The sequence below is a fragment of the Oncorhynchus mykiss genome, chromosome 18 (assembly GCF_013265735.2).
Source record: "Oncorhynchus mykiss isolate Arlee chromosome 18, USDA_OmykA_1.1, whole genome shotgun sequence".
NCBI lineage: Eukaryota > Metazoa > Chordata > Actinopteri > Salmoniformes > Salmonidae > Oncorhynchus > Oncorhynchus mykiss.
In genome coordinates, this window is record NC_048582.1 from 32,986,993 (window position 1) to 33,563,708 (window position 576,716).

The window sequence follows — 576,716 nt, forward strand, 5'->3', positions numbered from 1 at the left end:
TTTTAGTGATAGTGGTAGACACCATATTGTCAACTACTAACTCTACCCCATCTCCTGTAATAAAACCCCTCCCCTCCCATACCAATACACCTGCCTCTTTTAGTGCTAGTGGTAGACACCATATTGTCAACTACTAACCCTACCCCATCTCCTGTAATAAAACCCCTCCCCTCCCATACCAATACACCTGCCTCTTTTAGTGCTAGTGGTAGACACCATATTGTCAACTACTAACTCTACCCCATCTCCTGTAATAAAAACCCCTCCCATACCAATTACAGCTGCCTCTTTTAGTGATAGTGGTAGACACCATATTGTCAACTACTAACTCTACCCCATCTCCTGTAATAAAACCCCTCCCCTCCCATACCAATACACCTGCCTCTTTTAGTGCTCGTGGTAGACAACATATTGTCAACTACTAACTCTACCCCATCTCCTGTAATAATACCTCTCCCATACCAATACACCTGCCTCTTTTAGTGCTAGTGGTAGACACCATATTGTCAACTACTAACTCTACCCCATCTCCTGTAATAAAACCCCTCCCCTCCCATACCAATACACCTGCTTCTTTTAGTGCTAGTGGTAGACACCATGTTGTCAAATACTAACTCTACCCCATCTCATGTAATAAAACCCCACCCCTCCCTTCCCATACCAATACACCTGCCTCTTTTAGTGCTAGTGGTATACACCAGATTGTCAACTACTAACTCTACCCCATCTCCTGTAATAAAACCCCACCCCTCCCCTCCCATACCAATACACCTGCCTCTTTTAGTGCTAGTGGTAGACACCAAATTGTCAACTATTAACTCTACTCCATCTCCTGTAATAAAACCCCTCCCATACCAATACACCTGCCTCTTTTAGTGCTAGTGGTAGACACCATATTGTCAACTACTAACCCTACCCCATCTCCTGTAATAAAACCCCTCCCCTCCCATGCCAATACACCTGCCTCTTTTAGTGCTAGTGGTAGACACCATATTGTCAACTACTAACTCTACCCCATCTCCTGTAATAAAAACCCCTCCCATGCCAATACAGCTGCCTCTTTTAGTGATAGTGGTAGACACCATATTGTCAACTACTAACTCTACCCCATCTCCTGTAATAAAACCCCTCCCCTCCCATACCAATACACCTGCCTCTTTTAGTGCTAGTGGTAGACACCATATTGTCAACTACTAACCCTACCCCATCTCCTGTAATAAAACCCCTCCCCTCCCATACCAATACACCTGCCTCTTTTAGTGCTAGTGGTAGACACCATATTGTCAACTACTAACTCTACCCCATCTCCTGTAATAAAAACCCCTCCCATACCAATACAGCTGCCTCTTTTAGTGATAGTGGTAGACACCATATTGTCAACTACTAACTCTACCCCATCTCCTGTAATAAAACCCCTCCCCTCCCATACCAATACACCTGCCTCTTTTAGTGCTAGTGGTAGACAACATATTGTCAACTACTAACTCTACCCCATCTCCTGTAATAAAAACTCTCCCATACCAATACACCTGCCTCTTTTAGTGCTAGTGGTAGACACCATATTGTCAACTACTACCTCTACCCCATCTCCTGTAATAAAACCCCTCCCCTCCCATACCAATACACCTGCCTCTTTTAGTGGTAGACACCATATTGTCAACTACTAACTCTACCTCATCTCCTGTAATAAAAAACCCCTCCCCTCCCATACCAATACACCTGCCTCTTTTAGTGGTAGACACCATATTGTCAACTACTAACTCTACCTCATCTCCTGTAATAAAAAACCCTCCCCTCCCATACCAATACACCTAACTCTTTTAGTGCTAGTGGAAGACACCATATTGTCAACTACTAACTCTACCCCTTCTCCTGTAATAAAACCCCTCCCCTCCCATACCAATACACCTAAATCTTTTAGGGCCAGTGGTAGACGCCATATTGTCAACTACTAACTCTACCCCATCTCCTGTAATAAAAACCCTCCCCTCCCATACACCTGCCTCTTTTAGTGCTAGTGGTAGACACCATATTGTCAACTATTAACCCTACCCCATCTCCTGAAATAAAACCCCTCCCCTCCCATACCAATACAGCTGCCTCTTTTAGTGCTAGTGGTAGACACCATATTGTCAACTACTAACTCTACCCCATCTCCTGTAATAAAACCCCACTCCTCCCATACCAATACAATTGCCTCTTTTAGTGCTAGTGGTAGACACCATATTGTCAACTACTAACTCTACCCCATCTCCTGTAATAAAACCCCTCCCCTCCCATACCAATACACCTGCCTCTTTTAGTGGTAGACACCATATTGTCAACTACTAACTCTACCTCATCTCCTGTAATAAAAAACCCTCCCCTCCCATACCAATACACCTAACTCTTTTAGTGCTAGTGGGAGACACCATATTGTCAACTACTAACTCTACCCCTTCTCCTGTAATAAAACCCCACCCTCCCCTCCCATACCAATACTACTGCCTATTTTAGTGCTAGGGGTAGACAACATATTGTCAACTACTAACTCTACCCCATCTTCTGTAATAAAACCCCTCCCCTCCCATACCAATACACCTAACTCTTTTAGGGCCAGTGGTAGACGCCATATTGTCAACTACTAACTCTACCCCATCTCCTGTAATAAAAACCCCTCCCATACCATACCAATACACCTGCCTCTTTTAGTGCTAGTGGTAGACACCATATTGTCAACTACTAACTCTACCCCATCTCCTGTAATAAAACCCCACCCCTCCCATACCAATACAATTGCCTCTTTTAGTGCTAGTGGTAGAAACCATATTGTCAACTACTAACTCTACCCCATCTCCTGTAATAAAACCCCTCCCATACCAATACACCAGCCTCTTTTAGTGCTAGTGGTAGACACCATATTGTCAAATACTAACTCTACCCCATCTCCTGTAATAAAACCCCACCCCTCCCATACCAATACAATTGCCTCTTTTAGTGCTAGTGGTAGAAACCATATTGTCAACTACTAACTCTACCCCATCTCCCGTAATAAAACCCCTCCCATACCAATACACCAGCCTCTTTTAGTGCTAGTGGTAGACACCATATTGTCAACTACTAACTCTACCTCATATCCTTTAATAAAAAACCCTCCCCTCCCATACCAATACACCTAACTATTTTAGTGCTAGTGGGAGACACCATATTGTCAACTACTAACTCTACCCCATCTCCTGTAATAAAACCCCACCCCTCACCTCCCATACCAATACTACTGCCTATTTTAGTGCTAGGGGTAGACAACATATTGTCAACTACTAACTCTACCCCATCTCCTGTAATAAAACCCCTCCCCTCCCATACCAATACACCAGCCTGTTTTAGTGCTAGTGGTAGACACCATATTGTCAAATACTAACTCTACCCCATCTCCTGTAATAAAACCCCTCCCCTCCCATACCAAAACACGTGCCTATTTAAGTGCTCGTGGTAGACCCCATGTTGTCAACTCCTAACTCTACCCTATCTCCTGTAATAAAACCCCTCCCCTCCCATACCAATACACCTGCCTCTTTTAGTGCTAGTGGTAGACACCATATTGTCAACTACTAACCCTACCCCATCTCCTGTAATAAAACCCCTCCCCTCCCATGCCAATAAAACCTGCCTCTTTTAGTGCTAGTGGTAGACACCATATTGTCAACTACTAACTCTACCCCATCTCCTGTAATAAAAACCCCTCCCATGCCAATACAGCTGCCTCTTTTAGTGATAGTGGTAGACACCATATTGTCAACTACTAACTCTACCCCATCTCCTGTAATAAAACCCCTCCCCTCCCATACCAATACACCTGCCTCTTTTAGTGCTAGTGGTAGACACCATATTGTCAACTACTAACCCTACCCCATCTCCTGTAATAAAACCCCTCCCCTCCCATACCAATACACCTGCCTCTTTTAGTGCTAGTGGTAGACACCATATTGTCAACTACTAACTCTACCCCATCTCCTGTAATAAAAACCCCTCCCATACCAATTACAGCTGCCTCTTTTAGTGATAGTGGTAGACACCATATTGTCAACTACTAACTCTACCCCATCTCCTGTAATAAAACCCCTCCCCTCCCATACCAATACACCTGCCTCTTTTAGTGCTCGTGGTAGACAACATATTGTCAACTACTAACTCTACCCCATCTCCTGTAATAATACCTCTCCCATACCAATACACCTGCCTCTTTTAGTGCTAGTGGTAGACACCATATTGTCAACTACTAACTCTACCCCATCTCCTGTAATAAAACCCCTCCCCTCCCATACCAATACACCTGCTTCTTTTAGTGCTAGTGGTAGACACCATGTTGTCAAATACTAACTCTACCCCATCTCATGTAATAAAACCCCACCCCTCCCTTCCCATACCAATACACCTGCCTCTTTTAGTGCTAGTGGTATACACCAGATTGTCAACTACTAACTCTACCCCATCTCCTGTAATAAAACCCCACCCCTCCCCTCCCATACCAATACACCTGCCTCTTTTAGTGCTAGTGGTAGACACCAAATTGTCAACTATTAACTCTACTCCATCTCCTGTAATAAAACCCCTCCCATACCAATACACCTGCCTCTTTTAGTGCTAGTGGTAGACACCATATTGTCAACTACTAACCCTACCCCATCTCCTGTAATAAAACCCCTCCCCTCCCATGCCAATACACCTGCCTCTTTTAGTGCTAGTGGTAGACACCATATTGTCAACTACTAACTCTACCCCATCTCCTGTAATAAAAACCCCTCCCATACCAATACAGCTGCCTCTTTTAGTGATAGTGGTAGACACCATATTGTCAACTACTAACTCTACCCCATCTCCTGTAATAAAACCCCTCCCCTCCCATACCAATACACCTGCCTCTTTTAGTGCTAGTGGTAGACACCATATTGTCAACTACTAACCCTACCCCATCTCCTGTAATAAAACCCCTCCCCTCCCATACCAATACACCTGCCTCTTTTAGTGCTAGTGGTAGACACCATATTGTCAACTACTAACTCTACCCCATCTCCTGTAATAAAAACCCCTCCCATACCAATTACAGCTGCCTCTTTTAGTGATAGTGGTAGACACCATATTGTCAACTACTAACTCTACCCCATCTCCTGTAATAAAACCCCTCCCCTCCCATACCAATACACCTGCCTCTTTTAGTGCTAGTGGTAGACAACATATTGTCAACTACTAACTCTACCCCATCTCCTGTAATAATACCTCTCCCATACCAATACACCTGCCTCTTTTAGTGCTAGTGGTAGACACCATATTGTCAACTACTAACTCTACCCCATCTCCTGTAATAAAACCCCTCCCCTCCCATACCAATACACCTGCTTCTTTTAGTGCTAGTGGTAGACACCATGTTGTCAAATACTAACTCTACCCCATCTCATGTAATAAAACCCCACCCCTCCCTTCCCATACCAATACACCTGCCTCTTTTAGTGCTAGTGGTATACACCATATTGTCAACTACTAACTCTACCCCATCTCCTGTAATAAAACCCCACCCCTCCCCTCCCATACCAATACACCTGCCTCTTTTAGTGCTAGTGGTAGACACCAAATTGTCAACTATTAACTCTACTCCATCTCCTGTAATAAAACCCCTCCCATACCAATACACCTGCCTCTTTTAGTGCTAGTGGTAGACACCATATTGTCAATTACTTACTCTACCCCATCTCCTGTAATAAAACCCCTCCCCTCCCATACCAATACACATGCCTCTTTTAGTGCTAGTGGTAGACACCATATTGTCAACTACTAACTCTACCCCATCTCCTGTAATAAAACCCCTCCCCTCCCATACCAATACACCTGCTTCTTTTAGTGCTAGTGGTAGACACCATGTTGTCAAATACTAACTCTACCCCATCTCATGTAATAAAACCCCACCCCTCCCTTCCCATACCAATACACCTGCCTCTTTTAGTGCTAGTGGTATACACCATATTGTCAACTACTAACTCTACCCCATCTCCTGTAATAAAACCCCACCCCTCCCCTCCCATACCAATACACCTGCCTCTTTTAGTGCTAGTGGTAGACACCAAATTGTCAACTATTAACTCTACTCCATCTCCTGTAATAAAACCCCTCCCATACCAATACACCTGCCTCTTTTAGTGCTAGTGGTAGACACCATATTGTCAATTACTTACTCTACCCCATCTCCTGTAATAAAACCCCTCCCCTCCCATACCAATACACATGCCTCTTTTAGTGCTAGTGGTAGACACCATATTGTCAACTACTAACTCTACCCAATCTCCTGTAATAAAACCCCACCCCTCCCATACCAATACACCTGCCTCTTTTAGAGCTAGTGGTAGACACCATATTGTCAACTACTAACTCTACCCCATCTCCTGTAATAAAACCCCTCCCATACCAATACACCTGCTTCTTAGCCCCAATACTAGTATTCCATATAGAATTGTGTGCAATGCGGTGTGGTCCGATTGAAGTATTAAATACATTGCCTACATCTAAATCACTTCCTTCTAATTTTTAATTGTATTTTTTATTTAACCTTTATTTAACCAGGCAACTCAGATAAGAACTAATTCTTACTTACAATGATGGCCTACACCGGCCAAACCCGGACGACGCTGGGCCAATTGTGCGCCGCCCTATGGGACTCCCAATCACTGCCGGTTGTGATACAGTCTGGATTCAAACTAGGTTGTCTGTAGTGACACCTCTAGCACTGAGATGCAGTGTCTTAGACCGCTGCACCACTCGGGAGCCCCAAGTCTGCCACCTACCATGTCAGGTGACCTCCAGCCAACACATCTTCCCATAATTACAGGCCTCAGAAATGGAGTTAACACTTACAGTATCAATGATTTTCCCCATAGAAAAGAGCACCTGCCTGACTGGGCGTGAAGTGGTCATAATCAAAGGCAGAGAAGCCGGCTTCAGGGAAAGGAATCAATGCCGGCCAATCAGGCTCTTCACTCTCATTAAGGCCAATTGATGTCTGTCCTAGTCACCTCCTAGGGACATACACTGCCAAAGACACGAGCATTGTAGGCAAGTTTCCTTTTTCATCAAGCAGTTTTGAGCCAAGATGTCTAATAGCTCAAGGCCTCTCAAGACAAAGGATGTCTTGATAGAGAAGAATTGGCTGATATGTGTTAGATAATAGAGAAAGAGAATGGGAGTGTGGCGCCCTCCTTTGGGCCTGCATTCACAGATGTTCCAATCCGCTTTGTTTATGTGTAAACTCAAAATATAAGGTGAGATACTTATAGTTTACAGTCCATTTTACTCTATATATTAGTTTGCATTTGTTAGATACTGGCTGTGTTTACACAATTCTGATCTTTTGCCCAATTATTGGCAAAAGGTCTGATCTGATTGGTCGAAAGACCAACACTGGCAAAAATATCAAAATTGCCCTGCGGTGTAGTCTACTCTTGTCTGGTGCACAGGAGGGATGTTCCTTCCAGCCAAACACCACAAGGGTGCAGCAGACAAACACAGATGTTATCTCGCTGAGGAGGATGCATCAGGGGAGGGACTGGAATCAACTGAAAGGAAATCGCCACTGAGCGAGAATGACGTGACTTACCATTCATCTCCTGAATAATTAAAGGTACGTGTCACTATGAAACTGTTAGATGACCTTGTTTTGGGGGGATTGCCTTCATGTGATAAGCCTACCATGGTTTGGTAGTCGTTTGTGAGGGAAAAAGAAAGTCAAAAACTACTCCTGACTTCTAGGAATACGTACCAGCTATGTGTATATGATCATGATGAACACAGCTGTTCTCTTGAGTCCTTATGTGTGCAGAACAGTGCCTTCTGCTGTACAAAGTAGTAACTACTGCACTTTAAAACTGGGATACTTCTCAGCCCAAATAGTGAGCCAGCGTCAATAGCCTTCCAGAACCTATTCTACAAGCTTGGCATTCTGTCTGTGCCTGCCTATGGTCTTCTGTTCAATGGAGAATGGGGCAAGCTAGGGGAATAGGGGATTCTTGTTTTGCTGTTTTTGTGTTGCGGCTAGTTGAGCACAATTGATTTACACACAGCTTAATGGAATAAGGGAAGCTGTACAATTGGGTTGGATCAGACGGGAATCTAATGACCCTAGTCTTCCAGGTGCACATCAGTGGAAATTCAATCAAGAATCTGTGATTACTCAGCACACAACTGACTTGCACCCGGTGCTCCCAAATAAGCTGATTTTCCAGTAAGAGAGCAAATTACGAGGGAATCTAATGCCACAACCAAAACTAACAGACCACCACAAGAGACACAGGATGATATGGGGTTTGGCTCTCATTGTGTTAGCAGCTATTTTCTTGTGTTTAGGAGTAGGTGCAGTGTAGCCAACCAAGCTTGCATATACAGTACACAGCGCTATGCTAATTTTAATTCAATGGATTGAATTAGTGCAGAATTTAGTTGTGTCATATTAACCTCTATTGGTGAGGCAGTATCGCGTAAATAACCTTGTCTAGACACGCTGCTAGCTTAAACAATTAGACAATAGGGCTCGAGTCTGACTGCGCATTGTTCTGCCCACAGAATGAGCCTTGTCAAAGGACTGCGGTGGGGTCTAATTGATAAACAGGGTGAGAACGAACGCTGCCACCGAGACCGAAGGACAAGACAGGAGGACAAATAAATAACACGCTGTCACGCCAACGTCGAACAATGAAAATACGAGGCCCCCTTCAACAGCGCCAAATAACTCACGCTGCCCGTGGCTTTAAATCAGACAGCTCTCTCAGTTTCAATATTCCCGTGATGAATTGCTATCATTGTATCGCAGGAATTGGGAGCAGGGCCAGCCACATTGAAGTTCACAATGACATTAGTGGAACAATTGAATCTCGTGGGAGCCATGCTGCACACAAGGCTTTTCTAGTCCCGAGGTTGTACTGTGCGCCAAGGGCCTTTTGCTGCTCTCAATACACAGATGGCAATAGGTGATTATTGAGGATGTGAACACTCAACACACTATCACATTTCATTGTGAAATAGACACAAATGAATGATTAAATACGAGCCAATGTTGCTTGTTGCGTTTACGTTAGCGTCCCCTTGTGGTGTTTCCCTTAGCAAAGGCTAGTTGCCCTCCGCTGGTGCAGAGAAATGGGGAAAGAATTACTGTCGTTCGCCGTTGCTCAGGGGTTGATGGCAAGCGTCTGAATCTGCACAAGAAGGAACTCAAACTGTCAGTTCTTTGTTTTGCCAATACAGTCTGAATGTATGGACTGCTAAACAACTCCACCATCTTCCTCCTAGAGAGTGTACACATCACTGGACTCATTGATCCCTTTGGACGTCTGAATTAAGGTCTTAAAGTAAACCGTAGTACTATTATGCTCGCAAGTCCACAATACTTATTTGCCATTGACCTCAAATCTTTAAGGCTATTGCCCTTATTAACCTTGTTAAGAGAACAGTTATCTGCTCCATTATGCTCAGATGTTCTGGTCTCCGTGGTGTAGTTTGGGCTTCCTCATCACTCCCTGTCCCAGAGCAGAGGAGACCTGACTGCCAACATTAACTGGCATTGAGGGCAGGCAGGCAAGCAGGCAGGCAGAGAGCTTGGGTTCTCTGGCCAACTAGTCACCCAATGGACATCCAATAGCTATTCTCACACTTTGACTGACTCCACTTCAATGTCATCTTGGTAAGCAACTCCAGTGTATATCTGGCCTTGTGTTTGAGGTTAATGTCCTGCTGAAAGGTGAATTTGTCTTCCAGTGTCAACTGGAAGCAGACGACCAGGTTTTCCTCTATGAGTTTGCCTTTGCTTAGATCCATTCCATTTATTTTCATCCTAAAAAGCTCCTTAGTCCTTGCCGATGACTAACATATCCATAACATGATGCCACCACCACAATGCTTGAAAATACAAAGAGTGGTGCTCAGTGATGTGTTGTGTTCGATATGCCCCAAACATAATACTTTGGATTCAGAACATGAAGTTAATTTCTTTGCCACATATTTTCCTGTTTTACTTTAGTGCCTTATTGCAAACAGGATGCATGTTTGGGATATGTGTTATTCTGTACAGGCTTTCTTCTTTTCCCTCTGTCATTTAGGTTAGTATTGTGGAGTAACTACAATGTTGTTGGTCCATCCTCAGTTTTCTCCTATCACAGCCATTATAAAGTCACCGTTGGCCTCATGGTGAAATCCCTGAGTGGTTTCCTTCCTCTCCGGCAACTGAGTTAGGAAGGACGTCTGTATCGTTGTAGCGACTGTGTGTATTTATACACCATCCAAAGTGTCATTAATAACTTCACCTTGATCAAATGGACGGACATTCAATGTCTGCTTTTCTTACCGACAGGTGCCCTTCTTTGCGAGGCATTGGAAAACCTCCCTGGTCTTTGTGGTTGAATCTGTGTTTGAAATGCATTGCTCGACTGAGGAACCTTATGTGTGGGGTACAGAGATGAGGTAGTCATTCAAAAATGATGTTAAACACTATTATTGAACACAGAGTGAGTCCGTGCAACTTATTATGTGACTTGTTAAGCATTTTTTCCCTCCTGAACTTATTTATGCCTGCCATAACAAGGGGTTGAATACTTAATGACTCAACATTTCTAAAAACATAATTCCACTTGGACATTATGGGGTATTGTGTGTGGGCCAGTGACACAAAATCGCAATTTAATACATTTTGAATTCAGGCTATACCACAACTAAATGTGGAAAAATTCAAGGGGTGTGAATACTTTCTGAAGGCACTGTACGCACCAGGATCCTCTAGTTGGCAGCAGGAACAAACACAGCGATTTTTTTAATAACAACCCTCAGATCCTCTTATCCACTCTCTTCCTAGCAGCATGTAAACCATCCTCATCCCACGCGAGCCTCCGCAATAAAGAGGGAAAAGGAGGAGAAAGGGAGGAGAAGAGGGGTAGGACAGCATTTATGCTCAAACAAGCAGTTTACCCAGAGATATACAGCTTAGAGATTTATGAATTTATCCTCAGTCATTTTGAAACATTAGAACTTCAGATATAGACATGGCTACACAGACCTCAGTGATATACTGTAGCTAGGCCATCTGAGTAACAGTCTATAGGTGCAGGAACACAGATCTGAGAACGGACAGAGGACCACACTGGCTGGAGGGGCCGAAGTGTGGCCCCTTAAGATTTGCAGGAATGTTTTTTGAGTGTTGTTATTGTTTTTTGAGAGAGCTCCCTGAAGACTTCACACCACTGCTTCCCACTGTTTGAGGGAAGGACGTGCCGAAGAATTAGAACTTTGCAGATATTGTATTATTATGTGGCTCAGATGCGTTAAGATACTTTAACACGTTAAATAAGGTAGTCTGCGTTCACACAACCCCCCTCCCCCCAAAAAATGTATAAAGGTTTATTACAGGATGAAAATAGTGCATAGTGAATGCTCTGAAAGACAAAACAAAACAACTCAGGAGCTATGCTGCATTGTTGAGGGTCACTTTTTCTTCCACTGTAGCTACAGTACCTGCACTCTTCACCTCCTATTTCTCAGCTCCAATTCAGGGCTCACAGCGTCTGTTTTCCAGCTTGTCTTCTGCCAGTTCTAACCTTGTGCCCTCATTAAGACGTGTGTTGTGGGAACGTAGTGAAAGAGTGCTGCGTATACGGTAAATGTCATGCCCTCGCCAGTAACAGTAACAATGGACGGTGGATGGGGACTGGCCATGGGGTGAAATGCCATGCAAAAAAATACTGTGGAACCGCTCCGGCAGTCCCTTTTAAAGATCTGCAGTGGCTGAGTGAGACCCCTGGCCCTTTGAATTAAGAGTCCCCAGGGGGGAACTGACTCTGTGGGCTAGAGGGCAGAGGAGAATGACTGTTGTTTATTCTGGGTCAACGGTGGCCACTTCCTGGGAAGACTGAGACGTATGCAAACACTTATAGTCTGGACCATCTTGATATTGTGCCTCCTTGAATTCAGTCCAGCAGCATTTCCCCTTCTTTTTTTTCTTCCTCCCGGTGTCACGGTACATTACACATGTTATGGCTACGGTAGGCTAACCCGTGGTTGAACTGCAAAGGAACCCGGCAGACATAGGTGACTGGGGCCTGGATCTGCCTGCCGGGGTGGGGCAGGAGGGGGGCCTGGGATTTAAATGTTCCCACATGTGGAGGTAGTGCCAGGGAAGCAGAGGTTCTGCGCGGCTACGGGCGACGACACAACGCTGCAAAACAACCGTCAGAGGAGATTAGCCTGGGGATGCTGCAACACGTCGCAGGACCCTCTCACAAACTGACATGGGATCTGTATAGTACACTAGGCGCACAGACTCTCAGTCCTGTTTTTAGTGCTTTCCACATTGTGAGGCTGAGGCTCACATCCAGGGTTGACAAAGGGGCCCAGACCCACTGTACCACAGGGATAAGTGGGTTGTGCTATGTTGTATTGGTAAGGGCCTAACACATTGTGCCTTACGACAATCTAAACATTACACAATGATCTCACAGGTGGTGAAGGGAGAGCCATCTGAACCCAGCCATGTTGCATTCTCTCTGCTGCCCGCTCCAGGGATGGAGCCAGAGCCAGGCACATCTGTTCAACACTATTTGAAACATCTATGGGTTGCTATGACTGATGAGCTGTGTTTTTCATTACACTACAGTGAATGAAATATGTGTCCTTACATTTCATGAATAAAGTCTATGTCAGTTTGAGCTAATTCTGCCTTGCAAGAAACATTCTGTTGCGGCTCAAAGTAAAGCGCTAATGATGGGCTCTTAAGCCTGGCCTTAACTCCGTCACAGCAAGGAGAAGCACCAGCCAAGATCAACAGTGCGCTATGGTAACGGCTTGCCCACTCTCCATCAGTGTTGGCTCTCGTATTTCACTTCCCTGGACTACTTTCGGCTGGCTGCCTGGCCTGGCGTTTTAACACTTATAGCTTTTCCCTCTGTCTGACTGTGTCTCCAGACACCATAGGCCTGCGAATTGGGGCCCGGTTGCCATGGCGCCCCTCTCGACAACAAGAGTACACAGTGGTAAACATTAACACGTACAGCAGGCGAGGGCCAACACGGAGGAGGCGAAGAGAGCTGCGGCTAATGACGTCGCCAGAACATTCCGCACATCCACTCAATCCAGCCACGTAGGAATGACTGGGAGAGGAGGTTGAATATGGCTGGTGGTGATACTGCTGCTGCAACTGCATTGGTCAACACACCTGGGGGTTTAAAACTCATCAGGAGAGGGGATGGGTTGGAGTTGTTCCTATTTCAAATCAAACTCTTTTATTTTTGGGATATGTGTGTCCTTAGGCAGTGGTACTTTAGCCTAGAGTAAGATATTTTGCGATTTGGGGGCGAGGACCCAAGTTATTTGTCTTTTTTTGACAGCTGTTGTATATACTGGAATCTGATTCTCATATGAAACTGTAGTCTACCATCTCCCTAAAGTAAGTACAGGAACCCCATTAGCATGCATGTACAGCAGCATCAACCTGTCAAAGCTCTTAAAGCCAAGTTTTAATTAAGGTCTGATTCTAATCTGACATTCTTTGAAATTAGTAAAATATTTGTGCATTCTTAGCTCTATAGCTTAGTCTTTAGAGGTTTAGCTCGCCTTCCTCCCACCACAGCGTGCCGTTGGACCAGTACAATACCATAATGTGTAAAGTGCAGGCCCTGTAATGGTGGGGCTTATTTTGGGTTGACCACACATTCACTTTCCATTGGAGAGCTGCTGCATTCTTCCTGTGAATACAATGAAACAATCCACGAGCACACAGCAACTATTATCATTGTTCTAGGAGCTTGCCCAGTGGTCGAATCACATGGCTCGAGACGGGTCAGTTGGAAAATCTCAGCGTGATAAGCCCAGATGGGCCGACGCTTACTCGCACTCGAATCCATCTTATCAGATATAACACGTTCGCCCCATTCACCTCAAACAATACCTCTGCGCCGAGGTCAGCCTGGAGGAGAGGAAATTCATCTGATCCACCAGATGCACTAAAAACAAAGGGCCTGGGCTGCAACTGGGGCTGGTGGAGCGCCAGAGAGCGAGCCGTAATGGCAGTGGGTTTTAACGAGACTGGACCATAAGGTTATGCCAGAGCTCCTGGAAATAGATGCAGTGTGGTCCATTTCCTGTGCAGATGTTCAGGACATGGCCTCTCTCGGGCGGGGCAAATAAAAATTGACTGCTGTGATAAAAAAATGGCTTTTTAGTGGAACACACAATGGCCTAGACAGAATAAATATGCTGAATAGATATATTAACTGTGATCTGTGCTAAAAGCCCCTCTAAAACTTGAATATTGTTTTTTTTTTAAGTACATTTTAGGAGGGCAACTTAAAGTCGTTTGACTTATGAAAGATGGATGGAGTACAAAGAAAGCTTTAAGCCTATAAGGGGTGAAATTGTTTCAAAGGAAAGTAGGCCTGAAGTAAATTAATAGAGTTACGATTTAGTGCAAAAACTGGATATAATTATCATCTTGGATTAACAATAACATATAGATAAATCCACACTATTTTTGTTACTGGATGACAGAAATAAATACCCTTTAGAGAGACCAGAGCTACTCTGTTATTTATTTTAGTCGTATTATTACCTATCCTGCCTTCATGTACAGTGTGCTTCAAAAATATTGGGACAGTGACACGTTCTTTGTAATATTGGCCCTGTACTCTAGCACTTTGGATTTGACTATGAGGTTAAAGTGCAGACTGTCAGCTTTAATTTGAAGTTATTTTCATCCATATTGAGTGAACCGTTTAGAAATTACAGCACTTGTTGCCCCGCCCGAGAGAGGCCATACAGTCAAAGTTAAAGATGCACAAATATCCTACTCCCCACAAAATGTAAACCTCCCCTGTTAATGTATGGTGAGAGGTTAGCATGTCTTGGAGGGATGCTAACCTCCTCTGTTAATGTATGGTGAGAGGTTAGCATGTCTTGGGGGTAATGCTAACCTCCCCTGTTAATGTATGGTGAGAGGTTAGCATGTCTTGGAGGGATGCTAACCTCCCCTGTTAATGTATGGTGAGAGGATAGCATGTCTTGGAGGGATGCTAACCTCCCCTGTTAATGTATGGTGAGAGGTTAGCATGTCTTGGAGGGATGCTAACCTCCCCTGTTAATGTATGGTGAGAGATTAGCATGTCTTGGAGGGATGCTAACCTCCTCTGTTAATGTATGGTGAGAGGTTAGCATGTCTTGGGGGTATGCTAACCTCCCCTGTTAATGTATGGTGAGAGGTTAGCATGTCTTGGAGGGATGCTAACCTACCCTGTTAATGTATGGTGAGAGGATAGCATGTCTTGGAGGGATGCTAACCTCCCCTGTTAATGTATGGTGAGAGGTTAGCATGTCTTGGAGGGATGCTAACCTCCCCTGTTAATGTATGGTGAGAGGTTAGCATGTCTTGGAGGGATGCTAACCTCCCCTGTTAATGTATGGTGAGAGGTTAGCATGTCTTGGAGGGATGCTAACCTCCTCTGTTAATGTATGGTGAGAGGTTAGCATGTCTTGGGGGTATGCTAACCTCCCCTGTTAATGTATGGTGAGAGGTTAGCATGTCTTGGAGGGATGCTAACCTACCCTGTTAATGTATGGTGAGAGGATAGCATGTCTTGGAGGGATGCTAACCTCCCCTGTTAATGTATGGTGAGAGGTTAGCATGTCTTGGAGGGATGCTAACCTCCCCTGTTAATGTATGGTGAGAGGTTAGCATGTCTTGGAGGGATGCTAACCTCCCCTGTTAATGTATGGTGAGAAGTTAGCATGTCTTGGAGGGATGCTAACCTCCCCTGTTAATGTATGGTGAGAGGTTAGCATGTCTTGGAGGGATGCTAACCTCCCCTGTTAATGTATGGTGAGAGGTTAGCATGTCTTGGAGGGATGATATTTGTTCATCTGTAATTTTCTCACTCATCATTATTCACGATTAATTCAGGACTATCTGTAATCATTGTAGCATCCACATTACAGTATAACTATTTAGAAACATATTCTATTCTTATTTACAATACAAGTGACCCCAAAATGACACAATACATTATTTACCATTCATTTCTATTGGGGACAAAATACTAGTATATACATATTGATCTGGTACTCCCTGTATATAGCTGCACATTGATCTGGTACTGGTACTCCCTGTATATAGCTCCACGTTGATCTGGTACTCCCTGTATATAGCTCCACATTGATCTGGTACTCCCTGTATATAGCTCCATATTGATCTGGTACTCCCTGTATATAGCTCCACATTGATCTGGTACTGGTACTCCCTCTATATAGCTCCACGTTGATCTGGTACTCCCTGTATATAGCTCCATATTGATCTGGTACTCCCTGTATATAGCTCCACATTGATCTGGTACTGGTACTCCCTGTATATAGCTCCACGTTGATCTGGTACTCCCTGTATATAGCTACACATTGATCTGGTACTGGTACTCCCTGTGTATAGCATCACATTTATCTGGTTACTCCCTGTATATAGCGCCACATTGATCTCGTAATCACTGTATATAGCTCCACATTGATCTAGTACTGGTACTCCCTGTATATAGCTCCACATTGATCTGGTATTGGTACTCCCTGTATATAGCCTCACATTGATCTGGTACTAGTACTTCCTGTTTTAGCTCCATTCTAGTGTATTTTATTCTTCTTGTTTTACTATTTTTCTTTGTATTATTATTTGTTAACTCTACATCGTTGGGAAGGGCTATACCCGTTGTATTTGGCATGTGACAAATACAATATTTTATTTGAGGCCTACATCAGGCCGAAGCCTGTTTTTATTCCAACTAAAGGGACAAGGCAACACATCACAAACAATATTACTATTGTTCCCCCGGCAGCTGCTAACATCTGAGGCCCATTTGTTAGCATGTGATGAACAGTGTTTCTCCCTCCCATCACTAATTCCTTATACCTCATCTCTTTTCCTTCATCCATATAAGGGTGGGTGTAATCACATTCAGAAGGACTTGGATACATTGACAGGAAATTGAATTTAAAATGCTGAGTATTGGTAGTTATCTGACAGGTAAGATGTGTGTTTCTCTGTTTCATTTAATCCTGGCTATGTCTGTTTGACTATCTGTTTCATTTTACTGTAAATCCTACTCTTATTCTAATATCAACATTTTGAAATACTAGTACTATGTGATTGCAAGCTATTTTTTCTTCATGTTGTTTTTATGAGCTCTGACTACGGTGGGAAAACACACAGCAAACTGTTAATTTGTCAAAGCATTCAACCAAATGATTATAACTCACTTGAGACAAACCATAATTCAGATTTTGAACTTGAGATATAACTCAAAGAACTGGTGCTGCACCTCACAGTCTCCATGGCAATCGAGCTGAGCTGGACCGTGCTGTCTAAGTCAGATTTCCTAATACATCTAAATCATCTCCCTGTCCAGAGAAATAGGGTGGGAATAGGTGGGAGTGTTCTGAGTGAGAAAATACCTCACAGCGAGAAAGCTTGGCAGGCCATCTTTGGATAATGCCGTAGAAATCTCTAAAGAGCACTGACTCCTAAGGCATATTGAATTCAGCCTTCATTAGAATTGATGAGTAACATAAAATGTATGCCCTTGTGTCCAAATGAAAACATTATTTAAGGAAGTTGTGTGGTTAGTGCTTTAGCGCATTAAACGCTGTTTTCCGCCAAAATACTTTTCAGGTTTCAATTATTACATTTACATTTTAGTCATTTAGCAGACACTCTTATCCAGAGTGACTTACAATTAGTGCATTGATCTTAAGATAGCTAGGTGGGACAACCACATATCACAGTCATAGTAAGTAGGGGTGTAAGGGCAAAGAGACGAGAGGTGGCAGAACAGAGTGCTCGGGTTGGGGTGTAAGGTATGAGCCTAAAGATAGGGAGGGGCAGTTCCTCTTGCAGCTCCATCGCCAAGTACCATGGTCTAGTCACATGTGGAGAGAGAAGGGAGAAAGAGATCAGGGCGTAGGGTAATTTTGTGTGAGTGGAACCAGTGGGCTCAGTGGGGCTGAGTGAATGAGGAGTGGATATCGTCAACCTTCTTTTCAAAGCGAGGGAGGAGAAGGTGGAAACAATTTCCTAGGGTTACAGGCAGGATATTGACATTTTCGTGTGATAAAGTATATTTAGCAGCGATACAGAGGAAGAGAAGGTAGAGAGGAGGAAGTGGAAGGATGATAGGTCCTCTAGAAGTTGCGTTTTCCTCCATTTTCACTGAACACATTCACCTTTAAATGTTTGCTAGAGGTAATCAGTCTGGTAATTTAAGAGGCAAATGTCTCTTGCGTGCGGTGAAATGAAAGGTGCCGGTTTTCCCTTCCTAATCAAAGCAATGCACAGACTTAGAGCTGCACCCGTTTCCATAAGGTGAAGGAATGTGCATATTATGTGAATGCATGTTCACAGTCACGGTCAATTTGCTAAGCAGCGAGGGGAAATGGCTGCTCCACTTGAGGAAAACCCAAGGAATGAGGCGTTAAATGATTTCCATTTGGTCTATTGACGTCACCGATATTAGCCATTTTAACAGCATCCGCTCTTTCCACTGAGTCAAGAGAACATGTCTGCTCTGCTGGCTGACCGTATGGGTAGTTATACTGATATTGATCAAGACTTGTACACACCCAATAACATGTGGTCCATTCTGCCGCAAACACATAGTAATGCAAAAAGCACGTAAGCACGCGTTCCACAAACTCTGCAGATACGTGCACACATACACACGCATGCACGAACGCACACAGACTCACACAAATGGACCACAGAAACACAAACGCACCCTGTATTCCTGCTCAAACAGATATGGTATTCTTACTTTCTGCTCACACGAACATGCACTCTATTCCTACTCTATAGATACTGTACATAGATTCCTGCCCTCTCTCTCTCTCTCTCTCACACACACACACACACACACACACAGTGTATAGTTTCTCTCTCTATTGTTTACCATGTGGCCGTCCCTCAGCTCCTTGGTCTTATCAGCGGTGGGTTGCCATGGTATTTCCTGCCCGAACTAAGAGCAGAAGGTGGTACAAGATGAGTGCTGCTTCCTGCCTTGTATGGAACACCCCAAAACACCACCAAACAGGCTCTCTCTCACACCCTGGTGCATCCACACATCTACACTGACCACGCTCCGATAGAGACAGAGGACACATTTAGACGTCGCACACTAGTGTTTTTCAGCTGTAGAGAGCCAATGGTGGCTTCATGTGGGAAGGGATAAGGGAAAGGAGATAAATACTTTTCCCTTTTGTAATTTAACCATTTGTACATCGTTACAACACTGTATATATACATAACATGACATTTGCAATGTCTTTATTATTTTGGAACGTCTGTGAGTGTAATGTTTACTGTTCATTTTTATTGTTTATTTCACTTTTGTATATTATCTACTACACTTGCTTTGACAATGTGAACATGTGTTTCCCATGCCAATAAAGCCCATTGAATTGAATTGAATTGAATTGAAAGGGGAGGTGGGAGATAGAGAGAGAAAATAAAGGGAACAATGGACAATGCTGAGGAAGAGCAACCGTATCATTTTGTGCTGCTCTTTCATCAGATAGAATATCATTGACTTTGAGGGTGAGGGTGGCAGAGAGTGGTGGTAACACTTTCTCTCAAAATGTGGCTTCACTTCAAGACAAGGAATCTTCAAAGGGCTACACCACAAATACATCAATCAACCAAATGTATTTATAATGCCCTTTTTACATCAGCGGATGCCACGAAGTGGTTACACAGAAACACTGGCTCAAACCCCCGAACAGAAAGCAATGTAGAAGTATGCTGGCTACGAAAAACGCCCTAGAAAGGCAGGAACCAAGGAAGAAACCTAGAGAGGAACCAGGCTCTGAGGGGTGGCCAGTCCTCTTCTGGCTGTGCCGGGTGGAGATTATAAGAGTACATGGCCATTAAGGCCAGATTGTTCTTCAAGATGTTCAAACGTTCATAGATGACCAGCAGGGTCACATAATAATTACAGAGGTTGTAGTGGGTGCAAGAGGTCAGCACCCCGGGAGTTAATGTCAGTTGGTTTTCCATTGAGGAGCATTTAGAGGTGGAGACAGCAGGTGCGGTAGAGAGAGCGAGAAAGAGGAAGAGACCGAGAGGGATAATGTATATTTTGCACTTTGACAAACCTCCTCCCAAGTCACAACATTGCAGTGAGCAGACTCAATCTAGTGTGTGAGAAGCACATTTCTGCGTTCCTTTCAAAAACCACATGTACAGGACCGTTTTTAACTTTTAATTACGTCATTTGTGTCCCAACCTTACAAAAAGACTCCTTTGATTTTCAAAGCAAAAGTCTCCTTAGACTTCTTCAGAGGTCTACAGCGATGAGTAGCATTTAATATACAGTCAGGTTCGAAATGATCGACACCCTTGATAAAGATGAGCAAAAATGACTGAAGTGTTACAGGTTGCACAATAGACACTTAAAGGTCATTTCCGATTGAGCCGACATGTGCAGGGTTTCTGTATATTTCAATCACACCTTAACACTGAACTTCCGCGATACGGATTGAATCGAGCCGAAAGTCTCTAAATCTACAATAAAACACCACCTCCATGCCAACAGGCTCTTTGGAAGGGTCGCCAGAATAAAAGGTTTTATTGAGAGCAAACATCAAACGGAAACAACCTGGAGTTTGTTAAACGGCATTGGCACTTGGATTGGAACTGGGTGCTACAGTGAGATGAGAAAAAATGCAGATTTTGGCCCCGAAAAGCAGTGGTAGGTTTGGCGTTGAAAGAAAAAAGCATACGCAGATAAGAACTTCATACCTACTGTGAAATATGGTGGTGGATATTTGATCTTATAGGGCTATTCTGCTTCCACTGGTCCTGGGGCCCTTGTTAAGGTCAAAGGTATCGTGAACTCTACCCAGTACCAGGACATTTTAGCCAAAAACCTGGTTGCCTCTGCCAGGAGGCTGAAACTTGGCCACAAGTGGATCTTCCAGCAAGACAGTAAACCCAAGCACAAAACAAAGTCCACAAAGAAATGGTTAATTGACCACAAAATCAACACTTTGGAATGGCCATTTCAGTCTCCGGACTTAAACCCCATTGAAAACATGTGGTCTAAATTGAAGAGAGCAGTCCATAAGTGCTGACCGAATGATATCAAGGATATGGAAAGATTCTGTACAGAGGAAAGGGAATGAAAGGGGGATGCCTAGTCAGCTGAATGCATTCAACTGAAATGCGTCTTCCACATTTAACCCAATCCCTCTGAATGGTCCCTCTCAATGTGTTCTCCAATCTCATACAATATTATAGAGAAAAAGCTCAGTGCCGAGGGTGTAAAAAGTGTTGAAAACCAGGCTGTCAATAAATATGACCCTTGTTTTTTTTATATTTTATATAATTTTAGAAATGTGTTGTTTTGGTTGATTCCATTGAATCATTAACAAAGGAACATATATTCCTCAAGGTGGAAAATTACAATATAGCTCAGTACTGGTATTAATTATTCCATACAGTCTTTTTTGATTATCTTTATCAAGTGTGTCAATCATTTTGGACCTGACTGTATGCCCCATTTTTATTGTGGCGAGGAGCCTTATTTGGTCTGAATCTGGTTTCATCTGTGAGGTCTTTCTCATGGGAATTGTATCCAGGAATTTGGTTGAGGGAAGGGGACCATGGAAGCTTTCAGATGCTTTCAGATGCTTTCAGATGCTTTCAGATGCTTTCAGGTGCAACTGATGTTGAATGTTATTAGAAGTGCCTTCTTCGGAAGACCAAGATCACAGGACTGGCCTGCATATATTTGGAACATGGCCTCTTGGATGCCATTACAGATGTACTTTCAGAGCAACCGGCCATATACCCACCATATCATCCCATCTTGATCTAACAATGCATCCTCTGTGGAAATCAATAGGCATTAAGGACCCAATTCCAACTTGGGAAATTGTGCCTTTCTTACACACACCTTTCATAAGCACTTCTCAGTAGTTGGTATTCAGACTTGTGTTATGAAGGGGCATAACCGGCTTTGCAGGCGTGGGTCCCTTGCACGCTCTGAATAAATGTAATACAACCGCTGAAAACCCTCCCACTTGCTAGCCAACAGTTGTCATTCAAATAGGGTTTCAGTACATTTATCTTAAGCCATCCATTTAAATATGGTGTACCTTTAATTACAATTGGGAGAATAGGGAGAATAGTGTACAATAGTAGGCTATACCCTTGTCTTTTAACTGCACTAACCATGGAACTACTGTATGTGATGACACAGCCAAGTGTTGCACCATGCGTTGGTTTCAAACTGTTATGGCTTGGTCGGCACTCTGCTCCATAACGATTTAATTAGCCTACATGTCTTTTTTATATTATCAACTGTTACTAATGATTATAGGGCTCCCTAGTGGTGCAGTGGTCTAAGGCACTGCATCTCAGTGCTAGAGGCATCACTACAGACCCTGGCTCGATTCCAGACTGTATCACAACCGGCCGTGCTTGGTAGTCCCATAGAGCGGAGCACAATTTGCCCAACGTGGTTAGGGGTTGGCCGGGGTAGGCCGTCATTGTAAATAAGAATTTGTTCTTAACTGACTTGCCTAGTTAAATAAAGGTTACATAAATACAAATAAAAATTGCCAGCAACAATTACGCTTAACTCGGGTCAGAATCAGGGCCTACGTTTTTGTTCTATGGATCGGAGGAAGTGGTCCTTTTGGTGCTATAAAACCAAGATTCCTGATTACTTCTTAGTTGCAACAGTCATCTAACTATAAGTATGAACGCTCTTTGTTACAGTGTGGTTCCCTGTGCTGCTTGACATCCTTTCTTTAATCTAAATGCAATGGAAGAAATTCTTCTTCTTATCAAACGACTATCAAATGATGAAAACCAGCTTGATTAAAGACCTGATCATTCTATTAGATTTTCCCAGGTCATATCCCACATGAAAAAATAATACAGTTTACTATAGAATACTACATTACTCATTATAGAATTCTTAAGTAGTATACTGTAGAATACTATACTACACACTGTAGTATCCCTCGACCATGTGTAGTACTTACTACAGAACGTTGTAGTATACTGTAGAATACTATACTACACACTGTAGTATCCCTCGACCATGTGTAGTACTTACTACAGAACGTTGTAGTATACTGTAGAATACTATACTACACACTGTAGTATCCCTCGATCATGTGTAGTACTTACTACAGAACGTTGTAGTATACTGTAGAATACTATACTACACACTGTAGTATCCCTCGATCATGTGTAGTACTTACTACAGAACGTTGTAGTATACTGTAGAATACTTAGGTCTATACTGTAGAATTTGTTCCACCCTCTAACTGAGAAACCTTCATGCCAATTATTGACCATATTGTGTTCCGTATATATATAAAAGCCTCAACTTGTATTTCAAAGATAATAAAACAAAAACACTATAGTAAATGCTACAGTAATGTCCACAAAAGCACTACAGTAAATATTACAGTATACTAGTCTGCAAAAACACCACATTAATTATTATATTATATACAGTACTGCAGTTTTCTTTTACTACAGTATTTATGCTGTAGTCAACTGTAAATACTACATTATACTCAAGTAAATAGTACAGTATTCACTGTAGTGTTTTTGCAGACTTTAGTCCGCAAAAACACAACAGTGAATACTACAGTAAAGTCAGAAAAAACACTACATTGAATGCAATAGTATTTATTCCATAGTATACTGTAGTATTTGTTGATGTAGGTCATGCTATGCACATTCCCTGTGTAAGAAGTATTCTCTTTCCCTTACTCACACCAGTGATGCATAATATTGAATTGTTTTCATCCAGAGAAAAGAAGGGGGCTCTCTCAACCGTTCTGGCTGTAACAGTCCCCTTTAATCTGGGTTTGGAGAGTGGCATGACCACCCTCTATTTGCCTCTCCCCACAGACATCACATAATGACAGGCTGGGAACAAATACCAAGACCGGGTCCAACCAAACTCTCCATGTACACAAAGATAATCCTCTTGAAGCAATTAGACCCTACCAGATTTCTTCTTTAATCCAGATTTCTTGTAAACCACCCCACTGATTCTTGTCTTGCCTGGGGATATAACGAGAGGTGGTTATGGGCCTTTGTGGTTCTCTAGGATGTTGGAAGATGAATGATAAAATCCAAGTTATTTATATAGCCCTTCTTACATCAGCTGATATCTCAAAGTGCTGTACAGAAACACAGCCTAAAACCCCAAACAGCAGGCAATGCAGGTGTAGAAGCACAGTGGCTCGGGAAATACTCCCTAGAAAGGCCAGAACATAGGAAGAAACCTAGAGAGGAACCAGGCTATGTGGGGTGGCCAGTCCTCTTCTGGCTGTGCCAGGTGGTGATTATAACAGAACATGGCCAAGATGTTCAAATGTTCATAAATGACCAGCAGGGTCAAATAATAATAATCCCAGTGATGATGATGTGATCACAATGATGATATGGGTTCTTACAAAATTATTAAATTATTGTTAATTTCGGCACTATAAAACAAATATTCACATAAAATGCTTTCCTGGAAATCAGAAAATACAAGGTTCGCATTCTTTCATGTTTGTGTTCTGTCGTTTTTGTTCTATTATTGCACTTCTTATCAATGGGAACATGACATTGCGATTTAGCCAGAGTTTTGAACAGTTTTCTAACACAGACCTGTGTAGACCTGTGTACATTTTACAACATTCTTGACTGCATTCATGGTGTTTGGATCACTAACCATAAAAACGGAGGGAGAAACAACATATTTCCAGCAACAGTATGTTGCCAAACTCAAACCCCTATCAGCGGCAGGCCCTGAGTTGTTTGTTTTGTCTCCACTAAATACATTTCCCATCAAAAGCTAGACCTTTCTTGGACACCGCTCAATTTTCCCCTGGAGAACAATGGCCTAAAAATATGTTGTGATGTGGTGGCAGCGTTTTGGAGTGGCTCTGATAAACGGGCCCTACTGTGTGACTAATGTTAAGACGAAGCATTTCAGGAAGGTAACAGAAGATAGTGGGTGTGTTGTCAGCGTGACCTCTCTGAGACTTTACTTCCTCCATCCTTCCCATGCACGGCAAATCCATGGGGCAATTCGTGGCAAGGCGTTGCATAAACAACACTTCTCAGTTATGTATGATGTAGGTAGGATATTGTTCGTTGTGTGTGTGATGTGTTGATAAGTAAACTGAGCTTGGTATGGTCAAGTCTTGCTGCTGTTGCTACTTGATATCCAATGGGGGCAGTAAAGAGAGAATGGCTGGTTTCTGTCTAAAGCACACTTGCATTATGGTTTACTAATTAAAGATAGGCTGGTGTGGTCAACATCTTTAACCAGACCTAATCATAGACTACCATTGTTCATACATAACTACTTCACCACGGAACAAACTTTAACATACTGCACAGCAATAGGGGACTGGATCATATCTCATTTCAGTCTCCTGTTTGACTGGTTGAACTCTGCAGAGTTCTGTCCCTGCAAGTAGTGCTCATTGGCATGACACATAAGGTAGATTGAGGGTAGTGTGTTGGTGAGTCACTTTCCCTTGAGTTGCTGCAGGAGTGTTATCACCAAGGAGTTCATATTAGGGTGTGGATGCAGTCCCTAAAGCAGGTTTTAGACCTAAGAGGTTATGGGAGTGTCATTACCTTGTTACAACCTCTTTGCCAATCAGAATAATAACACAAAAGAGAGAGTTCGGGACATTTTTCAAACAATGTAATGTACTTTTCTCCAGATGTGTCATGCTTTTCAAATAAAAATGCTTCAATCCTGATCGTCTCATAACTTATAAATGCATGCGTCCATACTGTTGATTAATCTTGATGGTAAGAGGAGCAGCCCTACATGTTACGCTAACTCATTGGGAACTCTCCAACAACTACATAAAACCATACCAGTAAGTCAGCTCCCCTACCTCAAGAACTGACACTTCATTATCTAGCTTTGTTTATAGTTCTCTACTGGGATCAGGGTGGCTGACCAGTGATTTCTCTAAATGTTCCTGTAATCTATATAGCGTAATTCCAGTGAATGCCATACAGGGGAGGGAACATAAGTGTGTGTGTGTGTGTGTGTGTGTGTGTGTGTGTGTGTGTGTGTGTGTGTGTGTGTGTGTGTGTGTGTGTGTGTGTGTGTGTGTGTGTGTTAGAGATCTTCACCGGCCCACCCGACCCAGGTGGGTCATCAGGTTACAACTACAGCTGATGGACCCGACCACGGCTTTGCATAGCATATTCATTTTACGCTAATAAGGTGAATTTATTGACTTATAGAAGGCCTAGCCAACATTTTAAAGACCAATTCATAAAAACACTCTAAAAGTCTAAGCCTTTTGGGGGAGGGGATTCTCATGGTCTGACAAACATCACGGTAGCTCGGCCACCTTCCACTGCAGATGTGGAAGGCCGTATCTTTGGCTTAAACTGGCGGATTTTGATGGCGACATTTGTATTATTTTACTTAAGGAATTTATTAACTAGAAGAGCATCTTGGCTGATAAACATACTTTTTTTGTAACTAATGTTCAATTGGGTCTAGGTCTGGTTGTCGTCGGGTACATTTGGGTTTGGGTCCAACTTTTTGCGTGAACGCATGTGCTTGCATGCGTGTGGGAGAGAGTTAGTATCTTCAGTAACTAAGACAGAGAGGTGTTAAAGAGGCTGACATTTTAGAATGTCTATAAATGTGCTTGTTGTGGTTGTTTGTCATCAGTGTTTTAGTAAGGAAGGCATACAGAGATATGTCATCGGTTTCTTGGTTTGCAGACTTGGCCTGAGAGGTTTACATGAATGTCAAGCACCTGCTATTGAACAAAATTCCACTCAGGATGTTTGCCTACTTCTTGTTGATTTGACAAAACATTGCAAATGTAAGCTGTGACTGAAACTGAAGCCTGCCTTTCTCTTTAAAGCTCATGTGAGGGCATAATATTAATACAGATGTGTATGATTTCTTTAGGAACATGGTTGTATTTTTTTAATTTATTGAGGTGAAGTAGATAAAGTTATTAAAAGAAAGATAGAACAGGTTTGTGTTTACACGTCGTGTTGAGTGAGGAGGCTGGGTTGATCGTTTTGTTGTCCTACGTGCATAGGTCAGTTAGAACTGTGTTTATGACTTACTTCACAGCCTCTGTGGCCTCCACCTTGTGGCTTGGCCATCTTCCTGTGCTGAAAATTTGACACACCCGAGGGGCGGAGCTAGCATGTTGGAGTGAACGGCTGTGTGTGAGAGGCTCCTGCAACTTTTTTTGCGAAATATTGGCACTAATTACAACAAACGTTTCTTTCTAATACAAGATTGTAACTTTTTATATGAAAATGCTGCGTAATAAGCGACCAAAGGACAATAAATCCACAGCGGAGGCCTACTCCCCACTAAACAACGAGACAGACATGGCGGGAGGCACATGCAACAACGTGACACTTACAGAACTTACCCAGGCTTTGGGGGAGCTACGTGTTGCTATAGCTGACAATCTTAAGGCCACTATTGCTGAACTGGACACCAAAATCGAGAGCATCATTCGAACGGTCGCTTCACATGGCCAGAATATTGTGGACCTTGAGAAGGCTTCTGAATTCAACGCTGGTAGGATCGACGAGTTAGAGAAGCTATGCACGTCATTGAAGGATAGTGTGCAGAGGCTTTCTGTGAAAGTGGTGAACCTGGAGGGCCGATCCAGACGTAATAACCTTCGCGTTGTTGGTCTTGCAGAGGGGGTGGAGGCGGGCTCTCGCCCCACCGACTTCTTCGCCAAGCTATTGAAGGATGCTATGGGATCGGATGTTTTGGCTTCGGATCCCCAGCTGGACCGTGCACATCGCTCCCTTGTCCCAGTGCCTGGACCGGGCCAACATCCTCGCCCAGTAATCATCTGTTGTCACAGTTTCAAGACCAAGGATCTTATCCTGCGTGAAGCTCGAATGAGAGGCAACCTGTCACATAAAGGGCACCCATTCCGTGTCTATGAGGATTATGCGCCCGATGTGGCAAAGCATCGCGCCGACTACAAAGATGTCATGACCAAACTCTACAAACTCCATCTTCGCCCAACCTTGCTTTCCCTACAAGACTAAGAGTTACCCCGCCTTCCAGTGAGAAGATTTGGCTCCCCTCGGTTTTGGACGCAGAGAGGTTTATCCGGGAATATACGCCAATCCCCCGTACAGGTTAGAGTGCCTTGTCATTGTGTGTTAGGGTCTGCTCATGGACTCGAATCCATACTACACCATAATGGGTGAAACCGTATTAAATGGGCTCAACAAGGGCTACCGAACATGTAAGACGCTGATGGATGGTGGTCAGAGCTCTCACTTAACGTTAAATTCACTTTCATCCCGGCTGTGCTCAGAGCGATGCATAGTTTTACTTCCAGGTTTGATCACTGACACCTTCGGATGGATATACTTATATTCCCCCAGTTTTGTTTTGTTATTTATTTTACAATCCTTACATTATTCTTATTACCATACCATTTATTTATTGCTTGTAGGGGACTGGGGGTGATGGTTGGGAAGGGGCAGACGCAGACACCTGGTTAGCAAGTTGATGTTTTGTGCCGTTCTGCCTTTGTCTAGCAGTGGGCCGCTCTCCGGACTAGATTCCCACCAGCCCTCTGTAGTGCTTGTGTCTGTGTAGGTGTGCGTACATATAATTACTATTTGTACTTTATTACTATTTTCTCTTAGCATTTTAGTATTATGTATGTGTATATTTTAAATCAGTGTAGATTGTTATTCTGGGGTATGAATGTTTGTATGTGTGTATGTGTATATGTGCATATGGATGTATATACATATTTTTTAAATATGTATTTTTATATGTGCATTTTTTTGTGTGGGTGTGGGTGTGTATGTATGTATGAGTGTGGGTGTGTAGATGTGTGTATGTGTGTGTGTGTATGTGTATATATGTATGTATGTATGTATGTATGTGTATGTGTATATGTGTATATATGTGTGTGTATGTATGTATGTATATATATTAATTAATCTTAAAAATGAAAAATGTTTCTGTGTGTGTATGTGTATATATATATATATATATATATATTTTTTTTATATATATATATATTTTTTTTTATTGGGGGGGGTATATCTAATTTTGCAAAATCCTTGTTCTCCTGACCCACAGTATGTAAAGGTACGGCTGTCTATGTCAGTTGTGGATGGTTCATGTTTTGACCGGCATTGCTTAGCAATATAATCTTGTGAGGTTATATCTTGCTTATCTCTGGGATTGACCCAGGATGACGCTTAAGCGCGCAATATGTTTAAGTTGCAACTTATTCTGTTTAGGTTTATTAGATGCTAACTGAACACTTTATTTGCGGGAGCCTTCTCAGTTCATATGTTAGTAGAAGTTCTAGGACAGTGAGAGGTGAACGTATAGTTGGGATTTTATTTTTGTTTTACCTCTTGTTCGAGGTCGCGCCATGCTGCTTTGGCATCGGCCAGACAATGTGTTTATTATTTTTATTGTTCCTTTTTTTTCTCTCCTGTTTGTGCATACCTGTTAAATGTGGGTTGGTGGGGGGGGGGGGTGTAAGTGTTGGGGAATAGGGTGGGAAGTAAAGGTGCTTGCAGGGGGTAGGGGTGGGTTGGATACTGCTCGGGTGTAGGTGCTACATATGCTGATCGTGATGGCTTGGTGCGCATTCTTACCTTTTTATCAAGTTACATGTTATGCAGGCCACCATAGGAACTACAAACAAGAGGAGGGCGGGGCTTACATTCACTTCCTGGAATGTCAAGGGTTTAAATGAACCAATTAAGAGAGGCAAGGTCCTAGCCCACTTGAAAGCACTCTCGTCTGATATTATATTTTTTGCAAGAAACCCATCTGAAAAATAACTCTCATAGCAGACTTAATTGTAGGTGGTTGGGGCAAGTGTATCACTAACTTCTCTGCCAAAATGAGAGGCACAGCGATTCTGGTACGGAAAGGAATTCCCTTTCTACATAAAACCACTATTGCAGATAAAGAGGGTCGGTATGTGATCGTAATAGGAGAAATCCACTCTACTTCAGTAACTCTACTAAATATCTATGGGCCAAACATTGATAACCCCTCTTTTTTCAAAAGAGTCCTTGCCCTGATTCCAGATATCTCCCATACTAACCTGGTCATTGGAGGGGACCTTAACCGTGTGCTAGACCAATATTTAGATAGATCCTCTACCCGGCGAACCCCTACCTCCTATTCAGGCGAATTCTTGAATACCTACATAAAAAATGCTAACTTATTTGATATATGGAGGATCGCTAACCCTACGGGTAGGGCATACTCCTTTTACTCTCATGTTCACAATGTTTACACTCGAATTTACTACTTTTTGGTTGATGCAAAACTACTCCCCTATACCTGTAATGTGAGGTATCATGATATTATAATCTCGGACCACAGTCCACTCACCTTCTCCCTGAGATTGGGTGACATTGTACCAAACGAGAGGGTCTGGAGGTTGAATCCTCAGCTCATCACAGAACCAACATTCTGTGAATATCTTAAAGACCAAAGTACATTTTTCTTTGATACCAACGACAACACAGAGACTTCCCCAGCATTATTGTGGGAAACACTGAAGGCTTATCTGAGAGGCTGTATCATCTCCTTTCAGGTTGCCAGGAGTAGACAAAACAGAGGAAAACTGGAAGAACTGGAGGGACAAATTCACTTACTGGATAGGGAGAATGCTAGCCATCCATCTATGGAGAAACAAAAAAAATTACCTCGTTAAAATATGAATGTAATCAGATTCTCTCAGCTAAAATTGCTAAATCTTTTCTCTATGCCAAGTAAAAATATTTTGAGTTTGGTGACAAACCACACAAATTACTCGCCAGACAACTTCGAAAAAAAGTGAGTGACCGAATGATTCACAAAGTTAAATCTGCATCTGGGGAATTACTCTCTTGTTGTTCCTGTATGCTCTTTTATGTTTAGATAAGAATTGTATACCTGTCTTGTATACCTATACACCATTCTTGTGTGTGTTCAATAAAAAATATTTGAAACAAAATTTGACACACACACACACACACACACACACACACACACACACACATACAGTACACATGCATGCACTATATTCTTTTAGGGATACTATGGTGCAGGTGCCTTTATGTGTTGTGATATGTGTTGTTGTTTTTTATGCGTTGGTCATTGTTGCTGTGATAAACAATTTTCCAAATTGGGATTAACTCTATTCTACTCTACTCTACTCACATGCACGCACGTGCACGCATGTGCACACACACAGACACGTGCACCCACCCACACACACACTCACCACAAAACGTAAAGGTTCGTACATTATAAACAAATGATCTTTCATACAGAAATTCTCACCAACGAGATAAATACAGAAAAATAACCATTGTGAATGTGTTATGTGAGTGTTATTGCACTGCAATGAAAGGCAGCCATACCTTGTTGTGTAGAGAGGGAGAGGCGTCATCTGTATAGAGTTACGAGGCTCAGGTCTCAAGGTCAGGGTTGTCGGGGGGACATAAACTGTTGGGGGTCTAGGGGTCCTCCCTCAGACACCCGACCCCTCAGATTTCTTGGGCATCTAAAGCTCATTTCATGCATTTCTAAACAACGTTGGGGTCCTTTTGGGGTTACTTGTATTGTAAAGAATAGAATATGTTTCGAAACACTTCTACATGAATGTGGATGCTACCATGTTTATGGATAATCCTGAATGAATCGTGAATGAAGATGAGTGAGAAAGTTATTATGAGGGCACAGGGCGAGACCCAGATGCAGACACGGAAGGCAGATGATTTGAGTCTCTGATATTTATTATAATCCAACGGGCAGGCAAGAGATCATAAACATAGTCAGGGTCCAGGAGGTACAGAATGGCAGGCAGGCTCAAGGTCAGGGCAGGCAGAATGGTCAGGCAGGCGGGTTCAGAGTCAAGGCAGGCAAGGGTCAAAACCAGGAGGACTAGCAAAAGAGATAAGAAAAAGCACGAGCACTGAAAAACACGCTGGTTGACTTGACAAGACAAGATGAACTAGCAACAGACCAACAGGGAACACCCAAATAAATACCCAGGGACAAATTGGGAAAACGGGTGACACCTGGAGGTGGGGGGAGACAATCACAGAGACAGGTGAAACAGATCAGAGCGTGACAGTAAGCAAGTCCCGTTGTGGACAACCATACCCTCTGTCCGATCCGATAGCAGGGAGCCAGAGTCTGTTGGCGGTCCGATTGTCGACGATACCTGGAGGTGGTCTTGAGAAGACCCGCCCAAGCTCTTTTCCAGGTACACCGACAGCGGCGGATGGACATCTGGGCTGAGGGTATGTTGACCTCAACTTCTGGCTCTGGGAAGAGCGGAGGCTGATACCCCATGGAGCATTCGAAGGGGGAGAGTCCAGTAGCCGAGCAGGGAAGAGTGTTCCTAGCATATTCCACCCAGATCAGTTGCTGGCTCCAGGTGGTGGAGTTACTGGCAACCAGACACCGAAGTGTCGTCTCCATGTCTTGATTGGCTCGCTCCGACTGGCCGTTGGATTGGGGATGAAACCCGGAGGACAGACTGGCCGACGACCCGATAAGGATGCAGAACGCCTTCCTGAATTGGGACCAGAACAGAGGACCCCGATCCGAGACCATGTCGACCGGGAGTCCATGGATTCGGAATACGTGCTGCACCATGAGCTGGGCCGTCTCCTTGGCTGAAGGTAACTTGGGATGAAATGGGTGGCTTTGGAAAACCTATCCACCACCATCAGAATCGTGGTGTTACCATCTGACGGGGGAAGCCCAGTGACGAAATACAGAGAAATATGGGACCAGGGGCGATGAGGATCAGGAAGTGGCAGTAGGAGGCCAGACGGAGTCTTGCTTTGTCGCGCATACCATGCATGCGGCGACCAAGGCTGAGACATCAGGAACCATAGCAGGCCATTGGAAGTATTGACGTAGGAAAGCCAGGGTCCTGTGAGTACCAGGATGACCGATAAGCCTGGAGGAGTGAGCCCATTCCAGGACCTTAAACCGGACCACATCAGGCACAGACAGTTAGCCGGGCCCAAGGTCCGACTGGGAAGGCTGAGCCTTGCGGACCAGAGCCTCAATTCCCCAAACAACAGAAGCCATCAAACAAGAGGCAGTGAGGATGGCCTCAGATTCAGAGGGAGTGGCAGAGGCTGTGCGGAGATATTCCAGATTCTTGTGGTCGGTCCAGACCAAAAACGAATGTTCAGCTCCCTCAGGCCAGTGTCTCCACTCCTCCAGTGCCATCTTGACTGCCAGGAGTTCTTGGTTAGCCACATCGTAGTTTCTTTCTGCAGAGTTGAGTCGATGGAACAGGAAGGCACTGGGATGAAACTTTTAGTCCTGGGCAGATCGCTGAGACAGGTTGGCCCCCACTCCAACTTCAGAAGCTTCAACCTCAACCACAAATTGACGGGACGGGTCCGGATGGATGAGGATGGGTGCTGTTGTGAACCGATGCTTCAGGTCCACAAAGGCTTTGTTGACAGCAGGAGACCATGTAAACTGTACTTTGAGAGAGGTGCAGAGTGCAGAGAGGAGGGCTGCCAGGGTGCTGTAACCCCAAATGAAACAGAAGTAGAAGTTAGCAAAACCTAGGAAACGTTGCAACTGCACCCTGGACGTGGGTTGAGGCCAATCCACCACTGCTTTCACCTTTCCAGGATCCATCTGGACATTTCCCTCAGCAACGACATATCCCAGAAAGGAGATAGAGCTAGAGCAGTGGAACTCACACGTCTCGTCTTTTACAAACAATTGGTTCTCCAGGAGGCGCTGAAGGACCTGTCTGACTTGCAGAACATGTTCTTGGGCAGACCGGGAAAAATACAGGATGTCATCATGGTATCCGAGCACAAACTGGTTTAACATATCCCGGAGCACATCGTTTACCAGAGCCTGGAAGACAGCGTCCAAATGGCATGACCTGGTACTCATAATATCCACTGGCTGTGTTGAATGCTGTCTTCCACTCATCTCCTTCGCGTATCCGAGCCAGGTGGTAGGCATTCCAAAGGTCCATCTTGGAAAAAATGGTGGCCCCCTGGAGAGGTTCAAAAGCCGAGGAGAGGAGTGGTGTGGTAGGGGGTAACGATTCTTAATCGTAATATCATTAAGACCACGGTAGTCAATCCACAGACGCAAGGACTTGTCCTTCTTCTCCACAAAGAAAAACCCTGTGCCGGCAGGAGAAGCAGATGGACGGACAGACCCAGTAGCTAGAGACTCCACTATGCACTCCTCCATGGCCTTGGTCTCCGGCACCTGGGAGGAGATCAATGGCACAATCATAAGGATGATGCCGGGGAAGAGAAGTAGCCTGTGCTTTGCTGAAAACCTCCAGGAGGTTGTGGTACTCTGTGGGGAAGGTAGGGAAATCTGAGATTTGACTTAAGCCCAAAGAAGGCTGTCTCGCTTTGAGGCAATGGGAATGGCAAAACGGACTCCAACCCAGGATTGAATTTGTGGTCCAATCAATGACGGGGTTGTGTTTTTTAAATCAGGAAAATCCCAAAACAACTGGAACATGCGTAGACTTAATGAGAAGCAGCTGTATTACCTCACTGTGATTTCCTGAAACCCATAGATTAATAGGAACAGTGCTGTGGGTGACTCTACCAATGGAGCGTCCGTCCAGTGCTCTAGTGTCCATGGGAACAGAGAGAAATTGAGTGGGAATACCTCATTCAGAAACTAGAGTAGAAACATTAAAACTCTCATCTGCCCCAGAGTCAATTAGCACCCGTAGAGTTTTAGACTGGTCTCCCCACAGCAGTATAACAAAGCAGGGAGTATGGTTAATGGGATTAAGAAGATTCCCAGTCTGGCTCACCAGAGTACTTGTGCCCAGTTACCTGGTCAGGTGGCAATATAATGTCCTGCAGCCCCACAGTACAGACAGCTGTTGGAACTCATTCTATGTGAACGTCCCTTAGGCGATAATCTAGCCCTGCCCAGTTGCATAGGTTCCGGAGTATCTGACTCACCCGTCGCTGATGATTCTCGAGGGAGCTCGGGTGGCTCCAGATTCCTTAGAAGGTGAGCGAGCCACTGCGGATGAACGAGTGTGACCCAGGCCAGACCTCCTCGCACTCCTGCGTTTGGATAGAAGACATTCTGAAGTTTCTAAAACTGTTTGAATAATGTCTGTGAGTTTAACAGAACTTATTTGGCAGGCGAAAACCCGAGGACAAACCATCCAGGAATATTTTTTTTTCCAGGTGACAGTGTTTTCAATGGGTTTTCTATGTGGATCAAGATTTCTAAGGCACTTGGTTGCAGTTCATATTGCTTCCACTAGATGTCAACAGTCTTTAGAAATTGGTTTGTTTTTCCTTTGAGTAATGAAGTAGTAGCCATTTCCTATCTGGGTGGATAGCCAAGTGTACTGTTGTGGTTGGGGCGCGCGACCTGAAGCTCGCTCCACTTTAATTTTATCGGCTATTGAACGCAGTTTATCCTATCTTAAATTTGATTGATTATTCATGTTAAATACCTAAAGTTGGATTAGGAAAGTTGTTTGAAATGTTTGGACAAAGTTTACAGGTAACTTATTAGATAATGTGTAGTCATGTCGGGCAAGTTGGAACCTGTGTTTTTCTGAATCAAATGAACCAAATAAATGGACATTTTGGAGATATAACGTTGGAATTGATCGAACAAAAGGACCATTTGTGATGTTTATGGGACATATTGGAGTGCCAACAGAAGAAGCTCTTCAAAGGTAAGGCATTAATTATATTGTTATTTCTGAGTTTTGTGTCGCGCCTGGCGGGTTGAAGTATGATTGTCATGTGTTTGTTTGATGGGGTGCTGTCCTCAGATAATAGCATGGTTTGCTTTCGCCGTAATGCCCCTTTGAAATCTGACAGGGTGGCTCGATTAACAAGAAGTCAAGCTTTAATTTGGTGTATTGCACCTGTGATTGTATGAAAGTTAAATATTTCTAAGAATTTTATTTGAATTTGGCGCTCTGCCATTTCACCGGATGTTGTCAAAACGATCCCGTTAACGGGATTTGATCCCTATTAAACCCCTGGTCGTGGTTCCGTCAGTGAACCAAGCCCTTCCAGAAGGTCCTCAAGTAGCTCCTCATGCCTCCCAATGGTGGCTCCCTGCAGGGAGACAGCGTGGCGGAGCTGGTCCAGGTATGCTACCTCTGTCATGGCCAGTTCGTACTGTAAGGGCACAAGGCGAGACCCAGATGCAGATGTAACAGTATAATTTTAGACCGTCCCCTCGCCCATACCCGGGCGCGAACTAGGGACCTTCTGCACACATCAACAGTCACCCTCGAAGCATCGTTACCCATCGCTCCACAAAAGCCGCGGCCCTTGCAGAGCAAGGGGAACTACTACTTCAAGGTCTCAGAGCAAGTGACGTCACTGATTGAAACGCTATTTAGCGCCCACGCTAACTAAGCTAGCCGTTTCACATCCGTTACACAGACACAGGGGACAAATGGTTAGAGTCCAAGATGTTTATTAACAATCCAAAAGGGGTAGGCAAGAGAAAGGTTGTGGAGAGGCAAAAGGTCAAAACCAGTTCAGAGTTCCAGAGGTACAGAATGGAAGGCAGGCAGGCAGGCTCGAGGTCAAGGTAGGCAGAATGGTCAGGCAGGCGGGAATGAAAAACAGGCAAAGGTTTAAAACGGGAGGACTGGTAAAAGAGAATAGAAAAGCAGGAGCATGGGAAAAACACGCTGGTTGACTTGAACATACAAGACGAACTGGCACAGAGAGACCGGAATCACAGGGATAAATAAACCAGGGAAAATAAGCGACACCTGGAGGTGGTGGAGACAATCACAAGGACAGGTGAAACAGATCAGGGAGTGACACTTTTGGAGTATAGAGCCAAAAGAAGAAAAAATGCTTCACTGTCGAAATAATTACAGAGGACACTGTAATTCACTTGTACTACACCGGCTCTGACGCTCGTCGGATGTGGCAGGGCTTGCAAACCATTACAGACTATAAAGGGAAGCGCAGCCGAGAACTGCCCAGTGACACGAGCCTACCAGACGAGCTAAACTACCTCTCAGCGAGCAGAGAGGCAAATAACACTGAAACATGCATGAGAGCACCAGCTGTTCCAGACGACTGTGTGATCACTCTCTCCACAGCCGATGTGAACTTTAAACAGGTCAACTTTCACAAGGAGGTGTATTGTGATTACCAGGACGTGTACTGTGAGCAAGAGCTGATTAACTGTCTTCACTAACATTTTCAACCTCTCCCTGTCCAAGTCTGTAATACCAACATGTTTTTTTAAGCAGACCACCCATGCCCAAGAACATTAAGGTGACCTGCCTGAAAGACTACCGACCCGTGCTTTGAAAGGCTGGTCATGGCTCACATCAACACCATTATCCCAAAAACCCTAGACCCACTCCAATTTGCATACAGCCCTACCAGATCCACAGATGATGCTATCTCTATTGCACTCCACATAGCCCTTTCCTACCTGGACAAAAGTAACACCTATGTGAGAATGCTATTCATTGACTGCAGCTCAGCGTTCAACACCACAGTGCTCTAAAAGATCATCAATAAGGACCCTGGGACGAAACACCTCCCTCTGCAACTGGATCCTGGACATCCTGACGGGCCGCCTCCAGGTGGTAATGGTAGGTAACAACACATCCGCCACGCTGATCCTCAACACAGGGGCCCCTCAGGGGTACATGCTCAGTCCCCTCCTGTACTCCCTGTTCACTCATGACTGCACGGCCAGGTACGACTCCAACACCATCATTAAGTTTGCCGATGACACAACAGTGGTAGGCATGATTACCGATAACAACGAGACAGCCTATAGGAAGGAGGTAAGAGACCTGGCCAACAACCTCTCCCTCAACGTGATCAAGACAAAGACAAGACAAAGGAGATGATTGTGGACTACTGAAAAAGGAGGACCGAGCATGCCCCCATTCTCATTGACGGGCTGTAGTGGAGCAGGTTGAGAGCTTCAAGTTCCTTCCTTGTGTCCACATCAACAAACTAACATGGTCCAAGCATTCCAAGACAGTCATGAAGAGGGCACGACAAAACCTATTCCCCCTCAGGAGACTGAAAAGATTTGGCATTGGTCCTCAGATCCTCAAATGTTCTACAGCTGCACCATCGAGAGCATTGGTTGCATCACTGCCTGGTATGGCAACTGCTCGGCCTCCGACCGCAAGGCACTGCAGAGGGTAGTGCGTACGGCCCAGTACATCACTGGGGCCAAGTTTCCTTTCATCCAGGACCTCTACACTAGGCGGTGTCAGAGGAAGGCCCTAAAAATTGTAAAAGACTCCAGCCACCCTAGTCATAGACTGTTTTCTATGCTACCCCACAGCAAGCGGTACCAGAGTGCCAAGTCTAAGTCCAAGAGGCTTCTAAACAGCTTCTACCCCAGGCCATAAGACTCCTGAGAATCTAATCAAATGGCTACCCATACTATTTGCTCATTTGCATTGCCCACCCTAACCCCCTTTTATGCCGCTGCTACTCTCTGTTATTATCTATGCATAGTCACCTTAATAACTCTGTCCACATGTAAATGTCACAGTGACTTGCGAAAGTATTCACCCCCTTGGCATTTTTCATATTTTGTTGCCTTACAACCTGGAATTAAAATAGATTTTGGGGGGGGGTTGTATAATTTGATTTACACAACATGCCAATCACTTTTTATCCAGTTTTTTTGTAAAACAAACAAGAAATAAGACAAAAAAATAGAAAACTTGAGTGTGCATAACTATTCACCCCTATTCACATCCATCATTCCTTCAATTCTTACCAGTTTCCCAGTCCCTGCCGGTGAAGAACATCCCCACAGCATGATGCTGCCACCACCATGCTTCACTGTGGGGATGGTGTTCTCGGGATGAGGTTCTCGGGGTGATGAGAGGTGTTGTGTTTGCGCCAGACATAGCGTTTTACTTGATGGTCAAAAAGCTCAATTTCAGTCTCATTTGACCAGAGTGAGTACCTTCTTCCGTATGTTTGGGGAGTCTCCCACATGCCTTTTGGCGAACACCAAACGTGTTTGCTTATTTTTTTCTTTAAGCAATGGCTTTTTTCTGGCCACTCTTCCCTAAAGCCCAGCTCTGTGAAGTGTATGGCTTAAATTGGTCCAATGGACAGATCTCCACTGTGGAGCTTTACAGCTCCTTCAGGGTTATCTTTGGTCTCTTTGTTGCCTCTGATGTATGCCCTCCTTGCCTGGTCTGTGAGATTTGGTGGGCGGCCCTCTCGTTGCAGGTTTGTTGTGGTGCCATATTCTTTCAATTTTTTTACAATGGGTTTAATGGTGCTCCGTGGTATGTTCAACGTTTCGGATATTTTTTTATAACCCAACCCTGATCTGTTTGGAGAGCTCATTGGTCTTCATTGTGGCACTTGCTTGGTGGTGCCCTTTGCTTAGTGGTGTTGCAGACTCTGCTGCCTTTCAGAACAGGTGTATGTATACATACTGAGATCACATAGACACGTAGATTGCACACTGGTGGACTTTATGTAACTAATTATGTGACTTCTGAAGGTAATTGGTTGCACCAGATCTAATTTAGGGCTTCGTAGGAAAGTGAATACATATGCACGCACCACTCTTACATTTTTATTTTTTATTTTTATTTTTTGAAACAAGTTATTTTTTTCATTTCACTTCACCAATTTGGACTATTTTGTATGTGTCTATTAAATGTAATCCAAATAAAAACCCATTTAAATTACAGGTTGTAATGCAACAAAATAGGAAAAATGCCAAGGGGGATGAATACTTTTGCAAGGCACTATACCTCAATTACCTCGAACTAATCGGTGCCACCGCACATTGACTCTGTACCTATCTGATTCACCTGTGTTTGTAATTGTCTTCACCCACCTCCAGGTGTCACCTGTTTTCCTCATTAGTCCCTGGGTACTTATTCCTGTGTTGCCAGTTCGTCTTGTCAAGTCAACCAGCGTGTTATTTCCTTGCTCCTGTTTTGTCCTTTTCTCTGTTTTTGCTTCTCCTCCCGGTTTTGACCCTTGCTTGCCTTGACTCTGAACCAGCCTGCCTGACCATAGTGCCTGCCCTGACCTCGAGCCTGCCTGCCACCCTGTACCTCCTGGACTCTGACCTTGGTATGATCTTTTGCCTGCCCATGACCATGCTCTTGCCTGCCCCTTGGAATATAATAAATATCAAAGACTCAAACCATCTGCCTCCTGTGTCTACATCTGGGTCTCGCCCTGTGCCCTTATTGTACCGGTACCTCCTGTAAATAGTCTCGCTATTGTTATTTTACCTCTGCTCTTTAATTACTTGTTCCTTTTATTTCTTATTCTTGTTTTTTTAGCTGCATTGCTGGTTAGGGGCTTGTATATAAGCATTTCACTGTAAGGCCTGTTGTATTCTGCGCATGTGACTAATAATATTTGATTTGAATTCATATAATAAACCTAATCTTGCACACAACATAGCTGGATCGCCCCGTCCTGCCCCTAGGGGTCCGTGACGGTGCCACGTTGAAAGTCATTGAGCTCTTCAGTAAGGCCATTCTACTGCCAATGTTTGGAGATTACATGGCTGTGTGCTCCGATTTTATACACCTGTCAGCAATGGGTGTGGCTTAATTAGCCGAATCCACCCATTTGAAGGGTGTCTACATACTTTTGTATATATAGTGTAGCTAGAGGCTAGAGCTGAACCAGCTGTGGTAGCTAGCTATCTAGCTAGTTCATTCACTTCAGACATAATTTCAGTCAAGAGGGGATGAAACATAAGCTAACACTATTTTTTTTTGTTGGCGAAAAGTTTTTGTATTTTAAAGGAACTCACTCCAGCTTTATACTTAATTTTTAAAGTTGTAATACTGGAATGCACAAGGTGCAATTTCGAAATTTGGTAATGCATAATCAGTTCCTCTTGTCATTGCATACATTAGAGAGCTATTTCTAACTTGTCAGAAATGTCCAGATGAACTACCCCATGTCAGCTAGTTTTATTACTTACGTTTTTATCACAGGTAGTATTGTTTCATTTTTTCGTCACTCACATGAATACACATTAGACATGGCAAAATGATTATAATTGCAAGAAAATGAGCTTTAAACTGTACAATTTTCTTTGCATTCAATGACAAAATGTGTAGAATTGCAGGAAATAAGCTTTAAAATGGCTAAATTCTCTCCACCAAGAAGAGGGGTGTCAATGGTTTGTGTCATGAACAGTGCTATTGCCCATAGAAATAGACGTGGCACGCGTGTACAGGGGGGCGCGGGATTTTGGAAGTGGGGCCCGGAGTGCATCACAGTGCACTAATAAAACTGGGGGGAAGACAAAAATGCAATTTCAGAATGTGGTGGGGTTATGTCCCCCCCGTCCCCAGTGAAAGTTGCGCCCCAGGTTCTGAAGCCTGACATCATGGTTTGAGTATGCCAAGCAAAAACATATGCTGGCAGCCCAGCAATAGACCAGTTATTTATGTTACAGTAGACTTAACCCGTGAGTACCACCCATCAAACCAAAACCTAGGAACATCAAGGAGCGCTCACCACCTTTACTAACCCCCCTCTGATGAATGATAGCATTCCTCAGGAAGAGACATATGCAATGTATCAAATCAAATTTTATTTGTCACATGCACCGAATACAACAGGTGTAGACCCTGGTGTGAAATGCTTACTTACAAGCCCTTAATCAAAAATGCAGTTCAAGAAATAGAGTTAAGAAAATATTTACTAAATAAACTAAAGTTAAAAGTAAAAAAGGAACACAAACTGACATAACAATAACAATGGGGGTACCGAGTCAATGTGTGGCGGTACAGGTTAGTCTAGGTAATTTGTACTTGTAGGTAGGGGTAAAGTGACTTGGCGCTCCGGTATGTGGTAGCAGAGTGAACAGTCTATGACTTGGGTGACGAGTCTTTTACAAATAGTTTCAGAGGTCCGTGTAAAAAAGTGCTAATGAAGCAAGTAAAGAAGTTATGTCATTTGTTCTCATGTTTGTGGACATCAGACACAGCTGTATTTTGTCTGATCAGTAATGTGTGTGCTATGGTACTGGCACAGTGAAGTGTGTAAAAATTTAAAGAATGATTCAAAATGTTGCATAATTGTAAGTACAGAAGTGTTAAATTAATATGTTTTGTTTGGATGTATACTTCTCCTCACTTCTTTCGAAATCCTTGTCATCTATTTTGGAGCGTGTCATTTCAAGTTTTGCCTTCTGAAAAACTCTGTGCTCATAATAACATGTTTCAAGACCAGTGAGCTACAAGCCCAGCAGTTCAGAAGTAGCCTAAAGAAGAAGAAAAAAGAGTCCTGCCCTTTCTGAAGATTTCCTGTTTCATGAAAGTGCATACATACTGTCTGACTCATATGCGGCAAATTCTGACTGCACTATTTACTTTAACACCGGGTTCCTTGAGACGCATGAGAGCAACAGGCAGACGGAAAAAATAAATCCGAAGAACGTCTCGAATTAAAGTCTGGATATTTACTATAATCAAGCTGCTAGTAAATGAAAAGAAGAGTCGTTTGTAATCCGTCTTTAAATGGAGCTACTTCGGTTTTCTGCTTTCTGGTGTGGAACGATACTCTTTGGTAGTGTTCTGCTAGAACAGATGGGTGAGTTAAAACGTTGTTTCAAGTAGCCTATGAATGTTGGTGGTTGGCTATAGTGTTATCGTTGGCTTGAAGTCATTATTGAAACATGTACGAGGGTTATTGACCGCTAGTAACATTGACACGTGTTTCTGTTTCCCCAAAGTATAACTTCTAATTGCCATTCAGTTTTTTTGTAGCAGGTGGTCAAACATAATCCAGCTCTACATTTTGGTGGAAGGCAAAATGTTCACCTCATTTGAGCTAAAACTCGCAAATATATTGATTGGCTTGTAATGCGAATTTGAATGCATAATAGTTAATGTATGCAAATTACGCAGTCAGTGTTGTTCAATATCAGAAACTCAGGAACTGTGGTACATTTATACCCAAATCCAAATGTTTTAATAAAGTGGGGATGGAATGATTGTATGAGCATAATGACTAACTACTTAGTGTTTTCCAAGAGGAAAACATATCAGAAAATAATGTGCCATGATGTTTCTGCAAAGGGGAAGTAGGCCTATGTATTAAAGTGCTTGACACAGTGGGAGGAGGTTTAGCTACACCACCTGTTGCAGTAGAAAACATGCATGGTGGTCCTTCCAATGGGACTTTTCATTCTTATGTACATTGTTGATACTGGAAGTGGGTATTATATTTGGTCTATCATTTGCAAGGTAGACACATCATAAATTGTCATCTATTTGCCCCTGTCTCCAACTCCAGCCCAGTCCCAATGGCACCAAGCAGCGTTGGTTTCTTATAATCCTCTCTCCCCCACATCTGCAATTATATTTTGCCATGGGTGACAATTAACAGCATTCATCCCCACCATAGCCTGTCTCCTTGGGCTTAAATGGCATACATTTTGAGAGGAGTTTTTCTAATGATATAATGACTTTTCACTCCACAACCTCTCTCTCTACCACCAGCTCTCAGCCCAAGATAATTCTTATCCATTCTGTTATAACTCTATAAAAGACTACAATCTTCACCTCAGGCCAAATTCTAAATTGTACACCTCTGCAGTACTTAATCTTAATGTCTTTATTGGTTTGTTTCAAATGGATCAACTCAGACATGTACAGTACACCCTAAAAACAGGAATCACAGAATTTAGCCTAATATCCGTCTGCAATATCCTGACACCATGGATACTTCACTGTCTATACTGCTGTGTGAATGCTGCCACCTGCAGTGCACGTGGCTTCACTAGATCTGTTCCAGTTACTCTGGTTTTCAGACTTGCAGGTTGTATTTCTGTTGCTTCAAGCCCCAGCTCTACTCTAACCTGCAGATTGTGAACAGGCAGCCACAGTAGGCTTTATGTCCTGGAGCAGAAGTACAACATTCTCTCCTAAATCAGTAACCTTGATATTCTCTAACAAGGAGTATACTGCTGCACTGTGAGTAAGTTGGAGGGAAGAGAGCCTAATTTGCTCTCTCTCCTGTGCCGACGTTAGAGAGAGGGGTGATTGTTTTGACATGGCTGGTCACATGACCTGACAAAGTGGCTTCATCAGGTTCGCCCCCTCGCCAGCCGGTCCAATACCCTGGAGACCCAGGCTGCATCTAAAATGGCGCCCTATTCTCTATATAGTAAACTACTATTTATGAAATAGGGTTCCATTTGGGACACACCCCCCCCATTTCGCTTGGCTGAACTCGGCTCTCTGCGACGGGAATTCTTCAAGAGGAAATCCTTGAGCTGCACATGCAGACAGGCCCAGTTAACGGCCAATAACCCACTTTCACTATCGGTTGTGTCACGAGGACACTGCTGATGCAAGTAACATGTTGAACTTTCTCTTCCTATGTGTGCAGTCTGTCACACTTAGATTTAGTGTGGTTGTGTGGCAGTGACGTCAATTCAGTCTGTGAGATCTCTCCCTCCTTCATCTCTTTTTGCTTCATTTCACCTCATCTCTGTGTTAGCTATTAAGAGCGTCTGATTTCGGTCAGGTTCTGTTTTTATTCATGCTAAAGACACGCCGGTAAAGGTCTGGAAGGAGAACAAATGAGAAAGAAGGAAGTGATGTGGTGGTACTCTCTCTCTCTCTCTCTCTCACAAATACACACTCCAACATTATGTCCCAGTCTTTGATATTCACAAAGTGTATTGGTAAGACACAAATTTGCAAATTGACTGACAGATCTACTGATGTTCAATGTTCCCTTTGTTTGTTTTTATTGTCTTGTCTGGCGGTTGTCTTAGTAGAGATGACTATCATACACAAAGGGACACATCCCACCACGGACTCCCCGTGTGAAGTTAAGTCTGAACACGACCATGGTAGACGGATGGCACCGCGGAATGTGCTGATTGTTCACAGCAGAATTTAGGCCCTGGGAAAATAGATTACATATGGTTGGAAAATGAATGTACATGTTAAATTGAAATGAATGGATTGGAGAATGAATGTTTTTTAAAATAATGTACCACTTATTTAAACAACTGTCTCTTGGAATAACTACACTTAGCTACATAGTACCGAAAGGAACATTCGTTTTGTCTATTTCACATATTATTTTCAAAGTGAAATTGCCAAGTCTCTCAGTAATGATACATTCCTTCACGTAGTCTGGACTGAGATATGAGGTTAAGGTTTCACTGTACTCGCGGATGTTCAACAGACCATACTTTTCCAGTGTAGGAAATGTCCATATTAATATATCAGATGGGAAAGTTCACCTTTCTGGTGTTTGTAGCCTTTTTGTTTGTCTGTGTAATTGGAGGGAAATGTCAGTTTCCCAAGTCGAGCAAAGTTATCATCTTCGTTAGGTTAATACAGTTCAGGCCCATATAACAACAATCAAAGGTCGGGGTTCAATCCAAAACTGTGCTATATAGTGCGCTTGACATTTAAAGGTAATTGAGTCAACATCTGCAACATTTACCACGATCAAATTAAATCCCGGTCAAAGTCTTGTGTTTTAGACCCTCAGAGATTGAACTGTGCTCATTTGTAATAGTGAAATGTTTTCTTATTTTGAACCCTTATTTTACCAGGTAAGCTGACTGAAAACACATTCTCATTTACAGCAATGACCTGGGGAATAGTTACAGGGGAGAGGAGGGGGAATGAATGAGCCAATTGGAAGCTGGGGATGATTAGATGGCCATGATGGTATGAGGGCCAGATTGGTCATTTTCCCAGGACTCCGGGGTTAACACTCCTATTCTTACGATAATTGCCATGGGCTCTTTAGTGACCACAGAGAGTCAGGGCACCCGTTTAATGTTCCATCCAAAAGACAGCACCCTACACAGGACAATGTCCCCAATCACTGCCCTGGGGAATTGGGATATTTTTTTAGACCCGAGGAAAGAGTATATCCTACTGGCCCTTCAACACCACTTCCAGCAGCATCTGGTCTCCCATTCAGGGAACAACCAGGACCAACCCTGCTTAGCATCAGAGGCAATCCAGCAGTGCGATGTTGGGTGGTATGCTGCTGGCATGAAGCAAAGTGCTGCAGTAAAGATTGAACGTATTGGATGAGATGACACATGAGTGACCTAAATGAACCAACTAGTGACTGCCTCAAATAACCATATCCCTTTTTGTAAACTATCAATCTAACATGTCTTTCCCCCCTATCTCTTTGTGTCTCCACCCCAGGGCTCTCGTCGATGAACATGCTGAAGCTGAAGCGTCTGTGTAAGTTCTGTGACGTGGAGTCTACCAGCTGCACGGGCACAGGGAGCTGTATGGCCGACTGTAGCATCACATCCATCTGCCCCCATCCAGAGGATGTGTGTGTCAGCATCTGGTGAGTGACTACAGCACCCCTCATCATCTCTCGTTGAGAGCTGGAATGACCTTTAAACTTGACCTTAGGAGAGCAGTAGTAGTGGGTTCAGTGACACAATACGACCATGTTAGTGAGTGACAGAGCGGAAATTCATAATCTTGCTCGGTGATTTGTCATTTAAAAACTACATTTGCTGTCAACAAGGTTTAACTAAGTAGCCAAACCCAAAAGTGCCCCACCCACTAACCCAAATATAGTTGCGAAATGTGAATGTTAAAAAAGTAGAGAACTAGATTTGGCCTCCTGTTTCTCGTTGAAAAAATGTTGGTAGCTAGAACCCCAAGCAATTCGCTACACCAGCAATAGCATCTGCTAAATATGCGTATGTGACCAACACCTCTTAAAATGGGTTTCACTACATAATCTACACACCACCCAGCAAGAGACCTGAGTAGCCCATTTGTAGGTTCATTTGTGCACCTTCAGGATTACCTCTGTATCAAATCATTACCATAATGCTTAGACTGCAATTTGTTAATTCGTCAAGTTATTTTCCCTTTTATTACTGTCAATAACGTAATTCATAACTTAATTGTAGTGGAACTAATGGCTCCTGTTGTCTTGTTTCCAGGAGGAAGAAAGACGACAACGTCACCATAGACACGATATGCCACAACCCAGCCCATAAGTTGCATGGTCTGGTGCTGGAGGACTATAACAACAGCAAGTGTGAGATGAGGGAGAGGAATGGCATGGGCTCCCAGTTCTTCATCTGCTCTTGCTCCGAGGACGAGTGCAACAACCACGTGTTCTTCACTCCCTGTAAGTCCCTATGTAGTGCTATGTCACCTCATATGTAGTGCTATGTCACCTGTTATGTCATGCTGAAGATAGCCTTTTGTGGGCATTATGATTGGTCATACGAGTGCATTGACCATGACTTCTTCACCTTCTGTGAGTCCATATGTGGTGCTATGTCACCTGTTATGTCATGGCTAAGATTGTGTAATGTAGGCTAGGCATTACAATTGATGATATAGTTTACAAACACCTTTGACGTAACTCAAAAGTAATGAACGTTTATGCAATTCCTTATTAGGTTGTCATGTAAGGTGTCACGTATTAAATGTTAACATGTGTGTACTGTTGTACACCCTCCAAATACAAGATTGCAAACAGATTTTGCATCGTGGAGGCATTTTGGCCGTAGTCTCTCGTTCTAATCTTGGCCATGGAATCAAATGTATTTTGACTACAGCATCCAAGCAGTAACAACACAGAGGTACATTTGGCTTTCCAGAGCCCAAAATTGAAAGCATCTGCACATGGCCATCAACGACGTCATGGAAAAACATTTCCCCTCACCGTGGAGGATGGATAGCTCTGCTGCACACTGTCTAACTTCATGCTCACCACATAACATATGACAACTGCCCACTTGAAGCATTATGTACGTAGTGTAACACACGGAAATAACAGGTGAAAAACAGCGCGTGCGCCGTGTTAATATGATCCAATGTTCCCGAACCTGGCCCCAAGCAGGAGTAGTGACCAGGAAACGTTCCTCTGTGGGCCCGTATTCACTGAGAGATGGCACAGGGACAGGTTTGACGTGACAGATCGCTTCTCTCTCTCACTCTGCGAAAAACCAAAACAAACTCCACTTGAGGCCACGTTGAACATTTCAGACATGTGGTTTCCTGGCTGAAAAAAAGGAGCAAGCGAATGAGGGCTTGACGGGCACTTGCTGTACTGTATGCACACACACGTTCATAAACACACACGCACACACAAATGCATGCACGTACGCAGGAACACACACAATCCTTAGCTGCCAAACATGTTCCTAATACAGTATCTCTGTCAGTAATTATAGAACACCAGCAGTCACATCAGCACTGATACAACAGTAGTCTGCCTGTTCAGACAACGTGTTAATGACTCATTGTTGTGTTTTATTATGTTTTTACGAGACTTCAGCCAGCCCCAGAAATAGGATTGTAAACATAGCATATGCATAAACTTTCACCAGATTACTCTGTCTAGCAGACACAGACATCACTCCTTAAGAGCATAAGAATCAGACATAGACTAGGTCTATAAAGGGAACACAATATGTGGTTGACTGGGGCATGGTTCAGCCTATTTGTGTGTTTAACAGACCAACAAGCTAACTTCGGCTTTGTAGCTTACAGATGCTTATTGACATTCCTCATGGAAGTGTTAGGGTCCTCTGCTTTGCTGGGAAGGAGCAGGCTAGGTTGAGCCTGGCAAGATGCTCTGAGACAATAAAGCTACTTGGCTACTTCCTATTGATTTCCTAGCGCTGAAGGGAATTGGAGTGTGATGTATAGTGTGTATGACGTTCAAGCACAACTGAAATGTCAAATGTCCAAGTGTAGGCTACTGCACTCATCATGTATTGAGGGCTCCCGAGTGGCGCAGTGGGCTAAGGCACTGCATCCCAGTGCAAGAGGCGTGACTGCAGTCCCTGGTTTGAATCCAGGCTGTATCACATCCGACTGTGATTGGCAAAAAATTGACCCAGCGTCGTCCGGGTTTGGCCGGGGTAGGCCGTCATTGTAAATAATAATTTGTTCTTAACTGACTTGCCTAGTTAAATAAAACATTGTATCCCACATAGTCCTTTGTGGTCATTGTTTTCTATGCAGTGGGCACTTAAGGTCAATAAACAGACAGACTTCTTTGACCCTTGTGGCCGGTCCAGCTACTCATAGAGTGAAAAGGCTATTGCCAAAATATGCTAAACTTTTAGAGTATAGTATGAGCACTGAGGAGTTCTAATATTGTAGCGGTGTATAAGTATTGTAGAATATACCTAACTGGGGGGCAGGCCTACTCTATGTTACAGAATAGGTATATTCTACAGTATTTTTTACTGAGTATGCAATGTATTGTATAACTAATCTATAACATCTGCCTTGTCTCTCTCTTTCTCTCTTGTCTTTCCTCTCCACCTCAGACTCTCTTGACCCCCAGGTGGTGTCGGTGATCCTGGTCAGCCTGGTTCCTCTGCTGGTTCTGGCCATGCTGGTCATCACATCCTTCTATTGGTACCGCATCTACCACCAGCGCCACGCCGGTGCCAAGCGCAAGAAGACGCCTCTCGACTTCAGCGACGCCCGCGCCATCATGATGGATGACGACGGCTCGGACAGCAGCTCCACGCACGCCAACAACCTCAACCACAACACGGAGCTCCTCCCCATTGAGCTGGACGCCCAGGTGGGCAAGGGCCGCTTCGCCGAGGTCTACAAGGCCAAGCTGAAGCAGGGCGCCACGGGAGCCGGTGAGCCCTTCGAGACCGTCGCCGTCAAGATTTTCGCAGATGAAGAGTATGCCTCGTGGAAGAACGAGAAGGACATCTTCTCGGACGCTGACCTGCGCCACGAGAACGTCCTGCACTTCCTGACAGCGGAGGAACGTAAGGTGGAGAAACAGTATTGGCTGATCACGGCCTACCACCCCCGGGGCAACCTCCAGGAGTACCTGACGCGCCACGTCATCAGCTGGGACGACCTGTGGGCGCTGGGCAGGTCGCTGGCGAGGGGCGTGGCCCACCTGCACAGTGACCACACGTTGTGCGGACGCTACAAGGTGCCAATCGTCCACCGGGACATCAAGAGCTCCAACATCCTGGTGAAAGGGGACCTCACCTGCGTCCTGTGTGACTTCGGCCTGGGTCTGCGTCTGGACAACTCGCTGTCCGTGGACGAGCTGGCCAACAGTGGACAGGTATATATTCTTCTCTCCTGTCTCCTTTCTACTTAGGCTGCATCCAAAATGGTACCATATTCTCTATGATTAGGGCACTATATAGGAAAAAGGAGCTCTTTTATTTGACCAAGGCTTATAGGGCTCTGGTGAAAAGTAGTGCACTATTTTGGGAATAAGGTGCCATTTCAGACACATTAGTGTCTGGCTCATTTTCTCTTACTGGTTCCTCTTCTGGACAATTTCTGTTTTATTACAGTGATTAGACAAACAGCCCACGCTGTCAGTTAAAACTGCAGTTGAATTGTACTGTTACATGGTACTGGAAGCAATCATGCATATTCTACTATCAACAGCATTAGAATGGAGTAGAACAGAACAGAATACAACAGAATAGTCTCCCTCTACAGGTGGGCACTGCCAGGTACATGGCCCCTGAGGTGCTGGAGTCCAGGATCAACCTGGAGAACATCGAGTCATTCAAGCAGACAGACGTCTACTCCATGGCCCTGGTACTGTGGGAGATCACCTCCAGGTGCAATGCCATTGGAGGTAAAGTAACACCACATGATGTCTGACCAATCACGTGACCGAGTTGCATTAGACAATAACTAATTGACAGGCAATATTTCGATTTGAAGTAGTGACCTTGTGTAAGTGATGAGGTGTAATTTTCTGTAAAGTTCCATTAAGTTTGTTTTACTCCAATGCTTGTAAACAAAGTCAATGTAAACAAACTCTATATAGCCTAAAAAAAAATGGTTACAACCATAATTTTGATATCATGGATGGTCAATCCTTGCATCCATAGCTCTTTCAATGAATTTGGGAGTGGTTAGATTTCTCCAGTCCCATCCCTCAAGTTTTTACCTTAAGAGGGGCGGGTAGTACTGCTTTCAGGTGTTTATAGTGTAATGGCCACCGATTATGCACATTGGTCACCTTTTCCAATGATGCCCTTCACTCAAAGGAAGTAAAGGGAGTGGGTGTGTCCTGTTTTTCCACCCTTCTCCCGAAGTGTGCACTTTCACACAGCCACTGTCTCACATCACCATTACTTACTGTGGGTGTGGGAAACATTTCAGAGAAACCAAAATGTGTCAAAAAACAATTCATTCTCTGTTAGTTATCAAAGATAAGAGCCTTCTATTCACTAATGTACCATTCTTCCTGTTTGTCATCTCTCTGAACAACAAGGCCAGGATATGGGCAAATAATACAAATGGGTGATTATCCAATGGGCATCTTATGGCAAGCCACAGGGACATATTTGATATAACATAGAGGAATTTGTTGTTCACTTCCCTCTGTCTCTGTGGTCCATTTTGTCTTGTGGGTGATCCTGTTCGTCCATTGTGTCAGAATGTTGATTGAATGTTAGTGTTGGTGCTCGCCTGCTTCCAGCGCAGCCATTTCCTGTTTTCCCTTTGGTACCTAGGGGCCCCTTTAGCGCTGTCACAGAGGAAAACATGGCCAAATGATCAGCCTGTTATACCCTCTCAGGTTTTCCTTCCAATGGCATGGGGTGAAAGAATACTGTATGTGTGCCTATTGGGTACACCTCTGAAATGAAAATAGTCAATTTCCTCTCTCTTTCTTTCTCTTGCTTTCTTTCTCTCTCTGTCTCCCTGTCTTCCTCCCTCTTCTGTCTGTCTGTCTGTCTGTCTCGTCTGTCTCGTCTGTCTCGTCTGTCTCGTCTGTCTCGTCTGTCTCGTCTGTCTCGTCTGTCTCGTCTGTCTCGTCTGTCTCGTCTGTCCCGTCTGCCCCGTCTGTCCTGTCTGTGTATATGTATATATCTCCCCATGTCATGACATTACGTACATCCACCATCCATGACTATTCCAGCTGGCACTGTAGACAGACAGTGGTCAGAGGACAGGATAGCATAGATTTACGGGAGAGGGGAAGCCCGGCCCCTTCCTACCCCTGGATGGGAATAGAACCGGTGGGGAGAGAAGCAATTGGGATAATCCATGTGTTGGAATGTAGCTCGTCTCCCACCTTGATACAGCAAGAAGCTGCCTTATTTTGTGTAATAACGTTACTGTGCTGCACTGACAGTTTGTTTGGATATTCCCTTGGGGGTAAAATGTTTGCAGAGTTAGAATGACTAACTCAACAAATGCTACTATCTATGTCTGCGAAACTGGCACTCACACAGCTACATACAGTACATGTATTTTTACCACTTGTCATCCTTTCAATAAAAACTTCCCATGCTATCATCCCAGCTCGGTGAGTCAATATTGACGGCATAAATCTCTATTCACCTGAGAACACACACACACACACACACACACGCACAGCAGATGGCATAAAACTCCTCTCAACTTAGAAAACACAAACACTTCCCTCTTCCCCAAACACAGTCAGACTGACACATCTCAGTGCATCATTATAATGAGTGGGTAGGTGAAGCCGCCATGGCTTGTCTGTCTCAGCCGCCACCTGCCTCAGTGCCTCAGCAGACAGATGTCAGAAGCTCCCGTTGTCTCGCTGCCTTGCCTGGCAGACCGCCACATAACACAGGCAGTCAGTCAGTCAGCCACTTTGTCACAGTTTCGGGGCCTTTCGTATGATCTGGGATCTGTCACGCGGTACGAAGGCGCCTGTCTGTCAACAGGGCCAGTCGCAACCTCAGAGAAAGCAGCAGCAGCCATCACTATGCATTCTTTATCCTCAAAGTAAAAGTAAGGACAAGTAAAAAATAATCAAATATGGGAGAAAGTAATAAATACATCGTCCCGGGCCGTCTCTTTTCCCGAAATGTCTTTCCCATATAATTTGCACGGCTGGAATTAGGAACGGGAAAGAGAGGAGGGCGTTCACTGGTTTAGGGAGGAATGGGAGAACAGTGGTGTTGACCATCCCACTGTAGGAGAAATTCCTTCACTCCCCTGAGGGAGAAGACAGGGTTAGAGTAGAGTGGAGGAGGGCAGCTGCTATCCAGATGTCATGGCCTCACCTCAAGCCTGAATGGGCCCCGTGCTGTCTGTCTTGTCTGTCTGTTTGCCTGTCTGTCTGGCTAGCTGTCTGGCATTCTGTCTGGCATTCTGTCTGGCAAGCTGTCTGGCAAGCTCTCTGTCTGTCTTTTCTGTCTGTCTGTACCCTTACAGAAAATGGTTTCACATGTGTAAAATCACATGATTTCACATGAAATTTCACTTGAAATCATGTGAAAACATGTGTTTTGTAACACTTCACATGTGATCACAAGTTTTCACGTGTAGTTTCATGTTATCACATGTTGATTTACATGTTACAACATTAATTTGTTGGGCTCCCGAGAGGCGGTCTAAGGCATTGCATCTCAGTGCCACTATAGTACCTGGTTTGAATCCAGGCTATATCACATCCGGCCGTGATTGGGAGTCCCATAGGGCGGTGCACAATTGTCCCAGCGTCGTCTGGGTTTAGCCGGTGTAGGCCATCATTGTAAATAAGAATTTGTTCTTAACTGACTTGCCTAGTTAAATAAAGGTGACATTTTCTTTTCACGTGATCACATGGAAACATGTGTTTTTGGAACACTTTACATGAAATTCATGTGTTTTTTTCATACGGGTATGACTTCCTGGCTGTCTGTGTCTGGCTTCCTGGCTGGTTTGCTGCCTATCTGGCTGACTGCCTGCCTGTCACCCAGGGCTTTAACAACCTGTGAGGAAGATAAAACAAGGTCAGAGCCACAAACTCTCAGCTTAATCAAAACCATCAGAGGAGAGAAGTAGAATAGTTTATCGTTCTCCAAGAGGCAGGGAAAGAGTGTCAGGTGTGATTGTCAAGCTGTGACTTGTCGAGATTACAGCATCTCAAACAGATTCATGTTACTTTTTTGGCTCGGATCAGAAGCAAACTTTTGTTAGCTCTATGAGAATCTGTTTTCTTGAATTATTTAAGTTGACTGAAATCCTAGTATCTACTATACTGCCGATAGTGTACTAGAAAATTAGCATTACAAAGTACTGTATGATGAATACAGGTAATACCACATTCCTATGTGCATGAGGGGTACTGTATGTCTGTGGGTTTACATTGGTCAAATTGTATTGTTAGGTGTTACTGTACTGTTGGAGCTAGGAACATAAGCATTTATTTATCTTATCGTATTGTTAGGTGTTACTGTACTGTTGGAGCTAGGAACATAAGCATTTATTTCGCTATACCCGTGATAACATCTGCAAAATATGTGTACACGACTAATAAAGCTGATTTGACTTCAGATATACTCAGGTGGTGGCATGCTTTCTCAACCACAGGGTACAGTTTGAACAGGAATCTCTAGAATGAGTCATTGTAACAAACACAAGACTGGGGTAGCACAGTAACTTAAACAGGTCAGGCTTTGAACCAGGAAACCAGACTGAGACCTAATGGTTAATAGCACGAGGGAGAGAGAGAGGCTGGCAATGTAGTCTACACCTATGGAAACCCATGTCTGAGCTGCCAAAAATGTACTGTATCAACATTACAAACCAGAAAGAGGAAGTCGATGGTGAACTACAGAGTGGGAATGTTGAGACATTTTCTTGATTCACTTGCTCAAAACAAATCAAACTGAAGTTGTCAAATGCCCCCGAATACAACCTTACAGTGAAATGCTTACTTACAAGCCCTTAACCAACATTGCACTTTCAAGAAATATACACGTTTAGAAAAGATTGACTAAATAAACTAAACAAAAACAAAGTAACACAATAACATTAAAATAACAAGGCTGTATACAGGGGGTACCGGTACCGAATCAATGTGCGGGGTACAGATGAACTGTTCACCATTCTTATGGCTTGGGGGTAAAATAGGTTAAGGAGCATTTTGGACCTAGGCTCCGGTACCGCTTGCCGGGAGTAGAGAGAACATTCTATGACTCGGGTAGCTGGAGTCTGACAATTTTTAGGGCCTTCCCCTGACACCGCCTGGTATAGAGGCCCAGGATGACAGGAAGCTGGCCCTAGTGATGTACTGGGCCGTAAGCACTACCCTCTGTAGCACCTTGCAGTCAAATGCTGAGTAGTTGCCATATCAGGCGGTGATGCTCTCGATGGTGTAGCAGAATAACTTTGAGGATCTGAGGACCCATGCCAAATCTTTTCTCCTGATGGGGAATAGGCGTTGTTGTGCGCTCTTCATGACTGTCTTGATGTGTTTCGATCTTGATAGTTTGTTGTTGATGTGGACACCAAGAAACTTGAAGCTCTCGACCCACTCCACAACAGCCCTGTCGATGTGAGTAGGGGTGTGCTTGGCCCTCCTTTCCTGTAGCCCACGATCAGCTCCTTTATCTTGATCACGTTGAGGGAGAGGTTGTTGTTCTGCCACCACACTGCCAGGTCTCTGACCTCCTCCCTATAGGCTGTCTCATTGTTGTCGGTGACCAGGCCCTGTTGTGTCGTCGGCTAACTTAATGATGGTGTTGGAGTCGTGCTTGGCCACACAGTCGTGGGTGAACAGGGAGTACTGGAGGGGAATCAGCACACACCCCTGAGGGTCCCTGTGTTGAGGATCAGCGTGGCAGATGTGTTGTTGACTACCCTTACCACCTGGGGGCGGCCCGTCAGGAGGTCCAGGATCAAGTTGCAGAGGTAGGTGTTTAGTCCCAGGGTCCTTAGCTTAGTGATGAGCTTTGAGGGCACTATAGTGTTAAACGCTGAGCTGTAGTCAATGAACAGCATTCTCACTTAGGTGTTAATTTTGTCCAGGTGGGAAAGGGCAGTGTAGAGTGCAATAGAGATTGCATCATCTGGGGATCTGTTGGGGCGGTATGCGAATTGGAGTGGGTCTAGGGTTTCTGGCATTGATGGTGTTGATGTGAACCATGACCAGCCTTTCAAAGCACTTCACGGCTACAGACGTGAGTGCTACAGGTCGGTAGTCATTTAGGTTACTTTAGCATTCTTGGGCACAGGGACTATGGTGGTCTGCTTGAAACATGTAGGTGTTACAGTCTCGATCAGGAACAGGTTGAAAATATCAGTGAAGATACTTGCTAGTTGGTTAACACATGCTCTGAGTACACATCCTGGTAATCCGGCCTTTTGAAGGTTGACCTGTTTAAAGGTCTTACTCACATCGGCTACGGAGAGTGTGATCACACAGTCATCCGGAACAGCTGGTGCTCTCATGCATGCTTCAGTGTTACTTGCCTTGAAGCACACATATAAGTCATTTAGCTTGTCTGGTAGGCTTGAATCACTGGGCAGCTCGCGGCTGGTGTTTCCTTTGTAATCCATAATAGTTTGCAAGCCTCCCACATCTGTAGTAGGATACAATCTTAGTCTTGTATTGACACTTTGCCTGTTTGATGGTTCGTTGGAGGGCATAGCGGAATGTCTTATAAGCTTCCGGATTAGTGTCCGCCTCATTGAAAGCGGCAACTCTACCTTTTATCTCAGTGCAGATGTTGCCTGTAATCCTTGGCTTCTGGTTGGAACATGTATGTACGGTCAATATGGGGACAACACCATCGATGCACTTATTGATGAAGCCAGTGACTGATGTGGTATACTCCTCAATGATATTGGATGAAAATCATGAAACATATTCCAGTCTGTGTTAGCAAAACAGTCCTGTAGCTTAGCATCTGCGTCATCTGACCACTCTGATGTATGATGTATCTCGTTGTGTCAATTTGTCAGTTATCATAAAAGGTGATTTCTTCATTAACAGTTCTAATACAGATATGTGAGTCAATAGGAAAGTGATATGTACTTTAAAAATACTTTATAACATTATTAACTGACCTCAACTGAACAGGTCATCCTCATTTACAGTTGAAGTCGGAAGTTTGCATACACTTAGGTTGGAGTCGTTAAAACTCGTTTTTCAATCCCTGCACAAATTTCTTGTTAACAAAATATAATTTTGGCAAGCCGGTTAGGACATCTACTTTGCATGACACAAGTAATTTTTCCAACAATTGTTTACAGACAGATTATTTCACTTATAATTCACTGTATCACAATTCCAGTGGGTCAGAATTTTACACACACTAAGTTGACTGTGCCTTTAAGCAGCTTGGGAAATTCCAGAAAATTATGTCATGGCTTTAGAAGCTTCTGATGGGCTAATTGATCATTTGAGTCAATTGGAGGAGTACCTGTGGATGTATTTCAAGGCCTACCTTCAAACGCAGTGCCTCTTTGCTTGACATCATGGGAAAATCAAAATAAATCAGCCAAGACCTCAGAAAAACAATTGTAGACGTTCACAAGTCTGGTTCATCCTTGGGAGCAATTTCCAAATGCCTGAAGGTACCACGTTCATCTGTACAAACAATAGTACACAAGTATAAACACCATGGGACCACGCAGCCGTCATACCGCTCAGGAAGGAGACGCGTTCTGCCTCCTAGAGATGAACATACTTTGGTGCGAAAAGTGCAAATCAATCCCAGAACAACAGCAAAGGACCTTGTGAAGATGCTGGAGGAAACAGGTACAAAAGTATCTATATCCACAGCAAAACGAGTCCTATATCGACATAACCTGAAAGGCAGCTCAGCAAGGAAGAAGCCACTGCTCCAAAACCGCCACAAAAAAGGGGGTGGCTTGCAAGACGAAGAACACCATCCCAACCGTGAATCACGGGGTTGGCGGCTTCATGTTGTCGGGGATGCTTTGCTGCAGGAGGGACTGGTGCACTTCACAAAATAGATGGCATCATGAGGGAAGAAACTTATGTGGATATATTGAAGCAACATCTCAAGACATCAGTCAGGAAGTTAAAGCTTGGTCGCACATGGGTCTTCCAAATGGACAATGACCCCAAGCATACTGCCAAAGTTGTGGCAAAATGGCTTAAGGACAACAAAGTCAGGGTATTGGAGTGGCCATCACAATGCCCTGACCTCAATCCCATAGACAATTTGTGGGCAGAACTGAAAAAGCGTGTGCGAGCAAGGAGGCCTACAAACCTGACTCAGTTACACCAGCTCTGTGCGGAGGAATGGGCTTATTGAGGGAATTTTGACCCAAGTTAAACAATTTAAAGGCAATGCTACCAAATACTAATTGAGTGTACAGTGGGGCAAAAAAATATTTAGTCAGCCACTAATTGTGCAAGTTCTCCCACTTAAAAATATGAGAGGCCTGTAATTTTCATCATAGGTACAATTCAACTATGACAGACAAAATGAGAAAAGAAAATCCAGAAAATCACATTGTAGGATTTTTAATGAATTTATTTGCAAATTATGGTGGAAAATAAGTATTTGGTCACCTACAAACAAGCAAGATTTCTGGCTCTCACAGACCTGTAACTTCTTCTTTAAGAGGCTCCTCTGTCCTCCACTCGTTACCTGTATTAATGGCACCTGTTTGAACTTGTTATCAGTATAAAAGACACCTGTCCACAACCTCAAACACACTCCAAACTCCACTATGGCCAAGACCAAAGAGCTGTCTAAGGACACCAGAAACAAAATTGTAGACCTGCACCAGGCTGGGAAGACTGAATCTGCAATAGGTAAGCAGCTTGGTTTGAAGAAATCAACTGTGGGAGCAATTATTAGGAAATGGAAGACATACAAGACCACTGATAATCTCCCTCGATCTGGGGCTCCACGCAAGATCTCACCCCGTGGGGTCAAAATGATCACAAGAACAGTGAGCAAAAATCCCAGAACCACACAGGGGGACCTAGTGAATGACCTGCAGAGAGCTGGGACCAAAAAACAAAGCCTACCATCAGTAACACACTACGCCGCCAGGGACTCAAATCCTGCAGTGCCAGACGTGTCCCCCTGCTTAAGGCAGTACATGTCCAGGCTCGTCTGAAGTTTGCTAGAGAGCATTTGGATGATCCAGAAGAAGAATGGCATATGGTCAGATGAAACCTAAATATAACTTTTTGGTAAAAACTCAACTCGTCGTGTTTGGAGGACAAAGAATGTTGAGTTGCATCCAAAGAACATCATACCTACTGTGAAGCATGGGGGTGGAAACATCATGCTTTGTGGCTGTTTTTCTGCAAAGGGGCCAGGACGAATGGGGCCATGTATCGTGAGATTTTGAGTGAAAACCTCCTTCCATCAGCAAGGGCATTGAAGATGAAACGTGGCTGGGTCTTTCAGCATGACAATGATCCCAAACACACCGCCCGGGCAACGAAGGAGTGGCTTCATAAGAAGCATTTCAAGGTCCTGGAGTGGCCTAGCCAGTCTCCAGATCTCAACCCCATAGAAAATCTTTGGAGGGAGTTGAAAGTCCGTGTTGCCCAGCAACAGCCCCAAAACATCACTGCTCTAGAGGAGATCTGCATGGAGAAATGGGCCAAAATACCAGCAACAGTGTGTGAAAACCTTGTGAAGACTTACAGAAAACGTTTGACCTCTGTCATTGCCAACAAAGGGTATATAACAAAGTATTGAGATAAACTTTTGTTATTGACCAAATACTTATTTTCCACCATAATTTGCAAATAAATTCATAAAAAAATCCTACAATGTGATTTTTTTGTCATTTTATCTGTCATAGTTGAAGTGTACCTATGGTGAAAATGACAGGCCTCTCATCTTTTTAAGTTGGAGAACTTGCACAATTGGTGGCTGACTAAATACTTTTTTGCCCCACTCACTGTATGTAAACTTCTGACCCACTGGGAATGTGATGAATTAAATAAAAGCTGAAATAAATCATTCTCTCTACTATTATTCTGGCATTTCACATTCTTCAAATAAAGTGATGATCCTAACTGACCTAAGACAGGGAATTTTTACTACGATTAAATATCTGGAATTGTGGATTGCTGAGTTTAAAAGTATTTAGCTGAGGTGTATGTAAACTTCCGACTTCTTCAACTGTAACTCACTTGTTTTGCATGAGCAGTTCTCAGAAATATACCCAGTCAGTGTTAAAACTTTTTTTTCTCAAACCACTATCTACATTCTTTTGTTTTGTTGTCGTCTCATCCATTGCAGAGTTTAATGTTAGGTTGGTTGACTTGAAAAAAGTTTCTCTCTTAAACCAATATTGACCATTCCTTCCTTTTTAGAAAACACTGCTTGTGTGGAGACCACAAAATGACCTTAAGTGTGGACTTAGCATGGGAGCCTATAAAAAAAAATACTAAATTGTTTATCGTCTCATTCGAAAACAATAGCTCCCAAAATAGCTCCCAAAATATGCCTAATGTTCATATGGCATATGTTTTCGAAATAAGACAAACTTTTTATTTTTATAGGCTCCCATTACACAACCCTGAAACTGTTTACATTTTAGCAGATGCTCTTATCCTGAGCGACTTACAGTAGTGATTGCATACATTTTCCCCCGTGGGAATCAAACCCACTACCGTGGCATTGCAAGCACCATGCTCTACCAACTGAGCTACACGGGACAAAAAAAGAAAGAACCTCTATTCCGTTACTCGCTTGAATAATGACAGATGGGTGGGCGGGTGGGTGTACTTTTGCTAAAACACTGAAACGAGGGAAATCTTCTTGTCAAAAACAGGAAGCTCTTGCCTGTAGAGTCAGCTGTTGGCTCAAGCCGTGACCTAGCATCCGATTCCTGTCTGTGTTCATCTGGACTTCCTGTGAGGCCTCTCTTCTGGGCAGGGACTGTGCGTTTCTCATCTGTCAGCCAGAATTCAGTTGAACAGTATTACAGTACCGTACAGGGAAATAACTGATCAGCTTTAAAGTTCCAATGCAGCCATTTTTTATCTCAATATCAAATCATTTCTGGGTAATAATTTAAATTTTACCTTTATTTAACTAGGGAAGTCAGTTAAGAACAAACTCTTATTTTCAATGACAGATTAGGAACAGTGGGTTAACTGACTTGTTCGGGGGCAGAACGACAGATTTTTAACTTATCAGCTCAGGGATTTGATCTTCCAACCTTTCGGTTACTAGTCCAACACTCTAACCACTAGGCTACCTGCCGCCCCATTAAATACCTTACTTCAATTAAAATGGTCAAAAATAAACAAAAATTTGAAGAAAAAAAAAAAAAAAAAAAAGCAATTTCTCAAGCAAGAATTTAGCTAGGACCGTCTGGGAGTCATCTGACTGAGGTGGGGAAAACTGATCATTAGCTGTTATTGGCAGAGAGATTTGGAACTCTTTCTTATTGGTCTATTAACTAATTTACCACCTGGTGATGTCCTCAGGCAGGCCAAAACTCCATCCCATCACAACAGGCTGAAGTTTCAAGCAGCTCTTACACAAATTCACCTTGGTTATACATAAAATATACATATAACACAGGAAAATCACATTTCTGACTGCTGGGCCTTTTGACTCCGCTTACGTAACAGGTCAACTCATCATTGTTTTGATTGATTGTGTTGTGAGATGGTAAAGGTTTTCATTATGATCCATATACTATTTCCATGTCTTCATTCTATTCACGATGGCAGTACTAAACGAATGCAAAAGTGAAGCAGTCGTCTCAGTACAGTACAGCTATTCATTGTGGATGTATTTCTGAATGCCACAGTGCCATTGCCCCCAAATAACCCTGTTGTTTTCAGTTGGCCCTATCTCATGTCTGTTTAATGTTATTTTCCAATAATGTTTTTGCAATATGGAGCTATTGAGGATAATTTACTTACTGGCATACCATTTATTTTGCGTCGGAAATCTGGAAAATGACTTTTAGTTTCATTTAGCGCTTGGTTCTTACACAGAATTTGTCAGACTACTTTAGGTACCAAATTTGGCCTTCCTGAAACAAATGTTTTTATACGAGAACTCCACTCTTCAAAGTGAACTTGAGTTTGATTTGTTGCTCTACCCAAACGGACAGATCAGATCAATGTAAAGATAAATAGTTCTCTGCAAACCGTTGACTAAAGTTTCCAGACTGCATCATCCCAAGCCAACTCTTTGAAATTCTGCCTTGAGTAAACTTTGTTTGTGCATGGGGTTTGACGAGCATCTTGGATGCCGCGTTATAAGATAGCTGACACTGAGCCAACGCTGAGTTGGTGAGTTGTTTCAAGCACATTCTCACTGAGATCTAATGCAATAATATTGACCGTTTCTCTCAGACAACGTTTCCCTGGCCCCTGATCCTATAAACCTAAAACATATGTATATTTTGACCTCTGTATCTCTCTGTTCATGTTTGAGAATATGATATGATACTTAATTGTCCACTTTCATGGAAAATCATTTAGTGAGGCCAGGGCTACATTTGAATATTCACAAACCAGTACCATGTTCTGTGGCTCTGTGTGTGTGTTTATGAACCTACTGTATAAACCTATAACGTATCTTTTGACTTCTGTATCTCTTTGGCTCCTGTTTTAAATGTTCGGCTCTGTGTGTGTTTGTGTACAGAGGTAAAGGACTACGAGCCCCCATTCGGTAAGGTGAGGGAGCACCCGTGTGTGGAGAGTATGAAGGACAGCGTACTCAGAGACAGGGGACGACCAGAGATCCCCAGCAGTTGGATCAACCACCCAGTAAGTAACAAGGCCTGCTTTCATTATGCATAATGCACACATTCTCAGATGGATTATTGCATAATTTCCTTAGGCATTTTATTTATCTTTTACAAAAGCAATTTTTTATTAGGGCCAACCTCTCTCTCTTCCGACTCGAGTATCTGTGTACCACTACTGACTGTAAGTCTCTGTGCTCCGCTGCTTCTCCCTCAGGGCATCCAGGTGGTGTGTGGCACGATAGACGAGTGCTGGGACCACGACCCCGAGGCCAGGCTGACTGCACAGTGTGTGGCCGAACGCTTCAATGACATGGAGCACCCAGACAAGCTGTCTGGACGCAGCAACTCAGAGGAGAAGATCCCCCAGGACATCTCTGTGACGGAGTTTGAAGAGATTGAGAAGAAGGAAGTATGCCTCAGAAACTACAATGCCCCTGTCGAGGAGGCTGAGAACTACAATCAACCAAGCAGCTGAGAGAGATTTAAGTGGAGAGTCTCTTTGTATATGCTCCGTTTATTTGTCCTGCTTGTGACTCCAAGGAACAAACAGATTGGCTGTTGTGTGTCATGGATGTAAAAGGGAACAAAACTGAACAATCCAATCAGCAAGGAATTTATCTTTTTTTATTTTTTATATTTACAGCATTTTCTCCAAAGACGGATTAAAGCCATGACTGGACTGGTGAAAATATAAAGCCCTCTTAACTAAATACTGTTCGCACTTTATCAATAGCTATGCATACCAAATGATGTACAGTACCAGTCAAAAGTTGACACACCTACTCATTCCAGGATTTTCCTTTATTTGTACTATTTTCTACATTGTAGAATAATAGTGAAGACATCAAAACTATGAATTAACACATATGGAATCATGTAGTTACCACAAAAATGTTAAACAAATCAAAATATATTTGAGATTCTTCAAAGTAGCCACCCTTTGCCTTGATGACAGCTTTGCAAACTCTTGGCATTCTCTCAACCAGCTTCATGGAGGTAGTCACCTGGAATGCATTTCAATTAACAGGTGTGCCTTGTTAAGATGGAATGCAATTCCACAAACTAACAAGGTAGGGGTGGTATACAGAAGAGAGCCCTATTTGGTAAAAGACCAAGTCCATATTATGGCAAGAACAGCTCAAATAAGTAAGACAAATGACAGTCCATCATTACTTTAAGACATGAAGGTCTTTCAAGAACTTTTAAAGTTTATTCAAGTGCAGTTGCAAAAAACATCAAGCGCTATGATGAAACTGGCTCTCATGAGGACCGCCACAGGAAAGGAAGACCCAGAGTTACCTCTGCTACAGAGAATAAGTTACCAGCCTTAGAAATTGCAACCCAAATAAATACTTCAGAGTTCAAGTAACAGACACATCTCAACATCAACTGTTCAGAGGAGACCGTGTGAATCAGGCTGTCATGGTCAAATTGCTACAAAGACACCACTACTAAAGGACACCAATAAGAAGAAGAGACTTGCTTTGAGATTTTTGGTTCCAACCACCGTGTCTTTGTGAGACGCAGAGTAGGTGAACGGATGATCTCCGCATGTCTGTTTCCCACCGTGAAGCATGGAGGAGGTGTGGGGGTGCTTTGCTGGTAACACTGTCAGTGATTTATTTAGAATTCAAGACACACTTAACCAGCATGGCTACCACAGCATTCTGCAGCTATACGCCATCCCATTTAGTTTGCGATCAGTGGGACTATCATTAGTTTTTCAACAGGACAATGATCCAACACACCTCCAGGCTGTGTGAGGGCTATTTTACCAAGAAGGAGAGGGATGGAGTGCTGCATCAGATGACCTGGCTACTTTGAAGAATCTAAAATGCATTTTGTTTAACACTTTTTTGGTTACTACATAATTCCATATGTGTTATTTCATAGTTTTGACGTCTTCAATATTATTCTACAATGTAGAAAATAGTAAAAAATTAAGAAAAACCCTTGAATGAGTAGGTGTGTCCAAACTTTTCACTGGTACTGTATATTCAGTTACTGTATATTCTTGATGACAATACAGTGCAATTATAGGAAAGAGGGGTACTGTACCATTTGTATCTGGAAAAAGAAGAGAGCAGTCAATACTGATACACTAATACAATTTTTACCCGTTTTGGACTGACAATTTTTACCCGTTTTCAACTGGCACTTTTTGACATTTTTAAAGGCATCATTGAATGATTAAAGGGACTGGAGGATGGAGCTATATCAAAAACCAAGGTGAAAGTTTCATTCCTGGAAGCACGGTATGAGAAAAGGGCCAAGATATGAAATTGAAGATGATTCCCAACAAATAAACCCAGGGGAATGCTGATATTTAATGACAAGGAAGGGAACTTGATCCCTTCTCAATTAAAGATCTCTATAAAAAACCCTCTATGTATAATGTTAAAAGCCTTAATTAAAGACGTTCAGTATTCTACTCTATTTTTCTTGCTGTCTATTATTCACCTTGACCTGACCTTAGGTCTCCGGTTGGATTGAATAAATTTAGGAAGCTCATGTCCATTCTCTTTTGGCTAAATGGCTACAGTGTCTTCAGCTTGCTCTCTACCCACAGTGTTGAAGGCTCACAGTGTGTGGACTACTGCCGGACAGGATATTCAGTCAAACCGCATTACAGTAATATGTTAGTTCATTCACTGCCACTCTGAAGTGGAGTTCTATTTCCTATCGTCAGAGTTTCCAATGCTGTCACTGGTCTACCAGACTAACACAAGGCTCACTTAGTTTGGCTCAACCTTTAGGTCATATCAGGACATGTTTTGTAGGTTGTATGTTGGTACTTGAATATTGCCAAACCACATTTTAACAGTAGTAAACATGAACACAGGTGACCTCCAATTCATGATTTATCCCCCATTTAACTCACATTACCTTACACTTAATATAAAACAAATGTCTGCACCTCTGTAGAACCAAACTGTGGCAGTGTGACAGTTCTTTATCCTCATCCATAACTCCTTGGTGAGTGTTTGTGAGGTGTTAGGTTAGATGGAGGTGGGAGGTTCAGCAGGTTTAGAGCACTGAAACCTGCCTAGCGTTGACAGACCTTTGATCCCATTCCCAGCCGATAGTCTCCGTCAGACAGTGCAGGTCTGTCTCTGCATGGGCCTCTGCAGCAGCTGCCCAGGTCTAACCTAACCTACATCTGCTGTTTCCCGTGTTCCATAGCAACACGGTGGAAAACACACTCCCCTGCCAAGACGCGAACCGCCAACAAGGAGCTCGCTGCCCGGACTCCACTACAAATCATCTCTCATTGGGGAATGCACGTGAATTCTGTGCTACAGAACCAATGAAGAGACGGAGGGTGGGGTTTGTTCGCAGCCGTCGCCTTGCTAAATTCAAGGTTAGAAGCCTCTGCTCTCAAGCTATCAATAAGAAATTGGCAGGTGAGAACTCGTGGCTTTGAAGTGCAGTCGTATTACATTTAAGATATACAAATAAAGGCTTAATTTTCCCTCCAAAATACATTTGCATACAGGCTAAAATAGAGTAAAATGCCTACTGAAGAATGCATTGAACTGTGAAATGAACCCACTGGGCACACACTGGTTGAATCAATGTTTAAAATAAAATGTTATTTGTAGCATACACATATTTAGCCGATGGTATTGCGGATGTAGCGAAATGCTTGTATTTCTAGCTCCAACAGTGCAGTAATATCTAATAAAACACAACAATACACACCAAACTAAAAAGTAAAGAATGGAATAAAGAAATATAAGGACGAGCAATGTCGGACTCTGGAGTATAAATATATACAGTATATAACCAACATGGAATAGAGGTTGAATTGATGTCTGTGTTCAGTGGAAATGCAGTTGGCAACGTCATGCAAGTGATTAAGCAGCTACAGAGAAAGAGGGTCTCAGAGGAGCATTTCTATCCCTGGACCCTCTGTTTATTGGCTGTGTTTCTGTGAATGTTATATAGCACCCCTGGCACTGTCACAGTGTGGGCTAAACTACAGACATTACAAATTGAGTCTGGACTAAGCTGGAGGCTATACACAGATGACAAATGATGAACTGTTTTTCATTAAGAATGGGCCAGAAGGAAACCAAACATAAGAGAAGCATGTATTTTTCAATATCAAAAGAATGTATGCTATGTTAAATCTGCAGAGGCACTGAGGCAGGTGAACACAATCCTCTCTGGAGCTTAAAAAAAAACAGTCAGCCACTGAGAGACTAAAGAGGATGTTTTCCCCGCTGATTTGATACCAGGTCCAAACATGCTTTTACCCGTTACCACAGCAGAGTATTGGCATGGATCCCCAAAACAAGTCTGTTCGGTTGGGGAGAAAAACAGACATGGATCCCCAGAACAAGTCTGTTCGGTTGGGGAGAAAAACAGACATGGATCCCCAGAACAAGTCTGTTCGGTTGGGGAGAAAAACAGACATGGATCCCCAGAACAAGTCTGTTCGGTTGGGGAGAAAAACAGACATGGATCCCCAGAACAAGTCTGTTCGGTTGGGGAGAAAAACAGACATGGATCCCCAGAACAAGTCTGTTCGGTTGGGGAGAAAAACAGACATGGATCCCCAGAACAAGTCTGTTCGGTTGGGGAGAAAAACAGACATGGCTCCCCAGAACAGGTCTGTTCGGTTGGGGAGAAAAACAGACATGGATCCCCAGAACAAGTCTGTTCGGTTGGGGAGAAAAACAGACATGGATCCCCAGAATAAGTCTGTTCGGTTATACTCCCTCAATGTCTAGTTCTGGGAAAGTTGTTCAAATCAAATCACATTTTATTTGTTATATACACCAAATACAACAGGTATATACAACCAAATACAACCTTACTGTGAAATGATTACTTAACAAGCCCTTAACCAACAACACAGTTCAAGAAATAGAGTTATAGAGAAATAGAGTTAACAAAATATTGACTTAATAAATTAAAGTAAAACAACGCAAATTGGAGTGGATCTATGGTTTCCGGCGTTGATGGTGTTGATGTGAGCCATGACCAGCCTTTCAAAGCACTTCATGGCTACTAGCGTGAGTGCTATGGGGCAGTAATAATTTAGGCAGGTTACCTTCGCTTTCTTGGGCACAGGGACTATGGTGGTCTGTTTGAAACATGTAGGTATTACAGACTCAGTCATCGAGAGGTTGAAAATGTCAGTGAAGACACTTGCCAGTTGGTCCGCGCATGCTTTGGGTACACGTACTGGTAATCCGTCTGGCCCCGCAGCTTTGTGAATGATGACCTGTTTAAAGGTCTTACTCAGGTCGGCTACAGAGAGCGTGATCACACAGTTGTCCGGAACAGCTAGTGCTCTCATGCATGCTTCAGTGTTGCTTGCCTCAAAGTGAGCATAAAAGGCATTTAGCTCGTCTGGTAGGCTCGTGTCACTAGGAAGCTCGCGGTGGCGTTTCCCTTTGTAGTCCGTAATAATTTGGGCCTTGTCTTGACAAAGCAGTATATCCTTCACATCAGACTCATTAAAGAAAAGATCTTCGTTCAGTTTGAGGTGAGTAATTGCTGTTCGGATGTCCAGCTCTTTTCGGTCATAAGAGACGGTAGCAGCAATATTATGTACAAAATGAGTTACAAACAATGTGAAAAAACAAACAAAATAGCACGGTTGGTTAAGAGCCAATAAAATGGCACCCATCCCCTCCGGCAGCCATAATATATGTTATATATAATGTTAAGCATCTCCTTCGGACAGTGTGCATCCTAAATAGCACCTTATTCCCTATATTCTGCACTACTTTTGACCTGAGCCCTTTGGGATGCAGTCTATTTCTGAAGTAAATAATCTTACCCATGTGTGTTGGTCCATCAACATGAAGACTTATTTGAGTCAGTAAAACCTGTTGCATATGTCTGCCTTGTTACTGACTACATCTCAAACTTGGCATGCTGCCCTGAGAATAGGATCTATCAGTGGCTAAAGTACTTCACTAAAAAACGTTAAAGTACTACTTAGGTAGTTTTTTTTAGGTATCTGTCCTTTACTATTTATATTTTTGACTACTTTTACTTTTACTTCACTACATTCTTAATGAAAATAATGTACTTTTTACTCCATACATTTTCCCTCACACCCAAAAGTATTTTGAATGCTTAGGAAGGAAAATTGTCCAATTCACACACTTATCAAGAGAACATCATCCCTGCTTCCTCCGATCTGGCAGACTCACTAAACACAAATACATATTTTGAGTGCTGGAATGTATCCCTGGCTATCCGTACATTTTCAAAACAAGAAAATGGTGCCGTATGCTTTGCGTAATATATGATAAAATATTCTACTTTTACAGCTTGCTCCCGCTCTCCCTCTCTGGCACTCAAGGGCGCCAGACCGCCTTCACTACGCACAACTGTCACCATCGTTACGCGCATCCTGCGCTTCATCTCCCGTCACCATCACGCGCAGCAGCGCATCATTGGGCTCACCTGAACCCTATCATTATTTGATTGCCTCCCCTTATCTGTCTGTTGCCTCTGTGTGTTCCCCGTGTATGCATTAATGTCGTTGTGTGTTCCTGTCCTAACGCTGTCCTCCTGTTCGTTGGTTAAATTAAACGTCTATTCCATGTAACTGCTTCCTGTCTCCAGCGCCGAGCCTTACATTTACTTTTTTAGAACCAAATACTTTTAGACTTTTACTGCAGTATTATTTTACTGGGTGACTTTCACTTTTACTTGAGTCATTTTCTATTAAGGTATCTTTACTTTTACTCAAGTATGACAACTGGGTACTTTTTCATGATACTATGTTGATAGATGTTTTATGGCAAACTGCCTTCCCTTTACTGCAGCAAAGGTGTTTGATGCTGTATTTATAATAGGGATTGGATTATTTTTAGTGTGCAACTGGCTGAAAGACTAAATAAGAGTTACAATTATGGGGATGCTTGGACATAAATAGCTTGCACTTAATTATGAAGGGGAATAGGGGAATTTGAATATGTTGTTGCAGACAAATTTCCCTATGGGATAATAAAGTATTAATTAATTAATTAATTAATTAGTTAATTACAAGCTATTTATGTCCAAACATCCCCTTATGTCACGAGATACTAGGAGTGGTGGGTGGAATCAGGCACAGAGAGCAGGGTTCAGTAGAGTGTCAATTTATTCTCCGGCGCACAAAAAACGGTCACGACAACACACAATTGGCCAGCCCAAAAACACAGGACACAGGACCAAAATAGTCCGGAGAATACATACACGAAAACCACCATACAACAGAGTAACAAAAACAATCCCGCACAAAACAAGGGTGGGATAACCTACTATATAAGGACGCTAATTAAACTAAAATACACACAGGTGAAACGAATAAGACAAAACCAACAGACAAACGGAAAAGGAATTGGTAGTGGCTAGTAGGACGGTGACGACAACCGCCGAGCACCGCCCAAACAGGCAGGGGAGCAAACTTCGGCGGAAGTCGTGACAGTACCCCCCCCTGACGCGCGGCCCCCGCAGTGCACCGCCACCGGCCTCGAGGACAACCCGGAGGACGAGGTGCCGGGCAATCCGGGTGGAGGCGGTGAAAATCTCTCAGGAGAGAAGGGTCTAAAATGTCCCCCACCAGAACCCAGCATCTCTCCTCCGGACCGTACCCCTCCCAGTCCACAAGGTACTGTAGGCCTCCCACCCGGCGTCTCGAATCCAGAATGCCCCGAACCGTGTACGCCGGGGACCCCTCGATGTCCAGAGGGGGCAGAGGGACCTCAGGCACCTCACCTTCTTGCAGGGGACCAGCCACCACCGGCCTGAGGAGAGACACATGAAACGAGGGGTTAATACGGTAATACCTAGGAAGTTGTAACCTGTAACACACCTCGTTTATTCTCCTCAGGACTTTGAACGGCCCCACACACTGCGGCCCCAGCTTCCGACAGGGCAGGCGGAGGGGCAGGTTTCGGGTCGAGAGCCAGACCCTGTCTCGGGGCCTCACTGCGGTGCTGGTCAGCGCTCCTCTTCTGCCGTTCTCCCGCTAACCTTAGCGAATCCTGAACGGCTTTCCAGGTGTCCTTGGAGCACTGTACCCATTCCTCCACCGCAGGAGCCTCGGTCTGGCTCTGATGCTATGGGGCCAGGACCGGCTGGTAACCTAACACACACTCAAAAGGGGACAAGTTAGTTGAGGAGTGGCGTAGGGAGTTCTGAGCGAGTTCAGCCCAAGGAACATACCGTGCCCACTCACCAGGCCGGTCCCGGCAATAGGACCGCAGAAACCTGCCCACATCCTGGTTTACGCGCTCCACCTGCCCATTACTCTCGGGGTGAAAACCTGAGGTTAAGCTGACCGAGACCCCCAGTCTCTCCATAAATGCCCTCCACACTCTGGACGTGAATTGGGGACCCCGATCAGAAACGATGTCCTCAGGCACCCCATAGTGCCGGAAGACATGGGTAAACAAGGCCTCCGCAGTCTGCAGGGCCGTAGGGAGACCGGGCAACGGGATGAGACGACAGGACTTAGAAAACCGATCCACAACGACCAGGATCGTAGTACTTCCCTGGGACGGGGGAAGGTCGATAAGAAAGTCCACCGATAAGTGGGTCCACGGCCGTTGTGGAACGGGGAGGGGTTGTAACTTCCCTCTAGGCAGGTGCCGAGGAGCCTTGCTCTGAGCACACACTGAGCAGGAGGAGACATAAAATCTCACATCTTTAGCCAGCGTGGGCCACTAAGACTCCGCACTGTCCTCTCGATGCCAGGATGACCCGAGGAGGGGAGAGTATGAGCCCACCGGATCAGCTTATCCCGGACCCCCCTCGGCACGTACTGAGTCCCCACTGGACAGTTAGGGGGGGGCGGCTCTAACCGTGAGGCCTCCTCTATCTCCGCGTCCACCTCCCATACCACCGGTGCCACGAGACATGACGGTGGAATGATAGGAGTTGGCTCAACGGACCGCTCCTCGGTATCATAGAGGCAGGACAGCGCGTCGGCTTTGGTGTTTTGGGAGCCTGGCCGGTATGAGATGGTAAACCGAAACCTGGTGAAAAACATGGCCCATCTAGCCTGACGTGGATTTAGTCTCCTCGCTGCCCGGATATACTCGAGATTACGATGGTCAGTCCAGATGAGAAAAGGGTGTTTCGCCCCCTCAAGCCAATGTCTCCACACCTTCAGAGCCTTGACTACAGCTAACAACTCCCGGTCCCCCACGTCATAGTTCCGCTCCGTTGGAATGAGCTTGCTCGAAAAGAAAGCACATGGGCGGAGCTTGGGTGGAACGCCCGAGCGCTGGGACAGCACGGCCCCGACCCCCGCCTCAGACGCATCCACCTCCACTATGAAAGCTAAAGAGGGGTCCGGATGCGCCAACACGGGCGCATTGGTGAACAGCTCTTTCAAACGACTGAAAGCTCTGCCCGCCTCTGCTGACCAACGCAAGCGCACCGGTCCTCCCTTCAGCAGTGAGCTGATGGGAGCAGCCACCTGACCAAAACCCCGGATAAACCTCCTGTAGTAATTGGCAAACCCTAAAAACCGCTGCACTTCTTTCACCGTGGTCGGAGTTGGCCAATTACGCACGGCTGTAACGCGGTCATCCTCCATCACCACCCCGGAGGTGGAAATACGATACCCCAGGAAGGAAACGGACTGTTTGAAAAACTCACATTTCTCCGCCTTGCAATACAGGTCATGCTCCAGCAGTCGCCCAAGTACCTTACGCACCAGAGACACAGGCGCCGCGCGTGTGGCAGAATAGATCAAGATGTCATCGATGTACACTACCACTCCCTGTCCGAGCAGGTCTCGGAGAATCTCATCTACGAAGGATTGGAAGACGGCTGGAGCATTCTTCAACCCATATGGCATGACGCGGTACTCATAATGACCAGATGTAGTACTAAATGCGGTTTTCCACTCATCTCCTCCCCGGATACGCACCAGATTATACGCGCTCCTCAGGTCCAGTTTTGTGAAGAAGCGCGCCCCGTGAAATTATTCCACCGCCGTAGCGATGAGAGGTAGTGGGTAACTAAACCCCACTGTGATGGAATTTAGACCTCTATAATCAATGCACGGACGCAGACCTCCATCCTTCTTCTTCACAAAAAAGAAGCTTGAGGAGACGGGTGATGCGGAGGGCCGAATGTACCCCTGTCCCAGCGATTCAGCAACCTATGTTTCCATCGCTACCGTCTCCTCCTGGGACAATGGATACACGTGACTCCTAGGAAGTGCAGCGTTCTCCAGAAGGTTTATCGCGCAGTCCTCTCGACGATGGGGTGGTAATTGGGTCGCCCTCTTTTTACTGAAGGCGATAGCCAAATCGGCATATTCAGAGGGAATGCGCACGGTGGAAACCTGGTCTGGACTCCCCACCGTAGTCGCACCAACGGCAACTTCTATACACCTGCCTGAACACTCCTCTGACCACCCCTTAAGAGCTCCTGTCGCCAGGAAATCACCGGGTTGTGTTAAGCTAGCCAGGGAATTCCCAACACCACTGGAAACGCAGGTGAATCTATAAGGAACAGACTAATCTGCTCCTTATGATCCCCCTGCATTACCATGTCCAGCGGCACCGTAGCCTCCCTAACTACTCCTGACCCTAATGGTCGGCTATCTAAGGAGTGCACGGGGAAAGGTAGGTCTAACGACACCAGGGGAATTCCTAGCCTTAACGCGAGCCCACGATCCATGAAATTCCCAGCTGCGCCTGAATCGACTAGCGCCTTATGCTGTAGAGAGGGGAAAAAACAGCGAAAGAAGTCAACACATACATATGACCGACAGGAAGCTCTGGGTGAGTCTGGTGCTTACTCACCTGGGGTGATCGAGTAGTGCTCCGCCTGCCCTCCCGACTCCCAGATGAGTTCCTCCAGCACCGGTCGACACTCCTCCTCCGGTCCCCCTCGAAGCCGCCCCTCCTAATTCCATAGGGATAGGGGCAGGAGGGCTGGGAAGTGGAAACGACAGGACCTGATCCGAACGCCCGCGGGCAGCCAGCAGGTTGTTGAGACGGATAGCCAAGTCAATGAGTTCATCCAGTGTGAAGGTGGTGTCCCGACATGCCAGCTCCCTGCGGACGTCCTCCCTGAGACTGCATCAGAAATGATCTATCAAGGCCCTGCCGTTCCACCCTGCTCCTGCGGCCAAGGTCCTGAACTCCAGGGCAAAATCCTGTACGCTCCTCGTCTCCTGACGCAGGTGGAACAGCCGTGAACTCTGGGTAATTATCCCTCGCCGAGTCCAGACCATTCCACACTGCGTTGGCCCACTCGAGGGCTCGCCCAGTCAAACAGGAGACGAGGGCGCTCACGCTCTCCTCTCCGGAGGGAGCAGGACGCACGGTAGCCAGGTACAGTTCTAGTTGGAGAAGGAAACCCTGGCACCCAGCCGCCGTTCCGTCATACTCCCGTGGGAGCGTCAGCCGAAGAGCCCCGGAGCCAGATGTGGTTGCAGGAACAGGAGGTGCTGAAGGAGGGGGTGCTGGAGATGAGGTGGGAAAGCCACTCCTCTCCCATCGATCCATCCTCTCCATCATTTGGTCCATGGCCGAACCAATCCTGTGAAGCACGCTGGTGTGATGGAGGACCCTCTCCTCCATCGATGGGAGAGGAGACGCTGCTGATTCCATTGCAGAGGGTGCGGGATTCTGTCACGAGATACTAGGAGTGGTGGGTGGAATCAGGCGCAGAGAGCAGGGTTCAGTAGAGTGTCAATTTATTCTCCGGCGCACAAAAAACGGTCACGCCAACACACAGGGTGCATACAATTGACCAGCCCAAAACACAGGACCAAAATAGTCCAGAGAATACATACACGAAAACCACCATACAGTGCCTTGCGAAAGTATTCGGCCCCCTTGAACTTTGCGACCTTTTGCCATATTTCAGGCTTCAAACATAAAGATATAAAACTGTATTTTTTTGTGAAGAATCAACAACAAGTTGACATTTATTGGATATTTCAAACTTTTTTAACAAATCAAAAACTGACAGATCCTTACATTATCAGAAAAAAAGCATAAAAAGGAGCTAAAAAAATATATATATTAATTTAATTCCATACAATTTAAAGTCTACTCTTTTATTGTTTAGCACTTTAATATTTCACTCTGCACTGGCACTTTTTAAATGATTTTAAGTATGGAACTGGCCGATGGTTTAAATAAGGGTTATGACTACAGTTAAGGTGTCATGACTTCCGCCGAAGTTGGCTCCCCTGCCTGTTCGGGCGGTGCGCGGCGGTCGTCGTCACCGTCCTACTAGCCACTACCGATCCCTCTGGCATGCATCATTCAAGACTAAGTTTGAATTGGGTGCAGCGCAATGGACATATACTGAACAAAAATATAAATTCAACATGCAACAATTTCAACAATTTTACTGAGTTATGCAGTGGTTATAAAGTTCATACAGTGGTTCCTTCTTTAAAAGTTGTGTCATACTGTGGTACACCTTGCGGGCTGCTGCAGCATTCTGTGGCACGTTATCTATTTGTCAGCAATTTTTTCTGATAATGCAAGTTATTGCTAGTTTGACCACCAGAGGGCATCTTTGAGAAGCATTTGATAGTCTTCCGTATTGGATTTAGCAGAGAATTTATAACCTTTTTTATAAAAACTTAGAATATGGGATTGAGTTTAAGAAATTTGTCTTAATTTGATTAAAATTATGGTTTTTCTATTCAGAGATAAACAAAAAATGAAACCATCAGGGTTTCCGTTAGGTTGGGAAAATATGGCGCTGAACAACGGGAGGAAGGAGTAGGATGTCCTTGTAAATAAAAATGTGTTCTTAACTGACCTGCCTAGTTAAATAAAGGTTACACGAAGAGCATAACATTTCTGCACCCTAATTTTAAAATTATTGTCTAACCAATACCCAAATGGAGATTAAGTGAAAATGTCTTGATTTATCAAGACCAGTCCCCATGCTTGTGTCAGAGCAGAGCGAAACGGTGATAAAATAGTTGTAGGCTTTTGCTTCTAACTTCAATATTGTCACGATTTCTAGGAGGGTGAGGCGCAGGGCGATCCGGATGGAGGCGGGGGAATTTTCTTAGCATGGAAGGATCTAATACATCCTCCTCCGGAACCCAGCATCTCTCCTCCGGACCGTACCCCTCCCAGTCCACGAGGTACTGAAGGCCCCTCTCCCGACGTCTCGAATCCAAAATGGATCATACGGAGTACGCCGGGACCTCCCGCACCTCAGACTCTTGGAGCGGACCAGCCACCACCGGACGGGGGGGGAGAGACATGTAACGAGGGGTTAATGCGTGCGGTAATTAGTGGGTAGCTGTAACCTATAACATACCTCGTTCACTCTCCTCAGGACTTTAAACGGCCCCACAAACCGCGTACCCAGCTTCCGGCAGGACAGGCGGAGGGGCAGGTTTCGGGTCGAGAGCCAGACCCTGTCCCCTGGTGCGAACACCGGGGCCTCACTGCGGTGACGGTCTGCGCTAACTTTCTGGCGCAGTATGGCGCGCTGAAGGTGGACGTGGGCTGCCTCCCAGGTTTCCTCCACACGCCGGAACCAATTGTCCACCGCAGGAGCCTCGGTCTGACTCTGATGCCAAGGAGCCAGAACCGGCTGATACCCTAATACACATTGAAAGGGAGAAAGGTTAGTGGAGGAGTGGCGTAGTGAGTTTTGGACCATCTCTGCCCAGGGCACAAATTTCGCCCACTCCTCCGGCAGATCCTGGCAATAAGACCGCAGAAACATACCCACATCCTGGTTAACTCTCTCCACCTGCCCATTACTCTCGGGGTGAAAACCTGAGGTAAGGCTGACCAAGACCCCCAGACGTTCCATGAACACCTTCCAGACCCTTGGCGTGAACTGGGGACCCCGGTCAGACACTATATCCTCAGGCACCCCATAGTGCCAGAAGATGTGTGTAAACAGAGCCTCCGCAGTTTGTAAGGCCGTAGGGAGACCGGGCAAAGGGAGGAGACAACAGGACTTAGAAAAACGATCCACAACGACCAGGATCGTGGTGTTACCCTGTGAAGGTGGACGATCAGTTAAGAAATCCACCGACAGGTGTGACCAAGGCCATTGTGGAACAGGTAAGGGTGACTTTACATTTGTCACTTTGTCTGGTGACTTTACATGTTGCGTTTATATTTTTGTTCTGCTAGTCTCAAGAAACACTGTCTGGCAGTGGCGACTCGTCATTCAGGGCAGGGCCCCATATTTTTAGCAACAAAAAAAGATCCCAGAAATGTTTGGGCTTGCCTTTTTTTTATTAATACGTGTCAACATATCAGTTCGCAGCCAATGTAAAAAATAAATATATCATTGAGTCTCCAAAATGCAGGTGTTTCAGCTTAGCATAGTGCTTTCTGTGGTGGTGGGGCAAACCAGCAGAAAATACAGAGCGTTGCGCCGTGATTGCCTTAGTTTTCTGTCTCTCATGGGGACCAGTGGAGGCTGGTGACTTGAAAAATTGAGGAGGCTGGGAGACCCACGCTATAGGCACGTAACGCACAGAGATGACAAAGTGTGTTTCAAAAATCGGCAAAAACGAATGATTTTAACTTAAAGCATTTAATAAAGACATTTATTTTACAATATTATGGGGAATGGGAATGAGAGAGCTACTTACACCGTGTGGGAAAGAGATCAGGCAGTGATTGAATGAGGGTATGAGGAATGAGTTGAGGTGTTCAGAGACTTGACCAGTGCAGGACAGGATTTGACTGGGAAGACAAAAAACTATAACACTAGACACTACACAGTTAGACAAAGGAGCTAAGAATGATTTAGTCCAAGCAAGGAGTAAAATCATTGATTTGTAATAATGTGATTGTGTATGTGATTGACTACATACAGGAATGAGAGAAAATGTATAGGGGTACTCACAGTGCATGGAGGGTAAGCATTCAATGTGCCAGTGGATGAGCGGGCACATGAGAAGTGGCTTCAGTTCATGTCAGGAGAAAGTTGATAAAGGTAGTGGAGTGGAGTAGTCATCACCTCTTATTCAGGGAACTGGAGAGGACTTGGCTGTAAAATACAAATATCAGATACATTCCATTACAGCTGCACCATCATAGGTTTGGACAATGAGTTTCTCTATGAACTCAAACATCTCAAAATTCACAAAGTCAAACACAGACTGCGCATCTCACCCACTTTACACATCAAAGTATCCCAAGAAACGTTCCTAAATGAAGCCCTGATCATCCACATACCTGACGATAACTGACAAATGCAAGCAGACTGGTGCCACTATAGGTCCCAGAGCTTTGGGACAATTTTTACTCCCTGGGGCCTGGAGTTTTGTGATGGCGCGAGAGGGGATGGCTGCCGTCTTATCGTGTCTTAAACAACCATGCTATTTTGTTTGTTTTGTCGCGTTGTTCGTAACTAGATTTGTACATAATGTTGCTGTACCATCTCTTATGACCGAAAAGAGCTTCTGGACATCAGAACTGTGATTACTCACCTCAGATTAGACAACAAGTTTTTCTTCAAAGAGTCGGACGGGAGGAATATACTACTACAGACACCCAACCAGAACCAGATCCCCGTCATTTGTTGGAGAAGGAAATGGAGATTTTGCGGAAAAAGATCAGGGTGCCTTGTGAGGATCAGGCGACGAGTGACTAACCTGCCTTTAGCATCATCCTGTAAACAACAGCTGGTGCACGATATCTAAGGAAGTCTCGAGGTTTTGATTGCCTGAGGTAGAGTATCTCATGATAAGCTGTAAACCACACTATCTACCTAGAGAGTTTTCATTTGTATTTTTCGTAGCTGTCCATGTCACGCCCTGACCATAGTTTGCTTTGTATGTTCATAGGTTTTGTTTGGTCAGGGTGTGATCTAAGTGGGCATTCTATGTTGTATGTCTAGTTTGTCTGATTCTGTGTTTGGCCTGATATGGTTCTCAATCAGAGGCAGGTGTTAGTCGTTGTCTCTGATTGGGAACCATATTTAGGTAGCATGTTTTGTCATTGTGGGTTGTGGGTGATTGTCTATGTTAGTTGCTTGTGTCAGCACAGTTCTTATTATAGCTTCACGGTCGTTATTCGTTTACTGTTTTGTATTCAGTGTTCAGTGCTTTCTTTAATTAAAGTATCATCATGAATACATACCACGCTGCATTTTGGTCCACTTCTTACGACGATCGTGAGTCCACATACCACCACAGACCGATGCTGGCACTAAAACCGCACTCAATGAGCTGTATACCGCCATAAGAAAACAGGAAAACGCTCATTCAGAGGTGGCGCTCCTAGTGGCCCGGGGACTTAAATCAGTTTAGCCTCATTTCTATCAGCATGGTAAATGTGCAAACAGAGGGGAAAACACTCTAGACCACCTTTACACCACACACAGAGAACAGTGAGTACAAAGCTCTCCCTCGCCCTTCATTTGGAAAATCTTACCATAATGCTATCCTCCTGATTCCTGCTTGCAAGCAAAAATTAAAGCAAGAAGCACAAGTGACACGGTCTATAAAAAGTGGTCAGATGAAGCGGATGAGAAACTACAGGACTGTTTTGCTAGCACAGCCTGGAATATGTTCCGGGATTCTTCCGATGGCATTAAGGAGTACACCACATCAGTCACTGGTTTTATCAATAAGTGCATCGAGGACGTCGTCCCCACAGTGACTGTATGTACATACGCCAACCAGAAGCCATGGATTACAGGCAACATTCACGCTGAGCTAAAGGGTAGAGTTGCCACTTTCAAGGAGTGGGACTCTAACCCAGAAACTTATAAGAAATCCCGCTATGCCCTCCGATGAACCATCAAACAGGCAAAGCATCAATACAGGACTAAGATCGAATTGTACTACACCAGCTCTGACGCTCGTCGGATGTGGCAGGGCTTGCAAACTATTACAGACTACAAAGGGAAGCACAGCCGAGAGTTGCCCAGTGACACGAGCCTACCAGACCAGCTAAATAACTTCTCTGCTCGCTTCGAACCAAGTAAAACTGAAACATGCATGAGAGCATCAGCTGTTCCGGATGACTGTGTGATCACGCTCTCCGCATTCACAATGCCGCAGGGCCAGACGGATTACCAGGACGTGTACTCCGAGCATGCGTTGACCAACTGGCAAGTGCCTTCATTGACATTTTCAAACTCTCCCTGACTGAGTCTGTAATACCAACATGTTTCAAGCAGACCACCATAGTCCCTGTGCCAAAGAACACTAAGGTAACCTGCCTAAATGACTACTGACCCATAGCACTCACTTCTGTAGCCATGAAATGCTTTGAAAGGCTGGTCATGGCTCACATCAACACCATTATCCCAGAAACCCTAGACCCACTCCAATTTACATACCCCACCAACAGATCCCCAGATGATGCAATCTCTATTGCACTCCACACTGCCCTTTCGCACCTGGACAAAAGGAACACCTATGTGAGAATGCTGTTCATTGACTACAGCTCAGCGTTCAACACCATAGTGCCCTCAAACTCACCACTAAGCTAAGAACCCTGGGACTAAACACCTCCCTCTGTAACTGGATTCTGGACTTCCTGACGGGCCGCCTCCATGTGGTAAGGGTAGATAACAACACATCTGCCACGCTGATCCTCAACATGGGGGCTCCGCATGGGTGCGTGCTCAGTTCCCTCCTGTACTCCCTGTTCACTCATGACTGCACGGCCAGGCACAACTCCAAAACCATCATTAACTTCTTATGGCTGAAATCCCGTTAACGGGATAGATTTGACAACAGCCAGTGAAAGTGCAGGGCGCCAAATTCAAACAACAGAAATCTCATAATTAACATTCCTCAAACATACAAGTATTATACACCATTTTAAAGATAAACTTGTTGTTAATCCCACCACAGTGTCCGATTTCAAAAAGGCTTTACGACGAAAGCATACCATGCGATTATGTTAGGTCAGCACCTTGTCACAGAAAAACAGAGCCATTTTTCCAGCCAAAGAGAGGAGTCACAAAAAGCAGAAATAGAGATTAAATTAATCACTAACCTTTGATGATCTTCATCAGATTGCATTCATAGGACTTCATGTTACACAATACATGTATGTTTTGTTCGATAAAGTTTATATTTATATCCAACAATCTCAGTTTATATTGGCGCGTTATGTTCAGTAATGTTTTGCTTCCAAAACATCCAGTGATTTTGTAGAGAGCCACATCAATTTACAGAAATACTCATAATAAACATTGATAAAAGATACAAGTGTTATGCATGGAATTATAGATAAACTTCTCCTTAATGCAACCGCTGTGTCAGATTTTAAAAAAGCTTTACGGAAAAAGCACACCATGCAATAATCTGAGTACAGCACTCAGGCACCAAAACAAGCCATACAGATACCCGCCATGTTGTGGAGTCAACAGAAGGCAGAAATAGCATTATAAATATTCACTTACCTTTGATGATCTTCATCAGAATGCACTCCCAGGAATCCCAGTTCCACAATAAATGTTTGTTTTGTTCGATAAAGTCCATCATTTATGTCCAAATACCTCCTTTTTGTTTGCACGTTTAGCCCAGCAATCCAAATGCTCAATGCGCGATCGCTTAATTCAGACGAAAAGTCAAAAAAGTTATATTACAGTTCGTAGAAACATGTCAAACAATGTTTAGAATCAATCTTTAGGATGTTTTTATCATAAATCTTCAATAATGTTTCAACCGGACAATTCCTTTGTCTTTAGAAATGAAAAGGAACACAGCTCACTCTCATGACCACGCACATGACTTAGCTCATGGCATTCTGCCAGACACCTGGTTGAAACAGCTCTCATTCACTTCCCCTTCACAGTAGAAGCCTCGAACAAGGTTCTAACGACTGTTGACATCTAGTCAAAGCCTTAGGAAGTGCAATCGGACCAAATTGACACTGTATCTTGAATAGGCAAAGACTTGAAAAACTACAAACGTCAGATTTCCCACTTCCTGGTTGGATTTTTTCTCAGGTTTTTGCCTGCCATATGAGTTCTGTTATTCTCACAGACATCATTCAAAAAGTTTTTGAAACTTCAGAGTGTTTTCTATCCAAATCTACTAATAATATGCATATCTTAGCTTCTGGGCCCGAGTAGTACTTGAAAATCATACAATGTGATTTTCTGGATTTTTGTTTTAGATTCCGTCTCTCACAGTTGAAATGTACCTTTGATAAAAAATTACAGACCTCTTGTTACGCCCTGACCTTAGTATTCTTTGTTTTCTTTATTATTTTGGTTAGGTCAGGGTGTGACATGGGTGATGTATGTGTTTTTTTGTACTGTCTAGGGGTTTTGTATGTTTATGGGGTTGTTTACTATCTAGGTGTTTTGTATGTCTATGGTTGCCTAGATTGGTTCTCAATCAGAGGAAGCTGTTTATTGTTGTCTCTGATTGGGAACCATATTTAGGCAGCCATATTCTTTGGGTAATTTGTGGGTTATTGTCTATGTCTAGTTGTCTGTACTATTATATTATAGCGTCACGTAGAAATACAGTAGTCCCAGAGATAATGATACAAGGTGGGGGGCTGTGCTTTGGCAAAGTGGGTGGGGTTATATCCTTCCTGTTTTCCTGTAATAATACAACACATTTTCCAAAAAGTAGTAGCATTAGTCACGTAAACACAGAAATAAACAAATGGCACATTGGATTCCTAATTTTAAAAATAAGTGGTGCTTTTCTTACTGAGGAGACAAAGTTAAATAAATTACTACCATAAACGTTACAGTGCTCGGATGGGGCCACAGTGTCTCCTGACCCCTCCTGTCTCAGCCTCCAGTATTTATGCTGCAGTAGTTTATGTGTTGGGGGGCTAGGGTCAGTTTGTTATATCTGGAGTACTTCTCTTGTCCTATTCGGTGTACTGTGTGAATTCAAGTGTGCTCTCTCTAATTCTCTTTTTCTCTCTTTCTTTCTCTCTCTCGGAGGACCTGAGCCCTAGGACCATGCCTCAGGACTACCTACATGATGACTCTTGCTGTCCTCAGTCCACCTGGCCGTGCTGCTGCTCCAGTTTCAACTGTTCTTCCTTATTATTATTTGACCATGCTGGTCATTTATGAACATTTAAACATCTTGGCCATGTTCTGTTATAATCTCCACCCGGCACAGCCAGAAGAGGACTGGCCACCCCACATAGCCTGGTTCATCTCTAGGTTTCTTTCTAGGTTTTGGCCTTTCTAGGGAGTTTTTCCTAGTCACCGTGCTTCTACACCTGCATTGCCTGCTGTTTGTGGTTTTAGGCTGGGTTTCTGTACAGCACTTTGAGATATCAGCTGATGTACGAAGGGCTATATAAATACATTTGATTTGATTTGAAGGTCAGTTTTGCACTTCACCTCCTGATGATTATGATGACTAACAATGTTAGAATAAAAAATAAAAACACAAGGCTGAAACATGCTCTCTCTCTCTCTCTCTCTCTCTCTCTCTCTCTCTCTCTCTCTCTCTCATCTGCAGACATGTTTTGATGGGAGAGGATTACAACACCCAGTCCCATCATTGATAACCTCACCCGCTCTTAAGATAACCTTCGGGCCGACTAGAGACACTTATGTAATTGTGATGAACTGAGAGAATATTTGGGTAGCACTGATTCATTAATCATATCCCTGCTCCTACGTTCTTACCTCTTTCCCTTTCTGTCTTTTACACCTCTCTCGCCACCTCTTACTTCTTCTGTTTTTATAATGCACCACAGATGTGCATTGAAGTACAGATTGAACTTGTATTTATAATATTACAAGTATATTTATAATGCATGTATTTATAACACTTGGATAATTAACTTCTTTCAATAAAGCGTTTCACATTCTCTACTGGTTGAAATTAATTAAGTCTCTCATTTGATGAAATACTACACCGATCCTGTGTTTATCAGATCAATGCAGATGAAGGGCATTAGATATTGAGATGAACTGCTTTTAGAGTATTTACATGATGCATAGGTGTAACGCCCTGACCTTAGTTATCTTTGTTTTCTTTATTATTTTGGTTAGGTCAGGGTGTAACAAGGGGGGTTTGTTTAGTTTTTGTATTGTCTAGGGTTTTTTGTAAGTCTAGGTGTTTATATGTCTATGGTTGCCTGGATTGGTTCTCAATCAGAGGCAGCTGTTTATCGTTGTCTCTGATTGGGGACCATATTTAGGTAGCCATATTCCTTGGGTAGTTTGTGGGTTCTTATTCTATGTTTAATTGCCTGTCTGCACTAGCCATATTAGCTTCACGGTTCGTTTTGTTGTTTTGTATAGTTTGTTCTGTGTTCTTTCTTCATTAAAAGGATAATTTATGCTTATCACGCTGCGCCTTGGTCTCCTCCATATGACGACCGTGACAGAAGAACCCACCAAATAAGGACCAAGCAGCGTGTGAATGAGGAGCGGACATCCTGGGCCCGGGAGAAAGATGAGTGGGGGACATCCTGGACCTGGGAAGAGGTAATGGCAGGGGACAAGACCCTGCCATGGAAGCAGGTGGAGATAGCACGGGAGGAAAGGTGACGATATGACGAGTCAAGGCAACCACAGAAACCCCAATAAAAATTTTTTGGGGGGGGGCACATGGGGCAGTCGGCGGAGCCGAGGAGTAAACCAGAGCCAGTCTGGGAGAAGGAGGAGTCAGAGGAGAGAGAAATGGGGGAGTTGTTGAGTTGGTGGAGGACGCACGGATTTGGAATAAAAGAAAGTGTTGTCAGTTTGGTACCACCTGAGTCAGCTCTCTGTACTCGTCCTGAAACATGTGTTAAAGTTCCGGAACAATTGATGCCGGTTATACACACCAGGTCTCCAGTGTACCTTCAAGACCCAGTGCGTCCTGTGCCAACTCCTCGCACTCTCCCTCAAGTGCGCTTTCCCAGTCAGGTGTGTCCTGTTCCTGCTCCTCAAACTCTCCCTCCAGTGCGCCTCCACAGTCCAGTACGTCCTGCTCCTGCTCCTCGCACTCGCCCTGAGGTGCGGGTCTCCAGCCTGGTACCACCAGTACCGGCACCACGCACCAGGCCTACAGTGCGCCTCGGCAGTCCAGAGCGTCCGGCGACAGTACCCAGTCCAGAGCGTCCGGCGACAGTACCCAGTCCGGAGAGTCCGGCGACAGTACCCAGTCCGGAGCGTCCGGCGACAGTACCCAGTCCGGAGCGTCCGGCGACAGTACCCAGTCCGGAGCGTCCGGCGACAGTACCCAGTCCGGAGCGTCCGGCGACAGTACCCAGTCCGGAGCGTCCGGCGACAGTACCCAGTCCGGAGCGTCCGGCGACAGTTTACAGTCCGGAGCCTCCGGCGACGGGCCACAGTCCGGCGCCTCCGGCGACGGGCCACAGTCCGGCGCCTCCGGCGACGGGCCACAGTCCGGAGCCTCCGGCGACGGGCCACAGTCCGGAGCCTCCGGCGACGGGCCACAGTCCGGAGCCTCCGGCGACGGGCCACAGTCCGGAGCCTCCGGCGACGGGCCACAGTCCGGAGCCTCCAGCCACGATCTCCAGCCCCGGGTCTCCAGCGACGGTCCCCAGCCCCGGGTCACCAGCGACGGTCCCCAGTCCAGAATCTCCGGAGATGATCCACGCAGCGAGGGTCCCCAGCCCGGGGCCTACGGCGAGGCTCCGCAGTCCAGAGCCTCCGGCGATGATCCACGGGTCAGTGCTACAAGGGCAGAGGGATCAGTGTAAAGAAGGGGGCGGCGTCCAGAACCAGAGCCACCACCGAAGTTAGATGCCCACCCAGACCCTCCCATATAGGTTTAGGTTTGGGGCCGGGAGTCCGCACCTTGTTCTCTTTGTTTTCTTTATTATTTTGGCTAGGTCAGGGTGTGACAATGGTGGTTTGTTTAGTTTTTGTATGTCTAGGGGTTTTTGTAAGTCTAGGTGTTTATATGTCTGTGGTTGCCTACATTGGTTCTCAATCAGAGGCAGCTGTTTATCGTTGTCTCTGATTGGGGACCATATTTAGGTAGCCATATTCCTTGGGTAGTTTGTGGGTTCTTATTCTATGTTTAGTTGCCTGTCTGCACTTGCCATATTAGCTTTACGGTTCGTTTTGTATAGTTTGTTCTGTGTTCTTTCTTCATTAAAAGAAGAATGCATGCTTATCACGCTGCACCTTGGTCTCCATATGACGACCGTGACAATAGGAAGTGTAGTGTATCATTTTGAAAATTATATTTCTGTATATATGAATTACAAATCAGCCTTTAACTTGTTAAATCCTGTTTCTAATCTATTAGTTAAATTGTGTAACCATTGATGTCCCAGGACCAAGATTGGTAAAATCTGTTGGATGTGTATAATTGTAATACATACATGCAGACACAGCATCATTCAAAGACTGGAATTTGATACTCTTGGTAATGGATATTACTGAAAAATTCTCTCAAAGACATTCATACCTGAACTGCACCTTTATTTACCAAGGTAGAGTACATGATCAATGAATACATTAAATGTACAGGCCACAATGTGGGGATCTCATGCATGGTAATAACTACATGTATATCATCTAGGATGTGACGATGGTGAATAAAATCTCTCAATTTCTGCCCATTTAAGTGCATTTGTAAATCAGGACCTTTCTTGAGTTGGGCTCTGGGATGGTGTCACGGCTTTCGTCGGAAGAAGAGGAGTCATTGTGCAGCTGGGTACGTGTTCATCTTTATTAGCTCAACTGACTGAACACTGAATACAAAATAACAAAAGAATAGCTGAAACAGTTCTGCAAGGTGCAACCAACACTAAACAGAAAATAACCACCCACAACTAACAGTTGGAAAACCGGCTACCTAAGTATGGTTCTCAATCAGAGACAACGATAGACAGCTGCCTCTGATTGAGAACCACACCCGGCGAAACACAGAAATCCAAAACATAGAAAATGAACATAGAATGCCCACCCTAGTCACACCCTGGCCTAACCAAAATAGAGAATAAAAGCCTCTCTATTGCCAGGGCGTGACAGATGGTGAAACTGTTGAGAATGGGAGTTTATGGTTGTGTGGGGGGAAAGGGTTGAGTGTGTATCCCACAACTGTTGCGGAGGAGTAAAAGATGTTAGGGACAATAGAGGATTATCCACAGCTACTGTATATATAATACAAATCGAGGTGAGGGCGATGGAAGTGCATTTGTCAGTTGATCTACTTAAATTCGGTAAATGGAACTGTGTGCTCTTTTCGAAGGATGGATCCCAGTCTGTTCAGGGCAATGGGATGCGGGGGGTCGGAGGTGGTCTGCCGGGCATTGGGATGACGGCCCAGCTCGGGATGAGGAGGGCTTTTAGCGGGTGGAATGGTGGGGACCAATTGGAGGTTTACTTAGTAGCAATGCAAATATCATGGTACAGCTATATAGACACTCAATCATCATGTTAATTTTTAATGGTACGTTTACAAACATATATTTTGATAAATATAATTGAAAGTTGTGTCTCATTATGGTAAGTGGTGAAATAAGTATAGCCAGCTACAATTGTAATGGCTTAGCAGATAATAAGAAAAAACAATCAGTATTTACCTGGCTAAAACATATATAAGAATGTATCAACTCTACAAGCAACACTAGACTCTATTATTATGGTGGGAGATTTTAATACGGTCTTAAATACCTCTATGGACCGGAAAGGAAATCACACTACAAACTATCCCCCTCACTTAAGGAAATCATGAATGTCATGGATATATTGGAATTAGTGGATATATGGAGACTTAAATACCCTGACCTAGTGAGATATACATGGAGGAGGCTTGACTACTTTCTTATACCATTCTCTCTGGCACCAAAAGTTTAAAAAGTGTTGATAGGGGACAGAATGCGGTCGGATCATCACATAATTGGCATATATATTACTCTTACGGAATTTCCACGTTGGCGAGGATATTGGAAATTTAATCAAAGCCTACTAGATGATAAATTGTTTAGATCTAGGACAGAATAATTTATAACAGACTTTTTCAGACATAACATAGGTACAGCAGATCCCCTTATTGTATGGGACACTTTTAAGTGTGCCTTTAGAGGCCATGCAATTCAGTACTCATCAATAAAACAAAAGCAATTTAGATCAAAAGAGTCCATATTAACAAAGGAAATTGAAGGACTACCAGTACAGTTAGATAGCCTTAAAAACGGTATCATAGAAGCACTGAATACGTTAGAGGAAAAACAAAAAGAAATGGAGGAACTTATTCAAGAAAGATCCAGTGTAATATATTATAAAAATAAAGTGAACTGGATGGAATATGAGGAAAAATGCACCAAATTATTTTCAATCTTCAATATAGAAATGCTACCAAAAAAAATGTATTAACTTGTTACAAATGATGGAGTCACTCATGATTCACCAAATGATATTTTGAAAGAGGAAGTAAAGTACTTTAAGAATATGTTTTCATTTCAGGCTCCTCCATCTCCACTAACTGAAACTAATTGTATGGATTTTCTTCCTAATAATATTGTAAAATTAACATCTGTACAGAAAGACTCATGTGAAGTCCAAATTACAGAGGAGGAACTGCTTGATGCAATTGGGGCCTTTGAGGATGGAAAACTCCAGGGCTGGATGGCATACCAGTGGAAGTATCCAAACCCTTTTTTGATACACTCAAAGGACCATTATTAGCATGTTTTAACCACTCCTATATAAATGGTAGATTATCAGACACGCAACAAGGTCTGATATCATTATAACTGAAACAGGACCCAAGTGGTATATACAAAGATCCAGTCCATTAAAAAAATTGGAGACCTCTTACACTTCAGTGTTGTGATGCAAAGATCCTAGCAAAATGCTTGGGGCATAGAATTTAAAAGGTATTGTCAGATATTATTCATCCTAATCAGAAAGGTTTTTTACATGGACGATACATTGGAGATAATATAAGACAAGTACTGGAAACAATAGAATACTATGAAATATTGGGGACACCAGGCCTGGTTTTCATAGCTGATTTTGAAAAGGCATTTGATAAAGTATGACTGGAGTTCATATATACAGTGCCTTGCGAAAGTATTCGGCCCCCTTGAACTTTGCGACCTTTTGCCACATTTCAGGCTTCAAACATAAAGATATAAAAATGTATTTTTTTGTGAAGAATCAACAACAAGTGGGACACAATCATGAAGTGGAACGACATTTATTGGATATTTCAAACTTTTTTAACAAATCAAAAACTGAAAAATTGGGCGTGCAAAATTATTCAGCCCCCTTAAGTTAATACTTTGTAGCACCACCTTTTGCTGCGATTACAGCTATATAATAATTATTTTAGCAAAAATGTTTATTTTTAATTTACAATCTGTGGAAGCTATGATAATAGAAAGGTTCAATTAGTTTGTGAAGCATCACAGCACAGTTGAAAAATATATGGCAAATAGAAATCCAAAATGGATGATGTTGAGAGATCTGTAAAATGTATTTATGTTCAGAGCTTTTGTGAAATAGCACAGTTACAAATAGAAATCAAACTGGATGGATATTAGAAATAGAGGAAGGAATAAAAACAAACAAAAAATAACTATTGTAAAATAGACTGTGTATGTAAAATATGTATAAGATGTATAAATTGAAGGTAAAAGCGGTAGGGTTTGCGGGAATAATAATAAAGGTTAATTCTTAAAAAATGTCTATTTAGGTATGTGTATGTATATATGTGTATATATATGCATGCGTGTATGGATATATTTACCCAAAAAATATATGGGGGATTGGAAATGATGCAGACAATTACATTGATGGAACCAATATTCTTTCCGCAATATTAAGCTGATCCACCCCTTAAAAAAATAAAAATAAAAATAAATAACTACATTATATAGGACTTGCATACTTGGCACAAAGTTATATTACATTCTACTCAATCCATAGGCTTCATTAATATCATTCAGACTGTTTTGAATTTGATATAACTGGCTACGATAGCTGAGGTTCATAGCTAGGTTCTGAACAAATATGTACAGTATACCGAACGTTTGGTTCCATACACAGATTGGCTAGATAGCTAGTTACACATCCATAGGCATACAGTTTTTTTTTTTTTTAAATCCTCCACTGCACAATAAGCAATAGCATAGCTAGCTACGTTATTTAATCTATCTGCATTGCATGGCAAATATCAGCAAATAAAGCTTACAAAATTGCACATTGAATTTGCAGTAAATGCTTTAGCTAGCTAGATTCTTTACATCCACTGTTTCACAAGACGACAGCCTGGTTTGCTGGTTGTTTCAGGAGTCCCTAAAACATTAAACAACCAGAATTACAATTTCATACTCATGTCACAACACCCATAAAGCTAATGTTTCAGGCCCTATTTAAATTGCGTAACGTCATAGGGCAAAATTAATGACAATAATGCATGTGTAACCAAACCATAGAGATCCTATTAAACTATTCTAAATCTATGGACAGAACATTTATTTTCAATAGCGTGACGTCAAATGCCAAAATGAGTGACTAACCGAATTTGCATAGTTTTTTTTTAAGCGACACATGTAGCCTACCGGAATGCCGAAAAAATACGGGAGAAACTGTTGTTACATGCAAAGGGAATTTTGTTTAACATATTTTGAAAAACTTTATTTAACTCCCGGGATGTTATTGTTTTAAGAGCTGTGTAAAATAAATTATGGTCATTTTAAGCAAAATACAGCTAGTCTAATGTATGTATATATATATTTTAAACACTTCATGGTCATATTTCATAGTTTCGGGGTTCATCTGGATAATTGGGGGTAATATGTGTGGTTTGGGATGATGAAATAGATTCACCCCGAACGCACAAATAGTTATGTGCGCCAGTGTCTGCAACAAGCCTAACCAATGTAACAAAATTGCAACCTAACGATCAACGAATACATGTTGATGCGATGATCCAGCAAGGTTGTGTAAAACTTTTTGCAGCCTATGCTTCATCATATGAACATTACTTCATGTGTTACATCAATCAACATCAGACATGTTTTGCATGTTGAAGTAGCTCGAAGACTTTTTTGAAGGAGGAATCTCACAGTGAGAATATGAAAAATAAAAAGTATCCAATAATAGAAGCAGGATATTAATCAAGGCAATATTCATTGCAAATATAATTATTTCATTAAATAATTTAATTAGTTGAAATTTGACTGAGGATATTTGGTCTTCTTGTAAATGTGCATTTCCCCCAGTAGAGGGCAGAGTTGTCCTATAAGACATTCACACATATCTAAAGCATCAGCACATGATGTCAGAGCTGCTGTTTAAACATAGTAGTACATGCCTCATTAATTGGAGAATTCTGGCTAATGGCAAAATAACAGTATCTTGTTTGTATACAATATTGTGTGCATTTTCATGACTTCATGAGACAGAGGCATTTTCATTATGCCTATGTCTCATGAATAGTATTAACGTAGGGGCTGAGGTAGAAAGAAATGAAAGACTTTCCATTTCTAAATGTCTTACTCATAGCCAATGTCCAACCAACCAACCAAACACTTGAGTCATTCTGTGTCCTGGTGTGCCCTAATTGGAACACACACACACACACACATACACACTAACACAGTTTTTTTCTGGTATTACATCACCATGCAATTCCACTTGCCCTTTAACATTGTTAACGGGCACAGTATAATATTTCACACAGACACATGATAACTCTTTGCATAATACTAAACCCATCACTCCATACCCCCAGCCCTCCAATCACAGTGTTCGCTAACCCGATTAACCCTTTGAGTGGGTGGCAAGAGAGGGCATGGAAACAAACGCTCGGCCAAAACACCTTTCACTTCTGCTGATGTAATGCCAAGCACAGCAAGAGACAAGCTATGGCCAAATCTGCTCTCAACGAGACACAAGGTTGCCATGGCAACTCATCATACATCATCTGTCATAGCAAGCTGATGTACTGTATGCTTTGGTGAGAGTAACAAACAACAGCAGGGAAGCTTGAGTGTGGGGAGGACACCGTACACAAATAATTCTAGCAGAGAACAACTGAATATCAACTCAGCTTCCAGCTGCTCAGTCTATAACATGAGTGAGATTCCATACCCTCCTCATTAAGCAAATGTCATGAGTAACATTGACCTAACCCTATGATAGGATTCGCTTACATCAACCCATAGCCATAGGATCATATGATGCTTAGTTGATGCTCTGCTAGGCATTCCCTTAGGCTTGTGCTACTGTAGCAGTGCACACACAGTAAGTCAAGTAGAAAAGCTCAGAATCGTAAGTTAGTTGATTTGCCATTAGGATAAGACTTCCAATCATCCCGGACCCAGGAGAAGCAGAGATGCGACAGAGATAAGTCGACAGCATTAGGAGCCCTTAGCCCAGCTCTTCGTTTCAGACACGGGGTCAGAGGATGGATGTAGGAGACGGAGAGAGAGCTGCCTCCTCCAGTTAATGTGGCGTGTCCAGTCACTTAGACTTCAATAGAAGAAGAACTTACCAAGGACACAGTCATTGCATCATGAATTGAATAGATCCTGTCTCCCATGTTTTACAAGCAGGTGACACAGCAGCACTGCTGTGAGTGAATGCTATCAAGATATCACTCTCGGCCACTACGTTCTCATGTCACAGACCGCATAGTCGCTGGTGAATTCACCACCTAGCAGCTCGCCGCATTGACAGACAGCCTAACTCCACCTTCCTCGCCTCTCTTCCTTCTTTCCATCTCTCCCTCCCTCATTTTGTCCACGAGGCCAGCTCAGTTTAACTTTATTACAGGGGCGAGCGTGAATGGTGCACTGTGAGATGACGGAGCTAGGGCGACCGGGGAAGAATCGATTAGACACGGCCAGGCCACTGAGGCACAGTCTGGGTTGAGGGCTGCTCTGTATTGAATCTCATTTGCTGCTTGGCTTTTTGATCAGGAAAATAGAACAGAGCAGGCCTCCAGGTTATTCTGACTACAAATCATGAGCCAGCTGTTTTAATAGAAATCTGGAAGAGCCTTGAAATAACCTCTACAATCCGACACTTTGTATCATTGTGGAAGATAACATGACACGTTCCTTCACTGTCGGTAAAGGAAAGAGAGAGGAAAGTCAGAGGAAAAGTGGGCTGAAGGGTTCACTCATGTATTGCGTCTTTACTGTGTAGGATTCTCTTTCAACTATAGAAGGGCCTGAAGGGCCCACCTTGTGGCCACTTAATATTATGCGTTCCTAATACAGGTCACCACTCCAATAGAATATACTTGCACACATATTGTTTCCTGGCTCTTGCGGTTCTCTTTGTTTCATTACAGTCAATACACTCTCACTAACAACCTTGCTTTCACCTCTTGCTAACTATCAGCTTTGTAACATACTACTGATTCTATGTCTGAGGTCAGTTACATGTTCGCTGACAATACTATCATTCATTCACTTTCTTTTTCTGTATCATTGACGTTGACTTTAGGGCGAAATTTGACCTTAAATCCATGCAGTCTTTGCAAATGTATTTTTAAAAATCATCACGGTATGTCTAATACATCACTGTGTGTGTTTATTTAATGAAAATACAATCTGCATTCATTTGATATGCCATTCATTTGGCCATTGAAATGCTCAGTCTGATTGTGCAGGGATTCGGAAACAAATGTGAAGATATTTGGATACACAGTCCTGATTGACTGATAGAATGGTCTTAGAGCCCACCCCCTGACCCAAATGAACAGTCAGTGGTCTATTATAAACAGATCACATTGTGATGTCATGATGTGGGCCAAAAGTTCCATCCCACCTGAACAGGCTAAAGTTCCAGCAATTGTTTCAAACAGCGCTTACACAAAAAAATGTAAAGATCTTGACCTCATGGTGTGGAATTAGCATTTAAAAAACAGGAAAATCCAGTTTTTAACTGCACTGCCCCTTTAAAGCCAACATGGAACCTGTTTGGTTAATTCGTCATCATTAATTCGTCATCAATATTCTGCTGCCAGAATATTGCCATCTAGTTTTTGGGGGTGTCACCCAAGTAACATCCCATAAATCAGTTGTTTTTCAAATTAAATGGCATGCTTTGGCTGCTCAAGAATCTCAGAGTGAAACTATTCGTCAGCCGAGGCAGCTTGGAAATTGTGAGGCACACTTGTTTTCAACATCTGAATCATATTTTTTGTCTGTGGGATGATGTTAGGCCAAGTTCAACTGTTTTTCACGTGTAACATTTCTCATTCTTGAATGGCAGGCTATCAACCTCAAGAGGCATCATGGGGAGCAGCTAGGAGCAGTTCTCATCTATAACGAAGCCAGGGAGCTTGTTGAAGAGGCAGCCATGCTTTTAGGAGGTAAAAACACAGCATCCCCTTCAGGGGCTGACATATACTGCTAAACAACTGATGCCTTCGTTATTCTCAGGTAGATGTGAGTATGTGCATGATGAGCTGTTTGTTCTCTCTGAGCCAGAACTTTCTCCAAGTTTTTACAGTTAAGTATCTCAATCGGACTGGAAAGGTTGCATCTATTGTGCAGATCCATCTGTATACCTCAACACCACAAATTGAAAAGATAAGATCGTCTAAGATCTGGAAATTATACGGTGCTTACCGTTTTAATTAATTTGGGTACAGTGAGGCAAAAAGGTATTTAGTCAGCCACCAATTGTGCAAGTTCTCCCACTTAAACAGATGAGAGGCCTCTGTCATTTTCATCATAGGTACACCTCAACTATGACAGACAGAAAGAAAAATGAGAAAAAAAAATCCAGAAAATCACATTGTAGAATTTTTAATGAATTTATTTGCAAATTATGGTGATAAATAAGTATTTGGTTACCTACAAACAAGCAATATGTCTGGCTCTCACAGACCTTTAACTTCTTCTTTAAGAGGCTCCTCTGTCCTCCACACATTACCTGTATTAATGGCACCTGTTTGAACTTGTTATCAGTATAAAAGACACCTGTCCACAACCTCAAACAGTCACACTCCAAACTCCACGATGGCCAAGACCAAAGAGCTGTCAAAGGACACCAGAAACAAAATTGTAGACCTGCACCAGGCTGGGAAGACTGAATCTGCAATTGGTAAGCAGCTTGGTTTGAAGAAATCAACTGTGGGAGCAATTATTAGCAAATGGAAGACATACAAGACCACTGATAATCTCCCTCGATCTGGGGCTCCACGCAAGATCTCACCCTGTGGGGTCAAAATGATCACAAGAACGGTGAGCAAAAATCCCAGAACCACACGGGGGGACCTAGTGAATGACCTGCAGTGAGCTGGGACCAAAGTAACAAAGCCTACCATCAGTAACACACTACGCCGCCAGGGACTCAAATCCTGCAGTGCCAGACGTGTCCCCCTGCTTAAGCCAGTACATGTCCAGGTCCGTCTGAAGTTTGCTAGAGAGCATTTGGATGATCCAGAAGAAGATTGGGAGAATGTCATTAGGTCAGATGAAACCAAAATATAACTTTTTGGTAAAAACTCAACTCGTCGTGTTTGGAGGACAAAGAATGCTGAGTTGCATCCAAAGAACACCATATACCTACTGTGAAGCATGGGGGTGGAAACATCATGCTTTGGGGCTTTTTTTCTGCAAAGGGACCAGGATGACTGATCCGTGTAAAGGAAAGAATGAATGGGGCCATGTATCATGAGATTTTGAGTGAAAACCTCCTTCCATCAGCAAGGGCATTGAAGATGAAACGTGGCTGGGTCTTTCAGCATGACAATGATCCCAAACACACCGCACGGGCAGCGAAGGAGTGGCTTCGTAAGAAGCATTTCAAGGTCCTGGAGTGGCCTAGCCAGTCTCCAGATCTCAACCCCATAGAAAATCTTTGGAGGGAGTTGAAAGTCCGTGTTGCCCAGCAACAGCCCCAAAACATCACTGCTCTAGAGGAGATCTGCATGGAGGAATGGGCCAAAATACCAGCAACAGTGTGTGAAAAACTTGTGAAGACTTACAGAAAACATTTGACCTCTGTCATTGCCAACAAAGGGTATATAACAAAGTATTGAGATAAACTTTTGTTATTGACCAAATACTTATTTTCCACCATAATTTGCAAATAAATTAATTTAAAATCCTACAATGTGATTTTCTGGATTTTTTTTCTCATTTTGTCTGTCATAGTTGAAGTGTACCTATAATGAAAATGACAGGCCTCTCTCATCTTTTTAAGTGGGAAAACTTGCACAATTGGTGACTGACTAAATACTTTTTTGCCCCACTGTATGTGGCATACAACTGGATCTACACAATAGATTGCCTGGGATGTGGACAAATCGCACCAGACCTTTTGAGGTCTGAAAAGAGCTGACAAGCTTTGTTTTTTAATTGTAATGTCCCGTAATAATTTATTGCATTTGTAAAGTGCTTCTCAATATACAGAATCATTTCTAAGTCCACAAAATAAACGCTTCAAGGGACAAGGACACCAAGGAGCACAGCTATCAACAGAAAGCCTTCACAAAGAGAAAGATATTTAGGCTCCTTTTAAAGGAGCCCAGAGTCCGTGGTGACTTCAGGTGGTCCGGTAGGGCATTCCAGAGGCATCTTCCTACGCTCTTAAAAAGAGGTGCTGTCTAGAACAGGAAAGTGTTATTCGGCTGTCCTCATAGGAGAGCCCTTTGAACAACTAGTTTTGGTTTCGGGTGAAATCCTTTCCACAAAGGGTTCTACGTGGAACCCAAAGGGTTATATCTGAAACCAATGGGTTCTACCATTCTACTACCTTTTTTTCCCAAGAGTGTAAAGTACTCCTAACTAACATTACCTTTTTTTCTTGGATGATTGATATATTGCAAGACTATTTTGGCATGTTGCGCAAGCCAGAGTCCATAGTCTCACATTGTCTGCCTTCTACTACTTACAGTGCTGTAAATCTGTCCAAGTGAGACTATAGTCAATGTGACACACTCTCAGGCATACACAGTTTCAGAGCAAATTTCACCCCTTGCCAGGGTTAAGACAGTTGATACCCACATATTAACACCAGAGCTCATTTGGCTTCCTGCCCCCTTCAACACCAATTTGCATAACCAGAAGCTGTCTGTGTTAAAAGGAAATGAACAACGCTTTGGTGAAATTGGATTAATATTATGTTGCCATAGAAACATGTTTTAATTTATTTGTAACTTATTGCTACCTTTGTAATACAGGACTATGTGAACATGTTGAAAAGGGCACATCAAAGTCTCTATATTATGCATTGTTAACTTGTAGAGTACTATAGGCTTTCAGGTCTTATTTTGTTTGCTTGACAAAATATGGTGTCCTTGGTCAGAATACATAGATATAGATAGAATACATACATGCAGAATACATAGATATCCACTTGTGATTGTGATGCACAGCTGCATATGCTGTGCTGTTTGAGGTTGTAGCACTGTTAGAATAGGTAGAGCTCAGAGTCAATGCATGCATGTTCCTGAGTACCGCATGCTGTTTAGCTATTATATTGTTAAAAGTCCCTGCTTTCACACAAAAAAAAACATTTAAATGATTTCTAACTCTGTTTGCAACATTGTAGTGCTTGAAAAACAATCTGTTAATTAAAAAGACTGAAAGTAATAAACAAGATGACCGGCTGTTGAAAAGCAATGGAAACAAAACATCCTGTCTCTGTGTTTTTACATGCAATTGATGTTCGTCAAGTTATTACCATTTTGATATTATCATTTGGTAAGTTGCTAGCCTTGGCCTTTCTGTAGCTTCTTTTTGAGCTTTCATTATAATGCAGATGTGTTAAGGTAAGGCAAGTGGTTAATGCTGGAACTTGATGTGCTTGCTTTTCTGATTCCTCTTGATTTCCATCTTGTATAACAGACTGTGCCACCAGATTAAGCTCTGCACTACAATTCAGACACTTCTCTGCATGAAATTGGATGCATCATTAAAAAGCACATTGCAAAATAGGTGTTTCTCATAACTGCGGCATTGAGGAAGGTCGTCCGCGACTTGACCCCAGCTTACATAACAAGAAGAAGCGCAATTGTGAGTGGTTTGAGATGATTGGAGGCCTACTGTGTGAAACCCCGACAAATTGCTTGAGCCGACGTATGGAATGGGACAGCCGACGTATGGAATGGGACAGACCATGTCGGTTTCAAAGACCCATCCATTTGGATGGTATTGTGGTACCACGAGCAGGCCTCTTTACCTTCTCAACCTCAGCGCAGACACCGCTTATTCCTGATGACCCAACAGACAAATGGAGGATTATGACAATTTTCAACCTGATGTTGCTCACTACCGATGACTGTGAATTTTTGTACTTTGCTTATGAGCCTAGGCAAAAGGGGACCTTTTTCCCCCCTTTTTATACCTATTTTTGCACACTTGTGAGCCATAACAAATAAGTTATGAACCTCAGATTGTTTACTAGATTTGAAGTCCCCAACCCGCCATCTTGATTCTTTGTATGCTAGGCCTTGGCTGAGTAAGCACCTGCAGACTATCTCTGTCTCGCGGCATGCCTCTTTAAAGAACTCATGAAAGCCAGTAAACAAGGAGCCATGAAAGACAGAGAGGAACAAACAGACACTCAAGGCTCTTTCTCAGGAGACAGAAGCAAGTGAATCTGCCATGCCCAGCCAGCATCTGCATCCAAAGCAGCTCGTTTTCATCTGGGCTGTGACAATGGATGCCATTGAAACTATCTTCACGGCGTTGTTTTCCATTGATTCAAAGGTCACACTTTCAGGATTTTTTGGAGGGTAATGTGCCTGTTGTGGAATATGCAGGCATTCGTGATGAATGAGAGACATTGTCTCTGGCTGAATTCCTCCCCTTGGCTCTGAGTTGCAGCAATAGCACACATATGCAGTGGTTTGTCTGTATTATGGACCTAATCTGATTCTGGTTTACCTGCAAGGCATCACACCATCACTCTTTCTTTCATCCTTCATCTGCTTCTCTTTATCCCGCTCTTATCTCTGTCTCCGTCATCTCTCTATCCAGGCCCACCGTTAAGCTGGCCCAAGCTTCAATTACCCACCAATGTTCCACTATGAATATTCTTCCCATTTTCTATGTGACCCAATGGTAACTGTACATCTGCACATTGACTGTGAAAGTTGATAGCCTTCTCTGTGTTTATGGTACTGATGTGTCACGCCACACTGAGGCAGCACAGATGTCGCATTGTCGGGAAGTGAGTTGAATAAAACCATTTTTAGAATGGCTATCTATTTCATAATACATTCTTCATAACATCTATTCATATTCAATGTTTCCCAAGATCACTTTTTTAAAATGTATATTCAATTACCCTATTTTTCATGGAAAAGCTACTTCATTCTTTTTTAGGGTAAAATGAAGTGAAGATAAATTGTCAAGGGCAAGGACTGTGTAGGTTGGCTTGAATGATGTACCTAATATAGATATAACAGCCAAGTATGCAACAGATGCTGTATTCCAGCAACGTGTCAAGAATACCTTTTTTACTTGTATTTATGTCCGTTGAATACAAAGTGGTGTGCATTGTAGTAATAAGTACTGTTATAATACCCACATTAGTTTTCCCTCCAGGGATGTAAACTGCCCATGAGTCTTTCTTGTCTCATGGAACATATTGTGATGAATGTGTTTGATATTGCACACACAAATATATTTGTGGCAGAATCCAATATTTTAGCATTTCAATCAACCAATCATTCAATCTATTGATCTCCAATCAATTGTATCACAGTCAATTAAAAAAACTCACCCATTTCCTCTGTTGATGCCTACATATCTAAAAAGCATAGAATAAAAGATGCAAACTGTACTATCCAGAGAACTATACCTAGGTTACACAATGATTTATGGTGTACTTTTGTCTTTGCTGGGGGACAAATAGTGAGGAGAACACATACATCTTTATTAATAACCATGCCTCAGCAGAGAACCTCCAAGGGCAATATAAATATCACTTCACATTAAAGTTATTCATCTTCACAATCTCACAGTCTCTCTCCTGTCGACAAGACAAGACAACCCACCCATTCCATTCTCAGAGTCAGAGACATGTATCATGCAACCACTTTATGGGCAGCTTGGCCAACATTTGAATCATGATCAAATCCACACAGTAACCATAATTACTAATTTTTAAGCGGATATAACAATTATATTGTAGGCCCTATAATAAATACACCTCCAGGGTTTCAACATGCTTATGTCGGTTCTGACATTCCATTGGTAGATACATCGGTCTGTCATCGTAGTACTTGCGCGGGATTGGTTTCTTAATGTCCAACGGCTCAGCAGTCTTTGGCTCCTGTTGTACCTGTCGTTCTGTGAGAGGCTATCGGTGGTTCCTGTTGTTTCGCCCATTTCCTCCCCTCACCAGTCAGTCAGACCGACTTTTGGCGAGAGCGTGCTGTAGGTAATGGTGGTTGTCACTGACAAATGTGAATAAAAAGCCGGTGGATTTACAGCGAAGGTAAGGAGAGAAAACCACGTCAAAAATATAGGGAGCGGAACCGGAGTAAAGGGAGATAGGGAAGCGTGCTCTTTCAAACCACGCAGAATATGGCGGAGCACCACACGGCTACTGACAGCAAGCACAAAGCGTCCTTGAATGCCGGGGGCTCGCTGCATGGTAACAGCCGACCTAACGCCGCGTGTGGAGGGGGGGGCAAAGGAGGCCTCTCTGGCGGACTGGCACAGCCGGCAGGGTGGCAGTCCTTACTCTCCTTTACCATTCTTTTTCTGGCCTGGTTGGCAGGCTTCAGCTCAAGACTTTTTGCAGTGATCCGGTTCGAGAGCATCATCCACGAGTTTGATCCATGGTAAGTAGTTAACTCATTTCCAGTATTAGCTAGCTAGCCAACAACTGCATTTGATTGTGTTGTAGTAAATAGGCTCGCTAGCCACGAGCGACTCATGCTTGCTGCTGTTCTAGATGGGTTGATGCCTCGCTTTATTGACTGCACTGTAATGTCTGGCGATTTGTCTCCCTGGCCGCACAATGCAGTTTCCCTAGTCAACTACTGTATCATGCACAACTTCACCGGTTGCAAAACTTTTACCGGACGGTTTTTCAAATATGATGAGTAACTTTAGCTCGCTAATCTAATAGCTAACCGGCTAGCGTTGTAAAACGAACACAGGTCAACCTGCAAAGCAACGATATGCTCCGTGTTATAAATAGGCTGACTGATTGTTAGCTAACTACTGTAACTTTAGCTAGGCAAGTAATGCCCCGAAGTCAGAACACCCTTGACATTTCCTCGTGAGGAATAGGCCTAGATCTTTGTTGTTCTAGTTGATGGGCTCTCCAACCCTGGTCCCGGAGAGCTGCCGCGCTGAAGGTTCACTCCGAATCTAATCTAGCACACCTTATTCTAATAACTAGCTGGTTGATAAATTGAATAAGGTTAGTTACAACTGGGGTTGGAGAGCCTTGTTCTAGTCATTCATTCATCGATTCACTCACTCATTCAAGTTAAGTATCCTAGCCAAAGTCAGTGTTATCGTGTCTCCAAGAGGACAGTCAGTGCCACTTCACTTTGGGTAGGACATGGTCAACTAGGTTCTGCATCTCAGGTTTTAGAGTATAATTTATAATTCCCAAAACATCCAAGGTTGTGGAAATGATTAATACTATAGAATAGGTATGTAAGTACTGCTCTACACAATGGTATTGTCCTCCTAACATTAATGTGGCCACTGGACAGCTTGAATGTAGTTGGACACTGCCAATTTATAATACAAATCAAGTTGATGTGGCATTTCTTATGACGGCAGGATTGAAACCCGGAAGCCAGGGGCCGTGTCTCCCCTCGATTTGTTCTTGGCTATTCCTTCACACTGTACACATTCTGCTATTGTTTATCTGTCAAAATGGTTCACACTGTACTGGCCGGCTGGCTGCACTGCCATTCATTCTTGGGGTTGTTATCAAATCGGTGTCCCATTCAAACAGCACTGCTGATGTGCTTTTATTGTAGACTATGTAGACTACTAGCCAATACTCAACTGTTGTTACTGGACTGACACAAGTATTGGCTAGTAGTGTACATGATTACACAAGGTGCAGTTAAACTGCAGTTAAACATCTGAATTAGTGCATTATCATCAATAAAGTGCATTTTAATCTGCCTAGGCAGTGTTGGTGTGCGCTCATTTTAAAGGGAAACTTTGGTATTTTGGCAATGAGGCCCTTCATCTACATCCCCAGAGGCAGATGAACTTGTGGATACCATTTTCATGTCTGTGTCCAGTTAGAAGGAAGTTTTACTAGCCAATGCTAACTGTCGTTAGTGCAATGATTGGAAGTCTGAGTATTTGCTAGCGTGCTATGTTAACGAGCAGGGATAATTGGTAGATCCTGGGCTAATGTTGCACTTTTCACAGCTACTACTATTATTCCTCTCCTGTTCTAAGCACCAAGCTTTGTCCAGACCTAAGTGTGTTGTCTGTATGAAGTACCTTCAAGTAGAACACCAGAGAACCTCCTCAGCAAAATTACAAGGAGACTCAATGCAGAATTGCACTGTGTGAGTCCCAAATGACACCTGGTCAAAAGTATTGCACTATATAGGGAAAAGGGTGCCATTGATTATTTTGGCCTATGCTGCCTAACGGACTACCTTGGGTGGGCACATGGTTTCCCAGCCGTTCTATAAGGTAAATCGTTTGCTAGCTGTGTGATGTACTAGGTGACCTGAGGACTGTGGGAAGCTCATTCACCCATCTATCAAGCTCTCCCAGATGCATTAAAACCAGGCGTGTCATATTTGATGCAGCAGATGATTTGTAACTCTTGCTGCTGTTAGGAGTATATTCAAAGAGCGTTCCTCAAATCAATTCTCTTTCATGACATTGAGTTTGTCTTGAGCCTTGGTCTGTTTTTAATTTTAGATTAAATCGCTGTTAACTTCCAAATGCTTGTGATTAAATGAATCAAGTGTTTTACTTACAAATCATGGTTATCTGAGGACTGAGTTGGTAATCTTGGTTTCCTAGACGCTATAATACCACTATTGCTTTTTGGTTGAGCCTCCTCTCCAGCAATATGAAACTAACCATTATGTTGAACAAGCAGGCAATTTGAAAATGCGAGATTGGCTCTGTCAGCAGTATGCCAAAACTAATATTGAAATATGCAAACATTTGTCTGTGATTGAACAGTGAGTGGCATAGCAAGCCTGTTATATTTCACACTGCTCTCTAAGATTGTATTCTCCCCACCTCTTGGACTTTTGGAGAACAGTTGGGGGTATTACAGTAATAATATAGCCAATTTGCCTTATTGGGTCTGTAGGCTACTTGTTTCAAACACAAGAGTACGTCAATCAGTGTAAGGTTTTGTGTAGAAACTCATGTCTAACTTTAGCATTGCTCACCATTGCCAAAACATCACTTGGATCTTTTAAACAATTACAGCACATCTCATTCATCAAGATGCTGCATTGACTGACAATGAATTGCAAACACGTCATTGAGCTTACTGAAATTCATTCCACAAGCTTGAAATCCAAGCAATAGATTACACACCTCTTTGGGGGGGGGGAGTGACCCCCTAAATCCCCTCTGGCAAATTTCTCTCTCTTTGTTCTATGTTTGCCAAGCTGCTGATGGAGCCATTCAATATCACTCAAAGGGGTTGATTCCCACACGTCTGTGGTAACATCTGTCTGGGTTATTGACTGAAAAGAAAGTGGATTCCATCCAGACAGTGCACATGTAGGGAACTGGGACTGTCTGTCCTCCAGTTATCCCTGGTCTACCGCACATGTAGGGAACTGGGACTGTCTGTCCTCCAGTTATCCCTGGTCTACCGCACATGTAGGGAACTGGGACTGTCTGTCCTCCAGTTATCCCTGGTCTACCGCACATGTAGGGAACTGGGACTGTCTGTCCTCCAGTTATCCCTGGTCTACCGCACATGTAGGGAACTGGGACTGTCTGTCCTCCAGTTATCCCTGGTCTACCGCACATGTACCGTGAACATATATCAAGGCAGATTACTTGAAACAAGGAAGGTGCAACTCACTCACTTACTCTGAAGCAGGATGTGGAAAAGTTCCAATTCTCATAGATATCTCCAACAGCGGCTTGGCTGAGGAGTATCCCAAAACCTAAGTTTATTCCCTGCAGCATCTGTCGCAGCCATCTGTCCAACAGCTAATGAAATATTCAGTGCAGTGTGGTGTCCAATTACCTGCAGTGGGTGGCAAACTTTGTAAAACAAAACAGAGTCCCTATAATGCATTGCTCGGCTCACACAGCACAGGGCACAAGGCTTGATTTGATCCAATCTCCCGCAATGAATTGGGCTTACCAGTGCTTTGGCTCCATAGTTCCAATTGTATTTAACCTATGTCATCAAATGCAGGCCTAGGCCAGAATTGCAAGTACCTCAAATGGGTAATTAACCAAGGAGATGGAATGTTTTGTGATTCTTAAAACAAACAAAAGCAGCATGTTAAATGTACTCTGGATAGTGAGTGCACATGTTGAAAATCTTTATCTCGTTAGTGTTCTCGCATTGGATCACTCTACCCACCCTCTTGGAAGTGACTCATCGATTAGAATCACAGATCCATCCTGAGGATCATTGAATTGACATGTAAAAAGGAACCTTTGTTGGGCTCCTGCAGATGAGGAAAGGCAGCTGTATGATGAAGGCTCCTGCTAATTAGCCAAGTGTTGAGGAGACCTGTGAGATGAGACCAATCATTGTGCATTTTCTTGAAGCACATTTTCAATACCAAAGACGCTGATTGTGTTCTGGCGTCAGTTAGACTCCGCTCTCCAGTCCCAGGCGTAACAGAATTCGTATCACACCCAATACAGAGGGAACGATCACTCGCACCACTTTATTCTCCTGTTGTTTTCAATCAAGGTTGTTGATGCTAAGCTCACGATTAAATTCCATTTCCCGCGTACCCATCCCCAGGGTGCAGAGGCAGTGGTGGAGGCGATATGGCCGCCGCGTGCTGTTCCTACCCTGGGCACCTACAGCACGCGTAGGAGCTGGCAGGAAGGAGCTTAGAGCCGAGGGGCCTCTTTTTATAACCGTTGTGGAAATGTTACACTAAATATCTGTGTGCGCCATTTCTGAAAAGACTGATTTTATAAACTCGGGGCATACCATACATATGCACGCTTCTCTGTTATAAATCAGACCTCTGATAAAACTGTGTGTGAACCAGAATTATAACTGCGCCTGAGCGCCCATCATTCGCCTTTTATGGTGACAATGTCCTTTTTTGCTGTATAATTCAGAACTATTAGCATTAGGCCACGGCATACAAAATACATTGTTGTTCAATATTTAGTTTAACAATAGATTTGATTTCTATGTCCTGGTATAGGCTCTGAGATTAAATAGGCAATGATGCCGCGCTCATATCGCACAGCAATACTGTAGCCTAAGCCTTCCCATACTGTCAACTATTCTACATAAGTCACCTGTCTATTTACTGTGTTGGCTAGCTAAATGTACAAACAAAAATAAACTAATTGCAAAGACATGAAATCCAGCTCAAAGTTATACATGCTGTATATAGGTAGGAGCTACCGAAATGTAATTTTTGGTGAGTTTGGACATTTACAAGCAAATGTGAGAGACTTTACAAATGAACAAAGTTTTGACTCATGCTTGTCTGAAGGAAGAATGGTAATCGCTCTGGAGCAGTATGTGTACATGCTGTGTCTGTGGAGTCTGGAGTCACTCGGGCAAGAGGCCTGCCTGCTCTGAGAAGATTGGGTAAGAGCAGATGGGCTGAGAACGGAGAGGAGAATGCTGCAAATATCCGTATTAACTGCAGCAGTGATGATTGTCATGGGGGTAGAGTAAAAGTCAGTTGGTCAGGTCTGTACAGCATTGGTCCGACCAATCAGAATTCACGCTCTAAGACTGTTTTGATCACGTGGACTGGAATATGTTATGGGTTGCCTCTGGAGATGACATCAATGATTATGGTGACTCAGTCAAAAAAAACGATGTGATACCGTTATTCTTTTCAAAATGTTCCTGGCCCAAAAACCGTGGGTTGATGGCAGCCTTGTAGGAAAACTTAAAGCGAGTGATGCTGCTTATAAACAGGGCAAGGCTGCCGGGGACAATAGGTTGGTTAAACAGTACAAATACGACCTACGCAGATCGATCAAGATGGCGAAACACAATTATAGGGACAAAGTGCAGGAGCAAGGCATATGTGGCAGGGAAAAATACCTATTTTCTCATGATTCGAGCACAATGACCATGAGCTGCCAAGGAGAGCCCCCGACGACAACGTGGGCTACACACACTCCACCGAGGACTTATGTAAGTCATTCAAACGTGTTAACCCTCACACAGCTGCCAGCCTAGACGTCATCCATAGCCGTGCCTTCAGAGCATGTGCACACCAGCTTACTGTTGTAAGCAAAACATTAGGAAATGTAGCTGGCTACATTCTTTCTATGATAAACATTAGAAATATGATGGCCATGCATAATTTCCTCCCCAAAATGTCTTGCTTTTTCATTGTACACACATTTTCTTGTGGCCGCCAGTCGTGCATCATGCGTCCTCTGAAAAATGACCTGCCAAACCGTGCTTCTTTGCACCTGCTCGCTTAATCCGGAAGCCAACTGTTCCAATATGTCAGAGGAAACACTGTACAACTGAAGTCAGCCTGCAGGTGCCCGTCCCACCACAAGGTGTTGCTAGAGAGTGATGAGCCAAGTAAAGCCCCCCTAACCCGGACAACGCTGGGCCAATTGGCCGGTAATGACATCGAACTCCAGGCTGTAGTGCTTTAGACCACTGTGCCACTCGGGAGGCCCTACGGTAAGTTTCTTAATGTGCCAGGTGATGTGGACGCAATCTGCTTTCTCTCCTAACGTATTGTACAAATTGACTTCAGGTATTTACTTAAATCTAAACATTTTCATATAGTTTCAACTGTATTGACAGTATTGAAAAACCATCCCGTGGCTATTTCCAAATACGTCGGTATACTGTTTACCGCCTAAGGTGTGTGTGTGTGTGTGTGTTTATATACTCGCACTGTAGAAATAAACCTAAGACTATAAAGCACCTGCATTCCTGTTTGTTTATTTCAATTGGTTGCATTGAGATGGACATTTTCTTATTTTTGAATTATGATTGTGAATAGTGTTCGAGCGGGTTTTGCAGAGTCGTTGCCGTCTGCAGCAAAGCGCTAGGCCCTCCTATACAAACAGCCCTCATTTCACGAGGATGGACAAAGCTATGCTCAGCTGGGAAGAGGAATGTGGTTGAGTTACTCGGAATTGGCAATTGCTGACTTTCCCTTTTTTTCAGCCCAAATGAATTATACATAGGTATACCTAACGGTGTGGTTCTGAAAGTGTGCAACGAGGCTGCCTAACAAGGGCCTCTTCCTGTCAGCAGCCCAGAGGCAATGCAGCATCACTGTGATAAAGGGCGACAGCGCGCTGGAGTATTTGTTAATGTGATTAATTGCTTACCGCTAAGACCCCAGTGGCCTTAAATATCGATGTCTTCCTGAAGGAGGCCAGCATCCTGGGGAGTGGGAGATAAAGCCTTAGGCTTTTTTTTTTTTTTGAGGTCTCTGTGTGAGGCTGTGTATGCAGGGGGGATGTTTGAGCTAGCGGAATGGTATAAAACGTATCGCTTGCAAAACCTGTAGGGTAGTATTCTGCCAATAAATCATAAGGCTTAAAAATATATATATTTTTTTACATCCTCTCCCTCGGACTACGCACAATTGCTGCACTCAGGCTACCACTTTTAACGGGCATTAAAACAGCTCACAATTGCTGTTCTCAGTCAGTTCTTTCTCCCGCTCTCTCTCTGTATAGTCTGCCTACCCACATGCACTTGGATGCAGTTGTTGTTCCATGACCAGCAGAATCTATCCATCTTGCAATAACAGACGGAACAGTGACCTCATCGTAGGTATCATCTCAGAATGATTGCTCTGTTTCGGTAGTGTGAGCGCCCGCCTGGCTTTCGCCACCCCCTTGCTTTGGCGTTACATCTCGGTGAACAGAAACGTCAGGAGTCTAGGGCCAGAATGTTGGTCAGAAATCTAAGGGACCTAATCTGCTGATGCACAAAAAAAGAAAGCCCCTCGTTGCCAAGTCCTGGGATTTCATTCTCACTTCCCTCCCTGAGAGGATGGTTAGTATTTAGTTAGTAGTAGTGGTGGTGGATTGATGGCCGCAAACTCTTAATTGACATTTTTTTTGTCCGCTTTTAGTTGGAGTTTGATCTCTGGTCTAGGTTTGATCGCCTATCTCTCTGGGATGGATATCAGGGGCGGAGGCTGGATGATGCTAGAAGCTCTGACAGCCAACGGTCGGTGGGGGCCAAATGGAGGGGGGGGGGGCAGATGGGGACTTTTCATGAGTGAGAGAATCAATTGTCCAAAAAATGCATTATCCTACAAGTTTTTCATTGGGCAGGGAATCTTGTGGGGGTTGTTTTCCATTTACAAGACTAATGTTGAATTTCTTGTGAGCCTCATGGTGTTGCTTAGTGGGAGCAGAGCTGATTTAATAAGATCAACTGCTTAATATATTTGAGTGGAGAAGTTCAAATAGCTCAGTGCTTAAGTGTCAGTTTTGTATCTGTCTTTCAACTATTTCCATATTAGCCTGTAACTCGTTTTTACAAACTTGATAGTGAAAGTCCTTAACTTCAAACAGCAGTCTAGATAAGGTAGCATAACGGCAAGCAATCAAAGGGCTGTGGAAGCGAGGGCTATTGTGAAGATTGGGCCATAGTCTGCCTCTTGTGGGTTGGAAGGATCATTTACTAGATGGCTGCTGATCGGTATTTCCAGTGAGCTCATCTGGCATATTCTGTTATTGGTGGATTTTGCTGGCAGATTGGCAGACTGATTCTCTGGGGTGGTTAGTCCCTTTTGGCTGGTTACCTGGCAAGCTGATTGGCCAGCTGGCTACTTGGTGTATCTGGTCCTGCCGTCCAAGGCAGGGCAGAGGAGGGGAGTTTTATTTTAATGGGGCCTGATGTATTGTTTTCTCTGGACATGGGCACCATCTCCGTTTCTGCTGCTGTCTGTTGTAAGCACACAGTGTCCTCTTGGCACGGCTATAGAAGGCGCCTTGCCCATTTTAGATATGCCGCTAGCTTGTGTTCAGGCCGACTGCCCCCATGTTCGCCTGCTGCAGATGCTGCTATTGTTCAAGCAGTGTGTTCCAGCTCATCCCCCCCCCCCCATTGCAATGAAGAAGAGCTGGCTTCATCGCAACCCGTGACATTATAGAACGATGGCTCTCGGGCCACATCTTTTGTTTCAGGTTGGCAAAACACTGACAGCCACTCAAGGACGAGGTTACAGGGAAGTCATCGTGGCGGAAGGAGAGGTGAAGGGCAGTGGGGAAAGGGAGAGCGGGGTGTCTTAAGAGGGACAGCTGGAATGGATTGTCATTCGGTGACAGCCAGAGAAAGACGGTCAGATTACTGTCAAATCTCCTCACACATCATGCCTTGCCGTTGCTAGTACTCTGACAGGTAGTCTGCGCAGGGTAGCCATGGAGAACCACATGAGGGGACGAGAGGGGCAGTCTTAGCCCCCTGAGGATCAAGTGAGCCTGACATTCGGACAGCCCCCGAACTAAGCCTGATGGAGGTAAAAACCTGAGGTACAGCAGTATGATTGACGGGTGCAGAGCATACTGATCGTGCATGCATTCAGCGTAGTCAGGAAGCCTGTTTTCTACATAAGTAGATGAAGGTTGACCACAGGGTCATTCTGTGAGAAGTGGAAGTTATTGGATATTAAAATGGTAGTGTTTTTTTTTGATGTGAGGAAAGCATGGCAGCAAATCAAACATGCAGATTAGGCCTAGTTTAAGTAATGGGTTAATTTAGCATCTGCTTCTTTCATTCGTTTTTGTGTAGTGAACTTTTATATTTTAGTGTACTTAGTGCATAGCTGGTCATGATCATTAACACCGAAGGAGAGCCCCTCCAATCCATTAGAGGGTATTTAATATCCAATTAGATTTTTTTAAAAGCGTACCTTCAAGGATATGTCATGCAGTTTTGTACATTTTACAATCGGTTACTTCCGACTGCTGTATAAACATTTATTTCTCCTTTGATTTTTATCGGCCTCTTTCTTGGTGTTTTGAAATTGTGTAGGTTTATTCAGGCCTGCACTGCCACATTTTTCTCTTCTCCAGTCCATTTGCGAGATGTGACTTGCTGCTAATGATTGTCAGTGCTACTGAGTTCAAGGTTCTTCTATAGTATTTACAGAATGCTGTGTTAGGCTAATTATCACCAGATATGACCACAAATCAAATAGTCTAGCTTTCAATAAAAAATGATTTGTTCTATTTTTCTCTAGGTTTATTTATTATAAAACTGAGTTTCCCATGACAGAACCCTTTTACAATCCAAGAGATTTCATTCTAACAGTCTTAGTATTAAAAGCAGAGATTCCTTTATCCTCTTGCCCCTTCCTCTCTCCTCAGCCTCATTGATTTTGAGAAATTAATATATATGATTTTTTTTTCAGCAGCTCTTGAATTTAATTTGTCCTTGATGCGAAGCTTGGTGGTTGAGGAAGTGAGTGGCCTTCCAAATGCAAATCAATGTCCCACGTTTCATAATACCCCTTGTCTGTACTGATCCCTTTAGTCTCCAACTCCATAGGACAGACTGACCCTTTCGTGTGTGTGTGTGTGTGGGGGGGGGTTCCAAGTGACTTTCATATTGTATTTGTGTTTCCATTAGTTAGCCTAATATTTGGTCTAACTATAATATTTATCAGATAACTGTGAGCCAAACCACAAGCTGTAGCACTGTCACTTAGTACCTGTCAGTATATATTTTGTATTTGAACCTTTTTGTTTTAACTAGGAAAGTCCGTTATGAACAAATTCTTATTTACAATGATGGCCTACACCGGCCAATCCCAGACGACGCTGGGCCAATTGTCTGCCGCCTTATGGGAATCCCATTCAAACCATGGTGTCTGTAGCACTGAGATGCAGTGCCTTTGCACTCGGGAGCACCGCTGCACTCGGGAGCTCACTCGTTGGTGGATACGGCACTGATGTAGCACTTTTCACCAGTATTTGCCATGATACCATCCATTCTGACAATATTGAGAGTTCCGAATCTGAGAAACCTGGATTTGTAAAGATATTGCTGATGCCAATCTGATCAAAGCCTCACCAGTATCAGGAACAGGAATTCCCTCAGTACCATTGCTATGCCAGTGGGATCAAACCACTTTGCAGAAGCCATGGTACGCTAACCAATTGCAGGGTGGCTACAGTATCACACGGTTGTGCCCTCAGAATTGAAAACCTGACGCCTGTGACCTGACCAGTAGAAGGATGCCCTTGTCTCTTATCGTTCTTTGAGGGATCGTAATCATTTTGATAACGTGCTCCGTCATGTATTTTTTTTTTAATCAGTGAAAGACGATAGGGCTTGCATTCAAGGTTAAAGGTCAGGTGCTTTATCCTTCAGCACTGTTGCTGCTAAGTCACAGTAACAGTCTGGTGACTGGACACCTAACAAAACATTTATAGTTGCTTTTGACTTACAAGCATCGTGGAGGTAATGGAGATGCCACATCCTTGCTCTCGCATCCCATCAGTTTCTCAGTTACTGGGGTTATTGAGTTTGTTGTCCACTTTCAATTGGATCATACATCTGTAGCTAGGTTCCTTACCTGTTTTCCTCCCCCTGCAAATGGGGAAACAAATGAAGATTTATTTAATGAAGCTGGTGATGCACATCTTAACAGACATGCATGCACAGTGAACAGAACACCACAGGCTTTCTGGAGTTGTGCCAATCCCATTAATGTTCTCTCGTACTGTTGCTCCACAACTGGGGACCAGTGAATAATTGTATCGCAAAGAACACTTTGCGGTTTATTTTGATAGGATGTTGGTTATTAGGGTCTAGAGTTTACAAAGAACAGCTTGAAATAACAATCCATGATAGTGTTAACACGTTATTATAATTAGTATCTGTGTTTGCACCCATGGACCAGGAAATGATTTGTTATTCCAAAATGACGGATGGATCAATGTTGCCTTAAGACCGGATAGGGATTCGGCAAGAGGTTGCGCTCGTCTCACCACCCTGGACCCCAACATGTCACAAACAGTTCCTCAGATAGTCGAGACGGGACAGAAATAAAAATCCCAAAGTCCATTGTGTAGTCTAGTGTTCGCTCTTTTGGTTGAGTCTTCTAGCAAATCGGCTTTGATTCACCAGAGTCAATTTCAAGACTAGATTTTGGTCAAGTTTGGTCTTGATGTAGGGCCTAGGCTAGCCTAAGCTTTAAAGTGTTCTTTGCATTCTCAGTCTAGAAACTATTTCAGAAAAACCTGTCATACCGTCAGTATTGACAATCGTTTTGCAAGAAACATGACGCTGGGATTGGTTTGTACGAATATCTTCCCCACTGACAGTGTTCTTTTGTTCAGTAACTCAGCCAAAACGGATGCTGCCGCAGCGTCACTGCCCTGTGCGCTGTCCAGGTTGACAGCAGAGGTGAGCTTAACTTGGTGTCTTTCGAACAACCTTCATTTCCTCAAAGGCCTTTGAAACTATTTCGAAGACTGTTCCGAAATTACCAACGAAGACCTCCGTTGCTTACGTGGATTATTTTTCCCTGCATTTCTGCCTAACTAATTAAATCAAGTATTGATTACATAATCTGATCTGACATTACTAAAGCGCTGCTCTGCCTTAACAACAATATCAACAAGGCAGGTCCTACAGGCCTTAGTTTTGTTGCAACTGGACTACTGCCCAGTCATGTGGTCAGGTTCCACAAAGAGGGACCTGGGAAAAATGTACAACTGGCCTAGAACAGGGCAGCACGGCTGGCCCTTAAATGTACACGTAGGGCTAAAATTAATAATATGCATATCGATCTCTCATGGCTCAAAGTGGAGGAGAAATTGACTTCACTACTTGTTTTTGTAAGAAGTATTGACATGCTGAATGGACTGAGCTGTCTGTTTTTTAAACTACTGGCACACAGCTCAGACACCCATGCATACCCCAGAAGACATGCCACCAGAGGTCTCTTCAGTCCCCTAGTCAAGAACAGACACACAGTACTACATAGAGCCATGCCTACATGAAACCCTATTCCACATCAACTCACGCAAGCAGTAAAATCCTATTTAAAGGGGCTAAATACACCTGATGGTACAGCGACAACTGACGAGTCACACACAGGTACACCTGAATTGTGTTTTGTAGTAGAGTAGTGGCTCGAGGGCACACACGGAATTTATTGTGTAATCTGTTGTGAAATGTATTTGTTTAAAGATGGTATGTATATTACTGCCCTAATATTTGACGGACCCCCCAGGAAGAGTGGGGATCCATCATAAATACATATACTCCAAGTCGACTCTGTCTCCTGAATTATGTGGTATAGAGCCCCATTGAAACCTTAGTCATTATTCATTTGTATGATCCTTGATTACATAATCCCGTGTTACGTTTTCAAAAGCAACATTTCCCCTGGTTTCCTTTTGTTGTTTGTTGGTGGCTCCCTCCTCCCCCAAGCCCTTGTAAAAATTCACTGCATTCAAAGGCTGAAAAGCCCCTGTGGCAGTATTATCTTCTCATCCCATTGTTTTTATCCCAAGTGAAGCTGCGACCTTCAAAGTATATTTCTTGAGCGACTGATGTGGTGCTTTTTCGAGAGATCAAGGGAGATGTTACAACCACTTAGGAATTAACTCCTCTCAGATGACGATGGACCACTTTCATTATTAAAAGAACTAATCTGCTTTATTGGAATATACACTGTTCAAAACATTAAACACCTGTTCTTTCCATGACAGGCTGACCAGGTGAATCCAGGTGAAAGATATGATCCCTTATTGATGCTACTTGTTAACTCGACTTCAATCAGTGTAGATGAAGGGGAGACTGGTTAACTGCGTTTAAAAAAAAATAATTTAAGCCTTGAGACATGGATTGTGTATGTATGCCATTCAGAGGGTGAATGGGAAAGACAAAATATTTTAGTGCCTTTTTGAACGGGGTATAGTAGTAGGGGCTAGGCGCACCGGTCTGTGTCAATGCTGCTGTTTCCCGCGTGTATCAAGAATGGTCCACCACCCGAAGGACATCCTGCCAACTTTGACAAACCTGTGGGAATTATTGGGAGTCAACATGGGCCAGCATCCCTATGTAATGCTTTTTGATACCTTGCAGAGTCCATGCCATGACAAATTGAGGCTGTTCAGAGGTTAAAATGGGGGGTGGGGGGGTGGGGGGTAGAGAGAAGCACGAAATTTAACTTCACTCTACTTTCTAGAGTTTTCCCCGTTTTTAACACTATAAACGTTTCTATTTACTTACGGAATATTAGCCACTTTCAATGCAACAATCCGAAACAAAATGAACTATGCAAGACTTAGTTGTAGGCAGAACGCATCGGAGTAGGATTCCATTGCAGTGACAGTCACGCCTCAGGCCTGTACTCCACACAGACCGGTGTGCCATAACCAATCAGAGCTGCAGTAGGCCTATATGCAGATAGCATGTAGCGACGTGTGCACATTTGTTAAGGTTTTCATATCCTTTGCTGTGAGTTATTAGCCCAGTGAGTTATTAGCCCAGTTATAGATCATTTGTAGTCAGCAATGGAGGAGTGATTGCTTCCTACAAGAGCACAAAACGTGTGCATTTCTAGACCTCAGGTAAGAGCTTTAAGAGGCAGTGTTGTATTTTGAGACGGGCTTGAATAAACTAAGTAGGCAGAGGGTAGCATCATTCGTCTGCTTCTCTGTAATAAGGCTTATGGGAATAATCCTGCATTTTATTTTGTAAAGTACTTTCTTGCATCAAACATTTTCAATCACCTCGTCTGAGGACAAGTGGATAAACAGGTTAAAGTGAAGCCCTGCATGCCTCTCCCCCCACAAGTTTTCTGGAATGTAGGCACTGAACACCACACATTGTTTTCTACTTTGATGGAGGACTACATTATGATCAAATAGCCACCGGGTACTTGACCACTGTTAAAAATAAATTAAAGCGTGTACAGCCTCGGTGTTCACAGTGAACGTGCGCTGGAAGTTGTACAGAAATTTCGCAATGCTCAAGTATGAGCTCAGCAGATCTGAAATTTGCTCAGTGATGAAAAACATTTAAGAGAACGTTGGGTGCACCTCAATATTAAGGTGTTTCTAATGTTTGGCACATTAGGCACTATTTATTTTCTTTGATGGGAAGAAGTAAATTCAGACTCTACATTTCCCTTTCGATATGTCTTTTCAATTATCAAATGTATTTATATAGCCCTTCTTACATCAGCTGATATATCAAAGTGCTGTACAAAAACCCAGCCTAAAACCCCAACCAGCAACCAATGCAGGTGTAGAAGCACAGTGGCTAGGGAAAAACTCCCTAGAAAGGCCAGAACCTAGGAAGAAACCTAGAGAGTAACCAGGGGTGGCCAGTCCTCTTCTGGCTGTGCCGGGTGGCGATTATAATAGAACATGGCCAAGATGTTCAAATGTTCATAAATGACCAGCATGCACGGCCAGGTGGACTGGGGACAACGAGGTCCTGATGCATGGTCCTAGGGCTCGGGTCGAGAGGGAGAGAGAGAGAGAGAGACTCTTAAATTCACACAGGACACTTACCATCCTGAGAAAAGCCCACTAAGATCTCCGCCACGGCACAACTCAAGGGGGGGGCGCCAACCCAGACAGGAAGGCCACATCAGTGACGCACCCCTCCTAGGGACGGCATGAAAGAGCACCAGTAAGCCAGTGACTCAGCCCCTGTAATAGGGTTAGAGGCAGAGAATCCCGGTGGAGAGGGGGGAACCGGCCAGGTAGAGACAACAAGGGCGGTTTGTTGCTCCAGTGCCTTTCTGTTCACCTTCACACAAGGGCCAGACTACACTCAACCGTACAACATACTGAAGTGATTAGTCTTCAATAAAGACAAAGGTTGAGACCGAGTCTGTGTCTCTCAAATGGGTAGGCAGACCTTTCCATAAAAATGGAGCTCTATAGGAGAAAGCCCTGTCTCCAACTGTTTGCTTAGAAATTCTTGGAACAGTTAGGTCGGTCTGCGTCTTGTGACCGTAGCCTACTTATAGGTATGTACGGCAGGACCCAATCGGAAAGATAGGTAGGAGCAAGCCCATGTAATGCTTTGTAGGTTAGCAGTAAAACCTTGAAATCAGCCCTTGCCTTATCAGGAAGCCAGTGTAGGGAGGCTAGCACTGGAGTAATATGATCACATTTTTGTTGGTTCTAGTCAGGATTCTAGCAGCCGTATTTAGCACTAACTGAAGTTTATTTAGTGCTTTATCCGGGTAGCTGGAAAGTTGAGCATTGCAGTAGTCTAACCTCGAAGTAACAAAAGCATGGATTAATTTCTGCATCATTTTCGGACAGACAATTTCAGATTTTTGCAATGTTACGTAAATGGAAAAAAGCTGTCCTTGAAACAGTCTTGATATGTTCGTCAAAAGAGAGATCGGGAAAGGAGATGGAATTGTAAAGGCTCTTTACTGCTCCGTCACCTGTCATCCCACTGTATTCTGAGAACCTTGTCGCCCTGAAAGCCCTTCTGCTGTAGTTGAATACGAGTGTCTGGCACCTTATTAGACCTCTGTGCCCTATTACATGCTGTGGTACATGACTGTGTGTCTGGGTGCGTGTGTGTGTGCGTTTTTGTTTGAGCTTGGCCTCAATCACAAAAACCAACAGACCAGGCCACTATGGTCATGGGATCCCATTAAAAATAACCCCATTTAGGTGGAATGAAACACTGTTGTAAATTCAATTGCTTCGTTTCCTCTGCCTTTGTAAGCTCCCTAATAAAATTTCACTTTTGATAAGACACTTAAATTGTCATTGTTTTACTTACTATGCCTTCAGAAAGTGTTCAGACCCCTTGACCTTCCCCTATTTTGTAACTATACAGCCTTATTCTATAATGAGTTAAATAAATCAATTTCAATGCACAATATCCCATAATGACAAAGCAAAAACAGGTTTTTTAAAACTGTTTTTGTGCAAATGAAAAACTATTTACAATCATTGGAGTCCACCTGTGGTAAATTCAATTGATTTGAGCATGATTTTGGAAAAGCATACACCAGCGGAAACCAAGCCATGAGGTCGAAGGAATTGTCCGTAGAACTCCACAACAAGGTTGTGTCGAGGCACAACTCTGGGGAAGTGTACCAAAAAATGTCTGCATCATTTGAAGATCCTCAAGAACACAGTGGCCTCCATCATTCTTAAATGTAAGAGGTTTGGAACCACCAACACTCTTCCTAGAGCTGGCTGCCTGTTCCGAACTGAGCAATTGGGGGTGAAGGGCCTTGGTCAGGGAGGTGACCCTGACAGAACTCCAGAGTTCCTCTATGGAGATGTTGTCCTTCTAGAAAGTTCTCACAATCTCTGCAGCACTCCACTATTCAGGCCTTTATGGGGTAGTGGCCAGACTGAAGCCACTCCACAGTAAAAGGCACATGACAGCCCACTTGGAATTTGCCAAAAGGCACCTAACGGACTCTCAGACCATGAGAAACAAGATTCTCTGTTCTGATGAAACCAAGATTGAACTCTTTGGCCTGAATGACAAGCGTCACGTCTGGATGAAACCTGGCACCATTACGGTGAATCATGGTTGTGGCAACATGCTGTGGGGATGTTTTTCAGCGGCAGGGACTGGGAGACTAGTCTTGATTGAAGGCAAAATTAATGGAGCAAAGTACAGAGCTCCTTGATGAAAACCCGCTTAGGACCTCAGACTGGGGCGACGGTTCACCTTCCAACAGGACAATGACCCTAAGCACACAGCCAAGACTATACAGGAGTGGCTTCGGGACAAATCTCTGAATGTCCTTGAGTGGCCCAGTCGGAGCCTGGACTTAAACCTGATCGAACATCTCTGGAGAGACCTGAAAATAGTTTTGCAGCAACGTTCCCAATCCAACCTGACAGAGCTTGACCGGATCTGAGGAGAAGAATGGGTTGAAACTCCCCAAATACTAGTGTGCCAAGCTTGTAGCGTCATACCCAAGGAGAATTGAGGCTGTAATCGCTGCCAAAGGTGTTTCAACAAAGTACTGAGTAAAGGGTCTGAATACTTATTAAATGTGGTATCCATTTTTTTTATTTCTTTTTATAAATTTGCAAAAATGTCTAAACCTGTTTTTCTTTGTCATTATGGGGTATTGTGTGTTGATCAGGGGGGGATTGATCAATTTTAGAATAGGGCTGTAATGTAACAATGTGGAAGGTCAAGGGGTCTGAATACTTTCTGAAGCCACTGTATACTACATTTTCTTCTAAAATGGCAAGTGAGGGTGGAAAAGCTATTTGAAGGCCTGACATTTTGGCCTTTATTAGAAGAAGCGCAACCAATCGTAATGACTCAGACATGAATGTCAGTCTGAGAATGCCTAACTGCATCTTGGTGCCATTTTCCCTTTGTATAGGGTTGTTTGTGGAGCTGTGTTCATTATGGCACTAATTTTTAGATGTATTCGGTCATTTTGACAATAACTACACAAATTATTCAAATGACAAAAATGTGACTAACTATGTTCTTTTAGTCAACAAAATGCCATTTAATTTTAGTCACATCACCTTTATATTGCCCCAGGCTACCTGGGGCAGGCAGGTAGCTTAGTGGTTAGAGCGTTGGGCCAGTAACTGAAAGGTTGCTGGGTCGAATCCCCGAGCTGACAAGGTAAAGATCCGTCATTCTGCCCCCGAACAAGGCAGTTAACCCACTGTTCCCCGGTAGGCCGTCATTGTAAATAAGAATTTGTTCTTCTCTGACTTGCCTAGTTAAATAAAGGTTAAAAAAAATGAACCTGTAGTTAACATAAATCACCTACTTCAATGTGTTCTACCAACATTTTCCTGCTCAACATTCTGTTCTCTTCCCAACAGTAGAAATATAAACATACAGTACCAGTCAAAGGTTTGGACACACCTGCTCATTCCAGGGTTTTTATGATTAACATTTTATTTATTTATTTTGATTTCACCTTTATTTAACCAGGTAGGCTAGTTGAGAGAGAACAAGTTCTCATTTACATCTGCGACCTGGCCAAGATAAAGCATAGCAGTGTGAACAGGCAACACAGAGTTACACATGGAGTAAACAATTAACAAGTCAATAACACAGTAGAAAAAAAGAGTCTATATACATTGTATGCAAAAGGCATGAGGAGGTAGGTGAATAATGACAATTTAGCAGATTAACACTGGAGTGATAAATGATCAGATGGTCATGTGCAGGTAGAGATACTGGTGTGCAAAAGAGCAGAAAAGTAAATAAATAAAAACAGTATGGGGATGAGGTAGGTAAATTGGGTGGGCTATTTACCGATGGACATACAGTACCAGTCAAAGGTTTGGGCACACCTGTTCATTCCAGGGTTTTTATGATTAACATACAGTACCATTCAAAGGTGAAGAAATCAAAACTATGAAATAACATGCACATGGGAATATATTTGAGATTCTTTAAAGTAGCCACGCCTTGACAGCTTTGCACACTTTTGTCATTCTCTCCACTAGCTTCATGAGGAATGCTTTTCCAACAGTCTTGAAGTCCCCACATACAGCTCTGGAAAAAAATTGAAGAGACCACAAAATGATCTGTTTCTCTGGTTGGTCACAAGCCATCAAACAAAGCCGAGCTGCTTGAATTTTTGCACCAGGAGTGGCATAAAGTCCCCCAACATCAATGTGAAAGACTGGTGGAGAGCATGCCAAGACGCATGAAAGCTGTGATTTGAAGATCTGGGTAATTCCACCAAATATTGATTTCTGAACTCTTCCTAAGTTAAAACATTAGTATTGTGTTGTTTAAAAATGAATATAAACTTATTTTCTTTGCATTATTTGCGGTCTGACAACACTGCATCTTTTTGTAATTTTGACCAAATATAAATTTTCTGCAAATAAATGCTCTAAATTACTATTTTTATTTGGGAGAAATGTCCGTAGTTTATAGAATAAAACAAACATTTTCATTTTACCCAAACACATACCTATAAATTAGTAAAACCAGAGCTGTCTGCTGAGTGCTTGTTGGCTGCATTTCCTTCACTCTGCGGTCCAACTCATCCCAAACCGTCTCAATTGGGTTGAGGTCGGGTGATTGTGGAGGCCAGGTCATCTGATGCAGCACTCCATCACTTTCCTTGGTCAAATAGCCCTTACACAGCCTGGAGGTGTGTTGGGTCATTGTTCTGTTGAAAAACAAATGAGCGTAATCCAGGTGGGATGGCGTATCAAACAAATTTTGCACCGTTGCATTTGAAACCGTATACATTTGAAACAAATAACTATTTACAAAATACCAATATATATATATATATATATACACACACAGTGCCTTGTGAAAGTATTCGGCCCCCTTGAACTTTGCGACCTTTTGCCACATTTCAGGCTTCAAACATAAAGATATAAAACTGTATTTTTTTGTGAAGAATCAACAACAAGTGGGACACAATCATGAAGTGGAACGACATTTATTGGATATTTCAAACTTTTTTAACAAATCAAAAATTGGGCGTGCAAAATGATTCAGCCCCTTTACTTTCAGTGCAGCAAACTCTCTCCAGAAGTTCAGTGAGGATATATCTATATATATATATATATATCTATATATCTATATATATCTATCTATATATATCTATCTATATATATCTATCTATATATATCTATCTATATATATATATATATCTATATATCTATCTATATATCTATATAGATATATCTATATATATATAGATATATATATATAGATATATATATATCTATATAGATATATCTATATATATATAGATATATATATATAGATATATATATATCTATCTATATATATCTATATATATACATCTATCTATACATCTATATCTATACATCTATCTATACATCTATATCTATATATACATCTATATCTATCGATCTATCTATAATTCCATGTGTATAACTGGTATTATCATCTACATTTATGATGAGTGCTATGCAAAATCACTTGATATTTTTGCAACTAGTGAATCTAACGCGCCAATGTAAACTCAGATTTTTTTATATAAATATTAACTTTATCAAACAAAACATGCATGTACTGTGTAACATGAAGTCTTATGAGTGTCATTGATGAATATAATTCAAGGTTAGTGATTAATTTTATCTTTATTTCTGTTTTTTGTGAATGCTATATTTTGCTGGAAAATGGCTGTGCTTATTGTGGTTTGGTGGAGACCTAACAATCGTTTGTAGTGCTTTCGCTGAAAAGCCTATTTGAAACCGGACACGTTGGTGGGATTAACAACGAGAAAAGCTTTAAAATGATATAAAACACATGTATGTTTTAGGAATTGTAATTATGAGATTTGTGGTTTGAATTTGGCACACTATTTTCACTGGTAGTTGTCATATCGATCCCGGTATTGGGATTGCAGCCATAACAGGTTAATAACAGCTTGTACCCCAAAGCCATGTTCACTGAGAGAATAAACATTTTGTTTTCTAAATGATAGTTTCCGGATTTGACCATATTAATGACTTAAGGCTCGTATGTGTGTGTGTTATTATAATTAAGTCTATGATTTGATATTTGATAGAGCAGTCTGACTGAGCAGTGGTAGGCAGCAGCAGGCTCGTAAGCAATCATTCAAACAGCACTTTCCTGCATTTGCCAGCAGCTCTTCGCTGTGCTTCAAGCATTGAGCTGTTTATGACTTCAAGCCTATCAACTCCCGAGATTAGGCTGGCAATAGTATAATGCCTATAAGAACATCCAATAGTCAAAGGTATATGAAATACAAATGGTAGAGAGAGAAATAGTCCAACAATTCCTACAACTTCTTAACTGGGAATATTGAAGACTCATGTTAAAAGGAACCACCAGCTTTTATATGTTCTGAGCAAGGAACTTAAAAGCTAGCTTTTTTACATGGCAAATATTGCACTTTTACTTTCTTCTCCAACACTTTATTTTTGCATTATTTAAAACAAATTGAACATGTTTCATTACTTATTTGAGACTAAATTGATAATATTGATATATTATATTAAGTTAGTGTTCATCCAATGTTGTTGTACATTACAAATATACACTGCTCAACAAAAAAAAGGGAACACTAAAATAACACATCCTAGATCTGAATGAAATATTCTTATTAAATACTTTTTTCTTTACATAGTTGAATGTGCTGACAACAAAATCACAAAAATTATCAATGGAAATCAAATTTATCAACCCATGGAGGTCTGGATTTGGAGTCACACTCAAAATTAAAGTGGAAAACCACACTACAGGCTGATCCAACTGATGTAATGTCCGTAAAACAAGTCAAAATGAGGCTCAGTAGTGTGTGTGGCCTCCACGTGCCTGTATGACCTCCCTACAACGCCTGGGCATGCTCCTGATGAGATGGCGGATGGTCTCCTGAGGGATCTCCTCCCAGACCTGGACTAAAGCATCCCCCAACTCCTGGACAGTCTGTGGTGCAAAGTGGTGTTGGTGGATGGAGCGAGACATGATGTCCCAGATGTGCTCAATTGGATTCAGGTCTGGGGAACGGGCGGGCCAGTCCATAGCATCAATGCCTTCCTCTTGCAGGAACTGCTGACACACTCCAGCCACATGAGGTCTAGCATTGTCTTGCATTAGGAGGAACCCAGGGTCAACCGCACCAGCATATGGTCTCCAACTCTTGATTTAGAGGGTTTGGGTTAAATGCGGAAGACACATTTCAGTTGAATTACATTCAGTTGGACAACTGACTAGGTATCCCCCTTTTCCCCCCTGTTCCTTATCCACTGGTTTTTGGGGCTTTAGTTCTTTGAGGATACTGGGGTTGAGAAAGCGAGTAGATACATTATTTTCTCCCTGAGTTTTGCCGCAGCACAGAGCTGGCATAATGTTATTATGGAAGTCCCAGCCGAAGCCCTGGCCTGTTTGATGGGCCCTGTCAGGGAACAGCTGAATTTCAGCCATGACTGATTCCCAGTCCCTCACTGCTAGTCCCTTTGACGGGCCTCTGCACACCCCCTGGCTGGGATTTGGGGATTTGCCTAACCAGAGGAGAGTGCTCTCGTTCACGACTCCAAATCCATCCACCCCAAATCTGGTGTGTGTGTGGGAGCAGGGAGACTTCCGTTATCCAGGATGAGCATGTGCAGCCCAGTCTTTCATGTGTTTTCTTTGCCCGCAGCTCTGCTTTCCACTAAGATGTTATCACTTCATATTTCACACATCTTTTATCTGGAGCGCTAACGTGCATGTTTTTATCTAATTTGGAAGTCTAGATGAGGCCTAACTCTGGTTGTGTGGCTGGCTTCTTGTATTTCTTTTTACATACAGTGAGACTATCGCCACTGTGACTGCTTCGGTGGAGAATTTATGACTTTCATAAGCATAACCGTGATTATTGTTTGCTCTCATTTTAGGTAGGCCTATTTTTTGCAACTCAGATTAACAACCTTGGTTTTTGCATAGGGATGATGCACCCAGTCATTGATGTAGTAGGGTAGGATGAATAATTAATGATGGGTGGACAATGTGCTGTAAAGAAATGCCCTTAATCCCTGTGGATCCGCTGTAGAGTAAGGGCCAGGCAGGTCTCCATGTTAGGTGCTCATGTCAGGGTTTCTCTTATTAAGCCAAATATGGGTCTGGCACATTAGGGGTTTCTTGCTCATTGAGCACATAGTGGAACCTCTTGCAGCACAGAGAGATAGCACGATCTTTCATTTCTGCAGTGATGAAACTGAGCTGCGGATGCTGAGGCATGTCTGGGGTGATATTTAATTGGAGGGGAAACAAAAGCCCCATTGTCTCTCCTCTCCTGAAAATTAGAGCTGCAATTAAGGCCAAATCTTACTTTGGATGATTTAATTATGCATGCACAGTCACATCCAGTAAAATGGATTGGCTTTTTTTGTTTTTCAAGGTCTACTACCCCCCCGTAGTCATTTTTGTATCCTACATTGGCTACTCATTAAATTGTATGGATCATTAACTTGTTATTGCTGCAATCCCACTATCGGGATAAGTGTCATCAACAACTGCTGAATAGCATAGTGTTACATTCAATAAATATTACTGCAAATATTTATATTCATGAAATCACAAGTGCAATATAGGAAAACACAGCTTAGCCTTTTGTTAATCCACCTGTCGTGTCAGATTTTGAAATTATGCTTTACTGCGAAAGCAATCCAAGCGTTTGTGTAAATTTATCGATCGCACGATAAAACATTAAGTACACTTAGCATCAGGAAGCTTGGTCACGAAAATCAGAAAAGCAATCAAATGAATAGTTTACCTTTGAGCTTCGGATGTTTTCACTCACGAGACTCCCAGTTACACAACAAATGTTCCTTTTGTTCCATAAAGATTATTTTATATCCAAAATACCTCCGTTTGTTTGCTGCGTTATGTTCAGAAATCCACAGGAAAGAGCGGTCATGACAACGCAGACGAAAATTCCAAATAGTTTCCATGATGTCCACAGAAACATGTCAAATGTTTTTTATAATCAATCCTCAGGCTGTTTTTAAAATATATAATCGGTAATATATCAACCACAAATGTCTTTCACAGTAGGAGAGGGAAAAGCAATACCTATCCAAACTGTTGCGTGAGCAAAACTCGTGTGACCACTTGAGTTTTCAAAATACAATTTTCATTTTTCAAAATAAAAGCCTGAAACTGTCTGAAGACTGACACCTTGATGAAGCGATAGGAAAAGGAATCTGGTTCATATCCCTTTTAAATCCAGCAAAGGGAGGCTATGGAACAAGGAGTTTTCAAAATAGAAGCCACTTCCGGTTTGGATTTTCCTCAGGGTTTTGCCTGCAATATCAGCTCTGTTATACTCACAGACAATATTTCGACAGTTTTGGAAACTTTAGAGTTTTCTATCCAATACTAATAATAATATCCATATATTAGCAACTGAGACTGAGGAGCTGGCCATTTACAATGGGCACCTTTTCATCCAAGCTACTCAATACGGCCCCTGCAGCCATATGAAGTTAAAGGATAACTCCACACAAAACAATATTTTGGTATTTGTTTCATTAGGTCACTGGTTGATATAGTCCCAACATGTCTTACATGTTAGCAATCAAGTTTTCGAGATTTACAACTTTCAAAATATATAGTTGGTATGATGCATTTTGCATCATATGATGTCAAACCGGCAGTGTTTCTGTATTTTGAAAGCTGTAGATCTTGAACACTTGATTGCTAACATGTAAGAGATGTTGGGACTATATCAACCAGTGACCTAATGAAACAAATACCAAAATATCATTTTTGGGTGGAATCTTCCTTTAAGAATAGCTGGTACATCAAACAAATGCTACTCTGCATGGTGCATAAGAGGTCTTTGTCTAAGTAGAGCCATACCCCTCTTTAGCCCAGTCAGAATACAGTGACTATCTCACCTTCCAGCTTGTACAAAGGGGCCTTAAATGGCATTTGGTTGTTTCCAGGGTCTTTGAAGAGTTTGAACATCACATACCTTATTTAGGACAGGCAAGGGAATTGTGCTAGTTGAACCAAACCAAATCAATTTAGCAATTTGTGAGCATGTTTCTCCATTTGATTTAGCCTAAATTCCTTCCATCCATATTCAAATGCAGAGCCATGTCCTCACTCAAGTTTGTGCACTCATTTCCCACATAACACTCTAAATGGCTTATAAGTGTTGATGTTGTTTATTTTTTGTCAGTTGCACAGTAAGATCCTATAGTCTGGTAGACATTTTTAAAGGGAGGGAATAATGTACTTCATTGGGTGCACACTCAATCAAATGATGTTTATGTAGTAGCTAAAGTGCTCAGTATTCAGAGAGCATTTGAGTTGTCTGCCAATTTATAAATGCCTCAGTCACTCTTCTTATTGTACTCTTAACTAAGTATTTGCATCCATAACGATTGCCAAGGTCAATCAGATGTCATTTCCCTAGTCCCTAGTTTATCTCTGGTTAAAAGTGGTACCAATGGTTGTGGCTAGGGACAATTGAGTACGCGGAGAGCTGTTGAACCTTTGACATTTGAGATTTTAGCATTCTCAATGCTTTGTCTGGTAAAGATTGGAATGAAACCAAGGTATAATCCCACACATTACTATGAGTTTCCCTCCCTCTTAACCATCAAGGAATTATTGTGACTTAAAGCAAAAGAATAGCTACTTCCAACCTGTTGACTGAAATGAGGCAGGAGTGTTATAGGATTGAAACTGGAAATGTCAATGACATTGTATTGACCGTATAAACAATGATAAAGTCAAGGCTACTGTATGGTAGTATTCAGACAGGAAACGCTCTTATAACACTCAGTAGGATACTCATTTAACGTTTATAGGTTCTAGGGCTGTTCCCCACCACAAAAAATCTTGGTCAACCGAGAGTCGTCTGTTCTAGATAGAAATTTTAAAACGTGTATCAAAGGTCAAACAGTCAAAGATTTGGACACACCTAGTCATTCAAGGGTTTTTCTTTATTTGTGACCGTCTCAAATCGGTCTTATGTAGCAAAATGTTAAATGTGTTTTTTTTTTTTTTTTACATTGGATAAAAGTAGAGACTACAAAAATGGTATATCATACACTATAGTTTAGGAATAATGGGAAAGTAATTTTGCTTTGACAGTTGATAAACTTGTAAACTCACTTGTGAGAAAATGGCCTTTGTTTTGGTAGTACTATTGGAGAGCCCTTTGTCGACACCCATTCCGCATCGTTCACACCCTTTTATGCTTTAGCCCCACCCATCTCATCTCTAGAAAGATGTGTCGGCATCGAGTAATTGTCTCTGGCCTCCTCCCAGTTAGGGGGAGTGATGAGCTCTACAGCAGAGTCTCACAACTCAATCGCTGGTTGAAAACTGTTTTCTGCCCCTCCCAAAAGATAGAATTTGTAGATAATTGGTCCTCTTTCTGGGACTCAACCACAAACAGGACCAAGCCAGACCTGCTGAGGAGTGACTGACTCCATCCTAGCTGGAGGGGTGCTCTCATCTTATCTACCAACATAGACAGGGCTCTAACTCCTCTAGCTCCACAATGAAATAGGGTGCAGGCCAGGCAGCAGTCTGTTAGCCAGCCTGCCAGCATAGTGGAGTCTGCCATTAGCACAGTCAGTGTAGTCAGCTCAGCTATCCCCATTGAGACCGCGTCTGTGCCTCGACCTAGGTTGGGCAAAACTAAACATGGCGGTGTTCGCCTTAGCAATCTCACTAGGATAAAGACCTCCTCCATTCCAGTCATTATTGAAAGAGATCATGATACCTCACATCTCAAAATAGGGCTACTTAATGTTAGATACCTTACTTCAAAAGGCAATTATAGTCAATGAACTAATAATCACTGATCATAATCTTGATGTGATTGGCCTGACTGAAACATGGCTTAAGCCTGATGAATTTACTGTGTTAAATGAGGCCTCACCTCCTGGCTACACTAGTGACCATATCCCCCATGCATCCCGCAAAGGCGGAGGTGTTGCTAACATTTACGATAGCAAATTTCAATTTACAAAAAAAAAAATGACGTTTTTGTCTTTTGAGCTTCTAGTCATGAAATCTATGCAGCCTACTCAATCACTAGCTACTATTTACTATTTACTAGCTACTGTTTACAGGCCTCCTGGGCCATATACAGCGTTCCTCATTGAGTTCCCTGAATTCCTATCGGACCTTGTAGTCATAGCAGATAATATTCTAATCTTTGGTGACTTTAATATTCACATTAAAGTCCACAGAGCCACTCCAAAAGGCTTTCGGAGCCATCATTGACTCAGTGGGTTTTGTCCAACATGTCTCTGGACCCACTCACTGTCACAGTCATACTCTGGACCTAGTTTTGTCCCATGGAATAAATGTTGTGGATCTTAATGTTTTTCCTCATAGTCCAGGATTATCGGACCACCATTTTATTAAGTTTGCAATTGCAACAAATAATCTGCTCAAACCCCAACCAAGGAACATCAAAAGTCGTGCTATAAATTCACAGACAACACAAAGATTCCTTGATGTCCTTCCAGATTCCCTCTGTCTACCCAAGGACGCCAGAGGACAAAAATCAGTTAACCACCTAACTGAGGAACTCAATTTAACCTTGCGCAATACCCTAGATGCAGTTGCACCCATAAAAACTAAAATCATTTCTCATAAGTAACTAGCTCCCTGGTACACAGAAAATACCCGAACTCTGAAGCAAGCTTCCAGAAAATTGGAACGGAAATGGCGCCACACCAAACTGGAAGTCTTCCGACTAGCTTGGAAAGACAGTACCGTGCAGTACCGAAGAGCCCTTACTGCTGCTCGATCATCCTATTTTTCTAACTTAATTGAGGAAAATAAGAACAATCTGAAATTCCTTTTTGATACTGTCGCAAAGCTAACTAAAAAGCAGCATTCCCCAAGTGAGGATGGCTTTCACTTCAGCAGTGATAAATTCATGAACTTCTTTGAGGAAAAGATCATGATTATTAGAAAGCAAATTACAGACTCCTCTTTAAATCTGCGTATTCCTTCAAAGCTCAGTTGTCCTGAGTCTGTACAACTCTGCCAGGACCTAGGATCAAGAGAGACGCTCAAGTGTTTTAGTACTATATCTCTTGACACAATGATGAAAATAATCATGGCCTCTAAACCTTCAAGCTGCATACTGGACCCTATTCCAACTAAACTACTGAAAGAGCTACTTCCTGTGCTTGGCCCTCCTATGTTGAACATAATAAACGGCTCTCTATCCTCCGGATGTGTACCAAACTCACTAAAAGTGGCAGTAATAGAGCCTCTTGAAAAAGCCAAACCTTGACCCAGTAAATATAAAAAACTATCGGCCTATATCGAATCTTCCATTCCTCTCAAATTTTGGAAAAGGCTGTTGAGCAGCAACTCACTGCCTCCTGAAGACAAACAATGTATACGAAATGCTTCAGTCTGGTTTTAGACCCCATCATAGCACTGCGACTGCACTTGTGAAGGTGGCAAATGACATTTTAATGGCGTCAAACCGAGGCTCTGCATCTGTCCTCGTGCTCCTAGACCTTAGTGCTGCTTTTGATACCAACCCTTAACTTCTTATGGGCAGGTGGGACGTTAGCGTCCCACCTGGCCAACATCTGGTGAAATTGCAGAGCGCGAAATTCAAACTACAGTATTATAAATATTTAACTTTCATAAAATTTCAAGTGTAATACATAAGCTTTATTTTTAACTTCTTGTTAATCCAGCCGCGGTGTCAGAGTTCAAAAAGGCTTTACTGCGAATGCAAACCATGCGATTATCTGAGGACAGCTCCCTGCATATAAACACATGAAAAACATATTTCAACCAGGCAGGTGTGACACGAAAGTCAGAAATAGCGAAATAAAAAATGCCTTACTTTTGATCTTCTGTTGGCACTCCTAGGTCCCAGTTACATCACAAATGGTCCTTTTGTTCGATAATTTCCTTTTATATCCATAAAAACTCAGTTTAGCTGGTGCGTTTCAGTCAATAATCCACCCAGTTTCCCTCCATCAAAATGCATACAAAATGAATCCCAAACGTTACTAATAAACTTTTCCAAACAAGTCAAACAACGTTTATAATCAAACCTTACGTACCCTAATGCGTAAATAAACAATAACATTTAAGATGGAGAATCGTTATTCTTTCTTCTTTACCGGAGAAAAATATCAAAGAACGCGCTCTCTTCCACGTTCTTGGAAACACTACAGCCAAAATGGGAGCCACCTAGAAAAACTTAGATTTCTGGCTAATTTTTCCAAAAAACAACCTGAAATTCTTTCTAAAGAGCCCCAGGAACTGCAATCTGGGAGGACTTAGCCTTGTAATTAAAGTGATATCCACTGAAAATAGAGGTAGGCTGAATTTTAAAAAACTTTTTTGGGGTGGTTTGTCCTCTGTTTCGCCTGCCATATCAATTATGTTATACTCAGACATAATTTTAGCAGTTTTAGAAACTTTAGTGTTTTCTATTCAAATCTACCAATTATATGCATAGCCTAGCTTCTGGGCCTGAGTAACAGGCAGCTTACATCCGGACGTGAAAATACTGCCCCCTACCCCAGAGGTTATCACTTTTTTGGTTACTACATGATTCCATATGTTATTTAATAGTTTGATGTCTTTACTATTGTACAATATAGAAAATTAGTACTTGAACGGATGTCAAACTATCTTTAAACCAGATATCACTTTTTTTTGAAATATTGGAAAAAAATGATTGTCTTGACTACTACGTTAATTTAGTTTAACTCTACTGTTCCATTTGTACATGTGGATTTGTGGGGCACAACAGTAAAGAAGCCAACCATCACACAGTTCTTTCACAATAACTAGAGCTGGGACCATAAACCAAACATCACACTGACATTGCCCTCATACGAAGCAATTTTGATTGTCGGTAATTTCAGTGATTAGGCTGCACAACGTTGTCTGCTAATTTATTTTTCTAAAACCATTATTTGGTCAACAGTATTGTGTATTAACTTGCTTCCTGCAATGAAAATATCTTCCCTGTTTTGCTGCTGACTCTTATTCCCGCTTCCCTCCCTCTGCACACAGAGTAAAGGGAGAGATGCATACTGACAGTTCAGCAACATTATAAATATGCGCTTCGGCTTTGTGAGTAACAACAATTTTTCAATTATCAAATAACATCACTTTACAAACACAGTATGTAATTAGATGACGCATCAATGGATTGACTAAATGGGGTCAGCCCTAATAGGTACCATACAAAGATGATTGAGTTTAACATGGCAAATCATGTAATTGAATTTGAGTGTGATATTAAACAGGTTTGCGTTGTTTTGTACTGAACTTTGTGTTTGGAAGTCTGCGCTGGTTTGCCCACTTGGATGTCATGCTCCATAAAACTTATGGTCCACTTGATTCATTCTGTGCAATTTATTTTCAACCATACATTTTAATTTACTCGTATTCATATTCAGATCCTTGTTAAGTCTTAATGACTCCATTACATTGAACTCAGTCTGGCGTCTGGAGTCTTTGCCAGCCTCTGAGGGAGGATCAGCTCTCATACTTTCCTTTAAGTTTAATCATGCTAGTTAAGCAAAAAAAAGTGCTTCAAACCTCTCAGTATTTGAAGTTTGCACATATCTTGGCATAACTGAAATATCTTAGATTTGATACTTTGGTCTTTCCAGTCTTCCTGGACTACCTTGTCATCTTAATTGTTTTCTTAGCCTCATTATTAGTAGGCACATTGGTGCAGGGAGAGACTTTAGCCCCACAGATGGCCCTGACTCATTCAGAGATATACAGTCACAGGGAGGATGGTGCTGAGGCCAGGAAAGATGGGGATTTATGCTTCGGGAAGGATGAATCATCTCCTTACAGCAGTGGTGACACCCCCTCCATTTGCCAATTCACCTCACAGCTATAGAATATGTAGTAGCAGCTGTGTGTTTGGAGATAATGATAAAGGGTTGAGGGTGTACAGAGACCGTGTAATTACCGGGGCCCTGGCAGTAAATTCTCTGACCCCAGGATTGTGGAATTTGTGGCGCTCCGCTCATCTGGATATGAGGATAACTTGTTTCAATGGTAGCTTTACTGTCTCTGATTTTAGCGAGCTTACCAGGGAGCGCGTACTCTGCTCGCTGTAAAGTGTGTACCATCTTGACGGGGGCTTTATTGAGTGCCTTCTCCTGGTTGACTTTTGAGCCAATGAGGCGTGCGTGTCTTAGACTGTCTTTGCTATTGGTCTCAGTGACTCCTGGGGTCGGCTAGTCATTCTGCTGTACGGCGGTATGATAGTGATGCGTTGTCTGGGGGGGGGGGAATAATTGCAGCTCCAAGCTTTACCAGCGTACTCGGAAAGCTCAGGGCCTTTTCTGCTCACTTGCACCTTCAGACCGAGAGCACCCCTTCAGAGTCCAACGGTTGACCTCCCACCTGACGTCAATTTCTGATAAACTGCCACATCAGGGGATGACTGAGCGAGAAGTAATTTCATGCATAATTGTGTTTTGGGTGGTAGAACCAGAAGAGTGGGGGAGATATGAAGTCATCATGAGCAGGCTGTTTTTTCCCTCTAATTGGATAACGAGGAGGAAGACTGGAAGTTTGATCCAAATCACAGAGATGTTGTTTGCCTAGTCATTGAGTGGTGTCAATGGGTATTAAACACGTTGATTTTTAGATATGATGGTGATTACGTATGATTGTAATTACCACTGGCGTTGTCCTTACTGTTTCATATCTCACGTTGATTACCGAGCAGTTATGCCAGGATGCTTTTTGTCAAAGTAATTGCTCCACTTCTCTGAGCATTCACTTTAGGGCCAGGACAGTGCCAGTATTGCGATGCTCCTTAGTATTGTGGCATGGAAACAAAACCCAAAGGGAATTGAACTTCTTTAGGAAAACAGCCCTAGTGTTGGAAACAAACATGTTGTCATCCAGAGTCACATTTCTTTCTTTCTCTCCCCTCTGGACTACTTGGGTGTAGCATCTCTCTTCTCGTTTGATCGGCACAAAAGAGGCTCTTATGATCGCTTTTGTTGTGTGGTGCAAACCGCTCAATTGGTCATCTAACACTCGGGGTCATACACTGACATGGCTTCCAAGATGTTGCTTCAACAACAGCCTGTAAGCAGATGGCAGTTGATTATTGTCCTCCTTTAACGTCATCTTATAGATGATCCTTTCATCCAGATGGATTTGGCTACCCATGGAGCCGTTTTATAGAGAAAGGGGAGGTGTAGGGATGAACAGTTAAGTCATACAAAGCTATAAGATGGCGAGGGCCCCGTGCAGCATCTCATCGTGATCAGCGCATGAACTCTCAAAATATCCAATGACTCGACATGGATGCTTCCCCACTGTGCACTTCACTGTTTGCAGACGGTCGTCAAACCTGCATTTTAATAAGGCGCCTCTATAGGTTTGGTATTATGGGCTCAGTTTGTCTTTTAGGATTTTATATAGTATTTGGCAGGGTGTTGTGATGTGTAAAAAGCCTTTTTTGGAATAATTAGTTTTAAAACCCAGCTCCATTTCACTGGCCAAATGTGGTGTGTTTGTCTGCAGTGTAGTTGCTGTAGCGCCATTCTCATGTTCCCCCACAGATTTTTGTCATAAACACCCTTAACCAATATTTGTTTCCTTTCTGCCCCCATAAGTCTACCACTCCCTCTCTTCTGGGAGACTGCTCAGCTCCTCGGAGGCAAGAATGCCTCTGGTGTGCTCCTCAAAAGAAGACGCTTAAGTTGGAGGATTTGACTGCCGACTCGAGCTTTTATTTTGTTATGGGGAAGGGTTCCTGTGCCCAACTGGAAATGTTCCTTCTCTGCTTGGTTGTGTTTGTTCACTGGCTCCTTCAGCAGAGTGCTGTAGGTGTTTTCTATTTGATTGTTTACTATCCACGGGGAGGCATCTCAGAGTTGTTTACTTTCCCCTGCTTTGTTCAAATGTCACATCCGCTTAGATGGGGAGACTGGGGAGAGGAGGCTAAGCTCTACTTGATGGGTCTAGTTCTGCAGTCCCACTGTGAGGAAAAAGCCTGCTCTTAAAGCTGGAAGTCTTAAATAAGAAAGGAGCATAGCAGTTTGCTTTGAACTTTAACCTAGACAGAATTTAAAGGTATTATTGAATTACAGTTAATGTACGGAAATCAGTCCATTTAAATGAATTAGGTCCTAAACTATGGAGTACAGATATACAGTGCCTTGCGAAAGTATTTGGCCCCCTTGAACTTTGCGACCTTTTGCCACATTTCAGGCTTCAAACATAAAGATATAAAACTGTATTTATTTGTGAAGAATCAACAACAAGTGGGACACAATCATGAAGTGGAACGACATTTATTGGATATTTCAAACTTTTTAAACAAATCAAAAACGGAAAAATTGGGCGTGCAAAATTATTCAGCCCCTTTACTTTCAGTGCAGCAAACTCTCTCCAGAAGTTCAGTGAGGATCTCTGAATGATCCAATGTTGACCTAAATGACTAATGATGATAAATACAATCCACCTGTGTGTAATCAAGTCTCCGTATAAATGCACCTGCACTGTGATAGTCTCAGAGGTCCGTTAAAAGCGCAGAGAGCATCATGAAGAACAAGGAACACACCAGGCAGGTCCGAGATACTGTTGTGAAGAAGTTTAAAGCCGGATTTGGATACAAAAATATTTCCCAAGCTTTAAACATCCCAAGGAGCACTGTGCAAGCGATAATATTGAAATGGAAGGAGTATCAGACCACTGCAAATCTACCAAGACCTGGCCGTCCCTCTAAACTTTCAGCTCATACAAGGAGAAGACTGATCAGAGATGCAGTCAAGAGGCCCATGATCACTCTGGATGAACTGCAGAGATCTACAGCTGAGGTGGGAGACTCTGTCCATAGGACAACAATCAGTCGTATATTGCACAAATCTGGCCTTTATGGAAGAGTGGAAAGAAGAAAGCCATTTCTTAAAGATATCCATAAAAAGTGTTGTTTAAAGTTTGCCACAAGCCACCTGGGAGACACATCAAACATGTGGAAGAAGGTGCTCTGGTCAGATGAAACCAAAATTTGAACTTTTTGGCAACAATGCAAAACGTTATGTTTGGCGTAAAAGCAACACAGCTCATCATCCTGAACACACCATCCCCACTGTCAAACATGGTGGTGGCAGCATCATGGTTTGGGCCTGCTTTTCTTCAGCAGGGACAGGGAAGATGGGGAGATGGATGGAGCCAAATACAGGACCATTCTGGAAGAAAACCTGATGGAGTCTGCAAAAGACCTGAGACTGGGACGGAGATTTGTCTTCCAACAAGACAATGATCCAAAACATAAAGCAAAATCTACAATGGAATGGTTCAAAAATAAACATATCCAGGTGTTAGAATGGCCAAGTCAAAGTCCAGACCTGAATCCAATCGAGAATCTGTGGAAAGAACTGAAAACTGCTGTTCACAAATGCTCTCCATCCAACCTCACTGAGCTCAAGCTGTTTTGCAAGGAGGAATGGGAAAAATGTCAGTCTCTCGATGTGCAAAACTGATAGACATACCCCAAGCGACTTACAGCTGTAATCGCAGCAAAAGGTGGCGCTACAAAGTATTAACTTAAGGGGGCTGAATAATTTTGCACGCCCAATTTTTCAGTTTTTGATTTGTTAAAAAAGTTTGAAATATCCAATAAATGTCGTTCCACTTCATGATTGTGTCCCACTTGTTGTTGATTCTTCACAAAAAAATACAGTTTTATATCTTTATGTTTGATGCCTGAAATGTGGCAAAAGGTCGCAAAGTTCAAGTGGGCCGAATACTTTCGCAAGGCACTGTACATCAGTTTGTCACATAACTTTTAAAAAAGGTAGGGCTATGGATCAGAACACCAGTCAGTATCTGGTTTGACCACCATTTGCCTCACGCAGCGCGACACATCTCCTTCACATAGAGTTCAGGCTGTTGATTGTGGCCTGTGGAATGTTGTCCCACTCCTCTTCCATGGCTGTGTGAAGTTGCTGGATTTTGGCGGGAACTGAAACATGCTGTCGTACACGTCGATCCAGAGCACCCCAAACATTTCTGTTGAGTATGCAGGCCATAGAATAACGGCTATTTTCAGCTTCCAGGAATTGTGTACAGATCCATGCGACATGGGGCCGTGTATTATGCTGAAACGTGAGGTCATGGCGGCGGATGAATGGCACGACAATGTCTCTGACTCAAAATGCCATCGATAAGATGGATTTGTTTTTCCTTGTCCGTAGCTTATGCCTTCACAACGTTGACATTAGCAAAGCGCTCGCCCACACGACAGCATACACGCTGTCTGCCATTTGCCTGTTACAGTTGAAACTGGGATTCCGCTGTGAAGAGCACACTTCTCCAGCATGCCAGTGGCCATCGAGGATGAGCATTTGCCCACTGAAGGCAGTTACGTCGCCAAACGGCAGTCAGGTCACGACGACGAGCATGCAGATGAGCTTCCCTGAGACGGTTTCTGACGGTTTGTGCAGGTATTCTTTGGTTGTGCGAAGCCAGATGTGGAGTTTCTGGGCTGGCAAGGTTACGTGTGGTCTGCGGCTGTGAGGCTGGTTGGACATACTACCAAATTCTCTAAAACAACGGAGGCAGCTTATGGTAGAGATTCTTTCAATTTTCTTGCAACAGCTCTGGTGGACAACTGCACAATTTAGTGGCCTTTTTATTTTCTCCAGCACAAGGTGCACCTGTGTAATGATCATGCGGTTTAATCAGCTTCTTGATATGCCACACCTGTCAGGTGGATGTATTATCTTGGCAAAGGAGAAATGCTCACTAACAGGAATGTAAACAAATGTGGGTACAACATTTTAGAGAAATACACTTTTTGTGTGTGTGGACAATTTCTTGGATCTTTTTATTTCAGCTCATGAAGCATGGGACCAACACTTTACATTGCGTTTACATTTTTTGGAGTGTAAATAAATTCTGTGCTATCAGGTCTGCATGCATAAGCAGGTTAAAGTGAAACAATCGCATATGTCATTTTGCATGTTTTTTAGACTTTGACTTAATATCCCAGACAACCTTTTCCCACTGACTTAAATGCTGAGGAGTGGAATTAATTGACATTTTTTTTAGTCTCTGTCATTCATTGTTCACAAGGGCTTACTTTCATCTCAAATGGCTTAATCTAGTTTTCGTCTGTCATTCCCCGTTTCATGCTAATTTTAAAACTGCTCATTGAAGTCTAGGGTGAGGTTTGCCAGGAAGGCTTTTATTGATAGTCCTTTGTTACTAAATTATTAATTATTATTATTAATTATTTTTTGAAAAACATTTAATTGGAGGCAATCTGCATGAAGCATAGGTCAAACATTTTAATAATGAAAATGTTGGTCGGTAAAGTTGCTTTTATCGCAGAGCATGCTACTGACTGCTTCTACCCTGATATTGTGCATCTAATAAAAATACCTCTGTGAAAATGAAGACTTGTTTTATTTTCTTGGACTGGCTCAGTGCAATTTCTCGGGAATGCAGCACATCCCTGTAGAGAACGCTTGTGTAACTGTTCTTATGGGGACTTTTGAGATCAGGGGGCTTTAGAATTGCTTCCAAACTGTCCTCTGGTTCCCAAGAGTATGGCTTCGATTCAGGAATGCCTCCCATTCACAAACTTGTACCAATTTATTGTATGTAGCCATGTCCTTAGTGTTTGGTCAATGTGGTTCCTTGATCAGTGTTTGGCTACTTTCAAAGGAGCTGTGAGTTTAGGGGGTGCCCAAGCTCCTTGATGTGTTCCTGTGACTGATTTCTGGTTTCATTGAGTGTCAGTAAAGAGCTGGCCTCATTGAGAGGCACTGGCTGCTCACATCACTCTGCTTCACCCTCTCAAAGGAAGGGCCACAACACATTTTGGCAACAGCTTTATTCATAACCTCGTTTTTGTTTTGTTTCTGAAACTGCAATCTATCGAGTATGAAATGTTTTTTTTTAATAGAATTTGCCCGCTCTGCATGCTCCACTGCCAGCCGTCGATGCCTGTACCATGAGGCTAAACAACCATTTTATTTTTCATTAGCCGTGTACACATTTGTTTAAAGTTTGGTCATGCAGTGCAGGGACTTGCTGAGCGACGTTCTGAAACTCTTGTAAGCCTATGCGTTTTCTTTGTTTTAGAACTGCGCTGACCTCCAGAGGTCCTGAACATGTTTAGCAAGCACTCTAACCCCCTCAATCTGTCTCTCATTGAGCCAGGCTACTGCTGAACTGTTCCATGTGTGCATTGTCCATGACTGAGCTCATAGTTCTGTTTCTGCTGAGCACCAGAAAGCAAAACCATGCAAATCTAACTGTGCCAAATACAACAAGTGTAGACTTTATGGTGAAAAGCTTACTTACGAGCCCTTTCCAAACAATGCAGTTAGAAAGTAAGACGATAAACAAATATAATAGTTACACAAGGTAACACTAACAATAACGAGGATATATATAGACTTAATAAGGAGTACCAGTATGGAGTCCATGTACTGTGGTACGAGGTAGTTGGGGTGATTTGAATGAGGTAATACCTACAGGTAGCCCCCCACCTGCTAAGCGAGCTTCTACCACAAAGCCAAAAGACTGCTGAAAAGTTAAACGGCTACCTGGACATTCTGCTTTTCACCCGCTACGTACCTGTACATATTACCTCATTCAAATCACCCCAACTACCTCGTACCACAGTATACGGACTCCATACCGGTGAGGGGCCCCTGCATTGCGGGTCAGTGTGGAGGATGTGTTGTTGCCTGCCCTCACCGCCTTGGGGCGGCCTGTCAAAGTCCAGTATCCAATTGCAGGGGGAGGTGTATAATCCCAGGGTCCTTAGTTCCCTCCAAGCTCATCACTAACCTATGGTGTTGACTACAGCTCAGTGTTCAATCAACAGCATTCTCATGTTGGTGTTCCATTTGTCCAGGTGGGAAAGGATAGTGTGGAGTGCAACCGAGATTGAGTCATTGCTGGATTTGTTGGGGTGATATGCGAATTGGAGTGGGTCTGGGATGATGATGTTGTGAGCCACTACCAGCCTCACAAAGCATTTCATGTCTACAGATATGAGTGCTACGTGGCTATTTAGTTAGACTGTCCCTGTGCCCAAGAACAGCAAGGTAACTTATGGGGGTCTGCTTGAAACATGGGTATTACAGACTCGGTCAGGGAGAGTTTCAAAATGTCGGGGAGCGATAACAAAATGATTTGATGATCGAGTCAAGTCAGACCGCTTGTGAATGCGTCAGATGGTAGCGTCAGTCTGCCTCTGAGTGAGTTTGAGTTAGAGGAATTGTGATATGTTCACATTCTTATTTGGTCATTTTAAAGTGAATGTAATAGCATAACTGGGCAGTCAATATAGCAGTAAAACTGAATTGAAAGTCAGTGGGTTCTAGAGTGTCTATTTAAGCAATAAGGCCCGAGAGGGTGTGGTATATGGCCAATTTACTACGGCTAAGGACTGTTCATAAGCACGACGCAACGCGGAGTGCCTGGACACATCCCTTAGCTGTGGTATATTGGCCATATGTCGCAAACCCCCAAGTTGCCTTATTGCTATTATAAACTGGTTACCAACGTAATTAGAGCAGTAAAAATAACTATTTTGTCATACCCGCGGTATACGGCCATTGCTGTCAGCCAATCGGCATTCAATGCTTGAAACACTCCGTTTATAATTAGTTTCAAACCTTTCCTTTTTAAAAGACAGTCTTACATGTCCATTACCTTCGTTACTTGCCTTGGGGCTACAGCAATAAGAATCCAGGGAAGACTTTTATCAGACTTATCCGTAGTGTCCTTTTACAGGAACACTCTGTTTTATTTGCTCTTTGTCTTTCCGTCAATCTGGAGCAAATAAACCAGACCGATTTTTATTTATTTGTATTTTTAGTCTGTTCTCTCCCCAGGCTAGGCCCAAATATAGCAGAACTAGGCTATATGCTATTGAACAGCTATTGAAAAGGACAATTTTAGAAGCACTAACGATTTTGGCAAACTTGACAGTCAGAAATGTTTCAATGCCTTTTCAAATGGCTTTAATTCCGTTGTACCCATGAACAGGGTTGGAAATTAACACCCGCCAAATGCAGATAGACTTTGTCATTCACGGATAAGAATGCATTTTTCACTAGCCACGTTGCCAAGTGGTCACAGAGCATTTGGTAACTTTTTAAAAATGTATTTATATCCAAAGCTCACAGAAGTTGGTTCGAAACGCAACTATAGTGTGACTTTGTCCTTGTGTTTCTTGACTACAAAGACATCGCAGTCTGAGAAATGTTTTTCATCAGATAAGTGAGGGTCAGTGTAACGGCCCATCCCTTAAAGGGCCAGCTGAACATTTTTGTCTCACGTAATGATTGAGCATGGATCACTCCCGAAAACGTTTATTTACAAACTTTTTAGTCATTGTTCACTTGGATTTGTGAACTTCTACGTTTCTACTTAGGAGCGCATTTTGTGGCAGGGCAGGCACTTTTAACCAAACACATTTGGTTAAAAGAAGCAGGTCACAAAAAAATGTACATTTAAAATCTGCCTGTCAGTGCCTGGTAGACCAAAAAGTTAATTTCCCACCTTACCCATGAACAATAAATATGGATATCATAATTATGTCTGTGCTCTGCAGATGGCTTTACATAACTTGTCATTTTTCACGTGTTGATTTGAATAGACAGTTGCTAAGATCCTTGCTTATTGACATGATGGCAGTATGCCCCACCTAGGAGCTGAAGTGGCAGCCATCTGTTATTGTTACCCAACAACTACAGCCAGCTGGCTTGTTTTGAAAAGTAAAAAATTGTGACATTTTTAGTTAGACATTAATTAGTTTTGTTCATAATTTGACAGATTTTTCATGGTGTTGTGATTTAACGACGTTCCGCGGATGCTGGTTTATCTCTGGAAGCCATGCACATGATCAGATACAAGTTCTTTGCTGTTTCAGCAAGTGTTTACACACTGAAATTATGCAGATTTGTTTTTATTGCTCATTCCGTTGACTTGGCGGAATCATTAGCTCAATTTGGTATTCATCACATACTGATCTTATGAGCATATAGTTTTTCTTTCCCGCTCTTGTTCATGCAAACACCACTAAATCAGCGGTGACAGAACCTCATCAAGCCTGTATACTGGTGAGTAAGTAATTACAGTTAACATTTAAATCCAGAATTATCTACTAATTTCCTGTAGCATCTGCACAATATTGCCATCAAACATCCATAAAATGCAATTACTTGACGGATCGTTGAGCACGGAGTGCAGTAATTTAACCGTGTCGTGTGAATAGGAATACAGCCCATTCGCCAAAACGTCTTCTCGTCCAGCTTCTGTCTCTGTTGGACACTGCAGTATTATAGTAAACCAGTGTCACTCTTTTCCGCCATATGTGACTTGTTTCAGGAAACTAGGCGTATGTCGCACGTCACTACTTCACAGTACAGCCATTTGAACGTAAACATAATTTTTTTAATCAAAATGCATTTTTGTGCCTTCTGGAACATGTGAACTTTCATGTGCCTTAATAACTACCTTGTATTCCATCCATAAATACGAAGACAATTTTTAAATTACGAGCCTAGTTGGTTTAGCCATAGAAAAAGTGAGGAACCTTCCCACTAGCCATGATTGGCTGACATAATGGATGGACATGTGGCGATGAGTTTGGATTGGTCTGCCATGTAGCATGCTTCTGTCTATAACGTGAGCTGTTCAGTATGTGTTGACAGTCCTTTCTGCCATGCCGTTTTTTTAAAGATATAACGTTAGCCATCGAGAACTAAAGTTTTGCTACTTTTCTCAACATTAAGGCTCTGAATTTAGCAGGCTCTATCAACAAATCAGTAGGAAAAAGTGAATGGCTACTTTCTGCACAAGCCACGGTCAATGTGAACCTGAGGTACTTGACACAAAACTACAAACAAAATGGAGTTAAATGGTTACAGTCTGCCGTGAAGCGTTCATCCATGTATACGGGTAAGAGTCTAGCTACATTTTCCAGATATACACTGCTCAAAAAAATAAAGGGAACACTTAAACAACACACTGTAACTCCAAGTCATTCACACTTCTGTGAAATCAAACTGCCCACTTAAGGAAGCAACACTGATTGACAATAAATTTCACATGCTGTTGTGCAAATGGAATAGACAACAGGTGGAAATTATAGGCAATTAGCAAGACACCCCCAATAAAGGAGTGGTTCTGCAGGTGGTGACCACAGACCACTTCTCAGTTCCTATGCTTCCTGGCTGATGTTTTGGTCACTTTTGAATGCTGGTGGTGCTTTCACTCTAGTGGTAGCATGAGACGGAGGCTACAACCCACACAAATGGCTCAGGTAATGCAGCTCATCTAGGATGGCACATCAATGCGAGCTGTGGCAAGAAGGTTTGCTGTGTCTGTCAGCGTAGTGTACAGAGCATGGAGGCGCTACCAGGAGACAGGCCAGTACATCAGGAGATGTGGAGGAGGCCGTAGGAGGGCAACAACGCCAGCAGCAGGATCGCTACCTCCGCCTTTGTGCAAGGCGGAGCAGGAGGAGCACTGCCAGAGCCCTGCAAAATGACCTCCAGCAGGCCACAAATGTGCATGTGTCTGCTCAAACGGTCAGAAACAGACTCCATGAGGGTGGTATGAGGGCCCGACGTCCACAGGTGGGGGTTGTGCTTATAGCCCAACACTGTGCAGGACGTTTGGCATTTGCCAGAGAACACCAAGATTGGCAAATTCGCCACTGGCGCCCTGTGCTCTTCACAGATGAAAGCAGGTTCACACTGAGCACGTGACAGACGTGACAGAGTCTGGAGACGCCGTGGAGAACATTCTGCTGCCTGCAACATCCTCCAGATGACCGGTTTGGCGGTGGGTCAGTCATGGTGTGGGGTGATATTTCTTTGGGGGGCCTCACAGCCCTCCATGTGCTCGCCGGAGGTAGCCTGACTGCCATTAGGTACCGAGATGAAATCCTCAGACCCCTTGTGAGACCATATGCTGGTGCGGTTGGCCCTGGGTTCCTCCTAATGCAAGACAATGCTAGACCTCATGTGGCTGGAGTGTGTCAGCAGTTCCTGCAAGAGGAAGGCATTGATGCTATGGACTGGCCCGCCCGTTCCCCAGACCTGAATCCAATTGAGCACATCTGGGACATCATGTCTCGCTCCATCCACCAACGCCACGCTGCACCACACTGTCCAGGAGTTGGCAGATGCTTTAGTCCAGGTCTGGGAGGAGATCCCTCAGGAGATGATCCGCCACCTCATCAGGAGCATGCCCAGGCGTTGTAGGGAGGTCGTACAGGCACGTGGAGGCCACACACACTACTGAGCCTCATTTTGACTTGTTTTAAGGACATTACATCAAAGTTGGATCAGCCTGTAGTGTGGTTTTCCACTTTAATTTTGAGTGTGACTCCAAATCCAGACCTCCATGGGTTGATAAATTTGATTTCCATTGATCATTCTTGTGTGATTTTGTTGTCAGCACATTCAACTATGTAAAGAAAAAAGTATTTAAGAATATTTCATTCATTCAGATCTAGGATTGTGTTATTTTAGTGTTCCCTTTAAAAAAAATTGAGCAGTGTATAAGTTTATCACATGGCCTCACATGAATCCTTAAAGAGATGGGTGGGACTAAGGCTTAAGAGGGTGTGAACGATGATGAATGGATGTAGACGAACTCTCCAGTAGGTGTAACAAAAATATTCAAGGGCCATTTTCTCAAAACTGGGGTTACACGTTTTTCAACTTTCAAAGCAGAATTGATTTCCCATTTCTTTCTCAACTACAGTGTATGATATACCATTTTGTATTTACTTTTATCCAGCGTAATTTTATTCATTTTTTAAAATCAAATTTAGCTACATAAGTCACATGAGCATGCAGTGAGAAGGGGAATAGGCTCTGTGTGCACAGTCCTGCCTAGTGGGTGGGGCCTCCCCCCGAGTGCCATTGAGTCGTATGGAAAGTAGCCAAGACTGGGTCCACTGGTAGAGCCTTGGCTGATGGTCCTTAATCTCCCATGGGTCTCCTAAAGCCTGCTGTAATGCTTCAACTCCAAGTAATCCAACTGGAACATCCCATAAGTGACCATTATCAAGCTAGTTCTGGTGTATGTATTTGTAATCCTGTTATTCAAATGTTTCATTTAGGTGGCAACTCGGAATATTACTCCTAACCTCCTCTTCTAGAGTTGACACTTGCATTTGTTCTTTCCCATACCTGCTTTTGAAGGCGTTTCACTCTTATGCAGGAGTCGCGACTCCAGTATGGATTTGTTGCTAGTTGGTCCCCATTCACTTAATTTGGCGTTTATTCGCAATACTTTTTCTATTTAAAAAAAAAAATCTGAAATGGCAATAAGACATGCCATAGGTGTGTAAAGTCGGAATCAACAAATCCATGCAGGATAACCTGAAGACAATCAAGAAGATTGGCCAACCTTGAACCCCAGGTGTACTGTTTGCTCTAGAAATCACAGGCACTGCAGTCTATTTTATTTAACTATTCAATGAGCTCAGAGAAGCTCAGAACATTGACTTTGACTGATACATTTGCAGAAGTTAAAGCATTTAAAAAAAAAAAATGTTTTACTTGCTTTTACCGAAGTTAAAGGCAGAACCAGATGTAGGCTATTTATTGTGACCAGCTTTTTGAAAAGGTCACCACTCTGCAGATGGGTCTGCTCCCAACCTGTGCGTTCTTGGTTTGTTTGCGACTTGTGTGGGCTTTCGTGTGCAAATTCTACGAAATCACCAAGCGCCCATGTTCAACATTGAGCTGTTGTGTTTCAGGCAGCCCCAGCTTAATATTTGGTACCACTGCGTGGTTAATTCCCTGAACTCTTAACACTTACAGGTAATCTATCCATAGTGTGAAGACAGCGGGCAATTAGGCTTAGTCAAGGTGGCAAGTGCACTCCGGGAACAAAAGTCCATTTGGACATTTATCCAAACAGCAGGAGCAGAGCAGGAAAACCAATGATGCATTTGATTATGTGGTTACCAAGGTGCAAGACGTTATCGGGTCATGAACCACAAAGGGAATCCCTTTTGTTTTATGCACTGAACGAGGGCTTTGTAACAATGGAGAACTCATATCTGTAACGGACATGATAGAAATTAGTTGTGATGCCTGAGGGCATCCCCAACCAATTTCAAATACATAAGATGCTGTGAATAATTTGCTCCAGAGTTGACACGTAAGCCACATTTTAGTTCATTTCCATGCTTCCCAGGCCAGACATGATTTAAACGGCAGGGGTTAGTGTCGCTTGAAGCTCACCTGCTCACTACTTGATGGTGCAGTGATGTTCTGTCGGCCGGGACCGTCTAGGCAGTTATGCATTAAATTGCTAATGCACTTGGCAGGCCACATTATCCGCCCCATCAATGTGACAAGTGCAAGGATAAAACACTCTGCTCTGCTGTCCATGAGATCATTGGAAAATGTTTTTTTTGTGAATATGGTGAGGCAGCGAGTGAAGTGTTTTCTGTGGTTCTCTCTACTTCCGCCTCTGTGCTTTGACAGTTGACGAACAATAGCTTCCCTGTGTAGGGTATGAGAGGTTAGGTTGTGGAAGTAAGTGCTCTTTGCTGGGCAGCTCTTATACCTGGCTGGTCTCTCCATGCTCCAGAGTCTGAAAGAAACACTGGTTTTGCTGGCTCATGCTCAAACTTGTGAAAAGTGTCCAGTCTCAGGTTATAAAATAATGTGATCTGACTGCATGAGGAGCCACAGGGATAAACCGTCCTAGTTCCATCTCTGTGGAATAGCCAGCTTCAGGTGCACTGCAATATAAGGTGTGTGCGCATTGTGTGTGCATTGTCTGTGCTCAACAGTAGCTTGGTCTCCTCACTAGACGTGTCAGTCAGTGAATAATGGATGAGCCATAACAAAAGCATGTGTTCTATTCTACTTGAAAGTGAACTGCAACAGTAAGTGCACCAGACGTATGAATAGTGCAAGTGTTTGTTTACATCCTTTAATTCTTTGTTCCTTGCTGGCTTTTGTCACTGTTCAAAGCCTATTTCCTCGATACCAGAAATCCTTTTAAAAGCGCCAGAACTTTAAATCTCCCGTGTGTACAAACTGATATAAAATAACGTAAGCCTAGAAAAGACCGCCATTGACTAGAATTTGTCCCCCAAGCACTTTATCGAAGGATTTTGGCCATCCCCTTTCCCCACCTGCAGATACGAATCCTTCAGGTTAGTTGTGTAGAAGAAAAATCACCATGCAGTGATTAATGAGCTTGCCACCCATTTTGGGATGTATGTGTGAGCTTCTTGTCTCCCAGCAGCTCAGTGACCGTGTCCTGGCTGGCTCGAATCTCCTGAATCTACTTCTATGGAGCCAAAGTATTAGGGAAGGATTTTGCTATACCAGTGTTGGGGCTGTTTCTGCAGACCAACGTGGTCTGTCCCAAGGATGGATGTCCTTATTTCAGAGCCACAGGTGCATCGCATTGATTGCACAACTGACTCATGAAGTGTATTATATTACTCTGGTTACGTCAACTGTCCCCTACATATAAACTGTTTCTTTGTTTTTTACACTTGAAATTTAACATCACTGCCTCGCGCTGAGCCATATGAAGATTTTAGATATTAATTGAACTCATGGCCTAGCATGGAATCTAAGCAAAGCAAGAAACCACATGTGAATCTGTATGCAAAGCGTTTACAGAGTGGCTTCTGGCAGACATTTCACAATCTTTAGAGAAGATGAAATTAAATGAAAGTTTGCCGTTTCAGAGCGGCGATGTCACGCAAACCATGCGGACTGTTCGGGTTGGAAGTTTGGGATGTCTCCGTATGGTCAGATAAAGTTGGTAATTGTCCTTCAAACTTGCACTAGCAGTAGACTCTTCTTTTTCAAGGATATGTTAACACACAGGCCTACGCATATATGGGCATTCCACAGAGGAACCACACGGAATGAGGCGACGAGATAATGTGCCCATGAATTGTACTTAATGGTTGCTTTTTCTCTGGCAGTTGTCTTCCTAGTGTCTGCTTTTCTTAGTGTTTGTGGCTCGATAGCAGTCCAAACCATTAAATCTCTTCGGTTGCATTAATTTAGCTATTTGATTATTTCTTGAAGACACTTTTTTTTGGGTCACTTGAACCTGTGCTGGCTGGGGACATTGTTAGAAGTGAGGCTTTGTGAGATTGCAGAATTATGAGTGTGATTGAACTTGCAGTTGATCGGAGCGTTACTGGCTTCAATGCAAAAGCTTGCATGCTGAAGGGAAGCCTATTCTCTCAAATGATACGAAGCATGTGCAGCAACACTGGCCACCTTTCTTGTAAAATCAGGAAATAATAAGGCTATTCTTTCCAAATAATACTTGATTGCACATTCAACAACATCTTAAGATATTTGTATTAGCTACCTGCTTTTGTGTACCACGGTTTTTATTTTTGCCTTGTACCAAACAAAGCCATATTCTCCGTCTTCCCACAGGTTCAACTACAGGTCGACACATCATCTGACCACAAATGGGTTTTACGAGTTCCTCAACTGGTTCGACGAGAGGTCGTGGTACCCCTTGGGGAGGATCGTGGGGGGCACAGTAAGTTTAGCACGTTCCCTTCTGTGATCAAGCTTAAGTCATCCCAATGAAAAATGAGCCTGTTGGATGAACACATTACAAATAAATAAATATAGGCCTAGACTCCCTGTGTGGTTGTAGTGGGTGGTTAGCTGAGGAAGCACCATGGACCGTACATTTTCATAAGCCTCCCCCAGTGCTCTTTGGTCTTAGTCACGCTCCGGAAGCAACCAGTGAGCTGTGTTAACTTGGCGGAATCCCCATGACTGCTATGGTCCCCATGACTGTTTACCAACAAGAGCAGATGTTGGGAAATCACAACCTTTTTCACCGTGAGTTACTACCTGCTGGTTCTGCAGGCTTTATCTCCCATTCTCCTCCCTCGGCGGAGCCTCGTATTTTTGGGTGGACCTGTAAAATGTGCACTGAGCACTGTGAATACAATACGACCCTGCTCTTCCTCCCAGCTCCCGGCATGTTTCTCTGTACTGTGAGCACAGTAGCTAATGGGGCGACGGTTTTCGCCAGCCTTGGTAGTGCAAACCTTTTGAAATGGCTCCCTCTGTTACTTCCATCACTTTCTCCACCTAGGTTGGCAGCTGAAATGTCTCTCTTTGTTCCCTGCCCTGTACAGTGTATTTACTTCAGGGTGGTGGGAGATGAGCCCCGAGCAGTTAAGACAGCCAGACATGTCAGCACTCAGTACTATTGTCAGTCGTTTTAACAGCAGCAGATATTGCAGCTATGGAATATAGGCTAGTAGCGATGGCAGGTGTTGCTGTTTGGCAGCAATGGATTCAGTCATCCTGCACAAGGGATCCGAACATCCTAACCTGCGGATAACAAGTCTGTGTGTAGGCAATGAACCATACTGATGCTCAGCGTGCCAGGTTACCGGTCAGCGCTGAGAGTGCAGCAGGGTTTAAACCACAGGTGGGTCTGATGCTGGGTACACAGAATGCAAATGCCCAGCAACATGCAAATAAATGCAAACTGATGGTAGATCCAGGTTCAATACCTCTGGCAGATACCTCTGTTAACCTTTTTTGCTGCATGTCAGCAACCTGGCTCAATAAGCTCTGTTTTTCTACATGTTTTTTCTCCCCCGACACATGATTCCACTATGAAGGTGAGAAGTGTTTCCCTCGGCTGTCCTGATGGTACTTACACACAGTCTACAAGGTATGAAGGGCCTTTGAATTTTGTCAGGCAGCCTTCGGAATGTAACAAATCACCTGTTCTGAAAACAGTGCTTCTATGAAGTCTCAGAAATCACGGCAGTTGTGGGAATACTGTAGTGTGAAAGCAAATTAGCTCGTACTCTTTGTTTCTGACAGTCAACAGAGTATAGGGAATGCATGACTAACTAGGGCTGTTGCAGTGACCGTATTAACGGCGGTCATGAGCGATGACCGCATTCAAATTCCACGTGGCTGATGAGTCCTAATCAATTGTGCGCACAATAGGCCCAGCGTCGTCCAGGTTTGGCCGGGGTATGCCATAATTGTAAATAAGAATGTTCTAGTGAATTAAATTTTTGAATAGCCTAGTAATAGGGATTTTTTTCTATTTTCATAATAGGCTGACATTACCCTTATAGCTACAGAATATCTCACCCCTGCGTTTCCATCTTTCTCTCCTTCCTCCCTTCCTTGAGTGTGCAGAGAGAGGGGGCTGTCAACGATTTAGTGAAAGCATGTTTCTATAGCGGTTCCCCAACGTTTACCAAATTAAGCACTGGCCTACTTGCGAGGAATATCACCTGTCACAAATCGAGATGCTCAATGGTTCTCAGTGGTTTATGTGTGGAGTGATTTAAATTGAAAATAGTCTCGATGGGTGAAAACATGATCACTTGATGAGAACGTATGCAGCCTGGGGCAAGGAACAGAGGTCAAGCTTTTGTTTGACTTTTTTCAAATCATCAATAGCCTATGGGCATCATTCAGCCCATATCTGTTTTGATTTCTAAGACATTCTAAGGTTTGTATCATTCACAACTACAGTTGTCAAATAACTCCAAATATAGCATATATAGGACCTGTTTCAAATGAACACTTTAGTCACTTCATGTACGCTTCAGAATGGGGAAAAATATCCATCCCATTTTATTCAGCTAAATTCAATTATATTCTTCTTCCTATAAAATCATGTAATATAAAATAATGGCACGGGACTTATGAGCATGCACTGCCATTTCCATGACATAGACTGACCAGGTGTATCCAGGTCAAAGCTAGGATCCCTTATTGATGTCACCTGTTAAACCCTCTTCAATCAGTGTAGCTGAAGAGGAAGAGGCCATTTTTGAAGCTGTGAGACATGGATTGTGTGCGTGTTCCATTCAGAGGGTGAATGGACAAGACGAAAGTGCCTTTGAACAGGGTATGTGATGTACTGGGCCGTACGCACTAGGCACTAGGCACTAGGCACTAGGTGCCAGGCGCACCGGTTTGAGTGTGTCAACTGCAACGCAGATGGGGTTTTCACGCTCAACAGTTTCCCCGTATGTATCAAGAATGGTCCACCACCCAAAGGACATCCAGCCAATTTGACACAACTGTGGGAAGCATTGGGGTCAACATGGGCCAGCATCCCTGTGGAACACTTAACTCCTTGTAGAGTCCATGCCACAACAAATTGAGGATGTTCTGAAGGCAAAGAGGGGTGCAACGCAATATTAGGAAGGTGTTCCTTCTGCATAGCCAGAACACATTCTGTTCTTCTGAGCTTCTTTGGAGCTGCCTAAAATGAATCATGGATTCGTTGTGATGGTGTATATTTACATGGATTTATTAGGCTCGCTTAGATGTTCCAAAGGTGCATGTCAGTGGCTTGTATACATGGAGGCCTGGAGATGCTCAACGTGTTTGTGAATTAACGGTCATTTATCTTGAGACCGGAAGTCATTTGCATGACAACCAGCTGACAGTATTCCATGATCGCCACAGCCCTATGGATGGCTGTGTTACTGTAAATCTAATGATCAAATCAACGTTTATTTGTGTCACAGCCCTATTGGTGGCTGTGTTACTGTAAATCTAATGATCAAATCAATGTTTATTTGTCACGTGCGCCGAATAGACCTTACAGTGAAATGCTTACTTACAGGCTCTAACCAATAGTGCAAAAAAGGTATTAGGTGAACAATGGGTAAGTGAAGAAATAAAACAACAGTAAAAAGACAGTGGAAAAACAGTAACGAGGCTGTAAAAGTAACGAGGCTATATACAGACACCGACACCGGTTAGTCGGGCTGATTTGAGGTAGTATGTACATGTAGATATGGTTAGAGTGACTATGCATATATGATGAACAGAGAGTAGCAGTAGCGTAAAAGAGGGGGTTGGTGGGTGGAACACAATGCAGATAGTCCGGTTAGCAAATGTGCCGGAGCACTGGCCCAATTGAGGTAGCATGTACATGAATGTATAGTTAAAGTGACTATGCATATATGCTAAAAGGAGAGTAGTAGCAGCAGCGTAAAAGGGTTGGGGGTGTAAACTGTTGAGAAGCCTTTTTATCCTAGACTTGGCACTCCGGTGCCAAGCGGATAGAGCGAATAGTCTATGACTGGGGTGGCTGGGGTCTCTGACAATTTTTAGGGCCTTCCTCTGACACCGCCTGGTATATAGGTCCTGGATGGCAGGGGTCTTGGCCCCAGTGATGTACTGGGCCGTACGCACTACCCTCTGTAGTGCCTTGCGGTCGGAGGCCGAGCAGTTGCCATACCAGGTAGTGATGCAACCGATGCTCTCGATGTTGCAGCTGTAGAACCTTTTGAGGATCTGAGCACCCATGTCAAATCTTTTCAGTCTCCTGAGGGGGAATAGGCTTTGTCGTGCCCTCTTCACGACTGTCTTGGTGTGTTTGGACCATTGATGTGGACACCAAGGAACTTGAAGCTCTCAACCTGCTCCACTACAGCCCCGTCGATGAGAATAGGGGCTTGCTCGGTCCTCCTTTTCCTGTAGTCCACAATCATCTCCTTAGTCTTGGTTACGTTGAGGGATAGGTTGTTTAAGTACCTCTTGAAGTGCAGCTTGACTGTATCAAATGCAATCCATCCCATGCAGATTGTGAAGTACACCCAAGAGTTGCCCAACTTTTTTTCAGGCATTACTTTAACACCTGAACGGTGTCACTGCCATTTCTTCAGAGTGGTGTTCCCCAAAAACTCTTTGTTGCTAGTCTACATACATTTTAGCACCTCTCTCCGAACAGGGACCTAAGCAGTGTGCCGCAACCCACCCCTGCACCCTTCCTCCTTTATCCCTCCCCGCCATTAGCTCTCCTTCTCTCCCCTCTCTGTATTCAAACGGCTGCAGATGAGTCTGACAGCCCTCGTTCATTGTATGCTAACACGAAGGGTCACGCCTTTAGTCGACGGATGAGCATATACCAGTTAATGTGACTGTCTCTGCAGATCCATCTTTTCTCTCCCACTCAAGGGGGACATCGGCCAGCCGCTCCCTCTCCAGAGTCTTAGATAAGATTTGAGGGCTGAAGAAATGTGACACTCGTTAACAATAGGGCTCTGCCAAGCCAATAAACCGCCCTTTGTTACTGTAAAGAAATGGACCAGGCACATTTTCAAGCTGAAGGGCACAAATTCAGAAGAATATGGGGGTAATACAGACTACAGAGAGCCGAGCATCTGTTCGGAGGGCAAACAAACAGTGATTATTTCAGCAGTTGCTAGGCTCAATCCTCAGGACAGGGCGACTGGGTTGGATGATTTGGGAGGGAGGTGCAATAAGACCCTGGTTGATAGTTTAGCCCTCCTAGGCTATGACTAGCTATTTAGAAATGAGAATCACTGCAGGCAGAGACTTGCCAAAGTACCCTGGACTCCTCTATGCATGGCATAGCATACCTCAAGGCATCACTCACGCTGAAACACAGCCCCCCCCAGACTTCATAAACCTTTCACACAAGCCTAATTAGGACCAGTGTCATGCATTATAGACCGAGCCTTAAGGTTTGGCTGTTTGAGGTCTCAGCCTTGAATTCGGCAATTAGTCAGTATTTCAGTGGAGAATATCACCTTACCTGGTTTTCCACAAGTGTAAATCCAGAGCAGATTCAATTAACTTGACTCACTCTTGTGGCATGTCAAGTGGACACAGCGAGCCATCACTTTCTTGATGTATCACTCTCCTGCCTGACCTGTGGAGTTCCGACAAACTGCTCAGCGGATAAAGTTACAGTACGTTAGGGTTAATTAAAAGGCAGTCAGCATTTTATATCCAGGACAAGACTGATATCCCCATCCATTTGCATGAAGGTGCCATAAATGTTCCCATTCCACTCCCTCTAGCTCGTCTCTTTCTCTCTCCAGGTATATCCAGGTTTGATGGTCACCGCAGGCCTTATCCACTACGTGCTGAACCTGCTGCACTTGACGGTGCACATCAGGGACGTCTGCGTCTTCCTGGCTCCAGTCTTCAGCGGCCTGACATCCATCTCCACCTTCCTGCTGACTCGGGAGCTGTGGAACCAGGGGGCGGGGCTTCTGGCTGCCTGCTTTATCGCCATCGTGCCTGGGTACATCTCCCGCTCTGTGGCCGGCTCCTTCGACAACGAGGGCATCGCCATCTTTGCCCTGCAGTTCACCTACTACCTATGGGTAAGCCTGCCCCTTCCAGCCCGACCTTTATCATTTAAATATACTTTTTAGATCCTTTATTTGATGTTTTAACACATTTAGGGCTGGTTTCACAGACACAGATTAAGCCTAGCCCTGGACTAAAGAGCAAGCTCAATGGAGAATCTCCATCAAAATAGCTTTTTAGTCCAGGACCAGACTAAATCTTTGTCCCGGAAACCCACTATTGCCGCTGTAACACTCTGAAGTACCAGTTGGATGTTCTTTTTCAGTGTGTTTACTGATCGTATACTCATGCCCCATTGATTGGAAGGGAGGGACAGGTTCTATTTGAGGAGATTTTCAGTCCTTAATGTTCTAATATCTACAGTGTATTTGGAAAGTATTCAGACGCCTTGATGTTTTCCACATTTTGTTACGTTACAGCCTTATTCTTAAATGAAGTAGTTTTCCCTCCCTCATCAATCTACATACAATACCCCATAATGACAAAGCAAAAACACGTTTTTATAAATTTTGACAAATGTATTTAAAAAAAAAAAAAAACGTAATCACACATAGTATTCAGACCCTTTACTCAGTACTTTGTTGAAGCACCTTTAGCAGCGATTACAGCTTCAAGTCTTCTTGGGTACGACGATACAAGCTTGGCACACCAGTATTTGGGGAGTTTCTCCCATTCTTCTCTGCAGATCTTCTCAAGCTCTGTCAGGTTGGATGGGGAGCATCCCTCCACAGCTATTTTCAGGGCTCTCCAGAGATGTTCGATTTGGTTCAAGTCTGGGCTCTCGCTGGGCCGCTTAAGGAGTTTGAGACTTGTCCTGAAGCCACTCCTGTGTTGTCAGGGTCGTTGTCCTGATGGAAGGTGAACCTTCACCCCAGTCTGAGGTCTTGTCTTTCCCTTGATCCTGACTAGTCTCCCAGTCCCTGCCACTGAAGAATATCCCCACAGCATGATGCTGCCACCACCATGCTTCACCTTAAAGATGTGCAAGGTTTCCTGCAGACGTTGCGCTTTGTATTCAGGCCAACGAGTTCACTCTTGTTTCTCATAGTCCTTTAGGTGCCTTTTTTGCAAACTCCAAGCGCCTTTTACTGAAGAGTGGCTTCCGTCTGAATACTTTCTGAATGCTCTAATAGCTGCTTTGGTGTGGTTAAATGATTGATACACTGACTAAATCATGATAACCTTAGCTCAGTCTGCTGACTGTCTGGGACATTGTGTGCTGCTTTGTATGTTTCAGTCGCTGCTGGGGAACTTTTAAAAATCGCGTAATCAAAAATAAGGTTGGCGGTGAAACATGTTTCTTATTTACCACACTTGAACAGTTCGATCAATTGAACAGTAACCCTTTTTTTTTCTGTTAATGCTAGAAACTGCCCTGATAGGCCTAGCAGAATGACAGCTCTGACCAGACATTGGATAGGCTAACATAGACGAGGTGGAAGTATTATCTATGCGCGCAATGGCTTACAATAGTGGAAATGGACCATGTGCTATAGAAGTAGGATTCTTAGCAAAATAAACACACTTTATGCCACCAGTGTGTCCTCTCCTTTCAATGGCGTTACTGTCACAGCCTCGCACGCACTGCTCTACTCCTTCCCACATTTTGTACATTATGCTTCCTGATGACTTGAGGCCGATGCAGGTGCATGTAATGTATTCACATGACTAGATGAAATTGAAGTGCATTGTAAATGGACAAATCAAAGCCGACCTTGGCAGGGGGCACCAGGCTCCCCATCAGCTCCCCAGTATTCATTTCACTTGTCTAGAGGGGCTTAGATGCCAGCCAAGCTGATAATCGCCAGGACCGCTCCACACTAAGGCATCCTATTTATTTTTTCAGGAGTAAAACTGAACAGCGCTCCTAACAAACGGGGAGTGAGGTAGATATATTTATTTTTCCTCCTCCCGGCTTTGTCCTCTTTTTCATACCAAGCCCAAGGACACACCGGTATTCACGCAGGTAAACGTGACGCGGGCTCTCTCCCACCACGCGTCACATGTTAGTCACCCATGGCGAGCACTGCGGGATGGTAGAAAGGACCTTGTGTCCGTTTGTCCAGTCATGCATTTGAATTTGTGCGTTGTGCCTGAACTTGTTTCTCTTTCAATCTATCAGTCAGTGGACGTCGTTCAGCTTGACACTTTACCTGTTAAGTACGGACATATCGGAACAACTGCGGGGGCTTGAGACACCTTCAACTGTTGCTTCCACAGCTTGAAGACCCATATCAGCACTATGGAGTGCTCTGTGTCATGTTAACTCAGGCGAGTGTGACTGAGCTGATAACGACACTTGGTTTGAAGAGCCCCTGCTTTCATCAACTAGCCACACACATGCACACCCTGGAGCTGCCGGAGTTGTGAAAGTGTTTAACCTCTCGCCCAGAGTGTCGCAGAGAACCTCCTACACTATGAGTGAATGTCAGAGCCGTGGCTGGCTCCGCTATCTGCTCTCCACCACTGTTGTCACATGAAATACAGACAGCCAACGTATAATTTGCTTGATGCGGTGCATTTTACGTTTACTCGTGTACCGCTAAAACGCAACCAGGGACATTCTCTGTAACTTGCAGTGTCCGGCTGTGATAAGCGACCTTCTCTGTCGTGATCGTTGCACAATGATTTGATACGTATCATTTCAATATTTGGTTTTGTAAGAGGAGCAGCTGTTGCAGCTTCATGGGATATTTTCATTGTCATTCCACATAGACCATACCTGTCTTAGACTGAACCAAAACAACGAGCGTGTCCCAAATGGCATCTTATGGGCCCTGGGCAAAAGTAGTGCACTATATTGGGAATAGGGTGCCATGATTTGGAATGCAGTCAATGCGTATTCCTGGTGACACGGGTGGCCGTTGCTTATCGTCGCATCTTTAAGTGGCGCGTCATCATTGTAACGGCACCATCGGTGGAGAAAAAAACAAACTTGCACACCGTGGTCTTTCCATTTTGGCGAGAGCCCCGGAAAACAATTATCCTGGCCATGCGTCACTGCTTTTCAGTATCAGTCTCATTTACCCACGTTTGTCTCGCCACTTTCCCCCTCTTCTGCTCTCTTTCTCTCTCATTCTCTAGCCCTTCCCTCAAATGCTAAAACGGGAACCTCTCCCAGGCTTCTTCTCCCCAATCTTCATTATCCGTCTCCTTCATTTTATCTGCTAATAACCCATTCAACTCGAGCCGCTTAATCTGCCTGGGTCGGCCCCACCTCATCCCCTCCCTAATCTATAATTGAATCCTCTTGCACCCCAGAGAGCTGCCCCTTTTAACACTAGCACTCCCCGCTACCCCCCCCCCCTCCCGCTACCCCGCTCCACCGTGCTTCCATTGTTGTCCCGCTAATTCCCCAGTTTCTCTAGGCTCGGATTTAATTAGCCCTGCTTGTATTGCTGTGGTGTGTGTGTGTGTGTGTGTGAGGGGGGGGGACTTATTTCAACATGACCGTGCACATTCTCTGCATAGTAGTCTCCAGCCCTGGTAGAGTGTAGGCTAGCTCCCTTTTAATTGTCTGTGGCACTGGGAAAGCTATAGGCTTCCGGAGTTCCGCAGTGGCCTACATCTTTGTCAGCTCCCTCAGTATTACCTGCGAGGAGCTCTGTAGTTTCACCCGTGTCAAAACCAGATGGCGCCGCTTTGGTGAGGCCTCATCGGCGGGAACGAGCATGACATGGAGACCATTTAGGGTTGGTTTTAAAATAGGTGGGAGGATAGAGGTTTTCCGCTGCTCGTGGATATATTCGGACCGGCCTGCTTTCTACCGCTAGTCAATCCTCATCAGCAGATCAAGTGAAGTGTGACTGATGTGTACCGCAGATGTTGTTCGATAAGTCTGTGCTCCTGCCGCTGCCTGTCCTGCTCCCTGCCATCACTTTCCCCCAGTAGTCTTTCAGACATGGTCCCTTTAATGTGTTGACTCAGGCTGTGGGGTGAGACCAGGTAACCAGCAGTCCCAGCTAGTGTTAGGAGCATACTAATATGCCAGGCAGCCCTCTCTTTTAACACTAGCAAGGCCGCTGGGCCAGACGCTCACCAGGGCGCGTTCTCATAGCATGTGCAGACCAGCTGCCAAGTGTCTTCAATAGCCCTTCTTACATCAGCTGATATCTCAGTGCTGTACAGAAACCCAGCCTAAAACCCCAAACAGAAAGCAATGCAGGTGTAGAAGCACCTGTAGAAGCATGTCTTCAGACATTTTCACCCTCTCCTCGTCTCAGTCTGTAATACCAACATTGTTCAAGCTGGCCACTATTGTCCCTGTTACCAAGGTAACCTTCCTAAATGTCTTATCATCCCCAGTAGCACTCACATCTGTAATTATGAAGTGCTTTGAAAGGCTGGTCATGACACATCAACACCATCATCCCAGACACCCTAGAACCACTCGAATTCGCATATCGCCCCAACAAATCCACAGATGACGCGATGTCAATTGCACTTCACAGGGAAGGTGGTCAGAGACTTGGCAGTGTGGTGGCAGGACAACAGCCTCTCCCTCAACATCAGTAAGACCAATGAGCTGATTGTGGACTACTGGAAAAAGAGAGAGCATGCCCCCATCCGCATCTACAGGGCTGTAGGGAAGCAGGTCAAGAGCTTCCACCCCCTCGGGAGACATGGGACCTCAGATCCTCAAAATGTTCTACAGCTGCACCATTGAGAGCAACTTGAGTGGCTGCATCACTCACTACTTGTTATGGCAAATGCACCGCCCTCAGATTTCCAAAGACTTCAACCACCCAAGCCGTAGACTGTTCACTCTGCTGCTGTACGGCAAGCGGTACTGGAACATCGAATCTCGGACCAACCGGCTCTGAGACGGCTTCACCTCCCGGGCCATAAGACTGCTAATTAATTAGTCCGGGTAACCGTTTAATTATCTGCATTGACACTCTTGCACAGACTCTATGCACCCTCGCGAGACTATATATACACACTACACGAAAACCCACGCACACACACACATGCATACAAATGTCACAGACACACTTTCGCACATCATATGCTGCTGCTACTCTGTTCTGTATTTTACTCTTATCTATGCTGATGCCTAGTCACTTTACCCAGTTTTTAATGTACATACATTATATATATACAAAAGTATGTGGACACCCTTTCAAATTAGTGGATTCGGCTATTTCAGCCACACTGGTTGCTGACAGTTGTATAAAATCGAGCACACCGCCATGTAATCTCCATAGACAAACATTGGCTGTAGAATGGCCTTACTGAAGAGCTGTGACTTTCAAAGTGGCATTGTCTTAGGATGCCACCTTAGCAACAAGTCAGTTCATCAAAGCAAGAACGGCTCGGCCGTGAAGTGGTAGGCCACACAAGCTCCCAGAACAGGCCCGCCGCAGGCTGTAGCGCGTAAAAAATGGTCTGTCCTCGGTTGCAACACTCACTGCAGAGTTCCAAACTGCCCCTGGAAGCAACGTCAGCACATGAAATTGGTTTCCATGCCGACTAGCCGCACACAAGCCTAAGATCACCATGCGCTATGCCAAGCGTCGGTTGGAGTGGTGTAAAGCTCGCCGCAATTGGACTCTGGAGCAGTGGAATTGCGTTCTCTGGAGTGATGAATCACGCTCAACCATCTGACAGGCCGACAGGCTAATCTGGGTTTGGCGGATGCCAGGAGAACACCGCCTGCCCCTGTTTTGGTTTCACTGATATTATATGGTGTTTCACTCGCACCTTTTTCCACTGTTCCATCAAGTGAATGTCGGCTGTTAAAGCATACTGTGGGAGTTAGAAAGTGCTATTAACTTTGTTGTCCTGGATGATATGTTTGACAGAATGACCGAAAACGTTTACCAGTCCTTAACCCTTTGTGCCTGTTCTCCCCCTCACAGGTGAAGTCAATAAAGACTGGTTCGGTGTTCTGGTCCATTGGCTGCTGCCTCTCCTACTTCTACATGGTGAGTGTCAAAGAACCTTAGTTATTGGCCGGAAACACACAGAAAACATTGTCATTGATTTCCACCGACATAGCATTCCATCTCTGGGAATTGGAAGTCATGATTACATTAAGATAGCCCCAAGGATAGTTGAGAGCGATCGTAGATGTCAAAATGTGGTGTTAAAAAGGAGTCTGTACCGGACACATTAAACGTTATTTATGAATCCCCCGACCTGTCAGGGGGTCGATGGAGCGAGAAGATAAAAGATGAACAGAGCTGACTGCCTCCCAGAGCGCTCTTTGTGTACAATTGGTGATTTTGAGCATCTGCAATCTCCTGCTTCCAGCTTCTTCAGTTAAATCTCCCCTCAGCCCAGGAAGAGACAGATGTCAATTGAAACGCATTGGAGAGATCCAGCTCCCTTTGATTCCCAGGATCCAAGCTCCTGCAGGAAGAGAGAAGGCGAAAGCCTCTAATGACCACATTTGAAGAGCAGGGAGATTTTCCACTGAGAAACCACTGCAATTGTATAAGCCCCTCATTCTGTATGTCTCACTCATACGCCTCCAGAGATCTGGAGTGTGATAATATTTTGGCTTCCCCCGCCCGCTCTATGGTTCTGACTAGAGGGAGTACAGCTACGATCAGAATTGCCTTTTTCGTAGCAGGTTAGCGGAGCATACGCAGAAGGTTTCTATAATTAGGTCCGGAGAAGCGTTAGGGTTACGGTTAGCTAAAATGCTCTCCTGACTTGCTACAAAAAGTCACTTTCGGTCACAGCTGTACTCCCTCTAGTCACAACCCCGCTCTACCCATCCTCCCACCAACATCCTTCTGTGGTCTGATGCCTGACTGATGCCTCTCCTGTTGCAGGGTTTGTTTGCAAGCCTGTATCTCCCTTGTGGCTTGCCGGTGCAGCCCGCCATGCTGCAATATCTACCCCTCTACCTCTTCTTTCCATCCCGCTGTTGATTAAGGATACTCACCAATGAGGCTTAATCGAAGATGACACATCTGCGATGGCCAGCAAGAGATTCCGTGCTCAGCTCTGTCCTAATCAGCCCGGGGGAGGGAGAGAAGAAGCTCAGTTGAGATGACATGATGGACAAGAACTGCAAAAAGCACTACTGTGAGATGCGTGACATTCGATCTCTCCTGGGAGAGATCTTGTGTTCCCTAAGTTCCTGTGACGGCTCACTCCTACCTTGACAGCAGCCCCCTTCTCCCGCCCTCAAGTTCTTTTCCCTCATAAAGTATTTATGAGGTTCTCAGCAGCACATGTCAGCTCTTCAGGTGATTGTTTGTAAGATGTCCTGCGTTCTGGAGGTTATTATTAGAAGTCCAGCAATGATCACAACTCTTGAGGCCCTTTTTACAGTGGAAAAATCGATCCAGAGCTTTGCAGCGTTGCGGCCTACCTCCCCAGTCCCCACCTGACTTTCATCAAAACAACTTTCTCCCACAGCCCCAGTTTATCTACTCCACTAATGCCGTCTCATTCCCCCGTTGGTGACCAACAGCATCTCCGGTTATTCTGTTTCCAGCATCCTACCCCCCGCAGAGGTGCCTGAGCCTCTTCAGCCCCCTTCTGAGCCAATCTAGCCCCATAGCAAGACCCCTACCCTCCCGTTTACCACTACAATACCCTCCGTCTCCCTATGCTTCTTCACAGTGGCCCCTGGGTGGCCAGATAAGCAGTGGAGTGTGGGTAAAGATAATGGCTAAAGTCTAGGCTCTAACGGTGTCTGGTTCTTTGCTGACCCCATTATGACTGCAATAAGACCTGCCCATTAGGGTCACTGGGCCAAATGCTAGCTTGAGGTGCACACACTAACAGGCTAGCATTGGGCCCATAGGAAGCCCTAACATAGCGTAACAGCCCTTCCTCCTGCGTGTATTGTAACCTACAGAAACAGTTCTTCCTCATTCAAATCAAATTGTAATACAACCCGTGTAGACCTTAAAGTGAAATGCTTACTTACAAGCCCTTAACCAACAATGCTGTTTTAAGGAAAATACGTGGTAAGTGAAAAATAAGAAATGAAACGAACAAAGAGCAGCAGTAAAATAACAATAGCGACGCTATATACAGGCGGTACCGGTACAGAGTCGATATGCGGGGGCACCGGGTAGTCGAGATAATATGTACATTAGGTAGAGTTGAAGTTACTATGCATAGATAATAAACAGAGAATAGCAGTGTAAATGAGGGGGAAGGGGGCAGTGCAAATAGTCTGGGTGGCCATTTTATTAGATGTTGAGCAGTCTTATGGCTTGGGGGTAAGAAGCTGTAAGAGGCTGGAGTCTTTGACAATTTTTAGGGCCTTCCTCTGACACCACATGGTAAAGAGGTCCTGGATGGCAGGAAGCTTGGCCCCAGTGATGTAGTGCCTTGCAGTCGTAGGCCGAGCAGTTGCCATACCAGGCAGTGATGCTCTCGATGGTGCAGCTGTAGAACTTTGAGAATCTGAGGACCCATGCCAGATCTTTTGTCTCCTGAGGGGAATAGGTTTTGTCGTGCCCTCTTCATGACTGTCTTATTGTGCTTGGACTATGATACTTTGTTGGAGATGTGGACACCAAGGAACTGAACCTCTTCAGCCCCGCCGATGAGAATGGGGGTTTGCTCGGTCCTCCTTTTCCTGTAGTCCACAATCATCTCCTTTGTCTTGATCACGTTGAGGCAGAGGTTGTTGTACTGGCACCACACAGCCAGGTCTCTTACCTCCTCCCTATAGGCCTCCCTATAGGTCTCAACGTTGTCGTTGATCAGGCCTACCACTGTTGTCATAAGCAAACTTAATGATGGTGTCGGAGTCGTGCCTGACCGTGCTGTCAGGAGTGGACTGAGCACGCACCCGAGGGCCCCCCGTGTTGAGGATCAGCATGGAGGATGTGTTGTTACCTACCCTTATCACCTGGGGGCGGCCCGTCGAAGTCCAGGATCCAGTTGCAGACGGAGCTCTTTAGTCCCAGGGTCCTTAGCTTAGTGATGAGCATTGAGGGCACTATGGTCTACGCTAAGCAGTAGTCAATTCTCACATAGGTGTTCCTTTTGTCCAGGTGAGGATGGGCAGCGTGGAGTGCAAATTGAGATTGCATCATCTGGGGCGATATGCAAATTGGAGTGGTTTCTGAGATAATGGTGGCAATGTTGTGGGCCATGACCGACCTTTCAAATCACTTCGTGGCTTCAGACGTGAGTGCTATGGGTCGGTAGTCATCTAAGCAGGTTACCTTAGTGTTCTTGGGCACAGGGACTATGGTGGTTTGCTTGAAACATGTTGGTATTACAGACTCCGACAGGGAGAGGTTGAAAATGTCAGTGGAGACACTTGCCAGTTGGTCAACGCATGCTCTGTGTATGCGGCCTGGTAATCTGTCTGGCTCCTGCGGCCTTGTGAATGTTGACCTGTTTAAAGGTCTTACATCGGCTAAGGAGATCGTGATCACACAGTCGTTCAGAACAGCTAATGTTCCCATGCATGCACCAGTGTTGCATGCCTCGAAGCGAGCATAGAAGTTATTTAGCTCGTCTGGGAGGCTCGTGTCACTTGGCAGCGCTCGGCTGTGCTTCCCTTTGTAGTCTGTAATAGTTTACAAGCCCTGCCACATCCGATGAGCGTCAGAGCTGGTGTAGTACGACTCAATCTTAGTACTGTTATTGTCGCTTTGCCTGTTTGATGGTTCGTCGGAGGGCATAGTGGGATTTCTTATTTAATTGTATTGTAAAGGAAGCTACTCCAAGGACAAGTGCTCTTCTCATAGAACTACTGTCACACCATTGCATGAAAGCCTTACAGGGATGTCACTTGGATGTTTCAATACCCCCAAGTGATGTTATGAGGATGAAGGATGATCAGGGAATCTACTAACTACATTATCTCCAGCTTATAACGTTCCTGATAGTTATTATTGCCGGAAGGATATTTGCTTGACTATATCCTAGCGGCCTAACCAGGAAAAACATTGTTTCGATCAAGGTTTTTCTCAAGGGAAGTGTGATCAGTTTTCAATGAAAACATTGGTTTTGTTCGTTTCTTAATTTAGGACTGAGCTATATTGATAACCGCATTGTTTACTCTTACAGGCATATTGATTGTTTGCACACCATCTCTTTCAGCTACCTCACTGTCTCTTAGCAGACTTTGTTTTGGTGGTAATCAAGGTATTTTGTGCTCGGTGGTTGAGTTTTGGACTGTACTCTCAAAGATTCTCAGCCTCCAGAAGATTGCTGCCTGCTTATTTGACCCTCAAAACCATGGGGGGGGGGTCACACAACGGCGAGGTCATTAGCAGTAGATTTGCGAGATGTTTCGTCAAATTACGCTCAAATTACGTTCCGGAGGCTGCGGGATGTGACCCTCAGAGCGAGACACTGGCCTCACTTTCTCCTCAACAACAGCGCTTCTTCTGGGTTGGTGTTGTTTTCAATTAGCAACCTCATCTCTCACAGAACTGCTGTGTCCAAAAAAAAGAGTTGTCTCTGTTTTCATACGGTTCAGCTGTACCTAATTAGCTCATACCATCTAAAGCTAAAGATACAAATGGCTGTGAAAAGGTAATTACATTTAACCACTCCAGAAGGAACTTGAGGCGATTTATCTCCTTCTAGGGTGACTCTTGTTTTTTTGTAATTAGGGGTAATTGGAAAACTTATTTTAACCATAGATGAGTGACTTGTGAATGCAGTGTGTGATTGTGTGGCTAAGCAGGTTTGTGTCAGTTTGAGCATTTATCCCAAAAGGCGGTCTGGATGAAACATTTTACTACTATCCCTCGCCGTCTGTGCTCTGTACCCCCTACACAGTGTGATTTTCAATGGAGCCGTTTGAAGTACTGCAGCTGACGTTTTTGTAGAGTGTTCTATAAGCCCCTCTGTTTCACACCGCGTCTCTCTGACATTGTTGCTGCATAATTTCATGGCGCTTTTAAAGTTGAAGCATTTTTACTTCAGTCATAGTGTTAAATAGGATTTGAATTGGTTTTATATGGTGCCACTGCAAATGTCCATGTATTACTGTTGCAGGTGTCAGCATGGGGAGGATATGTCTTCATCATCAACCTGATCCCGCTGCATGTGTTTGTGCTCCTGCTCATGCAGCGCTACAGCAAGAGGGTCTATATCGGTGAGTGACCACAACCCCCTCTTCATAGGTTCCGCCTCTGTCACTCGGTCGCGTCATGCCATGGTTATGAACGTTCTCAAGCCGCCCTCTTCGTGATTAGGCCAGTCATTCTGGACGGAGGCTAACTACTGTTTAGTCTAAACTACACTATAGTGCCTGGAAATAAAATGACATTGCTAAAGTAGTCAAATATTTAGCAGGAAACAACTTTGCCAGCATTATCATGTCGTCAAATTTACTTTAGGCAGATGGCAATGTTGTCATTAGCTAGCAAAGTTTGTCAAAAATACCTAGCAATGCTAACGTTAGCTAGCTAAAATCCGGTGTCCTTCCCCTAGCTAATGTTATACTGCATCTAAAGTCAATCTAGCAACATCAAAATGATGACAAAAGGTTTTCCTACAAAGTATTTGCCTTCCTTTTGAATGGCATTGTATTTCCAAGCCACTATACACTTTTGATGAAATCTTCATCAGCGCTCATAGTAGAATGTTCAGTTGGGCATCAGTAAAAAAATAAAGTTCAAAACATGCAACCCCTGAATGTGACTGCAAACCTTATCTATCTGCTAAAGAGATGTGACCGCACGCACCTGTTTTCCTCTAACCACTAACACCCGTTTTGCTCTTTTCAATGCGACTGCATGGGGGGGGTTAGTTATTCTGAATTTGACTGCGAGACAGCACATTGCAGAAATGCTGCAGCATCGTAAGCAGTACATATTTAGCTGAGCTGAAGGAACAGCAGGCTAGCTGGGTCAAGATAAATGGTCTTGCATCAGTTACTCTTGATTGTCTGTATTACTCACAGTAAACAGTACCCCATTCTTGGGTGATTTGAAAATAAATGACGACCCTATTTAAAGAGGGCCTCGACCCCGCTGTACTCAATCTCTCTGCATTTTCCCCAACAAAGGATTCCACCCTTAGTCTGCATTAACAAATGGTTATTGTCTATCTTTGCATCGTTGTGAGACATTTATGGCTTCGAACGCAGAGACTGTCAACCTCAAGCACCCTTTTTAATAGAAGAGGGCTTTGCATAGTTATTCAAGCAACCATCTTGTGCAAGGTCTTGCTCCTTAAAGTGCTTCATAACCATCTCGTTTTGATCTAGTTTTAACCTTCCTCCATCTACAATAGAGAAAGCCCTTCTAAAAACTAGATGCCTTTTTGGCATCGGAGCTTGCCACAATGGGAGTCCCTCTTGACCAAAAATGCAGTTCTATTTCACACAGTTCATTACTTAGCTCCATCAGTCAACAGGCGATAATGAATCATAGTCGGGAGTGCTCAGGGCTAGTCACAGCCACTTCAAAAAGCTCCAGTGTTCAGGAAAGTATAAAATCTTAATTAGGGCACACTACTTAGAATCAGCTCCCCCCCCCCCCCAGCTACAAAGGTGGGAGTTCTACTGCCGGCTCATGTTAGGGCCCCCGCTGCACTTTTCTTTTCCCACGTCTATGTAAATTACTCCAGATAAGACGTTAATTGCATTTACGCCAACTCGGGAGTTGCATTGCGAAAATCAATTCACAAGAAATACCTCTAACTGAAGTGATGGTGGGTATTGAATAGAACAGTATCTGTGTTTGACCTTTTTGTTTGATCTCATCTCTCTCTCGATCCCTTTTCTTTGTCTGTTTCTCTCTTTCTCCCTCAGCTTACAGCACTTTCTACATTGTGGGCCTGGTGCTATCCATGCAGATCCCCTTTGTGGGCTTCCAGCCAATCAGAACCAGCGAGCACACGGCGGCAGCAGGTAAGCCTCGCTACTTTTTTGTTTGTTTGTCTCCTGAGCGCACAAAACGACTCGCCATTAGACGCACACCGCTTTTTCATATAACCAGGTATGTCTCGTTGAAATCTATTTTTCAACAACACCTTGGACCATGACCAAGCAGTTGTGTTCTCCTGAATGGGCAGCGCCTTTGCTGTTTCGTTGATGCAACTTAAGTGTTCCTGTCTCGCCAACGGTCCCAGCTACTCCCAGACAACATTTAGGTGGCATTCCTTTATTCTGGAGGGTAGTAACAGCTAGGGGTGTGAGCATTTTAAAAGTTAACATGAAAACTGGCTATAACACGGCAAATAATCTAACTAGACAATAGGCTATAAAGGCCTGGGTAAAGTTGTGTAATTTAAAAAAAAACCTGAGAAAGAGGCAGACAATGTTCATTTGGTGAGTTTGAATGGCAGGAAAGACCAGACATTGCAAGAGATTACAGTTCATTCTGCCTGCCCCCCTCCCCTCTCTCCCTTGCACTGACTTGCCTGGTCTTTCTCTCCTCTAATGATTCGAGTGGGTCTTCGGTCTGTTGCGTGTAGAATATCCTAGCCTTTTCATTGATAGGCCCTGCTTTACTGAAATTGCGAGACATTGCAAGCCAATATATTGCAAGATACAGCATTCCAATTACGAGATACAGCTTTGGATTACCGATAGATAGGCCTAGTGCACGGTTCTGACTCTGTCTGCCTGGTGTCCGACCTGCCTAAACTGTACCCCTCCCCTCTCGCTATGAAAGATGCACGTTTGTTTTTGTTCTCGGCAGTACAGCAACTAATCTCTCTAGCAGAATCTAATCTTGACCCCAAGAAGCTACGTGCAAGAGGTTTGAGGAATCAATTATTTTGGAGTCGACTCCACTACATCATCGCTAAGTTGGAAAATTGGAAGAAAAAGGTCAGAGTCCTGTATGGCAATACTTTGCAAGTTAAATGAGAAGGTGATGAAATGCAAACTTTGCGAGGTGTAATATAGGTACAGTATTTGTAGTTCAGGTGGTTAACCATCTGAAAGGGACTCATTGTGAGACCCAAGCCATTGCTGTCAGCAGCACAGCTGCATTGTGAATTAATGTGGAATTTTTCTTATCGTTTTAACGGAGAGACACTTTTCTTTTCCTCTGTTTTGAACGTTAAGAAAATGTCCATTTGCCAACATCCCTAGTAACAGGATTACATGGCCCTACAGCATCCATTTCAGCTTCCTCTTAGTCTAATGTAGCTTCAGTCTGATTTCTGATGTGGTGTTTGTTACGAGGGTGACCAGGGCAGCACAGCATGTCAGCGTCATGGGCTTTGAGGAAGGCACCAAGGCTCTCTCAAAGGATGGGCTTGTTTGGTGTCGGGCAACAGCTGCTCGTAACATCTGGCAGCGTGTCTACAGCAGCAGAGTGAAGGGCGTTGTTAGTGTCACCCGCTCTCTGGGTTCTGGAGGAGTTATGACCTTGGAATGCTCCCGGGGAGTTGGAACTTGGAAGTGCTCCTCTGTTTTGCTAAGAGGACAGAAGTAAGTGAAACGGGGCTCTGTTCAATCAGTAGTTCCACAAGAGAGGGACAGATCCCATTTAGCCTGAAATGTTCCTGTTATTCAAATATAAAAAATAATAATAATATTTAACCAGGTGGGCCAGTTGAGAACACGTTCTCAACTGTGACCTGGCCAAGATAAAGCAAAGCGGTGCGACCGAGTTACACATGAGATAAACAAACAACACAATAGAAACATATATATATATATATAGTGTGTGCCAATGTAGTAAGATTAGGGAGGTATGGCAATAAATAGGCCATAGTGGCGAAATAATTACAATTTAGCATTAACACTGGAGTGATAGATGTGCAGATGATGATGTGCAAGTAGAGATACTGGGGTGCAAAAGTCAATAACAATAAGGGGTTGGGGTAGTTGGGTGGGCTATTTACAGATGGGCTGTGTACAGGTGCACTGACAGCCGATAGTTGAGGGAAATGTAAGTCTCCAGCTTCAGAGATTTTTGCAATTCGTTCCAGTCATTGGCAGCAGAGAACTGGAAGGAAAGGCGGCCAAAGGAGGAGTTGTCTTTGGGGATGACCATTGAAATATACCTGCTGGAGCACATGCTATGGGTGGGTGTTGCTGTGGTGACCAATGAGCTGAGTTAAGGCAGTGCTTTACCTAGCAAAGACTTATAGATGACCTGGAGCCAGTGGGTTTGGCGACGAATATGAAGAGAGGGCCAGCCAATGAGCATACAGGTCGCAGTGGTGGGTAGGTGACAACAATGGCACTGTGATAGACTACATCCAATTTGGTGAGTAGAGTGTTGGAGGCTATTTTGTAAATGACATTGCCGAAGTCCAGGATCTGTAGGATAGTCAGTTTTACGAGGGTATGTTTGGCAGCATGAGTGAAGGGTGCTTTGTTGCGAAATAGGAAGCTGATTCTAGATTTAATTTTGGATTGGAGATGTTTAATGTGAGTCTGGAAGGAGAGTTTACATTCTAACCAGACAACTAGGTATTTGTAGTTGTCCACATATATTCTAAGTCAGAACCGTCCAGAGTAGTGATGCTGGTAGGGCGGGCGGGTGCGGGCAGCGATCAGTTGAAAAGCATGCATTTAGTTTTACTAGCATTTTAAGATCAGTTGGAGGCCACGGAAGGAGTGTTGTATGGCATTGAGGCTCGTTTGGAGGTTTGTTAACTTCTTGATGCACCCATCCCGTTAGCGGGATCATTTTCGTCAACCACCGCTGAATTGCAGAGCGCCATGAAATCACAAGTGCAATATAGCAAAACACAGCTTAGTTTGTTTAATCCACCTGGCGTGTTAGATTTCAATGAAGCTTTTCGGCGAAAGCATACCAAGAGTTTATGTAAAGACATCTCTCTCAGTAGGCAAAATATTACAAACAGCTAGCAGCCAAGTAGATTGGTCAGAAAAGCAATAAATTAAATTGCTTACCTTTGATGATCTTCGGATGTTTGCACTCACGAGACTGCCAGTTACACAATATATGTTCCTTTTGTTCTATAAAGATAATTTGTATATCCAAAATACCTCCATTTGGTTAGCGCGTTATGTTCAGAAATCCACAGGCTCGAGCGGTCACGACATCGCAGACAAATTCCAAATAGTATCCGTAATGTTTGTAGAAACATTTCAAACGTTTTTTTATAATCACCCTCAGGTTGTTTTTACAATATATAATCGATAATATATCAACCGGGAATGTAGCTTCTTCAATAGGAGAGAGAGAGAAAATGGCTGCTCCAAGCTTTTGCTTGGTGACATCCAGTGGATGCTGTAGGAACTGCAAGAAGGTCCCTTAGAAATCTGGATTCCCAATTAAAACCCTTAGAAAAGAGTGACCCCCAAAATAAAAAATCTGAATGGTTTGTCCTCTGGGTTTCGTCTGCTACATAAGTTCTGTTATACTCACAGACACGATTCAAACAGTTTTAGAGAACACTCTGAAGTTTCTATCTAAATCTAGTAATAATATGCATATCTTAACTTCTGGGGATGAGTAGCAGTTGAATTTGGGCATGCATTTCATCCGGATGTGAAAATACTGCCCCGTCACCAAGAAGTTAAGTGTCCAGAGAAGGACCAGAAGTATACAGAATGGTGTCATCTGCGTAGAGGTGGATCAGAGAATCACCAGCAGCAAGACCGACATCACTGATAAATACAGAGAAAAGAGTCGGCCCGAGAATTGAACCCTGATGCACCCCCGCCAGAGGTCTGCCAGAGGTCCGGACAACAGGCCCTCCGATTTGACACACTGAACTCTATCTGAGAAGTAGTTGGAGAACCAGGCTATTGAGTCTGCCTATAAGAATCCGGTGATTGACAGTCGAAAGCCTTGGCCAGGTCGATGAAGACTGCTGCACAGTACTGTCTTTTATCGATGGCGGTTATGGTATCGTTTAGGACCCTGAGCGTGGCTGAGGAGCACCCATGACCAGCTCAAACAGATTCCGGAGAAGGTACGATGGTATTCAAAATGGTCAGTGATCTGTTTATTAGCTTGGCTTTCGAAGATTTTAGAAAGGCAGGGCAGGATGGATATAGGTCTGTAACAGTTTGGGTCTAGGGTGTCTCCCCCTTTGGAGAGGGGGATGACAGCGGCAGCTTTCCAATCTTTGGTGATCTCAGACGATACGAAAGAGAGGTTGAACAGGCTAGTAATAGTGGTTGCAACAATTTCGGCAGATAATTTTAGAGTGTCCAGATTGTCTAGCCCGGCTGATTTGTAGGGGTCCAGATTATGCAACTCTTTCAGAACATCAGCTATCTGGATTTGGGTGAAGGAGAAATGGGGGGGCTTGGGCTAGTTGCTGCAGGGGTGCAGAGCTGTTAGCCGGGGTAGGGGTAGCCAGGTGGAAGTATGTTGTCATGTAACAGCATCAGTTTGTAGCACATCTACCATCACATGATAGTCCTTCTGATTCAAAATGTTTCTATATAAACCTGCTTGCATGAGAGATTAAGGTTACTGCTATAACGTACATACGCCAACCTTCTGTGATTTGCGTGTGTGTCCTGCCACAGGTGTGTTTGCACTGCTCCAGGCATATGCTTTGCTGCAGTACCTGAAGAACAGGCTCACCAAGCAGGAGTTCCAGACCCTGTTCTTCCTGGGGGTGTCGCTAGCTGCTGGGGTGGTGTTCCTCACCGTCATCTATCTCACCTACACTGGTGAGTCACTATACCTTACCACTACACATACAGCTCCTTGAGAAAGTATCCACACCCCTTGACGTCTTCCACATTTTGTTGTTACAGCCTGCATTAAACATTTCTCAAATTTAGAGTTTTTGTCACAGGCCTACACACAATACCCCATAATGTCAAAGTGGAATTATTTTTTTTAGATTATTATTATTTATTTATTTTTACACATGAGTAATAAGTATTCAACCCCTTTTGTTATGGCAAGCTGAAATAAGTTCATGAGTACAAATTGCTTAAGAAGTCGCATAATAAGCATGTACTCTGTGCAATAATAGTGTTTAACACGATTTTTGAGTGGTCCCTCAGTCGAGCAGCTATTTTCAAACAAAAACCTAAGAGGTTTTCCAATGTCTCACAAAGAAGAGCATCTATTGGTAGATAAAAATAGATTTAAAAGAAGCAGACATTGAATTTCCCTTTGAGCAAGGAAGTTATTAATGACACTTTGGGTGGTGTATCAATGCACCCAGCCACTACAAAGATACAGGCGTCCTTCCTAACTCAGTTGCAAGAGAGGAAGCAAATTGCTAAGGGATTTCACCATGAGGCCACTGGTGACTTTAAAACAGTTAGTTTAATGGCTGTGATAGGAGAAAACTGAGGATGCATCAACAACGTTGTAGTTATTTCTCCACAATACTAAGCTAATTGACAAAGTGAAAAGAAGGAAGCATGGCCAGAATACATGCATTCTGTTTGCAGCAAGGCAATGAAGTAATATGGAAAGAAACGTGGCAAAGCAATTCACTTTCTGTTCTGAATAAAAATGTTATGTTTGGGGCAAATTACAACACATAACTAAGAACCACTCTTCATATTTTCAAACATATAGTGGCGACTGCATCATGTTATGGGTATGCTTGTAATCGTTAAGGACCGGGGCGTTCTTAAGGAAAATAAATCAATGGAATGGAGCTAAGCACAGGCGAAAACCAGGTTTAGTCTGCTTTCCACTACACTGGGAGATGAATTCACCTTTCAGCAGGACAATAACCTAAAACACAAGGCCAAATCTACACTGGAGGTGCTTACCAAAAAGACTAAAGAAGAATGTTAGTTATGCATATTCTTAACCGCCTCTGCTCAACATTCCTCTTGAGTCCCGACCCACATATGCCCTACTACTGAACAGACACCTGACCCACTAAAGCAGGGCAATTTAGTTGTTGGGCTAAAACGGGTCAGTGTTTTTTGTGTCTACCTTGTAGTTCATTGCACTCATCTCGTGTCTCAGGTTGGAATCAGTCCCTGGTTAGAATGGGCGACAGTGAAAACCTGAAGTGTTTCGGCTCTTGGGGACCAGAATTGAAAAGCCCTGAACCAAAGGGTCCCTATTTACTTTGTCATTTTTATTCATAAATGTTTTTATTGAACCTTTATTTAACGACGGCCTACTCCGTCCAAACCCTGACGACGCTGGGCCAATTGTGCCACGCCTTATGGGACTCCCTATCACGGCCCAGTGTGAAACAGCCTGGATTATATCTGTACACTTACCCATACACACCAGTGTCAACCATATGCCAAAAAGTCCTCATAATAACCACTAATGAAAGCATGTTCAAGTTTCCAGTCCTGTCTATTCATTGTTTGTTCATTTAGGCTACATCGCACCGTGGAGTGGACGGTTCTACTCACTGTGGGACACCGGGTAAGCATTGCTAACCTTCATTCACTTTCCTATCGATGAAACACTTGTTTAATTGAATGTGTCTGCGAAAGGGTTTACGCCATCTGTAGTTTCAAAGGAAATGCAAGAATAGTATTTTCTTCTCAAATAGAATAGTATTTTTTTCTTCACGCTTCGACTACATTCTGTATATAAACTGCAGCGTGTCTGATTAACTGGCGCATGTCTGCATTAAGCATCGATCAAACAGATTGTTTGCAGCGCTTTAAATCTCTTCCCTGAAGTACCAGATGTTTCTCTTCTATCCTCATCACTCTTTACCTCCCTCCTGCCCACTCTCACCCTCTCCAGCTACGCTAAGATCCATATCCCCATCATCGCGTCGGTGTCGGAGCACCAGCCCACCACCTGGGTGTCGTTCTTCTTCGACCTCCACATCCTGGTCTGCACCTTTCCGGCAGGACTCTGGTTCTGCATCAAGAATGTCAACGACGAGCGCGTCTTTGGTAAGCCGGGGCTCATTAACACACACTGACACTCAACATACACATCATTTGAATAAATGTGAATATTTCGAGGGGAATCTGGTCATTTGAGAAGAATATGCATTATAGCAAGGGCATCATGTTTTTGATATACTGTACAAACCTGTTCTTAGATGGTGTACTGGAGGAAATGCTGACCAGTGTCACACAGCTCCAGTGCAGGAGCTGGTTTCTGTTTTTCCCCTTCTCCTTAATTGATCAATTAATGCCATTGATAGCCCCGAAACTGCACATCTGTTCACCCAGCTCTAAATCAGTTTGTCTCAGATGAAAAAACCGCCCTTGAGGATCTGAGTTGTGCACCATGCACTTTTGACATAAATGATCCTGCCTTTAACCTTTCCTGCCTCTCTGCTGCCCCCCAGTGGCGCTCTATGCCATCAGTGCGGTCTACTTTGCTGGGGTGATGGTGCGCCTGATGCTGACCTTGACGCCGGTGGTTTGCATGCTGTCGGCCATAGCCTTTTCCAGCGTGTTCGAGCACTACCTGGGGGACGACATGAAGAGGGAGAACCCTCCCATAGAGGACAGCAGCGACGAGGATGACAAAAGGAGCTCAGGGAACCTCTATGACAAGGTCGGTAGGAGTCATAGTCCAGGGCTCATAAAGCAGCTCAGAGTAGGAGTGCAGATCAAGGATCAGGTTCTCACTGTCTATAATTTAACAAAGCTAATGCAATGGTGAACCTAAGTGCTGGCGGTACCGCTATACGTTCAGAGGTGTCAGAAATCATTTAGCTATTTTCACAACCAAGAGTGATGGTCGCTGGCAGTGGCACGAAAGGGCTGGGTTTTTATGATTAAATAAGTTGTAGGTGTGTCGACGCTTGACCCCTCACTGGCCATCAGAACATGCCCCATGGCTAAATATGTGACCTACCACCTGGATTCGATCTGCTTTGAAGTTGATACACTTGTAACGCCACTTTTGAGAAAACGGCCCGTGCATGTTTTTGAACACCTACTGGAGAGCTGTTTGTCTACACACATTCAGCATCATTCACACCCTCTTAAGCCTTAACCACACCCAATTTGTCACATGCACAGGATACAGAAGGTGTAAACGGTTACTTCCATAGTGAAGTCTTGTTTAGACATGTAGCTAGCTAAACAATGAACCATAATCTAAACTCTAATGCCACGTTCAAAACCACTGAAGTCTGTCTTCAGTGAGGGGGAAAAACGGGGATGAATCTGACTGGGGATAAATCATTTTGAACGGTCATCCAACTCGGGAACTCATGCCACTTTCTAGAGCTCCGACTGGGAATAAATCATTTTGAACGATCATCCAACTCGGGAACTCAGGCCACTTTCTAGAGCTCCGACTTTCCGACCTGAAGATTAGTGACGACATGATTTTACCTCGTATATGTTAGGTTCCAGTTGTTTTGAACGTGGCAGTACTACCATGCATGCATCTGCAGGTAGCTAAAGCTAACCAACTAGGTTCAATGTTAGCTAGTGAGCTAACATTAGGCTATAACTGGCAATGCAAATGGATTTCTGAGATACAAATACACCTAACGTTAGCTAGCTAGCTAACAATATGGTTTACCTGGAAATGAAAATGTATAGCTAGACTCTTATATGAATGAACGCTTCTCCCTCGGTCATGGTTGCCCTTAGTTTGAAGATGTAATCTGGAGACAGGTGTTTTTACAACAGCCTTCTGTGTTCTCTTTTAGACTCTCCGCATTTGGCAATCAGGGATTTCCACATCTGATTCATTTTCAGAGTCCGAAATAGTCAGCATGGCACGATCGTCCTACAGAAAGTAGTCCATCACAACCTTTCCCCCACTGATCTTTTATAGATAACACCTGTTCACTTCAGGGCAGCAATGTTGAGAGCAGTAGCAATGCTTTTTCAGTTATTCATGATATCTTTCAAAAAAAGACACAGTAGAAAGGATATTGAGCGGCTCGTGTTATGGTCCGAAGCATGCTACATGGCAGACATGGAAGGTTCCTGTATTTTTCCATGCCCAAACCAACAATGTATTCGTATTTACAGATGGTATACACATTTGTTATTATGGCACATGAAAGTTCACATGTTCCAAAAGGAATTTCTGCCTCAAAACAAATTGATAAAAAGTTCAAATGACTCTCCTGTGAAGTAGTGACGTGTGACATACATCTAGCTTCTTGAAACGGGTCACGTGGTTGCTTCAAGTTGTGTATTTACGGTCTTATGTATTGCCTTGACATCAACTCCAGTTCCAATGTTAGTCCGTTTATATCTTACGGAAACGCAATAACAATGTAGACCTGTCCCATCTTTGCTAAATACGTTAACTTGAACCTGTTTGCAGTCCACAATTGGCTTCAATATAAAAAAATACAGTACCTTTAGAAAGTATTCATACCCATTGACTTTTTGTTAAATTCCAAATGGATTAAATTGATTTATTTTTTTCTCACCCATCTACACACACAACCCCATAATGCCAAAGTAAAAACATGTTTTTAGAATTGTTTTCAAATTGATTGAAAATGAAACACAGATATCTCATTTACGTAAGTATTCACACCCTGAGTCAATCAATACGTGTTAGAATAAACTTTGGCAGCGATTACAGCTGTGAGTATTTCTGGGTAAGTCTCTTAAGAGCTTTGCTCACCTGCATTGTACAATATTTGTGCATTCTTTGTAAAAATTCTTCAAGCTCTGTCAAATTGTTTGTTGATCATTGTTTGACCGTTTGAGCCGTTTTCAAATCTTGCCATAGATTTTCAAGCCAATTAAAATCAAAACTGTAACTACGCCACTTAGGAACATTCAATATAATCTTAGTAAGCAACTCCAGTTTATATTTTAGGTTATTGTCCTGCTGAAAGGTGAGTTTCCCAATATCTGTTGGAAAGCAGACTGAACCAGGTTTTTCTCTAGGATTTGCCTGTGCTTAGCACTATTCCGTTCCGTTTTATCCTAAAAAACGACCTAGTCCTTGCTGATGACAAGCATACACATACAGTGCCTTGCGAAAGTATTCGGCCCCCTTGAACTTTGCGACCTTTTGCCACATTTCAGGCTTCAAACAGCCACCACCATGCTTGAAAATATGAAGTGGTGCTCTGTGATTGGATTTGCCCCAAAATAACACTTTGTATTCAGGACAAAGTTCATATCTTAGCCAATTTTTTTTGCAGTTTTACATTAGTGCCTAATAGCAAACAGTATGCATGTTTTGGAAAATGTATTTTCACTGTCATTTAGGTTAGTATTGTGTAGTAATTACAATGCTGTTTATCTATCCTTAGTTTTCTCCTATCACCCAAGTGTAATTAATAACCATGCGCAAAGGAATATTCATTGTCTGCTTCAAAAATATATAGGTACCCTTTGCGAGGCATTGGAAAACCTCCCTGATCTTTGTGGTTGAATCTGTTTGAAATTCACTGCTTGACTGAGGGACCTTACAATCAGTTATTTGTACGTGTGGGGTACAGAGATGAGGTAGTCATTCAAAAATCATGTTAAACACTATTGCACACAGTGAGTCCATGCAACTTAAGCACATTTTTACTCCTGAACTTATTTAGGCTTGCCATAACAAGGGGTTGAATACTTATTGACTCAACATTTCTTAAAAATTAAAAAAATTAAAAAGTCAAGGGGTGTGAATACTTTGCTTTATCACATTTTTATTCAGAACCTTTACTCAGTACTTTGTTGAAGCACTTTTGGCAGCGATTACAGCTTGAGTCTTGGGTATACAAGCTTGGCACATCTGAATTTCTCCCATTCTTCTCTGCAGATCCTCTCAAGCTCTGTCAGATTGAATGGGGATCGTTGCTGGAGAGCTATTTTCAGGTCTCTCCAGAGATGTTTGATCGGGTTCAAGTCTGGGCTCTGGCTGGGCCACTCAAGGACATTCAGAGACAGGTCCCCACTCCTGTCTTGTCTTAGCTGTGTGTTTAGGCTTGTTGTCCTGTTGGAAGGTGAACCTAAGTCCTGAGCACTCTGGAGAAGGTTTTCATCAAGGATCTCTCTGTACTTTGCACTGTTCATCTTTCCCTCGATCCTGACTTATCTCCCAGTCTCTGCCGCTGAAAAACATCCCCACTAAATGGTCCTGCCACCACCATGCATCACTGTAGGAATGGTGCCAGGTTTCCTCTAGACGTGACACTTGGTTTGGAATCTTGGTTTCTTCAGACCAGAGAATCATGTTTCTCATGGTCTGAGTCCTTTAGGTGCCTTTTGGCAAACTCCAAGCAGGCTGTCACGCCTTTTACTGAGGAGTGGCTTTTGTCTGGCCACTCTACCATAAAGGCCTGATTGGTGGAGTGCTGCAGAGATCGTTGCCCTTCTGGAATATCCACAGAGGAACTCTGGAGCTCTGTCAGTGACCATCAGGTTCTTGGTAACCACCCTGACCAATGCCCTTCTCAACCAATTGCTCTGTTTGGCTGGCCGGCCAGCTCTAGGAAGAGTCTTGGTGGATCCAAACTTCTTCCATTTAAGAATGATGGAGGCCACTGTGTTCTTGGGGACCTTCAATGCTGCAGACATTTTTTGGTACCCTTCCCCATATCTGTACCTCAACCCATTCCAGTCTCGGAGGGCTACAGACAATTCCTTTGACCTCATGGCTTGATTTTTGCTCTGACATGCATTGTCAACTGTGGAACATTTTATATAGACAGGTGTGTGCCTTTCCAAATCAAGTCCAATCAATTAAATTTACCACAGGTGGACTCCAAGTTGTAGAAACATCCCAAGGATGATGAATGGAAACAGGATGCATCTGAGCTCAGTTTCGAATCTCATTGCAAAGGGTCTGAATACATATGTAAACAAGGTATTAAAGTTTATTTATTTTGCGAACATCTCTAAACTTCTTTTTGCTTTGTCATTGTGGGGTATTGTGTGAAGATTGATGGGAGGAAATTATTTAACCTGTCTAGGACTGGGGTCTGACCCTGTCTCAGATTTTGAAATGATGCTTTACAGCGAAAGCAAGACAAGCGTTTGTGTAAGTTTATCGATAGCCTAGCATAGCATTATGTCCAGCTAGCAGCAGAAAGCTTCGTCACAAATCAGAAAAGCAATCAAATTAACCGTTGATCTTTGGATGTTTTCACTGACGAGACTCTCAGACAGCAAATGTTCCTTTTGTTCCATAAATATTGTTTTATACCCAAAATACCTCCGTTTGTTTGTCATGTTATGTTCAGAAATCCACCGGAAATAGCGGTCACGACAACGGCAAAAAAAAAATCGAAATTATATCCATAATATCGACAAACATGGCAAACGTTTTTTTTTATAATCAATCCTCAAGGTGTTTTTCAAATATCTATTCGATAATATATCAACCCGGGACAGTTGGCTTTTCAGTAGGACCGGGAGGAAAAATGGCTACCTCTCTCTTTTACGCAAGAATCACTCAGAGCCATCAGCTGGCCACTTAAGCAATGTGGTCGTCTTTTGTTAGGGCGTTTGGTAAACAAATCCAAAAGCTCATTCAGGTCGCGCCGAACGTCAGACAAAAAGTTCCGTTACAGCCCGTAGAAACATGCCAAACTAAGTATGGAATCAATCTTTAGGATGTTTTTTAACATAAAACGTAATTAATGTTCCAACTGGACAATTCCTTTGTCTGTACAAATTAAGTGGAACGTAGCTACCTTTCACGTGAGCGCGCCAGACCGAGGCTGTGGCACTCTACCAGACCAACAATATTTATACTGTTGACATCTAGTGGAAGATAACTAATATCACCCTGTATCTTCAATGGGGCTGAGTTGACAAACTACAAACCTCAGATGTCCCACTTCCTGGTTGGATTTTTCCTCAGGTTTTCGCCTGCCATATGTGTTCTGTTATACTCACAGACATCATTCAAACAGTTTTAGAAACTTCAGTTTTCTATCCAATACTAATAATAATATGCATATATTAGCATCTGGGACAGAGTAGGAGGCCTTTCACTCTGGGCATGCTATTCATCCAAAAGTGAAAATGCTGCCTCCTATCCCAAAAAGGTTAACCAACTAATTGCAGCATTACTGCAAGTGGAAGGTGGGACAAGTAAGGACTTGTCTGTCGGCCCTGCGTTAAAGTCCAAAATTAGAAAATAAAATTCTGAAAAATAAACAATACCAGTTTAATTTAAGGACCAAAAAAGGGACATCTGTGCCATATAGATTGCGAAATAGTTAGTGATTTTCGATGTACCGATTCGATGGCACATGGTTTATGAGCTGATACACTAAACAACACTGGATTCAAAACCAATTGAGATTCTCCAACTGCCCTCCTCCCCTGGGGTTTTGCATCCCCCTCTCACAATGTGAACCCTTATCCGGTAGTTCCAGTTGACACCTACAGGTAACTGCCAAAAATAAAGAGGGATGCAAAGTACATTAAAAGCAGTGGCTACCACACAGATGGGGTTCCTGAGTTAATTAACATCCCATCATGCTTAGGTTATGTATAAAAATGCTTGGCAGGCATTTATTTTGGCTACCATGGCTGTGCCCTCATCCACAGGACATTAGTGGTGACTGAATGGTTTGATGAGCATGAAAACGATGTAACCACCATATGCCATGGCCGTCTGTCACCACATCTCAACCCAATTGAACACTTAAACCAGTTTCTGGAGTGGCGCCTGGGACCGTTTTCCACCACCAATAAAACACCAAATAATGGAATTGTTTATGTGAGAATGGTGTCGCATCCCTCCAACAGAGTTCCAGACACTTGTAGAATCTACGCCAAGGAGCATTGAATGAGTTCTGGCTCGTGGTGGCCCAACGCCCTATTATTACACTTTATGTTGCCGTTTCCTTTATTTTGGCGGTTAGCTGTATTCAACCCATAGACATATTCCTGTAAGGAGTTACAAAATAATTTGACTCTGTTTGTATCTCTGATACTGTCTGTTTAGTGGGCCAGTTTGATGTGTGTTGGTCTCCCTCTGCAGGCAGGAAAGGTGCGTAAGCATGTGTCTGAGCAGGAGAAGGCAGAGGATGGGCTGGGCCCCAACATCAAGAGTATAGTGACCATGCTGATGTTGATGCTGCTCATGATGTTCGCAGTCCACTGCACATGGGTCACCAGCAACGCCTACTCCAGTCCTAGTGTGGTGCTGGCCTCCTACAACAACGATGGGTAAGGACAAATAATAATATTTAGCACACTGTTATCCAAAGCATCTTGTAGTCCGTCGTGCGTGCATACATTTTTACATATGGATGGCCCCAGCGGGAATTGAACCCATGACCTTTGGCGTTGCAAGCACCATGCTCTACCGATTTGAGCTACACCGTACAGTCGTATGAAAAAGTTTGGGCACCCCTCTGAAGCTGCAATCATTTACTCTGTCGTCACAAAAAATTATCACAGTGGCATGCCATTCATTTTCGAATAAAAGCTGAGTACTGGGGTATTGTCCAGACAAAGATTTTGTGTGTAGCAATATTAAGTTGTATGAAATTAAATCAGATGTGTGAAAATGTGGGCACCCTTGTCATTCTGTTGATTTGAATACCTGTAACTACTTAGCACTGATTAATTGGAACACACAATTGGTTTGGTGAGCTCATTAAGCCTTGAACTTCATAGACAAGTGCATCCAATCATGAGAAAAAGTATTTACAAGTTGCAAGTTGTTCTCTTTGACTCTCCTCTGAAGAGTGGCAACATGGGGGCCTCAAAACACCTGAAAACAAAGATTGTTCAACATTATGGTTTAGAGGAAGGCTACAAAAAGCTATCGCAGAGATTTAAGCTGTCAGCGTCCACTGTGAGGAACATAGTGAGGAAATGGAAGACCACAGGCACAGTTCTTGTTAAGGCCAGAAGTGGCAGGCCAAGTAAAATATCGGAGAGGCAAAGGCGAAGGATGGTGAGAACGGTCAAAAACAGCCCACAGACCACCTCCAAAGACCTACAACATCATCTTGCTGCAGATGGTGTCACTGTGCATCGTTCAACAATTCAGAGCACTTTGCACAAGGAGAAGCTGTATGGGAGAGTGATGCGGAAGAAGCCTTTTCTGCACACACACGCCACAAACAGAGTCGCTTGAGGTATGCAAACGCACATCTGGACAAGCCAGCTTCGTTTTGGAATAAGGTGCTGTGGAAACAAAGATTGAGTTATTTGGTCATAACAAGGGACGTTATGCACGGCGGCAAAAGAACACAGCGTTCCAAGAAAAACACTTGTTATAAAAACACTTGCAATTTGGTGTGGGTTCCATCATGCTGTGGGTTCCATCATGCTGTGGGTTCCATCATGCTGTGGGGCTGTGTGGCCAGTGCCGGTACTGGGAATCTTGTTAAAGTTGAGGGTCGCATAGATTCCACTCAATATCAGCAGATTTTTGGGAATAATGTTGAAGAATCAGTCACAAAGTTGAAGTTACGCCGGGGCTGGATATGTCAACAAGACAACGACCCAAAACACTGCTCAAAATCTACCCGGGCATTTATGCAGAGGAACAAGTACAATGTTCTGGAATGGCCATCCCAGTCCCCAGACCTGAATATCATTGAGAATCTGTGGGATAATTTGAAGCGGGCTGTTCATGCTCGGCAACCATCAAACCTATCTGAACTGGAGATGTTTTGTAAGGAGGAATGGTCCAAAATTCCTTCATCCAGAATCCAGACATTCATTAGAGGCTGTTATTTTAACAAAAGGAGGCTCTACTAAATATTGATGTGATTTTTCTATTGGGGTGCCAAAATTTATGCATCTAATTTTGTTTTGATGCATATTGCACATTTTCTGTTAATCCAATAAACCTCATTTCACTACTGAAATATTACTGTGTCCATCAGTTATTTGATAGATCAAAATGAAATTGCTGATCCAAACACCCAATTATTTATAAATGGAAATCATGGAAATTGTCAGGGGTGCCCAAACTTTTTCATACGACTTGTATCTATCGTCATATAACACTACATGATCAAAAGTATGCGGACGCTAGTGTCAGCTCTGGCAGGGCAGAAATTTGACGGACTGACTTGTTTGGACAGGTGGCATCCTATGACGATGCCACGTTGAAAGACACTGAGCTCATCAGTAAGGCAGTTATACTGCCAATGTATGTCTATGTCGATTGCATGGCTGTGTGCTCGATTTTATACACCTATCAGCAACGGGTGTGGCTGAAATAGCTGAATCCACACACTATTTTATATATAGTGTGTTCACACGCGCACATTTACACACACTCTCATAAAAGGGCTTGTTCATATTTCATCAGAAAGTTGTGATGTTGAGCTCAGTGTTAACCTGGTTATTGTAGTATTATTGTATCTCGTGTCCCATGACTCTTAATAGTGCTATTCAATAGTTTTCCATGTACTGTTCTTTCAATGCGAGGCTGACGTGCGCTGCTTATTTTCCAGTTCGAGATTTAGAACTATGGTAAACTAGAAAGTCAAACTATTCGACTCGAACTCCTCGCACATATATTTGTGTGGTTACAATATTGGTTCGTCATTGCCGTGACTCGACATCCCTGTCTCATAGGATCCCATAATAATAAGTTACCAAACATGTGGTTGCCTGGCTGTCATTCCTGTAACTCCTCAACTCCCCATAGGACGAGGAACATCCTGGATGACTTCCGGGAGGCCTACTATTGGCTGAGGCAGAACACAGACGAGCACGCGAGGGTTATGTCTTGGTGGGATTATGGCTACCAGATAGCAGGCATGGCTAATCGAACCACCCTAGTGGACAACAACACATGGAATAACAGTCATATAGCACTGGTGAGTCACACACCATCAAAAGGGGGAATTGGGGATTTCAACTCAACTCAGACCTCAAAGTGAAGTAGACATGTTTCTTGACTTTAACTTGCATCAATGAATTCAATACATTCACTTGTAGGAGCTGCAATAATGTGTGTGGGATTCGTCTTGCTCTTATGACTTGATTGATTTTCACAGGGCCAGCACAACTTTGAGAAGCGAGTATTGCCTATTTTTGGAGTCTTATACCTCCCTCTCCTTTTCCCACCACGTCTCATCTTTATCTGCCTCTTCTCTCCTCTGCTCAAACTCCCTCGTCTTCCCTCTGTAGGTGGGGAAAGCCATGTCGTCCAATGAGAGTGCAGCGTACGAGATCATGAGGAGTCTGGACGTGGACTACGTGCTGATCATCTTCGGGGGCGTGATTGGTTACTCAGGCGACGACATCAACAAGTTCCTGTGGATGGTCAGGATAGCGGAGGGAGAGCATCCCAAGGACATTCGGGTGAGTGCCTGGTTTGTTGAGACCTAGTTGGGTTCATCGACGCCTCCCAATTCAGAAGGACCTTCATTCATTCTATTTAATAATTGTTGTTCTGCTGATGAACCTGGGTCAACACAGCCATCCAGTAATCTATCAGTCAGGGGAAAACCCAAGGACATTGCTGTTTATTTTCTTCACTGACATATCCAATGCAGATTTGTAAAAAAAAATGTGCATGTAATTTTGAATATCAAAGACATGAACCGAACAATTGGTGGCTGTAAGACTACATCATATCGTAGGTGGCGAGTTGGCAGAGTTATTTCAGTTTCTGCTATTTGATGTGTCCTTGAAGAAATTTGGTCCAAACCCTCGTCTCTCTTTGTTCCCTCCTCATGCCCATGTGCCCTTCAGGAGAGTGACTACTTCACCCCTCAGGGAGAGTTCCGCGTGGACAAGGCCGGCTCGCCCGTCCTGCTCAACTGCCTCATGTACAAGATGTCCTACTACCGCTTCGGCGAGATGCAGGTGAGAGGTGGTGAAGTACTTGAAGCAACAGCAGACTACAGTAAGCACTGAGTGACGGGCAACAGAGCGGCTTATGGACGTGCTGACAAGCCTGTGGGGAAGGATGAAGGTGGGAGGGAAGCGCTCAGAAATGCTCTGGCAGGTACAGGCGAGATATGAGAGCGAAGAGCTGCCAAGTACCTATAGCGAGCTGCGTGTTGCCTGGCCAGCTGCTCAGTGAAGGATCAGTGGGCTGTTTCAGTAGGGTCCACAGACATGCAGCCAGGCAAAGCTGTCTCCTAGCTGTCTTAACCCATAAAGGAGATGGACAGACAGGTTAAGAGAACGATAAAGGCAAGGGAACAGAGATTGGTTTTGTGGAAGGGACGAGGACAAAAGCGATCGGGAGGTGGGAGAGACGGGTAACGTGTACAGGGAGGGATAGGTGAAGTGATGTACAGATTTAAAAGAGCAGGGGAAGAGCCTAAAACTGAATTAAGATGAAAAACGCAACACTTGTGTGAACTGTCAACCACCATACTCACTTTAGCTCAGCTCAGTCACTAGCCGCCCTCGCCAACAACTTCAACCCCACCTACTGCTGTCTTTATCTCTCAGCTGGACTTCCGGACACCGCCTGGGTTCGACCGCACCCGCAACGCCGAGATCGGCAACAAAGACATCACGTTCAAGCACCTTGAGGAGGCGTTCACCTCGGAGCACTGGCTGGTGCGCATCTACAAGGTGAAGAAGCTGGAGAACAGGGAGCCGCTGGAGCACAAGCTCCGCAGCATCGTGCCCAGGCAGAAGTACACCTCCAAAAAGGTACAAGGCTTCCATGTCTCTCAGCATTCATTGTGCTAATGAATGTTAGACATTATATGATACTGGTGTAGTGAGTTTACATATGATTATTTCTTCTCAAATTTTAGCCACCAAAAGGAAATGTTCATAAAATGTGAGCCAACTCACTTTTATTTCCTACAGTTAAATGTGTGTGCGCTCACATTCTGATTTGTAGATGTATAGGAAAAAATTGCAGATTGAAAAGTGGTTTGTAAACCAGGTTTGTTTCATTATAGACTTCTAAGAGGAAGCGAGGACACATCAGGAATAAGCTGGTCCTGAAGAAAGGCAAGAAACTAAACAAGAAATAATGAAGACTGACAACATAAAAAACATACAAAAAAATGCAACTAGCAAAGAACTCTACCAATGAAGAAGAACGGCCATTGTCTGGAATGTTAGCCCTTAGCCTCGAGGGCTAGTCCTCTGAGCGCAGCATCCTGTGTGTTGGGGAGGGTGAAGTGTCATATCTGGCTAGCCCCAGAACTTTTGTCCGTTTTAGCCAGAGGACTTTTTGTCTTGCTCGTTCTTTCTTTTTTGTACTTGAATGTGTGGCAAGGCACAGAGCTGCTGAAACCGGGGTGAGCGTAAATGTTGTGGTACATTAAACTTATTTCTAGAGGGGGACAAAATAAAGAGAAAGGAAACTGAGGCTGGGAGCAATTGCACCAAAGAGCCCCTGATCTTGCTCCTTGGCACATGTCAATGTGTTGCCGTTGAGAGTGAGGAACCATTGGAATTGAGGACATGTTCCTGACGCGTGTACATACAACGAATGGTATGCGGTAAGGAACAATTCCATTGTCTAGGCACAGCTGATCGATCTGTAACTTTTTTTTAATCCGCTCTAATTTGTCGTTACTGAGACAATTCTTTCGAAAATAAAAGGCCTAATGTAAATATATTATGTAAAGAAAATGTCAAAGGGTTATAATATATTGGATTATTGTGGTGATTTAAATACGCAGATTTCTCTTTACTTTGTCGTGATGTTTTTAATGGCAGCAGATGGAACAGTGAATGCAATAATTGTCATTAGGAGGGATTTGAGATTTTGTTTGAAAAGAATGTGAATTTAACTTTCCCCCCTGAAATTGCTTAGATTGTATATTCTGCTGCTAGGTTTAAAAAAAGAAGCAATTCTATGTGAAATGTAGTGATTATTAATTAGGCCTCCAACCTGCAGGGGGCACGCTCTCTTCATCACCACATGTCCTTCTGTCTACTCAGTCATTTTTGCCGGTCCACAGACACACGTTAATGCTGCTGAGTAGATGCGTAGTTAAGAGCAGAGTACGGTAATGCAGGAAAACTAAAGTGTTGAATCTCAAGATGGCTGCCAGTGAGTGGACAGAGGGGTGCACCCCCTGGCATTGTACTGGGCCTGTTGTGAATTATAAATCTGTGTTGAACATGTGTGTGCATGCGGTCTACAGATCATAGGAATACTTTTTTTTTGTATCATTTGTTTGATACTTCTTGCTTTACACACAAGTTATATACATTTGCTTTGTTCTGTCCCTTCACAAAATGCCATATCGACCTTGCTCAAACACACACTTGAGGAACTCGTGTTTCTTTTTGTCAATCTTTGGGGACTAAGCCTTAATGTGATATAGAAAGTGTACAGGTTTGTTTTTTGTTGGGGATGGTGGACTTTCTCCTCTTGGTTCTCCAACTTTCAGCAGTGCAGCGCCTCTTCCTCTTCCTCACCACTACATTGATTTTATTTCACGACCCCTGGTCCCCCTCAACTTCCAAGTTAGATTTTTTTACATTGTTGTTCAGTCAAGTTTAAATGTAGACTAAATAAAAGGTTCACGTTTGTAAGAAGTGATTTGTGTGTACTATCAGTTTATCAGTGTAAGGTGTTTGCCTGAAGAAGTGTGTTTGCAGGCAGGGTGTTTTTTACTAAGTTGCTTCAGTCAATTCCAGGAACACAAGGCTGCTTTTTAGGTGCAAAACAATCATTACATTCTAAAAAAAACAGATTCCATGATACCTTTTTATGTGGAAATATCTTTATCCTATAAAAGTTAGACTTTGGTATATAAACTGAGGCTTCAGAGAATTACAAAATGTACCACAAGATGGCAGCACTGGCCTTAATTCCAGCTGTTCTACATGTTCCACAACAACAAGACAGGCACAGTGATTGCCAGGGCACATTTATTAGAACAAAACAATTATGCCCCCATCCCTACCTTCAACCTATGTAATAATAAATGGGGTGTTGCATAGGTTTTTTTAATCCTAGTGAATGAGGAGTTTGGTTCAAGCTCTTGGGTACATCACAGTGCTCTACAAAACCCAAATACCTCAGTTTGACACATATGGTGAATAAAATGCCATCTTTGTGGACAAATCTTTCCAAATAACCCACACGTCTTGATTACTGAGTGCTGGAGACTCGGTAATCAAATTCATGCATCTGCATATTGCCAGATGTCAAGGTCACTAATTCAAGAACACACTTGAATGCTACAAGAAACTGGACAGCTTTGTGACAGCTAATTTTCTTCACTGCAAGATGATCCTGCCATTAGTATAGGTACTACAGTGTAACGCAGCAAGCCCCTCAGTCTATGATCACTTTTCTAAGAACAAAAAGGTGGCGCAAATGATTTTCCATTAGATGTTTGGCTAAATAAAGGCAATCATCCCCTTTACCACCACAGTACCTCATATCCTGATTGACATGTGAAGAGACGGTGCCTCTGTGTATGGGGTTGTGGCTCACAGATATGAGTCGTGAGCTGGGTACAGATCCAGATTAATTATGTGATATCAATGCTAAGGACACGTCCCTGGAAGGAGGAAACACCTCTGGGGAAGATGGGATCCAATGGAGTGTTGACTGTAAAGTAAAAGGGTGATGGTGAGGGGAAATCTGTAGTGCATGGAAGAACAGAGGCAAAGAGTCATTTCAGGAATGGTCAAAGGTCTGGATAGAATAGCAACAAAGTGATAAGAGACTGCTCCTAGTCAACAGCATTTGTTGGGAACTAATGTAGCAAAAACATACCTCCAAGCATATTTACCACCAACACTTGTATGCCGTCTTCCTCCTGATGCTGCGTGACAAATAAAGGTGTTTGAACCGAAAATAATCATGTGTGTGTCAACACAACTGGAAAGAAATACCAGTGGCAAATCATGTCATACCGTGCATTTGCAAAAGGCCCTGGCAAAGTAAGAAATTGAAATTCTCTACCTCGAATACTATAAAAAGCTACATCGGTCTCTCCCACCCTCGTAGTTCAAGTGGAAACCACTTGATTCCCATGAGTGGGACCTTTGTCCATGTCATTAAGAGTCAGTATCTCTGGTCCCAATTGAGAGCGAGTGGCAGTTCCATCCTTATCCTGGCCTGGCCCCTCGTTTAGGGGCATAGAGGCTCTCTTAGTGTCCATTAGAGCAGTCTGGTTCTTGTGTCAGTTAGATTTCCACAGAGGATTGTGGTAGATCCAATCTTCTCCCTAAAGGCAAGAACAAAGACACAAAACCAGATGAGCATCGGTGGTTAAATTGAGCCGGTCTCCTGCACCTTGGGACAAAGCACCCTTAGTGGAGGTACCAACTAGAGGTCGACCAATTAATCGGAATGGCCGATTAATTAGGGCCGATTTCAAGTTTTCATAACAATCGGAAATCTGTATTTTTGGACACCGATTTGGCCCCCCAAATGTTACACCTTAAATAAAGATTAAATTAACTAGGCAAGTCAGTGAAGAACACATTCTTATTTTCAATGACTGCCTAGGAACGATGGGTTAACTGCCTCGTTCAGCGGTAGAACAACAGATTTTTACCTTGTCAGCTCAGGGGATTCAATCTTGCAACCTTACAGTTAACTAGTCCAACGCTCTAACCACCTGATTACATTGCACTCCACGAGGAGACTGCCTGTTACGCGAATGCAGTAAGCCAAGTTAGTTGCTAGCTAGCATTAAACTTATCTTATAAAAATCAATCAATCATAAGTTAACTACACATGATTGATGATATTACTAGTTTATCTAGCGTGTCCTGCGTTGCATTTAATCAATGCTGTGCGTATCGTTGCTCTAATGATTACCTAACCATAAACATCAATGCCTTTCTTAAAATCAATACACAGAAGTATATATTTTTAAACCTGCATATTTAGCTAAAAGAAATCCAGGTTAGCAGGCAATATTAACCAGGTGAAATTGTGTCACTTCTCTTGTGTTCATTGCACGCAGAGTCAGGGTATATGCAACAGTTTGGGCCGCCTAATTTGCCAGAATTTTACGAAATTATGACATAACATTGAAGGTTGTGCAATGTAACAGGAATATTTAGACTTATGGATGCCACCCGTTAGATAAAATACGGAACGGTTCCGTATTTCACTGAAAGAATAAACGTCTTGTTTTCGAGATGATAGTTTCCGGATTCAACCATATTAATGACCAAAGGCTCGTATATTTCTGCGTGTTATTATAATTAAGTCTATGATTTGAGATTTGATAGAGCAGTCTGACTGAGCGGTGGTAGGCACCAGCAGGCTCATAAGCATTCATTCAAACAGCACTTCCGTGCGTTCTGGCAGCAGCTCTTCGCAATGCTTCAAGCATTGCGCTATTTATGTCTTCAAGCCCATCAACTCCCAAGATTAGGCTGATGTAACCGATGTGAAATGGCTAGCTAGTTAGCGGGGTGCGCTAATAGCGTTCCAAGCGTCACTCGCTCTGAGACTTGGAGTAGTTATTCCCCTTGCTCTGCAAGGGCCGCGGCTTTTGTGGAGCGATGGGTAACGCTGCTTCGGGGGTGGCTGTCGATGTGTTCCTGGTTCGAGGCGAGGAGAGGGACGGAAGCTATACTGTTACACTGGCAATACTAAAGTGCCTACAAGATCATCCAATAGTCAAAGGTATATGAAATAGTCCTATAATAACTACAACCTAAAACTTTTTGCCTGGGAATATTGAAGACTCATCTTAAAAGGAACTACCAGCTTTCATATGTTCTCATGTTCTGAGCAAGGAACTTAAACGTTAGCTTTCTTACATGGCACATATTGCACTTTTACTTTCTTCTCCAACACTGTTTTTGCATTATTTAAACCAAATTGAACATGTTTCATTATTTATTTGAGGCTAAATTGATTTTATTGATGTATTTATTACGTTAAAATAAGTGTTCATTCAGTATTGTTGTAATTGTCATTATTACAAATAAATAAATTGGCCGATTAATTGGTATCGGCTTTTTTTGGGGGTCCTCCAATAATCGGTATCGGTGTTGAAAAATCATTAATCGGTCGACCTCTAGTACCAACAACCGGATGTTTTCAGGGACACAGCTAATTCAACCTAGCTTCCTCTGAAAACCGTGTGGAAACGCCGCTCTTTAACTCCAGCTATGTTGGGTTAAGTCAAAGGGAGAGCCAGGTGGAGCCGAGCTCCAGCACCTCATGGGTCCAACGAGGAAAGTAAGATCAACTAAGTTTTGGGATAGGGTTGAACATAATAGCCCCAGCTCAAACCCTGGTTTTATATTGAACCCTGGCTCAACTCCCTCCTGTAGCCGTACCTTTTTACTGAAATATTTGGGTGTCCAGGGCGAGTTGACTGCAGCTCTCTGCCTCTCCTCCCCTCTCTGGCGCTCCTCCAGACGCCGCTTTTGTTCCGTGGCCTCGTCAATGTTCCCCTCCTTCAGTGACTTGGTGACATGCTGCCATAACCGCCTACACAAACACATACAGAAAATGTATTTAACAAACCCACCACGCAGCTGACAAGTCCAGGGAGTCCCTCCTCATTTCAGCCCTGCTTTTTTAAATGTATTTTATTTTACCTTTATTTAACTGGGCAAGTCAGTTAATATCAAATTCTTATTTTCAATGACGGCCTAGGAACAGTGGGTTAACTGCCTGTTCAAGGGCAGAACGACAGATTTGTACCTTGTCAGCTCGGGGGTTTGAACTTACCTGGACTCGTTCCGTCCCTGCTTCTCCACAGGCCGGAGCTTCTTCTTGACGATTGCCAGTTTGGCTGTGTCAATCACTTTGGTCTCCCCGCTGCTATAGGTGAACTCCAGGGTTCCGTTCCATTCCCCCTGGGCCTTGCACACAATGGTGTTGGTCGGGTTGTGTTTGACCTCTGCGGTCACCCTGAGAGGAACACATAGCAGGCATGTTCAGAAGATGTACTTAGTGGCCACCCATCATTACTCAACATTACTCTTATGATACATTGTACAGCCATAGCAATATCAAGATTATGAGGTTAAAGTGTAGACTGTCAGCTTTAATTTGAGGGTATTTTCATACGTAATTGGGTGAACCGTTTAGAAATTACAGCACACTTGTACATTGTCCTCCCAATTCACTTATACAGTATATGTCCCATATTCCTGTAAGTGTTCATTCAGTATTGTTGTAATTGTCATTATTGCAAATGACTACATCAAACTTGTGACTCTACAAACTTGTTGGATGCATTTGTTTTGTTTGTGTTTCAGATGATATTTTGCCCAATAGAAATGAATGGTGCATTTGAGCCACTTAGTGTAAATAAGAATAGAATACGTTTGATATTTATACCTCTAACTTTCTCACTCATCATTATTCATAATCACGGTAGTATCCCCATTAACCAGTTGCATCTCTAGGGGCGCTATTTCATTTTTGGAGAAAAAACTTTCCCGTTTTAAGCGCGATATTTTGTCACGAAAAGATGCTCGACTATGCATACTATGCATAGAAAACACACTGAAGTTTCAGAATCTGCAAAGATTTTGTCTGTAAGTGCCCCAGAACTCATTCTACAGGCGAAACCAAGATGATACGTCAAACAGGAAATTAGCAGAATTTCTGAAGCTCTGTTTTCTAATGTCTCCTTATATGGCTGTGAATGCGACAGGAATAAGCTTAGACCTTCTGCCGTTTCCCCAAGATGTCGGCAGCATTGTGACGTATTTGTAGGCATATCATTGGAAGATTGACCATAAGAGACTACATTTTCCAAGTGTCCGCCTGCCTGTTCACCCCGCTATCATCCAGAAGGCGAGGTCAGTACAGGTGCATCAAAGCTGGGACCGAGAGACTGAAAAACAGCTTCTATCTCAAGGCCATCAGACTGTTAAACAGCCACCACTAACATTGAGTGGCTGCTGCCAACACACTGACACTGACTCAACTCCAGCCACTTTAATAATGGGAAATGATGTAAATATATCACTAGCCACTTTAAACAATGCTACCTTATATAATGTTACTTACCCTACATTATTCATCTCATATGCATACGTATATACTGTACTCTATATCATCGACTGTATCCTTATGTAATACATGTATCACTAGCCACTTTAAACTATGCCACTTTGTTTACATACTCATCTCATTTGTACATACTGTACTCGATACCATCTACTGTATCTTGCCTATGCTGCTCTGTACCATCACTCATTCATATATCCTTATGTACATATTCTTTATCCCCTTACACTGTGTACAAGACAGTAGTTTTGGAATTGTTAGTTAGATTACTTGTTGGTTATTACTGCATTGTCGGAACTAGAAGCACAAGCATTTCGCTACACTCGCATTAACATCTGCTAACCATGTGTATGTGACAAATAAAATTTGATTTGATTTGATTTGGTGTCCTGCGTCGAAACTGGTGCGCAAAGCCATGTGCGAGTATTTTTCCATTTGATTGAGAGGGGAAACCATGCTTCCACGAACGATATATCATCGAAGAGATATGTGAAAAACACCTTGAGGATTGATTCTAAACAACGTTTGCCATGTTTTCAGTCGATATTATGGAGTTAATTTGGAAAAAAGTTCGCGTTTTGATGTACAAAACGGAGCTATTTCTAATACACAAAGAATCTTTTTGGAAAAACTGAGCATCTGCTATCTAACTGAGAGTCTCCTCATTGAAAACATCTGAAGTTCTTCAAAGGTAAATGATTTTATTTGAAGGCTTTTATGTTTTTGTTGAAATGTTGCGTGCTGGATGCTAACGCTAATGCTAACGCTAAATGCTACGCTAGCTAGCTACTTTTACACAAATGATTGTTTTCCTATGGTTGAGAAGCATATTTTGAAAATCTGAGATGACAGTGTTGTTTACAAAAGGCTAAGCTTGAGAGAGCATATTTATTTCATTTCATTTGCGATTTTCATGAATAGTTAACGTTGCGTTATGGTAATGAGCTTGAGTCTGTATTCACGATCCCGGATGGGGAGATCAGAAAGGTTAATATAGTAGAAGTGTTTAAAAACATATTATATTCTTAATTACAATAAAAGTACAGCAAAATAACTATCTATTATGTACCATTTAGTTATATTGGGCACAAATAACATTTGAAATTATGACGTTCAAATCATTTCAATACAGAGCATTCAAATCCTCTCTCAATTCAATGGGCTTTATTGGCATGGGAAACATACAGTATGTTTACATTGCCAAAGCAATCTCTCGCTCTCACACACACACACACACACACAGATACCCACCTGTGTACCTTCCCTCCATAGAAAGGCTTGGTGTGGAATGTGACGGTGGCAGAGTATCCACTCTTGGCACAGTTGATGGTGACTTTGCCACCCAGCTCCACCCATGGCACGGTGAGGATGGAGCGGGCGTAGGCACAGGGCAGAGTGAACACATACTCCTCGTCATGCTCCAGGAGGCATAAGGTCCCTGGGGAGCAGAGGGGGAAATATCAAATAAACATTTTGTCACATGCTGCCCGAATACGATTACCGTGAAATGCTTACTTTACAAGCCCTTAACCAACAATGCAGTTCAAGAAATAGAGTTAAGAAAAATATTTACTAAATGAACTAAAGTAGAAAATGAAATCAAAAGTAACAATAAAATGACATAACAAGGAGGCAGGGGGTACTGGTGCCGAGACTATGTGCGGGGGTACAGGTTAGTCGAGGTCATGTGACTCAAAGAGTCAGACCAAATAAAGGTCAGCATCTCACTGGTTCAACTCTGGTTCCAGGCTGTTTCTACGGTTGCCACCTCTTCCAACCATTGTTCATGTTTGGTTAAGACAATGAGTGACAACTGACAGGGAGTTGACAAGATAGCACAAACAGATCTGGGACCTGGCTATACTAGTGTATACTAAGTAGCCAAGCGCCAGTCACCAATGTCTAATAAAACTGTACATTCCGTAGAATAGTGCAGAAGATTTTGCAGAGACTAGAAGGGAAATACTGTACGTGGAAAAAATCCTTTGCAAGATACAGTATCTCCATACCCTAAATATACTCCTCTAGGATGAAAGACACAGTATCTCCAGACCATAAATATACTCCTCTAGGATGAAAGATACAGTATCTCCAGACCATAAATATACTCCTCTAGGATGAAAGATACAGTATCTCCAGACCATAAATATACTCCTCTAGGATGAAAGACACAGTATCTCCAGACCATAAATATACTCCTCTAGGATGAAAGATACAGTATCTCCAGACCATAAATATACTCCTCTAGGATGAAAGATACAGTATCTCCAGACCATAAATATACTCCTCTAGGATGAAAGATACAGTATCTCCAGACCATAAATATACTCCTCTAGGATGAAAGATACAGTATCTCCAGACCATAAATATACTCCTCTAGGATGAAAGATACAGTATCTCCATACCCTAAATATACTCCTCTAGGATGAAAGATACAGTATCTCCAGACCATAAATATACTCCTCTAGGATGAAAGACACAGTATCTCCAGACCATAAATATACTCCTCTAGGATGAAAGATACAGTATCTCCAGACCATAAATATACTCCTCTAGGATGAAAGACACAGTATCTCCATACCCTAAATATACTCCTCTAGGATGAAAGATACAGTATCTCCAGACCATAAATATACTCCTCTAGGATGAAAGATACAGTATCTCCAGACCATAAATATACTCCTCTAGGATGAAAGATACAGTATCTCCAGACCATAAATATACTCCTCTAGGATGAAAGACACAGTATCTCCAGACCATAAATATACTCCTCTAGGATAAATTTTTTCACTGGGTAGAAAAATGCCTGTGAAATGTTCTTCATTAGTGTTGGAGTTGAACAGAAAAAAAAGTGCCTCGTTAACAACATTAAATGGTGGGATCATCAACCAAGATTTTCCCAGTTACTCCGGCAGAACGGCGGACACCCACTGTGCACGACCCCGCGTCGCCCCATGAATTGATTTCTCTCCCTTTGTGATGTTCATGGACTTGATTCCCCATAAGGGAGGACGTTAAAAGTGAACTCTGACCTACAACATCTCTTCACGTACATTCTGTTTGGTCATATAGGACAAATGAATAATCCCACCAGCTTCTGCTCCTCTGTGGGTTGACCTATTGCTTTCATGTCTTACTCATGAACCCAATCATCTTCCACTACAAAAAACCTATGGGGGTTATCACGTAAAACCCTATAGTGAACCATAGGGAAGCATAGTGAACCACAGTGAAGCATAGTGAACCATAGGGAAGCATAGTGAACCACAGTGAAGCATAGTGAACCATAGGGAAGCACAGTGAACCATAAGGAAGCACAGTGAACCATAGGGAAGCACAGTGAAGCATAGTGAACCATAGGGAAGCATAGGGAAGCATAGTGAACCATAGTGAACCATAGGGAAGCATAGTGAATGGAATGGAATTAGCATCCATTCAATTCCATTGCCCTCTACTGTTAACTATCTTATGACCAGTCTAACTCCTCCCGAATGGGACATTATACAGGTGCTCTGACTCTCTGTGGTCACAAAAGATCCCATGGCACTTATCATAAGAGTAGGGGTATTAACCCCGGTGTCCTGACTACATTCCTAATCTGACCCTCATACCATCACGGTCACCTAATCATCCCCAGTTTACAATTGGCTCATTCATCCCCCTCCTCTCCCCTGTAACTATTCCCCAGGTCGTTGCTGTAAATGACACTGTGTTCTCAGCCAACTTACCTGGTAAAATAAGGGTTAAATAAATACAATAAAATACATATTATTGCTAAATAGTATAAGGGTGTTTTCACAGTTGGTCCCTTTAAGCCAATTTTGAATACTGCAATGGAAATCAGACCCCTCAAAAAGAGACCCCAAAGCGAACCAAACTGAGACCATCTCAAGAGGTGGTCTGAGTTCGGTTCGCTTGAATTTCACGGTCCAGGTTTGCTTGTCATTATTCCTGCACCACGCATTAGACTACTGCAATAAACCCTCTGACATTAATGCCAAAGTAGAGAGAAGATGACAGTTGTGCAGGTTCGCAAAAAAAAAAAGTGCTGTTTTTGGTTAGGCCTATTGCTACTGTCAAGGATGCACAACAATTCCAAGAGAGCTTCACAAGCTGTTTATTCGATTGTGGGGGTTGAATAAGGGTGAAAAGACGACAACATATTTGGTGAGAATCACAACATAGGGTACTAAATCCATTCCAGCTCTTAAGGGGACGGTAGCCTACATTGGGTGTACAATTTCCCATTACAGCATTATTTATTCTGTTACCAATTTTTACATGTTAATAGTATCTTCTGATGAACTAAATGCAATCTATTAACTTCCAAAATTTAAGTAGGTATATGGTATATCTAGCTGTCCGATAACACATTCTGATGGGATGGCTTGTCCCTGCACTTCATAAAAGCCCAGAGTGCATTGAGTGAATGTTGGGAAAATATCTGGGTTCCTTTCTTAAACAGAGCAATGTAAAATGCAAAGAGGAACTCGGACCACAAAATAGGTGAAGTGAACTGTCAAAAAGAGTTGAGTCCTCATTCAAAGGCAAGGGAAGTGTGAACACAACGACAACTTAGTTGTTTTGCTTTATTTTACCACCAGAGTTCACTTTAACGAGGAATGAGATCTGTATGTGAAAACACTCTAATTGAGTCAGGAGAGAAATCATGTGGAAGGTCATCACATGACTGGGCTGGCATGTACTCGTTTGGCTATATTTCAAGTGGGAAACATTTCCTTCACAATCGAGCCCTCTCCTCGACCCTTTGGTCTTACCTTGTCCACCTCTTCATACTGTGTATGCAAAGTGCTGTACTATATATCCAATGTCACTGAATGAATACTGTCTTTGGTCGAGAGCATAAAGGCATAACAATCTAGCATTTATAATACCGTCAGTACAGACACAATTGATCATGTTTTTAGCTAAACCCCCACATTGACCAACCGTGCTGTCCATGACAACCCATTGCGCTGTCCATGACAACCCGCCGCGCTGTCCATGACAACCCGCTGAGCTGTCCATGACAACCCACCGCGCTGTCCATGACAACCCGCTGAGCTGTCCATGACAACCCGCCGCGCTGTCCATGACAACCCGCTGAGCTGTCCATGACAACCCACCGCGCTGTCCATGACAACCCACCGCGCTGTCCATGACAACCCGCCGCGCTGTCCATGACAACCCACCACGCTGTCCATGACAACCCACCACCACCGCAAATCACAGCAGGAGCAGATTGACACATGCTTACCTCGCCATCAGACATCATCTTAATCAGCACCAATCAATGCAGCACAAAATATTGTCCGCTTAAAAAATATATATTATATTTTCATTAGAGGCACAATACTCAAAAGATGCCAAACCACACAGGCCTCTAAATGTGAGAGGGTCACCATTGTGCTTCAAAAGCAATCCCAAAATGAATGCACAAACCCTGTGGTATGACTAGGCATTAAAAAAAAAGGTACGCCTGAGAATATTTTCTGGCCGTGGTGAATCAGTATAACATGTATACAGATTCAGTCTATTCTGTTCAAGGGCTTCCTGTATTCTGTGACTCGTTCAGAAAGGCCTACATTGTGGCGTCAAGAGGGCAGATAGAGGACTCATGTATTGATTGTCATCAGAGAACTTGCATACCCATCCATGGGACTATGCACAATGGATAGGTACAGTACGAGAGTAAAAACTGGCTGCAGTAATCACAATTGTTGAAAGGTTTTAAAAACAATTCTAATTCATGCAACAGTTGGACAATAGATGTGGACACTCCAAACTTTTACAATGAAAAGTATCCATCAGATAATGACTGCATTAAAAGCACATAAAACATTTTCCTGTCAGGGGCAAATCATTTATGGAGCCAGAGGCACAAGCAAGAGTATGAAAGTAAAGTGAAAGCAATCAAACCAGCAATATTTAAGTGACAAGACTTTTGCACCCCTCAAACACAGGAAATAGATGGCTGAAAAACACAGCTCCTCAGGTGGCAGGAACATGCGTGTTGCCAATGCCATTCAAACTGCCAGCAACTGTATATTCCAAAACATTAGCATAAGCTTAAGAAAAGTGTATGATTTGAACTCAGTCATGTACTTATGGTGTCAGCTTTTAGCTGAGCCTCAACGAACCCGGAAGCGCATATTTTCACTCACCTTCCCCTATCATGGACACACCAATGGACATGCCCATGAACTTGCTTCTCGTCCACACGTGGGCATTGACACACATCCTCCTCTCTGGGCACTCGCAGTAGAACCCTGAGACAGGCGGGTGGTGGGACACCTGCTCGGCCATGAAGCGAACGCGGTAACACTCGCTCCCCGACGGACCGTCCTGCGGTTGGGTGTTGTTGGGGACCCTGGAGGCTGGTTCCCTGGGGCCCTGAGACCTGAGGGGCCTCACTCTGTCCCGAGGCACCTCCCAGGAACAGTGGAAGGTTTCGCCCAGTGCCGGGTTGTAGGGCTTCTTGGCCACAGCTCCTTTGCGGCCCTCGTGGAAGGCGGTAAGGTAGTACTCCACGAAGCGTACGATGCGGTCCTCCGCCGTGGCTCCAGCCGTGATGGACAGGAACATGTCCGGGTGGGCCATGAAGTTAGCGTACATCTCCAGCAGGGAGCGCTTCTCCAGGATGAACGTGGGCAGCACCACCTGGTAAACAGGGCGGGAGGCGACCGTTAAACTACATGAGGGAGACACTTCACTAGTGCTGATCGGGAACGGCACTAGTCATCATTTGAACCAAAAGCTTTTTAAATTGTCCTTCCATGACTGTTTTGATGCCATTGATGATCATATTCAACTGAGCAGGCTAGTGAAATGGACATACCAGTACATAACTGTAATCTGTACTTCCTAAAACAGGAATCAAGACATTCCATTCCTATTCAGTCAGTGAACCAGTAAACATTGTGTTGGCCATACCAGCTCTAACATTCCAAGGAAAAGACATGGAGAGAGCAGAGAGCGTTGGCTGTCTTACCCGGGTGAGGTCCATGCCCAGTTTGAGCTGGGAGAGGAGGTGCAGGATGATGCTCCGCTGGTCGTCCAGCACTCCCAGGTCCTCTTCCTCATTGTCCTCCATGTCAGTCACCTCCTCACTGGGGCTGATGGCCTCCAACCCTGCTGGGTGCTGCAGGAACAGAGAAACTGTTAGGTTAACATGGTCTGACATAAGAGTGACAATGTCTCCCTGGTAAATGAGGTCTCCTGAGTACGGCTGTTGTGGTCATGAAATTTTGTCAGCAGGATATTGTCATGCAAAAGACTCCCAGGTCTCACAGTAATTGACCATTAATTAACAAATACTTTTAGCATCTCCAAAAATGGAAAGGATTTTTCCCATTACAGTGCGCATATGACGTGGCCATATTGAGCATAAAAGTGATCACTCGAAACTGGCGGCGTAGTACCCAAAATACCCAAGCCATTTTTTTTTGTATTTATTTTATTACACTTTTAAAAGAAATGCATGTGAGATTTATTTTCTATGGGTAATTTCTATATAATGTAACAAAGAAATAGTTTGTGACAATCAAGTTGACTTCCAATTGGTTACATTTTTTTTTTTAGTTTTACCCCTTTTTCTTCCCAATTTCGTGGTATCCAATTGTTGTAGTAGCTACTATCTTGTCTCCTCGCTACAACTCCCGTACAGGCTCGGGAGAGACGAAGGTTGAAAGTCATGCTTCCTCCGATACACAACCCAACCAAGCCGCACTGCTTCTTAACACAGCGCACATCCAACCCGGAAGCCAGCCGCACCAATGTGTCGGAGGAAACACCGTGCACCTGGCAACCTTGGTTAGCGCGCACTGTGCCCGGCCCGCCACAGGAGTCGCTGGTGCGCATCCCTACCGACCAATCCCTCCCTAACCCGGACGACGCTAGGCCAATTGTGCGTCGCCCCACGGAACTCCCGGTCGTGGCCGGTTACAACAGAGCCTGGGCGCGAACCCAGGGACTCTGATGGCACAGCTGGCGCTGCAGTACAGCGCCCTTAACCACTGCGCCACCCGGGAGACCCCTTATTGTTGATTTTAATCATTCGGTGGTTTCCCTGAACAACGTCATGTGGATAAACTTTGTAGCGCATAAGCTAGAAAGTTCTACCACGCTAGCTTACTGGAATTGACTCACCAGCTAAGGTCATTTAGTAGTTCTAGCAATGGCAAACCAAATGTTGATCGCTAGGTTTTAAAAAAACAAACATCTGGAGGAAAAAGAGTGTGTGCCAGAAAATAATTTGGATCAATCTACCGATAGCTTTCAGAATGAGACATTAACAGGTGGCGCCAGGATAGAAACAACCGCAATCGCCACCACAACTGCCAATGCCACGTTGAGCCACACATGCTTGCCTACCACACTGTCTCCTCTCGTTCTTTATGTTGCGGGCGGGGGTAAACCTGCAGTAGGTCCACCGACAGATTTGTCTGCCGTTGATGAACCAGCCTGTCAACCAAAGCTAGCAACGTTCCCTTCAAGTATGATAAATCATGCTGCTTCTCTTCAAGGTCGTATGACCAGTTTGTGTGGATTGAGTATAGTAAAGCAGAATATGCAATTTATTGTAAGTTTTGTAGGCACTTTCCTGGAGCAAATGTCAAATTCAGATTTGTACGAGATGGATTTAATAACTGGAAACTCGCAAGAAATGCTTGCTGCAAACACGAGAATAGCAAATTACATGCTAGTTAGTGTCCTTGCAAAATTTGAATCCTGCAAGGTGACCCATGGGCCTAGAAGTCGTGGGACTCTGTTGAACCAAGTACATGGTTATGCAAACATGGATTTTATTGAAAGAACCCGTGCGTGCACATGTTAAAGTGGTCATAGATATTGTTCTAACATGTGCAAAGCAGGATATTCAACTCAGAGGGCATAGAGAACCCGGAGAGGCAAACAACAAAGGTAACTTATTAGAAATCTTCAATTTCATCTCAAAGTATGACTCAGAAATACAAAACAGGCTTAATGAACTACCTCGCAATGCCAGCTTATGAGCCCTGAAAATCAGAACAAGTTGCTGGAGTGTGCAGGCAGCATCATTGTTACAGTGCGGGATAAAAGATGGACGTTCATTCTGCGCCTTCCACGTATTTTGACATACTAGCAGATGAATATAAAGATCAAATCTAAACGAGAACTTAATGCTGTGTGCATCCGAAACATTCATGCTGGAATGATGCAAGAAAGGGCTGTTGGGTTCGTGGAAACCGCTGATTAGTCTGCACAAGGAATTTCTCAGAAAAGACTTGGTGTTGCAACCCCTGGAGTTGGATCCCACTCTGCGTGTGGGTTTTCGTTTCGAGCTTCAGTCATGTCAGGGAACAGAAGGGTACATGTCCTACTAAAGCAAACATTTAAGCAAGCGGTATATGTGCATTGCAACTCCCACCGTTTGAATTTGGTAGGTAGGTTCTGTGCACCGCGGCAAAAGTGTTGGGACACTTTTTTTTGAGACAGTAATACAATATGAATTGAGGATGCTGAATTCACTGTTATTATTCAGCAGTTCAGTCGGGAAATGAACATGGGGAAAGCTAGACTTTCCCTCCATAATGAGTGCACTTGACAGCTGCCCTGATGATATGTTCTCTAATATAAACTCTCTGTTCAGGATCGTTGTTACACTTCCAGTGACATCACGCAGTGTGGAGAGACTTTTCTCAACAACAACAACTAGGATGAAACATCGTCTTCGCACATCAGTGACAAGCGCCCGGCTGAACCACTTCAGTTTGCGGTCTTTGAGCGTCAACTGACAGATACATTGGATTACGATGAAATCATCACCATATTCAACTCAAAGCCTCGCCGTCTGCGCCTTGTGATGTAGGTCACGCCTTATGATACGTCTACTAAAGGTAAGGTACCTTTTTATAGTACTACTGCTTGCCGTGGTATAAATGGTAACATCAAATGCAGGCTTGTTTGCCCATCGAGATTAAAGTGCGCCTGGTCTAAAGTTACTGTCTTATTTGAATATGCTGGGATAGGTAATTATTTGTATGTGTAACGAGGTTGCGCCAAGTACTATGCACTAGTATAAAACGATTGTATTACGAAATAATATACGGTGCACATCGCAAAATAAATGTAAGAAACAAGTAGAAAAAAATGCCTATCCAAATTTTTCTAGGCTTATCCCCACAACAAAAAAATCTGGCTTCGCCCATGCTTGAAACAGGTCCTATATATGCTATATTTAGAGTTATTTGGCAACTTTAGTTGTGAATGATACAAACCTTAGAATGTCTTAGAACTTAAAAAAGGATATGGGCTGCATGGTGCGACAATAGGCTAGTGATGATTTGATAAAGAAGCTAAATAAAAGCTTGGGCTCGTTTCCTTGCCTCAGTCGTTCTCTCATCAAGTGATTTTCACCCATCAGACTATTCTCAATTTAATCTGGTCTTTACTAATATGTACAATTTGTTTCAGGGGGAAAAAGTAATGTCATGTGTATGCACTTGAATAGGGAATGGAGGGTGCAAGCTTTCCCGCTGGTCGGTTTTGTAGGCTACTTCGGTCTTATAACGGAGCTGTGTTTAATACCAGCAGCTGAGAAATAAATGCAAGAACACTTATTTCACTCCAATCATCAACCACTGTTTGAGGAGTATGCTCTCGCTGCCCAACAGGTGATATTCCACCCAAACGCTGTATGCCATGGGCTCTCCAACCCTATTCCTGCCGCTACCCAGTGCTTTATTTGGGAAACCGAGTGAAATCTGTTCGAGAACATTGAGAGTAACATGTTTCCGCAACGAAACACATTTCACTAAACTGTTGACATCCCGTCTGTGCGCTCGAGAAAAGAATAAAGGATATATATATGTATATACACACACACACACACACACACACACACACACACACACACACACAGCTCAAAAAATAAAGGGAACACGTAAACAACACAATGTAACTCCAAGTCAATCACACTTCTGTGAAATCAAACTGTCCACTTAGGAAGCAACACTGATTGACAATAAATTTCACATGCTGTTGTGCAAATGGAATAGACAACAGGTGGAAATTATAGGCATTTAGCAAGACACCCCCAATAAAGGAGTGGTTCTGCAGGTGGGGACCACAGACCACTTCTCAGTTCCTATGCTCCCTGGCTGATGTTTTGGTCACTTTTGAATGCTGGCGGTGCTTTCACTCTAGTGGTAGCAGGAGACGGAGTCTACAACCCACACAAGTGGCTCAGGTAGTGCAGCTCATCCAGATTCCTATGCTCCCTGGCTGATGTTTTGGTCACTTTTGAATGCTGGCGGTGCTTTCACTCTAGTGGTAGCAGGAGACGGAGTCTACAACCCACACAAGTGGCTCAGGTAGTGCAGCTCATCCAGGATGGCACATCAATGCGAGCTGTGGCAAGAAGGTTTGCTGTGTCTGTCAGCGTAGTGTCCAGAGCATGGAGGTGCTACCAGGAGACAGGCCAGTACATCAGGAGATGTGGAGGAGGCCGTAGGAGGGCAACAACCCAGCAGCGGGACCGCTACCTCCGCCTTTGTGCAAGGAGGAGCACTGTCAGAGCCCTGCAAAATGACCTCCAGCAGGCCACAAATGTGCATGTGTCTACTCAAACGGTCAGAAACAGACTCCATGAGGGTGGTATGAGGGCCCGACGTCCACAGGTGGGGGTTGTGCTTACAGCCCAACACCGTGCAGGACGTTTGGCATTTGCCAGAGAACACCAAGATTGGCAAATTCGCCACTGGCGCCCTGTGCTCTTCACAGATGAAAGCAGGTTCACACTGAGCACGTGATAGACGTGACAGAGTCTGGAGACGCCGTGGAGAACGTTCTGCTGCCTGCAATATCCTCCAGCATGACCGGTTTGGCGGTGGGTCAGTCATGGAGTGGGGTGGCATTTCTTTGGGGGGCCGCACAGCCCTCCATGTGCTCGCCAGAGGTAGCCTGACTGCCATTAGGTACCGAGATGAGATCCTCAGACCCCTTGTGAGACCATATGCTGGTGCAGTTGGCCCTGGGTTCCTCCTAATGCGAGACCATCCGCCACCTCATCAGGAGCATGCCCAGGCGTTGTAGGGAGGTCGTACAGGCACGTGGCGGCCACACACTACTGAGCCTCATTTTGATTTGTTTTAAGGACATTACATCAAAGTTGGATCAGCCTGTAGTATGGTTTTCCACTTTAATTTTGAGTGTGACTCCAAATCCAGACCTCCATGGGTTGATAAATTTGATTTCCATTGATAATTTTTGTGTGATTTTGTTGTCAGCACATTCAACTATGTAAAGAAAAAAGTATTTAATAAGAATATTTCATTCATTCAGATCTAGGATGTGTTATTTTAGTGTTCCCTTTATTTTTTTGAGCAGTGTATAAGCACCATGGGACCACGCAGCCGTCACACCGCTCAGGAAGGAGATGCATTCTGTCTCCTTTCGATGAACGTACTTTGGTGCGAAAAGTGTAAATCAATCCCAGAACAACAGCAAAGGACCTTGTGAAGATGATGGAGGAAACAGGTACAAAAGTATCTAAATCCACAGTAAAACAAGTCCTATATTGACATAACTCAGCCAGGAAGAAGCCACTGCTCCAAAACCACCATTAGCCAGACTACAGTTTGCAACTGCACATGGGGACAAAGATGGTACTTTTGGAGAAATATCCTTGGTCTGATGAAACAAATTAGAACTGTTTGGCTATAATGACCATCGTTAGGTTTGGAGGAGAAAAGGGGAGGCTTGCAAGCCGAAGAACACCATCCTAACTGTGAAGCACAGGGGTGGCAGCATCATGTTGTGGGGGTGGTTTGCTGCAGGAGGGACTGGTGCACTTCACAAAATAGATGGCATCATGAGGGTGGAAAATTATGTGGATATATTGAAGCAACATCTCAAGACATCAGTCAGGAAGTTAAAGCTTGGTCACAAATGGGTCTTCCAAATGGACAATGACACCAAGTATACTTCCAAAGTTGTGGCCTACAAACCTGACTCAGTTTACACCAGCTCTGTCAGGAGGAATGGGCCAAAATTCACCCAACTTATTGTGGGAAGCTTGTGGAAGGCTACCCAAAACATTTGACCCAAGTTAAACATTTAAAGGCAAAATTTAAATTAAAAGGCAATTCTACCAAATACTAATTGAGTATGTAAACTTCTGACCCACTGGGAATGTGATGAAAGAAATAAAACTGAAATAAATCATTATCTCTACTATTATTCTGACATTTCACATTCTTAAAATAAAGTGGTGATCCTAACTGACCTAAGACAGGGAATTTGTACTAGGATTAAATGTCAGGAATTGTGAAAAACTGAGATTAAATGCATTTGGCTAAGGTGTATGTAACCTTCCCACTTCAACTGTAGGTCTATGGGCTGGGCTAGGCTACATGAGGTGTGCGACTAGGATTTGAAAATGTCGCAAAAAAAACTTTTTTGCTTACTGCACAAGCTGGGCATCATTCACAAATGATAACTAATATTGTCACACATCAGACTATTCTTAATTTAGTGGTGTCTTTACATTCGCCAGGCCCACTGGCCCCAGGTCATCTAAGGGTCTCTGCTGTGTGGAGTCCCGCCTTGTCTCAGCTCACTGGTCACCATGGCGACACACTCCAGCAGGTATATCTCACTGGTCACCCCCAAGGCCAGTTCTTCCTTCGGCCGCCTCTCCTTCCGGTTCTCTACTGCCAATGACGAGAGCGAACTACAAGGATCACTAAAGCTGGAGACTCATATCTCCCTCACTAGCTTTAAGCAACAGCTGTCAGAGCAGCTCACACATCACTGAACCTGTACATATCCCATCTGTAAATAGCCCATCCAAGCTACCTCATCCCCATACTGTATTTATTTATTTATCTTGCTCCTTAGCACTCCAGTATCTCTACTTGCACATTCATCTTCTGCACATTCTACCATTCCAGGGTTTAATTGCTATATTGTAATTACTTTGCCACCATGGCCTATTTATTGCCTTACCTCACTTTTCCTACCTCATTTGCACACACTGTATATAGACTTTTCTATTGTGTTATTGACTGTATGTTTGTTTATCCCATGTGTAACTCTGTGCTGTTGTTTTTGTCACTTTGCTTTATCATCTTGGCCAGGTCGCAGTTGTAAATGAGAACTTGTTCTCAACTAGCCTACCTGGTTAAATAAAGGTGAAAAAAAATAAAACATATACTATATAATATATGAATGAAATTAGTTATGATTTAGAATGGACCATTATCATGCACCTGTATCGAAACAGGGACAGCGGGAAATAATACATGTCATCTATGGACTTAAATAGTGAATGGAGAACGCTTTTCACCGTGGTTTATCTTCATGCCAGCCAGGTAGGCTATACTCCTGTTGTAAAGATAAACAATGTGCTTAATATTAGGAAAGTTGAGAAATAAATATAGTAGGCCTAGTCTATAGAAAGCTGATGTAGTCCTCTTTTTAGTAGAGGCCATCACTCTGTTTTCTCACGCAATTGCATTGCCTATAGAAATGTTACGCAACATGAGCTCATGGGCTCTCATGAAGTGTTTATTTAGATTTTCAAATACTTTTGCATCGATGTCAGACTGATTAGAGGGACAATATAGTGCTGAATATCAGGCAGTTAGCAAGTTAGGCAGGCTGACCAGCAGCAGCATTAGAGCTTGGAGAAGCCTAATTACAGCGACTTAAAGGTCATGTGGAGTCAGACTGCCTTCATGACTGGTGACCGCAGGTGTGGCGGTAATACAGTCACCCTAACAGTCCTACTTCTGACCTCAATGGGACTTCCTGGATAAACAAAATATTCAAAAACGATTGTACATATACATGGATGTCATAACATCTATCACTGAAGGGTGTTATCCCTGACATTGTCTGGAGAACCCAGATAATCAGTGTCCATTTTCTCATACCGATCCCCTCTTTATTGTGACAACATTGGACACATCCACAATTAGAAGAGGACTCCATTTTTGCTTTTGCATTGTCTTATTTTCATTGCTAATCCAAGCACTACATAAAGTCCCATTCATTATTCAGAGAGTAGATACGGACCCATAAGAGCAGAGCCATAGGACAGAAGGACCCATTAAATAGGAATATGTAAATACCAGGCAGGGAACGCAACCAATTCCATTGTTCCATGCACCGGTTTACGGTTTCCTTCCTTGTAATGATGGTTCAGCGACACGCAAGGGGGTCGAGGTATGCCTCGGAGAATTTCCCTGAGAGTGCACTGCCTGATTCCTTCCAACAGCTTAGTGCCCTTCAGCGCTGCCCGGACTCACAATGCCTCGACAAGGCTTTGATATAGTTGAGATGTTGCAGTGAACGTGGACAGGGTTGTGTGGTCCGTTAAAAGGTTAAAAAGAAGATCTCCTGCAATAACTCAGGGAAGAAAAAAAGAGCCCATTGTATAATGCAGGAAAGTGCTCCAGTGGGCAACAAACACTGTCTTCTCCTCCTTCTCCCTCTTTTTATTTCTTTCTCTAACCATGTACAGTGTGCATCTGACACGTGACAGACTGCCACCTAATGTCACCAAAAATGGCACTGAATGTAGAACAGAATACGGTTGTTAGTAGCAGGAAATGACAGACCGCAATGCCTTATACAAACAGAATGAACCATTACTTGGTAAATGCACACATGACCTAACACTCTCAGGCATATTACACACACACACACAACCTTTAAACACCCTCACTTACGTTGCATGGTTGAGAAGATACAGGCTTGCTCTCAGTGCAGCTGGAGCTCATCTCCAGTAGGCTTTGTGTATGTGTGAAAGAGACACCGATTAGAGACACACAGATCTAACCCACCAGGTGTCCACAAAGTCCTGAAGCAGAGTTTCTACCCACCGCGTCACCGTTGCAGAGTACTACAAATAGAAACCCCCCCACAATTATACCTTTGGAACGATATTCAGTTAAAGCTCCTTCAGCTTCCTTTCCTGACGACTTGTTGTGCTGAGAGAATGTTGTGCATAGAGGCAGAGTTGCCCTGCTGAAGATGAGACATGCGCTGTGGTGTTGGTAAGACCCCAGTCTAGTGCGTGACTAAGAGAGAGAGGAGTTCAAGTAAAGTGCTCTCTCTCGCTCTCCTCCCTACCTCTCCCCTACTCCTTCTCCCCCTCTCCTGGCTTTCACATGATACATGATGGTGTGTTTGATCCACACCATCTCCTTTTCCCTTTCTCCCTTTCCCTCTCTCCAGGCATCGGGGGAGTGTGTGGGCGGAGAGCTGGGATAGGGGGGAAAGTTTGCTCATGCTCTCACTTCAAAAAGGCCAAATCTTTTTTTTCCCTTGACTTGAGCAGACTAACCTTTTAGGTCTATTCAACACCCACCTCCGTCCTTCTCATCCTCCACCAAATGCCATGACATCCCCAGATCGCTGGTCCCGTCCCTCGCCCATTGCAGGTGAAGAGGGCCAACATCACACTTCTATACTGACCTTTTGATATAATGGAAGTGTCCTTGTTTCACCTTTTCAGCACATAACTAGCCCACGTGCTTTTTTTCCCTGCTCTGTTCCCCTTGGTTTCACATGCTGAAGAATTAGATCCTTGGAAACACAGTGAGATGTCAACTTTGTTGTGGTAAATAAAATGAAAATGAAATGTTCAGTCAGCCGGAAAAAAAAAAACTTCTCCATTAGTCCTGAGCGAGTTCTTTTGTTGTCTCGGGAATTGCTCACTTAAACAGCTGCTCCAGTTTCAACTAATTCCAAACAGAGAATGGATCAGCCTCAGAGCACATGACAGATACTGAAAACACTAGTTCATACAGCAGAAACGTACAATCTGTTTGGATACCGACAGATAAAACAGAAGCAGGGTGAATTCACAGCGTGGCATGTTGATCAGCACAGAGGGAAAAGAGCTGTCTGCCTCTCCAACCCTGAGAAATATCCATAGAAACGGATCCTGGATCAGATATGAGCTGCTCATTGACCATATTTATAAAGCGTCTCAGAGTATTAGTGCTGATGTAGAATCAGTACCCCCTTGTCCATGTAATCTTATACGTTTTGTTTTAAAAGGGCAAAGCCGATCCTAGATCAGCACTTCTGCTCTGAGATGCTTTATAAATATGGGCCCAGAAACTGTCACTCCTGAGCATAATGTAGGTAAAACAATGAGACAATTACTTGGATGGGCTCAAACAAGTGATGACTATTAGACCCCATATTGTTTACCTATTGTGGCTGTCTATACTGTCAAACTGTCCAATAAAGCCATCTTTATGTCAGGAGCCATAGACGTGCTCCAATGAAGAGGTCATGTCAGGACATATGTTCTACTTGTTTCATTTCTTTAAAAAAAAACTGATAGCATTATAGCAGATACACTTCTCCCCAAGGTACCAGGAAGGAATTGCAACAACAACAACAACAACAACAACAACAAAAACAAAATCCAAGACAAAGAAAAGCACAGATGAGCCCTCGAGGTTGACGCAAAAACAAACTGTAAAATAACTGGAGAAAAGCATCCAGACAGAGCGTGAATGAGCGCACATCTCTCCCATCTTCTCCCCAAAATTACAGTACCCCCCCACACATCTGCCATACTCACACCCTTGCTCCCCGTCTGCCTCCCAACCCTGCACGAAGGTTGAAACGTAAAGAAAAAACATATGGTTTTGACCATTTTTAAGCTGCCTTGTTGGTCAGTGTGTCAGGCCAAATGCAACATCTCGGAATACCAACACCCTTGCTACTCTTCTTCGTCCCAAGAGCTTTCTTTCCAAGCTGCTGCTACCCGTCTCATCCCTCTCCCTACTAGCAATGCCTGCTAACCTCCACAGGCAGCAGCCATGTCAAGACCACGGATCTCCGCTGCAACCTCAAACAGCACAGGCTGCTGCCCAACCAAAACAGACCGAGGGTCAACATGCATACAGAACAGCCAATAACATATGCACAGGGACATGCTACTTGGACAAATGAACGTATTTGAAACTTAGACCATACGTGCATCTAAAATCTACAGATCCAATGCCAAGACTAGACTGAGATCTACAAGGATCACGGATGCATTGACTGGATCAATGCCCATGTCAATTGAGCTTGCTAGTATCAGACCTAAATATATGTTCCTGCGGAAATGAGGCAAGTAAAGCTGGGAGCAGAGACTGGCTCCTTCATTTATAAATAATCATGGGGAGTTTCATCAGCGAGGCATTTAAGGAGGTGAGCGTTGCTCATGCACACATGCACAGTACACACACACACACACACACACACACATACACATACATACGAGAGAGACACACACAGAGACACAGAGAGAGATCAAAGATATTACACTGGACTGAATCCTTTTTCTTTATTGCATCATTAGTTTCTCCCAGTGTCACGATTCTAATTAATGTGGCCGATACTTTGAGATAATGGTTTTAGACTAGATTTCCTCATTATGTATCATACAGTAAAAAAAAAAAATATTTAAAACAATGTAAATTTAAAAAAAATATTTAAAAAAATGTAAATTAAAAAAAAATGTGCTGCTATGTGTGGTTCCCATTCGAATCAAACAGCTCATCATGACGAGTACGGTGACAGAGTTTAAGGACCCTGGACATCAAGGCAGCTGAACTGGCAATGAGTCAATTATTTCCATTTCGCTCACAGCTCTATGTTCTGTCTCAGACAAGCCAACATTTATGTGAAGGTTAGTTTCACATTTTGATATTTCCAAAGCCTTAGTTTCTCTGACGTAAAAACCTGAGTAAAGCCACACAAGCGAGATGAATTAAAGTATAACGATGGCATTTCACACCACACACTTGTACATGTATGTGTAAAACAGGACAACTATAAGCCCCCCCATATTTGAACAACAACTCAATCCCGTAGTGAGAGGATTAGCATAGAAACATCTCCCCCTCAACCCCTTTGAAAACACAGGGCTGTCAAAACAAAATACAGAACCAAATCTCTAATGACTTTCTCTCAGAAGACAGACAAAACAGAGAGAAAACTCGAAATTGAGACTCAGACAAAGTGGGTTTTGAGACCTCTGAAGTCTCTGAGCCGTCTCAGCCAAAGTAATGAGCCTTCCAAACACAGAGAGGGACATGTTGTCAGAGCTTTGAAGTAAGACTGAAATGAGACAACTTTGAGGAAGTGTTTATATGCTGAACAAAAATATGAAACGAAACATGTAAAGTTTTGGTCCCATTTTCATGAGCTGAAAAAAAAAAAAGATCCCAGAAATGTTCCAGACACACCAATGTGTTTACATCCCTGTTAGTGAGCATTTCTCCTTTGCCAAGTTAATCCAACCACCTAACAGGTGTGGCATATCAAGAAGCTGATTACGCAGCATGATCATTACACAGGAGCACCTTGATCTGGGGACAATAAAAGGCCACAAAAAAGGTGCAGTTTTGTCACACAATGCCACATAAGTCTAAAGTTTTGAGGGAGCGTGCAATGGGCATGACGACTGCAGGAATGTCCAACGGTGCTGTTACCAGAGAATTGAATGTTCATTTCTCGACCATAAGCTGCCTCTGTCGTTTTTATAGAATTTGGCATTACATCCATATGGCCTCACAATCTCGCCAGCCCCTCCACATCCGGCTTCTTCACCTGCTCTGAGGAGGTGGAAAGGGACCATGCACCTTGTGACAGAGGGGCTGAGGATTATTTCTATCTGTAATAAAGCCCTTTTGTGGGGAAAAACTCATTCTGATTGGCTGGGCCTGGCTCCCCAGTGGGTGACGAGGGCCCACCCATGGCTGCGCCCCTGCCCAGTCATGTGGAATCCATAGATTAGGATCTGATTTCCTTCTATGAACCGGAACTCGGTAAAATCTTTGAAATTGCGGCATCTTGCGTTCATAGTTTTGTTCAGTATGATATTATATTAGGTCTCAGTGACAAGAAGCATTGAGAAAGTTTAGTAAGGAGTGTAGATAAATTACTCAGGCTAAGTCACAGGTGGCTCCCTCTACCCGCCAACCTGTCTGAATGACGTTTGAGGGAAGAGGCTGGTGAAGAGCCTGTGAAGGGTTGTTTTCTGACAGGGATCTTGCTTACGGGGGAGGATACTTTCATTTTATTTCTCTCATAAATGAAAACTGACAGTTTTTTTCCACTCCCTTAATGATGGTATTTACTGTGTACACAAAACATTAGGAACACCTGCTCCTTCCATGACAGACTGACTAAGTGAATTAGCTTTCGACACCTTGTAAAGTCCATACTCTGAGGGCAAAAAGAGGTGCAATTCAATATTAGGCAGGTTGTGCCTAATGTTTTGTACCCTCTGTGTATATGACCATGACAACTACACAGTGAATGTTGTTTGAGATACACTACATATACAAAAGTGACTTTCAACGTGGCACCGTCATAGGATGCCACCTTTCCAACAAGTCAGTTCGTCAAATTCCTGCCCTGCTAGAGCTGCTCCGGTCAACTGTAAGTGTTATTATAGTGAAGTGGAAATGTCTAGGAGCAACGACGACTCAGCCGCGAAGTGGTAGGCCATACAAGCTCACAGAATGGGACCTGCCGAGTGCTGAAGCGCGTAGCATCTGTCCTCGGTTGCCACACTCATTACCGAGTTCCAAAACTGCCTCTGGAAGCAACGTCAGCACAAGAACTGTTCGTCGGGAGCTTCACGAAATGGGTTTCCATGGCCGAGCAGCTACGCACTAAGCCTAAGCTCATCATACGCAATGCCAAGTTTCGGCTGGAGTGGCGTACAGCTCGCCGCCATTGGAGCAGTGGTATGCGATGTCTGGAGTGAAGAATCACTGTTCACCATCTGGCAGTCTGACGGACGATTCTAGGTTTGGCGGATGCCAGGAGAACGCTACCTGCCCGAATGCATAGTCCGGGGCTGTTTTTCACAAAGCGAGGTTCATACAGATATGGTTTGTCGAGATTGGCGTGGAAGAACTTGACTGGTCTGCACAGATCCCGGACCTCAACCCTATCAAACACCTTTGGGAAGAATTGGAACGCCGACTGCGAGCCAGGCCTAAACGCCCAACATCAGTGCCTGACCTGTAATGCTCCTGGCTGAATGAAAGCAAGTTCCCACAGCAATGTTCCAACATCTAGTGGAAAGCCTTCCCAGAAGAGTGGAAGCTGGGGGGGGGGGGGGGGGGGATCAACTCCCTAATAATACCGATGAGTTTGAAATGAGATGTTCGACAAGCAGGTGTCCACATACTATTGGTCATGTAGTGTCTGACATCACACATGGCAGTATCCATTCATTCACATCACTATCTTCTGCTACCCTCTACTGGAGAGAGGAATGACCACTGAATGTATTGAAAGGGTGTAGAGTATAGGTCCAAGTGCAATGTGTGAAGGAAGTGTGGCTTGGTGAATTGGACTGTCAATGCTAGTGCAAAAAGCTAATGTATGCCTCAGTTACATTTAAAAAAAAAATCTTATACCCTGTGGGTTGAAAGTCAATAAATGGGAAGATCCTCCCCAAAACACTTCTGTTCCCTTCATAGCACTTGCCTTATTTGTCAGTACCTCAGACAGTTTTTAGGTCCATTGCTTGACTATTTCGACTTCTGTATTTTTATATCAAAATGCTACATTTCAGAAATTACCTAAAATGCATTAAAAATTATGTGTATTTATCGTTACATTAACATCAAAGTGTCTCGGCATTGAATTGAAAAATGTGTTTTTTAACATAACAATTTTTTTTTTTAAACAAAGACCTACTTAGTGCTCATACACTTCGGTTGGAGTCATTAAAACTAGTTTTTCAACCACTCCACATTTGTCTTGTTAACAAACTATAGTTTTTGCAAGTCAGTTAGAACATGTACTTTGTGCATGATGACACAAGTCATTTTTACAACAATTGTTTACAGACAGATTATTTCACTTATAATTCACTGTATCACAATTCCAGTGGGTCAGAAGTTTACATACACTAAGTTGACTTTGCCTTTAAACAGCTTGGAAAATTATGTCATGGCTTTAGAAGCTTCTGATAGGCTAATTGACATAATTTGAGTCAATTGGAGGTGTACCTGTGGATGTATTTCAAGGCTTACCTTCACACTCAGTGCCTCTTTGCTTGACATCATGGGAAAATCAAAAGAAACCAGCCAAGACCTAAAAAAGAATTGCAGACCTCCACAAGTCTGGTTCTTCCTTGGGAGCAAGGTACCACGTTCATCTGTACGAACAATAGTACACAAGTATAAACACCGTGGGACCACACAGCCGTCATTTACAAATGTAAATGAGAACTTGTTCTCAACTTGCCTACCTGGTTAAATAAAGGTGAAATTAAAATAAAATACCGCTCAGGAAGGAGAAGCATTCTGTCTCCTAGAGAAAAAGTGCAAATCAATCCCAGAACAACAGCAAAGGACCTTGTGAAGATGCTGTAGGAAACAGGTACAAAAGTGTCTATATCCACAGTAAAACAAGTCCTATATCGACATAACCTGAAAGTTCGCTCAGCAAGGAAGAAGCCACTGCTCCAAAACCACCATAAAAAAGCCAGACTACGGTTTGCAACTGCACATGGGGACAAAGATCGTACATTTGGAGAAATGTCCTCTGGTCTGATGAAACAAAAATAGAACTGTTTGGCAAGGGAGAGGCTTGCAAGCTGAAGAAACCCATCCCAACCGTGAAGCGTGGGGGTGGCAGCATCATGATGTGGGGGTGCTTTGCTGCAGGAGGGACTGGTGCTCTTCACAAAATAGACGGCTTCATGAGGGAGGAAAATTACGTGGATATGTTGAAGCAACCTCTCAAGACATCAGTCAGGAAGTTATAGCTTGGTCACAAATGGGTCTTCCAAATGGAAAATGACCCCAGGCATATTTCCAAAGTTGTGGAAAAATGGCTTAAGGACAACAAAGTCAAGGTATTGGAGTGGCCATCACAAAGCCCTGACCTCAGTCCTATAGAAAATGTGTGGGCAGAACTGAAAAAGTGTGTGCAAGCAAGGAGGCCTACAAACCTGACTCAGTTACACCAGCTCTGTCAGGAGGAATGGGCCAAAATTCACCCAACCTATTGTGGTGGGAATCTTGTGGAAGGCTACCCAAAATGTTTTACCCAGTTAAACAATTTAAAGGCAATGCAATCAAAATTCTAGATGAGTAAACTTCTGACCCACTGGGAATTTGATATAAGAAATACAAACTGAAATAAATTATTATCTCTACTATTATTCTGACATTTCACATTCTTAAAATGAAGTGGTGATCCTAACTGACCTAAGACAGGGAATTGTTACTAGGATTAAATGTCCGGAATTGTGAAAAACTGAGTTTAAATGTATTTGGCTAAGGTGTATGTAAACTTCCGACTTCAACATCTAAATACTCAAGCAAAACACCTACAAACTGTCTGGGGTACTAACAAATGGCCGGACAAGTGTTAAGACGGGCCCAGGAGTGTTTTGGGGTGAACTTCCCCTTTAAACAAAGTAAACATCACTAAAATATTGTATTCTGAATACTCTGTGATCCTTTGTTTTGATTACAAAGCCCTGTCCAGGTCATTTGGGACAGAAAATACATGTTGTTCAGCCATTATCCAAGTTTCAAAGTTACAGCAAATACATGTGTTGTTCAGCCATTATCCAAGTTTCAAAGTTACAGAAAGTACAGATCCATTTCCTTGCCTCTCTGGTATGAGGAATTGAATGAAATAGCTGTCATTATTCCTCTACTAGCAATCTACTCTGCATACAGAATAGTGATGCTGGGACTATTGTATTATACCTGCCAAAATGTTGCATGGGGTATTGGAAATGCATAAAACCACCTGATTTCTGCTAACACAAGCACTTTAAATCACATTTTTCCTCGCCACACTCTTACTCCCTGCCAAGATGAAGTGCTTTCTCCTGATGTTAAACACCATTTTAAACATAATGTTTTTACTGCTTCTGTTCTTCCTGAATCAGAAGAACAAGTCTAATGACACTGATGCTGCTTTAAAAAACAGAGAATAAGCATAGAGTCAAGAGTGTATGGAAACTCCAAGAGCTACACACTTCACCTTGGCTTGTGTATGGGGTTACAAAGGCAATGTCACAGACGAGTCGAGGTGTGAACGGACTATATAGTAATACTGCATGAATCACCTTGCATTTAAGAGCCATCAAACCACATATTCTGTGACACAGACACTTATATGTCCTACAGTAGGCCATAGTATAGCCTATAGCCCATAATGAGAATGGCTGCCAAAGAGTAAAAAGAACCTCAGCAAAGTAGTATGATGCTGTGGCTACAATATACACTGCTCAAAAAAATAAAGGGAACACTTAAACAACACAATGTAACTCCAAGTCAATCACACTTCTATGAAATCAAACTGTCCATTTAGGAAGCAACAATGATTGACAATACATTTCACATGCTGTTGTGCAAATGGAATAGACAACAGGTGGAAATTATAGGCAATTAGCAAGACGCTCCCAATAAAGGAGTGGTTCTGCAGGTGGTGACCACAGACCACTTCTCAGTTCCTATACTTCCTGGCTGATGTTTTGGTCACTTTTGAATGCTGGCGGTGCTTTCCCTCTAGTGGTAGCATGAGACGGAGTCTACAACCCACACAAGTGGCTCAGGTAGTGCAGCTCATCCAGGATGGCACATCAATGCGAGATGTGGCAAGAAGGTTTGCTGTGTCTGTCAGCGTAGTGTCCAGAGCATGGAGGCGCTACCAGGACACAAACCAGTACATCAGGAGACGTGGAGGGCAACAACCCAGCAGCAGGACCTCTACCTCCGCCTTTATGCAAGGCGGAGCAGGAGGAGCACTGTCAGAGCCCTGCAAAATGACCTCCAGCAGGCCACAAATGTGCATGTGTCTACTCAAACGGTCAGAAACAGACTCCATGAGGGTGGTAATGAGGGCCCGACGTCCACAGGTGGGGGTTGTGCTTACAGCCCAGCACCGTGCAGGACATTTGGCATTTGCCAGAGAACACCAAGATTGGCAAATTCGCCACTGGCGCCCTGTGCTCTTCACAGATGAAAGCAGGTTCACACTGAGCACGTGACAGACGTGACAGAGTCTGGAGATGCCGTAGAGAACCTTCTGCTGCCTGCAACATCCTCCAGCATGACCGGTTTGGCGGTGGGTCAGTCATGGTGTGGGCTGGCATTTCTTTGGGGAGCCGCACAGCCCTCCATGTGCTCGCCAGAGGTAGCCTGACTGCCATTAGGTACCGAGATGAGATCCTCAGACCCCTTGTGAGACCATATGCTGGTGCGGTTGGCCCTGGGTTCCTCCTAATGCAAGACAATGCTAGACCTCATGTGGCTGGAGTGTGTCAGCAGTTCCTGCAAGAGGAAGGCATTGATGCTATGGACTGGCCTGCCCGTTCCCCAGACCTGAATCAAATTGAGCACATCTGGGACATCATGCCTCGCTCAAACCATCCGTTACACCTCAGACTGTCCAGGAGTTGGCGGATGCTTTAGTCCAGGTCTGGGAGGAGATCCCTCAGGAGACCATCCGCCACCTCATCAGGAGCATGCCCAAGCGTTGTAGGGAGGTCATACAGTTACGTGGAGGCCACACACACACTACTGAGCCTCATTTTTACTTGTTTTAAGGACATTACATCAAAGTTGGATCAGCCTGTAGTGTGGTTTTCCACAATTTTGAGTGTGACTCCAAATCCAGACCACCATGGGTTGATCAATTTGATTTCCATTGACATTCAACTATGTAAAGAAAAAAGTATTTAATAAGAATATTTCATTCATTCAGATCTAGGATGTGTTATTTTAGTGTTCCCTTTATTTTTTTGAGCAGTGTATTTCAAAGCCACCAGGGGGCAGGCTTGACACCAGCTCCTCTAAACTCTACCAAGTTCATCCCTGCAGTTCTGACGAGCACATGTACCCCCTGTCAATCACTCTATCCACCACATCCATTAGCCACCTCTATCATCTCAACTCCTGAAAATCACTATAGTTCAATGGCCCCAAAAAAGTTTTTAAAAAATCATCCACTTGAGATGAATCCTTAACTCATATCTCTAACTCCTTCTTGACTTCTCTCCTTACTAAGGCAGAAGCAGAAGATGGCAGACGCTCTGTCTTCCCTGATTGGAGCGAGAATAATGAAATCGAGAATATATGAGGGTGTCGGCTATCATTAGAAGATAAAACTATGTTTCAAGCTGGACTAATGAGCCTTGGCAATTAGCTCCATCTCCTCTCTGCTCTCTTCCTCGACAGGCCCCTCCAGTTCTAGCACCGTTAATGAAATGTTGGTTTCACACATCAGAACAAAGGGGGGTTGGAGAAGTAGCTAGCCGCTAGTCTCGACAAACAGTCTGGGTGAACTATCAGAAAGATTCAAGTTGTGATTGTTTTTGGAAGACTCTTTTGCTGTGACCTATAGACAGACCGGAGATGCAATCTAGTCCAGATACACAGCACAGAAAATCTTGACCATTGAAATGACATGAAATATTTACTGTATATGGCACTCAACAAAGCAGAGTTCCAAAATAACTTTTCAGCATGTAATAGAAAAACCCTCTAACCAGACTCTCTACCTCTTCTCTAACTCTGCCACATAAGCAAAGTTCTGTGACTACTTTGTCATTTTTTGCAATAGTCCACAGAAAATTTTGAAGATGACGACCCCCCCCCCCCCCGACCAAAAAACACTTGTATTGAGTAACTGCCATCGAACAAACACCAATTCCAAGCACTCACTGGAAATTCTCGATACATCACAGTCATGGGGGATTTGATCATAGGGAAGCCCCTAGCCAAATGGGAGAGAGCCCAGATGAGGCTGGCACCAGCACCACCACACGTAACCATTGATTTATCCTGTCGACACACCAAGTCACCTGACCATGTCAAACTTCCACATTGATTTATCTAACACCCTCTGCAAAATGAGACTGTGTGGAAATGATCGACGTAGTTCAATTGTAGGCCTAGTACATTTTTTTATTTTTTTATTTTTTAACAATATAACTGCCTCAAGCATGGATCACTGGACTTAGTCTTATTATCAATGTTTGACCTATTACGATGAAAATGTACAGGGAATCCATAGAGTAGTAAATGTCACCACAGACACACATTAAGCGATTTACAGTCCTCGGTCTATTACTAATTACTACTTTACCATACAAAGCCTGTTACATTACGTTTCAATCCTTCTAAATTACAAGTTGGGTTTATAATACATGTTGTATACCTCATGATGGTATTTGTCTGGATTGCAATTATTCTCAGCACGCATCAAGATCAAAAAGCCACTTAAACAACCCCCCCCCCCCCCCCCCCCCCCCCCCAACCTCAACCTCATTGTGTATTCTGATTGAGATCTGTGTACTGACATGGGTGTTGAATTAATCTATCCTCGTGAGCCGCCCGATCCCGTGAGTTGACATGAAAACGCTGCACGGATATAATAGCGCAGCGATAATCAGTCTGGTAATTACGAGGCTAGAATGAATCTGTAATGACAAGCATTTATGACAAAGTAATGTTCTAATTGTAACATTCGACAGGGTTATTATGCCTTAGCATGACAGCCGATGTGTTAGAGGGGACAATCTCCTCATTAATCTTGGTCTCATTCGGAATGTAAAATATCGTTCAACTGGGATGATTGAATAATAATCATGTCAGAATCAAAGTTCAATGTGATTCAAATGACAGAGCGATTTCTGTGACATTGTAACGCCCCTGTTCTATTAGATATTCATGGGAAGCCCCCCGCCCCCACACACACACACACACTAACCGGGCACTAGCATCACTATTAACATTTTAGAAGTGCGTTGAGTACCTACGACCCTCTGAGCAACACAGTCACTGCAATGGGATTTCACAACAGAGGAAAAACGCAATCGCATCATCACGAGTCACAACAATAGACAAACACAGTCTGCTTAAACTAATAACACACAAGAGTGTGCAAAGCTGTCATCAAGGCAAAGGCTGGCTACTTTGAAGAATCTCAAATATAAAATATAACACTTTAATAGTCTACTATTCTGAAATGAGGAGGCGTATAGAAACACTGACTGGTACTGTATATATTACCTCCACTAACCTGTAACCCCTGTGCATAGCCTCATTATTGTTACTTCCTTGTTACGCTTTAATTGTTTCACTTTAGTTTATTTCATCAATATTTCTTTAACTCTTATTTTCTTAAAACTGCATTGTCGGTTAATTAGGGGCTTTGTAAAAGTAAGCATTTCACGGTTGTATTCGGCGCATGTGATGAATAGAATTGTATCTTATTAGACTGTATTTCCTCTCCTTGCTCTGACACAGGACATGACTTGGATACGCTGAATTTCTCTCTCAAGCGTGAAAGCACCACATGAAAAACAAATGTTGTGTATGACAATATACAGCAAGTGTTATGCTCACAGGGCATTCGTTAGAATGTGCATGCACTTGTTCTGTGCATGATCAAGGTATGCATGGTTATGATTGGTTCAAAATGTCTTAATTGATAGGCCCTTATCAGTTGATGGCCTGGGTAATACCTCTGCTACCCTTAGAGCGGGCGCAGATGGAGAGATCTTTGGAAGCAGTCATGTCGTCTCCTCTGTCAAGTTACAATAAACCACCACTTTCGAGATGCTTCTGAAGAACCTGGCCCCTTTTAACCGGGGATGAAACACACACGCGTACAGACACCCCAGAGGCTCAATGTGTGAGAGTATACTGCATATGGTGAGTAATTAAGGTAAGAGGTGTGTGTGTGTGTGTATATGTGTGTGTGTGTGTGTGTAAAAATCTCCCCTTACCTCAGCACCATGGGGGCTTCTTTTCCTGAGGGCTGGGGAGGGCTCTGCAGAGCGTAGAGCGGTCGGGCCACCGTTCTTCAGTTGCTCCCCCGAGGGCGAATTTGGTACAGTCCACACAGGAACACCATCTGCAAAGGGTGCATTAGAGAGGGTCAGAACCAACTGATTTCAGACCACGTTCAGGGGGGGTACACTGACAGCTGGGATCTATGAGCCTTTGGCCAGATCTCAAGCTTCATTGATCCGTATTGATTGACTTACACCGAGTGTAAAAAACATTAAGGACACCTGGTATTGACTGACTTACACTTAGTGTACAAAACATTAGGATTTACCTGGTCAGTCTATGATCCCTTATTGATGTCACTTGTTAAATCCACTTCAGTCAGTGTAGATGAAGGTGAGGAGACAGGTTAAAGGATTTTTAAGCCTTGAGACAGTTAAGACCTGGATTGTGTATATGTGCCATTCAGAGGGTGAATGGGCAAGACAACAGGTTTAAGTGCCTTTGAACAGGGTATGGTAGTAGGTGCCAGGCGCACCGGTTTGAGTGTGTCAAGAACTATCAATGCTGCTGGGTTTCACACTCAACAGTTTACCATGTGTATCAAGAATGGTCCACCACCCAAAGGACATCCAGCCAACTTGACACAACTGTGGGAAGCATTGGAGTCTACATGGGCCAGCATCCCTGTGGAACGCTTTCAACACCTGGTAGGGTCCATGCCCCGACAAATTGAGGCTGTTCTGAGGGCAAAAGGGGTTACAACTCAATATTAAGAAGGTGTTCCTAATGTGTTGTACACTCAGTGTATATTGATGTACTTATACAGTATATAATGCTGTGTATAGACAGTATATGAATAGAAAAAGGTGTATATAGCAGTGAACTATCCTCATCATTCTCTATTTTCTTTGGAAAATCAGATAAGCTTTTTATTACATTTTGAAACCAAAAAAAACAACGGAGATAGATATGGGAATAGGTATATGAGGGTGATCTAGCTGAACCGATCTGCCACTCAAAGACAAGACAACAGGAAATGTAACCTGAGTGTTTGTGTGAGTATACGAACGGTGGACTTGCGGCTCCGACTTGCAGAATCTAGGAGTCAAAAAGGGGTGTGTGTTCGGAGCTCGAAATGAGAAACCAAAATGTTCCGAAAGAGACTGCAGGACTGGTGAGGAATCATTGTCCTGAAGGGTCACCAGTCTAATTCTTTTGTTGCTACTACTCTGTGAGAACGTGTTCTTTTGTAACACTATTAAACTGAAGGCCATGACTTTCCTTTGACAAGGTGTTCTGTGTACTTCCATAACCAGTCTAGTTGAAATCTAACAGACAATTTACAGGACTGCTGCAATTGAGGTAATAGAATATGGGAAGGAATGCGAGAATAGAACAATCACATTCTTCCACTCGGGGACGAGAGTGAGCCGTTTCCAAAATGATAGAAAGAATCCAAATGGAACAATGCATTCTGACAGACATTGGTCAGAAAATGACTGGTCATTTGTAAATGTATTTGATAAGAACTAGACCTACATACTGTGTGAATACATTTAGGATATGAGCAAGTTATGGAAACTGTCAACTGTGAGCAAGATGTCTTTGTGTTGTGTTTGTGCCTATGATGAGGTGATTTATTTTTCTTGTTAAAATACAAGTCACGACTTCCCAGATATCAAGGACTAGAAATGGAGAGGGAGGTAATTGTAACCTGTGTATTTCATTTGTTCCCCTTCCCCCTGCATGTCATTCACTGCCCACCTGTATGCGTATGGCCAAATCTAACATGATCTACCAGCGGCATGGGACCGTTTCAGTTGTTTAACCATTTTGATGAGCACAAATAACCCGACCAAATGAAAGACCATACAAATAGTGTCTGTTTGAGATGCTAAGCTCTGCAGTGCCCGCCTTGACACGTGATTGGTCAAGTCACATGACTCCGGTCTATAATTAGTGTACACCCACGCAAGTTCAGCTACTTGTCTCGTAGGATGAGCTGAAACGCAGGCTGCGGCCTACCTTAATGTCCACGCAATCAAGACCCTGTAAGTAGAGCGCTGCTGAGGACCGTTTCCAAATTCCATTCCTCCCCCAGTTGAGATTGGGTTAACTCTAATGCACCTTCGTCTCTCTACTCTCTCGTGTCCATTATTGATGGTCCAGTTGAGCCGAGTCGACTGGCGAGGTGCCCAGGGTGTCAGAATGCTTTGACACTGCCCTCCATGCAGGCTTCTGTTGATCTGGCAGGCAGAGCCCTCAGTACTCTGGGCAGCAAACCCCTACTGTAGCGAATGGTATCCTCCATTTAAAAATGCATGCACATAAGAGAGTACTGTATAACAAGTGGCAGCACTGCGGAGGACCAGCATATTTTGCATTGCTGAGGTCCCTGCTTGTGTTGCATTTTCTCTACCTATTTAGTCTGTAGTTAAAATAAATGTACATGTGTTCAAGGAACAAAGATAAGAAGTGAAGGAACTAATTAAATATCCTTTGTAAGAGCATAAAACATTTGTTATATGTGATGCAATTCGGGCTGTTATTCTATGAACAGTTATTCAAATGTTGTTCAGGTAGACCATGAGAGTGAGAGAGAGATTTTAGGGGGGGGGGGGGGGGGAATTATCACTGCAGTTGTCCATTCTTTTGGGGAAAGAAAATACATTTTCTCGTGCCAGGAATTAATCATTGTGTCCTCCCTATTCAAATCTGGATGATATCCAGTGGCTGTCACTGAACAGCTGGGAGCTTAGTGATGGTCACACAATGAAGATGATGCACCACCAAAAGCAGAAGAAGCACCTAAAAGAGAGAGTGTGTCAATGAAAACAGACGTGGGTGTGAACAGGGTTACGCTGCAGGCCAGGAGTGTTGTACAGAAAAATTCATGCACTACAGTATGCTTTTCAAAATGGCTTTGTCTTCCATTTCAGGGCTGGGACCTCAATGCGCCTCATTTGTGCCGCTTTACTGGCTCTAATGAGGACCTGCCACAGGAAAAGAAGACCCAGAGTTACCTCTGCTGCAGAGGATAAGTTCATTAGAGTTAAATGCACCTCAGATTGAACGCTTCACAGAGTTCAAGTAACTGACACATTCTCCCTCCTCCCATATAAGAAAGATGTCAAAACACACTCAGCCCTCTCATTCATTTATGTGAAATGCCACTTGATTTGCCCCTAGTACCATTTGGAGACATGGCACATTTGCTAGTTATTTCACGATGGGGATCAAATAAAACTCTTGGCGAGGCAATTCATTCCTTCATGGATTTTGATCTCCAAAAAGGAAACGCTCCACGTTAAGCATTTGAAATGGACCGTCAGCAAGCTGTGTAGTAGTGGGAGCATGAGAACCAAGAAAGCAACGAGCAGCCAGATCCTCCACGACATCACTCAGTAGGCCACCCAATAGAACGTACAGGGTTTCCGTAAGTTTCACAAAGACCTTTAAAAAGCTCCAGGCATACAGTACCCACAACGCCAAAGAGATTTCTAAGGGGGTGACCCGCAGGGACGGTGCCAGTCAGCTAATTTGTGGTCAGACCTCGTGCTTGGCGTTTGTCGGGCGCCGTGCAACAATGTGACCCTGCCCATGCAGTGGCTGTTGCAAGGGTTGGCTCAGGACAGTGTGGAATGGATGTTGCCCCCCCCCCCCCCCCCCAAACACTCCAATGCCAGTGTGCCACAGTCCTAATCTAGTGAAGGTGGCACCGGGGCACAGCAGGTCCCCCACAAGACAACGCGTTGTGAGCAAGGCAGTGGAAAGAAACTGGTTTGTACTTGCGGCCTGGCGGTCCCACTCCACACCACCCCCTGTCTGACGTACAGGGCAGGGTGACTGTTAGGACATAAATAAGAACACCAGAAGAGAAGACATAAGGAGACGGAGAGAAACAACCCCCATCCCAACCATCATCCTCATTCCCAGCCAAACCATTACATCTACTTGCACCAGACAGAGGTTGGTTGTTCATAAGTACTGCTCTAGTCATTTACAACATTATCTGAACATTATGGCAAACAATTATTATTATAATATCAAACAATTATTGTGACTCATCCTATATTGTCCATAACGTCTTTTACTCCCTCGCAACAGTTGTGGGACACACACACACACACACACACACACACACACAGTGGGCTAAAAATGTATTTAGTCAGCCACCAATTGTGCAAGTTCTCCCACTTAAAAAGATGATAGAGGCCTGTAATTCCAGAAAATCACATTCTAGGATTTTTAATGAATTTATTTGCAAATTATGGTGGAAAATAAATATTTGGTCAATAACAAAAGTTTTGTTATATACCCTTTGTTGGCAATGACAGAGGTCAAACATTGTCTGTAAGTCTTCACAAGGTTTTCACACACTGTTGCTGGTATTTTGGCCATTCTTCCATACAGATCTCCTCTAGAGCAGTGATGTTTTGGGGCTGTTGCTGGGCAACACAGACTTAACTCCCTCCAAAGATGTTCTATGGGGTTGTGATCTGGAGACTGGCTAGGCCACTCCAGGACCTTGAAATGCTTCTTACGAAGCCACTCCTTCGTTGCCCGGGTGGTGTGTTTGGGATCATTGTCATGCTGAAAGACCCAGCCACGTTTCATCTTCAATGCCCTTGCTGATGGAAGGTTTCACTCAAAATCTCACGATACATGGCCACATTCATTCTTTCCTTTACACGGATCAGTCGTCCTGGTCCCTTTGCAGAAAAACAGCCCCAAAGCATGATGTTTCCACCCCCATGCTTCACAGTAGGTATGGTGTTCTTTGGATGCAACTCAGCATTCTTTGTCCTCCAAACACGACGAGTTGAGTTTTTACCAAAAAGTTATATTTTGGTTTCATCTGACCTTATGACATTCTCCCAATCTTCTTCTGGATCATCTAAATGCTCTCTAGCAAACTTCAGACAGGCCTGGATATGTACTGGCTTAAGCAGGGGGACACGTCTGGCATTGCAGGATTTGAGTTCCTGGCGGCGTAGTGTGTTACTGATGGTAGGCTTTGTTACTTTGGTCCCAGCTCTCTGCAGGTCATTCACTAGGTCCCCCCGTGTGGTTCTGGGATTTTTGCTCACCGTTCTTGTGATCATTTTGACCCCACGGGGTGAGATCTTGCGTGGAGCCCCAGATCGAGGGAGATTATCAGTGGTCTTGTATGTCTTTCATTTCCTAATAATTGCTCCCACAGTTGATTTCTTCAAACCAAGCTGCTTACCTATTGCAGATTCAGTCTTCCCAGCCTGGTGCAGGTCTACAATTTTGTTTCTGGTGTCCTTTGACAGCTCTGTGACTGTTTGAGGTTGTGGACAGGTGTCTTTTATACTGATAACAAGTTCAAACAGGTGCCATTAATACAGGTAACGAGTGGAGGACAGAGGAGCCTCTTAAAGAAGAAGTTACAGGTCTGTGAGAGCCAGAAATCTTGCTTGTTTGTAGGTGACCAAATACTTATTTTCCACCATAATTTGCAAATAAATTCATGGCTGACTAAATACTTTTTTGCCCCACTGTACGTACACACACACACACACACACACACACACACACACACACACACACACACTACCCCTTTCCCCCACAACAACCATAGACTTAACAGTTGCACCATCCCAGAGCCCAATTCAAGAAAGATATTGATTTACGAATGCATATACAGTTGCAGCTGTATGAGAAGGCCTGCAAGACTGAGCAAAAAATGGGCAGAAGTGGGGAGATTTCATTAACCATTGCCACGTCCTAGATGATGGAGATAAACCCCCTTCCCCTGAAACACCCACAACACAGTCCCCCGTATTGACCATATTCCCAAGCATCTCAGTGCAGTCAGACCTTTGATTTTGTGCCACCAGGGCCACAATAATATACCCCCTCTCTGAATGTCCGAGTGTGACCTCCTCCCCATGGGTTACTGCAGCTAGTGTTGCCAGTACTGCCACTGCCTGGGTGGGGGCACCCCACCGGAATCCCCACCGGCTAGGTACAAGGTCGTCAAGGTTCTCATTAGCAGCTTTGAGAGTTTCCTTGTATAGTATGTTCTCCCTTTAGGGGGCTTTGGCTTTGCATTACCAACCCTGCCAAGCAGGCTCAGAATCTTGAGGGGGCAGTGCTGCTCTAGGTCTCTGACCACATTTCGGCTGCATACAGATCACTTACAGCAGGCCCATAAAACAGCTAGGGACTTCTCCTTAGTATCTGGGTCATTCAGGTGGGTGTCTAGGGTATAGGGTTGTGGACCGTTCCATCAATATAGGGTCATAAATAAATAAATTCGATGTATAATTTATTTAAAAAATGTAGTTCCCCATGATGGGACAATAAATAAATGAGATGTATAATTTATTTAAAAAATGTAGTTCCCCATGATGGGACAATAAATAAATGAGATGTATAATTTATTTAAAAAATGTAGTTCCCCATGATGGGACAATAAATAAATGAGATGTATAATTTATTTAAAAAATGTAGTTCCCCATGATGGGACAATAAATAAATGAGATGTATAATTTATTTAAAAAATGTAGTTCCCCATGATGGGACAATAAATAAATGAGATGTATAATTTATTTAAAAAATGTAGTTCCCCATGATGGGACAATAAATAAATGAGATGTATAATTTATTTAAAAAATGTAGTTCCCCATGATGGGACAATAAATAAATGAGATGTATAATTTATTTAAAAAATGTAGTTCCCCATGATGGGACAATAAATAAATGAGATGTATAATTTATTTAAAAAATGTAGTTCCCCATGATGGGACAATAAATAAATGAGATGTATAATTTATTTAAAAAATGTAGTTCCCCATGATGGGACAATAAATAAATGAGATGTATAATTTATTTAAAAAATGTAGTTCCCCATGATGGGACAATAAATAAATGAGATGTATAATTTATTTAAAAAATGTAGTTCCCCATGATGGGACAATAAATAAATGAGATGTATAATTTATTTAAAAAATGTAGTTCCCCATGATGGGACAATAAATAAATGAGATGTATAATTTATTTAAAAAATGTAGTTCCCCATGATGGGACAATAAATAAATGAGATGTATAATTTATTTAAAAAATGTAGTTCCCCATGATGGGACAATAAATAAATGAGATGTATAATTTATTTTAAAAAATGCTGTTCCACCATGATGGGACAATAAATAAATGAGATGTATAATTTATTTAAAAAATGTAGTTCCCCATGATGGGACAATAAATAAATGAGATGTATAATTTATTTAAAAAAATGCTGTTCCACCATGATGGGACAATAAATAAATGAGATGTATAATTTATTTAAAAAATGTAGTTCCCCATGATGGGACAATAAATAAATGAGATGTATAATTTATTTTAAAAAATGCTGTTCCACCATGATGGGGCAATAAATACATAAGATGTATTATTCATTATAAAAAGTAAACTAAAATGTAAAATCCAAATAACTTCACAGATCTTCATTGTAAAGGGTTTAAACACTGTTTCCCATGTTTGTTCAATGAACCATAAACAATTAATGAACATGCACCTGTGGAACGGTCGTTAAGACACTAACAGCTTACAGACGGTAGGCAATTAAGGTCACAGTTATGAAACCTTAGGACACTAAAGAGGCCTTTCATATTTATTTTGGTGAAAAACACCAAAAGAAAGATGTCCAGGGTCCCTGCTCATTTGCGTGAACGTGCCTTAGGAATGCTGCAAGGAGGCATGAGGACTGCAGATGTGGCCAGGGCAAGAAATTGAAATGTCCGTACTGTGAGATGCCTAAGACAGTGCTACAGGGAGACAGGACTGACAGCTGATCGTCCTCGCAGTGGCAGACCACGTGTAACAACACCTGCACAGGATCGGTACATCCGAACATCACACCTGCGGGACAGGTACAGGATGGCAACAACAACTGCCGAGTTTCACCAAGAACGCACAATCCCTCCATCAGTGCTCAGACTGTCCGCAATAGCCTGAGAGAGGCTGGACTGAGGGCTTGTAGGCCTGTTGTAAGGCAGGTCCTTACCAGACATCACCGGCAACAACGTCGCCTATGGGCAAAAACCCACCGTCGCTGGACCAGACAGGACTGGCAAAAAGTGCTCTTCACTGAAGAGTCGCGGTTTTGTCTCACCAAGAGGAGTGATGGTCGGATTCGCGTTTATCGTCGAAGGAATTAGCCCTGTACTCTGGAGTGGGATCGATTTGGAGGTGGAGGGTCTGTCATGGTCTGGGGCGGTGTGTCACAACATCATTGGGCTGAGCTTGTTGTCATTGCAGGCAATCTCAACGCTGTGCGTTACAGGGAAAACATCCTCCTCCCTCATGTGGTACCCTTCCTGCAGGCTCATCCTGACATGACCCTCCAGCATGACAATGCCACCAGCCATACTGCTCGTTCTGTGCGTGATTTCCTGCAAGACAGGAATGTCAGTGTTCTGCCATGGCCAGCGAAGAGCCCGGATCGCAATCCCATTGAGCATGTCTGGGACCTGAGATCGGAGGGCTAGGGCCATTCCCCCCAGAAATGTCCAGGAATTTCCAGCTGGTGGAAGAGTGGGGTAACATCTCACAGCAAAAACTGGCAAATCTGGCGCAGTCCATGCGGAGGAGATGCACTGCAGTACTTAATGCAGCTGACTGTTAATTTTAATGTTGACCCCCCCCCCTTTGTTCAGGGACACATTATTCAATTTATGTTAATCATGTTCGCTAAGTTTATATCCCTCGTCTGCACAAAATTGAAAGCTCTCTCACAACCCCTGCTCACAGACAGACATTGGTTCTGGGATATGCAACCATTTCCTTTCTCATTCACTTAACGCCACACTTACCCAAACACCAAAAAGCACACACACACCACACCATCCATCTCAATACATCCACACATACCGTGCCTTCTATCTGCTGTGTTTTTATCTCTGCCATGTTGAATGTGCTTTTGTGTTCCAATTAGTTATATTTGAAGATAAATAGAAAAGCTATATATATATATATATATATATACTTATTTTTTTATATTATTCAATCCCGTAACAAGGCTAGAATTGTGTGTTTCATTATTTGTCTCCTCTATGAGATCTTTGTGATTTTTAGAATCGCGTGGTCTTTGTGTCTCTGAACAACTGGTTGTCAATATACAGTTTATCGATGACGAGAGCCCTTTCAATCTACTTTCCTTGAAAATTGGATACAGAACTTTGCGCCGTTCTGCAATTTCCTTCGGGAACTGGTCATTCATGCCTATTTTCGGGCCAGCAAGTATTTTACCCATACTTTTAACCATTATTTTATCTTTAAAGAAAGCACATTTGGCAACGATTGGGCGTTCATACCTCTGCCCTCTCTGTCCGAAGCAGTGTACACGTTCGAGTTGGATTTTGTCGATAGCAATCTGATAGAATCTGAAGCGCTGTAAGGAGGAACTCTCTAACTACAGATTCAGGAACTTCTCCTTCTTTCTCTTGGATACCTGTAAGTACCAGATTCTCTCTCATGAATCTAGTTTGTATGCCAAGTAAGGCTTCTCTCAGAACCATGTTCTCCTTTAAGGCCCTTGCAGCTGCTGTCGGGGTCTAAGGGGAGACGGGTGGGGGATGCCTGTGGCGGACTCACCGGAGGAGGGACCGCAGGTGTGGTTGGGCTGGGAGGCCTGGGGCTGGCTGTGGGTCTGGGTCTGTTGCAGGATGTTCAGGCATTCTCCCAGGCAGCTCATGGTGGCAGCTGACGTGGCTTTGAGGAGCAGGAGGTCCTGGTCCAGGCAGGAAAGGGGTCCTCGCGTGGGGAGGGACTCGATGGACTGGACCAGGTTCTTCTGTTGACCCTCTGCTTGGCTCATCACCTGAGGGAGGACAAGACAAGGTTAGAGGGTGTGGGTCAATTTCAAATCTGAGTGAGGGTGTTGGAGAAAATAGAAGTAAACTTTTAGGATCACCACTTTATTTTAAGAATAATAGTAGAGAGAATTATTTATTTCACACCTCGACTCGTCTGTGACATTGCCTTTGTAACCCCATACACAAGCCAAGGTGAAGTGTGTAGCTCTTGGAGTTTCCATACACTCTTGACTCTATGCTTATTCTCCGTTTTTTAAAGCAGCATCAGTGTCATTAGACTTGTTCTTCTGATTCAGGAAGAACAGAAGCAGTAAAAACATGATGTTTAAAATGGCGTTTAACATCAGGAGAAAGCACTTCATCTTGGCAGGGGGTAAGAGTGTGGCGAGGAAAAATGTGATTTAAAGTGCTTGTGTTAGCAGAAATCAGGTGGTTTTATGCATTTCCAATACCCCATGCAACATTTTGGCAGGTATAATACAATAGTCCCAGCATCACTATTCTGTATGCAGAGTAGATTGCTAGTAGAGGAATAATGACAGCTATTTCATTCAATTCCTCATACCAGAGAGGCAAGGAAATGGATCTGTACTTTCTGTAACTTTGAAACTTGGATAATGGCTGAACAACACATGTATTTGCTGTAACTTTGAAACTTGGATAATGGCTGAACACCACATGTATTTGCTGTCCCAAATTACCTGGACAGGGCTTTGTAATCAAAACAAAGGATCACAGAGTATTCAGAATACAATATTTCAGTGATGTTTACTTTGTTTAAAGAGGAAGTTCACCCTAAAACACTCCTGGGCACTTGTCTGGCCATTTGTTAGTACCCCAGACAGTTTGTAGGTGTTTTGCTTGAGTATTTAGATGTACAGTTGAAGTCGGAAGTTTACATACACCTTTGCCAAATACATTTAAACTCAGTTTTTCACAATTCCCTGTCAGGTCAGTTAGGATCACCACTTCATTTTAAGAATGTGAAATGTCAGAATAATAGTAGAGATAATGATTTATTTCAGTTTTTATTTCTTTCATCAAATTCCCAGTGGGTCATAAGTTCACTCAACTAGAATTTTGATTGCATTGCCTTTAAATTGTTACATCTGGGTAAAACGTTTTGGGTAGCCTTCCACAAGATTCCCACAATAAGTTGGGTGAATTTTGGCCCATTCCTCCTAACAGAGCTGGTGTAACTGAGTCAGGTTTGTAGGCCTCCCTGCTCGCACACGCTTTTTCAGTTCTGCCCACAAATGTTGTCCTTAAGCCATTTTGCCACAACTTTGGAAGTATGCTTGGGGCCATTGTCTATTTGGAAGACCCATTTGAGACCAAGCTTTAACTTCCTGTCTGATGTCTTGAGATGTTGCTTCAATATATCCACATACATTTCCTCCCGCATGATGCAATCTATTTTGTGAAGTGCACCAGTCCCTCTTGCAGCAAAGCACCCCGAAAACATGATGCTGCCACCCCCGTGCTTCACAGTTGGGATGATGTTCTTCGGCTTGCAAGCCTCCCCCTTTTTCCTCCAAGCAAAACGATGGTCATTATGGCCAAACAGTTCTATTTTTGTTTCATCAGACCAGAGGACATTTCTCCAAAAAGTACGATCTTTGTCCCCATGTGCAGTTGCAAACCGTAGTCTAGCTTTTTTATGGTGGTTTTGGAACAGTGGCTTCTTCCTTGCTGAGTGGCCATTTCAGGTTATGTCGATATAGGACTCGTTTTGCTGTGGATATATATACACTTTTGTACCTGTTTCCTCCAGCATCTTCACAAGGTCCTTTGCTGTTGTTCTGGGATTGATTTTCACTTTTCTCACCAAAGTACATTCATCTCTAGGAGACAGAACCAGTCTCCTTCCTGAGAGGTATGACGGCTGCGCAGTCCCACGGTGTTTATACTTGCGTACTATTGTTTGTACAGATGAATGTGATTCTTTCAGGCATTTGGAAATTGCTGGATGAACCAGACTTGTGGAGGTCTACAATTTTTTTTTCTGAGGTCTTGGCTGATTTCTTTTGATTTTCCCATGATGTTAAGCAAAGAGGCAATGAGTTGAAGGTAGGCCTTGAAATACATCCACAGGTACACCTCCAACTGACTCAAATTATGCCAATTAGCTTCTAAAGCTTCTAAAGAAGCTTCTATAGCCATAACACCATTTTGTGGAATTTTCCAAGCTGTTTAAAGGCACAGTCAACTTAGTGTATGTAAACTTCTGACCCACTGGAATTGTGATACAGTGAATTATAAGTGAAATAATCTGTCTGTAAACAATTGTTGGAAAAATGACTTGCGTCATGCACAAAGTAGACGTCCTAACCGACTTGCCAAAAGTATATTTTGTTTAACAAAAAATTTGTGGAGGGATTGAATAACAAGTTTTAATGACTCCAACCTGAGTGTATGTACATTTCCAACTTCAACTGTATATAGTGAAATCATATGTTTGAATTCAACAGCATACTCATTGACACCAATAGTGACCTATTATCATGAACTAATAAACCCACTTTTTCAGAGTAACTTTCACATTTAGATATAATACATTGACTCATACATGTACCCCCTAAACTTTAGCTACCACTCTTCAACCTTAGCTGCCAACTGTATCAACAACTAAAAGTTGAAGGGGTTATATTTGACAGACATGAATAGATGATTATGTGGAATTGAGGAATACATGTTCTGCATCATAAATGTGTTTTGACTAATTACTGAAGAACTCAAAAAGGTACTATGATTTTCTCCATGCGTCATAGATTCATCATTTGGGGTTGGATCCTTGTATGACTCACCTCTGGGAGGCTGAAAACGACATGAAAAGCCTGTAAACCACAGTGCCAATTCTAGCTAGCAGCTACTCGTCACTATTCCTCTGGTTTACATGTACAGTATATACATTACATTCAGAAAGTATTCACACCCCTAGACTTTTTCCACATTTTTTTTTTTTTTTACAGCCTGAATTTAAAATGGATTAAATTGAGAAATGTCTTCAGTCAATAAGTATTCAACCCCTTTGATATGGCAAGCCTAAATTAGTTCAGGAGTAATCATGTTAAATAATACTTTGTAAGGTCCCTCAGTTCGAGGAGTGAATTTCAAAACAGATTCAACCACGAAGTCCAGGGACGTTCTCCAATGCCTCGCAAAAGAAGGGCACCTATTAGTAGATGGATGCAAAATGTAAAAAGCAGACATTGAATATCCCTTTGAGGACGGTGAAGTTCTCACTACAAAGATACAGGCATCATTCCTAATTCAGTTGCCGGATAGTACAGATACGACTCACCATGAGGCCAATGGTGATAGGAGAAAACTGAGGATGGACCAACAACATAGTTACTGCTACAAATGTGACAAAGAAAATAAACTTTATGTCCTAAATACAAAACGGTATGTTTGGGGCAAATCCAACACATCACTGAGTACCACTCTTCAAATGTTCAAACATGGTGGTGGCTGCATCATGTTATGGCTATGCTTGTCATTGGATTTATGTGCACTGTATGCAAAGCTGTTAGAAACTTACCCAGAAAGACTCAACTGTAATCGCTGCCAAAGGTGATTCTAACATGTATTGACTCAGGGGTGTGAAGACTTTCATTTTCAATAAATTTGCAAACATTTCTAAAAACCGGTTTTCACTTTGTCATTATGGGATATTATGTGTACATGGGAGAAGAAAAAATTCTTATGTAATCAATTTTGAATTCAGTCTAACTCAACAAAATGTGGAATATGTCAAGGGGTATGAATACTTTCTGAAGGCACTGTATTACCACTAGTATATTACCATAAGTATTTATATTCCTGCTACCAGTCACTTTACACCCATGTTTACATGTACTGTACATTACCAGTTCAAGGTTTGCACACACCTACTAATTCAAGGGTTTTCCTTAAATGTTATACTATTTTCCACATTGTAGAAAAATAGTGAAGACATCAAAACTATGAAATAACACAAAATAAAGTGTTAAACACACCAAAATATATTTTATATATTTGAGATTCTTCAAAGTAGCCACCCTTTGTCTTGTTCAGTTAATTAATATTCCAACACACAAACACACAGCAGCCCACTCTTCAATGGCACATCCATTGTTTTGCTGACTGACAGATTCAGTGAGAGCCATTACAGCCAGGGGTATATTTGTGGTACTTCCATTAATGCGGAATACGTAGCCAATCAAACTACAATACAGAAATGGGATGTTATTGATAGGACTACCCTCTGAGGATATTTTTTATCGTCAAGAGATTTTGTACATCAAACACTACAATTAAATCAGTGACTAAATGCTTTTCTATTGGGACTGCACTGCAATGTTACGTTCTCCTTCAAAAACACAAACAACTGTTACCGGACTGACCCCCATGTATGTGACTGAAGTAGCTGCAGCTCAGTGGATCAGTCCACAACTCTCATCCATCCCACCATTCAGACAGAGGCCCTGTGTCCTATCATGAGGAGTCAGCCCTGATTTTCACTAGGCTTAACATGGGCTTAGTGTGTAGAGCCCCACGCCATGGGCAGCACATACACACCTTTTTGTTGTTAACAACCCGTCGCCTTTACACTCAGTCAAGTTTCAGTCCTCAGACAGCTGTGGTGTTTTACATAGAAACACCTCCGGAGAGAGAGATGGAAGGAAAGAGAGAGAGATGGAAGGAAAGACAGAGATGGAAGGAAGGAGAGAGAGAGATGGAAGGAAGGAGAGACAGAGAGAGAGAGAGAGAGAGAGATGGAAGGAAGGAAGGAAGGAGAGAGAAGGAAGGAAGGAAAGAGAGAGATGGAAGGAAGGAAGGAGAGAGAGAGAGAGAGATGGAAGGAAGGAGAGAGAGAGAGAGATGGAAGGAGAGAGAGAGAGAGAGATGGAAGGAAGGAGAGAGAGAGAGAGAGAGAGAGAGAGATGGAAGGAGAGAGAGAGAGAGAGATGGAAGGAAGGAGAGAGAGAGATGGAAAGAGAGAGAGAGAGATGGAAGGAAGGAAAGAGAGAGAGATGGAAGGAAGGAAGGAAAGAGAGAGAGATGGAAGGAAGGAAAGAGAGAGAGATGGAAGGAAGGAAAGAGAGAGAGATGGAAGGAAGGAAGGAAAGAAAGAGAGAGAGGTGGAAGGAAGGAAAGAGAGAGAGGTGGAAGGAAGGAAAGAGAGAGAGGTGGAAGGAAGGAAAGAGAGAGAGATGGAAGGAAAGAGAAAGACGGAATAGTAAGAGAGAGAAAAAAGGAGAAAAAGCGATGTAGCCCCGGGTCATCAAGCCTAAGAGTATTTCCTACAGAGCCCAATACAGTACGCTGCAGTAGAATCTAAAAACAAATCCCTCTCAGGTGGCAGACGTGAGACTTCACACTCACGGTTGATTTAACACAACCTCGACTTAGAGAGAGAAAGAGACAGACAGCCAATCAGTAGAGATAGCCTGACTGAATTAGGCCACAGTCTCCCTCTGTCAGGGACCAGCCTCCTTTACTGGAAAACTGTCACGAGCTTCTATTATTTTGTTCTATTATTTTGATATATATATATATATATATGCTTTGTATACACATTACATCCACTTGTCTTAAGACTCCAGACCAAAGCAATAGAGGGTCCACAGAGAGTGGACAAACTAAAATAGCTTGGTTCAAAATGGCAGCCAGTGTGGAGGTAGACACTAGGCAGAGATAAACTGCCTCCCCTCATTTCCCACTGGAGAGACAATGAGTATAGAAATAGCCTGACCTGACCAAACCTTTGAGCCGTGGATGTCTAAATGCCCAGTGGTGCTGCTCTATTCACTGGGTCCAGGCGTCTGATGGGTTCACATCAGCCAGTTGTGACAGGCAGCACTGCTGGAGTCATGTGGTCTAGTTCCTGAGCTGGTCGGATGGTGATGGAACCTGCGAGTGAAAGGCAACAGCATGATGGCAGCACTCCCAGTGTTCACATGGAGGATGTGATGGATTTCATCAGGGGGTGTTGGGTTTCGACACCCAGTGAATGTTGGTGTGCTGTGTTTCCATGAGACTGAGCAGAGGTTTGATCATGTGGAGATTCACTGGGGTGTGAAATATTACAGCCCGAGTCTCCTACTACAACCCACAAATTCACAGCTACTCACTACCTGTTAAGTTCATGTTTTCAGTATCCTTATATTTCTGCCACTACGGCACCGTCACTCTGTTATTAGTACGCCTGGTGGTAGTCTCACTGTTGATGGACCTGGTCTGAGTACAATGGCAAACATGTTTTGTGAAAATACGGTTTAGTAAACGTTGTTAAACTGGAACCTAGTTGTTGTGTCATTTTAAGTTAACTTTGGTAGCAGAGGATGGCTATTAACTGCAATGTGCCACCTCGCTTCGACAAGAAGAGGTCGTATGAAAGTTGGAATCTGGACACAGGTTACTAATCTGGACGAGAAAAAGCAAGCACTTGCGATGGTATTATCGCTCGAGGGACGAGCGAGAGATACAGCACTGGAAATATCCGTGGAGGATTTGAACAAGGATGACGGTGTGGGAACGTTGATCAGAGCACTGGATTCTGTGTTTCTTAAAGAAGAGAAAGGCCTTCGAGGCATAATCAAACTTTGACCGTGTTACTTGAGACATTTCGGGTTGCAATGACGGAATACATAACTGATTTCGAACATGCGCAAGTACGACATGGTTCTCCTGGATGTAGTGTTAGCTTTCAAGTTGCTAGATACCACCTGTCTGGATGGTAGAGACATGGTTCTCCTGGATGCAGTGTTAGCTTTCAAGTTGCCAGATACCGCCTGTCTGGATGGTGGAGACATGGTTCTCCTGGATGTAGTGTTAGCTTTCAAGTTGCTAGATACCGCCTGTCTGGATGGTGGAGACATGGTTCTCCTGGATGCAGTGTTAGCTTTCAAGTTGCTAGATACCACCTGTCTGGATGGTGGAGACATGGTTCTCCTGGATGCAGTGTTAGCTTTCAAGTTGCTAGGTACCACCTGTCTGGATGGTAGGGAGCAACAGCTTTCACTGCTTCTACTGTGCTGACATTTGCTTCAATGAAGTTGGCACTAAAAACATGTTTTGGTGTCGTGCCAATAACAGAGTGCAAATGAGTGATGCAGCATATTACACTGACCAGCAGAGAAAAGGCACCAACAAGTCACGTTGTCAAGACAACCAGACGAGAGTGCCATTGCCCGGCACAAATCCACTGGACAGGTATGGAAGGAGATCAACATGTGCTATTTGTCAAAGCACTTACCATTGGGTTAAAGACTGTCCTCGTAAAAATGAACAAGTTAAACTAACAGAGGAACATGTAAACACAGAGAGAGTGTAATGTTACACTGCTCTGTTTTCTGATACCGTGATCTTTATAGTTGAATCCTTATGATCTGCTGTGATTGATACTGCATGTACACGCACAGTGTGTGGTGCAAAATGGCTTGATAACTGTCAGTGAACTAAATATGAAAGCCGTACAAAATATGATTGACACACCAACTATAGAGCTATGACATTTGGAGATGGTAGAAATCGTCCAATCTACCAAGAGAGTCAAGATAACAGCAGAAATCGGTCAGACTAAGTGTTTCATTGAAACAGAGGTGGTGCCTGCAGATACAGTGCCTTGCAAAACTATTCATACACTTTGGCATTTTTCCTATTTTGTTGCATTACAACCTGTAATTTAAATGGATTTTATTTGGATTTAATGTAATGGACATACACAAAATAGTCCAAATTGGTGAAGTGAAAAAAAAGAAGAAGAAAAAATAAGTATTTATTTGAAACATAAAAATGGTGCGTGCATACGTATTCACCCCCTTTCCTATGAAGCCCCTAAATAAGATCTGGTGCAACCAATTACCTTCAGAAGTCACATTATTAGTTAAATAAAGTCCGCCTCTGTGCAATCTAAGTGTCACATGATCTCAGTATTTATGAACCTGTTCTGAAAGGCCCCAGAGTCTGCAACACTAAGCAAGCGGCACCATGAAGACCAAGGAGCTCTCCAAACAGGTCAGGGACAAAGTTGTTGAGATGTACAGATAAGGGTTGAGTTATAAAAAATATCAGAAACTTTTAATATCCCACATAGCCCCATTAAGTCCATTATTAAAAAATGGAAAGAATATGGCACCACAACAAACCTGCCAAGAGAGGACCGCCCACCAAAACTCACGGACCAGACAAGGAGGTCATTAATCAGAGGCAAAGAGACCAAAGATAACCCTGAAGGAGCTGCAAAGCTCCACATCAGAGATTGAAGAAAATAAATAAGCAAACACATTTGGTGTTCGCCAAAAGGCATGTGGGAGACTCCCCAAACATATGGAAGAAGGTACTCTGGTCAGATGAGACTAAAATGTAGCTTTTTGGTCATCAAGGAAAACACTATGTGTGGCGCAAACCCAACACCTCTCATCACCCCGAGAACACCATCCCAAAAGTGAAGCATGGTGGTGGCAGCACCATGCTGTGGGGATGTTTTTCATTGGCAGGGCCTGGGAAACTGGTCAGAATTTAAGGAATGGTGGACGGTGCTAAATACAGAGAAATTCTTGAGGGAAACCTGTTTCAATCTTCCAGAGATTTGAGACTGGGACGGAGGTTCACCTTCCAGCAGGATAATGACCCTAAAGCAACACTCAAGTGGTTTAAGAGGAAACATTTAAATGTCTTGGAATGGCCTAGTCAAAGCCCAGACCTCAATCCAATTGAGAATCTGTGGTATGACTTAAAGATTGCTGAAAGATTAAATACTTACAAAGCATTGTATACAGCACAGAACCCATCTAACTTGAAGGAGCTGGAGCGGGTTTGCCTTGAAGAATGGGCAAAAATCCCAGTGGCTAGATGTGCCAAGCTTATAGAGGAGAGACAAGAGACATGTAGCTATAATTGCTGCAAAAGGTGGCTCTATGACGTATTGACTTTGGGGGTACTCTATGACGTATTGACTTTTTTAGTCTTATCTGGTTTGTTTCACAATAAAAAATATGTTTTATCTTCAAAGTGGTAGGCATGTGTAAATAAGATGATACAAACCCCCCAAAAGTTATTCTAATTCCAGGTTGTAAGGCAACAAAATAGGAAAAGTGCCAAGGGGGTGAATACTTTCACAAGCCACTGTATCCCCGTACTATTAAGCAAAGCTTCCCTCAAGAAGTCAGGGGCTGTACTAGACATAAAAAATGACAAGGCAGTGATGTTTAAACAACCAGTGACCCTTGAACTTACTACCTCAAGCCACTATTGTGTAAACATTTTTGACAAAGGCATTACAGAGTCTATGTAAAAGATTAGATTTTGATGGAAACAGAGCACATGGAGATTCTGACAGTGACAGAGAACATGAGAACAATTTTAAAACGTCACAAACAGTTTGGACATGCTACAGCTGACTGAGTTCAGAAATGACTCAGCAGTTCTAGGAATAATGATGAGTGTATGTCCATTCTACGGCAGATATTTAACAGTGTTGAGACATGCCAGACCAGCTTTTGGTTTGCCACTGGCTTCCAAGTACGATGAAACAGTAGCTGTAGATCTACATGAGATAGGACACAGTGTGTGGTACTTTCACATGATTGACCAAATCATATGCCTCAGTGCTGGAAGCATTGTGAATACAAAGAAGCCCAGAGAAATCGTCAAGCACTTCATTCATTCCTGGATAAGTGTGCAAGGCCCGCCCCAGAAATTGTACAGTTACAATGGAGGAGAATTAAATAATGAAATAAGAGAAATGGCTGAGAAATTCAACATGGAGGTAAAGCCAACTGCTGCATACAGTCCATAGAGAAATGGACTTCTGGAGAGACATAATCAAACACTCACAGAAAGTGAAGCAAGACAATGGATGTGACTGGAAAACAGCCCTAGATTGTGCATTGAGTTTTTTGCCATCAAAGCCCAATGTTCATGGTTACAGCCCACAACAACTAGTGTTGGGGCAGAACCCTAATCTTCCCTCTGTACTTGTTGACAAGCCACCAAAACTAGAAGGGAACAATGTGAGTGCATGGATGGGACAGCACCTTTCAGCACTACATGCAGCGAGAAAAGCATTCACTGAAGGAGAGTGTTCAGAGAGAATTCTGCTCTACGTAAACAGCGTCGACCCACCGATGAGAAGTACGAGACTGAAAACAAAGTGTACTACAAACGAGTTGACTGTCAAGAGTGCAAAGGATGGTGTGGTGATATTTGTGAGTCACGGAGGCACCATTGTCAGGGTGCATCACTCAAGATTGCGGAAAGTAAATGATCAACAAGACGGAGGGGCTGTTGCTGAGAATCAGCCTCCTAATGTAAATGACAAAAAGGACAAATTAACAGACACAAATCTACCAGATGTCGCATCCAATGATATGGACACTGAAACTGACACAGGAAATGGAGCAGAGACCTTCAACCATGACACAGGTAATACTGATGAGCGTTCAAATGAGGAAAACATTCAACAACAGCCACGTGTAAAGACAACATGGTTGTTTCAATCTGAAAACTGGACAAACTGTTAAATACATGGACAGAGAAAGTGGTATTCCACATACAGCAACCATCATTGGACGAGCAGGAAAAGCCAAAGGAAAACACCAGAACTGGTACGACTTGCAGTACTCTGAACCAGCTACACTTTCTGGTACAACAGGGTCAGCTGACCTGTCACTTGTAGATAATCTCAGAATTGAACCAATGGAAAATCAAGAAAATCAGAATGACATTCAAAATGATGTACTTAAAACAAAGGACATGTCATTTGACTCAGCTAAACTAGATAAGCTCAGTAATTGGAGGAAAAATGTAATGTTTGAGGAAGTCAAAGACATTGGCCAAAAACGCGTCTCAACAAGGTGGGTATGTACCCTTAAAGAATCATTAACTGGAATAGTGCCAAAAGCACGTCTAGTGGCTAGAGGTTTAGAGGAGCTGGCTGCTAAACAACTCCCAAACGACTCATCTAGTGGCTAGAGGTTTAGAGGAGCTGGCTGCTAAACAACTCCCAAAAGACTCACCGACATGCGCCTCAGTGATCTGCCAGAAAAAAATGGACACTTCATTCCATAGACATCAAATCTGCATTTTTGCAGGGAACAGAGCTGTCAAGGGACATTCACATCCGAGCGCCGCCTGAAGCTACGAGCGAAGGAACACTGTGGAAACTAAAAAAAAGTGTGTAAATGGCCTGGCAGATGAATCACTCTACTGGTACAACAAAGTGCAGAGTACAGGTGGAAAAACGGTGGATTCTGCCATTGGCTTGATCGATTTTCCATTGGTTCAATTCTGAGTTTATCTACAAGTGACGTTGTTAAACTGGAACTGGTGTCCTTTTAAGTTAACAACTACTACAACTACTACCTCTACAACTTAACAAGCCTCTGGGAGGGATGGAATGTAAATCAGGTCATGGAAAAAGGGTAATGTAACAAGGCTCATTTTGGGCAGAATGCAGGTTAGCACAAGCTTGAAACAGCATAGAGAAAAGAAAGACAACCCAGTTTCCTATAATCCAAGTCCAAATTCAGAGATGGCCCCAAATGAGTGTTTGGATTATTTAACAGTCAAACCATCTGCTTGATATTTACTCAAATCACTCTGGGTTCATTTCAGGTGACAAGTCTACTTTCCAAATGGTGAGAAATGTTGCTACTCATGAAGTCGTTTTTCTGTGAATGTTTTTTATGAGAAGATCTCATTTAAAAAAAAGTGGTTCTTAGTGTGAAGATTGACGCAGCGTATGAATCTGATCTGAATGGGGAATCTAACGACTTGAATCATCCAGGCACAAATGATCTTATCAAAAGCTTAATGAAAATGTTTACTTCTTCCAAGAATGTCAATAACCTGGCACAGTGTTGTTTGAATCCCAAGTAGAAAAATGCATTCATTGAAGAAAAATCCCAGAGCTATAGTTTCATGGGGAGCCTGGTAAAATGGCTCCATAATCCCTAGCGGAGTCCTTGTGGTGTTAGGTGATCCAATTCCTCAGCTAAGTTTTGATTACACGCTATCCTTCTAGCCGGTGTACTTTTCAACCAATGCCCTTTTAGAGTTCCATGTTTCAGAGAACCTGGACAAAGCCAACTTGTTCCAGAAGCAGAACCTCAAAGAGAGCAGCCTTTGTTGTTGGCTCCCATACCTGTGCATTGATACAGTGTCCGGTAGCTACAGCAGGAATGATGAGTTCTGACCACCATGTCCTTTATCCAGAACGGGCAAAAATGTTGTTATTTGAGCCATCAGTAAAATCAAATAACATTTTATTTGTCACATGAGGTGTAGACCTTACAGTGAAATGCTTACTTACAAGCCCTTTAACCAACAATGCAGTTTTAAGACAAAATACCTACAAAAATAAGAAATAAAAGTAACAAGTAATTAAAGAGCAGCAGCAGCAATAGCGAGGCTATATACAGTACCGGTACAGAGTCACCGGTTAGACAAGGTAATATGTACAGTACATGTACAGTACATAAAGTGACTATGCATAGATAATAAACAGAGTAGCAGCAGTGTAAAAGAAGCGGGTGAGGGCAATGCAAATAGTCTGGGTAGCCATTTGATTAGATGTTCAGGAGTCTTATGGCTTGAGGGCAAGAAGCTGTTAAGAAGCCTCATGGACCTAGACTTGGCGCCCCGGTACCGCTTGCTCTACGGTAGCAGAGAGTACAGTCTATGACTATGGTAGCTGGAGTCTGACAATTTTTAGGGCATTCCTCTGACATCGCCTGGTATAGAGGTCCTGGATGGCAGGAAGCTAGGCTTTAGATGTACAGTAACTAATGGAACTAATGTTCAGCCCTTTACCCATTCCTGGAAGGCAATGTCCGACAGAGGCAATGGTACAGCACACAAGTGTGTCCACTGCCAATAGTCCATATACCAGGCCTCAAAGTCAAAGACAACTCTAGTCTGCACCAGCTTCGGTTGCTGACGGTGTCTAAAGCTGTATACAGCCGAATATTTCGCAGGTTGACGTTTATTGTCATGAGTCTTGTCCTGGAGGCAGAACTGAGCAATTTCCCCTTAGATAGGCCAGCAGCAAAGACAAAATTGGTTATATTGTAAAAGTTCTAAAAGTAGCTTTTTGGTCTTCATTTAAGGTTAGGGTTAGGCATTAGGGTTAGCAGTGTGGTTAAGGTTCGGGTTCAAAATCAGATTTGAGGACTTTGTGGCTGTGCCAGCTAGTGACAACAAGATTCATGACGGAAAAATGCTAACCTGCGAATATTTCAGGGCAAAGACATAATAATAATGAACAAAAATAGGCCTACTTTTTTCAATGCTTAGAGGAAAAACAGTTTATCCCTGATGGATAGAAGAATCCACTGTCATCACTTTGAGAATGATTTCCATCAGCTGAAAATGTATGGAAGTCATCTTATCTATATAATTCAGCAGACAAGAACACAGCCCACTGACAATAGCAGGAACAAGACTAGACCGCTAGGACTAACTAAACAAAAGTTGTGAATGAGGCGACTGCTCAGCTAAAAGTGTCAGACAATCGTGATTCCATCAAGTTCTTATCTGCTGTCTCTGGCCTATAGTACAGTATAGCGTCATCTTTTTCAATAAATCCCTATAAGCAACTGCAGACAGGCTATACAGAAAGGTTACAAAATCAGTCGTTATAAAGGCAAAGCTTACATTTATGAATGAATGCATGAATGCATGAATGCATGTGAGCAATAGCCTGCTTAACCCAGATTGCTGCGCTGACAGTGTGTTCAGTCTGGTTTGAACCTCTACGGGATCGGTGATCCTATACTGGGACGGTTGTTGCTAACGTGTGCTAATGTGACTAGAATGACGTTGTAAGTAACACCCAACTTTCCAGAAAGCTTCAATTCTTGTTATTGTAACAGAAGTGTCCAATTTACAATAGCTATTAGTGAAAAAAAATACCATGCTATTGTTTGAGGAGAGTGCACAACAACAAATACACTTTTATCACGGCAACTGGTTTGATACATTCACCTCTGAAGGTAAATAATGTACTTACATTCAGTAATCTTCAGTAAGACATGCAAAAAATGTAGCTAAGTACAGACTGATTGTCACGCCCTGACCATAGAGAGCCTTTTTATCCTCTATTTTGGCATGGTCGGGGTGTGACTAGGGTGGGTAATCTAGGTTGTTTTATTTCTGTTGGCCTGGTATGGTTCCCAATCAGAAGCAGCTGTTTAGCGTTGTCTCTGATTGGGGATCATATTTAGGCAGCCATTTCCCCACTGTGTTTTGTGGGATCTTGTTTATGTGTAGTTGCCTGTGAGCACAGCTGAAAGCATAGCTTCACGTTTCATTAGTTTTTTTAAAATTGTTTTGTGCGTTTCACGAAATAAAAGATGTGGAACCCGTATCACGCTGCGCCTTGGTCCGAATGTTATTTTGACGGTTGTGACACTGATCAGTTTTGGAGGAAGAATTCGAAGGGCAGTTTCAGTCTCAAAATGTTTATGCAAATGAATGCCAAATTCTTCAGTTGGTTATTTAGCCATTTTAGCAGAAACTGGAGTTACTGCTATAATGCCCCTACAGAATGTAGAACATAAAGACACACCACCTCTCTCTAGTTCAGACTTCACTCCATAGGTACAACATTAGCTTGATTTCCCTTTTGTCACATGCCATGTTAAACGCAAAGCAAGATCAAGCTACAGACAGAGAGCAGTGCAGTCAATGTTGATCGGGTCAAACGCCCAGGCCCAAAAATATTTTATGAACTCACTGCACCAATGGCCCACCAGAGGGTCGGCAGAAACACTGAATGCATAGGACATGGGATAGAGTGCAGTATTGAAACAAGAGTGTGTTGGGGTCAATGTTGCGGTCAACTTGAAATGACTGGGTCATGTACTTTGAACAGAAATATTCCATAATGTGGAAATAGTTCATTTAAAAATCCAAACTCCATGACTCCAATCTGGCTGAATTTGGGATGAATTTGGCAGACAGTCTGCCTAGCGTCTACAACAATGAATAATCAATGAATCCATGATGATGTCATCAGAGAGGGACAGTTCCTGGTTCCACCCACCTCTTTGACCTCCAGCAGTCTGCCAGGATACTGGTTTTTGGCCCGTCGGGCAGCGGCTGGGGACTTGTGGTGGGTGATGGTCACGATGTTGCTGGGTGTGCCCAAACCCACCAAGTGCCTCTGGGTACCAGGCGAAGAGGAGGCTGGCAGGAGGGAGACACTACGGGACCGACCGGAAGATGATGAGCCCTAAGAGAGAAAGACAAAAAAAATAGAGGAGAGATATGTGAAGTGCCAACTATTCAACTACTTCCTACTTCTACTTTCATCTAACATTCCCCTGTATCCTATGAACTGAGAGTCAAAACAGAAAACAGAAAGGGGTTTAGCCTTCTTGAATAAGCTTGGGCACTGTATAAAAGCCATGTTGAAACCAGTGCCTGACGAAGGGCAGCAAACCGAAGACAGCACCTTGTTGTTTCCTTAAAAGGTCCACATTTCAGTAGTATGAAGAGAACCATGACTAACCCTTAGCCTGGGCCTCTTGTTATCACAAACCCCAAACAAAACCAGAGCAAAAGCTTCCACCTCTCCAGTGAAGTTAACTCCTAAATTAGTTTCAGGGTACTTCCCTCCTGACAAGAGCCAAGAAGTTACATAGAGGTGAACGAACAGTTAAAAGAGATTTAAGAAGCTATCAACGGAACTTAAAGAGTGGACCTTTGCCTTTTGTTTTCTTTATAGCTCACACCATCAAAATCAAATCCAGTTAGCTCCTTCCCTCCCTCTCTCTACATCTCCCTGCCCTCTCTATAATAGCTGCCATGTCTCTCAGTCGGAACTCGTCCTCACCCTCAATCAATTTACAGCAGTCCCAGAGAGAAAGAGTCCCTACAACCTGGATACCACAGAGGACTGGGCACAGCCAAGAGAGAGAGCAGTAAGATAAATACATTAATCAAATAAACGACTCTGTCCCTGAGCACTGCAAACCGGAGGAGAAACAACTCAGCTTCAGTTTTAGAACTGGCAACTCTCGCTCCCAGGACCTCAGAGCCCTAATAGTCACAAACGGACAAGGGCACAATGTGACAGGAAAGTACAGGACATAAACTACAGTGCATTCAGAAAGTATTCAGACCCCTTCACATTTCCACATTTTGTTACATTACAGCATTATTCTAAAAGTATTTTTTTTATCACCAATCTACACACAATACCTCAGAATGGCAAAGTGAAAAGTTTTTTTTTTTTTTTACAATTTTGCAAATGTATTAATAAAAAATAAAAAACAGAAATAGCTTATTTACCTAAGTATTCAGATCCTTTGCATTGAGACTCGAAATTGAGCTCAGGTGCATCCTATTTTCATTTATCATCCTTGAGCTGTTTCTACAACCTGATTGGAGTCCACTTGTGGTAAGATCAATTGATTGGACATGATTTGGAAAGGCACACACCTGTCTCTATAAAGGTCCCACAGTTGACAGTGCATGTCAGAGCAAAAACCAAGCCCTGAGATCGAAGGAATTGTCCGTAGAGCTCCGAGACAAGATTGTGCTGAGGCACAGATCTGAGGAAGGGTAACAAAAAATGTCTGCAGCATTGAAGGTCCCCAAGAACACAGTGGCCTCAATCATTCTTAAAATTTACCAAGAACCCGAGTTCTTCTGTGGAGATGGGAGAACTTTCCAGAAGGACAACGACCCTAAGCACCCAGCCAAGACAACGCAGGAGTGGCTTCGGGAAAAGTCTCTGAATGTCCTTAAGTGGTCCAGCCACAGCCCAGACTAGGAACCCGATCGAACATCGCTGGAGAGACCTGAAAATAGCTGTGCAGCAACGCTCCCCATCCAACCTGACAGAGCTTGAGAGGATCTGCATACCCACATACAGGTATGCCAAGCTTGTAGCATCATACCCAAGAAGACAAGGCTGTAATCTCTGCCAAAGGTGCTTCAACAGAGTAATCAGTAAAGGGTCTGAATACTTAAGTGAAATTTTAGTATTTTTCTTTATACATTTGCAAACATTTCAACCAACCTTTTTTTGCTTTGTCATTATTGGGTATTGTGTGTAGATTGATGAGGAAAAACAACAATTTAATCAATTTTATTGATTCATTTGAATTTAGAAAATGCTTTGTTATTAAAATAAATAAATGTTTTGCTCCATGAAGTAATCCAATAATGTGTACAAATCTTCTCTCATTGATTGAGACAGTTGGGTACACCTAAAAGTGCCGCATGTCACTCCCCTGTCACGCTCAATGAGAGAAGATTTGAAATAGACAAGATGGCAGTGTACACATAAACGGAGCATTTTCTAAATTCAAACAAACCACCTGCAACTGGATACTGTTATTTTAGAAGATACATGTTAGGCCGAATCGAGAACAAATATAGTATCGCCAAGTTAAGGTTAGTCGAAGATTCACTGTGCTACACCAAACAGTACCCTTCATGTAACAGCTAATGGACCATCACATTAGCCCATTACAATCTGCTAGCTAGGCTAACTTATGAATACAGCAAAGATTATTCAAGCTTGTGAACTAAAGGTACTTGTTCTACTTTTCTGTGGATACAGAAAGAAAAACATTAAAAAGAAAGAAAGAAAGAAAGAAAAACATTTTCTCATAAAGGTACAAAAAACAGTATACTAATGAAACTCTCAAATTTCTGCATTCCATTAGGTCTCCAATTGGGGACTGTTAAATATTTATCCTCCTTGGTTAATGCATTTCCCTAGTAAGAAACAATTGAGTGAATAAATCTACATATACTGTATACATAATGCAGTCCCTCTCCACGTACTGCAACCTCAACAGTATTTCACCAAGCCCCCCCCCCCCCCCCCATCCCAACTGGCAGGTCTCCCCCTCACAGGTGTGCCCTTACTGCGTGGGTCGACTTGGCCCTCCATAATGGAACATGGGCAGGAGACGGTATCAAAAAGATAGAAATCATCTACTGTAATGTATCTATAGTGGGGCTCTGCTGAGCCTGTTAAGAGGCACCTGAAAAAGGGACTGATGCTGAATACCCGCCTGAGCACACCACTCATGCATCAAACGCAATGATATGCTGGGGGGCCTGCAGAGAAATAAGTCTACAAAGAGCCAGGATGAGAGGAATTTCAAACCTCAATGAGAGTTATTCTAAAATACAGTAGCATCCTCTCTTCCACTGCAGTGTGGTAGAAAACGTAGCCTCCGGCAATATAAGAGATGTCTTTCTTCCTTACATGAACCAACTACAGTACAAAGAAAGTCATTGTCAATACACCAGAGAAAAAGGGTTGCTCTTTGTAACTGGTGACCGACTCATTGAAAGAGTCGGTTCCATAGGAAGGCGCACAATTGGCCCAGCGTCGTCCGGGTTAGGGGCGGGTTTGGCCGGGGGGGCTATACTTGACTCATCACGCTCTAGCGACTCCTTGTGGCAGGCCGGGTGCCTGCAGGCTGATCCAGGTCACCACTCGAACGGTGTTTCCTCCGACACATTGGTGCGGCTGGTTTCCGGGTTAAGCTGGTGTGTGCTAAGGAGCGCGGATAGGTGGGTCATGTTTCGGAGGACGCATGACACCACCGTCGCCTGTCCCGAGCCAGTTGGGGAGATTCAGCGATGAGACAAGATCGAAATTGGGAAGAAAAAAGGGGTGTAAAATACACATTTCAAATCCTCATTTGATTTGCATCATGCAGCCTTAGAATGTATAAAAAAATCAAAACATAATATGTGAAATTTGTTTTTATTCAGAATGGACCATTATTATGCACCCGTCTCGGAACATGGGTAGAGAAAAAAAATAAATGCTGTCTATAGCAAATGGATGATGCTTTTCCCGTGGTTCATTTTCGAGATTCATTTTCATGCCAGCCAGGTAGGCTATACTCCTGTTGCAAAGAGAAGCAATTTGCTTAACCTCTATTGGATCGGTGTCCCTAAACCAGGACAATTATTGCTCAATATGCAATAATGTGACTAGAATGACAATGTAAACAACAGCCAACTTTCCAGGACATAGACATGTCTTATAATGGGCAGAAAGCTTAAATGATTGTTCATCTAACTGCAGTGTCCAATTTACAGTAGCTATTACAGCAAAAAGAATACCAAGCTATTGTTTGAGGCGAGTGCACAACAACAAAACACATCATGGCACTTGGTTTGATACATTCACCTCTGAAGGTAAATAATGTACTTTACATTCAGTAATCTTGCTCTGATTTGTCATCCTGAGGGTCCCAGAGATAAAATATAGCATAGTTTTGTTTTTATATTCAAATGTAGGAACTGGGTTCTACAGTTTGACCCCCCCCACCCCCGGCCATCTAGATGTGTGAAGGTTAGTGTATTTTCTGTAGGGAAGCCAATGATCAATCATGAATGACATTCCTGGGAGTGTGTAAACTTTTATTTTGTATACCACAGCATTTTTGTATGTTCTCTATAGGTATGTACTTGAAAATGTATAAATGGACCAATTCAGGTCATTTGGGCAAACTCCTGGCAGACTTGATACAAAATATTGTGTAGTGATGTAATTCTTAACTGGATTTGTCTGAAACGTTGCACACACACTGCTGCCATCTTGTGGACAACATCTAAATGACACCTAGACTCCTATCTCAATGTATGGCCTTTCTCTTGAATTTCAAATATGATGGAACACAACATATAGACCCTTTTACCAGATCTAATGCGTTATATTCTCCTACATTCATTTCACATTTCCACAAACTTCAAATTGTTCCCTTTCAAATGGGATCAAGAATATGCATATCCTTGCTTCAGGTCCTGAGCTACAAGCAGTTAGATTTGGGTATGTAATTTTAGGCGAAAATGGAAAGATAATAAAAATATATTTATTTATTTCAACTTTATTTAACCAGGTAGGCCAGTTGAGAACAAGTTCTCATTTACAACTGTGACCTGGCCAAGATAAAGCAAAGCAGTGTGACAAAAACAACACAGAGTTACACATGGAATAAACAAATGTACAGTCGATAACACAATAGAAAAATCTATATACAGTGTGTTCAAATGTAGAAAGGCAATAAATAGGCCATAGTGGTTAATTTTCAATTTAGCATGAACACTGGAGTCATAGATGTGCAGATGATGATGTGCAAGTAGAGATACTGGGGTGCAAAATAGCAACAACAAAAAAATAATAACATGGGGATGAGGGTGGGCTATTTACAGATGTGCAGTGCCCTGACAGCTGATGCTTATAGTTAATGAGGGAGACATGAGTCTCCAGCTTCATTGACTTTTGCAATTTATTCCAGTCATTTGCAGCAGAGAACCGGAAGGAAAGGCAGCCAAATGAGGTGTTGGCTTTGGGGATGACCAGTGAAATATACCTGCTGGAGCACGTGCTATGGGTGGGTGTTGCTATGGTGACCAGTGAGCTGAGATAAGGCAGGGATTTACCTAGCATAGACTTACAGATGACCTGAAGCCAGTGGGTTTGGCGACGGATATGTAGCGAAGGCCAGCCAACTAGAGCATACAGGTCGCACTGGTGGGTAGTATATGGGGCTTTAGTGACAAAATGAATAGCACTGTGATCCTACATCCAATATGCTGAGTAGAGTGTTGGAGGCTATTTTGTAAATGACATTGCCGAAGTCAAGGATCGGTAGGATAGTCTGTTTTACGAGGGTATGTTTGGCTTTGTTGCGAAATAGGAAGCAGATTCTAGATTTAATTATGGATTGGAGATGCTTAACCTTTTTGGGATAGGGACAGTATTGGATAGAAAACACTGAAGTTTCTAAAACTGTTTGAATGATGTCTGTGAGTATAACATAACTCATATGGCAAGTGAAAACCTGAGAATAATCCAACCAGGAAGTGAGATATCTGAGGTTTGTAGTTTTTCAAAGCTTGGCCTACCAAATACACATTGAGATATGGATAAAGTTGCACTTCCTACGGCTTCCACTAGATGTCAACCGTCTTTAGAAACTTGAATGAGGATTCTACTATAAAGGAGGGGCTCATGAGACCTCTGAGTCAGTGGTCTGGCAGAGTGCCTTGGTCTCATGACGCGCGCTCCCGACAGAGTTACCTCTCGTTCCAGTGCTTTTCTGAAGACAAAGGAATTCTCCGGTTGGAACATTGATGTTTTATGTTAAGAACATCCTAAAGATTGATTCCATACATCGTTTGACATGTTTCTAAAGGACTGTAACGGAACTTTTAGTTTTTGTCTGGACGAAGTGCCTGCACCTCATGAAGATGGATTACTGGGCTGAACACGCTAACAATAAGTGGCTATTTGGACATAAATGACGACTTTATGGAACTTTATGGAACAAATCCGTCATTTATTGTTGAACTGGGATTCCTAGGAGTGCCTTCTGATGAAGATCAAAGGTAAATTAATATTTATGGTGTTGTTTCTAACTCTGTTGACTCCAAAATGGCGGCTATTCCTCTGGCTGTTTTGGGTTCTGAGCGCTGTTCTCAGATTATGCTTTTTCCGTAAAGTTAAAAAAAAATCTGACACAGCGGTTGCATTAAGGAGAAGTTTCTTTAATTATGTGAATAACACTTGTATCTTTTATCAATGTTTATTATGAGTATTTCTGCAAAATCATTACTGCACGTAAGGCGCCAATGTAAACTGAGATGTTTTGGATATAAATATGCACATTATCGAACAAAACATACATGTATTGTGTAACATGATGTCCTATGAGTGTCATCTGATGAAGATCATCAAAGGTTAGTTATTCATTTTATCTATATTTCTGCTTTTTGTGACTCCTATCTTTGGCTGGAAAAAATGGCTGTGTGTTTTTTCGACTTGGCTATGACTAACATAATCATATGTTGTGCTTTCGCTGTAAAGCATTTTTGAAATCGGACAAGATGGGTAGATTAACAAGATGTTTATCTTTCATTTGCTGTATTGGACTTGTTAATGTGTGAAAGTTACATATTTCCAAAAAATATTTTAGAATTTCGCGCACTGCCTTTTTAGCGGAATGTTGTCGAGGGGTTCCCCTGCCCTAGAAAGGTTAACGTGAGTCTGGAAGGAGAGTTTACAGTCTAACCAGACACCTACTGTAGGTATTTGTCCACATATTCTAAGTCAGAACCGTCCAGAGTAGTGACGCTAGTCGGGCGGGCGGGTGCGGGCAGCGATTGGTTGAAGAGCATATATTTAGTTTTACTAGCATTTAAGAGCAGTTGGAGGCCACGGAAGGAGTGTTGTATGGCATTGAAGCTCGTTTGGAGGTTTGTTAACAGTGTCCAAAGAAGGACCAGAAGTATACAGAATGGTGTCATCTGCGTAGAGGGGGATCCGAGAATCACCAGCAGCAAGAGCGACATCATTGATATATACAGAGAAAAGAGTCGGCCCAAGAATTGAACTCTGTAGCACCCCCATAGAGAGACTGCCAGAGGTCCAGACAACAGGCCCTCTGATTTGTCACACTGAACTCTATCTGAGAAGTAGTCGGTGAACCAGGCGAGGTAGTCATTTGAGAAACCAAGGCTATTGAGTCTGCCAATAAGAATGCGGTAATTGACAGAGTCAAAAGCCTTGGCTAGGTCGATGAAGACGGCTGCACAGTATTGTCTTTTATCGATGGTGGTTATGATATCATTTAGGACCTTGAGCGTGGCTGAGGTGCCCCCATGACCAGTTCGGAAACCAGATTGCATAGCGGAGAAGGCACAGTGGGATTCGAAATGGTTGGTGATCTGTTCGTTAACTTGGCTTTCGAAGACTTTAGAAAGGCAGGGCAGGATGGATATAGGTCTGTAACAGTTTGGGTCTAGAGTGTTTCCCCCTTTCAAGAGGGGGATGACCGCAGCAGCTTTCCAATCTTTAGGGATCTCAGACGATACGAAAGAGGTTGAACAGGCTAGTAACAGGCCTAGCCTATTATATAGTAGGCCTAGCCTATAGAGATGTAGCACAACATGAGCTGAGTACCAGAGTGCTGAGTACCAGGCAGTTAGTATGGGTGTTTTCTGTTAACTTCACTAGGGTAGGGGGCAGCATTCAGAATTTTGGATGAAAAGCATGCCCAAATTAAACTGCCTGCTACCCAGGCCCAGAAGATAGGATATGCATATAATTAGTAGATCTGGATAGAAAACACTCTAAAGTTTCGAAAACTGTTAAAATAATGTCTGAGTATAACAGAACTGATATGGCAGGAGGAAACCCGAGGAAAATCCAACCAGGAAGTACTATTATTTTGATTGGCTTTCAATGGAAAAACAGCCTATCTACCATACAAAGACTTAGGACCCAGTTCACGAGCTCTGTGGCTTCCTCTACATGTGGCCAGTCTTTAGGCATTGTTTCAGGCTTTTAGATACAGTACTTTCAATCAGTGGCCAGTGGAAATTTCCATTCATCAGCCATGCGTATGATTGTTTCTCCTTTCCTATTGACGAAGCTTTCGTCCGGTTGAAATATTACTGATTATTTATGACCAAAACAACCAGAGGATTGATTTTAAACATCGGTTGGCATGTTTCTACTAACTTTTATTGTACTTTTTAAAAACTTTTCATCTGGACTTAGTGCACGCACCTTAAGCATTCAGATTACTGGACAAAAGTTTTTGGTCATAAAGAGGGACTTTATCGAACAAAACAAACATTTATTGTCTAACATGGAGACCTGGGAGTGCCACCAGATGAAGATCAAAGGGAAGTGATTAATTTTAATGCTATTTCTGACTTTTGTGACACTCTCCTTGGCTAGAAAATGGCTGTATGGGTTTCTGTGGCTAGGTGCTGACCTAACATAAATCGCAAAGTGTGCTTTCTCCGTAAAGCCTTTTTGAAGTCTGACACAGCTGTTGCATTAAGGAGAAGTTTATCTGTAATTTGATGTGGCTCTCTGCACTTTCACCTGATATTTGTTTGAGACAATGCATTTCTGAACTTAACGCGCCAATGTAAACTGAGATTTTTGGCTATAAATATGAACTTTATCGAACGAAACATACATGTATTGTGTAACATGAAGTCCTATGAGTGCCATCTGATGAAGATCAAAGGTTAGTGATTAACTTAACCACTATTTTTGCCTTGTGAGCCCTCTCCTTGGCTGGAAAATGGCTGTATGGTTTTCTGTGACTAGGTGCTGACCTAACATAATCGCATGGTGTGCTTTCGCAGTAAAGCCTTTTTGAAATCGGACACTGTGGTTGGATTTACAAGAAGTGTATCTTTAAAATGGTGGATAATACTTGTATGTTTGAGGAATTTTAATTATGGGATTTCTGTTGTTTTGAATTTGGCGCCCTGCAATTTCACTGGCTGTTGTCGAGGTGGGACCTTGTACCAGAGAGGTTAAGAGAATGTATTTCTTGTTAAAAGGCTGAATAGCTCTAAAGGGAGCTAGGCAAGGGAGCTAGGCTAAGCAAGGGGGGGGGGGGGGGGGTTGTGCCACATCAGTTTTGATTGGCTCAGTTGAGTGGGGTTATTCACCTGTTTTATTTTGGTGGTTCATCTGACCAGTTTGTTCAGTCTGTTTGAGTTTGTGTAACAGTATAACTTTAGACCGTCCCCTCGCCCATACCCGGGCGCGAACCAGGGACCCTCTGCACACATCAACAACAGTCACCCACGAAGCATCGTTACCCATCGCTCCACAAAAGCCGCGGCTCTTGCAGAGCAAGGGGAACTACTACTTCAAGGTCTCAGAGCAAGTGACGTCACCGATTGAAACGCTATTTAGCACGCACCACCGCTAACTAAGCTAGCCGTTTCACATCCGTTACATTTGGATTGTTTTGTCCAATTCAGTTTGGCCGGACTTGTTTGTTCAACCCGTTTGAGGTTGCAATCGCAATTAGTTGCGAGTGCAATTCATTAATCTTATTCAATCAGTCCGAGTCATGTGGGTCGGGGAAGTGTATCAGAGAAGGGCTGAATTTTCAGGTCGCTTGGGGAAAGCATAAGAAATGCATAAAGGTAAGTGTGGAATTCGTCTGTCGTTGGTGGGGAAGCTCCTCTCCTGGTTCGCTGCTTAAGTGCAGCCTGGTAGGGAGGACGCGCCCGGTTTCCACCGGGGTTGAGCAAGTGTGAAAGAAAGAGTAAAAGAAGGATTCAGTCTGGAAGCGAACCGCTCCTGGACCGTAACTTAAGTGTGAACTGGTAGGGAGGACGCTCTTGGCCTGGACCCAACGTACGACTGTATGGTGATCAAACATTTACAGAAATATGTCTGTTACCAGGAGGGCTGGAGTTAAGAGTAAGGTGGGTACAGATAAGAACTTCTCAATTTACCATTTGCAGATGGTGGCGTAAACCAGGAGAAATAATAACCTTTAAACTACGACTGATTAAACAGTGGTTGGCACAGGAAATAGTAATGATACAAATGTGGGTAGGAGATTTACGGACATGGACCAGCCGTCCGGACATAAATTGTTAAAAAAATAATATATAAAAGTGAATGGCAGAACAGAATGAGAATAGGGAACAAAGAATAGTATGGATACTATAAGAGAAAAAATAAAGCGAGTGTCTAGACTAGGGCAACAAAGTAAGAGCCAAAGAAAACAAAGAATACACAGGTGCAAGACAGAACATTATCAGGTTCCCGGAAATCAAAGAAAAGTTGTGAAAATAGAAGTGGAAGTGTTTATGCAACGAAAGAATAGGTATCTAAATAAAAAGACTGGAAAAGCAACTGATGCTGGGTGCAGCACAGTAGTTAGAAAATATAAAAGTAACCTGGATAGAGGTAGGAGGAACTAGGGTGTGGTCTAGTCACCCAGAGCTAAACGGTCCTGTTGGAAGATACTCATTAAAAGCAGAGAGAGAGAGAGTGGTTTTAGGAATTGGACAGTAGGGCGAATTGGATCTACATTAGAGGAACTAGCACAATCAAGGAAATGACATTTTGTGTTAGTACCCATAGACGTTTAAGTAAAACTTGGCTTAGACTGAGAGAACAGGAGGGGTTTGAAAAAGGAATAGGGGTTAGAGGACAACAGTTAAAATAACCAGATACTAGTATTTAGTCAGCCACCAATTGTGCAAGTTCTCCCACTTAAAAAGATGAGAGGCCTGTAATTTTCATTATAGGTACACTTCAACTATGAGACAAAATGAGAAAAAAAATCCAGAAAATCACATTGTAGGATTTTTTATGAATTTATTTGCAAATTATGGTGGAAAATAAGTATTTGGTCACCTACAAACAAGCAAGATTTCTGGCTCTCACAGACCTGTAACTTCTTATTTAAGAGGCTCCTCTGTCCTCCACTCGTTACCTATATTAATGGCACCTGGTTGAACTTGTTATCAGTATAAAAGACACCTGTCCACAACCTCAAACAGTCACACTCCAAACTCCACTATGGCCAAGACCAAAGAGCTGTCAAAGGACACCAGAAACAAAATTGTAGACCTGCACCAGGCTGGGAAGACTGAATCTGCAATAGGTAAGCAGCTTGGTTTGAAGAAATCAACTGTGGGAGCAATTATTAGGAAATGGAAGACATACAAGACCACTGATAATCTCCATCGATCTGGGGCTCCACGCAAGATCTCACCCCGTGGGGTCAAAATGATCACAAGAACGGTGAGCAAAAATCCCAGAACCACACGGGGGGAACCTAGTGAATGACCTGCAGAGAGCTGGGACCAAAGTAACAAAGCCTACCATCAGTAACACCCTACGCCGCCAGGGACTCAAATCCTGCAGTGCCAGACGTGTCCCCCTGCTTAAGCCAGTACATGTCCAGGCCCGTCTGAAGTTTGCTAGAGAGCATTTGGATGATCCAGAAGAAGATTGGGAAAATGTCATATGTTCAGATGAAACCAAAATATAACTTTTTGGTAAAAACTCAACTCGTCGTGTTTGGAGGACAAAGAATGCTGAGTTGCATCCAAAGAACACCATACCTACTGTGAAGCATGGAGGTGGAAACATCATGATTTGGGGCTGTTTTTCTGCAAAGGGACCAGGACGACTGATCCGTGTAAAGGAAAGAATGAATGGGGCCATGTATCATGAGATTTTGAGTGAAAACCTCCTTCCATCAGCAAGGGCATTGAAGATGAAACGTGGCTGGGTCTTTCAGCATGACAATGATCCCAAACACACCGCCCGGGCAACGAAGGAGTGGCTTCGTAAGAAGCATTTCAAGGTCCTGGAGTGGCCTAGCCAGTCTCCAGATCTCAACCCCATAGAAAATCTTGTTGAAAGTCCGTGTTGCCCAGCAACAGCCCCAAAACATCACTGCTCTAGAGGAGATCTGCATGGAGGAATGGGCCAAAATACCAGCAAGTGTGTGAAAACCTTGTGAAGACTTACAGAAAACGTTTGACCTCTGTCATTGCCAACAAAGGGTATATAACAAAGTATTGATATAAACTTTTGTTATTGACCAAATACTTATTTTCCACCATAATTTGCAAATAAATTCATTAAAAATCCTACAATGTGATTTTCTGGATTTTTTTTTCTCATTTTGTATGTCATAGTTGAAGTGTACCTATGATGAAAATTACAGGGCTCTCTCAACTTTAAGTGGGATAACTTGCATAATTGGTGGTTGACTAAATACATTTTTGCCCCCACTGTAAGAACCTTCTAAAGTCATGACATAATTTTCTGGAATTTTCCAAGCTGTTTAACCTCTTGAACCTATAGGGGCGCTGTGTCATTATTGGATAAAAGACGTGCCCGTTTTAAGCGCAATATTTTGTCACGAAAAGATGCTCGACTATGCATGGAATTGACAGCCTTGGAAAGACAACTCTGACGTCTCCAAAACTGCAAAGATATTATCTGTGCGTGCCCCAGAACTAATGCAACAGGCAAAACCAAGATGATGTTTCATACAGGAAATGCCCTGGATTCTGAAGGCGCTGTGTTCCAATGTCTCCTTATATGGCTGTGAATGCGCCAGGAATGAGCCTGCGCTTTCTGTATATTCCCCGAGGTGTCTGCAGCATTGTGACGTGTTTGTAGGCATATCATTGGAAGATTGACCATAAGAGACTACATTTACCTGTAAGTCCATGCGCAATCAGTAAGTCCATGCGCGTTCCATTTCTTCAGAATTGAAAGTAAACTGCCACGATGGATTTTATTGTCGATAGATATGTGAAAAACACCTTGAGGATTGATTCTAAACATCGTTTGCCATGTTTCTGTCGATATTATGGAGTTAATTTGGAAAAAAGTTCGCGTTTTAATGACTTTTTTTTCTTTTTTTCTTACCCAAACGTGATGAACAAAATGGAGTGATTAGTCGACACAAATAATATTTTTTGTAAAAACGGAACATTTGCTATCTAACAGAGTCTCCTCATTGAAAACATCTGAAGTTCTTCAAAGGTAAATTATTTTATTTGAATGGTTTTATGTTTTTTTGTGGAAAATGTTGCATGCTGAATGCTAGGCTTAATGCAATGCTAGGCTATCAATACTCTTACACAAATGCTTGTTTAGCTATGGTTCAAAAGCATATTTTGAAAATCTGAGATGACAGTGTTGTTAACAAAAGGCTAAGCTTGAGAGCAAATAGATAAATTTCATTTCATTAGCCATTTTTATGAATAGTTAACGTTGTGTTATGCTAATGAGCTTGCTGATAGATTTACACAATCCTGGATACAGGGGTTTTTTCGTAGCTAAACGTGACGCAGAAAACGGAGCGATTTGTCCTAAACAAATAATCTTTCAGGAAAAACTGAACATTTGCTATCTGAGAGTCTCCTCATTGAAAACATCTGAAGTTCTTCAAAGGTAAATGATTTTATTTGAATGCTTTTCTGTTTTTTTGTGTAAATGTTGCCAGCTGAATGCTAACGCTAAATGCTACGCTAAATGCTACGTTAGCCATCAACATAGCATATTATAGCATATTTAGAAAATCTGAGATGACAGTGTTGTTAACAAAAGGCTAAGCTTGAGAGCTAGCATATTTATTTCATTTCATTTGCGATTTTCATGAATAGTTAACGTTGCGTTATGGTAATGAGCTTGAGTCTGTATTCACGATCCCGGATCCGGGATGGGGAGATCAGAAAGGTTAAAGGCACCATCAACTTAGTGCATGTAAACTTCTGACCCACTGGAATTGTGATACAGTAAATTATACGTGAAATAATGTCTGTAAACAATTGTTGGAAAAATTACTTGTCATGCGCAAAGTAGATGTCCTAACCGACTTGCAACCGACTTGCTAACCGACTTGCCAAAACTATAGTTTGATAACAAGATATGTGTGGAGTGGTTGAAAAACGAGTTTTAATGACTCCAACCTAAGTGTATGTAAACTTCCGATTTCAACTGTATAGCCAGTTAAGGAAAATGGTCTATGGCAGGGAAAGGGAAAAAAGAGGGCTGCGGAGTAGGAGGAAGATGAAAGAACCTGAAAGATATGGTGCACAATGTCCAATTTTTATAAAAGGTACTCAAGTGCATTATGTCCCATGGGGCTCGCAGGACCTGGAATGGTTGTTTGCCCGCCTACCTGACCTCCATGATGGAGCAGGAAAATGGAATAGGACTTTTGAAGAGCAAACCATGGGTAAGCTACTGGCTGTGGGGGATCTGAAGGCACTGCTGGCGAGAGTAGTGGGAGTGGCAAAGAAGGAGGATGTAGGGAGGTCCAGTAACCTGAACGAGGCAATAGAGACTACACTGGGAGATGGAATAGACTTTGACTCACAATGCTCAGACTTTTGGTGTGCTCTAAGAAGGCAATACCCGGCAAGGATTGAAAAGTCACTAAAAGTGGAAGCACTGGGGGAGACAGAGAATCCAGCTGCGTATCTACATGGACAGCTGAAATGATGGAGGCTGGAAACAGAACGGGATCCAGAGGGGCACACACTGATGACAACTCTGTTCCGGAACTCAGTGATAGAGGCCAAGCCCCAGCCAGTGAGAAGCAGGCTGGAGGACGTGGTGGGACTGTCTTCAAAATCACACAAAGAATTATGTGACCATGTAATCCATGCAGTGGGAAAATACAGAAAGGATAAACAAAGACTCAAGGAACAAGGAGAATACATTCAGAACAAGCTAATACAGCTCCAGCTGGAAGGACTAACGAACAAAGGGAAAAAGAAAGTCCAAGCTCCAGTGACAGCCCCTGTCCCTGAAGCAGAACAATGGCTGCAGTCTCCTCTGGAGGACTACAACCATCTCCTGTCCAGCAGGCCCAAGTACAACCCACACCACCAGTAGTGAATGTGTATGCACAACAACCCCAACAATGGAATAATGGCAATAGGCAACAAAGACTTCTGCAAAACAATCAGAGAGGAGGAAACAGGGGCCCGCTGGGACCACCTGGGATCTGTTGGGGCACACTAGGCAAAATTGTCCTATTAACCCCTGGCAACAACAGGGAAACAGGAACCAAAATAATTGGAAACAGACTGGAGGAGGCTGGCAACAAAAATCAGAAGCAACCACAGGGTCCTGTGAACCCATGGGCAGGACCTAATCAGGGATACTAGGGGTGCCCAGAGAATCCTACAGGGGAGGCTCAGTTCCCAGTGATCACCACAAGAGCTGATCAAGAACCTATCCTGCAGGTTCAAATAGAGAACAGAGGCACACCCATGATGATAGATACGGGAGCCACTTACACATGTGTAAGTCCAAATTATGCCTCTCATCTCTCCATGTCTGGTGAATATGTCAAAACTAAAGGATTCTCGGGACAAACGCAGTTAATTCCAATGACAGGTCCAGTCCATTTAAGAGCTGATGATAAATCAGCAACCCTTCCTATATTAGTGTCAGAACAAACCCCAATGAATGTACTGGGAAGGGATGCTCTATGCAAAATGGGCATCCAAATGAAGTGCTCTTCTAAAGGGGTAACGGGACTAAAACCTACAAATGGTAATGACAAAAGGAACAGCAAATATGTATTGGCTAGGAGAAATTAAGATAGAAATAGATAAAACTGTAGTGGGGAAGGTTTATCCAGGCTCAGATACCTGAAGCTGATAGAGCAAAAATCAGAGTATCACTGCACAATGCAGTATGACCCCTAACAAGACCATTTATTAGAACAACTTTGGATAATGAATGCAAATGGAAAATCAGTACCAATTATGTCCCAGTACATAATTATAGGGAAACAGGGAGCAGCAATGGATGTAGGGGACAGGGATGATTCATACTGTGGAACATTTTTATAATATTTCTGATTCCGTTCCACACATTACATTGCTAGTAAATAAGGGAGCTATAGAAAATTATTTAGGTCCATGAGGAAACAAGCAAAAATAAGCAAGTGGAACAAAACAGACTATCCACTCATAAAGCCTTTATTAAAATACTGCCCACAACAGTAATGAATGGGGACCCAAAGGAGGTAGAAGTTAGAGCTAACCAACAAGTAGAATTAGGAGAAGGGATAGCACCAGATAACCAGCAGAGGCAGGAAATAGAAAAAACACTTACCAAGTAGAATTAGGAGAAGGGATAGCACCCGATAACCAGCAGGGGCAGGAAATAGAACAAACACTTACCAAGTAGAATTAGGAGAAGGGATAGCACCCGATAACCAGCAGGGGCAGGAAATAGAACAAACACTTACCAAGTAGAATTAGGAGAAGGGATAGCACCAGATAACCAACAGAGGCAGGAAATAGAACAAACACTTACCAAGTAGAATTAGGAGAAGGGATAGCACCAGATAACCAGCAGAGTCAGGAAATGGAACAAACACTTACCAAGTAGAATTAGGAGAAGGGATAGCCCCAGATAACCAGCAGAGGCAGGAAATAGAACAAACACTTCCCAGAAGGGGTGTCACAACATGACACAGACGTTGGAGTAGTGAAATCAGCAAGTCCTGTAAGCATTAAAGTAAAACCAGATGCTAAACACCCCTGAAAAGACCAATATTATAGGAAACCAGAAGCCGAGGGAAGGCATAAGCATGACTATTGAGGGGCTGATAAAAGCAGGGGTATTAATAGAAACACAGAGCTGATACAATACATCTCTGTTGCCAGTCCTTAAAGCAGATGGAAAGAAATGGAGACTGGTACATGTCTTAAGAGCAATAAATGACATAGCACAGGACTGGCTTGCGGAAGTTCCAAATCCTTACACGATCAATGTTCCTCCAGATGCCAAGTACCTTACAGTGATTGATTTACGTGGAGCATTTTTTTGTGTGCCCCTGGCGGAGGAGTGCAGACATCTGTTTGCGTACACGTACAAATAAAAAAAGTAAACACATACAGTTTAAGTCGGAAGTTTACATACACCTTAGCCAAATACATTTAAACTCAGTTTTTCAAAATTCCTGACATTTTATCCTAGTACAAACTCCGTCTTAGGTCAGTTAGGATCACCACTTCATTTTAAGAATGTGAAATGTCAGAATAATAGTAGAGAGACATTTTTATTTAAGCTTTTATTTCTTTCATCACATTCCCAGTGGGTCAGAAGTTTACATACACTCAATAAGTTTTTGGTAGCATTGCCTATAAATTGTTTAACTTCGGTCAAACATTTCAGGTAGCCTTCCACAAGCTTCCCACAATAAGTTGGGTGAATTTTGGCCCATTCCTCCTGACAGAGCTGGTGTAATCGAGTCATGTTTGTATGCCTCCTTGCTCGCACACGCTTTTTCAGTTCTGCCCACAAATTTTCTATAGGATTGAGGTCAGGGCTTTGTGATGGCCACTCCAATACCTTGACTTTGCCACAAATTTGGAAGTGTGCTTGGGGTCATTCTCCATTTGGAAGACCCATTTGCAACCTAGCTTTAACTTCCTGACTGATGTCTTGAGATGTTGCTTCAATATATCCACAATTTTCCTCCCTCATGATGCCATCTATTTTGTGAAGTGCACCAGTCCCTCCTGCAGCAAAGCACCCCCACAACATGATGCTGCCACCCCTGTGCTTCACAGTTGGGATGGTGTTCTTCGGCTTGCAAGCCTCCCCCCTTTTCCTCCAAACATAACAATGGTCATTATGGCCAAACGGTTCTATTTTTGTTTCATCAGACCAGAGGACATTTCTCCAAATGTACGATCTTGGTCCCCATGTGGAGTTGCAAACTGTAGTCTGGCTTTTTTTTAATGGCGGTTTTGGAGCAATGGCTTCTTCCTTGCCGAGAGTTCATTCAGGTTATGTCGATATAGGACTCGTTTTACTGTGGATATAGAAACTTTTGTACCTGTTTCCAGTAAGGAGAGAGTATAAGTCTGACCCCAAGGTCTATTTGAATGCATTAGGACAACCTAGAGGAATCCCCAGGGAATACAAAGCAAGAGATGAGGTTAAATCAGGATTTGAATATTTCTCTGGATAGCATCAAACAAAAATCCAGAATGGATTAATTATATTTACTATAACCAACAAAGATTCATTAATTATACAGACTATGCATTGACAGCGTTGGGAGAAGAAGTACAGGCCACAAGCAGAATGACATGGCAGAACAGGCAGTCCTTGAATTGGCTCTTAGCAGAAAAGGGTGGAGTTTGTGTTATGTTTGGAGATGAATGCTGCACCTTCATCCCCAATAACACCGCCCCAGATGGTTCATTTACTAAAGGCAATGACCAAGCTGAAAGGACTACGACAGGAAGTAAAGGTCAATGCTGGACATGACTCCCAAGCCTGGGACTGGTTGGACTGAATCCTGGGAAAATGGGGAGCAATGTTTGCAAAAATGGCAATCATGATAGGTGTCGCACTAGTGGTGATGGGAGTGGTATTCTGTTGTGTTTTGCCTTTACTGAAATCTCTCCTGATCCAAAGACAGTCCTTACCAACCCACCTGTGGAGGTGTACCCTGTCCCTGGAGCTCCAGGACAATACACCAACAAACAGGGAAAACCATGTAATGCTAAAGGAGGACCTTTGGCCTGTCCATTTGGAAATCCTGCATGGTTATGGGGAGTAGCTCCAGGGGGAGGTGTGGCTTGTCTTACCTATCAACAACAATTGTTAGAGACTGAAATAGATGGTTAACTTCCTGACATATATCCAGTTCCGGACTATGTCAAGAATAATGAGGATCCTGATCACAGGTTTCAACAGAATGTAGGAGCACATTGGCACCAACAGTGCCCTAAAAGAGGGTATTGTAAGTGGTGCCCAATGGGATGGAAAGAAAGAGATGGATATTATCATTATATTGAACCATTGGATTGTGCAATGTGTCAAAGGGGTGATTGCCCATTGTATTGTGATGAATAGTGTGTTTAGTGAATATACATATATTCAGTATATCAATTGTTGAATGATACTATAAATGATGTTAGACCTTCTGAGAATTTGTTTTGTCTAAACATGTATGTAACATAGGGTTTTTCCGGTTACAAGAGTCCACGGACCATGCCCTTAATCCTCCGACATGTTTAACGCTTATGCTAAAATGGTTGTTGGAGAGGTGTCCATGAGGGAGGGCCACATGTTTAGGTGTCATATTGAGAACGATGTTATAAGGGTTTATGAGGTTGAGTTGATTTGATTTTATTGTATTCTACATAACTGAGAACCTTGGGCAAGGCAAACCAATGCATGCACATGCTTATACACAGTGTGTTAAAGGACAATTGGCTAGAGTATGGATCTTTTACTTCTTTCTAGCTATATGTGAAAGGAGAGGTTTGGTCCTGATTCCCCAGTATGGGTGAGGAAGAGGAGCAACGGTCGATAAGGAGAAAAGGGAGGCAGATTGCCTCCATAGCAATACATACAGAAGGTGCTTCTCCTTCTCACTTGTACTGGATCAAATTTAAGGGTTGGGACGTAAGTCCCAAAGGGGGGAATATGTGGGTGCTTTCTGTTAAGAGAATGTGTTTCTTGTTAAAAGGCTGAACAGCTCTAAAGGGAGTAACCAAAGGCACTATGTGTAATCCTGGGATTAAGTGTATTTATTTGTATAATTCTATAATGGTCTATAGTTATCTGTACTTAATCCTAGAATGGCCCGTAGTAATATTATAGTCCGATAATGGCATGTAGCAATCTTATAATTGCCTATAGTAATCTGTACTTATTATTTTCTGGAAATAATGTATAGGTGCGCCACCAATATAATTGATCCAAAGAACTAGAGGGGAGGGTAAACCCCGCCTAGAGGAAAGAACTTTGGAAACAATGGTGGAGATTTGGAAACAATGGTGGAGTAAAGCCGAGGGGATATGGTTATTAGCATAAAGTGGAGGGACTATGAAACTTGAATTAGCATGAAACTGTATAAAAAAGAGTGGACTGAAACTGAGTCCGGCAGTTGGTCAATGGACCAACTCAGCTTGTTACTTTGTAATAAAGTCTATTTGAATTCACAGGCTCCGGTATCTGAGAGATATTATTGAACCAATATTTCCACAACGTTAGCAAATTTGGTAGGCTACTACTGATCATCAGCAGCATCAGAGCTTGGAGAAGCCTAGTTACCGTGACTAAACCGGTCACGTGGAATTTGACTGCGTTCATGGCTCGTGACTACTGGTGTGCTGTGGTGGCAATACAGTCATCATAATAGCCCTAGTAGGAAATGCTTGACAGCTTTTTTAATAAAGTGTTAATCTCCACCGAAAGCATAAATAAGCAGCTAACCTGAGGAAAGTGGCGTTCACTTATCAGTTGTACACCACACCCAGCATTGGAGATAAAATACTGTAGAACAAAAATGCCCTCATTCCCCAAGTGTATTTCAGTGCTCAGGCTAACATGGAGTCATTGTAGATGGTGCATGCTAAGCCAGGAATATATCTTCGCCTTCGGAGGAGATGCAATACTCATTCACTGAAGTAGAATGGGAAGCTTAGACGCGATTAGACTACTACAGTTGCATGGTAATGACAACTTGTGCCCTCTGTCACAGTACAGGAATTCCCCCCCAAAAAACACTTTAGACAAGAAAAAAAATCCTCATCTTGCTCTTCCCCCTCTTCATTTTGGGAGCCTTTCCCTTGCTGATCCAAGTTAGGGAGGAGAATTGGACTTCTCTGTCTATTCAACTGTGCAGCTCTTTTTGAAAAAGTGAATGTGGTTTGAGAGTTTGCAATTACATTTTTCAAGCGGGTATCCAATAATATAAAGGCGTTTTCTTTACTTTTAAATATATGGATGAGTGCAGAAAGTGAGAACCAGGACACAACTAGAGATTAAAGACATGGATAACCGTATAAGTGTATGTATGCCTACAGTATATAGAGAACTGAAAGTAGGCAGGTGATTGTGCTGAGCCAGTTGTTTGTACAGAGTCAGTAGCTGAGGTGTGGATGAGTGCATCGGGACTCACCAGCCCCTCCTGGCTGCCTCCCGTCGTTCTCTCCACATTCAGGTGCTCATCCGACCCCTTCAACTTCCACACCTAATGCCAAACACAAAATAACAGAGAACTCAGTACATGGTCATGTTCAGTAGGTTGGGAAATGGAAAGATACTACCTGAACTTGTCCAATAAGAAAAGTTATTTATGTTTTCCATTACAAAACTATGTGCCCTACTGAACATGACCCAGATGCAAAACGGATTAAGTTTCATCTTTCCGCTGTTAAAATTAACTCGTCGGCTTACTCGTCATACAGTAGGTTCTGAATCTCTACTGTTTCCTCCACAACCCAGTGACTTCCAAACCAGGCTGTCAAGGCCCACAGCAGAGATCCAGAGGATGGGATAACTCCATCATGAGGCTGACACTCCACTGGCTCCACTGTCAAATGGAGAACCAATGTACCCCAGACAGACAGTGCAGAGACAGCACAGACCAACAACAGGGCTGAACTGGAGCGCCAGAGATGGTGGTTTTGCTATCCTCTTACCTAACATACCAAGAGAGCAGGAGTCCATAACTAGCCATACTTCTGCAAATTCAAAACATTCCCCAAATCAAGTCTACATTGGCACTGGCTGAAAAACTCATTTACATAAGGAAAACGGGTCTTTCGGATTGTCTTTTTGACAGGAAACAGGAAGAATATTTCTGAGATTTCCTGTGCCACGAGGCATGGGTGGAGGAAATGGGAGTGATGCATCATGGGAGAAAGAGAGAGGAGATGCAGACAGACAGAGAGCGCATTGATTGTAGACCGCTGCGGTGCACTCACACAATCAGTCTGAGGACATGGAGAGATGGTGGGGGGGAGGAAAGGGACACAATCAGTCTGAGGACATGGAGAGATGGTGGTGGGGGGGGAGTAAAGGGATAGAAACACAGCACTGAAGAATAGGCTACTTGCTGAAACATTTTCCAACAAAGACAACACAATATGCTGGAGTAGAATAAAAATAAAAAAAACACTCCGGTGGCAGTCCTGAATCACTATGACCTCGATGTGAATATGACTTTCCCCACACAAAAGCTTTTGAAATCAAAAAGGTTTCCCTTTAAAAGCTATTGCCAGGTGGCACGTACCCAGGTTACCTCTTACACCCAAGCAGAGCAACAAGGATGATAATGTATTCAAAGGGAATAGCTGACTCATAAGGCCTACTGTAGCAGCTGCAGGGCCCTATGTGAGTCCATAACCAGCCATACTTCAGCAAATGATATACACTCCTCAAATCAAGTCTACATTGGCACTGGTTGAACATCAACTCATTTACATAAGAAAATGTGTCTTTCTTTTTTTTTACAGGAAACACAGTGCCACGAGGCATGGGTGGAGGAAATGGGGGTGATGCATCATGGGAAAGAGGGAGAGAAGATGCAGACAGACAGAGAGAGCATTGAATGTAGACTGCTGCGGTGCACTCACACAATCAGTCTGAGGACATGGAGAGATGGGGGGGAGCGAAGGAAAAGAAGAAAAAAACAGCACTACACAGTATGCTGAAGAATAAGCCATTTGCTGAAACATTTTCTTACAAAAACAACACAATATGATGTAGTAGAATTTAAAAAACTAAACACTCGACCTCGATGTGAATATGACTTTCACAGACTTTCCAACACAAAAAGGGTTTATAGGTTTGGATAGGTTCCCCTTCAAAGCTGTTGCCAGGTGGCACGTACCCAACTTCGCTCTCACACTCAAACAGGCAGAGAATCAGGGATGATACTGTACTGAAAGTGAGTACTCAACTGTAGCAGCTGCAGAGCCCTATGGGAGGAGATGGCAGGAGAGTTGGAGGGGTAGCGGTGGGAGGAGAAGGTGTAGGAGGGGTGCCAAGATAAGATGGGATCTAATAGAGAGGATCATTCTGCGAGGTGATGCCATTCATGTCTACAGAAAGCACTGTGTCTCCAGAAAGGATTCACACCCCTTTACTTTGTTCACATTTTGTTGTGTTACAGCCTGAATTTAAAATGGATTACATTTACATTTTGTGTCACACAATACCCCATAACGTCAGAGTGGAATTATGTTTTTAGAAATGTTTACAAATTAATTAAAAAAATGAAAGCTGAAATATCTTGAGTCAGTAAGAATTCAACCCCTTTGTTATGGCAAGCCTAAATAAGTTTAGGAGTGAAATGTGGCTTGAAAACTCAATACATTGCATGGGCTCTGTATGCAATAATACATGATTTTTGAATGACTACCTCTCTGTACCCCAAATATAAAAATGCACCCAGTTTGTATTAAGGCACTAAAGTAAAAATGCAAGACATGTGGCAAATAAATTCACTTTATGTCCTGAATACAAAACGTTATGTTTGGGGCAAATCCAACACAACACATCACTGAGTACCACTCTTCACATTTTCAAGCATGGTGGTGGCTGCATCATGTTATGGGTATATAGAATAACTAACTTCAAAGTAATGACTCAGGACGTCGGTTGTGAGATGAAAGCTTATTTTTAGTAATAATACTGGTTCACTTGTACATAACTGACGCTATCGCTTAAAAATATATATATATATTTTGTTTTTACTTGCGGTCAATAGTGTAATTTAATACATCAGAAATATGTACATACTGTAGTTCTCTCAATATCCATCACATGAATTCTAATACAATTACTCTTGTACATATGTAAATAATTGTAAAATAAAAATATCTTTAGATACAGCTCAATTAATTAACTGTATACATTAACTCTGTAACCCATTTAAGCTACAACATCCTGTGTTCATCTACATCTCTAAGCAGTATTTCAACTGAATAGGTCTCCTCAACAAAGTCCCTGGGGCAGTTCGAACATGACTTAACTAGGCCATCTCGGCCTGGAAACAGTTCCCCAAACTTCCCTAGTTTCCAGGCTTGTCTAGGTGTGTTATCTTCTCCGATGATTGCAACGTCACTCACTTTCAGTGGGGTGGGCTGTGGTGTGTCACAGCGGTGTGCTGACTTTAGATCCAGCAAGTAGTCTCATCGCCAGCTGTTCCAGAAGCTGGTCACAAGTCTCTGCCTGTACTTCCATCTGCATGCCATTGTTGAGCTTTGGGTGCTGAGTTTTCTGCCTGGAACAGTTCGTCAGCAGTCAGTCCACCTTGCATCTTCATGTTTGTATGAGCATTGGCTATGAATCTCTTTATCCAGGCGGTCACTCAACACTCTTCAGTTTGCTGTACCTTTCAAGCTCCAACACGGGTTCAGGGATGTCTGTGCTGTTTGGTGTGAGCTGTACAGTCACCAGGTCACTGGACTTGAGTTCTGCATCCACCTCCTCTGGATCCTTGTCGTCATCAGTCTCCTCCGACTAAAATGGGGTGATGTCAGAATGCTGGGTCCGTTCCACCATAGCTGGCTCTGTGTCACGTTTTGAACAGTTTGTCCTCTTGTAGGGATGTCGGCTGGATTTATTTTCCCTTCCATATGTGACCATGACTCTGGATTGGTCAAGGACTGGATCTCTGTCACTCTGTTTGCGACAAACTGTTTACATTCGTGAGCTGCAAATCCAATCATAGAGTCTGTCCACATTTAGATCCGTTTTTGTTCCATTTTCAGTGTGGTCATGAGGTTTTTTGCTATTCTCGCTCCAATCACAGCTCCCATGAGCTCCAGGCGTGGCAGCGTAATTGTCTTGAGTGGGGCTACCCTAGACTTTGATGTGACTAGACTTGTCATTGTTCCTCTGTCTTGTGATTCGCCTTGCATGTAAGCTACAGCACTGTAAGCCCTTTCATTTGCATCACAGAACACGTGTAGTTTCAGTGTGTGACTAGTTCTGAACACTACGGTTGCCATTCTCATGTCAGTTCAGATGGTCCCTTCATCCCAGCTGAGTCCTCTCTCCCACATTTCCTGGAGCATTTACTTGACCCTGATGTTGAAGGGGATCAGGAAGCAAAGAGGTTTGAAGATGCGTGCAGAATACTTTTCATCTGGTCCCGGTCTCCACAATAAACCTAAAGCTTTGAGCACTACTCCTTGTGTTTCTAGCATCAACGGGTTGTCATACTCCCCTCCCATTTTGTTTTCAGTTCAGGAGAGTTAGTCATCCCCTTGCAGAGGTCTGTGCCTGCAGTCGACACCATTCGTTTTGCAGTTGTCACAAAGTAAGCCTCTTCAACATCGTGTGAACTTGCAATGAAGTAATCTATATAGAGTGACTTCTGCTTGTTCTGTTTCATATTGTTTCAGGTGCTTCTTGATTGTAGCTGCCAGCAAGAATGGACTTGGGGAAGCTCCAAATAGCACACTGTTCACCCTCAGCACGCGCAGCTCCTCTTTATTTTCTCCCATTGGTGGGCATGTGAGCCACAGGAATCTCACAACGTTCGTCTCTCTCTGCTTTGGATGTCTGCAGGAAAACCTTCTTGATGTCTGCCATGAATGCGATCTCATGTAGTCTGAAATTGTCGTCATGGGACGAGACATCAAACACCACTCTGTTTTGTTGTCACCTTGTCCTCCCGGAGTACTGCGTGGTGAGGTAAGTAGTATTTCATGTTGTTTGCGCTTGATGCATTGTCCTTGGTCACATCCTATGCCATATCCTGTTGTAAGTAGTCCTCCACAACTTCATTGTATCTGTGGTACAAAGTCACACCCTTCTTCAGTCTTTTCTTCAGACCTTCAAACCGTTTCTTGGAGATTTTAATAGCTGTCTTGGAGTTCTGGCATTTCTTGTTTACATGGCAACTCCACATGGTCTAGTCCATCTTTGAAGGTGGTTGTTCTCTCGAACCTCTGTAGAGCCTCATTTACCTCTGGATTCTGTGTTGTTTTCTCGCTGGTGATACCCAGAGACTCAAGCTCCCAGAATGCATGCAGTTGCTTGAAGTCTAGTGTGTCTTCATCAAGTGGGATGAACATGCATATTGCCTCAGCGACACTTGACATGAACACGGATCCCTGCACCTACCATCCAAAGGTGATCTCTAAAGCAACCAGCGTCTCCGTCAGTCGCTCCACTCGGCATGATACCATCTGCCAGTAGTAGTCTGCTCCTATCAGGACAGAGAGTTCAGGATCATTGTCATCTTCTGGAAAGTCTGCGAGCTACAGTCCCTTTCTATTGAGCTCATGTTGAATCTGTTCACCAGGAACCTTCATCACAGCTGTGCACACTTGTGGGGTTTCAATTGCCTCTATCTCTATTCTCTGCTGTTTGTCCCAGACATTCTCTTCAATGTGTTCTGTTAGGACGTTGCTGGAGAAGAAGTTGGGAAGAGTGAGTACCTCTTCACAAGGTTTTCATGTATGAAGCTTCTCTGACTGCCTCCATCTAATAAGCCACGAGCCATCTTCCCATGCCTTTGCCGTTTGTAGCAACACAGTGTTCTGTCAATCTGGTTTCATCTTCACTAAATGGGGAATAACTGAGGAAAGAACAGCTTCTGCAGAAACAATAGGAGGTTGCACCTCCCTCCTCTTACTGGTACACACAGTAAGAGAAGTATGCTGTGTGTTTCTGTCCTAAACATACAAAGCATCTTCCAATTTTATTTAGTCTCTGTTTTTCTCTTTGCGTGCAGCAATATTGTGGTCTGTGCAGTTTTTGGATTTGTGGTCTGCAATGTCACAGAATAGACAGTTTTGTTCCTACTGCCTGGTTGTGTGCAGTGCCGCAGCAGATGGCATGTTGGGTCATTTTGTTTTCATTTCATTGGAGAAGCATGACTTGTTCCATGGTTTGCTCTCATTCTGTTGGTTGCATGTTCTTGGTCATCCCCCTGGTCTGAACCTCTTTCTGTAGGTTGCATGTTCTTGGTCATCTCCCTGGTCTGAACCTCTTTCTATAGGTTGCATGTTCTTGGTCATCTCCCTGGTCTGAACTTCTTTCTGTAGGAAACGGACTATCCTCTACTCCCCTCTGACGACTATAGTCAAGAGCTATGTTCTCTGGAATCATCTGCAGTAAGATTGGGCATAGTAGGCTTCAATAGGATTCTGACACTACACCCAGTGATTCTAAGCTCCTAATCCGAATTTCACATTCGTCATATGTATTATATTAATGTATTTATGTCAGAGGATTTCTTTACAAGAGTGAGATTCAGCAGCTTTGACATGTGAGCACTAATCACTTTGTCATCACCGTGCGTTCCGTACCTATACTGTGGGACTCACATCCTCCTCAATTGTTCAAGTCACCAGCCTCCAATGGTCAATAGTGTAATCCAATAATAATAATAACCAATACAACAGAAATACGTACATAGTTCTCTCAATCTTCACCACATGAATTCTAATTAAATGACTCTTGTAAATAACTGTAAATGAAAAATAGTTTTAGATACAGATCAATGAATTAACTGTAAACATTAACTCTGTAAACCATTTAACACAGTATTATTTTCTTTGGCAAGAACTAAGAAGTTTTTTAGGATACAAATACATGGAATAGAGCTGAGCACAAGAATAGAGCTAAACACAGTCCGCTTTCCAACAGACACTCGGGAACTCACCTTTCAGCAGGACAATAACCTAAAACACAAGGCCAAATAGACACTGAAGTAGCTTACCAAGGCAAGCTACTTCCTGAGTGGCCTAGTTACAGTTTAGACTTAAAATTGTCTTGAATATCTATGGCAAGACTTGAAAATAGCAATGATCAACAACCAACTTGACAGAACTTACCCAAAACGACTCACAGCTGTAACTGCTACTAAGGTGATTCTAACATGTACTGACTCAGGGGTGTGAATACTTATGTAAATGAGATATTTTTGTATTTCATTTTCTAAAATGTGCTAAAATTTGTCATTATGGGGATTGCGTGTAGATGGGTGAGACAAAACAATCTAAATTAATACATTTTGAATTCAGGTTGTAACACAACAAAACATGTAGTAAGTCAAGGGTACTGAATACCCTGCATTCGGGAAGGTATTCAGACTACTTGACTTACAGCCTTACTTTAAAATGTATTTAAAAAAAAATTAAATCCCCTCATCAATCTACACACAATTGCCCATAATTACAAAGTAAAAACAGCTTTTTAATAAATGTTTTCAAATTAACATTACCAGTCAAAAGTTTGGACACACCTACTCATTCAAGGGTTTTTCTTCATTTTTACGATTTTCTACATTGTAGAATAAGAGTGAAGACCTCAAAAGTATGAAATAACACATGGAATCATGTCGTAAAAAATAAATAAAAAAAAGTGTTAAACAAATAAAGACATATTTCAGATTCTTCAAAGTAACCACCCTTTGCCTTGATGACAGCTTTGCACACTCTTGGCATTCTCTCAACCAGCTTCACCTGGAATGCTTTTCCAACATTCTTTAAGGAGTTCCCACATATGCTGAGCAGTTGTTGGCTGCTTTTCCTTCACTCTGCAGTCCAACTCATCCCAAACCATCTCAATTGGGTTGAGGTCGGGTGATTGTGGAGACCAGGTCATCTGATGCAGCACTCCATCACTCTCCTTCTTGTTCAAATAGCCCTTACACAGCCTGGAGGTGTGTTGGGCCATTGTCCTGTTGAAAAACAAATGATAGACCCACTAAGCGCAAACCAGATGGGATGGCGTATTCCTGAAAAATGCAGTAGTAGCCATGCTGCTTAAGTGTGCCTTGAATTCTAAATAAATCACTGACAGTGTCACCAGCAAAGCACCTTCACACCACCACCTCACCTCCTCCTCCATGCTTCATGGTGGGAACCACCAAAACTCTAAAATTTGGACTCATCAGATCAAAACGACAGAGTTCCACCGGTCTAATGTTCATTGCTCGTGTTTCTTGGCCCAAGCAAGTCTCTTCTGCTTATTGGTGCCCTTTAATAGTGGTTTCTTTGCAGAAATTCAACCATGCAGTCTACTCTGAACATTTGATGTTGAGATGTGTCTGTTATTTGAACTCTGTGAAGCATTTATTTGGGCTGCAATTTCTGAGGATAGTAACTTTAATGAACTTATCCTCTGCAGCAGAGGTAACTCTGGGTCTTCCTTTCCTGTGGCGGTCCTCATGAGAGCCAGTTTCATCATAGGTGATGGTTTTTGCGACTGCACTTGAAGAAATTTACAAAGTTTTTGAAATTTTCCAGATTGACTGACCTTCATGTCCCTCTTTGGGCTGCAATCCCGTTAACGGGACGATATGTCAACAGCCAGTGAAAGCGCAGGGCGCCAAATTCAAAACAGAAATCTCATACAAATTCCTCAAACATACATGTAATTTATACCATTTTAAAGGTTGTTAATCCCACCACAGTGTCCGATTTCAAATAGGCTTTACGGCGAAAGCACCACAAACGATTATGTTAGGTCACCACCAAACCAAAATAAAAACAGCCATTTTCCCAGCCAAAGAGAGGATTCACAAAAAGCACAAATAGAGATTAAATGAATCATTCATATTCATATTACACAATACATGTATGTTTTGTTTGATAAAGTTCATATTTATATAAAAAAATCTGAGTTTACATTGGCGCGTTACATTCACTAGTTCCAAAAACATCCAGTGATTTTGCTTAGCCACATCGATTCAACAGAAATAATCATAAATGTAGATGATAATACATGGAATACACATGGAATTATAGATATACCTGTCCTTAATGTAACCGCTGTGTCAGATTTCAAAAACACTTTACGGAAAAAGCAAACCATGCAATAATCTGAGACGGCGCACAGAACAATCAAGTCAAATTAGCCGCCATGTTGTAGTCAACATAAACCATAAATTACATGCTAAATATTCCCTTACCTTTGATCTTCATCAGAATGCACTCCCAGGAATCCCAGGTCCACAATAAATACTTGATTTGTCCGATAATGTCCGTTATTATGTCAAATTAGCTACTTTTGTTAGCGCGTTTGGTACACCTATCCAAACGCTGGAGCTGGTAAACCATTTTTTCGGACAAAATCTTCAAGAAGTTATATTACAGGTCGAAGAAACATTTCAAACTAAGTGCAGAATCAATCATTAGGATGTTTTTATCATAAATCTTCAATAAAGTACCACCTGGAGAATTCCTTTGTGTCTTGAGGAGGAACAGAACGCAGGAAGATATCATGCGTTATGCGCGTGACTCATTCCCCTCTCATTCAGTCCCACAACACAGTAGAAGCCTCATTCAAATTTCTATAGACGGTTGACATCTAGTGGAAGCCCTAGGAAGTGAATCTTCATTCATATCTCAAGAGAATGGGTTGAATATATAGCAACCTCAGATTTCTCACTTCCTGTTTGGATTTGTTCTCAGGTTTTTGCCTGCCATATGAGTTTTGTTATACTCACAGACTATATTCTCTATACCCCCTACCTTGTCACAACACAACTGATTGGTTCAAATGCATTAAGAAGGAAATAAATTCCTAAAGGCACACCTGTTAATTGAAATACATTCCAGGTGACTACTTCATGAAGATGGTCTTGGCCATAGTGGAGTTTGGAGTGTGCCTGTTTGAAGTTGTGGACAGGTGTCTTTTATACTGATAACAAGTTCAAACAGGTGCCATTAATACAGGTAACAAGTGGAGGACAGAGGAGCCTCTTAAAGAAGAAGTTACAGGTCTGTGAGAGACAGAAATCTTGCTTGTTTGTAGGTGACCAAATACTTATTTTCCACCATAATTTGCAAATAAATTAATAAAAAATCCTACAATGTGATTTTCTGGATTTTTTTTCTCATTTTGTCTGTCATAGTTGAAGTGTACCTAGGATGAAAATTACAGGCCTCTCTCATCTTTTTAAGTGGGAGAACTTGCACAATTGGTGGCTGACTAAATACCTTTTTGCCCCACTGTACTTCGAAAAATGTGTTTAACACTTTTTTGGTTACTACATGATTCCATATGTGTTATTTCATAGTTTTGAGGTCTCCCCTATTATTCTACAATGTAGAAAATAGTACAAATACATTTTAAACCTTGAATGAGTAGGTTTGTCCAAACTATGGACTGGTACTGTATTTATATATTTTTTAAATGGAAATATCACATTTATGTAAGTATTCAGATCCTGGGGCGTTTCTCCCATTCTTCTCTGCATATCTTCTCAAGCTCGGTCAAGTTGGATGGGGAGCGTCACTGCACAGCTATTTTCAGGTCTCTCCAGAGATTTTCGATCGGGATCAAGTCCAGGCTCTGGCTGGGCCACTCAAGAACATTCAGAGACTTGTCCCGAAGCCACTCCTGTGTTGTCTTGGCTGTGTGCTTAGGGTCATTGTCCTGTTGGAAGGAGAACCTTTGCCCCAGTCTGAATGCTTTGGAGCAGGTTTTCATCAAGGATCTCTGTACTTTCCTCCGTTCATCTTTTCCTTGATCCTGACTGGCCTTCCAATCCTTGCCGCTGAAAAACATCCCTACAGCATGATGCTGCCACCACCATGCTTCACTGTAGTCATGGTGCCAGGTTTCCTCCAGACATAACACTTGGCATTCATGGTCTGACAGTCCTTTAGGTGCCTTTTAGCAAACTCCAAGCGGGTTGTCGGTGGCTCCCGTCTGGCCTCTCTACCATAAAGGCCTAATTGGTGGAGTGGTGCAGAGATGGTTGTCCTTCTGGAAGGTTCTCCCATCTCCATAGAGTAACTTTGGAGCTCTGTCAGAGTGACTAGGGTTCTTGGTCACCTCCCTGACCAAAGCCCATTTCCCCCGATTGCTCAGTTTGGCCGAGTGGCCAGCTCTAGGAAGAATCTTGGTGGTTACAGACTTCTTCCATGTAAGAATGATGGGGGCCACTGTGTTCTTGGGGACCTTCAATGCTGCACACATTTTTTTGGGTACCCTTCCCTAGAACGTTGCCTCGAGACAATCCTGTCTCGGAGCTCTACGGACAATTCCTTTGACCTCATGGCTTGGTTTATGCTCTGACATGCACTGTCAACTGTGGGACCTTATATAGACAAATGTGTGCGCCTTTACAAATGATGTCCAATCAATTTAAATTTACCACAGGTAAATGGAAACAGGATGCACCAGAGCTTCATTTTGAGTCTTATAGCAAAGGGTCTGAATACTTATGTGAATAAGTTATTTAAGTTTTTACATTTTAATACATTTGCAAACATTTCTAAAAAACAGATTTTGCTGTGTCATTATGGGGTATTGTGTGTCGATTGAAGAGGAAAATCGACAAATAAGGCTTATTCTATTTTAGAATAAGGCTGTAACGTACCTTCCGAATGCACTGTATATGAATGCTATCTATTTTTGCCTGCTGTGTGCATTGAGGCTGCAGGAAAGCTAAATATTTCCAAAATCCAACGACTATAGAAAAGAGCATTTGCTGTGTGCCACAAATGCACCCAACAAAAGCACAGTGGTTTGCGACAAAATCTCACAACCACAAAGCTGCCTTCTCAAACTACAGCCTTTCTCCCACTCCTGACCCCTACACTAATACCATAGTTGTCCATTCAAGCCCTTTGTCCAAAGCCATATTAACAGCAACTTAATTTCCTCCAAAGTGCCTGAACCCAAGTAATTATATCAATCTGAGCTGTGCTTACAGAAGAGGGAAATGCTTGCGATGCGATTTGTAAACTCAGTGGTATATTCATCTCTAAAGGGAAGTCAATGCTTCCCTGTCACTGCACGGCTCTTCCTTAGGGACATATGCCAGGAGCTAGAGCTTAGTTGTGACTGCAGTGTGTGTGTGTGTGCACGCGTTGTAAACACCTTGGCACTGCTGTCGGAGTGGCGTCTGGCACATGCTTGGAGTTGGTTCATCCAGAATCGCTGCTCTTTGGCATTGGATGCTACGGAGAAACAAAAGGAGAGAATCAAATGTTCATTTCCGTTAACCATCATCATCACAATGGGAGAAATAGGACATCATCATTACACGAGTTCATGGTCATGTCAATAGATATGCAAAACATAATGACATACATTTTGTGATGACTATCACATTTCAGATTGACATCCAATTTGTGTCTGACACATTATCATCAACCAATGTGCTGTGTATTCTATTAAAGGGTCAGGGTATGCATCGGTGTCTGTGTGAGGAGCTCTCACAGGCCCAAAGACGGCCTGCTATCCAAACACCAACCATGTAAAAAAGTGACTCACTGGTAGGGCTGTCGGTAGTCATGACCGCAGTAAAATTCCACGTGACCTCTTATGCAATCTGGACACGTGCTGGCAGTACCCAGCTAGCTAACGACCATCAGGTCGCTGATGGCCTGGGACTCAGGGCTCCATCGTCCCTCTAACCACTGACATCAATGCAAATGCTATCAAAAAACACATCAAACATTTACCATCAAAACAGTACTGTGCTTTTAAAACTCACCTCACTGTGATTGATCAATATGAAGAAAGAAGTTCAACAACAGGTTGAAACTGAGTGGAAAACATGGTTCCTGTCAATGTTGTTTCAAAGCCTAACACAAAGAAATGGACAGAGCTTTCTAGGGTGATTAACAAAAATTATCATATGCATATTAGAGCTCATGCACATACAGTTGAAGTCAGAAGTTTACATACGCCTTAGCCAAATACATTTAAACTAAGTTTTTCACAATTCCTGACATTTTATCCTAGTAAAAATTCCCTGTCTCAGGTCAGTTAGGATCACCACTGTATTTTAAGAATGTGAAATGTCAGAATAATAGTAGAGAGAATTATTTATTTCAGCTTTTATTTCTTTCATCACATTCCCAGTGGTCAGACGTTTACATACACTCAATTAGTATTTGGTAGCATTGCCATTAAATTGTTTAACTTGGGTCAAATGTTTCGTTTTGGGTAGCCTTCCACAAGCTTCCCACAATAAGTTGGGTGAATTTTGGCCCATGCCTCCTGACAGAGCTGGTGTAACTGAGTCAGGTTTGTAGGCCTTGCTCACACAAATGTTTTCAGTTCTGCCCACACATTTTCTATAGGATTGATGTCAGGGCTTTGTAATGACCACTCCAACACACTGACTTTGCCACAACTTTGGAAGAATGCTTGGGGTCATTGTCCATTTGGAAGACCCATTTGTGACCAAGCTTCCAAACTTCCTGACTGACGTCTTGAGATGTTTCTTCAATATATCCACAATTTTCCTCCCTCATGATGCCATCTATTTTGTGAAGTGCACCAGTCCCTCCTGCAGCAAAGCACCCCCACAACGTGATGCTGCCACCCCCGTGCTTCACGTTTGGGATGCTGTTCTTCGTCTTGCAAGCATCCCCCTTTTTCCTCCAAACATAACAATGGTCATTATGGCCAAACAGTTCTATTTTTGTTTCATCAGACCAGAAGACATTTCTCCAAAAAGTACGATCTTTGTCCCCATGTGCAGTTGCAAACCGTAGTCTGGTTTTCTATGGCGGTTTTGGAGCAGTGGCTTCTTCCTTGCTGAGCAGCCTTTCATGTTATGTTGATATAGGACTCGTTTTACTGTGGACATAGATACTGTTGTACCTGTTTCCTCCAGCATCTTCACAAGGTTCTTTGCTGTTTTTCTGGGATTGATTTGCAATTTTCGCATCAAAGTAGATTCTCTCTATATCGACATAATCTCTCGGTCCTAGCTTTGATGCACCTGTACTGACCTCGCCTTCTGGATGATAGCAGGGTGGACAGGCAGTGGCTCGGGTGGTTGTTGTTCTTGATGATCTTTTTGGCCTTCATGTGACATCGGGTGGTGTAGGGGTCATGGAGGGCAGGTAGTTTGCCCCTGGTGATGCGTTGTGCAGACCTCACTACCCTCTGGAGAGCCTTACAGATGTGGGCGGAGCAGTTCCCGTACCAGGCGGTGATACAGCTCGTCAGGATGCTCTCGATTGTGCATCTCTAAAAGAGTGTTTTTGGTGACAAGCTAAATTTCTTCAGCCTCCTGAGGTTGAAGAGGCACTATTGCGCATTCTTCACCACGCTTCCTGTGTGGGTGGACCATTTCAGTTTGTCAATGATGTGTACGAACTTAAAACTTTCCACTACTGATCCATCGATGTGGATAGGGGGATGCTCCCTCTGCTGTTTCCTGAAGTCCATGATCATCTCCTTCGTTTTGTTGACCTTGAGTGTGAGGCTATTTTCCTGACACCACACTCCGAGGGCCCTCACCTCCTCCCTGTAGGCCGTCTCGTCATTGTTGGTAATCAGGCCTACCACTGTAGCGTCGTCTGCAAACTTGGTGATTGAGTTGGAGGCGTGCATGGCCACGCAGTACAGGAGAGGGCTGAGAATGCACCCTTGTGGGGCCCCAGTGTTGAGGATCAGATGGGTGCGATGTTTCCTACCCTCACCACCTGTGGGCTGCCCGTCAGAAAGTCCAGGACCCAGTTGCACAGGGCGGGATCGAGACCCAGTGTCTTGAGCTTAATGACGAGTTGAGTGTTATGGTGTTAAATGCTGAGCTGTAATCGATGAACAGCATTCTTACATAGGCATTCCTCTTGTCCAGATGGGTTAGGGCAGTGTGCAGTGTGATTGTGTTGTCTGTGGACCTATTGGGGCGGTAAGCAAGTTGGAGTGGGTCTAGGGTGTCAGGTAGGGTGGAGGTGATATGATCCTAGTCTCTCAAAGCACTTAATGATGACGGAAGTGAGTGCTATGGGGGGATAGTCATTTAGCTCAGTTACCTTAGCTTTCTTGGGAACAGGAACAATGGTGGCTCTCTTGAAGCATGTGGGAACAGCAGACTGGGATAGGGATTGATTGAATATGTCCGTAAACACACCGCCCAGCTAGTCTGCGCATGCTCTGAGGACGCGGCTAGGGATGCCATCTGGACCAGCAGCCTTGCGAGGGTTTTACTCACGTTGGCTGCGGTGAAGGAGAGCCCGCAGGTTTTGGTAGCAGGCCGTGTCAGTGGCACTTTATTGTCCTCAAAGCGAGCAAAGAAGTTGTTTAATTTGTCTGGGAGCAAGACGTCGATGTCCACGACAGGGATGGTTTTCTTTTTGTAATCCGTGATTGACTGTAGACCCTGCCACATTCATCTTGTGTCTGAGCCATTGAATTGTGACTCTACTTTGAATATATACTGACGCTTAGCTTGTTTGATTGCCTTGCGGATGGAATAGCTACACTGTTTGTATTCGGTCATGTTTCCGGTCGCCATGATTAAAAGCAGTGGTTCGCACTTTCAATTTTGCTGTGATGCTACCATAAATCCACAGTTTCTGGTTGGGGAAGGTTTTAATAGTCACCGCGGGTACAACATCACTGATGCACTTGCTAATAAACTCACTCACCAAATCAACGTATACATCAATATTGTTGTCTGAGGCTATCCGGAACATATCCAAGACCACGTGATCGAAGCAATCTTGAAGCGTGGATTCAGATTGGTTGGACCAGCATTGACCAGACCTGAGCTCAGGCGTTTCCTGTTTTAGTTTCTGTCAATAGACTGAGAGCAACAAATGGAGTCGTGGTCAGATTTGCCGAAAGGAGGGCGAGGGAGGGCTTTGTATGCGTCGCGGAAGTTAGAGTAGCAATGATCCAGAATGCTGCCAGCCCGGGTCACACATTCGATATGCTGATAAAATTTAGGGAGCCTTGTTTTCATATTAGCCTTGTTAAAATCCCCAGCTACAATAAATGCAGCCTCAGGATGTGGTTCCCAGTTTACATAGAGTCCAATGAAGATCTTTCAGGGCCATCGAGGTGTCTACTTGGGGGGGGGGGGATATACACGGCTGTGATTATAATCGAAGAGAATTCTCTTGGTAGATAATGCGGTCGGCATTTGATTGTAAGGAATTCTAGGTCAGGTGAACAAAAGGACTTGAGTTCCTGTATGTTATTATGATCACACCACGACTCGTTAATCATAAGGCATACACCACCACCCTCCTTCTTGCCAGGGAGATGTTTTTTCTGTCGGCGCAATGCTTGAAGGAACCGTGTGGCTGTACTGACTTCGATAACGTATCCCGAGTGAGCCATGTTTCCGTGAAAGAGACTGTTACAATCTCTGATGTCTCTGGAAGGCAACCCTTGCTCAAATTTCATCTACATTGTTGTCAAGAGACTGGACATTGGCGAGTAGTATCCTTGGGAGCGGTGAGCCCGTCTACGGAGCCGGACCAGAAGACCGCTCCGTCTGCGACGCAGTTGTTTTGGGTTGCCTACTGGGATCCGATCCATTGTCCTGGGTGGTGGTCCAAACAGAGGAACCGCTTTGGGAAAGTCGTATTCCTGGTCGTAATGTTGGTAAATTAACGTTGCTCTAATAGTTCTTCCCGGCTGTATGTATTAGACTTACGATTTCCTGGGGTAACAGTGTAAGAAATAATACATAAAACTGCATAGTTTCCTAAGAATGCGAAGTGAGGCAACACTCTGTCAGCGCCAACAACTCCCTATGCCTTCATTAATAACAACACTGTTTCACGACGCATCAGTGACATGGCAGGAGATGTTTTGAAACAATTACTGCTTCGCATACAACCCTGATAATTCCATGTGTTACAGCTGGATGAGTCAACAGACGATGTGGGCCTGGCACAGCTCCTGGTATATGTCCATTACGTTTATGGGGGAGGGGGGGGGCAATTAAGGAAGACATCCTCTTCTGCAAACCACTGGAAACCAGGACAACAGGAGAGGATATTTTTAAAGTACTGGACAGCTTTGTGACAAATGGACTTCGGTGGTCAAGATGTGTTGGTACTGATGGCGCAAAAGCCATGAAAGGGAGACATAGTGGAGTGGTAATGCAGTGCAAGCAGTTGCTCCCGATGCCACGCGGGTACACTGCATCCACCGAGAGGCTCTTGCTGCCAAGGGAATGCCTGACAGCTTGAAAGACGTTTTGGACACTACAGTGAAAATGGTTAACTTTGTTAAAGCAAGGCCCCTGAACTCTCGTGTATTTTCTGCACTATGCAAGGATATTGGCTTCGACCATGTTTCGCTTTTACAACATACAGAAGTGCGCTGGTTATCAAGGGGCAAAGTATTGACACTTTTTTAAATTGAGAGACGAGCTTAAAGTTTTCTTTACTGACCATAATTTTCACTTGTCTGACCGCTTGCATGATAACGAGTTTCTCACACGACTGGCCTACCTGGGTGATGTTTTTTTCTCGCCTGAATGATCTGAATCTAGGATTACAGGGACTCTCCGCAACTATATTCAATGTGCGGGACACAATTGAGACTATGATTAAGAAGTTGGAGCTCCTCTCTGTCTGCATTAACATGGACACCACCCAGGTCTTTCCATCATTGTAGGATTTTTTTGTGCGACTGAACTCAAGCTTACGGACAATGTCAAATGTGATATAGCGAAACACCTGAGTGAGTAGGGTGCACAATTACGCAGATACTTTCCCGAAACAGAAAACACAAACAACTGGATTTGTTATCCCTTTCATGCTCTGCGTCCAGTCCACTTACTGATATCTGAACAAGAGAGCCTCATCAAAATCGCAACAAGAGGTTCTGTGAAAATTTGATTTAAATCAGAAGCCACGGTCCGATTTCTGGATTGGGCTGTGCTCAGAGTATCCTGCCTTGGCAGTGTTAATGGTGTTAAGACACTGATGCCCTTTGCAACCACGTACCTATGTGAGAGTGGATTCTCGGCTCTCACTAGCATGAAAACTAAATACAGGCACAGACTGTGTGAGGAAAATGATTGAAGACAGACTCTCTCCAATACAATCCAACATTGCAGAGTTATGTGCATCCTTTCAAGCACACCCTTCTCATTAACCTGTGGTGAGTTATTCACAATTTGTGATGAACAAATAAGGTTTTATATGTAAGATGTTTAAATAAAGAGCAAAATTATTAATTATTATTATATTATTATTTGTACCCTGGTCCTATAAGAGCTCTTTGTCACTTCCCGTGAGTCGGCATTCTTATGTTTAATAATAAATGTATTGTATTTGGCAGGCTTACAATTATGGCAAAAAACAACATTTGAGAGTGCACTGACCCTGGTGCTAGAGGGGGTACACAGCTGGAGGTTGAATGTTTGAAGGGGTACGGGACTATAAAAATTCTGGGAACCACTGGTCTAGACTATCTAGACCAATTGGGCTGATCATTCGGAGTGACTGGTAAAACTTTAGTTCAAGAGTAATTCAGCATCTCAACCTATTCCGTGAGATACAATTTAATATTATGTACCAAAGTCTCAAGTCCCCACCCATGGAGAAAATAAAATCATTTAATTGGCAACGTAACCAAATATAGCAGCATTGTCTGGACTCCTGGAGTCCCTAGTAGTGATTAACTGAAACAATGGGCAGGTTGATCATAAATGGTGAAGTACTGAATGTTAAATCTATTCATGTGAGTTAAGCTTGAGAACAAGTCATTTCTTGGAATGATAATGGCCTCAATTTGAGCACTGACATGAGTGTCTGTCAATCACTTAAGTCCTTCACTGTTTTTCAAGCACCCGAAATGTCGCTTGAGTGAAGTGGCACGAGAAGAACACTAGGACAGATTCAGAGACACATACACACAGACGAATGTCAATGTGAAACTTAAAACAGTACCTTCTCCAGCGAATAGCTCCTCTGCACTCAAGCGAAGGCTCTGTTCATGCAGGCTATTCCTAATGAAACACCTGCACTGTCAGTCTGTTAAGAACCCCCGCCCCCATTGATTCCTTCTACACCATAAACATATATTTTCCTTTCAAAACGTCGCATTTAGATCAGCAATTTTGGGTCTTGATTTACACCGGCTATGCCGTGATTGTACATAATTAGCTATCTGTAATGAACAGAGGTGGATCTGGCAGAGCACCTGTTTTGAATGATGAAAAGGACGCCAAGTCTCTAACATGAGCTATTTGCACACTAATCATTTCTTAGCGAAGACCGGGTCGTTCTTGTGCTCATTCTAAGAGGTAATCTATAAGGAGGCCAATGCTAATGAAACATTCAAAGATGGTGTTTAGTTTTTAAAAAAGGTTTGTAGTTGGACGGCTGGCAGTTCCATTCAGTTGATGAATAAGCCACGCTTGTTTTGGAAAATGAGAACAAATAGCACAACACAGTCCTACCCATTTACAATGAGCAACTAGTACTACTCGACAATGCTCTACACATCCCTTTTAAAATAACAATATCTCTGCATTTCAATAAGGTCAACATGCGCTTCAATGTAGACTCTCAAGAGGGCACTAATGTATATCCATTGCCATTCAAGTATTACACCATGACCATGCAATTACACTGCTGCTAATTACAATGATTGAATGGATGTTGTTGGCTATAATAATACGGTCATACTCTCGTGGGAACTCGTAGGGGGATCTGATTAAGGTGAAGAGATAATATGACAGGGCAGCGCTCTGAATATGTACTTCATAACTGAAAGTGATGGAAGTTAAGTTAAACATGACTACTATGGGACAGTAGGGATTATTGCAGTTGCTGGGAAGAACATTGTAAAGCCTGGGGCTTATTCTACGCAGTGGCCGCTCGCAAAAATGTAATGAATGTAGTAGGGCTGCACAATTAATCAAATTCACATCGAAATCGCAATACTGACATGCACAATATCCATATTGCAAGAGATCCATATAAATCACGCACATTAAAACACCACTATGCCACGTGAAACATCCGTTTTTCTAGTTTACTCCGTTTGTCATCTCATTCCCTCCCCTCTTGTGGCTGCCTCCCACACACACCAAGTTCCACCCCATCTCAATCAAGCAGCGCAGTTCCTCCTCGCTGTTAGATTCACTAGGAGTTGTTCTATTAAGACAAAAGCTGTTCTGTTCGGTCAAATGCAGTAAACAAATTATTCCAAAAAAAGAACGTTGCAGCTTTCCACTTTGCTTCTTAATATAAATCATTCTATTTCAATGATTCCAACAATTCATCCCGAGTGTTTTGATCTACAGGTAACTGCCAAAATAAAGGAAACACTTGAGTAAATGAGGGATACAAAGTATATTGAAAGAAGGTGCTTCCACGTAGGTGTGGTTCCTGAGTAAATTAAGCAAGCAATATCCCAACATGCTTACGGTCATGTATAAAAATGCCCAGTTTCCCATTATTTTGGCTACCATGGCTAGATGAAGAGATCTCAGTGACTTTGAAATAGGGGTCTCAAGGGAGCATAGGGGGTTTAAAGGATGTGTGTGTGTCTCAGGCTGCGTTTACACAGGCAGCCCAATTCGGATAATTTTTTGACTAATTGGTCTTTTGACCGATCTGATGCGATTGATCAAAAGACCAATTAATGGAAAAAAGATCAGAATTGGGCTGCCTGTGTAAATGCAGCCTTTGTCAGCAGATCTCAACCCAATTGAACACTTACGGGAGATTGTAGAGCGACGTCTGAGAAAGTTTTCAACAATCATCAACAAAACATCAAATGATTGAATTTCTCATGGACGTTCCAGACACTTGTAGAATCTATGCTAAGGTGCATTTAAGCTGTTCTGGCTCGTGGTGGCCCAAAGCCCTATTAAAAAGGCACACATCACACCGAATGAGGATCTAGCGTATGTCTACCGATCGTTCAGCACACTGTTTTAGGGACCACCCGCTGTAGATGTCTGACTGCAGACATTTTCGCTTGATTTTACATGTAAATTTGGTGCGCACTAGGTTCGCAAATTACGGCTGGCACTCGGTTCAGAGGTGCTAAGTACTCTCGGCTGCCACATTGTATGCCACTCTGGAGACAGGCGCAGGAATTCGAAATAGGGGGATTTAATACTCCACCCAAAATACAACATGCCATGAAAGGCACGGGGACAAAGCTCAAAACAATTACAGGGATGCAACGCAAAACAAAAGAGCGAGTTTAAATTTGTTCTTAACTGACTTGCCTAGTTAAATAAAGGTAAAAAATAAATAAAAAATGTATACAATTACTAATCGGGGGGAATGGGAACCAGGTGTGCGTAATGAGACAGTTCAGTGGTGCCTAGCGGCCAGTGACGTAGACCTCCGGAACTGGTGCACAGAAAGAGCAGCAGTACCAGGGGAATCCATGATATTGGCCAGCAAACGCTATTGGTGTGTTTAACTCCTAAGACACTTTATGTTGGTATATCTTTCATTTTGGCAGTTACCTGTAGATCACAAACGTGTAAAAACGGAAATCGAATTTTGAATTTCGAATTTACGTTCATCTCCTAGAGATGAACGTACTTTGGTGCGAAAAGTGTGAATCGATCCCGGAACAGCAAAGGACCTTGTGAATATGCTGGAGGAAACAGGTACAAAAGTATCTATATCCACAGTAAAACGAGTCCTATATCAACATGTATCGATATATCGACACATATCTTCAGCAAGGAAGAAGCCACTGCTCCAAAACCACTATTAAAAAGCCAGACTACAGTTTGCAACTGCACATGGGTGTCACGTTCACTGTCTGGAGGCTCCGGACTGGGGACCGTCGCTGGAGGCTCCTTTCCCTGGATCATCACTGCAGGCTTCGCGCCATGGATCATCACTGGAGGCTTCGGGCCATGGATCATCACTGGAGGCTTCGGGCCATGGATCATCACTGGAGGCTTCGGGCCATGGATCATCACTGGAGGCTTCGGGCCATGGATCATCACTCACACGTACTAGAAGCGTGGTGCGGGGAGCTGCTACAACGCGTCCTGGCTGGATACCCACTTTAGCTCGGTGAGTGTGGAGAGCTGGCACAGGACGCACTGGCCTATGAAGGCGCACTGGAGGCATAGTGCGTAGAGCCGGCGCAGGATATACTGGACCGTGGAGGAGCACTGGAGGTCTGGAGCGTAGAGCTGGCACAACGCGTCCTGGCAGGATGCCCACTCTAGCACGGCAAATGCGGGGAGCTAGCAATGAGCGCACCGGGCTGTGAATGCGCACTGGAGACACAGTGCGCATCTCTGCATAACACGGTGCCTGACCAGTCACACACTCCCCACGGTAAGCACAGGGGAGTTGGCTCAGGTCTAAACCCTGACCGCCAATCTCCCTGTGTGCCTCCCCCAAAAGCTGCCTCTCAGGCTTCCGTTGTTGACCTAACTTCGCTGCCTCCGCCTACTTCCATGACAGGGTATTGTCCCCTGCCATAATCTCCTCCCCGGTCCAGCTCGTCTTCCAAGTTGGTGCACACTGCTTGGTCTTTTTGTGGTGGGTAATTATTTTACGTTCACTGTCTTCAAACTCCCGGTCATAAATGAGCCAAGGCACAGCGTGCATGTAATTCCACATCTTTAACTTCTTCGATATAGGGGGCGCTCTTTTAATTTTTGGATAAAAAAACCGTTCCCGTTTTAAACAAGATATTTTGTCATGAAAAGATGCTCGACTATGCATATAATTGACAGCTTTGGAAAGAAAACACTGACGTTTCCAAAACTGCAAAGATATTATCTGTGAGTGCCACAGAACTGATGCTACAGGCGAAACCAAGATGAAATTTCAAACAGGAAATGCCCCAGATTTTGAAGGCGCTGTGTTCCAATGTCTCCTTATATGGCTGTGAATGCGCAAGGAATGAGCCTCCTCTTTCTGTCATTTCCCCAAGGTGTCTGCAGCATTGTGACGTATTTGTAGGCATATCATTGGAAGATTGACCATAAGAGACTACATTTACCAGGTGCTCGCTTGGTGTCCTCCGTTGCAATTATTGCATAATCTCCAGCTGCGTGCATTTTTCAATTTGCTTCAGAGGAGAAACCCAACTGCCACGAATGACTTATCATCGAATAGATATGTGAAAAACACCTTGAGGATTGATTCTAAACAACGTTTGCCATGTTTCTGTCGATATTATGGAGTTAATTTGGAAAAAAGTTTGGCGTTGTAATGACTGAATTTTCTGGGTTTTTTCTTAGCCAAACGTGATGAACAAAACGGAGCGATTTCTCCTACACAAATAATATTTTTGGAAAAACTGAACATTTGCTATCTAACAGAGTCTCCTCATTGAAAACATCCGAAGTTCTTCAAAGGTAAATTATTTTATTTTGAATGCTTTTCTTGTTTTTGTGAAAATGTTGCCTGCTGAATGCTAGGCTTAATGCTATGCTAGCTATCAATACTCTTACACAAATGCTTGTGTAGCTATGGTTGAAAAGCATATTTTGAAAATCTGTGATGACAGTGTTGTTAACAAAAGGCTAAGCTTGTGAGCCAATATATTTATTTCATTTGCGATTTTCATGAATAGTTAACGTTGCGTTATGCTAATGAGCTTGAGGCTATGATTACGCTCCCGGATACTGTGTTGTGGACAAATGGCTTAAGGACAACAAAGTCAAGGTATTGGAGTGGCCATCACAAAGCCCTGACCTCAATCCTACAGAATATTTGTGGGCAGAACAGAAAAAGTGTGTGCGAGCAAGGAGGCCTACAAACCTGACTCAGTTACACTAGCTCTGTCAGGAGGAATGGGCCAAATTTCACCCAACTTATTGTGGGAAGCTTGTGGAAGGCTACCCGAAACATTTGACCCAGGTTAAACAATTTAAAGGCAATGCTACCAAATACTAATTGAGTGTATGTAAACTTCTGACCACTGGGAATGTGATGAAAGAAATAAAAGCTGAAATAAATCAGTTCTCCCTACTATTATTCTGACATTTCACATTCTTAATATAAAGTTGTTTTTTTTACTAGGATTAAATGTCAGGAATTGTGAAAAACTGAGTTTAAATGTATTTGGCTAAGGTGTATGTAAACTTCCGACTTCAACTGTAGATGTAATATGGATAATTATTATAGATGAGATTGAATGTGTTCTAGGCAATTTTCAAGTTAATGTTCCATTGATCTTTTAAAATATTTTATCTTTGTCTGATTTTGCAGTGGGATTGAATCTACAGGTTTTATTTTGTTGCCATTATCACCAAAGACTCTATAAAGCATTATGCTACTTCACAATAATGTATGATTTGCAGTCAGGCATCTCAATTAGCCCCTTGAAAAGCAGTGAGAATGACTTGACCCTTATAAACACCCCTATTGTCTTATTGATGGCATCATGTGATCAACAGCTTAATTTTACATTTGATCATTCAAACATGATTCAATTCATGCTTTCCCCCATTTTTATGTCATACTCTCTGGAGCAATGAGCATGGCTCTGGGCGAAGCTCGAAACAGAATGCTCCCTCTCTTAGACTAAAACGAATTACCCTATGCTCCCTTGGTTGGATAACAGATGAAGACAGAGCCTGTGCTTTGGCGCCTGTATCAGATCTCACATAATTCCCCTTGGCTTCAATACAACATTCCTAAATTCAATTTAAAGTGTTCGACCAAGGACACCTGGAGGGAGATTATTGGCTTGTAGAAATATGAACCTTCTCAGTGACTTGGCACTTGACAATTTGTGAAAGGGAATTCAAGTGCATCCACATCATGGAAAGAAAGAACACATTCACATCTGGGCTGTACAAATCACCCGTAAGGCGATACTAAAGAGGGGTCTGTTGTTGCAGACTCGCCGAAGGTCGTTGAATAGGAAACTTGTTCCTGGCTGAACCTTGATCTTCTCCCTTCCCCATAGACGCCCAGGGTTTCCATGACAACCTGTGTGTGATTTAAGCTGCGCCTACTAATCTTAGTCAACTCATGAAAAGCTGCTACACTCAAGGGGGGTGGGCATTGTTCCCCATCATTTGGTTTAACTCTGGCAAACTGAAGTTTGAAATAAAATGCCCCCATCCCAATGAAAGGAACGATTTGTAAGCCACTAAGTATAGTGTTTAGACCTTCCAAGCAACACAACATGCACCCAACTAGCTTCTTTGATAAGGACCGTAATTTAACCTTCTTTCATTTAAGCAGTATCTAATTACATATCTGCATTGTAGACAGTGGATCCCTGTACTCCTGCATTGATTTACTACAATGACTTATTCTCTGTGGGACTATCACTTGCTCTGAGCTCAATAGATGGATCCTACATCATCCACAGATCTAGGGCCAGTTATTTTGGTAGCTCTCTTGGCGAATGTATGGGGACATTCCAGAGACTGAAGCAGAGCAACAGGTAGACTCTCGCTGAATCAGTGGATACAAGCATAGGACTAGAGCCGGGACGATGCCAGAACCGCGACACTCGTTAGTATCGTGCCAAGGAAACAAAACACAAAGCGGTTTTAACTCCCTTAGGAAAACAGCCCTAAGCTTGGAAACAAACATCCTTATGTTGTCATCCAGAGTCAACATTTTAGTTTTTTCAAGCTATAGCACACAATATTTGATATACAGCAGGTTTTTTAAAGGACCAAAGAGCTTGGTCTGCTTCGTGTTTTTATTTTTGCCATAGAAAAGAATATTGCGGTACTGGTATCGTCCCAGTCCTACTTCTGACAAACTCATGTCAAATGTGGGAAATGAAAGTTCGTAATGCAACTCATTACATTTTTTTGAAGCTAAGTTATAACATTCCAGGTTCAATTTCATTATGTGCTTTTCCAAAACAAAAGAGATGTTTTTCGGCAGTTGCACAATTTAAGCTGCTCAAGTGGTATCACTCTATGACGTAACTGCAAAACACCCATTAGGAAATGCACACATCCCAATGTCCCCATGCAATCTCCCTGTATGCCCAATCTCTGACTAGGCAGCATGTCAAATAAATACTTAATATTATAACAGTTTCATTTGAGGAAGCTGAATAATTGGCAATTAAGTGTCTGCATACCTCTGAGCTTGTAAAGCTCGCCATTGAACGAGTTGACGATAAACATGTGTGGTGCCTCATCACTCTGGACAACCGATGCACCAATCAGAGGCAAGGAGCCCCTGGGCTTCTGGCTCTTGCCCTGTTCATGTACAAAGTACTGCAGCTGTCCCAGCTCTGGATCCAGCACAAAGTACCTGTATGAGAGGGTGAGAGAAAAGGGAGGCATAGTGAAAGAGAAAAGAAAAAGAGGGGAACAGAGAGGGAGAGATTTTTTTTTAGGTATTGATTCTTTACGTACTCATCATTGTTTAATACGTCTGCTATTACTTTAGCAGTAATGGCAACTGCTAAGTAATAGAGTCATGAGACAGAGAGAGAGAGAGAAAAAGAGAGCAAGAGACACATGCACACCAGTGGAGGAAGGGGAGGACCATCCTCCTCAGTGAAATTTCATTTTTTTTTATAGTGAAACACTAAAAGTTATCATTTTTAAATAAAGCTATACTAAATATATTCATATGCCACAACATAATTGATTAAAACACTGGTGTTTTTTGCAATGAAGGTCTATAGTAACTTCAACAGCACTCTCTGTGGTAGCACAATGGTGTAGCCGGAGGACAGCTAGCTTCTTGTCCTCCTCTGGGTACATTGACTTCAATACAAAACTTTGGAGGCTTGTAGGCCTCGCCCCCTTCCATTGACCTACATGGTAATTATGACCATTTCCGCAGGATAACTTCCAACAAATCAAAGCTTTTGCAGTATAAACTGACATGTTGTCCATCCCATCATAGGATTAGGATCAGAGAATTAACCTAGTGTGTTGTATTGGGGTTGTGTCGCAGAGTATTATTGGAGAGAGATTGAAAGTGATAGCTGAGCATTTCTTGGATATTATTCAATTCAAAAGAGTTTTTTCAAATTACATGAGACGGAAGAGGTAGATTATAAATAATAGTTTTATTGGTTTTAGAACTTTATTGTAGTGTCCAGTTAGTGCAATCTATTTCAATTTGCCTTGCTAACTTTGGGGCAAGTATCAGTATCAGCTCGCCGCCAACGCTACCGAAAATGTTGTTGACTTTTACCCCTTTCATTCTCTGGGGTACACGGAAAAGGTACGAATTAAAACGAAGGGTCGACCTATGCCTGAGATCAGTTTCATGAAGAAGGATGAAAAAGGTGAGGACATTCAATACGAATTGGTATCAAACATACAGTGCCTTGCGAAAGTATTCGGCCCCCTTGAACTTTGCGACCTTTTGCCACATTTCAGGCTTCAAACATAAAGATATAAAACTGTATTTTTTTGTGAAGAATCAACAACAAGTGGGACACAATCATGAAGTGGAACGACATTTATTGGATATTTCAAACTTTCTTAACAAATCAAAAACTGAAAAATTGGTCGTGCAAAATTATTCAGCCCCTTTACTTTCAGTGCAGCAAACTCTCTCCAGAAGTTCAGTGAGGATCTCTGAATGATCCAATGTTGACCTAAATGACTAATGATGATAAATACAATCCACCTGTGTGTAATCAAGTATCCGTATAAATGCACCTGCACTGTGATAGTCTCAGAGGTCCGTTAAAAGCGCAGAGAGCATCATGAAGAACAAGGAACACACCAGGCAGGTCCGAGATACTGTTGTGAAGAAGTTTAAAGCCGGATTTGGATACAAAAAGATTTCCCAAGCTTTAAACATCCCAAGGAGCACTGTGCAAGCGATAATATTGAAATGGAAGGAGTATCAGACCACTGCAAATCTACCAAGACCTGGCCGTCCCTCTAAACTTTCAGCTCATACAAGGAGAAGACTGATCAGAGATGCAGCCAAGAGGCCCATGATCACTCTGGATGAACTGCAGAGATCTACAGCTGAGGTGGGAGACTCTGTCCATAGGACAACAATCAGTCGTATATTGCACAAATCTGGCCTTTATGGAAGAGTGGCAAGAAGAAAGCCATTTCTTAAAGATATCCATAAAAAGTGTTGTTTAAAGTTTGCCACAAGCCACCTGGGAGACACACCAAACATGTGGAAGAAGGTGCTCTGGTCAGATGAAACCAAAATGGAACTTTTTGGCAACAATGCAAAACGTTATGTTTGGCGTAAAAGCAACACAGCTGAACACACCATCCCCACTGTCAAAAGACCTGAGACTGGGACAGAGATTTGTCTTCCAACAAGACAATGATCCAAAACATAAAGCAAAATCTACAATGGAATGGTTCAAAAATAAACATATCCAGGTGTTAGAATGGCCAAGTCAAAGTCCAGACCTGAATCCAATCGAGAATCTGTGGAAAGAACTGAGAACTGCTGTTCACAAATGCTCTCCATCCAACCTCACTGAGCTCGAGCTGTTTTGCAAGGAGGAATGGGAAAAATGTTTCAGTCTCTCGATGTGCAAAACTGATAGAGACATACCCCAAGCGACTTACAGCTGTAATCGCAGCAAAAGGTGGCGCTACAAAGTATTAACTTAAGGGGGCTGAATAATTTTGCACGCCCAATTTTTCAGTTTTTGATTTGTTAAAAAAGTTTGAAATATCCAATAAATGTCGTTCCACTTCATGATTGTGTCCCACTTGTTGTTGATTCTTCACAAAATAATACAGTTTTATATCTTTATGTTTGAAGCCTGAAATGTGGCAAAAGGTCGCAAAGTTCAAGGGGGCCGAATACTTTCGCAAGGCACTGTATGTTAGCTGGTTAGCCTTTCATCAAGCCGCCTGTATTGGTGACCTCGCCTGGTTTTTGGAAAGTGTGAGCCATGGGCGAAAGGAGGGTACAGTGACCTGAAGAACATTGATCGTTCAGCTAAAACGGCAAAACAAATGCAGGGAGCATATTAAATGTCCACATCAGATTTAGCCTTCTGGGAAAAAGCTGCATCGATCATGGCGAAGGTCTGTGTATTCAAACTGTGCAACACTATGAGGAAGTAAGAAAACAAGCATTTCGCTACACTCGCATTAACATCTGCTAACCATGTGTATGTGACCAATACAATTTGATTTGAAACAGGGATGTTTTCAAGTGGCTTATCAACACCACTGCGTTTTTGGACATGCAAGAACTGGCTTTTAGAGGACACGACGAAAGGGAAAGTTCCCGCTAACAAGGGCAACTACAAGGAGGTTGCAGAGGTAATTGCACATTTACTGGGATGTCGAAATCAATTCAGAATGATTTGATAGCTTCCATCGCATCATTCATTAAAAGTTAGATTAAAAAGAGAGAGAGGTTGATGCAGATAATGTTTTTCACCCGCTCAAGTAAGCTTTCCACTTTCCTCCGGTATTTATTTAGCAAAGATGATAACACATAATCACTCCAGACAGACACAAGCAAAAACTCATTACATAAATGGGGTAGCAACCTTGGCTTCACCTAAACAGAGCTCTGACATGCTGGATGGGATGAAAACGAGATGATTTTTCAGTCTGATCAACTCTAGGCTACTACGTTACTAGGAACAGCTGTATTTGACACGTCAAATAACACAGTTTAATTGTAGAATGTTGTGCTGGACCGAAACTTCTGGTATTAGCTAGGTAGCCACTTGTTCGCCTGTTGAAATTGAACTTCAGTTCGTGAAAATAAATAGCTAGCCAGCTACTAAACCCTGTTGCCCAAAGCTAACATTATAAGCAGCCAGCAAGCTTCATGAGGCTCGACCGGACTGGGTTATGTGTTGTGAAGCTAGCCACAATAAGGATTAGGCACAATATTGGAATTTGCTGTTTGTCTTCAAAAGTACCTCTTGAAAGTGATGCAGAACGTTACAATTGGTGGAATCATGCCATATTTAGAACAGATAATGTCAAACAAGGTTGGAATGTGAAGCAATGAAATGGGGTATCAGTCTACTCTGTGATACCCACAGAACACAACTGTGAAGAGTTTACGAAAATACTAGCATTGTAGCTCTTATCGCAGGACTGTGACTGTGTGAAACCCCTTCCCAGTCAGCATATTGTGTGTATTGACATTCATATGGCACTGTACAGTTTTACCTAAGGATTGGGGATCAATGAAATGGGGTAACAGTCTACTCAATACCCAATATATTTTTCCCCAATGTCCTCCTCAGAGTTTTCAGACTCAAACATCCATGCAATATTGTTTTTCCTCTGGAATAGTGTTCAATACACATAGGATGACAACAAATGTAGCTCAATTCACAGTTTTAGAGTCCCACAATAAGAGCTATGAAACTAATGTTCTCTGGGTGCCACTGAGTAGACTGATACCTATGGATTGTGGATCAATGACAAGGGGTAAGGCTGTACAGTTAAATAAGTATGCCCCAATGCAATTCTAAAGTCTAATACATCCAGTGTGGTTTCAACAGATTTGTCAAATTAACAAATTATTGTCTTTTGTTGATTTTATATAACATTTCAAACTTGTTTAGCATGACACTTATTTTGAAGGTGAAACAAAGTTCACTATTGTGGCTAATCCTTATTGTGGCTAGCTTCACATAGATTGGTCTGACAACCATCAATCAAATAAGAACGGTCTTATGAATTAGGGTTATTTTAGATGACACCTAGCTATATAGTTAGCTAGCTAACTATATAGCTACTGAAACAGATTGTCGTTTTGCTATGTTTTTGGGGAAGAACATTGTTTGCATCCATGAGCTAGCTAGCTTTTTTAAATGACCAGCACTGTAGGTGCGTGAGACCACTTTATCAGCATCATAGCATACGTATCGATGAATCATTGTGACATCTGAAATACGAGGGATAGTGTAATCAATGTGTAGTAACTACGTAAAACGTTCATGAGCGCAAACGTTATTAAAACGTGTATCTTTTTTGACATGCAAAGACCCAAACGGCGTTCCATAGCATACAGCCTATGTGCCCTGTCCATTTTTTCAGGGTAAACTAATTGGTCACGTTGTTTTTAATGGTCAATTTGTATGTATGTCAGGAGAAAATGTGAATGTGATGAAATTAGTCTTATATTCAAAATTGGGCTGGCTAGGCTGCCTATACGTTTTCAACCCAAAATGATTCACTGGAAATAATCAATACAACATAGTGATGACAGATGAGTTCATTTTTTATAAGGCACAGTTGCATAAGCGTGCATGATGCAAACATGCATAAAGCAAGCTCAGCCCAGTGAGTTCTACTGTCTAGCAGTTGTCTCTGTGAAGGGGAAATACCCCTCCTAATCTAGTCTAAATATAATTCATATGAACAAGTATAAGGTTGCTGCAGTTTGAAAGGGTTTTCATCCCCCCAGGTCCAGGAGTTAAAAAAACAAACATGTGACCTGATTAGGAAAAACTGGTCCCATCAAAGTCCTTATAAAACCTTTTTACAACTGATTAATCACTGCCATAGCTCTGGACCCTAAGGTTTCCTGGTTAGGTTAATAGATAAGGGAAAACTCTGGGCCCCAGGGGGTAAAAATTGCCCCACCACTCTGGGACCTAATGGTGCCAGCAGTCTGCTTGCAGTTGTCAGTTATCGTCGGGTATGTGGATGATCAGGGCTTTATTCAGGAACGTTTCTTTGGCTACTTTGATGTGTCAAGTGGGCAAGATGCGCAGTCTGTGTTTGACTTTGTGAATTTTGAGATGTTTGAGTTCATAGAGAAACTCATTGTCCAAACCTACGATGGTGCAGCTGTAATGGAATGTATCTGCTATTTGTATTTACAGCTAAGTGCCCTGATTAAGACATGACCATTCCACAACCATTGCCAACTCTCTCCTGACATGAACCGAAGCCACGTCTCATGTGCCCTCTCATCCACTGACACATTGAATGTTTCCTCTCCAAGCACTGTGAGTACCCCTATCAATTTTCTCTCATTACTATATGTAGAGTCAATCACATACACAATCACATTATTACACATCAATGATTTTACTCCTTACTTGGACTAAATCATTCTTAGCTCTTTTGTCTGTGTTTGTGTTATTGTTTATCTACCCAGTCAAATCCTGTCCAGCACTGAAGTCAAGGCTCTGAACAGCTCAACTCATGCCTCATACCCTCATTCAATCACTGTGGTGATCCTTTCCCAACACAGTAAGTAGCCCTCTCATTCACATTCCCCATAACATTGTATTATAAATAAAAGGTCTTTATAAAATGCTTTAGGTTAAAATAGTAGATTTCTGAAACACACTTTGTCGTTCCATGCATTCCGTGCCGATACCGTGGGTCTCCCATCCTCCTCAATGTTTCCACCACTCAAATTCCTCTCACCTTTCATGCCAAAATAGATATTTCACAGGGGCTCTTCATTATAGAAGCTTCAGCCATATTACTGGGCTCATTAAGAAGTGACTTCAACACCTACCCACTAGCTATCCCAAATGACCCAAGAAGGCATTAGAGTGTATAGGTACCTTGAGTGGAGAGGCTGGAGCTCACAGCTCGCCAAGTGAAAATTAAACGGAATCAGACAGGTTTGTTACCTTTGATTATTGAATGGCCCCAAGCTTAGGCCTAATTTAATTTCAGTCAGAGCCTGCAACATGACATACACAGAGCAAGTAAAGGACACACCCACTCCAGTCCTGGCTATGGGACAGTACCAGTTTGTCACCTATTAGGCTGACTTGTCCCAACAAAGCATTCATGACATAGACAGTGTGTTACCCTGTTTGGTTGGCCTTTCATTGTATGGCCATCTAGACCCTGAAGTGTTATTACCTGGAGATTCCCTTACAGCCGATCAATCGTCTCTTTCCAAAGTGCGATTAGAGAAGCACCTCTATTGACCAGGCTTTGGAACAAGCCGAGCGAGTACTTACAGGTCAACAGCACCCACAGACAAAAACCTCCACACTGCTACAACCAGAACAGAGAGCATCATCATAGACCGTTTTCACATTGACGATGGACACTGGAGAGATTCTCGAGAGACATTACTATTGTCTAAACGTGCAAAATTCTTACTTTGCAAGTTACTCACCCCCCCCCCCAAAAAAAAAATGCCCCCCCTTTGAGCAGAGCAGTGTAAACAAAATGTTCTTGTTGAGCTCAAAACTCCTACAGTATAAATGTATAGACATGTTCGTTATATTTGAGGCTTGCTTTATTTAGTTTTTACTGAAATTGCAGCCTGTCACATTCTGAAATTGTCGCAGTAGCTGCTGGCTGTAATGAGCCACATAAAACCATTGAAGCCCATTCCCGGGCACAGTTTTTTTAAATGTTGGTACTACAGTATTTAAAAAAAAACAAGATATGTAAATCCATTTTTAGATAGTAGATCATCAGTTTTTCATTTGTAACGTGTGGTGATTTCAGAGGTGGCACCACAATGTGTGGTGGTGGTGGGGGGGGGAAATTGTTTTCCTGGGGCCCGGAGTTTTTCCTGATCTGGTAGGCTAACCTGACCGGGTAAACTTCAGACCCTAGTTGTATGGGATGACATAGTAATAAATCAACTGTAAAAAATAGACTACGATGGGACCAGCATTTTTCTAATCAGGTCATAAATAAACTCCTGGCCCTAGGGAGGACGAAAACAAAGTCCTGTCAAACAAATTATGAGGCAAATCAGTCTAAACAACAGTACTTTGTCCCTCTTAATGCTGTCTTGTCTATTTTTATTAAACCAACTCAAAAGTGCTGGGGCAAATGTCAACTCCCCACACATTTACGGGCAGCCCTGCTGTGCTGATTTCTACAATGTGGATTGATGGAAATTGCCACACAATGCTACAAATGAAGAAACATAACCCATGCATGATCTACAGTGCATTCGGAAGAAATAGACCCTTGGACCTCTTTCACATTTTGTTGCGTTACAGCCTTATTCTAAAATGTATTAAATTGTTTTTTTTTTCTCCTCAATCTACACACACACAACCCCATAATGACAAAGCAAAAAGAGATGTTTAAATAACCTAAAACATCACATTAACGTAAGTATTCAGACCCTTTACTACTTTGTTGAAGCACCTTTGGCAGCAATTACAGCCTTGAGTCTTCTTGGGTGTAACACTACAAGCTTGGCACACCTGTATTTGGGGAGTTTCTCCCATTCTTCTTTGCAGATCCTCTCAAGTTCTGTCAGGTTAGATGGAAGAGTCACTGCACAGCTATTTTCAGGTCTCTCCAGAGATGTCTGATCAGGTTCAAGTCCAGGCTCTGGCTGGGCCACTCAAGGACATTCAGAGACTTGTCCTGAAGCCACTCCTGTGTTGTGTTGGCTGTGTGCTTAGGTTCGTTGTCCTGTTGGAAGATGAACCTTCAGAGCGCTCAGGATCTGACTGCTGGAGCAGGTTTTCATCAAGGATCTCTCGCTCTCTCTCTCTCTTTGCTCCGTTCAGCTTTCCCTCAATCCTGACTAGTCTCTCAGTCCCTGCTGCTGAAAAACGTCCTCACAGCATGATGCTGCCACCACCATGCTTCACTGTATGGATGGTGCCCGTTTCCTCCAGACGTGACGCTTGGCCAAAGAGTTCAATCTTGGTTTCATCAGACCAGAGAATCTTGTTTCTCTTTGTCAGGGTATTTAGGTGCCTTTTGGCAAACTCCAAGAGGGCGTTCATGTGCCTTTTACTGAGGAGTGGCTTCCGTCTGGCCACTCTACCATAAAGGCCTGATTGGTTGAGTGCTGCAGAGATGGTTGTCCTTCTGGAAGGCTCTCCCATCTCCACAGAGGAACTCTAGAGCTCTGTCAGAGTGACCATCAGGTTCTTGGTCACCTCCCTGACTAAGGCCCTTCTCACCGATTGCTCCGTTTGGCCGGGCGGCCAGCTCTAGAAATAGTCTTGGTGGTTCCAAACTTTTTCCATTTAAGAATGATCGAGGTCACGGTGTTCTTGGGGACCTTCAATGTTACAGAAATGTTTGGTACCCTTCCCCAGATCTGTGCCTCAACACAATCCTGTCGTCTCTGAGCTCTACAAAGAATTACTTCAACCTCATGGCTTGGTTTTTGCTCTGACATGCACTGTCAACTGTGGGACCTTATATAGACAGGTGTGTGCCTTTCCAAATCATGCCCAATCAATCGAATTTACCACAGCTAGACTCCAATCAGGTTGTAGAAACGTCAAGGATGATCAATGGAAACAGGATGCGTCTGAGCTCAATTGAGTCTCATAGCAAATGGTCTGAATACTTGTGTAAAGGTAGTTCTGTTTTGTTAATAAATTGGCCAAAATGTCTAAAAACCTGTTTTCGCTTTGTCATTTTGGGGTATTGTGTGTAGATTGGAGAGGAAAAACTTTAATTTAAATCAATTTTAGAATAAGGCTTTAACATAACAAAATGTGGAAAAAGTCATTGGTTCTGAATACTTTATGAATATATGCATTTTATTCTTGGGTGGCGGGAATGGGCTTCCATATCAAACAGCTCATCTTAACTTCCCGGTGAATTATACCCACATTTTCAATGGCAATTTTCTTATACCCCATGTAGCCTAATGATTTGCATGATATTTATTCAAATGAAACATGGTTTGTTGTAATGTTGTAAGGTAGGCCTACTGTACATTTATATGTGTTGGAGGAGTATTTGTTCATTTTTGATAGGCTAACCTTACTTGATGAAGACATGTTGTTAGCTTTATTAACTAGCAGTAACTTAGCTTGCATATGGCTAATGCCATGTAACTGGCTAATGTTATGTTCCATTAGCCGTTACAGGATAGGTACTGTTTGGCATAGCCAACAGATCCGACCCGCTTGCTTACAAGCTGCACTAGGTGTAACAGTTGGGATAATTGGACAATTTGGATGGAGTGTTACGCATTTCTCAACCCTGGATTGAGGTATGTTTTCCGAGTCATATCTCGCACCGGTTCTGTGGTGTCTTAATCGACATAGGAATGCTGTCCAACCCTATTGCAGCTGTAAGCAAGAGGGTCAGATCGGCTGGCTATGTTTGGCGTAGGACAGAGCATTTGGCCAACCTTAACCTGCCGATACGATCTTCGTTCTTGATTTCGGGTCAAACATGGATGTTCTAAAATGTCTCTGTCCAGTTGCAGGTGGTTTGTTTGAAAAAAATTTACTTGTATTAAAATAAATCAATTTTTGCTCAATGAAGCAATCCAACAATGTGTTCACCGCCATCTTGTCCATTTCTTTCATTGATTGAGACAGGTGGGTCCACCCCAAAGTGCCACATGAGGGAAGATTTTATACATCTAAGCTATTAAGCTATTTGCCATGCGCATTTCCCTAACTGCACGCTTAAAACAAAACACACAGCTCATTTTTTAAAAAAAAAGTTAATTATCCTCTGTGGCCAAATCATGCTCTCTGGTGTAGTATTTTGAATGATTTAATTTATTTCTGTATCGGCACGAGTACTTAGCTCTCTCATTTTGGCAAATGTAATTAATTTTACTGGATTCCAAGCTTGCATCAGCTGGTCTTGGAGCTTGTTGCTTTGTTCTAGAGGCTCATTTAGCATACCAGCCTATTTTAATCTATTCATACGTTGTTTCATTAGGGCAATTTGTATCTTGCAGCAGAAGATGTATCCGTGATAATGGTCATATTTCACCGGCCCCTTTGCATTAACACTCAAGACAGCTTGAACTAAATCTCTGGTGTTCAATACATTTCGTGTGCGTGAACATTGCATACTTCCCAAAAGGGAATGTTGTTCTGACTTAAGCTGGTGATAAAATTGTCAACTTTACGAGACCTTAACAGTCCACAAATGTGCATTACCTTAACTTGAATGTATGCAGTGCATCAGACTCTAAATGTGGGCAATGATAGCTGGGTCCTTCACATTAGCCATTTTCCCATTAATCCTCAGGATTTCCATAAAGTGTAGTGCCATCTGGAAATGGATCCCACACCCACGACCTCCCGCTCCATCCCAAGAGAATGTGATTAATGTGTGCAACGGGGATCTTTGTGCCTGGGTCAGTATTTCAACCCTGACACAGTCAGCAAAGAGCAGGATTTATAATTGACCCCAGATATAGTCCTGGCCCCGTCAGTGGAAAACAAATGGTAATGGTGTTAAAAGTGATGGATGGTGTAACCTTACTCCTTACTAAACAGCCAGTTGTTTCAGTACAATACCATGACAACACTGCAGCACACTGTCCCCAGGTGAAATCAAATTCATGGCTAAGTAGCACACTAGAAACTGTAACAAACCATGGGGAAACTATCCTCATACTTCCGAGACATCCCTCTCACACGACTCCTGGTTCAACTCCAATAGCCCAAAAGGACATCCTACTGCGGACACCAATTACCAGGAGGCACAAGGTACCCACACTGGACAGAACTATGTTGAACAATGATTGATAACCCAATGAAACAGATACTTTCAATTGAGCTCCATTCTCCTGAGGGCCTGATGTCCAACAGTCCCAACTCAAGACTATCAGTCATAGCACCACTCTATGGGGGCGGAAGAAGCGGAACACCAAAGTCGAGGTGGGTGCGATCTTTCCTGGCTACCCAAACACCTTGCTTCGGCCAGACGCTAGGCCCATGGACGTTAGTTTTTTTGCCGCAATAAGTCTGGATCTGAGTACCTCCTCAATGATATCTAGAACAAAACAATTTCTAACCATCCTGATTGGAACCAGAACCTGATGGGTTGGCCCAGAGCCAGAACATACATGGGTAATTCAAAGCAGCGATACTCTGATTAGTTAGAGATGATCCAATCGCATGACTGTTTTGCACAACACCACTAATTTTGATTTCATCAAAAACAACTTCAACAATAGCAGTCTCAGACTGAAGTATGTAGCAAACCTAGAGGGGGGGGGGGGGGGGATCAGTTTGAGTCGTCAGGTATTGTTCAATCATAGTGGTGAGCAGTGGTACTACACCCAGCACTCCCAAAATAGCATTTCAATAGGGAATACTACTGGAATTAAACTAATTATTCTCCACCATGATAATACACTTAAAAGTGCTTACTGTTGCACATTCTTTCACATACACAGACAGCCAGGCATTTCCTAACGATATTAACATTGACTTTGCTAAAGGGAAATGCATATCAGCACATTCTGGGTCTCCTCCAGAGCTCTTGCATGAATACGCAAACAGCATGAGGAAACTGATGGATGGGGATACTGGAGGATAGACAACATGAGAAGAGACTAACACAAACAGAGGAAACTGAAGGATGGGGATACCGGAGGATAGACAACATGAGGGGAGACTAACACAAACAGAGGAAACTGAAGGATGGGGATACCGGAGGATAGACAACATGAGGGGAAACTAACACAAACAGCATTGAGGAAACTGATGGATGGGGATACCGGAGGATAGACAACATGAGGGGAGACTAACACAAACAGCTGGCAGACTGTATAGCCTAACATAACTGAGAGCAGCTTAATAACTTTTATTTACAAGGTTTTATATTTCAGATTCTTTAAAGTAACCACCCTTTGCCTTGAGGACAGCTTTTCACACTCTTGGCATTTTCTCAATCAGCTTCATGAGGAATGCTTTTCCAACAGTCTTGAAGGAGTTCCCACATACTGTATGCTGAGCACTTGTTGGCTGCTTTTCCTTCACTCTGGGGTCCAACTCATCCCAAACCATCTCAATTGGGTTGAGGTCGGGTGATTGTGGAGGCCAGGTCATCTGATGCAGCACTCCATCACTCTCGTTCTTGGTAAAATAGCACTTCCACAGCCTGGAGGTGTGTTGGGTCATTGTCGAGTTGAAAAACAAAATTATATCCCATTTGGTTTGCGCTTAGTGGGACTGGCATATCGCTGCAGAATGCTAAGGTAGCCATGCTGGTTAACTGTGCCTTGAATTCTAAATAAATCACTGACAGTGTCACCAGCAAAGCACCATCACACCTCCATTCTTCACGGTGGGAACCACACATGCAGAGATCATCCGTTCAACTACTCCGCGTCTCACAAAGACACGGCGGTTGAAACCAAAAATCAAACATTTGGACTCCTCAGACCAAAGGACAGATTTCCACCGGTCTAATGTCCATTGCTCGTGCTTCTTGGCCCAAGCAAGTCTCTTCTGCTTATTAATGTCCTTAAGTAGGTTGTTTTTTTTGCAGCCATTCAACCAGGAAGGCCTGATACACGCAGTCTCCTCTGAACAGTTGATGTTGAGATGTGTCTGTTACTTGAACTCTGAAGTATTTCATTGGGATACACTTTCTGAGCCTGGTAACTTTAATGAACTTATCCCCTGCAGCAGAGGTAACTCTGGGTCTTCCTTTCCTGTGGCGTCCTCATGAGAGCCAGTTTCATCATAGCGCTTGATGGTTTTTGTGACTGCACTTGAATAAACTTTCGAACTTAACATTTTACACACTAAGACATGAAGATCAGTCAAAGTAATGGACTGTCGTTTGTCTTTCCTTATTTGAGCTGTTCTTGCCTTAATATGGACTTGGTCTTTTACCGAATAGGTCCACCTTCTGTATACCACCCCCTACCTTGTCACAACACAACTAATTGGCTCAAACGCATTAAAGAAGGAAAGAGATTCCACTAGGCACATCTGTTAACTGAAACGCATTCCAGGTGAATACCTCATGAAGCTGGTTGAGAGAATGCCAAGAGTGTGCAAAGCTGTCATCAAGGCAAAGGGTGGCTACTTTGAAGAATCTAAAATACCATTTTATGGTTACTACATGATTCCATATGTATGACTTCATAGTTGTGATGTCTTCACTATTATTCTACAATGTAGAAAACAGTAAAAAATAAAGAAAAACCCTTGAATGACAATGTGTCCAAACTTTTGACTGGTACTGTATATACAAATGTATGGACACCCCTTCAAATAAATGGATTTGGCTATTTCAGCAATACCCATTGCTGACAGGTGTATAAAATCGAGCACACAGCCATCTCCATAGACAAACATTGGCAGTAGAATAGGATGCCACCTTTCCAACAAGTCAGTTCATCAAATTTATGCTCTGCTAGAGCTGCCCAGGTCATCTGTAAGTGCTGTTATTGTGAAGTGGAAACATATAGGGGCAAGAACGGCTCAGCCGCGAAATGGTAGGCCACACAAGCTCACAGAACGGGACCACCGAGTGCTGAAGCGGGTAAAAATTGTCTGTCCTCGGTTGCAACATTTACTACCGAGTTCCAAACTGCCTCTGGAAGCAACGTCACCACAAGAACCGTTCATCTGGAGCTTCCTGAAATGGGTTTTCATGGCCGAGCAGCCGCACACAATGGCACATCCATTTCAGGAAGCTCCAGATGAACGGTTCTTGTGGTGACGTTGCTTCCAGAGGCAGTTTGGAACTCGGTAGTAAATGTTGCAACCGAGGACAGACAATGCGCAATGCCAAACTGACAGACGAATCCGGGTTCGGTGGATGCTAGTGCCAACTGTAAAGTAATAATGGTCTGGGGATGTTTTTCATGGTTTAGACTCAGCCCCTTAGATCCAGGTAACGGAAATCTTAACGCTAGAGCATTCTAGACAATTCTGTGCTTCCAATTTTGTGGCAACACTTTGGTTAGGGGAAGGCACTTTCCTGTTTCAGCATGACAATGCCCACGTGCACAAAGCGAGGTCCATACAGAAATGGTTTGTCGAGATTGGTGTGGAAGAACTTGACTGGCCTGCACAGAGCCCTGACCTCAACCCCATTGAACATTTTTGGGATGAATTGGAATGCAGACTGCGAGCCAGGCCTAAATCGCCCAACATAAGTGCACTCAAATAAATAAACATCCTCAATCTACACACAAATCTGGGGAAGGGTACCAAAACATTTCTGCAGCATTGAAGGTCCCCAAGAACATAGTGGCCTCCATCATTCTTAAATGGAGGTAGTTTGGAACCACTAAGACTCCTCCTAGAGCTGGCCGCCCGGCAAAACTGAGCAATCGGGGGAGAAGGGCCTTGGTCAGGGAGGTGACCAAGAACTCGATGGTCGCTCTGAAAGAGCTCCAGAGCTCCTCTGTGGAAATGGGAGAACCTTCCAGAAGAACAACCATCTCTACAGCACTCCACCAATCAAGCCTTTATGGTAGAGTGGCCAGACGGAAGCCACTCCTCAGTAAAAAGGCACATGACTGCGTGGCCATGTACGCATCCAACTCAAATCATCAAGTTTGCAGATGACACAACAGTAGTGGGCTTGATTACCAACAACGACGAGAGAACCTACAGCGAGGAGCTGAGGGCACTTGGAGTGTGGTGTCAGGAAAATAACCTCTCACTCAACGTCAACAAAACAAAAGGAGATGATCGTGGACTTCAGGAAACAGCAGAGGGTGCACCCCTCTATCCACATCAATGGGACAGCAGTGGAGAAGGTGGAAAGTTAAGTTCCTCTGCGTACACATCACTGACAAACTGAAATGGTCCACCCACACAGACAGTGTGGTGAAGGAGCAGCAACAGCACCTCTTCAACCTCAGAAGGCTGAAGAAATTTGGCTTGTCATCCAAAATCCTGACCAACTTTTACAGATGCACAATCGAGAGCATCCTGTACGGCAACTGCACCGGCCTCAACCGCAAGGCTCTCCAGAGTCTGCACAACGCATCACTACCTGCCCTACATGACACCTACAGCACCCGATGTCACAGGAAGGCCAAAAAGATCGTCAAGGACAACAACCACCTGAACCACTGCCTGTTCAAACCGCTACTATCCAGAAGGCGAGGTCAGTACAGGTGCATTAAAGCTGGGACCGGGAGACTGAAAAACAGCTTCTATCGCAAGGCCATCAGACTGCTAAACAGCAATCACTAACTTAGAGAGGCTGCTGCCCACATTGAGACACAATCACTGGACACTTTAATAAATGGATCACGAGTCACTTTAAACAATGCTACTTTACATATCTTACATTATTCATATCATATGTATATAATGTATTTTATACCATCTATTGCACCTTGCCTATGCCGCTTGGCCATCGCTCATCCATATATTTATATGTACATATTCTCATTCACCCCTTTAGATTTGTGTGTATTAGGTAGTTCTGGGAGAATTGTAAGATTACTTGTTAGATATTACTGCACTGTCGAAACTAGAAGCACAAGCATTTCGCTACACATGCATTAACATCTGCTAACCAAGATGAACAGAGCAAAATACAGAGAGATCCTTGATGAAAACCTACTCTAGGGCACTCAGGACCTCAGACTGGGACAAAGGTTCACCTTCCAACAGGACAGCAACCATAAGCACACAGCCAAGAAAATGCAGGAGTGGCTTTGGGACAAGTCTCTAAATGTCCTTGAGTGGCCCAGCCAGAGGCCGGACTTGAACCTGAACGAATATCTCTGGAGAGACCTGAAAATAGCTGTGCAGCGGCACTCTCCATCCAACCTGACAGAGCTTGAGAGGATCTGCAGAGAAGAAAATGGGAGAAACTCCCCAAATACAGATGTGCCAAACTTGTAGCATCATACCCAAGAAGACTGTAATCACTGGTGCTTCAACAAAGTACAGAGTAAAGGGTCTGAATACTTATGTAAATGTGATATTTTCTTTATACATTTGCAAACATTTCAAAATAACTGTTTTTTCTTTGTCATTAAGGGGTATTGTGTGTAGATTGATGGGGAAAAAAACATTTATAATCAATTTTAGAATAAGGCTGTAACGCAACAAAATATGGGTCTGAATACTTTCCGAATGCACTGTATTTGAAATAAGAATGTGAAGCATATGAAAACAGTTCAAATGAAAAGTGCAGCATCTTATGCAACGGAAAACATTTGTTCATCCAGTTGTTTTTAAATGGTTTCTCCTGAGCTCTGTACCATCCCCATGGAAACCAGCCTTAAGCTCCGGCACACTGAGGACTCGTTCTAGTTCAAAGAAGAAAACATTTTGAGTTGTGGTAAAACAGTAACCCTGAAAAAGCTTGGCTTACCACACATTACAAAGAGCATACTTAAGTCAGACTCAACAGCTTAGCATCCAGCCCACAGTATACATTTGATAACTGCACCTTTAGTAGATGGCCCCCCGAATGTTACAACCATCCAGCTTCCCAATTGGACCCAATGGCAGTATCAGACGCGTATTGGCTGGCTTGGAAATTGGCCATGGTACCTCCCGGAGTCTTTGCATTTGGTTTGACCCAGAGGCCTTGTGATACATTAATCGTGCAAGTAATGAGGCGCATGTGACGTGGAAGGTAATTTCACAGTGTCTGTCTGTATAACAGCCCAGTTTCTCTGAAAGCTGCACTCTGAGCATTGGGACCTTATAGACTGGGGAGCCATAATAGAGGGGCAACCCATTCATCCTAAAGCACATGTAAGGCCCTCTCTCAGGGTGATGGTGTGGTGCACAATTGGAGGACCTAGATAGACACCCAGATATGTGCATACGTGTGAGACAAACATGAAAACTAAGCATTCAGTACAATACTCGTGCACATTCACACACCTACAATATAGCAATTGACATTGACATGATCACCCAAACACAGTGCAAACTTGGCACAGACCCGCTCTCAGAGATGCTCACAAGAACACAGCATAGCCAGGTACATACTGTACATAGCCTACAATGTGTATGCTCTTAGACACAGGGATGTGAGTGGCAGATCTAGTAAGTACACCAACACAGTCTCCCACTGACAGACTGCCTCTTGTGCATTCCTTGCCATTTTTGAACTCTTAGGCATGGGAGGCTTTTCCGAACTATCACATCTGTTGTGCATGACAAAATACGACTTGCTGGTGGAAAACATGTCAAAAGGACATTTTTTTTTTATGGCATACTTTCTGACATTCATTTTTCAGCTTCCCAAATATGTGAAAATGTGCCATCCTTGGCCGCTAGATGAAAATCAGTCTCGACTGAAAGTACGTCTGGAAATCCTGTACGTGAACCCAAATGTCACACAAACTATGTCCAATGTTAGAACTATGTTAGAACTGCAATTTAAGGCCATGAGATCTGTGGTGAAGGGAAAATATATTGTTGGCTTTTCCAGCTTATAGACAGTGTTACATGTACTGGTACAGTAGGCTTTACTTGGCCCATTGACACATCAAATGTCAAGAAGAAGTGGGCTATACTAGCAGAAAAGCATTGAAAAGTGGCACACACCATAACATAATAGTACAGTAACCCAAAGAAAAGCTTTCAACTTGGATGCTCTCATTATTTTCAAGTAGAAGGCAGGTAGGCACACTACTGCGATGATTCAGGTAGTTTCAATAGGCTAGCATTATTTTACTTTGACAGAAGAAAACAACATGCTCCAGTGAATGGTCCTGTGTGGCTCAGTTGGTAGAGTCTGGCGCTTGCAACGCCAGGGTTGTGGAGTTCGGTTCCCATGGGGGACCAGTACAACAACAAAAAGCATGAAAGTACGCACTTACTACTAGTGTAAGTCGCTCTGGATAAGAGCGTCTGCTGAATGACCAAAATGTGAATCTGAGATTTGGAATGCGATTTCATATTAACTTCAGCCGGTGCTCAGTGTAGCTTAGCCGTCTTGTTTCCATGTTTCCTCGGATCTTGTCTCATCACTCCCAACGGGCTGGGGAGAGGCAATGGTGGAGTCATGCGTCCTCCGAAACATGACCCGCCGGAAGCCAGCCGCACCAATGGAAACGCTGTTCAGCTGGTGACTGAGGGGGCGATGAGCCAAGTAAATCCCCTCCGGCCAAACACTCCCTAAACCCAGATGTCCTATCGGACTCCCGGCCACGGCTGGTTGTGGTAGACCCCTGGATTGAACCTGGGTGTTTAGACACGCCTCTAGCACTGAGATGCAGTGCATTAGACCGCTGCGTCACTCGGGAGGCCCCTTAATCACTTTTTAAATTGAATATGGAACAGTTACCTTAAACTCCAAATAACCAAATTTGCCTCCAATACATAAAAAGTAATTTAGAAATACAGAAGTATTTTGTTCTTGTGGAAGAATCATCTCGAAACCCAATTCCTTGTGGAGTTTTACACAGACATATTTGTCAACTATACATCTGCTTGAAGTATACTACGAGCTAACCTTTTGAAAAGAGGTAGAGCGTGTGTGTATATGCATTCACTCAGGTTGTGGTGAGAAAGGTCACATCTCCTTCGAAAAACACTTTTGGTTTTGAATCAATAACCAGGTACCTGGCAGTCATCATACACTGCACCACTTCTAAACAAAATCTTTGTGCTATAGGCTTAAAATGATGTTTGGATTATTGCTTGAACAGTCGCCAAGATTATAAACTCAGCAAAAAAAGAAATGTCCTCGCACTGTCAACTGCGTTTATTTTCAGCAAACTTAATATGTGTAAATATTTGTATGAACATAACAAGATTCAACAACTGAGACAAACTGAACAAGTTCCACAGACATGTGACTAACAGAAATGGAATAATGTGTCCCTGAACAAAGGGGGGTCAAAATTAACCGTCAGTATCTGGTGTGGCCACCAGCTGCATTAAGTACTACAGTGAATCTCCTCCTCGTGGACTGCACTAGATTTGCCAGTTCTTGCTGTGAGATGTTACCCCACCAAGGCACCTGCAAATTCCCGGACATTTCTGCGGGGGAATGGCCCTAGCCCTCACCCTCCGATTCAACAGGTCCCAGACGTGCTCAATGGGATTGAGATCCGGGCTCTTCGCTGGCAATGGCAGAACACTGACATTCCTGTCTTGCAGGAAATCACGCACAGAACGAGCAGTACGGCTGGTGGCATTATCATGCTGGAGGGTCATGTCAGGATGAGCCTGCAGAAAGGGTACCACATGAGGGAGGAGGATGTCTTCCCTGTAACACACAGCATTAAGATTGCTCAATCTGATGACGCTGTGAAACACCGCTCCAGACCATGACGGACCCACCTCCAAATCGATCCCGCTCCAGAGTACAGGCCTCGGTGTAACGCTCATTCCTTTGACGATAAACGCGAATCCGACCATCATCCCACTGGTGAGACAGAACCGCGACTCATCAGTAAAATAAAAAAATTTGCCAGTCCCGTCTGGTCCAGCGACAGCGGGTTTGTGCTAGAGGTCGACCGATTATGATTTTTCAACGCCGATACCGATTATTGGAGGACCAAAGAAGTCGATCCCGATTAAAATCGGCCGATTTTTCAAAATGTATTTGTAATAATGACAATTACAACAATACTGAATGAACACTTATTTGAACTTAATATAATACATCAATAAAATCAATTTAGCCTCAAGTAAATAATTAAACATGTTCAATTTGGTTTAAATAATGCAAAAACAAAGTGTTGGAGAAGAAAGTAAAAGTGCAATATGTGCTATGTAAGAAAGCTAACGTTTCAGTTCCTTGCTCAGAACATGAGAACATATGAAAGCTGGTGGTTCCTTTTAACATGAGTCTTCAATATTCCCAGGTAAGAAGTTTTAGGTTGTAGTTATTATAGGAATTATAGGACTATTTCCCTCTATACCATTTGTATTTCATTAACCTTTGACTATTGGATGTTTTTATAGGCACTTTAGTATTGCCAGTGTAACAGTATAGCTTCTGTCCCTCTCCTCGCTCCTCCCTGGGCTCGAACCAGCAACACAACGACAATTAGCGCGCGCTAACTAGCTAGCCATTTCACTTCGGTTACACGAGCCTCATCTCGGGAGTTGATAAGCTTGAGGTCATAAACAGCACAATGCTTGACGCACAATGAAGAGCTGCTGTCAAAACGCACGAAAGTGCTGTTTGAATGAATGTTTACACGCCTGCTTCTGCCTACCACCGCTCAGTCAGATACTTGTATGATCAGTCAGATTATATGCAACGCAGGACACGCCAGATAATATCTAGTAATATCATCAACCATGTGTAGTTATCTAGTGATTATGATTGATTGTTTTTTATAAAGGTAAGTTTAATGCTACCTAGCAACTTACCTTGGCTTACTGCATTCGCGTAACAGGCAGTCTCCTTGTAGAGTGCAACAAGAGAGAGGCAGGTCATTATTGCGTTGGACTCGTTAACTGTAAGGTTGCAAGATTGGGTCCCCCGAGCTGACAAGGTGAAAATCTGTCGTTCTGCCCCTGAACAAGGCAGTTAACCCACCGTTCCTAGGCAGTCATTGAAAATAATGTGTTCTTAACTGACTTGTCTAGTTAAATAAAGGTATAAAAAAAAGGTAAATCGGCGCCCAAAAATACAGATTTCCGATTGTTATGAAAACTTGAAATCGGCACTAATTAAATCAGCCATTCCGATTAATCGGTCGACCTCTAGTTTGTGCCAATAGGCGACGTTGTTGCCGGTGATGACTGGTGAGGACCTGCCTTACAACAGGTCTACAAGCCCTCAGTCCAGCCTCTCAGCCTATTGCGGACAGTCTGAGCACTGGTGTAACTCAGGCAGTTGTTGCCATCCTGTACCTGTCCCGCAGGTGTGATGTTCGGCTGTACCGATCCTGTGCAGGTGTTGCTACACATAGTCTCTCTGTAGCTGTCCGGATTTTTTTGAATTATCTTTGAAAGATAGGGTCCTGAAAAAGGGACATTTATTTTCTTTCACTGAGTTTATCTGGTTGGGATCTTTGCAAAATATCTATTTTGGATGTAGCAGTTGTAGCTAGAATGCTAACGCTCATTGATATAGGCTGTAGAAAAAGCTAGCCAAAAGAGCCATTCGTTTTTTAAAGTATAATGCAGTTGATTTGCGATGATGACATAAACATATTAAGCAGGACATTCATATGAGCCTTAAAATCCAATTATAATCCAAAAGTAGTGTGAAATGCACTTACAGTGCCTTGCGAAAGTATTCGGCCCCATTGAACTTTGCGACCTTTTGCCACATTTCAGGCTTCAAACATAAAGATATAAAACTGTATTTTTTTGTGAAGAATCAACAACAAGTGGGACACAATCATGAAGTGGAACGACATTTATTGGATATTTCAAACTTTTTTAACAAATCAAAAACTGAAAAATTGGGCGTGCAAAATTATTCAGCCCCTTTACTTTCAGTGCAGCAAACTTTCTCCAGAAGTTCAGTGAGGATCTCTGAATGATCCAATGATCCATTGATCCAAACCTAAATGACTAATGATGATAAATACAATCCACCTGTGTGTAATCAAGTATCCGTATAAATGCACCTGCACTGTGATAGTCTCAGAGGTCCGTTAAAAGCGCAGAGAGCATCATGAAGAACAAGGAACACACCAGGCAGGTCCGAGATACTGTTGTGAAGAAGTTTAAAGCCGGATTTGGATACAAAAAGATTTCCCAAGCTTTAAACATCCCAAGGAGCACTGTGCAAGCGATAATATTGAAATGGAAGGAGTATCAGACCACTGCAAATCTACCAAGACCTGGCCGTCCCTCTAAACTTTCAGCTCATACAAGGAGAAGACTGATCAGAGATGCAGCCAAGAGGCCCATGATCACTCTGGATGAACTGCAGAGATCTACAGCTGAGGTAAAAGCAACACAGCTCATCACCCTGAACACACCATCCCCACTGTCAAACATGGTGGTGGCAGCATCATGGTTTGGGCCTGCTTTTCTTCAGCAGGGACAGGGAAGATGGTTAAAATTGATGGGAAGATGGATGGAGCCAAATACAGGACCATTCTGGAAGAAAACCTGATGGATTCTGCAAAAGACCTGAAACTGGGACAGAGATTTGTCTTCCAACAAGACAATGATCCAAAACATAAAGCAAAATCTACAATGGAATGGTTCAAAAATAAACATATCCAGGTGTTAGAATGGCCAAGTCAAAGTCCAGACCTGAATCCAATCGAGAATCTGTGGAAAGAACTGAAAACTGCTGTTCACAAATGCTCTCCATCCAACCTCACTGATCTCGAGCTGTTTTGCAAGGAGGAATGGGAAAATAATTCAGTCTCTCGATGTGCAAAACTGATAGAGACATACCCCAAGCGACTTACAGCTGTAATCGCAGCAAAAGGTGGCGCTACAAAGTATTAACTTAAGGGGGCTGAATAATTTTGCACGCCCAATTTTTCAGTTTTTGATTTGTTAAAAAAGTTTGAAATATCCAGTAAATGTCTTTCCACTTCACGATTGTGTCCCACTTGTTGTTGATTCTTCACAAAAAAATACAGTTTTATATCTTTATGTTTGAAGCCTGAAATGTGGCAAAAGGTCGCAAAGTTCAAGGGGGCCGAATACTTTCGCAAGGCACTGTATAAGCAACATAAATTAGACAACTTGCGTACATCGTCCTATTGCGGCAATGTTTGCAAACACAGAAAGGGGTCTAAGTAGAGCGGATATATGCTCTAGCACACTGCTGTCCTTTAGCTCATCTCTGCAGTCCTATATAGATACAGTGACGTTTCACCATGAATACTACCAGCTTTTTCCTGGGTGTGTAAACTCCCACAGGAAATTTAAAAAACTGTCCATTTGTCATTTTTTGTGAATTTGATGTATGCCTCAACTGTTCCAGTTTAAAAAAGGCACACATAGCTAACATGCTATTCAACAATTGTATCAAGAAGTGTTTTCAAGTGGCCAACTCTCTCTTTCCTCAAGTTCTGTGTCCAAAAGAAATAAACTCAGTTTGAGGAGCCCATACAAAACAACCTGCCATACATCCAGTTTCCTCATGATCGGTCACTGTCTAAACCTTCACACGCATAATTTCACAATTCTGACAAGTGTTCAGTGGTTTTCAAATAAGCCACTGACCTCAAGGGAAATAAATCAACCTGGTCTCAGATCATTTCATATTATTCTGTACGTAAATCTAAGACACTCCATTTACTATGATGTTACCATAAAAAAAACATGTATTACATATAATACATAATGATTTGAATTTGCTAAATGAAGTCATGGCCAAAAGTTGAGAATGACACAAATATAAATGTTCACAAAGTCTGCTGCCTCAGTGTCTTTAGATATTTTTTGTCAGATGTTACTGTGGAATACTGAAGTATAATTACAAGCATTTCATAGGTGTCAAAGGCTTTTATTGACAATTACATGAAGTTGATGCAAAGAGTCAATATTTGCAGTGTTGACCCTTCTTTTTCAAGACCTCTGCAATCTGCCCTGGCATACTATCAATTAACTTCTGGGCCACACTGATGGCAGCCCATTCTTGCATAATCAATGCTTGGAGTTGTGGGTTTTTGTTTGTCCACCCGCCTCTTGAGGATTGATCACAAGTTCTCAATGGGATTAAGGTCTGGGGAGTTTCCTGGCCATGGACCCAAAATATCGATGTTTTGTTCCCCAAGCCACTTAGTTATCACTTTTGCCTTATGGCAAGGTGCTCCATCATGCTGGAAAAGGCATTGTTCGTCACCAAACTGTTCCTGGATGGTTGGGAGAAGATGCTCTCAGAGGCTGTGTTGGTGCCATTCTTTATTCATTGTTGTATTCTTAGGCACAATTGTGAGTGAGCCCACTCCCTTGGCTGAGAAGCAACCCCACACATGAATGGTCTCAGGATGCTTTACTGTTGGCATGACACAGGACTGATGGTACAGCTCACCTTTGTCTTCTCCGTACAAACTTTTTTCCGGAACAATCGGAAAGCGGATTCATCAGAGAAAATGACTTTACCCCAGTCCTCAGCAGTCCAATCCCTGTTCCTTTTGCAGAATATTAGTCTGTCCTTGATGTTTTTCCTGGAGATAAGTGGCTTCTTTGCTGCCCTTCTTGACACCAGGCCATCCTCCAAAAGTCTTCACCTCACTGTGCGTGCAGATGCACTCACACCTGCCTGCTGCCATTCCTGAGCAAGTTCTGTACTGGTGGTGCTCCGATCCTGCAGCTGAAACAACTTTAGGAGACGGTCCTGGCGCTTGCTGCACTTTCTTGGGCGCCCTGAAGCCTTCTTCACAACAATTGAACCGCTCTCCTTGAAGTTCTTGATGATCCGATAAATGGTTGATTTAGGTGCAATCTTACTGGCAGCAATATCCTTGCCTGTGAAGCCCTTTTTGTGCAAAGCAATGATGACGGCACGTGTTTCCTTTTAGGTAACCATGGTTGACAGAGGAAGAACAATGATTCCAAGCGCCACCCTCCTTTTGAATCTTCCAGTCTGTTATTCGGACTCAATCAGCATGACGGAGTGATCTCCAGCCTTGTCCTCATCAACACTCACACGTGTTAACGAGAGACTCACAGACATGATGTCAGCTGGTCCTTTTGTGGCAGGGCTGAAATGCAGTGGAAATGTTTTTGGGGGGATTCAGTTAATGTGCATGGCAAAGAGGGACTTTGCAATGAACTGCAATTCATCTGATCACTCTTCATAACATTCTGGAGTATATGCAAATTGCCATCATACAAACTGAGGCAGCAGACTTTGTGAAAAGTAATATTTGTTGCATTCTCAAAACTTTTGGCCACGACTGTATACATATGCTGTATGCAATTTTTCAAAACGTATGATATGTTACGAATTCTAGCTAGCTCGCTAATGTTAGCTAGGCTAAGGGTTAGAGTTAAGTTTAGCTAAAATGGTTAAGGCTAGGGGAAGGGTTAGCTAACATGCTAAGTAGTTGAAAAGTTGCTAATTAGATAAAATGCTAAAGTTGTCCTTGATGAGATTCGAACTCGCAACCTTTGGGTGTCCACCCATCCATCCCGACCAATCACATTACTTTCGTTTTTGCCTTAACCCAGTCAACAAGGTGGGTTTGGGGCCTAATCCGTTTTAGACTTGGGGGACTCGGAATCGACTCGGACTCAGGGGGCTTCATACGGGCCGAGCACTTCCCGAGTCAGGCAGAAAAATATTACTCTTGGTTTCCGGCTAATGGTACTCGGGCCAAGTCCACTTCAGCATATCTGGCCTGATTAACCTTTTCAGAAGTAGAGCCATGAGGTTCTTTTGGCAGGTGATGCAAAAATAAAACAACTAATTAATGTAATAATTTCACCTCGAATTTGCTAAGTCATTTGCAAGCTAAAATTCTTCCCATTAGGCTTTTAGATGGAGCAGGACCCTAAAGAATTTATGCTATAAAGGAATTTGATTTGAGTACAGATTTTTTTGGAACCCCACTCACTAATTCTATTAATTTCAGTCCTTCGGCCAATCCTGTCTTAATATAATGGCATTATTGATTTTTAGGCATACGCTGGTGGCCACGTTAATTATAGGACGACTTGGGATACATGATCCACGACCGACAGCACATCTCAGGATCATAGGCTATAGCCTATTTGTCTATGGTAGGCCTATCTGTAAACGCCCATACATCCTGCCAAAATACACCATATGAGTGGCCTAATGTAATTTTCTGGACCTGTCGAAAATAAACCCATAACTGATCCAAATGGTTGTATTTTAAAATACCTTTATTTTGGCATGAAACACAAAATGACGTTTGAGCGGTTATTCAAATTAGCCTACATCACGGGCAGTTTACAGCCTAGACAATAATTGTGTCCTAACAATAATACATTCCTCATTGCACTGTTGTTGTAGCCTATGGCGTAGAATAATTGTATTTTCTGAAAATGTAGGCCTAGATCTTCCATTTGATCATCTGCAACCTATGCTGAAGGAGTGAAGCAGCCTACAACCATGCATGTTGAATTATTGCAGTAACCTATTAAACGGTTACAAATGTAGTCTATAGCCTATTAAAATAGATAAATAAATAACGACCATGACAGTCAATGGAAAAAATCCTGGCGCTCAAAATATTGTGGGTTCGATTCCCGGGGCCACGAACAGAAAATAAATGTATGCATATATACTGTCACTTTGGATAAAAGCATCTGCTTAAATGCCACATTTCTTATTTTTACACACCTTATATTTGTGAGACATCAAACATTTATTTTCTGTATGGAACCTTTGACAGTAGATATGCCTGCGCATTCTGAGATGCCAGAAGAAAATAAAACTGCGTATCTAAACCAGGTAAATTATGAATTGTATCACCAGCTGTGTTACTTAGCCATAGTGTTTCTTTGTCATAACCCAAGGTTGCATGCCAAAGTTTTGCTGAACCTGAACATAGACAAGGTTTAAGTTCATAATGATGATAATAATGGTTTATTTAGCTTCATGTGTACTATGGCAGCTAAACGCTGAATTACAGTAACACACATATACATAATATATATATTTATTATATAGTCCCAGTGGTTATTTGTAACGTTAGCTACTTTAATCATTTGAATCTAGCTAGTGGTCAATCACAAAAAAATACATTGTTTTGAAAAACTATTCATGGTTTGGTTTCCCAAGTGGCGCAGCGTTCTAAGGCACTGCATCTCAGTGCTTGAGGCATCACAACAGACACCCTGGTTCGAATGCAGTCTTTATCTCCTGGCCGTGATTGAGAGTCCCATAGGGTGGTGCACAATTAACCCAGCTCTGTCCGGGTTTGGCTGATGTAGGCCGTCATTGTAAATAAGTATTTGTTCTTAACTGACTTCCCTAGTTAAAAAGGTTCAATTTCTTTCAAATTACAACAACAACAAAATGGTTGACCCTATACAGTCATGTAGCATGCTCTCCAGCATGTAGCACATAGCACGCGCTCCAGCAGGTATATCTCTCTGGTCACCCCCAAAACCAATTCTTTCTTTGGCCGCCTCTCCTTCCAGTTCTCTGCTGCCAATGACTGGAACGAACTACAAAAATCTCTGAAACTGGAAACACTTATCTCCCTCACTAGCTTTAAGCACCAACTGTCAGAGCAGCTCACAGATTACTGCACCTGTACATAGCCCACCTATAATTTAGCCCAAACAACTACCTCTTTCCCTACTGTATTTATTTATTTTGCTCCTTTGCACCCCATTATTTTTCTTTGCACATTCTTCCACTGCAAATCTACAATTCTAGTGTTTTACTTGCTATATTGTATTTACTTTGCCACCATGGCCTTTTTTTGCCTTTACCTCCCTTATTTCACCTCATTTGCTCAAATCGTATATAGACTGTTTATACTGTATTATTGACTGTATGTTTGTTTTACTCCATGTGTAACTCTGTGTCGTTGTATGTGTCGAACTGCTTTGCTTTATCTTGGCCAGGTCGCAATTGTAAATGAGAACTTGTTCTCAACTTGCTTACCTGGTTAAATAAAGGTGAAATAAAATAAGTCAATCAGCTGCTGTCTTCTTTCATTGAAAAGTAAATCTATAAAAAAACTATAAAAAAAAACTATAAGTATAATGTTAAACATTCTATTGGTTGAATTAGTGTTCCCAGCTGATCCCATTCCTCACTTGAACCCTGTGTAAAGTGATTTGCTTGACAATACACGTGTTCTTGTTTGTCTCTCCACCCTCAGCCTCTCTGATGGACTGTCTCCACCCTCAGCCTCTCTGATGGACTGTCTCCACCCTCAGCCTCTCTGATGGACTGTCTCCACCACCGTGCAACAAATACTCAAAATGTGAATCTGAAGGATGGCACCCTGAGCCTGAGATGGTGTGGCTGGACAGTAAAAGAGTCAATCTCAAATGTGAAAACTGTTCAAGGGTGTGTAGACTTTCACTAGTCACTGTATACCTATTGCTTCTCAAAGAAAATATGTTATAAATGCTTGTTGAGCTTAGGTCAACTGTTCTTCCCCATCAGAACCAAACATAGGATTAACTGAAAACAAACACTGTATAGCCTCAAAACTATAGTTTTTATATAACGGATGGCCAGTTCTTGCATCCATAGCTTCTATATGTTTATGGTCAGTGCTATCTGGGATCCTTAGGATATCCCTATCCTAAACCATAACCCTTACACATAACCAAATCCCACAGGCCGCCAGTTGCCCATCCCTGACCTAGAGTCTTGAAATTCTGTGCATAGGTGCCTCTTCTCACAAAGAACAAATTTGCCTCAAGGACCCACAAGGTCTGCCATGATGGATTTTCCGCCATTTGGAATTTTTTAAAAACACTTAAAATGCCATCTCTTCCGGAACCACAGGGCCGATCTGGATGAAACTTGATATATGGCATCTAGGCACCAAGGTCTTTCAAAGCAATATTTTCCAGACTAGTATGTCAAACAACTGACCAATAAACATTAATGTCAGTGTGGTCTGGCACAAATGCATATACATCAGACAGATATTTGTATTGTAACCACTCTTGGTACACATACCCTGTCAAGACTCAACACATTCAGATTGACCACCCGGTGGCGCTACAACAGGCACATATATATTTTGATTTGTTGAAAGTGAAAACCTCTGTGGTTACTGTGTTGTGTTGATTTGCTTCCCATTTGAGGTCTGGACTGTGATTCCTAGGATTTCTGTGTGGTGTCAAAATCTGACTAATTGTTGGAACTACTTCTTTTGCTCTTTTCTTCCCCTGTTATTCAAAAAGGTGCTGTCAGGAGAAACACTTTCACATCCAAGGCTACAGATGGACAGCAAGGAAAGGGCAGATAGACCCAGAGAGACATGCATGTAAGAGATGAACACTGATGCTTTATACATTATCTGGAAATAATGGACAACTTGGTACAACCCGTGTTTATTACTTTCATATAATGTAGAGCGGAGGCGTTTATCCCGCTTATACCACTGTTGCCAAAGAAAACAAGCACACATTTACTGGTAAAATGTACATGCTTTCATTGAGATTTTGATATGTAAATTCATACTATTTCATCCTTTCACTAAACCTGGTTGTTCGTTAAAACTGTTAGGTTGTTAGAGAAGCAGATTTGTTGTTCATTCTATTTGTTTGATTACTATGCAGGCTGGCAATGTTCTTATCCCTTACTTGCTAGCTAGCCAACTACGGCTAACATAGTCACGTAAACTCTGCAGATAGAATAACATCAGAATTTAGTGGATTTTGGCCATTGCTGGGCTGATTCTGGCCCTAAAATGGCAGCTTTGGCTCAGTTCAGGCTGCCAGATCTGGCCCAAATGACTCGGGCCTAGTCTGTACAGTCACTAATTTCGGACTCGGTCCGGATCCGGCTGCCAGACCGGGCCAGCAGTTTTAGATCTGGTATGCCGGAATCAGGCCAGACGTCTGTGTTACCTGGGAAGTAACCATCGGTCTTATGTAACCATACCAAACCTTACATATCATACTAAAATGAAGTGTCTCAGACTTACAAACAGAATAATACAAAATGCTCTGAGACCAGGTTAAACAAATAGACTAGGTTGTTGGGACAGTATCTGTGCGTTAGAGATGTCGATGATGCGCACAGATACTGTAACAAGGGAAGGACGAAAAATGCTAAATCATGCATGAGCATTGTTATCCAATATGCACAGGCTCTGTAGTTGTCAAAATTACAATGTTTCCATTTTCTAGGCTATGGCTGGGATCTAAATAGCAGTTCCTTCTGCTCACTTTTTATTTAACTAGGCAGTTAAGAACAAATTCTTATTTACAATGACAGCCTAGGAACAGTGGGATAACTGCCTTGTTCAGGGGCAGAACAACAGATTTGTACCTTGTCAGCTCTGGGATTTGAACTTGCAACCTTTCGGTTACTAGTCCAACGCTCCATCCATTAGGCAGTTATCCCTGCCACCTACTTAAGTAGGCTAACTGGGCTGCAACCTGTACCCTTTAAAGCAGTTGTGACACATTATCAATCCACACAATACTGACCTAGTCAGTTAATAACAAATTCTTATTTACAATGATGGCCTACCCCGGCCAAACCCTAACCAGGATGACGCTGGGCCAATTGTGCACCACCCTATGGGCCTCCCAATCACGGCCGGTTGGGATACAGCCTGGAATCGAACCAGGGTCTGTAGTGAAGCCTCTAGCACTGAGATGCACTGAATTCAATGTGAAATCGACAAAGAAATATCACCATGTAATTGGATTTAGGTTAAAAATAAATAAAAAAAATAAAAAAACGAAATTCCCTTAGTTTCACGTCAATTCAATGTCATCACATGTATAAAAAAATAAAAATAATAACGTGGAACCAACGTTGATTCAACTCGTTTTTGCCCTGTGGGTAAGAACCTCATGATTGAAAGTTCTGCTTACCTGTTCTGCCATCCTTGAATTAAGTTTGTGTATTTGCTCAACACTCCTTCTAACTGACGCTTACACGCTTGCTGAAAATTCATACTGTTTCCTAATAAACCTCCCCGACTCACTCCTCCACCGGCCCCGCTCCCAAGTGAAGCCGAGCCGGGGCTATGAGAACCAGCTCGTCCGATCTGTCTCGCCGAATTCCCCTTGTCCGACGGCAGTGAAGCAGAGTTTGTTTTATTTGTCCCAGGATGCGGACTGCAGAGCATCTTCTCCATACTGACGACGCGATAAACGGAGTCGAGCAGGAAAATCGTGGTAAATTGTATGTCTACTGACCTAAATCGAAAGCATTAAATATGTAATATCCATGTTTCGCTGGTGATTTGAGCGTCCCTCTGCCCAAGAAACCAAGCATAATTCCCAGCAGTTGTATGAAGAACACTGCTGTAGTTCCCTTTCTGAGGCGATAGAAGCACAGTTGCTCTAACGTTTTCGTGTTGTTGAGAAATCACAGTGCAGACACTCCCTCTCCTGACTCACTCGACCAACCCCCGGATATAACAATCCAATCTTATTACACATCATCATAGCCAAGAACACAGCTACAGAAACCCCCCAAATTTACGAATCACCATCACCCCCCCCCCCCCACCCACCCAAAACAGAATTATCTAAAAAAAAAATAGTAATCCCAATCAGCTATAAAACCCATTCACGTAGTATTCATCCACATGATGTAGGCCAATTAAATTACATTAAATTAGGGGTATCAGACAGATGTGACAAATGGGGTGAACTAGATGGTAATTGTCCATGAAGAAAAAATATGTGACATGCTTCAGCTCTTTGAAAGTATTTTTGTAGTAGTGGTAGAAGTTTAAAACGTTTTGCTTAAATGAAGCGGTGAAATATAGTCAAAGTTAAATATATAAAAATATCTGGTCTGATTACTTTGATAAACGACGTATTACTCTGGAGTTTGTGGCAGTTCCATCACATAATTCGTAACAAATAAGACTAGTACACTTTTACACACTCTTCTACTAGAAAACCACAGTATATGCAAGCTGTAATAATTACTCATAAGGAATTAGAGGTTTTAGGTATAGTAACCTCAATTCAACCATACATTTATTTCTTAATCAAATGATAAAGCTGCTATAAAAAAGTTAGGACTGGATGGGTAGATCATTAAATATATAAATATATAAATGAATGAATAGATAAATAAAGTTAGAACACAGGATGAAAGACCTAATGGATGAAGGAATTCATTCAAATATATAGGACATTATGGAATATGGATGAATGGACATTTTTGGTCGAATGAGAGTTGTGAATGTGTTGTGTAAGTCATTATTTATTTCTTTACTCCAGACAAATAATGTTTGAAATAAAAAACAAAGTAATCTCCAATCCTGTTTCCATGTTCTAGTCAAGGATTTTTTTCTTTCTTGGTTCTAGTGGGTGGTGAGCATAGAATTGCACATCAGCGCCACCTGCTGGGTGGGGGTTTACTACTGTGAAAGGCAGCTTACACAGACTAGAAGGGATAAGCTGCATCCCAGTACCGTGACCGAAGTAAGGACTGGTAGGTGTGTCGAAAGGCAAGTAGTGGGCGTGTGGAAAGCAGTGGTTGCGGCAAAAGCGCTCTGCTAGAAGGTTTTGATTCCGCAGTTTTTTTTCTTAAGAATTGTACATTTTCACTTATAAAACAGATTTTGTGAAAAGTATAGACTTGTTTATTAGAAGTATAGATGATGTGTGTACTGTTCCTCTATGCGTTGTATGCGTGTGCTTACTGTAACTGTCACCCTGATATTGGCTCCTAGGCAGCTACTTCCCACACCTTTACCAAACAGTAGTGCTTGTCAAGTGGGAGCGAAAGGTGTCCACGTGTTGTTGACATTCATGCCCTTCCCATTGAGTAGTTGACGGTATGTACAGTATGTATCAAGGTGACATCTAGATGGTTATCAATATTAGTTATTTCTTGTGGTGGCTGCTATCCTACTTGAAATACAATTTTGCTACCTAAAATGAATGATACCTAGGAGGAAGCACAACACCGGTGCAGCACAGATAGATGAGAACATCTTTGGGTGCTGGGTGCACCGGTCGTCGGTTTGTCGTCTCGTCCTGGTGCAGCACAATCAGCCACGCAAAGCGGTCCTGCCCTTACGAAAAAGCACTATAGCATTCCTATAAGCAACTACGTTTTTTATAATACCCTATAGTTATCTAATAGTATGCTAAAATATATTATTTTGCTATTAAAATACTATAGATTAATTATAGGAGTGTCTATAGTACGTATTTTTGACCTATAACTTCAAACAACACAATAAGATTTCAATAGTATAAATATTATGCAGTATCTGTATAGTATTCTCATTAATTTAAATAGTGTTCATGGATTATTTTCTATACTATTCCCCTGAAGTTATTGAACGCATTCCTATAGGCTATTCCTGTCCGGTTTGTTATAGTATTCTAATTGAAGTGATGAAAGCATTCCTATAGGCTATTCCTGTCCGGTTTGTTATAGTATTCTAATTGAAGTGATGAAAATTATCCAAGACAAAACATTTCCTGCAAGCAAAAAAAGAAAGCCAAACCATATTTATTTTATATGCCAACATGGGTATAGCCAGGTTACTTTTAAAGTAGTGTGAATGTTTGGGATGGATACTTTCAAAACATTAAATCAATTAAAAATATGTTACATCTTAGTAAAATCAGACAAGTAATATTAATGTTAATTGATTTTAATTAAAAAATACATCTATTCCACTGAACGTGTACAATGCAATAATATAAGTGATGGTCCTTGCATCACTGGTGTATGTCCCTGATAAATGATCAATGAGTGATACTATTAGAATCACACAGATTCTGTGATCTCCAACTATTGCTCAATTCCAGGGAAACTAAATGCATGCGTTTTAATTGGAAGCTGCACGTCCCTAACATTTCCTCACACTGGACCTGAATTAAAGTATGTTGATGCTTTTCTTGGCCAGGTCACCGTTGCAAATGAGAATCAGCTCTCATTATCAATCAGATAAATAACATCAACCAGGTCTCTAAAAAAACACCCATAACGAATCTCTTTCATAAGTGTTTGGCAGAGGGACAAGCCAGCCATCCAAATAAATAAATGTGTACTTTATATCTTCCAAAGAAAAAGCTTTTTTAAGTCTCGACCTCTCAACTATTACACACATTATTTTTGATGAGATGCCTAGATTGCAGTTGATGAACAAACTGTCAGCTTGAATTACATCTGGTTGAACCACAACAACGGGGAATATGTTGACATCAGCATGTTGTTTGACAAATGCAATTCAGTCTAACAAAGAAAAATAACTGCAGTTGTAACAACATCCATTTTTTAACACAACTGAAGTATTATCCCCTTTTCTGCGATTTTGCAGTTAGTTGTGTGATAAACAATCTGTTCATAAATGAATCGACCGTATGACTCCACAGGCTGGGATGGGACAGAGCCAGTTATTAGTTATACATAAGCTGTGAGGTGAAGAGGTACAGATTTTCCATGAGTTTTGAGGGAGCCTGAGATTTTTTCTCTTTTCAGTCTCCTGTCTGCAAGCTTTGTTAGGAATATACCGGACTCTGACTCTGGGTGAAATCCTAAAACACTAAGACGTTTGGGAATGTCTCGCCAAAGAAGGAAAATCTGGCAAATTTGTTGTGGAACACACTGCGTCCCATGGAAAAGAGATTTCAACCCTCCATTGTTATCCTCAAATGTAAAAGATGACGTTGCCCAGATAGGCCCCAGTTCAGTACACTATCAGTAAGGTGGATTAGTTGATGACAATTGAAATAAAACATTTCTTGTCCATATAATTCTTCCATTTTCTTGACAAAGAGGACTAAAGAAATGTGAGCTAATCTAAGGTCACGCTGTGAAATAAATCCTTGAAGCAAAATATGCATGCTGAATGTAAGTAGATTTTTTTTTGTGGAAATGGAACCCGGAAGGATGCCAGGCAGAACAGTGATTGAATAAAACAGGAGATGCTTTCCAAAATGTTCTTATATGCAGTGATCGCGGTATTCTTGTCATTTCCTTTGGCGGCTTGAGATTTAGCAGTCGAGAGTCTAATTCTGTAATTTGTCAACCTATGCACCATGGATTCAAACAGTTGCACGTGTCCAACCAAAGAGACAGAAGCTGTCGAGTTATGCCGAGGAGAACAGAATGCATGTAGTCAGGCACAAAACCAAACACAATGTTGAACAATGGAAGCAAAAACAGTGTTGACAACCCCTTTACACCATTTTGCGGAATGTCCGTGCGAGCAGTGTGAAATGCATTATCCTTAATTTGATTGTGTGATCTTTCATTTTGCAGTTGTTGACAGTAAGAATAGAATCATACATATCCTCTGCCTTTGGGGACAACTTTACCAGGGTGCAAGCACCAGTCACAACCATATTCACCATTGAATTGCTTACAGTAACGAAGGATTGGCCTGGCAATTGCATCTGAGGAACAAATCAAGGAGAATACCTTTGTCCTCTTCAGAATCCCACTGTTATCGCTCCAAAGTAATGGGTTTTGGACTAAATTGCAACATTCATCAATAAAAGGTTTTAATAAGGTATCCATTCTGGGTTTTTCTGGGCCAAACCAAAGTCCTGCAACCATCACATTTTCTTTCCAATGTATGTAAGGCAGTTCATTCATGGTAAATTGAAGGAGCCAAACTGAGTAATTTGAGGAGTTAAAAATGGGTACTCCTTTACAGGTCCAGGTTAATGTTAAATAATCAGCAGATAGCCTCTTCTCTTTCAGTAATGTTTGGTACATCTTTCCATCCATGACATCCTCGATTTCATATTCTCCTTCCTTCACTGTTTTCCTCAAAATATCTATTCCATGGTTCTCCAGTGTATCTCGCAGAAGGTCCCTCAAAGGTATTGACAAAAATAAACATTTTGTTTCTCTGATGAAGGACGTTCCACAATGTGAGCAATTTGTGTCTTCGGGTTGCTTTCCTAAGTAGTTTTGGCATTCATCACAAAATAAATGAAAGACAGCTGTCAAGGCTGGATTACCCAAAACATTTTTGAAGAGATATTTAGATGTTGGAACCAAGTTGGGGACAAGCAAATTCAGCAAGGCAAGTAGGTCTATCAGGGCAGTTCCAGTCAGGCGATGACGCAGAACATAGAGCATTATTGCCATAAGGTATTGCCCCTTTATTACTGATGCCCCAGGGTAGAACATTTCTTAATTCTGAAAAGAGTTAGATGCAAGGTATATTTAGACATTTGTTTAAGCGAGAAGGAAATGTATAATAAATCTGCAAAGGTAGGACAGATTGCTAAGGCCTGAGAGTTGTGTGTGTTTGTGCACCTGACACTAACAATCTCAGGGGCATCATCACGGTCTAAACCATCAGAGCCAGGTTGATTGGGGTGTGTTAGAGGGTCCTAAAAAAATACAGAAAAAACCAACACAGAACATTATCTCATGAAAATATTAGCTAGAATACATGACACTGACTTCACATGGGTGAGGCTTTCTGTGTGTGGGTGTGGGGTCTGTGTGTACCTGACACACAATTAAATCCTCATTAAGCTCTAAATAATCAGAGCCATGTTGATTGTGGTTTGAAAGTAGCTAGCTAGAAACTAGATGCTGAATACAAACACTGACAATGTACCATCTAGCTAACAAGTTAACAAGCTACTGTATCTAGCTTGCAGCTAGTGCACATATACTAGAGGTTGGCCGATTAATTAGGGCCGATTTCAAGTTTTCATAACAATCGGTAATTGGCATTTTTAAACAACGATAATGGCCAATTACATTGCACTCCACGAGGAAACTGTGGCAGGCTGACCACCTGTTATGCAAGTGCAGCAAGGAACCAAGGTAAGTTGCTAGCTTGCACTAAAGCTATCTTATAAAAAACTATCAATCTTCACATAGTTGATGATATTACTAGGTTAACTAGCTTGTCCTGCGTTGCATATAATCAATGCGCTGCCTGTTAATTTACAATCGAATAACAGCCTACTTTGCCAAACAGGTGATGATTTAACAAAAGCACATTCGTGAAAAAAGCACAATCGTTGCACGAATGTACCTAACCATAAACAACAATGCCTTTCTTAAAATCAATACACAGAAGTATATTTTTTGAAACCTGCATATTTAGTTTTTTTAAATTAATGTTAGCAGGCAATATTAACTAGGGAAATTGTGTCACTTCTCTTGCGTTCATTGCATGCAGAGTCAGGGTATATGCAGCAGTTTGGGCCGCCTGGCTCGTTGCGAAGTAATTTGACAGAATTTTACATAATTATGACATAACATTGAAGGTTGTGCAATGTAACAGCAATATTTAGACTTAGGGTTGCCACCCGTATTTCACTGAAAGAATAAACTTTTTGTTTTCGAAATGATAGTTTCCGGATTTGACCATATTAATGACCAAAGGCTCGTATTTCTGTGTTTATTATATTATAATTAAGTCTATGATTTGATATTTGATAGAGCAGTCTGACTGAGCGGTGGTAGGCAGCAGCAGGCTCGTAAAGCATTCATTCAAACTTTACTGCGTTTGCCAGCAGCTCCTAGCAATGCTTGATCACAGCGCTGTTTATGATTTCAAGCTGATCAACTCCTGAGATTAGGCTGGCAATACTAAAGTGCCTATTAGAACATCCAATAGTCAAAGGTATATGAAATACAAATGGTATAGAGAGAACTAGTCAATGTGTCATAATAACTGCAACCTAATATTTCTTTACTTGGAATATTGAAGAACTGGGAATATTGAACCACCAGCTTTCATATGTTCTGAGCAGAGAATTTAAACATTAGCTTTTTTACATGGCACACACTGCACTTTTATTTTATTCTCCAACACGGTGTTTTTGCATTATTTAAACGAAATTGAGCATGTTTCATTATCAAAATAAGTGTTCATTGTTCATTCAGTATTATTGTAATTGTCATTATTTCAAATATATATATAAAAATTGTCCTCCAATAATCTGCAATTTTCAACCGGTGTTGAAAAATCATAATCGGTCGACCTCTAATACATACTAGTAACAGCATAGCATAAGCAATTGAACACCCCAAGCAGTAATATGGTTGTAGCTACATTAAAAAATGAATCTAGTTTTCTAGAGCTCACACCTAGCTAAGGCAATATAACAACAACAATACCTTAATATTCCTGCTTGACCTGGTCTGTCGACGAAAAGGAAAGTATTCATCACGCATCCATTTTTATATGGTCCCCTTGTCACTCGGACTGGAGGCATTTCTTACAAGGGTAAGCAAATGAGCTAATTGTTGAAAACTGCTGGCATCACATCACTAATGAAACTGAATCCGTAGCTAGCTATAAAAACTTGGGGGGCAAAGCATAAAAGGTGCCGAGCTCTACGTAACTAAATCGCGTGCATGGCCGAAATTCAAAAAACTAGGCGAGCAAAGAAAATAACGGTTTTCCCTTAGTTTGCACTTTTGCAGCAGAAGCAAAATATCACCAAACATGTATGCATTTGTGGATTCTTTTGAAGCAGGGACATCAGAAATTGTTCCAGTTTAAAATATTGAAGAGTGTGATGGGACGTGCAACAATTTGAAAGAATGTAGTGTTAATTGGCAGCGCACAGGGGGACGAGATATCCTGCCTACATCATAGCTCTGGATGGTCAGCTAATTAGCTAGCTAATGTTACCCAGATAAGGAGACAGTATAACGTAGGTAGCTAACAATATATGGTTATTGTTATCAATTGTTAAACTTAGTTATAAACAATTAATACAGCCAAGACATTGGCTATAACAATAACTAATGTAGCTAACGTTAGCTAGCTAAGGAGCTAGTTATATCACTTAAGTTCACTATTATGTGTAGGTAGCATACTAACCACTGGCTAGTTAGCTGTTTGGCAGGTCGATCCACCAGCTTACTAGCTGCTGGTTAGCACGAAAGCTAGCTAACACATACTAACTGGGCTGATTGCCAGGCCATTGTTGTAAATAAGAATGTGTTCTTAACTGACTTCACTGGTAAAATAAAATAAAATATATAGCTAGTTTGTAATCTAAGTTGCAAACACAGTTTATGATATTATGGGGTGTGGGGGTATGGAACATGGTGAGTGATGTGAGCCGCTCATAGCTGTCACCGAGCTAATAATGCTCATTTTTACTTTGTAGAATATCGCAAAAGACTAGTAGATATTTTTTTTAAGGACCAGGTCAGAATGTGCAAGAGAAGAAAGGGAGAGGATGTCACACTTCAGCATGGTAGGCGTACATTTTTCCTTTATTTTAAATGACACCGAAAAAACAACAAAATACAAAAACGACCATAAAGCTACATGCAGTGCAGAAAGCAACTACACACAAACATAGTCAAGATCCCACAACTAAAGGTGGAAAAAATGCTGCCTATGCATGATCCCCAATCAGAGACAACGATAGACAGCTGCCTCTGATTGGGAACCATACCCGGCCAACAAAGAAATAGAAAAACTAGAATGCCCACCCAAATCACACCCCGACCTAACCAAATAGAGAAATAAAAAGGCTCTCTAAGGTCAGGGCGTGACAGAGGAATGAGGGACAACAGAAAGAACCCGCATCATGTGGAAAACTAAATACTGATCCAACCAACCTAAAAACTGTCTTTGGTGAAGGCTAATGCCCTAGGAAAATGTTCTAGTGAGATTAAACTTATTTTTCGATGAACCACCCCTTTAACATAACATTACTTGATAAACATTCTTATTTTTTTTCACCTTTATTTAACCAGATTGGCTAGTTGAGAACAAGTTCTCATTTGCAACTGCGACCTGGTCAAGATAAAGCAAAGCAGTTCGACACATATAACAACACAGAGTTACACATGGCCAGCTGTTTTTAGTCAAGATGTTTGTGTTTTTAATGTAATATGTAATTGTTGTACTGTATGTGTGTTTATAGTTTTGTTTAATGTTGTGTTAGTGTATGTAAGTTGTTTTGTCTGAAACGTTGTTCCCCCTGCTGCTATTGGACCAGGCCTCTCTTGGAAAACAGATATTATCTCAATGAGAAAAAAACTGTATAAATAAAGGTCAAATAAAAAAAACACATGGAATAAACAAACATACAATCAATAATACAGTAGAAACATCTACAGTGCCTTACGAAAGTATTCGGCCCCCTTGAACTTTGCGACCTTTTGCCACATTTCAGGCTTCAAACATAAAGATATAAAACTGTATTTTTTTGTGAAGAATCAACAACAAGTGGGACACAATCATGAAGTGGAACGACATTTATTGGATATTTCAAACTTTTTTAACAAATCAAAAACTGAAAAATTGGGCGTGCAAAATTATTCAGCCCTTTTACTTTCAGTGCAGCAAACTCTCTCCAGAAGTTCAGTGAGGATCTCTGAATGATCCAATGTTGACCTAAATGACTAATGATGATAAATACAATCCACCTGTGTGTAATCAAGTCTCCGTATAAATGCACCTGCACTGTGATAGTCTCAGAGGTCCGTTAAAAGCGCAGAGAGCATCATGAAGAACAAGGAACACACCAGGCAGGTCCGAGATACTGTTGTGAAGAAGTTTAAAGCCGGATTTGGATACAAAAAGATTTTCCAAGCTTTAAACATCCCAAGGAGCACTGTGCAAGCGATAATATTGAAATGGAAGGAGTATCAGACCACTGCAAATCTACCAAGACCTGGCCGTCCCTCTAAACTTTCAGCTCATACAAGGAGAAGACTGATCAGAGATGCAGCCAAGAGGCCCATGATCACTCTGGATGAACTGCAGAGATCTACAGCTGAGGTGGGAGACTCTGTCCATAGGACAACAATCAGTTGTATATTGCACAAATCTGGCCTTTATGGAAGAGTGGCAAGAAGAAAGCCATTTCTTAAAGATATCCATAAAAAGTGTAGTTTAAAGTTTGCCACAAGCCACCTGGGAGACACACCAAACGTGTGGAAGAAGGTGCTCTGGTCAGATTAAACCCAAATTGAACTTTTTGGCAACAATGCAAAACGTTATGTTTGGCGTAAAAGCAACACAGCTGAACACACCATCCCCACTGTCAAACATGGTGGTGGCAGCATCATGGTTTGGGCCTGCTTTTCTTCAGCAGGGACAGGGAAGATGGTTAAAATTGATGGGAAGATGGATGGAGCCAAATACAGGACCATTCTGGAAGAAAACCTGATGGAGTCTGCAAAAGACTTGAGACTGGGATGGAGATTTGTCTTCCAACAAGACAATGACCAAAACATAAAGCAAAATCTACAATGGAATGGTTCAAAAATAAACATATCCAGGTGTTAGAATGGCCAAGTCAAAGTCCAGACCTGAATCCAATCGAGAATCTGTGGAAAGAACTGAAAACTGCTGTTCACAAATGCTCTCCATCCAACCTCACTGAGCTCGAGCTGTTTTGCAAGGAGGAATGGGAAAAAATGTCAGTCTCTCGATGTGCAAAACTGATAGAGACATACCCCAAGCGACTTACAGCTGTAATCGCAGCAAAAGGTGGCGCTACAAAGTATTAACTTAAGGGGGCTGAATAATTTTGCACGCCCAATTTTTCAGTTTTTGATTTGTTAAAAAAGTTTGAAATATCCAATAAATGTCGTTCCACTTCATGATTGTGTCCCACTTGTTGTTGATTCTTCACAAAAAAATACAGTTTTATATCTTTATGTTTGAAGCCTGAAATGTGGCAAAAGGTCGCAAAGTTCAAGGGGGCCGAATACTTTCGCAAGGCACTGTATATACAACATGTGCAAATGAGGTAGGATAAGAGAGGTATGGCAATAAATAGGCCATGGTGGCTAAGTAATTACAATATATATATTGTTTTATGATGTTTTACAGGTGGAACTGGCAGATGGTGTTAAACTCCAGGCAAACATTATCACTCGACTGAGCAAAGAACCATCAAAGTGCATTTCTGAGCTCATGACTGCTCTGTTTCCCTGAGAGGGGATGGACGTCTCTTCATTGACAGGAATAAAATGTAATGGATTCCGGGACCAGGAGGCAAAGAAACAGCTGTGCCCAAGTGTCTGCCATTTGCAGTAAGTTGCTGTAACGATTCTCGGTGTAGGTGGAAGGAGCAGAGGACCAAAGCGCAGCGTGGTAAGTGTTCATCTAATTTAATTAAAAAAAGAACACTTCAAAATACAAAACAACAAAGTGAAAACCGAAACAGTTCTGTCTGGTGCAGACACACAAAGACTCAAAACCACCCACAAAACACAAAGGAAAACAGGCTACCCAAATATGGTTCTCAATCAGGGACAACGATTGACAGCTGCCTCTGATTGAGAACCATATCAGGCCAAACACAGAAATAGAAAATCATAGAAAAACTAACATAGACCATACTGAAACAAAAGACAAAACAAAGGAACTAAGGTCAGAACATGACAGTTGCTTAGTAATTTTTTACTATAAATACTGTACAATAACATGTAGAATTATGAAAGATAAGACTTTAACTTCAAAATACAGCAGAATTAATAGTACTGTAAATGGACAAAATGGGGTTTTATTTATTTATTTTAGAGTTTGAATGTGTATAACCTGATCTCAGGTCTATTAGTTTGTGTCAAGACTGCTGATTCATTTTGGGTTAGGCAGGCTATTCTTTACTCAAAGCAAATTTGTTAAAACCCTATTTTCTTTTTCTCCACAGCCTTTTTATTTAGGTGAAACCAGATGGAGAAGGATGTCTTAAAAATAATTTGATCGAAGCTTACAATGAGTTGAAATTGCTTAAGAAGTCAAAGATTTAGGTTTAAACTGCTATTTTTTACTCAAAGGGAGTAATTTGGAGCTTAAGGTCTAACTTTGAGATTACGTGTTGTGTATTTAATCCTCTGTTCCCCCCATGTCCCCCTTCCGGTATTGTTTATTGTAAGTGCTTGTGCACGTTATTTCTAGTGTGCGACGGGTTTTGTACCCATTGTATTGATTGTTCTGTTTATGGTGATTTTTATTATTAAACTGCTCTCCTGCGCCTGACTTCTCTGCCGCCAGTACGCACCCCTTACAGAATTCCGGATCAAACTTATGGAGTCAGCAGGAGCAGGGACCCCGGGTATAGGGGTGGAGGAGCGCGTCCGGGAGCACGCAGCAATGCTTCACCATCTTGGCACCGCCATGGACCGCTGGGAGAGACAGGGAGTTCTCCCATTGCCTCCACCAGCACATCCGGGGTCTCCACTACTCCTTCTCCTGGTCCCAGTGGGATTAGTCTCTTCCTTCCCCAGGAATACGATGGGACGGTTGCGAACTGCCAGGGGGTCCTGTTGCAGCTAGCCCTATACCTGGCAACCGTCCACCCAGCTCCTTCGGGCCGTGAGAGGGTGCCTCACCGGGAAAGCCCTAGAGTGGGCCAATGCCGTGTGGAGAGAGGGAGATGCGGCGTTGGACCAGTTTGAGGAGTTCACCTGTTTCCGGGCGGTCTTCAACCACCCGCCCGAGGGTAGAGCGGCAGGTGAACGCCTCTTCCATCTGAGGCAGGGGACGAGGAGCGCCCAGGAGTTCGCCCTGGAGTTTCAGACCCTGGCTGCCGGCGCGGGATGGAGCAGGGCCCTGATCGATCATTATCGCTGCAGTCTGCACGAGGACGTCCATCGGGAGTTGGCCTGCAGAGACACCACCCTCACATTCGACCAGCTGGTGGACCTATCCATCCGGCTGGATAACCTGCTGGCTACCTGTGGATGTTCAGATCGGGGTCTGGTGGTTCCATCCCCCCGCACCCCCTCTCCGATACCCATGGAGCTGAGAGGGGCGGTGCGCAGGGAGACCGGAGGAGGTTCCAGTTCGTGCACCATCTGTGGCCGCAGAGGTCACACTGCCGGTCGGTGCCGGGTTGGTTCCTCTGGGTATCGAGGCAGCAGGCAGGGTGCTCTGGCGTCACCCCAGGTGAGTCGTCACCATTCTCAACCAGTGCCCTCTGTTGCACGTATGTTTTTGTATGTCACTTTTCCTAAGTTTTCCCCGCATTCTCAGAATAAGATGCTCGTCGATTCAGGCGCGGCTGGGAATTTTATAGATAGATTGTTCGCCCATAGTTTCCGTGGCTGTGTCTTTCCCCGTTCACGCCTTAGATAGTCGACCATTAGGGTCAGGGTTGATTAGGGAGGCCACCGCTCCTCTGGGCATGGTGACGCAGGGAGGTCACGAGGAGAGAATTAGTTTCTTCCTTATTGACTCTCCTGCGTTTCCTGTGGTGCTAGGCCTACCCTGGTTAGCTTGTCATGATTTATTGGCAACAGAGGGCTCTCACGTGGTGGTCGCGAGAGTGCTCAGGGAGGTGTTTAGGGGTTTCCGTTGGTGCTACTATGTTGGAAAGTCCAGACCAGGTCTCCACCGTGCCCATTCCCCTTGAATATGCCGATTTGGCTCTCGCCTTCTCCAAAAAGAAGGCGACTCAATTACCACCCCATCGACGGGGCGATTGTGCGATAAATCTTCTGGTAGACGCTGCACTTCCCAGGAGTCACGTGTATCCTCTGTCACAGGCGGAGACGGCGACTATGGAAACATGTCTCCAAATCCCTGGACGTAAGGGTTTATGTTTCCTCCTGCTCGGTGTGTGCCCAGTGCAAGGCTCCTAGGCACCTGCCCAGAGTGAAGTTACACCCCTTACCCGTTCCACAACGGCCTTGGTCGCACCTGTCGGTGGATTTTCTTACCCCTCACAGGGTAACACCGCGATCGTGGTCGTTGTGGATCGGTTCTCTAAGTCCTGTCTCCTCCCTCTGCCCGGTCTCCCTATGGCCCTACAGACTGCGGAGGCCTTGTTTACGCATGTCTTCAGGCCTTACAGGGTGCCTGAGGATATAGTGTATGACGAATGTCCCCAGTTCACGTCTAGGGTCTGGAAGGCGTTTATGGAACATCTAGGGTTCTCGATCAGCCTTACTTCGGGTTTCCACCCTGAGAGTAATGGGCAGGTGGAGAGAGTGAACCAGGATGTGGGCAGGTTTCTGCGGTCTTATTGCCAGGACTGGCCGGGGGAGTGGGCGGCGTTCGTGCCCTGGGCCGAGATGACACAGAACTCGCTTCGCCACTCATCCACTAACCTCTCTCCCTTCCAGTGCGTACTGGGGTACCAGCCCATTCTGGAGCCTTGGCATCCGAGTCAGACCGAGGCTCCTGTGGTGGTCGACTGTTTCAGACGCGCGGAGGAGACATGGGAAGCTGGCTGTTCTGCGCCAAAAAGAGAATGCAGACCGTCACCGCGGTGAGGCCCCGGTGCCGGGTCTGGCTCTCGACCCGAAACCTGCCCCTCCACCTGTCATGCCGGAAGCTGGGTCCGCGGTTTGTGGGGCCATTTAAAGTCCTGAGGAGAGTGAACAAGGTTTGTTATAGGTTACAGCTTCCCCCCGATTGCCGTATTAACCCCTCGTTCCATGTGTCTCTCCTCAGGCCGGCTGTTGGATCGGAGGGTGAGGGCTAGGGCCAGCACCATAACGAGACAATCGCTAGTTATGTATTTGACTAAGTCTGCTCCTCTGACCTCGGTCCCAATAATCCGTCCCAATAATCCGTCATGACATTTCTAATGTACCCTATACAGGATGCAGCTGTTCAAATTCTATTGATTCTAATCCAGCCTTTCTATTACCCACCCTTATGGTCTTGAGGACACTGCAGCCATTTTGCTCCTCCTCTACCTCCTGAAAGAAGATCCAAATGGACTGTAGGTCACAGACATGGTATGTATTTCCAAGCAGACAAATAAATACATGCAAAGTTAGTACTACTGTGTAAGGTGTGCTCAGTTGTTAACTTACTGTTTGAAATATGACTTGAGTAACCTTAATCTTTTTACATTTTTTTTACTTCTTACAATGTGTAAAGTTCCCATCACCTTCAATAAGAATAGATGGGAATCCCTTCTGCATCAAAGTCTTCCTTGATGGAGAGGAGCTACTCACTGAAGAGCCTGAGGACATCTCCATGGGATTGGGAGTGTCAATGGGGGTCTATATCCTTTTCGATATTTAGTATGCAGCATCAGTGAAAAGCACTATGCTGTGCATTCAGAAATGTGTTGTGGGAGTTGATGAGGGGGGTAAATTACCAACAAATGTTGAATGGCAAACTTTTTGCTGCAAAGAGTGATATGGTCTCCCAGAGCATAAAGTAACACATGGTGAGTTGTAACAGCCCAAATTACTCAAATTAGAAACCACTTAGAAAGCTGTTATTTGTTGTGCTAATGATTTGTTAGTGTCTCTACATGCCTTTTTAGTTTTATTATTGACCTGTGAAATATTTATCTAAACATATCAGTTTTATCTGTAAGGGGGGGGGGGTCTTTTGATTGGTATAGTTGATGTCAATAATTATTGTGTTTTTGTTTATCGATTGCATATTTGGATTTCAAATTAATTTGTGACTTTACAGGTTTGCCCCTTAACGTTTTTTATTTATTTCACCTTTATTTAACCAGGTAGGCCAGTTGAGAACAAGTTCTCATTTACAACTGCGACCTGGCCAAGATAAAGCAAAGCAGTGCGACAAAACAACAACACAGTTACACATGGGATAAACAAACGTACAGTCAATAACACAATATAAAAAGTTCAACTGTTGGAGTCAGTTGGAGTGCTGGTGCACACTGCCTTTATATCATAGGCTTGCAGTAGCTAAAGCTTAATAATAGCCACACCAAACCTTCACAAAAGTTTCCAAACTTGATTAGGGTAATATCTAAAGTAAGTCAACCCACAGGGAATATAGGAGCAGGCTATTATATTGCAGTTGGAACTTAATTTGGCCAAAGAAAATGGCTCAACAGAATGAAATATGGTTTAAACCTTCACAAAAGTTCTGAGCAGGCTATATTGCAGCAATTATCAACAAAGGCAGATGCCTCCCCTACCCAACAAATCACAGAAATAGGCCTACTTATAACGTATCTTAAACAAAATATGAATCACACAATAAAAAAGAGCGGTTGGGGAGGCTGTTTTGCGGTTTCAGTTGGCTGGATTTAGGATGCATAGACACCACTGAGTGTGCGGACAGGCTGTGTGAAGGCAAAGCTGCTGAAAGGCTAGCGTATAGGACCAGCATGGGAGAGATGCTGTCTGGGTGTGTTGCGCTTTTTCACCAAGTTGTAAAGGCAAGCAGGGCAGGAACTGGCTACTGAAGTAGTTGACAAGGTAACTGCTGTTTGACAGAAGAAAGAAAAAACATTTATTCCCAGTGCTGAGCTAGTAGTGTAACTGACATGTAAAGTTAACTAATGTTTCATCCCCTCTCGACTGGAGTGAATAAACTACTAGCAGCTAGTTGGCTAGCTGGTAGCTACCAAAGCCAGTTCAGCTCTAGCTAGCCTCCAGCTACCTGTCAGGTAGCGGTATCTAACAGCTGTTGTTTGTATGGAAATGTTTTGTAGCCTTTGTTAATTAAGTACATTTGATGATGTACCATTAGCTAGAGTTAGCCAAAAGTTGGTTAACGTTAGCTAGCTAGCTGCCTAACTTTAGCTATTATTTTTGCCTCAATCACACTACCTGATTTAAATTATTAAACCAGCGGCCAAACGATTGAAGATCGATATTCTGACATTTTTGTCAGCGCAATGTGAGTTTTTATTAGTCAGTATAGCAATGTAATGTTATTGATCTGTCAGTTTCCCTAGCTAATTCCCTACTTTTCACACTGACACGGTATAAACAGCTCTACAGGCTTCACTGTCATGGTGCGCAGACAGTACACAACACTATGCTCATCATGTCTTAGCAGGATCAGATGGTGACAGGTGTCCCTGAAGGGTCAGACAGCTATAGATGCAATAGATGCAAAGTTCCATCTTGAGTTGATGGGTAGGCTACAGTCTAGGATCTGGGAATTATGGTAATTTCAATTATTGAACCATTGATTCCATGCATGGATAATATAATGTATAAATGTACACCAAGGTCATTCTTTGTCATGCCTCATTTTAAGGGGCTCAGATGGTGTGGTGACAGGGGTCTCAACAGGGTCAGGCAGCCAGGGAAGACCAGTCTGTGACGGAGGTGAGGTGAATTCTTGGAGATACAATACTTTGTTCTCTCTGTGCAGCAAATACTGGACAAGTAAGAAACTTCAAAGACTGAAACTATTTTAAGGCACTCTGACAACCTCTAAAGTTTATTTCCAAACTGTATCAAGGTGTGTGGGGCTGCCTTAATTGACATCCATAGCTTCAGCACCCGGGGAACAGTGGGTTAACTGCCTTGCTCGGGCAGAACAACTGATTTTTACCTTGTCGGCTCGGGATTCGATCCAGCAACCTTTCGGTTACCAGCCCAACGCTCTAGCCACTAGGCTACCTGCAACTATTCCTATATGGAAGATGTACTGTTTCTGTGTGTTTATACGTAAGTGTGTGTGGTGTTTTTTGTTTTCAAAACATTCCCCTTGAGACATAAAAAAAAGATGGGAAGGAAATTGTGTTGGGGAGAGTTGAGTTATTAGACTGGTGGGGGTCTGGCGTGCAGGCGGCTCGGGCTGGCTGGCTGGGTGGTCTGGCTGAAATTTGATATAGAGGATGTCTTAATAAAGACAATCAAAAGTTATGTATTTGCATTTTATTTGTAGGAGTTGTTCATTTGTTACTAAAAACTACTATAACTATAATGCGTCTGGACCATGATGAACTAAGCCATATCAATGCAGTTGAACAGGTTCATGTAAAATAATGAATTATGGCCCCCCCGAGTGGCGCAGTGATCTGAGGCACTGCAGCACAGTGCTAGCTGTACCACTAGAGATTCTGGGTTCGAGGGTTTGGCTGGCAGTGATGCCCTTGCCCCATCACGCCCTAGCGAATCCTGTGGCGGGCACGGTCACCAGGTGCATGTGTTTCCTCCGACACATTGGTGCGGCTTGCTTCCGGGTTAAGTGTGGCATTGTGTCAAGAAGCTGTGCGGCTTGGTTGGGTTGTGTTTCGGAGGATGCACGACTCTTGACCTTTGCCTCTCCTGAGTCTGTATGGGAGTTGCAGCAATGAGACAAGTCTGTAACTTCAAATTGGATACCATGAAAAGGGGGTAAAAAAAAAATAATACTAATAATTATGAATTTAGTTGGCTTACACTTATGGCACTTCCAAGGCTGCTTCATGATGATTATTACGGTCGTGTCAATCATGTAATACACTTAGGCTATTGTAACAAGGTATATGCCAGCATTTTAGGCCTACTGCCTCTGCACAGAGGCCTACTAGGCTTTCATGACAACGGCTGTTTGAGCTCACTTCGCCACATGTGAGCCCTGGTTAGAGTTCCTGTTGCAGCTTTCACTTTCTTCCACAACATTGGTGGCAGAGTTGGAATCACGTCCAGCTCACGTCTCGTTATGTGATCTAGTGGTGGGAATCATTCTGTTTTTGTGTTGGGTGTAATTGCGTTGATATATCTAGTGAACAATGGATAAGCAACCATGGGTGTGACGGCTAGAAGTAGTCACTACAGGTGTGATCAAGCCTTACATCAAAGTTGCCTGAAGCTGACTGGAAAGTATTATGCCCCGACCAGTTATTCAGAAGAAAATCTTATCAGTGTGGACCCAAAACAAACACACCAGTGTTACACCAGTAATATGAATCACTGTTGATCCGTCCTGTTCTGATCTAATGAGATGGATGTAGGATTTTCTACTTTGTCGGGTTCACCTAGGGGTCATAAAAAGGGTTGTACCCAAATGTTTAATGTATTTAAAAAAAAATGTTTGATGCTTATGTTTTATTATTAGAAGGGGAGGGGTTAAAAGACCCCTCGCTCCTTACATTTACAGGGCTTTAGACTACTGATTAACAATAGATATATTCATTGTAGAAGTTTAGTATTGTTCTACATTTGTATTTTAGTTTAATCTCTCTCTTTTTCTGCCTCATTAATAAAGAGGCCCTTAGACAGAACTCTGCAGGGGAGTGAAGGAGATAAGACTAGGTAATCATTCCACAATAAATCTACTTTGTGAGAAGGGGACATTTACTGCTAAGTGTTTAGCTAACAATAAAGGCCCTGTTTATACAGCTTTGTAGGGTGGTTTTGGTCCCAGGAGTAGAGTAGTGATGATATAGGCAGTGACATCACCAGGGCGCGACTTAGGGTTTAATAAAACAACTGGAGACCTTTTGTTGGGGGCAGAACTTACTCAGAAACATGCGTGCTATGTTCCTGTTTGTCAACTTCTGTCTGCAATTGCATTAATAAAGGTTTTTGAATTATTTAATTAAGGATATTGTCATAATGCTAATTTCACCAATGAACCAATGATTGACAAAGAAGGACGTAAGGAACGAACCCTAACAACCTAGAATCAAGGCCTTTCCCAGTCATCCCTGATGAAGATGGGCCCCGTCTTGATTCTCATTGACGAAGACTGAACTCAAGTTAGGGGTCATATGTTAGACACTCCTATACCACTTTGCCCAACATGTTATACCCCAGAAGTTGTAAATAAACCCCTTCTAAGGTGATATAACTTCATCGTCATTATTATAGGGCTGTGAAACCCACAGCCGAATGGCTTCAGACTGAGCATTTCTCACTGGAAATTGCTGCTGACATTGAACATAGTTTTAGGGTTAGGGTATTTAATTAATTTCAGACTTTCCTATGCCACTATTTACGACTATTTAGCCATGTTAATCATTATTGAAACATGCAAAAACTACAAACATTTAACCAGTTAAAGATAAAGAATACATGACTAGATACAAATATTTAATAAAAAATTATTCATACAAAAGTCAAGTGTTGGCTATACCATGAGTACAAACAAGTGAGTTGTGTGCGTGTGTGTATTAGGGTGTGTATTATCATTTCCCATCATAAAAATGTATCCCCATTCCCCAATCATAAACCTTCACTTTGGATAGTGCCCTAAGCAACACACCACCAAGTAGGATCGCCCTAGATATGACAAAATGCCATGATGTAGTCATTTAGCCAAGACTGGACGTATATAGAATAGAGTCCAATTAGATGATTAAGGTGTGGTAACTATATTTTGTATATCTTTTTGTATGTGTTTTTATTCCTATTTAATTTTCTTTGGCACTTAGGAAGTGATACTGCCACAAAGAAGTTCCCCATACAAACAACAATGAGTGCCACAACACTGCCCATTTGGGAAAGAAATGTAATGATGTATTGCATGAGTATTGTGCATTATTACATCTGCCTAGGTTACCTACATCCACCAGCCTGTACAACTGGACGACGGGTCACGAACGACGATCCACAACCAGGATATCCCATGGCCATACTTGTGGTGGTCTGCAGCTTGCAGAAATCAGGTTGAACCACCAAAGGGGGACTGTCACGACAATCCACACCATCCATAATTTTGCACTGTGAGTAGTCACCGCCCCGAAGTGAGGTCAGAGAGCGTGTCAGCCTGCCGGAACTGCCTCTTTCGAGCAAAACGTATAAATGATGGGTTAAGAAAAAAACATTAGACCAGAAAAGCATGAAGCTGCAGCTGCACGTTTACAAACCTCTTTGGGAAAGGTGGGGCGCCAGTGACCCACCTCGACAACATCTGGTGAAATTGCAGAGCGCGAAATTCAAAATACAAAAATCGTACTATTAAACGTACATGAAAATGTCATACATCATTTAAAAGCTTAACTTCTTGTTAATCCAGCCGCTTTGTCAGATTTCAAAAAGGCTTTATGGCGAAAGCATACCATGCGATTATCTGAGGACAGCGCCCCGCGTACAAAAGCATTAAAAACATTTTCCAAACCAGCAGAGGCGTCACAAAAGTCAGAAATAGCGATAAAATAAATCACTTAACTTTGAAGATCTTCCTCTGTTTGCAATTCCAAGGGTCCCAGCTACATAACAAATGGTTGTTTTGTTCGATAAAGTCCTTCTTTATATCCCAATATATGTCAGTTTAGTTGGCACGTTTGATTCAGTAATCCACCCGTTCCACTAGTTCAACATGCATTCAAAGGAATCCCAAAAGTAAATAAACTTTGTCCAAACAAGTCAAACAACGTTTCTAATCAATCCTCAGGTACTCTAATATGTAAATAAACAATCAAATTTAAGACGGAGAATAGTGTGTTCACCACCGGAGATAAATAACGAAGTGCGCGCCCTCATCCACGCGTGCCACAACACCAGTCAAAATGAGAGCCACCTTGAAAAACGACATTCTAGCTCATTTTTCAAAAAACAAGCCTGAAACCCTTTCTAAAGACTGTTGACATCTAGTGGAAGCCATAGGAACTGCAATCTGGGAGGATTTCCTTTGATTTCCCCATAGACAGGTCCCACATCAAAAAAAAAAAAGTTCCGGTTGGATTCTCCTCGGGTTTTCACCTGCCATATCAGTTCTGTTATACTCACATACATTATTTTAACAGTTGTAGAAACTTCAGGCAGTATACCTTGGGCATGTCAGTCCTCCGAACTTCCGAACTTCCGAATACTGCCCCCTATCCCTAAGAAGTTTTTAAGATGGTTTGAACTTTGAATGTAAAAACGAGGTGGAGAAGACAAACTCACCTCCCGGACAATCACTGGTATGGTTGATTAGCTGTCCTAAGTAAAGTATCTTCAAAAGATCATTTACAGTGCCTTGCGAAAGTATTCGGCCCCCTTGAACTTTGCGACCTTTTGCCACATTTCAGGCTTCAAACATAAAGATATAAAACTGTATTTTTTTGTGAAGAATCAACAACAAGTGGGACACAATCATGAAGTGGAATGACATTTATTGGATATTTCAAACTTTTTTAACAAATCAAAAACTGAAAAATTGGGCGTGCAAAATTATTCAGCCCCCTTAAGTTAATACTTTGTAGCGTCACCTTTTGCTGCGATTACAGCTGTAAGTCGCTTGGCGTATGTCTCTATCAGTTTTGCACATCGAGAGACTGAATTTTTTTCCCATTCCTCCTTGCAAAACAGCTCGAGCTCAGTGAGGTTGGATGGAGAGCATTTGTGAACAGCAGTTTTCAGTTCTTTCCACAGATTCTCGATTGGATTCAGGTCTGGACTTTGACTTGGCCATTCTAACACCTGGATATGTTTATTTTTGAACCATTCCATTGTAGATTTTGCTTTATGTTTTGGATCATTGTCTTGTTGGAAGACAAATCTCCGTCCCAGTCTCAGGTCTTTTGCAGACTCCATCAGGTTTTCTTCCAGAATGGTCCTGTATTTGGCTCCATCCATCTTCCCATCAATTTTAACCATCTTCCCTGTCCCTGCTGAAGAAAAGCAGGCCCAAACCATGATGCTGCCACCACCATGTTTGACAGTGGGGATGGTGTGTTCAGGGTGATGAGCTGTGTTGCTTTTACGCCAAACATAACGTTTTGCATTGTTGCCAAAAAGTTCAATTTTGGTTTCATCTGACCAGAGCACCTTCTTCCACATGTTTGGTGTGTCTCCCAGGTGGCTTGTGGCAAACTTTAAACGACACTTTTTATGGATATCTTTAAGAAATGGCTTTCTTCTTGCCACTCTTAAATAAAGGCCAGATTTGTGCAATATACGACTGATTGTTGTCCTATGGACAGAGTCTCCCACCTCAGCTGTAGATCTCGGCAGTTCATCCAGAGTGATCATGGGCCTCTTGGCTGCATCTCTGATCAGTCTTCTCCTTGTATGAGCTGAAAGTTTAGAGGGACGGCCAGGTCTTGGTAGATTTGCAGTGGTCTGATACTCCTTCCATTTCAATATTATCGCTTGCACAGTGCTCCTTGGGATGTTTAAAGCTTGGGAAATCTTTTTGTATCCAAATCCGGCTTTAAACTTCTTCACAACAGTATCTCGGACCTGCCTGGTGTGTTCCTTGTTCTTCATGATGCTCTCTGCGCTTTTAACGGACCTCTGAGACTATCACAGTGCAGGTGCATTTATACGGAGACTTGATTACACACAGGTGGATTGTATTTATCATCATTAGTCATTTAGGTCAACATTGGATCATTCAGAGCTCCTCACTGAACTTCTGGAGAGAGTTTGCTGCACTGAAAGTAAAGGGGCTGAATAATTTTGCACTCCCAATTTTTCAGTTTTTGATTTGTTAAAAAAGTTTGAAATATCCAATAAATGTCGTTCCACTTCATGATTGTGTCCCACTTGTTGATTCTTCACAAAAAAATACCGTTTTATATCTTTATGTTTGAAGCCTGAAATGTGGCAAAAGGTTGCAAAGTTCAAGGGGGCCGAATACTTTCGCAAGGCACTGTAAGTAGGACCATCCTGGTACTCAGTTCAAACCATTGTATTACGTAACTCTCATAACCCCACTGGGAAACCATTGATACAGCTGGGTAGCCTATCTTAAAAGAAGCATCTTCAAGAGCAAACGGAAGGAAAATCAACTCTGTAATTCTGTTCAGGATTACACTACAAGTCACCGGATACCGGACAACAACAAAGAAGGACAAGAGTCGAAGACATGTTGGAACAATTTCGGACAATCAGAGCCTTACAAGTGTGCTGTGAAAAGGCCCAACCCCCTTTCTAAGGCTATTGGCATCCTCAGGGAAGTTACAGATTAATACAAAGCTATGAATCAAATAGGTGAAGACTTTACCACTACGTTCTTTTGGTGTTTGACAATAAATAAAAATGTGGATTGGATTAATGACATCTATTATAATCAAGAGATTTGTGAATGATACTGGGGATGCAGTAAAGGGGTTCTCTGACCAATTATCCGCCACCTCCCTCATGATCTGGTAAAATAGACTGACTCTCGATATGTTATTGGCAGAAAACGGTGGGGTATGTAGAATGCTTGGGGTTCATTGCTGTACGTTTATTTTTTAATAGCACAGCTCCAGACGGATCAGTGACCAAGAACCTGGCCAGTTTAACCACATTAGCTCACGAATTAGCAGAGAACTCTGGGGTGGATAATTCTCTTACAAATTCGTTTGACAGTATTTTGGGAAATGGAAAAATGTCATCACTGTGTTGTGGAGACTTTCACCTGTATGAGTGTGTTGGTTCTGTGTGGATGTTGTTTGATTTCGTGTATGAGAGGTTTGATCACCAGGACTCTGGAGAGGTCAATGACGCAACAGAGGGTGAGGTATGGACCGATTCCGAGCTCCGGCTGGTGGGATGACGAATACGGGCCTCCAGGCCTAGGAGATGGCTCCGTTTCTTTTAACTACGAGGAGCCAATGTTGGATGAGATTGTTTTTGATGTTTAAGACTGTTTTTTTATGAAGATTGTAATAGAAATTCCAACATGAAGCGTTATGATGGGATGTAGGCCTATAACAGTCATTGATGAACATCGAATGTACATACATGTATTGGTTTGTATTATCCTTGTATACAATTTATGTATCAGGGTGTATTATTTAGTCATTAAGGGTGGATTTGTAATGGGATTTGTATGTTCATATGAATGATTAGAATATTACACTCTGAAACCATATGATTGTATGAAATTGATTAGAATCCTGATGAAATTGATTAGAATCATGATGTGTGCGGTTTTAGTCAGTAGAATTATAATATCCGCGAGTGTAGTTTTTAGTCAGAATTACTGAGTAGTATTATTGAATTGGGTTATGAACTAGAGTATAACAATATATCTGTACGATGTGTCTATAATAATATCTTAGAACCAGACTGTCTGAGCAAGATTCGGTGCCGACCTTGGCTGGGGGCCACTGAGAGTACTTCCCAGGGCCTCCCTATCTTGAGGGAGAAAGGGGAGTGATTCTCACGAATTCCCCTAATCTTTGTCGGCTGGGTAGCAGGACATTGTGGGCGTAGGATACCTAAATATTTGTGTGTGTGCGTAGGACCTAATGTTTGTGGGGTGAAAGTATGTGCGTAAGACGCCAGTATAAAATGAATGGTTTTGTACCACTAACCAGCGCTCTCGTGAATAAACTGTTTTGTCTATTTAGCTGGGCCTTCGTCTGTTTCATTCGACCAGGATCTTACAAATTATAGGTTTAAGTTGCAGACTGAGTAGTATTATTGAGTTGGGTTATGAACCTTGAGAACATAATTCTCGTAACACTTACTCTAAGCGGGTGGCGATTTGTGTGCAAAGTATATGGTTACTGTAGGTGAAAGTAGTTCCTGAATGTACCAATGTTACGTGTCTCTGTCCCTCTCTCGCTCCCTCTCCATCTCTTCTTTAACAAGCAGCCATATTGTTGATGTATTACAGACTCAGACAGGGAGAGGTTGAAAATGTCAGTGAAGACACTTGCCAGTTGGTCAGTGCATGCTCAGAGTACACGTCCTGGTTATCCATCTGGCCCCGCGGCCTTGTGGCTGTTGACCTGTTTAAAGGTCTTACTCACAACGGCTGTGGAGAGTGGGATCACACAGTCATCCGGAACAGCTGATGCTCTCATGCATGTTTCAGTGTTACTTGCCTGAAGTGAGAATATAAGTTATTTAGCTCGTCTGGTAGGCTCGTGTTACTGGGCAGCTCTCGGTTGTGCTTCTCCGACGAGCGTCGGAGCCGGTGTAGTACAATTTGATCTTAGTCCTGTATTGACGCTTTGGCTGTTTGATGGTTCGTCAGAGGGCATAGTGGAATTTGCTATAAGCTTCTGGGTTAGAGTCCCGCTCCTTGAAAGCGGCAGCTCTGCCGTTTAACTTGGTGCAAATGTTGCCTGTAATCCATGGCTTCTGGTTGGGGTATGTATATACAGTCACTGTGGGGGCGACGCCCTCACTGCACTTATTGATAAAGCCAGCGACTGTACTCCTCAATGCCATTGGAAAAATTACGGAACATATTCCAGTCTGTGCTAGCAAAACAGTCCTGTAGTTTAGCATCTGCTTCATCTGACCACCTTTTTGTAGTCACTGGTGCTTCCTGCTTTAATTTTTGCTTGTAAGCAGGAATCAGGAGGATAGAGTTATGGTCAGATTTGCCAAATGGAGGTCGAGGGAGAGCTTTGTACGCGTCTCTGTGTGTGGAGTAATTTTTTCCTTCTGGTTGCACATTTAACATGTTGATAGAAATTCGGTAGAACTGATTTAAGTTTCCCTGCATTAAGGTCACCGGCCACCAGGAGCGCCACCTCTTGGTGAGCATTTTCCTGTTTGCTTATGGCGGAATACAGCTCGTTGATTGTGGTTTTAGTGCCAACTTCGCTCTGTAGTGGTATGTAGACAGCTATGAAAAATACAGATGAAAACTCTCTAGGTAGATAGTGTGGTCTATAGCTTATCATAAAATACTCTACCTCAGGCGAGCAAAACTTTGAGACTTCTTTAGATATCGTGCACTAGCTGTTGTTTACATAAATGCATAGGCCCCGTCGCGTGTCTTACCAGAGGCTGCTGTTCTGTCTTGCCAATAGAGTGTATAACCCGCCAGCTGTATGTTCTTAATGTCGTCAATCAGTCACGACTCGTGAAACTTTATTACAGTTTTTAATGTTCCGTTGATATGATATATGTGCTGTCAGTTCGTCCCATTTATTTTCCAACGATTGAACATTAGCTAGCAGAATGGAAGGCAAGGGCAGATTAGCCACTCGTCGCCTGGTCCTCGCAAAGCACCCAGATCTTTTGCCTCGAAATCTCAGTTTCCTTCTCCAGCAAATCATGGGGTTCAGGGCCTGGTCGGGTGTCTGCAGTATATCCTCGCGGCCGGCTCATTGAAGAATTCCTTGTCCAATTTGAAGTGAATAATCCCAGTTCTGATGTTCAGAAGCTATTTTCGGTCATAAGAGATGGTAGGAGCAACATTATGTACAAAACAAGTTAGGAACAACGCAATGATTGGTTGAGAGCCGATGAGACGGCAGCCCTACCCTCCGGGGCCATCACGGGCAATACAGTCTTTGCTGCAATTTAGAAAGTAATATTTCATGATCAACCGTCTCAAACGATTTGGATAAATCTAAAAAGATGCCAAGAGCATATTCATTGTTGTTCAGGGCTGTAAAGTTGCAAAAGAGCTGTGTATTAGTTTTTATGAAAACCATATTGGTGTTCTTATAGAATACAGTGTTGATTTAAATGTTTCAACATCCTCTTATACACAAATTTTTCTAAGATTATAGAAAAACATGGTAGTACAGATATTGCGCGATTGATAGATGGATAAAGAAACAGACATTGAATATCCCTTTGAGGATGGTGAAGTTATTAATTACACTTTGGATGGTGTATCAATACACCCAGTCACTAAACTGCTCAGGGATTTAACCATGATGCCAATGGTGCCTTTAAAATAGTTACAGAGTTTAATGGCTGTGATAGGAGAAGACTGAGGACAATATTGTAGTGTTGCCACAATACTAATCTAAATGACAGAGTGAAAAGAAGGAAGTCTGTACAGAATAAATATTTTCCAAAACATGGATCCTGTTTGCAATGAGACACTAAAGTAAAACTGCAAAAATGTGGCAAAGAAGTTAACTTTATGTCCTGAATACAAAGCATTATATTTGGGCCAAATCCAACATCACACATTACTGAGTACCACACTTCATATTGTCAAGCATGGTGGGAGCTGCATCATGTTATGGGTATACTTGTCATCGGCAAGGACTAGGGAGTTTTTAGGATAAAAACTAATGGAATAGAGCAAATGTATTTATTAAAGCAAAATCTTAGAGAAAAACCTGGTTCAGTCTGCTTTCCAACAGATTCTGGGAGACAAATTCCCCTTTCACTAGGACAATAACCGAAAACAAAGGCCAAATATACACTGGTGTTGCTTATCAAGACGACATTGAATGTTCCTGAGTGGCCTAGTTACAGTTTTGACTTCAATCGTCTTGAAAATCTATGTTAAGACTTGACAATGGCTGTCTTTTTTAAAGAATGTACAATCCAGGTGCGCAAAGCTCTTAGGGACTTACCCAGACAGACTCACAGATGTAATCACTGCCAAAGATGAATATAACATGTATTGACTCAGGGGTGTGAATATTTTTGTCAAAAATGCTATATTTATGTGTTTCATTTTCAATATATTTTCTAAAATGTCTTAAAACATGTTTCCACTGTTATTATTGGGTATTATGAGTAGAGACAGTACGTGAGAGATTATTTTTTTTTTTTAATCCATTTTGAATTCAGGCTGTAACACTACAAAATGTGGAATAAGTCAAGGGGTATGAATACTTTCTGAAGGCACTGTATGTTTTCATAGCCTGCTGGTGACTGGTCTTCTCTGTCTAAAGGCATGTCGTCGCAATCATCATTCTCAGTCACTACCAAAGTAGCACGTGGTTCTATGACGCATCCCAGCAGTATACAATGTGACTAATGTGTCCACCATGTAAAACTTTAAAGGTCATACACATTCCCTTGAGCCAGTAGATTCCAGGATCTTCACATGCTTTTGTGCTACATGTTTCCCTCAGGCGATACTCCTTCCCCACTAACATAACGCCAATCCATTCGATTAAGCCCAGTGTCGGTTCAGATTTATTGCAGCCCAACGCTATGCACTTACTGTCAGAGGCCACAGTACATCGGTCTGGAGAGCAGATGTATCACAAGTAATGAGGGCAGGGGCTGGGCTCTCCTAAATATCCTCCTGAAAGCCTGCTGTTTATGCCCTAAACTAGTCTGAAAATATCACTAGCTGTTCAAATCCCTGCTTCCTCCATCCTAGTTTCTTCAATACCTGTCAAAGCACTTTGGAGGAGAGGATCTAATGCCCCTCTTTAGATCCTTAGGGCAGAGGAAGCAAGGATTTGGCAGCAAGTCACATTATCAGATACAACCTATACAGTACATTAAACATTTGACATTTTAGTAATTTAGCAGACGCTCTAATCCACAGTGACTTGCAGTTAGTGCATTCATCTTAAGATAGCTAGGTGTGACAACCACATATCACAGGCATAGTAAGCACATTTTCCTCAAAGTAGTAATATCAAAGCTACTCGGGAAGTGGGGAATCACTAGCTCAGTGCTTCCCCCTCTTATTGAGTAACTCAACTTGAAGGCCGACCATGGTACCATTAGCATCTAAATGATCCTTATAACTTCTTCTGTGTGCGATTAAAAAATAATCGGCTCAAGGACATACATCTGTTGTATTGGAAGCAATTATTGGTACGATGATTTTCTTCAAGTGTTTTATTTATTTACACAAAGATTGGCCAAGAAGAGAAGGAGTGGAGAGGAGCTTTTAGTTTCATTTGCCACCTCTCCTCGATTACCTTTGACCTTTTTCAAAAGGAGGTGAGAAAATATGGAGTAGGGAGGACGCAGGAGTTGAGCAAATCTAATTGAGAAACGGCCCTAGTCTCTTCATGGAAGAAAAAGAGATCTGAAGACCTTCCTTAGCAACCCATTTTACATGTGAATTATTTATTTATAGCTCTAATGGCCAACTAAGCATTTACCGAATGATACATATAGTGAATCCTTACTTCCCTATGTAAACTGTATATGAAAAACATAATTTTATATGCAAAGTCTAATATGCTACTTCCGATATGACATTTTGGAGGCAGTACATCTGAAGTTCTCTCAGAGAAATTGGCCATCGATCAGAGGTAGAGAGGTAGAGAGAGAATTCATCAGAGCCCTGTCTTCTACTGTCTACTCCTCTTAGAGTATCAGTAAACACCTACAGTAAGCTCCAAAAGTATTGGGACAGGGAATTTTGTTTGTTTGTTTCGGCCCTGTAGTCCAGCGCTTTGGATTTGAACTGATACAATGAGTTTAACGTGCAGACTGTCAGCCTTATTTGAAGGGTATTTAAGGGTATCATCCATATTGAGTGAACCGTTAAGAAATTACAGCACTTTTTGTACATAGTCCCCCATTTTAGGGGATGAAAATTATTGAGACAAATTCACTTATGTGTATTAAAGTAGTCAAACGTTTAGTATTCGGTCCCATATTCCTAGCACACAATGATTACATGAAGATTGTGACGCTACAAACTTGTTGGATGCATTTGCTGTTAGTTTTGGTTGTGTTTCAGATTATTTTGTGTCCAATGGAAATGAATGGTAAATAATGTATTGTGTCATATTGGAATCACTTTTATTGTAAATAAGAATAGAATATGTTTTTAAACACTTAATGTGGATTCTACCATGATTACGGATAGTCCTGAATGAATCGTGAATAATAATGAGTAAGAAAGTTACAGACGCACAAATATCATACCCACAAGAAATGCTAACATCTCACCATTACAATAACAAACAGCAAATGCATCCAACAAATTTACAGTCACAAGCTCGATGCATGCTATGAATATGGGACCAAATACTTTACTTTTTACTACTTTAATACACATACAGTATAAGTGAATTTGGCCCAGTACATTTGGTCCTCTAAAATCTACAGAAAATGCTGTAATTTCTAAACATTTCATCCGATATGGATGAAAATAGCCTTAAATTAAAGCTGACTTTAACCTCATAGTCATTGTATAATTTCAAATCAAAAGTCCTGGAGTCCAGCCAAAACAGAAATGTGTAACTGTCTCAATACTGTTGGAGCTCACTGTATTAGTCCATAGGCCAGCAGGAAAATGTGTCCACTTTGGGGTGGCAAAGGTTTTTCTTTTTTCTTTCCCCCCCCACCCCCTTTTTCTCCCCAATTTCATGGTATCCAATTGTTAGTAGTTACTATCTCGTCTCATCGCTACAACTCCCGTAAGGGCTCGGGAGAGACGAAGGCCGAGAGCCATGCGTCCTCTGAAACACAACCCAACCAAGCCGCACTGCTTCTTAACACAGCACGCATCCAACCCGGAAGCCCAGCCACACGCGCACTGCGCCCGGCCCGCCACGGGAGTCGCTAGTGCGCGATGAGACAACGATATCCCTACCGGCCAAAACCTCCCTAACCCAGACGACGCTAGGCCAATTGTGCGTCGCCTCATGGACCTCCCGGGCGCGGCTGGCTGCAACGGGTGGCAAAGGTTTGATGGTATTCAATTGTTCCCCACAAGCCCCTGATAAAATGTCTCCAAAATACGTGCTTTCTATTTTTTTTCATACCTTTAAATGTGTTGTTGTATGGGAGTAGCATGAACTGTTATGACACGTTGGAATGTTCATATTCTCATTTAAAATTATTGTATCAAACAATGGAACATTCTATTGGGTGGACCTCATCTTAAAAAACATGATATTTGGTACATTTTTGCCATCAGATCAAATGATTTACCTAGACTGACTGACTCATCATTGAAACAACAATGTTACAAATAGCAGAACTACACTGAAAAAAATATATAAATGCAACATGCAATCATTTCAAAGAATTTACTTAGTTACAGTTCGTAAGTAAACCAGTCAATTGAAATACTTTCCTTAGGCCCTAGTCTATGGATTCCGCATGACTTGGAATACAGACATGCATCTCTGTTGGTCACAGATACCTTTTTTTTAAAAGGTAAGGGCGTGGATCAGAAATCCAGTCAGTATCTGGTGAGACCACCATTTGCCTCATGCAGTGTGACTCATCTCCTTCATGTCGTGTCTTTGGCTATGCCGGATTAATTTCTATAACATGCTATTCTATAAAATAATTTATCCGTAATTAATATCACCTGATTGAGCTAATCATGTAAATGTAATTAACTAGAGAGTCGGGCACCACAAAATAATATTTATAGAGCTGTTATCTTCCGAATAAACTCTTAAAGATTTAGTAATATTTTACATCAATAGCAGTCAACATTTATCGTCATCTTACTTCAGTTGTAAATTCTTGGTTATCTGCAAGAATCCTGGCTAACAAGTTGAATCAGCAATACAACATTGTGTTTAATTATTTATTTACTAAATACCTAACTAATCACACAGAATTACATATACAAAGAATGAATTATACCTGGATAATTCTTTACGTCATAGGAAAACGTCCCTAGTGGGCGGAACAGATATGACAGCTTGTTACACAAAGGAAAAGGGCTGGGTTGAATAAAAGAGCGGGAGACTGGAACAAAGGCGAAGCTGTGCTATCGTAAATACAGTATCTTATGCATTCTAAATTACCGCCCATTTGGAAAGGGAAAATGCAATAAATGTTTACTCTGAGCTGCGCTTCAGTAGGTTGGTGGTAGATGGAAGACTGTGTTGCCAAACCCTTTGAAGAATGTCTCTGGTAGTCACGTGGATAAGTTGTAGGAACGTCGTTGTGTGGTAGACGGGATACTCTGTCTGTTCCTTCCTAACCTGCATTTGCAGCTGCGGTCGCTAACTCAACGGCTAGGAGGTATCACTTCTGTCGTGAATAAGAGTTTAAAGTTCATACCATTCGCAACCAAAGCTCATGCTGATGTTGGCTTCGTTCTGTAGTTTTATCTGAACCATTCTGACATAGGATCGTCATCCTACCTCATTGGAACAGATAGTTAGTTATGTTGTCGTCAAGGCTTTAAATAGGAAGGAAGAAGAGGGGTGTGTGTCATAATTTACAACCTCTGTCTCTTCACGTGGGCAGCCCTAACTTATGAAAACCCACATCTCACATTTTAGAAGCCAAAATCACATTTCATCCCATCACAAATAATTCCATATTCAAACATTTCAATTTAACAACAATTCCATGTGAATCTGATATTCCCCCACATACTGATGTTCCCAGAATCTCTATGTTAACCAAGGGTTTTTTAAATGTAACCTCAGTAGGTTAGAGAGAGGAAAAATGGCGGAAGGGGTATTTATGACTGCCATAAACCAACCCCCCAGGCCAACGTCATGACAGTCGCATAGAGTTGAACAGGCTGTTGATTGTGGCCTGTGGAATTTTTTCTCACTCCTCTTCAATGGCTGTGCGAAGTTGCTGGATATTGGCATGAACTGGAACACGCTGGGGTACACATCGATCCAGAGCATCCCAAACATGCTTAATGGGTGACATGTCTGGTGAGTGTGCAAGGCATTGAAAAAAGGGGGCCATTTTAGCTTCCAAGAATTGTGTACAGATCCTTGCGACAATAGGCCGTGCATTATCATGCTGAAACATGAGGTAATGTCGGCGGATGAATGGCACAACAATGGGCCTCAGGATCTCTTCCAGGTATCTCTGTGCATTCAAATCACCATCAATAAAATGCAACCGTGTTTGATGTCCGTAGCTTATGCCTGCCCATACCATAACCCCGCTGCCACCATGGGGCACTCTGTTTACAACATTGACATCAGCAAACCACTCGCCCACACAACTCCATACAAGCTTTCTGCCACACTGTCGTCCGTGAAAAGCACACTTCTCAAGCGTGCCAGTGGCCATCGAAGGTGAGCATTTGCCCACTTAAGTCAGTTACGACGCCAAACTGCAGTCAGGTCAAGACCCAGGTGAGGATGACGAGCACGCAGATGAGCTTCTCTGACACGGTTTCTGACCATTTGTGCAGAAATTCTTTGGTTGTACAAACCCACAGTTTCATCAGCTGCCCGGTGGCTGGTCTCAGACGATTCAGCAGGTGAAGAAGCCAGATGTGGAGGTCCTGGGCTGGCGTGGCTACACGTGGTCTGAGCTTGTGAGGCCGGTTGGACGTACTGCCGAATTCTCTAAAATGACGTTGTAGGCGGCTTATGGTGGAGAAATTAACATAGAATTCTCTGGTGGACATTTCTGCAGTCAGCATGCAAATTGCATGCTCCTGCAAAACTTGAGACATCTGTGGCATTGTGTTGTGACAAAACTGCACTTTTTGTGGCCTTTTATTGTCCCCAGAACAAGGTGCACCTGTGTAATGATCATGCTGTATAATCAGCTTCTTGATATGCCACACCTGTCAGGTGGATGGGTTATCTTGGCAAAGGAGAAATACTCACTAACAGGAATGTAAAGAAATTTGTGCACAAAATTTGAGATAAATAAGCTTTTTTTTGCTAAGTATGCATATTTGTTTTATGGAAATTAGTCATACTGGGAAATAAAGTCCAAGAGATCCAAATCTGGTAACTGGATTTATAGTTGCCACCTGTAATATTGTCTATTGTATAGCAATACTCAACATGCTAAGATGAAAGGAGTGATCTGCCATTAGTTGAGTTACAAACACTTAGGTCGACACAAATGATCTCTAAAAAGGAACATTGGTGATTGAAAGGTCTTCTGTCTCTGAACAACATGATCATAAAATGATGATCTCTAACCTTCAACCTTACAATTTATTTAATTAAATACGTTACCTTATCATTTTGTAGCCATTAGTTCAGTGTCTGGTTTACAAATTATGTAATGGGTGATTAGAAAAAATCCAGCCTTTTAGCAATTGGACCAGTGCTGAAACCCCTCAACAGCCATCAACCAATGTATAGTTCAATAGGCCAATATACTTCAATATACTATTTTTCCATAACTTATTTTTCCATAACCTAATGCTTTAATACTTCACCAGCTATGTACATTGATGCTCTCATCATCAGGCGGTTTGTTTGAATGTTATGTTGGAATGAAGTGTTGACAGGATTCAATCAGCCTGGTCTCATGACTAGCTGTAACATAATACATGTAAAACCGGAACACTAAAATTAGTATGATATGTTACGTTTGGTATGGTTACATACGACAGAATGTTACTTAATAAGGCAATAACAAAAGTAAGATGGTTGGTCGGGGTGGATTGGTAGGCGTATAAGCGAACATCTAGCAACACAAAGGTTGAGTGTACGAATCTCATCACGTGAAAACTTTAGCATTTTAGTTAATTAGCAACTTTGCACCTACTTACTCCTTTTTAGCTACTTTGCAATACTAGCATGTTAGCTGACCCTAACATATTGTATGAATTGCAATTTGTAACATATCATACAAATTGTAATTCGTAACATAGGATACGAAATGGATGATGTACATCCACAAATTAATACATTCCATATGAAATGTGTCATACTAATTGGAGTGTCCTGGATTTACATTTACTATGTTAGGTCTAACCCTGATTCCAGGTTGATTCTAAACATAGATTTAATATTTAACAATATGGCATAATATTGTATATCATTATAATCACTATTAACCAGTGAAAAATCCCTTTCGGAATATTATAGGTATTTTATTTATTTGTAATTTTGTGATATCCAATTGCGATCTTGTCTCATCGCTGCAACTCCCCAGCGTGCTCGGGAGAGGCGAAGGTCGAGTCATGCGTCTTCCAAAACATGACCCGCCGTGCTGCTTCTTAACACCCACTCGTTTAACCTGGAAGCCAGCCGCACCAATGTGTCAGAGGAAACACCATTCAACTGATGACTGAAGTCAGCTTGCAGGTGCCCTGCCCGCTACAAGGAGTTGCTAGAGCACGATGAGCCAAGGAAAGCACCCCGGGCCAAACCATCCCCTAACCCGGACGGCACTGGTCCAATTGAGCGCCGCCTTATGGGACTACCAGTCATGGCCGGTTGTGACACAGCCCGGGATCGAACCCCAGGCTGTAGTGAAGCTTCAACACTGCGATGCAGTGCCTTAGAGTGCTGTCCACACTCGCAAGGCCCTAGTTCAATTGTATTGTTTGAAAATAAAATGTAGCAATTAGAGATACAAATAGCCTACTGAACATAAACAATTATATGAAATTGAGTTTTTGGTAAAAAAAAAACAATTATGCTAATATTTTACAAAGATGATATATTTTGCAAACCGGGCTAAATTGGTAGTGATATCTCCACAACTATAATCAATTTTGAGTTATCATTAGGCATATTGTAACGTCTGTCGTTAAATGAAGACCAAGGTGCAGCGTGGTACGCATACATTTTCTTTAATATTGAATGTTCCACCAAAAAACAATAAACAACTCAACGAAGGTAAAGCTAGGAGTGCACCACATGCAACACACAAAGACAAGATCCCACAACAGAAGGTGGGAAAAAGGGCTGCCTAAGTATGATCCCCAATCAGAGACAACGATAGACAGCTGCCTCTGATTGGGAACCAATCAACAAAGAAATATAAACATAGATTTCCCACCCTAGTCACACCCTGACCTACCAAATAGAGAATTTAAAGGATCTCTATGGTCAGGGCGTGCCACATATTCCACCTATAATTGAAAGAGTTGTGGCCATGTCAGACCAATCCCATTTAAACCAAAGAAGCTGGTTGGCATCCATACTGGAAAATGGTTAAATCCTTAATAGCTAGGCATCATTGTTTAGACTTTCCCTACCTTTTTGCATTACGATGGCATTTTGCGATAATGGGTATGTACCTCTTTGTTGGACGCAATCATTCCTATGGGATTTCATTTAGTGTGCAATGTACGGGACAGGTTTCACGTCACATTTCTTAATGTTCACACAATTTATAGAATCATATTGCATATCATTTTAATCAGTAGACATCAGTGAATGCTTCTCTGACATTTCCTAAGTGTTTTAATGTAATATATTTGAAACGGCTACAAAACTCAACAATTCGGACAGCATGTTTGGCTAAATACATATATAGAATACATTTCATTAGTTTTAGAAGATTGTTTCCTGACAAGAAAAATTACATTTCATACCCTTAATCCTTTTGGCCCAACTAACCACATAGGGGTCATATTAATGCCAGAGATAACCACATTTAGCTACCTCTTATACCTAAATATAACCCACAGACATGGACCTTAATTAAAATAATAATAGACTTTGCCACCCCAAAGTGGACAAATATGTTACATTTGGCCCTCTGGCCATGGAATATATGGGCCATTCTGGAGTGGCATCTACTGTCTGAACATTCCATTTCAGTGACTGGAAGGTCTCTTGTTTGTTGGCAAGGTCTGTTCTAATAAAGAAGTTATATGGTGTCCTGACACCGGCAGCAACTGAGACAACCTCAAGGTCTCTGCTGGTTTGCAAACCTGCAAAAGTGCCATGTAAGTACTCTTCATTGTATTTCCATTTCTTAACAACATCAATAAATTTTCTGTATACAACAGCCAAATAGAAAAGGAACAAGGATAACATTTATAAGGCTCAGCAAGTGTTCCGCACATATCCAGGAATGTAGCTTCATGAAGTTTATATGAACTCCTGTGAAAGTCATTTAACAGAATCCCAGTCAATGTGATCACATTTCAGACACCTTGCTGATGCTGTCCCTGTCCTTGTCTGCCTGATAGGTATGTTCGCTGCTTGAGAAATCTCTCTCTCGCTCTCTCTCTCTGACTAGTGGGAACAGACAGATGGTCGGAACACAGTGCCAGTTCATTAAACAAAAAGACAACTAACCTTGTCCTCTGCTCGGTGCCTATGACATTGCCATTTGCAGAGGACAGTAGGATCAGATTAGCATGTCACCTGATCTAATTGCTTTTGGCATTGATGTCAGAGATAATCTACAGTTTGTTTTTTTGGGGTGCATTTTTATCAGTCTGTTTTGCTGCAAAAATTTCTATAATTTGAATAATGACTTTTCCTAAGCAGGGTAAGAGGTTCCTCTATCAATATTCCCAATTGTTGGGGTAAATAGAACATGAAATCCAGACCACAGCTAATGTAATACTGTGATTTAATCATTGATAATCATTTTAATGTGGCAAATGGAAGCATGGTTGTTCATTTGTTATTCTCTGGGTTATGCAGCTCACAGAAAGACATGACATCTGGTCATCGGAGGCCTGCCAGAGCTTATGGATGTTTGCACTCAATAGGCTAGAGGGGGCTGTTGACCAGGCATACTCACAAGGTGTATGTGTATTGTGTGCATGTGTGTGCATATTATCGTGGAGAAATTATAAGATTATGTTAATAATACTGTTATTGCATCAAGTGGTTGTTTTATGTAACATAATAGGGTTCTTAGAAATCTACTGTGTCTGTGTGAACTGAGAGGAGCTTCTGAGATTTAACTCTAGCAACTAATTTATGATGGTCTTGTCCTCTCTCGGAGACCGCATTCCATAGAATGAGTTGGTGTTAGTGTACTGGGAGGTACCAGGGTGGAGATGGCTCCGGTATGGATAATGATGAGGGGAACTTTGTTTTGGGGGCCAGACCCTGGTTTCTACACAATGAGAACAGTCTTTACAGCAGATACTGTCTGCTGTGAATTGTTAGTATCTTTCATACAAATCCTAACCTTGTGACCCATTCCATACATCTGTTGTTTTTCATGAACATTCAGGGAGATGTACTTTGCTATAAAACTCTGTGGCTCAAATCCCTCGTTGGGCTCTCAACTAATCACCTACGGGTGGGTCATCGACCAGCTTCATTATTGCAATAATTAATCGATGTTATTAATACATTTTGAATAAAGTAATATCCTGATTGGTGATTGAACTTGTCTCTCCTCATTATTGATTCAAATTTCCACGACAATATGTGTGTGTGCCTGATGTGTGTGTACTTCCTGCCTCCATGTATGCATGCCTATACGGGTGAAGGATGGAACCATGCATATAGATTACAACTGCTAGAAGACGAATGAAGGGTTTCATGAATGCAGGGTATGGACAGGGAGACAGAGCAATTCATGTACCCAGTCCTCTTGTGTCAGGAACCCACGGTAAATCAAAGGTCTGAAGGCCAGCATGCCACTGCATCTTCCACAGGGAGACTGGATCTGTGTCCCAAATGGCACCCTATTCCCTATATAGTGCACTACTTTTGACCAAGGCCCATGGGGCTCTTGTCAAAAGTAGTGCACCATATAGGGAATAGGTGCCACACCCTGATCTGTTTCCCCTGTCTTTGTGCTTGTCTCCACCCCCCTCCAAGTGTTGCCCATCTTCCCCATTATCTCCAGTGTATTTATACCTGTGTTCTGTTTGTCTGTTGCCAGTTTGTTTTGTTCGTCAAGCCTACCGGCGTTTTTCCCTTCGCTTCTTTTTCCCTTCGTCTGTTTCTAGTTCCTGTTTTCTATTTTTCCCAGTTTTGACCATTCTGCTTGCCCTGAGCCTGCCTGCCGTTCTGTACCTTGTCACATCACCCTGGATTATTGAACTCTACCTGTGCTGACCCTGAGACTGCCTGCCATTCTGTACCTTATGGACTCTGATCTGAATTACTGACCTCTGCCTGCTCTTGACCTGTCGTTTTTCCTGCCCCTGTTCTAGTAATAAACTTTTGTTACTTCGACACTGTCTCCATCTGGGTCTTCCCTGAAACGTGATAGTAGGGTGACATTTGAAACACAGCATGGATATGTATGCCCTGTAAATCAACAATAGGCCTTCACCACTTACTGAATTATTTTTTAAAAGTGATTTAACATTAATTTAACTAGGCAAGTCAGTTAAGAACAAATTCTTATTTACAATGACGGCCTGCCAGGAGGCAAATGCCTCCTGCGGCGACAGGGGCTGGGATTAAAAATGAAAAAACTAAATAAAAATATAGGACACAAAACAATGGCAAATGTTCTACTTTTAAACTCGGGACAAAACAGAGATGCTTGTTCTAGGTCCCACGAAACAAAGAGATCTTCTGTTGAATCTGACAATTAATCTTGATGGTTGTACAGTCGTCTCAAATAAAACTGTGAAGGGACTCGGCGTTACTCTGGACCCTGATCTCTCTTTTGACGAACATATCAAGACTGTTTCAAGGACAACGTTTTTCCATCTACGTAACATTGCAAAAATCAGAAACTTTCTGTCCAAAAATTAAGCAGAACAATTAATCCATGCTTTTGTCACTTCTAGGTTAGACTACTGCAATGCTCTACTTTCCGGGTACCTGGATACAGCCCCCCTTGGGTTGTGCTGTGGGGGAGATGTTTGTGGGCTATACTCAGCCATGTCTCAGGATGGTAAGTTGGTGGTTGAAGATATCCCTCTAGTGGTGTGGGGTTTGTGCTTTGGCAAAGTGGGTGGGGATATATCCTGCCTGTTTGGCCCAGTCTGGGGGTATCGTCGGACGGGGCCACAGTGTCTCCGGACCCCTCCTGTCTCAGCCTCCAGTATTTATGCTGCAATAGTTTATGTGTCGGGGGCTAGGGTCAGTGTGTTATATCTGGAGTGTTTCTCCTGTCTTATCCTGTGTCCTATGTGAATGTAAGTATGCTCTCTCTAATTCTCTTTCTCTTTTTCTCTATTTATTTATTTCTCTCTCTCGGAGGACCTGAGCCCTAGGACCATGCCTCAGGACTACCTGGCCTGATGACTCCTTGCTGTCCCCAGTCCCCCTGGTCGTGCTGCTGCTCCAGTTTCAACTCTTCAGCCTGCGGCTATGGAACCCTGACCTGTTCACCGCATGTGCTACCTGTCCCAGACCTGCTGTTTTCAACTCTCTAGAGACAGCAGGAGTGGTAGAGATACTCAGAATGATCTGCTATGAAATGCCAACTGACATTTACTCCTGAGGTGCTGACATGTTGCACCCGCTACAACCACTGTGATTATTATTATTTGACCCTACTGGTCATCTATGAACATTTGAACATCTTGGCCAAGTTCTGTTATAATCTCCACCCGGCACAGCCAGAAGAGGACTGGCCACCCCTCATAGCCTGGTTCCGCTCTACGTTTCTTCCTAGGTTCTGGCCTTTCTAGGGAGTTTTTCCTAGCCACCGTGCTTCTACACCTGCATTGCTTGCTGTTTGGGGTTTTAGGCTGGGTTTTTGTACAGTACTTTGTGACATCAGCTGATGTAAGAAGGGCTTTATAAATACATTTGATTGATTGATTGGCAATAAAGACACCACAACACTACATGAAGAGAGACCTAAGACAACAACATAGCATGACAGCAACACATGAAAACACAGCATGGTAGCAACACAACATGATAACAACATGGTAGCAACACAACATGGTAGCAGCACAAAACATGGTACAAACATTATTGGACACAGACTTAAGAACAAAGGGCAAGAAGGTAGAGACAACAATACATCACGCGAAGCAGCCACAACTGTCAGTAAGTGAATATCTATGAGATCATACTTCCCCTACCACCCACACTCCATGGGGGGTATTCATGCCTAAATATTCCAACATCAAGATAACAGATTAGATGGAGTCTGTGGGCTGTTTGCTCTATCTTTTTATGGTCTCTTTGGCAGAGATAACAAACATTTGGAGAAAATTAGGAGAAAATGATGTTATCTGCCTAGGTCGCCACATTTAAGATTTAATTTAAGATGGCCCGATATACTGAGACAAAGGTCAAAGTTGTAGTAGCTAATGATCTTGGTCCCTTCACCTTGAGGTCAGTCTAGTTAGCCCATCCTGTAAAGTTAGGATTGTAAATGGAAAACATGGCTGCCTTTTCAGCCATAGATGGGAAGCTCCATGACAGGTACTCATTTGCGAGTGTTCGTTTGTTCTCTGTGGACTCTTATCTCCCAATAAACACGAACAGGACCCCAATTAGAAATTTATCTCAATACCTTAGTGAGTCATAATCTGTGTCCCAAATGGCACCCTTTTCCCTATATAGTGCACTACATTTGACCAGGGCCCATGCTGTATATAGGGAATATGGTGCCATTTGGGACGCAAACATACACTTCCACAAGCATGCACCTTCAAATGTGAAGATTACATTTAATTGGCCCCTTGATATGAAAGTTATTATTTTCTGAGGGTGGCGATGATGACTTGCTAATGACTGGATGGCGAGACATGATGATGGAGACTGAACAGTAGCCTAATGGCCTAACGAGAGGAGAGCTTTGATGTGACTGGTCACAAATATCCTAATGATGAGATCATAGATATTACAGGTAAAATAGGTAGATTTTTTTAGGTAAAAGACCTGAAGTAGTCAAACCACCAGTAGTTTATAATCACATTTATTTGAGGTAATATTTTTAATGATACATGTCTGATAATAACAATAATCCAATTTAAAATTATTCCAGAAGTATTTTCTGGATATTTTTCAGTTCATCCAAGCAGTAATTTCTGAAGTGCATCACAGATTATAGGTTTACATGATTACTTGTGTACATTTTAGGAAATTGTCTGCATTCAAAACTCAAAACTGTTTGATTTCTGTAGATATGCTGTTGCTTGAAGAACATTAGAGACATCTACTGGCCAAAATTTGGATCTGTTGAATAATGGGAATGGACGGATAATGTTTGTTTCAGCTTGGGCCTGTAACATTTTATGACCTTGAATTATTCATTAAATAGGCATTGTGCAAAAATCCGTAAAACACATACAAAAGTAAACTACTTGCCACAGCTGAGGAAAACAGTGGCCCAGTGTTATTCTCATGGTGCCTGGAGCCATAACTTAAAGATTGGTGCATCCATAGTATTGTTAGGTTAATGTTTTTGAGGGGGTATCTTAGATCGATATCTTACAGTCTCAAATCTGTAATACAGATAATATTCTTATATTATTGTTTTTTATTGTTTTTTATACAGTGTCCTCTTTTTTAGGGAAACTCTAATAGTAACAGACAAGTTCCCTCGCTTTATTTCCTCTCTGTGTGCAAATAATGAGGATTTCAAGTCTTGTCTCTGAAGGACAGAGATATGGCTGAACTAAGGTACCATTTTCTCCCCTCCACTTGTTGAGGAGATGGGGGATGCATCCCAAACGGCACATTATTCCCTACATAGTGCACTTATTTTGACCAGAGCCAATAAGGATCTGGTAAAAAAAAAAAAGCACTATATATTCAAGAAGATGCCATTTGTTTTTAGGTAATGAACCTATATGATCCAGCTCATCAGTATGGTGAAGGGGACATTTATTCTGAGGGCCCCGGGCCCCAATCTGAGGGACCCACTGTCTGGATCAGGATTGGGGCTAGTGTGAGAGTAGTCCTGCCTTGCCCCACTCAAAGACATCACATTAGCATCCAGGATATGAAATTAACACCCGCCACCCACCAAATGCTGGTAGATTTAGGTATTGGCAGGTAGAAATGTCTATTTCACCTGCCACGTTGGCGGGTGATCCGTTTGCAGGGCTCTACGGTGCGAGCATTACATTTGCGAATATAAATAGTCTAAATTCAAGTATGAGAATGTGTGAGTTTGTGTTAGAAAAATACATCAGTAAGCTGTTTTCAAAGTATTTATGCTGTTTTGTTTCATAGCTGCTAATTGAACAAAGAAATACATATCCTATATCCCATTGTTGTATTTACATTGTTTTGTTCACAAGCTTGGTTATTTTTCAACATTCATTTGAGTCTGCTGCTTCAACTGATAGAGAAGAGATGCCTTAGTCCAGTGGTCACCAACCTTTTCTGATTCAAGATCACTTTCGAAGTCAAAATGCAAGCCAAGATCTACCACTCCGATTGTTTTCAAAACACGACTATAGGCCCAATATTATCACTACATATTGGCTATGCTTGAATTGCCCTGCAAATGTTGTTCTTCTCAGGCCAGTTAGAAATTATATTTAAAAAATGTAGGTATATGATCATTCTGGCAACAGATTTGTTGTATTACTTGTGAGGCACAGCTGAGTGAGCATAATAAATAGCTTTTATTATTTTTTATTATGGACTGATGGTCTGCATCTGATGGTGAGTCTGAGGGGAGGGAGGGTAGCAGTGGAGGCTCCTCAGAGGAGGAAGGGGAGGACCATCCTCCTCAGTGAATTTCAGAAGAAAGAAAAATATTGAAACATTAAAAATGTATGCTTTTTAGATAAAACTATACTAAATATATTAATGTCACCAAATAATAGATTAAAACACAATGTTTTGCAATGAAGGTCTACAGTAGCTTCAACAGCACTCTATAGGGTAGCTGCTTTACTGCTTCTTAGACTTGCTTTCGATGAGAATGACAGATCTATAACTCACATTTCTATGTACATTTGGTCAGGTTTCTCAAAAGTTACATATTGCAACTTTAATATAGAGCAGATTAACAAAGTAGTAGGCTATAAGACTAACTTCGCCCATTGCCTAATGTATGATTATTTTTTGTGATTAAAATAGAACGTCTGGCTATTAATTTAATATTATAAATATGAATTAGACTAATTAAAGGCCTATTATGATTCATTAATTGGGTCTTGCCTTTGAGAGACTAGAACTCACTCATAAACCTATTGATTCCTGAAATAAATTCTTATCCAATATCCACCGAATTCCTGAACACGTGATGCCGCTGAAGAAACTACTCATCCCACAATGCTACACAGCCGTGGAGTTCGAACCACTTTCTGCACCTACCCGCTGAGCAAGTATTTTGATTGGTGTGGCTATCTCCGGGCGGTTATTGTTAGGAAGTAGCCTGTAGATTAGATTTTACTCACACATTCAACTCAATACCGCCGTAGGAATGTGATGGATTAGAAAAATATGTGCCTTGGTTGTCAACATGTTCCCCGGCGTTTTCTATGCGCTCCTGGCGGGGTTTCTCGGGGCTGTCGCATCTTCATCTGCAAAGCTGTCACTTGGAGCCGATTACCTTAAAGGTGTATGTGAAACGGGGCTACGAACATGGGGAGAGCAGCGGAAATTTAGACAACCGGATGAAACTACCGCGTGTGACTGGGTGAGGAATCGCCCCCGTTTAAGTGCCTGAATTATTAACGCGATGGGATTCGGGTGGCTTTGAATAATGTAAATGTCAATGTGTTAGCATAGCAATACGTCCGCGAGAAGGGAAATTGGGGTTTTCCAGTGATGAGTTTAAGGCTCCGGATTCCAGCTCGTGCGCTCAGCATCAGCACCAGCACCATCGGCAGCATCATCGGAGGTTCGCTCAGCTGGACAGGCGATGCTGTGTATCAAGCTTCTGTCGTACCCGCGTGCTTGAACGACATTGCAGCTCGTGCGACCTACAGTAGTGCAGTATTACATCGTTTATTTTTGTGTTAAAGCAAGATATTTGCTTATGTTGAGTATCATTTTATTCTAGTGGCCGAATGTGATCCTAGTTTAACATATGGGCAATTGTCCATTCAATGTCAATACCAAATTGTAATTGGGCTGCTTGAAACGACCTTCATAATGTGGTGTTATGATTTTACGTTTGAGTTATCATCTATATTATTTATTTATAAAGCCGTCAGATATTTATTTTACATACATTTACATATCAAGACACATAACTAAAATAGGCTCCAAATCCCTGAAATGGAGCTCAACTATTTGATGTGACTCAATTGCCACATAACATTGTTTTCATTCATATAGACCACATTCCAGTACACGACACACTGACGTCACGCACAAATGCGTGCTACTATTGGCAGCAGTAAAAAGCCATCACCATCTATGCCCGTTCAACATAGCCTAGATTTACGTTTTTATTACTTATAAACAACGTCACTTTTTGGGGTTCTCCTATGCTTACAATGATGTTTAGACTCTTGCTTGAATGGTCACAAAGATTATATTTGGTTATCTTTGCAAAATAACTATTTTGGATTCAGCCGTTGTTAGCTAGAATTCTAAGGCTCATTGAAATAGACTGTTTTAAAAAAAAGTACAATGCAGTTGATTTGCGATGATGACACAAACATTATATTAAGCAGGACATACATACTAGCCTTAAAATATGATTATAATCCAAAAGTAGTGCGCAATGCACTTATAAGCAACATGTAAATAGAGGCTTTTTTTTACCCTTGTTCCCCCTTGTTCTCCCACCAACTTGTGCACGTCGTGGAGCAATGTTTGCAAACACCGAAAGGTATCTATTGTGTTTGTGTGTTTGTTTCAGCTACACATCCCCCTGAGGCTGCTTTGTGGGGGGCTGCTCTTCACTTGTAATGCTGTGATGTGGACATTCCTCGCTAAGGCTCTCAGGTACTCTTCCTCCTCCACCCGAACCACTGTGACCACCACCGCTTCCAACTTCATATCTTCCGTAAGTACATGTTTCCCTGTGGAAAATACTTATTTATAAATAATGTATAAGACTAAAAGTGCATGGTTTGAATTAATACATGACACAGATTTTCCGTTTTGAGTGTTGTCAGAGAGAAAAGTGTAATGACTGGTGCACTAAATTTAAATACCTGTATTTTGCCACAGGCCTTTTTGGGGCAGCTTATCTTCGGGGAGGCCCAGATTGCATTGTGGTGGGTGGGAATCTCCCTCACGTTCTCTGGCCTCCTGGTACTTCAGAGGGCAGCCCCCAACGACCGAGCCAGGAAGGATGAATGACAACCTGTCGGAAGGCACAACTAATTAACTGATATAGAAAGAAACCAGTAATGCAACGTATAGCCTACTATCTGTGACAAACAATAGCATTTCTTGGGTGAATGGCAACTTTGGAAGGTAAAGCACTGTCAAAACATACCATGTAAGGAATATATAGTGATTTTTGTTTTGTTTTAAACACTTTGACATCATCAGCAATGTGTGCATGACATCAATACTTGAGAACACAAAAGCTGTTTTGCTCACATATCCTAAGATGACACTCACTGTAAACTTCCACACCAACATTGCATTATTGCATGTTCAAGGTGATGTGTGAATGGAATCATGTATATAGCCTCATATCTTGAGGACTTGACCCTTAGAGTTTTGACATGTTTTGTGAATTCTGAGGAGGTTTGGCCTTGCCTGCCTTTATAGCAAATGTCTAATAGAAAGTTCCTCACAAGGTCTAAACCCAATTAAGTCAAACCAAAGTACCCAAATATGTTGATCCTGCCTTTTACCCACTAACCACAGCAGTGGCTCTGTCAATGCATTGTGAAGTCAAACTGCTAAGTGGCCCAAAATAAATCGTAGTGACCTCAACTGCCTGTAAAGTGATACTGTCTAGTTCACTCAAAAATCTAAGTTTGTCAGACATATTCAAACCTCAAAAGTGGCCTAATGTCGAGATGAGACAAACTCCAATGAATGGAAAGGATAGGCACAGTCTAATTTCATCTTCTTTAGAGGGTGCCTGTCTTTCCAATTCATTTGGAGATGAGGCACAGAGCTGGATCTACACAGCAGACAGTCTGGACCTCTTGACATTAGCCCACATCTGACCTCAACTAAAATTTTGGAGTGAACTATCCCTTATTTCCTTTGGCAGAAGAGACTCATTTAATGCTGACCTAATGGGGTGTCTAAACAACAGTTACTCCAATGTCTGGCCTTTTAATTGAGTGTCACCAGCTGTTTGTCTTCCAGCTGTAGGCCTGTCTCATCAACAATGTCTATCCTAGTTTTCCAATGCAATTAAAATCAGTTTGAGGTTATCCTTGGGGTAAGAGAGGCATCCGGTAGCACAGTCCCTCCCTCTGCATCTTCCAAGACTCCCAAAAGGTCAAATGTTGCTGTGGGGTTTCTAACCCAACTACTGAAAGTAGTGTTTATTACTAGCATGCTTGTCCTCCAACGGTGTACTTCCCTGATATTCCTTAACACTGTGATGTGCTATTGTGGAAATGGGCTTTTTGCGTAATACTGACAACGTTACCATAGACTGGAGTTTGACTTGACAACTTTACTATACGATCACACTTTGCTGTTTTTTTTTTATACGTATCATATGCATGCAACAACCAACGGTAGCTACCTGTATTCTGACTGTATCTATTAGACAATGATATGTCTGTATAAATGCAGAGGAATGCACACTATGAAATCGGTTCTCCATCCAGTTGCAGTACATTACAGACTGCAGGTTTTGTATGTAATGTAATCTACTCCCCTTGCAATGTGACTATCTATGCTATTGAATCAGGATGGGAGACATTGGTGCTGACATTTCTCCTGTGTTCTTCAGTCTAAACTGAGGATAAACATTTACCTGTGAAGCCACTGTTACTAAGGGCAAGAGAAATCAATGCATTAGTGCAGTGGTTTCATGAAATGTTTGATTTATAGCCAGCACCTGACTGGGACATGTTTGTTGTAACCATTATACTGTAGATATGGATATCATGTTATAAACTGTAGATATTAGTTTGGGAGGTGCATATGACTGACCTGTTAAGATGTGTGCTCCAGATTAGTGCAGCACTGGGGCCCTACTAGGGGGATAAGGAAAGGCAATGTATTATAAACAAAAATGCATTATTAAAAGAGTCCTTACTTGGACAAGACACCTCCCCATCCTTTTAATATGTTGCTTGGCTCTTAGTAAATGTTGTATGATAAGGGAGGAAGTCTCAGAAAATGTCTGTTAGCGAATATAATCTGATTGCACATACTGATGCTGTGTCTGTCAAACTGTTAGTCATCACTTCTTGGAAAAAGATGAGAGAAAAAAGGTGTTTGTGCAGACTGCAAACTGTCTGCACTGGTAAGAAATATGAACCATTCATATCTAGTCTAATATAACTTATATTAAACTAACATTTAAGTGTAAATATTTTCTATTTACAGAAAATATTATGGACATGTGTAACCACTCATCCAAATATGAGATGGTGCACAATGTGAAATAAACCTCATCTAGGAAAGTGAACTGTTATTTGTTCATTCTATCACGTTAAGGTATGACCCAGGTGCAGTCAGTGTAGAAGGAACAAATGTTTATTCGTTAAAACGGGCAGTCAAACGACAGGTCAAGGCAGGCAGGGGTCAAAAATCCAGAGAGGGTGTAAGACACCGGAACAGCAGGCGGAGTCAGGTCAGGCAGAGGTCGGAAATCCAGAGCAGTGTGGCAAAAGTACAGGACGACAGGCAGGCTCAGGGAAGGCAGGAATGGTCAAAACCCGGAAACTAGAAAACAGGGACTATAGCAAAGACAGGCGCTGGTACGTTTGAACAAACAAACGATCTGGCAACAGACAGGGAACACAAGTATAAATAAATGGGATAATGGGGAAGATGGGTGACACCTGGAGGGGGTGGAGACAATCACAAAGACAGGTGAAACAGATCAGTGTGTGACACATTCATTCTAAATGACTCATCTAAAACTCCAAGAGACTAATTAACTATCGTCAATGGAATGAGATGCACATACAGGCAGAATTTACAAGGTTACAAGTCCAGAACATTTCTCAGATTACCTAATTAAATGATTGTCAAATCAAATTGTATTTGTCACATGTGCCGAATACCACAGGTACCTTATCGTGAAATGCTGACTTACAAGCCCTTAACCAACCATGCTGTTCAAGTGATAGAGTCAAGAAAATATTTACTAAATAAAAAAAGTAACACAATAAAATAACAAAAATGAGGCTATATACAGGGGGTACCGGTAACGAGTCAATGTGTGGGGGTACAGGTTAGTCTAGGTAATTTGTACATGTAGGTAGGGGTAAAGTGACTATGCATAGATAATAAACAGCGAGTAGCAGCAGTGTAAAAACAAGGAGGGGGGGGGTTAATATAAATAGTCCGAGTGGCCATTTGATTAATTGGTCAGCAGTGTTATGTCTTGGGGTTAGAAGCTGTTAAGGAGCCTTTTGGACCTAGACTTGGCGATCCGGTACCGCTTGCCGTGTGGTAGCAGAGAGAACAGTCTATGACTTGGGTGACTGGAGTCTTTGACAATTTTTGGGCCTTCCTCTGGCACCGCCTACAATATAGGTCCTGAATGGCAGGAAGCTTGGCCCCAGTGATGTACTGGGCCGTACGCACTACCCTTTATAGCTCCTTACGGTCGGGGGGCCGAGTAGTTGCCGTACCAGGCATTGATGCAACTGGTCAGGATGTCCTCGATGGTGCAGCTGTAGAACTTTTTGAGGATCTCGGGACCCATGCCCAATCTTTTCAGTCTCCTGAGGGGAAAAGGTGCTGTCGTGCCCTCTTCACGACTGTCTTGGTGTGTTTGGACCATGATAGTTTGTTGGTGATGTGGGCACCAAGGAATTTGAAACTCTCGACCCGCTCCTCTACAGCCCTATCGATGTGAATGGGGGCGTGTTCGGCCCTCCTTTCAGACAAAGTCCAGTGTGCTATTAACATAACAATTAAGGCATATGATAAATTGAAACTGTACATGAAAACATGATGGTCATTCAGAATGCACCACTACATTAACTATTCCACGGGTACAGTATATTGTCTACCTGGAAATAATCTTAAAGGGATAGTTCATTGAAAAACTAACTATCTATTTAAATACGTTTTTGAGTGAACAATCCCTTTAATAAGACAAAAATGTTGACAGACGGACGACCATTTAAAAAAAACAATACATTTATTGTCATTAATTTCCATATAACTCCAGTAACTTAAACTTTTGCATTCGGATAAACATTGAAAGAGAAGCACTTTGTGAAACATTTATTTATAGCGGTGTGTTTGAAAAATGTATAAAGAGACAGATATGAAAGAATACTAGTCCCTTTGTCCAATGGCGTAAAAAACGTAAGTAAACATGCTTTAAAGTACTACTGAAGTAGTTATTTGGGGTATCTTTACTTTACTATTTTAATTTTAATTCACTACATTTCTCAAGAAAAAAAAAACTTTTTACTCCATACATTTTCCCTAACACCCAAAAGTACTCGTTACATTTTGAATGCTTAGCAGGTCAGGAAAATGGTCTAATTCATACACATAAAGAGAACATCCCTGGTCATCCCTACTGCCTCTGATCTGGCCAACCCACTAAACATACATGCTTCGTTTGTAAATTGCGTCTGAGTGTTGGAGTGTGCTCCTGGCTATCTGTACATGTAAAAAACAAGAAAACGGTGGCGTCTGGTTTGCTTAATATAATGAATTTGAAATTATTTACACTTTTGATACTTAAGTATATTTTAGCAATTACATTTACTTTTGATACCTACTTAATTATATTTAAATCCAAATACTTTTAGACTTTTACTCAAGTAGTATTTTACTGGGTGACTTTAACTTTTACTTGAGTCATTTTCTATTAAGGTATCTTTACTTTTACTCAAGTATGACAATTGGGTATTTTTTCCACCACTGACAACTTTTGCTAAAACTAGATTTGTCTGTCGGACTGCCAGATGGTGAAGTGTGATTCATCACTCCAGAGAATGCGTTTCCACTGCTCCAGAGTCTAATGTTGGCGTGCTTGACACCACTCCAGCCGATGCTTGGCATTGCGCATGGAGATCTTAGGCTTGTGTGCGGCTGCTAGGCCATGGAAACTAATTTCATGAAGCTTCAGACGAACAGTTTTTGTGCTGACATTACTTCCAGAGGTAGTTTGGATCTCAGTAGTGAGTTTTGCAACTGAGGACAGACAATTTTTACACGTTACGTGCTTTAGCACTCGGTGGTCCCGTTCTGTGAGTTTGTGTGGCCTACCACTTCGCAGCTGAGCCGTTGTTGCTCCTAGACGTTTTCACTTCACCATATGAGCAAGTACAGTTGACCGGGGCAGCTCTATCAGGACAACAATTTGACTAACTGACTTGTTGGACGCTAACTGACAACGGAGATTGCATGGCAGTGTGCACGATTTTATACACCTGTCAGCAAAGGGTGTGACCGAAATAACCAAATCCACAAATTTGAAGGGGTGTCCACATCCGTTTGCATTTACAGTGCATTCGGAAAGTATTCAGACCCCTTGACTTTTCTCCACATTTTGTCATGTTACAGCCTTATTCTAAAAGTGATAAAAAAATTTAAAAAACTTTTTTATTCATCAATTTACACACAACACCCCATAATGACAAAGCAAAAACAGGTTGTTGTTTTTTTTTCTTTTTGCAAAAACCTCCAGAAATATTATATTAACATAAGACCCTTTAACTTAGTATTTTGTTGAAACGCCTTTGGGAACGATTACAGCCCTGAGTCTAATTGGGCATGACACTACAAGCTTGGCACACCTGTATTTGGGGAGTTTCTCCCATTCTTCTCTGCAGATCCTTTCAAGCTCTGTCAGGTTGGATAGTGAGCATCGCTGCACAGCTATTTTAAGGTCTCTTCAGAGATGTTTGATCGGGTTCAAGTCCAGGCTCTGGCTGGGCCACTAAAGGACATTCATAGACTTGTCCCGAAGCCATTTTTGCGTTATCTTGGCTGTGTGCTTAGGGTCGTTGTCCTGTTGGAAGGTGAACTTCCACCCCAGTCTGAGGTCCTGAGCGCTCTGGAGCAGGTTTTCATCAAGGATCTCTCTGTACTTTGGAAGGTGAACCTTCACCCCATTCTGAGGTCCTGAGCGCTCTGGAGCAGGTTTTCATCAAGGATCTCTCTATACTTTGCTCCTTTCATCTTTCCTTCGAACCTGACTTAGTCTTCCACTCTCTGCTGCTGAAAAACATCCCACAGCATGATGCTGCCACAACCATGCTTCACCATAGGGATGGTGTCAGGTTTCCTCCAGATGTGACGCTTGGCATTCAAGCCAAAGAGAGAGTCTTTTTGGTGCCTTTTGGCAAACTCCAAGCGGGCTGTCATATAGCTTTTACAAAGGAGTGGCTTCCGTCTGGCCACTCTACCATAAAGGTCTGATTGGTGGAGAGCTGCAGAGATGGTTGTCCTTCTGAAAGGCTCTCCCATCTCCACAGATGAACTCTGGAACTCTGTCAGAGTGACCATCTGATTCTTGGTCACCTCCCTGACTAAGGCCCTTCTCCCCCGATTGCTCAGTTTGGTGGGCAGCCAGCTCTAGGAAGAGTCTTTGTGGTTCCAAACTTCTTCCATTTAAGAATGATGGAGGCCCCTGTGTTCTTGGGGACCTTCAATGATGCAGACATGTTTTGGTACCATTCCTCAGATCTGTGCCTCGACACAATGCTGTTTCGGAGCTCTACATTCAAATCCTATGACCTCGTGGCTTGTTTTTTTTTTCTAACATGCACTGTCAACTGTGGAACCTCATATAGACAGGTGTGTGCCTTTCCAAATCATGTCCAAACAATTGAATTTACCACAGGTGAACTCCAATCAAGTTGGAGAAACTTCTCAAGGATGATCAATTGAAACAGGATGCACCTGAGCTCAATTTTGATTCTCATAGCAAAGGGTCTGAATACTTACAGTACCAGTCAAAAGTTTAGACACACCTACTCATTCAAGGGTTTGTCTTTATTTTGACTATTTTCTACATTGTAGAATAATAGTGAAGACATCAACACTATGAAATAACACATATGGAATCATGTAGTAACTAAAAAAAGTGTAAAAAAATGTGAGATTCTTCAAAGTAGCCACACTTTGTCTTGACGACAGCTTTGCACACTCTTGGCATTCTCTAAACCAGCTTTATGAGGTAGTCCCCTGAAACACATTTTATTTAAGAAGTGTGCCTTGTTAAAAGTTAATTTGTGGAATTCCTTTCCTTCTTAATGCGTTTTAGCCAATCAGTTGTGTTATGACAAGGTATGGGGTGGTATACAGAAGATAGCACTATTTGATAAAAGTCCAGGTCCATATAATGGCAAGAACAGCTCAAATAAGCAAAGACAAATGACAGTCCATCATTGTTTTAAGACATTATGGTAAATCAATGCAGAACATTTCAAGAACTTTGTAAGTTTCTTCAAGTGCAGTTGCAAAAACCATCAAGTGTTATGATGAAACTGGCTCACATGAGGACCGCCACAGGAAAGGAAGACCCAGAGTTACCTCTGCTGCAGAGGATAAGTTCATTAGAGTTACCAGCCTCAGAAAGTGTATCCCAATGAAATAATTCAGAGTTCAAGTAACAGACACATCTCAACATCAACTGTTCAGAAGAGACTGCGTGAAATCAGGCCTTTATGGTCAAATTGCTGCAAAGAAACCACTACTAAAGGACACCAATAATAAGAAGGGACTTGCTTGGGCAAAGAAACATGAGCAATGGACGTTAGACGGGTAGAAATCTGTCCTTTGGTTTGGAGTCCAAATTAGATATTTTTGGTTCCAACCGCCATGTCTTTGCGAGACACAGAGTGAAGCATACAGTGAAGCATGGAGGAGGAGGTATGATAGTGTGGGGGTTCTTTGCTGTTGACATGGGCTGTGATTTATTTAGAATTCAAGGTACACTTAACCAGTATGGCTACCACAGCATTCTGCAGCGATTCGCCATCCCATCTGGTTTGCGCTCAGTGGGACTATCATCTGTTTTTCAACTCGACAATGACCCAACTCACCTCCAGGCTGTGTAAGGGCTATTTGACCAAGAAGGAGAGATGGAGTGCTGCATCAGATGACCTGGCCTCCACAATCACCCGACCTCAACCCAATTGAGATGGTTTGGGATGAGTTGGACTGCAGAGTGAAGGAAAAGAAGCCAACAAGTGCTCAGCATATGTGGGAACTCCTTCAAGACTGTTGGAAAAGCATTCCAGGTGAAGCTGGTTGAGAGAATGCCAAGAGTGTGCAAAGCTGTCATCAAGGCAAAGGGTGGCTACTTTAAAGAATATAAAATATAACAAATATATTGATTTGTTTAATACTACACCAGTGTAGATTTGGCCTTGTGTTTTAGCCTACTGTCCTGCTGAAAATGTATTCATCTCCCAGTGTCTGGTGGAAAGCAGACTGACTGAACCAGGTTTCCCTCTAGGATTTTGCCTAGCTCCATTACTTGAATTTTTTATCCAGAAAAACTCCCCAGTCCAAATATGCCCATAACATGATGCAGCCACCACTATGCTTGAAAATATGGAGTGCTACTCAGTAATGTGTTGTATTGAATTTGCCCCAAACATAACACTTTATATTCAGGACAAAAAGTGAATTGCTTTGCCAAACTGTTTTTGCAGTATTGTTTGTGCCTTGTTGTAAACTGGATGCATGTTTTGGAATATTTGTTATACTTATACTTTCTTTTCAAGTTAGAAATGTGGAGTAACTACAATGTTGTTGATCTCAATTTTATCTTATTACAGCCATTAAACTCATGGCAACTGAGTTAGGAAGGATGCCTGTACTGTATCTTTGTAGTAATTGGCTGTATTGATACGCCATCCATAGTGTAATTAATAGCTTCACCATGCTCAAAGGGATATTCAATGTCTGCTTTTTTATTTTTTATCCATTTACCAATAGGTGCCCTTCTTTGCAAGGCATTGGAAAACCTCCCTGGTGTTTGTGGTTGAAATTCACTGGTCAACTGAGGGCCCTAACAGATAATTGTATGTGTGGTGTACAGAGATAGGGTAGTCATTCAAAAATCATTGCACACCGAGTCCATGCAACTTATCTGACTCGTTAAGCACACTTTTACTCCTGAACTTATGTAGGCTTGCCATAACAAAAAGGGGTTGAAGACTTATTGACTTAAGATATTTCAGCTTTTCATTTTGAATTAATTTGTAAACATTTTCCACTTTAATTTTATGTGGTATTGTGTGAAGACCAGTGATAAAAAAAAACTGTAACACAACAAAATGTGGAAAAAGTCAAGGGGTGTGAATACTTTCTGAAGTCATTGTACGTCATGTAGCTGAGTCGACCATTAATGTACTGAAAGGGGGTAACATGAGCCTTGAACCAGCCTCTTTCTAAGGAACCTCATACCCCATTACTTCTGATGTCTCTCCTCTAAGTGACTGACACAGACAGACATTAAATCAGATTCAGGAACTTCTACATCTACAAAGAATTAATACATGCCTGTGAGGCGTGTACATGATGAGCAGATAATTAGTTGAAGTTATTTGGTTAAAGGTCAAACTGGAATGAGTTGGAACAGGAAGCACCTTTTAAAGATAAAATAGATAATTCATTTTTGGAGAGCATTTAGTCTGATATGATAGTCAACTTTAGTCACAGTATTTGATAGTTGGGTCATTCTACGAAAATGGTGGGTTTCCTGTCCCGGCCTTATTCACCAGGAAAAACACTTAAAAGTGTGAAATAATGACACAAAAAATATTGTTTCAGGAGTCATGGTTTAGTGACATAATGAGTTTTTCTCCCTCTTTAAATGCCATAATACAAAGACAAGTATTATAGTTATTTAGTGGACTACTTAAAAACTAAAATATCAAATAAATATTACAAATAATTTACAAGTAATAGCTGCTCCTCAATTCATATCACTGGTGTGAAAATGTATAAAAAGCACCACTTTGAAAAAAATGCAACATCGTTGCCAACTTTTTCCTGGGTCAAAAGTTCATTGGAGACGGGACTGTTTTGAAAAGCACATGGTGAGTGTGCACTCTCTCTTCATATGTTAACAATTTGATTATTAACTTGGTAATTTCATGCGAGGACTCAAGATGTCACACAGTTTATAGTAAGGGGAAAGGAAATTGGATTAAAATGATTGATAAAATTCCACGATTAAGTGATTTATTTACAATTTAAAAAGTGTGGTTTGAGCTACAGTGGCTGCTGTCTTAGATATTCCATTTTGTCTGCAGATTTGTCACTGTTGTTATCGACACTGGTGTTACTGTTCTTGCTGGTAACGCCAGTGACAATCAATAACACCAAACTTTTTTCTCAACGTAATGTTTTATAAAACCCTCAACAATTATATATATATATATATATATATATATAAAATGCTTATTAGCATTTTATTACTGTTTCAATATTGTAATCACATAAAGACTGAAATTACGTTCTAGAAAGCCTGAATATAGGTAATACCAGTGACAAAAAGGCAGCACAAGCATTTTTGTTTATGTAAAGTAGTAAAAATATTAAAAATATGTTAAGCTGTCATTTATGTTGATTTATAACATTAAGGGGTTAACTATTATCTGACAATATATTTTTTGATTAAATTTTTTTTTTTTTTTAAATTGCAAAAGTTTGCTGTTCAAAAAGCCACAATTTTCATAGAATGACCCAGTTATATGAGTCACTACAGAGCTTATAAGGGTCCATCAGTTCAAGTAGGAGATGGCAGTATTGAGCGTTCTGCTTTAAAAGAAAAAAGGTGCACCAAATCAGAAAGATATGGTAACGTGAACTCGTACATCGCCAATTGCCCAAAAACGTAATACTTCCAGATCAACTGTAATGTCAATACCATTGTAAAGCTCTCCCCTTTCCAACAAAATCAATTACATGACCTGAACGCTGCCCGTTTCTGCATAATTCAACAAGGCAATGAGCTCCGTCGGGTCTTTAAAAAATGGCGGGTGGGGAAGCTAAACTCATGAATGGTAGTGAGGAGAGATGTGTGGGAAAATTGTTTTTTTTCACTCGATCTGTCCAACCTATCGCCTCTAGAATGTAAATAAAACACTATAAAGAGTTTATATAATGTGTCATTACATACCTATTTGAAGGTTTGTGTCGAATTAGAATCGGGTTTTTAGGGCGGTGCTAAAGTGATCTTAGAAGTAAACAGCGGCTTTGAGAATGATGACGCAAAAAATGACTAGGTATCAACCCCTTACCCCCGTCACTGTCCATTTCTTGTTTTTAAACGATGAGAGAAGTGCTACACCTGGTGAAGAGAGATTGTAAGACAGAAATAGTTGCTTTATGCGTGCTGTACGTTACGGCATTACACTTCACGATGTAAAGGAGGGTCCGCTTTTTAAACTTTTCTCCAATACTATAGAGCCATTACCATGTCGATCAACGCTTGAATAGAAACCTAGTTCACACACCCGATTTTGCCGTCAACACAGTCGCTACAGTGCCATTAGTTTTCTTTGTAGCCTCGTTTGAATGTTGTGGTTGCGCACATTTGTACGGAATGGGGTGAGTTTACGTTAGTAGATTTGATTGAAGCATCTTTAACTTTAAAGTCACCTATTAAAAAAAAATATTAACTGCTTAGAAAAAGTGACTGTCCGGCCTCTCGAGTGGAGCATCGCAGTACTTGAGGCATCACTACAGATCCGGGTTCGATCCCGGGCTGTGACACAGCTGTCTGGGAGATCCATGAGGCGGCGCACAATTGGCCCAGCATCGTCTGGGTTGGGGGAGGGTTTGGCCGGCCAGAATTTCCTTGTCCCATCGCGCTCCAGCGATTCCTGTGGCGGGCCGGGCGCCTGCACACTGACTTCGGTCGCCAATTGTATGGCGTTTCCTCCACCACATTGGTGTGGCTGGCTTCCGAGTTAAGCGTGCAGTGTGTCAAGAAGCAGTGCTGCTTGGCAGGGTCGTGTTTCGGAGGACGTGTCGCTCTCTCCCTTCTCCTCTCCCGAGTCAGTACGGGAGTTGCAGCGATGGGACAAGACTAACTACCAATTGGGGAGAAAAAGGGGTAAAAACCAACAGAAAAAGGTGACTGTCGTGATAGTGTCATGCTGCTTTAGTGACTTCAAAGTTGATTTTATTCTTCATAATACATTTTTTAAAATCTATAAAATGTGGTCCATACACATTTCAAATGACACCCATGCCGTGCAAATGCACTCTGCATTCTCAATTAAGAGAGAAACATTTTTGTTTGATGAATACATAACCATTGTGTTCATTCAGCATGGCTTTGACAGTCTGTAAAAATGCATTTTCATAAAAGGCGTATGTTTCTGAAAGTTTCCCCTGTGGCCTCAATGGTACATTCTACCATAAGCTGTACAAAATGATATGCAGGGAGGGTGAAAGAGTTCAGAGATTCCTCATTCATAAACCAGAACATATGGCACCAAAAATATTCTACATGAGTTAGGCTGTGCCCCAAATGGCACTCTATTCCCTACACAACTTTTGACTAGAGCCCTGTGGGAAGAGCCCCATTTGGGATGTAGCCATTCCGTTCATCACCAACAGCAAATACTCTTTCTATAGTAAGGCTTCTGAACACACGATTGATTGTGTGATCATTTTCTCACAGACAAAGGCATTTTCACTGAAGTATCTGCTTTGAATATTAAGCTTGTTTGTTTGCAATTGGCCTAGAGCCAATCTAGACTGTCTCTAGGAGACCGGTCTGTGCCTTTACATAATGTGTGAACTAGTTAGCATGGTCCACAATGTTCTTTCGGGTTTCAGTGCACGTTTCAGTGGCCTAAATGTCATCACCAATGTTTGTCCCGCAAAGCTTAGCTCGGTCAGATTCATACCCACAAATGTCAAGCCGATAGCCTGTTTTGATATGACATTTAACAAATTCCATTTAGTGAACACAGGGGAATTACACATAGCTGCAGGCTTCTGTTCCAAAACGTTAAATATTATGTACATTTGATTTACCAGTTGTATTCAGTGATTCAGTGATCAAATGAAAATCTCAGAGGGCATTACAGTACTTTTTCTATAGAAACAGTTGTCACATACACCAGCCAGTAAGACATATCATGCTTACAACAGACAACCATCCACCACTGTCACCAGCCTTCGGAGGGGACCCATCCTGCACATGGACATGACTGACAGCTTGTGAGAGGAAGCAGATACCCTATTCAACTGAAACTTAAGGTTACAGAGCTACAAAAATATCTTTACCCAACTGCCATTGTGTACTGTCCTATAAGTAGGGGGGGGGGGGGGGGGGGGTACGGGGCTGAGCAAATTTGAGGTGTTGTGAGCGGAAACTTGAACGTTGTGAGAATTCTGTGCAAGTTCCGACACGCGATTACAGTGAAAACTGAGGTGGAACCCTTAGTTTTAGACAGTAACCAATAGGCTATTGTGGCTATTTGAGCATAATGTAGTCCTACCAACAAAACCAATGGAGCAAATCCCATAACATTTTCAGATAGAAATCAAAAGCAATTTCTATGATATAGCCTACAGTATGTGGTGTTCAATGCAGGCCTACATTGCATGATACCTTTAAACATTTTTACATTATGAAGGGTTTGACATTAATTAATGACTTTTTACTTGGTCTGTAACACCATGGGCCAAATAGGTACATTGCATTGTATGATGCAAGAAACCACTTTTCAAATAATTAATTATTATCATTCAGAGAATTAGACAATGAAGACTACCCCTCTGCCTATTGGCTCATTTCCATATTCAAGGCCGTCTCAAAATACAACACTGCCCCTTTAATTAAAACACACATGCTTTTTACCTGACTAGTTTTTCAAAACCAGCTTAAAGGGGCTGATATAATTAAGCAATAAGGCGCGAGGGGGTGTGGTATATGGCCAATATACCACGGCTACGGGCTGTTTTTATGCACGACGCAACGTGGAGTGCCTGGATACAGCCCTTAGCGGTGGTGTATTGGTCATATACCACAAACCCCTGTGGTGCCTTATTTCTATTATAAACTGGTTACCAATGTAATTAGAGCAGTAAAAATACATGTTTTGTCAAACCCGTGGTATACAGTCTGATATAGCTGTCAGCTAATCAGCATTCAGGGCTCGAACATCCCAGTTTATAATGTTGATTGGATCACAGAAAAAACGTTGATCTATGTAGTGCAACCTAATGGGGTGAACTCGGTGAAGTTCAACCTCTGGAGTCTGCGCGGCCTGGCATTTCTTCTGTGCGGCAGTCCTGCAGGAGGTGAGCAGCCACGCATGCCTATAAGGCAAAGACTCTGCAGCTTGCAGCAACAGATTTGGCTGTTCTAAACAGCAAATGTAATGCCTTGTGGGTCGGTAGTACATCAACAGCGTGGCGCTGGCACCAAAGGCTATAGCTTATACCCATAAAGGATACTTTATGGAAAGGCTGAGGTACTGCAACATTGGAAGAGAAAATATGCCTATTGGAACTGATTGTTTTTGTCCACTGAAAAGCCCATCTGAGTTCAGGTCATGCGTTTGCTTTGTTTAGGCCTAGTCCTCAAAACGGGACATGAACAAATACAGGAAATACTGTACGTTGGGTTTAAGAGTGTCTACCCTTTCTATCCCGAAGGTAGAGCCTAGTTTATAGCCACGTCAGATTCAGTCTCTGGCTAGGTTACATCAGTAAGTGCTCTCTTTCATGTTAAACGTGAGAGAAGCAGAGACTAATTTTACAGTTGATGGTTTTGCAGGGCTTGGCTGTGATTGTGAACAGAAGGGGAAATAACTTGTTTTTCATACAGGTATCAAAATCAGCACCAGGCAAAGAAAACTAAAATAAGTGACAAGTATTAAAAACAGGCAGAAAGAGGTTTTTCACGAAGAAGACCCTGAAATTTAAAAATGATCAAAAACAGAAAAGGAGAAGAAGTGTCAAGAGTTAATGCTCAGTGAAGTCAGGCGGTGGGAACACCTTCGCCTGTACGCATCATCAGTCCGCACCCTGAAAGACAGGCTGGTAGCACGGGTGCTGGAGCTTGGCTTCTTCTTCTCAGACAACGTACTGGTAATAGTCTGCCTTCCCGTGGTCGGGGGTTGCAAAGGGACTTAGCCAGGCTATGGAGAACGGATGGCCAAATACCACCCTCATGTTCATCCACTTTGTCCTTTTAACCCATCTTCTCTCCTCCTTTTTCAACTGCTCTATGCCCTGTTGATAAGATCCAACAGGCAAAACATCAGCAGGAGACCATGTGTCTCAAAATAATCCTGGCTACTTATACATCTTGGGGACGGTTCCATCCAGAACCTGAATAAAGCTATGTGCAATCTGGATCTAGTAACTAAGCAGCATGGTTGGGGCCAATTCCGTTTCAATTCAGGAAGCAAACTGGAATTCTAATTCCAATTGTCCTCAACACTTTTCTATGACAAAAAATGGAATTGGAATTCCAGTTGACTTCCTAAATGTTCAAATGGAATCAACCCCAAACCTGCTGAGCAGCGATGGTTAAGAAGGAAGAGAGGAGCATTGAGTTGGGGAGTAAATGGGAGCTGGTGGCGTGTTCTGTTCACTTACCGTCTCATCGGTACAGATGGAATGGACCTGGGTCCCAAACATCACTGAGGTGAAAATGAGGAAGAGGAGTCCCTCAAAGCAGAGGAAGATGAGGAGGATGACGGTCGCAGGAGGAGAGAATGTACTGCACTCTGGGGAGGGCCGAGGGAAGAGAGGAGAAGGGAGAGAAGAGGTTTAAACTGGAGGGCACTGATAGTCTGGAAGCTGAGGAGAGGGGTGCTGGGTTCCTTCTCATCAGGTAAGTATTATCTTAGGGGGCAGGAAAGGAGAGACAAAGGTTGATATCCTGTATGTGGCATTGACCAATTAAGTCATGCTTTAACAAAGAGAGAGTCAAAGGAGAACAATCAGGGTACTGGAAAGGAAAACAACATGATACTTATGAAGTAGTGGAAATAAATAATTGCAAATGGAAACCACAACACCAAATCCATGAAATGTTTTTCTCTGTTGCGGAAGAACCACGCAAAGTTAAAAACAGTATGGTGGATTTGACAGGGAAGGCTAACATAGCTGAACTCACTCGTCCAGTCTGACTCGAAGCAGAAGATAAAATGGAAGGCAACCATGACCAGGGCATGGAGGGATATCAGTGCAATGTACATCTGAAGGGAGACAAATATTACATCGCATCAGCTAACACAGTAGTAACACTACATCAGCTAACACAGTAGTAACACTACATCAGCTAACACAGTAGTAACACTACATCAGCTAACACAGTAGTAACACTACATCAGCTAACACAGTAGTAACACTACATCAGCTAACACAGTAGTAACACTATATCAGCTAACACAGTAGTAACACTACATTAGCTAACACAGTAGTAACACTACATCAGCTAACACAGTAGTAGCACTACATCAGCTAACACAGTAGTAGCACTACATCAGCTAACACAGTAGTAGCACTACATCAGCTAACACAGTAGTAACACTACATCAGCTAACACAGTAGTAGCACTACATCAGCTAACACAGTAGTAGCACTACATCAGCTAACACAGTACTAACACTACATCAGCTAACACAGTACTAACACTACATCAGTTAACACAGTAGTAACACTACATCAGCTAACACAGTAGTAACACTACATCAGCTAACACAGTATTAACACTACATCAGCTAACACAGTATTAACACTACATCAGCTAACACAGTAGTAACACTACATCAACTAACACAGTAGTAACACTACATCAGCTAACACAGTAGTAACACTACATCAGCTAACACAGTAGTAACACTACATCAGCTAACACAGTAGTAACACTACATCAGCTAGCACAGTAGTAACACTACATCAGCTAACACAGTAGTAACACTACATCAGCTAACACAGTAGTAACACTACATCAGTTAACCACGCAGTGCTCTTATTTTGAAAAAGTATTTATCAGAATTCTGTCAAGATTGTGTACATCGTTATGGATACAGGTATCCTATGTGTATTTGTTTTCTCTCCTTCAGCCCTAGTCACAGGTTTCACTCATCAGTCGCCAATCAGAAGACACGCCTGCTCCTTTTCCCTTACCCAATCACATCCCCATGGTTTTCCCAAACACTCTCTGCCCGTCTCTCCCTCCGGATAGAGATCATCTCTCTTTTGTTTTTGCATCTACATGTCACATTTGCCCGTTATTATGTATTGGAATTGTAATATTGTGTATGACTGTTTTTTTGTTGGTGGGAAAAGGGGATACCAAGACAAGTCGCCCGTGGGCATACATTACCCGTAGGAAAACCTTGTCTAAGAACCCTGGTTAGAACTGGGCGGACCACCCACTGTATTTCATTGGTCAGTTAGCTAGCTGTGCTTGAGGAAGGTAAAGACTAGATTAGGGGTTTTTAGATATTTATTAGTTCTTTCCTTGGGTCCAGCTCAGCCCTTTTCCACCCCATTACCGTGTGTTTGACGGTAGATTTAAATTGTCTGTTGTTATTAGTTCTCCCTGCTCCTTTTCACTGTTATGATTTGAATGAGATATGTTACGGGTCTCGTTTCCATCTCCCCCTAGACTGCAGGGCCAAAGGGGTTCGTAACATCCATAATGGAATAATGTGTTGTCTTGATGAATGTGGGCGAGAGTTTGCAGGTCTGTAGGAGGACATTAGTCAGCATTAACTAAGGTAGGAGGACATTAGTCAGCATTAACTGTAAGGTAGGAACACATTAGTCAGCAATAACTGAAAGGTATGATTGCTGAGACAAGTAGCAACATCTCATATGAGGGAGTCAATAACAGCTTGTTGTGAATGTATGTTTGCGTAATAGCTGAGTAGCTCGAGGCTAAAAACACTCACTGTGAAAAGCACAAAGAATTTCTGGTTCTTCTCTCCTACGCAGTTGTTTACCCATGGGCAATGGTGGTCCATCTTCTTGATACAGCGTTTACACACACTGAGAGGGGCACACACAAGGACATGACAGCATGGAACAGCCACAGAGAAAGAGGCCTAGAAATATGAGCCAAACCGTGACCTACACAAGCTGCTCCTTCTGGAAGCATGAAGACCAGCCACAACGCCTAGTTAATTAAATCCGGCAATTCAGAACACGCACACCAACACAGCAGAGTGAGTGGAGAGATACTCCACTCCTTCTAGCCACCTTCAGCTGCATGTCTGCACTATATAGGGAATAAGGTCACATTTGGGACAAACAACATGTTGACATTTATGGAGATGAGCGATGGGAATAACCAGCTGAACTGGACTCTCCCATCACACAGGGGGGTCACAGCGGAGACATATTATTTAAGGAAGAGGGTAGCAGACTGACAACTCAACTATCTGCCATATGGATCTGCAATATGCTCAGAGGTGTTCTGATACCATGGTATTCTCTGAAGGTGGAACAAGTGTTACAGTATGGTGTCATGATATTTATACTATATGCTTTAGAGGTGTTCTGATACCATGGTATTCTCTGAAGGTGGAACAAGTGTTACAGTATGGTGTCATGATATTTATACTATATGGTCACATCAATTCACATTTTTTGTTGCTATGTACTTTTTTCCAATTCCTACTTCAACTAATCCCTTTTTGTTTTAGCCATTTCCGTCCCCTTGAAACTATGTTAAAGCACAAGTCCGGGGAACAACTCCTTAGCCATCCAGTAAGTACCAGTGGGTATAAGTAATGCAGCAAGGCTGAGGCTAAACAACATTGTCAGGAGAGAACATTAGAAGAAAATAAGTGGAACGGGACAGACTAGACTGCAGCAGTCCTGTACTGTACCTGCAGTGGTGAGCTCTGTCAGGCTTTATACTGCAGCAGTCCTGTACTGTACCTGCAGTGGTGAGCTCTGTCAGGCTTTATACTGCAGCAGTCCTGTACTGTACCTGCAGTGGTGAGCTCTGTCAGGCTTTATACTGCAGCAGTCCTGTACTGTACCTGCAGTGGTGAGCTCTGTCAGGCTTTATACTGCAGCAGTCCTGTACTGTACCTGCAGTGGTGAGCTCTGTCAGGCTTTATACTGCAGCAGTCCTGTACTGTACCTGCAGTGGTGAGCTCTGTCAGGCTTTATACTGCAGCAGTCCTGTACTGTACCTGCAGTGGTGAGCTCTGTCAGGCTTTATACTGCAGCAGTCCTGTACTGTACCTGCAGTGGTGAGCTCTGTCAGGCTTTATACTGCAGCAGTCCTGTACTGTACCTGCAGTGGTGAGCTCTGTCAGGCTTTATACTGCAGCAGTCCTGTACTGTACCTGCAGTGGTGAGCTCTGTCAGGCTTTATACTGCAGCAGTCCTGTACTGTACCTGCAGTGGTGAGCTCTGTCAGGCTTTATACTGCAGCAGTCCTGTACTGTACCTGCAGTGGTGAGCTCTGTCAGGCTTTATACTGCAGCAGTCCTGTACTGTACCTGCAGTGGTGAGCTCTGTCAGGCTTTATACTGCAGCAGTCCTGTACTGTACCTGCAGTGGTGAGCTCTGTCAGGCTTTATACTGCAGCACTTGGGACATTTGTAGACCACCTGACCGGGCTTGAGCTGCAGGCTCTCGATAAACTCCTTGGTCGCGTTCCCTTTAGGCACCGCACCCTGGGAGAGAGGCACGGGTTAGGACAGGGGCATTCATTCATATCTGAAACCCATCTGAAAACAAGAGTTCTCTACAAGCAGGTTTTCTAGTGAAGACAACTTATTTCTAGACTGAAAGCACTGCATTCGACAGTTTAGCCTGAGAGTCCAGTCACTGACTCACTGGGTGCGTCCCAATAGTATCTCCTTTCTCCTGAAGTGTGTACTCATTCACCACTGCCCACAAATCTAATAGCATTGGATTGGTGGAGGCATGGGCTAGTAAGAATATCCACCATATTTTTGATTCCAGTCATTTCCTTTCAAATCAGTGAAGGAAAATGATCATGTGCATACTTGGGGGGGGGGGGGGGGGGGGGCTAAATGGAACAAAGCCACAGAATCACTGAGACAGACAGACAAAGCCAGCCAGACTAACCGGGTCTGTGCACATGGCCCGGGCGTGCGAAGCCAGAGCGAGGAAGGCGAGGGTACTGAACAGTGCCCCGTTGATTAGACTATAGAGCAGGTTCTTGGCGGGCAGCAGCATGACGAAGAGCACCACGAACTCGGCGTAGAACACCAGGCACCAGGTGATGACGCCGCACGCGATGCCGCAGCAGTCGCGGATGAACCACATGGCGTCGGAACTGGGGCGGGTCGGGGGAGGGGCGCAGTGCTCGGGCTGCAGGTAACCGGCTTGCCTCTCGATGTCCCTGCAGCGGTGCGCCGGGCTCTTCTTCATTCTAGAGCGGATGCAGCTCTCTCCGCATGCTGCTGAGAGAAGGGTTTGGATGGTTAGGAATAGGCTACAGCTGTAGGTGTCAACGAAGTGATATCTGAGGTGCCAATGTTGCAATGCATTTTCTATGTTGTTGGAATGCGCAGTTGTTGTAGTTTCTCATTTACACTACAGGTGTATACAGAAGTGATTAGGAAGTGAAGTGTCAATGTTGCATTGACTGTACAGACACTGTTGTTGGAATGTGGTCCGTTTCTGTTATTTGTTGGAACGTGGCGTTGTAGCCTGAAAACAAATGTTTGACTGAAAAGGCTAGAGACCTGTGTGTTGCATAATCTAAATTTATCTGAACTATGGTGATGGAGCAACGTTGACATGCAATTCAATCATCTGTGCAAACAGACAGTAACGGACAAAGGGAGTGAGAGGAGACGGCGCATGAGCGTTTGAAGTTCCTGTTAGTCTGTTTTAAGGATTCTAAAGCAAGTCAATTACCCTGGTCAAAATGTCTCTGTGGTCATTTTTGGCCCACGTTTAGTAGAAACAGAATGTCAGGGTACTAAATATAGCCATATATGTCAAAACATACGAAGAAAAGTTCACAAAAGCGGAGTATTCACTGCCTTTTCAAATTTATTTATCAATCAAACGTATTTTATAAAAGACATTTTTACAAAAGCAGCTGCTTCAAGGTGCTTATGCAGAAAGATACCCAACATAAATCCCCAAAGAGCAAGCAATGCAGATGTAGAAGCACAGTGGCTAGGAAAAACTCCCCCCTCTGAAATCTGGCCTACAAGAGATCAGAATTACATCCATTGATGTGGCCAATTCAATCTCACTTTTATGATTAGCCACACTAGCTTAATTGAGCTTTAGCCTATCGGCTTTGAGGGGAACCCTGGTCCAACTGACATTCCTGCCAAAACTGTTTTCATATCATGTTTGTAAAAGCCCACTATTCAAGCATCCCTAACAGCCAGGGATATAGGCCAGTGAGTAAGTAGCCTCATAGTGACAATCAACCTGAGATAAACACATTACTGCACACACAAATGCACAAGCCTACACAGTGCCCTCCTCCCCATCCTCTGGTTGTCTCCAATATACACTACAGTATTGTAGCCTGGGTAGTGCCTAGCGACAGACTCTGGACAGTCTGCCTACAGACAACAGGCTTAGAGCCCACCTGCTGTGTTAGTGGGCGTGATGTCCAGTCTGGCCATGGCTATCACTTTCCCCACTCAGCCCAGACAGTACCATCTGCTGCTGATAGCCTGAATGCCGCAGTAACGGCATCTAGCTAATTCACCGGGTCAGTGTGTCACTCTCTCTCTCTCACAGACACACACACACACAAACTACAACACTCCCATCCTGCAAATTGGGCGTAGCTAATAGCCAGAATGCAAGGATCCCTCTGTGGATTTGATAAGCGCAGGTGTGGAATGTTTGTGTTCGCCTAGTTAATCATAAAATCATGATGCATATAATTTGTTTTGTCAAACAGCCAACAAATGGAAGGCCTTTGCTGTTATCCATCAAATGAAATATTCAGTTTGAGTCATTTCTGGTAGAACTTGCTTTAGACAAAGGAAGTGGAATGCTAATATCTCCCAGGGGTTGTTCCAAGTCATTTCAGCAAGCCATGACACCCACCATCTCCTTGTTCTGAAATCATTTCTGTGGTCAGAAACATGTAAGATTAGCATTCCTGAAACATTATTTTGCTGAAATATAATGATTATGTAGATTAAATTAAGTAGATTGATTGCCCCCAAATTGGCCATTTTAACTTATAGGATTCAAAACATTCAATAAATATAGTACTTAACATCTGATTTAGACCAAAACATTTAACAATGAGTAAGACATGAGGAATCCAAATAAAGTCAAAATCCACCCACCGCGCCAATCCCACCCCAACGAGTATACAGTATCAGTTCTCCATGTCTGACAAGTAGTATGGAGCTGTGTCTCTGAGTATTGTTTCCTCGTCTTATTTTATGTATTCTCAGTGAATTTGGTGATGTTTCCCCCATGTTCAAAGAAATTGAAGTGGTTAGGTTTATGTCCCGTCATGCATACTGATATTACAAGGTTCTGACCACTAGATGGAAGAGGACCATCTAGTGGTCAGAACCGGGTAATATCAGGACGCAGGATGGGACACAAACCTAACAACTTTAATCACTCATTTCTCTGAACAGGGGGAAATTAGTATTTCCTAAATATTGGTGCATTACGGTAATGATAAGCAGGTTTCGGTAATGAGTGTTTCAGTTTGCCATTGAAAAACTGTACTGAGCTCTATTAGAGATTGAGTAACCCAATACATCATCAAACTGTGTCACTTGTTAATCCCAAATTATTTGCATAAAACAAAATCTGATCTTAATGCAATTGACTAAAATATCCCTTATTTTATCATAAGTACTGTAATTGTGTATGTATTATCAAATGTCAAAAGTGGACTTAAGCGTAAAAAAAAAACCTATTTTTAGACAAAGTAATTTCTCAAGTCTTTCAAATGTATTTAAAATGAGACTGTGCCATAAACTAGGCATCTTAGTATTCAGAATGATAGTTGATTGTTGCAGATGGATAATGGTTTTCTAATTCAATTTACTACTGCTATGGTTAACTGGTTTCTGAGAATCACCCGGTGGGTGTTGAAATCCTCTTTCTTGTGCTTTTTGAGGTGGAACAACCCATAGGTGAATCCATGTTGAGAGATGACTGAGCGTCACTCTCAGAGTGAACAAAGCTAACAGTATCTCTTGTACAACATCACAAATACTGTTTCATAGGAAACAATAAGTCAGGAACGTCACAGAAACGTTGCACTATATCATCTCTTAAAGCTTCATAAATCCAGTGACACAATCTGTTACCAAGGACGATGCTACTAATGAAGTCACTATAGCTACTATGGCATTTGTACACATAAGCCAAAGCACTGTCAAGAAAAACACTTCCAAGCAAGCGTCGATTATATATTATCTGCTAAATCAATGCTCTTTTGTGGTTGACTGGAAGGGGGAGTGAATAAACTACTCTTTCACTGAATGACATGCTGCTGTTACTCTGAATGAACTGATTTGACTTTAGTATCATCTTTGTCTTACAGCAGAAAGTACTTTTACAAAACTGCCATTCTATTCTGCCGTTCGAAGCAGCAATAGTTTTTAAAATTGTATTTATTTAACTAGGCAAGTCAGTTAAGAACAAATTATTATTTACAATGAGGGACTACCCCGGCCAAACCCGGACGACGCTGGGCCAATTGTTCACCGCCCTATGGAACTCAACCATTAATAAACATAACGGCATATAATGTCTAACAGATGACTTCAATGGACCATTTACAGAAGACTGGAGGGTGATCACTGTATGAGCGCTATACCGCTGAATGAGACATCCGTTTAATGCATGATTTATAGGGATGCAGGACGAGCTGCTGCTTGGATGCCTCCAAACAGTACAACTGAGGAATGATGGCAGACACAGAGGAAGAGGCCACGGGAGGATGGGAGTGGAGATGTGTCTCAATAGGACGAAATAGCAGTTAACAGGCTGATGAGACTTCCGTTTATAACCTCTGCTGGCAGTCGCTGTCTGTGACATGAGATACTGCTGGCAGCTGAAAAGATACTGCTAACCTAGCCGAAAGGCCGGCAGATGGCGATATTGATCTGGTATTGATAGTCCTAACACTATCTATTTATTTAGAAATTTCCTAACAAACACCTTACACTGAGTGTAATAGTAAGATGACAAATGGAATGAAACTGGTCTTTTGATCAGTTGACCCTCTAAGTCACAATCACTGTTATTGAGCTAGAATAATATGGTTCATTAGCTAATGCAACAAATCTCGATTCTGCTGTCAGATTCAGAATATATTGCGAGCTAGCTTGGTAGCTCCAATGATTAGCATGGTTTCATCGGTTTTATGACTTTACTTACTTAGTTAGTTAGCCAATTTGGTTAGTTTAGCTAGGCAACGGTAGAAACAACCATGCTGATTTCAACTCACCTCTTTCCTGGTTGAGGAAATACCTTTCAGAGAAGAGAAACGTTACTCGGTTTGACAGTCTGGCACGCAAACGTCAGCTAGGTAACGTTTCACCATTCACAACAGTAAATCGTAGCTAATTGTACCAAGTTAGCTAGCTTACGTTCACTAGCTGGTTATCCTTGCTAGCGTGGAGGTAGTTAGCAGTACCCCTTGTTGGGTCTCACTATTCACGCTTGACGTATCGAGTCCATCGTTAAACTACAAAACCACTTCGTTTCAATATTTCCTGTGATTCATTTGGAAATGTCCATAAATGCAGACCTAACGTTACTAGTTCGGTAGGTGGATGCCTGTTTCCCCATTACTCAATATAGAAAGCGCTCTCTGGCAAGCAAGAAAAGATCTGAGGAAAAACAGGAAGTGCCCTGCCTTCCATGCGCAAGACTTCAGTGCGCTCCAAAGGTTATCTGGCGTTCCAAGCACCTGAAGATGCCCCAGTATATTTGTTGCCTCTGCAAGCAGATCTAGGAACAGATTTGCCTACCCAATCCCAAACTCAATCCCAAAGAACTGCATCTAAAAACCGATGTAGGATATTAGTGTAGCTAATGGCCCAAAACCCGGCAGATGGTGATATTGAGTCATTTTAGTGTACCGTCCAAAGCGAATGTATGCAGCTGGCTATTTAGCGTATAACACTTATATCCTCCATGGACCAGTTTATACATAAATCGAGTCTGAATGGAGAATGTTTTAATGATGAGAATGTGGAAAATATGGGTACTTTCTTTATGAAACACATTTTCCACCACCATGTAAGAGTGGCTAATGGTACTTCCTGATGATGTGCCACACTTTCAACCAGGGGTAAACAGCAGACTGCTGTTACTTGATTGGCTGAACATCATACACCCAGGGTTGTATTCATGACAGAAACATTTACCATTTAAGAACCAAACAGAGAAAACAGAACGAAACGGGGCGGGATCTACCTGAATTTGTTCAATAGAAACTCTTGTTTGCGTTTTCTGTTTGAAGTAAACGGTTTGCAACAGAATCAGCATAATGATTATACACCCCAGGACTAGCTTTCATGGGCATTAGCCGCTCTAGCATGGTTATGGAAAGTGGTGTTTCATAAGGAAATGACGCCAATTTCCCCTGTTTTTTTCTCACCATTAAATCGAGTTGAGGAGGAAATCGACGCTGTTGCAATCTGAATGGAGAATGTTTTATGTTTGAACGGGGGGGGGGGGGGGGGGGGGGGGGAATACAACTGTAGCCTGCTACATGGACTCCCTTTGGACAGTAAGATGAAATGACTCAATATCGCCATCTGCTGGCCTTTGGGCTATGCATCTAACTCACTTTAAACTCCAACTGCACTACAAAGTAGTCTTTTGCTAAATATCATCCCTTGCCTACTTTTATGTAATAACTATAGCTATTTGTTAAAACATAGCAGTAATCAAATCGATCTTAAAATTGTCTGAGTTTGAATGCATAACAAGCTAAATCATTGACATGTTATCTCAAAGGCAATAAAGTACAAATTCAAACAGTCCAAAAACACACAACATTCCGGGCATTTGAATCGAATGGTAGATCTGTATTGATTTGTACACTGATCCAGCAACAATCTGGATAGTTTCTGCCACTGAGGTACAATAAGAAGCTGAGTTTTATCTGTGCCTTTTTGCCGCTCTTTGATGACGTAAACAGCGGAAGAACACATGTGGTATTTTAGTGCAACGCATCATGGCTACTGTACAAGTCAGTGAGGCTGAAAAGGTGTATATTTTGCATGGTGTACGGGTAGGTGGTATTCTGAAAGATATCGCTACATGCTCTTGTTCAGTTGACCTTTTTGCGTGAATTCATTGTTTTATGGCTAGCTGTCTTTCTTTACCACAGCGAAAGGCATCCTCTTGGCATAGCTAGCTAACAAGCTAACGTTAATGCCAGAATGTGACAAGATGTTGTTCTTATGTTCTATGGTAAAAAAAAAAAATTCTCACCAGGATGACTTACGGGTTGATGGACGAGGATGCGAGGACTACAGACACATGGAGATTGAGACAGACATGGTGTCAAATACAGATGGCTCAGCCAAAGTTACACTGGTAATTTCAATGCTCCTTGCAAAACAATGTTGCACATCAAAAAGCTAACACAGTGGGATCTGACATGTCAGACAGTGAGATCCATGTATCATATCCCTGCATTCAATATATGTCTTGTCTCTTGCAGGGGCATACAGACGTGCTAGTGGGAGTCAAAGCTGAAATGGGAAAGCCAAGGCCCATGGTCCCAGATGAAGGCTACCTGGAGTTTTTTGTTGATTGGTGAGTGCATTGTTGTTTTGCTTGGAGTACAGTATAATTCTGATATGTCGGACACTGGTGGTAGTGTTGTAACAAGTCATTTATGATGAATCGCCCTCTTCTTGTACCCCTCCTAGCTCTGCCAATGCCACACCAGAATTTGAGGGTCGGGGTGGTGATGAGCTGGGCATGGAGTTGAGCAACACCCTGTACAAAGTGTTCAACAACAGATACAGTGTGGACCTGAAAAGCCTCTGCATCAGCCCAGGGGAACACTGCTGGGTGCTCTATGTGGACGTGCTGGTGAGTGACTGACACGGCAACGGGGCCTCAAAGTAGAGGTCTTAACAGGTTCTCAAATGGATCTGTGGCTTTCCCACCCGACGTGATATGCATCAATGAATTATAAAACAAAACATTGGACCCAAGGACAGTCAGACCCGTTCCGAAAAGGCCTGTGTACAAAACACACCCAGATCTGAGTAGAAAGGGAGAGAAAGAAACCTCCGACCTGGTGCTACCATCACCCTCAACAAAAGAACGGTATTGGCCAAATGATCCACAGTTACATGTCCTTAACTGCCTATAACAAATGACCAAAAAACTATTTGTTTCGACGTGTAGCATATTCAAAACTTCATAGCCTGTTGTTTTATTGGTTTTTACTTTCCTAAAACAATAATTGGCGACCTCACGGTTCAGATGCTTTAGGGCATTGCTTGCATTTAGGATATTGATATATATTTTTTTAATTAAAAAAATATGAAAGAGAAGCTTTGGCCTTAGAGAGACCGATGGAGAGAAACCGGCTCCGTGTTCCCAACACCACTGCATTATTTATCCTTGTCAGACAGGCTACTACTGCTATACAGATAAAGGTGTACAGAAGGAGGCAAAATTAGTTAATTTTCAATCAGATTGTTATGTTTTTTAAAATTTTTATAAAGATAAGGATTACATTGTTCGATGAATAAAGGGGGAACTCTGGTAGGCCTAAAATATTCTTCCTCACTGCAAGTTCAACAGCAGGTGTCAATTGAAGCTCTGGTGCCTGGGGCGGACTTAGTGATTTGGAGGCCCCAGGCGAGGGCCAGTCTGATTGTCCAACAAATCACTTCAAAAAAATAGGTCACCTTTACATGTTCATCCAAAATAATTCCAGCATCCGAACAGTGCACTGTGCACCTGCCAGCTTCTCTTCAAATCGCAAGTGGCTGAAACTACTGTATCTCACCGGAGAAAGCACCTGAGCGAGCGAAACGGCGCCCTTCTTTTTGGCCAGACAGCATCGATACATGGGCTACACATGCTTGTCATTTGCCTTGATGATGGTGGCACTATTATCAGCAGCACCTGTCTTTTTACAAAATAAATGTGTATTGTATACCCTTAGAGTCTAAGGGCCCGGGGCTGGGTTTCTCCTAAGCTAGCCTCTTTGACAACCAGGCTTCCTTAATACGGGTAAGCCTGGGGAGGTTTATGGCAGAAAAATTGCTAAAAAGGGTGGAGACGCAGTGTAAATCAGAGACACCCCCCCCCCCCCCCCCCTGCTACATGTCAAACCAATGAAATGCCTTGCTTGGGCGGAGCTCCAATAGTGCTCACTAGATTAGTGTCGTGGGTGCAACAGTGTGCGCAGATTATTTTTTACACTCTATGATGGGAAATCGCTGATTTAAAACCTCAGCAAATGTTGCCTTATGTCGATTTCCACTTCTGACAAGACAGATTTAGATTTTTCCTCTGTGTGTTCTTTCATTTTCTGCAATGTTGCAAACTAGCATACTGAATAACTCTGCAAAATGTCCCTCCCGGTCTGAAAACAGTGTCGAACCTAACACGTAGCACAAACAGGCATGTGGGAGGGGGGGGGGTTTAAAATGTAACATCCAATCAAAATCTTGCTGCTGGGAGCCAACGGACCATTCAAACCGTTTTTGCAATTCTACAGACCTCCCAACGGAGGCGTGACAGCGATGAGATTTTGGAGGTATTGCAACGCGACGCTTCTACTAAGCTAAAATATGGAATTGTTTTAAGATGTTCATATCAAGGATAAGTTGACTATCTGATTTAGAATTTTAGGACTCCTGTAGGTATACTTTTTTTTTAAGGAAACATTGAATTTGGCCTAACTGCCATTAGCCCATAGAAGTACATTGAATAACATATTCATACATGGGGGGGGGACAATCACAAATTTCATCAAAAGGAAGAATGTTTTGAAGTGTCTATCCTATATCTGAGAGAGATATGGGAAAAATGTAACCAGTTTATAATAGCAGTAGGGCACCTCGGGAGTTTGTGGTATATGGCCAATATACCATGGCTAAGGGCTGTATCCAGGCACTCCACGTTGCGTTGTGCTTAAGAACAGCCCTTAGCCGTGGTATATTGGCCATATACCATAGCCCCTCAGGCCTTATTGCTTAAGTAGTGGACACTACAGACGTTTTCATGACAAGACTGAATTTCGAGATGTAGTTCTGCCACCTTCCGCTGCAGATGTGGAATGCCGACATCAGCAGATGCGGTGGATTGAAGTGCAGCCCATGTAAAAATGAAACAAACTCTCTAGCTTTTAACAGACAGATTTTGAGTGTGATTGTTTTGGTTATTTATTGTCTCGAGGAGCATGGGGGTCCACCAAGCGGATAAATTATATATAATGCAGCAGTCAAAAGTTTGGACACCTACTAATTTAAGGGTTTTTCTTTTATTTTGACTGTTTTCTACATTATAGATTAATAGTGAAGACTTTAACTATGAAATAACACATGGAATCATGTAGTAACCAAAAAAGTGTTACGCAAGGTTTTTCCTATTCATGGTTTGAGTGCGAGTAGCCCCTATAACAGGCCTACCAGTAATTATATTTTTATTGCTACAAATACAGCATTACAGTTGGAACTTAATTAGGCTGAAGAAAATGTCTCAGAATGAAATAAAAACACCTATTGCATAGTTAAAGACCTGGTTTAAACCTTCACAAAAGTTTTGAACATGCTAGGCCTATATTGCAGCAATTACCAACAGGCGAGTTCCCACTGTAGGCCTACTGCAAATGACAGCAAAAGGCTAATGATATTTATTTTACAACAGGTCTACTTGAGTAGCGGTGCGTGGGTAAAGTCACTGGGGAAGTCGAGCCAGAAAATGTAAAGGCATATTACAATATGTGTTATGATAATTGCATTGTTTGCTCTATAACCTGTTAGTTCATATACTGTACCTTGTGACCGTGATATATATAGGCCTAAAAAGACAGTGGCAGAATACATTCAACCATACCTTTGTTTCATCACAAAACCTGGAGAGCGACCTCTGTCTAGTGAAGTCCACAAAACAGGAAAGCGAAGAGCTTTGACTAAGCTGAGCGGGAGCTGCCCTCCGTAGGGCTGGGTGGGCCAAGAGACCAGAGGTCCCAGTGTTCGGGTTGGGATGTAGGGTTTGCGCATAGCCTGAAGGTAGGGAGGGACAGTTCCCCTTGCAAAGTGTAATTGGTCTCTTTTATTTGTGTATGTGAAGTCATCACTTTTTATTTTGTTTCTCAGCTCCTGCAGTGTGATGGAAATCTTTTTGATGCCATCTCTGTTGCAATTAAAGCAGCTCTCTTCAATACAAAGTAAGGTGCTAAGCTTCAGTTACCACTTTGCTCATTAAATTGCAATAAATAGATGCTGTGATTTCATAGTCTGTCCTACAGAGCTCAAACAATAGAACATCTAGTCCTGAGTCAAACACTTTCTTCACCTTCCCTCTCCCAACAGAATTCCCAAAGTGCACATCTCTGAGGATGAGGAAGGAGGGAAGGAAATAGAGCTGTCAGACGACCCCTATGACTGCATGCGACTCAATGTGGAGAACGTTCCCTGCATCGTGACCTTGTGCAAGGTGGGTTCGGTCATTCACATGGCAACACCTGCTGAGATGGTATTAGTGTATCAAATCACATCATTTACATGAGTTTAGTTTAGACAATGGATAGTAAAGCTGGATGGTTTTGTCCACAAATGATGGTTATTCACATATTATTTGTGTGTCCTCGTCTCACTCCAGGTGGGCCATAGGCACGTGGTGGACGCCACGCTGCAGGAGAAGGCGTGTTCAGTGGCCAGCCTGATCATCTCTGTCACACACAAGGGGACGGTCACCTGTGTCAGGAAGGTGGGGGGGGGAAGCCTGGACCCAGAGAGCATCTTTGAGATGACAGAGGTGAAATAGGATGCCTGTGCTCTTTTTCATACCATCTGTCCTCACCCAGGCAAACTTATTAGCATAGAATGTTCAGTTGTATCAAATTTGAACCTTATCAGCACATCACAAAGTTGGTTACACAATTACACCTTTTGTGTAGAGGAAATTCATTAAGTGTGTGAATGTACGGTTTATTTTGTTTGTGAATGCACGGTGCATTCGGAAAGTATTCGGACCCCTTCTGTTTTTCCACATTTTGTTACGTTACAGCCTTATTCTAAAATATATTTTTTTTTAAATCAGCAATCTACACACAGTACTCCATAATGACAAAGAGAAAACAGGTTTTTAGACATTCTTGCAAAAAATTAAAATAAATAAGACAAGTATTCAGCCCCTTGCTTGTTCACATAATTATTAAGATCCTTTGCTTTGAGCACTGAAATTGAGCCCAGGTGCATCCATTGATCATCCTTGAGATGTTTCTACAACTTGATTGGACATGATTTGGAAAGGCACACACCTGTCCATATAAGGTCCCACAGTTGACAGTGCATGTCAGAGCAAAAAACCAAGCCATGATGTCAAAGGAATTGTCAGTAGATCTCAGAGACAGGATTGTGTTGATGCACAGATCTGGGGAAGGGTACCAAAACATTTCTGCAGCATTGAAGGTCGCCAAGAACACAGTGGCCTCCATTATTCTTAAATGGAGGAAGTTTGGAACCACCAAGACTCTTCCTAGACGTGGGCACCCGGCCAAACTGAGCAATCGGGGGAGAAGGGCCTTGGTCAGGGAGGTGACCAAGAACCTGATGGTCACTCTGACAGAGCTCCAGAGTTCCTCTGTGGAGATGGGAGAACCTTCCAGAAGGACAACCATTTCTGTAGCACTCCACCAATCAGGCCTTTATGTTAGAGTGGCCAGATGGAACCTCTCCTCAGTAAAAGGCACATGACAGCCCACTTAGAGTTTGACAAAAGGCACATAAAGACTCTCAGATCATGAGAAACAAGATTCTCTGGTCTCATGAATCCAATAGTGAACTCTTTGGCCTGAATGCCAAGCGTCACGTCTGGAGGAAACCTGGCACCATCCCTATGGTGAAGCGTGGTTGCAGCATCATGCCGTGGGGATGTTTTTCAGCGGCAGGGACTCTGGGACTAGTCAGGATTGAGGGAAAGATTAACGGAGCAAAGTACAGAGATCCTTGATGAAAACCTGCTCCAGAGTGCTCAGGACCTCAGACTGGGGCAACTGTTCACTTTCCAACAGGACAACGACCATAAGCACACAGCCAAGACAACGCAGGAGTGGCTTCCGGACAAGTCTCTGAATGTCTTTGAGTGGCCTAGTCATAACCCGGACTTGAACTTGATCTAACATCTCTGGAGAGACGTGAAAATAGCGGTTCAGCGACGTTCCCCATCCAACCTGACAGAGCTTGAGAGGATCTGAAGATCAGAATGGGAGAAACACCCCAAATACTGGTGTGCCAAGCTTGTATCGTCATATCCAATTATACTCGAGGCTGCTAAAGGTGCTTCAACAAAGTACTGAGTAAAGGGTCTGAATACTTATGTAAATATGATATTTCATTTAAAAAAAAGTTTTATATACTAAAGATTTATGCGTGCATACACACACACACTACCATTCAAAAGTTTGGGGTCACTTTGAAATGTCCTTGTTTTTGGAAGAAAATTACTTTTTTTGTCCGTTTTAAAATAACATCAAATTGATCCGAAATACAGTGTAGACATTGTTAATGTTGTAAATGACTATTGTAGCTGGAAACAGCTTTTTTTTTTTTTATAATTTTTTAAAAATATCTACGTACAGAAGCCCATTATCATCAACCATCATTCCTGTGTTCCAATGGCACGTTGTTAGCTAATCCAAGTTTATAATTTAAAAAAATCATTAGCATAACGCTTTTCTGATTGTTAGCACAGCTGAAAAATGATTAAAGAAGCAATAAAACTGGCCTTCTTTAGACTAGTTCAGTATCTGGATCATCAGCATTTGTGCGTTCGATTATAGGCTCAAAATGGCCAGAAACGAATAACTTTCTTCTGAAACTTGTCAGTCTATTTCTTGTTCTGAGAAAGGCTATTCCATGCGGGAAATTGCCAAATAACTGTAGATCTCATACAACGCTGTGTACTACTCCCTTCACAGAACAGTGCAAACTGGCTCTAAACAGAATATAAAGAGTGGGAGGCCCCGGTGCACAACTGAGCAAGAGGACAAGTACATTAGTGTCTAGTTTGAGAAACAGATGCCTCCCAAGTCAACTGGCAGTTTCATTAAATTGTACCCGCAAAACACCAGTCTCAACGTCAACAGTGAAGAGGCGACTCCGGGATGCTGGCCTTCTAGGCAGAGTTGCAAATAAAAAGCCATATCTCAGACTAGCCAATAAAAATAAAAGATTAAGATGGGCAAATGAACACAAACACTGGACTGAGGAACTCTGCCTAGAAGGCCAGCATCCCGGAGTCGCCTCTTCACTGTTGATGTTGAGACTGGTGTTTTGCGGGTACTATTTAATGAAGCCGCCAGTCATTTACAACATTAACAATGTCTACACTATTTCTGATCAATTTGATGTTATTTTAATGGACAAAAACAATAATTTCTAAGTGACCGCAAACTTTTGAACAAACGGTACCAGTCAAAGGTTTGGACACACCAACTCATTCCAGGGTTTTTCTTTATTTTTCAAAATTTTTGTAGAGTAATATTGAAGACATCAAAACTTTGAAATAACACGTATAGAATCATGTAGTAACCAAAAAAGTGTTAAACAAATCAAAATATATTTTGTATTTGAGTTTTGTCAAAGTAGCCACCCTTTGCATTCTCTCAACCAGCTTTACCTGGAATGTTTTTCCAACTGTCTTGAAGGAGTTCTCCAACTCATCCCAAACCATCTCAATTGGGTTGAGGTCAGGTGATCGTGGAGGCCAGGACATCTGATGCAGCACTCATCACTCTCCTTGTTCAAATAGCCATTACACAGCCTGGAGGTGTGTTTGGTCATTGTCCTGTTGAAAAACAAATGATAACGCAAATCAGATGGGATGGCATATTGCTGCAGAATGCTGTGGTAGCCATGCTGGTTAAGTCTGCCTTGAATTCTAAATTAATCACTAACAGTGTCAACAGTAAAGCACCATCACACCTCCTCCTCCTTGCTTTACGGTGGGAACCACACATGTGGATGTCCGCTCACCTACTCTGCCTCCACAAAGACACCGCGGTTGGCACCAAAAATCTCAAATTTGGACTCCTCAGACCAAAGGATAGATTTCCACTGGTTTAATGTCAATTGCTTGTGTTTCTTGGCCCAAGCAAGTCTCTTCTTCTTAGTGGTGGTTTCTTTGCAGCAGTTTGACCATGAAGGCCTGATTTTCACGCAGTCTCCTCTGAACAGTTGATGTTGAGATGTCTGTTACTTGAACTCTGAAGCATTTTTATGGGCTGAAATTTCTGAGGCTGGTAACTCCTAATGAACTTATCCTCTGCAGCAGAGGTAACTCTGGGTCTTCCATTCCTGTGGCGGTCCTCATGAGAGCCAGTTTCATCATAGCGCTTGATGGTTTTTGTAACTGCACTTGAAGAAACTTAAAGTTCTTGACATTTTCTGGTTTGACTGACCTTCATGTCTTAAAGTAATGGACTGTCGTTTCTCTTTGCTTATTTGAGTTATTCTTGCCATAATATGGACTTAGCCCTATTTGGTAAAAGTCCATCTTCCGTATACCCCCTACCTGGTCACAACACAACTGATTGGCTCAAACACATTAAGGAAAGAAATTCCACAAATGTAGTTAAGGAGCACATGTTCATTGAAATGCATTCCAGGTGACTACCTCATGAAGCTGGTTGAGAGAATGCCAAGAGTGTGTAAAGTTGTCATCAAGGCAAAGGGTGGCTGCTTTGAAGAATCTCATTCAAAATATATTTTGATATTTTTAACACTTTGGTTACTACATGATTCTATATGTGTAATTTCATAGTTTTGATGTCTTCACTATTCTACAATGTTTTCTTTTTTATAAAGAAAACCCTTGTATGTGTATATCTATCCAACACAAACATATTCTGATGCTCTGTTGTGTGTCTCTACAGACAGGGAAACGGGTAGGGAAAGCCCTCCACGCCCCCCTCATGGCGCTTCTGCAGGAGGAGGAGAGTCTGGGAAAGAAGAGACAGAAAGTGGGCTTTCTTGGTTAGCATCACTGTTTTTGTAAATGTTTACTATTCTAATAAAGCATTTTATTTGTACAGTCTTTTTCCTTGTCTGTTTTCAGAGAAAAGTATGAAGGGTATTTATTTAAAGACTCATGCAATGTCTTCCTTACATGTCAAAGCAGGGAAATTCTGAATCACCAATACAAATTGTGTATGAGTATTTTGAACAAGGTCTTCCTGGCATTCAAATGGCTCCAATAAAAACTAAAGCCCCTTACCTTTTGAGTCTTCTAGGTTGGCCAGGATTTCACAAATGTTCAGCATTAAGTGAAGTTAATATCAAAAGTGCTTCTACTGTATATCTTTTAAACGGAATGTTTTTCTGTAATTGAGTAGATACAACTCAAAGTCCTACTGTCCTTGCCATGTGTTAGTGTCATCAGAAAAGCACAAAGTGCACAGCTGAAAGAGATGTGAGACTTGACCATTTCCACTGCGTAAGAACCCTGGCCTGGGGCGTCTGCGCTGCCTGAACCTCTGTGGAAGAGCTACCACACAGCCTTCAACTGCATTGCCCTTGGGTGTAATCAGTACAGCACATTGGCCCATATGAGCTAATCTGGCTGGACATCAGCGACATTGTGACTGAAGGCAAATGGATGGACCAGGACGGCAACAGCATCCTCTACAAGAACTGGAACTCTGATTCCAGATCCCCAAAGTTAAATAGTTCCCAGAACTGTGCCATCCTCTGAGACCATTGGTGGGAAATGGTTGGACAAGACCTGTCATGGCTGAGAAGGCCTCTGTCTACGAGTGCCATTTCTTTTATCTGCATTTCCCCTGCTTGAATTATATTTTTTGTTGCCTACCAAAAAAAACACATTGCTTTAAACCCCTGAATTTTGGACCTTTTCTAGAGCCAGACAAAAAGAACAGGTGAAACACTGGTACATGGAGAATTCTTTGTAAAATATAATGGAGTGGTTTCCTGGACACAGATTAAGGATTATCCAGGACACTGCCTCAATGACACATTTTCATGTGAATTTACATATTGTTTTGTACATGTATGAAATCTTTTTTGTAAATTCCTATCTAATTTACAATTATTATTTCAGAGAGCTAGCCTTTGAATAATTATTTGTTTTATCACAATGTCTAGACTGATATTTACTGAAAAATATGAAAACCGAACTACACTACTGAACAAAAAATGTTTTAGGGAATGTTCATTGAACAGTGGTTAATATACACTGCTCAAAAAAATAAAGGGAACACTAAAATAACACATCCTAGATCTGAATGAATGAAATATTCTTATTAAATATTTTTTTCTTTACATAGTTCAATGTGCTGACGACAAAATCACAAAAAAATTATCATCAATGGAAATCAAATTTATCAACCCATGGAGGTCTGGATTTGGAGTCACACTCAAAATTAAAGTGGAAAACCACACTACAGGCTGATCCAACTTTGATGTAATGTCCTAAAACAAGTCAAAATGAGGCTCAGTAGTGTGTGTGGCCTCCACGTGCCTGTATGACCTCCCTACAATGCCTGGGCATGCTCCTGATGAGGTGGCGGATGGTCTCCTGAGGGATCTCCTCCCAGACCTGGACTAAAGCATCCGCCAACTTCTGGACAGTCTGTGGAGCGAGACATGATGTCCCAGATGTGCTCAATTAGATTCAGGGGAACGGGCGGGCCACTCCATAGCATCAATGCCTTCCTCTTGCAGGAACTGCTGACACACTCCAGCCACATGAGGTCTAGCATTGTCTTGCATTAGGAGGAACCCAGAGCCAACAGCACCAGCATATGGTCTCACACAGGGTCTGAGGATCTCATCTCGGTACCTAATGGCAGTCAGGCTACCTCTGGCGAGCACATGGAGGGCTGTGAGGCCCCCCAAAGAAATGCCACACCATGACTGACCCACCGCCAAACCGGTCATGCTGGAGGATGTTGCAGGCAGCAGAACTTTCTCCACGGCGTCTCCAGACTCTGTCACATGTGCTCAGTGTGAACCTGCTTTCATCTGTGAAGAGCACAGGGCGCCAGTGGCGAATTTGCCAATCTTGGTGTTCTCTGGCAAATGCCAAACGTCCTGCACGGTGTTGGGCTGTAAGCACAACACCCACATGTGGACGTCACTCCCTCATACCACCCTCATGGAGTCTGTTTCTGACCATTTGAGCAGACACATGCACATTTGTGGACTGCTGGAGGTCATTTTGCAGGGCTCTGGCAGTGCTCCTCCTGCTCCTTCTTGCACAAAGGCAGAGGTAGCGGTCCTGCTGCTGGGTTGTTGCCCTCCTCCACATCTCCTGATATACTGGCTTGTCTCCTGGTAGCGCCTCCATGCTCTGGACACTACGCTGACAGACACAGCAAACCTTGCCACAGCTCACATTGATGTGCCATCCTGGATGAGCTGCACTACCTGAGCCACTTGTGTGGGTTGTAGACTCCGTTTCATGCTACCACTAGAGTGAAAGCACCGCCAGCATTCAAAAGTGACCAAAACATCAGCCCGGAAGCATAGGAACCGAGAAGTGGTCTGTGGTCACCACCTGCAGAACCACTCCTTTATTGGGGGTGTCTTGCTAATTGCCTATAATTTCCACCTGTTGTATATTCCATTTGCACAACAGCATGTGAAATTTATTGTCAATCAGTGTTGCTTCCTAAGTGGACAGTTTGATTTCACAGAAGTGTGATTGACTTGGAGTTACATTGTGTTGTTTAAGTGTTCCCTTTATTTTTTTTGAGCAGTGTATATTTAAAAAAAAGTGATTATAATATTTTCGTACTGAAGACAAGATTTAAACCAAAGTTTATTGCCACAATCTGATGACCCTTGGCTTCTGGCTAAAGGTTTGGTTGTTTCCTGTAAAAGTCCCTCAACAAATACTCAATGGTAACCACTCCAACCTTCCAAACAATCGGTCTTCCGTGGTTCAAGGTTATAACAAGCTACAAAATGGGATTTAAAAAGGTCACAGGTTTTAGCCAAAGGATTAATAATGTCACTTTTCCCCATAACAACAAGGAAGCCTTGTCTTTTCTTTGTAAGTTTTAGTGTTTTGGATTGATTACCTTGTCTATCCTAAAAAAAAAACTGTATTACTCACAATATCACACTGTACACTTTCACAGACCACTCAAAATGTCTAATTAATGAATTAAAATAATTGGCAGAGAAAAAGTTTGGTAATGTCTAAAAATACATTTACAGAGAAAAACCTTTGGCAAACAACATCAACAATGCAAAAAAGCTAAAAGTAACTCAAGGTTACTCATTAGATGCAACCCTGCTTCTAAATCCATGGCACACCAGTGGCCCAGGGCAACATTCATTCTATTAAGTACATACTAGCATATAAAACAAAGATAAAATACAATCAAGAAATATACACAAAAACCAAGTCCACCAGTATTGTAAAATCAGAAGAGCAGCACCATGTGCTGTAAGGAAGCGTAGACTCAGAGGCTCGAATGAAATGTAGTACCAGTGTTGTCTGATGGTCCTATGCAGTAGACAACACACCACTAATACAGACGCCCTGATTGTTATGCAAAGGCACATTTCCGCTCCATTTCTACACTGCAGTGAACTTGCAACAATGTGAAATAATTAACAGTAGTCCATCTCACAGTATGCTAAATGGATTCCTCCCCATCCGAGCCGATGAAGATCTCCGGTTCTAGGATTTGGTCTGCACCCGACAGTCGAATCGTATTTATATCCCCAGTGCTCTTGAACGTGCACAGCTCATTGTCCACCATCCTGCGGTCCATGAAGCCCATGCTGTTGTGACGGTTTATGGGCGTGCGAGGTCTTGATGGCATGAAGGATTCTGACGGGTCCAGGAAAGGTCTGTGCATGTCTTTCTCAGGCACCAGTTCAGGCTCGTGGTCTGCAGCAGTCTCTGTGATCTCTGGCACTCCGTCCTGGAGCGGCATGAATGTCCGGTAGGTGTCGACCGGCTGTCCTTGGAAGTGGGCCTGGATGGTGCCCACATAGCTGGGCTCGCGGAGCAGGTGGCCATACACCATGGTGTCTTCGATGGAGGCGTAGACATGAGACTCATTGTCCGACCGGGTTTTGGGGAACATGCCGTCGCCTGGGATGAAGATATTCCCTTTCCTTACGAAGATGGAAGCCTCATTGACCATCGTTCTTTTCTTCTTCCTGTAAAGCACGAAAGAGGAATACAAATGGTTTTGAGTCAGACAAACTACAGTGGGGGAAACAGCCAAGTCATGGATTGACCTTAACATCAAAGCTATACAGATTGTTTTGGTGAGGCAGGTGTTCTCACCTTATCACCAAGCAGACGACTGTCAGCACAAGGAGCATAAGGAGCAGCACTGCTCCCACAGCCCACAGAATGGAGCTCTGGAGCAGCACTATAGAGACACACACAAGAAGATAATCATGATTAGATATGATAAGAATTAGACAAATATAGCAGCATGTACTGTAGCAATGAAATGGGGTGCTGGTTTATGAGAAGGCTGAAAGACAGTTGCATGGAAGCATTATACTGTACATCCTCCCTTGTAACAAATCTACTCCCATGTAACAATTCAAAAGACTATGGCAAGTTTCAAGTTGATTGAGCAAAGAGCAAAGAGAAGTGAAGGGTTTCATTTAGGATGTAAATAATGTTTTACAAAGGTTCCATTTTCTCATCTTTTGACGGATTGCTTAGATTTTCTCAAATCATACTAGAGACAGTAATACGCGAGTTAAGGTTCACAACTGAATTGCATGCTGTTAATTTATACTTTATTTTTTGTATCAACACTTGCTTTGGCATACACCTTCCTACCCTCAAGAACATCAATCAGTTTCAAGTTGATAGAGCAAAGAAAAGTTGAATTTGGGTTTGAATGAGAGCGCAATTTTATTTTGTAGAAAGTTGCGGTTTTCTCTTCCATCTTTTGACATATCGCTGAGCTTTTTTCATACTTAGTAGAGGGATGAACATATATTTTGAGTTGAATCAAGCTTCACTGCCAGCACCCCTAAATACAGTGTTGATGATTATGAGACCACCATGTATCCCTAATAAGTGCCCTACGTGTATTGATGTAATTTAAGAAATATACATTAAAATTGAAATATAAATTGTTTTCATTTTCCCTCAAATTTAAGATCTCAAAGAGTTATTGAAATAACCAGAAAAGGTCTTGAGAGAAAAATTCTAGAATTATGCAGATATCTTATCACAACCATAATTCAGTCACAACTCCATAATAACATTACAAACAGGTCCTTACTGCTAGTATTCTGTAGGGTGACCTTGCTGAGCACACTGAAGTGTCTGTCCTCCGGCAAACAGTTGGACATGTTGAGGTAGAAGCTCTCAGGGACCATCAGCTTGTCCTCTGCCGCCTCATCCTCCCTTTGACTCAATAGCTCCTCTGGAGAGTCCAGGGTCTGCACCTTGATGCACGTGTGCCCCTGGCCACACTTGGGCTGGCTGATGTTAGTGAACAGCAGGTTGGCCTGGAGGTGGCCTGGCAGATTGACGATCCAGGACACGGTGGAGTACGGCTTCATACCGTTGGGCCAGTTTGGGGTGGCCAGGAGGGCAGGGGAACCCATTCTGGGCTGGACAGTATATATGATGCTCTCTGATAGAGAAAAAGTCATTGATGAGGAACAATCATTTTCAATACAGTTTGAACACAGTGGTTGAGAGGGAGGGAGAATGGAATTTTCCACTGAATCCATTGTTAAAACAAATCCCCTTGCTATTGCTGTATTTCAGTGCTCTCTTGTGGATGTTACACAATGAATCATAAAAAGGTACGTGAAGAGAGTATTAAAGTAACTGTCCAGTGTTTCCAGATTTCTATGAAATGTGACCTATAATTCATTAAAATACGAGTGAAATAATTACACTTTTTTGGAAGGAAAACTAAGTAGGACAGAAATAAGCTTTGTGTTAGAATGGTGTAGGCGTACCTAGGGCTGTGGTGGACAACATTTTGTCAGCCGATGATTGTCAAGCAAATAACGGTCAGTCTCACGGTAATTGACCGTTAATTAACAAAACACATGTAGCATCTCCTGGCTTCCACACACAGCCTACAAGCCACTGGTGCTGAACTTTGGAACATCTACATTTTAAATAGTCTAATAAATCCCTTTAATATAGCCTACACCATCACAATAAATCCATTATTTATTGTAGACAGGTCTAAAGAAACATGATATGAAGAAAATGTGGTCTATTTCAGAAGAACAGCATAACATACTCTGAGTTGTCCTTATGTTAGGTCCTGATCTGGCTATGCCATATGGCAGTGGGCTACACTAGTTCATTAAGCAGACAAGATTTGCTTAGAATTTTGTAGCATAATTTTATATTATTTTATAGTATGAAGAATACAATTGAACAAAGCTGAATAAAACAAAATAATATTTTCTCCCAACAATTTGAGGGAGTGCACATATGTGGCTGTGTTGAACAGTTAACAAAAGAAATAGGTACTTCTATACATGCTTCATTTAGAGTTATTCATGTAACTTCAGTTCTACCAACGTTGCTCTATAAGTTTAGATTTTTTATACATTGTAAGGCTGCATGACGCGACTAATGATGATTTGAAAAAAGTCACTTGAAATGCATGAGCTCTACTTTGTTTGTTGCGCAGGCTGTACACACTTCATCAGTCTCTCACTCACAATTTGACAAGCACTTGATAATGCCTCGATTTCCCGGCGGCATCCCCTTTGTGTGGCTGTAATGCTCCTTAAAAGAAATCCATGCCTTTTGCGGCCAGTGGCCGTTGAGCCCTTGGGCTAAATATTATAATTCTCCTCTCCCTGAGTGCTACGAAGCACCGCTCACTCAGATGGCTCTCCATCACGTGAGCGGGTCTTTCTTACAGGCTACAAGTGAAGACTGACATTGGGGACGCAACTATGCGCACCCTTATCCAATTCCAAGGTGCATATTAAAGATATTGGAAGAACGGTCCACATTTACTTTTTGTCAGCCAACAAGATGAGTAGGCTAAATGAACAGCAAAAGCACTAGCCTATGTCAATCTACTATTCCTCATAGTACAAAAGTTTACATATTCTATTCTGTGTGAGAAATAAATATTCCAAACATAGTCTGGGACAGTTGTGGGATGCGATAGATCCCAAATTAATACAACCACTAGCAACAAAAAACATTCACAAGTGGTAATAAGTGGCAATACATCATTCACAAGTGATAGGCTAATATTGTCACCCATCTGACTATTCTTGATTTAATGCTGTATTTACATATACTAAATAATGTGTGTGTGAAATTAGTTCTGATTTAGAACCGACCATTATCATGCACCTGTCTCAAACCAGGGGCAGGGGGAAAAAAATACACGTAATCTATGCCCTTAAATAGCAAATGTAGGACGCTTTTCCTGTGGTTAATTTTCATGCCAGCCAGGTAGGCTATACTTCTGTTGTAAAGATAAACAATGTGCTTACTTTTAGGAAGGTTGATAAATAAATATAGTAGATCTAGCCTATAGAAAGCTGATGGGATCCTCATCTTTTTAATAAAGGCCATCACTCAGTTCTCGCACGCAATTGCATATCATATAGAACTGTTGCCCAACATGAGAACATGGGCTCTCATTAAGTGTTTGATTAGATTTTAGCTGACATTTGCATTAATGTCAGAGTGATTATATGGACAATAGAATGCTGAGTACCAGGCAGTTAGCAAGTTTGGCAGGCAGCAGCATGAGCTTGGAGAAGCCTAATTACCGTGACTAAACTGCCACGTGGAATTTGACTGCCTTCATGACTCGCGACCGCATGGCGGTAATATGGTCACTGTAACAGTTCTAGGCATACCCCAACAACAGAATGGTGTGAGTGTATACCAGTCATTAAAAATAGACTGCTGATTGGCCAGCTCCTCCTCCTCAGAAGTATGACATCATGCTCTATGAAGAAATAGCAAATATTTTTTAAACGGTCTGTTTGAGATACAAGTTTTTTGAAGTGAATTTATGCTTTGGCCACAAATGGGGATATAGGATGAGTCAATTTGGGTATGAGTTAAAATGAGATTTTCACTGGACAGTTACTTTAAAAGATTAAAACGTTTAAAAAACGTGAAAAAAAAGACTGCAAATCCGGTTAGTTAGCATACCTGAGATTTCATCACTGAAGGACACATTGAGGAAAGGCCCTTGATTCAGGCTAAGGTCCTTGGCTGTGGCAGTGACAGAGACGTTGGAGTGCACTTGGACTTTGCGAATGATGCCTTCGGAGCAGAAGTAGCCAATGGAGGACCCATCACCCTCAGCTATGTGAAGGGAGACACTCCCATTGCATTCCTGTCCTGGCAGGGACTGCCTGAGGTTTCCTGTGGGGGACAGTAGATCCACAGTGCCATATACTGGGATGTTGAGGTGCCAGGTGAAGCTTTGTAGTAGCGTAGGGAGGCACATCGGAATTTTGGGGACCGTGAGAAGAGTCCCGCTCACAGAGCATGAGTCCAAACTCTGGCATCCTGGAATAGATCCACAGAGGCTTGAGAGATTATAATGGTTTACACAGAGTGCTTTCAGAGTATTCACACCCCTCTACTTTTTCCACATCTTGTCGTGTTACAAAGGGGGAATAAAATGGATTCTGCATTTTTTGTCAATGATCTACACAAAATACTCCAATGTCAAAGTGGGAAAAAAATTCTAACATGTCAAAACAATCAAGAAAAATAAAACACTAATATATGCAACCCCCGGAGTCAATACATGTTAGAATCACCTTCGGCAGCGATTACAGCTGTGAGTCTTTCTGGGTAAGTCTCTAAGAGCTTTCCACACCTGGACTGTGCAACATTTGCCCATTATTCTTTAAAAAATGTCAAGCTCTGTCAAATTCATTGTTGATCATTGCTAGAGAACCATTTTTCAGGTCGCCATTGATTTTCAAGCAGATTTAAGTCAAAACTCTCGACATTCACAGTGTTCTTGGTAAGCAACTCCAATGTAGATTTGGCTTTGTGTTTTAGGTTATCGTCCTGCTGAAAGGTGAATTAATCTCCCAGGGTCTGGTGGAAAGCAGACTGAACCAGGTTTTCCTCTAGGATTTTGCCAGTGCTTAGCTCCATTCCATTTATTTTTTATCCTGAAAAACTGTCCTTAACGATTACAAGAATGCCCATAACATGATACAGCCATCACTGTGTTTGAAAATATAGCGAGTGGTACTTGGTAATGTGTTGTATTTGCCCCAAACATAACAGGCTATTCAGGCCAAATTTTGTACAGTACTACTTTTGTGCCCTGTTGCAAACATGATGCAATTTAAAAAAATATTTTATGCTTCCTTCTTTTCACTCTGGCAATTAGGTTAGTAAAAGTCTAAAATGATTTGGTTTTAAATATACTTCAGTATGAAAAGAAAACATAATTGCTAAAATATACTTGAGTATCAAAAGTAAAAGTATGAATAATTTCAAATTCCTTATATTAAGCAAACCAGACAGCAAAATGTTATTATCTTTTTCATTTACGGAAAGCCAGGGGCACGCTTCAACACTCAGACATAATTTACAAATGAAGCATGTGTTTAGTGAGTTTGTCAGATCAGAGGCAGTAGCGTTGACCAGGGATGTTCTCTTGATAAGTGTGTGAATTACACAATTTTCCTGTCCTGCTAAGTATTCAAAATGTTATTTTGGGTGTCAGGGACAGTGTATGGAGTAAAAAGTAAATTTTTTGGGGGGAATGTAGTGAATTAAAAGTCAAACATATAAATGGTCAAGTAAAGTAGACACCCCCCCCCCCCCCCCAAAAAAAAATACTTTAGTACTTTCAAGTATTTTTTTAGTACTTTCAAGTAAGGACTTTACACCACTGGAAATTAATAACTTCACCATGCTCAAAGGGATATTCAGCTACATCTAACAACAGATGCCCTTCTTTTCATTGGAAAACCTCCTGTTGTTGTTGAATCTGTGTTTGAAATTCACTGCTTGACTGAGGGACCTTACAATTATCTGCAAGTGTTGGGTACAGAGATGAGGCAATCATTCAAAAATCATGTTAAACACCATTATTGCACACAGAGTGAGTTCATGGAACTTATTATGTGACCTGTTAAGCAAATCTTTACTCCTGAATTTATTTAGGCTTGCCATAACAAATGGGTTGAATACTTATTGTCTCATGACATTTCAACTATTCCTTTTTTTATTAATTTGTAAAAATTCACACATTTAAAAAAAATAATAATCATTCCACTTTGACATTATGGGGTATTGTGTGTAGGCCAGTGAAAATAAAATCTCAATTGAATCCATTTTAAATTCAGGCTGTAACAACATGTGAAAAAGTCTAGGGATGTGAATCATTTCTGAAGGCACTGTACATGAATATTATTGGTGCACATCCTTAGATTTGAATACTACAAAGACCATCTGTTCTACCTTTCTCACGAAGATACTCTAACAAGCTTAAATGAGAATGGTATAGATACTGTCCATAGTACTATAGTTCCTATGTTCAAGTGTAGTTATTTTGGAGGCAATACATGCAATCCTACTGTATGTATTGTTACAGTACCTATGGTTTTCGTGGCTGTCAGACGTAGGTCTTCACTTGGACAGTCCAGGAAAGAAAGACTTGCTTTGGTCCCTGAGGGAACTGTGATCTTCTCCTGGACCACAGAGTCCTTCCTCATCTCACAGTGGGAGTCAGAGCCCATCTTCTCAATGTGGAGGAATGGCCCTTCCTCCTCTGACAGATTTACAGTGCAGAGAACTGACCAGGGAATACAAGACAAACATGCACAATCATCCTGAGAAATAGGTCACTGATCACCACTCAATTCATTTGATTGAATGATCAGGCTAATTTTAGGCCACAAGTTTATAATGGAAATATTAGTGGTGTATTAGTTTTGAAAAGTCTAGTGTTGGTTTAACAGATTGCATGCACAGAATAAATAAGCATCTTTGGATCTTATTTGTGATTGCTTACAGCACAATCATGTCATATAACAATTTATGATCGTCAATAGTCTTTGTACCTGGATGGCCGCTCCTCATTACCGAGAGCCTGAAATGTAGGGACAGGCCCTGTTTGGTCTTGTCAGTCTCACAGTTAAACATAGTCATGGTGAAGCTGCCCTGCCTGTGTGTTGGCTGGGGGTCCACCAGGGTCTTCTGGATGCCCACCTCTCCCTCCTTGTCATAAATCACCATCACTTTCTTCTTCCGGCAGAGAGGCGCCGTGTAATTCAGGAAGTTAACTGTGTAGTTATGCATGCCGGGCACCATGAAGTCCCACCTCATCAGGTCATTGTCAGAGAAACCTCTAGGGTAGTTGGCTGAGAGAAAGTTTGTATCGGACACCCCACGAGGTAGGTTGACTTTTACCACAGCCAGCACTGGAAGGAAGAGGGTTAAATAAGGTATAATGACATGAGTAATTCTGTCATTAGAGGGATACCGAATATTTATAGGCTAAAAGGGATGACCTCAGCAGGCATTGATTTCCTGTGGCTCCTCCAATAGCTGCCAGACACTCACTTTTAATCTCCGGCCCAACAGTGACCTTGAAGTCCAGCGGCTCCAGCTTCCTGTCCCCAGGGACCTGCAGGGACACTCGGCCCTTGTACAGCACCTGGACCGTGGTGATGGTGCCATCTGGGCAGAACATGCCGATGGTGGCGGGCCCGGTGCGCTGGTAAGTGATGATGGTGTAGGTATGCTCGTCAGGACAGGACTCAGAGGGTGGGATCTGTCTCATTCCCGGTGATGGGAAGTCCAGCTGGAAGGAAAGGCCAGGTGGAACTTTCAGGTCCCAGGTGAAGGTTCTGTTGAAGTCTGGGAAGAGGGAGGACTCCGCCTGGACAATGTTCCCGCTGCAGGCGATCTCTGTGCAATCTGGAGGAGGAAAAACATCTAATTGGCGACAGATTTTCATGCGAATATTCTAAAATCTGAAAATATGCTCACAAAATGTACTTTTTCACCTACATTTTAATGTACTGAATAAAAATCTAAAAGCTCAATGTGTCTCCATCGCATTTTCAACTCTGCCAAAGGTTTGGTCACAAAAACTGTTAAATAGCAAATGTGCCCACTCTGGTCTTGGCACATGTGCTCTAGCCTACCGCTCAGATACAATGTGGGTAGGCTGTGCGGGTAGGCTACTCTACATGATTAGACTATTATGGATGAGAGAATATTTTTATCTGTCAAACAGCAGTCAAGCATCGACCACTATGTCCCCAGAATAAGACCCTCAATATTTATTGGAAAGGAGCATCAAGCTCATCACTGTGTATCATGCTGTGAAGTTCATCATCATTTATTTAATCTGTATCCTAATAACCTGCATGGTTTCCCAAGTCGTAGTGGGAGGACCACACACCATATCATAACCTGACTCCAAGTTTAATTCGATATGATGATTATTTTTTAAATATTTGCGCATAATTAATTTTACAGACAAAAAGATCCCAACATGTCTTATGAACAAATGATCTGTGAGCATTTATAAAATTGTAACGAAGCCTCCTGTAGTTTCCATCCCAGCTTTAAAGATTTAGTTTTTATGGGGTATGACTATGTGGATGGAATCATGGTTAGTGAAGCTAACCGATGAGCAAGGGTTTACACTTTTAAGACTCCTATTGGGTCCCTTGTGCCAGGAAAGCTCACTCAAGTGATACTAGAAAGTATCAGGTTTGGTCAGTGCCCTGTTGAGGCGAGGAAAATGGGTCAGAGGCGTCTTACCAATATCCCTGTTGATCTGCACACTGAAGAGATTTTGTGGCTGTGGGCAGGTGAACGTCACAGAGATGTTGTGGGCGTCTTTCAGGACGAGTTCTTTGGAGTTACAGGTAGGCCCCTCCCCAACACACACACTGCACTCTTTGGCTTTGGTGTCTCTGCTGATGGTGACGATAGTGTCTGGCTCTGGGGTCACTGACATCATTCGGCTCTCTGAGGAAGATTGGAAACATAAGCACTCAAACTACACTGAACAAAAATATAAATGCAACAAGTGCTGGTCTCATGTTTCAGAAGATGAAATAAAAAAGGTCCCAGAAATGTTCCATATGCACAAAAAGCTTATTTCTCTCAAATGTGTTTACATCCCTGTTAGTGAGCATTTCTTCTTTGTCAAGATAATCCATCCACCTGACAGGTATGGCATACCAAGAAGCTGATTAAACAGTATGATCATTACACAGGTGCACCTTGTGCTGGGGAAAATAAAAATTTCAGCCACACCCATTGCTGACGGGTGTATAAAATCAAGCACACAGCCATACAATCTCCAAAGACAAACAATGGCAGTAGAATGGCCTGTACTGAAGAACTCAGTGACTTTCAATTTAGGCACCATCATAGGATGCCACCTTTCAAACAAGTCTGTTTGTCAAAGTTCTGACCTGTTAGAGCTGCCCCCGTCAACTGTGCTGTTATTGTGAAGTGGAAACGTCTAGGAGCAACAACAGCTCAGCCGAGAAGTAGTAGATCACACAAGCTCCAAGAACGGGACCGGCGAGTGCTGAAGCGCATAGCACGTAAAAATCGTCTGTCCCCGGTTGCAACACTCACTACACTCACTTCTCTTAGAGTGATGAATCAAGCTTCACAATCTGGCGGTCCAACAGAAATCAGGGTTTGGCGGATGCCAGGAGAACGCTACCTACCCCAATGCATAGTGCCAACTGTAAACTTTGGTGGAGGAGGAATCATGGTCTGGGGCAGTTTTTCATGGTTCGGGCTAGGTCCTTTAGTTCCAGTGAAGGGATATCTTAATGCTACAGCATACAATGACATTCTAGACGATTCTGTGCTTCCAACTTTGTGGCAACAGTTTGGGGAAGGCCTTTCCCGTTTCAGAATGACAATGCCCCAGGGCACAAAGCGAGGTCCATACAGAAACGGTTTGTCAAGATCAGTGTGGAAGAACTTGACTGGCCTGCACAGAGCCCTCACCTCAACCACATCGAAGACCTTTCGGATGAACTTGGAACGCTGACTGCAGGTGTCCACATACTTTGTAGTGCATATCTGCATTCCCAGTCATGTGAAATCCATAGATTAGGGCCTGATTTCCTTATATGAACTGTAACATCTTTGAAATTGTCTCATGTTGGGTTTATATTTTAATTCAGTATAATTCATTGTTCTGTCTTCAACAAAATATAATTTAGTGTACATAAACTACATAACCAAAAGTATGTGGACCGGTTGGAACGGAGGCATAATATGACGGTGCCACGTTGAAAGTCACTGAGCTCTTCAGTAAGGCCATTCTACTACCAATGTTTGTCTAAGGAGATTGAATATACACCTGTCAGCAACGGGTGTGGCTTAAATAGCCGAATCCACTAATATGAAGGGGTCTCCACATAGACACTATATAAACAAAACTATGGTTCACATTATTGTGAGGCATGAACAGAAGAGTTGAAAGAGCTTACGTTTCTTCATTGGTTTGGCAGTGGCCGTGAATATAGAGGAATTCACCTCCCCGCCGTTCTGAACTTGCAAAGACACCGTGGCGTTGCTCAGTATATCTAAGTGAGCCACAAGGCCATTCCTGCAGTATGTCTGAGTTTTGACCTCTCCTTCAGTGCTGGTCCTGGTTACAGCGTACTGGTAGCCATCTTGACAGATCTCTGCTTCAGTCATCTCCTTCAGCCTGTCACTAGGGAAGTCCAAACTCAAAACGGTCATCTCTGGCACATTTAGGTGCCAGACAAGGGTTCTAATGAACTCTGGGAAGAGGGAAGGCTGAGCTGCACCTGTGGCAGGGCTGCAAGAGTCCTTGGTGCAATCTAAAAGAAAATTACATAACAGGGAAGAGGAGAAGAAACACAAACAAAACCTGCTTAAAACAGTTCACCCGTAGTGCTAGATTTGAAAGGTGGCCTTAGCTGTTTTTATTAGAGGTCGACCGATTATGAATTTTCAACGCCGATACCGATTATTGGGAGGACCAAAAAAGCCGATACCGATTAATTGGCCGATTAAAAAAAATGTATTTGTAATAATGACAATTACAACAATACTGAATTAACACTTATTTTAACTTAATATAATACATCAATAAAATCAATTTAGCCTCAAGTAGATAATGAAACATGTTCAATTTGGTTTAAATAATGCAAAAACAAAGTGTTGGAGAAGAACGTAAAAGTGCAATATGTGCTATGTAAGAAAGCTAACTTTTCAGTTCCTTGCTCAGAACATGAGAACATATGAAAGTTTGTGGTTCCTTTTAACATGAGTCTTCAATATTCCCAGGTAAGAAGTTTTAGGTTGTAGTTATTATAGGACTATTTCCCTCTATACCATTTGTATTTCATTAACCTTTGACTATTGGATGTTTTTATAGGCACTTTAGTATTGCCAATGTAACAGTATAGCTTCTGTCCCTCTCCTCGCTCCTTCCCTGGGCTTGAACCAGCAACACAACGACAACAGCCACCACCGAAGCAGCGTTACCCATGCAGAGCAAGGGAAACAACCACCCCAAGGCTCAGAGCGAGTGAAGTTTGAAACACTATTAGCGCTAACTAGCCAGCCATTTCACTTCGGTCACACCAGCCTCATCTTGGGAGTTTATAGGTTTGAAGTCATAAACAGCGCAATGCTTGGACGCACAACGAAGTGCTGCTGGCAAAAAGCACGAAAGTGCTGTTTGAATGAATGTTTTTCACGCCTGCTACCGCTCAGTCAGATACTTAGATACTTGTATGTTTGTATGCTCAGTCAGATTATATGCAACGCAGGACACGCTAGATAATATCTAGTAATATCAACCATGTGTAGTTAACTAGTGATTATGATTGATTTTTTTTTTATAAGATAAGTTTAATGCTAGCTAGCAACTTTCCTTGGCTTACTGCATTTGCGTAACAGGCAGTCTCCTTGTGGAGTGCAACGAGAGAGAGGCAGGTCGTTATTGCGTTGGACTAGTTAACTGTAAAGTTGCAAGATTGGATCCCCCGAGCTGACAAGATGAAAATCTGTCTTTCTGCCCCTGAACGAGGCAGTTAACCCACCGTTCCTAGGCCGTCATTGAAAATAAGAATGTGTTAACTGACTTGCCTAGTTAAATAAAGATTAAATGTGTAAAAAAATAAAAATAAAACAGGCAAATGGGCGCCCAAAAATACCGATTTCCGATTGTTATGAAAACTTGAAAATCGGCCCTAATTAATCGGCCATTCCGATTAAATCGGTCGACCTCTAGTTTTTATGCAGTATCCTTGTTGACACAACTACCACCCACAGCATGCATATCAAATTCTGAAGCAGCTGTCTGTGGGGTACGTCTTTTTGACTGGTTTGATCGAATTAAGGTGGCAGCCTAAAGGGAAACCCAATACAACAACGTTTCTCTAGACTCACCGATTTTCCTGTGGATCTGGATGGCAAAGGCCCTCTGTGGCAGTTCAGTACAGTTGAAGAGCAAGGTGATGTTCTCATCTGGGACCAGGGCCAGAGATGAGTGACAGGCCGTCTGGGTGTCATTCTCACCGCCACGGACTGTGCACACGGAACACTGTTCCAATGGAAGGAACAGTGAGGACGACACAGTCACAGCGGCATCTTTGTCAGGGTGGACATTCATGTGCAGACATTCTGAGGGAACAGAACAAAGGTTATTTATCATATTTCGCAGTCCAAACAGAAAAGGCTAATCTACTACTATATCGTTGTATTGAGGGGTAAAACTGTTGTTTGAAACAATGAACAGGCTAAGATTTCTGAGGTGAAGGTAACAACAAATACATGAGAGAAAAAGATTATAAAACAGTGACATAGCATTTCAGTTTCACTGAACATTGGGAGTAGGCTAGATAGGTAGCCTATTTGCATGTCTGGACTCGAGGCTGCACTGGTTATTGCACAAATACACATCCTTCCAGAACACTCGGTTACATTTTCTCTAAGAGGAAAATATGAATTTAGGTTCTCTGTGACATTCAAATTGACAGAAAGTAGCCTGAATAAAGTCCAGTGTCAGATGACTGGTCTGTGTCTAAACCAACCACGGCGGAAGCTCTTTTGTCTTTGAATAGCATATCAACATATAAAAAAATTCTACTTGAATAACAATCAAAAAATGTGACTAGTGTTGATGCTTCTGCAAACAGCGTGGTACGAAGCACACCGGCCACTGTGTACTCGACTGTAAAGTAGCACCCACAATTAAGTCAGTACTCAGACTGAAGTCTTATCAAAGCCCTTGTTACAGTTATGTAGGTGATCTAACAAGGGTGTTCAAAGAATAAGTACTGTACTCTCATATTGTTTGAGAAACTCATCCTTTATTTGAAAACCTAAATATTTTGAGTAAAGTCTAATGGTTACATGGTGTACATCTTATGGTGTTAAGATGGAAGTTTGGTATGGTTAACTCAATACTTTCCATAGGCTGTTCTCTGTGAGAAAAGTACTATTGTAGTGCACCTACAAGAACATGCAGGAAATGTTCATCACCTAAACTTGCAGAGACTTGAAGCAAGCCCAGAACAATGACAGAATTCACATCACACAGTATGGTAAAAAGTGTTGCCAAAGGGTGATTCCTCACAAAACTAGAATTTGGGGGGGATTTTTATGACATTTCATCTAAAAAAAGGGGTCCTTTGGGGGAAGGGTTGTTGACATATATTTGACATGATTTTGCTAGCCCACCACCACCCCCAGCCTCCATCTCTTTGGCTGTGCTTCCGTTTTATTTCAGGGTGATTGATATAGCATATTGAGCACACTGTCTGTAGTTATTTTTTTATCTTAAATGATAGAGGCTTGCCCTGGTAGTGAGATGCCCTGGAAGAGCAGAGCCTAAACCCAAGACCTAATGAAATGTATTTTCTATTAAATGGTTTTCTGTCTGAAATATACGGCATATCAAAGTTCCAAAGTAGGATCTCTGCTACTTTTAGAGTTAGAATCCAATTTAAGCATTCCCAGAGTAGCCTATGCCAGGCTTTCACCTTAACTTCAGTATGAAAGCCTGTAGAAGACCTGGTCAGAAATATGCTTAAATGAGGTGGAATGTATACAGAGACTGAAGAAAAAGCGAGACCTCCGGCTCCCTCATTTTTTCCTGATAAGGGTAGGGCCGCTCTGGTTTGCTTATTGCCTCCACCCCGTGGAGGTGGTGTCCCAGAGCGAGATATTGCACTAGCTCAAGGCAAGCAGGCAGGGGACAATGGGCACGTTCCTCTGCTCACGTTGCTGACACATGCCAGATCTTACAACACCTGGATATGTAGTTTATGTATCAGCTAACCACATATTTATTAGCAATCTGTCAGTCAATGACGACGTCTGAGTAGGGGATTGCGACCAATAAGTAGGACAGAGCAAGCTGTTCCCTCTCCCACATGAGCATGCCAGATATTGATCACGTTTCCCTGCTCAGACGTTGCATGCATAAATACGCTGCACGCAATGTCGGAGCAGGGGAACGCGACCAACGTTAAACGGCTTCAGTCATTCATCTTAAATTTATCCACCATCTTTGGTGCATCTAAGACCTTTGTCCCTCCCAACAATTGGAATAGGCACATTCAAACAGAGGGGGAGAATCTAAACTGAAAGCAAATCATTTTCATAGATACCGACATGGAGTAGTGTCATTTCAACCAAATTATATACAAAATAAAAACAATTTCATAAATATCAATTTTCAAAAGTATAATATGCTAGCACTGTAAATGAGCATACGTAAATATATTTGATCCCCTGCTGATTTTGTACTTTTGCCCACTGACAAAGAAATGATCCGTCTATAATTGTATTGTTAGGTTTATTTGAACAGTGAGAGACAGAATAACAAACAAACAAATCCAGAAAAATGCATGTCAAAAATGTTAGAAATGTATTTGCATTTTAATGAAGGAAATAAGTATTTGACCCCTCTGCAAAACATGACTTAGTACTTGGCAAAACCCTTGCAATCACAGAGGTCAGATGTTTCTTGTAGTTGACCACCAGGTTTGCACACATCTCAGGAGGGATTTTGTCCCACTCCTCTTTGCAGATCTTCTCCAAGTCATTAAGGTTTCGAGGCTGACGTTTGGCAACTCGAACCTTCAGCTCCCTCCACAGATTTTCTATGGGATTAAGGTCTGGAGACTGGCTAGGCCACTCCAGGACCTTAATGTGCTTCTTCTTGAGCCACTCCTTTGTTGTCTTGGCCGTGTGTTTTGGGTCATTGTCATGCTGGAATACCCATCCACGACCCATTTTCAATGCCCTGGCTGAGGGAAGGAGGAGGTGTAAAAGATTTGACGGTACATGGCCCCGTCCATCGTCCCTTTGATGCGGTGAAGCTGTCCTGTCCCCTTAGCAGAAAAACACCCCCAAAGCATAATGTTTCCACCTCCATGTTTGACGGTGGGGATGGTGTTCTTGGGGTCATAGGCAGCATTCCTCCTCCTCAAAACACAGCGAGTTGAGTTGATGTCAAAGAGCTCCATTTTGGTCTCATCTGACCACAACACTTTCACCCAGTTGTCCGCTGAATCATTCAGATGTTCATTGGCAAACTTCAGACAGGCATGTATATGTGCTTTCTTGAGCAGGCAGACCTTGTGGGCGCTGCAGGATTTTAGTCCTTCACTGCGTAGTGTGTTACCAATTGTTTTCTTGGTGACTATGGCCCCAGCTGCCTTGAGATCATTGACAAGATCCTCCAGTGTAGTTTTGGGCTGATTCCTCACCGTTCTCATGATCATTGCAACTCCACAAGGTGAGATCTTGCATGGAGCCCCAGGCCGAGGGAGATTGACAGTTATTTTGTGTTTCTTCCATTGACGAATAACTACGCCAACTGTTGTCACCTTCTCACCAAGCTGCTTGGCGATGGTCTTGTAGCCCATTCCAGCCTTGTGTAGGTCTACAATCTTGTCCCTGACATCCTTGGAGAGCTCTTTGGTCTTGGCCATGGTGGAGAGTTTGGAATCTATTTGATTGATTGTTTCTGTGGACACGTGTCTTTTATACAGGTAACAAACTGAGATTAGGAGCACTCCCTTTAAGAGTGTGAGAGCTGAAACAGAGCTGAAACTTTACAGCTTGACATATATGATGAAATTCTGGTTGAGAATGAAACGACTGAACAACGAAAGAGCATAGCAAGTAAGTGAAAGAAATAGGTTTTGATGATGTTTTACTGGTAATGGGGACATATGTAAATGCCAAGAAAATAACTTTTTGGTCAGTGTGTGTGTGGAATGCAGTCAGCATTCCAATTGCACGCTCCCTCTAAACTTGAGACATCTGTGGCATTGTGTTCTGTGACAAAACAGCACATTTTAGAGTAACCTTTTATTGTTCTGTATAATGATCATGCTGTTTAATCAGCTTCTTGATATGCCACACCTGCCAGGTGGATGGATTAACTTGGCAAAGGAGAAATGCTCACTAACATGGATCTAAACAAATTTGTGGACAACATTTTAGAGTAATACACTTTTTGTGGATATGGACATTTCTGGGATCTTATATTTCAGCTCATAAAACATGGGACCAACACTTTACGTTGCATTTATATTTTTGTGCAGTGTAGTTTCGGTATAGTTTAGGTTCAGTTGAGAGGCAATTATCAGGGTCACTATCAGATGGGCACTGCACTCTCAACTCTCTGAAGAAGGAGCGGAGCAGGCCCTACTTTTGGGAGAACGAGGGGCAACGGGGGAAAAACCCTTTAAAAAAATGACACGCCCTCCTAAAACTGGTTAAAACTCCAGTTCTGTTTGTGACATTAAGATTCTAACAACGGCAGTGTGTTATATAAACTTATTTAGGAAAAGTCAAGGACGGAGCGGTGCAAGACTTTAAAAAATGGCAGAGTAATAAAAAACGTTTTTATCATGAACAGTCAGATAAGATGAGAAAAGAGGAACCCGCACACTGCTCTTGATAGAATCACTGATCTCTAATAAGCTTAACATATTGTCCTCACGGCCTTCGTCAGAGCTTTTGTGAGTTTTTTAAATTAGCACCCTTATGTAGACCTAGCCCCACCCATATCCGTTCCACGCATCGAATGGGGTCCAGACATTATTTCCTAAAGGTCTTAATGATGAAATGCCTATGCATGTTATGTGGTAAAATTGAACATGAATTATGCCCCTATTTCAGATTACTCTGATGTTTTTATTACGCTGTACCCAATGATTTATTAAAACTTGCTTGGTAGGTCAATGTCCTCATTGTGGTTTTACAGAAATTTTTAATACATTTTATGTACACACTTTATTTGAATAATTATGAAATGCATATTGTTATATTTGGTAGCACTTACTTGTTTTTCCTTTGCCTCCAAACCCTTTCGATTTGTGGAGCGGATGTGGGTGGGGCTAGGTCTACATAAGGGTGCAATTTTTTTTTTTAACTCACAAAAGCTCTGACGAAGGCCGTGAGGCCGATTCACCATGTGGCAGTCTGACAGAAGACTCTGGGTTTGACAGGTGCCAGGAGAATGCTACCTGCCCGGATGTATAGTGCCAACTGTAAACTTTGGTGGAGGAGGAATAATGTTCTGGGGCTGTTGTTCATGGTTCGGACTAGGCCCCTTAGTTCCAGTGAAGGGAAATCTTAATGCTACAGCATTCAATGACATTCAAGACGATTCTGTGCTTCCAACTTTGTGGCAACAGTTTGGGGAAGGCCATTCTTGTTTCAGCATGACAATGCACCTGGGCACAAAGCGAGGTCCATACAAAAATGGTTTGTCGAGATCGGTGTGGAAGAACTTGACTGGCCTGCACAGAGCCCTGACCTCAACCCCATCAAAGACCTTGGGGATGAATTGGAATGCCGACTGCACGCCAGGCCTAATCGCCCAACATCAGTGCTCGACCTAACTAATGCTCTAGTGGCTGAATGGAAGCAGGTTCCCACAGCAATGTTCCAACATCTAGTGGAAAGCCTTCCCAGAAGAGTGGAGGCTGTTATAGCAGCAAAGGGGGGACAAACTCCATATTAATGCCCATGATTTTGGAATAAGACGTTCGACAAGCAGTGTCCACATACTTTTTGCCATGTAGTGTACAGTGCATTCGTAAAGTATACTTTCCAAATGCACTGTATACAGTACCAGTCAAAAGTTGACACACCTACTCATTCCAGGGTTTCTTTAATTAGACTATTTTCTACATTGTAGAATAATACGGAAGACATCAAAACTATGAAATAACGCATATGAAATCAAGTAGAAACCCAAAAAGTTAACAAATATTAATTTTATATTTGAGATTCTTCAAAGTAGCGACTCTTTGCCTTGATGACAGCTTTTTTTTCTCGTAGTTAAGTGAGGAATCACCCATATGTCCTGTGGAGGCTCAGCTCACAATGACCTCAGACTGTGAGAACATGAATGTAAATAAGAGGTGTGTCAGGAACAAGCAAGTAAATAGTAGTAAACAGTAAATCCATGTTCTGTATCAAGTGAGATATGCCTCTTACATGTGTGTAGATCTTTGTTTCGATCTTTGTCATCTACTTCTACACGTGGCCGTGCCCTGCATCTGGACACAGACATTTATAAGATAACGGTTTTCCAGAATCAAGAACGAAGAGAGTATCGCCAATACCGACTTAGTTGAAGAATCTACGGTGGCAGTCTGTATGGGCAAACCTGTAACGTCCACTAACAGACACCAACAAGCTTTGGTTATATCACATTATCTGGCGTAAAAACTGTAGCGACAACATAACCTCAGCTCAGTATAACCCTGGCCTGTCTGCTATATCTTTTACCCTTTATCTTTAGGTCCCCTCAATATCAAATTATTCTACATCCTTTTGTTTATATGGATGGCTCTGACTTAGAATATGTGGACAACTACAAATACCTAGGTGTCTGGTTAGACTGTAAACTCTCCTTCCAGACTCACATTAACCATCTCCAATCGGCTTCCTATTCCACAACAAAGCCTCCTTGACATGCTGTCATACATACACTCGGAAAACTGACCATTCTACCGATCCTTGACTTCGGCGATGTCATTTACAAAATAGCCTCCAACACTCTACTCAGCAAATTGGATGCAGTCTATCACAGTGACATCTGTTTTGTCACCAAAGCCCCATGTACTACCCACCACTGCGACCTGTATGCTCTCGTTGGCTGGCCCTCGTTACATATTTGTCACCAAACCCCACTGGCTACAGGTCATCTATAAGTCTTTGCTAGGTAAAGCCCCGCCTTTTCAGCTCCCTAGTCACCATAGCAACACCCACCCGTAGCACGCGCTCCAGCAGGTATATATCACTGGTCATCCCAAAAGCCAAGACTTACTTTGGCCGCCTTTCCTTCCAGTTCTCTGCTACCAATGACTGGAACGAATTGCAAAAATCACTGAAGCTGGAGACGCATATCTCCCTCACTAGCTTTAAGCATCAGCTGTCAGAGAAGCTTACCGATCACTGTACCTGTACACACCCAATCTGTAAATTGCACACCCAACTACCTCATCCCCATATTGTTATTTATCTTCTTGCTCTTTTGCACCCCAGTATCTCTACTTGCACATCATCATCTGCACATCTATCACTCCAATGTTACTGATAAATTGTAATTATTTTTGCCTCTATGGCCTATTTATTGCCTCTCTAATCTTCTAAATTTTTCTATTGTGTTATTGACTATATGTTTGTTTATGTGTAACTGTTGTTGTTTTTGTCGCACTGCTTTGCTTTATCTTGGCCAGGTCGCCGTTGTAAATGAGAACTTGTTCTCAACTGGCCTACCTGGTTAAATAAAGCAATACAATACAATAAACACACACACACACACTTTACACATCTGTAAAATGCCATCGACTTCACGATTCGATATTATCATGATATTTAGGTGCCGATACAATATGTATAAACGATTCTCACGATTCTATATGTATTGTGATTCGATACTGTGATTTTATTGGGATTTCATGTTCCAAACATATTGCTCACCATATGCCTGCTGCAGAGGGACAAGAGAGCCATGAGAGGACTAGTTTTGATCAGCCATGGAAAGAAGTGCTGAAAACAAATTGGCTTCCTATTTAAAAAAGTAGATATAGAAGAAGCTATGAATGAAAAATACTGGAGTTTTGGTGCAGGTACAATCAACTATCGCAACGATTATATTGCGATATTGTTAAAACAATACAAAACTATGTATCATCCAAAATAATATACCGATATGTAACTGTATCAATCCCCCCATCACTAATTATAAGATTTCCTGAATTGAGAACAAAGAGAGTATCGCCAATCCCAGGCTAGTTGAAAAATCTATGCCGTTTTGTATAGGCGAACATGTAACGTCCATTAATGGACAACACAAACCTTTGGTTATTCACATCACATTATCTGGTGTTGAAACTGTAGCAAGGTATGTTGCTTGCATGTTATGTGTTAGGCCGCTAATTTCACAGTGTCAACTCAATCAACATGATAGATCTGACACAAATTGGAGAAAGGTGTCGGACTATTTTAGTACAAATTGTGCCTAAGTGCAGTTTAAATTCAACCTTGTGTGTTCTATTGAAATTAACTTCCGTATAAAGACGTCGTTTTAAGCTTTTCACTTCTCAGTCTGTCCTACCTGTCTAACGTTAAAATGTCATGTGGGCAAAATGTCATACCCATTTGGAAACTATTTCCAATTGCAGTGGATCAAGAATATGCAGAACGATGTTACAGATTAACGTTACATGATTGTGAAACTATTTAATGTATAATATATATTTTAAATGCTCGCAAATATACAAAACTAAAAACTTGTAACACTGAAGTACAATACAATGCTTACGTTTATCGACATCATATTCTGCAACATTGAGAATATGTAAAGGCCACACTCAGTACATGATTTATAACTTATTGTTAACGTCTGCTTGCTTTGTTTGAAAGGTTGTTTTGAATGTTCTCTCACCTGACAGGTCGAGGCGTAACAAAATCACAATTCCCAGGAGTACTCCAGCGCAAATTGTAGTGAGCCGCATGTCCCCTGATAAAACGACAAAAATATGTACCTTAAATATTTCTGGATAAATGTTGTTACCAAAACCACGATATTTGCCTTTTTTAAATCCCAGGTTAAAATATTTTTAATGGCGGTGACCAACCAGTAGCTTCCTGATTTACATTACCTGTTTCACTCAGGGCGACGTGTAGGCTAACGTAAATTGGTCTGTCGAAACTTGACGGAAGAATTTTAGCCGTTGACAGGCTGGTCTCTTGGACAAAACGTAACATAGTATACGAAAATCCGGGCCACTCAAATTAGTGTGTTATGTTTGCTATGGTTACATAAGGCAGAAAGTTAATAAAGGCCATCATTTAAGGAAGGTGGTTGGTCATGTGTAACCCAAAAGTTGCTAGTTTGAAACTCAACACGGACAACATTAGCATTTTAGCTAATTAGCAACTTTGCAACTAACTTGTTACTCACTATTACTTACTACATTTTAGCTACTTTGCAACTATTTAGCATGTTAGTGTAGCCGATGCGAAATGGCTAGCTAGTTAGCGGTGGTGCGCGCTGGTAGCGTTTCAATCGGTGACGTCACTCGCTCTGAGACCTTGAAGTAGTGATTCCCCTTGCTCTGCGGCTTTTGTGGAGCGATGGGTAACGATGCTTCGTGGGTGACTGTTGACGTGTGCAGAGCGTACCTGGTTCGTGCCCAGGTCGGGGCGAGGGGACGGACGTAAAGTCTATACTGTTACATTGGTGCTGTGACCCGGATCACTGGTTGCTGCGGAAAATGAGGAGGTCAAAAGATGGGTGAGTGTAGCCGATGCGAAATGGCTAGGTGGTGCGCGCTGGTAGTGTTTCAATTGGTGACGTCACTCCCTCTGAGACCTTGAAGTAGAGGTTCCCCTTGCTCTGCAAGGGCCGCGGCTTTTGTGGAAAGATGGGTAACGATGCTTCGAGGGTGACTGTTGACGTGTGCAGAGCATCCCTGGTTCGCGCCCAGGTCGGGGCAAGGGGACGGATGTAAAGTCTAAACTGTTGCATTAGCCAACCCTTCCCTTTAACCTAACTCCTAACCTTAACCCATAGCCTAGCTAACATTATCCACCTAGCTAACTTTAGCATTAGCCACCTAGCTAACATTAGCCACAACAAATTGGAATTTGTAACGTATCATATGTTCTGCAAATTCGTAACATTGTACAAATTGCAGTTTGTAATGTATCATATGAATTGTAATTGTTAACATATCATACAAATTGTAATTCGTAACATATACGAAATGGATGACGGACATCCACAAATGAATACATACCACACCATGTTACATATCATATCATACCAATTTTAGTGTTTCCGGACTTTTGTCTACTATAGATGTGGTAAAGAGGTCAATTGAACTGGACCAAAACAATGGAACTGCCATGGAAATGCATGGAGGGAAGGGCGTGAGGGAAAGATCCCGAGTCTCTCCCAGCAAGATTAGCCCACATTTAGGCTATTGTTTATATGTGTATTTCACACTATGTTGAGGTAGAAATCGGAGTATAATGCTTGTGTGGATGTCAACCACTGCCGGTCAGTGCCTTTTAAGATGAGGGAGGACAAAAACAAAATTCATCAGCATGGCCTTATTTCTATTGAAGCATATTGGATGTCTCTTATTCATATTCCATTCACCCAGTTCAATGTAACAATTATAGGTTTAGGCTACTACATGATACTTACATTTTCCCTATATCCATCATGAGGTTGCTACAACTTAGCCTATGAATGAAAGTTTACAACATATGTGCACACAGGTCGAGAGACAAATTTGAGGTGACAGACAGTCACATTCAATACCGCCTTGCACACCTCTACCTGCATTTAGCTGATACAGGGTGTAATAATTTGTCCAACAGTTGTCCATCATTTGTCCAGTGAGAGTTTCTATTGGACAAAATCAGGTATGTTTATCCTCGTTTTGTTCTGTTTGCTTCGTTTAAGAAATGTTTTTCAACAGAATCCACCCCGATCACACATAAACACAGTTCTCTTTCAGAGCAGCCACTATGTATTCCTTCTCGCATCTCCTCTCCTCTCACATCTTCCCTTCGCCTCTCGACTTCAATGCACAACACTTCAGCTGAATGTGACCAGGCGAAAAAACCTTTCCAAGCCAAACCACTACACACACCCTACATCGTTGTCACCACATTAGCTAAAGTAACGTGATAGTCAACATAGCTAATAGAACTAATTCGTTAGTAAACCCGCTAAAATCATGCAATAACGTTACAGTGTACAGTAAGCAAATACACCGGCGGGCCCCGGTGGCAATAAATTAGTCAAATCAAAAGCTTACCTTGGCTTGGAAGAGTTCCAGTGTTGTGTTGGAATGTCATAGCCAGCTAGCTAACATAGCATTTGTCTGTTTGAGCAGGGTGTTTCAGAAGGCTAAACTAGCTAGCTGCATTTGCAAGCTAAGTAAGTTAAAGTGATTTTTCTTTAACGAAATCTCATCTCTATTTCTTTCTTGCTTCTCCTTCATTTTTGAACTACTCACCACATGTTATACACTGCAGTGCTAGCTAGCTGTAGCTTATGCTTTCAGTACTAGATTCATTCTCTGATCCTTTGATTGGGTGGACAACATGTCAGTTCATGCTGCAAGAGGTCTGATACATTGAAGAACGTCCTTCAGAAGGTGTCATAATTACTGTGTAAGTCTATTGAAGGGGGTTAGAACCATGAGCCTCCTAGGTTTTGTATTGAAGTCAATGTATCCAGAGGAGGACAGAAGCTAGCTGTTCTCCAGCTACACCATGGTGCTACCCTACAGAGTGCTGTTGAGGCTACTGCAGACCTTCTTTGCAAAATAATGTGTTTTAATAAATTATTTGATGACATGATTATATTCAGTATAGTTTTATCGAAAAAGGATAACTTTTTTAATGTTTTACTATTTTATTTGTATGAAATTCACTGAGAAAGATGATCCTTCCCTTCCTCCTCTGAGGAACCTCCACTGATGTCAACCCCAACACATATTCATGTCACCGTTACCAATCAACTGCATTACAGTTAGAAATGAATTTGACTACCACCACCGATTTCTGTATGCTAGCCATGCTAACCAGTTTATATGAACGGGAGTTAGTATTTAGAAAGTACTTCTTCTAAACCTGAAAAGGGACAACTTATTCAGTGAAAACAGCCAAATATATCCAAATCAGTAACCACATTGTGGGCCAGTTACAATACAAAAATCATGACAGATTTGACAAATATTTACTTTGTTTGATCAGATTTGTTGGAGGAGTGCTAATCTGGTCAATGGAACGTCTATGTTCCATTGACTCCTTTACCGCATCTATGTTACGTCTACCCCTGAGTCCAGGTTGCCGTTGAAGCCTTGACACCCTCCCTCTCTGTTTTAGCTTTATTGATGCCCTACAATGAATAACAATATTTCATTAATTGTTAGAAGACTACGTTTTATAAGTGTGCAGCATTCTTTGGGTCCCTAATTGTGTGTTGTGTTGATTATATTGCAGAGGACAGGTCCAATTCTAGGGTTATGTATTATTTATTTTCTGTAACATCAATATTTTAGTACACTAGGAAAGGGAGATTTGTGTTTTCCAAAGACAATTAAGAAGGTGTAGTTTAGGCTATAGTTTTTTATTTGACAGAATGCTTATGACATATTTCAATATAGGCTAACCTGTGTTATTTGTTTATGAAAGACTTCATAAACAACCGTATCTGCCACAGTGTCATCATGTATCAGTTTTTTTTGTGTGGACCCATGCAGATGTCAACTTTTGGGCTTTTCTCTCACTGCAGTATTGAGACATCCTCCTGCCTCCACATGCCTAATGCCATATGGCTAGCATTCCTGAGATGGAGCCCGGGGCACAAGATTGGAACCCTAGGAAGACCACGTGAGGGCAGCAACACAGAACTAATGGTCACTGATTAAAGTAACTGCCCAGTGTTTCCAGATTTCTATTAAATATTACCTATAATTACTTTTTGGGTATGAGTTAACAAAATATGAACTTTTAAAGGTGAGATTTTTACTGGACAGTTACTTTTAAACTGACTTGCACAGTTAAATCATGGTTAAATCAACACGTGGGAGCTCAGGATGATAGACGAGATTCCCACTAGTAAACACCAGTTGGAGGGCCGTTCAAGTGGATTTTCCCCAGTTGTGCATGGTTCATTTCCACTTCCCACTAGGTTATGAACACAGCATCATTTATATCCTAAAATTAGAAGCTCACATAGAGAGGCTTCTGGAAGTGGAGATGGACTCCCAGACCAGTACTGACATCTACTTTGGTAAGGCAGATATCAAAACCACAGCTTTGGTCGAACGTTAGGTTCTCTTCTATACTGTAGCAAGACAGCAGCATACCTGTTTTATGTTGGGGTGCTCTACTCTGGTATTTAACAGATCTAAATAGCTCTGCAGTGTGTGATTGTGTGCTAGGCTGCTTGCATTTGTGATTGGGGAAAGGATCAGATGTCAGAGTATTTCAGTTGACCGTGCCGCTCTTGCTGGATGATCGAGGGATACTGAAAGAAACGTAGTTACAGTGTGTAGTTTGTGTGTATTGTGTGTGTGTGGTCTGACAATATCAGGGAGCTGTGTAAGATGCAGTGAAGCAGTATATGGTATTGGCCGGGCTTGCCAGGCAATGGGAAAGCTATACCATGACACCTGTTTCACCTGCAGTGCTTGCAGTACATGTCATGCATCTATTCTACACACAAACATGCACACAAAAAAACAAATGTAATTTCATTAACAGCCTTCCCTGTTTTAATTCAGCTGTGTTTTGGTTATAGTTGTGACTATTCCGACTGGAATAGTTTTTATCCCACCCCACACTCTCTCACTATCCCTCATTTGAACTCTCTTTCATGTTTAGGTCAAACACTAAAAGGCAGGCCATTTTACTACATGTCAAAAATAATATTTTGTGAAGATGACTTCCTGGTAAGCATCTCAATGTCTTTAAATCAGATATCAGTTAAGGGTGTGGTTCTGCTTCTTAATTTTTATGCAAAAACATTCAGTATATTCAAACGTATTCAATTAGTTAATCAAGTACTGTCTCTTGTTATGAGAATTGTATTAAATATATGCTATTTTTCAATTACTTTGAAAGTACTCCAGAATTCTGTAATGCCTGTGGATATTTAATAAAATAAAAGGTTTACTGTGTCAGAGACTACCACAGGTGAGTTTGACTGCATTACTACTCCAACACAATGAGCAAGACCATCACACACCCTTAAATCAACATCAACACCCTGTTACAGACACACCTTTATACAGCATAGCAATAATGATTAAACTATTACCACAATTGAGTCAATCACATTTCTGTATTTCATTTACATCTTGTCCTTTTATTCTCAGACTTGTGGCACCTTGCTGTGCGACTTGTGGCCAGACAATTCTGCCATCTGAGGTTAGCTATGATATCTTGCTTTTGAATGTTTGAGCAGGTTCTAACTAAAAGCATGGCATAATAGCCTGGGTGCCAGTTGTTTCTGAGCAGATCTAAACAGACTGGGACACAGGCTATGATATAAGGCTATTTTGCTAAATGGTGCATGTGTTAATAATGAGTTGTCTGTCCAGAGAAGGATCTGGACCTCTGTTTGTATATCTGTCTTCCCTTAGGGCTCAAGAGAATCCATTTAGGTAGTGGCCTTCGACAGACATTACCATGTGGAGTGCTATCACTGTGATATTGATTTGAGGTTTGATTGGGAGATTAACCTACACATGATAATCAGAGTGGTGTACAACGAGATGCTGAGCTGGGCTTTCTTTTATATACATTTGATATTGTGATGTGCAAAATGAATCATGTATTGATTTTTCTGTCCAATTTGTGAGGCTTTTATGTGTATAATAATATATATAAAAAAAGCTCAAAGTAAGAAGGTGTCTCATTTATTGGACAGTTAGGTACTACATCAGCATTGAGTAAGTCAAATTAAAGTTCTTTACGGATGTAAAGTGGGATTCCGAACCCAGGGATTCCGAACCCAGGTCTCTACTCGTCAAGTCTCACTCAGGTTAACAGCGACATCGAGCGTTAATATTTGTCCCCACCGCTCACCTCCCGGAAGAAACTACCGACAGTAGCGAACATTTTTGCTAAAGCAGCAGGGTCAGTGCTATCTGGGATCCTTGGAACGGATAGGTAAACGCTATGGCTACGGTTAAACTACGTCCCAAGGATCCCGCATAGCACCGATCAGAGAGGAAGAGGCGACGCCTCTCGTTCTTTCTGCCTAAATCAGGAAAAAGTCCATATTGAAATGGCGTCAGTCACTGCTCGTGGTATGACCCTTTGCATCTTGGCGCTGTTAAACTTTGTCTTCGTTTTTATAACCGGTGCAGACTTTGTTCGTTTCATCTCATTTCGAGCGATATATCATAACATCACTGGAGAGTCGCCACTGTGTCAAGGTATGTTTCCTGGCTCTTTGGCAAAGGGTTGTGTGTTCATCAGGAAAAGTAGCACATTCTAGTCTCAAACTATACAAACGGTTCACAGCTGTTGCAACTTCCAGATGTATTGTTTCAGTAGCAAGTTAGAATGTTTTTATTTGAATGGTTCATTCATCTCAATAAATAGTGTAACGAACCTGGGTTTATAAGCGCAACGAGCATGCTTTTGCGGCACAGTCGATAGCGCGCCGGACCTCGGGGTCGAGAGTTCGAGACCTGCTCCCTGCTGTTTCATTACATTGGTGTCAGAAGTGATCGGACCTTGCATCCACGACAGTGCGTGTGCTTGGACGGTGCGCGTTCCTGTAAGACGTAGAGTCGCAAGCTAGCGCGAGGACGCGCTCTTTGAAGGAGGGAGTAGTGTAACGATCTTGCGTTTATAAGCGCGGAAATCGACCCTGCTGCACGAGCATGCTTTTGCGGCACAGTCGATAGCGCGCCGGACCTCGGGCTAGAAGGCCTGCTCCCTGCCTGCTTCATGACAATAATTTTGGACCTGGAACCGAGACCGTAGAAACAAGTACTGCAGTCGAAATCGAACGCTGTGATGTAACGTTAATGTGCCTGTGCAAAACAATGTTAGCTGAACATGGCCCGGTTTCCCAAAAGCATCTTAACTTAAGGATCAGACTTTTTCTTTTGTCTTCAATTTTCACCTAAAATGACATACCCAAATCTAACTGGCTGTAGCTCAGGACCTGAAGCATGGATATGCATATTCTTGATCCCATTTGAAAGGAAACACTTAGACGTTTTTAGAAATGAATGTAGGATAATATAAAACATTTAGATCTGGTAAAAGATAATGCAAACAATTAAACATGCTGATAATATAATATTGGAGTCTAGGCACAATTTAGATTGTGGCCACTAGATGGCAGCAGTGTGTGTGCAAAGTTTCAGATTGATTCAGTGAAGCATTGCAATACTGCACAATATTTTCTATGAAGTCTACCCGACTGTGCCTAATTGGTCAATTGATACATTTTCAAGTACATAACTATAGAGAACATACATTTTGTATTACCATATCATTTTTGTAAGTTTACACACTACCAGGAATGTGGCTCATTAGCTGGATCATTAGCTCATACACTAACTTTCACACATCTAGATGGCCGGGCGGGGTGGGTGTGGAGCAAGAGACAACAGGGGTTCAAACTGTAGAACCCAGTTCCTACATTTGACTATAACAATAGATTTTATCAAACAAAACTATGCTACATTTTATCCCTGGGACCCTCGGGATGACAAATCGGAGCAAGATTACTGAATGTAAGTACATAATTTACCTTCGGAGGTGAATGTATCAAACCAGTTGCCGTGATAAACGTTTTTTTTGTTTTTGTGAACTCTCCTCAAACAATAGCATGGTATTTTTTCACTGTAATAGATACTTGGATAGTTTAATTGGATAGTGCAGTTAGCTTAAATTCTTGTTAATCTTTCTGCCCATATAAGATATGTCTATGTCCTGGGAAGTTTGCTGTTACTTACAACGTCATTCTAGTCACATTAGCGCACGTTAGCAAAAAAGCGTCCCGGTATCTCAATAAATAAATGGAGCGGCAGGGTAGCCTAGTGGTTAGAGTGTTGGACTAGTAACCGAAAGGTGACAAGGTACAAATCTGTCGTTCTGCCCATGAACAAGGCAGTTAACCCACTGTTCCTAGGCCGTCATTGAAAATAAGAATTTGTTCTTTACTGACTTGCCTAGTTAAATAAAATAAAAATATAAGGACATGATCATCGTTAGAACCAATGCTTTTGGGAAACAGGGCCAAGACTGGTACCCTCTGACTAACAAGATCACTTCAACAATGGGAATTCATCATTATACTTTGCTCCAAGACTTTGTTGTTGTCTTGTACTGATAATCACCAACACCTAACCTACCACACCATATACTTATCGTATCCCTCTGTCCATATTTCTATACTTTATATAGACTCTGTACCATGGTCTGTAGCTTTGCGGGACAGCTCTGTTCTCAAGTCTGTGGTTGTGGATCTGGGGCTTCTGGCTCTTTTTATTGTCCAGCACAGCCTATTGGCCTGGGCTCCAGTCAAGCAGGCCTGTCAGTCTGTCCTGGGGGTACTGAACCGGGCCATGTACTGCTCCACCACTGCTCTGGCTCTCCAGGTAACACACACACTTTCATTTATAAAATCTTATGGTCTTAAAAAAATGAGACAATTCAACATTTAAATACCCCTTTTGCTGTCCTAATTCACTGTCTTGTCCCTGTTCTAGATATTGATGCATTACTGGCAGCCTGTGACGGAGGCTCCCTGTCTGTGGTCAGTACGTAATGCCCCATGGAATACCTGGTTCCCCCTGCTCTGTTTCACCCTGCACTTCCTCTGCTGGTCCATCATCTGCAGTATACTGCTGATCTTTGACTATCCTGAACTACTGGGCATCAAGCAGGTGAAGTAAACCCATGCAGCTGTAACAGAGAAAGATTGCAGTCACGTGATTGCGATCAGAGGACCACTAGTTTGAGTCCAGTAAGGGGACAGGGACAGTGGAGGAAGTGATACTGTTCACTTTCACACTGGTTACACCAAAGCATTTTCATGCATCACATTTGATCATTGTCCCTCTCCCACGCACTTGTAAATGTACAAGTACTACTGTAATAGGCCTACAATTTTAATAATCTGCATAAATTCTGTCTGATGTGATGCCAAAGCTGTAATTAGTCAGCAATAGAATGCTTAAGAATATCCTTCTGATGAAATGTAAATAACTGGTATAATGTCTGCAATAAGTAATTTATCCCTTTCTCCTGGTCTCCCTCCATCCTCCCTCTTCCATCCCTCTCAGGTTTATTATGAGTGCCTTGGTTTGGGAGATCCTCTGGCTCTCAAGTCCCCCCGGGCTCAGCGTCTCTTCGCCCACCTGCGTCACCCCGTGTGTGTGGAGCTGGCTGTGGTGCTGTGGCTCCTCCCTGCCCTGCCCCTGGACAGGCTGCTGCTGGCGGGGAGTCTGTCGGCCTACCTGGCCCTGGCTCACTCTCTGGATACACAGGACTGTGCCTACCTCAGTGTCCAGCTGCATAGCAAACTGCGGCTCTTCTCTTTGCCACAGGATGGCACTGCTCAGAACAATGACAACCACAAGCAAGAGTGAATTGAAGTCATGGGTGTTGTAAGCTAGGTTTCCATCCAATTGCCAAAACATAAGAATATTCTAATATGCACATTTTCCCGCCAAAGATGTTTCCGTCAAATTGACTTGTTGGGGCTTAAATGACTTTTGCGGTTAAATTCCGATGTACAGAATTTTTGTAATTTTAAAAAAGAAAGTTAAATGGGTTTCCATTGCATTTTAAACTCTACTGATGGTATTCTCACACACAAAAATTGCGTTATATGGCGTGGACTTTACTCGCATGAAAAGGTTGGATGGAAACCTGGTTACTATTGAGGGCAATAGTAATTGCATCTTTTTGATATCACTAACTCCGCCATAGCTCGTTGGTCAAAGCCTATGGGGAAATTAATGTTTTTTTTGTCTCAACGCCGAAAATGAGGTCTGTGGTAAACACAGGTTTAGGAGATCTTATAGGTTTTGTTCTATTAGATCGTCTTCATCAGCTGATGTCAATTTTGGTTAATTTGAAACATTAATGAAATCAAATCAAGCACATAAATTCCAATTTCCACTCAAAATTTTCCGAATTGAAAAGCATTGGAAGAGAATTGGCGTGAGGATTTCATTGTACTTTTTGAGTTGACTGGAATTGAAATGGAATTGACCCCAACTCTGGTTATCTCATAGAACAAAATGTGTAAGATCTTCTAAGCCTGTGTTAACCTCCGACTTTATTTCTGGTGTTTATCCCAAAACCCCATTCTTTCCCCATTAATTTCCCTTATAGGAATGGCTGAATGAACTAAAGATAACTCATTTCTGTTTTTTGGGGACTACAAGCTGGTGAGCTTTATTACTACACATACATGAATGGGATCAGATGGGATGTTTGTGTGGCTGCACACAGCAATTGACTAAAGTACACACTGCAGTTGTTTGTTAACTTCACTTGGTAGGGCTAACACTGTTGATTTTAGAAAATGCTAAGATTCAGAACGTCTGTAAATACGCCACCAAGCATTTAGGCATAGCTTTTAACATCAATGTATTTGTAAGTAATTACTCAGAATATATATATATACATATTTTTTTTTAATCTAAAAGTGTATATTTTTATATAGCCTATGAACATAACATTACATTTCACATTCCACCACCAAGTGCTAACTCATAGCCCTTCTAGTAATTTAATAGGATCTCTGTCATAAACTGTCAAACTTCCAGAAATGGCAGCCATATTGGTCAGGGAGAAATCCAACCCAGTCTAACTGGAATGAATTGCATTAGAGGTACAATCCTAAAAGTAAGGTATATGACATAAGAAATTGTGTGATAGAATTATTGTCAACCTAAAATATTGTCATAATTATAAATTCTGTTTATACAGGTTTCCCACACACTTTCTGTATAAATAGCCTCTAAAATATATGTAAACAGACCATAAATGCCTCCTTGGGAAGCTGTGAGTTCTATTATATGATACAATATCAGTAGACTACTTGTTGCATTTACAACTTGTCTAAGTCCTATCATCAACTGATTTCAGCCAGTGTATGGCTGTGGGATGTTGGCATATTGGCAGTTAATTTGAGGGGGGAAATCATTCCGCTAAAACTGTCTGGCTAGCTAGCTAACAAACACAGTGCAGATAAATTCTTCCATATATTTTTTTTTTTACACTGTCTTATCACTTCACTGGCAAACCATGGTTGACCAACTTCCTGACAAAAATGGCTGACCTATATCCCATCATAAGGTTCATGGCCATTCTAGTATTCTAAATATATGTGCCAACTGCTGTTCCACACTGTATTATTTTCAAAATTGGATTATGTCAGTGCTACATTTTGCTGTTGTCTTTCATTTTGTTGTATTTGTCCTTTCCCAACACACATTCTGTCACATTTTGAGGGTGTCTTTGTCTTATCCTTTTCTCTCCATCATCATTATTTTTATATCCTTTGTGTTGCAGTAAATCAATGTATAATTACTTGAATAGCTGCATTCCTTCTAATTCCAACTGTGAGCATGGATTATAGGAGAGGATAAGGTATTCATTGTGTAATTGTTTTATATAGGTCTAATTACAGTATTTTTAACTACATTAATTATTTTTATAATATAATATATAGGTGAAACTACCTTAGAGCAAACTGTTCATGTGATGCCATATTTTCATCAGTTTTGTACCAACACAAGTTCTTTGTTACACTGGAACAAATTATAAGCAACTAAAACAAAATGTCTCAATAAATACAAGTCATAATGCATGTTTTTTCTATTGTCATTTTTTCTCATTATTTTTTAGAGTTAATTTAAGTTTGATTTAGGCTCTTACCATTGATGTTGGCCAGGACTATTCAACTCTTACCCTACGAAGTTCAGAGCCTGCTGGTTGTCTGTTCTACCTGATAGTGAATTACACCCATCTGGTGTCCCAGGTCTCAATCAGTCCCTGATTAGAGGGGAACAATTAAAAAAAGCAGTGGAACTGACTTCAAGGTTAAGAGTTGAGTTTGTCGAGATGTAGGCTATTCTCTCATGCATGATTCCTCCACTGTCTAAACTGGGAAAGTTTTTAAAAAATCCAAGAGAAAATACTATCAGATTTTGGAACCTATCGTATAGGATTTTATCCTATAGGATTCCAATACAAGAATCCAGTAGAAAAACCATATCAGATTTTGGACACGGTTCTATTGGACTGTTATTCCCAGATTCCGTGTGGTTAGTTTGAACAGGACGTGTAATCCGACTCTCCCGTCTCATTCTACTGATTCCAGCTACATTTTGAAGGGATGCATTTTGATTTGGTGGTCGCTGAAACGGAAAGAAAAAGGCAACACTTACAGTACCAGTCAAAAGTTTGGACACACCTACTTCTTCAAGTGTTTTTATTTATTTTACAATTTTTGACATTGAAGAATAATAATAGTGAAGACATCAAATCTATGAAACAACACTGTCTTGACTTGACATCATTAATCTGGTGACTTATTTATTTTATCAACTATGTTTAATTGTTACTCAATTAAATGAATCATATAACAATTAACTCATTAGGAATTTGGGGCACCACGGGAAAATGTTGTTTAATGAGTTATTATCTCCCGACTTAAACTGTAAAGATATATAGATATCTCTTACATCAGTAACAGTCACTTATTAAATCATTACTTCATATCAGTCTCATTCTGAACGTCACATACTCCTTGATATCTGCAAGAACCCTAACCTTATTGATGAATCAGCAATACACCAATTGTCTTAATTATTTATATACTAACTACCTAAATAATAACACAGAATACACACACACAAACACTTACATGCGATAAAAGTCCCTAGTGGACTGACAAGATATGATGGCTTGTTACAAAAGGGAGGGGTCAATAGAACCTTTGAGGAGGGGGGTACAGTCACGTCCTGACCATAGAGAGCCCTTGGGGTTCTCTATGATGCAATAGGTCAGAGCGTGACTAGGGGGTGTTCTAGTCTTGAATTTCTATATTGGTGTGAGTATGGTTCCCAATTGGAGGCAGCTGATGATCGCTGCCTCTAATTGGGGATCATACTTAGTGTGGTCCTTTTCCCACCTACGTTTGTGGGATATTGTTTTGTTTTGGCTCAGTGTCATGTGCGCTACGAACTGCACGTTCGTTTATTCTTTGTTGTTTTTTAAGGTTCACTTTACTCACGCTGCGCCTTGGTCTGCTCATTATGTATACGACGAACGTGACAGAATATCCTACCACTACAGGACCAAGCAGCATACCATGGAGGTAAAAAAGAGCTGGACATGGGAGGAAATAATGGGTGGATGCGAGACCCTTCCTTGGCGGGAGTCGCCAATGAGTATAGGAGGACAGCGACGACGCCGGGGTCCGTGGCCACAGAAACCCCAATCATTTTTGGGGGTGGGGTACAAGGGGCTGCGGGTCGAGCCGAGGAGAGAGCCAGAGACCGTCGGGGAGTCGATGGAGATCGGAGAGAGATGTTGGTTAGGTGCATTCTGCATGGCATTCGCCCTGAAGACCGTGTAATCAGTCCGGTGCCACCTGTGCCGGCTCCACGCACCAGGCCTCCAGTGCGCCTCCCCAGCCCGGTACGTCCTGTGCCGGCTCCCCGCACTCGTCCACCAGAGCGTACAGTCCGGAACTTCCAGCGACGATCAACGGTCCGGAGCTTCCCGCGCCGATGCCATGGCCGGAGCCTTCCTCTGCGCCGGTGTCCAGGCACGGCGTCGAGTCCCACTCCATGGCCGGAGCCTTCCTCTGCGCCGGTGCCCAGTCCAGGCACGGCGTCCAGTCCCGCTCCATGGCCCAGAGCCTTCCTCTGTGCCGGTGCCCAGTCCGGGCACGGCGTTCAGCCAGGCTTCAGGGTCAGATCTGCGGTCTGGACGAGGGCTACGTCCCGCACCGGAGCCACCACCGACTCTAGTTGCCCACCCTAACCCTCCCCATCCAGGTTCAGGTTTTGCGGTCAGAGTCCGCACCTTTAGGGGGGGGGGGGTGTACTGTCACACCCTGACCATATGGTGCCCTATGGTGCAATAGTCAGAGCGTGACTAGGGGTGTTCTAGTCTTGAATTTCTATATTGGTGTGAGTATTGTTCCCAATTAGAGGCAGCTGATGATCGCTGCCTCTAATTGTGGATCATTCTTAGTGTGGTCCTTTTCCCACCTCCATTTGTGGGGTTTTGTTTTGGTTTAGTGCTATGTGCACTACGAACTGCACGTTAGTTTATTCTTTGTTGTTTTTTGAAGGTTCACTTTAATAAATATGTGGAACTCTACTCACGCTGCGCCTTGGTCCGCTCATTATGTATACGACGAAAGTGACACAGTTGTGTTGTGACAATGAAGGGATGGTATACAGAAGATAGCCCTATTTGGTAAAATACCAAGTCCATAGTATGGCCAGAACAGCTCAAATAAGCAAAGAGAAACGATAGTCCATCATTACTTTAAGACATGAAGGTCAGTCAATCCGGAAAATTTCAAGAACTTTGAAAGTTTCTTAAAGTGCAGTCGCAAAAACCATCAAGCGCTATGATGAAACTGGCTCTCATGAGGAAAGGAAGACCCAGAGTTACCTCTGCTGCAGAGGATAAGTTCATTAGAGTTAACTGCACCTCAGATTGCAGCTCAAATAAATGCTTCACAGAGTTCAAGTAACAGACACATCTCAACATCAACTGTTCAAAGGAGACTGCGTGAATCAGGCCTTCATGGTCAAATTGCTACAAAGAAACCACAACTAAAGGACACCAATAATAAGAAGAGACTTGCTTGGGCCAAAAACACGAGCAATTGACATTAGACCGGTGGAAATCTGTCCTTTGGTCTGATGAGTCCAAATTTGAGATTTTTGGTATCAACCGCCATGTCTTTGTGAGACGCAGAGTAGATGAATGGATGTTATCTGCATGTGTGGTTCCCACCGCGAAGCATGGAGGAGGAGGTGTGGGGGTGATTTGATGGTGACACTGTCAGTGATTTATTTAGAATTCAAAGCACACTTAACCAGCATGGCTACCACAGCATTCTGCAGCGATACTCCATCCCATCTGGTTTGAGCTTAGTTGGACAATAATTTGTTTTTCAACAGGACAATGACCCAAACACACCTCCAGGCTGTATAAGGGCTATTTGACCAAGGAGAGTGATGGAGTGTTGCATCAGATGGCCTGGCCTCCACAATCACCCAACCTCAACTCAATTGAGATGGTTGAGTGAAAGAATAGCAGCCAACAAGTGTTCAGCATATATGGGAACACCTTCAAGACTGTTGAAAAAGCATTCCTCGTGAATCTGGTTGAGAGAATGCCAAGAGTGTGTAAAGCTGTCATCAAGGCAAAGGGTGGCTACTTTGGAGAATCTCAAAAAGAAAATATATTTTGATATGTTTAACACTTTTCTTGGTTTCTACATGATTCCATATGTGTTATTTCATAGATTTGATGTCTTCACTGTCATTCTTCAATGTAGAAAATAGTAAAATAAATAAAAATAAGTAGGTGTGTCCAAACTTTTGACTGGTACTGTAAGTGTTGCATTTTTCTTTCCGTTTTGGCGACCACCAAATCAAAATGCAACACTCCAAAATGTAGCTGGTTGTCTTCAGTAGGTTGTCCTCTAACACGTGATGCAAATAATATTTCCAGTTTCCATGTGGGTTTTGAGTTGTGTTAGTTTCAACAGCTTGATCAATATGAGTGATTCAATGCCACTTGTCAACAGGGTTTTGGTGCATATGCAGGTGCTCGTTTAAAAAAATACTCAATTGTGGCACATGTACAGTATGTGTAAGTAGTACATTTCAATATCTCATAAACTGTTTTGATTTGGACATTTCAAAATGGTGTTTTGATATTGGGCTATTTATCAAAGGTTATTGTAAACAGGAAGCAGCAGCAGCATAATTTTCAACTTATGTTTTAGAAATGTTATTAGAACTTTCAACATTCATTTCCAATAGTATAGTACTTATTAGGTAAAAACTGCTGAATGAGTCCAAAAACTTGATGTGATGTGACTTATTTTGATGACCTGAAATCATGAAAATGGGGTTGACTTGCCTGTAATAAGACACATATTGTATATTTATCAATAACAAACAAGAAAAATTATAACTGCTATAAAACATATAACTGCTATAACAATACAGTGACTCAAAAACAACAAACAAATGGCTATAACTCAGCTAGCTAGTCAGCTGACAGGCAAAATATGGCAAATAGTCGTTTTTTAGCTAGCATACAAAAGCATAATATGATGTACAATGCCGAAAATATGACTAAAACATTGACAACTTTGTCAGGAACATAAGGAAACAAATACTGTACTCACGGTTCTTGCATTTATGCACAGCACAGTGAAGGATAAATAGAACGATAATGTTAGAAAACCCGAGGTTCTCTGCACAGCCACAGCTGGCAAGCTGAATTTGGGAGTTAGGCTAACACTTACGAGCTCGTGCTTGCTGTGACATCATCAGCCACTCTTAAAGGTACCTGGCATAGGCCCATCCCCTTGGGAGCCAGGCCGGCCCACTGGGGAGCCAGGCCCAGCCAATCAGAATGTGTTTTCAACACAAAAGGGCTTAATTACAGACAAAAATTCTCCTCCATATCCCCGCAGTTGAAGAAGCCGGATGTGGAGGTCTTGGGCTGGCATGGTTACATGTGGTCTGCGGTTGTGAGGCAGGTTGGACATACTGACAAATTCTCTAAAATAACGTTGGATGCGACTTATGGTAGAGAAATTAACATTTCATTATCTGGCAAAAGCTCTGGTGGACATTCCTGCAGTCAGAATGCCAATTGCACTTTTGTGCATATGGAAGATTTCTGGGATCTTTTACTTCAATCCATGAAACATGGGACCAGTACTTTTACTGTTGCATTTATATTTTTGTTCAGTGTATAATTTTATGGGTTTGTTTAAGAAAAATATGTTCTAATAGGATTCTGATTGGGGTGACAAAATCCTACAAGATTTATCAAAAACCTATTGGATCCAATCAGATTACTTTTGATTTACAATAGGATTCCAATATGATTCTGATAGAGGTAATACAAAATCCTATAGGATTGCCAGAATTATATAGGGTCCAATAGGATTACTTTTGATTCCCAATAGGAAAACACATAATCCAATAGAATTCCAATAGGATTCTATAAGAAATCGAGAACCCTGTAGGACCCAATATGATTACTTTCCATTTCAAATAGGAAAAAAGTTGTCCAATAGGATTCTGATAGAGGTGACACAAAATCCTATAAGATTGTGAGAATCTTATGGGATTCTATCGGATAAATCACAATTTTTGACTTGGGAATCCACCAGGGAAGACCGGTTAAAGCTTTTCAGATCACCTAGGATAATTTGCATTATCTCAACCCTCATGTTCTGGCTGAGGTGACCCCTTCTCTCCTTTCTTTCTTTCTTTCTTTCTTTCTTTCTTTCTTTCTTTCTTTCTTTCTTTCTTTCTTTCTTTCTTTCTTTCTTTCTTTCTTTCTTTCTTTCTTTCTTTCTTTCTTTCTTTCTTTCTCTCTCTCTCTCTCTCTCTCTCTCTCTCTCTCTCTCTCTCTCTCTCTCTCTCTCTCTCTCTCTCTCTCTCTCTCTCTCTCTCTCTCTCTCTCTCTCTCCCTCCCTCCCTCCCTCCCTCCCTCCCTCCCAATTAGAGGGACGAGGGGGTGACCGGCAGACGGGAGTCTTCTTTAAACGCCTTTTCTTGGGTCGGCCATTATGGTGTGTGCCACTAACTCCCCTGATGGAATTAAATGTAATTAGTGGATTACAGTAGTCGGACAGCACTGCAGTTGGGGAATATTTACTACCAATGGAGGTGTTTCAAATTGACATGCTCTAATTCACAGTGTAGTCGTCATTAAGATAATCGAGCTATGTAGACATTATTAATCCTGACTTTTTGACAACATCGATTAATCAACTCTATCGGAAAGCTTTAGATAGAGACCAATCTTCCAGTTGGTGCTTTGAACGCATTAAGAACAACGGGTGGCGCACAGTCGCCTGTCATTCAGAAGCTGACTCCTCTCAAACCAACACAGAGGGGGATATAAAGCATTACTGCGGAATACCCAGGATTTGGTGAGTTTGGAAAATTATTTTGGAAAATTTTTTGCGAGCATGCTTAAAACGAGGAGTGCTTAATTGTGGTGAACGCTTGGCTTGCAAATGTATAGCTACATGCAGACCAGAGGCATAGTTGGTATGTATGTTCACTTTTTATGATTAGAGAAAGTAACCATCATGGGAGGAAGAAGCCTGTGTAAAATGTCACCCAGTAAATAGGCTACGTAGGTGAGTTACATAGCCTCTACACATGATATAAAGTACAAAGTAGGCCTATTAATAGGCAACATTTCAATATAAAGTCTATTCTGATTTGAAAGCAAAGTGACGCACTCATTTTTCTCCAGTTTTCTATGATCAGTTTGAAAGGGAATATGCTATACAATTTAAATCACAACATATGTTTATTATAATTATTACATATGTGTCCTTTTTGACAGACCTGTTGCCAGAGCGTTAAAAGAAAGGAAGATTAGGCAACTTGCCAAAAGCAAGACCTCTTCTCTGTTATGTCTGTCTCCTCTTTACCGGAATGGAAACAACTCCTGCTAGAGCGAAAGAGGAGGGAGGAGGAGGAGCGAGAGAAGAGAGAAAAAGAGGAGGAGGACAAACTCGCCAGCATGCCTGCCTGGAAGCGAGGGATCATCCAGAGGAGGAGAATGAAACAGGAGAGTTTCGGGGACAAGGAGAGGGAGGGCCCCCTCCAAGTCAAGGAGGGCAGGTCCCCCTCTGATCCTGCGAGTGACCTGGACAGCTCTACACTAGTGCAGCTGGGAAGTGAACCACCACTCAGCCCAGACATCACGGGGCCTTGGCTGGATGAAGAGGCTAAACCGCAGTGTCTGGTGTTAAAGGAGACCATCATCCCTGTCGGACAAAACTCATTCATTCGCACACATGGCGGATGGAGGAGGGGAAGAGAAGCAGAGAGGGCTGGGGAGATGGGCCACGAGAAAGGGAATGAGCAGGAAATAGAAGTAGGGAGAGAGAGGCAAAAGGAGAAAGAAAGAGGCCACGTCAAAGGTCATGATGGAGAGTCTGGGAAGGGAAGAGATATAGAAATACAAATAGAGCGATACAGGGACAGGAGTGGGGGCAGAGAAAGGGACAGGAGTGCCGGGAGAGAGACGAGCCGGGATACTGTGAGAGACAGGGAAAGGGATTGCCCGAGAGGGAGAAAAGAGGAGGAGAGGGAGGAGGGAGACTCAAATTCTCCAACCCCCAAGTACTCCTATCCACTAGTCCCAGGCCTTCGTACTATCAGAGCAGACAACATCATCATTATTGAACAGGACAGAAAGGGAAGTGATGAAAGGAGGGGTAGAAGGAGAGAGTCAGAGAGGGAGAGGGAGGTGATGGAAGAGGAGCAGGAAAATAGAGACGTAAAGATGGACCTCAAGGAGTTTCTGGCTGGTGGAGGGAGTGTCACAGAGATCCGAGCATCAGAAATATTGATCATTAAACCCTTAGCTGGCACTGAGGACTCAAGAAGTGGAGGTCTCAAAGGGACAGGCAGGGAAGGAGATGGAGAAAGAGGGAGAGATGCAAAGTGCAATAAAGATGGAGGGAAAGACTGTGAGAGGCAGCTGGAGAGAGAGGTGGCATGGCTGATGATGAAAGATAAAGAGAGGGAAAACTTGAGGGAGAAAGACCGACCACGGACACAAGTAGCTTCTTCAGAAAAAGAGGATAGGAGATATGGTGACACAGATGACAGTATCCACAACGAGAGAGGAGTTAGGGTGAGTGAGCTGCTGAGTAAATTTGGGGAGCACACAAAGAAATTCAGAGAATATCCAAAACCCCCATCCCGGTCTAAAAGCTCAGAGTGTTTCATCCGGCCTGGCAGGGGCAGAGAACCGTTTTGTCTGGATGATGGAGACAGGAGAGGGGAGGAGGAACATGCAGGATTCAGGGGTGTGCCCAAGCGGTCATTCAGCTTCTCTGACCGTGGGATATGCACAAAGGAGAATGGCATGCAGGACGAGGGGAACCATGATAGGAAGGTGGTGGAGAGGACATGTTCAGACAGGAGGGTGGCAGCAAAGGGAGATGTAGTGGAGGGGGAATGGTCAGAGAGGGCAGGCAAGCAGGAGTGCTGGACCTGGCTTTCAGATAAAGTGCCTGTGGGGAAGCATAGAGAGGGATGCATAAAAGCAGACAGGGCGGTAGGGGGACAGCACGAGAGACGGCCTGCTGTGGAAAGTAACGCCGGAAAAGAGATTGACCGTTGGGTCGAGAGAGTAACAGGAGTGGAGTTAGATTTGAGCAACAAGGGGACAGAGGAACTCACAGAGAATATGTATGGGGAGGTAGGGTTTACAATGGCCTCACTTAGAAACACCGAGGCCTCGTTTGCGCGAAGAGTGTCCATCAGACAGGATGGTCGAGAGAGAGCAGTGGAAAGAGAGGTGGAGCAAACGAGAGAAGAAAGTGAGAGAGGGTTGGACAAGGCGAGGAGCAAAGGGAGAGAGGGGGTGGGTGGAAGAGAGGCAGAACCTCAAGTGCGGGAGAGAAGGGAGTCAGACTTTAGGCGAGGATCAGAGGTAAGGGACATGAAGAGGGTATCAGAGGTAAGGGACATGAAGAGGGTATCAGAGGTAAGGGACTGCACAATTTCAGTTGAAACAACTCAGCAAAACTGTGTGATCACCCTCTCCATAGACAGAGCCAGTCCTCCTCAGTCTGTCGATAGTCATTACAACCACGTGTCAGCGTTTACAGAGTGCTCATCAAACTTGCTCAGTACTGTGGCACATAAAGGAACAGATTGGCATAGTAGTCAAGGAGCACCGGGACACCATTCAACCCAGTCACCACTGTCACAGCACACAGAGGATCTTATCAACAAGATAGAGAGAGTGGGGGGGACAGTGAATGAACGTGACAATCACAAAGGGACCCAAACATTGATGCTGGATGGCAAAGGCGTGGTGAGGGAGGACACAGAGACTGAGAGAGGGAGCAAAGCTTATAGGGAGCCAGGTGAGGTAAGCAAGGACACTATACTTTCACCTGGCGCACACGTGCACAGTCATGTTTACCCCAAAAAGTCAGTTCTTGAAGTGACCCCTAAGTGTCCTAAGTCTCCAAAGTGCTTTGCCTCAGTTGGAATCCCTCCAATGCCACTTGAGATACACATACCCAGGACCGTGTTCTATGGTGTGGGGGAGGCAAGCCTCCAAAGCGAATACGACCGGAGCTGCGAAGGAGAGGGAGGAAAAGGTGTGGAGAGGAAGGACAGTTGCAGGATCGGCAAGCCCTTGTCTCACATCGAATCCTTGCGAGAGAAAAGCCAACAGAGAGAGAAGGAGAGGCTGAGGAACATGGAGGGAGTGGCAACGACGGGGGATGATGGAGATGCGACTGAGGGGACAGAAAAGGCTGGGACTAGAAGGACTAGAAAAGCTTCATGTTCAGACTGGTGTGAGGAAGGAGAGATGGGGAACGAAATAGAGCGAGAGAGACAGAGACAGGAAGGCTCCCCACCGCAGACAACATCCACTCAGTTTGACGTCACACAGGAAGTGAGCGTGTCGAAAGCCGTCTCCCAGCTTCCTGTTCCTCTCTCGTTCTCGCAAGCTGTCAAAGGAGAGAAAGAAACCAGAGGGATCTCCATTGCAGCCTGTGAAGTAGCCTTGTTCAGCTCTCACACGACTGAGAGAGGGGAAGATCCAACCAAACATGTACTAGCAGAGTTACGGTGCGACAGGGGTCGGCAGAGGAAACAGAACACCGGAGGCAGAGGAGAAGAAGGAGAGGATAAACTCTCAGAGGAAGAGTACAGGCTGCATTATCTGCCTCCTTCACACTCTCCCGCGCCCTTAGACTCTCTCTCCCCCTCTCTGCTTCACCCTCCCTCTCTTGCTGAAATGAGCCGGATCTATAACTTGAAAACGGTGGGGTCCAGGGCGGCGGTGTGCATGAGTGACAGGACCGTGGATAGGCCTATCCCATCACACACTCCTAAGGTACAGTCCGACATATCCGCAGAACAACAGGAGCCATGCAGTCCAGAGAGATCAGTTGGGAGGCTGACACAGAAGCAGCTGTGGGGTGGTGGTGGGGCTCCTGGGAATAAAGCCTCTTCCAGCGATGAGAAGTCCGGACTTCAGACTGTACAGCGGCAGGTGGAACAGCTTCAGTTGCGAGAACAACAGGAAGTACAGAGACTATCACATGACGACAACGCAGCACAGTCGTCTTTTGGACAAAATATTAATTTGAAAGATAAAGAGTCTAAAGCTCAGCAAAGCCCTAGGATATCACACAGCCAGCCTAATAAGGAACCTCAGCAGAAGCATCCGAGGCAAATGGACCAGCAAACAATCCTAAATCCCAGAAAATCTCAGTCCAATCTGCAACTGCACTCTGAAAGGCCTCCTCAACCCAAGCAGGCCCAGTCCAACCAACCCAAACAGGCCCGATCCATTACCATCAACTCCAGATCTGTCCTGACCCCCTCTCCTGAGAACTTATTACACCCAGACCAGGGAGTACCAACCACCCCATCAGCTTCTCCATCCCAATCCACCTCCGTCTCTCCCTCCCCTTCCCCTTCTCCGACCCATTTCACCATCAGAAGCCTCTCTGGAGGCCAGCAGGTCAAGAGGGGCACCACCATCACCATCACCCCCAGGAAGCCTGTTGGAGGGGCAGCCGTGGAAGCTGTTTCTGTATCCTCTAGACCCCTGGCCAATACGTCTGCCCAGTCCCAGATGCCTGTCCTAACCGAGGAAGGAGAGAGAGGCAAGAAGAGGTACCCCACTGCGGAGGAGATCGAAGTGATCGGCGGGTATCAGAACCTGGACAAGTCCTGCCTGGTCAAGACTTCCAAAGCATCTCCCAAAGGGGTGAGTGTAGACTGCCGTTTGGCATATTGCAGACTATGCACTATAAATTGTATTGATGAAGTATCACATCTTGTAGTGATGATCATGGGATCCCATCATCTAAGGTTGTGTTTAAGGAAGACCCAATTGGTAAAACAAAACGAAAATAGCAGAAAATGGCTTGAATAGATTATCAGTGTGTTATGGGATAAGATCGATGATAGTGTTTTGAGTTGTCACACATGCTGTGACTGTCAGAAAACATCACCTCTTTCCTACTTGCTTCCATTTGAACCTTTTTATCACCAGTCCCCAGAATGCACCCCCCACACACACTATCATGTAGAATCCCCTTTCACTCGCATTAGAACATCCTGTTTGATTGAACTGAGGAGTTAGAACACGTCAACTGAGCTAAGCCTGTTAAAGCCTTATCAAGCACGACATTATGATTCTCAGCTGTAAAGTAGCCTACTAGTAGCAGTGGCTGTGTGGTATCATTTAATAATAAACTAATTATAAACCCGTTATAAATCATTTGTTAGGGTGACCGTAATGTATAGAATTACCAGTCACGTTCAAATGAGCCTTCATGTAACACTTGAGGAAATCACACCGACAACTAGAGCCACCCTTCCTCCTCCCCCCTATCTAATTCTGTCTGTCTGACCGGAGGTTTTGCAGAGACGAGGTATGTGGGTTGTGAATCAGTCATCACTTTTTTCTGTTTCATATAGAAAGACAAGTTATCGCACAAAAGTTCAAAAGGCTTTTAACATTGCGTCCCCTTTTCGTGAAAACAATTGGAGCCATAGCCTGTTAGAGACAGGATGCTTCCGGGTACCATTTCAGACACAGAAGAGTCTTTTAGAGTACTGTAATTAGAACGCCTACATAACAAAGTGGCTCATCAGGGCAGAACTAAAGACAAGGCTGGCAGTCTCCCCACACAAATAGAGCAAGAGGTTTAGAATGGGATGAGTCTGGTACAGTCTGTTTATATAGTAAGTTAGACCAGAATGTGCATATTTAGAGCAATTACTGTATACAGTATACCTATTTTTATATACTTAAACATGTATGGTTCATGTACTGTACTTTACTCAGGCAGCATGACCTTTAGTATAACGCACGTTGCTATTGTACTTTGCCTATCAGCATCTTGTTTCCTTTCGTTTTCTGTAAGATGCTACACAGTTCACGGACTGCGTCACACCATTATGTTGCAGGTTACTTCCTCTGCCAGATCCTGTCTTTCAATGAGTCTGCCGTTGTTGCCTTCCCGACAAGTCTTCCTTTGTATTTTCCTGTTTCTGCTGAGTTTGTTCTGCTGCATTGGAATTTTGGCAAGCGTTGACCTATTGGCATATAACAACAGAGTAGGAAAGAAATGAATAGTCTCGCGATGCCAATGACATCCTTTCAAGACTTGTTCAAATATGGGAATGAATGATAACACCTAAAAAAAAATTACTAACTTGTTAATTTAGCAATGGCACTTGAGGAAGCTCTCGCCATGTTTATTGTATAGTTTTTGCAACATTTGACTAATGATGCTATCCTACTGTAACCTAATTTCCAATTTATACTTCTTCAAATGGGGTCATCAGGCCCAATTTTGGTGTGACTGAGGAGAAACAGCCTCTCATTTGTCAGTGAAAGAGGAGGGTGGGGTTAAACAGAAGTGTAGTGAGGGGAAGCTCAACAACCTTGTGATTCCCTAGCTGACACTGCCTGTCTGAGTCCCTGGTCAAAACTAGTGCACTTTACAGAGAAAAGGGTGACATTTTGGATGCATTCACTGGGTATTTGCTCTCATTTCCTCTTTCAGGCCTGCTCACTTCCTCTGAATGATAGAGACAGAGAAATATAGGGTGAGTGGGGTAAATTGAGCCAAACAATTAGTTGAGCCACCCCTCGTTTCTAAGAAACCGTACACAAGATTAATCATGTGACCAAATATTTAGGAAGAGGTCATCATTTCATGTAGTCTATGAAGGAAGAAACCACATGGAAAATGTGGTAAGCAAGTTAGTTAAAAAAAATTAAGATTTTCACAAACTCAAATGAACATATTGTGTTGTAGGTTTCATGATGCTTGTATCTAAACCAAATGTTAGAGTTTTAAGATTGTTTTATACATCAGTTGGGGTCTCTATAAGCTACAATATGAGGTCCTAAACCTAGCATGAAAGTGCCTACTAGCTGTGTGGGCTAATATATAGTAGTTTGCCTTGGGATAAGTTGAGCCCATGTCCATGGGTTAAGTCAAGGTTTCCTAAACTCAGTCCTCTGGATCCAAAGGGGTTCATGTTTTGTTTTTACCCCTAGCACTACAAATCTGATTCAATTCATCAAAGCTTGATGATGAGTTCATTATTTGAATCAGAACCGAGTTTGGGAAACGCTGGGGTAAGTTGAGCCAACGGCCACCAAACCCCATTCAAATTATGATTACATTTAGTCAGTTTTATGCATTATATGCATAGTATTTTTGCCACCTGTCATGCATATGAACTAAAGATCGTGCATTTTTATTATGACAGAGCAGACATCATCATGCGGCAGGGTAGCGGTTAGAGCGTTGGACTAGTAACCGGAAGGTTGCAAGTTCAAATCCCCGAGCTGACAAGGTACAGATCTGTCGTTCTGCCCCTGAACAGGCAGTTAACCCACTGTTCCTAGGCCGTCATTGAAAATAAGAATTTGTTCTTAACTGACTTGCCTAGTTAAATAAAGGTAAAAAAAATAATAAAAAAAATAAAATGCCCCGTGTTTACAAACGTAAACCAGCAGGGGTGTAGCCCCCCTCGAGGTTCTTGAGAGTTCAGACATGGAAGTGAGAGAAGGGAAACAAGTCCATTTGAGCAGCAGTAAGGGATGATTGTTTTGTTTGACTGAATGACACTGAAGAGGTACATTGACAAAAAATAACTGTACCTGTTCGAAAGAGAGGCTATGATAGAGTAACAGAGGCACACAAGGTCTTATCTGATGACATGGAGTCTGAGATGATAAACATATCAAGACTCTTGCGGACCAATTTCATTGGGCTTAGTAGCCTCAAATGCAGAGAATTTGCCTACAAATTGGCACATGGAAACAACATCCCTGTCCCAGACAAGTGGTCAAGAAATGGGAGGATAAGTGATATTGAACAGAGAGATCTATATCTGAATGTAGGTATACATTTAGGATATACAATATACCACTCCCCCATTTCATTAATTCAACTTTGACCTACCAGCACCATCACCCATTGTCACAGGACTCCATCACCCACTTACCCCAAGGCTGCTCAACTTACCCGTCACTATGCTCAAGAGACCACTTTATTTGGACAAGCTATGTTTTCAAAACTGTTATGTTTACATTAATTCTGATTATTTCCAGGGATACACAACATCCTTTGTTAGAAAGAATACTATATTTCCCTTGACGTGGTGACGCTGAATGTAAAAAAAGGCTCAACATACCCCGATCTCCCCTACAGACTGGTTTTCAGTGAATAAATGATGCAGGGTTGTTTATTAATCAACTATGATACAGGATGTGGATAATGACAAAGTATCATCCTCTGTAACTGAATGGACTGAAATCATCCAAATATATCCAAACCTAATTGCATGCATTATTCACCTGAATGAATCTCACCCACTCTGTCCACACTGAGTAATGAGAAAACCCCCAAGAATTGTTTGTTTGGTATCTGTTCGACACCAAATCCTGTAATGTACTCCTAGCTGTTAAGCACAGCTCTCCTTTTCTATAGTCATCCTGCTGTAACTCTTCCGTAGCCTATTGGTGCCTCCTGGCCACCTGTTGCTCACGTTGCTGTCCTTGAGACTGTTTGCCGTCAGCTCCCCTGAGCAGCAGCATCATCTCACAGAGGGGGGTGACTTCCTCCTCATCCTCGGTCAGATCTTTTGTCTCGCCCTTCCTCAATCCCTAGGTTCCCTTGGCACATCTATTTCTCTCAAACTAGACCAAGGCACCATTCTCGTCAACAGTGGCTGCCCCACATCCTGTGTAAGACATTTTTTTGAGTATTCGTAAAGGTTCCCGATGTGACTATTTTATTTTATTTAACCTTATTTAACCAGGCAAGTTAGTTAAGAACAAATTCTTATTTACAATGACGGCCTACCCCGGCCAAACCCAGACGACGCTGGGACAATTGTGCACCGCCCTATGGGACTCCCAATCATGGCCGGATGTGATACAGCCTGGATTCGAACCAGGGACTGTAGTGACACCTCTTGCACTGAGATGCAGTGCCTTAGACCACTGTGCCACTCGGGTGCAGCGATTGACACAGTGCGCCTCCTTTCTTCCTCATTCTCTCTCTCTGGTTCTCTGTCTGTCCTCCATGTTCTCCCCTGCTGTGTTAGCCTGGGTTAATCAGTTCAGTCAGGGATTAGCCTCCTGGGCCTGAGCTTGATTCATCTAACTTCTCTCACACCAGTTTATTATCAGGAGTGTGTGGACAGTCAGTCTGTTGTGAATATAAATGTACTACACCGACCTATAATATAATGTACTATAACGACCTACGCATACCTCCCAGGGGCCAGGTTTGACTTCCTTTTGGGTCCAGGCAGCAACTTTGTTTACACCAAAGTGAACGCAGTGTCCGTGCTAAGTAAACAAACTGTAGGTTACACACATTTTTGTCAGGGAGGGTCCGACTCAGTACAACCTAATTATGCCGTTTTTATGGGTGCCTTCACCATCTCCCTTTCATACGAAATGAGGGCAACACTGCAAGTACAGTTTTTTTTTGTTATTGTTCTTGAAGCATGTCCATCCTTATTATGTAACACTGCAATGTGGTCAGGCTGTCTATAAGGGTGGGCTCATTTGTGTGAACTGTACTAAGCCTCTTTCCTGTGTCTTGTTTGCCCCCTCCAGGTGAAGGTGTGCTTCGACGAGACCCAGCTGGAGCAGGTGTGTGAGTACCCATCAGAGACCTCCATGTTTGACTCCACCCACTACCCCTTACTTGGTCAGGTGAAAGGGAGGGAGGAGGAGGTGGAGGAAGACGAGGAGGAGAGAGGAGTGCTTGTGTCCAGGAGCAGCAGGAATGTGGGGGCAGCGGTTGGCCTGAGAGTGCTGAGAGTGGGTCAGTATATGTCACTTCCTTACAAATACACTACATGACCAAAATTATGGGCATTAATATGGAGTTGGTCCCCCCTTTGTTATTATAACAGCCTTCACTCTTCTGGGTAGGCTTTCCACTAGATGTTGGAACATTGCTCCAGGGACTTGCTTCCATTTAGCCATAAGAGCATTAATGCAGTCGGGCACTGATGTTGAATGATTAGGCCTGGCTCGCAGACGGCATTCCAATTCATTCCAAAGGTTTTCGATGGGGTTGAGGTCAGGGCTCTGTGCAGGCCAGTCAAGTTCTGCCACACCGATCTCAGCATTTCTGTATGAACCTTGCTTTATGCACAGGGGCATTGTCATGTTGAAACAGGAAAGGGCCTTCCCCAAACTGTTGCCACAAAGTTGGAAGCAAAGAATCGTCTAGAATGTCATTGTATGCTGTAGCGTTAAAATGACCATTCACTGGAACTAAGGGGCCTAGCACGAACCATGAAAAACAGCCCCAAACCATTATTTTTCCTCCACCAAACTTTACAGTTGGCTCTATGCATTGGGTCAGGTAGCGTTCTTCTGGCATCTGCCAAGCCCAGATTCATCCATCGGACTGCCAGATCATTCCAGAGAGCGCGTTTCGCATGCTCCAGTCTAATGGCTGCAAGCTCTACACCACTCCAGCCAACGCTTGGCATTGCACATGGTGATCTTAGGCTTGTGTGTGGCTGCTCAGCCATTGATACCCATTTCATGAAGCTCCTGGCGAGAAGACGTTGCTTCCAGTATCAGGAATCAAGGTAAGATGTAGACACGTCAAATTGACAATGGTTTAATATTCCAACAGGGGCAGGCAATAGTCAGGTCAAGGCAGGGGTCAGTAATCCAGAGGTGGGGCAAAGGTACAGGTCAGCAGGCAGGCTCAGCGTCAGGGACAGGCAGAGTGGTCAGGCAGGCGGGCTCAGAGTCAGGACAGGCAAGGGTCAAAACCAGGAGGGTGAGAAAAAGGAGAGACTGGAAAAAACAGGAGCTGAGAAAAAACGCTGGTTGACTTGACAAACAAGACGAACTGGCAACGGACAAACAGAGAACACAGGAGACAAAGGGCTGTGAGACATACGTAGGTTTGACTCTGGACACATGAAAGGTGGGATGTATACGAAGAGTACTTGGCAACAGAAGACTAACAGCAGAGGGGCTAATAATCTTGGAAATGGGAAATGGACCGATAAACCGGGGAGTTTGCCGGATTCCACCTGGAGGGACAGATCCCCGGTGGACAACCATACCTCCTGCCCGAGACGATACCGGGGAGCCGGGGTCCGATGGCGATCCGCCTGTCGTTACTACCTGGAGGTGGTCTTGAGGAGGGCCGACCGGGATTTGACGACAGCGACGGACAAACATCTGGCCAGAAGGTACACAGCCCTCTTCCTCCTGCTCGGGGAAGAGCGGGGGATGATATCCCAGGGAACACTCAATCGGAGATGGGCCTGTGGCAGAGCAGGGAAGGCTGTTGTGGGCGTACTCAACCCATACCAGCTGCTGCCTCCAGGAGGTGGGATTGGCGGAGACCAGGCAGCGCAGAGTAGTCTCAAGATCCTGATTGGCTCGCTCTGACTGGCCATTGGACTGGGGATGGAACCCACAAGACAGGCTGGTCAACAACCCAATGAGGGCACAGAACACCTTCCAGAACCGGGACAAGAACTGAGGCCCCCAGTCGGAGACCATGTCCGCGGGCAGTCCATGGATCCGGAAGAGGTGCTGCACCAGGAACTGGGCCATCTCCTTGGCCGAGGGTAGTTTAGGGAGAGTTATGTAGTGAGCAGCCTTGGAAAAATGCTCAACCACTGTCAGGATTGTTGCCCTCAGACGGGGGAAGACCCATGACGAAATCCAGGGAAATATGGGACCAGGATCGGTGAGGGGAAGGCAGTGGTTGCAGAAGACCAGCCGGCGCCTGTCGAGGAGTCTTATGTTGGGCACAGACCGTGCAGGCGTATACAAACGCGGCAACATCCGGAACCATCATAGGCCACCAAAAGCATTGTCGCACGAAGGCCAGGGTCCGACGGGACACCGGGTGGCAGGCAAGCCTGGAGGAATGGGCCCACTCCAGGACCGCGGAGAGGACAGATTTAGGCACAAACATCCGATTATCAGGGCCCCCCCCCCAGGGTTCGGCTGGGACCACTGCGCCTCCCGGACCTGGTTCCCTATACCCCAGTTGAGTGCCGTCACCAAGCACGAGGTGGGAAGGATGGTTTCGAGCTCCGGGGTGGTACCCATGGGGCTATAACAGCAGGACAGTGCATTCGGCTTGACATTCTTGGATACCGGCATTACGAAAGGTAGAAGTTGAACCGTATGAATAGCATGGCCCATCTGGCTTGCCTGGAGTTGAGGCTCTTGGCGTTGTGGAGATACTCCAGGTTCTTGTGGTCGATCCACATGATGAATGTGTGTTCCGCCCCCTCCAGCCAGTTGTTCCATTCCTCCAACGTAATCTTCACCGCGAGAAGCTCACGATTCCCAACATCGTAGTTCTTTTCCAAGGCGTTGATGCGGTGGGAAAAGAAGGTGCAGGGATGTAGCTTGAGGTCCAGGGCAGAATGCTGGGACAGGATCGCCCCCACTCCAACATCAGAAGCATCGGCCTCCACCACAAACTGGTGGGAAGTGTCCGGATGAACCAAGATGGGAGCTGTGGCGAAGCGATGTTTGAGGTCCCAGAATGCCCGGTCAGCAGCTGGAGACTACATGAACAGAACCGTGGGCAAGGTGAGTGCAGACAGGGGGTAAGCCAGGGTGCCGTATCCCCAGGGTAAAGCGGCGATAGAAGTTGGTGAACCCCAGGAACCCCAAGCGTTGCAGCTGCACCCTGGAAGTAGGCTGGGGCCAATCCACCATCACTCTCCCCTTCCCGGGATCCATTTTCACACTCCCTGCAACGAAGATGAAACCCAGAAAAGATATGGTGGAACGTTTGAACTCGCACTTCTCTGCTTTTACAAACAGCTGGTTCTCCAGGAGGCGTTGGAGAACCTGTCAGACGTGGAGCACATATTCTTGGGTGGAATGGGAGAAGATGAGGACAAAGACAAACCGGTTCAACATGTCCCGGAGAACGTCATTGACCAGACACTGAAACACAACAGGGGCATTGGTAAGGCCAAATGGCATGAACCGATACTCGTAATGACCACAGGCCGTGTTGAAGGTGATCTTCCATTTGCAAGGTGGGATCCCTGGGCGTGCGAGCAAAATCCAATTTCCTCTCCCTCCGTTGTTCCCGTAATCGCCCATCGATACGGATGGTCAAGCTCCTCAGAGACGCCTTGCAGGAACATATATTGCCTCTTGATTCCAAGCACTCTCCAGCTGTAGCCCAGGTGAGAGCCCTCCCGGTCATCAGCGTGATGAGGTAGGCTATCTTGGAGCGATCCGAGCGGAAGGAGGAGGGCTGAAGCTTGAAGATGAGGATACATTGAGCTAGGAACGCCCGACAGGTGCTTGGCAGGTGCTTGGCTCTCCATTGAAGCATTCCGGAGGAGATAAGTAGGGCTCTCAAGAAGGTGGAGTGATCAATGAGACGGCGCTGCTTGTACTTCGCGGCTGAGCCGTTGTTGCTCCTAGACATTTCCACTTCACAATAAAAGCATTCACAGTTGACCAGGGCAGCTGTAGCAGGGCAGAAATGTGAAGAACTGACTTGTTGGAAAACATGACTGTACCATGTTGAAAGTCACTGAGCGCTTCAGTAAGGCCATTCTACTGCCAATATTTGTCCATTTAGATTGCATGGCTGTGTGCTCGATTGTAAACACCTGTCAGCAACGGGTGTTGCTATAATAGCCCGAATCCACTCATTTGAAGGTGTGTCCACATACTTTTGTATTTATAGTGCAGCTGAATACCTGTGCAAACCATTGCAAAACATTTTGCAACTAAACCAAGTGTTTCTTATTGGACAAGTCCAGGTTAGTCCCTCTCAGTTTTCGCCCGTCTGCATCCGTTTGGTTTCTAGTGAATACACCCCTCAGTCATGAAATGTGGTTGTCCAGTCATGAAATGTGGTTGTCCAGTCTGAAATGTGGTTGTCCAGTCTGAATTGTGGTTGTCCAGTCTGAAATGTGGTTGTCCAGTCTGAAATGTGGTTGTCCAGTCGGAATGTGGTTGTCCAGTCGGAAATGTGGTTGTCCAGTCTGAAATGTGGTTGTCCAGTCTGAAATGTGGTTGTCCAGTCTGAAATGTGGTTGTCCAGTCTTAAATGTGGTTGTCCAGTCTGAAATGTGGTTGTCCAGTCATGAAATGTGGTTGTCCAGTCTGAAATGTGGTTGTCCAGTCTGAAATGTGGTTGTCCAGTCATGAAATGTGGTTGTCCAGTCTGAAATGTGGTTGTCCAGTCTGAAATGTGATTGTCCAGTCATGAAATGTGGTTGTCCAGTCTGAATGTGGTTGTCCAGTCTGAAATGTGGTTGTCCAGTCATGAAATGTGTTTGTCCAGTCTGAAATGTGGTTGTCCAGTCTGAAATGTGGTTGTCCAGTCTGAAATGTGGTTGTCCAGTCTGAATTGTGTCTCATAACTCCTCTTTATCTCTCTATTTTACAGATGAGTCTTGCCATCGGTAGACATCAGTCGGCTCGCCAAATTGCTCAAATGATGTGGTTAAGATTAGATTTTATCTTGCAATATGACTTTTGTTTTCCTGTATTTTGTTTCTTTGAAATTATTCATTTAATGTTTGTAATCTTTTTTGATGTACAATATTTTATTTTACATAGGATCAGGGACTATTGGTTTTGAATAAAAGAAAACAACAGTTTTATGTAGTTTGTGAGATGAATGTGTAACGATGTGCGCTGAGAGTCGGGAAGCAAATTCAGGGAGTGAGTGTTTTAATAATTAAACGCAACATAATACAAACCACAAACAACGCATAGACAAGGAACTGGAACAGAAACAATGACACCTGGAAAAGGAACCAAAGGGAGTGACATATATAGGGAAGGTAATCAGGGAAGTGATGGAGTCCAGGTGTGTCTGATGATGCGCAGGTGCGCGTAACGATGGTGACACGTGTGCCCCATAACGAGCACCTTGATGACCAAGAAGCTGGAGAGGTAGCACACGTGACAGAATGGTGGATGGAGCCTCAACTCCTCTATTTCAGTGTAAAAGTGTAAAGACAATATGAAAACATGGTACATATTGTAGCCTATAATCTTTACTATGTGCACTTGTTGTATTTTTACTATCAGGTGTGTACTTTTGGGTGATGATCACGTCTATGCAAGTTAGTGGATTACAAATGTATGGTAAAAAGGGTCCGGTCAGTTTAGTTTTAGTTAGCTTAGATCAACAACACAACAACGTCTCTACAGTATATAAACTCTGCATCAGCACTGTAACGATTCCCGGTGCATTCCAAATGACACCCTATTCCCGACAGGGCTCTGGACAAAAGTACTGCACTATAAAGGGATTAGAATGACATTTTGGACACATCCTCAATGATGCTTACCGTATATCATCTGGTCCCTGTGCCTGCTGGATTTGCTCATACCGATGACATAAAGAACAGGTCATCTACAAGTCCAAGGTGAATTTTACACCCCTCATGTGTAGTTTCTGGTAAACCATGGCTATATGTAACGTCATGACAATTCTCTTTTGTTCAATTACTATTTCTGTTTGAACCACAACATGGATATCAGCTAGCCTTAATGCACATGATTTAAAACACTGATGATACATTATGGAATAATCACCAATACACATTATTATAATCTTTTTTTTTTTAGGTTTCACTGTTTGCCCATTAGTGGAATTAATGTGGTAGAATGAAAAAGAGTAGTATATCTACTGTATCTATGCTAATTTGACTGCTTAGTTTTGAATGGAAAAGGTATTATGTTTGTGTCTCTGGTGTTATCATGTGAGACTACAGCACATGGGGGATGTGGGTGAAAACATGATTTAAGGGATGTTTACAACATTTAATCCATAGAATGGTCCTTTGGAGGAAGGATTGGTGACATATATTTAGCATTTGTATCTAAAAGCATAATTGAGAAATGATTCATCAAAGTTGGCATATTTATGAAATGTTGATCTTACACAGGTCTCTTTTTTAAGACTCCATTATGTTTATCTGTAGGTGCTACAAAGCAAACATTGGTGGCATATGAAGCTTTACCGCTTGCTCTGAAATATGAGTAGTATTTTGTTTTCAATTTTCAAATTTTCTTGCATTAATTTATGAATACTGAAGAATAAGTACATTTTTTGATTTAGCAATTTTTTCTATATATTGTTGAACGTAATATACTCTATGGACATATCAAAGTTCTCTGTTACTTTTAGTTATTATCCAATTTGTAAGCATTAAGAACAGAGTGAATGTGAAAATGTATTCAAAATGGTTGCCCTCTGCTGGTGATTTGCAGGATGTACAATATGTTGAAAGATTTGCCAAATATTTGTTTATATATTCTATATTCTTGTTTATATTATATTCATTAATTCATGTAAGAAAATTGTTATTGAAATCAAAATACCACTCATGTTTCAAAGTAAGTGGAAAAGATTTACAAGACACGGGTTTTTGTAGCACCTACATATGAAACTTGACGTCTTAAAGGAGGCCTGGGTAAGGCCAAAATGTAATAACTATGACAACTTCAATTAATTATTTCTCAATTCTGCTTTTAAATACAAATGTAAAATATATTTCAATTATCCTTCCTCCAAATAAGCATTCTATGGATTAAATGTTGTGAAATCTCCAAACTCATGGTATTTTGTCATCCTGGTTTTGTGAGGAATCACCGATATCCCAAATAAGGGCACAAACGTTATAATGGCTCCATGGGATGCTGTAATCTCAATTTTAGGTGCTCTTTTTTGATGAAAAATAATCTAAATGAAGAATATCAGATTGATGGTATATCTGATTTATGCTCCCACGTGTGCAATTTTAATACTTGGTTTTATTCTGTTTTCTATTGTGGTCGAAGAAGCTGGCTTCATGAGAGAAAAACATCAAATAAATTATTTGAAACGAATTGAAGTATCATGATGGGTTGTGTAGATGTGACTATAGATACATTTATGTTTCAAGGATATTTAGAGAGTATGTGATATTATCATGTCATGGTGGGTCTTCTTGTGCACAAACGTGGCTGCATTGATGCAATAATTTACAATTACAGCACAGAGGTTACAGTCTGGCTGTCCAAACCAATGATTGTATTATTTTCTTACCATAAAAAACAACTACTGAAGATCCTGCTGTTTTTTATATTTTTACAAATGATGTCAGAGGTGCAAGTGTGAAACTCAGAGCACGGAGATGATCGACCAGTTTCCCTAAAGTAATTACCAGTTGGAGGGGTGTTCAAGTGGATTTTTCTCAGTCTTATGCTGGTATTTAAATTATGAGATGTTGTAAACGCAGCAATAGTCGAAAAACCTGCCAATTTTCGTTTAAAGTTCATAATGCCAAGATTTCAAAGATATACGATATCACAGAGAAGTTTTTTTATCTTTACAGCTCAGGAAAAGATTTGTAATGTTGTGTTTCTTGTTCATGTAATTCATGCAAACGTTGGGTTTTTAAGCTAGTATTCAATTGGCTCCTTGAAGGATTGTACCCAGAATGCACCAAGCGGCCCATTGAAAAGGTACGGGTATCGTACAGAGTGGACATTAATACGAATCAAATGGAGTTTCCCCATTTATTAAAGTATTAGCCCTAGGTGATCCCAAATATTATAAATATTCAAACCACATATCAACTCGTCTTATTACTCATCCGACTACACTCAACATTGTTTATCTGGATATGCATGTAGGTTGTGTCTGGATCCAGCCAGGAGTGATGCTTTTACTCCTCAGTGCCCGTCCAACCGGTGCCCCCGCTAGCCCAGACTCTGCAGGGGTACCTACGAGCCCTGGAGCCCCTGATACCTAAAGAAGAGCTGGTCCACACCCGCAAGAAGATCCAAATGTTTTGTGGAGAGGGGGGACTCGGTCTGCAACTTCAAGAGGGACTGGAGAGACGAGCTAGACACTTAAACAATTGGATATGCAAACAATGTGGGAAATTGTGCACAATTTGTAACCAACTGATTTTCACGTAACTAGACTGAGATAAGAAAATATCAGTTTTGGATGACACCTTATGCATGGTGCTAATTTCAAGTTAACTCTATGGCTCAAATTGCCTTTCCACAGCTGCCGTCCTTTATGGACTGTCCTGCATGATTGATAGTTGTTTTGCTGTTGTTCTCTTCTCTGTCCTCTATTATAGATATCTGACTGGTGGGTGCAGTGGGCATACCTGGAGAGCAGACAGCCCCTGACCATGCATTCTAACCCAGCCATCTCCCTGACTAAGTGGGACTTCTCAGACTGGAGGGGCCAGCGTGTGTGAGTGCCAGCTGGCAGCATACTGCCATAGCTGTAGGCACAATGTCCCTGTGAGATACGAGAGGAGCAGGCCGGTTTACTGACTGTACACAGACAGTCACAGACAGTGTTGACATGGTTCTAGATTGATGATGTACACACACTCAGCATTTGCACCTGTGGATTTGCTGAGTAGAGAGTGAGCACATCCTACTCCGGTACAACTACTGACAGATTGTCACATGAAAGGGGTGATGGCTGCCTTCTAAGTTGAGGCTCCTCTGGTTTAGAGATGTTATTTCATAGATCTGTATCCTACACTGAGTGTATAGAACATTAAGATGCCTTCCTGCTATTGAGTTGCACCCCCTTTTGGCCCTCAGAACAGCCTCAATTTGTCAGAGCATGGACTCTACAAAGTGTCGAAAGCATTCCACAGGGATTCTGGCCAATGTTGACTCCAATGCATCCCACAGTTGTATCAGGTTGGCTGGATGTCCTTTGGGTGGTGGACCATTCTTGATACACACAGGAAACTGTTGAGTGTGAAAAACCCAGCAGTGTTCCAGTGCCTGGCACCTACTACCATACCCCGTTCAAAGGCCATTACATCTTTTGTCTAGCCCATTCACCCTCTGAGTGGCACACATATACAATCCATGTCTCAATTGTCTCATGGCTAAAAAAATCCTTCTTTACTGTATAATGGCGCTGGAAAGGATGGCTGCCATTTTATTGACTTTTAATGAACTGTGCTTTTTTGTTTGTTTTTTTGCATTGTTTGTAACTTATTTTGTACATAATCTTGCTGCTATTGTCTCTTATCACCGAAAATAGCTTCTGGACATCAGAACAGCGATTACTCACCTTAAATTGGACAAATAATGTTTATTTAATGAGTCGGATGGGAGAGATTTACTGCAGACACCCGAACAGGCCCTCATCCCCGTCGCTCGCAGGAGAAAGAGACAGAGCTTGTGCGGAAGGAGATCGGGGTGCCTTGTGAGGATCAGGCTAATCTGCTTTTGCCACCCGTACTGGTAGCCAACGTACAATCGCTGGAAAATAAATGGAATGAACTAAAAGTACATATATCTTATCAACGGGACATTAAAAACTGTAATATCTTATGTTTCACCGAGTCGTGGCTGAACGACGACATTAATAACATAACATTTTCGGCAGGTTATACTCTCTATCAGCAGGATAGAACAGCAGCGTCTAGTAAGACAAGGTGTGGCGGGCTATGTATATTTGTAAACAATAGCTGGTGCACGATATCTAAGGAAGTCTCAAGGTTTTGCTCGCCTGAGGTAGAGTATCTCATGATAAAACCACACTATCTACCTAGAGAGTTTTCATCTGTATTTTTCCTTAGCCTTCTACATACCACCACAGACTGATGCTGGCACTAAAACCGCACTCAATGAGCTGTATACTGCCTTAAGCAAACAGGGAAACGCTCATCCAGAGGTGATGCTCCTAGTGGCCGGAAACTTAAATCAGTTTTACCTCATTTCTATCAGCATGTTAAATGTGCAACCAGATGGAACAAAAAACTCTAGACCACCTTTACTCCACACACAGAAACGCGTACAAAGCTGTCCCTCACCCTCCATTTGGAAAATCTGACCATAATTATATCCTCCTGATTCCTGCTTAAAAGCAAAAATTCAAGCAGGAAGCACCAGTGACTCGGTCAGATGAAGCAGATGCTAAACTACAGGACTGTTTTGCTAGCACAGACTGGAATATGTTCTGGGATTCTTCCGATGGCATTGAGGAGTACACCACATCAGTCACTGGCTTCATCAATAAGTGCATCGATGGCGTCGTTCCCACAGTGACTATACGTACATACACCAACCAACATTCACAAGGCTGCAGGGCCAGACAGATTACCAGGATGTGTACTCCGAGCATGCACTGACCAACTGGCAAGTGTCTTCACTGACATTTTCAACCTCTCCCTGTCTGAGTCTGTAATACCAACATGTTTCAAGCAGACCACCATAGTCCCTGTGCCCAAGAACACGAAGGTAACCTGCCTAAATGACTACTGACCCGTAGCACTTGCGTCTATAGCCATGAAGTGCTTTGAAAGGCTGGTCATGGCTCACATCAACACCATTATCCCAGAAACCCTAGACCCACTCCAATTTGCATACCGCCCCAACAGATCCACAGATGATGCAATCTCTATTGCACTCCACACTGCTCTTTCACACCTGGACAAAAGGAACACCTATGTGTGTCACGCCCTGATCTGTTTCACCTGTCCTTGTGATTGTCTCCACCCCTTCCAAGTGTCGCTTATTTTCCCCAGTGTATTTATCCCTGTGTTACCTGTCTCTCTGTACCAGTTCGTCTTGTATGTTTCCAAGTCAACCAGCGTTTTTCCCGGTCTCCTGCTTTTTGCATTCTCCTTTTTCTAGTCCTCACGGTTTTGTTCCTTGCCTGTTTCAGGACTATGTACACGCCTGCCTGACTATTCTGCCTGCCTTGACCATGAGTCTGTCTGCCATTCTGTACCTCCTGGACTCTGATCTGGTTTTGACCTTTTTGCCTGTCCACGACCATTCTCTTGCCTACCCCTTTGGATTAATAAACATTGTAAAACTCCAACCATCTACCTCCTGTGTCTGCATTTGGGTCTTGCCTTGTGCCTTGATATTGTGAGAATGCTATTCATTGACTACAGCTCAGCGTTCAACACCATAGTGCTTTCAAAGCTCATCACTAAGGTCCCTGGGACTAAACACCTCCCTCTGCAACTGGATCCTGGACTTCCTGACGGGCCGCCCCCAGGTGGTAAGGGTAGGTAACAACACACCCGCCACACTGATCCTCAACACGGGGGCCCCTCAGGGCTGCGTGCTCAGTCCCCTCCTGTTCACTCATGACTGCACGGCCAGGCACGACTCCAACACCATCATTAAGTTTGCCGATGACACAACAGTGGTGGGCCTGATCACCGGCAATGACGAGGCAGCCTATAGGGAGGAGGTCAGAGACCTGACCATGTGGTGCAAGGACAACATCCTCTTCCTCAATGTGATCAAGACAAAGGAGATGATTGTGGACTACAGGAAAAGGAGGACTGAGCACGTCCCCATTCTCATCGACAGGGCTGTAGTGGAGCAGGTTGAGAGCTTCAAGTTCCTTGGCGTCCACATCACCAACCAACTAACATAGTCGTAGCACACCAGGACAGTCGTGAAGAGGGCATGACAAAACCTATTCCCCCTCAAGAGACTGAAAAGATTTGGCATGGGTCCTCAGATCCTCGAAAGGTTCTAAAGCTTCCTGCCATCCAGGACCTCTCTACCAGGCGGTGTCAGAGGAAGGCCCTAAAAATTGTCAAAGACTCCTGCCACCCCAGTCATAGACTATTCTCTCTGCTACCGCATGAACATCTAATCAAATGGCAAATGGCTACCCAGACTATTTGCATCCCCCCCCCCCCCCCCCCCTCTACACTGTTGCTACTCTCTGCTATTATCTATGCACAATCACTTTAGTAGCTCTACCTACATGTACATATTACCTCAACTAACCGGTGCCCCTGCACATTGACTCTGTACCGGACCCCCTGTATATAGCCTCACTATTGTTATTTTACTGCTGCTCTTTAATTATTCCTTACTTTTATTTCTTACTTTTTTTCTGTATTTTCTTAACTGCATTGTTGGTTAAAACTTCTTCAGGATCGGTGGGTCCCCTGCAGGACATTGAGCTAACTTAAACTAATGTGATTAGCATGAGGTTGTAACAATCCAGGTCCTGACAATTTCTCAGGACATATACATATCTGATATTTGCAGAAAGCTTACATTCTTGTTAATCTAACTGTACTGTCCAAGTTGCAATAGCTATTACAGTTCAAGAATACCATGCTATTGTTTAAGGAGAGTGCACAGTTTTGAACATGAAAAGTTATTAATAAACCAACTAGGCACATTTGGGCAGTCTTGATACAACATTTTGAACAGAAATGTAATGGTTCATTGGATCAGTCTAAAACATTGCACATACACTGCTGCCAGCTAGTAGCCAACATCTAAATTGCAGCTGGGCTGGAATAACACATGATGGCCTTTCTCTTGCATTTCAAAGGTGATGGTACAAAAAAATACAACAGAACGGTTGTTTTGTTCTTGGTATTATCTTTTACCAGATCTATTGTGTTATATTCTCCTACAATCTTTTCACATTTCCACAAAATTCAAAGCGTTTCCTTTTCAAATGGTACCAAGAATATGCAAATGCTTTCTAGGTTAAAAGTAAAACCTTGAAATCAGCCCTAGCCTTTACAGGAAGCCAGAGGTTAGCACTTGACAATGTACTGGAATTTTTGGGTTCTCGTCAAGATTCTTGCAGCTGTAATCTGCACTAACTGAAGTTTATTAAGGCCTCGTGCCATATTTGGGTAGGCGGAAAGTAGGTCATTGCTGTAATCTAATCTTGAAGTGACAAAAGCATGGATTGGCTTTTCCGTATCACAATTCAATTATTTATTCTGCTCCCCAAGCTCTTTCAGCTGGACGTGTACAACAGTGACGGCTCCCGGATGACAGAGAGCCAGATCCATGCCGAGCTCCTGTGAATCAGGGCTGAGTCCTGGAAGCCGGACAAGGAGCCCATGAGCATCCTGACCAGTGAGCATCACCAGACCTGGGGCCATTATACTATACATACCCATAACAATACCTAAAGTATGGGACGTCCAGGGTGTGGAATGCAGAGGCACGACACTGTTTTCATATGCTAGGTCTCTGAAGTTCGAAATTTTTCATTTTTTATTACCTTCAGTAAGGACTTAGGGTGATTGTTTGCTCAGTGCTTCACCTTTCTTTCATGTTCTCCCTTTTTTCTTACACATATAAATTGAACAAGGAGTCAGTTCGAGCGATTGAGAAGGGACTTTTTAACCTTGTGTCTGGACTCTCCAGTCATGAGGGTCTCAGATGACAGGTATGAGCCATGTTCTTCTCTCTTTCTCCTCCACCCGCACTCTATTGGTTAAGAGTGTTGGGCCAGTAATCGTATAGGTTGCTGGATCAAATCCCAGAGCAGACAAGGTCAAAATCTGTCGTTCTGCCCCTAAGCAAGGCAATTAACCCACTGTTCCCCATCCAATGAAGACGTGGATGTCGATTATGGCAGCCCCCCGCACCTCTCTGATTCAGAGGGGTTGGGTTAAATGCGGAAGACACATTTCAGTTGAATGCATTCAGTTGTACAACTAGCTAGGTATCCTCCTTTCCCTTTTCCCCAATTTCTCCAGGGCCGCCGCCAGTAATGGCTGATCCCTGGCTCTGACTCCACTCTCCGAGGGTGTCTCTGGGGGAGTGGGATATGCCAAACAATCCTTTCCAATTCACATGTATAATACACACTTGTACATGTATGAAATAGGACACATGTAAGCACCCTCCTAATTATTATTGTTATGTATTCTCTCTCCATTTCCTCTTCTCAATCATTTATGCAACCAAATTATTATTATTTCACCCATCCTTTGTTACTATTTTTGTAATTGCTGTACAGTATGCATTATTTTTGCTCATTTACATTTGACACATCAAGGGACTTGTTGAGCACTTAATTGGTTACGGCTGACTGATGTGTTTTGGATTATGAGATAAATTAGTCAGGCAGTTCTATGTTACTTTGACCTTGACTGACAGGCACTCCAGTCACATGGCAGCTCAAATCCTGCATGGGGGCGGGACACACTTGAACAGCGGCAATCATTGGTTTGACAAAACACTGCAGGTGAGTGGAGCAGTACAATTAACATTTATCCTTGGTTTTCTCTCTTTAGTTAGAAACCTGACCCAAAGAAAACCCCTTTGATCCCACTTCAGATGCCCAAGAAGCTTTACTTCAACATTGGCTGTGAGATTAAGAGAGATATCGAGCATGCCAAGCAAAACCTTGATATGTGAGTTTGCATACCATATGCAATTATTATCATGCATTATTTCCTCACTCCTGTGTTGTTACATATCATATAGGCTTTATTGAATCTAAATATGCGGTTGTTTATTTATATGGTGCGCATACTGACTGGTTCGACACAGACTACAGTACTAACGCTGTCGAGTGCATTGGTGTACTAGGCGATACTACAATGACAATGATAAGGAAACACTCAGCCTCTGTAGTTGATGTTTGCTTTGCTATGAAATTCAACACGGCTCTGAGCTGAAATGAAAGTGACACGGACCAAAGCAAATGGAGGCGTGTAAACACGATTATCTGCCCTCAGTGTTGGTTTAACCTTTACAAAACACGGTCAGAAGCGTAAGGCGGCTCTGGTTGGCTTTAGTGCCCCCTAACCTCCTTATTCTATTTTAAGAAATTGTTTGTGATCCTGAGCTGCCTGTATTATCCTGGGTTCAGACCATGTGCTGCCATCCTGTGGCCAAACTGACAACTGTTGATACATTTGTATCCCATTAGAGTGAAGATTCATCTTTATAATTTGAATTGAACAGCTAACCTGGGTCCGTGTACATGAAGTGTCTCAGAGCAAGAAAGCCAATCTTGGATCAGGGCCATTCATTATAATCTACAAGGCAAAAACTGATCCTAGATCAGCACTCCCACTTGATGCTTTATTCATGGATTTTGAATTTGTCATTTTAATTTTGCCATGCTTTTGCCCCCAGACTGATCAACGACCTGGATATCCACTGCTTCAACTTCCAGAGGTTTGGGAAGGAATTGCCCAAACGGCACAACCTGAGTCCCAACTCCTTCATCCAGGTGGCACTGCAGCTGGGCTACTACAAGTGAGCTCGTAGGAATCACTTACAAAGGGCATTCAGCCTCAAACCAGGATACTGTATGCAATAATAAGGATAATGTGTGTGCAGTTGATGTTGTTTTCACACTTTGTGGTATTGATTTTCATAGATGTGCTAGTAAATGTTCATGCAAGAAGCATTATATTCTCATTGTAAATAAATGAGACAAAATATGTTCTTGGCAGCCAACTTTCTGAAAATGTGGAATATCTGCATTTTCAAATATAAACTTTTCTGTAAATGAATTGTGATTAGCAGCAATTATTGTGTCCATATCCAATATCTGAATTGCGTTCAGTACGACAGAACGTTGTGCAACATTGAATTCAACTGAAACGGTACTGTACTGAACATCCGGTTTAAAAACGTTGTGATTATGGTGGCCCAAAGGGAAGTAACTATATGGTGTGCTGGACAAGTTTTGCGATTTCAGATGGTCACACCCATATTGATAAGGCCATTCCTCAGCACACTCACCAAATGGGAGCAAGCATACCTCAAAGGCTGTCAAAGATGGTTGTGCACTGTTTTCGGGAAATGGGTAATTCGGTTCAAAGCGTCACGGAACGTAGCAAACGTTGAAGCAAACTGAACTCACCCCTGCTCTATCTTTCTCCTTCTCTCCGTCAGAGTTCACAATGAGGTCTGTGCCTCCTGTGACATCGCCTCCCAAAGGATGTTTCGAGGGGGCCGCACAGACGACATCCGCTCTCCCACCAATCAAATGCTCAAGTTTGTGCTTGCCTTTGACGACCCCACTATCTCGGTGAGAATCATACTCAGGGCTTGACATGTCCTTTGGACAAGTGGGAGTGAAAGCTCCGGTCAGTTAAAAAGTGGTCTATAACACTATTTTTACATCATTGTATGATGCAAGGAATCACTTTACAAAATAAAATGCATTATTATTACCATAGATAATCAGACAAAAGTGTGCCAATTGGTTTCTTTGCATATTCAAGCCTACAACACTGCTCCTTTAAGGCGCTCCTGAAGGGTGGTTGGGCCTCCTTACTACCTATAAAATATTGCAAAATTACAATTACAACCAAATACTTTTTTATGTCTTTATAAAAAATGTCCCTCATTCAATGAATGAGGGATCAAATGACTACTTCAAAGCAAGGTAACTATCTAAGGCATGTTTATCTATAACCTAAAATATTCAGATGATCTATTAACAGCATGTGAGGTATTTGTCAATTAGGCTAGAATATTTGTCAAAATGTTGAATAGAGTGGAATCACACCTTTGCAATGGTGTCAGATTTATTTCTCAAGTCCCATTATTGAGCGCTTGAGAGAGAGTTTTACAATAGGAGTATTGGTTTACAGTGCCTTTGGAAAGTATTCAGACCCCTTGACTTTTTCCACATTTTGTTACGTTACAGCCTTGTTCTAAAATGGTTTAAATGAAACAATTTCCTCAACAATCTACACACAATACCCCATCATGACAAAAACACTTTTTTGCAAATGTATTACAAACAAAAAACAGATACTTTATTTACATAAGCATTCAGATCCTTTGCTATGAGACTCGAAATTGAGCTCTGGTGCGTCCTGTTTCCATTTATTATCCTTGAGATGTTTTTACAACTTGATTGGAGTCCACCTGTGGTAAATTCAATTTCATTGGACATGATTTGGAAAGGCACACACCTGTTTAAATAATGTCCCACAGTTGACAGTGCATTACAGAGCAAAAACCAAGACATGAGATCGAAGGAATTGTCCATAGAGCTCGGAGACAGGATTGTGTCAAGGCACAGATCTGGGGAAGAGTACCAAAAAATGGCTGCAACACTGAAGGTACCCAAGAACACAGTGGCCTCCATCATTCTTAAAAGGAGGAAGTTTGGAACCACCAAGACTCTTCCTAGAACTGGCCACCTGGCCAAACTGATCAATCGGGGGAGAAGGGCCTTGGTCAGGGAGGTGACCAAGAACCCGATGGTCACTGTGACAGAGCTCTAGAGTTCTTCTGTGGAGATGGGAGGACCTTCCAGAAAGACAACCATCTCTGCAGCACTCCACCAATTAGGCCTTTATGGTAGAGTGGCCAGACGGAAGCCACTCCTCAGTAAAAGGCACATGACAGCCCACTTGGAGTTTGCCAAAAGGCACCTAAAGACTCTCAGATCATGAGAAACAAGATTATCTGGTCTGATGAAACCAAGAGTGAACTCTTTGGCCTGAATACCAAGTGTCACTTCTGTAGGAAACCTGGCACCATCCCTATGGTGAAGCATGGTGGTGGCAGCATCATGCTGTGAGGATGTTTTTCAGCTGCATGGACTGGGAGACGAGTCAGGTTTGAGGCAAAGATGAACGGAGCAAAGTACAGAGAACCTGCTCCAGAGCGCTCAGGACCTCAGACTGGGGCAAAGGTTCACCTTTCAACAGGACTATGACCCTAAGCACACAGCCAAGACAAAGCAGGAATGGCTTCGGGACAAGTCTCTGAATGTCCTTGTGTGGCCCAGCCAGAGTCCAGACTTGAACCTGATCAAACATCTCTGGAGAGACCTGAAAACAGCTGTGCAGCAACACTCCCCATCCAACCTGACTGCACTTGAGAGGATCTGTAGAAAACAATGGGAGAAACTCCCCATATACAGGTGTGCCAAGCTTGTATCGTCATAGCCAAGACTCGAGGCTGTAATCGCTGCCAAAGGTGCTTCAACAAAGTAAAGGGTCTGAATACTTATGTAAATGTCATTTTTCAGTTTTTGTATTCATTTTTAAATTAGCAAAAATTTCTAAAAAACAGTTTTTGCTTTGTCATTATGGGGTATTGTGTGTAGATTAATGAGGGGGGGAAACTATTTAATCAATTTTAGAATAAGGCTGTAACCTAACAAAATGTGGAAAAAGTCAAGGGGTCTGAATACCGCACTCTATTTGCGGTCAGGTGATTCACACACCAAGGCTTTTCCAGGATTTACATGACCGCACAAACCCTGTTTGCTGACCATAAATTAGCTATAACTGGGTAAATAACTCACAAACTAGCAAGGAATATCAACAAATGTTGATAAACACACGTGGCTCTGATCTCATAAGCGCATCTTGCGACCTGAGGTGATAGAAAAAGGTTGTTGGTGCCGGTCAATGCTCTGCAGAAATTGGGATGCGCTCTGCAGAAATTGGGATAGCATGTCGCAAATCTTTGCATCCGGAAGACACTGATCCAACTCTGATTGGAGTAATTGTTTGAAATTGTGATTTGTTGGTTATAAAAATAAATGTACCTTTCCATTCAGACAATATACAGTACTAGTCAAAAGTTTGGACACACCTACTCATTCAAGGTTTATTTTTTAATGCCACCATCATTACGCACACCTGCCTTTCCCCCGTCACGCGCATCAGTGATTATTGGACTCACCTGGACACTATCACTTCTGTCATTACCTTCCCTGTATATATCTGGTTCCCCGCTCTGTTCCCTGCTTCAGCATTGATTGTCGTATGTCCTTGTTTACCCGTGTGCCAACGCTTTGCCTGTCTTGTTACCTGTTTGTTCCTGATTAAATGTTGACTCCACGTACCTGCTTCTCATCTCCGGCGTCGGTCCTTACAGAATGCTGAAGCCACTATACGAAACTTTGGGGAGTAATGGCGACGTTGATGGAACTGGGGGTGCCTAAGCCAGCTCGTCGGGCTGTCACGCCCTAGCTGGCTTGAGAGGTTCTTGCCCCAGTTGGCTCGGAAGGCGCCCATCCCACGTCGGGCCTCAGCTAGATCGTCAGGTTTTTAGGCCCAGCCGGCTCGTCAGGCTGCTACGTCTCTGCCGGATAATCGGGCTTGAACGCCGCAGCGGGATCGTCAGGCTCCTATGCCTCAGCGGGCTCGCCAGGCTCCCATGCCTCTGCCGGTTCATTGAGAGTTTACGCCCAGCCGGCTTGCCCAGCGCCCATGCCTCGGAGGGCCCGTCATACTATGCGTTGGTCTTTACATTGTGCAAAGGTGACATCGTGGCACTCTCGGCATTCTCTCAACCAGCTTCACCTGGAATGCTTTTACAATAGTCTTGAAGGAGTTCCCACATATGCTGAGCACTTCTTGGCTGCTGTTCCTTCACTCTGCTGTCCAACTCATCCCAAACCATCTCAATTGGGTTGAGGTCGGGTGATTGTGGAGGCCAGGTCATCTGATGCAGCACTCCATCACTCTCCTTCTTGGTAAAATGGCCCTTATACAGCCTGGAGGTGTAAAAAAAGGGTAGTTCCAGTATGCGCAAACCAGATGGGATGGCGCATTGCTGCAGAATGCTGTGGTAGCCATGCTGGTTCAGTGTGCCTTGAATTCTAAATACATCACTGACAGTGTCACCAGCAAATAACCCCTACACCATCACATCTCCTCCTCCGTGCTTCACGGTGGGAACCACACATGTGGAGATCATCCGTTCACGTACTCTGCGCCTCACAAAGACACACCAATTCCAAAACTACTACCTTATAAACACAAGTGTAAAGGGATAAAGAATATGTACACAAAGATATATGAATGAGTGATGGTACAGAACGGCATAGGCAAGATGCAGTAGATGGTATCGAGTACAGTATATACATATGAGATGAGTAATGTAGGGTATGTAAACATTATATTAAGTAGCATTGTTTAAAGTGGCTAGTGATATATTTTTACATCAATTTCCATTATTAAAGTGGCTGGAGTTGAGTCAGTGTGTTGGCAGCAGCCACTCAATGTTAGTGGTGGCTGTTTAACAGTCTGATGGCCTTGAGATAGAAGCCGTTTTTCAGTCTCTCGGTCCCTGCTTTGATGCACTTGTACTGACCTCGCCTTCTGGATGATAACGGGGTGAACAGGCAGTGGCTCGGGTGGTTGTTGTCCTTTATGATCTTTATGGCCTTCCTGTGACATCGGGTGGTGTAGGTGTCCTGGAGGGCAGGTAGTTTGCCCCCAGTGATGCGTTGTGCAGACCTCACTACCCTCTGGAGAGCCTTACGGTTGTGGGCGGAGCAGTTGCCGTACCAGGTGGTGATACAGCCCGACAGGATGCTCTCGATTGTGCATCTGTAGAAGTTTGTGAGTGCTTTTGGTGACAAGCCAAATTTCTTCAGCCTCCTGAGGTTGAAGAGGCGCTGCTGCGCCTTCTTCACGATGCTGTTTGTGTGGGTGGACCAATTCAGTTTGTCCGTGATGTGTACGCTGAGGAACTTAACTTACTACCCTCTCCACTACTGTCCCGTCGAAGTGGATAGGGGGGTGTTCCCTCTGCTGTTTCCTGAAGTCCACAATCATCTTCTTTTGTTTTGTTGACGTTGAGTGTGAGGTTATTTTCCTGACACCACACTCCGAGGGCCCTCACCTCCTCCTTCCTGTAGGCCGTCTCGTTGTTGTTGGTAATCAAGCCTACCACTGTAATGTCGTCCGCAAACTTGATGATTGAGTTGGTGGCGTGCATGGCCACGCAGTCGTGGGTGAACAGGGACTCCAGGAGATGACTCAGAACGCACCCTTGTGGGGCCCCAGTGTTGAGGATCAGCAGGGTGGAGATGTTGTTACCTACCCTCACCACCTGGGGGCGGCCCGTCAGGAAGTCCGGTACCCAGTTGCACAGGGCGGGGTCGAGGCCTAGGGTCTCAAGATTGATGACGAGTTTGGAGGGTACTATGGTGTTAAATGCTGAGCTGTAGTCGATGAACAGCATTCTCACATGGGTATTCCTCTTGTCCAGATGGGTTAGGGCAGTGTGCAGTGTGGTTGCGATTGCGTCGTTTGTGGACCTATTTGGGCGGTAAGCAAATTGGAGTGGGTCTAGGGTGTCAGGTAGGGTGGTGGTGATATGGTCCTTGACTAGTCTCTCAAAGCACTTCATGATGACGGAAGTGAGTGCTACGGGGCGGTAGTCTTTTAGCTCAGTTACCTTAGCTTTCTTGGGAACAGGGACAACGGTGGCCCTCTTGAAGTAAGTGGGACCAGCAGACTGGGATAAGGATTGATTGAATATGTCCGTAAACACACCAGCCAGCTGGTCTGCCCAGCTGGTTTGTCTCTATGCTGACGCTTAGCTTGTTTGATTGCCTTGCGGAGGGAATAGCTACACTGTTTGTATTCGGTCAAGTTTCCAGTCACCTTGCCCTGGTTAAAAGCAGTGGTTTGTGCTTTTAGTTTCACACGAATGCTGCCATCAATCCACGGTTTCTGGTTTGGGAATGTTTTAATCGTTGCTATGGGTACGACATCGTCAATGCACTTTCTAATGAACTCGCTCACCGAATCAGCTTATTTGTCAATGTTGTTGTTGGACGCAATGCGGAATATATCCCAATCCACGTGATCGAAGCAGTCTTGAAGCTTGGAATCAGAATGTTCGGACCAGCGTTGAACAGACCTGAGCGCGGGAGCTTCTTGTTTTAGTTTCTGTCTGTAGGCTGGGAGCAACAAAATGGAGTCGTGGTCAGCTTTTCCAAAAGGAGGGCGGGGGAGGGCCTTATATACGTCGCGGAAGTTAGATTAACAATGATCTAGGGTTTTACCAGCCCTGGTTGCGCAATCGATATGCTGATACAATTTAGGGAGTCTTGTTTTCAGATTAGCCTTGTTAAAATACCAAGCTACAATGAATGCAGCCTCAGGATATGTGGTTTCCAGTTTGCATAGAATCAAATAAAGTTTGTTCAGGGCCATTGATGTGTCTGCTTGGGGGGGAATATACAGTGCCTTGCGAAAGTATTCGGCCCCCTTGAACTTTGCAACCTTTTGCCACATTTCAGGCTTCAAACATAAAGATAGAAAACCATATTTTTTTGTGAAGAATCAACAACAAGTGGGACACAATCATGAAGTGGAACGACATTTATTGGATATTTCAAACTTTTTTAACAAATCAAAAACTGAAAAATTGGGCGTGCAAAATTATTCAGCCCCCTTAAGTTAATACTTTGTAGCGCCACCTTTTGCTGCGATTACAGCTGTAAGTCGCTTGGGGTATGTCTCTATCAGTTTTGCACATCGAGAGACTGACATTTTTTCCCATTCCTCCTTGCAAAACAGCTCGAGCTCAGTGAGGTTGGATGGAGAGCATTTGTGAACAGCAGTTTTCAGTTCTTTCCACAGATTCTCGATTGGATTCAGGTCTGGACTTTGACTTGGCCATTCTAACACCTGGATATGTTTATTTTTGAACCATTCCATTGTAGATTTTGCTTTATGTTTTGGATCATTGTCTTGTTGGAAGACAAATCTCCGTCCCAGTCTCAGGTCTTTTGCAGACTCCATCAGGTTTTCTTCCAGAATGGTCCTGTATTTGGCTCCATCCATCTTCCCATCAATTTTAACCATCTTCCCTGTCCCTGCTGAAGAAAAGCAGGCCCAAACCATGATGCTGCCACCACCATGTTTGACAGTGGGGATGGTGTGTTGCTTTTACGCCAAACATAACGTTTTGCATTGTTGCCAAAAAGTTCAATTTTGGTTTCATCTGACCAGAGCACCTTCTCCCACATGTTTGGTGTGTATCCCAGGTGGCTTGTGGCAAACTTTAACCGACACTTTTTATGGATATCTTTAAGAAATGGCTTTCTTCTTGCCACTCTTCCATAAAGGCCAGATTTGTGCAATATACGACTGATTGTTGTCCTATGGACAGAGTCTCCCACCTCAGCTGTAGATCTCTGCAGTTCATCCAGAGTGATCATGGGCCTCTTGGCTGCATCTCTGATCAGTCTTCTCCTTGTATGAGCTGAAAGTTTAGAGGGACGGCCAGGTCTTGGTAGACTTGCAGTGGTCTGATACTCCTTCCATTTCAATATTATCGCTTGCACAGTGCTCCTTGGGATGTTTAAAGCTTGGGAAATCTTTTTGTATCCAAATCCGGCTTTAAACTTCTTCACAACAGTATCTCGGACCTGCCTGGTGTGTTCCTTGTTCTTCATGATGCTCTCTGCGCTTTTAACGGACCTCTGAGACTATCACAGTGCAGGTGCATTTATACGGAGACTTGATTACACACAGGTGGATTGTTTTTATCATCATTAGTCATTTAGGTCAACATTGGATCATTCAGAGATCCTCACTGAACTTCTGGAGAGAGTTTGCTGCACTGAAAGTAAAGGGGCTGAATAATTTTGCACGCCCAATTTTTCAGTTTTTGATTTGTTAAAAAAGTTTGAAATATACAATAAATGTTGTTCCACTTCATGATTGTGTCCCACTTGTTGTTGATTCTTCACATAAAACTGTATTTTTTTATCTTTATGTTTGAAGCCTGAAATGTGCCAAAAGGTCGCAAAGTTCAAGGGGGCCGAATACTTTCGCAAGGCACTGTATACGGCTGTGATTATAATCAAAGAGAATTCCCTTGGTAGATAATGCGGTCGACATTTGATTGTGAGGAATTCTAAGTCAGGTGAACAGAAGGACTTGAGTTCCTGTATGTTGTTATGATCACACCACATCTCGTTAGTCATAAGGCATACCCCCCCCCCTCGCCCCTCTTCTTACCAGAAAGATGGTTGTTTCTATCGGCGCGATGCGTGAAGGAACCAGCTGGCTGCACCGACTCCGATAGAGTCTCTCGAGTGAGCCATGTTTCCGTGAAGCAAAGAACGTTAGTCTCTGATGTCTCTCTGGAATGCTACCCTTGCTCAGATTTCATCAACTTTGTTGTCAAGAGACTGGACATTGGCGAGTAGTATGCTAGGGAGTGTTGCGCGATGTGCCCGTCTCCGGAGCCTGACCAGAAGACTGCTTCGTTTCGTGCCTCTTTTACGAAGTCGTTGTTTTAGTTCGCCACTTGTCCTGGACAAGCGTTAATGTTGAGCCCTGATACTAATAGTTGTTTTAACCATTGTCAACCAATATTGGGTTGTTTTAACTACCTTAGTGGAATGCTCTGATTGTAACGTCGCTCTGGGTAAGAGTGGCTGCTATATGACTAAAATCGAAATGTAATTGAGCTTAAATATTAATTCAGGATTTGGGGAAACGGTGCCACTTTTCGCCCCTTTGCTGTGTCCGAGGGGGGGAAAAAGTGTCTGTTGTTTTCATTTATATCGTTTAAATATCCCAAATGGACGTGGCAGTTTCACAAATTAAGGATTCTAGATTTAGTGGTTGTTTGATAAACCGAAGGCACAACAAAATCTCTTGTTTCATGGGTGGCTGAGAAAAGCAACTACTTACAGTTATTAACAAAGCCAACAATACATGGCAGGTTTACAGGGGATTATGACCCTATATGACCCGAAGTTTACATTATTGGTGTGTATTGATTCTCTGTTTGTGTGTTGCAGAGAGAGGCAAAGCTGGAATTGCCAGAAATGCCGTAGAGACCTAATGCTTCTGCTGCCATACTCTCAGTATCTTGTGTCACTTTTCCGTCACCTAACTACCTTTCTAATCAGGCACTCAAAGGACAGTCAATCGACCGTCACCTGCTGGGCTTGAAACTTCATTCATTCCAATGACAGAAAATCACTGTCATCTCAAGGTGAGTGTCAGATAATACAATATTATACTGTGTCTAATGTGTCCCTCTTCATTTACATGTAGTTTAGTATTATATTTTTGTGCTTAGCTTATTAAAGTCCTCACAGTGCCATTGATCTTGACAGATAATCATGTTTATATCAGGTATTTGTTGTCCTTGTACAGTCCCTCCGGGATTCCGCCATTGCAAAATTTGTAGCAAAATCAACAATTCCCTGAATATTATGTGAGGGCTTTAAATTTGACCAATCACCGCACTATTTACACTTAAAACAGTGAAATCATCGCAATATTATCACATAAAACTAACCCATCACAACAGTACAAATAGTGGGGTCGCAATTTAATACAATCACTGCACCTTTATCACATAATATGGATCTTTATCACATAATACCGCATTCAATCATACCAACTTCAATAAACATTTTCCCTCGTCAGCGCATTTTTACGAAAGACTGGAGAAAATCATTGCATAATGCCATGCAAAATGTCAGAGTTACCGCAGCAAAATCAAGCATTTTTGCCCACAAATGGCAGAAACCCCCAAGCCCGTGCACATCTGTTTGTTGTCAAGTGAATTGGGTCAGGGCCGGAGCAGGGAGCCGCAAGGGGATGGGTCCCCCAGAAGAGGGCCAGGTAGCCCAGCCAAACAAGGCCAATGTCCAGCACATTACCTACTAGATTTTTTGAAAGGAATAATAATATTAATAAGCAATACAAAAGAAACAGAAAATAATATTTCAGACATTGCAGTTACAGACCAAAAATATAAACGCAACAATTTCAGCGATTTTTACGGAGTTACGGTTCATTTAAGGAAATCGGTCAATATAAATAAATTCATTAGGTCCTAATCTTTGGATTGACTGAGCAGGGGCACAGCCATGTGTGGAACTGGGAGTGCATAGACCCACCCACATGGGAGCCAGGCCCAGCCAATCAGAATGATTTTTTTTCCCCACAAAAGGGCTTTATTACAGACAGAAATACTCGTCAAGTTCATCAGCTGAAATAAGCTTTTGGTGCATATGGACATTTCTGGTATCTTCTATTTCAGCTCATGAAACATGGGACCAACACTTTACATGTTGGGTTTATATTTTTGTTCAGTATAGAATTGCCTGTATAGAAACCTGTTGTGACTAGGGGGCAGTATTTTCATTTTTGGAAAAATAACGTTCCCAAAGTAAACGGGATATTTTGTCAGGACAAGATGCTAGAATATGCATATAATTGACAGCTTAGGATAGAAAACACTCTAAAGTTTCCAAAACTGTAAAAATATTGTCTGAGTATAACAGAACTGATATCGCAGGCGAAAGCCTGAGAAAAATCCAATCCGGAAGTGACTCATGTTTTGAATGCTCTGCGTTCCGATGCGTCCCTATTGAGCAGTGAATGGGCTATCAACCAGATTCCTTTTTCTACGTATTCCCCAAGGTGTCTACAGCATTGTGACGTTGTTTCACGCCTTTATGTTGAAGAATAAGCGTAAGCGGCTACATTGTGCAGGTGGTCACCTGATGGCTCACAGAGTGATTCTTGCGTAAAATACAGAGGTAGCCATTTTTCCTCTCGCTCCTACTGAAAAACCAATTGTCCCGGTGGATATATTATTGAATAGATATTTGAAAAACACCTTGAGGATTGATTATAAACAACGTTTGCCATGTTTCTGTCAATGTTATGGAGCTAATTTGGAATATTTTTCGGCGTTGTCGTGAAGAACAAACGGAGCTATTTCGCCTACAAAAATAATATTTTTGGAAAAAACAGTGTGAAAACATCCGAAGCGCATCAAAGGTAAACGATTTAATTTGATTGCTTTTCTGATTTTCGTGACAAAGTTACCTGCTGCTAGCTGGACATAATGCTATGCTAGGCTATCGATAAACTTACACAAATGCTTGTCTTGTTTTGGCTGTAAAGCATATTTTGAAAATCTGAGACGACAGGGTGATTAACAAAAGGCTAAGCTGTGTTTCAATATATTTCACTTGTGATTTTCATGAATAGGAATATTTTCTAGTAATATTTATGTCCGTTGCGTTATGCTAATTAGTGTCAGATGATGACAACGATCCCGTTCACGGGATGGGAGTTACAACAAGTTAAAGTTGATTGACTTCAATCAAAGTTTCTGAAAGCTATAATTAACAGCCCACTGTTTTCCAGTCACGACTTATCTGTTTGTATCATGTTGCTCTCCCTCATATTCATTGTAGGCAGCAGTGATTAATTGTCAGCTGTTCTTGCGTTAACGTGGCCCACATAGTCATGTCCCTTTGTGCCATCGCTGTCCTGACTGAAGCACAGAGAGTGCACCATAACCATAGAAACGGGGTCAGCCGTTTCTAAGGAGAAGACACAGTTCACCACAGTGAGGATTCTTTGAAAGAGATGAAAATAGTTGATTTCCCCATGCAGTGCTTGTAGAGTCAACAGAGCTTTTCTGAATTCAGTGTACGTTTTATAGTTAAAGTCGCTTTCACTGCACACAGAGAGGATACTGCAGGTGCATCCAAGCCCTTATCCAGCTTTGTAACACTTATGTCACACTGGAGAGAGCAAGCATTCACTCAGATTGGAGCACATGTAATCACTAGGCTACCAGTGCTTCAGTACCAAAGTACTTAAATAATTAATTGCGCATGGATCAGCTGTAGATGGTATTGTTTATTATTGAAATTAAAACATTTATCGTGTGTAATATGGTCTTGGATATATGTCAACATGATGGGTTTAATTTCCACTATTAATATTTTTCATTTTAAATCTAATTTACCTTAATCTGTCATGGAGGTTCCACTTGAAGATAAATGCTTGCTTGCACATGCTCAGCTCGGCTCTGAGTCAAACCTTGATGGCTCTGCATTTTTTGAGTTTATACACATGGATTACCGGTACTCCATGTGTATAAACTCTAAAAATGCAGAGCCATCGAGGTTTGACTCAGAGCCGAGCTGAGCATGTGCAAGCAAGCATTTATCTCCAAGTAGAATCTTACTGCCATTTAGCAGTGAGGAAGGTGTAGAATTACAGTTTTTTTGGATTGCTTACACACTAAAATTAAAAGTAGTACACTATTAGCAAAACCTTACACTCAAGAAGCAAAACATCAGCCCATATTTGCACAACTATAAGCACATTGTCAACCTCACACTTGTTGCAAAACTCTACACACAGTGATTTGCAAAACACTAAACACACTTAACAAACATTACACACAAAAATCTATCATGAAGTCACATCCTTGCAATACCATAGCACTGACTGTCAAATTACCACACTGTCCAACCAATTGGTTCAACACAGTCATCAGGTGTGCAAACACTCGTTTGCTTAATTGTAGACACACCAATCAGGTGTATAAGCCCTATAAAAAGCAGCAGGTGAGTTCATCGGTCTTCAAGCACAGTGGAAAGAGTCAGAGAAAGAGGAGAACGAGGAGTAAGACGAGGAGTAAGACGACGAGGAGGAGGAGGGGGAGGGGGAGGAGGAGGAAGACAAGAAGGTGCTCAAAGAGGACCGAATCTGACAAATGAGATCCTCGCAACACTGGTTGACCACGTTGTCAACCACGGCCTGACGCTGAGGGAGGCTGGACTGCGAGTACAGCCAAATCTAAGCCGATATACAGTGGCAAGTGTGATGAGAACATTTAGACTGGAAAATAGGTATTGTAAAAATCATATCAAAAACATCTGCACGGTTTCAGTAACTGCTTACAGTACTGTATTCTATGCACTATCAGCACTTCTGTTACCTTTTCCTGTGAAATTACTGTACTATTGTATAGTGTGTTTTTTTTCTACATAGGATTGAGGGTCAGGGACGACAAGGGGGAAGGCCTCCTATGTTCACAGAACAGCAAGAGAGGGAGATAGTAAACATGGTTTTGGCCAACAATGCTATAACACTCAAGCAGCTCCAAGCTAACATTGTCAATAACTACGCCATTTTCAACGATATCATCAGGTCTCAACATCAACACTGGCACGCATCCTAAAAAAAACATATTCAAATGAAGCAAATTTATCGAGTGCCTTTCGAGCGCAATTCCGAAAGGGTGAAACGACTGCAGCATGATTATGCAGAGGTATGTATTCACTTTAGCAGTGTGATCTTGCATACTGTCTCACAATATTTTACTGTACTGTAATATGTATACTAGATCTACACTGAACTACACAATTTTGCCTGACACTGTTTTTCAGAGAGTTTTACGAATGGATGGAGAGGAGGTCCACCATGAGTTCATTTACGTAGATGAGGCTGGGTTCAACCTGACGAGTACACGAATGAGGGGAAGAAACATCATTGGCCACAGGGCTATAGTCAATGTCCCAGGGCAACGTGCAGCCATTACACAGAAATGGGGTCCTCCACCGCCATGCCCATATGGGCCCTTACAACACAGCACTCATCGAGTTTTTCTCGGCATGGCGGTAGAAGGTATATGATCTCCGTTCCAGGCTGAGGTACCCCTCATCCAAGCCATGGAGGAGGGCTGTGACCATATGGAGGTAGCAGCAATGCAAGGATGGATTTGTCATTCAAGACGTTTCTTTCCAAGGTGTCTTGCTAATGACAACATTGCCTGCGATGTTGATGAAATTCTCTGGCCAGATCCAGCTAGGCGAAGAGACAATGTCTAGTTGTTTTTGTATTTATTTTTTTGAACTTACAATATGTAAAGTGACGTTTGGTTACAGTATTATGAATCTCCTTGTCAACATTTTGGGCGTGTTGAGAAATAAATGAGTTTCTTCAGTCTACAACATTGGTCTTGTGTAGTGTTTGGTGAATTTACAATATATTTGTACTTTGTTGATAGTAGCCTACTCTAATCATAGGGAAGTAGAAGTGCTAAAAGTGTTTTAGGTTTATCACAGCAGAGTGTAACTCGTGCAAACAGAGTATAGTAATGTGAAACGTGTGTGTTTTATATGGTAACAAAGTGTGGTTTTTAAAAAGAAGTGTATAGTTTTTACAAGAGTGTTTAATTTTGCAAAGGATCTGTAGTGTTTTGTTACTTGGGTGTGTTGTTGTGCTAATTGTGTGTAGTGTTTTGAAAACACGGGCCCTGTTTTGAAAATCGTGCTTAAGCAATCAAAAAAAACTGTAATCGAGTGCCTTTCGAGCGCAATTCTGAAAGGGTGAAACGACTGAGGCATGATTATGCAGAGGTATGTATTCACTTTAGCAGTGTGATCTTGCATACTGTCTCATAATATTTTACTGTACTGTAATACTAGATCTACACTGAACTACACCATTTTGCCTGACACTGTTTTTCAGAGTTTTACGAATGGATGGAGAGATTAATTTACGTAGATGAGGTTGGGTTCAACCTGACGAGAACACGAAGGAGGGGAAGAAACCTCATTGGCCACAGGGCTATAGTCAATGTCCCAGGGCAACGTTGGGGTAATATGTGCAGCCTCTGTGCAGCCATTACACAGAATGGGGTCCTCCACCGCCATGCCCATATGGGCCCTTACAACACAGCACTCATACTTACATTCTTGGACCAATTGCACAACATAACAGCAGCAAATCAAATTGATCATATGCAATACATTGTTGTCTGGGACAATGTGTCTTTCCACCGCTCTGCTCTGGTTCAGAACTGGTTTCAGCAACATCCACATTTCACCGTCCTATATCTTCCACCATACTCTCCATTCCTCAACCCTATAGAAGAGTTTTTCTCGGCATGGCGGTGGAAGGTATATGATCTCCGTCTCCAGGCTGAGGTACCCCTCATCCAAGCCATGGAGGAGGCCTGTGACCAGATGGAGGTAGCAGCAATGCAAGGATGGATTTGTCATTCAAGATGTTTCTTTCCAAGGTGTCTTGCTAATGACAACATTGCCTGCGATGTTGATGAAATTCTCTGGCCAGATCCAGCTAGGCGAAGAGACAATGTCTAGTTATTTTTTATTTTTTATTTTTTTACTTACAATACGTAAAGTGACGTTTGGTTACAGTATTATGAATCTCCATGTCAACATTTTGGGCGTGTTGAGAAATAAATGAGTTTCTTCAGTCTACAACATTGGTCTTAGTAGTGTTTGGTGAATTTACATTATATTTGTACTTTGTTGATAGTAACCTACTCTAATCATAGGGAAGTAGAAGTGCTAAAAGTGTTTTAGGTTTATCACAGCAGAGTGTAACTCATGCAAACAGAGTATAGTAATGTGAAACGTGTGTGTTTCATATGGTAACAAAGTGTGGTTTTTAAAAAGAAGTGTATAGTTTTTACAAGAGTGTTTAATTTTGCAAAGGATCTGTAGTGTTTTGCTAATTGGGTGTGTGGTTGTGCTAATTGTGTGTAGTGTTTTGAAAACACGGGCCCTGTTTTGAAAATCGTGCTTAAGCAATCCAATTTTTTTTTATCTTATCTTAGTGGGACAGCTTTGCTTACTTTGTCCTTGATTTATGCTGCAATTTATTCAGTGTGCCAGGCTTCCACAGCAGTTCCCAGCACCTAGGTAGGGACATCAAAAGTTTCCACTACATATTGATTCCATTCCAGCACATCACATAACACGAAATATGAAAATAGAAGTCACTGTGGTGTGATGTTGCTGCTTCTTGTCCCTTTTAACCACATTAACCAGAGAACACAATGGAAGTACGTCATTATTTTGGGCCTTATTGTGTTTTTATCCTTGATAATTTGTAATGTATGTAATGTTATCTCTGGCTGGAGCTGCCTACTACTTTATACAATCAATCAATCAATAAGATATAGCGTTGGACTAGTTAAAATCCCCGAGCTGACAAGGTACAAATCTGTCGTTCTGCCCCTGAACAGGCAGTTAACCCACTGTTCCTAGGCCGTCATTGAAAATAAGAATTTGTTCCTAACTGACTTGCCTGGTTAAATAAAGGTTAAAAAATATATATTAAAAAGAAAAAAAAATTAGGTGCTATATTCACACTTCTCCCATGTCTCAGTAAAAACATCTATTTTGTCTTCCTTTACTCAGCCTGACATTGCTATGCAACAAACTCTGGGTAATGAGAATCATTATTGAATAAGCTATTAAGTGAGGTTATGAATCAGAAAGGAATTTTTAAATTGCAGGAATGACCTCACTGCCAACTCATTAAGCAAAAATACATTTTGAACACTTTCCCTTCACATGCTATGACAGTTGATGATAACTGGATGCCACATCGGATAAGATAGATTGGCTATGTCTCAAAATTTCACCCTGACACTACTTCCTATATAGTGCACTACTTTTGACCAGGGCAAAATTAGTCTGAGGCTGAGCAAAAATTTAAATAAGAAGCATTTTAGATCTGCATTTACAAAACACAGCAAGAGATTTTACATGTTGTATTTTTTCTCTGCATGAATAATGAAGACTTCTGCGTTAACACAACCCCTAAGATTAACTTCCTAGTTATCTAAGTAAGTTGCTGAATTAATAAGGTGATGGGGCATCATATTGTGTAAGCTTTCTGCCCTGTTTGAGAAGTCAAAGCCCTTTGGATGAGTTATCTGTACAGCTGCCATTGCTATCTTGATTTCCTTGCGTTTTTCTCCTCCATTCTCGGCCCCTCTGCTCATCCCCCATCTTCTCCAAGCAGAGCAGGCTGAATTAATAAGGCGCCTTAGACAGACACAGCGTGTACACGTCCTGCTTCAGAGCAGTCAAGTGTGCATCAAAACTTTGTTCATTTGAACAATGTCTCTGGTTCACATTCGCTTGTAAATGTCCAATCTCAAAAAAAATAAAATGTGGTAGCTCCTACCTGTATGACTTAATGGGCTGGATTTCCTGTCTTTGCACACTTTAGCATATTTAGCTAGCAGCCTCCATGGAAATGTGCTATTACTTGTGCTAATTTTGTTAGCATTCTGGTAAAATGCTCAACAGTCCTTGTTTTGGCACCTCCTTGTGCACTAAACCGGTATTACAGTAAATCCTAGAATGAGAGAAGGACTGTATCAAAATGTGAAAACCTGGAAACTTTGCAAACCTAGTCGCTAACAAGAACTGTGTAGTTTTTTTAATTTGTAATTTCATCAATTCATAGTTCAAGATCAAGTTCTGTAGATAAAGTGCTCTGCATGTTGATTGCGTTGGTTTGTAATTTTCTATATGACCTTCCACAGACTAACTACACAACAAAATACAACTACATGGCTCAGCCGATCATTCCAATAAACTTGACAAAGATCAGGCTCAGCCTAGATGGAAACAAATGTGTACACTAAAACTAATGCGGGAGTCATACTCTACAGTTTCAGCAATTACTCAGCTGGAGGAAAAACATGAGGGAAGAGGAGAGACTGAGATGAGATCATCTGCATTACAAAGGAGGTAAACACATAAACCTGAGACTCAATAAAGTCTGAAGTTGCCAGTGCTGCCTGTAGAGTGTGGTGTATGTGTGTGTGTGTGTGTGTGTGTGTGTGTGTGTGTGTGTGTGTGTGTGTGTGTGTGTGTGTGTGTGTGTGTGTGTGTGTGTGTGTGTGTGTGTGTGTGTGTGTGCGTGCTCATTAGTTTCTCCATGCTCTTGCTGTTTCCATTCCAGGAAAAACTCAAATATTTTTTATACACAATTGTTTGTTCACATGATCTTTTGAAGTTAGATAGTATCATTCATTCATCCCATATGGGAGGGGCGAGTAAAGAAAGAGATCTATGAAAAGAAAGAGCACTAAGGAAAGAAAGAGCATTAACGAAAGAAAGAGCACTAAGGAAAGAAGGATCACTAAGGAAAGAAAGATCACTAAGGAAAGAAAGAGCACTAGGGAAAGAAAGAGCACTAAGGAAACAAAAAAGCACTAAGGAAAGAAAGAGCACTAAGGAAAGAAAGAGCACTAATGAAAGAATGACCACTAAGGAAAGAAAGTGCACTAAGGATAGAAAGAGCACTAAGGAAAGAATGAGCACTAAGGAAAGAAAGATCACTAAGAAAAGAAAGGGCACTAAGAAAAGAAAGAGCACTAACGAAATAAAGGGCACTAAGGAAAGAAAGAGCACTAAGGAAAGAATGAGCACTAAGGAAAGAAAGAGCACTAAGGAAAGAAAGAGCACTAAGCAAAGAAAGAGCACTAACAAAAGAAAGGGCACTAAGGAAAGAAAGGGCACTAAGGAAAGAAAGAGCACTAAGGAAAGAAAGAGCACTAAGGAAAGAAAGAGCACTAAGAAAAGAAAGAGCACTAAGGAAAGAAAGAGCACTAAGGAAAGAAAGAGCACTAAGGAAAGAAAGAGCACTTACGAAAGAAAGGGCACTAAGGAAAGAAAGAGCACTAAGGAAAGAAAGAGCACTAAGAAATGTGCCTTTTTTTGTCCCTGCTGCTGGCAGTGCTATAAAAGGGCACATTATGTATTCAAACCTAGAAACAACAATTACTCAGTCACCATATTTAATTAAATCAGCACAAAATTGTTGCCTCACACTAATTAGATCATAATAATCATAGCAATTGTTACAGTAAATGACAAATGAATTAACAGTATAAAATCTTGGGAGATATACCTTTCGTACCACCCATTTGGATGAAGCAATAACCTTATAACCAGCACAGTCACACAGGTATTCAATTCTTAAAATGATTAAGAAAGAAAACTAAGAGCTTGATACATAGGGCACACAATCAATTTGTACCAAATAGAACACCATAACAACTTGTAAGCCTTCCAAGGCTTTTGTAGTGTCTGTTACCCCGAATATTCCCTGTAATGCCACATTGAGCTGCTGGCAAGGATGGAGTTGAGACTCCTGGGGATTCAGCTTTGGTCTGCTGGACAACTTAAATGGAATCAAAAACAAGTTCTGTAGTGTTGCCATGATCAAATACAGACATTAAAGTGTTGGGTTCTGAGAATATGAAATGTACTTATTCAAGTCAATGAGGGAGTGCTTAGGTTTAGAGTTAATGGTTATCTATATGAGGAAAGTATATGGTGGGGGGCAATTAAGCTTTGAATGTGCTGAGTGTAGGGAAAGCGATCACATGTGGCAGGCATTGATAAGGGGAGAGCCATGGATTAGTGATGAAGGGGGGTTGAGATCAGGTCAGGTCACGTTAAGGGAGAAAGAAAAGTTTATTTAAGTTATAAAGATATCATATTTGTTCAGATGTGTAGGAGGAGACTCAGCATAGAGAAAGTGTTAAATATCAGTGCTTGTGTGAAATGTCTGTGTCTAAATGCAGCTGTACTGATCCTCTGGGAAGAATTAAACTTGGTTAAGCTTTCATAATGTCCGTTGAGTTTTTTACTCTGAGAATTAGAACCTAACAAAAATAACTGTCCAGTGTTTCCAAGTTTCGATGAATTGCAGGGCATTCGGAAAGTATTCAGACCCCTTTTTCCACATTTATGAAACAGCCATATTCTAAAATTGATTAAATAGTTTATTTTTCTCATCAATCTATGCACTACAATAATGAAAAAGCAAAAACACGTTTTTAGAAATTTTAGCAAATTTATTCATCAAAACTGAAATATCACATTTACGTACGTTTTCAGACTCTTTATTCAGTACTTTGTTGATGCACCTTGGCAGAGATTACTGCCTCGAGTCTTCTTGGGTAAGACACTACAAGCTTGGACAACCTGTTTTTGGGGAGTTTCTCCCATTCTTCTCTGCACATCCTCTCAAGCTCTGTCAGGTTGAATGGAGAGCATCACTGCACAGCTATTTTCAGGTCTCTCCAATCTCTGGAGAGATCGGGCTCTGGCTGAGCCACTCAAGGACATGCAGAGACTTGTCCCGAAGCCACTCCTGTGTTGTCTTGGCTGTGTGCTTAGGGTCATTTTCCTGTTGGAAGGTGAACCTTCAACCCAGTCTTAGAAGGTTTAAATTTCTCTGTACTTTGCTCTGTTCATCTTTCCCTTAATCCTGATTAGTCTACCAGTCAATGCCGCTGAAAAACATCCCCACAGCTGCCATCACCATGCTTCACCGTAGGGATGGTATTGGCCAGGTGATGAGTGGTGCCTAGTTTCTTCCAGATGTGACATTTAGCATTCAGGCCAAAGAGTTCACTCTTGGTTTCATCAGACCAGAGAATATTGTTTCTTATGGTCTGAGAGTCCTTTGCCTTTTGGCAAACTCCAAGCGGGCTGTCATGTGCCTTTTACTGAGGAGTGGCTTCCGTCTGGCCACTCTACCATAAAGGCCTGATTGGTGGAGTGCTGCAGAGATGATTGTCCTTCCCATCTCCACAGAGGAACTCTGGAGCTCTGTCAGAGTGACCATCGGGTTCTTGGTCACCTCCCTGACCAAGGCCCTTCTCCCCCGATTGCTCAGTTTTGCCAGGCAGCCAGCTCTAGGAAGAGTTTTGGTGTTTCCAAACTTCTTCCATTTAAGAATGATGGAGGCCACTGTGTTCTTGGGGACCTTCAAAGCTGTATACATTTTTTGGTACCGTTCCCCAGATCTGTGCCTTAACACAATCATGTCTCAGAACTCTACAGACAATTCCTTTTTTGCTCTGACATGCAGTGTCAACTGTGGGACATTACAAAGACCAGTTTCTTACCAGATCATGCCCAATCAATTGAATTTAGCACAGTTGGACTCAAATCATCTCAAGGATGATCAATGGAAACAGGATGCACCTGAGCTCAATTTCAAGTCTCATAGCAAAGGATCTGAATGCTTAAGAAATAGTGTCTGTAAAAATCTTGTTTATCCAAGCCATGTTTTTTACTTAGGTCCTGGAAGTTCTCTAGGTCCCAATTCCTTATAATTGCACTGCATGATGTGATGCCTTTCTGCGTCCACTGTTTTGCAGGGATGAAGCTGGGGTCGTATGTGGGCCAACTCAGCAGTTTGATCTCTCTGTCTAAATGATTTTGCTTAACTACCCTAAACCATGTCTTAAGAGAGGAATTAACCCACTGATTTTGTCTATTGCATATTTCTATTACTATGTCCTTATTTCCCAAAACTGACTGTATGAGTATCTCTGTCAAAGTAGTCTCAATGTCTTTCCATTTGGATTCGGAATTGCACCAACACACCAGAGGTCTCATTGGGCTGACACATAATAATATTTGAGGTTTGGTAAGGACATACCCCCACAGTTGTTTGGTAATTGTAATGTTGTATATCTAGTTCTTGGTCTCTTACTGTTCCAGATAAACCTTGATATCTGTTTATCCCTACACTGTTTAGGTGGGATTTCTATGGGCAGTGATTGGAACAAATACAGTAACCTTGGCAGGATGTTCATTTTGACTGTTTCAATTCTACTTCTAAGATCCAGCTTGTCCTGTTTTGTTAGTAAAGCCAATTTTACATGGAAATACTGTGTTGAAAACGTGATTTTGTGGGTAAGCAAAATAGTAACCGAGTGAAACATAATTCAGTACTTGTTTTTTGGTATAATGACCAGGCCTTGGTGGCATCCGGAACATTCAGCAGATCTTGAATTATCATTTGAGTATATCCTGACTGAACACAACCCTGCTTACAATGGATATGTTGTCCCAAGTGTGTTCATTTGGGAAAAGGTGCATTCTGTATTTTTTTCAGTCTAGTTATATATTGCTGACTTGTTGAGCCATGCGGTTTCTTTGAGGAGCTATGGAAACCGGAAATTACTTCATGTGGTCTCGCGTTTTTGATCACGAACCGGAACAAACAAACGAAGCAAATGTCAAGCCGTGTTGTGATTAAGCAGCGCCAGTCATATGCAGACATTCAGCATTGGTGTTCGTTTCATTTAAAACAGGATCTATGAAGGGGAATAAGAGTACAGAGTAGTAGCACATGCGAGAACAATTGTATGTATTTGTAACATTTGTCTAAAGAAAAGGGAATACCGCCAAAGCAAGCAACAATATTGTAACCGGATTCGTAGGACATTGTGTACAACAGTGTAAGATATTTAAGTATTCGTTATATGTTTGTTTTTACCGATATTTTATGTTTTTTTTTAAATAACGATGAACGGGCCCTCTTATGCAGTCTCTAGTCCAAGGAAGAGTGGTGCGACAAGGCTGTTGTGGTCACTGTTTGGTGCCTGCCTTGTTGCTGCAGTCATCGGGTACAAACCAGTGGTCATAGTTCATGGGTTGTTCGACAGCTCTGGGGCTTTTGTGGAGTTGCTTCGATTCATCAATCAGGTGAGTGTTTGAAAAGATATCACCACGGTCCACAAATCTAGCTAAAGAAAGATTGCTCATGGATAATAATGAACGCCTGATAGGCTATGTAACTACAGAACAGATCTGGCAGCTAGAGTTATGTAGAATGTATGTGTAAGGCCCATACCAGTATCTTAAACTGTCAATCTTTGGGTAATTTCCATGTTTGTACATGGTGTTTCCATTGTGCTTGTGGAAGCTGGGTGCGCGCCTCAGTTTACTCATGCCAAACATTACTGTGGTATGCTTGAGAATAGCAGGACACTACGGGGTTTTATGAGAACTTTGGTCGCTACAATGTTTCCATTTTCGTTAGGGCTGGTACAAGGGTTACCTTGTTATTTTATGAAGGCTATATTTAAGCAATAAGGCCCGGGATGTGCTATATGGCCAATATTCCACGGCTAAGGGCTGTTCTTAACCACGACGCAACTTGGAGTGCTTGGATACAGCCCTTAGTCGTGGTATACTGGCCGTATTGCTATTAAACTGGTTACCAATATAATTAGAACAGTACAATTTTATTTTTTTGTCATACCCATCTGCTATAAACTGGGTGGTTCGAGCCCTGAATGCTGACAGACAGTTTATAATAGCAATAAGGCAACTTGGAGGTTTGTGATATGGTCAATATACCACGGCTGTATCAAGGCACTCTGCTTTTCCCCTCTGGTCTTATTGCTTAAATATACCACGGCTGTCAGCCAATCAGCATTCAGGGCTCGAACCACCGTTTATAATATGAAATCAGCTGTTTGTCACCAGTCTTATCAGCTGAGTTATTCATGAACACTAGGGAAATAGGCTGTTGATTGTTGCCAGATTCCAGAGCAAAATGTTCCTGGCATAATGTTGCCTAATCATCCCCCCTGGCCTTTGTTTTCTTGTGCGCACACCATCTTCAGGATTATGATCCTTGGGATCATTCTCTTTTTTTTAAGATCAACAATTCATTCAACCTGAAAATACTTACATGGCTCCAGGGGGGAATTTTTTTAGCTGACTGTTATAAGGTGGGGAGGAGACTGAACAGGAGATATGCATGCTCTTGCTGTTTTCAACATAGCAACATCTCACGTGTTTCCCCTCTCCTTGAAGATGATCTCTTCCGGGCTCCCACATTGGTTAAGTGGTTCCCCACCCCCTAACCACATTTTATAATGATTATAAAGAACTTAATTGTCAGAGTGGAAACTACTGTAGTGGACAGAAGTTAATATGTAACTTGATGGCAATACACACTGGATTGCAGGTGTGAGAATGTGAGAAGGTATCACAGGGTCTTTTTGATACACTGTGAGGTCCACTACTTCCAAACTGCCTGACAATCAATATTCGAAACATCACCTCAATAGACTCCTATTAATTAGTAATGTAGTAATACATTTCCAAAGGATAGACTTAGGTGATAACACAACAAGCTGAGGCATTTCAACCAATATAAGTATGCCTGTTTGGCCTCTGCTGAAAAAACAATAAGTCTAGGCTTTGCTTTTGTATAATCAATTCTGTCAGCTGAGGCATTATTTTGTCATTTTTAACATAATATTTTCACTCATTTGTCTGATGCTCCCACACTCCTAGCTTTATAGAACGTTAATTGATGAGGCTGTCTTTGTTATAGTGCTTTAATCTGTCCCATCCTCATCTTCTACTGAAAGTCTCACCCAGGAACCAATGTGTCAGTCTTCGACCTGTTTGACCGCAGCTCCAGCCTACAGCCGCTATGGAAACAAGTGGAGGGCTTCAAGGCTGCCATCTATCCCATCATGCAAAACGCTGCAAATGGGGTCCACTTCATCTGCTACTCTCAAGGTTTGGGTGTATAATTTGCATTTGTTTGGTTCCATTTTGAATCTTTATACATTTAACGGGGGCTATCATTTCACCTCATGTTTCTACAATGAAATGGGAATGCATGTACAGGTAACTGACTACTGGAAACACTTGAGTAAATGAGGGATACAAAGTATATTGAAAGCAAACTCCACACAAGTGTGGTTCCTGAGTTAGTTAAGCTTTGGATCATGTATAAAAATGCCGGATGGGCCATTATTTTGGCTAGCATGGCTTAGCCCCCACCCACAGGGCACAAGTGGTCACTGAGCAGTTTGACGAGCATGACAATGATGTAAACCATATGCCATGGACGTCTTACGCTTCAGCTCCACTATACACGCCATGTTGCTTTGCCATCAGTGTCGCGTCAATGGGACATTCTACCTGCTACACAGAGTTGTTGTTTTGAGAGCAGAGGGGGAGAGCTTCTTTTATTATATTTTCCCCTACTGTACCACATTCATATATTGTGCGTAAGTACAATAGCTTTGCTCCAGTTTTTCGCAAGGACTCATTCAATTGTTGCTGGTGGTTGACCTCTAATTACCCCAGTAATATTGTGAACATAGTCAATGTAGCTAGCTAGCTAGAGTTTCTGCTAGTAGCTTCTTGACTTAATAGATCTTAGTAAAATAACCAGTGGTGTATAGACGAGGCCATATGCAACCAAAATCAACTTTATTTTTCATTATTTCAAGATCGAACGAACACACTCTCAGAGGTTAAATTCTATAGAGAATTTAACCTCTGCGTTTCTTGAGCTTGGACGCTGCCATTGGACGTGATTCAACGCGGGCAGTATAGCAGCTTTCATTGATTTCAAAGGCAGCATTCCCTCAATGGCTGATGGCAATGCCGGACGCCCCATGGCTGTAGTGTAGCAGGGCCATCGGTCACTAGATCTCAACCCAATGGAACACCTATGGGAGATTCTGGAACGGCGCCTGAGACTGCGTTTTCCACCACCAGAAACAAAACGAAAAATACCATAATTTGCTGTGGAAGAATGGTGTCTGATCCCTCCAACAGAGTTCCAGACACTTGTAGAATATATGCCGAGGAGCATTGAATGAGTTCTGGCTCATGGTGGCCCAATGCCCTATTATTACACTTTATGTTGGTGTTGCCTTTATTTTGGCATTTACCTGTATTTACCACCTCTCATTCTGTTCCAGGTGGACTGATTTGCAGAGGGATCCTATCTACTCTTCCTGATCACAATGTCCACTCCTTCATCTCTCTGTCCTCGCCTCAGGCTGGGCAGTATGGAGGTAAGCGTTCACTAGAATCCATCAACTTGATCTTTGTGCTCAACAGCATTGTTTGAAATATGGTACATTGTCATCCTGGCTCCCAGTGTCTGCTGAGGTCTGAACTTAACAGAGACTGGTCTTTTCTCTTGTTTCTGTTCAGACACAAACTACCTGAAGTACCTCTTCCCCCAGTTCATGAAGTTCAACCTGTTCCATTTCTGCTACACCTCAGTGGGCCAAAGGATATCTATCTGCAACTTCTGGAAAGGTTAGTAGGCTGAGCAGAGGATTGGGCAATACAAGGGTTGTGGACTCCCTCAACGCTGAAGGTAGAGGGATTTTCTATATCCGATGACCTATGCCACGGGTTTCTCAAGGAGTCAACGTGGGTGTATTGATGATATGTGGTTGAAGTTTTTGCTCGACTAAAGTGTTTGTTTTCTCTTGCAGACCCCCATCACATGGACATGTATGTGAACAGCAGTGATTATCTGGCTTTATTGAACAGCGAGAGGACAAATCCCAATTCAACAGGTCAGCAACTCTGTCCACATTGCTGTGGGTTCTATATTAATCCACTATTTCAGAGAAGGGTTAGTCTGACTAGTCTATTGCTGCTGAGTCAATGTCAGGAGTTGTATTACTCTGGATTTTATAGGAAACCTTTGCTCATTGTACAGCATTGCTGTCATGTAATTACAATTTTATATACAGGACCTTCAGAAAGTATTCACACCCCTCTACTTTTTCCACATTGTTGTGTTACAGCTTGAATTTAAAATGGATTACATTGAGATTTTGTCGTCACTGGCCTACACACAATACCACACAATGTCAAAGTGTAATTATAATTTTTAATTTCTTTACAAATTAAAAATTGAAAGGTGAAATGTCTTCAGTAATTATTCAACCCGTTTGTTATGGCAAGCCGAAATAAATTCACCAGTAAAACATTTGTTTAAAAAGTTACATAAGTTGCATGGACTCGCTCTGTGTGCAATAAGTGTTTTAACATGATTTTTGAATGATTACCTCATCTCTGTACCCTACACATACAATTATCTAGGTCCCCTCAGTTGAGCAGTGAATTTCAAACACAGATTCAACCACAAAGACCAGGGAAGTTTTCCAATATCTCACAAAGAATGGCACCAATTGGTAAAAATTATCAAATAAAAAGCAGACATTGAAATCAATCGCAGCATATTACTGAGTACCACTCTCCATATATTCAAGCATAGTGGTGGCTGCATCATGTTATGGGTATTCTTGTAATCGTTAAGGACTAGGGAACATTTCAGGTTTGAAAAAACCCCAGAATGGAGCTAAGCACAGGCAGAATCCTAGATGAAAACCCGATTGTCTGCGTTCCACCAGAATCACAGTTTATACTTAAATCTATGGCAAAATCTCTGGGGTATTGCGTGTAGATAGATTAGGGTAAAAAATTAAATGTTTTAATCAATTTTGAATTCAGCCTGTAACAACAATGTGGAATAATTCAAGGGGTATGAATAATTTCTGAAGGCAGTGTAGTTAGGATTTGATATTATTTCTCTTTCACACAGTGTGGAAGAAGAACTTCCTACGTATCAAGAAGCTGGTCTTAATCGGGGGGCCAGACGATGGAGTCATCACACCCTGGCAGTCCAGGTGACTAGTTCCTCTTTCCTAAAGAGTGTAATATTCTTACTAATCTATATTCTGTTAAAGCATTGTTTCCATTCTATCTGCTTTGTGTTTTGTTTTAAATGGACATCTCTTGGAAGTCTTCTCTCTCCACCTTTGGTTCCTAGAGAGATTATACACTACATGACCAAAAGTATGTGGACACCTGCTTGTCAAACATCTCATTCCAAAATAATGGGCATTAATATAGAGTTGTTCCCCTCCCCACTTATCTGCTATAACAGCCTCCACTCTTCTGGGAAGTCTTTCCACTAGATGTTGGAACATTGCTGCAGTGACTAGCTTTCATTCAGCCACGAGCATTAGTGAGGTTGGGCGATTAGGCCCAGCTCGCAGTCGGTGTTCCAATTCATCCCAAAGACGTTTAAGGACAGGGCTCTGTGCAGGCCAGTCAAGTTCTTTGTCTATAGAGATTTCATGGCTGTGTGCTCGATTTTATACAACTGTCAGCAATGGGTGTGGCTAAAATAGCCGAATCCACTCATTTGAAGGGGTGTGTGTGTGTGTGTATATACAGTGCCTTGCGAAAGTATTCGGGCCCCTTGAACTTTGCGACCTTTTGCCACATTTCAGGCTTCAAACATAAAGATATAAAACTGTATTTTTTTGTGAAGAATCAACAACAAGTGGGACACAATCATGAAGTAGAACGACATTTATTGGATATTTCAAACTTTTTTAACAAATCAAAAACTGAAAAATTGGGCGTGCAAAATTATTCAGCCCCTTTACTTTCAGTGCAGCAAACTCTCTCCAGAAGTTCAGTGAGGATCTCTGAATGATCCAATGTTGACCTAAATGACTAATGATGATAAATACAATCCACCTGTGTGTAATCAAGTCTCCGTATAAATGCACCTGCACTGTGATAGTCTCAGAGGTCCGTTAAAAGCGCAGAGAGCATCATGAAGAACAAGGAACACACCAGGCAGGTCCGAGATACTGTTGTGAAGAAGTTTAAAGCCGGATTTGGATACAAAAAGATTTCCCAAGCTTTAAACATCCCAAGGAGCACTGTGCAAGCGATAATATTGAAATGGAAGGAGTATCAGACCACTGCAAATCTACCAAGACCTGGCCGTCCCTCTAAACTTTCAGCTCATACAAGGAGAAGACTGATCAGAGATGCAGCCAAGAGGCCCATGATCACTCTGGATGAACTGCAGAGATCTACAGCTGAGGTGGGAGACTCTGTCCATAGGACAACAATCAGTCGTATATTGCACAAATCTGGCCTTTATGGAAGAGTGGCAAGAAGAAAGCCATTTCTTAAAGATATCCATAAAAAAGTGTTGTTTAAAGTTTGCCACAAGCCACCTGGGAGACACACCAAACATGTGGAAGAAGGTGCTCTCTCCAAAATTGAACTTTTTGGCAACAATGCAAAACGTTATGTTTGGCGTAAAAGCAACACAGCTGAACACACCATCCCCACTGTCAAACATGGTGGTGGTGGCAGCATCATGGTTTGGGCCTGCTTTTCTTCAGCAGGGACAGGGAAGATGGTTCAAATTGATGGGAAGATGGATGGAGCCAAATACAGGACCATTCTGGAAGAAAACCTGATGGAGTCTGCAAAAGACCTGAGACTGGGACGGAGATTTGTCTTCCAACAAGACAATGATCCAAAACATAAAGCAAAATCTACAATGGAATGGTTCAAAAATAAACATATCCAGGTGTTAGAATGGCCAAGTCAAAGTCCAGACCTGAATCCAATCGAGAATCTGTGGAAAGAACTGAGAACTGCTGTTCACAAATGCTCTCCATCCAACCTCACTGAGCTCGAGCTGTTTTGCAAGGAGGAATGGGAAAAAATTTCAGTCTCTCGATGTGCAAAACTGATAGACATACCCCAAGCGACTTACAGCTGTAATCGCAGCAAAAGGTGGCGCTACAAAGTATTAACTTAAGGGTGCTGAATCATTTTGTACGCCCAATTTTTCAGTTTTTGATTTGTTAAAAAAGTTTTAAATATCCAATAAATGTCGTTCCACTTCATGATTGTGTCCCACTTGTTGTTGATTCTTCACAAAAAAATACAGTTTTATATCTTTATATTTGAAGCCTGAAATGTGGCAAAAGGTCGCAAAGTTCAAGGGGGCCGAATACTTTCGCAAGGCACTGTATGTATATGTGTGTTATTCATTCAAGGTCATTAACTCAATGGTTCCATCCCTTCTTTTTTTACTTTTTTAGTCAGTTTGGATTTTACGATGACAACGAGACTGTCGTTGAGATAAAGGACCAGGATGTAAGTATTATTTTAGACCATGGTTGTGTGTAAACATGACACAAGATCCCATGTACATTGATGTTGTCTTATAATGATTCCTTGCCTTCTCCTTCTTTCCCAGTTATATTTGAGAGATGTGTTTGGTCTGAAGACCCTAAATGCTCGTGGGGATCTGTTCCTGTGCTCCATGGCTGGAGTAGAGCACATCAATTGGCACTCCAATTACACCGTGTTCAACACCTGCATTGAAAAGTGGCTTGTCTAGAGCTGACTACTCCACCGAACAGCATGGGAAGAACAGTCCCATTTTCATACAATCGTTAGTGAAACACACACTCCTACTCATGCACAAAGTTTTACTTCTGCAGTGTGGTACTCATATTTCCACTGTGTGTGAAACTTTCATTGTGAACTACATCTTATGTTCTTACATTTCTGTGAGAATGAATCAAAACATTACCCTCGTGTGTGTGTGTGTGTGTGTGTGTTTTACCCACACATACTTTGAGGTATCACACAACAGTGCCTGACTGAGTGACATCCGGTACATTTGCAGACCCACTGCTCAGTTCATCTCATTGCTTAAGTGACTTTTACCATTGGTTTTTAGCTGGTAACAAATGTCTTTCTGACCTGTAAAGTAAACCGTTGGTCATTGCTAAGCCACCCGGCAGACCGCTGCAGTAGAAATCATGCCATTAGTTTTGTGTTACCCATGTGTCTGCGTTCCATTGTGTGTTTACAAACTGAAGTGCTATGGCACACTGCCTCTAGTGATTGTGCTAAAAGGGGGGAGAGGATAGAAAAAAGGGAAGAGCTACTGGAGACAAAAAAACAAAACAAAAAAAGAATATGAGAACGGAAGGAGGGTTTAGGAATGGATGGAAGGGGAGTAGAGTGCCAGTGCCATGAGGTAAGTTACCTGTCCACTTGAGCATAATGTACGTGACTTACCTGTACCTCTCGTTGCAATTTGGTATCTCAGGCTTTTGATCAAACCTGTGTCTGTTTTTGTCAAAGGAATGATTTATTTTTAACTTGACTGTTTTGTTATAGGTGTTTTTATTGTATGACAGGGGATTGCCTGTGAGACGATAGTAATTTCACTAAGTTACAATGTGAATTAAGGTGGCAAGCATTGCACAAAGATTGAAAATGTTATCTGCTTAAATGTCATTTGATGTGAACTTAAAATGAGACTCAGATTGTTATATTTTCATTGTTGACATTGCAGTATTAAGTGTATTTTAATATTGTCACATACTTCCTGGTTTATGTTCTGCTTCTAAGGGAAGTTCTGCTTCTAAGGGAAGTTTTAAAATTGACATTGCATAAATCAATAGATTACTGAAAGGGATACTTTTCTGTGTTCTCTGAGTTCTTTACACTGCATTTATCTGTTAAGGTTTAACACTTGTGGGAATTGGCCTATAGGGGTAGATTGAAATGTTTCTTACAGAATAAATGTTAAATGCATAACCATAGTAGCAATTGAAAGGGAACAGTTTGAAGGTAATAGGGAAATGATTAGACCAAAGGTGAGGACACAACAGTTCACAAGACTGAATCCAAATGTTACGCTTGAATTTATGTGCATTTTACATTTACTGTACTTTCGTCTGCATTGGTTGATAACAAAATCTGAAAATAATCTCGATACATTTAACATAAGGCTATTCCTGGAAAATGGAAAATGTGGGGTAGGTGCAACATAAGACAAAATTACAAGGGTTTTAATGCTCTGAAGGTGACCATCCCTTCGGCTGTAAATGTGTCTACCGTGTCCACATTGTGTTCGGATTCCCTTTTCCCAAGCTATATTCAAATGCCACTATGTATTCTACAAATGGTATAATAGGTCAAATATAACGACTGATGGCAGTAGCTACCCTACTGTAGCTAACTAGCCAGCTAACCACTGTAGCTAGCCAGCAAGCAACTCTAAAGGGATTGCAAACGGTTTAGCCAAACAAAAACAGTTTTATCTAAATACACTTAAGGCTCCCCGAGTGGCGCAAGGCACTGCATCGCTGTTGCTAGCTGTGTCACTAGAGATCCTGGTTCGAGTCCAGGCCTTCACAGCGTCGTCCGGGTTAGGGGAGGGTTTGGCCGGCAGGGATGTCCTTGTCCCTTTGCGCTCTAGCGACTCCTGTTGTGGCCCGCTGACACATGCGGCAGGTGTACGGTGTGTCCTCCAACACATTGGTGTGGCTGGCTTCCAGGTTACGCCGGCATTGTGTCAAGAAACAGTGCGGCTTGGTTGGGTCGTGTTTCGGAGGACGCATGTCTCTCGACCTTCACCTCTCCCAAGTCCGTACGGGAGTTGCAGCGATGAGACAAGACTTTAACTACCAATTGGATACCGGAGAAAAAGGGGTAAAAATATACAAATACGCTGAAGGCCATGGAAGAACTATGGCATTTTCCGCTTCCAGGAATTGTGTACAGATCCTTGCAACATGGGGCTGTGCATTTTCATGATGAAACATGAGGTGATGGCGGCGGAAGAATGGGACGACAATGGGTCTCGGGATCTCTTCACATTATGTCTGTGTGTTCAAATTGCCATTGATAACATGCAATTGTGTTCGTTGTCCGTAGCTTATGCCTGCCCATATCATAACCCCACCATGGGGCACTCCGTTCACAACGTTGACAGGAGTAAACCGCTCGCCCACACAACGCCATACACGCTGCCTGTCATCTCCGTGGTACAGTTCGACGTTGAACATTTGCCCACTGAAGTCGGTTATGTCGCTGAATTGCAGTCAGGTCAAGACCCTGGTGAGGACTACGAGCGCGCAGATGAGCTTCCCTGAGACGGTTTCTGACAGTTTGCAGAAATTCTTTGGTTGTGCAAACCCACAGATTCATCAGCTGTCCGGGTGGCTTGTCTCAGAGATCCTCGCTCTAGAAAGAGGCCCGGATTTCCAATTTCCAGTCGGAGCTCGTTTATTTCCGACTTCCCAGTTAGTTGTCTTGAACTCACTGAAGTCAAGTTTTCACAGTTCTGAGTTAACAGTTGTTTTGAGCGTGGCACAAATCACGCTTCATTGACAGCATGGCCAATGTTGAATGTTTATCATTTTAAACTTGGAAACGAGCCCCTTAATCACATATTTGGGACCACACAGCCAATCCACTGAATAGCAGGCGAGTGATTGCTTTGCAAAGCTTGTAGAGTTAGCCACTGTCACTGATTCCTTCCAAACCACTCATTGTTGAATTTGCAATTTCCAACTTGTTGTGTAATGTTTATGTCCAATGGCAGATGATCACCAATATGTTTTATCTCTAATTTCTCTTCCTTATTTCTCATTTATTTTTATATAACCTTTATTTAACTAGGCAAGTCAGTGAAGAACAAATTCTTATTTACAATGACGGCATACCCCGGCAAAACCCAGACGACGCTGGGCCAATTGTGCGCCGCCCTATGTGACTAGCAATCACGGCCGGTTGTGATACAGCCTGGAATCGAGCCAGGGTCTGTAGTGACACCTCTAGCATGTTTATAATCTACATAGTTATTACCCCCCCTAAACCTGAATCTCAACGTAGCTTTATGATCTTTCTTACCACTATTATTTTAGGGTTCTAATCCCCCTCTTTGAAAAACTCCCCACTGTGAACAAATCTTTTACATTCCTGAACCTTCACTATCTCTATCCTTACATTACCCACAATAGCTATGATCTATTGTTATTCTCAATGACCTTCAAATCAAATCCAACTTTATTTCTCACGTGAGCCAAATTCAACAAGTGTAGACTTTACCGTGAAATGCTTACTTATACAAGCCCTTGACCAACAGTGCAGTTCAAGAAGAGTTACCTTCCTGACCATATTAAAGTGTTATACCTAAATACAATTTTGGAGCCAGTTTTTGGTAATCTTTGGTAATGCAAACATGTATTTATTATATTTCTCATTAGACAGCAGTATACCATCCTGCATCCCACTGCTGTAGAAAATAGTACAAATAAAGAACAACCCTTGAATGAGTAGGTGAGTCCAAACTTTTGACTGGTACAAACATAACATTGAATATTCAACTCACCTTCAAATAGCTCCACGAGGAAGAAATTATTCACAGATTATCTTTGAGGTGTTCTGTCTTCAGGATGTTCTGGGCTGTGTGAGAACAGAGTGGCAGTTGAGTGAGCTGGGGCCTTTTATGGCCCTGCCTCTGGGAGCCTGTCAGCTTGAGACATGATGAGAAAGAGTGAGAGAGGGCCTACCTGTAAGATATTTTGTGAATATTGCTATAAAACATACTTCAATTTGAAGAGGTTTTTGACCACTCAGGGAGCTAATCGCAAACACTCATTAAAACAGGAACAAATTATTGTCTACGCTAAAGAATGTGAATTTGGTCATCAAAATGCTTTTTGATATGTTTCAAAACGTGACCGTTTCGAGAGATTTCTGGACACTATAGGGGACACATTGGCCTTGTTATGGGTGAACGTCTATAAAGATAGATTGGTATAAGATATCTGATCCATTTCTGGGGCACATGTTGACAAGATGTTGTGGAATCACAGAAGGGCAATATTGACCAACTGAGAATCTCAGTGTACAGCTCAATAAACACAATAGGCGTTTTGTTCCATTTCAGTCTTCTCTGATGTGTTTAAAGTGTCATATTGGGATGCAAACTAAAAATTGAATAAATGTCAACTCTATATCTGACATGATACTGGAGTCTTTTTTTTAAGCCCATAACCATGTGTGTGAGGTGTATACTTTTGTTTTGCAGTAGATTTGTTTTAGACTACCAAGAAACACTGTGTGACACTGATTTAGCCGACTGCAGTAAAAGGCTATTAAGTCATTAGTAAAGGGCCACATTGTTAAAAAGTACAATTATATTTTGTAGGTGGTTTTTAGCCTGTCAATCATTTATTGCTTCATAAGCAGAAAAATTGTGGGTTCCGAAGTCATTAAGCAGGTTGTGAACCTAGGGTCACCTTACGTTCATAATATTTAACGCATTAAGGAGTTATCTGTTAGACACCTGGAGAGGAGGAGAGAGTGATTTAGTCCCAAGCTTGCAGACCCTGTAGCTGCTTGTAAATACCCCTGCACCCAAGCCCCCACACATTTTATTAACTAGGCAACTTAGTTAAGAACAAATTCTTACCTACAATAACGGCCTGCGCCACTCGGGAGGTCTCTCTCTCTCTCTCTCTCTCTCTCTCTCTCTCTCTCTCTCTCTCTCTCTCTCTCTCTCTCTCTCTCTCTCTCTCTCTCTCTCTCTCTCTCTCTCTCTTTGACTATGCAATATTAATCATTCAACTATGACACTAATGTTTATGACTAAACCTTTATATAAATCATATTATTGTTACACAATACTATGTATAAACCTTTATATAGATCATCAATATTATTATTACACAGGTATAAAAAGCTAGTATACATACACCAAAGACACAGCTTAAAGTGAATGGAAAAATGTTTTGCCTAACTGAAATTCCTCCTTACCGTCATCTCTGCTAAACAAGACCATGACGAAGACACGGAAAGTTTGAAACAGCATACCAAGCAGCTACGCAAAACGGTCTTGAGTGACAGCTAATCTGCCCAATTAGCTTATTCCCTTGAAATTCGACACTCCACATAAGGAGTTACCCTTATTACCCATATTTGTACAGATGCCTACAGTAGCTCTGATTGGCTATGGCGCACTGGTCCTGGACAAGACAGATGTTTTGTTGGGTTTTATTTGCTGCAGTGTCTATTAATTGTCCAAATGCACAGCCGTTTTCCCACTCTATATTGCTATAGAATTTTCACAAATGCCTTAGTACTGTATATGTTATTCCCAAACATTCTATGAATTTATGAAAACAAAACTTAAACAACAATGTATTTTATTCTTCCTGGGGGTGTATATGAACAGATTTGAATAACATTTCATGTTGCTTAAACACAGTGTCAGTTCCACTTTAATTTACAGCATTCTCCTCACTCAGACAACAAAACATTTCCAAATGTTGCCCAATCCACAGGGATGGGGCAACTTCTTGTTGTGCAAGGTACTCAAGATCGGCTGTCAGTCAAAACCAATGATGTATACAAACCCTGGATTGCTAATGCTATGTATTGGCAATTGAGAGGCTTTAAAACTACCGGTTGGCAGTGGTGTAAAGTACTTAAATAAAAATACTTTAAAGTACTACTTAAGTTGTTTTTTGTTGTCACGCCCTAATCTGTTTCACATGTCCTTGTTTTTATTTATTTGACCTTTATTTATACATGTTTTTTCTCATTGAGATAATATCTCTTTTCCAAGAGAGGCCTGGTCCAATAGCAGCAGGGGGAACAACGTTTCAGACAAAACAACTTACATACACTAACACAACATTAAACAAAACTATAAACAAACAAACAGTACGACTATTACATAAAAAAGACAAACATCTTGACTAAAAACAGCTGGCCTAATAACAATTACACTCTTCTATGATGTATACATCGATCAAGTGTTTAAACTCCACCAACGAAACTAGATCATCACATTTGAAAATGTTCAGGAGAGAATTCCAGGACCAGGGAGCTAAGTAACTTAAACTGTTTCTACCATGACCTGTTCTAATTTTTGGTACTGTTAGAAGCAAATCAGAATGGGACTGTAATTGATATTTATTTACTGACCTGACTAAAAAATAACAGAGATAAAATGGCATTTTACCCAGTATGGCCTTATAAATCAGTGTATACCAGTGTTTAACTCTACGCAAGGTCAATGACGACCAGCCAACAGCACTGTAGAGATCACAATGATGTGTTAGACGTTTCTGATTTGTAATGAACCTGAGGGCTGCATGATACACTGAATCAAGTGCTCTCAGGGTAGTGGCTGAGGCCTGCATATATATATATAACATCACTAAAATCTAAAACCGACAGTAATGTACATCATACCAGCTCCTTCCTGGCCTCAAAAGAAAAACAAGCCTTATGCCGGTAATAAAATCCTATTTTCAGCTTGAGCTTCCTTATCAAGTTCTCTACATGCACAGTGAAGCTCAGCTTATCATCAACCCACACACCCAAATATTGTGCCTGTCTCCACCCCCTCCAGGCGTTGCTCATCATCCCCAGTGTATTTATACCTGTGTTTTCTGTCTCTCTGTGCCAGTTTGTCTTGTTTTCCAAGTCAACCAGCAGTCATCTCCTAGCTCCTATTTTCCCAGTCTTTGTTTTTCCTAGTCCCCATGTCCTGACTACAAACCCACCTGCCTGTCCACTCTAACTGGACTGAACTCGAGCCTGCCTATCGCCTTGTACTGTTTGGACTCGGACCTGGTTACTGAACCCCTGCCTGCCCTGAACTCGAGACTGTCTAACGCCCTGTACTGTTTGGACTCGGACCTGGTTACTGAACCCCTGCCTGCCCTGAACTCGAGACTGTCTAACGCCCTGTACTGTTTGGACTCAGACCTGGTTACTGAACCCCTGCCTGTCCTGACCTCGAGCCTGCCTTATCGCCTTGTACTGTTTGGACTCGGACCTGGTTACTGAACCCCTGCCTGTCCTGACCTCGAGACTGTCTAACGCCCTGTACTGTTTGGACTCAGACCTGGTTACTGAACTCTCGCCTGTACCCGACCTGCCTTTTGCCTACTCCTTGTGTTATAATAAATATCGTAGCTCAACCATCTGCCTCGTGTGTCTGCATATGGGTCTCGCCTTGTGCCTTTATATGTGGTATCTGTACTTTACTATTTATATTGTTGACAACTTTTACTTTTACTCCACTACATTCCTAAAGAAAATAATGTACTTTTTACTCCATACAGTTTCCCAAACACCCAAAGTACTCGTTACATTTTGAATGCTTAACAGGACAGGAAAATGGTCCAATTCACACACTTATCAAGAGAACATCCCTGGTCATCCTTACTGCCTCTGATTTGGTGGACTCACTAAATTGTGACTGAGTGTTGGAACGTGCCCTTGGCTATCCGTAAAATTTTAAAACAAGAAAATTGTGCCATCTGGTTTGCCTAATATAAGGAAGTTCAAATTTATATTTTCTACTTATTCATAATTTAGTAATTAAATTAACTTTTGATACTTAAATATTTAAAATCAAATACTTTTAGACTTTTACTCAAGTAATATTTTACTGGGTGACTTTCACTTGAGTCATTTTCTGTTAAGGTATCTTTACTTTTACTCAAGTATGACAATTGGGTTCTTTCCCCAGCATTGCTGGTCGGCCATATTGGCCGTCCCCAGTAGGAATGTATGGAATTCTACAGTATTTCAATTAAATGTTTCAAGGCCAAAATAACATGCATTTAAGTATTGTTTTTAATGGGGACAGTAACAGTAGTATCAACAACAACAAAAATATGCTAAGGAGAAGAAAAAAAAATCATGAATTTATTTTATATTTTTATTAGCACACATAATATAATTGAAAATCATGCATTAAGGTGTCTGTAACATAATAAACGTATCAAAAACGAAAGTAGACATTTATAAAAAACATTTATATAGCTTTAAAAATATTTTTTACAGTGGAGGAGTACCAAGATTGATGCCCGATTGCTTCATTGCCTGTCAGTCATCCAGGTTTTATACACATCACTGCCTGGTCAAAACCCAGACAGGGCTGTGAAGCGCAGAGCCGGAGCTCTGATATTATGTATAGCGTGTTAAAGGCGGTCCGGTACAGTTCCTTCATATATTATGACAATATTTTGACAATATTTTGTGACGTTAGGGCTTTTGACAGCACAGACACAATGGAACTCTGCATTAAACGTTAACATTAAATTAGATCTGTAAACGTACAAACCCTATGTTACAACTATGAATGGACATTTACACGATCAATTCTCCCTTTATTCTGTTACATATATTTTTTAAGTGTACAAACTTTTGTCAGTAATGGGCATCTGCAAAGGACATGAACAGAACGTAGCTAGTTGAAGTAAGTTAGTCAATCAACCAACTCCAGCCCAGACGTTAAGAGTTCCTTTGCAGCTTCCGGTTTTAATTCCAAAATAAAAGTGCATTCAATACCGACATTATACCAGTAGATGTCGTAGGCTTGGGCCTTCAGCAAATGACTTTTGAAGAGAATGACAAAGACACAGAAGAGCCTTGTCTAGAATTACCTCCTGAGCTGCAAAATAGAAAGTAAACATGATTTAGGCCTATTCGGCTACCTAAATATGCCATGTTGTTGTGTGTTATTTACTGGCCATATAATTACATCATGTATTTGTATAGCTGTGTGGGGCTACTGTGGTGATCATGCAACCTAATGAATCACACTTTTTACAGTATTTGGGAGCACGGACTGTAGGCCTTATGTTGGGAATTTTGACTGTTGTATTAGTGAATTCCACTCTACTGTATATGTAGGCTTGTTATAGCTATTTGCGTTGCACAACCTCATCACGCAGAGGCTATATCCATATCAATAAATGAGGCAAAACAAAATATTGATTAAGTGTTGGCTATAACCTGTCCTGAGGGAAATAGCCAAGGGGTCCCAAATGGTCAAGACTATCTATAACCTATTATTATTGCCAGATCTGTTTTTACTAACAGCCACTGTACATCCTTCAACTATTTAGTGAAAACATTATTTAGAGGCTATATTTAGAGGCCTGTGAGCTAGGGTCTCTTTTTAAGGCGAGCTCTATAATTTAAAAAAAAACGTTATTTTCTAAAATTATTCCATAAGATACCAGTACCCAGCACCGAGCCACCAGCTTGTCCCAGACGTAAATAAATCCAAATAATATCTGATCCCCATTCCCCTCTTCTGTTGTCCTTTTTCTTCCTCTCCTCATCATGCACACTGCTCCCCAGACACTCCTAATTCCCCCTTCTTATCATCCTCTCCACAGGGTCCTGGCATCTATAGCTGGTTTCATGGATGAACTCTCACCAAAATTTTTAAATAAGAATTAGTTCTTAACTGACTTGCCTAGTTAAATAAAGTTTCAATAAAAATAAAATACAAAAATGAGAGGTAACGAGAATGTCATATTTGGTAGACAAAAACGCCATACCATTTTTGGGAATCATATTCCAAAAGTCAGCCAAGTCTTAAGTTTTATTGGCGAATAACAACCAACTGAAATGTGTTTTCCGCATTTAACCCGACCCCTCTCAATCAGAGAGGTGCGGGGGGCTGCCTTAATTGACATCCACGTCTTCAGCGCCCGGGGAACAGTGGGTTAACTTTTTTTTAACCCTTTTGTCCCCAATTGGTAGTTATAGTCTTGTCCCATCGTTGCAACTCCTGTACGAACTCGGGAGAGGCAAAGGTCAAGAGCCATGAAACACGACCCAGTCAAGCCGCACTGCTTCTTGACACACTGCTCGCTTAACCCGGAAGCCAGCTGTACCAATGTGTCGGAGGAAACACCATCCAACTGGCGACAGTGTCAGTGTGCATGCGCCCGGCCCGCCACAGGAGTCGCTAGAGAGCGATGGGACAAGGACATCCCGGTTGACCAAACCCTGCCCTAACCTGGACGACGCTGGGCCAATTGTGTGCCGCCTCATGGGTCTCCCGGTCGCGTCCGGCTGCGACACAGCTCGGGATCGAACCCGGATCTGTAGTGACGCCTCTAGCACTGCGATGCAGTGCCTTAGACTTCAGTGCCACTCGTGAGGCCCCCTAACCCTGAATTTCTAATAAAATAATTCCCTACAAACCTCACTACTCCAACCCAAAAGACAACCCACTCCCCATTCCCGTCCAACCTCGCTGACCCTATCAAACTACCTCTCCCTTTATACATCATAGAGGTCACTAAATAATACGTTGAACCGTTTCCTCTACCATACATCCATTACACATTCCAGTACCATGTTTCCCTATCAATCTTAAGGATGGATTCAATCCCGTATGCCCTAATCTCATCCTACACAACATAACCTCCCTTCTGTTCCAATTACATGAAACCATCTCCTGTACACATTTCCTTCTATTATAAAAATGTCTACCCTTACTACTTTCATCCCATTGTCTAACCCATTTTTCTGAATCTGTACCTGTATATCCACAATATTATTTCCACTGCTCTTTTTGATATTATATCTACTATATCATTTACATAAACACCTTTATGAGCCGGAATCCAACAGAACTGAATTTCAATACCATTTCTTTGTAACCCCATTATTTCCAGCCGGACCTATTACTACTCTTCTTGGTTGCTCCTCCTCTATCCATTGCAATCCAACAATTAATCGAACCATTTCTGTTGAATATACAGATAAATCACTAGTTAGTCTTTTGCATAGATCCACATCCAACTCAGGAATAAATACACCTGCTCCTGTCTTCCCATTCATGGAATCCTTTGAACCATCTGTATACACTGCAAGACAAGAATAAAACGTTTGAACATATTGATCCACTATTGTTCCTACATTATCTTCACACCACTGTTTCTTTTCTTCTATCAGGCTAAGATCAACATGTGGTGTTGTATAGAACCACAGTGGCACATTTCCTATTGCCACAGACGGCCCTATAACAACATCTCTGAGTCCATATTCATCAACCCTTTTTCCAATCTCTGTGCCAAAACCCTTCTTTTGATATCGTTCATAATCCCAACAGTCTTCCAATACTGTCAGTGTAGGATGATCTTCCGTACTAGCCTTCAGTCTTGCCCAGTATGCCAGGACTAGCTTAACTCTAAGGGACAGTTTCCCAAGTATCTCCTTGTAAAGCCTCAACCAGTGTAGTTTTAAAATGCACCATCACACATCCTGAGTGCCCTCACTTGCATCATATCAAGGTGCAACAGCGATGTAAAAGCTGCAGAACCACATACAAAGCACCTGTAATCTACGGACGATCTCATGGCCAGTCCTCTACAGCCAGAAGAGGACTGGCCACCCCACATAGCCTGGTTCATCTCTAGGTTTCTTCCTAGGTTTTGGCCTTTCTAGGGAGTTTTTCCTAGCCACCGTGCTTCTACACCTGCATTGCTTGCTGTTTGGGGTTTTAGGCTGGGTTTCTGTACAGCACTTTGAGATATCAGCTGATGTACGAAGGGCTATATAAATAAATTTGATTAGATTTGATCAAAGTACAATAAATATTCAGTAAAGATTGCCTATCTGCCCCCCAATCATGACCAACTATTGTCCTCATAAGTTTTAATACTTTCTTACATTTAATACATGTCTCAATACATGTAATATGATGTCTCATGTAAGCTTCATCAAACCATAGCCCCAAATACTTAAGTTCTGTTACTCTTTCCATTCGTTCTCCATATAATTGAACACTGACATCTTCCTTCATCTTTTTGTTAGCGAACAACATACATGTATGGCAAGATTTAGATAAAGAAAACTTGAAACCCCATGAAAAGGACCATTCCTCCACTGCTACAACAGCACCTTGCATTTTCTCTATTGCACAATAAATATTCCTTTCCAAATGGCACCATCATCTGCATATAAGGCCACCCCTATATCCTGTCTAATATCCCCAAAGATATCATCACTCATCATCGTGAATAAGATAGGACTAATATCAGTACCCTGTAGAGTTCCATTTTCCACCTCGTATTCTCTTGATAACTCCAATCCCACCCTTACCTGGAAGGTTCAGTCAAACAAGAAATCCATAATCCAGTTGTACATTCTCCCACTAATACCCATTCCATTCCATTTAATCTGTAGACCTTCCCTCCACATTGTATCATTTACTTTTCAATGTCAAAATATACTATTGACATCAATTCCTTCATTGCCAAATCTTTGGTCACCTCAGTACTAACTGTAACTAATTCATCAAGGGTAGTCCTTCCTTTTCTGAATCCACTCTGGTATGGACTTAATAGACTCCTATGTTCCAGATAATAAATCCATCTGATGTAAGTGCAAAAGGTCTATAATTAGCAGGACTGGATGGATCTTTACCAGGCTTCTTCTTTGTCTATGATATACTGGCAGTCCGCAAACCAACGCTAAAGGTGCATACCGCCACCTACTGTGCTGGAGTGTGTGGTCAATCACAGTTTACAACATTTCTAAATCATATTACCTAACTCAGTACTTCTGAGAAAATAAAAAAAGAGCCCTACTAACTTCTAATAGACACTCCCACATCCCCAAAATCCCTTCCAAACCCCTCTAACCCCGTCCAACCTCAATGACCCTACACTCTTTCCCTCGCCAACATACTTACAACAATATGACAACACATGCTCCACCGTTTCATTGACCAGACACAAACCATTCACATGCTTGCCAACTAGATATAATGACGAGTTCAATGTACAATGTCCTAAGTGCAATCGAGAAAACACCACCTTCCTAATCTGACCTTTGAATCTTGGTCCACCGACCTTTCTTTCGAGGGCATATAAATGCTGGCACTTGGGCTCAGAGTCCCATATCTTATGCCACACATCTATCCAAATGCCTCTGATCTTACATTTGGCCTCACCTCTACCCAGTGGAACATTAATATCAATTATATCTTGTTTCAAAGCTCTTTTAGATAACTGGTATACAATTTAATTCCCTTCCAAAGCCCGAATGTGCTGGGACCCAGCAGAATCTCACTACTACGCCCATTCTCTCAATTCTCCATAATAACATGAATACCTCCAATAGTAGGTCACTCCTATTAGATTTACCAGTTGAAAAACTATTCAATACAGACAGAGAATCTGAGCATACTATAATTCTAACAGGTTGTACATCCTCCACCCACTGGAGGGCAACTATTATCGCCAACATTTCAACTGAGTATACTGACAGTTCATCTGTTAGTCTTCTACATATCTGCACATCAGATTCAGGAATGTAAACACCTGCTCCTGTGCGCCCACTATCCGGGTCCTTGGATCCATCTGTGAAAAGCAGTATAAAAGCATAAACATTTCTACCAATGTAATTGTCAACCAGTTTCTCTATATCACTGACATCTGATCAATCTTTCCTTTTCTCTACCAAGGTTAGATCAACAACAGGATCTGGGAGTAACCATGGAGGAACATCCCCTATCACCACAGAAGGGCCAACCTCCAACTCCCTAAAACCCTTCTCATCAGCAAGCTTCCCAACTGTCCAACCAAAACCACTGCCTTGTCTACTAGTATATTCCCAATAGTAATCTAGAACAGTAGCAGTGGGATGCTCAACCTCACAGCCTTTCAACTAGAGGTCGACCGATTATGATTTTTCAACGCCATACCGATACCGATTATTGGAGGACCAAAAAAGCCGATACCGATTAATCGGCCAATTAAAAATATATATATTTGTAATAATGACAATTACAACAATACTGAATTAACACTTATTTTAACTTAATATAATACATCAATTAAATCAATTTAGCCTCAAGTAGATAATGAAACATGTTCAATTTGGTTGAAAAAATGCAAAAACAAAGTGTTGGAGAAGAACGTAAAAGTGCAATATGTGTTATGTAAGAAAGCTAATGTTTCAGTTCCTTGCTCAGAACATGAGAACATATGAAAGCTGGTGGTTCCTTTTAACATGAGTCTTCAATATTCCCAGGTAAGAAGTTTTAGGTTGTAGTTATTATAGGACTATTTCCCTCTATACCATTTGTATTTCATTAACCTTTGACTATTGGATGTTCTTATAGGTGTAACGGATGTGAAATAGCTAGCTAGTTAGCGGTGGTGCGCGCTAAATAGCATTTCAATCGGTGACGTCACTTGCTCTGAGACCTTGAAGTAGTGGTTCCCCTTGCTCTGCAAGAGCCGTGGCTTTTGTGGAGCGATGGGTAACGATGCTTCATGGGTGACTGTTGTTGATGCGTGCAGAGGGTCCCTGGTTCGCGCCCGGGTATGGACGAGGGGACGGTCTAAAGTTATACTGTGACATTGGTGCCGTGACCCGGATCGCTGGTTGCTGCGGAACAGGAGGAGGTCAAAAGGGGGGTGAGTGTAATGGATGTGAAATAGCTAGCTAGTTAGCGGTGATGCGCGCTAAACAGCGTTTCAATCGGTGACGTCACTTGCTCTGAGACCTTGAAGTAGTGGTTCCCCTTGCCCTGCAAAAGCCGCGGCTTTTGTGGAGCGATGGGTAACGATGATTCGTGGGTGACTGTTGTTGATGTGTGCAGAGGGTCCCTGGTTCACGCCCGGGTATGGGCGAGGGGACGGTCTAAAGTTATACTGTGACATAGGCACTTTAGTGTTGCCAGTGTAACAGTATAGCTTCCGTCCCTCTCCTTGCTCCTCCCTGGGCTCGACAAGCAACACAAAGACAACAGCCACCACATCGAAACAGCGTTACCCATGCAAAGCAAGGGAAACAACCACCCCAAGGCTCAGAGCGAGTGAAGTTTGAAACGCTATTAGCTCGCGCTAACTAGCCAGCCATTTCACTTTGGTCACACCAGCCTCATCTCGGGAGTTGATGGGTTTGAAGTCATAAACAGCGCAATGCTTGATGCACAACGAAGAGCTGCTGGCAAAACGCAGAAAAGTGCTGTTTGAATGAATGTTTACGCTCCTTTTACGCGCCTGCTTCTGCCTACCATCGCTCAGTAATATCATCAACCTAGTGATTATGATTGATTGTTTTTTTATAAGATAAGTTTAATGCTAGCTAGCAACTTACCTTGGCTTACTGCATTCGCGTAACAGGCTCCTTGTGGAGTGCAACGAGAGAGAGGCAGGTCATTATTGTGTTGGACTAGTTAACTGTAAAGTTCAAGATTGGATCCCCAGAGCTGACAAGGTGAAAATCTGTCTTTCTGCCCCTGAACGAGGCAGTTAACCCACCATTCCTAGGGCATCATTGAAAATAAGAATGTGTTCTTAACTGACTTACCTAGTTAAATAAAGATAAAATAAAGGTGTAAGAAAAAAAAAAAAAAAATTGGCAAATCGTCGCCCAAAATACAGATTTCCGATTGTTATGAAAACTTGAAATCGGCCCCAATTAATCGTCCATTCCGATTAATCGGTTGACCTCTACTTTCAACCCAATAAGCTAATGACCATTTTTTTTACGCTGTATATCCAAAAGCATCTCACCTGCCTCCACTAGTAAGGCACATACAGATGTTAATTTAAATGCACCAATACACATCCTTAAAGCTATATACTGGTTTCTGTCCAGCTTCTGAAGCCAAGTCTTCGCCGCTGTTCCATAAACTATACAGCCGTAATAATTTGTCGTCCTGATCAGAGCTCTACAAATATCCATCAACGATTGTCTGTTAGCACGCCATTCATAACCAGAGACAGAGCGCATACACTTTGTTTCAGCATTTATGACATGATCTTTCCATGTACAGTACCAGTCAAAGACACACCTACTCATTCAAGAGTGTGCAAAGCTGTCATCAACGCAAAGGGTGGCTACTTAGAAGAATCTCAAATATATTTTTGATTTGTTTAACACTTATTTGGTTACTACATGATTCCTTCCGTATGTGTTATTTCATAGTTTCATAGTGTCTTCACGATTATTCTACAATGTAGAAAATAGTAGAAAAATAAAGAAAAAATTTGAATGAGTGTTCAAACTTTTGACTGGTACTGTATTTCTTAAACTCCTGACCGTTAGCAATAAGGTTTCTGGTATTCCTCTGAACGATAACATAAAACCTTAACTCTAATTATCATCATACGGAGACATTCCATCATTAGTATTATTAGGAGTCAACATATCAACAATCATGAAGACAGTAACATCTTTTACTCCTAAAAACTTGGTTGCTGCTTCCACAATTAACAATTAACTTGGCAGTTCTTTCTACAAACGCAGTCATGTTGATAACCTTTCCATTTAAGGGTATGAAGTCAATCTGATAAACTATTAAGGTGTCCTTTGAAGCATTTGTGAGAGCAAGATTTCTGAAGAGGTCTCGTATCCGTATCTGGACCAACATAAGCAACATATCCTACAGTAGGTCCCCTTATTCCAGGACTGACCCTATTATCTCCATCATTCTGCCTAATAGTTCCACCCATCTGCCTAATAGTTCCACCCATCTGCTTAATAGTTCCACCCATCTGCTTAATAGTTCCACCCATCTGCTTAATAGTTCCACCCATCTGCCTAATAGTTCCACCCATCTGCTTAATAGTTCCACCCACCTGCCTAATAGTTCCACCCATCTGCTTAATAGTTCCACCCATCTGCCTAATAGTTCCACCCATCTGCTTAATAGTTCCACCCATCTGCTTAATAGTTCCACCCATCTGCTTAATAGTTCCACCCATCTGCCTAATAGTTCCACCCATCTGCCTAATAGTTCCATCCATATAATTAATAGTTCCACCCATCTGCTTAATAGTTCCACCAATCTGCCTAATAGTTCCACCCATCTGCCTAATAGTTCCACCCATCTGCCTAATAGTTCCACCAATCTGCCTAATAGTTCCACCCATCTGCCTAATAGTTCCACCAATCTGCTTAATAGTTCCACCCATCTGCCTAATAGTTCCACCCATGTGCTTAATAGTTCCACCCATCTGCTTAATAGTTTCACCCATCTGCTTAATAGTTCCACCAATCTGCTTAATAGTTACACCCATCTGCTTAACAGTTCCACCAATCTGCTTAATAGTTCCACCCATCTGCCTAATAGTTCCACCCATCTGCCTAATAGTTCCACCCATCTGCCTAATAGTTCCATCAATCTGCCTAATAGTTCCACCCATCTGCCTAATTGTTCCACCAATCTGCTTAATAGTTCCACCCATCTGCCTAATAGTTCCACCCGTCTGCTTAATAGTTCCACCCGTCTGCTTAAAAGTTCCACCCGCCTGCTTAATAGTTCCACCCATCTGCTTAATAGTTCCACCCATCTGCTTAATAGTTCCACCCATCTGCTTAATAGTTCCACCCATCTGCCTAATAGTTCCACCCATCTGCCTAATAGTTCCACCCATCTGCGTAATAGTTCCACCCATCTGCTTAATAGTTACATCCACCCATCTGCTTAATAGTTCCACCCATCTGCTTAATAGTTCCACCCATCTGCTTAATAGTTCCACATATCTGCATAATAGTTCCACCAATCTGCTTAATAGTTCCACCAATCTGCCTAATAGTTCCACCCATCTGCCTAATAGTTCCACCCATCTGCCTAATAGTTCCACCCATCTGCGTAATAGTTCCACCCATCTGCTTAATAGTTACATCCACCCATCTGCTTAATAGTTCCACCCATCTGCTTAATAGTTCCACCCATCTGCTTAATAGTTCCACATATCTGCATAATAGTTCCACCAGTCTGCTTAATAGTTCCACCAATCTGCCTAATAGTTCCACCCATCTGCCTAATAGTTCCACCCATCTGCCTAATAGTTCCACCCATCTGCCTAATAGTTCCACCCATCTGCCTAATAGTTCCACCCATCTGTCTAATAGTTCCACCAATCTGCTTAATAGTTCCACCCATCTGCCTAATAGTTCCATCCATCTGCCTAATAGTTCCACCAATCTGCTTAATAGTTCCGCCAATCTGCTTAATAGTTCCACCCATCTGCCTAATAGTTCCACCAATCTGCTTAATAGTTCCACTCATGTGCCTAATAGTTCCATCCATCTGCCTAATAGTTCCACCAATCTGCTTAATAGTTCCACCAATCTGCTTAATAGTTCCACCCATCTGCCTAATAGTTCCATCCATCTGCCTAATAGTTCCACCAATCTGCTTAATAGTTCTGCCAATCTGCTTAATAGTTCCACCCATCTGCTTAATAGTTCCACCAATCTGCCTAATAGTTCCACCCATCTGCCTAATAGTTCCACCAATCTGCTTAATAGTTCCACCCATCTGCCTAATAGTTTCACCCATCTGCTTAACAGTTCCACCAATCTGCCTAATAGTTCCACCCATCTGCCTAATAGTTCCACCCATCTGCCTAATAGTTCCACCCATCTGCCTAATAGTTCCACCCATCTGCCTAATAGTTCCACCCATCTGTCTAATAGTTCCACCAATCTGCTTAATAGTTCCACCCATCTGCCTAATAGTTCCATCCATCTGCCTAATAGTTCCACCAATCTGCTTAATAGTTCCGCCAATCTGCTTAATAGTTCCACCCATCTGCCTAATAGTTCCACCAATCTGCTTAATAGTTCCACTCATGTGCCTAATAGTTCCATCCATCTGCCTAATAGTTCCACCAATCTGCTTAATAGTTCCACCAATCTGCTTAATAGTTCCACCCATCTGCCTAATAGTTCCATCCATCTGCCTAATAGTTCCACCAATCTGCTTAATAGTTCTGCCAATCTGCTTAATAGTTCCACCCATCTGCTTAATAGTTCCACCAATCTGCCTAATAGTTCCACCCATCTGCCTAATAGTTCCACCAATCTGCTTAATAGTTCCACCCATCTGCCTAATAGTTTCACCCATCTGCTTAACAGTTCCACCAATCTGCCTAATAGTTCCACCAATCTGCCTAACAGTTCCACCAATCTGCCTAATAGTTCCACCAATCTGCCTAATAGTTCCACCCATTTGCCTAATAGTTCCACCCATCTGCCTAATAGTTCCACCCATCTGCCTAATAGTTCCACCCATCTGCCTAATAGTTCCACCCATCTGTCTAATAGTTCCACCAATCTGCTTAATAGTTCCACCCATCTGCCTAATAGTTCCACCCATCTGCCTAACAGTTCCACCAATCTGCCTAATAGTTCCACCAATCTGCCTAATAGTTCCACCCATCTGCCTAATAGTTCCACCCATCTGCCTAATAGTTGCACCCATCTGCCTAATAGTTCCACCCATTTGCCTAATAGTTCCACCCATCTGTCTAATAGTTCCACCAATCTGCTTAATAGTTCCACCCATCTGCCTAATAGTTCCACCCATCTGCCTAATAGTTCCACCCATCTGCCTAATAGTTCCACCAATCTGCTTAATAGTTCCACCAATCTGCTTAATAGTTCCACCCATCTGCCAGGTTGGATGGTGACCGTTGCTGCACAGCTATTTTCAGGTCCGGGCTCTGGCTGGGCCACTCAAGAACATTCAGACTTGTCCCGAAGCCACCCCTGCATTGTCTTGGCTGTGTGCTTACGGTTGTTGTTCTGCTGGAAGGTGAACCTTCGCCCCAGTCTGAGGTCATGAGCGCTCTGGAGCAGGTTTTCACCAAGGATCTCTCTGTACTTTGCTCCGTTCAGCTTTCCTCGATCCTGTCTCCCAGTCCCTGACGCTGAAAAACATCCCCACACCATGACGCTTCTACCACTATGCTTCCCTGTAGGGATGATGCCAGGTTTTCTGCAGACGTGACGCTTGGTATTCAGGCCAAAGGGTTCAATCTTGGTTTCATCAGACCAGAGGATCTTGTTTCTCATGGTCTGAAGGACCTTTAGGTGCCTTTTGTAAAACTCCAAGCGGGCTGTCATGTGCCTTTTACTGAGGAGGAGCTTCCGTCTGGCCACTCTACCATAAAGGCCTGATTGGTGGAGTGCTGCAGAGATGTATGTCCTTCTGGAAGGTTCTCCCATCTCCACAGAGGAACTCTGGAGTTCTTTCAGAGTGACCATCTGGTTCTTGGTCACCTCCCTGATCAAGGTCCTTCTGCCCCGATTGCTCAGTTTGGCCAGGTGGCCAGCTCAAGGAGGAGTCTTGGTTGTTCCAAACTTCTTCTATTTAAGAATGATGGAGACCACTGTGTTCTTGGGGACCGTCAATGCTGCAGACATTTTTTGATACCCTTCCCCAGATCTGTGTCTCGACTCAATCCTGTCGCTGAGCTCTACGGACAATTCCTTCAACTTCATGGCTTGGTTTTTGCTTTGAAATACACTATCAACTGTGGGACCTTATACAGACAGGTGTGTGCCTTTCTAAATCATGTCCAATCAATTGAATTTACCACAGGTGGACTCCAATCAAGTTGAAGAAACATCTCAAGGATGATCAATGGAAACAGGATGCACCTGAGCTCCATTTCGAGTCTCATAGCAAAGGGTCTGAATACTTATGCAAATAAGCTATTTCGGTTTCTTTATTTTTAATAAATTAGCAGAAATGTATTAAAACCTGTTTTCGATTAGTCATTATGTGGTATTGTGTGTAGATTGATGAGGGAAAAAAGGTAATTTAATAAATGTTTTAATATGGTGTAACGTAACAAAATATGGAAAAAGTAAATGGGTCAGAATGCTTTCCGAATGCACTGTACATTTTGGAGATGGGATTTCTGCCATTGAACTACAACTCCATAAAAGCAGTGCAATCCAGTTACCTCATTTCCGCCTCCCGGTATATCTGTTTGATGCGCCCTGAACAGGCCCTTTTCCGGCTTTGAGAAGTGTGGTGCAGAACGGCAGACACAAGTGAGTGGAAAAATGTTACAATTTTCAAGGCCAAAATTGCATGAAAACGCACAATGTCCAACTATCGTACGTGTAACATTGCTTGTTTGACTTTGAGTCTGAAGTAAATCCGTTTATAGTCCGAAGTCGTTTTTAAATCACCCGAGTGTTTTTACCGGCCTTCAGCCGGGGCAGATTAACTTCATGCTTACACGTGCGACACTGCTAGTTAGCTTCCTATTTAGCGTCCTCCCTGGACCATTCGGAACATTGTTGCTATGCAAGATGTTCAGTTTGGTGTTAAACACATGTTTATCTCATGTTTTGCTCATAATGACATTAGCCATATAACTCGTTCGCTAGTAGACTCTGTCTGACTTTAGCCTTTTGGGCCTACTGTCGTGTGTCTGCTCTCATTCACATTGCCTTTAAGTTTTTATCCCGACTTTTTAATATAATTTAACTACTTACACCAATATATTTGTGCTGTCCGTGTGTAGCCCAGCCCACGTTGCTATCACTAACGTTGACTGTATAATGGATAACGTTGGCTAGCAGGTTAGCTAGCTCTTCGTGTGTTACTGACAGTGGCAGCCATTCCTTCCTGATGTTGATGGCTTTATCATGAATCATTTTCTCATGTCACCTAGCATTATGCTAACTAGTTGAGCCGTAATGTGGTAGTATCAATATCGTGATGTGGTAATTTTTACTGTTTTTGATTTCACCTTTATTTAACCGGGTAGACTAGTTGAGAACATCTCATTTACAACTGCGACCTGGTCAAGATAAAGCAAAGCAGTTCGACACACAACAGAGTTACACATGGAATAAACAAACATACAGTGAATAATAAAGTCTATATACAGTGTGTACAAATAAGGTAGGATATGGGAGGGAGGCAATAAATGGGGCATAGTGTCGAAGTAATTACAATTTTGTAATATCATTGATTAGTGTGGGATACCATTATTACAAGGCCTTTGCCATGGAACTGGGGTCAGACATTGTGGTACCTTGACTCTCGTAATTAAATCCATCAATGTTACCTGACTAAATCTTCTGTTTTTCATCAGTGACTTCAGAGTCGTGGGAGACTGCCCCTGCAGTGGCTGAAACGCCAGAAATCAAGCTCTTTGGGAAATGGAGCACAGACGATGTTCAGATCAATGACATCTCCCTGCAGGTAGGGCATTTCAATGTTTGATTTGTGACTAGGCACTATAAAACATAATTGTTTTTTTTGTGTGTGTAAGCGAGGCTAGAGTCACGCCTTTACAACCCTCATTGTCTTGGTGTGCTAGAGTGCTCGCAGAGTAAACTACTTTGCATATTCATTGGCTGTAGTCTCATGTGGCCCAGTCAATCACCAGCTCAGAAACATGAACATCGATGTATTCCCTGTTAACCTGGACATTGAAATGTAAGTTATTGGGAAGGGAACTAGTATTGATGATGCTTTTTCCTTCAACTCAGGATTACATTGCTGTGAAGGAGAAGTACGCTAAGTACCTACCACACTCTGGAGGTCGTTATGCTGCCAAGCGTTTCCGCAAGGCCCAGTGCCCCATTGTGGAACGTCTCACCAACTCTATGATGATGCATGGCCGCAACAACGGCAAGAAGCTGATGACCTGTCGCATTGTGAAGCACGCCTTCGAGATCATCCACTTGCTGACCGGGGAGGTACGTACCTTATTCAACTTTTTTTTTTGTCCCGAATGTCACCCCATCCCCCTTCATAGTGCACTGCTATGGTCCTTGGTCAAAAGTAGTGCGCTAAATGGGGAATAGGGTCCCATTTGAAATGCGGTCTTAGCCTTGAACTCCATGCCTGTCAGCCTCCCGCCACTATGCTGGTCTGTTTCAGTGACTGAGTATAATCCAGTGGAGGCTCAGATAGACCCAGCTCTAGGAAGCAGGGCTGCCTAAACAAATGGGCAACTCTGTGCCGAAAGGCCTGGAACAAACGCCACGTGGAAATTGTTCTGCTTTCTTACGTCCATGCCTACGTTACTGTTATTACCCCAATTTTACTGGTCACCTCTATGTCCCATATGTCCTGTTAGGGTCTTATTTTTCAGAGTAAATAACCCACGGACTCTAGTGAAGCTTTAACCAAGTTTAATTCTGCCCAAAGGTCCTGTACAGCTGTAATCAGACAACCCAACATTTGTCCCATCCAGATATTTATATCTCACTTAAGACTCTCCTTCTCTCCGATCCTTACATATTCCAGGCTCTACAGCCAGATAAGAGGGTAACTGGATACCAAATGTTTATTACTCAAGAGAATCTGTCCTCACCACCTGACCTCAACCCCTCCATCTAATCCAGATGTCCATCTGTCTCCCCTCTATCAATATGTTGCTCTCCTCTTGTCACCAACACATTCCACAGCTTTGTCTTTCTACAGAGACCCAGTCTCTTTCACTCCTTAATATACTATGTGCCTGATCTATCATGTCTTTAATATCTCAATGTTCAAAATGTTGAATCCAACAGTACGCTCGGAGTGTCTTTGCCTGTGAGATTTGTACCCCTGGATTCCAATATGGATTCCAGTACGGTTGTGGTGGTTGACTTTGTCTCTCCTCTGCCTTGTCCTCTCAGAACCCCCTGCAGGTGCTGGTCAATGCCATCATAAACAGCGGACCTCGTGAGGACTCCACCCGTATTGGTCGTGCTGGTACCGTTAGGAGGCAAGCTGTGGATGTGTCCCCTCTGCGTAGAGTCAACCAGGTAAAAGAGACTGCTGCCACATTCCTCTCCAACTCTGCCTGTTGCCACTTGGTTCACTGCCAAATCTAGGCTACATCACAAGTGAAGTTACAGGAATATAAAACTTTTTTGTACATTTCTCTTTTGTGCACACGAGGCTAGAGTCACGCTATTACAAACTCATTGTCCTGGTGTGCTAGAGTGCTCGTAGAGTAACATCTTTGCCTATTCATTGGCTGTAGTCTCTTGTGGCCCAGTCAATCACCAGCTCAGATACAGAACCTCCATTTTGACTTGTTTTGTTGTAAAGATTCACAACAGTTTATTTATATTCTGTTTATGGCTGCTCACTGTCTTGTCTCCTGTCTCAGGCGATCTGGCTACTTTGCACTGGAGCAAGAGAAGCTGCTTTCAGGAACATCAAGACTATCGCAGAGTGCCTTGCCGATGAGCTGATCAATGCAGCCAAGGTGAGACTTTTTGTTGAAGGTGTAGTCTCAATTGTGTTTCAGTACCATACAGATTTGGTTTTGAACAAGTTAATCAGATTTTTCACGTCTACTGTTATGTTGGGAGGGTTTGTTCACCAGTGTTCATGTCAAATTCTTCGGGGTTGACCAGTGTGTTTGTGTTTTGTCAGGGTTCTTCTAACTCCTACGCCATCAAGAAGAAGGACGAGTTGGAGAGGGTCGCCAAGTCCAACCGTTAAAATTGTTCCTTTCTAAAAAAAATTAAATGAGGAAATACATTTGAGGACTTCCATTGTTTTTTTAAAAAGTTGAATGTGGTATGATGTTTAGTAACACTTATAAAGGCCTGAATACAGGACAGTTGAGGAATGAGTCAAAGGTTTTAAATTCATTTATTTGATAATCTACTAAATTACTTGAATATAAATTAATGCAGCATCTTTGGTGCATACTATTGATTGGACTACTGAAGTAAAAGGTAAATGTCAGTGCTTTATCGCTAATGAGGACTTCGCAACAACACCTAAGTACTGTGACAAACAATGCCAGTTTATTTGAGTTACTGCACTAAATATACAGTGGGGCAAAAGTATTTAGTCAGCCACCAATTGTGCAAGTTCTCCCACTTAAAAAGATGAGAGGCCTGTAATTTTCATCATAGGTACACTTGGACTATGACAGACAAAATGAGAGAAATCCAGAAAATCACATTAGGATTTTTTCAAAATTTGCCAATTATGGTGGAAAATAAGTATTTGGTCAATAACAAAAGTTTATCTCAATAGTTTGTCATTGCCAACAAAGAGTATATAAGAGGTCAAACGTTTTCTGTAAGTCTTCACAAGGTTTTCACACACTTGCTGGTATTTTGGCCCATTCCTCCATGCAGCTCTCCTCTAGAGCAGTGATGTTTTGGGGCTACTGCTGGGCAACACAGACTTTCAACTCCCTCCAAAAGATTTTCTATGGGGTTGATCTGGAGACTGGCTAGGCCACTCCAGGACCTTGAAATGCTTCTTACGAAGCCACTCCTTCGTTGCCCGGGCGGTGTGTTTGGAATCATTGTCATGCTGAAAGACCCAACCACGTTTCATCTTCAATACCCTTGCTGATGGTAGGAGGTTCACTCAAAATCTCATGATACATGGCCCCATTCTTTCCTTTACACGGATCAGTTGTCCTGGTCCCTTTGCAGAAAAACAGCCCCAAAGCATGATGTTTCCACCCCCATGCTTCACAGTAGGTATGGTGTTCTTTGGATGCAACTCAGCATTCTTTGTCCTCCAAACACAAGTTTTTTTTTTTTTTTACCAAAAAAGTTATATTTTGGTGTCATGGTCAGATGACATTCTCCCAATCTTCTGGATCATCCAAATGCTCTCGAGCAAACTTTAGACGGGCCTGGACATGTACTGGCTTTTTGCTCACCGTTCTTGTGATAATTTTGCCCCCACGGGGTGAGATCTTGCGTGGAGTCCCAGATGGAGGGAGATTATCAGTGGTCTTGTATGACTTCCATTTCCTAATAATTGCTCCCACAGTTGATTTCTTCAAACCAAGCTGCTTACCTATTGCAGATTCAGTCTTCCTAGCCTGGTGCAGAACTACAATTGTTTCTGGTGTCCTTTGACAGCTCTTTGGTCTTGGCCATAGTGGAGTTGAGTGTGACTGTTTGAGGTTGTGGACAGGTGTCTTTTATATTGATAACAAGTTCAAACAGGTGCCATTAATACAGGTAACGAGTGGAGGACAGAGGAGCCTCCTAAAGAAGTTACAGGTCTGTGAGAGCCAGAAATCTTGTTTGTAGGTGACCAAATGCTCATCACCATAATTTGCAAATAAATTCATTAAAAATTCTACAATGTGATTTTCTGGATTTTTTTCTCATTTTGTCTGTCATAGTTGAAGTGTACCTATGATTCATTACATGCCTCATCTTTTTAAGTGGGAGAACTTGCACAATTGGTGGCTGACTAAATGCTTTTTTGCCCCACAGTACAAAAGTATGTGGACACCCCTTCAAATTAGTGGATTCAGCTAGTTCAGCCATACCGGTAGCTGGCGGTGTATAAAATCGCGCACACGGCCACGCAATCTTCATAGACAAACATTGGCAGTAGAATGGCCTTACTGAAGCGCTCAGTGGCTTATGTGGCGCTGTCATGGGATGCCACCTTTCCAACAAGTCAGTTCATGTTTCTGCCTTGCTAGAGCTTCCCTGGTCAACTGGTGTGGTTACTGTGAAGTAGAAATGTCTGGGAGCAACAATGGCTCAGCTGTGAAGTGGTAGGCCACACAAGCTCATAGAACGGGAATGCAGAGTGTTAAAAAAAAAAATATGTCTTCTGTTGCAACACTCGAGAGCCTTAGATCTGCCCATTCGTCATCTGCGATGGATACTACAGCTGGCTCTGAGCCCTTCGGTCCTCGGGGTAGGCGAAAGACTGTCTGGACCTCAGCTGTTATCAGCAGCTCTATTGTAAGAAACATCTTGGTTCCCAGGGCTAAACCCCTGTTCTACCACAGGAGCACGAGAACGGGACATAATAAGGCTGCTTATGACTGTTCTACACAGGAGCACGAGTACAGGACATAACAAGGTTGCTTCTGACTGTGTTACCCAGGAGAACGAGAACAGGACATAACAAGGCTGCTTCAGACTGTTCTACCACAGGAGCACGAGGACAGGACATAACAAGGCTGCTTCTGACTGTGTTACCCAGGAGCACGAGTACAGGACATAACAAGGCTGCTTCTGACTGTTCTACCCAGGAACACGAGTACAGGACATAACAAGGCTGCTTCAGACTGTTCTACCCACGAGCACGAGTACAGGACATAACAAGGCTGCTTCAGACTGTTCTACCACAGGAGCACGAGTACAGGACATAACAAGGCTGCTTCAGACTGTGTTACCCAGGAGAACAGGACATAACAAGGCTGCTTCAGACTGTTCTACCACAGGAGCACGAGTACAGGGCATAACAAGGCTGCTTCTGACTGTGTTACCAGGAGCACGAGTACAGGACATAACAAGGCTGGTTCTGACTGTGTTACCCAGGAGAACAGGACATAACAAGGCTGCTTCTGACTGTTACCCAGGAGCACGAGTACAGGACATAACAAGGCTGATTCTGACTGTTCTACCCACGAGCACGAGTACAGGACATAACAAGGCTGGTTCTGACTGTGTTACCCAGGAGAACAGGACATAACAAGGCTGCTTCTGACTGTTCTACCCAGGAGCACGAGTACAGGGCATAACAAGGCTGCTTCAGACTGTTCTACCACAGGAGCACGAGTACAGGGCATAACAAGGTTGGTTCTGACTGTGTTACCCAGGAGAACAGGACATAACAAGGCTGCTTCAGACTGTTCTACCCAGGAACACGAGTACAGGACATAACAAGGCTGCTTCTGACTGTTCTACACAGGAGCACGAGTACAGGGCATAACAAGGTTGGTTCTGACTGTGTTACCCAGGAGAACAGGACATAACAAGGCTGCTTCAGACTGTTCTACCCAGGAACACGAGTACAGGACATAACAAGGCTGCTTCTGACTGTTCTACACAGGAACACAAGTATAGGACATAACAAGGCTGCTTCAGACTGTTCTACCCAGGAGCACGAGTACAGGACATAACAAGGCTGCTTCAGACTGTTCTACCCAGGAACACGAGTACAGGACATAACAAGGCTGCTTCTGGCTGTTCTACACAGGAGCACGAGTACAGGACATAACAAGGCTGCTTCAGACTGTTCTACCCAGGAGCACGAGTACAGGACATAACAAGGCTGCTTCTGACTGTTCTACCACAGGAACACGAGTACAGGGCATAACAAGGCTGCTTCTGACTGTTCTACACAGGAGCACGAGAACAGGACTTAAGACTGCTTCTGACTGTTCTACGACACGCTGGTAGCTGACGCTGTCATAGTCCATGTGGGGTCAAATGACAGAAGGGCTAGCTCTGAACTTATTAAAATACATTTAAATAACTAATTCTAGCACTGAAAGATGTTTAAAAAATTGCCAATTTCAGGTCCGGTACCATCTTTGGGCTGCGGGTGTGAAAGATTCAGCAGGCTACTGGCATTACACGCGTGGCAAAAATACTTTTATAGATAACTTTGACACCTTCTGGAAACAGACGATACTCTATAGGAATGACGGAATCCATCCAAATCATCTTGGCTCCTAGACTGTCCATGAATTTCAAGGCTCAGTTAATCCCTACCGTTGTGCCGCAGTTGTCATAATGCTGCATCAAATGTACATTATCCCAGGGGTGTTGGCAGACACAATGTAAGTAACTTCATTTATGTCCCCCTAGCTGCCCTGAATAGCTCTGGTCCTACAGCTATTGTATGCAGTAATCATGTGCCTATGAATCAGAGTCACGGCTAGCACTGAGGCAGTGCCCGATTTCCTTTCCCTAGTAGGAAGTCCACTGTGAACAGCACACCGTGCACTATCAGCTCAAATATAAATAACATGAACAAGTCTACTTCTGATAAGCTTCCCAGTAAAGCATAAAAAACAATCAACCAACCCAGAAAAGTGTTTAAAAAAATAGCCCAGAGTAACATACTATGAAACAACGTTAATAAAGTTATTAACTTGTAACAGATGACACTCATTCTGACGATCTCTTTAAATAACTCACTTAGATAATACCTTTGATAGTGGCAGCAATACATGGTTATAACATCTACCGAAAAGACATGCCAACCAACGGGGGCGGTGTTGCGGCCTAATATTCAGAATCACATTCCTGTAAAGCTTAGAGAGGATCTCATATTAAATACTGTTGAAATAATATGGCATCTGCCTCATCTCAATCCTATTCTTATGGGAAGCTGCTACAGACCAAGTGCTAACAGTCAGTATCTGGATAATATGTATGAAATGCTTAATAATGTATGTGATATCAACAGAGGTAAAGTGTCAAGAAAAAGTATGTGAACCCTTTGGAAATACCTGGATTTCTGCATATATTGGTCATAAAATTTGATCTGATCATCTAGGTCACAACAATAGACAAGCACAGCCTGCTTAAACTAATAAAACACAAACAATTATACGTTTTCATGTATTTATTGAACACACCGTGTAAACATTCACAGTGCAGGGTGGGAAAAGTATTTGAACCCTTGGATTTAATAACTGGTTGACCCTCCTTTGGCAGCAATAACCTCAACCAAACGTTTTCTGTAGTTGCGGATCAGACCTGCACAACGGTCAGGAGGATTTTCTTTTACCAATCCTCTTTACAAAACTGTTTCAGTTCAGCAATATTCTTGGGATGTCTGGTGCAAACTGCTGTCTTGAGGTCATGCCACAGCATCTCAATCGGGTTGAGGTCAGGACTCCCTGTCTTAGGTCAGTTAGGATCACCACTTTTAAGAATGTGAAATGACTGGGCCACTCCAGAAGGCTTATTTTCTTCTGTTGAAGCCATTCTATTGTTGATTTACTTCTGTGTTTTGGGTCGTTGTCCTGTTGCATCACCCAACTTCTGTTGAGCTTCAATTGGCGGACAGATAGACTAACATTCTCCTGCAAAATGTCTTGATAAACTTGGGAAATCAGGGCCTGGGCCCTGAGGCAGCAAAGCAGCCCCAAACCATGATGCTCCCTCCACCATACTTTATAGTTGGGATGAGGTTTTGATGTTGGTGTGCTGTGCCTTTTTTTCTCCACACATAGTGTTGTGTTCCTTCCAAACAACTCAACTGTAGTTTCATCTGTCCACAGAATATTTTGCCAGTAGAACTGTGGAACATCCAGGTGCATTTTTGCAAACTTCAGATGTGCAGCAATGTTTTTTTTGGACAGCAGTGGCTTCTTCTGTGGTGTCCTCCCATGAACACCATTCTTGTTTAGTGATATATGTATTGTAGACTCGTCAACAGATATGTTAGCATGTTCAAGAGATTTCTGTAAGTCTTTAGCTGACACTAGGATTCATCTTAACCGCATTCAGCATTCTGCCCTGTGCTCTTGCAAGTCATCTTTGCAGGACGGCCACTCCTAGGGAGTGTAGCAACAGTGCTGAACCTTCTCAATTTATGGACAATCTGTCTTACCGTGGACTGATGAACATCAAGGCTTTTAGAGATACTTTTGTAACCCTTTCCAGCTTTATGTAAGTCTACAATTCTTAATCTTAGGTCTTCTGAGATCTCTTGTTTGAGGCATGGTTCACATCAGGCAATGCTTCTTGTGAATGGCAATCTCAAATTTTGTGAGTGTTTTTTATAGGGCAAGGCAGTTCTAACCAACATCTCTAATCTCGTCTCATTGATATGAATCCAGGTTAGCTGACTCCAATTAGCCTTTGGAGAAGTCATTAGCCTAGGGGTTCACATATTTTTTCAAACCTACAATGTGAATGTTTAAAGGATGTATTCAATATAGACAACACAAATACAATCATTTGTGTTATTAGTTTAAGCACACTATGTTTGTCTATTGTTGTGAAATCCAGGTAATTCCGAAGGGTTCACATACCTTTTCTTGCAACAGAGAGGTATAATTTCTGGGTGATTTAAATATTGACTGGCTTTCATCAAGCTGCCCACTCAAGAAAAAACATCAAACTGTAAATAGTGCCTGCAACCTGGTTCAGGTTATCAGTCAACCTAAGAGGGTACTTACAAACAGCGCAGGAATTAAATCATCAACATCTATTGATCAGATCTTTACTAAGGCTGCAGACATGGGCTTTTAAGCAGTAGCCAAATCCATAGGATGTAGTGATCACAATATAGTAGCCATATCTAGGAAAACCTAAGTTCCAAAGGCTGGGCCTAATATAGTGCATAAGAGGTCATACAAGAAGTTTTGTAGTGATTCGTCTGTTGATGTAAAGAATATTTGCTGGTCTGTGGTGTGTAACGAGGAGCAACCAAACGCTGCACTTGACACATGAAATTGCTTATTCCAGTTACTAATAAGCATGCACCCATGTAAAAACTGTTAAATACCCTTGGATTGATGAGGAATTGAAATATTGTATGTTTCAGAGGGATGCTGCAAAAGGTATGGCAAAGAAGTCTGGTAGTACAACCGATTAGCAAACGTACCGCAAATTGAGAAATCATGTGAGACTAAATAAAAATGTACTATGAAACAAAAATAAATGAGAAAAGGCTAACTCTGCTCCATCATTCATTAAATCAGATGGCCCATTCATCACAAAACCCACTGATATTGCCAACCACTTTAATGATTTTTCATTGGCAAAATTAGCAAACTTAGGCATGACATGCCAGCAACAAACACTGACACTCCACATCCAAGTATATCTGACCAAATTATGAAAGACAAGCACGGTATTTTTGAATTCCATGAAGTAAGTGTGGAAGAGGTGAAAAGATTATTGTTGTCTATCAACAATGACAATTCACTGGGGTTTGACAACCTGGATGGAACATTACTGAGGATAATAGCGGACGATATTGCCACTCCTATTTGCCATATCTTCAATTAAAAAAATACTAGAAAGTGTGTGCCTTCAGGCCTGGAGGGAAGCAAAATTCATTCCGCTACCCAAGAATAGTAAAGCCCCCATTACTGGCTCAAATAACTGACCAATCACCCTGTTTCCAACCCTTAGTAAACTTTTGGGAAAAAATGTTGTTTGACCAGATACAATGCTATTTTACAGGAAACCAATTGACAATGGACTTTCAGCATGCTTATAGGGAAGGACATTCAACAAGCACAGCACTTACACAAATGACTGATGATTGGTTAAGAGAAATTGATGATAAAAATATTTTTTTGTTAGACTTCAGTTTGGCTTTTGACATCCTCAATCATAGTCTGCTGCTGGAAAAAACGTATGTGTTATGGCTTTTACACCCCTGCTATATTGTGGATAAAGAGTTACCTTTCTAACAGAGGGTGTTCTTTAATGGAAGCCTCTCCAACATAATCCAGGTAGAATCAGGAATTCCCCAGGGCAGCTGTTTAGGCCCCTTACGTTTTTCAATCTTTACTAACGGCATGTCTATGTATGCGGAGGACTCAACACTACACACGCCAACTACTACAGTGACTGAAATGACTGCAACACTTAACAAAGAGCTGCAGTTAGATTCAAAATGGGTGGCAAGGAATAAGTTCATCGTAAATATTGAAAAAATTAAAAGAATTGTATTTGGGACAAATCATTCACTAAACCCTAAACCTCAACTAAATCTTGTAATCAATAATGTGGAAATTAAGCAAGTTGAGATGACTAAACTACTTGGAGTAACCATGTATTGTAAACTGTCACGGTCAACACATATTGATACAACAGTAGCTAAGACTGGGCGAAGTCATGTCCATAGTAAAGCGCTGCTCTGCCTTAGTAACACTATCAACAAGACAGGTCCTACAGGCCATAGTTTTGTCGCACATGTTCAGTAATGTGGTCAGGTGCCACAAAGAGTGATGTGGGATAATTACAACTTGCCCAGAACAGGGCAGCACGTCTGGCCCTTTAATGTACATGTAGAGCTAACATTAATAATATGCATGTCAATCTCTCATAGCTCACAGTAGAGGAGAGATGGACTTCAACAATATTTGTTTTTGTAAGAAGTGTTGACAAGCTGAATGTACAGAGCTGTCTGTTTAAACTACTAGCACACACCAGAGGTCTCTTCACAGTCCCCAAGTCCAGAACAGACTATGGGAGGCGCACAGTAGTACATTGAGCCATGACTACATGGAACTCTATTCCACATCAGGTAACTGATACAAGCAGTAGAATCAGATAAAATAATTAGGCAAAAGTACACCTTATGGAACATCAGGGACTGTGAAGAGACACACACAAAGGTACAGACACACACATACACAGAAGCACTAGCACATGCACTCTACACATACATACATTGTATATTTTGTTGTATGGTGGTATTATACATTTTGTATTGTAGATATGTAGTGGTGTAATGTTATATGATGTACTGTTTTATACACTGCTCAAAAAAATAAAGGGAACTCTTACACAACACAATGTAACTCCAAGTCAATCACACTTCTGTGAAATCAAACTGTCCACTTAGGAAGCAACACTGATTGACAATAAATTTCACATGCTGTTGTGCAAATGGAATAGACAACAGGTGGAAATTATAAGCAATTAGCAAGACAATAAAGGAGTGGTTCTGCAGGTGGTGACCACAGACCACTTCTCAGTTCCTATGCTTCCTGGCTGATGTTTTGGTCACTTTTGAATGCTGGCGGTGCTTTCACTCTAGTGGTAGCATGAGACGGAGTCTACAACCCACACAAGTGGCTCAGGTAGTGCAGCTCATCCAGGATGGCACATCAATGTGAGCTGTGGCAAGAAGGTTTGCTGTGTCTGTCAGCGTAGTGTCCAGAGCATGGAGGCGCTACCAGGAGACAGGCCAGTACATCAGGAGACGTGGAGGAGGCCGTAGGAGGGCAACAACCCAGCAGCAGGACCGCTACCTCCACCTTTGTGCAAGGAGGAGCCGGAGGAGCACGGCCAGAGCCCTGCAAAATGACCTCCAGCAGGCCACAAATGTGCATGTGTCTGCTCAAACGGTCAGAAACAGACTCCATGAGGGTGGTATGAGGGCCCGACGTCCACAGGTGGGGGTTGTGCTTACAGCCCAACACCGTGCAGAACGTTTGGCATTTGCCAGAGAACACCAAGATTGGCAAATTCGTCACTGGCGCCCTGTGCTCTTCACAGATGAAAGCAGGTTCACACTGAGCACGTGACAGAGTCTGGAGATGCTGTGGAGAACGTTCTGCTGCCTGCAACATCCTCCAGCATGACCGGTTTGGCGGTGAGTCAGTCATGGTGTGGGGTGGCATTACTTTGGGGGGCCGCACAGCCCTCCATGTGTTCGCCAGAGGTAGCCTGACTGCCATTAGGTACCGAGATGAGATCCTCAGACCCCTTGTGAGACCATATGCTGGTGCGGTTGGCCCTGGGTTCCTCCTAATGCAAGACAATGCTAGACCTCATGTGGCTGGAGTGTGTCAGTTCCTTCAAGAGGAAGGCATTGATGCTATGGACTGGCCCGCCCGTTCCCCAGACCTCAATTGAGCACATCTGGGACATCATGTCTCGCTCCATCCACCAACGCCACGTTGCACCACAGACTGTCCAGGAGTTGGCGGATGCTTTAGTCCAGGTCTGGGAGGAGATCCCTCAGGAGACCATCCGCCACCTCATCAGGAGCATGCCCAGACGTTGTAGGGAGGTCATACAGGCACGTGGAGGCCACACACTACTGAGCCTCATTTTGACTTGTTTTAAGGACATTACATCAAAGTTGGATCAGCCTGTAGTGTGGTTTTCCACTTTAATTTTGAGTGTGACTCCAAATCCAGACCTCCATGGGTTGATCAATTTGATTTCCATTGATAATTTTTGTGTGATTTTGTCGTCAGCACATTCAACTATGTAAAGAAAAAGTATTTAATAAGAATATTTCATTCATTCAGATCTAGGATGTGTTATTTTAGTGTTCCCTTTATTTTTTTGAGCAGTGTATTTGGTTTTATATGTAATGTACGTGCCTTGACGTGTTTGCACCCCAGGAAGAGTAGCTGCTGCCTTGGCCTTGGGATCCCTAATAAATACAAATACTAATGAGTTCCAAACTGCCTCTGGAAGCAAGGTCAGCACACTAACTGCTCGTCAGGACTTTCATGAAATGGGTTTCCATGGCAGAGCAGCCACACACAAGCCTAAGATCACCATGCACAATATCAAGCATATGCTGGAGTGGTGTAAAGCTCGCTGCCATTGGACTCTGGAGCAGTGGAAACGCGTTCTCTGGAGTGATGAATCATGCTTCACCATCAGGCAGTCCGACAGACAAATCTGGGTTTGGCGGATGCCAGGAGAACTGTACCTGCTCCAATGCATAGTGCCAACTGTAAAGTTTGGTGGAGGAGGAATAATGGCCTGGGGCTGTTTATATGGTTCGGGCTAGACCCCTAGTTTCAGTGCAGGGAAATCATAACGCTACAACATACAATGACATCCTAGACGATTCTGTGCTTCTATCTTTGTGGCAACAGTTTGGGGAATCCCCTTTCCTGTTTCAGCATGACAATGCCCCTGTGAACAAAGCGAGGTCTATACAGAAATGGTTTGATGAGATCGGTGTGGAAAAACTTGACTGGCCTGCAGAGCCCTGACCTCGACCCCATCGAACACCTTTGGGATTAATTGGAACGCCGACTGCGAGCCAGGCCTAATAGCCCAACATCAGTGCCTGACATCACTGATGCTCTTGTTGATGAATGGAAGCAAGTCCCCAAAAGCAATGTTCCACCATGTAGTGGAAAGACTTCCCAGAAGAGTGGATGGAGGCTGTTATAGCAGCAAAGGGGGACCAACTCCATATTAATGCCCCTTATTTTGGAATGAGATGTTCGTCGAGCTGCTGTCCACATTCTTTTGGTCATGTCGTGTATATCATGGTCGGGAAGTGTTACGCATTAGTCTACAACTCTGAATTATGCGTTTGAGCCATTATGGACAACTGTCAGTGTTTCAGCCCATAATATTTTCCAATTTGGGCCTCGGTTAATCCACAGGAATTACAAACAATGCAAGCATAACGATGGAAATAGTTGAGAGACTTTTGAACTCGTACTCTCCCTGGCTGATTAATTTGGCCATCAGATCTCAACCAGCACATTGGTAAATGTATACAATTTAGTCTTCAGATCAGTGATTTATGTCCTGGAGAGTATGACAAAGAATATATAATGACAATGGCATTTTAAGTCGGCGAGGGGTCACGTTAGCTTTCAAGTCTGCTTTCCAAAACGCAGACCCACTAAATCTAAATTTTAACAGATTTCACGTGTGTTCTAATCAAACAAACATGCATTTAAAATCCCCTTCGTGATAAAGCATTGCATGTATCACATTTCATTTGCATAATAGCAGAGGCATTTATAGGATTTGCACACAGGATCCCCCCCCCCCCCCCCCCCCCCAAAATGGTGCCTTTCATTAATTCATTTGATGCAATTCTGTCATTTCGCCTACATGACTGGAGACATTAGTAGAATCATTTTTTGATACCACAGAATTTCCTGAGTGGAGTGGCTACTCTGACAATGACAAACTGAGATCAACATGGCCTCGTGCTGAACGCAACCAAAAGCCCAGGCCAATGAAAAGACAGAAAACACTGATTCTACAATATTAGGAGGAAATATACAGTTGAAGTCGGAAGTTTACATACACTAAGGTTGGAGTCATTAAAACTTGTTTATCAACCACTCCACAAATGTCTTGTTAACAAACTATAGTTTTGGCAAGTCGGTTAGAACATCTACTTTGTGCATGACACAAGTCATTTTTCCAACAAATGTTTGGTCTGTTTTAATATTTAATCATTTCTGCCCTCCGAATTCATATTCATTATATAAATAGGCCCTTTTAATTTTGTCTGGCTTGCCATCCCACATTTTTTTTAAATATTTTTTGCTCATATAATTTAAAAAACAGGTCACTAGGTGTAGGCAAGACCATAAGCAAATAGGTAAACTGGGATTTGACTAAAGAGTTAATCATGGTGATTTTTACCACAAATTGACAGGTATTTTCCTTTCTATGGAAGCAAGATCTTATCTATTTTTGTTAACTTTCTATTCAAATGTATTATAGTGAGATAATTTCTTTATTTCGGGATATGTATACCGAGTATGTCCACATCACCGTCAGACCATGTTATTGGTAAACTACACGGCAATGTAAAAGTTTGTCTTTTTTTGTGACCAATACGTAATATTGGTCACAAAAGTTACAGTTGACTTACAATTAATGGAGGACAGTCATGTTCTATTTTACAGAAACAAATGGGAGTTCTCTCTGACCTTAAACACAATCACCATACTTAGATCTAACTAATCACTATTATTAATATATTACTTTGATATATATACACACATATAAATATATAATAATGTATTATTATAAATAATAAATATAAAAACACAACTAGTAAAGTGTTGGTCCCATATTTCAGTTCACGAAACAAAATATCCCAGAAATGTTCCATAGGCACAAAACACTTATTTAGCTTAAATTTTACACACATTTATCATAATTTGGTTAGAAAAAGTATCTAGATTCTCTTTGAGGCTGTGGAGGGATCTGAAGATCACTGGCATCATGATTCAACCTTTTTTCACAGTTGTCTTGAACTCAGATTTGTCTAAGATTTCCCAGTTTCCTTGAACGCAGCAGAAGTCATGCTGGATTGACAGCATAGCCAATGTATTCTACCTTTTCTGTCCCATGGTGTTGCGTGTGAATGTCTCCTTTTAAGCTTGGTAAGGAGACCCTTAAACCCAGACCACACACCCTCTCAACCGAATAGCAGGCAGGGGAAGCAAAAATAGTGATTGCTTTGCAACGCTTTGCGTTTAGCTACGGATTCCTTCCAAACCACCCAAATGTTGAATTTTCGATTTCCAACTTGTGTAATGTTTATGTCCAATGGCCGATGAGCACCGATACGTTTTATCTATAATTTCTCTTAATCCTTTTCAAGGATTAAAAAGGATTTGCAGTAGATTGTCGACGTGTTTCATGATGATGACTGCTTGTCTAACTTGCTAGCCAAGATTTTGAAAGTATGATGTTGACATGATCAGTCCAATCAAAGCTATGGTAGATATAACGTGATTTGACGTAATTTTATCTGTGGCCAATGACCTTGAGCCTACTAATGGGCACTTCTAATGTAAATCTATGGCAGCACCCAAGAGGGCTTGAACTTTCTAGCTCTCCCTGTAGATTTTGTGGTGCCATACTGTCCCCATGAGTGACAGAACACTGAACCAATCACGGCGCAACTAGAAGATTACCAACCCCTACGCTCTGTATTTTCCACAGGCTGTCCCTACACCACAGAAAGTACTGAGAGAATGAAACACCTGCATTTTGGATCTGCCTTACTCAAAAAAGCAAAAAAAAAGAGACCATGTTTGTATGCAGCTTTATTAACTCAATACATTTTGATAACTGATAACATGCAAAACAGGCAACAAAAAAAAGTGCTCTGCCCCACCTGCCCTGAAATTTGCAAAAGGCCTATACAACGATAGACAGAATCCATAGAATCTATACAACGGATGTGCCCATTTAAGTCAGGACTGGCAGCCACTGTGAGTGTACCCATGTGTTTACCAGTCAAATTGACATGGTTAGCGGTGGCAAGTCCCTTCTATGGATTATATTTCTATGGCCGCAACGTAACAACAGCCTACTTACTCTGAGCGCAGAGAGTGTGGTTCGGAGGATGGATCAGACATTTTGGATAATGGCAGCAAGTCTTGTTATATAATATAGGGATATAAAACTGATTTGGCTATGCTTTTGTCTCCAGAGAGCATCTCTGTAGAGCCGGGCCCGTATACAGTACGCCTACATTTCAAATCTAGAGCCTATTAAAGATCCTCAAGCCACACTGCACTCTTTCCACAGAAGGGGAACCCTCTTTAGCCCCATTTAGTGCTATCCGGGATGCTTGAGACATCCCTACCTACCCTAAACTTAACCCTAAACCATACAACTTACCTAACCTTAACCATACCTCTAACCTTAACCCTTACCGTAACAGTTTTAAAATGTCAACTTCAATGGGGTGACGTCAGAGTTGCGATGTCCCAAGGATACAGTTTAGACTTTTCCCTTTAGCCCCTGGCCCAACAGTTGGCCATTTTCTTTATGTTCACATTTGTATTTTCCTATAGCCAATGAAGGTCTATGTGTTTACTATGGGAGAAGGGCAGGGTATTCAGAAGTTCGGCTTCCTATTGATAAGTAGGCAGAATGAAGACAGATGGCCTCCGAGCTTGGAGGCCTCGCTGCACGCTGTAGGGAGGAGGGTGTAGTCTGTCAGCTTCTGGAAGGCCTGTGGGGTGGGGGTGGAGAGAATACCGTTTTATTACATCCACATTTATGGGGAGAAGCTTCAGCCGATGTCCTTGACAGCTGGTTGACAAGCTTTTGTGTTTAGCCTGCGTTCCTTGTTCTACCGTGTACTTCATGTGATTATTTCATGGTGTATTGCAGCAGGGTGGAAAATTAATGCCTATATCATGGCACATTTGGGATTGAGTCGAGAGGGATTTTGTATTGAAAATATTATTGTTTCTCTCTTATATGCCAAAGACCCAATACGGTGGATATAAAAAAAAAGTATAGCTTAGTAAAGTAGCCTAAAGACAGCTGTTCACTCACAGGGACACTGTCAGGACACTCCTCAGTGGGCGGGTGAAGCAGGTAGTCCACTTTGGAGGGGCCCCTGACATAGACACAGTTAGCTGCTGCGCCCGCCGGGACCGTGAGCATTTCGTAGTGGTGATCAGTCAGCTGCTCCATCATCTACAAAAAACACAGAGGCAGTGCTAACAAAATTAGCATGACAGTAGCGGCCAGGGTCTGTTCACATTTGAGTAGCCCACACAGGGAGAAGCTGAACTGGGCAAGAGCCAATCATCTCTGGATGGGGACCAAATGGATCACATACACTTGGGTAATGTGAGCAAATAGGGCTCTAAACAACACAATGACATTTTAAAAACAGCCCAACAAAGCTTGCTTTATCATTTACATTTTCATCTGAGCAGAGACATAAATACTGGGCTGGAGAATTTTCAGTCGATCACTTTGCATGTCTGAATGGCAGTTTGTTGTGGCAAGCAGAATGTACAGTTGAAGTTAGAAGTTCACATACACCATAGCCAACTACATTTATAATCCGTTTTTCACAATTCCTGACATTTAATCCTAGTAAACATTCCCTGTCTCAGGTCAGTTAGGATCACCACTTTATTTTAAGAATGTTAAATGTCAGAATAATAGTAGAGGATGATTTATTTCAGCTTTTATTTCTTTTATCACATTCCCAGTAGGTCAGAGGTTTACATACACTCAATTAGTATTTAGTAGCATTGCCTTTAAATGGTTTAACTTGGGTCAAACATTTTGGGTAGCCTTCCACAAGCTTCCCACAATAAGTTGGGTGAATTTTGGCCCATTCCTCCTGACAGAGCTGGTGTAACCGAGTCAGGTTTGTAGGCCTCCTTGCTCAAACACACTTTTTCAGTTCTGCCCACAAATGTTCTATAGGATTGAGGTCAGGGCTTTGTGATGGTCAATCCAATACCTTGACTTTGTTGTCCATAAGCCATTTTGCCACAACTTTGGAAGTATGCTTGGGGTCATTATCCATTTGGAAGACCCATTTGCAACCAAGCTTTAACTTCCTGACTGATGTCTTGAGATGCTGCTTCAATATATCCACATACCTTTCCTCCTCACGATGCCATCTATTTTGTGAAGTGCACCAGTCCCTCCTGCAGCAAAGCACCCCCACAACAAGATGCTGCCACCCCTGTGCTTCATGGTTGGGATGGGGTTATTTGGCTGGCAAGCCTCCCCCTTTTTCCTCCAAACATAACGATGGTCATTATGGCCAAACATCAGACCAGAGGACATTCCTCCAAAAAGTTGCAAACCGTAGTCTGGCTTTTTTATGGCGGTTTTGGAGGACTGGCTTCTTCCTTGCGGAGTGGCCTTTCAAGTTATGTCGATATAGGACTCGTTTTACTGACGGCTGCATGGTCCCATGGTTTCATACTATTGTTTGTACAGACGAACGTGGTACCTTCAGGTGTTTGGAAATTACTCCCAATGATGAACCAGACTTGGAGGTCTACAATTTTTTTTCCTAAGGTCTCTTGCTGATTTCTTTTGATTTTCCCATGATGTCAAGCAAAGAGGCACCGAGTTCGAAGGTAGACCTTGAAATACATCCACAGGTACACCTCCAATTGACTCCGATGATGTCAATTAGCCTATCAGAAGCTTCTAAAGCCATTATGTAATTTTCTGAAATTTTTCAAGTTGTTTAAAGGCACAGTCAACTTACATGGAACCCAAACCGGCTGCGCGCGTGCACCATCGTGCATACATTTATTTTGTCCCCCCACACCAAACGCGATCATGACACGCAGGTTAAAATATCAAAACAAACTCTGAACCAATTACATTAATTTGGGGACAGGTTGAAAAGCATTAAACATTTATGGCAATTTAGCTAGCTAGCTTGCACTTGCTAACTAATTTGTCCTATTTAGCTAGCTTGCTGTTGCTAGCTAATTTGTCCTGGGACATAAACATTGAGTTGTAATTTTACCTGAAATGCACAAGGTCCTGTACTCCACCAATTAATCCACACATAAAACAGTCAACCGAATCGTTTCTAGTCATCTCTCCTCCTTCTTGGCCTTTTCTTCTCTTGACTTTATATTGTGATTGGCAACTTTCTAAATTAGGTGCATTACCGCCACTGACCTATTTCGTCTTTCAGTCACCCACGTGGGTATATACATTGAGTAGATGGCACCTGCTTCTATAAACCAATGAGATGGGAGAGGCAGGACTTGCAGCGCGATCAGCGTCACAAATAGAACTGACTCCTATTTTAACCTTGGCAACGCAGACACTCGTTGGCGCAATAATTTAATATAGATTTCTACATTTATTTTTGCAACGCGAGCGGTGTAGTCAGCCTGTTAGTGTATGTAAACTTCTGACCCACTGGAATTGTGATACAGTGAATTATAAGTTAAATAATCTGTCTGTAAACAATTGTTGGAAAAATTACTTGTGTCATCATGCACAAAGTAGATGTCCTAACCGACTTGCAAAAACTATAGTTTGTTAACAAGAAATGTGTGGAGTGGTTGAAAAACTAGTTTTAATGACTTCAACCTAAGTGTATGTAAACTTCCCGACTTCAACAGTACATGGATAGAGAGCTACTGTATATTAGTTCACCATCTTTCTCTCGGACACACACTCACCCGGAGGGTCTTCTTGGCCCCATCACTGTTGCTGATGATGATAGTATCAGGACCTCCCATAGAGCAGATGTTCTTTAGACGAGTTCCCTCACACACTGGCACCGTGGACACAGTGAAGTCCTACAACGAGGACAGAGATGGTAAGAACATTAAGTGGCCTATAAAATGTTGTAGATTCTAAAATATTATTCTTATTGTGCACACAGGGACCCAAAGAAAAAGATTTATCTTTGAATTACTTTTTTCTTTTTAACATGATCATGTACTTGGACATCAAATCAAGTAATTCATCAGATAGATTAGATAATACTCTGTAAATATTGCATGCAAAAAGCAACACCAGGAAAGCAGACAGACGGCAGACAAACAACGACCCAAACACAATGGTGTAGTTTGCATGCCCTACCAGGAGTGATATTGAATATCGAAATCCAACAAGTTATGGTATTGACTACTGTTATAAGTCCATTAAAATAAACAGACCTGACTGTGAAAATCTAATTTTGTCTAGTTTACAGGAGCATGGTAGAGAATTAAGAAGTATGCATTTTCTTTGTACATTCATACTTTCCCATCCATCTGTTTCTACCCTCACACAAGTTAACTCACACGTGGACAGATATATACACACACATAACTGCCATAAATGCACTTAGCAAGAGGAAGCCATCAATACTAATGGCGCTACTGTGGACCATGTCAAATCACAAGGGGCTTCCTGGTATGATCACCACCATCCCTGACCAATGGGACATAGCTTGCTCTTCCATCATTTGTCTTTGAGCCATGAATCTCATAATACAATAGAACAATGGCCACCTGCTCATCTCTGCTGCAACACATGGGCTCTGTCCCAATTAGTCTTTCCTAGATTCTTTATGTCCTCTTTGCTTGCCTCCTCAGAACACATTGGAGGAGAAGGTTGGAGGGTCTTTGGATCTTGTCCTCGCATGTGGTTTGAGAAAGGAATCGGGGAATCAAGCTATACTCACTCTGAAAGTGTCGGCCAGAACCTCAGCTCCTCTGTGGTTGGTGTGAGAGGAGATGCCCACAAAGAACTCCCTGCCAGTGAAGAGCACGTCGCTGCCCTCCAGCGTGGCCCCTACGGAGCCTCCCTCCTCTGCCCCCAACTCCACCACTGTCAGGTTCAGCTCCGACATCACCCTCCTCACCGCTTCAGCCTGAGGAAGAGAGGAGAAAGGGACAGGGAGGGAGAGAAAGAAAGAAAGGAGAGGTCAAACTGACTCTACTGCAACATTAATCTATGATTAAAACATAAATAACAACAATATAAATCAATAGTTGAGACAGAACTACAACACGTTTAATGGAATGATTCACAACATACACAAATCTCGTTCATTTAGGTTAAAAAAAAGTCAGCGAAAGTCAGTATTTCTCAGTTGTTGTGGTCAGTGTTTACCTCTCTGCGTCTCTGCTGTTTGAATGGCCTGGTGATGAGTGCCGTGTCTCCCTGTATCACAGCTACATCCTCTATCCTCCAACTCTCTGGTAGCTCCGGGTCGGCAGGGATCTCTATGAGCTGCAGCCCCACCTTCTGTCTCAGTGCCCCCGTCAGAACCCCAAACTGACGCTGTGCCTTGGCCAAGTCCGTCGTGGTTTCCTCATTATCGACCTTCCCAAAGGTCTCTGGGATGCCCCGCACCACTGCGTGGGTGAAGCAGCCGTACGGCAACACGCTCGCCATGATGTGTGTGTGAGAAAGAGAGGGTGTGTGTGTGTGTGAAGGCGTGGGAGTACCCTGGCTTTGGGCTAGTATTGGTGTTCTGCCACTACAAGGCAGAACAGAAGTGTGTTTGCCACTAAATGAGTGGGTGACAATTGTTGTCAGAGTGTGTTCCCAACTGTTTGAGAAGCTGTGAGGTGTGATGGCAAGACCAGCTGGACACTAAAGGGATGTGATCGAGCGAATCAGCAGCTCTATGGGGAGTCTGTCATCAGGCAGGAAAACACACAGGAGAAACTCTTCATCCCTGTTCTTCCACTTCAGTGATTAGCCACTCCAATACCAACTGCAAAGTTCCAGGGAGGTAAATATGAGTTTCAGTCTGATTGCTGTCTGAAAGAAAGGAGGGAGATATTATTTAGGGCTTTTGATGAGAAGGATAAAGCACGTTAGTACATGCTCAGTGACTCATTAGATGAAAGTTCCTGTGATCACTTATGTCTGCTCTACTGCACGCATTTCACTCTCTTCAACTGTAGGACATATAGTAGGCTACCCATTCTGTCTGGAACTTAAGATATTTTCCTCAGAAAGACAATGGTCTGTTTTGTGGTGCTGCTGGCATTGGACAGTTGGCATGAAGAAAAAAAAAACGGCATAATCTCAAGTGTTCAGTGTCCACCATTTGCCATTGAATACTTGATTTAGTCCAACTAAATAATAATTATTCAATCATTTGTAATGTTACTTGTCTTAACTTATTATTTCATAGAGACACTATTCTTATGTCAAGTTGAACCAGAATTAATACAGATAACAGAGTGGACTGGAGAATGCTGACAAGAGCTGCATTGTTCAAGGACAGATTATTTGAGCTCAACATTCTACAATGGTCTTGCAATGGCAAATCAATCAGCTCGTTGGCTACAGTTTAGAGACACTCCCTGCTTTATTTTCATCCTGTTGTGAATCCCAGCGCCAATATTATATTTGCTTAAACGACTGCTCTCTCTCCCTGCTAGGCACACGAGTTTACTAAACCAGAATGTTGAGCAATTTCAGGTTGACCCCTCTTAACATTTTGACGCAACAAGTGTTGCAGGATTGCGCCTATATGTTCAGATGCTACCTACATTTATGGTATTCTGGATAATTAATAGAAAATAGCCATTCACGGCAGAATTTGAGTAATTATCAGACAATAACAAACTAAAAGTGATGTCTCTCAATATTGATTTTTAGGAATGTAACCTACCTAAACCTCAAATCAAATGAATACAACTAGATTTCAGAATATTTCTCAAATGTATTTCATTTTGTTATGCCTTTTTAATCATCCCGTGCCAGCCATCTGCAGAGTAACCAAACAAGTTATTCGAAATGCATCTAACATTGGTTGGCTGCAAGAGCTCATCACGCCCAGTGCAATGTTAAGATGTCTACTTTATTATTACTTTTACAGAGGTTAATCACATTCAGTTATTCCGCCATGTCTTTAATCGTATGCCTATTTTCTCTGTTTTTTCTTTCAATTTCAAAAACCTATCCCGTTATTATCTTCTCTTCTATATTTCCCTTTACCCGGCGCCCTGTTCACCCCTTCATCCCCCACTTCCCCTCCCCCAACCGTCCTAATTCCCTCCGCTCAGGGAGAAAAGTAGGATATTAATCACGATAGATTTGCTTCTTACCTTCTATGAAAGTGCAGATCGAATAGAATTCAGCAACCAGAGTGCAACTCGCAACTGATTCGGACTTCTGTCACTTTAAGTAAGTTTGACAGCTAATCTTTTCGTAAAATGTTGCCCAAACCAGTTGAAATGTTGCTCTAACGTAAACTCGTTCAATGCAGAACACAGATTGATTTCAAGTGGTTTTCGGAGAGATTATTGCACCGGATTCATATTTTCTCCCTGATTCATTGTTTCCAAGTGTGCCACACCCCCGCTCCCTCGCCAATTTTGTATCCGCCCATTCTACAGATTAACGTCAACAGTTCTATCAATTCGCAATGTTAAATTGTATATAGTCACATTATTACTTCGCACGCTTTCGGAGCTTTTTTATAGACGCAATACGATTGACTATTCAACTTTGTGTCTTTGTGTCTGTGTATGTGTCTTGTTGGAGTCTAGTCTTTGTCTGCGAAAAATAATCCTGTTTTTTTCTGCAATATTGGTCATATACTTAACCACGCAGTGGGTCCAAGAGAAAGATATGATGGAGTTACACAACATAGTCTGTCAACATGTATATTTGTCTTGGAGAATTAAGGACAGGTTTCTAATTTATTATCAATGCTAGTGGTTTATCACACTTCCCGAGGTTCGGCCTCAGATTGATAAACATGACTCTGTCTCAAATTTGAGATAATCATCTCTGGTTAAATGGTAAACACTCAAACAGACCCGCTAGTGACAGATGGACTGTGACCTGCAGACAGGACAGTGCAATGTTCGTCTAGCGACTGGCATATGTTACTGAAATCAAAACGGTCAAAACAGTCAACTGCAGACTTGATTGGGAGTCAGAAGAAAATGATAATTTGATGACAAGAGAGAGAGAGACACACACAAAGACAGAGAGCAATAGAGATATACACACACACACAAAGACAGAGAGCAATAGAGACATACACACACACACATAGGACATAGACAGGATTAAGGAAGAACACCATCTGTCAGCCCATCTCCAGGCCTCACAAAACATCCTGTTGAAATACAGTGGAGGAGGATCTGTATTCTACGCATCAGCACTAGCATGAGCCAACTAGTTCAACCCTGTAACCTCCCTTCCGATAGCAAAACATTTTCCAAAGGAAAACTAAAAAACAAGCAGTTCTTATTGGACAAGTTCATGTAGTGCCTCCCTGTTTCACACTGTTTTCTCACATTTTGTGCTTAATGAACGTGACCCTAGCCTATCTAATATTTATCCACAGTGGAGTGGGTTTCAGGAAGGCTGGCTGTACATGGTGTGTTTAATGACTGGTAAACAATTTATCCGGCCTTAGCCCACCCCTATCACAAGACTCCTGTCACTTGACTATCCTCCCTGCTCACCTCACGGCACTCATTAGGGAGTTATGGATAACGCAGTTACTTCCTCTCTCAGTCTGTCTGTCTGTCTCTTAGTTACTCTTTTTCTTTCTTAGTCATTCCCTGTCTGTCTGTCTGTCTCTTTATTATCTCATGCATAAATTGAATGCTAAAGCTTCTCAGCAAGAAATACTCTTGTGTAAAATGCATAATGCTATATTGCAGGTTTCACATACAGTGCATCCCCTCCACTCTTTTTACTGTGCCTTCTGTATCCACATCTGTGGGTGTAGACTTCATTATGGACATGATGTATAACTTCCCTTGCTATTTTTGATTCAGTACAATATAAATCACCACCACATTTAGTTGTTTTCTTAAAGGAAGGACCTCTGTAAATCCCCCTTTTAGACAGATTTTGACAAATTATACTGGGAGCGTGTGTTAGCACACCACACGGTTACCATCCAAATTCAATTAGGAGAGTTTTGGGTGGAGACCTTGACTCCCAATGTGTCTGGTTGGTCAGAAATAAAGAGGACCAGACATGGGGAGGTAGATTGAGGGAATTTACAACTGACCATTTGAGGACAATACAACTGACATCTGGTCACTTATTGCGTTATCAGAGAGGGAAATATCACAGTAGGAAAATACATGTAGTTGACTGGGAGAGAAAGACTGAGAGTTGGATGGATTTGATACTGACTTGGAAGGAAGGCAAGGGAAATTCAATTTGGGAGTAGAGCGAGGCTGAAGATATTAGGCAGGGGCGTTGACCAAAACAACAGAAGAGTTTGTAATATCTTCCAAAGTGCCAAAGGATCAACTTCTAGGACTTCTGCGATGTCTCATCCACAACTGTTTCTTCTTTTCCTGTGCTGTCTTCCTCTGGCAGGTATGTAAGAAAAGGAGGATCATGCCTAGGAATACTCAATTCAATATGACAAAGTATTTTTGTTTAACAAGGACAATTGTCTTTTTAGATTCGACCCATATCGCGATAGCAGGAGATAATAAGATACATTAGCCAGTCAGCCAAAAAGTTCAGAAGAAAAGCAATACCTCTAGTGCTGAGTTGTCTTTTTTCCCTCCACCTTAAGTACAATGTTAGTGTTATACCCCCATTAGTATGATACCCCCATTAGTATGTTATACCCCCATTAGTATGATGTATATCTTATAATTGATACATAATCTTAATGTATGTTGGTCCCCTTCCTTCTTAGCACCTCTGTGTTGTTACACATGTGTGTTTCCTGCCATCTCTCCCATGGACTGCCTCAAGTTCCCCCAGGAGTGTCCTGCTGGACAGCGCTGCCTAGCTAGCACTGCAGTGGGGACGCGAGGTGAGTGCAGACTGTGGGTGTTTGTGTGTGTATATACATTCTTGCATGCGTGTGCGTGTGTGGGCATTGGGGACAGTATTGGGTTTCTGGTGGAGGTGGCATGACATATTGTGTTAATGACAAATACAATGAAGCCTATGTTCCCTGATTGTGCGTTGGATTGAATAACAAACTTGAGTGGCACTACAATTGTGTTGTGTCAACTGAAGTTGAAGAGTTAAGTGTGGGAGATATTTTATGGTCCACTATGCCTGCCTAGACTTGCCTTTCTACTAGGTATTCAAAAGACTAGCTAAAAATGCTAACTGTCACCACTATCTCTCGTTAGCTCCCTAATTCCTGTGATGCCAGGAAATGATCTAAAAAAAAAATAGCCCGTGCGCTCAGTGGGTGGGATACAGGATTCTGTGTGCCTCTTAGGATATGAGGAGGATAAGAGGAAACGGAATGCTCTGAAAACACAGACAGTGTCTTTCTTGTTAAAGAGTTTTTGTAACATAACTCAATGGAGGTCAGTAATTTGCAGTGGTTGAATGTATTGTGTTTAACACCTTTCTAAATGCAGAGCTGTTGTGGCCTATCCGCTGGCTCCTGGTGGGCCAATTGTTTTAGCCTCTTAGGACGACAGTAATACGTCACAATGCCTGTCAGTCTAGCATTTACACTGTCATCTCCTCTTGCCTCTATTTCAGTCAGTGCACTGACGAATAGGCCTACACGTACTGAAGTGAAATAAAGTATACTGTACTGTATGGATCCAACTCCAAGTCTGGGTTAACTGACTTAGTAGTGCTAAACTCATTCTGTGTTTTGAGTACTATTGGTATTACCCCTCTCTCCCATCTGTAGGCTCCCTGCGTCTGGTCCTGTATGAGAAGAGCTGTGCCATTCCCTCCCAATGTGGTCTGTCTGGGGAGAAACATACTGCAGGCCTGAACTTCACCTACCACAACAACTGCTGTGACACTGACCTGTGCAACGGGGCTATGGCCCATGCTGCCCCCATCTGGAGGGGAGGTGCACTGTGCATCCTGCCTATTCTCTCTCTCATACAGGGCTGATATACTGATTTATTGCATGTTATATGAAAATGCACAATCATACAATAACATGCACAACCTATATATGTCATGGCGTGAATCCCACTAACCAAAACAATCTTAGTATAGACATACACAGTGTGACAAACTGACAGTGCCTCGTTTACATGAGCTGCTTACAGACAATAGACACACACACACACACACACACACACACACACACATATCACACTATTTTAATGACAACGTAACTAGAGACAAAACATAATGTTGATGAAAATGGTACTTTGTTAAGAACCTTTGTTTAAATATGGGTTAGCTTTCTAATGTTTAGACTTTTCAACTGTGCTATATTTAACATTACCTTGTTGGAAAATTACTGGCAGCAATTAATAAACAGACAAACAAAACAAAACAATTGTGTTTTTAATGTCGATCTCTTTATGTGAATTAAGAAATGACTGTGTCTTTTCAGGGTGATTGAAACATACAAAAGAAGTTAAAAAGAAATGTCAGTCTCATACTAAGTTGATTGACATCCTCTGTAGAGATCTAATGAAATGTCATTGATTCAATGTCCACAACGTGATCTTGGTTAAATGCAACTGCCATTGATTGAAATGGAAGGTGAAGATAAGGGAGGAAATATGTCGAAGAAAGAATACATTAAAAGTAGGAAATAAAAAATAATAAAAATATATATATATGTTTTCAAATGACGATGCGTTTGAGTAGGAGGAAAGACAACATTAAAGAAGAATAGGACTGCGTTCCTGCACACGGTTCCAACAACATCCTCAAGACACCACGGTGGTAGGCCTGATCAGTGACAATGACGAGTCAGTCTACAGGAAGGTAAAGCACCTGGCTGCATGGTACGCTGACAACAACCTGGCCCTCAATGCAAAGAAAACCAAGGAGCTCATTGTGGATTACAGGAAGTCTAAAAGCTGCAGCCACGCCCCAGTTCTCATTGATGGCACTGAGGTGGAGTGTGTGCCCAGCTTCAAATTCCTGGGTGTCTACATCTCCGAGGACCTCTCCTGGACCCTCAACACCTCAACCCTGGTCAAAAAGGCGCAGCAGCACCTGTACTTTTTGAGGAGGCTGAAGAAGGCCCGCCTGTCTCCCGAGATCCTGGTGAACTTTTACCGCTGCACGGTCGAGAGCAATCTGACTAACTGCACCACAGTGTGGGTTGGCGGATGCTCCATGGCTGACCGGAAGGCCCTGCAACGGGTGGTGAAAACCGCCCAGCACATCACTGGTGCCATTAGCTCCCTGCCGTCGTAGACCTCCAGCGCAAGCGGTGTCTATGTAGGGCGCGCGACATCATCAGGTCCCTTCACATCCATGCTACAAACTGTTTGCCCTCCTACCATCAGGCAGGCAGTGCAGGTCTCTACACTACCACACTAGCAGGCTCAAGAACAGTTTCTTTCCAGCTACTGTAACCCTGATGAACTCTGTGCCACGGCACTAGCCATATCCACCCGTCCACATCTTAGTACTGCCTCTCAGGGACCTTGTTGCACTACTCTCTTTGCACTCTTCACCGTACTACTGGACTCTGACATTGCTGACATCTGATTAAGGACATATTTCAGTTGTACATCAACATGTCTACCTCGGTAACCTCATTGCTGCTCTCACTACATTTCAGTTGCATGTCTCCTTGCACTTTCAATGTGCCTTCATTGCACATTTATACATCCCACTTAATGACATACGTTGTACTTAAATGTTTCACTTGTACATTTTTTGCACTCTTTTATTTGCACTTCTGGTCAGATGCCAACTGCAATTCGTTGTAGTGTACTTGTACTTGTTCAATGACAATAAAATTGAAACTAATCTAATCTAAATCTAATCTTACAATAAAAGGTAATAGTTGTTACAAGCTTCAGTAAAGGAAAATACTAGAATCCAACAAGCTGCATTGAAGTGAAGACTTGGTCCCTTTTGAAAAATAGTCATGAGCAATGTTCCCTCAAATATTTTCCGGCACTGAGCAAACTTGAACATGGTGAAAATGATTTGCAACTTCCAGTGCATGTTTACTGTGAACACCGAGTCTGTACCGGCTTTAAGTTACAGTTTTAACATTGGTCATATGGGCTACTGTGGCTATTCAATCAAAATGTGGGCCTACCAGAGTGGCCTACCACCAAAAACAATGCATCCCATAATAGTTTAACACGAAAATAGCTGTTATATCATTAATCCTACAGTAGCAACAAATGTATACATTCCATGAGACTTAAAAGAAAAAACATGCAACCTGTTCATCCACTTGTGCTTCTGAAAATGCTGTTGTGTTGTTTGATGCAAGAAACCACTTTACAGAATAAAATGCATTATTATTCTCATACCATTATTACAGAGAATCAGACACATTATGCTACCATCTGCCTATTTGCTACGTAGTTTATTCAAGCCTGTCTCAAAATACAACACTGCCACTTTAAGACAAAAAAAGCTCTAAATGACTCGCTTTTCAAAGACTTCTAGAAATGTACACGTTTTGCGCTCTTGCAGGAAGTAATCAGTCTCCTATTGCTGACTACAGATTATCTATAACTGGGCAAATAATGTCTCACTAACTAGCAAAGGATATGAACAAAATGTGCACACGTTGCTACATGCAGCTCTCGCTTTGATCTCAAAACAAGCAAATCTCACGACCGCTCATTCTGTAAACACATTCCAGTTCAAAGTGAATGGCAATGGTCTATTTGCATATAGGTCTACACCAGCTCTGATTTTCGATGCATTCTGCCTACAACAAAATCTCCTGGATACTGTAGTTCGTTTTGTTTGGGTATGTTGCATTGAAAGTGGCTAATATTGTATTTATTAGATCACAATTGCCACAGTAAAGGGAAACGTTGATAGTGTTAACAGGAATAACTCTCGAACAGTGGTCACCAACCTTTTCTGAGTCAAGATCACTTTGAGTCAAAATGCAAGCCGAGATCTACCACTCTGATTAGTTTTTTTGTATGACTTAAAAAACGTAAGCCTATGTAATATTAACCAATTAAAAACAGTACCGTAGCAATGAGGTGTGTGCAGTAAACTATAGGATCAATACATCATCACTGCATATTGGCTTTGCCCATTGTTGTTCGGGCCATTTAAAAAAATATATATAAAAAAATTTGAGGTAGGCTATTTGATTACTCCAGTAATAGATCCGTTGTTGTATTGCTTGTGAGGCATAACTGAGTGAGCATGCTTTTAAATAATTCGCTTTTTATCTTTATTTTACTGGGCTGACGGTGCCTGCATCTGATGGTCAGTCTCAACGCAGGAAGAGAGCAGCAGACAGGGTCCGCCTCTCAATATCACTCCGCTCACCCTTTCTTCAACTGACACTGACCAAAAACGGACAGTCTCCCTTCACTTGATGGCGAAACTCGAGTCGCAACGCATTCTTTCTGCCTCATGCACAAATTAATGTTGTTACTCCTATAAACAGAGAACGTGAAATATGAATTGATATTCAATACCCCAAAAGACAGTCTGTCTCTCTCTAGTCATGGTTTTAAATGGTTTGAAATCTCACAGTATCAAATTTGCTATAGCTTTATTGTATGCCTGCTACGTTAACTGCGGACACTGTAATCTGAGCCATCCGATTGGCGAGCGGTAAAAAAATAAATACATTTAAAAAAAGATTGGCGAGCGGTTAACAAAGTATGCACTTGATTTGTTCTCTGGGGCCGCCGGGAAAGCAGAGTTTGTAGCTTTAAACACACGAAACGCTTAAAAATGGCAACAGTTCGCATTCCGGCGCGCTGAGCAGCTGAAACGGGTGCACCTACCATCAACAGCCCGAGACGAATACAATAGAATAGGAACACAAGGCTTTATCGTTGTTTTTTTTACAGAAATGTTTGGCGATCGACTAGAAATGCCTGGGAGATCGACCAATCGATTGTGATCGACCGGTTGGTGACCAATGCTTTAGAAAATTGAGTTCAATCTCATGCTTCTCTCTGTGGGCTGATATTTAAATGCGGCAGTCCCTGGGGAGCTGCTGCGTAGCGGTCTCAAGGCTACAGGGAACATTGGCCATGACAGCAGGACTATAGACAATTGTCTGGTACAAGTTGGTCCATGGAAACCAAATAACACCAATAACATAAAGGATTCAGTCATGTAAAAATAAGAATGGATTTTATTAATGATTTTAAACTACAGACTCCCCATTGGGCTGAATCAACGTTGTTTCAATGTAATTTGTCAGTGTATTGTGACTTGGAATCTGATATTTGTCACTGACTACTACCAATGTGCTATTTTAAGAGAGATTATTGAGAGATCTCATAACTAAATAGATTCACTGCAAGATGGTTAACCCATTTTTCGTAGGCCGTCATTGTAAATAAGAATTTGATCTTAACTGACTTGCCTAGTTAAATAAAGGTCAAATAAAGAAATAAATAAATAGAATTGAAGTCATTCCAAAGGGTAGTTTATCAGAGCAAATTAAATGTAACTAACTTTTCTAAGTCAAATATCATCAATGATACTAGGCCTATATAGTATTTGTGAGGTCATTAACAGCTATTCTTTCAATTCAACCCAGCGTTCAACTAAAATAGACAATATAGGCTAGGGTTGAATAGAGGGAACCGGGTTACCAAGATTTACCAATATTTCCTGCCCAAACCCAATCCCTTTTCCAGGAATAAATAACTAAGAGAAACTGGTAAATTATTTAAATGAACAGCATGACCTTAAATGTAACTGTTAAACTGTAATCTGGTTTCTAGGAGTGCAGTCCACAATACATGTATCATCTCATCGTGTAGGCCTAATCCTATTCAAAAATGATGTACAGTGCATTCGGAAAGTATTCAGACCCTTTCACTTTTTCCACATTTTGTTACGTTACAGCCTTATTCTAAAATGGATTACATGTTTTTTCAATCTACACAATACCCCATAATGAGAAAGCGAAAACAGGTTTTTAAAAATGTTTGCAAATATATATATAAAAAAAACACATAAATTCCTTATTTACATAAGTATCCAGACCCTTTGCTTATTAGACGCGAAATTGAGCTAAGGTGCATCCTGTTTCCAATGATCATCCTTGAGATATTTCTATAACTTGATTGGAGTCCACCTGTGGTAAATTCAATTGATAGGACATGATTTGTAAAGGCACACACCTGTCTATAAGGTCCCACATTTGACAGTGCATGTCAGAGCAAAAACAAAGCTATAAGGTTGAAGGAATTGTCCGTAAAGCTCTGAAACATGATTGCGTCGAGGCACAGATTCGGGGAAGGGTACCAAAACATTTCTGCAGTATTGAAGGATCCCAAGAACAGTGGCCTCCATCATTCTTAAATGGAAGAAGTTTGGAACCACCAAGACTTTTCCTAGAGCTGGCCACTCGGCCAAACTGAGCAATCAGGGGAGAAGGGCCTTGGTCAGGGAGGTGATCAACAATCCGATGGTCACTCTGACAGAGCTTTAGAGTTCCTCTGTGGAGTTGGGAGAACCTTCCAGAAGGACAACCATCTCTGCAGCACTCCACAAATCAGGCCTTTATGGTAGAGTGGCCAGACGGAAGCCACTCCACAGTAAAAGGCACGACAGCACACTTGGAGTTTGCCAAAAGGCCAATAAAGAACTCTCAGACCATGAGAAACAAGATTCTCTGGTCTGACAAAACCAAGACTGAACTCTTGGGCCTTAATGCCAAGCGTCACGTCTGGAGGAAACCCTGCACCACTCATCACTTAGCCAATACCATCCCTACGGTGAAGCATAGTGGTGGCAGGACCATGCTGTTGGGATGTTTTTCAGTGACAGGGACTGGGAGACTAGTCAGGATCGAGGGAAAGATGAACAGAGCAAAGTACAGATAGATCTTTGATGAAAACCTGCTCCAGACCTCTCATACCTCAGACTGGGGCGAAGGTTCACCTTACAACAGGACAACAACCATTGCGACACAGCCAAGACAACGCAGGAGTGGCTTCGCGACAAGTCTCTGAATGTCCTTGAGTGGCCCAGTCAGAGCCCGGACTTAGACACGATCGAAGATATATCTGATATCTGATAAGAGATATCTGAAAATAGCTGAGCAGCGATGCACCCCATCCAACATGACAGAGCTTGAGAGGATCTGAAGAGAAGAATGGGTGAAACTCCCCAAATACTGGTGTGCCAAGCCTGTAGCGTCATACCCAAGAAGACTCCAGGCTGTAATCATTGCCAAAGGTACATCAACAAAGTACTGAGTGAAGGGTCTGAAAACGTATGTAAATACGATTTTTCCGTTTTTTATCTTTAGTACATTTGCAAAAATGTCTATAAACCTGTTTTGAATTTGTCATTATGGGTTATTGTGTGTAGATTGATGAGGAGGAAAAAACGAATTAATCCATTTTAGAATAAGGATGTAACGTAACAAAATGTGGAAAAAGTCAAGGGGTCAGAATACTTTTGGAATGCACTGTATATGCCTGATATGCTTTAGAATAAAATGGTTTTGGAGGGAAATACCGGGTTACCCTGGAGAAAAGTAATTTATTCTAGGGATGGAACATTTGTAAAATACAGGGAAAATATTTGTAAGATAAGCCTAGGGTTTTAAGTTTGGTTGATTTCAAATGTAATTTTTAAGTTAATAATTAATATTGTGGATTCATTGCAACATTTACCTGGAGCTAACTCTGCAAATAGCACTGCTGGGTGATTTGAAAAGTCATCGTCAATTGATCAATAATATAATGATACTTTTAGCAAAAAATGTATCTTTCATTTACAATCTGTAGAAACCATGAGAATAGAAAGGTTCAGAACTTTTGTGAAACATCACAGCACAGTTGAAAAAGATATGGAAAATGGATGGTGTTCAGAGATAGATAGGAGGGGTTGAGTGGAGATGAAGTGTTGGGACTAAAAACAACAAGATAACTAATGTCAAATATACTGTGTCCGTAAAATGTTTACAGATTCAGAACCTTTGTGAAACAGCACAGTTAAAATTATATGGCAATCAGAAATTAGACTGGATGTTCTTCAAAGATAGATTCGAGGGTGTCTTGTTTTGCACACTTTGTAGAAAATAATAAAATGCAGTACTACAGGATATTTCTTAACGTAGCTCTTTATTAGCTAGCTATAACTGGCATGTTCACGTATCGCCAACCAGGATCAAACTGCCTGTGACCTAACCGTTTGGGTGGCCTTAACCAATCATAGCACAGTATGACATGGCGGTAAAATGCATCCAATTACAATTCAGTATGTTTACACATATGAATATTACATCCCCCTTCTTTTAAAACAAAATAAACATGTTTTACGTATTCTAAGGGTTTCTTTTGAATACATGCTCTGTAGTTTGAACTCACGGTAAGTAACCATTTATATTGCATACTACACCAACTGAATCAACAGACTCTGAAACAATAATCCAACATACTGTTACTTTTCAAACAAGGGATTCTCAGCAACTCAGCTTTCACTGTAGAAATAACATCTTAACATTTCAAACAAATACAATACCAAAGCATTTCAAGTGAACGTTCAATAACAAGTTTACAGTCTGGAACTCTTTTAGGGCAGCGATCCGCCTACACCCTTTGACATTTCACAGGTCTAGGACAGCTCTTGGCTTGACCTCTCTTCCTGACCTTGTGCGATATGATGCTGAGCATGCTTCTGTGTCAGTCAACTGTTCTTGTGGTGTTGCAGGTAAGCATGGTGTATGTTGTGCTGTGTGTGTTTAGTCCATCAAGTTCTCTTTCAGGGGAACAGTTAATCTCATCAGTGTGTTGTTCTTTTGTGTTCAGTAGGTGATGACGATTGCGGCGGTACACCGCTCCTTCTGTGGTGCGGATGTGATATGAAAGTTCAGTGTCAGCTGGCTGGATGACGACTGCTGGCTTCCAGAGGCCATGCTCCTGGATTCTAACTGACTCTCCGTCGATCAGTGGTGGCAGTGGTCTAGCTGACTTGTCGTAGTATCGCTTTTGTTGTTGTCTCTGTGCATGTTTTTCATGCATTTCCTTGTAGCTGACGACCTCAGGTTGCAGCTGCTGGTTGGTACTTGGAAGGATTGAGCGAAGTACGCGGCTCATCAACAGTTGGGCTGGTGATATAAAGTTGTCAACTGGAGTGTTGCGGTATTCAAGGAGACTGAGGTAGGGGTCTCTTGTCTGCTTTTGCTTTGTCCATGAGTGATTTAGCAATCTGCACAGATTTTTCAGCAAGGCCATTACTTTGAGGGTAATGCGGGCTTGAGGTGACATGTGTGAACTCCCATGCTTTTGTGAAGGATTCAAACTCATTGGATTTGTAACAGGGCCCATTGTCAGATATTAAAGTATCTACAATGCCATGCCTGGCAAAGGCTGCTTTCAGCTTCAATCACAGCTGCAGATGTGGTGCTGTGAAGCTTGTTGAGTTTGAAGTATCTGCTGTAGTAGTCCACTGTTACGATGTAGTTCTCGTTGTTCCAGGTGAACAGATCGGTTGCCACGACCTGCCAGGGTCGGTCTGGGATACAATGAGATAACATTGGCTCTTTGGTGTTTGAGGGGTGTCGTTCAAGCCATATGGCACATTTACCAACAATGTCCTCTATTTGTTTGCACATTCCGGGCCAAAACAAAATGTCCCGTGCTCTCTGTTTGCACTTTTCCATGCCCATGTGTCCAGCATGGATCTTTGTCAAAATCTCTTCTCTGAGACTGGAAGGAATAATGATTTTCTCTCCTTTGAAAATGATTCCTTGCTCTGTGATAGTTCATCACGATGGTTCCAGAATTCTGAGACGCTCTGAGGGCATTTTCTCCTCTCCTCAGGCCATCCATCCTGTATGACTTTCCTCAGCTGTGTGAGTTACGAGTCCTTTTCTGTTTCTGCTTGGATCTCCTTCAGTTTTGTGTCACTAACTGGTCAGTTGCTGTACAAAGTGTGCACTTGCATGTCCATGCCTTCACTGAGGCTGCTGTCCTTATAGGTAAGAAACTTCCTGGAGAGTGTGTCTGCGACAGGGATGTCTTTTGCCTGGACGGTGAGTGATTGTGAAGTCGTATTTTTGTAGTTGAAGGATCATTCTCTGTAGCATTGGCGGGGCAGCGACTAGTGGTTTCCTCACGATTGACTCAAGGGGCTTGTGGTCGGATTCCACAATGACTTGTCGTCCATATATGTACTGATGGAAACGTTTACATCCGAACAGAATGGCGTAGAGCTCCTTTTCGATTTGAACGCAGTTGATTTCACAGTCTGTGAGAGATATGGAAGCGTAGCCGTTGGGCTTTCCTTCTTGCAGTAGCACTGCACCTAGTCCATACTTCGACGGGGTCGTAGTAGGCCAGGACTGGTCCTGGTCCTCTCGTGATCAAGTCTTTCACATTCTGGAAAGCAATGTCGTGTTGCTTGTCCCAGAGGAACTCACTGGACTGCTTTAGCAGTTGACGCAGGGGTCCATTAGCGTTGGAGAGGCTGGGTGCGAACTTGGCTAAGTAGTTGACCATGCCAAGCACTGTTTCCAGCTCTGCACGGTTCTTTGGTGGCTCCATTTCTTTTATGGCTGAGATCTTCTGTGGATCTGGCTTGATTCCATCGGTCGTGCTCCTCTTTGGTTCGACCATAGACAAGGATGTCGTCCACAATTGCCACAACTCCGTCGATGCCTTTGTACACTTCGTCAATCTTTCGCTGAAACTCGTCTTGGGCTGAGATAATCCTAAAAGGTAGGCGACAGAACCTGTAGTGTCCAAATGGTGTGTTGAATGTTGAGCTTAGATGACTCTTCTGTGAGTTTGATAGCCCAGTAGCCTGATCTAGCGTCCATGACACTGAAGTAGTGTGCTCCCGCTAGCTTGTATGTGATGCCATCTAGTGTCGGTAAAGGATAATGGGGGCGTTTGATAGCCTTGTTCAAGTCTCTTGGGTCGAGACATACTCGGAGCTTGCCTGTGAGTGGTTTCTCCACTAACACATTTATCCAGTCAGTCGGTTTTGTAACCTTGCTGACTATGTCAGATTGCTCCATGCTCTCCAACTCTTTCTTCAGACGGGCACGGAGAGCAAGGGGAATCTTTCTCGTGGGTAGACCACAGGGGTTGCGTCTGGTTCAAGGTGAATGGTACATTCTCCTGGGAATAATCCTATTCCTGTAAAAACATCAGCAAACTCCTCCAGTAAATTGTCTGTCTCTACTGGTGCTGTCACTGATAAAACTAGCTTGATGAGGTCCATGTCTAAACATGCTTTAAGATCTAGCACTGCAGGTGCTCTAGTGTCAACAACATAAACGTCTAACATCATGTCACTTTTCCTTGTATTTGCATTTGAAAGTGCATGTGCCTTTTACTGGGAGCTGTAACCAGTCAGTCTGCGCGTGGTGGGCTGTAGCTCGCACTCAGATGTCAAGCTGCTGTACTTATTCAGAGGAATAATGTTTACTTGTGCACCAGTGTCTAGTTTGAACTTTAGCTTTGTGCTTTGTGTTCCTATCTCAATGTCAGCAAAGGCTTGCTCTGTCTCTGATATTTGACTTTTCTGTGTCACTGAATCAATAAACAGTTCATCAGCGTTTGACTCTTTGATTGACATTTCATCTTCACTCACTGTGTGTACTGTTTTTCCACGGTAAGCTCTGCACACTTTTGCAAAGTGATTCCATTTTCCACATTTAGTACACTGTTGTTAGCTGGGCAATTTCCTTGTTCGCCGTGCACTTTGTATCCACAATATCCACATGTTTTGAGTCTGTGTTGCTCTGTTTTGGAGTTACGTCTCCCTCCGTTCTAAAACACGCTCTCTGTGCACCGCAGGTGTGCTTTGATGTTTGCCTGACTGCACTGCTTGTTCACATGATGCGCTCGTGCTGCGGCGGGAAATGGTTTTCATCTGAGCCTGTGCTAGCTTGTGAGATCTGGCTATGTCGATAGCTTTGTCCAGCGTTACCTCAGACCCAACATTCAAAAGTTTCTCTCTCACTCGCAGTGAGTGTATTCCAAATACAATAACGGTCCCTGACCATTGTGAGGGTTGAAATTATGCTTGGCCTATCATGAGGGTGTAGGTGTGTGTGTGTGTTAGAAGTAACATTAGCGGAAAATGGCCTTGGGTGTAGGCAGTTATCATGAGTTATGGGGGACACATACAGAGCATAGTGTTGCGAAAACAGACTGTCTTTTGTTAGAACTGCCCAGAAACAGCTACACCTATCAACTGGAGCGCCTAGGGGCTGGGACCAACTCGTGCGCCAACAATCAACGATAGGTTGAGTAAGTTTAAACCACACTTGACCTCTACTCTGACAGTCCGGCTCGGAAGCAGGAACTACTTCTGTCAGAGTATTAAAGAAGATACCTTTAGGGTGTTGGCCAGTTCTCTGCGGGTTTGAGTTGTTTAGAGTAGGCAAGGTTGTTACTTGGGCAGAGCCAGGTATCAAAAGGGGGATGGGTAAGTTGTGGTCTAGGATAGGATGGGGCCTATTGGATAATTAACAAAAAATATATATATATTCTAGCTAACAAATAGGCATAGAAGGTAAATATATAATCAGATAGAACAAATTAGAAACTGTTTGTTAACCAAACCTGTATGTCCAAGATGTTATGCATTACAGGTGAATTACAGGAGAAGGTGATTCACTCAATCCAGTCCCTGAGGAGAATAGACGGGAAGCCCGTTGGGAGGGGCCATACCAAGTACTCCTGTGAGAATAGCTGAAAGAGGTACCTGCATTCATATCGCACTGCAAAGTGGTAGGACACATTGACACTGTCGAACAATCACAGTGTTAGAGAGGAGAACTGGAGTCAACAGGATCCGGGGGTAATCTCTCTAACAAACTCTTTAACCCCGTCATTTCATCCCTGTGTTTGTTCGTAGAAGTGGAAGTGTGTCTGGCCTCTGGCTGCTGATATGTTTTCCGGGAAAGGACGGGGCTTTACAGGTGTGCTGGCCGTCCTGAGCTGTCTGATCGTGGGAGCCATATTCCTGATACACCATGAACCCCGAGAAGGCCAAAGAGGGTAACTTGACTCGTGCTAGATGAGCGGAATTTGATATTACCATTGCATCTTAACAGGTCACTGGAACTGAATAGTAAGGAAGGGAGAGTGAGATTGGGAAGGATGTCTCAGTGGAGTTCTATGTAGACCAAATGGGGTCTCTGACTCCTTGGCAGTCTAGGACTATGAGCCATTATGGAAGATATCTGTGCAAGTCCCTGTGTAGTTTGTAGACACAGGTCATATCTCAGAGAGGGCAACATAAATCCACATACCCAGTATGGAAGAAGATGGAGTGTAGTGAAATTAAAGGTTTAACCTAGTGCCATTCTGGGTAGAAGTGCAGATGAAAGATCTTAAGGAAGTAATTGAGGTGGAAACTGGTTATGGGGATTCTAACCTATGGTTAGAATGGATTCAGTATAAAGCCAGATCAGTAGCGAAATAACAATGTTAGGCCTGCGTCTCAGCAAAACCTCAGTTCATAACCATTCCCTTTCCATTTGATGGAATTGATACACCCAGGGGAATGGCCTGTATGGTAAAACTGTTCAAGAGGGCAGGGAGCTGAACAATGACAGTTGCATTGATCTGTGATATGTGTCCCCAGGTGCCGATTACATCCAGACTTTCCCCTTTTCACAGTTACAGGAGGATATTAGTATTGTATGGCTCGCTACATAACACACAGATGGGACGTAGGGGAAGTAAGAACATGCAATAGGACAGAGAATGTTACAACCGACGAGACAATGAGGGAGATGAGAAGGCTTAGAGTGTGGAGGTATGAAGCTGTGACCTAACCTGCCTACCAATTGGACCGGTAGTTGTGCAGTTAGGCATGCTCTTTACCCTTACCTGGAGCCAGGTAGAAGAGAGAGAAGGAGTGCTCCGTCAGGATCTTTTGACAATAGAGTTTACATTGATAGCATTGGAGTTCAAAGGGTTTTTCATCTCTATTCTTTGTAGCTGTTTACATACCACCACAGTCAGAGGCGGGCACTAAGACAGCATTGAATGAGCTGTATTCCACAATAAACAAAAAAGAAAACGCTCACCCAGAGGTGGCGCTCATAGTATCCTGGGACTTTAATGCAGGGAAACTCTGTTTGACCAAATTTCTATCAGCGTGTTAAAGAAGATACCTTTAGGGTGTTGGCCAGTTCTCTGTTTGCCCTGCGAGGTGTGACAGAGAGCCCGTATATACGAAATCCGCATTTGCCATTTATTGCTTGAGTTAAATAAATACTTGTAAGAAAATTGATGACTCTGAATTACACTTTATCCCGATACCAGATTAGGTAGACGCAACCCTTAACACCATCTCATCCGTGTTTGCATAATCACAGTCTTTCACAAGCAGACGCAGCTCTGTCACAAACTGTTCAAATGACTCGCTATCTCCCTGTACTTTCTCATGGAAATTGTACCTAGCGAAAATCGTATTGGTCTTCGTAGTATATTTTCAGTACCTTTGATTCAGCCTCGGTTAGTGTCCGTGTGTTGTAAATATCTCTCCCTGTTTCACCGATCCAGAGGAGCAGGTAGCTGCATTTTTCCTCTTCTCCTCTGTCCTTTTACATTTTTTAAAACAAATGTAATAATGTGTAATGTAAATGTAAAAAAATTAAAAGCTGAAATGTCTTTTGTCAATAAGTTAAGCATTCAACCCCTTTATTATTGGCATGCCTAAATAAATTCAGGATTAAAAATGAGTTTAATAAGTGGCACGTTGCATGAACTCACTCTGTGTGCAATAATAGTGTTTAAAATGATTTTTGAATGACTACCTCATCTCTGTACCCCACACATACAATTATCTATAAAGACCCTCAGTGAAGGAGTGATTTTCAAACACAGATTCAACCACAAAGACCAGGAAGTTTTCCAACGCCTCGCAAAGGGCAACTATTGGTAGATGGGTAAATAAAAAATGGACATTGAATATCTCAATAATAGTCTCAATCTACAAGATCAAGGTCATCAAAACAGTCAAGCAGATCCTCAACGGCGAGTTCTGCAGCCATCAAAGCACGCGCCAAGGCAGACGCAGCACGTGCACAATTCTCCTACGCTGAGAAGGAAGCTTCTGTGATGAAGCAAAAAGCTGACCTCGAGGCAACTTTAAATGTTCTCCAAGGTGAGAGAGCAGCTGCTGCTGCGTTGGCTGAAGCTGCAGCCTTTGAAGAATCTGTAGGATCAGAACGCAGAGAGCTTCGCAAAGAACTAGACACAGGGACACAGCCCTTAAGTCCAGTCCAACATACATGTGAGTATGTGCAACAACATGCTAGGCCCTACTTTGCTGAACTTCCATTTGAAGTGGAGAAACAAGAGCTTAGTGTTGACCCAGCTACATGCCATAATCCAGTAAGTAGCAAACAACAGAACATGAGCAGAGACTCTCCGTTCAAAAGAAATGAACAGCAGCATGGTGGAAATGGAAAGCAAGCCCACTTCCAGTCACACACACAAAACTTCCCTGAGTCACAAGTGGCACCAGACCTCATCAAGTACCTCCTACGTCGTGAGATGGTGAGTTCCGGACTCCTGAAGTTTGATGATCGCCCTGAAAATTATTGGGCATGGAAAGCATCCTTTCTCAATGCGACCAGAGACTTGAATTTATCAGCCAGGGAAGAGTTAGATCGAATTACCAAGTGGCTAGGGGCAGAGTCGTCTGAGCAAGCAAACACAATTAGATCTGTCCATATTTTCAACGCAGCAGCAGGGCTTAACATGGTCTGGCAACGACTAGAAGAGTGCTATGGTACACCCGAAGTGATCGAGAATGCACTGTTGAAGAAAATGGATGATTTTCCAAAACTGGCTAACAAAGACAATCACAAACTAAGAGAACTAGGTGACATTATTCTCGAACTGGAGTGTGCTAAAGTAGAAGGGTACCTTCCAGGCCTCGCTTATCTGGACACATCTCGGGGGGTAAACCCTATTGTAGAGAAACTTCCATTCAGTTTACAAGAACAATGGATAGCACAGGGATCCAAATATAAGGAGGACTATCGGGTAGCATTCCCACCATTCTCGTTCTTCTCGAGATTCATCAGGAACCAGGCGAAAATTAGAAATGACCCCAGCTTCACCCTCTACACCTCAACTAACCAGGTGTCTATGAAAAGTGAGAAACCTGCCAGGTACAGCAGCAAGACACCTGTGACTGTATACAAAACAGATGCGTCATCTGAGGCCTCAGACCACCAAACCAAACCCAGTAAGACAAAGGTTGAAAAACCTGACCATCACTGCCCAATACATAACAAGCCTCATCCTCTTAAAAACTGTTGTGGGTTTAGATACAAATCATATCTCAAAGACAATGGCATTTGTTTCCGATGTTGTGGGTCAACTCAGCACAGAGCTAAAGACTGTAAGGTTTCAATCAAGTGCTCTGAGTGCGACAGCGACAAACATCTTGCTGCTCTGCATCCAGGCCCAGCCCCTTCAAATACAGACACCGCTACAGCAGAGACAGAGCATGGCGGGGAGCAAGGTGACGATGCTCTTCTATCTGTCACCTCAAAGTGTACAGAGATCTGTGGTGAGGCAGTCAATCCAAGATCATGTTCAAAAATATGCCTAGTTAGTCAAAGCTTATCCGTCTGGGAAAAGAGATAAAGCTGTCAAAATGTATGTAGTGCTTGATGAACAGAGTAACAAATCTCTGGCCAAGACAGAGTTTTTCAATCTCTTCAACATCAATAACAACTCTGCTCCATACACCATGAAGACGTGTTCTGGGGTAACAGAGACTTCAGGCAGGAGAGCCGTCAACTTCATGGTGGAGTCTATAGATGGACACATACAGCTCACTCTCCCTACTCTGATAGAGTGTGATATAATGCCAGACGATAGGATGGAGATTCCCTCCCCCGACATTGCGTATCATCATCCCCATCTGCAACCAGTTATGGACAAAATTTCAGCGGTGGACCCAGATGCTCCCATCCTCCTGCTCTTGGGACGAGACATCTTAAGGGTACACAAGGTACGAGAGCAAATCAATGGGCCTCACGACACTCCTTATGCACAGCGACTCAACCTCGGGTGGGTCATCGTAGGTGAGGCCTGTCTGGGAACGGCTCACCGACCAGCCAATGTTAACGTGTTCAGGACAAACATACTTCAAAATGGTTGCACATCCCATCTGAGCCCTTGCCCTGACATCATCCAGGTAAAAGAGAACTACAACAGTGTAGCTCAGAAACACATCTCTCCCTCTACTCGAGAGATCCAATCACAACTGTGAACACAGACAGCCTGGGATGTTCCGTGTTCGACAAAACACAAGACGATGATAAACCAGCACCATCAGTGGAGGACAAAGCCTTCTTAGACATTATGGACAAACAGATGGACAAACAGATTTTCCAGGATGATGGAAACAACTGGGTGGCTCCTCTACCCTTTCACCCCACTAGACGTCGCCTTCCTAATAACAGGGAGCAGGCCATGAACCGTCTCACATCACTTCGCAAGACTTTAGACAAAAAGCCTGACATGAAGCGTCATTTTATTGACTTCATGCAAAAGATGCTGGATAACGACCAAGCCGAACCTTCACAGCCACTAGAGGGAGACAAAGAACGTTGGTATCTGCCCATATTTGGTGTTTACCATCCACAAAAGCCTGAACAAATAAGAGTAGTATTTGATTCCAGTGCTAAGTGTCAAGGCGTGTCACTTAACGATGTTCTGCTCAGTGGTCCAGACTTAAACAACACACTCTTGGGTGTCCTAATGCGTTTCCGCAAGGATTGCATTGCACTAACAGCAGATGTGCAACAAATGTTTTACTGTTTTGGTGTACGTGAGGATCACAGAGATTACTTAAGGTTTCTCTGGTATGAAGACAACATCCCAGATAGAAACATAACTGAGTACAGGATGAAAGTCCATGTATTTGGGAACAGCCTCTCACCAGCCGTAGCCATCTACTGCATGAGACGAGCAGCTCTACAGGGTGAGAAGGAACACGGGTCAGAACCCAAGCAATATGGAGTGAGGAACTTCTACGTCGATGATGGTCTGACATCAGTAGCTACTACAGAAGAAGTTATCAACATTCTAAGAAAAACACAAGCAATGTTGGCGGAGTCCAACATGAAACTACACAAGATTGCATCCAATAGCAAAACAGTTATGGAAGCCTTCCCTATGGAGGACCGTGCAAAAGACTTAAAAGATCTGGACCTAGGAGTGGATCCTCTCCCCTTTCAACAGAGTATGGGACTTTCCTGGAACCTGGAAACAGACAGCTTCTCATTCCAGGTGTCCCACAATGAGAAACCTTTTACGCAGAGAGGCATCCTGTCCACAGTGAATAGTCTTTATGACCCGCTTGGGTTCGTGGCTCCAATAACAATGCAAGGTAAAGCCTTAATCAGAAAGGACATTATTTGTTTCTTGATATGTTTTATTTCATAGTGGCACAATTTCATTATACCAGGCGGGGAGTGTGCTGCCATTCTGTTAGAAGGTTACAGATTATTTTATTACAATGGTTAAATTGGATTTTCATTGTGTTCAATGGTGTTATTTGCCCCCTAGTGGAGCTTTCTGGTACTTAGAAAGACTACGCAAACAAGAAGTAGAGAATTTGTTCTGCACGCATAGAAGCAGCTACAAACAACGCTACGGTGCAGGGGCCTGTTGCACAAAAGTAGAATTAAGACATCCGGGATAAATGACTCAGCTGAGCTCAATGAAGCCAAAACATGTGCGTCCAGGCTTAATTGGTTGCACAAAGACCAAGCCAGGATGAGCAGACACGGATTCATTAAGCCAGGTGAAACCAATCCTGGATAGGTGCGCGCTCACGGCTCACTCAAATAGACCCCGCCACAGATCACAGATTAACTGATTTACCATGGCAACTAGAGCCGCGTACTTTTCCCCGTCGGAAGCACAAATCCTCATGGAGGCATACGAGGAGGTAAAAGATATAATTAAGAAGAAAGGCAACACCGCCACAGTGATAAAGCAAAGAGAAAAAGCGTGGCAAAGTATTGCAGACCGCCTGAATGCGTAAGTAGTGCACAATTACACACTCACCGCTCCGCTGAAACATCACAATTACAATTCAAATATTTAATTCACATCTCCAAAAATGCAGTTGTACTGTAATTATGAAACGGTTACTTTTTTTTATTGAAATGCACTGCAGATATGAGTGAAATTGTGTAAAGTAACTCCATCACACTGTATAAAGCTATGATAAAATTTTTGATATTTTTACTGAAAACAAGACAAAAATACCAAGTAATTTTTTGCAGTGTGACTCCATTAAGTGTGTGTGTGTGTGTGTGTGTGTGTGTGTGTAGATTAAACATGAACGGGCCAAAACGGACATGGCAGCAGGTCAAAATCAAATACAAGAACATTCTGCAGAATGGTATGGTCCCTGACTAATATTTAACAAAGCACAAGCATATATTGTACCCAGAAGGTGCCTGCTCACACATTGTCTGTACTGTTTTAGCAGTGAAAAAGAATACCCACAGACAAGGCACGGGTGGTGGGTCACCAAAGGCTGACCTTACCCCAGCAGAGGACATGGCCTTGGAGCTAAATAAAGGCAGGCCCGTCTTAGAGGGGATCCCTGGGGGGAAAGAGACGAGCATAGGTTCCTCCCAAGATGCCACCCGCTTCATTCAAGGTATGTCCTTCCATCTCTACATGGGATACAACCACATTCATATTGAATCAATTTGGACTGTCTGACTTTGGTTTACCTATTGCCTTGCAGTGTCTGGCAGCACTGTGTTCCTGTTAGAGCCACCAGCACAAGCACCAGACGATGCTGATCCAGTGAGTACTCCATCAAAGGCATACTGTAGGCCTGGCATGTCTTGTCTACTAGCTTCAATATGAATCCGATTAAATGTGATAGGGTGAAGGCCCCAGTGCAGCAGCAACAGCACATGATGGAGACGATGATGAGGAGGAGACCATCTCTCTGGATTCCAGAAGGCATGAGGTATCATGTTAAGACTGTGAAAGTACTATTTACTCTACAATGGTGAGGAGTCCTCATCAAAATCAAAAAATCTAATTTCTTTTACAGGACCCAGATGCTATACAGTGGGAAAACCAGCCTGGCAACATAGTGCGTATTAATAAAAGGACACCACATCCTGCCAAATTCCAGCTGCGCTAATTGTATTGTGTTCACAGAGCTCACAAGCTATCAGAAAGTTGTATGGCAACCACCTCCGGTGCCAAATAGAACTGGCAGACATAGACATTCAGTACAAGAAGAAAAAGATGGAAAATCTTGCACTGGAGTTCGAAATAAAAAAGAGGACAATTAGGAAACTGGACCTTGAAATAAAAAAACTTGAGAGGGAGGTGAGATATGCCTTCAATGTACACTGTATGCTAACTGTAACACAAATGTATTAATCATTATTTTTCTTTCCTCCCCCAGCTCCAAGAAGATGACAGCTCAAAATAAAAATTAGGTATATTCTCGTAAAGTCAAGTGAGCCATGACATATGAGCTCTTATTGTGAGCACACAGGACGGTGGCATCTTTCTAAGGTTTTTTTTATTTTCCCAGCAATCAGTACAACCAAGTCATCGTTATAAGGCATCGCCCTCTTTTGCCCACCCCCCCCAGCACCAGGTGTGGCCACTAGCCTATATGAAGGCCCAAAATTGTGTGTTCCTTTCTGCTCTGACAATGGCATGCCCATTCGTGCGAGATGTGGTGGATGAAGAAGCACTTGTGCTGAGGAGAGCCTTCAGGTGAGAAAGGGTCTTCAGGGACCGGTTGGACCCACTGGCCTTCCCTGATGACCATCTATATGAAAGATACAGGTTTTCTGCAGAAAAGCTACATATTGTTTTTACAGTTTTGATACTTATGACAATGTGATACTTAATATTCTGGCACATCAGCATGTCTTTGTTTATGAAACCATACTGAAGTACAATTTCACGAAATGCCCCACATCTGTCATTTTAACAACTGTCCTCCTTTAAAACAACTGGTTACAATATTATGACTTGTGTTTTTTTCCCCTCTGTGGCCCTAATATTCTAGCATTTTATATATAGCCTTATAGTCTATGGGAAACTGTAAATTATCTAATGATAGCAACATCATCTAAAAATCATTTTTTATCCAAAATCATTGAAATTAATGATCACAAACGTTTAAATAACAGTGGGTCTAGTTATATGTGATAACAATGTATAGTGAGCAGTGAAATAACTATTGGTTTCCATTTGTGGTGACTGCTGACTGACATTAGGGATGAGATTAAATAGATCCTGGAATTTAGCCTGGTCTGGAGCAGGCTAGCTCCACAGAATAAATCTCCATGGTAATTTATACCATAACATATCCTCCTGCCCCCTATCCATCTTTAGTGCAACCGGATTACGGATCAATTGAGCCAGGATCACCAAGATATCCTGGCTTAATCCCTTATCCTAGTTTTGTGCAACAGGCCCCAGGTCTTTCAATGTAGTTATTTCTTGTCACGCTTCAGCCTTGGAAAATATTTGTTTGTAAATTCGATTCAAGCATTTAGCTAATGATGATAATCTTGTTATTGATAGAGTTGCTTACATATCAATGTTGGTATGTCGTTAGCTGTATTACTTTGCTCGTGCGTCATGCAAACGAATTGTAAAATATACAATACTGTAGTTTGTTACTGTTTATAGTGTAATGTGCTTTGTTATCCTACATAGATGGTTGTACATTATTAGAGTAATGAAAGGAGCCAATTACCATATGAGTAACAATTAGCTATATGGTTTGGCATCATGCCAGATGCATGGTACCTTAGCACGTGCTTTGTATTTATGCAACTTCAAATGTTTAATGTACAGCTACAGTATGTCGGTGTGAATTGAATACTAAAGTATATTATTTTCTGTATTTTGCAGTTTCACAACATAAACGTTTTCAATATATTCATTCAAGAAAAATCACGCCTTGGGAGTTTTATTGAAGACTTAGTTGTTAGCTATATGTCTAGTTTTGCATGGGAACGCAACTCAAGGGCAGAATAGCTGCCAAAGGTGATTCTAACATGTATTGACTCAGTAGGTTGAATCTAATCAAGATACATTTGATACAAATGTTAGAATTTTTGATACAAATGTTAGAATCTTCCACTTTTACAACAGAGTTTTTGTGTAGTTTGTTGACAAAACAATAAAATTAAATCCATTTTAATCCCACTTTGTAACATAAATACTTGTGAATACTTTCTGAAGGCACTGTATCAATTATTAATTTGTAGACAAACTATCAACCAAATATCAGCATTTGATGGAGATGTATCTTCTGCTTGGATAGTACCATCAATGCCATTGACCTAGTCTGGCTTTAATTCCAGTTTAACTACAAATTAATCATTGATATGTTAGATTCACGTCTCCATCTCAACCAAAGAAAAGAATAGGACTAAATCAAATCAAACTTTAAATGCACTTCAAATAATGTTTGATTCAGTCCTATTCTTTAAAATGTGATATTTGGTTGTGTTGTCAAGCAAGCACAATTCTTTATTACTTTTGTAATACAGTAAATCGCCTACATTTAAGGCCGTATTGCAAACTGTAACAGTATTTCTTCAACCTCAAAATGAGTAACAAATCCATGGCCACATTTTGAAGTTACTGTAACTATAAATGTATTCTTATGTAATCATGAATATATGCAAATGTCACAGGTTTGTGGAGATCTTCACAATTGCTATAATATTCAGTGCAGAATCTCAAACAGCATTGATCACTTGCACTATGTGCTTATACTGTAATCTCAACTGCAATCCAGGTCATTTGGTTGTGCTATTAGATGAAGCACAGTGATAACACATTAAGTTGTTGTATACACACCAAATATCTGACATTGTATTCCCATTTTCATTTTGTTGTGCTTTTAAATGGTTAAAAGTACAGTGATACATTCAGATGACAACTAAACCAAAAATCAGACATTGTCTTTCTGTTGGAATTTGGTTGCTTTTAGATGCTTGAAAGCATAGGGATAACACACTGGGAATTCAACAAACTTCCTTTTAAGTGCGTAAATAAAGGTTGAAATCGAATTGAACATTGCCTTAACCAAATATGACCCAAATGTGCCCAGTGGGTCATCCCACATGTTGAGGAAACGAAAGTATAAAATAGCTGACATAACAACGCCACCTCCGATGCTAAATATGTTGCAAATGACATCCTCATGGCTGTACTATTCAATAACGTGAATGGCACTTAGGTGATAGTCTTACAAAACCTTACCCTGGAAGACATACAAAATACACGGAATGTACAAAACATTAGGAACAACTTAATATTGAGTTGCACCCCCTTTTGCCCTCAGAACAGCCTCAATTTGTCGGCGCATGGACTCTACAAGGTGTCAAAAGTGTTCCACAGGGATGCTGGCCCATGTTGACTCTAATGCTTCTCACAATTGTTTCAAGATGGCTGGTTGTCCTTTGGATGGTGGACCATTCTTGATACACACGGGAAAATGGTGAGCATGAAAAACCCAGCAGCGTTGCAGTTCTTACATGTATTGAACCATTTTTGTTGTTGTCATTTAGCAGACTCCAGAGCGACTTACAGTTAGTGCATTCATCTTAATAAGATAGCTAGGTGTGACAACCACATATCTCAGTCATAGTAGGTACTGTACATTTTCCCTCTAAAGTACACTGTAAAACTTGATTGTTGTTTTGACAGTATTATACAATAAAGCTAACAGTAAAATACAGTTATTTACAGTAAATTGCTGCAAATGGTAATGCACTCTAGGTGATTTTATGCGTAAACAGTAAATGATACCGTAAATTCCAAATAAGCTTTGGCTTAAAGGTCTGAGCAGCCATTCTGATTCCCATGTAAAATAAGCCTTTTGAATGACTAAAACATCACCCAAAATATTTTTTTCCAGATAAAAATGCTCAAAATCGGACAAAAATGACTTTTTCTCTCATGTCAAACTGCCAGTAAGACTGAAAAGATACACTGAGTGGACGGGGAGCTAGTAGACTGAGTGGGCGGGGAGCTAGTAGACTGAGTGGGCGGGGAGCTAGTAGACTGAGTGGATGGGGAGCTAGTAGACTGAGTGGCCGGGGAGCTAGTAGACTGAGTGGACGGGGAACTAGTAGGCTGAGTGGGCGGGGATCTAGTAGGCTGAGTGGGCGGGGAACTAGTAGGCTGAGTGGACGGGGAAATAGTAGGCTGAATGGGCTGGGAGCTGGTAGACTGAGTGGGCGGGGAGCTAGTAGACTGAGTGGACAGGGAGCTAGTAGACTGAGTGGATGGGGAGCTAGTAGACTGAGTGGACAGGGAGCTAGTAGACTGAGTGGATGGGGAGCTAGTAGACTGAGTGGACAGGGAGCTAGTAGACTGAGTGGATGGGGAGCTAGTAGGCTGAGTGGGCGGGGATCTAGTAGGCTGAGTGGGCGGGGAACTAGTAGGCTGAGTGGGCGGGGAACTAGTAGGCTGAGTGGGCGGGGAGCTAGTAGGCTGAGTGGGCTGGGAACTAGTAGGCTGAGTGGGCGGGGAGCTAGTAGCCTGAGTTGGCGGGGAGCTAGTAGGCTGAGTGGACGGGGAGCTAGTAGGCTGAGTGGGCTGGGAACTAGTAGGCTGAGTGGGCGGGGAGCTAGTAGGCTGAGTAGGCGGGGAGCTAGTAGGCTGAGTGGGCGGGGAGCTAGTAGGCTGAGTGGGCGGGGAGCTAGTAGGCTGAGTGGACGGGGAGCTAGTAGGCTGACTGGACGGCGAACTAGTAGACTGAGTGGACAGGGAGCTAGGAGACTGAGTGGACGGGGAGGTAGTAGGCTGACTGGACGGCGAACTAGTAGACTGAGTGGGCGGGGAGCTAGTAGGCTGAGTGGACGGGGAGCTAGGAGACTGAGTGGACGGGGAGCTAGTAGGCTGACTGGACGGCGAACTAGTAGACTGAGTGGGCGGGGAGCTAGTAGGCTGAGTGGACGGGGAGCTAGGAGACTGAGTGGACGGGGAACTTACCGTGACACACTTCAAACAGGTCCGCCAGGCACCTACTACCATACCCGTTCAAAGGCACTTACATCTTTTGTCTTGCCCATTCACCCTCTAACCATTCGATATTAAACTGATTATGGCAGAAGGCCACGTATGGCATTAGTCATGTAAACCCCTTACTCTGGTTATCCTAATCGGTTTAAGGTCAAAATCAAAGTAAGCATACGCCGATTAAAACAACTGGTTTTCTGAGCAATCTTTCAAATTATTAGCGGTGTATTTGATCTGAGCATGTGCCAGCATCGGTAGCGCAAGTCTCCATCTTAAACGCGAGTGAAGTGAGTTGTTAAAAACGGAAAGTATGCATCTTATAAATAGCTTTCACACACAAACTTTGTGTCCGAACTCAGAATCTAATAGTCTTCTCAAAAATAACATGGTTACTGTGGTAGAACGTTTATTTTGATTGGCTATTTTCTGCATTTATCAAAAGTCCCATCAGGTAGCCTGACTTCAGATGTGTCCATGTAAACAGGATCATTAGGGAAATTGGTATTCTTGCAAAGCATGTTAACATTTTAAGCAAACTACTATATTAACCTGACTATCCACAATAATCATATTATTTTGTGCATGTCACCGCACTTCATGTCTCAATTGTCTCCAATCCTTCTTTAACCCGTCTCCTCCCCTTCATCTACACTGATTTGAAGTGGATTTAACAGGTGACATCAATAAGGGATCATGGCTTTCACCTGGATTCACCTGGTCAGTCTATGTCATGGAAAGAGCATGTGTTCCTAATGTTTTGTACACAAAGGTTTTGTACACTCAAATTGGATCAGCTTAAAACAAGGCTGTTTTAAGCTGATCCACTTAAGTCAGTACCATGAGACTGCACCATCTATGAGTCAGTCTGAGCGCTCTATTCGATCTGTGTCGCTGAAGATTGCACTATAGAGAGCTCATTTCCGATTGAGCGGCATATGCAGCGTTTAGCGTGAATACAATCTCCTTTAAAGCCGGAACATTGCCTTTAAATGTCAATCACGCTGTAACGCTGAACTTGATACGCTGATATGGATTGTATAGAACCCAAACAAATATTTCCAGTTCTTTCCCAGGGGACTGAATTTCAAGTCACTGTAAAATGGAAGACTTCAAAGTGTGCACTACAAAGCACAGGACGGTAGTAGGTTCAAAGGTGTTGTCGATTTAAACAACCTAAACAACACCCACCTCAATAGACCTCAAGTAAAACCCTTCCTTTGGCTCACTAAAGGTTCAAACTCTTTTCTTTTTTCAAGTTTAATTGAGTCTTTCATTGTCATTAACCATATCAAAGAGTACAAACTCACAATCCCGTAGCATTCTCCCCTTGGAGATTTCAGTTTCTATGCAAAGAACATCTCAAATTTGTATGAATGTGACGTTTATGGTTTAGTCATGCGAGGAGGTGTGTGCACGTCTGCATTACATCCTGTAGTTTTCCCGCAGATTTACAGTGAAACATGACTGAACGGGCTTGGTGCCTCAAGGCCATACAGAGTCAAGTACTTCCTCAAAAACCTAGTTTAACATAAACAGCGACAATAGCCATATTACTTTGTCTGGAGTAACTCAACTGCTCTGCAATAGGAGCCTCTCACAGTTTTTTTTTTATTGTATCAAAAATATCCTTCACTTTGAATTACCCCCTGTATATAGCCTCGCAATTGTTATTTTACTGCCGCTCTTGAATTATTTGTTACTTTATTCTCTTGACTTTTTTTTTTAAAGGTATTTTCTTAAAACTACATTGTTGGTGAAGTAAGCATTTCACTGTAAGGTCTACAGACCTGTTGTATTCAGCCCATGTGACAAATACAATTTGATTTGATTCACTAGCAAAAGAGCCTTTACAATGGGGACATAAGCTTGATAAACCCTTCACAGCGCTACAAGCCGGAGAAAGGAGAAGCCGAGATCTGTTGAAATCGTTTTCTGTGTGGATAAATGTGTGCTGAGAAACACCTCTGTATAGTGTGCCCCAATGTACTACAATTGGCCCAAGACCTGCTTTCCCGTTCCCTGAGCCTAACTTCTGATCATTTAGCATGTATAAAATGACTGGTTCAAACTGACCATGTCATCCACCCTGTTAACGGCTGTTTGCCCTGAACAATATATCAACACTGTAATAATATGTCGGTAATAATGTATAATTGTAGACACGCCTAGAACTAACCTCTCTCTTTCAGCTGCAGGTAGCAGTTAAACTGGTCTAGGTATGCGTGTATGTGTGTAATCACAACAGGAACAGTTTTTTTTATGGCTTGGCCGAGAGATAGAAATTAATAGGGGGTAATGTGGCAATGTATGCAGTGCAGAATTAATCATAGAGACTGAACAGACCACTATACCTTCAGTTGGATGCAACCATATGTAACCTACTGCCCGTGTATACAACTTTAACTGTGTGTAACTGCCCCTGAATACACAGTATCAAGAGTGGATGTGCCACGTGACAAAAAGGGAACCATAAACTATACGCCTCAGAGAGTTTCACAAACTCT

General features: G+C 42.6%; 15 protein-coding genes and 3 non-coding genes across 26 annotated transcripts in view; 13 read left to right on the forward strand and 5 right to left on the reverse strand.

Annotated features, from left to right (window-relative positions):
• Positions 1-7,541: 7,541 nt before the first annotated feature.
• On the forward strand, positions 7,542-63,389 carry LOC110496033 (TGF-beta receptor type-2). 2 transcript variants are annotated; one of them, XM_021571664.2, is made up of 7 exons: positions 7,542-7,645; positions 46,261-46,411; positions 47,025-47,215; positions 49,377-50,149; positions 50,539-50,680; positions 62,412-62,536; positions 62,732-63,389. In XM_021571664.2, the coding sequence occupies exons 2-7, from the start codon at positions 46,272-46,274 to the stop codon at positions 62,990-62,992; spliced, it is 1,632 nt and encodes a 543-aa protein (XP_021427339.2). In that variant the 5' UTR covers positions 7,542-7,645; positions 46,261-46,271; the 3' UTR covers positions 62,993-63,389. The 2 variants fall into 2 exon arrangements, with proteins under 2 accessions (XP_021427339.2, XP_021427338.2); XM_021571663.2 differs by lacking the exon at positions 7,542-7,645 and adding an exon at positions 42,299-42,658.
• A 36,219-nt stretch (positions 63,390-99,608) lies between these two features.
• Positions 99,609-185,122, forward strand: LOC110496034 (dolichyl-diphosphooligosaccharide--protein glycosyltransferase subunit STT3B). 2 transcript variants are annotated; one of them, XM_021571666.2, is made up of 17 exons: positions 99,609-100,129; positions 146,295-146,403; positions 151,724-152,011; positions 157,859-157,924; positions 162,936-163,035; positions 164,698-164,796; positions 169,360-169,506; positions 171,145-171,193; positions 171,524-171,678; positions 172,083-172,294; positions 178,658-178,845; positions 181,295-181,466; positions 181,780-181,953; positions 182,347-182,460; positions 183,058-183,264; positions 183,372-183,397; positions 183,522-185,122. In XM_021571666.2, exons 1-17 carry the CDS (start codon positions 99,870-99,872, stop codon positions 183,565-183,567), a joined length of 2,412 nt encoding a protein of 803 aa, XP_021427341.1. In that variant the 5' UTR covers positions 99,609-99,869; the 3' UTR covers positions 183,568-185,122. The 2 variants fall into 2 exon arrangements, with proteins under 2 accessions (XP_021427341.1, XP_021427340.1); XM_021571665.2 differs by lacking the exon at positions 183,372-183,397 and having other exon boundaries at positions 99,870-100,129.
• Positions 185,123-185,433: 311 nt separating this feature from the next.
• LOC110496796 (oxysterol-binding protein-related protein 10) lies at positions 185,434-322,339 on the reverse strand. Of its 2 annotated transcripts, XR_005037434.1 has the most exons (14): positions 321,814-322,339; positions 290,968-291,143; positions 277,075-277,154; positions 265,394-265,465; positions 244,198-244,386; positions 228,943-229,168; positions 219,315-219,442; positions 197,526-197,675; positions 196,699-197,194; positions 191,786-191,972; positions 189,242-189,424; positions 188,845-188,998; positions 186,500-186,764; positions 185,434-186,359 (listed from the first exon to the last, which is right to left on the reverse strand). XR_005037434.1 is itself a non-coding variant. In XM_036952521.1 (13 exons), the coding sequence occupies exons 1-13, from the start codon at positions 322,077-322,079 to the stop codon at positions 186,720-186,722; spliced, it is 2,352 nt and encodes a 783-aa protein (XP_036808416.1). In that variant the 5' UTR covers positions 322,080-322,339; the 3' UTR covers positions 185,434-186,719. The 2 variants fall into 2 exon arrangements, 1 of the variants encoding a protein (XP_036808416.1); XM_036952521.1 differs by having other exon boundaries at positions 185,434-186,764.
• A 43,463-nt stretch (positions 322,340-365,802) lies between these two features.
• On the forward strand, positions 365,803-369,699 carry LOC110496035 (transmembrane protein 42). The gene is made up of 3 exons (XM_021571667.2): positions 365,803-366,181; positions 367,355-367,501; positions 367,669-369,699. The coding sequence occupies exons 1-3, from the start codon at positions 366,005-366,007 to the stop codon at positions 367,798-367,800; spliced, it is 456 nt and encodes a 151-aa protein (XP_021427342.1). The 5' UTR covers positions 365,803-366,004; the 3' UTR covers positions 367,801-369,699.
• A 9,995-nt stretch (positions 369,700-379,694) lies between these two features.
• Positions 379,695-392,516, reverse strand: LOC110496036 (palmitoyltransferase ZDHHC3). Of its 4 annotated transcripts, none has more exons than XM_021571671.2 (8): positions 392,103-392,516; positions 391,961-391,983; positions 387,619-387,953; positions 387,076-387,200; positions 385,461-385,557; positions 383,675-383,756; positions 383,152-383,282; positions 379,695-382,782 (listed from the first exon to the last, which is right to left on the reverse strand). In XM_021571671.2, exons 3-8 carry the CDS (start codon positions 387,922-387,924, stop codon positions 382,624-382,626), a joined length of 900 nt encoding a protein of 299 aa, XP_021427346.1. In that variant the 5' UTR covers positions 387,925-387,953; positions 391,961-391,983; positions 392,103-392,516; the 3' UTR covers positions 379,695-382,623. The 4 variants fall into 4 exon arrangements, with proteins under 4 accessions (XP_021427346.1, XP_021427347.1, XP_021427345.1 ...); XM_021571672.2 differs by having other exon boundaries at positions 387,619-387,956; XM_021571670.2 differs by having other exon boundaries at positions 387,619-387,956; positions 391,961-392,516.
• Positions 392,517-393,597: 1,081 nt separating this feature from the next.
• On the forward strand, positions 393,598-402,762 carry exosc7 (exosome component 7). The gene is made up of 8 exons (XM_021571673.2): positions 393,598-393,757; positions 393,964-394,065; positions 394,193-394,287; positions 394,404-394,569; positions 397,821-397,891; positions 398,037-398,160; positions 398,326-398,481; positions 402,602-402,762. Exons 1-8 carry the CDS (start codon positions 393,701-393,703, stop codon positions 402,704-402,706), a joined length of 876 nt encoding a protein of 291 aa, XP_021427348.1. The 5' UTR covers positions 393,598-393,700; the 3' UTR covers positions 402,707-402,762.
• Positions 402,763-405,420: 2,658 nt separating this feature from the next.
• Positions 405,421-427,966, reverse strand: cdcp1b (CUB domain containing protein 1b). The gene is made up of 12 exons (XM_021571674.2): positions 427,836-427,966; positions 427,619-427,693; positions 419,083-419,316; positions 417,147-417,503; positions 415,444-415,653; positions 414,232-414,588; positions 413,730-414,089; positions 413,264-413,461; positions 410,842-411,204; positions 407,960-408,316; positions 406,996-407,083; positions 405,421-406,865 (listed from the first exon to the last, which is right to left on the reverse strand). Exons 1-12 carry the CDS (start codon positions 427,939-427,941, stop codon positions 406,334-406,336), a joined length of 3,237 nt encoding a protein of 1,078 aa, XP_021427349.2. The 5' UTR covers positions 427,942-427,966; the 3' UTR covers positions 405,421-406,333.
• Positions 427,967-433,841: 5,875 nt separating this feature from the next.
• On the forward strand, positions 433,842-439,560 carry nrm (nurim). 2 transcript variants are annotated; one of them, XM_021571675.2, is made up of 4 exons: positions 433,842-434,144; positions 436,135-436,328; positions 436,440-436,616; positions 437,016-439,560. In XM_021571675.2, exons 1-4 carry the CDS (start codon positions 433,994-433,996, stop codon positions 437,319-437,321), a joined length of 828 nt encoding a protein of 275 aa, XP_021427350.1. In that variant the 5' UTR covers positions 433,842-433,993; the 3' UTR covers positions 437,322-439,560. The 2 variants fall into 2 exon arrangements, with proteins under 2 accessions (XP_021427350.1, XP_036808418.1); XM_036952523.1 differs by lacking the exon at positions 433,842-434,144 and adding an exon at positions 434,728-435,461.
• A 6,813-nt stretch (positions 439,561-446,373) lies between these two features.
• Positions 446,374-463,109, forward strand: LOC110496040. The gene is made up of 3 exons (XM_021571677.2): positions 446,374-450,741; positions 455,632-455,842; positions 460,439-463,109. Exons 1-3 carry the CDS (start codon positions 446,398-446,400, stop codon positions 460,456-460,458), a joined length of 4,575 nt encoding a protein of 1,524 aa, XP_021427352.2. The 5' UTR covers positions 446,374-446,397; the 3' UTR covers positions 460,459-463,109.
• A 6,820-nt stretch (positions 463,110-469,929) lies between these two features.
• LOC110496797 (carnitine O-acetyltransferase-like) lies at positions 469,930-471,972 on the forward strand. The gene is made up of 4 exons (XM_036952524.1): positions 469,930-470,017; positions 470,110-470,186; positions 470,917-471,039; positions 471,685-471,972. The coding sequence occupies exons 1-4, from the start codon at positions 469,943-469,945 to the stop codon at positions 471,842-471,844; spliced, it is 435 nt and encodes a 144-aa protein (XP_036808419.1). The 5' UTR covers positions 469,930-469,942; the 3' UTR covers positions 471,845-471,972.
• A 21,131-nt stretch (positions 471,973-493,103) lies between these two features.
• Positions 493,104-502,032, forward strand: LOC110496041 (lysosomal thioesterase PPT2-A). Its single transcript, XM_021571678.2, has 8 exons — positions 493,104-493,636; positions 495,319-495,472; positions 496,672-496,767; positions 496,910-497,017; positions 497,200-497,283; positions 498,318-498,402; positions 500,638-500,692; positions 500,796-502,032. Exons 1-8 carry the CDS (start codon positions 493,457-493,459, stop codon positions 500,937-500,939), a joined length of 906 nt encoding a protein of 301 aa, XP_021427353.2. The 5' UTR covers positions 493,104-493,456; the 3' UTR covers positions 500,940-502,032.
• A 19,811-nt stretch (positions 502,033-521,843) lies between these two features.
• Positions 521,844-525,434, forward strand: LOC100136630 (40S ribosomal protein S5). The gene is made up of 6 exons (XM_021571682.2): positions 521,844-521,986; positions 523,042-523,151; positions 523,442-523,651; positions 524,579-524,707; positions 525,058-525,156; positions 525,327-525,434. Coding segments are annotated over exons 1-6 (618 nt in total). The 5' UTR covers positions 521,844-521,985; the 3' UTR covers positions 525,396-525,434.
• Positions 523,220-523,351, forward strand: LOC118941240. Its single transcript, XR_005037569.1, has one exon. It is a non-coding gene; the product is annotated as a small nucleolar RNA SNORA3/SNORA45 family (small nucleolar RNA).
• On the forward strand, positions 523,810-523,936 carry LOC118941235. Its single transcript, XR_005037564.1, has one exon. It is a non-coding gene; the product is annotated as a small nucleolar RNA SNORA65 (small nucleolar RNA).
• LOC118941241 lies at positions 524,838-524,967 on the forward strand. Its single transcript, XR_005037570.1, has one exon. It is a non-coding gene; the product is annotated as a small nucleolar RNA SNORA3/SNORA45 family (small nucleolar RNA).
• A 13,714-nt stretch (positions 525,435-539,148) lies between the features above and the next one.
• On the reverse strand, positions 539,149-546,695 carry LOC110496042 (N(G),N(G)-dimethylarginine dimethylaminohydrolase 2). Of its 2 annotated transcripts, none has more exons than XM_021571680.2 (6): positions 546,421-546,695; positions 544,466-545,122; positions 544,035-544,223; positions 543,043-543,162; positions 540,413-540,556; positions 539,149-540,083 (listed from the first exon to the last, which is right to left on the reverse strand). In XM_021571680.2, exons 2-6 carry the CDS (start codon positions 544,748-544,750, stop codon positions 539,967-539,969), a joined length of 855 nt encoding a protein of 284 aa, XP_021427355.1. In that variant the 5' UTR covers positions 544,751-545,122; positions 546,421-546,695; the 3' UTR covers positions 539,149-539,966. The 2 variants fall into 2 exon arrangements, with proteins under 2 accessions (XP_021427355.1, XP_021427356.1); XM_021571681.2 differs by having other exon boundaries at positions 544,466-545,118; positions 546,421-546,685.
• A 1,541-nt stretch (positions 546,696-548,236) lies between these two features.
• LOC110496043 (prostate stem cell antigen) lies at positions 548,237-550,577 on the forward strand. The gene is made up of 3 exons (XM_021571683.2): positions 548,237-548,668; positions 549,000-549,119; positions 549,969-550,577. The coding sequence occupies exons 1-3, from the start codon at positions 548,617-548,619 to the stop codon at positions 550,178-550,180; spliced, it is 384 nt and encodes a 127-aa protein (XP_021427358.1). The 5' UTR covers positions 548,237-548,616; the 3' UTR covers positions 550,181-550,577.
• A 23,272-nt stretch (positions 550,578-573,849) lies between these two features.
• The window catches only part of LOC110496044 (chloride intracellular channel protein 1), a 13,025-nt gene continuing 10,158 nt past the window's right edge, over positions 573,850-576,716 (reverse strand). The window contains exon 9 of the mRNA XM_021571686.2: positions 573,850-576,716. This exon is cut by the window's right edge and continues 412 nt beyond it. The gene's annotated coding sequence lies outside the window, so the exon portion shown is untranslated.

What these genes read in the sequence shown, in the direction of transcription:
- LOC110496042 (XM_021571680.2), bottom strand. Translation starts at nt 544,750, where the DNA reads ATGGCGAGCGTGTTGCCGTACGGCTGCTTCACCCACGCAGTGGTGCGG. An exon ending in AACAGCAGAGACGCAGAGAG is followed by an intron (nt 544,224 to 544,465) that starts GTAAACACTGAC and finishes TCTCTTCCTCAG; the next exon opens with GCTGAAGCGGTGAGGAGGGT. An exon ending in GGGCCAAGAAGACCCTCCGG is followed by an intron (nt 540,557 to 543,042) that starts GTGAGTGTGTGT and finishes TGTTTTTTGTAG; the next exon opens with ATGATGGAGCAGCTGACTGA.
- LOC110496043 (XM_021571683.2), top strand. Translation starts at nt 548,617, where the DNA reads ATGTCTCATCCACAACTGTTTCTTCTTTTCCTGTGCTGTCTTCCTCTG. An exon ending in GTGCTGTCTTCCTCTGGCAG is followed by an intron (nt 548,669 to 548,999) that starts GTATGTAAGAAA and finishes CTTCCTTCTTAG; the next exon opens with CACCTCTGTGTTGTTACACA. An exon ending in CACTGCAGTGGGGACGCGAG is followed by an intron (nt 549,120 to 549,968) that starts GTGAGTGCAGAC and finishes TCCCATCTGTAG; the next exon opens with GCTCCCTGCGTCTGGTCCTG.
- nrm (XM_021571675.2), top strand. Translation starts at nt 433,994, where the DNA reads ATGGCGTCAGTCACTGCTCGTGGTATGACCCTTTGCATCTTGGCGCTG. An exon ending in CCACTGCTCTGGCTCTCCAG is followed by an intron (nt 436,329 to 436,439) that starts GTAACACACACA and finishes TCCCTGTTCTAG; the next exon opens with ATATTGATGCATTACTGGCA. An exon ending in AACTACTGGGCATCAAGCAG is followed by an intron (nt 436,617 to 437,015) that starts GTGAAGTAAACC and finishes CATCCCTCTCAG; the next exon opens with GTTTATTATGAGTGCCTTGG.
- LOC110496796 (XM_036952521.1), bottom strand. Translation starts at nt 322,079, where the DNA reads ATGGAGAAGATGCTCTGCAGTCCGCATCCTGGGACAAATAAAACAAAC. An exon ending in GAGGCAGCCAGGAGGGGCTG is followed by an intron (nt 244,387 to 265,393) that starts GTGAGTCCCGAT and finishes TTTCTCTCTTAG; the next exon opens with GGCTCATCATCTTCCGGTCG. An exon ending in GAAGCCCCCATGGTGCTGAG is followed by an intron (nt 197,676 to 219,314) that starts GTAAGGGGAGAT and finishes CTGTTCCTGCAG; the next exon opens with CACCCAGCAGGGTTGGAGGC.
- LOC110496036 (XM_021571671.2), bottom strand. Translation starts at nt 387,924, where the DNA reads ATGAAGAAGAGCCCGGCGCACCGCTGCAGGGACATCGAGAGGCAAGCC. An exon ending in GACAGAGCTCACCACTGCAG is followed by an intron (nt 385,558 to 387,075) that starts GTACAGTACAGG and finishes TGCCCCTCTCAG; the next exon opens with TGTGTGTAAACGCTGTATCA. An exon ending in CCATCTGTACCGATGAGACG is followed by an intron (nt 382,783 to 383,151) that starts GTAAGTGAACAG and finishes TCTTATCAACAG; the next exon opens with GGCATAGAGCAGTTGAAAAA.
- LOC110496035 (XM_021571667.2), top strand. Translation starts at nt 366,005, where the DNA reads ATGTTCCCCGGCGTTTTCTATGCGCTCCTGGCGGGGTTTCTCGGGGCT. An exon ending in AAACTACCGCGTGTGACTGG is followed by an intron (nt 366,182 to 367,354) that starts GTGAGGAATCGC and finishes TGTTTGTTTCAG; the next exon opens with CTACACATCCCCCTGAGGCT. An exon ending in CTTCCAACTTCATATCTTCC is followed by an intron (nt 367,502 to 367,668) that starts GTAAGTACATGT and finishes ATTTTGCCACAG; the next exon opens with GCCTTTTTGGGGCAGCTTAT.
- LOC110496041 (XM_021571678.2), top strand. Translation starts at nt 493,457, where the DNA reads ATGAACGGGCCCTCTTATGCAGTCTCTAGTCCAAGGAAGAGTGGTGCG. An exon ending in TATCTGCAACTTCTGGAAAG is followed by an intron (nt 497,018 to 497,199) that starts GTTAGTAGGCTG and finishes TTTCTCTTGCAG; the next exon opens with ACCCCCATCACATGGACATG. An exon ending in GACAAATCCCAATTCAACAG is followed by an intron (nt 497,284 to 498,317) that starts GTCAGCAACTCT and finishes TCTTTCACACAG; the next exon opens with TGTGGAAGAAGAACTTCCTA.
- LOC110496033 (XM_021571663.2), top strand. Translation starts at nt 42,586, where the DNA reads ATGGAGCTACTTCGGTTTTCTGCTTTCTGGTGTGGAACGATACTCTTT. An exon ending in TGTTCTGCTAGAACAGATGG is followed by an intron (nt 42,659 to 46,260) that starts GTGAGTTAAAAC and finishes TCTCCACCCCAG; the next exon opens with GGCTCTCGTCGATGAACATG. An exon ending in CCACGTGTTCTTCACTCCCT is followed by an intron (nt 47,216 to 49,376) that starts GTAAGTCCCTAT and finishes TCTCCACCTCAG; the next exon opens with ACTCTCTTGACCCCCAGGTG.
- LOC110496040 (XM_021571677.2), top strand. Translation starts at nt 446,398, where the DNA reads ATGTCTGTCTCCTCTTTACCGGAATGGAAACAACTCCTGCTAGAGCGA. An exon ending in CCAAAGCATCTCCCAAAGGG is followed by an intron (nt 450,742 to 455,631) that starts GTGAGTGTAGAC and finishes TGCCCCCTCCAG; the next exon opens with GTGAAGGTGTGCTTCGACGA. An exon ending in CCTGAGAGTGCTGAGAGTGG is followed by an intron (nt 455,843 to 460,438) that starts GTCAGTATATGT and finishes TCTATTTTACAG; the next exon opens with ATGAGTCTTGCCATCGGTAG.
- LOC110496034 (XM_021571665.2), top strand. Translation starts at nt 99,870, where the DNA reads ATGGCGGAGCACCACACGGCTACTGACAGCAAGCACAAAGCGTCCTTG. An exon ending in CAACGACGAGCGCGTCTTTG is followed by an intron (nt 171,679 to 172,082) that starts GTAAGCCGGGGC and finishes GCTGCCCCCCAG; the next exon opens with TGGCGCTCTATGCCATCAGT. An exon ending in AGAAGTACACCTCCAAAAAG is followed by an intron (nt 183,265 to 183,521) that starts GTACAAGGCTTC and finishes GTTTCATTATAG; the next exon opens with ACTTCTAAGAGGAAGCGAGG.
- LOC110496797 (XM_036952524.1), top strand. Translation starts at nt 469,943, where the DNA reads ATGGCAGCTCAAATCCTGCATGGGGGCGGGACACACTTGAACAGCGGC. An exon ending in GGTTTGACAAAACACTGCAG is followed by an intron (nt 470,018 to 470,109) that starts GTGAGTGGAGCA and finishes ATCCCACTTCAG; the next exon opens with ATGCCCAAGAAGCTTTACTT. An exon ending in CTGCAGCTGGGCTACTACAA is followed by an intron (nt 471,040 to 471,684) that starts GTGAGCTCGTAG and finishes TCTCTCCGTCAG; the next exon opens with AGTTCACAATGAGGTCTGTG.
- cdcp1b (XM_021571674.2), bottom strand. Translation starts at nt 427,941, where the DNA reads ATGTTACGTTTTGTCCAAGAGACCAGCCTGTCAACGGCTAAAATTCTT. An exon ending in CGTCGCCCTGAGTGAAACAG is followed by an intron (nt 427,694 to 427,835) that starts GTAATGTAAATC and finishes TCGTTTTATCAG; the next exon opens with GGGACATGCGGCTCACTACA. An exon ending in CACCCTACAGAATACTAGCA is followed by an intron (nt 407,084 to 407,959) that starts GTAAGGACCTGT and finishes GTGTCTCTATAG; the next exon opens with TGCTGCTCCAGAGCTCCATT.
- exosc7 (XM_021571673.2), top strand. Translation starts at nt 393,701, where the DNA reads ATGGCTACTGTACAAGTCAGTGAGGCTGAAAAGGTGTATATTTTGCAT. An exon ending in GCAGCTCTCTTCAATACAAA is followed by an intron (nt 397,892 to 398,036) that starts GTAAGGTGCTAA and finishes CTCTCCCAACAG; the next exon opens with AATTCCCAAAGTGCACATCT. An exon ending in GCATCGTGACCTTGTGCAAG is followed by an intron (nt 398,161 to 398,325) that starts GTGGGTTCGGTC and finishes GTCTCACTCCAG; the next exon opens with GTGGGCCATAGGCACGTGGT.
- LOC100136630 (XM_021571682.2), top strand. An exon ending in TCAATGACATCTCCCTGCAG is followed by an intron (nt 523,152 to 523,441) that starts GTAGGGCATTTC and finishes CCTTCAACTCAG; the next exon opens with GATTACATTGCTGTGAAGGA. An exon ending in AGCTGATCAATGCAGCCAAG is followed by an intron (nt 525,157 to 525,326) that starts GTGAGACTTTTT and finishes GTGTTTTGTCAG; the next exon opens with GGTTCTTCTAACTCCTACGC.